At 38.9% G+C, this 487,587-nt stretch overlaps 3 protein-coding genes, 2 long non-coding RNA genes and 4 pseudogenes across 14 annotated transcripts, besides 5 other annotated features; 5 read left to right on the top strand and 4 right to left on the bottom strand.

Annotated features, from left to right (window-relative positions):
• Window positions 9,023-10,222: an enhancer, noted in NCBI's record as "BRD4-independent group 4 enhancer chr8:55809304-55810503 (GRCh37/hg19 assembly coordinates)". NCBI's record gives its function as "activates an origin of replication core promoter dependent on BRD2, P300/CBP, MED14 and CDK7 cofactors, and independent of BRD4, by STARR-seq in HCT116 cells {active_cell/tissue: HCT116}" and the evidence as "EXISTENCE:reporter gene assay evidence [ECO:0000049][PMID:35650434]".
• Window positions 23,407-24,190: an enhancer, noted in NCBI's record as "H3K27ac-H3K4me1 hESC enhancer chr8:55795336-55796119 (GRCh37/hg19 assembly coordinates)". NCBI's record gives its function as "activates a minimal SCP1, AML or CMV promoter by ChIP-STARR-seq in primed H9 embryonic stem cells {active_cell/tissue: H9 hESC(primed)}" and the evidence as "EXISTENCE:reporter gene assay evidence [ECO:0000049][PMID:30033119]".
• Window positions 31,188-31,770: an enhancer, noted in NCBI's record as "H3K27ac-H3K4me1 hESC enhancer chr8:55787756-55788338 (GRCh37/hg19 assembly coordinates)". NCBI's record gives its function as "activates a minimal SCP1, AML or CMV promoter by ChIP-STARR-seq in naive H9 embryonic stem cells {active_cell/tissue: H9 hESC(naive)}" and the evidence as "EXISTENCE:reporter gene assay evidence [ECO:0000049][PMID:30033119]".
• Window positions 35,732-347,781, bottom strand: RP1 (RP1 axonemal microtubule associated). Of its 9 annotated transcripts, XM_047422072.1 has the most exons (31): window positions 347,646-347,781; window positions 346,480-346,673; window positions 285,385-286,011; window positions 284,678-284,849; window positions 257,818-257,981; window positions 254,100-254,186; window positions 250,751-250,883; window positions 243,116-243,267; window positions 233,038-233,116; window positions 228,430-228,505; window positions 227,470-227,546; window positions 227,339-227,370; window positions 227,033-227,162; window positions 207,396-207,499; window positions 205,304-205,480; window positions 200,311-200,523; window positions 186,660-186,837; window positions 180,490-180,621; window positions 172,222-172,421; window positions 167,937-168,023; window positions 152,031-152,163; window positions 151,196-151,347; window positions 147,890-148,044; window positions 137,167-137,225; window positions 136,799-136,843; window positions 123,256-123,419; window positions 69,297-69,516; window positions 54,238-54,392; window positions 49,860-49,938; window positions 41,050-41,131; window positions 35,732-37,123 (listed from the first exon to the last, which is right to left on the bottom strand). In XM_047422072.1, exons 2-31 carry the CDS (start codon window positions 346,486-346,488, stop codon window positions 37,024-37,026), a joined length of 4,173 nt encoding a protein of 1,390 aa, XP_047278028.1. In that variant the 5' UTR covers window positions 346,489-346,673; window positions 347,646-347,781; the 3' UTR covers window positions 35,732-37,023. The 9 variants fall into 9 exon arrangements, with proteins under 9 accessions (XP_047278028.1, XP_047278025.1, XP_047278026.1 ...); XM_047422069.1 differs by having other exon boundaries at window positions 227,339-227,546; XM_047422070.1 differs by having other exon boundaries at window positions 151,196-151,344; window positions 227,339-227,546.
• LOC105375842 (uncharacterized) lies at window positions 131,732-136,911 on the top strand. Its single transcript, XR_928900.3, has 3 exons — window positions 131,732-131,930; window positions 132,559-132,775; window positions 136,823-136,911. It is a non-coding gene; the product is annotated as an uncharacterized LOC105375842 (long non-coding RNA).
• Window positions 195,243-195,537: a silencer, noted in NCBI's record as "tiled region #1198; HepG2 Repressive non-DNase unmatched - State 24:Quies". NCBI's record gives its function as "represses a minimal TATA promoter and a strong SV40 promoter by Sharpr-MPRA in HepG2 cells {active_cell/tissue: HepG2}" and the evidence as "EXISTENCE:reporter gene assay evidence [ECO:0000049][PMID:27701403]".
• Window positions 209,643-210,583, bottom strand: RPL7L1P18 (RPL7L1 pseudogene 18; annotated as a pseudogene).
• Window positions 277,008-278,207: an enhancer, noted in NCBI's record as "CDK7 strongly-dependent group 2 enhancer chr8:55541319-55542518 (GRCh37/hg19 assembly coordinates)". NCBI's record gives its function as "activates an origin of replication core promoter dependent on BRD2, BRD4, P300/CBP, MED14 and CDK7 cofactors, with strong dependence on CDK7, by STARR-seq in HCT116 cells {active_cell/tissue: HCT116}" and the evidence as "EXISTENCE:reporter gene assay evidence [ECO:0000049][PMID:35650434]".
• Window positions 383,587-384,476, top strand: SEC11B (SEC11 homolog B, signal peptidase complex subunit (pseudogene); annotated as a pseudogene).
• Window positions 426,973-427,573, top strand: TRMT112P7 (tRNA methyltransferase subunit 11-2 pseudogene 7; annotated as a pseudogene).
• LOC100129098 (uncharacterized) lies at window positions 436,540-441,372 on the top strand. The gene is made up of 2 exons (XM_041680557.1): window positions 436,540-436,993; window positions 439,424-441,372. Exons 1-2 carry the CDS (start codon window positions 436,540-436,542, stop codon window positions 440,176-440,178), a joined length of 1,209 nt encoding a protein of 402 aa, XP_041536491.1. The 3' UTR covers window positions 440,179-441,372.
• On the bottom strand, window positions 446,074-449,031 carry SOX17 (SRY-box transcription factor 17). The gene is made up of 2 exons (NM_022454.4): window positions 448,521-449,031; window positions 446,074-447,908 (listed from the first exon to the last, which is right to left on the bottom strand). Exons 1-2 carry the CDS (start codon window positions 448,825-448,827, stop codon window positions 446,971-446,973), a joined length of 1,245 nt encoding a protein of 414 aa, NP_071899.1. The 5' UTR covers window positions 448,828-449,031; the 3' UTR covers window positions 446,074-446,970.
• LOC105375841 (uncharacterized) lies at window positions 451,982-480,070 on the top strand. Of its 2 annotated transcripts, none has more exons than XR_928899.2 (3): window positions 451,982-452,354; window positions 478,519-478,635; window positions 479,012-480,070. It is a non-coding gene; the product is annotated as an uncharacterized LOC105375841 (long non-coding RNA). The 2 variants fall into 2 exon arrangements; XR_928898.2 differs by lacking the exon at window positions 451,982-452,354 and adding an exon at window positions 452,709-452,769.
• On the bottom strand, window positions 486,241-486,498 carry RN7SL250P (RNA, 7SL, cytoplasmic 250, pseudogene; annotated as a pseudogene).

Below are 487,587 nucleotides of genomic sequence, written 5' to 3'. Positions count from 1 at the left end.
AACACATAAACACACTGTACAGCTAAACAAAAATATTTTCTTTATATCTTTATTTTATGAGCATTTTTCTATTAAAATTTTTCTTTACTTTTTAAACTTTTTTGTTAAAAACTAAGACATAAACACACACATTGGCTGAGAACTACACAGGGTCAGGATCATAATATCACTGTCTTCCACCTCCACATCTTGTCCCAGTGGAAGGTTTTCGGGGGCAACAACAAGCATGCAGCTATCATCTCCTGTGATAACCATGCCTCCTTCTGGATACCTCACGAAGGACCTGTGAAGGGCTGTTCTACAGTTAACTTTATATATATATATGCGGAGTATACTCTAAAATAATGATTAAAAGTACAATATGATAAATACAGAAGCCAGTAGCATAGTCACGTATTATCATTATCAAGTATCATGCCCTGTCCATAATTGTATGTGCTATTTACATTCATACTACAGCAGAGCACAAACATTACCACCAGCAGGTAGGATATTAGGAAGGCTGCCGTCACTAGGTGATAGGAATTTTTCAGCTCCATTACAATTTTATGGGACCATTGTGGTATACGCGATCTGTCGTTGACTGAAGCATTGTTATGTGGTGCATGACTGTACAGGTATGGCAGAACTCTGGGAAGATTGTTGCCATAGGTACTGTATTGCTTTTATTGCAGAAAGCATTGAACACTTGAGCATTTTTAGATCTTTTAAGCTTTTCCAGATATTTTTTCTTGTCAGCTAGTTATGTCAACTCTTTCCCTGTAGAACTGTTTGTTAAAGGGCATAAGCTATTCCTATAATTAATCTCCAAAAATGGGCAATAGGAAAAAAATCCTACCATTTTACTTAGAAATTTTTTGTGCTTATGAGAAATTACCATTGATTTTAACTTTTATAGAGCTTGTTCTCTTGGTATCCAAGCAAGTTCTGCTACAGTTAGTATTTTAGAACTCTTTAAGGAACTGTGGTACAGTGAAACCCTAAAACAACTCCCTCTCCTTCAAAATGTCAGATATTAAGAAATTCCAGATCTTTCCCATGGTTTCTCCCCACAAACACAATCCAACACTAAGACTAATCCTCCCCTGATTTTAAGATACAATTTAAGAGCTGTTGGCTTGACAACTCAAGCTTTAACAACTTTAAAACTTTAACAAGTTTTAACAAACTGCTAAGAAAAGAGTTCAAAAGACAATGAATCTTGACAATATACTACTGAGAGCTCTGAATTTGCTCAATTTCAAAAACACAAGGAGCTTGATTATCTTTAAGTGAGACCAAATCAGCCCTGCCTTTTTACTATTTGGTCAATTCAGTGAGCAAAGGAAAAATAAAAATAAACTTGGCTAATATACTCAAACCTAATAGCCATCCATTAATAAGTATTATACTAACTGACCCACTGAAGACTGGTCAGCTCTGTCCAATTCACTATGAGCATAATCTGATTCCACTAATAATTTATCATTAAATCTTTAGCTTAAGATATAAATAGTTCAATGATTTAAAATTTAATAAGAAACTAATAGGGATTCTTCAATAGGTTTTTGGTTTATGGGTATAATTTTCACATTAACATTTATCATTACATGAGAAAGTATAGCTGTAAAAGATCTTTCTAGAAGTGCATGTGCCCTTTGACCCATTAATGAGAAAATGATTAAGTAAATACTATAATGGTATACATAGCTACTGAAGGCAAGTCTTCAAAAGTTTTCTGGACTTTGTAAACTTTCTAAAATGTGAATGTATTATTTTACCAATGAAAAAAGTTATAAAGTCCCTCCTAGTTTCAATATAAGCCTCACATAGATACTTTAAAATAATCACTGGCTTTAATCACTCTTTATCTTATCATCTTGTTTAAATTTCCTTCATTTTCATTAAAATGTCTTCATTATTGTCTCAGTTGACATTATTTTATAACTTATTATCTTCCGCATCTCAACTAAAATGTAATTTTTGTAAAATTAAAGACATTATGTCTCTTATTCAATGTGTTCTGAGACTCTAAACCAGAGACAACAGCAGTGTGGGCATGCAGCAGTTGTTTGTTCAATAAATAAATGGACTGCCCGCTAAGCACATTCTCTCATAATTACATTTGATATGTCTCTCTCCCCTCCTGGCCCTTGCCCCCGCTAATATAAATCCCATGAGGACAAGGACTATGTCATCGTTTTTCATACTGCCAAGACATTATGCCTGATCATGTAGACATTCAGTTGTGCATGAATTAATTAATTAATTAATGAGTTTAAAGTCTAATTATTAACGCTTATGCTCTTTCCTCTACACCATTATGCCTAAGTTCACCCTGGTGAGAAGCTGATAGGAATTCTAAGGTTAGAGAGAGTTTTGCAGTCAAGCAGGCTTATAAATCTTGGTTTGAAGGAGACTGAAATTGCATTTGCCATGGTACTTCAAGAGTCTTTAGTGCACAGGAGCATTGTAAATTGTCAAGAGGAGACAGCGTGTCAGGCAGCTCATCCTTGGGACAGGCCCTCATGGCAGAGCAGGTTACTGAACAGTCAGCCTGACTTAGCATGAAAGTAATTTCATTTGTTCATTATCTAAATCATCAAATCTTATTGAGCTTTTCATTATCACATAGAATTTTTCGAAATAAGTTTTTCTACTAGCTGGGGAAAAGTGATGGTAGCCACATTTTTCAGCTTTCTGTAAGAGTCTTTGGGGATATCCAGACCTTAGTCTTACTCTTAGTCTTGGAGTGCTTGTCTTCCCAAGCTGCCTCTGGCTGCAGGAGGACCTTCTCTCTTGTGCCTTGACAGCTTTCCTCTTTGAGTCTCTGCCAATGCCAGGGGAGTGCAGTGGCCTGAGCTATGGAGTCAGTCTTTGATTCAGACCTCAGTTCCTTATTTGTAAAACATGGATAATAGTAATCACCATATGCTTACTGAGAGGTGTATGTTTTATGCAATGGGACAGTACATATTTATACTCAAAAATATGGTTTTCCTCCTGTTCAGTTTCATTTGGGGTCATTTATATAAAGGCACAGAGTTAATTTAATAGATTGGATAATCATTGCATTTTTTTAAGATTCACAGACCCCTCACTTGCTGCAAGAATATGCAAATACAAATAAAGCACAGTGGCCTAGGCAGCAGGAGAGCATTCGATCATCTGGATTTGAGTCCCTCTTCTGCCACTTGATAGCTATGTGACAGTTCCATCCCACAACTTCCTCATCTTGAAACAGTGTTGTTAATACCACTTCACAGGATTGCTGTGAAAATTAAATATGAAATAAATATGAAAAGTAGCTTCCCCTCACTCTTTTCTATCTCAGCCCCTGATTTGTTTCCTTGGTAGCACTTTGAGTTTTATGAGTCACATCTGCTTGTTTACCATTTGTCTTCCTGTGGAGGATGTATGCCCCAGAAGTGGAGGGAGCTCATTGCTATAGTCCACGCAAACCCTCAGTTCTAACACAGTGCCCCACATGGAGAAGGATATGCTTCTTTGTTGAGTGATCACTCTTTTACATGCACTTGGCATACATTAATTCATTGATTTATTTAATCCTCTCATCAACCCAGTATGTGGTAGGATTATTATCTCCATTTAAAAGATGAGGAAATTGAGAAGATTGCATTGCTCACAGAACTAATAAGAGGTGAGCAAGCCTCTTCTGTCTCACTGAACAGCCAATGATCTCAAGAGTCCACATCATGGCCCCAGTGACTGTCCTCATAAGGCAGTGTGGTGAAAGGAACATCTCCAGGATCCTACAGGACACGTTGCTAGGAGTCTCACATGGTATCATCCATTGAAGCTGCACAGCTCCAAAGAAGGGAGCACTGGTCCCACATGAAACTGGGAGCAGGGATGTTTTTTACATATGGCATAAACTTTGATTGCAAAGATTAAATGTAGAAAAATGAGAAAAACAATCATACCTCCTTGATAGATTCTTTATTCTCTCTCTGATCTTTTAGCAGTGGAGAATTCTAGGGCTTAGTTCTTGGGCAGTTTCTGATCTCCGTCCACACTTACTCTCATAGTGATTCCATCCAGCCTCTGGCTTTACATAGCATCTATATGCTTACAATACCCAAATTTACCTCTCTAGCTTGGACTTCTCCCCTAAATTATTGACTTGCATGATATATTGTCCACTTGATATTTCCACTCATATGCCCAAGAGAGATCTAATTAACTCATCTTTCCCATCTCAGATTGAAGGCAACTCTGTATGTCCAGTTGTGCAAATAAATCTTGGCATCTTCATTGCCCTCTCCCTCCATTTCTCACATCCTACATAAAATCAATTAGTCAGTTTCATTGAATCTACCCTCAAAATATACCCAGAATCCAATCACTTCTCACCACCTTCCTGGTACTGTTTGGTCTAAGCCACCAGTATCTCTTGCTTGAATAATTACAAAAGGTTTTCTTGGTTCTGCTCTTGCCCCTTTGCCACTTGTAATCAATTCTCAACAAAGTTATCAGAATTTTTTTTTTTTAAGTATGTCAGATCATGTCACTTCTATACTCAAAACTCATCCAGGACTCATCATACTCACAAAAAGTTAAAATCTTAGTACAGGCTCAGTGGCTCACACCTGTAATCCCAGCAATTTGGGAGGCTGAGGTAGGAAAATTTTTTGAGGCCAGAAGTTTGAGACCAGCCTGAGCAAAATATCAAGATTCCATATCTACAAAAAACAAAACAAAAGAGTAAAAGTCTTTTCAGGGACCTATAAAGCATTACATTACCAGGTCATCATTACTTTTCTGACCTCCTATCCTGCAGCTCTTCTCCAGATTGCTCTACTTTAGCCACCTTGGTCTTCTTGATGTCCTTTGGACACTTCTGACATGCTCTTGTTTTATGACCCTGGCCCTTGCCTATCTGTCCTTGTGTCTGCATGTATTTTCAAGTTTTCCCCCACATCTCACTTTTCAAAGAATAAGCTGATCACTTCACTTACTACTACAACTTTTACCTCCCAGTGTCATCTACTTGTCCCTACTTTAATCTTTTTTCATAGCCTGTATCACCTTTTAATGTAAAATAATAATTTATAATTTATGATATTTATTGTTTATGGTCTGTCCTTTCCCCTAGAATGTAAAATTAAGAAGCTTATGAAACTTACTTTGTTTTATTCATCAAGGTATCCTAAATATCTAATATAATACGTTGTAGGTACTCAATAAATATGTGCTTGATGGTCAACATTAAATTTTATATTTCACACTTGAGAAAGTATTTAAGTCATGTCTCAGTATTCTTAAGTTTGTTGAGTTTATGACCAGCTTTAGAAAGAGAATATAAAGTTCTTTTCAAAACGTTTTGCTAAACAGAAAGGAAGCCACGAAGATAGACTGAATGAGAAAACTGAAAGTAGAAAGAATAAATGAAAAAGCTGAGGCAGAAGACAAAAAGAAAAATTAGAATCCAGGGAGAAAAGATAGGCAAGTATGGATCAGAAATTAGGAGAGTATAAAAATAAATTTAAAACGTAAATTATTATCAACTGAAAAATATAATGCCATTGAGTCCACATTAAAAGTAGAATTAAAATCTTCTTCAGTACTTAGCTTGGTGTTCAAAAATCCCTTTTTATTATGAAAGAAATTATCTTTTTTGTTTTTACTACTCATGATTATAAGAAAAATAATCCTTTGATTTATTGAATAAAAAGTTGTACTCAGTGTTGAAACATTACTAATCATTTAAAGGCTTTTTTGACACATTATCACAGTTATATTTATTTACATATTTAGCATTTTCATACGCTCTTCATTTCTCTGCATTTATCTATATTTCCAAATGATATAATTTTCCTTCTGTGTGGAGAATTTTATTTAATATTGCTTGTACTGAAGGTCTGCTAGTAGGGAATTCTTTCAGCTTTTATATATTTGAAAAAGTGTTTCATTTCTATTTTAAAAGGTATTTTTACTGAGTATAGAATTATATGTTGACAACCTCTTTTTTTCTTCCTTCCTTCTTTCCTTCCTTCCTACTTTCCTTCATTCCTTCTATCTTTTTTCTTTCTTTTCTTCCTGTTGCTCCACTGTCTTTTTGCTTGCATTGTCTCAAGCAAGAAGTCTGCTGTTTTTCTTTGTTATTGTGTATGCTGTGTTCATTTTTTTCTCATCTAATTTTAACATTTTTCTCTTTATCACTGATTTTAAGGAGTTTCGTTAGAATTTCATAGAAATTCCATAATTGTATATTATTTCTAAATTACACATTTTCTTTTCATTTTCACATAAACAGAGAATTTTAATGCTGTAAGTGGTGTTAAAGTGTACTAAGTTCAAATTCTTTGTTTTTATAGACGAGAAAACCCAGAGTAAATGTCTATGAGTGTTATTCAATTTAACATTTGAATACTCATTCAATTAATATTTATTCAACTGGTAAATGTAAAGAAAACATGAGAAGGAACAACTCTGTAAAGTAAAGGTCAGATAGATAGATTGGTAGGCATAGATATAGATACAGATATATGTTAGGTTTAAAGATGTTGGCAGAATATCCATGTAGATGTTTCCAATAGTCAGCTAAAGATCTTAGAATAAAATGAATCTGGGTCTATCAATAGATACATAGATAGAGAAATAGATAGACAGATAGATAGACAGATAATTTCTTTTAATTTCCCCAAAGATGAGAGTGGGAAGATCTAATAAAGATTACAGATAATTCACCAAGAAGAACACCTTAAGCTGAAGAACAGAATGAGAAAGTCTGAGAAAATGTCAGAAATGTAGTAGAAGCAAGAGAATGTAAAAGCTTATTGAAGAAGTGGTACCAACTAGAGTAAATGTTCCATCAAAGAATGGATGCTCGTTAGTACTTGATGGAACAGTTCAGAGGGAAATAAGGAGACAGAGCATGAAAAGTTATAATGTAATTTGGCAACCCATGTTCATTAATGACCTTCTAAATGATAGTTTTTTTAGAAGGAAAAGATTAACAGAAAGTAGGAGAAAATACCAATGTTTTTGGTAACACACATATAATGTTTACTATTGTGCCATGAACTCTTCTAAGCTGTTTGTAAGTATTAAGTCATTTAATTCACCTTCATAAGAATCATTATCATCCCACTTGTCAGATAAGAAAATTGAGCCACAAACCAACAAAGTACTTGCCCAAAGTCTCACAACTCATAGATGGTAGAACCAGAGTTTAGATTCACATCTGTGTGATCATGCTCTGCTCCAGAATTCATACTTTTACCCATTATTCTACACTGACTCTTTGGGGAAAAAATGAAGCACAGTCAAGTCCTATTTATTGTCTCAAATCATGGGCAAAACTCTAATTAGAAGCGTTGGAGATGGGGGAAAGATTGAATATTATCAGAAGGATTTTTTTTGGTCAGTTTCTGATCAATGTAAGATAAAAATCTTAAACGGAAAATTATCTACTGATAATTAAGAATCCATAATTATGGTTCTGGCCAAAACTTTTACCAACTATATGATCTTTGATGGGTCTTAGCCTCGCTGTCCCTGTGTCTGGATGTACTCACTGAGATTGCGTTTTCTCTTCTATTGAGTTGTTAATTTCTAACATTCAGGGTTATTTGAGACAAAACATGTCAGAATGCTTTGTAAACTTGCAAAGAATACTGAAAAGCAAGGTATTTTGTTATTTTTTAAAATTGAAAGAAAGTTCAAACAACACAACCTTGTTGACATCCTTGATTGAAATAAATGCAAAAATGTTATAACGGTTGGAAAAATGAACATGAAGATTGAAGGTACACACCAAAAAATAACAGGTGTCAACTGAAATTCTCCAATTTAGATAATATAAATCATTTTCTCCCATGTAAATAGATCATCATCCAGGTCAATTCATATATAGCTTAATTTGATGTTGTGGGGAAAACAAAAACATATAGGTCCTGACATATTCTAATTTCTTCATATACTTTTTTAAAAATAAAACTTTCCTCTTACAGCAGTTTTAAGTTCACAATAAAATTAAAAGGAAGGTCCAGAGATTTTCTATATATCCCCTTCCTGTCCCCACATGCACATTCTCCCCCACTATCAACTTCCCCTGCCAGATTGGGCCATTTGTTACAATTGATGAACCTCCATTGACACATCATTATTTCCCAGAGTCCATAGTTTACTTCAGGGTTTATTTACTCTTGGTGTTTTACATTCTGTGGATTTGGGCAAATGTATAATCACATGTATCCATCACTACAGTATCATACAGAGTATTTCCACTGCCTAAATGTCTTATCTGCTCCATCTAGTCATCTCTCCCTCCCCCTGGAAATCAGTAATATTTTCTTAATACATTTTAACAATTAATTTTATCCATACTGTAATAGATTGAGATAACTAGCAATATCTTTATTTTTCTTGTAACTTTGTTCTATAATTTTTCTCAGATTTGTCAGGCATCATGATTAGGCACTTCTAACATATTTTAGAAACAAGTACATATAAAGGATTATGTAAACACTTTCAATAATAAGATAACTCATTATTGGGTTATAATAAATACTTTTCATATATCTCAACCTGGGAAACAAAATATTAAATACAAAATTTTAACAACAATGGCTTATACCTTTGAATAACATGTATTATCTCTTAATAGTAAGACTGTATATGAGATTTTACAATCTTAGAATTATTTGAAAATTGAACTTCAACTTGTCATTAACATTGAAAAGTGCCGCATTTGCAAAGTCATTATGGAAGCACATAAGCATAAGCACATATTAAGAGGAGGGGAAAATGGTAAAATGTAATGCTCCATTGATTTGTTTTCAAAGCCAAGTTGATGCTGTTTTTGTCTTCACCATTATTTTTTACTTGATAAAATGTTTTGGTCCTTTCCGTCTGTAGAGAATTCTTCAGCCAATACCCTATCTTCTCTGTTAAGAGAGAACCAGCAGCTACAGTCAAAGTTCACTTCGTGTTTTATGTGTTTCTTTTTTTATGTGAGAGACTTAAAATGCCAGCCCTCAAAGACTGCTGGGGCCTCACAGCTGACCTGAACCTTGTACATGTCTGCCACATCCAGGATGCAATCTACAATAGAGGCAGGGAGAAAGTGGATGTATTAACTGGGCTATATATTATATGTTTATATAATAGATATATTAATAGATTCTAAGCTATTAATGATACTAACAGCTATAATTTTGGTCACCATACTATGTAACAGTCACTATTGCAAGTAGTCCTCATTCAATCCTCACAATAGCCTTGCAAACTAGGTACTATTAAGACCATCTCACGAATAAACAAATTGGGGCTCAGTTATATGTAGGGGAATTAATATTTATACCCTGGTCATTCTGACCCCAAAGACTACCAGCCAGTCAACCTGTTTGTCTATTGTAGCCTGTAAAAGTTATGATTCATTTTAGAAGTTTTGCTTGTACCTGATTAGAATTATTAAGCAAGAAAAATTACTTCTGTATTGATTTAGTGATTAGCTGCCCTTTAAAAACCTGTGTTGGACTAGCAGGACAAGAAAAAAGAAGGTTTCTAGTACAACTTGTGTTTTTTTGGACAGAATGCTCCGAAGGCATGCAACTTGTGGTTGGGCATGCCATGGAACATTTTGGGGGAAAACTGATTAGCTAACATACCACTATTAACTACTGTTAGGTAATCCCCAAACTAGGGAACTTAGGTTGGTTAATACTTGTTAAGCTAATATAACTAAATGATATTATTTAGTGCTGTTTAAATTGAATTCCACTAAGATTTTTTTAAGTAAAATTTGGGCATTATAAAAGGTGACTCATCAAAAAAGATTTACTTGCCCCTGGACACTAGCAATAAAAGAGTAAAAGGGACATAGTCAGTGAATCATTCAAGTCAAATATAAGGTCATTGTATTTAGTTCCCACAGAATCATGCACCAGGAATTTGGTCTGAGGCCTTGCCTTTCCACTTGATGCTGTAGGGGGTAGGAAGGTGTGATACCTCTCCTCACCCATCACGAGGGTCACAGCTGACATTCCTATAACCACAGACTGGTTAATAAGAGTGAAGCATAACAAATTTATTGAATCAAAAAGTTTACATAAACTCTGCCACAAAGTAACACAGGAGCCTTCAGAAATGAATAGCAAAAGACCCAGGGAAAACTGTCTATTTCTATGCTTAGGTGTCATGAAAAGTGGATAGCTATGTGGAAATGTGATTGGATAAAAGGGTATGAACTTTTGGTAATAGAATGAGGAGGGAAGCCAGCAAGTCCTGTCTGTTCAGATTCTTCTTGACCTATTTGTACAGCACTATTTCCCCCAGAGTATGAGGAGCTTCAAAAAGTTCATGGAAAAATGGAATTAAAAGATGAAAATTTAAAAATATAAACTTTATTTCTCAATATGAGCTCCATCAAATTGAAGACACTTTTGTAAATGATGATACCAGCCACTTAATCCACCACTGAGGAACTAAGAGTCATGGGAATTTAACCATGCCCATGCAGTCATTTTAGCACTATTAACTGAAGAAAAATGAGTGCCCTTTAAAGATTTTTTGAGATTAGGAAATGCAAAGAAGTCACAAGGAGCTGAATCAGACTGTAAGATGGATTCCTAACGTATTCCTATCAAAGATCTTGCAAAATTGCCCTTGTTTAATGAGAAGAATGATCAGGAGCATTGTTGTGGTGAAGAAGGACTCCCTGGTGAAGCTTTCCTGGAAGTTTTACTGTGAAAGCTTTGGCTTTCTCAAAACACTCTAAGAACAAGTAGTTATTATTTTTCTTCAGCCCTCCAGAAAGTCAAGAAGCAAAATGCCTCAAGAATCCCCAAAACTTTTGCCATAACCTTGACTCCTGATTGGTCCACTTTGGCTTTAACCAGACCACCGTCACCTCTTGGTAACCGTTGCTTTGATTGTGCTTTGTCTTCAGGATGGTACTGGTAGAGCCATGTTTCATCTTCTGTTACAATTCTTCAAAGAAATGCTTCAGGATCTTGATCCAACTTGCATAAAATTTTCATTGAAAGCTCTGCTGTTGTCAGGAGCTGATCTGGACACAACAGTTTTGGCACCCATTGGGTGGAAAGCTTGCTCAACTTTAATTTTTCAGTCAGAATTGTGTGAGTTGAACCAACTGAGATGTCTGTGGTTCTGGCTATTTTTTGCACTGTTAATCGCTAGTCCTCTTTAATTAGGGCATGCACAAGATTAATTTTTTCCTCACAAATTGATATGGATGGCCAGCTGCTGTGGGCTTCATTTTCACATCCTCTTGCCCCTCCTTAAATGAATTATCCATAGGTAAATTGCTGATTTCTTTGGGACTTGTCCCCATAAACTTTTTGTAAAGCATCAGTGATTTCGTCATTCTTCCACCGAGCTTCACCATAAATTTGATGTTTGTTCTTGCTTCAATTGTAACAGAATTCATGTTGCTTTGATAAGGGCTGTCTTCAGCTGTCTTATGCTTCTTCATGCCTCAAACTAGAGGCTGTTCAGATGTGTTATAACAAGTTAGTATGACTTTATTTTTGTGCAAAAATTGTTGAAATCCATGCATGTTTTTTCACAATATGCATTTTCCATGAACTTTTTGAAAATACCTTATACATGGCAGTGACCCCACTGGAATGAGAGTCTTCAAGGGAAAAGGGAAAGAATGACTTTTCTAGGCTTTATGGTTTGCTTAGGGGGAGGGGCATTCTAGTTTCTTTGGCTTAACCCATGGAATAAGTATCCTGGTTTCTATGACTCACCTGGGGGAGGAAAAAGAGGGACAAGAGGGCAGGAGAAATTCAGAGAGAACTTGCTTCCGAGGCCCTTCCAACGTCCTTCAGTTCAAAGTCAGCACGTCAGGGTGCCATACTTTCAGATATTGTGTTCTGAGCCCCAACAATGCAGACATAGAAAATAGCCAAGTTTAGTCTTTTCCTTTGTAATTCTCGTGCCCTTAATCATGATTGGTCTATGTGATACTTTAGTTGAGCATGGTATGGTGTTTGCCCTTTGTGGTAATGGTGATTGTTTATAGACAGATTGTAGAAACTTGTTGAAGAGATGTGCTTAACTATTTTATTCGACTAAGAATTTTTTTTAACTAAAAGCTCTGAGAAAGCCAATTTGTTAGAAATCAAGTGGTTCACAGGATTTAAGCTTTTCCTTCCCCCAATGTAACAAGCCATCTGGACACCTTGAATCTGAAATTTTAGAAAAGAAACCAAGGCAAGGCTGAACTAATAAAAACAGTTCAGATCTTCAGGCTCAAACTGGACACCTGCATTGGGTAGAAGCCCACCGTAGACCACTTTGTCTCCCTTACAGGAACTCTCTGACCCATCGTGAATTCTGAAAAAATTGCAGAGCTGGTTAGCTTATCTGACATTACAGTTTCCAGGAAGATTCACAGATTTTTTGAAGTGACTCAATTGCTTTTGCTGCCTCTAGAGCACAGGACTCCAACTGTCCCTGAACTATCATTATTCACCCTGCCTGTGGCTCAATGTCAACATGTCCAAGAAGACAAAGACTGCCCAGGATAGCAGTGAGGATCCATTAATTTCAGATGTCCCCTATTAGATCTGACAATGTGGCCAAAGACTTGACAATTTTTAGTAACAGTTAGCTCCAATATAGTGTTCTCTCTTTAATAAAGCATCAGCGACATATGTTTGAAGTCACAAATTAAATATATTCTAACACTCTCCCCTTACCTTTACAATTTTGAGATCAGAAATTCTGATAGTGTCATTGAAGTTTCAATGACTACTTTTAGGGTTATACTGTTCACTTTTGTTCAAACATGTTATTAAACACTTTGGAGTCTATTTTATAATTTTGCTAATAATCCGTATATTGAATAATCAACAGGCTACTGTTAATCATACCATTATGATTAAACATTTATGCATATCACATATAATTACATAACTCATTTTCAGTCAATTATTTAGAAACAAAATAAAGGAAAAGCTTGGGCAGCTCTAGGTTACAGAGAGCTTTACTTTACTGAACCTCAACCACGGTGACCCCACAGTGGTCATAAACTAACAGTGGTCATAAGTCTCTAGGAAATTCGTTCTCAGAATTCCCGCCCCCAATAGGCCAGTTAAATTTAGGCTACCCAGTATGAAACCTCTGCTCTCTGATGTTACAAAAGGGTTTGTATCAAGGATAGAGCTGAAAGTTAAGCACATGTTAACAGATTGCACTCAAAGGGGGAACAGTTACTGAAGCCCTTGAGCATCAGACAGCATTGTAGTTAGCTTTGCCCAGAGAGAGCTGTGCCTGTTCTCATCATGAGATCAAGAATTTTAAAATGAGCTATGTGATGGTTACTATCATTATTATTAACATTTTCATATTCAAGGAAAATGTTACCCACATTATTTCACTTCATCCTTGCTGTAAGTTCAGAGAGGTGCACAATATTACCACACTTTACAGAGGAATACATGAATTTTGGAGAGATAAAATGATGTACTCAAGGCCAACTGGCCAACAAATTATAAAGCTGAGACCAGAATATCATTCTTTTTACCACCAGTTCAACTAATTTTAGGAAGAATAACAGATCCCCAACAAAGAATGGGGTAGGCGTTTTTTCCTCATTAACTCTGTGTAGCCTACCTGCTCTGCTTGTGGAGAACCTGGAACTAGCACATATTGAGAGAGGATTTCTGACGTTCATGCAGCATGAGGAAAATTGTCAGTAGAAGCAGACTGCCTTTCTCTGCTTAGAAATTATACGCTTTGTTAATAGGACTTCTGTTATTCAAAAACCTTAAAAGCATTTTGGAAACTTAAGGGGAAATTATAAAAATAACAAAGAAGTTTTTATAAAATATACTACAAATGGAAAAAGTGACCTTGTAAACTCATACCTAGGTGCAGAGGGAGTAATGCAGACCAGGAAAACTTTCCAAGAGGGTACTCAGCATTTGCCCCCATGAATATGAGTCTTTTTTAAAGGCAAACACATGGCTTCAAGGGAACGTACACACTTCCTATGGGGGTAATTAGCATGCCTTCCACAGAACCATTAAAAGCTATGTCTTTCACTGCATTCCACTCAGTTCTCAACTTGCATGTCATTGATCACACTGAATCTTTCAGAAAAAAATTATATTTGAAATTTCTCGGTTTAGGAAGATAGTCTTACAAGTCAGCCCACTCATGGACAGGAATATTTTGCAACCTACAATCATCCCGTGAGCTTCTAGTTCTTACTAATAAAAGGGATTCTGAACAGCAATGTCTCTGTGGATATATATGTTTCCCCTCTTTCACAATAGGACCTGGTCACACAAGTTGCATATAAACTTTTAAAGATACCCAGAAGTCCTTTAAAAGAGTATTTTGTTGTACTCAGTGACTTGGATTGCTGTCAAAATGGCTTTTATTTTAAACTTGGCTTCCCAAAGTCATGGCTTTCACTTGATGTTTTTCACTGCCTACATAACAAAACAGACATACATTTTCAACCCAACGTTCCTCCTACTCACTAATTTTAAGATGTTCTTAGATAAACAGATTTTTAATGCTTTACTATTTTAGTTAAATTCATCAAACCATTGGCTCCTAGCTATTTGTTAATTGCTTGATTTCTTTGCCACATTTTTCTTCCTTGCCACTCAGAACATATTAAACTTCTATTTTATAATGAGCTTCCAAAAATTGTATCCAATTTACTCCTTCTCATATTTACTTTCTTAGGGAAAAATTATATTTTATCATGTCAGCAATTTACTCCCCATATGAGGTAACTGCTCTGTTCATCGTGACATCATCATTCCACAGTTAAAGACCACTAAAGGCTTAAAGATTCACTGAATGCTTCCAGTTTTCTTCAGAAAGGAATATTCTGATTCCCATACAATTTTTATTGATAAAGGCAACAAAAAGGACTAGCAATGACAGGACGTATGCATTCAAATCTTTTTAATTGAAATGTTTTCCATGATATATCAACTTCTTAATGTTGTACCCTGCTATTCTGATTATTGTATAGCATTTTAAAATGGATGAAACATCACAATTCATTCAGAAAGAAAAACATCAAAATTTTTTAAAATGATCACTTTGAGAAGACAAATGTTCTAGCAAGATCACGTGCAAACAAGGATGAAACGTATCTCAATTCTTCACAAATCCTGACCAATAAGAAGCTTAGCATTCTGTTTCTAAGTGGCCAGTGAGTTACCCATCCAAATATAAATATATAGTAAGTAGAACGCCATAAAAAGTTGAAAGTAAAACAAATGTTAACAGTTTGCTGAACTGTCTCCCCTAAAGGATGGATTCAGTGGTATTAAACTATAGCTGATATTTCTGATCAGAGAGTTATGAGACTGGGGAAATATAATTATGTTTTCTGTTCGATCTGTTCATTAAATTCTCAGGCTACATAGTTTTTATATGACAACCAGACCATGAAATAACTTGCAGTCATTTATGAGAGTTTTGGCACCCCGGGAAGTAGGAGGAACCCATCCTACTCCCAATGACTCTGGCGGGTATAAATGGGCATGGGAGAGGGATGTGACTGGAGAAAGTGTATTTTGCAGTAACATCTGAAAGGGGAAGCTCTTATATGATACATCAGACTGGCCTAAGGCCAGCTTTCAGAGGGGCCCTTCCTTGTCACCAGGAGAGGAGAGCCTTTCCTAGCCACAACAGAAGAGACCAATTTCTGCAGGCAGAGAAGGTTCTGCCCTTTAGGCATGGCTTTGGTATTTCAACAAAGACCAGTAGTCAGCAGGGTTGGGCAGGCACAGACTAACAGAGCTTTGGGGATGAGGGACCTACCAGTTTGCTACCTTATACTTTTAAGCCACAGGAAGCTTTAGTCTCCTTTTTTTTTACAAAATATTAGGCTCAATTGAAAAGTATCCATAATTTAAAGATATCCCACTTGGAAAAGGGACAGCTATCTGGTCTGATTAGCTCTAAGTGGGAATCAGTTAGTAATCAATTCTTCATCAATTATTATGGGCAGGTACTCTGAGTCAGGCCTTAGTCTATCCCTGGGATTCTGTGCTGAACAGGACAGAATCACTGCCCTTATAAAGTTCATGTTGTAGTGTGAGGAGAAGAAATAAGCAAATACTCCAGTAAATATGTACTGTCTTGGAGGATGTTAGGTTCCACAGAGAACATGGCAGGGTCATGGGATAAGTGACCATGGGCAGGAGAAATAGGAAGGGGGCGACTGAAGTGGCCAGCAAAGCCTTCTGTGTAGGCGACTCTAGGGCTGACATCCGGGTAAGACAGAACCACAGGAAACCCACGGGAACAGGTCCAAGTGGATGATGCAAAGTCCCTGAGACAGGGCCGGATAAGTGTTACAGCGCTGACCACCTGCTCTACAAAACAGTCCACTGAATGTGCTACGAAGTTAAAACACACACCCAATCAATCCTGGAAATTTTTCATTTCAAAGGCCACAGGAGACGCACAAAGTATCCAAATCAAATGAGCACCAAGTTCCTTCCTGTAAATGGTCTCGTTCTTTCTGTCGATTTTCTACAATATAATATACAAAGAACCTCTCTAAATGGCTTACAGGGAATTCACTGGTAGCTCCAGGCAGAACATCTTGTCCTCAGTTAACAAATGAGGATTATGATGGTTCCCTTTGGACTGTAAATAACCTGTTTATATCAGATATTTTAGTTTTGGCAGAGTCTTCAGGTGTCTACACTTGCACAATCCATTCTCTGCTTGACAGGTGTAAATGTTGGATGTTTGTCAGCATCAAGGGGCCTTCAAGCATAATGATCTATTCTTCTGCATTCTTAAAGAGGGCTTACAAAGTTTAAAAAAAATTGAAGATGAGAAATATCATACCAAAAATTTAAATGGACTCCAGGTTAATTTTCTAAGTCATAAGTGCAATTAGAATATTTGTAAAAAAATTTCAAATTTCTAACTGTGGAAAATCATTTAAAGCTTGTTTGTTTAAAAAGCATGCATTGCTGGCCGCAGTGGCTCACTCCAGTAATCCCAGCACTTTGGGAGGCTAAGGCAGGAGGATTGCTTGAGGCCAAGATTTGGAGACCAACCTGGGCAACAGAGCAAGATTTTTTCTCTACAAAAAAAAAAAAAAAAAAAAAAAATTAGCTGGGCATGGTGGCGCACACCTGTAGTCCCAGCTACTCAGGAGGCTGAGGTGGGAGGATTGTTTGAGCCCAGGAGGTCAAGGCTGCAGTGAGCAGTAATCATGCCCTGATGAATCATGTCACGCCAGCCTGAGTGACAGAGCAAGACTATGTCTCAGAAGAAAGAAAAAAACCATGCATAACTGCAGTGGCTGTGATGAGCTAAGTACTGCATACTAAACAGACCAGAGTGACTTCTATAAGACATTAAAATCTAATGGTGATAACGTTTGCAAACATGAACCTGTAAAATATTCTGGATAAAATTATCCCTACATTCAATATTGTTAGTTGCTTTGTGTGAAGGATACATTTTGAGAAGTGGAATAGACTAAGCATTAAAGAAATCAAAGACTGAATAAAAATTTTCTATTTTTACCCAATGGCAGAGTGAAGAAAGTAGATGTGACAAAGATTTTAAAAGATGCTCTAAGAAAATGTATAATATACATGTTTCCTTTCCTTTTCCCATAAAAATATATTTTAATCTTCCAAGGTCAAGCACTTACACTTCCAAAGCCCTAATGCCTCAGTACCTAGAGCATGGTAAGTACTTGGTAAATGTTTACAGAATGAATGGAAGGGAGGGAGCAAGGACAACACCCCATAAATAGTGCATGCATTCAAGACTGCATTGAAATGACCAGGAGCTAGTTACACTCCTTACACCAGTTGGTTCCAAATAAATTGAGAAAAAGACACAGGCAGCAGATGAGGTTCAAACTATGAGCTTTATACTTGGTATTCTGAATGGAGAACATGCCTTAGCACTGATGCACTGATGAGATATCAATCTGTGACTTACCCTGGGGACACTGGGTCTCCAGTGCAGACCCTTATGGGCCAGCTATGTGGATAATTGCTCACTGTCTGTCTCTCATTGCTGAGTCATGAGAGCAGGGACTGACAGAAGTGTGTCCAAAAGGGAGAATGACCGTCCACTGGAAAGCCAGACCTGCCTGATAGGGAGCAGGAAAGGTCATTTCTCCCCATATTACTCACCAATTGCTTGTACCAACTTTACTCACATGGGAAGGACTAAGCAAAGAATGGAGAATGCCAAAGTGTCCGCATGGACACTTGGGGACATGGGATATAATTCCTCATATTTCCGGCTACATTCCCAAGGGTTCTTTTTTCTCTTATCCTGGTTTTAAAAGGTAGACAGTGGGGCACTGGGAGGGAAGAGTATTTCTCATTTTAAGCACACAAGAAATCTGGGTAAAGAGATAAGTACATCCTCTTCTTGATCAACATTTGGAAAAGAAGGAAAGACATTTTAAAATGAGTCTCAATCTAATGAAAAAATGTAAAAAATATTTGCAGAGACACACCCCAAAGAAGAGATACAGATGAAAAACAAACACTTGAAAAGATGCTTAGTATTATTAGTCACTAGAAAAATACAAATGAAAACTTCAATGAGATACCACAATGCACACTAGAATGGCTAAAATTTGAAAACTGATAGTACCAAGTGTTGGCAAGAAGATGCAGTACAACTCTCATATATAGTTGGTGAGAATGCAAAATGGTACAGCCACACTTAAAAAAATTTGGCAGTCTCTTGTAAAGTTAAACATACACTTACCATATGACCAAGCAATTCCACCCCTAAACACATACCTAAAAGAAATGAGAAGCGATGTCTACACAAAGACCTTTGCACAAATATTTATAGCAGCTTTATTATTATAATAATAGCCCCAAACAAAAGCAGCCCTAAAGGCTAACTGATAAATAGATAAACACATTGTGGTATATCTATACAATGGAACACTTATTCAGTAATAAAAGAAATACCTAATAATATATACAACCATATAAATGAACCTCAGAAGCATTATGTTAAGTGAAAAAAGCCAGACATAAAAAGTGTTAAACTGTATGATTCCTTTATCAGCCAGTCACAAATAGACAAAACTACAAGGACAGAAATACATCAGTGGTTGCCAGGAGCTGGGAGTAGGGAAAGAAGTTTGACAAAAGACAAAATAGATGCAAGGGAACTTTTTGGCATAATAGGAATATTCTATATCTTGGTTGTGGTGGTGTTTATGTGACTAGACACATTTGTCAAAACTCATCAAATTGTCCACCAATAAAGGGTACAATTTTAGTGTATGTAAATTATACCTTGTTAATTAATGCAGGAACAGAAACCCAGATACCACATGTTCTCACTTATAAGTGGGAGCTACCCATCACATACTCATGGACATGAAGATGGGAACAGTAGATACTGCAGGGGAGGGAAGGAGTGGGGCAAGGGTTGAAAAACTAATTGTTGGGTACTATGCTCAGTACCTGGATGATCGGATCATTTGTGCCCCAAACCTCAGCATCATGTAATATATCCAGGTAACACATTTGTATATATATCCTTAAATCTAAAATAAAAGTTGCAAAAGAAAAAAATTATGCCTTAATAAGTCTGAATTTTTAAAAAATGATTCCAAAGTATCTGAGACAACGTTGTTCAAATCAACCAAGTCATGTTTTTTTTTAATATTGACAAATAAAGATTGCATATATTCAAGGCATACAACAGACTGCTTTAATATACATGTACATCATGTAATGATCATCACAATCAAATAAATTAGCATATCCATTTTCACCAATGCTATACATTACATCCCCAGAACTTGTTTCTCTTATAACTGAAAGTTTGTACCCTTCCATCAGCGTCTCCCCATTTTACCCACTCTTCATTGCTAGCAATCATCATTCTACTCTGTTTGTAAGAGTTCACCTTTTTTAGACTCCACAACTAAAAAGTGAGATCATATAGTATTTGTCTTTTTGTGTCTGGCTTATTTCACTTAGTATAATGTCTTTGGGGTTTATCCATGTTGTTTCAAATGGCAAGATTTCTTTCTTTTTTATGCCTGAATAATATGTATATTTTTCTTCATATTATATATATATATACTATATATATATATGTACCACAACACAATGAATACCAATGTATTTATTATTGACATTTATATATGTACAACACACACACACACATACACACACCACATTTTCTTTATCCATTCATCCATCAATGGGCACTTGTTTCCATACTTTAGCTATTGTGAGTAGTGCAGTACACATGCGAGAGAATATATCTCTTTAGGATACTAATTTTATTATGTTTAGATATAAACCCAGAAGTGGAATTGCTGGATTCTATGTTAGTTCTATTTTTAATTTTTAAAGAAACCTTCACAACCGTTTGCCATAATGGCTGTACCAATTTACATTCCCACCAACAGTGTACAAGGGTTCCATTTCCTCCACATCCTTATTATTTCTTGTCTCTTTGATTACTCATTCTATCATGTGAGGTGATATCTCCTGGTGGTTTTGACCTGCATTTCTCTGATAATTAGTGACACTGAACACCTTTTCATATACTTGCTGGCATGTATGCCTTCTTTAAAGAAATATCTATTCAGGTTCTTTGCCACCTTTTTAATCAGGTTATTTGGGTTTTATTGTTGTTGCTTGTTTTGTTTTGCTTTTGGATTATATGAGTTTCTTATATATTTTTGATATTAACTCCTTATCAGATATATGGTTTGCATATATTTTCTCCCGTATTTCATAAGCTGCCTTTTCATTTTGTTGACTGTTTGCTGTGCAGATTTTTAGTTATATGTAATCTCACTCACTTTCGCTTTTGTTGCCTATTTTTGTGGTGTCATATCCAAAATCATTGTTAAAATGTCCATAGTATCAAAAGGAATCTACATATCCAATTCAGTCCCTATCAAACTTCCAATAACATTTTTCACAGAAATAGAAAAAAGCAATTCTAAAATTCATATGGAACCACAAAAATCTCTGAATAGCCAAAGCAAACTTGAGAAAGAAGAATAAAGGTGGAGACATCACATTCCCTGATTTTAAACTACAATACAAAGCTATAGTAATCGAACAATATGGTCCTGGCACAAAAACAGACATGTGAACCAATGGAACAAAATAGAGAGCCCAGAAATGAACCTACGCACATACGGTATACTAATTTTCATCAACAGCACCAAGAATACAAAATGAAGAAAGGATAATCTCTTCAATAAATGGTGTTGAGTAAATAGGATATCTACATGCAGAAGAATGAAAGTGGACCCTTGTCTTATAGCATATACAGAATTTAACTGAAATGTATTAGGCTTAAATGTAACATCTGAAACCATAGAACTCCAAGGAAAATAACATAGGCAACCAAATCATCTTTTAACATAAACCGGAGTTTTTCAAGTTGACTGAAAATAATACCTTGTCCTCATCATATGAGACCATAGAGTTTGTTCATCATGAAGACAGTAGAGATAGTAAGTGTTCTCAAGTGGAAAGGTGAATTTATAAAAACAAAGAAGCAAATAAACATTACCAATCTATATATCAACTGTCAGATAAAGCCAGAAGAATACTTTTGACAAATTTAGGGCAAATAGTCTGTATTTTACAGATAGTAATATGACTCTAGCAGGGACTCTGTCCTTGCGGAGGTTCTCTGCTTTCCTTTTTCTTCCCTTTTCACCCAATAAAACCCTGTCTTACTCACCCTTCAAACCATCTGCGAGCTTAAATTTTCATAGCCATGGGACTGACAAGGACCCCATCTTTAGCGGAACTAGGGAAAATTCCTGCAACAATATCATAGTGCAATACAAGTTGAAATGGCTTAACTTAAAAGTTAAATTGAGATTTTTCTTTTTAACTCTGCATGACCGTTCTTTATTTGTATCAGTTTTACAAAGAACATGGCCATGTTTCTTCAATCACCCTACTCTATATAATACTATTGATCCAAATATTTACAAGGCAAACCCAAAGCCAATCTTTTATTAATTTATTTACTTCAACTTTTTTCTTCAACTTTTATTTTAAGTTCCAGAGTACATGTGCAGGATGTTCAGGTTTGTTACATAGATAAATATGTACCACAGTGGTTTGCTGCACAGATCAACACATCACCTAGGTATTAAGCCCAGCATCAATTAGCTATTCTTCCTGAATGCTCTCCCTCCTCCCCAACCCCCCAACAGGCCCCAGTGTGTGTTGTTCCCTCAATGTGTCCATGTGTTCTCATTATTCAGCTCCCAGTTATAAGCAAGAACATGCAGTGTTTGGTTTTCTGTTCCCACGTTAGTTTGCTGAGGATAATGGCCTCCAGATCCATTCATGTCCCTACAAAAGACATGATTTCATTTCATTTTATTACTGCATAGTATTCCATGGTGTATACGTACCATATTTTCTTTATCCAGTCTATTGCTAATGGGCATGTCTTTGCTATTGTGAATAGTGCTGCATGAACATATATGTGCATGTATCTTTATAACAGAATGACTTACATTTGTTCCTTTGGGTATATACCCAGTAATGGGATGGTTCGGTCAAATGGTATTTCTCCAAGGCCAATATTTTGAATACTAAAGATGTATTCAGGGACACTAGACCTGTTGGATGGTACACTTTAAAGGAATAGTAAGAAAGAGAGCTGGATTTTGGAAGACAGGTACGATCTGAAGATAGATGAAAAAGGAAGCACGTGCAGATTGCAGGAGCACTCCCTAGCACACAGAAGGGAGGATGTGCCACACTCAACAAGAGCCAAGTTCATGTTGGCTTCAGGATAAAATGGTTGGAAAATAGCTCAAGATCCCTGAAGAGGAAAAAGGAGTGCCTCAAATAAATGGTTATGCAACAGGTTCTGTGCCCTATGGGAAACCGTGGAGCTTGAATTCCAGGTCCGACAGCCCAGGGTGGGATAAACCGAACAGAGAGCTTAGTCTCTGTGTGCCTCAGTGTTCCATCTTTACTACAGACCTAAGTCTGTGTCTCTTGGATTGTGTGTTAAATGAGATAATTCAGGCAAATGTTTTAGAACAGAGCATAAGAATCTAAATGCCAATAAGTGACAGAGTCTGCTTCAATTTATAAAGAACATGAAACCATTTTCAAACTCTGTTTGTGAACCTATGATTAGTAACAAGGTCCTTGCAGCTCCCATCAGCACCAAGGTTGATGGAGCATGTGTTACACTGTAATTGAGAATCTTAGACCATTCTAGAAAGGGTTCCTCAATCCCGAGTGCACTTCGTGATCACAGGCACAGACTCTGTAAGTCAGAATCTCTGCAAGTAGCTTGGTGTCGCCTCCGTTCAGAGTTCAGGGAGCTCAGAGCATAGCAAGTGACTGGGGCACACACCCCGGTGCGAAGAAGCAGGAGCTCTCATAGGAGGTGACACCACATTCTTTGTGATGCTTATTGAATGAAGGAATGATTGCATGGATACATGAGGCCATATCTAAGGAGTGTGTACTAGGCGATGGCTAAGAAACGTCCTTTGCTGACGCTTCCCCATGGGACCTTTGTGTCTGAGCTGCCAGGGTGTCATGAAGTGGTCATGGGTATCCTACTGACACGGCATTTCCAGACATCATAGCCTGCAAGAGCCAGGGCTGTCTCTGCAGAACTCACACCCACCGGCAGTGACAGTGCATTTCTTCACTGATGACAATCCTTTTGAAGATCCAGACAACATGTGAGTGGTCAGTGTCGGGCCCCTCCAGAGGGAGAAACCCTGCACCAGCAACAGAGCCCCCATCTGCTGGGTTTTGTCCTGCTCTGAGTATGTGGACTGTGGCAGGAGAGTCTTGAGGGGAACTCTAACATTTAGTCAAGAACAACTCTGGAAGAAGTGAGTGACTTATTGTCTGACACAGTATGGAACGTTTCTTGTCTCTTTTTGCACTGCCAGTGATCAAAAGAATTTAGAGCAAAAGCTATTTTAAGCACTGTGGTTAAATTGATACAGCAACTCCTTTCATCAAATTAACTGGGAAACGTTACATGCCTTTGTGCTTAGGCACTCTGCAGCTCTGCTCTTCCTTGAACTTTCTAACATTGTGAAGCTTTGTTTTTCATACTTGTTCCAGGTTCAGGAAAGCACCTTTGGCAAGGACAAAAGTAACACAGCCTGACTTACACGCTTTGCCTTCACCTGTCTCCCCTTCCAAGTGTAGTAAATACACACACACACACACACACACACACACACACAGTGGTAAACTGGAAATCCCCCAAGCTGTACAATTTCCAAACCTCAGGAAACACAATGTAAATGTGCACACGCTGTCAACAGCAACATTTGCAAAAGGGGTAAATGATGTGACAGTGTCAGTCTCACCAACATGTTGCAGTGAAATTCCTAATTCAAAGGTTGCCAGATGTCAGCCTGAGGACCAGTACCTGCCAGATTGCATGAGAGTCACCCAGGGTGCTTCTTGTACATCAACAAACAAACCAACAAAAAGCTTCAGACTCCACCTCCAGAAAGTCTTGTGCATTAAGTCTACAAGAGGAATGGAGGTCTGCATCTTAAATAACTTTTCCAGGTCATTCTTATGTATAAGCACATTTGGAAATAATATCTTGATCAGAGTCATATAGGAAAGAAAACTTAGTCATTTTTGCAGACTCATTTGTAAATGTATTCAGAAGTCGATGACGTGTTTCAGAAGGAATTTTAAAACCTTTTCATATCAGGTCCTGATCACCTGCATTTAGAGACTACATAGAGCAACTAAAAGTTAATCTCCATTTAGTAAAACAAAACAAAAATGCCAGGCGATTAGAAACTAGAAGTCTCAGTTTTAACGGGTGTCTTTGGGCAAAGAATTTTATTTCTTATCATTTCCTTTCCTTTGCACTGGAAATGAAAATAAGAGGTTGGGGAACAAAAGTATAGAGAAAGAGTCTTAAATATAAGTAACCTAAACCACAAAACTCAAGTGCTAATTGAGAGACTGAATTAAACAAAGAGACAATAAGCAGACTGTACATGACAATAGAGTTCTGACCCCCAAACTCTGCAGCAACCAACCCAGGAAGCCAAAACACAACTTCAGTAGCAACGGCCCCCAGCAGTCAAGATGAGATCAACATGATCAGATTCTGTTTTTTGCTCCCATTTGCACCTAAAGATTAACCAGAAAAAGCCAAATATGTACTCCTAACCAGTTACATAGGATGCCCCAGCTAGTTAGCCGCCTCCAGCTTCCCCAGGCCAACAGCCTCATCAAGGCACACCTGGAGCCTTCCCTCTTCTCCACCTTTCCACCCGTCTGCCAGCCTGTGAGTCTCTGCCAAAACACAAGCGATGGTAGCTGACTCCCTTGCTACAGCAAGGTCAGAAAAGATAGCATTTGCTTTTCTCATTTGGATAGCTTTTGTTTATTTCCACATAATCTTCAAAGTAATAAAAAAGTAATAAAACATAACAAGCAAAAGCCCATTACCCTGTTGTTTAAGGACTTCCATCCTAAAACAATGCCCATGCCAGCACACACACTCAAGGCTGGAGTTAAAGGAAGCAGATGAGAGGAGATGGGAGGGGGTCAGTGATTGAGGTCTGTAAGAGAGGGATGGCGTGCAGAAAACACTGCAGGGTGGAGGAAAAAGGAAGTAGGACCCAAGCAGGCTGAGCAAAGTGTTTGAATTAGTTGGAATCCTTTAATTAATTGCAGGAAAGAGTAACTAATGCTGCATTTTTTTTCTTTCTTTTTCTTTCTTTCTTTTTTTTTTTTTTTAAGACAGAAGCTCGCTCTGTCACCCAGGCTGGATTACAGTGGTGAGATCTTGGCTCACTGCAGCCTCCACCTCCTGGGTTCAAGCAATTCTCCCACCTCTGCCTCCTGAGTAGCTGGGATTACAGGTGCACGCCACCACACCCGGCCAATTTTTTATATTTTTTGTAGAAACAGGGTTTCACCATGTTGGCCAGGCTAGTCTCGAACTCCCAACCTCAAATGATCCACCCACCGTGGCCTCCCAAAGTGCTGGGATTACAGGTGTGAGCCACTGCACCCAACCTGAAAATCTTGAGTAACTGTAGGAAGGCAGTTGACAGGACTAGCTTGTGGGTGTGGAGCCAGTGTGGCAGGGTGGGAGGGACCCAGACGGCTCACTTGGCCCAAGGGCAGACACCTCAACAACAAACACTCTGGTTGTGGGGAAGAGGGGACCCTTTGTTGTGTGAGGCAAGAATACTATTTTTTAGTCTCTTGCCATTGAAGATTTAAAGTCCAAGTATTAGCTTTGCTTGGGTCACAAGCCTTGCCCTCAGCCAAAAGGACAAGACAAGAAGAATACAGTCCCTTGCATTAGGAGGAGCTGGTTTTTAAAAAGGAAAGTGGGGGGTTCTTAAGAGTGGGGAATGGGTGCTGGGCAGGCAAAATGCAGTAAACGCTAATAAAGGGCCCGTGGAATTCAATTTGACACATCATCCTCCAGCTATATCACTGAAATAAAAAAGCAGGGTTGGGGAGTGGATTTTTAAGTGTTAGGGAATCTATTGAAATGATTGTGTGATGCTTAAATTTGACCTCTCTCCAACAATCGCCAATTTTATTGTTAAAATTAAAGGAGCCAGTAATCATTAATTCTAACAGGAGATTAGCAGTAAAATAAGTTACACAAGTAATGACAATGGGGAGACTGGTAGCAACATACCTTAGCCAGAAAGCTTACAAAAATGGACACTTTATAAGCCCACCCTGAGTCTTCCTTTCTCTATAGGGTAATCAGTGTAATATTCCTAATAGGTGCTTAATTTCTGGGAGTCAGAATGCATTTTCATGGGGTCCATGTGAGCTAGTTGCCCCTGATGAAACACCGCGTTGAGCTTTGCCAGCCAAATGCCCAGGGTCAGAGCCCTCAGAGGACAGTGGTGAGCACTTTTGGTGTGCTCCAGCCACCACTGCTGGGACTGTCATTTCACCATACATTTCTAACTTCCTAAGTCTTTCTGAGAAGCCTGTCCCTTTCTATTAACTGACAGTGACACGGGGCTAAACAAGAGACTTCACAGATCTTTTTTCTAAGAGTATCTCACTGGACTAACACAGAATCACCAAAACTGCTGGGAGGAAAAAAAGCAAGCAAGATGAATTTCCCAAAATATTTCAATTTTCTCAGCTTTCCTATTAATCTTCATTACTCCTAAATTTTAATTTCCAGTAGCAAAACACAACTTTTTTGTGTCTGTACTGACCCAAGCATTGTGTTCCAGAAAACAAAGATGAATAAGATAAAAAGTCCTGCTCTCAAGAGAAAAATAGACTAATATAACGGGAACAGTTTTGAGCTGTTAATTCCTGACTTCTTTCATTTGTTCCTCCTCCATCTCCTCCTTTCAGGCAGGAGATCAGGCTAGGTCACTCTCTATCCTGATAATTTTGGTAAAGAGGAAGGTTGAGGCTCCCTGAACATCTGTCCCATATGTGCGTTGGTAGTTAAGATACTCCCCATTCATTTTCAATCATTTATTCATTGAACCATTCTTTTTTTAATTTTTAATGTTTGTGAATACACAGTAGGCATATATGTCTATGGGATACTTGAGATGCTTTGATACAGGCATGCAGTGCATTACAATCACATCACAGAAAACGGGGTATCCATCCCCTCAAGCATTTATCCTTTGTGTTACAAACAATTCAATTATACTCTTTTAGTTATTTTTAAATGTACAATTAAATTATTATTGACTATAGTCACCCTATAAATAAATAAGCTACCAAATACTAGGTCTTATTTATTCTATTTTTTTAACCCATCAACTATTTATTGTTAATTTTTTATATAGGTGATAAACTGAGTGATTCAAAACCATCAAATGGCACAAAAAGATTTATTTCTATTCTTGTCTTTCATTCTCCCTATTCCCATCCCTCCTCTACCACAGATAACCTATTTTAAAATTTTTTTCTTGTATGTCTTTCTATATTGTTTTTCTGTTTATTAGATATAATATTAAGACAGAAATTTACATAAAACATATATGATGATAAACCAAATGTGGTCTATCCATACAATGGAATGTTATTCAGCCTTAGAAAGGAAGGAAATTCTCAACCATGCTACAACATGGATGAACCTTGAAGACATTATGCTTAATGAAAAAAGTCACATGCAAAAGAACAAATACTGCATGATTCCATTTATATGAAATGTCCAGAATTAGGCAAATTAATAAAACAGAAAGTAGATCAGAGGTTACCAGGGGCTACAGGAAACAGGGGAGTGGGTAGACATTGTTCAATAGCCACAAAGCATTTGTTTGGGATGATGATAAGATTCTGGAGATGGATGGTGGTGATGGTTACACAACACTGTGAATGGACTTAATGCCACTAAATTGTACACCTAAAAATGGCTACAATGCTAACTTCTATGTTACGTATATTTCACCACAAAAACACCTATGAAAGCATAAAGAATAATTATAAAATCAACACTCATGTAGCCATCAAAAAAAAGGTCAAATAAGGAACACTGTCAATTGCCTGGAAGGCCCGCCATGGGCCACAGCCTTCTCTCGCAGGCACCACCATCTTCTTTACCTTTTTGGTAATAACTGTTGGGCCTTTAAAAATAGTTTAATATATAATATATGTGTAAGAAAATATCATCTGTGAAATTTTTGCCTCCTTTTGACTTTTATATAAACGTAAATACACTCATATATTTGTGTTACTGGCTTATTTTATTCAACATTATACAATTATGATTTATTATGAAATCTATCCATGTTATTGATGTATCTGTATTTCATTCAATTTTATGACTGTTTTATGGGCCAACACATACCCAATTTTTATGATGTTACTTATATATCTGAAAGGAATGTGCATTGGCATTTGTCAGATGCAGAGTTTTACACATCCCTATTATGGCCTTTGTTAATCATGTCATTTAAATCTTCTATATTTTTAATACTTTTTTTCTTCCTTATTTTCCCAATTACCAAGAGAAGTACATATTTAAAATCTTCTTATACTATTATGTATGTAAAACAGGATGTATCTATTTTTACTTGTATGTATGCTTATTTTTGCATTATGTCATTTGAGCCTATATTACTAGTAACATTAATTTAAAATTATGTAATATCTTCCCGATGGATTAAACCTTTTCACCACACTTACACTTGTTTGAAAATTTTATTCTGTTCTTATTCTTTCAGTGGTTACCCTAGAAATTCAAACAAGCATACTAAATCAAATACCTCCATCCTCCTTTTAGATCATCCAGGGGCTTTAGAATACAGTGCTTCACTTACCCTCACCCAACTCACAGACTTATGTGTTATTTGTTGTTTCCTGTTTCAACTTTATCTCATGTTATTTTTAACAATATTTCAATGCAGCCAATGTTATCTTAGACGTGTCTACATATTTTCCACTTCCCATGATCATCATTCCTTCTTGCATCTCAGCCTTTCCATCCAGAGTCACTTTCTTCCCGCCCGAAGTACATGCTTTAGAATGTCCTTTAGTGAGGGACTAATAGCAAACTCTATCAGTTTGCTATTAAAAATTTTTGTGTCTATGCTTGAAAGTATCTTCATTTAGGCCAGGCGCGGTGGCTCAGTAATCCCAGCACTTTGGGAGGCTGAGGCAGGTGGATCACCTGAGGTCGGGGGTTCGAGACCAGCCTGACCAACATGGAGAAACCCTGTCTCTACTAAACATACAAAATTAGCTGGGCATGGTGGTGCATGCCTGTAATCCCAGCTACTCAGGAAGGCTGAGGCAGGAGAATCGCTTGAACTCGGGAGGCAGAGGTTTTGGTGAACCGAGATCGCGCCATTGCACTCCAGCCTGGGCAACAAGAGCGAAACTCCGTCTCAAAAAAAAAAAAGAAAGAAAGAAAAAGAAAATATCTTCATTTTGGGTCTCATTCTGGAAATATATTTTCCTTGGCTAGAAAATTTTAGGTTATTTTCATAATTTTTCAGTACCCTGAAGGTATTACTCCATTCCCTGGTTTTCTTTGTTGATCTTGTACATTCTGCTTCTTTGAAGGTAACTAGCTTTTCTCTCAGGCTGTTTGTTAAATATTCTGTACGTTTTTGATACTCAACAATTTTACTACATTGGCTCTGGATGTGGATATTTTTAATTGAATCCAGTTTGAAATGTATTGATCACCTGGAAATTGAAGAATCTGTGAAATGATATATTTCAACACTTCTGGAAACTTCTCCATCATACATATCATTTATTTATCTTTCTCTGCTACATTCTAGAAAATTCCTTCTAGTTTATATTCCAGTGAACAAATTTTCTTTTCAACTGAGCCTAATTTGCGTTAAACACATAAACCTAGATTTAAATTTTAAGTATTCTATTTTTTAATTTCCATAAGTCCCGTTTGGTTGTTTTTCTTTTCAATATGCTAGATTAATTTCATAGTTTTTTACAGCAGAAGATATTTTTTAACCTGTTGAAGTAGTGCTACAGATGTTTTTATCATCTATATTGACATTTCCAATATCCAAAGGCTGTGTCAGATATGTGTTATTTCTGCAGATACTTATTACTGTTTTTTTGTTTTTATTTAAGGCTTAGCTTTGTTTTTACTGTGTACTGTTCCTTTTCCTTGGCAAATTATTTGTGGGAACTCTTTAACGATTAACGACCTCAAAGACACATTCCCTACTCCACCTTCCTCTACACAGTTTCCGCCTAATCTCAACCCTCCTCTCCATCAGGCTCCAGGCACACATCTTTTCCAGCTGTTATCAATTAAAATATAGCTTTTGTACCTCCCGATAGGCCGCACTACCTTGGGAAGTGGACTTCTGCTGGCACTTTCTGAGATTTGCCACTGCTTGGCCCTTTAGCTTTTGTCTGTGTCAGTGGCTTTTGCAGGCCACACACTGTGTACCCGGGAGTTTGCAGGTGTTCACTAAGTCCTGCTTTCACTGAAATTGGAGACCATAGTGTGTCCAGAATTGGTAGGTTCTTGGTCTCACTGACTTAAAGAATAAAGCCATGGACCCTTGCAGTGAGTGTTACAGTTCTTAAAGATGGTGTGCCCGGAGTTTCTAACTTCTGGTGTGTTTGTGGTCTCACTGACTTCAGGAGTGAAGCTGCAGACCTTCATGGTGTTACAGCTCATAAAGGCAGCGCAGACACAAAGAGTGAACAGCAGCAAGATTGATTGCAAAGAGCAAAAGAATAAACCTTCCACAGCATGTAAGGGGACCCCAACGGGTTGCCATGCTGGCTCAGGTGGCCTGCTTTTATTCCCTTATCTGGCCCCACCCACATCCTGCTGATGGGTCCATTTTACAGAGAGCTGATTGGTCCGTTTTACAGAGAGCTGATTGGTCCGTTTTGACAGAATTCTGATTGGTGCATTTACAAGCATTTAGGAAGACACAGAGTGCTGATTGGTGCGTTTACAATCCTTTAGCTAGACACAAAAGTTCTCCAAGTCCCCTACCCAATTAGCAAGACACAGAGCACTAATTGGGGCATTTACAAACCTTCAGCTAGACACAGAGTGCTCATTGGTGCCTTCACAAACCTTTAGCTAGACAGAAAAGTTCTCCAGGTCCCCATCCGACCCAGAAGCCCAACTGGTGGGCGGGACTTTGCGGCACCTAGCCTGGGCATGCCTGCAGCCCAGAGGGAGCTCATCTCCTAATCCAGCCCAGCAGGCCCTTGCAGGCCATGGAGTGCGGGCCTGCCCAGCCCGCGCCCACCCGGAACCGCCACCGCCTGCGAGCGCCCGGCGGGCTCCCGCCGGCGCCTCTCCCTCCACACCTCCCAGCGAGCAGAGGGAGCCGGCTCCGGCCTCGGCCAGCCCCAGAGAGGGGGACCCCACAGGGCAGCGGCTGGCTGGAGAGCTCCTCCAGAGCGGCCAGAGCGGACCCCGAGGCCTAGGAGACGCTGAGAGCGAGGGAGGGCTGCTAGCACATTGTCACCTCTCAATAGGTTTTCCATTCTCTTTATTAATTTGAATAACAACAGAAGGGGAAAGTTCTTTTGTCTGCCCTCATCATGTTCATACTAGAAACAACGTCCAGTCTTCTATAAAAATCTAAACACTTTAAAAAAAACCAATAACTTGTATTAGTTGTACTGATACAGGAGGAAAAACGGAGAGGGCTTTTGAGAAGCAACAGGGAAAAGAAAAGAGATTTTTATCGGCCAGAAAAAAAGAGGTCTGTGAGCCCCACAGCTGCGGGATCCCCGTGAGATATCTTGTCTTGAGTAAGGAGAGACCTGGAGAAGATGCACCCTTCCTCTTAGGGGAGGGCTGCAGAGCAGCCTAGAAAGGAGTGTCCTGAGGCACTTGGGTTCTCAGTCATGACAAAAAGTCTAGTACTGTGTGAGTGGTCCAGAGAGAAAACAGACTGTGGCAGGGACAATGATAGACTTGGAAGAAAAGCATTTTTCTCTCTAAACAGAGTATAAGCTTCTAGGATTCTCTTGCCCCTTAGAAAGGAGAATGTGCCTCAATTATGCTTGAAAATGAGGTGCACGCCTGTAATCCCAGCTACTTGAGAGGCTAGGCAGGAGAATCGCTTGAATCCCGGAGGCTGAGGTTGCAGTTGAGCCGAGATCGCGCCACTGCACTCCAGGCAGCCTGGGCAACAAGAGCGAAACCGAAACTCGGTCTCAAAAAAAAAAAAAAAAAGAAAAGAACAGGAATTTTCTACGAATCTGTGTGACAGAGATTAGGAGCTGAACATTAAGCTGACATACAGAAAACAAAAGAAGTAATATTTGTCACACTTCTGAGTTTGTGAACTGAGATACATGACCACTATGTAAAATGCTAATTATAGTAAGAGGAGAAGGACAGGGTAATATGGAAACACAGAGGATGGGGGAGCCTTAGTTTTGACTGATTCAAAGAACATCAAGCATGGTCTTAGAAAATGAATAGGAATTTTCCAGGCAAGAAGGGAAGGCCCTTCCAAGCAAAGAAACCAACATGGGCAAAGGCCTAGGGAATGGTGTGTTTGTAAAGTTTCAATCAACTGATGTGAATAAGCTTGCAAATATTAATGTTGCCCCTATAATCAAGTAATTGATATATTTATAAGCTTAGTAATCAGTTTAATTGGTACTCTTTAGTCATCCTCATAGAGGCCTGGAAACAGAGGCCCAAGGAAGTTGATGCTACATTCTTAGGGCTTCACACCCTTTGTGGTAGAGAATCAAGATTAATTTCAGAACCCAGGGATCTTTTTCTAGTATACTCTATCCCACTGCCTGAAAGAATGAAAAGGAACCTCCATTTAGAAAACATTAGCTTACCTGGATGTGGAGGAGGGCCTACTTTGCAGTGTTTGTTTCTTCGCTTCTAAAAATAACTTAAAATATAACTGTTCAAAAGTATTATCAGCCCCGATGACTTGCAGGATAAACCTAACTCTGGTGGGCTTTCTGGAGAGCCTCTCTCCTTATTAAAGAACAATTAGCTTAGCTGTCCAAGACATTATTTTACCCACAGCCACAAAGAAGCTACATCATCCTTTGCTATAACAAACACATAACTTAAATCTGCTTGCGAAGTTTATATGAAAACACTTTAGCACCTGAAGGCCATCCATATCATCATTGCACCATCATGATAACTTGCTGGTTAAAATAGAGGATGCATCCATCAGATAAAAGTGTTCTTTGCTCCATCTTGCTTTTAACCCAGATACAAGCAAACCCATGAAGACACAGGAGTTGTGCTAGGCAATTGTCGTGCTCCATGAAATGGGCCACATTTTGTTTTCTGGTCTTTGTTTTTGCACTTGTCTACCACTCACCAGCATTTTTAAAGGATATGCATGTCAGGTTTATGGATGAGGGTTTTACATCATTCACTCCACAAGAAAAAACAAACGACATGACCAAAATGCCTCTTTTCACCCAACCTTTAAGAATCTATTTGCTGCCTTTGTGCTATGCACTGTCAATAATTTTTTGCTGTCTCTGAAAACCTAGAAATAAATATAGCTTCACTGTTAGTTTTCCAGTTTTCAAGGAATAGCTATTATGTAAGGAGTTTGGACTGAGACAGTCCCAGAATGTGGACAATGTCTAAGAAATGAGCACTATAAGGATAAAATAAACAAGAATCCACATAAAATGGATCCAATTGGTATTTACATCACCTCCCCCCTCAAGAGAAGAATTGTAAATGTTCTGTTGGATAGAATTAGGAAATAGACAACTCCAATCTGAACTGTGGCAGGGTGGGGAGAAAGGGGCAGGATTACGTTTGGAATAAAACTGTATTGTTGCATCAAAGTTTGTAAAAATAGAGGCACTGAGTGTAATTATCTGTGAATACTTATTCTGCACAAATATAAACTGAATTGGGAATCATTTAATATTTCAATCTCTAATAAGGTGTATTGTGTGGTAAGGCAAGAATGATTCATGTATTTAATAGACACAGAGCACTGACTATAAGCAGGCAGTATGCCAAGGACTGAATATACAAAGCTGAGCACAAGATCTCTCTCCTTCCATAGGGCCTGCAAGTTAGCAGAGAGCACCTGGTATGCCAAGAACTGAATATACAAAGCTGAGCACAAGATCTCTCTCCCTCCGCAGGGCCTGAGAGTTTGGAGGGCGCCTCGGCTCTGTTTGCAGAACGCACATTATTCACTCAGGTCCCTGCTAGAACACTGGCCCCTCAGAGGGCAGGGAAAATGACTATGCTGTTTGCCAGTTTATTCCCAGTGTCTGGGAGATGCTTCACAAGCTTCTGCTTAGTAAATGAGTGTGTTTGTTCAGTATCCGCTTTGGGCAGGGCACCATGAAATAAATGTCATCAAGGGCAAGAAGTGATTCTCCAAGCTTCTGTGCAGCCTGGAGTGGTCCCCCTTATCCTTGGGGGATATGTTCCAAAACCCCTGGTGGATATCTGAAACCATGGATAGTATTGTACCCTATTTATATTATGCACAAATTTCTTTTTCTGTCTTTACAATTTAACAGATATTTGTTCTTACTATAAGTCTTAGCAAACTTAGCATTCAACTTATTTTCTTTCCTTATTAAGACAAGGACTTTCACCTTTTCACTTAAAGGAAGCACTTTTCAGCTTCTCTTTGGCATATCCGAATTGCTAGAGTCACTACTCTTGCACTTTGGGGTCATTATTAGGTAAAATAAGGGTGACAAACACAAGTGCTGCAATACTAGGACTAAGTGATTCATGGATACTCGGGACAAAGAGAATATTCACATCCTGGATGGGACAGGGCAGGATGGCATGAGATTACATCACACTGATTAGAATGGCATGCAACTGAAAATGAATGAATTGTTTATTTCTGACATTTTCCATTTAATATTTTCAGACTGTGGTTGACTTCTGGTAACTGAAACCTCAGAAAGCAAAACCACCAATAAGGGAGAACTATTGTACTTATTTTTCTTACCTGTAATATGGTCTGCTGGACACTTTAGAAAAAAAAAAGGCTGTTTTTAACTTCAAATCACTGAAGCCGTATTCTTGATGTATTTTCATCCTCAGATGTAAAAATATACCATTTCTAAGGAATGGATTAGTTCTTGGTCATGGGTTAGTAAAAGGGAAACCATTATAACAACAGCATCTACTTACTGAACATTATTTACTAATAATGATCTGCCAGGCCAGAGTTAAGTTCTACACACACATACACACATGCACACACACACACACACATATACACACACACCGTAATGGTGAAATGTGCCGACTACTAGATATTTATAAAATAATTTTAGGTAGTATATAGACTAACCTAAAATTTTTGTTAGACATAGATTTATTTTAATGTGTTTTAGGAAAAAATGTAATGACATATTAAATCAGTGATTTCATGGATATTTGGAATATGATTTAGGATGAGGCCAAGCTCTCTTCACCTCTAAATACACTGATTTAGACACAGTTCAAGGAAGAAAATATCAAGCATATACTAGTACAGGTACTATTGCAGACGACAAAAATCATGAAGGTGGTATGCAAGATTTGCCTCCTTGGCCCCTCTGCCTGATTTCATGGGATACTAAAAACAAGCAGGGAAGGCAGGAGGGCCAAGGTCACAGTGTGGACGCGCACGGGCTCTGAAGTCAGACTTCTAGGGTCACATCCCGGCTCTCCTGCTTGTTCCACTCTCTAAGCTTGGGCAGGTCACTTGGCTTTTCCATGTGTCGGTTTCCTCATCTGCAAAATGTGGGTGATGATAGCATCTACCTCACGGGGCAAAATAGAGATTCAAAGACAGGTGTCTTTGATATCAAAAGCTACATCCTGACCTCTCCGGGGCTGGCAAATGAGTTTTAGCTTATGTGCCAAATTAACGGATTAGAAGAAGGCACCTGTGGCACCAAGTTGACAAGTATTTGAGGCTTCATGAGAAAAAGTGACCGATGGATGTGAGATATCTGCCCTGCGCTCTGCTGCTCTCTGCCTGCAGGACTCTGTCACCAGCTCGAAGCTCAAACTGCAAGTGGACCCACAGGACGTGCACTGGGAACACACAGTAACCCAATTGGTTGGGTTCTTTCTACATTTTCTTATTGATTTTACCACTAATTCTGAGAGAGACATACCATTGTCTAACAATAAAACTTCCACTTTAAAATTAACATAGGTTGCATAAAAGTGTTTTTCATGCATCAAATGTTATTAGGTACCTCTTCAGTTATTTTCTACAAAGAATACTTATTTAGACATTTCAGTAACCTTAGCAGTAAGTCAGATTTTCTGAAAGAAAAAGGAAAAGAAAGAAGGGAGAGGAGGGAGGGGAAGAGTGGGGAGGAAGGGAAAGAAAAGGTGAAGGAAGAGGAGGGGGAGGAGGTGAGCAGCAGCAGTATGGGTACCCCAGATACCAGGGGCTGATCTTGGTCAGCTGTTGGCGGAGGCTGTCAGTGCATCCTCCCAATTTTGGAAGTTCTCAGAAACAATGAGTGGGTCCAACACAAACTGACCCTCCCCAGGTGTTTGCTCCAGCCCAAGCAAAAGACAAATGCACTATCACAATCAGATCAATAGCCTTTTGAAGCATATTGGAGCGACAGGCCCAAGTGGGCCCTTTCAGGAGATGGTAGACCCAGTCTCTCCTACTGCACTGGGACTACTTTCTGCGAGCAATTCCCGCTGGGTCTTGCCATCATCTTGGTACTCATCTAGCCATCTGCCATGCAAAAAAAAGAAGATAATTAATATGAGAGAGCATTGAAAGGAGGCTCATTAGTTAGAAAGGAAAAAAAAACATATGGAAAGAATTTAAAGAGGCCTTTAGAGAGATCAGAATTTTAAAAAAGGATTTAAGATTTTAAGCCACACCAGATTATTTAGCAGTCCAGCTTCGGCAAGTTTTTTCCTACACTCAAATTGCAAAGTCATATTGGTTCACTCTAAAATTTTGGCTTTTAGAAAAGTCCTCTGGTAACATTACAAATATTCTAACATAGTCAAAATTTCTCACTTGGAGTTTCCTTAGTGGTAGCTGTTATTTTCTCCTGTCATGTGACTGGCAGGTATACACAGTGGCTAAACCCTCAGACTCTAGGACAGCACTCTTCAAGAGAACTAGAATACAAACCATATATGGAAAGAAGTAAAAAGAAGGTAAAATTAATATTTTGAATTTTCATAAATTCAAAAGATTATTATTTCAACATGTAATCAGTATAAAAATTGTATCACATTCTTTTTTATTCTCCACTCTTGAAATCTGGAATGTATCTTATACCTACATTGGAAGAGCCACAGTTCAGTAGACATATGTGGCTTGTGGCTCCCATGTGAGACAGTACAGTTCTAGAGTCAAATATATTTTGATCTGAATCCTGACTCCACCAATTATTAATATATTCAGGCAAAAAATTTACTATCTTTATATTTCAAAGACAATTTCCTTGTCTTTGAAATATAAATATCACAGAGTCTACCTGTAGGCTGGCTGTGGGGATCAAATGAGTATCTGTGTGCAGTTCTGGCTTTACCATGAAGCCTATTCCTTGGAAAGCATTCAGTAAATGCTAGTGATGGATATTCTTCTGATTTTTCTCTACAGCAATACAACAGATGGGTGCAGAAATCTTAGAGGCTCCCACAACACAAAATGTAACCCCTCTATATCTTGGTTATTTTGAAACTCCACAAATAAAGTTATAAATAACCTCCTTCTCGGAGACCTTTTCTTTTCCCATAATTAGAAGGGGACTTGCATTTAAGTACTTGATAATCTATACTGCGGAAGACAGTAAAGCTTATGTCATCTAAATGCTCCAAACACTCCAGAAAGTAGAACTTTCTGACAAAACAATTTTATAGTAAACTTGATATCTTGTGCAGGGAATTCTTCAGTAGAAGATAATTCACAAAATCATAGTTATATCATAGAAACAACAGATTGATAGACACTAAATTAAAACTTTCCAGAGGGCCAAGGAACCAAGAGCCCCTGCTTTCTGACTAATGGGTCTGAGGTGTGCATGCCATTAATCTCATTAGGTCACAGTTTGCCCATCTGTCAAACAAACCATGAAACTAAATGTTATCTATGGTTTCTTCCACTTCTGATGGAATAGCAAGATAATTTTTTAATACTTATTTAACCCTGGGTCCTCAGAGAGAAAAGGCAAGGAAAACAGTTTATATTGCTATAGTTAATGATAACAGTGCAATGATACACCAGTGTGCATATCATTCCATATGATAGTATGATACAATAAACCATCTTAAATATTTTCATCTGCGTCATTTTGTTTCTGTAAGTCCAATTTCTAGGGTTTGTGATTATTCTAAAATGTAGAAATAAGTCACTTTCATGATTTCTACTCCTCTGCATTGCCAGTAAAATTAATTTTGGCTTGGAAGAGAATGTGACCATTATCACCTGCCCTGGATGCCTTTTGACTTTGCTAAATGTGGCACTTCTAGAAAAATAATAATCTTATATTTACTACTTACATTATTTCATTGGTACCATCACATTCAGAGCAATAAACTACACTGTAAAATATTAAACACAGCTTCATATGATACCAAATATCTAGATGTGATATAAAACCAAATGTTGTATATATACTGGCCAATATGGTAGTCACTAACCATCTGTGTCTATTCAGCACTAGAAATGTAGCTAGTACAACCAAGCAACTGAATTTTTATTTGATTTGATTTTATTAATTTAAATTTAATTAGCCATATGTGACTAGTGGCTACCATATTGGACTGTGCAGATACAATATTTAAAAAGTAAAACTTAGTCAATTATTTGAGAGTTCTAAATACTAGACACATGATCTAGAAACAAAGGTGTGTTTTCTCCCTTCATTTGCATGTGTAGTATCATGTCTAAAAATTTCTTTAAAATTGTTTCTGTGACAATAACATTTACCATCATGGAGCCTCTAATAATTGCAGGACACTTTTGTAGGTACTTTATATACATTGTCTGAAATCCTCAAACAACCCTGCAAAATAGGTGTCATTACTGCCATTTTACATAAGAATAAACTGAGGCTCCCAGAGCTAGTAAGTAATGCCATTATAATCCAAATCTGGTGCTAAAAAACTTCAATCTTTGCCCCTTCTATTCCCTATTCACTAAGATTTCTTTCAAAAATAAAAATACAAGGTCTCTTCCTAGAGCTTGAATTTCATAAAATGGCAATAGCTACTACTACATGCACTTTAAATGGAAGTGCATTGAGAAAAGAAACAAACAGATGATCAGAGAAGTGCTACACATTTTGTTCATACAAAATTCAACTCCTTATTAAGTTTCAAAGGAATGACTATTTCCTAGAATCGAAACTATAGTAAGGTAAAATCCAGTCAGTCAACCAATGTGCATCTCTGCATATCTGAAGAGTGTCCCTCACTTTAGGGAATAGTGATGCTGAGCCACCTACTAAATTCAGAGCACACTCAGCTCTCCAGCTTCATGTAGCGTTACATCTCTCCTCCCTTATTGAGCATCAATTGGAAGTTCTTTGAAGACAAGAACTCTACTTTTTTATCTCTAAATCTCTAGGATTTGGTATAGTACCTAACACCTAGCAGGCAGGCAATATTTTTTCATAAATAAATGGATGGATAAATTAACATATTAAATGGATGGATAAATTAATATATACAATGCATGAGTTCTCTAGATTCAAGGAACATGCAATCACATAGACATAGCACCTTGACACCCAGGTCTTCACAGCATATATAAGCCTCTCTCATTGCCCTCATGTCGTTAACATTTCCCATGTTCCCATGTGGGGACCATAGGTCCTTGCCGACAGAAACTGGATTGCCTTATTGATGGATCTCCATTATCTATCCCACTTCTTGATATGGTGGGTGGTCAATTACTACTTGCATAATGACTGATCAAATGGATCAACATATTCTGTAGATTGGTTAATAATGGAGGGAACTTAACTACATAATTTCTATGTTTAGTGCATTTTGTTTTAAGGTGCATTTGATATTCTACTTATTATAACTCTATAAAGTAGGTAGAGAAGATTTAATCATTCTCATAAAACTTTGAAACTGAGAATCAGAAGTTTAAGAGATTCACCTATGACCACCCGGCCAAGGAATTACAGTTACCCTTGCCACTTAAGTCTCCTGTTATATTACATCTACGCCACTTTAGTACAATGCATTAGAGTTCACAGTTCACATATATAACATCATTTGAGTTTAAATGATTCAAATGAACTAGGGGAAGCAGGTATTATTGCCATCTTCCATATGAGGACATTGAACCTCAGAGAAGTTAAGAGTGGTACCCAAGTTCACAGTACTAGCAGGGAGCTTAGCATGTGTTTTAGAAACAGAAAGAAGAACCTGTTTTCTAAGTCCTAATCCAATTTCTTTCCATTTCACCATACTTTTTTCAGAAGAGAAAAATGTTAGAGATTACAAAAGAAGAGAGAATTACTAGTGCTGATAAAGGACAGCTTCTTGAGGAGAGAAGGCCTTCAGCTCTGGTTTTCAGGGAGGGAATGATGTTGTCCAACAGCTGGGATGAGGCATGCTGGAGGACACAGGTGGAATAAATTGGACAAAGAGAGCATAATTTTGCATAATAATGCATTAAGAGCATACCTGTTGCATAGAAACAGCACCTCTTCACTGCTGTCTTCATCTTCAGACTTAACAACAATACTCCCAAGAAACCATCCATTACCTGTGTCAGTTGACAAAGGAGATTTATTTAACTCTTTAGCTTAAAAATACCAGCATTGTGATTTTATTCATAGGTCCTCCAAATGTTCCTTTTTAAGTACACATGTCAAGGTACAAAAATATGCACATGCAAATTATGCCCGTAGAGAAATGAAAATGTGAGTGAGCAACCTAATTACTCAGAGTACTAGAAGCAGAGGACAAGAGAAGATAGGGACCCAAACTCTCTATAAAATTAAAAAAAAATTATTTAAAAACACATGAGCCAAGAATAAAGAGAGAAGTAAATTCACATAAATGCATTTCAGTTATGTTAAGTCATAGAAGATTTATAAGTTTAAATAGTAATGGAAAGTCACAATCAATCATCATTCTTAATAGTGAAAATTTAGAAGTTATTGATTACTGTACTTGTCAATACAATTAAAGAAAGAAAAAATGAAAGTAAGGAAAGAAGGGAGAGAGAGAAGGAGGGAAGAAGGGAGGAAGGAGAGGAGGGAAAGAAGAAAGGAAAAGGAAAACTGATAAGTATAGAAAAAAGAGACAGAACTGTCATTATTCACAGAAGATATGACTTAACTTAAAAACCCAAAGAAATCACAGAATATAGAATTAAGAGTGATGAGAAAAATTGTTAGAAATATAATTAATACATAAAAATCCAGTGTATTTCTATTAACCAGAGAGAAAAGGTTAAAAAGCATAATTTAATAAAAGTTACAATGTTGAATTGCTATAAAAATTTAAGAATTTGGGAGTAAATTTAAAATCAGATGTAGTATAATTTATAGAAAAATCATCTAAATGTAGGAAATGACAGCAAAAAAAGCCATAAATAAATGTAGAACTATCTCATATTGGTAAGTAGGAAGATATCATAAAGATGTCAGTTCCTCATAAACTAATTCAAAACCTCAATGTAATTAAATCAAATTCACCAAAGTGTTTTACATGAAAATCCAGAAGCTGGTAATAAAATTCATGTGGATGATAAAGGCCCAAGAATATCACAAGCACTTCTGATCTTGAGTAAGGGAGGGGAATCACCCTACCACTTATCAACATTTATTGTAAATCTATACCAATCAAGGCAATGTGGAATTGGGGCTGGCATAGATAAATTGACTATGGGACAGAAAATGAATTCAGAATTAACCTTTCCCCTTCACACAAACTTGATACAGGCAGCGCTGCTCTGCACATTAGTGTGGAACCATAACAAGAACTGCAAGCTGAAACTATGCAAGCCATCTTAATAATCAACAGGGAAAAATTATGACTGCTTGATGATCTGTAAACATTTTTTCAAAACATCAAAAAATCTTTACTGTGAATTTAAAATGGCTATAAAAAATAAAAAGTAGCAACACTAATATTTAATGCACTATAATTTAAAACATTAGTAACACTGAAAATTAAAATGTTTTATTTTTTCTGTTTGGTGTTTGCCTTCTTTTTCTCATCATATAATTTATAATACAGAGGAAGCATCTTTTGCATCTTAGCAAATTATTAAACTCCTAAATTTGGATCAGCTTACAATATTTTTTTCTTTGTGTTTTCAATGTCATAAAATATCTCAGAATTCCTTTAAGTGAAGTTTTTATCGACACCTTCGTCCTTTTTGTCACCACCACCTTCCTCATCCATGGACATCAATTCCCCTCATTAATTTCCTCTTGCTGCGAATCTACAGTCTCTCAAATGGTGGCAGTGTCAACACTTTCATGGTGGTAAATTATGTCTATAACCCCATTTATTTTAGATTTGAACTTCACTTCCAGCATTGCCACTTTTCATTTCTTTGATACACTTTCATCTTTCAATTATATATTGTTATGAACTGTCACATGGATTCATTATTGGTAAACAAGGAAGCAACACAACTATACACTTTGCTGTCTAGGCATATACTGATAAGAAATGCACCATGACCCAGCACCAACAGACAGACATTGGAAGAAGTGATGTGACTGGTTGCTGATGAGAATGTGCATCTGTTATCCACATAGTGATTTGTAGACTAAAAAGCTGGCAGCAAAGTTTGTACTTATGCAATTGCAGTTACTACAGCATGGTAGCTGAAATTTGAACTATGCTGTTTGGGGATTTGTGTTAAATAAATCATTGCAACTGAAATTTGTGCATATAGATTCCATGCAAAGCAATGACTTCTTGTATAAAATAAAGATGACTTTGTAGAGCTCTCAAGTGAAGACGAAGCAGTCAATACAGAGTGGTAGTACAATTGATGATCCATACGGAAAAGAATGAAAGTTGATTCCATCCTCGTATCATACATAGAAATCAATTACAGATGGAGTAAAATTTTAAATCTTAAAAGCAAGACTTAAAATATATGTATGTGGATGTATAAACTGTAGTCATTAACATCAGGGACACATTCTGAGAAAGGCGTCATTAGGTGATTTCATTATCATGCAAACATTGTGAGCACTTACACAAACCTAGATGGTATCGTCTACTACACACCTAGGTGATATGGCACAGCCTATACTCTTAGGCTATAACCTGTTCAGCGTGTTACTGTACTAAATACTGTAGGCAACTGTCACACAATGGTAAGTATATGTGTTTCTAAACATAGAAAAGGTAATGTGTTTCACTGCAATATTGCAAAGGCAGTGATGTTACTAGGTGATAGGAATTTTTCAACTCCATGATAATCTTATGGGACTACCATCATATATGTGGTCCACGTTAACTGAAACATGGTTATGCAGCACATGATTCTGCATATATATATATATATATATATATATATATATATCCATTTGGAATACTCTGGGGGTAGAGAAGACTTTCTTAAATAAGACACAAAATATGCTGATAATTTAAAAATTATACTATACTCTTAAACTACTTTAAAATTAAGAATTTCAGCCATTAAAAATAACACTAACTAGAGAAGATACAGTGCCAGTCACTGCTAGTTGCTCTCCCTTTCTTGGCATTTCTGCAATGCGAGAGGCCCACATCTCCCAGATGTCTCTGCAGCCACAGATGAACTATGTGACTAGTTTCTCAGGAATGAAATGTGGCCGGAAGTCATATGCGCAGCTGCCATCTTCCATGCTCAAAAGACAGTGTTGCAGGGGACTTTCCGTCTTTCATGTGCTGTAACCAGCTCTGACCACACAGAGGAGAGGAGATTTAGGTGATGGAAGAATAGCAAGGTGGAAGGACCTGGTCCCTGATGGCTGGCTGGGAATGGCTCTCTCTTTGCGGCTGTTACCTGTGTGTGGAATACTCTGCTATCTTTAAAAAATCTTTTTTGTAAATCACTTTTTATTAGAGGACCTTTACCTTTACCCTAAATATTATGGACAAGAACATGTATTTCCACAGACAAAGAAATTCAGTTAAGGATAAAAAAAGAGAAGAAGAAAGAATGCTCACTGTTCCTAGAAATCAGGGTAATGCAAATTAGGGCCAAAGAGAATACTATTTTATACCAACTTACGTAAAGTAAAGGCAAAAATTAAGTGTACCAGGTGTTGGCGAGCATATGACGTAATAGAAGTTCTTATATACTGTAGGTAAGAGAAAAACTTAGTTGAATCACTTTTGAAACTAGTAGTTTATCTTAGAGACCCAGATATGATCATATCCTTTGACCTACCTAGCAACTGACTTCTACGGATTTACCTTAGAACCTGAGGTTTCTTAGCCTCAGCTCTGCTGACATTTGGGGCCTGATAATTCTTTGTTGTGTGACTCTCTTGTGGTGGTAAAATGCTTAGCAGTATCTCAGGCTTCTACCCACTATGTGCTGGTAGTAACACCTACCAGCTGTGACAACCAAAACAGCCTCCAGACATTGTCAAATGTCCCTAGGGCGCAAATTTGCCCCCAGTTGGGAACCACCCTCCTAGAAGAACTCTTGCTTCTGTGCATTACAAAGTTTCTTTCAGGCTGTGCCCAGTGGCTCATGCCTGTAATCCCAGCACTTTTGGAGGCCAAGGCGGGTAGATTACCTGAAGTCAGGTTTGAGACCAGCCTGGCCAACATGGCAAAACCCCGTCTCTACTAAAAATACAAAAAATTAGCTGGGCATGGTGGCATGAGCCTGTAGTCCAAGCCACTCGGGAGGCTGAGGCAGAAGCATTGCTTGAACCCAGGAGATGGAGGTTGCAGTAAGCCAAGATCACACCACTGTACTCCAGCCTGGGCAACAGAGTGAGATTCCATCTCAAAAAAAAAGAAAAGAAAAGAAAAAAAGAATGTTTATTTCAGCTTGTTTGTAACAGTCAAACTGGAAACAACACAACTATGCATTAACAAGAGATGGACAGATTAATTATGTATTACTATGCAATAGAATATTACACAGTGGTGAAAATCAACTATTGCACTACACATGAAAGTGGGTAGATCTTGGAAACAATGTTGAGTTAAAAAAATCATGTCACAAAAGAGGGCATATGGCACATCACAACTTTTACAAGGCACAGAAACTATCAGTGTTTTCAAGTATCCCCACATGATTAGTAAAGCCTTTCTTTAAAGCAAAGGTTTTTGAAATCATGAAAAAATTTAAAACTCAGGATGGATACTTTGTGGGAGAGGTGAACACAGGTAGAACCACCAGTACTGGTAATGTTCAGGCTTACATTAGGTAGTGGGTTATCAGACTCCAAATAATACACAGTTTGAAAAGAAAATATGGGAAAAGAACGTAACCTGGATACTCTATTATGGTATACTTTTCTTTTAGTGTAAAGAGTATTCAGAATGTAGGAAGGGTAGTTTCATTAAAGAACTTTAAAATCATGTTATAGTAATTACTTTTCACTTGCTTTAACTGGGTTCCTTAACTGAGTTTCAAATAGCCTAATCCCACCAGTCAGAGAAGCCCATTGAAATTTCCAAATATCCAGCCAAAACTTGGCCCTCACCTCCAGCCTACCTACCACATTTTCTTCTTTTCCTGTGAAGGTTTTTACATTCTTCCAGGTCCCTTTGTCAAATGGACAATAGCACTGTGAAGGTTACTTTCAAATATTTATCATACTTCATTCTAACTTAATGTAAGTATTTCATATGTGTCTGTCACCATAGGCCCTGCCTGTGAGCACAGACACCCCATGCATCTCACTGACATTTGCATCCACCCAGGGACTGGCATCCTGCAGTCCCTCAACAAAGAACCCTGGGGACGCAGTCTGAGGACCTCTGGAATCGGGACCCCTGGAGGTGCTTGTGTTGCAAGAGACAAACAGAAAAGCACATATACCTCTGATTACTTGGTACCCACACAGGCAGAATCTCTGGGGTGGGCCCAGGGATCTATTTTATTTAAGATACTCAGATAATTCCTAAATGTTTTGAAGTTCTACAAATTTGCTACAAATTTGAGTCTTTACTGAAGCTTTCTATATTCCATTTGTGGTTAGATAACCCTAGACATAACTGTATTTGGGTTAAAAGAATAATACTGTATGTGGCTTCTTCTTAAAAATGGAAAGAAAAAAATAACTTGAGAATCTCACTATTGTCCCTCCCGTACCTGCACATTTTTTTGTTAATGAGTATTTCCTTAAAAAAAAAATCAGTATTTTGGAAGTTTATTGCTCCCTCCATCAAAGCCATTTCTATATGAGTAAATTAGCCATGTAAACATGTTTAAAATCACAATGTCCCTTTCATTCTTCCTTCTGTCATTTTTATTCTTTGTATCAAACAACCTTGGCTATAATATTTTCACCTTCAAATGTGCAGCCTACCTCTTCAAATAAATGCCTAATTCTCCTTCCTTTGCCTGCAATAGTGATTGCCCTGATGTTGTGGTGGCAGTTTTCTCTACAGCACCTCAATTCTGGCTTTTTAGGATGTGGGTTGGATGTTCTAACATTGTTTCCATCCCATGTCACAAAGAGGAGTCTGAGAATAATTTTTTAAAACAAGAGTCTGGGGGTTCTACTAACTGTTCTGTTCCAATCCATGCCAAAGTCTACAGCTCTGACTGTAACTAGCTATCCTGAATATCCATGTGCTGCTGGCAAGGGAGGCTTGGGGCAAAAGCAGGAAATCACAATAAAAGTTTCCATCCTTCATAAAAGTAATCTAAAAGGCACCACACTCTACAGTGACACCACTCTGCAGCAACCCAGCACTACAGTAACACTGCTCCACAGTTAAACAACTCCATACTGACACCCGTCTACAGTGACACTCATCTACGGTAACACCCCCTACAGTGACACCCCTCTACAGTGACACCACCCTACAGTGACACTACCCTACAGTGACACCACCTACAGTGACACTGCTCTACAGTGACAATGCCCTACAGTGATTCCTCCTATACTGATACCACTCCATAGTGACAACGCTCCACAGTGACACTGCTACAGTGACACCACCCTACAGTGAAACCCTGTACAGTGACACCACCCTGCACTGACACCACCTACAGTGATACCACTCCATAGTGACAATGCTCCACAGTGACACACTCCACAGGGACACCACCCTACAGTGACACCACCTATAGTGACACTGATCCAAAGTGACAACACTCCACAGTGGCACCACCTATAGTGATATCACTCTGTAGTGACACCACCTTACAGTGACACCCCTCTACAGTGACAGTGCTGCTCCACAGTGACATTGCACTACAGTGACACCACCTACAGTGATACCACTCCACACTGACAACACTCCACAGTGACACTGCTCTGCAGTGACACTACCCTACAGTGACACCACTCTGCAGTGAAACAACTCTATAATGACACCCCTCTGCAGTGAGCTGCTCTATGGTGACACTGCTTTACAATGACACCACTCTACAGTGACACCAGTCTACAGTGACATAGTCTACAGTGACACTGCTCTACAGTGACACTCCTTTACAGTGCCATGGCGGTGCACTGATGCCACTCTGCAGTGAAGCCACTCTATGGTGACACTCCTCTACAGTAACATCACTCTGCAGTGACATCACTCTACAGCGACACTACTCTACAGCAGCACTGCTCTACAGTGACATCAATCTACAGTGACACTGCTCTACAGTGAGAACATTCCACCGTGACATCACTCTATAGTAACATTGCTGTACAGTGGCACTGCTGTACAGTGACACTGCTCCACAGTGACACCACCTTACAGAAACGCCACTCTACAGTGACACTGCTCCACAGTGACACCACCTTACAGAAATGCAACTCTACAGTGACACCACTCTACAGTCACAGCACTCTGCAGTGATACCAGCCTACAGACACTGCTCTACAGTGACACAGCTCTACAGCAACATCACTCTACAGTGACAGTGCTCTGCAGTGACAGCGTTCCACAGTGACATCACTCTGCAGTAACATCACTCTACAGTGACAGTGCTCTACAGTGGCAATGTTCCACAGTGGCATCACTCTGCAGTAACATCACTCTACAGTGGCATTGCTCTACAGTGACACCACCTTACAGAAACACCACTCTACAGTGACACCATGTATAGAAGGAAGCATATTATGTCATTCCTTCCTCTATTCTATTTCTTACTTCTGCTTTTTTCTAATAATTTCCTCTATACGATCCTGAACTCGTTGAACTATGTGTCTATTTTCTTTCTATTCACTGCTACCTCACCTTTTCTGCTTCTGCTCCATTTGGTTTCTGTCACTATGGCCACTTTAAGCTCTTCCCATTCATTTTAAAGAGATTTACTGAAAATCATTTCACTGATTTAAATATGTTCATTCAGTAAATGGTCACTAATTAAACTATACTGTCAGGCACAATACTAGACACTAGGAAAATGAAGATGAATACTACATAATTCTAGCCTTTAAAAAACTCAAAATCTAGCAGAAAGAAAAGAGGAATATGGAAATCAATGTGATAAATGGTTTCAGTACTATGATATAAGTTATAATATAGAGTTACATTTTAGCAGTAGAACTGAAGTTTGAATTTAATAGCTCTAAGGGAGCCAGTAGGAAAGATATGAATGAAGTGGAATTGACAGGTCTTGGTTGATAGCTGTGCCTGGGGAGAAGACATGGAGGGAAAGGTCGGATCAGGGATGGTGTTCAAGCAGCGCGTTTGCTGAAGAGTGTGGGATAAGGGACCCAGGGAAACACAGGGACAGACACAACAGACATGCAACTGTGAAGAATGCCCAGGGTGTCTGGAGATCACACACACGCATGCACACATGCATGCACACACCAAAGCTTTTGTCTTTCTAGGAAATTTCCTGTGTAATATAATCATGTGCTTGTACAAGTCATGTAATAAACTCAACCTGACAAAACTTCATAAATTTACATTAAATATATTTAATGTAAATGTATATAATTTAATATATTCAGTCAATAAATGGTCACTATATAATTTAATTAGTGACCATTTATAACCTTACATTATATTTAATGTAAATATACCTAATGTAAATATATATCATAAATCTACATTAAATATTTACATTAAATATATTTAATGTAAATTTATGATTTATAAATATATATTCTATAAATATATTATAATTATAGTATATAAATATAATTATAATATATTCAATGTAAATTATATATAAATATAACTTCATATATTTACATTAAATATAATATAAAATAAGATTATTTTCTTATCTGAATTTTATATGACCTGTACATTTTCCTGTTCTTTCACCTGCTTCTTATACGATTTTTCATAAATTTGCAAAATAAACTTCTTACCAAGAAACTAAATCTTACCTGGACCTGTTCCATCATGACTAATCAGAACTTTCTTCAATTTTCCGAGAGATACAGCCTTAATGGAAAAAATATCAACCTGTACAATAAAGAAATAAACTCAGTGACCATTAGGATATTTCCTTTCTCTAGAAAAAAAATAGTATTACTATTGATACTATATTGTTACTATACTATATAGTATTCTTACTACTACTATAAAAATTACTATTTTATGTGCAAAGTTCTACACTATGCTTTGTGAGAGACACAAAAACATGTAGAATATAATTCTTGCTCTCCTAAGTCACAGAGTCTAGTGAAAAAGATTTTTAGAACGTAATTAGGAGATTTATTTTAAATCTACTCTTACTAATAATAACAGCTCATAATCCGTACTATATGAGTAAGTGCCAAACTCTCTCAAGTGTTTTTCATATATTAACTCATTGAATCCTCACAACAGCCCATAAGGTCAGTACTACTCACTTTCTCATTTCACAGTCGAAGAGACTGAGGCACCTAGAGTTAAGCTACTTGTCCCAGGTCAACACCTAGTGTGTGAGGAGCCAAGTCTCAGACTCAGGAAGCTATCACCAGAATTGGTGTTTTCCACATTGTTCTGTCTCTTAATATCTTTTACTTTTAAATAAACTATGTATTGAAATATGTATATGTACATACATATACATACACACGCATAGGACGTTTTAAAATAAACTATGAAGTAGATACAGGTATACAAATTACAAATGCACACTCAACAAACACATCCATGTAAGTAACAGAGCCTTATCAGCACCTAAGACCCCAACATGCCCCTCTCAGTCACTGTCTCCCCAAACGATATCCACTATCTTGACTTTTAGCACTTTTATTTTGTTTTGCCTTGTCTGGGACCATATATCAACAGAATCCTACAGTGCATTCTTGCTCCACCTGGCTTGTGTCATTCAACGTGAGATTCATCCATGCCATTTTGCTCAGCAGCGTCTTGTTCATTTTCATTACTGAATATTACTCGAAATTATTTATCCACTCTACTATTTGTAGACAAACATTATTCCTAGAATAATGCTGCTCAGAACATTCTTATATGGGTCTTTTCATGATATCTGCATATATTTATGTTGGGAAACAGCTGGGTTATAGGGGGTGTGTGTGTGTGTGTGTGTGTGTGTGTGTGTGTGTGTATAGTAAGTCTCACTTCCTAAAAATACTTATACTAATATGCACTCCGTATGCGAAGCATACGAGAGTTCAAAGTGCTCCACAGGTGAATCAATATTTATTGTTATTCTTTTTAAGTTTAACCATCTGATCATGCACAGTAACACTTCACTGTGATTTTCATTGACTCTTTCTGATTATTAATAAGGCTGGGTAGGCTTTTTATGTTTATTGGTGATTTGGATACCCTCTTTTGTAGAGCACACATTCAAGTGTCATGCCCATGTTTTAAATAGGGTTTTCTGTCTTTTTCTTGTTGCTCTGTGGTTTTCTATACACAGTCTGCAAACAAGTCTTTTGCCAGTATGTTTTTACAATATCTTCTCCCACTGTGTGCCTTCCCTTTTTACTCTCTTAATGGTATCTTGAGGAACAGAAATCTTTAATACTAAAATAGTATAATTTATCTTTTTCCCCTTTATGCTTTCTGATTTGTCTTTAAAGTTTTAGCTTATAACTGTCTAGTCATGTTCATAGCGACATCATTCACAATAGCTAAAAGGCGGAAGCAACCCAAGTGTCCATCACGGGGTAAATGGATAAACAAAACATGAAATGTTTTGAAATATTATTCAGCCTTTCAAAGGAAAGATGTCCTCTCACATGCTACAACATGCATGAACAATACAATGGAATACTACTCAGTCTCGCGAAGGAAATAAATCCTGTCACATGCTACAACATGCATGAAATTTGAGGATATTATGCTAAGTGAAGTTAGTCACAAAAAGAAAATACTGTATGATTCCACTTATATGAGGTACCTAGAGTAGTCAACTCATAGACACATAAAGTAGAATGGTGGTTGCCAAGGGCTGGAGGACTGAAGAATGGAGAGTCGTTTAATGAATACTGAGTTTCAGTTTTGCAAAATGAAAAGAGTTCTGGAGATGGACGGTAGTCATGCTTACACAATAATGTGAATGTACTTAAACCATTATACTGTAAGAAAATTATACTTCAAAATGGTTAAAATAAATTTTAGGTTATGTGTATTTTGCCACAATTAATTTTATTTATTCATTTATTTTTTGAGACAGAGTCTTTCTCTGTCACCCAGGCTGGAGTGCAATGGTGCTGTCTTGGCTCAATGCAACCTCCAATTCCCGGGTTCAGGTGATTCTCCTGCCTCAGCCTCCTGAGTAGCTGAGACTACAGGCGCCTGCCGCCACGCCCGGCTAATTTTTGTATTTTCAGTAAAGGCAAGATTTCACCATGTTGGCCAGGCTGGTCTCGAACTCCTGACCTCAAATGATCCACCCACCTCGGCCTCCCAAAGTGCTGGGATTACAGGCATTAGCTACTGTGCCCAGCCCACAATTAAACACTTTTAAAGTCCTAATCAACCCCCTAGATTATGAGGATTTTCTTGCATCATTGTCTTCTAGATATTTAATTGTTTTACCTTTCACATTTAGATATAATGTTACATAAAACTGATTTGGGGATTTGATGTAAAATAGAAGTTGTGATTTTTTTCTATAACAATATCCAATTTAAAAATTTGTTGAAATTTTTCAGTGCTTTCTCTGATGCTGCACATTAGGATGTGTGGATATGTTTCTGGACTGTCTTCTGTTTCTTTGCTATATTTGACTTTCTTTGTACAAATTGATGCTGTCTTAATTACCTTAATTTCATAAGTCTTGATACCTGGTACTGTAATTCCTCCACTTGGTTTTTCTTCTTCAACATTATTTTAGGTGTATTTGACTGCATTTCCACATAAATTATATAATTAGATTGCCAATTTCTGTTTAAAAAAGTTTCTGAGATTTTGATTGATATTACATTAAAACTGCAGATCCATTAGACAGCAGGAAGAACTTTATAATACTGAGTCCCTGAACATAGTATATTTCTTTTTCTTTTATTTTCTTTCCTTCATTTCTTTTCTTTTCTTTCTTTCTTCCTTTCTTTCTCTTTCTTTCTCTCTTTTCTTTTCCTTCCTTCCTTCCTTTCTCTCTCTCTCCCTTTTTTCTTTTTTCTCTTTCTTTCCTTCTTTTTTCTTTTTTTCTTTCTTTTTCTTTTCTTTCTTTCTCTTCCTTTCTCTTTCTTTCTCTCTCTTTGTTTCTCTTCCTTCCTTTCTCTTTCTTTCTCTCTCTCTTTCTTTCTCTTCCTTCCTTTCTCTTTCTTTCTCTCTCTCTTTCTTTCTTTCTCTCTTTTTTTTAGAGATGAGGTCTTGCTAAGTTGGGCTAGGCTCAAGCAATTCTCCTACCTCAGCTTCCCATGTAAGTATGTTTTAAATTTTTTTCCAATAATATTTTATAATTTTTTATTTAGAGGTCTTGCCTTAGCCACCTCAGTGCCTGTGGTGCAATGGGCCATGGGCCATGGATGGAGTAACCACAATGGCAGAGATGGAGTTTATCTGTGCACGGCCATAAGACATGAGTTCTGTCCCCCAAGGCTGCTCCCATCACTGCTGCTCCTGGTGCCCAGTCTGGTGGCTCTGGTCCTAGAGTGATCCAGTCCCTGCTGCCAACAGCAGTGACTTATAGAATGCACACTTCCACTGAGTCTTCCTCTTTACGTCTCTCTCTCTCTCTGCCTTCCTTCACTGCTGCTTCCTGGGATCACTGCTCTCAATGACGAGCTGCAGGACCTGTCCCTGATCTGCTTCAAGAGGACTCACACTATCGCCACTTTTCAAGTGAGAAATCCCAGCCCCATGAGGCCTCCTAAATCTCTGAACAGCATCTCAGACTCTCCACTCCTCCACTGCTACTTTCTGACTGGCTTCTTGATTCCAAGCTTCCCCTTACAAATGGTGGAAAGCCATGCTGATACCATGTTCTCCTCTGCACTTTATTTCTCTCCAGGATCTTGGGCCCTCAAGCCCTAAACGCCTGGGTAGCTCTGTCATACCTTTAAAACCAGTTTAAAAGATGTTTTATCAAATGTTTCTAGTTGTTCTCAGCAGGATGTTCATTTTGTTATAGCTGAGTCTGCCCTATCTGGAAGTAGAATATTGTGTTTGTTGAGTTAAGTCCCATCCTCTACTCAACTCCAGAACAATAACATGCACACTAAGAAATGACCACACCTCCCTGAATTCCTCACAGGAATCAACTGAGCATCTCAGAAATTTTCTGTTTGTGTGTGTTTTTGTTAAATAAATTAAAGGAACGATAGTCGGTAAAAACTGATGAAGACCTGTTTCTATTACCTGTCCACGCTGAAACTTGATTTCATTGTTTTTGGACTGATGAAGTCTTCGTTTTCCTGAATCACCTCTGGTACCGATGAGGTTGATAAATACATTAGACTCTGTTTCTGCACCTGTCATTGTGCCTGTGTATATGCGAATCTCATAAAGCACCACTGAAATGTAAGAAATCTGATATTATCTTTCTCATTTTTATTTATCTCTTTGAATGTAGTTAGATATTCTGCAAGGAAATCAGAATGTTCTTTCATCTAGTTGATGATACTTGGCCCCAACTCTTTTTCTTCTATGTACCCCCTTTCAAACATACTTCCAGCTACTTAATGTTTACCTCATTCATACAGACTCAGCTATTCCCAGAACTACTGTTTCAAAATAATTATTGTTAGCAATTATGTACTTTCAATAACCACTGCACTTTCACAGTTATTATGAAAAGATGTATTTTTTTAAAAAAACAGAAACTCTCCTCTCTCTTTATTAGATGAAAGTGGGCATTTTTCCCCCTAAAGTCTGGCTGTTCTAATCACAGCTGGTCACTCATGCTGCTACTTCTTGGAGATTATTCTAACAATGGAGATTTTTAATAGCCCTCTTGACGGAGAAAAAAAAACAAAGATCCTAGAGAGATGCAAATTTAAATATATATTTTTTCAAAAAGTCCAGTAAGGTACCAGCAAATTATAATCCACTGTATTTGTCCTTAGAATTAAGGCAAATTCTGAGACATTGATAGAAATAAATAATTAGAAAAGCGATTGTTCTTGCTGATATTACTAGTAAGAATAATATCTGGGATACAATGAGTACTTTTTATTCCAAGATCTTAGAACTCTTTATAAATCATACTTTGTGCAATTGAGCAGTTACATTTATAGAAATTCACATTAACATTTTCCGAAGAACTCAGACATGAAAATCCAACAAGTAAGGAAACAAGGTAAGTGAGAAACATTGGCTGTTTCCATCATGCCTGACCTTTATAAAGACAAATGTGGTATATTGGGAAATGGTATAAGCAGAGAAGATACATCAGTTTCTTTGTGCAGGCTTACATATTCAAAAATACCCCAGAGTGAAACCCAGCTGAGTGTAAGCAGAAAATTAGAACACTTCTCATGAATTTAGGACAACCAAAGAAATATTTCAAGCAACCTATAAAGAAGAGCTGGTCTGACAACATGTGGAACTGCCTGGACTGAATTAAGTGAAAACTTCTCCTAAAATTCTTCATGAAAACAAGTATGATGCTTGTGAGGACCAGCATGATTTGACATCTTCACATAGAGAAACCAGGCTTCTGTTCACTGAGAAATCTTTTAAATTTCAGATGAAGAGTGAACTTGCTTATGATTTTTTTAAAGGGAGACCTTAAAATATTAAAACAGATATAAAGTAAGACAATTAAATGAATAGTTAAAGGTGTTTGAAAGTATACATAAAAAAGCATTTAGAACACAAACTCCATATTGACAGCACAAAAAGCAACACTCAGCCCTTCCTCAACCATCACACGGCCCTAATGAAATCATGCAGCTTCCTGCTAACCTGCACATGGCCTCAGATACTTCTCAACACAGTGTCCCCAGAAGCTGCTCCAATTGATTAGGTTAAATACATATGCACCTCAAAAAGTATGCACGCACATGCACACATGCACGCACACACACACACACACGTACGTGTACTTGCCATCTAAATAATTCAAAGAAAGAAAATGTACCAGAAATTTAGAACAAGGTGGTTATCATAGTTGAGCACTAACTTTTATTCTCAAACCGAGTCAAAAAGAGTTACATAGTTTAAATTGGGAGATGAACAATACACAATTCCACCCACCCCACCTGGAGAAACAGACATTTTTGCTGGAATCTGTAACATTGACTTCGTGTTCATTATACTACATAATATGATTCACTAAGCATTTGCTATAGTAGTACAACAAAAGCATGTAAATTCTTTTTTAATGCTAAATTCATAACAATAAATTATTTCAGACTTTTTTTCTTGATCTTTAAGGCAATATGAAATTCTTCTTTATCTAACTTAACCCAAAGGGAGAACTTAAATAATGCTTAGTTAACATGTCACTTAGACACACCCTAAAATATCAGGTGTTGTAAACAATTCTGAGTAAGCAAAGATTGCATCAGCTCCTTTCTTCAGTCCTTCTCCTTGGGCAGGAAAAGTCAAAGCTCAAAGTTGTTGATTTAAAAGCAGGGCCATATGCCCTAGCTAACAAATATTCATTCTATTGTAAAAAAGTACAAGGCTGATAAATTATCTGACCTCAAGGGAAGGATATATAGAAGGAGATGAACTCCTGGGGGAGCTCAATGATAAGTCTAAAATATGTAAGAAGAGAACTTAAAATTAGCTAGAATACTTGAAAAAATACGAGGATAGATTTCAAGATGTCAATGTTTTCCAGAATGGAGATCATTTTACCTGAATATATTCAAAGACAGGTATTACTAATACCTGTCATTCAGGCTACAGATAATCTTCTTAAAGTGCCATTTTTTAGAAGTGGCTATTACTGCATCTATCACTGTCATTTAGCTTAAAGTATTTGAAAAAGTAGATTTGTTGTTGGTTATCCATCTATGTTGGACATTTCTGCCAAATTTTTAAAATTTCTTTTTATCATGGTTGATGTTAAATTTTCCTTTCTGACAATTAGCAACTAACTTCAGGTGCTTATGAAAACCTTATATGACAAAGCCAGAAGCACAGCATAAAATGTTTTTCCTCCTATTTGCCACAATTGTCACCCAATTCAATTGATAGCTACACTATGTATTTTCACTATTTTTTCACTTTTGTTTGCAATGTCGTTATCTTCAACACTCTCATCTTTATTTTTTTATTATTTATTACCATTTTAACTATTCCCCCATCTGTCAAGGAATGCATAACCCATGTATTATCAAAGCTCAGCATGTTTAATGTCTGATTTCTTTAACTTATTCATTCTTTGGGCTTATAAATGTGCAGACTACATAAATAAGATTTATATGATCTTATTAGTGGCACAAAAATCTTTCAAAATCTTCACCTGCAGGTTTATTTTCAAACATCTTTGTAGGCCCAAATTTTTGCTAAGTGTTTGTTAATGATGATTTATCAGCCTCAACTCCAAGCATTAACAGCTCCATAAATAGTATCCTTAATCCCTGGATTCTTCAGTCTCTGCTTACTGTAGCAAGCACAGAATTTTTTTTTAATATACTTGCTTTTCATGGGGACATATAATTGCTTAGTCATAAGGATATATTTAAAATGTCACATGGTTGGGGAAGGGGGATGATAGGATTTTTCACTAGAAGTTTAGGAGAGGGATGTGCAAAAAATTTGTCCAAGCACAATGACTTAATTTTTTTTTTCCAGTCCAATTTTACTGCAATGAATGAACTCAGCTGCTTAGTCTCCTGGTTGGTTGTTGAACCAGTAAAAAACAAAAAACAGAAAATACAATGTACTTCTGGTATTTTTTTTTAATTTATATAAGAATGCACAGGTGAACTGTAGCCTCCTTCAGAGTTCCAGGTGTTGGCATTCCCTAACTTCTGCCTGCTTAATGGACAGCCTTGCCACACCCAAGAATGGTTGACCTGGCTTAGTGTCACTGGTCTGAGAGCTTATCAGTCATTATGAAACTTCTCTAAAATATCATCCTAGGCCACGTGCAGTAGCTCACACCCGTAATCCCGGGACTTTGGGAGGCCGAGGTGGATGGATCACTTGAAGTCAGGCGTTCAAGACCAGCCTGGCCAATGTGGAGAAACCCCATCTCTACTAAAAATACAAAAATTCGCAGGGCGTGGTGGCAGGCGCCTGTAATCTCAGCTACTCGGGAGGCTGAGGTGGGAGAATAGCTTGAACCCAGGAGGTGGAGGTTGCAGTGAGCCGAGATCGTGCCACTGCACTCTAGCCTGGGCAACAGAGTGATACTCCATCTCAAAAAAATAAAAAGAAATAAAAGAAAAATATCATCTTGGGAAAGAACTGTTCTTCATCACTAAACTTTTTTTATCTCTTTAAATATGTTCATTATAAGTCTTCAAATTTTTAGTTTCTTTGTTATAATACCACTGCATCATGATCTAGTCTCTATTTTCTTTTGACACAGTTGTACTATACAGATGTTACATTATTTTGGCTATGAGTTCATATTTCTGTGATGATACAGGAGTCTCTGTCCAGCAGTGTGTATGGGAGAAGAGCCTTAAACCAGATAGCATCTGTGTTATCTGCAGCTATATCATTGGGCCCAATCCACACCAGGCAGGGACAGAGGATGATCAGGACATATCAACAACCAGACACCTGAAGTTTATCTCTCCCTACCGCTCCTGCAAGCACTCCACCAGGACCTTGTCTTCAGGCCCCAGGAAGAACAGGATAGGAGGAGGCACTCCTTAGAAGCCAAGGAGCCCACAAGCCTTGGGGCTCAGAGGAGAGTGCAGAAGCAGGTGGAAATTGCCAGAGACTCCTAAGCTCCACCTGCTGCCTCAGCTCCTCACTCAGGAACTTTTGCTGCCCGAGATGACTGCCAAGGATGCCTGCACCAGATATCTGAGCCCACACATAGGTGAGGCATGGAGAAATGAGAGCAAAACTGCAACAGGAGGGAGAAGGGACAGGAGAGGAGGGAGAGAGAGCGATCACATGTACTTTCATGTTGTGGGAAATTTTTCTAAAATTAAGAGCAGATTAAATCAAAACAAAAGCTATATATATTTTTTACAGGACTAGAGGCCAAAGACACAGAAGTAATAGAAGTGAGAGGAGACCTGCAGGGAAGAGAAGCAGCAGCTGTTTGATTCATTTTGCAATTCTCTACTCAGAGCCCCGCACTGCTCCGGGGACTAGCCCTGAACAGTGCGGGCTACTTAGCTGTCCCCAAAAAGTGGACCCCACACACACTGCCCCAGAGCCTGAGCTGGGAAACAGAGACAGTGGTAGCAGGAAAGTGTGAAGAACCATGACAGCTTAATGAATAGCAGCAGGTTGGATAAGGCCAAGGGCCTGTGATATCTATCAGCAATCAACCAAGAGAGTAGAGGGGCTCCCAGAGCCTAAAGGTAACCGAGTACAGTTCACCAGTCAGCAGCTATAGTGCCTGCTGCCTATGGCCTGGATGGCCTCGTCTCAGAGAGCCAGTGGAAAGATCGCACAATCTAAAATGAACGCAGCCAGAACAAAGCCCTGCTTTCTACCATTCAGAACTGGAATTCCATCTGCCAAAAGATCATTATTATCACCATCATTCTGGCAAACATATCAGGATACAATTATGAGATTGTAGCTGAGACTTTTCTTCCCTACATTTTTCTTTTTTGCCCTGAGGGCCCTGGGGCCTCCGGGAGTGACATTTATTTCTTGGGGGAAGACAGTTCTGAGTAAGGTCTAGAACAAAAAGTCCACTGATTTCTGAAACAGACTGAAAGAATCTTAGAAGAGACATCACTTGTGAAAAATGTGACTATTCATTGTAAGAGTTTTTGAAAAAATCTCTCTCTTTTTTTTACAAGAGTGCTGGAGAAAAAATTCCCTTTTCTATCTCCCTCCCTCCCCTCTGTCTCCTTCCCTCCCTCCCTGGCGTCTCTGACTTGACCTGAGAGATGCACCAGCAGATGCTGAGGGTTGGATCTTGGGGGCAGCCCTGAGGAAGCATCCTGTTGACCAAGCAGCCAGGAGGAGAGGAAAGGCAACAGAGTGCCCTCATCAGCTCTCATCCCTGCTGCTAAGAGAAGCATGGAATGGCTGAGATCAGTGTGACAGTCCCAAAGGGACACATTTTTCTAGCTAGGGTGGCACAGAAACCAGAGCTGTGGTGTGATGTGTGCTTCCTTCAGCAGACATTACCAATGAGGGAGGAGGTGACTCCCAAAGACAAACAGAATGAGACACCTCAGGGAAGGCCAAAGAGAACTGAAGGTGGCCCTCGCACCTTCAGACATGAGGATGATATCCAGGAACTAAGGTATCCGTATGGAGTATTAAGAGGGGCAGAAATGAGAAGAAAGTATATTGAATTGGTCAGTTTTAGACCAAAAGAGACTAAATTCAACTCTATACTGGAAGTGTCTGAGTTTATTTGGAGTCAAAATGATTAAGATTTCCACCATCAGTAGCAACAAGGGTGTGGGTTATTTGTTAAGTCAAGTATGTTGAAATATAATTTACATGCAGTAAATTTCACTTTTAAGATATAGTTTGATGAGTGTTACCAAATGCATACAGTCTTGGAACTACTACCACAATCAAGATAGGGAATATTTCCATCACACGCAATACTTTCCTTAGGAAGGGCTGTAGACTATAATCAGTTGTGGAGAAGGAAAAAGGTTATATTTTGCACCCCTCAAAGTTATCATTATGAAGATTCAAATCCACCACATCATGGTGAAAACAATGCAGATATAGCAGTAACCTGGACCATGTCTAGAAAGATGGCCTTATACACGACACGTGTCTGTTTCTCAAATGAATGTATAAAGGAATTGAAGCCAATTAATTGTTTATAATATATACTATATTTAGCATAGTTCTGTCTTTAATCTGGATTCCATTGTAACGGTCATCTCATATTCTTCTTCGGCCAAGAAGTTTTTCTTTCCCTTGGTGGCCCATTTCTGATTACACAAGGTAAAGTGAAAACTGCAGACATGTGGCAATGAGGGCAGCCCTTCGCAAAGCTGGCTGGAATGGAGTAACTTCACTATTTAGAGACCAGAAGTTTATCTGTTGAATGGAATTGAGTCTTCCCCTATCAGACTTCTATATGTGTCTATAAATGCATAGAACATTAGGACCAGTAGATGTTTCAGGAGGAAGGGCCACTTCTAACCTAGTCTAAGATGTTGCGATTGAACATGAGCAAAGAAGTACTGAGGACCACAGAATTTTGGCCCCAGAAGCAAAGGAGCAGGCGGCTGCCTCACCCACAGTCAGCCATCTGTCAGTAATAGGAAGTGATAATAAATTAGTTGAGCCAGGCAATTTTCCTTCTAGATTTAAGCAGCTATTGCCAGAGAAATGCCCTAAAAGGAAGCAATCTCCTCAATTTAGGATAATTTTGAATAAAGCATGAAAGAATATTTGGTAATTGTGTTATTAAGGTCACTTAAAGTTATCAGTGCTGTATCAGGCAATGGCTGTGTCTGCAGGACTCTCTGTAGCCCGAGCTGCCACTTCTGAGGGCACTGCTGCAGAAGTCCACTCATCCGTGCACCGGGCGTCTTGGTTTCCCTGCTCCTAACTCCCGTGTTCCTAGGGGCAGGGCTCATGTTTTTTCAGGTTAGAATCCCCAGCTCCTAGCATACATAAATATCTGCTGAATAAAGAAGTGCTCTTTCATCCATCCGTTGATGAGTCTTGTGCACCGTACTCTGCTAGTCGCCAGAGAACCACTGATCAGGTATGAATCATCTAAAGAAGGCAGCGGCTGCTCCTCACCCAGAGCTGCACCCTTTCTAGGCCACCTTCCCAGGCACTCTGCAACCCCAGCCCCAAAGTGCTCCTCCCCGATAGTCATTGGAACTTGTCTCCTCCTTCCTAACTTTGTTCTTGTTCCCCAGTTCACCCCAGGGGCCACCCAGCTTCTGGCCCTTTGGCCACATCTCCTAGACCCAGGTCCATATGTGTTAGTGGAGTGGACAATAGAATTTCGCTTCCCAGACTCTGACCGTCCCTAAGGAGTGCCATCCACCAGCCTGTGGAGTGACTGAAGAGGGGTGAGGTGGGGACCTAGTATGGTGAGCCCTTCATGCCAGACAGTGGGCTAGAGGAGCTCCCCCTAAGAGAATTCATTTAGAATGCCTCCTCATCTCCTTTACACAGAGTGACCCAGTGGCGCCATTCATTCTCCTTCCATCCAAACTATCCAAGATTTCTCAATCTCCTCAATCTGCTCGGGAAATATTCTCCATTTAACAAATCAACTATAGGATCACATAAGAATATCATTTTTCCAGCTGTATCCCTAATGTTGCAGACTCCTGTTCTCCTAACAATATGTATAGTTCATATTTTATTGGGAAACGATCTATGGGACTTTACCTAGAGAGATGTGCCCTTGTGCAAACATGTATGCAAGCATGTCTACACATGCACACACATACGCACACACAGAGGCAAGCATGTCTACACATGCACACACATATGCACACACAGAGGCAAGCTTGTCTACACACGCACACACATACGCACACACAGAGACAAGCATGTCTACACACGCACACACAGAGGACTCCACAACCTTTATTAGGGGCAAACAGCATTACACCCCAGTGAAATCCATGAGACCTTACATCTTAATTAGGACCCTAACCAGAAGATTCTCCACTCAGGTCCTTCTATAGGTTGGTGCAAAAGTAACTGCGTTTTTGCCATTAAAAGTAAATAAATTGAGGAGCTGAATAAATAAATTGAAGCTACATAAATAAATAAATTGAGCTAAATATTTATCTAGGTCCTCAATTTAGAGAAGGTGGTATGAAGGGTTCTTTGGGCCACCCGGGCTTCCAACTCTGTCCAGCTGGTAAATCATCCTGGGGCCATGCTCTCTCAGGACACTTTCTTTCATCTCGGGAAAAAGTTCTGAGCAAGTTTCAGGTTCTACCTACCTTGGTGGACATAACCAAATAACCATAAAGTTCAAGGAGAAGGCTAAAAGGCCATGAGCTTCTCACTGATGCCCTCAGCCTTATCACAGAGCACACAATATTGTTAGTCAACATGGGTATTTTTTGTGGAACCTTTCCTAATCAGAAAAAAGAGTGCAATTGTGTTTTGGGGAGTTCCCTAGTCCCTTAGTCTTAGCCATGAGGCTCTAAAGCGCCTAGGTAACACTAATGACTGCCCCAGGGACTCCTCAGGTGCCCCCTTTCCCAACAGCGGGCCTGCTTCCCTCTGCACCTGAGCCCTGCGATGCTGTGCAGGGATGGCTACCAGCCCCTGCAGGACTGGAGCAAGGGTGGGAACAAGGGCCCTGGAGCTCTGCAGTCAGAGCGACCAAACTTCCCGAAGATAAACCCCTAGGCTGAAGCTTCCCTTTGATTTAATTAATGAACCGTTTTAGTGCTTTCTCTCAGGTCACCAAGAATTAAGCTCTCAGAGCACTCATTGTGGTGAGATCACATTGATACGGCCCAAAAAAATCAGATCTCAGGAACAGATGGCAAATGAGATTCAGCGTTAAACATGTGCAGACAGTTCAGTTCCAGTCTGCACTGAAGGTTTGGGATCCAAGACCATATACGGCGGCGGTTTGGGGCTGCATCATCCTCTGCCTCTTGGTTGAACGTACATATCTGATTGTTGAAAAAGAAATACCTCTGGGCCGGGCACCATGGCTCACACCTGTAATCCCAGCCTTTTGGGAGGCCGAAGCGGGTGGATCACCTGAGGTCAGGAGTTTGAGACCAGCCTGGCCAACGTGGCAAAACCCTGTCTCTACTAAAAATACGTAAATAAATAAATACATACATACATACATAAATACATAAAAATACAAAAACTAGCTGGGCGTGGTGGTGCACGCCTGTAGTCCCAGCTACTCAGGAGGTTGAGGCAGGAGAATCCCTTGAACCCAGAGAGTGGAGCTGAAATTGCACCACAGCACTCCAGCCTGGGCAACACTCTGTCTCACACACACACAAAAGAAGTACGTCTGAGCCGTAGAGAGAAAAGGGATGCCACAGTTGGGAGGGGAGTGGAGTTTCTTGCAGTTCTACAGAAGGTTGCCAGGAAAGCAGCACTGGAAACGTCCCTTGGATCAGAGACCTGAGCACAGATGAAGAGCTGACCATGCAGAGGCCTGGGCAAGGCCTGTGGTAGAAGACGGGACAGAAAGGGCAGGGGCCTGAGGGCTCTGGGGATGCAAGCCAGAGCCACGAGGGAGATAGAGGCTGGAGTTGGGGGCAGCAGGTGGTGGCGGGACACAAGTAGGTCCTTGTAGGACATTGTGATGACTTTGGCTGTTACTCTTAGTAAGTTAGAAAATCTTTGGAGGGTTGTAAGCAAAGGAATGACATAATCTGATTGACATTTTAAGAGGGTCACTCTGTCAGTGGGGTTGAGAACAGCCTATACTAATCCCAAAGTGCTCTTTGTGATACCAGTGTTCCCATGATAACAGCTAAATGATGCAAAGGAAGGAGGGGAAGGAATGAATTTAGTGTAGTGAATGCCTCCTCTGTGATTGGCACCTATCGTGCTGCTCTGCCGTGCTCCTGGTGGAAACCCCACAGGAGTCCCATGGCCTTGGTTTGCCTAGAAAGGTCTTCACTGACACTGCTGTCCTGAAATAATGATTCAGAGCCCTTCTTTGCTCTCAAAAAGAGTGCTGGTTTCGATGGTGGATTAAATGGTAATCATTCTGGCAATAGATGTTGTATTTCCCATTTCACAAAGAGAGTAACAGAAACTCAGAAAACCTGGCCACTTGCCCCGATTCACATAGCCAGTGATGGAGACCTAGATTTGCCGCCAGATGCTGTGTATCTGAGCTATAGTTCTCTCGTGGATGAAAAGGTCTGAATCATTCTGAAGCCCATGTTTTCCCCTCACATATTGACGAGTACTGTGATAAAGGCTAAAGCATTAAAGAAAGCTTGTCCTTTTTTTAATTTAGCTCAGTTGTTATCTAAAACTTGCTATAGGTTGTCAGCAGGCATTTCGGCTTATTTTCTCATGACTTCAAGTTTCATAAATGCAAATATTTTGAAGTAGGCATATTTCAAATATGATGGTACTTTAATACATTCTCAGATGGTTATTTCTTGATTTGAAGTAAAGCCCTTCTGACCACTTGCCAAAGTCTGGCATCAAACATTTCTTCACCCATAGATGTGGCCTCGAACCTCACCTTCTTTTATCATCCATCTCTCCTGGAGAGAGCCTGGAGCCAGAATATGTGGCAAGGCCGCCTCGAGCTGAGTCAGCATTCTTATCAGCCCTAAGCATCACTGCCAGGCCGTTAACTAAAGACTCTTCAGGACAACAAGCCAAGGGCAATCGGCATCTCCTCCGGGCTGCTCCCAACCAACACCGCGGATGGTGAATAAATCAGAGAAAGGCATGAAACAAGCTGCATTTGGCAGTGCTGGCCTCTGGGAGGAGATCACTATAATCCCACCAGCAATGTAGCTCAGCCCCCAAAGAATGATGACTTATAGACTAGTAGTCTCAAAACACTTTTCTTTTGAAAACATTCCAGCAATCCTTTGAAAATAAAGACAATGTCACAAAATTAATCAGCTCAGAGTGTAAGTGCCAACTGCCTGGAAAACCACTCTTTTTGTGCTACTAAATTAAAAAGTACCCAACCCTCAAGTGCATCCCTAGGACTTTACCAGCATGGCAACTCCAAGATAAGTATAATAGCTTCATAATTTAAAAGTTTCTCCTCATCACTCCTTGTGTTTTTCCCATGGTCAGCTAGAGAATGCTCTGACAGAGGGACAGACAATCCCAAAATATTGAAGGTCAACATTTCCTTCCTTCTCTTCTCAAAGCCAAATCAAGGAAGTATCAGTTCATTGGTCTGAAACCACTGTGGGCTTTCCTTGATGTCATGGGAATAATAAATGAGCCTCTGGATGGCACCAAGATGATTTTCCAAAAGATGGTACTCAGCATGCCCAGACCACTCCTTACCCACCCATGAGTTTTGGTCTCTGTTTAATTCCTGAATATTGGGGTGTTATTTTTTTCATTTTCTTGTTTTAATGTTTTCCCCCTAAATGTGCAAATATTTAATCTGGGAAAGGGGCAACTGGACTGATATGTCAGAGCCTGAGAAAAATGAGAAAACTTAGTCAGATTAGCTGTAAGTATCATTATTACATTATATTCTTCTGCTGGAGAAAATACCTTAAGAAATGGTTAGTGTGCTTCAGCTAAGAAATTACCCCCTTTAAATGGGAAATGCTAATGGATAAAGTTTCATTAGCTAGTCTGGAGAAAGGATGAACAGAAAGATGCAGGGAAGACATGCTGAGCCTTTATTGCTGCTCAAGTTAAATGGACCCAAAATCAATAGCTCATTTAAGATACAATGAAGTTTCTCTTGGACCTCAAATTAAAAAAAAAAAACACAACTGCCTTCCACATTTTTTTTTTTTTTGCATGTAACAAATGTGCTCCGATAGAGGTAACTGAAAGAAATACAAGAGTTGTATAACAGACTTTAAAGTTCACTTTAAAATAATGCAGCCTTGGGCAGATCACCTGAGGTCAGGAGTTCGAGACCAGCCTGGCCTACATGGTGAAACCCTATCTCTACTAAAAATGCAAAAATTAGCCAGGTGAGGTGGCTCACACCTGTAATCCCAGCTACTCAGGAGGCTGGGGCAGGAGAATCGCTTGAACCTAGGAGGCAGATGTTGCAGTGAGCCGAGATCATGCCACTGCACTCCAGCCTGGGCAACAGAGAGAGACTCCATCTCAATAATAATAATAATAATGCAGCCATTAAAAAAATAACAAATTAAGAAATATCTAATATAGCACACCATCAGAGTTCTTCTGTTTCTTATCAGTACCATGGATTTCAATATTTTTTTAAACATCATTTTTCAAAACTAGAATGAATTATTGACATGTTAGCAATGAGGTGAATAGAATAGATAGGTCCTGAGACATGCAGGGTAGAAACCAAAATTCTAAATCTTTTAGGACCCCTTCATTTTTCCCACTTCATCATTTTCTGGGCATCCCTGGATACCACTGCCACCTTCACATGACTGCAGAACAGCTACAAAGAACCATTAGAATCAGGAGCTTTATGATGTGTTAAATGAAATCTTATATGAGAGAATGTTTTTGCAAACTGTCAAAATATATACAAATATAAAGCATTAGTATTATTCTACATTTATCATTTCATTAAGCAGGACTTACCCCAAATCTTTCTTGCTGTGTCTGAATTAATCAACTAGTATCTGGGGGCACGTACCCATGTGTTCTGTGCCATTCTAACAGAGATTGAGAGTATGTGGGATGGAGTACCAGCTGGGATATAAGGCTAATCAAGGAGATGCTGGTGGAGAGAAGCCCAGTTCCTCTGGTAATTGTTGAGGAAATCAGCAGGAGGTGAAGGGCAGGGACAGGGAGGGTTCAAAGAATCACTGAAATGCTGAGCAAAGATTTCCAGGGGCTACTGAAAAGAAGGAACTGATGAGGGGCCAGAAGAGGCGGAGTCATTAGACTGAAGATGGTAACTATGGCCATGAAGACAGAACGACTTCTAAAGAACAGGACCCCTATCCGAATCATCAGGATTTCCTCTGGTGCTCATTACTCCTGGCTCACACCAGCCACCTGAGACCTGTTTGTAGGCATGTGTTTACCCTTATCTGCGTGGAATGGTTGAATGAGTGGGTATTAAAGATGATGGGATGGTAAACACCTAATGGAGCACTGGGGCTCTAGGCAGGAAAGAAGACAGGACTGAAGATGAAAATGTGTCATTCTTTTGTGTAGAATTAACAATAGAAGTTAGAGAGAGGCTCAAAGGGGAGTAAAGAATCAAGCATTTAAACCCACCTGTTCAAGGCAAAATGACCAAGTAGGGCCAGTAATATAAAGAGAAAAACTTGGATGAAACAGTCAAAGAACTAGGCTGGTACCACGTGATGAAGGTCAAGGTTGGAGAAATATTTAATAATGATGATGATGGTAATGGCTAGTATTTCTTGTGGAATTATTGTATGCTAAGAACACTGCTGTATACTGTAAGTACATCATCCTAAATATTATAAATGCATTATCTCATGTACTGAAAACAATCCTGTGACATAAGCTCTATTTATCACCATTTTACAGACAAGGCATTCTTGGCTAAGGGAGGCTAAGTAGCTTGCATGACACAGCCAATCACATCACCAAGCCAAGACTTGGTTCCAGAGCCTCTAAGAACCTCTGCCTCCTTAAATGAGAGATCATGAGTATTAGTATCAAATACAACAGAGAGATTCAGGACACTAAGAATACACACACACACACACTCATACACACAGACTTTTTCACATATGCATGCAGGAATATGCACACACACGTATACACATATACATAGTGTCACATGCATGCACACACTCATACACATATACACACATGCATACATTCAGTCACGCACATACATATATAAGCATTCATGCACATACATTGAAACACTCACATGCATACATTCTGTCACGCACATACATATATAAGCATTCATGCACATACACTCAAACACTCGCATACACACAAACACATACATGCACACATATACACACACATATACACAGTAATTTCATTCCGAACAAAGAGGCTATCAGTATCCATTGAGAAATAAGGTTTTCTCTCCAGTGGTGGAAGCAAAAAGAAGGTAGTTATTAGAGATACCAGGAATGGACAGAGAGAAAATTAAGACATTGGGTGAGTTTGCTTTCAAGCAAAAAAGAAAAAATACTCAGTAAAGGAATTCAGGTGCTACAAAGTTCATGATTGCTGACATTTGTTAACATAATTAGCTAAGAAGAAAGTCACATCTAAATGGGTAGCAAAGCAGATTACAGAAAGATGAGCTGAACACACACATCTATTCTTGGATATATATTGTCACCTCTGAACAGACATACTGGTGTTAATCCTAATGTTCTAAATCAGGGGTGGGCAAACAACTTGCGGCCCGTGGGCCAAATCTGCCAGCCACTTATTTTTGTACAGTCCAGGAGCTAGAATGCTTTTGATTTTTCTTAATGATTGAAAAAATCAAAACCAGAATACTATTTCTTAACAAATAAACATTATATGAGACTCCAATTTCAGAGTCTACACATAAAGTTTTATTGGCACACAGCCACATCATTTGTTTCCATATTATCTATATCTGCCACGTCACTACACTGGCAGAGTTGAGCAGTTTTGGCAGAGACTTTATAGCCCACGAAGTGTGAGATATTTACTGTCTGGTCCTTTACAGAAAAAGGTGCCAGCCCCTATTCTAAATCATCTCAATTATTTTAATTTTCAATACACATCACAAAGGAAATGAAATTATATACCTGGCAAAGGTGCTTTCTTTGGTCCCATGATGGGTATTTCCTTCCATAGATCGCCATCATTTTCATTCTCAGCTATCCAGGAATCAACAGGTAAACAAAATAGCTCATATGTGGCTATATTTTCAAGTCTAACTTCTTCCAGATACCACCTGGGATTCTTTCCAGTGTTGTCATGTCCAATACGTATTTTATAGATTTCACCAATATCTTTGAGATTAATCTGCAACACAAAGGATAAAAGGGAACTAAAACTCCCTACATCTCCAATTTCCAAATTCATATTCCATTTTGAACTCACTACTTACTTTTTTATCATAAATACTCCTTACTAATTTCCCTTAGAACCAGTTACTTCTAACACCATGAAATGCTGTTCTATATGGTGAAGCATGTATCCATTGACCATGGAAAAACCAATAAATTAAATCCAGCTAGTTTTCATTACATCCTTTCTTTTAGCAACTCACCATTACTATCTTGCAATATGCATATTTTATTGTAATTATTATCACACACTATTCATTCAGTGGGTAGACCTGAAGAATAAGACAATCCTATGCTCTGGTGTTATTAAGATTGAATTTTCCCATTACAGTGAGATCCTGAGGAAGAGACCATATGTACACCTAGATTTAAACTAGGGTTCACGCTGTGATTCTACAGAAGTGTTGGTAACATGATTGTATTCCTTTGCACCCCCCAGAACACATAATTATTCAGTATGACAAATATTCTAAGGTATTATTTATTATCCAGAATAAGCAATATTTTTCTTTTGAAAATTCCTACAGGGGTCATATGAAAAAAAATTGATCAATTATGTACTGCATTAGTTTTCTATTTCTGTTGTAACAAATTACCACAGACTTAATTACTTGAAATAAGACCCATTTATTGTCTTCCAATTCCATGAGTCAGAAGTACAGGCACCATGTGGCTCAGCTGAGCCTCTACTTAAGACCACCCAGTCTGAGATCAAGGCACTGGGTGGGCTGGACTCCTCTTTGGAGGCTCTGGGGAAGCTTCCGCTTCCAAGCTTATTCACGCTGTTAGCAGGATCCTGTTCCTTGAGGCTGTAGGATTGAGTTCCCTGTTTCCTTGACATGTGGCCCTCTGAATCTCCAAGTTACCAAGGGCACATCAAACCCTTCTTACGTTTGGAATTTCTGCTACCATTGGGAGAAAAATGTTTGCTTTTAGAGGCATGTATAACTTAGAGTAGGCCCAACTGTATAAACCAGATTAATCTTCCTATTTTAAGGTCAGCTAATTAGTAACCTTAATTACGTTCTGCGAAATCTATTTGCCATGGAACATAACATAGTCATAAGATTAACACCAGGGCCAAAAATCATGAGGCCAAAATTCTGACTGCCACATACTATAATTAGAAACCATTTAATCTGCCTTCTGATATTTCATCTGCCCTAATCCCCACAATGACCTGCAACATCTTTTCTCCCTTTGGTATTACCATAAATGGTCTCATCATCACAGAAATTACACCCGTTATCCAGACCTGCTACCTTTTTCTACTAAAATATTTTTCTTGATAATATAACCTTGGGTTGTCATATTGGTGATAATTGTTCTGAATAAATTCTGTCCTGTAGCCAAAATGCTCTCTAGTCTGGGTGCACAGAGACACAGTTCATCACAGTCAAGCTAAATAGCTGGTCCCCCTCCTATTATTTCTAGAACAATGTGATTATAGGAATTCTATCACGTAGAAAAAATGTTAACATTGGTGCTTAGTTCAGATAAGTACAGGACTCCTAAAATCCCCCTTAAAGTTGCTGATAGAAGGAATATGATAGAAATCAGTAGCCAAGCTCCAAAATGCACCCTAAGGCAAAATAACATGGTCTCTTCATAGAAATATGGAACCTCAGGTTTTGATATCAGACAGACCTGAGTCTGAAAGTTAGTTGCTTGTACCCTGGCTGGCTGTGTGAACTGCAGCAAGTTTTTCAACCTCTCTAAGCTTCAGTGCCCCCATCTGAATACTACAATAGTACCAATCTTACAAAGTATGATAGAAGTCAATAAATATAGCAGCTATTTTTTTTATGAGTCAGAATTTTGTATTAATAACAAAAATAAGTGGTCTAAATATATCTAATCTAAAGACAGGACAGAAAATGGGTCCAAGCACTCACAGAAGGAAATTAAAACTAAGTTTGGCCATCATAAATGAAATTAAAATTGATAAACCCTGTGTCTAATTCTGTTGGTAATTCACAAATATTCTTGTAAATAATAACTGAATAGTGTCATGGCATAGCAACTAAATTACCCATAGATTGTGCATGCCTGGGTTAGCCAACTAGAACCAGAACTGAAATGACTGTACTACAGCATGGCTAGTGCTATAGACTGCTTCCAAATTGCTTCTAATATATTAGTCAAATTAGTTTGGAACTTAGTTCTGGTTTAATACATCAACCTGAGTCACTTCAGTTTTAATGAAATAAAAATGTAATATGCCTAGAAATTTTTCTTGCATATAACTGTTTTTGGTTTTCTACATTTAACTTCCTACATTTGAAAACACACAAAAAAAGGACAGTGACTCCAAAATGTAGGATTTTTCTAACCAGGATACCCTAAACCCACATGAAACTGTAGTATTTTTTCAATAAATGGTAAATAAGTTATTTTTAAAACTTAAGTTCTAGGAGCAAATTTCATGTTGTGCAAAGTCTGTATCCTCTGTTTAAGACACTTTCATATGTTGGAGAAAAACATTGGAACACCAATTAGCTTTGTGATCACTGAATTCAATCTGGGACATTTTATCTTAACTCAGCATCTCAAGTCATCTAGGACAGTTCATTTTACATATTGATTGCCCTTCAAGGAAATACTATAGCTTTCAACTCAGGGCAGGAATGTAGAAGTATAAACTAAAAACTTGAGTTCTAACAAGTTAGAAACACTAAAAATTATTAGGGTAAATTTTAAAAGGAAGCAACACCACAGGAAAAAAAAAAACTCCCAAAGCATAGACAATTTGTTATATTATACAACATGAAAAATGATACTCTTCTCCTCTACACATCCTGGGTAAAAATTTCTTATTAAAGAACTGGAAAATAAAACTTTCCTGGCTTAATGAGTAAATGATACTTAGATTTTTTTTAAAGGCTACAAGGGCTTTATGGCCTAGAGTATTCAGGTTTCCTTCTGAAACTAAACAGGGGTCCTTGGTTTAAAAAATGCTTTATTCTTTAGTCTTGGTGTCATTCACAAAGCTGAATTCAAAAGCCCTTTCCTCAAAAATCTTAAAAGGCTTCAAGAATCTAAGTGATCTCAGGTTCTAGTGGGTTTTTCCCTGCACAGAATATCATATTCTCCTACTCCGGAACCCCTGACTCTGACCTTGACTTTCAGAGGGAGCAGATTTCTCACGCATTTGATTATCTAGAGTTATGATGCCTCTGAAGATTTAGGAGCTACTAGCTCTAAATAATTCTGGGTACCTTAAATACCCTTGTCTTACTTTCTTGAGAAAATTTAAACTTAAGTCTTAAGTTTCAGTCTTACGTCTTTAGTCTTAAGTCCTTTGTTCATTTTTAGCATTCCCCACTAGACCCTTAACTCCTTGAGGATCTGAGCTCTGTCTTTCTTTTCTTTACCCTTAGTATTTACACAAAATTTGGCAGAGAATAGACTGCTTTAAACATATGTTAAATAAATCATATAGCTGTTGATTTTTTTTCATTTCATGTGTTTCCTTCGTTCTCTTTGGCTTCTATCAAAATTTTGGTGGGCATAAAAATCTGATAATAATTTGCAAAGTTTTGATGATGTGTTATAACAGTCTCCTTATAAGTATCTGAGCCCCAGTAACTGGGAAAATGTTCTTATTAATACTTTGATGCTTGTGTGTGTATTTTTTTAATTTAACAATAACAGTTTGTAATCCAATTAGTTGCTATTTAAATGAATGAACAATATGGCTTATATTTCATTACGAAGTCTATATTTTCAACAGTGAATGATTTCTATTGGAAAACAAAGTCCTGATATGTTTTTGAAGGAGTTGCGTGATTAAGGTTAAAGCCAAGGTCCCCTGATATGGATCTTTAACTTTTTCTAACATAGCAGTCATATTTCTCCTGGATTTTGAAGTAAATCTTGATACATCTTGGCAAAATATAAATGGATTGTAATCAATTCTTCATGTAGTTTCCACTTTTATTCTAGAAGGGTAACTTATTTTGACCTAACTCTCTAGCAACAACAATAATAAATTCTGCTTGAGGGCGCTGTAAAACAAACAAAGCAGGCAGAGAAGCCAGGGATTTGACCTTAAATGAGGGAGAAAAGACCTTACCCTTGAAAATAGCCAATATCTATATTTGTATAGCTTTTTGCATGAGGGCATTTCCAATTCTATGAGAAACAACAAGGCTAAAACTCAAGCAGAAACACACAGTCTAATCTTCTGAAGAATGGGCAGAATGAACTTGGAACTAATTTGGAACTACCAGAGAAGCTGGAAATTAAGAGGGGAGATCCCAGAAAGGAGGGAACAAAAGTAGGTGATACAAATCTGCATGTAAATGCCAGTCAAATCCTAGACCAATGACTACACTATTCACATGCAGGTATGACTGCAAGGAGCTCAAAGAGAAAACAAGTCAGAAGGCTAAAATAACTGAGTGGCAATTCTAGCTGTTACTTACCACAAGTGACTTTAGAAAAAGACTTTAAAGTTTGAGTTACACCAAGTTATAAAAGCATGATAAATTCCCAAGGCTTTCCATCAAATCCCTAGAAGTACCATGCATTAGAAATGACAACTACATCTCTTTACTAAAAAGATTCTCTCAAGACTAAGGATAAAGCTGAAATAGCCCTGTCCTAACAAGGCATAAAAACAAACCCCTACATTCGAGGTGATCCACAAATTAACAGCACTCAACATTCTTCAGAAGAATATAACAGAATACAGAGTTACTGCACTATTATCCACAAGGTCTAGTATGCAATCAAAATTACTAGACGTATGAACAAACTGCATAATGTCAATAAAAAAAGGAGTTAATAAAAATACACCTGCAAATAACATGGATGTTGGAATTAGCAGACAAGGATATTAAAATATAGTAAATATGCCATATAATCTACAGGAAAAGAGGAATATAATGAGTAAAGAGATAAGCATTGTCAAGTGCTATCTAGAAATTATATTAAAAAAGTGAAAATCCTAGATCTAGAAAATACAATAAGTGAAATAATAATTAATGGAATAAAATAACCAATTAGACACAAAAAAGTCAGTAAACTTGAAGACAGTTAATAGAAATTATCCATATTGAAATAATTAGTAAAACAATTTAACAGCATCTCAGCAACCTATGAGACAGTATCAATTAAACTAACATATATATAATTAGACTCCTGGAAGGAAAAAAGAGATTGAATAGAGAAGAAAAAATACTTAAATATTTATTGAAATTTTTCAACTTTGGTGAAAAACAGCAACCCACAGAAAAAGCAATCATAGTGAATCTCAAGCAAAATATATATAAAGAAAATCACACCTAGTAAGATCATAGTAACTGATGAAAAGGAAAGAAAAATTCTTAAAAGCAGCCAAAGAAAAATACTATTTTTATATAGGAGAATAGTAGTAAGAATAGTGGCTATTTTTGCTTTAGAAATAACGCAGGCCAGAATACGATAAAGCATCTTTTAAGTTCTAAGAACAAATGAACATTGTCAAACTGAAGTTTCATATCTAGCAAAAAATATTCTTTAAAAATGAAGGTAAAATGAACATCTTTTCATTAAAAAAAGCTAAGAAAATTTATAACTAGCCAACTTGTACTACAAAAAATGCAAAGAGAAGTTCTTCAGGTTTAAGAGAAATAATACAAGATGGACATGTAAATGTATAGCAAAAAAGGAGGAGCATGGATATAGTAAATATACTATACATAAAAGGGTATATATAAACCACAATTTTTCTTCTTTTATTAAATTTTATGCAAATCAATGGACTGTTTAAAGCAAATATAATGAGGAATAGGATGTTTTATGTTTTATGGGGTTTGTAATATATGTAGAAATAAAATACATAACAGTAATAGCATAAGGGGTTGAAGGGATATTAATGGGATAGCACTTTTTAAAGTTTACTCTATGTGATAAGAATGCATATTGTAATGTGTACAAAAACCACCAAAAACAAAAAACAGGCACAGGTAATAAGCCAAAGGAGAAGATACTATTGAATGTTAAAAAAAAAAAAAAAAAAGAAACAATAGGTTATCCCAAAAAAGAGAAAGAAAGGAGAAACAAATTAATACAAGATTGAGATATCCAGAATATATAAAGAATTCTAAAACAACAATAAGGTGCAGCCACTATGTGAAAACATTTGGTAGTTCTCATCATGTTAAATATAGTATTACCATATGACCCAACATTCCACTGCTGGGTATATACCCAAAAGAATTGAAAACAGGCATTCAGACAAATACTTGTACATAAATATTCAGAGCAACAAAGTCTATGCAGCCAAAATGTGAATACAAACCAAATGTCCAACAATTGATGAATGTATCAACATATTGTGATATATACAAACAAAGGAATATTATTCAGCCATAAAAAGAAGTGAAGTACGGATGTATGCTTCAACATGGATAAAACTCAAAAAACATGATGCTAAGGGAAACAAGTCAAATAAAAAAGACCATGTACTCAATGAACCCATTGATATAAAATATCTAGAAATAGTTGAAGAGGCAGAAAACAGATTACTGGTTGCCAGCTCTGAAAGGGAGGGGAGAATGGAGAGTAATTGCTGAATGTGTACAGAGTTTTTCTTTTGGCATGATGAAAATGTTTTGGAACTAGACAGGGTAGTGGCTGCATAACATGAACCACTAAATGTACTAACTGCCACTGAATGGTACGTTTCAAAACGGTTAATTGTATGCTATGTGAATTTCAACTCAATTTTTTATAAAAGTAAATGGATCCAACTTTTTATTTAAATGGCAGAGATTATCAGACTGGATTTAAAAAGTAACATCTAACAATATGCTATATATAAAAACTGTACTGTATAAAGATACAGACAGCTAAAAAAGGAAAGGATGGAAAAATGAGATACCAAGAAAACACAAAGCATAAGAAATCTGCATCTGTATATTAACATTAGATAACAGTGACTTTAAGAATAGAAATGTCACTAGAAATACAGAAGGTCAGTGGGGGGAGGGAGTAGGGATAGCATTAGGAAATATACCTAATGTAAATGACGAGTTAATGGGTGCAACACACAAACATGGCACATGTACACATATGTAACAAACCTGCACATTGTGCACATGTACCCCAGAACTTAAAGTATAAAAAAAAAAAGAAATACAGAAGGTCATTTTATGACAAGAGTCAATTCAGCAAGTAGATATAATAATCTTCAATGTGAAGGTACCTACTAATAGAGCTTAAAAACAGGAAGAAAAAACTTGATAGAAATAAAAGGGATAGACTAATACGCAATCATATTTGGCGATTTTAACATCTTCTCTCAATAATTGATAGATATTTACAAAAAATAAGTAGGAATATAGAACACTATCAATACTATCAACCAACTTGCCCTAACTGATATTCAGAGTACATTATATCCAAAAGCTTCAGAATACATACTCTTTTTTTAATTCTAAGAACATTGAGATGTGTAGCTTTTCCAAATTAAATGGATATAAAATTTTAATTCAGAGAAATTTATACTGGTTTATGGGAGAAAGTGTTGTCCTTTCCCCCTCCCCAGAATCATTCCACATGATCTATTCATATAATTCTTAGTAAATTTTTGATCAAATAATTGAGAACTCCAGTGACTTTTCTCACCAGATAAGGGAAAAATCTAGTGAATTAAAGTCTCTCTGCTTATTTATCCAAATGATTTTTTAATATTTACTTGGTTCAGTCAGTTCTTAAGAACATAGACATTTGTTGATCTTTCTGTATTTTTTTGGAATGATCATAGATATACCAGAGGTAAAATGGTGTCAAATACCTATCCTGAACATCCAGAGAGCCTCCTTATATTCATCTAGAACCCTGATTATGTAATTCCATCATAAATATATCAAAAGTCAGATGTTCTCTCCATGTTCTGTCTCCTCCAAAAACATACTTGTGATTCTTCTGCTTTGTACACTTTATTAATATCATTAATATAAATTTTTATTGATTGTATTTATAATGGATGCTTTTATTTTCTGGTTTCATCTAATTCTTTAATTTCTCAACAAACCGTATTTTTAAAAATATATGCTCTATTTCCCAAAGTTCCCATGATGTTTTGGAAAACTTTTTGGTGGAGCAAGAGCATATGGCATTAGCCATTGGCAGGAAGCAGAGGCAGGTTTACCATGAAGGTTTACATTTCAAGCCCAGCAAAACCAAATCCACTTCCTATCTAGAAATTATATATAGTCATGCACTGCATAACAACATTTGGGTCAATGATGGACTGCATATATGCAGTGGTCTTGTAAGATTATAATGGACCTGACAGGAGTTTGAGATCAGCCTGGCCAACATGGCAAAACCCCGTCTCTACTAAAAATACAAAAATTAGCCCGGCATGGTGGTAGGCACCTGTAATCCCAGCTACTCAACAGGCTGAGGCGGGAGAATCGCTTGAGCCTGGTGGGGCAGAGGTTACAGTGAGCCGAGATCGCACCACTGCACTCCAGCCTGGGTGACAGAGCGAGACTCCATCTCAAAAAAAAAAAAAAAAAAAAAAAAAAAGAAGAAGAAGAAGAAAGAAGAAAGAAGAAGAAGAAGAAGATTATAATGGACCTGAAAATTTTTTATTGCCTAGTGACATCGTAGCCGTCATAATGTCGTAGAGAACACATTACTCACGTGTTTGTGGTGATGTTGGTGTAAACAAGCCTACTGCACTGCAAGTCATATAAAAGTATAGCACATACAATTATGTACAGTACATACTTGATAATGATAATGTCATAGTCTGTTGGTGTTGTTATAAAGGAATACCTGAGGCTGGGGAATTCATAAAGAAAACAGGTTTATTTGGCTCCTGTTCTGCAGACTACACAAGAAGCCCAGCACTAGCATCTGCTTCTGGTGAGGGTTTCAGGAAGCTTCTACTCCTGGCAGAAGACAAAGAGGAGCCCTGCCGAGATCACATGGTAAGAAAAGAAGCAAAAGAGAGAGGGGGAAGGTGTCAAGGTCTTTCTACCAACTAGTTCTCTTGAGAATTAAGAGCAGGAACTCACTCACACTTGAGAGAACGACACAAAGCCATTCATGAGAGATCCACTTTGATGACCCAAAGACCTCTCACAGGCCCCATCTCCAACCCTGGGGGTCAGATTTCAACAGGAGGCTTGGTGGGGCCAAACAAATCATTTCCAAACCATAGCAGATAATAAATGACTATGCTACTGGTTTATATATTTACTATGCTGTACTTTTAATTATTATTTTAGAGTATATTTCCACTTATTTTTTAAAACTAACTGTAAAACAGCCTCAGGCAGGTCCTTCAGGAGGTATCCAGAAGAAAGCATCGTTATCATAGGAGATGACAGCTCCATGCATGTTTTTGTCGCTGAAGACCTTCCAGTGGGACAAGATACAGAGGTGAAAGATGGTGATATTCATGGTCCTGACCCTGTGTAGGCCTAGGCTAATGTGTCCATCTATATCTTATTTTTAACAAAAAAGCTTAAAAAGTAGAAAAAAATAATTACTACTTTTTTTTTTGAGACGTAGTTTTGCTCTTGTCGCCCAAGCTGGAGTGCAGTGGTGTGATCTCAGCTTACTGCTACCTCCGCCTTCCCGGTTCAAGCACTTCTTCCGCCTCAGCCTCCCGAGTAGCTGAGATTACAAGCGCCTGTCACCACGCCTGGCTAATTTTTGTATTTTTAGTAGAGACAGGGTTTCACCGTGTTGGCCAGGCTGGTCTGGAACTCCTGACCTCAGGTGATCTGCCGTCTCGGCCTCTCTTAATTACTTTTAAAAATAAAAAATGTAGCCTGGCACAGTGGCTCACGCCTGTAATCCCAGCACTTTGCGAGGCTGAGGCAGGAGGATTACTTGAGCCCAGGAGTTCAAGACCAGCCTAGGCAACATGGTTAAACCCCATCTCTAGAAAAACATTTAAAAATCAGCCTGGCATGGTGGCACGCACCTGGAGTCCAGCTACTTGGGAGAAGGCTGAGGTGGGAGGATCACCTGAGCTTGGGAGGTGGAGGCTGCAGTAAGTCACGATTGTACCACTGCACTCCAGCCTGGGCAACAGAGTGAAATCTTGTCTAAAAAAAAAAAAAAATACACTATAAAGAAAATATTTTTGTACTGCTGTACAATGTGTTTGTGTTTCAAGCTGTGTTATTACAGAAAAATCAAACAGTAAGCTAAGGTTACTTTGTTATTGATGAAAGAAAAATATTTTTTATAAATCTAGTGTAGGCTTGGTGTCCAGTATTTACATAAATTGGTGTACAGTAATGTCCTAGGCCTTCACATTCACTCACCACTCACTCACTTCCTCATCCAGAGCTACTTCCAGTCCTGCAAGCTCCATTTATGGTAAGTGCCCTGTACAGGTATACCATTTTTTATCTTTCATATCATATTTTTACTGTACCTTTTCTCTGTTTAGATACGTAAGTCATTATCATTGTGTTACAAGTGACTACAGTACTTAGTAGTACAGGTTCAAGGCCTAGAATCAGTAGGCAATCCCATATAGCATAGGCGAGTAGCAGGCTAGACCATCTAGGTTTGTGCAAGTGCACTCTATGATGTTTACACAATGACAAAATTACCTGTGACATATTTGTCAAAGGTATCCCCATCATTAAGCAAGGCATGGCTGTATTAAACTTTGAACATGAAGCAGGAAAAGTTTAATGCAGATCCTTTTAATGGTCTTTTTTGTAAATATTTTGTAGGGTTTGGATTGAGTGACATATGAGGACTTGGCAATTCTCTTCAAGTTTGTAAAATATACATTACATTGGAGACTGAATTTATGATTGGATTATTTGATGTAAAAAATATTTCTGCAATTTTCATAGGAGTTTAAACTTTGCTGTAATACTTAAGCAACTCATGTTTATATTGATGACAGAAATTCTTTATAATGGTTATTCTCTAAAAACTGAAACAACTTGTATCTTCAAAGAAATATCATGGAACAAAGAACTCCACAGTAGGCAAAGCTAACAATTTCAATTATGCATAGACTTCTGTGGTTAGACAGAAGATAAATCAGTGCTATCCCTCAAAAGCATTCCTCCAGGAGGTGGCAATGATAATGCAGACAATGTGGGGGGCACAGCCATCTACATTATTCTCCAAGTACTGCATCAAGGACTTGTCTTTCTGTTCATGATGCCCTTCCTTTACATTTTTGCCTACAAAAATGTTTCTCACTCTTTAAGATTCTGCTCAAATGCCAGCTTCTCAAATGTGGTTGCTTATCCCACGTGTTTTAAACCTGAGTCAATTGTCAGGCTAAGCTGCCTTTTTCTCTAGTCAACCATCTCTTATTACAACTTTTTTTGCTTTTTGTTTTTGTTTTTAATTTTGAGTCAGGCTCACTCTGTCACCAAGGCTGGAGTGCAGTGGTTACAATCCTGCTTCACTGCAGCTTCCAATTTCTGGGCTCAAGTGATCCTACTGCCTCAGCCTCCCAAGTAACGAGGACTACAGGTGCAAGCCATTGCACCAGGCTGATTTTTTTTTTTTGTGGAGACAGGGTCTTGCCATGTTGCCCAGGCTGGTCTCAAGCTCCTGGCTTCAAGCATTCATCCTCTGCTCTGCCCCCCACAGTGGAATTACAGGCATGAGCCATCCTATTTTATCTCTTATATAGCTCAAGCAAAATATGTAAAGGAAAACTTGATACAACTAAAGAAAAATAAACATATCCACAAGTACTGTTGGAAACCACAACATCCATCTCTCACAAATTAATAAAACAACTAGACAGAAAATCATGAAAGATATAGAACTAATACCAACAACCAGCAGGGTCTGATAGACATGTATAGAACACTCCACCTAACAGGTAAGAGTTGTCTGTCATATACGTAGTTTGCAAATATTTTGTCCCATCTGAAGTGTGTCTTTTCATCCTTTTAACGAGGTTTTTCACATATTAAAGTTTTTAATTCTGATGAAGCCCAATTTATCACTTTTTTATTTGATGGATCATGTTTTTATGTCTAAAGACACAATAATACGTGCCCAAGAACTCTAATCTCTATGCTTTTTATTTCCTGAACTTTTACCACTGTATTGAATAAGAACGTTGAAGGCAGGCAGTTTTGCCTTGCAAAACTTTTCCATTAGGAAAAAAGCATTCAGCTTTTTGCCATTAAGAATAGTGTTAGCGACCTGGCACGGTGACTCACGCCTGTAATCCCAGCACTTTGGGAGGCCGAGGTGGATGGATCACGAGGTCGGGAGATCAAGACCACCCTGGCTAACACAATGAAACCTCGTCTCTACTCAAATTAGCCGGCCGTGGTGGCAGGCGCCTGTAGTCCCAGCTACTCGGGAGGCTGAGGCAGGAGAATGGCGTGAACCCGGGAGGCGGAGCTTGCAGTGAGCGGAGATCGCGCCACTGCACTCTATCTAGCCTGGGCGACAGAGCGAGCCTCCATCTCATAAATAAATTAAAAAAAAAAAAGAAAGAAAAAGAATAGTGTTAGCTCTGAGTATTTGTAGATGCTCTTTGTCAAGTTGATATTCGCATTTTTTCTGAGAGTTTTAAAAATTATGAATGGGTGTTGAATTTTGTCAAATGCTACTTCTGCATCAATTAACATGATCATACAATTTTTCTTTCTTAGCCTATTAATATAACAGGTTACAACTGACTCATTTTCAAATGTTTAAGCAAACTTGTATGCCTGGATAAATCTTACTTGGTCACGGTATATAATTCTTTTTTTGTAGGATGCTGAATTCTATTTGGTAATATTTTGTTAAGGACTTTTGTATCTATACTCATGAGGAAAATTAGTCTGCGGTTTCCCATTTTTGGGGATGTGTTTATCTCGTTTTAGTGATCAAGGTAATAATGGCTTCATAGAATGAGTTAGACAGTATTCCCACTTCTGATTTCCAGTAAGGACTGTGCAAAAACTAATAATTCTCTAAATATTTGGTAGGATTCTCTAATGAAACCATCTATGGGCCGACAGATTCTTCTCTGGGAGTTTCTAAATTAAAAATTCAATTTCCTTGCTGATTATAGGGTTATTCAAATTATCTACTTCAATCTATTTCATATTGGGTGAGTTGTACTCGTTTGTTTTTTTGAGGAAGTGATCCATTTTATCTAAGCTGGCAAACTATGGGTAGAATTGTTTGTGGTGTTCCCTTATTTTCTTTTCAACGTCTGCAATATCTATAGTGATAACCTCTGTTTCATTTCTAATATTAGTAATTTATCTTCTCTTTTTTAATTTGTTAGGTTTACTAGCAGCTAAAAGCTCAATATTAAAAAAAAAACACACAAACAATCCAATTAGAAAATGGGCAAATGATATAGAGATATTTTACCAAAGAGGATGTATGGATGGCAAATAAGCATATGAAAAGATGTTTTGCATTAGAGAAATGCAAATTAAGACCACAATGAGATATCACTGCACAACTTTATTAGGATAGCTAAAATAAAAGTTTAGTGACTATCAAATGCTTGCAGGGATGGAAAAAAAAATCCAGATCTCTCATATGTTGTTGATGGAGATAAAATAGTACAGTCTGGAAAATACTTTGACAGTTTCCATAATACACTACCATACAACCTAGCAATTGCATTCCTGGGAATTTATCCCAGAGAAATGGAAAACCATGTCCTCACAAAGTCTCATACATATTTATTTTAGCATCTTTATTTATAACAGCCCCAAACTGGAAATGAGCAAAATGTCCTTCAATAGGTAAATGGTCAGACAAACTGCCATACATCCATACCATAAAATATTACTCAGCAATAAAAAAAAGCAAACTGGCTGGGCATGGTGGCTCATGTCTGTAATCCCAGTATTTTTGGAGGCCAACGTGAGTGGACCACTTGAGCTCAGGAGTTCAAGGCCAGCCAGGTCAACATGGTGAAACCCCGTCTCTACTAAAAACACAAAAATTAGCTGGTGTGGTGCCACAAGCCTGTAATCCCAGCTGCACAGGAGGCTGAGGCACAAGAATTGCTTAAACCTGGGAGGCAGAGGTTGCAGTGACCCAAGGTGGCGCCACTGCACTCCAGTCTGGGCAACAGAGGGAGACTCCATGTCAAAAAATAAAAAAAGAAGAAAACAAGACTGCCAGTCTCAAAAGGTCACATGCTACATGATTCCAATTATATAACATTCTAAACATTATTGAGATATAAAAGAGAAGCATGTTTGCCAGAGATGATAGTAGGCAGGGTGGAGGTGGGGGAGCTGTGACTGTAAAGGGACAGCACCCACCGGGGAGGGCTTTCTCAGGATGGAATAGTTCCAGATCTTCATTGCAGCTGAGGGGGCGGCGGGGAGTCACACGAGTGCTATACACCTGATAAAACAACGTAGAACTATGCACACACATTGTACTAAGGCTTAGATACTGAACTATTATTATGTGAGATGAAACCACTGTGGGAAAATGGGTTAAGGGTACACAAGGCCTCTCTATTATCTTTGCAACTTCCAAGGAATACGTAATTATTTAAAAACAAAAGTTATGAAATTTACTTATTACCATTTTGTTACAATTAGCAGAGCCACCTAGAGGTCTCATCCTAAGAGATGAGAGATTGCATGTGTATAGTTAGCTCTCCTCTAGGTATTTGGCTAATTCACCATTTTGGGACACACGGTGAACTCTTCTTTAGTTGGCTAATGTTGATGCCTGCAGGGCTGAGGCAGTCCTTCCTCAACTTGGTGTAATACCTGCTTTCTCATGGACTACTTGGATTACTCTGCGTAGTTCTCTATATTTTTCCCTTCATTGCCACAGACAAAGAAACAAGTTTGTTTTTTGTCCTCATAAACAGATACATAATTAAAAATGAGAAGTAAAATACTCATATATTCAAAATATCCATAAAATAAATGTGCAGTTTGAATTTTAATACATTTGTATTTATAGAAGATATAAACAATTTACAAAATGTAGAAGAGATGGAATTTACCCATCATTTAAACTAAATTGTTAATAATTTGTTTTTTCTAATTTCTTTCTTTCATATTCCAGGTAATAAAGAACTATGCTATACTGAATTACATCGGTATTATTATACAAAATCATAGTAGATACACTGAAAGATAAAATTCCTACAATCAAATATGCTACTCTCTGGATAAATTTTCTCAGCAGCATTTTGCAGAATGTTTACCTCTTTCATAGAAGTGAATTTATTAAAATTTCAAATGGCACAGTGCTTTACAGGAATCTCATTTATTAACACTCCTTTATTTGTTAAAACTAATAAATAATTAAACTATTATATATACCCTTCTCTGTATTACAACTACATTTTGTACACTTTATATTCACTTTTCTCTTTCAAATATAATTACTAATGCATGGCTTTTCACAGTCTCAACTTGTTTCAATTAACTACTATGATTATTATCACTATTATGATGATGGTCTTTGCAGCTTAGCCAATGGAAGCCTTGTTAAGTTTGCTCTTCTGTCCTTTAGCACTGGTCCTGACATTTTTGAAGCAATAGCTGATTTCAGACAACAAAAGGATATTCTAGACCAATCCATTTTTTTTCCTGCTTGAACACTGGAATCAATTTTCCTCCCAGGTACCCTGATTCTTTTTAGTGGTGTGCATTATCAGAGGCAAAATATGGGCAGTACAGGACGCAGGAGAGCTGGTGGTAGATGAACGAACAGCTGCCCTTGGGGTACTTAGCGGTGACAATTAGAAAATAGGTATCTTTTTAAGGTCATGAGTTCATACTAATTTTTTTTTTCCAGTTTAACACATTAAGTTGCTCTTAGAGTGTGAGACTTCAGCAACCACTGAGGATGACTAACTGGTAGTTTCATCTTCACAACCAACATAAGAGGTAAATGTCTGTACCTGCTTTCTACATATCAGAGTACCCAGGTTTAGAAAGTACTAAATTGGCCTCTGTTATGTAGAGTAAGGCAGAATGTGGAATCAAACCCCCATGATTACTAGAATTTATTTTAGATAACATAAGCCTATTGAAATCAGTGTAAATACATTCATGTAAGTCATTTGTATGGTTTGTCAAGCATCTGTTTTTTTTGGATGTCCACCTGTGGGATTATCCTTAGCTTTCCAAAAAGCTATCAGAGTGTATCTGGATGTGTGCATCTCTTTCTACTCATTTCAAGCCCTTTCATTTATATATGATAGTCTTTCTAGAACTACAGAAGGTTGTTGCAATCATATTTTTGATGGTTATTACTATATTTCCCCTTGTTTTTTCTTCTGAAACACCTTATTTACCATTTGTTCTCTGTTTTCTACACCTACCTTCTCTTTTCTATTTTTCTATCTCTTTTTATCATTCTGGGAGGTAATTTCTGGCGTGTCCCTCATCACTGAGTCCACCTTTGGCAGTGCTATTCTATACTCGTCTGCTTTAAATATGGCTTTTTATTCTGCTTTGTGTTTTTGTTTCTAAGCCATCTCCAGCTTCATCCCTCATCTTGCTGCTTCGCCTAAGGATATTCTCTCCTCCTGGATCCTCCTGCGGATTCCTGGAGGCCATGTCTTCTTTTACTCTTCTGAGGATGTCAATTTCCTGAGTGTGTTCTGGGAAGGAGGTGGAGAAAGATGGCCCGCAGCGATCCTCCCCTCTCAGGAACACCAAATTGAACAACCAGCCACACAAGAAAACACCATCATAAGAACCAAAAATCAGATGAGTGATCGCAGTACCTGGTTTTAAGATCATATCAGGGAAAGGGACACTGAAGATGGCCGAAAAGACAATCTTGCACTGCCCACACCAGCCCTCCACATCCCCTACAGCATGCAGAGAATCCTTGTGCTTGGGGAAGGGACAGTGAAGTGACTGTGAGACTCTGCCATGGAACTCAGTGCTGCCCTGTCACAGCAGAGCACAACACAGGACAGAATTCTTCCTGTGCCCATGAAGGGAGCATTTAGAGCAGTCCCAGCCAGAGGGGAATCCTCCACCCCAGCAATAGAAACTCGATTTCCAGCTAACTCTACCACCAGCAGACTAAAGCAGTCTAGGGTCCTGTATAAATTTGAAAGGCAGTCAGGCCACAAGGACTGCAATTCTGTGGCAAGTCCTGGTACTTCACTGGACTTGGAGCCAGTGATCTTGCAATGTATACAACCCAGTGCAACACAAGCTGGAGTGGCCAAGGGAGTGCTTGCCTCACCCCTCCCCCAGCCCCAGGCAGCACAGCTCAGGAAGAAACTCCACTGCTTGGGGAAAGGAGAGGGAAGAGGACAGAGGATTTTTGTCTTGCAGCTTGGGTACCAGCTCAGCCACAATAAAATAAAGCACCAAGCAGATTCCTAAAGACGCTGATGCCAGGTCTAAGCTCCTGGATGGCAGTTTTAGATCCATCCTTGGCCAGAAGGGAAGTTGCCCTGAAGGGATAGACCAGTCCTGGCAGGATTTACCACCTGCTGACTAAGAGCCATTGGGCCCTGATAAAAATCAGTGGTACTCGGGCAGTAGTCACCGCGGATCTTGCGTGAGACCCAGTACTATATCAAGTACTTCTTGCACATTCCCAGCTGAGAAATTCTTGTGTCACCCCTCTCTCAATCCCAGGCAGCCCTTCATGGAGAGAGAGGCTTTTTCTGTTTAGGGGAAAGTGAGAGAATACAATGAGAGACTCTGCCTGGTATTCCAGATAAATTTTCTGGATCTTACCCAAGCCCACCATGGTGGTACCTCCATGAGTTTGCAAGAGTTGCAGCATTGCTGGGCTTATGGTGCCCCCTAATGCAGATACTACCACAGTGCCCAAAGACTCAGATCACAACACTCAATTCCCTTTGAATACCTGGAGAGCCTTCTCTTAAAAAATAGGTACAGAGAAGCTCAGACTGTGAAGATTAGAATGAATACCTAATTATTCAATGCCCAGACGTCAACAATCATCTACAAACATCAAGAACATCCAGGAGAATGTGACCTCACCAAGCAAACTAATAAGGCACCAGGGACTAATCCTGGAGAGACAGAGATATGTGACCTTTCAGACAGAGAATTCAAAATAGCTGTTTCAAGGAAGCTCAACAAACTTCAAGATAACTGATAGAAGGAATTCAGTATCCTATCAGAGACATTTAACAAAGATATTGAAATAATAAAAAAGATCAAGCAAAAATTCTGGAGCTGAAAAATGCAAGTGGCATACTGAAAAATGCATCAGAGTCTCTCAACAGCTGAACTGATCAAGCAGAAGAAAGAATTAGTGAGTGTGAAGGCAGGCTATATGAAAATACACAGAGGAGAAAAAAGAATAAAAAGAATGAAGCATGCCTACAGGATCCAGAAAATAGCCTCAAAAGCACAAATTTAAGAGTTATTGGTCTTAAAAAGGAGGAAGAGAGAGAGAGAGAGATATGTGGGTAGAAAGTTTATAATGAATGTGTTCTGGGCCCTCCAGTGCATTTCACCTCCCCCTCCTCTTCCCATCCCCAGTCCCCACCCGCTCCTCTGTAACATCCTGGCACTGTAAGCAATGCATTCTGAGTTCTCTTTTCTGCCCCTACTTAAGCCTTCAGACCTGAAGACTCTCCTCACAGAATGCACTCCATCATTGCTGATTTCCTTGTTTTGCTCTGTGGTTTCTGGGATTTGCAGTATTTGCCTTGTTCTGAGATCCTGTCAGTAAGGTTTTCTCACTTAAAGAAAATGCAGGACAAATAGTAATTCACCTCTCAAAGTAGATCCACAGGACAAAGACAGGTAGCTGCCTTTCTCCAGTGGGCATAAACCCTAAGACTCAAGTTCTGAGAATTAAGGCAAGGACACTCTGACACCCCTTCCTGCCATTCCTTAGGCAGGCTGCCTCATTAAGTAAAGCTGAGCCTGACATCTTGACTCACCTCCACTTAGAAGTCCTTCTGCATCAAGAGGTCTGTCATTAGCCTTAGTTTTCTATGTCAAAACTTTTCATTATTACTGAATCTGTGTGTTTGTTTTGATATAGCTGCCACTTTGAACAAAGAGTCTCAAGCTAAATAAATCTGATAGGTTTTTATGAAATAGCATCTCTTAGGGTTGATGGAAGTGAAAGAACAGGAAATCTCCTGTCAGAACAGGCCATCATTAGCATAAGGCTTATTTCAGCTACAGTTTGCATTTTTGCAAAGACACTATTTATTGAATCCATTTCACAGTTGAGGAAATTGAGCTAAAGTAGCCAGTTTGAGGTTGCATAAGATGCATGCAAATGAAGAATGCAGGACTTCAGTGAACATTTGGTTTAAAACTGTCAGTCAAATTCATACCTAGCCAAGGCAGTGTAAGATGACCTTGGCATGAAAAATCACCTAAGCAGTTGTTGTTAACATACTGCATATTTGCAAATTTAAAAAGCGTTGAAGATTTTGGGGCTTTTTGCTGTTTTTATCTAATTTTATAGAAAAACTCTGGTTGTGGGCATTTCATTTGGTCAAGTTTTATGACAGGAAATACAAGCTCTGTAAGGGGCAGTCACATTTCCCAGTTATGCTTTCATAGTTCCTTTGTGAAAATAAAATGAAATAGGCTGCATATTAATTATGACTTTCTCTGCTAGTGGAACTTTGCAATACTACCACCTGAGTCTAATAAATTAAAATGAAGAGTACATATTATTTTTAGAGAAAAATATTTTATTTTATGTACATCATACATGTGTGAACATCAGTAAAATTAACAGATGGAATAATGAGGTGTTCTAGAGTCATTTAACAAAAAGAAAGTCTCCCTACATAAGTGAGGAAATTGTTTATTCCTCACCTATATTGTAACATAATTTCCTCTGTGTTGAATATAGTTTTATTTTGCTCATAGAAATAAATATACTCTACTTTCCACAGAGGTATCAGCATTTTCTGTCTAGTTTTCAAACACTCGCCACCATTACTCTGACTCCACCCATTCAGTTTCATTCCCTACCACTCTCTGCCTTCTAGACAGGCTCATTTGTCACCATTGCCAACAGCTATAGGCTTCCTCCATCAGTATCTTCTCTCCTAACATTCCCCTGGCTCACAATGTGTGCCCAAGTCTCCCCTCCACCTTTCCAAGCCTTGGGCAAAGTCCAGCTTGATCCCATCTCCTCCAAAAGCATGCCCAAGACACCAACCCTAACCTGATCTTCTTTGTCTCAATTCTCCCAGTTCTTAGCCATGTATTCAGTCTGTCTCTCAGTCATCTAAAAACATTTACTGAGTGCTTATTATCTAACCAGCCATTGTTCTAGGGACTGGGAAGAGACAGCAATGAATAAAATAGGGCACCTATCCATATGGAGCCTACTTTCAGAGATGTCTAATGAGACAAGACAGACAATGAACACAAATGAGAAATAAAGCAATGACATGCTCAGTCCTCTGAAGAGACTGAATGGGTGGTCATTCTAGATAGGGTGGCCAGCGAAAGGCTCTCCAAGAAAGTAATATTCAGGCTGAGATCTGAATGACAAAAAGATACTCTCCTAAGCTGGTGGATATCAGGAGAGAAAGCACTGCAAGCAGAGGGGCTCACTACCATAACCATTTCAAGGACCTACAGTGGAAATGAGTTTGGAGTGGTCAAGCTTGGAGCAGAGAGAAGCTCCCTGGGCTGTTGGGACCTGGGGGAAGCACAGAATGGATGAAGGATGAAAAGATAGGTGGTTCCCTCAGGCAGGGATGTGAAGCCATGTGAGGATTTAAAGCAGGAGATAACATGTTCCAGTTTATGTTTCTAAAAGATTTCCTTGACTGTTCTGCAAAAGAAGGATGGCAAGGAAGTAATAGTAAAAGCCAGGAGAGACTATGTAAGAGACTAGTACATGAGTCTGGGCAAGAGAAGGTGGTGACCCTGATGGCGATGTTGGAAATGAAGGCAAGGAGAATAATCCTAAATATTTGGGCTACATCCTAAGCCACATATTTTATCTCACAAAATCCTCAGTTTCTTAGATTGAAATTCCACCTTATTTGCCTTTATATTTCCAAGTTAGAGACTTTTCATTAAAAGTCCAGTCAAAGTTTAGCAGTTGTATTTTTTCCTTGCTCTTATATCTATTTGATCAAAGCAGGGGACTCCTTCCTTTGTCTTTGCTTTTAATGGCCATTAGCATTTTCCATGTCTGCAGTAGTATGGAGCTTTTAGCCTTACAGAGACCTTTTTGGAAAGTTCCTGCTATTCATTTTTATGGGTTCTTAATTTTGCCCCTTTATGCATTTTAGAATGCAGCTTTCAAAATTCTAGTTCATCAAAGAAATCTCTATGTAGTCAGTGACTTTATTAAATACTTTTCCCTTTTCTCTCATTGGGATTGTTTATAATTGGAGAGTGAGGGTTTTATTTTTAAGAATCTACCTTCCTTGTAAGCTGAATCCCCTAAGGCTTCACATTTACACCTGTGAAAGAACAGTTAGGACTCAGCAATCATCACAAAGCTAGTAGGTAAGAGATCTGTAAGGCTCAGAAAGTGTTACAGTCAAACTGGGATACATCAGTGTGCTACAGGTTCATATTCATGGTGTATTAAAATTTCTGAAGTAATAATACCACTCAGAGCAAAGGCAAAATGTTCATGTCTAGACATAAGTTAATCCCCATTATAATAATTACTACAGCTGAGCCAAATATGAACTATCTTTCTGAAAATTATTAACATTAGCAAACAGAACTCTAAGTCAGACATCTATTTTTAAAATCTAAAATATCGGCCTGGTATTCAGCATTCTCTCTCTCTGCACACACACAAACACCAAACACACATACACACACACTTCTGTTTTTGTAAAAATACTCTAAGAATTAAAGGGTTGGAAAGAAGCTTCTGATGCTATCCAACCCATCTGTCTGCCATTAAGAGGTTTTAAAATGTGCCATCTTAGATTCTGAAGAAAATTCCAGACTTCGTTTGTAATCTATCTTAATATTCACATTTTATGTAAGGAATATTGTTACCAAGCAACATTGTCTGGAGTACAGCAAATCAATATTAGTCCTATTCATAGTCTAGAATATTTAAAGTGTACTCCTTCCTTGAGTTGATGCAAATATTAAGTATTGGTTAATTGATTATTTTGGTATTTCATTTAAGAAAAGTATAAGAAGAGAGTTTTTAATTTATTTATTTTAATAGCTTTATTGAGGTGTAATTGATTTGCAAAAATTTTGCATATTTGATATATACAATTTGAGGGGTTTGGACATGGCATGAAGCCACAACCACAATCCATGTAACAAACACATCCATTAACTCCAAAAGTTTATGCATGCCTCTTTGAAGAAGAGAGTTAAGGGTTGATTTTAACTTAAAAATGAAACCAATTTTTCTATGACTAAGAGTTATTAAATAAGCATATTATAAAACTATTTTGAAATTAGTTCTTAAACCACTTGACTTATAAAAGAATAGCTCAATCACAAGGGACAAAATTCTTTTTTTATTAGTTTTTTGAGACGGAGTCTCGCTTTGTCACCCAGGCTGGAGTGCAGTGGTGCAATCTCGGCTCACTGCAACCTCTGCCTCCTAGGTTCAAGCCATTCTCACAAACGACAAAATTCTATGGCAGTGGCCAGGTGGTGGCATTCGGTGGGGAGAGAGTGTGTGCATGTTGGTGTTTCCAAAGACATACTGGAGCTTTTTTTATTTTTTAGGCAAAATTTGCACTCTTTTTAATGAGCCCATGGGCACTGTCATTCTGTGATCAGCAGCAAACCTCTCCAAAGAAGGACAAAATAGCTGAAGTGATTTGAGTGGCATCAAATGTCAACTTAACAGAGTAAACGATTATGAAAGAACATTAAGTAACCAGCACACCTGAGAGAGAGCTTTGAAAACATAATAGGGCAAATTGGGAGACTAAATTCTATGTCCAGTGTTCCTTGCAGAGATGCTGAGTTCCATACCAGGACCAATTCTGTACAGAGTCTAATCAGTGAACTCTAAGAAAACATCAGATTTTATATGTTCCAATGATTATCCATTATGGCTTCTTGTTCTCTACAGAAAAACCAGCAACCACTCCATGTTATATAATACTATAGTCTGAAATACTTTCAAGGGACAGTACAGTTATTTTGCATTATTTTTATTTTTGTTCATTTTTTACTTTTGAGTGCTCATTCATTCTCTGCAGATATCCACTTTAAGGCTCATACCTTGTGAACTTTGCAGAGATTTTCATGGGCCCATTCATTTTCAGAGTTACAACAAGAAAATGTCTTAAATATGCGCCTAACATATCTAAGAATTTTGACTTTTTACTTAAAACTAACCAAATCTTACATCCAAAACCAAGTCAAAAGTTAAGAGTCAAAATTTATCTGGTTTAATACTGAAAACATGGACAAGAACAATAGGCCTGTTTGTTGAGGTAAGGAGATTCTCTGCCAGACATTTTACATAAGTTATTTTAAATCCTTACTGGAGCCATATGAGATACACATAATTCTCCCTATTTACAAAAGAGGACACTAAGATTCAGAGAGGTTATATCATTTGCTCAACTCCCCACAGCCTCTAAGATTCAGAGCAGGAAATTTTAATTCCAGATGACTAGATTTCATATTGCCTGTCCTTACCACACCACATGCTAAAACATTTGGACAATTCTATTCTGAGAGATAAACCTGATCCACATAGGAAAACAAAAAATAGAAACAGCAAACATAATTTCAAATAGTTCCTTATCTTTCCAGCCCCTGCATTTTCTACATACTCGCCCCCTGTGTAGACACAGCCTGTGCTTATCCAGTGCATGTGTGTAAATGCTGTGTGCACGAGGATGTCCATGTGACTGTACATATGAGGGCTGGCTCACAAATATTTATAGAATATTTCCACGGAATTAGATAATATCTTGTTTGCAAAAGAAAATAATGAAGCAATGTTAAAACTAATTAATTTTAAATGTCCTTTATATCCATGGAGTGGAAAAGTTTTTCTCATTCTGCTGTAAGTTTCAGTAGGCCAGCAGTATCCATTCAACTACTCTCCTATTTCTGGGCAATGGCCTGCTTTTACCATGGCATGGATTTCTATTTGCATTCAGGGCAAAGGTTAACCACGGAGTAAAGTTGAGGCAAAGCACTGAGGAGGTGCATCCCTGGGTGTCTAGGCAGGCTATTCAATGAACTCTGTCCCCCAAGATGGTGTGACAAACCTGAAAGCCAGGATTCTTTCCCTAGCATGCTAACTTGCTGTCAGTTAATTCAGTTTCTGAGTCCAGATAAAGGAGAGTGAAAAGTATTCCATGGGAACCATGTAGATGTTGATTTGATTGGCTACTGTTACTAGACTTCGGGAACTGCTCGAGACAATTTAGGTGTAATTAGAGTTCAATGCCTACGGCTTCACTTTCTGCAAAGTATAAAAGTTGGACTGGGTTCCCGTTAACACCTCCTCACCATTATCCACAATAAGATTCTTACAGAAAATGAGAGCAGAAACTAAATTTTGACTTGTGGCACAGAAGTGTTAATACCAATAAAATCTGTTGGCCAGATGGATTAGTAAGAATGAGTTACCACAGGCATTTAAGAACCTGAAATAACTATAGCAGCGAGCTGCTGGAATCTTCAGAGGAGTCTCAAGAATATCATTCCTGCTTCCTTTACTTTTTAATTCAATAGATAAATGATAGAAGACGGAGAGATAGATAGATAGATAGATAGATAGATAGATAGATAGATAGATAGATGATAGATAGATACATGGATACATAGATACATAGAAGAGAGAGAGATATCTGGAATCATGTGAATGAGAATCTGCTGTTATGCCTGAGAACCAGTAGAATTTTAGGAAGATAAAATTAACATGTGCTTATGAGGCAAAAGAAAACAGAATTGGAAGTGAAAGCTTAAAATAAAATTAAATAACTTTACGGATCTTTCTAAGGTTGGTTATTGAGAAGCCATGCATGAGGATGACATGTCTGAACTGAGTCTATATATTACCATATCATAGGAACCAAAACACTGACAGAAACTATTAATATATGCATTTTAAAAGCAAACAAAGGCCAAGCACAGTGGCTCACGCCTGTAATCCCAGCACTTTAGGAGACTGAGGTGGGTGGAGAATTTGAAGCCAGGAGTTCGAGACCAGCCTGGTCAACATGGCAAAACCCTGTCTCTATTAAAAATACAAAAATCAGCCAGGCATGATGGCGTATGCCTGTAATGCCAGCTACTCGGAAGGCTGAGGCACAAGAATCGCTTGAGTCTGGGAGGCAGAAGTTGCAGTGGGCCGAGATCACACCACTGCACTCCAGCCTGGGCGACAGAGTGAGATTCTGTGTCTACATAAATAAAAGAAAACAAAAATCTGACAAACGTACATATTTCTTATTGTATTGATGACATCTATAAGTTTTTCTCTTGGTCTCGATATAGTATGGTTGTGCTCACTCTGTAATTTATAGACTAGTTTTAGAGAAGAAGATACAAACTGTTCTTGAAACTGAGTTGACAAATATTGTTCAATTATACAATGTTTTTATTTAATTATAACTGAGCTACCTCCACAAGACTCCAAGTCAGAGCTTTGGTGAGGAACACCCAGAAACCAAGTCTTGCTGAATAGTGTGAAGGAAGGCAATATGCGGTAAGTGAGCTTTCAGCTTGAAATTATCTGTCAAATCCTAAGTTCAATGAAAAGCATCAAAATGTCAAGCTCAAGATATGAACTTGAATCAGTTAAAACCTGGAAATGTTAGTGAATGTTTCGCACACCCAACCTTTTGAATCCCTGATTCTACCAGTTTTAAAAATGGCTGGGGATATCTAAACTTTGAAATATGTAATTTGAACTCACACTTAACTTTACCCATTTCACAGATATTTGAAGTCCTATGTCTGTCCGGTGCCATGTACTGACGAAGAAGCATACATATGACACGACTTCTTCCCTCCCAGAGCATACAGCTCAGAAATGGTTGCAGATCTTAAAATGTTAATTACTAATGTGATTAGTACTGCAAGAGGGGGCTGTGCAGGTATAGAAAATGTTGACTTAAAATAGTTTAGGTTGGAGACTGATTTGAGCAATAATAAAATAGTCTAGGATGGCAGAAAATGTTACATTTTGTTATTAAAATTACAAATAGTGTTGATAATTTGCTAAAGGTGGGTTTGGGGATAATCATTACAGGAAGCAGCCTGGCAGGAGGGCCCTATAATAAGGATGCTGGTGAAGTGCAGACATGGGAAGACAGGCCTGGCTTGAGTTGGCAGCAGTAACAATTCTAAGGAAAGCTGCAAAGCACACCACAGCAAAACAAAATGGATAGAACCTCATACTATGTGCTTGTTCAAGATCAGGGGCTTCTCCCTTCTCTAAACTGGCTTTATTTTGGTTGTTTTAAAATAAGCAAAGATGAGGATGCTTCAGGGTAGCAAAAGACCTAGAAACAACCAACAAGGGTTTATTCTGCTATCTCTTAATTCTCTATATGAAACTATACTTCACAGCATTTAAAAATCACCACCCTGGGTTTGGCCCTCTGTATGTGTGTTTCCTATTCTTCCATGCATTTGCGCAGATTTGAACCTCTTACTACTTGGGGTGGCAAAAACAAAGGCTTGGCCTGCTAACAGGTTCTGCCTCAAAGCCAGCAGAATGGAATGGTGCCACCTTTTATGCCCTTTTCTATCATCAACAGTGGTGATCTGCAGTTGTGAATCTTCTGTGGCATGTTGGACCGAGCCTTCCCTCTTCTCCAGGAACAACATTAAACAGCAAGCAGGCACAGTGTTGGAACAGGGATTTTCCACAGAAACAGTGCAAACATTACATGTTTCATTTCTTGCCATAATGTGAAATTTACCTTTCTGAAAAAGGAACACATGGACCTTGGTGGAACTTGCTTGGGAACAATAGTTAACAGTCAATTTATTTCCAGCTGTTTCCCAATAGAAGGAAAAAAATAATTCAATATATGGTGAGTTTCAAGAGACATCACGCCTATGAAGGGGATCTCAATGGTCTCCGGGAACAGCACTTTGACAATCAAATTCAATCATAACAAAGGCAAGAAGCAAAAGATAGAGTGGTGGGACTTAAAAAATCTATTTACAAAGTGATCACCTGCCATGTGTAAGGAAATAATTGCCCAAATAATAGGATTAAGTATTATGAATGTTCAGAAATACCCTTTCTAAAATCTTTATGCTGGGATCAAAACAGCCACCTGAGTTCTCATCTTCTCAGGCTGATTGCTTATGAGAAGCAGGGTACTCTAGAACCCCAGTCATTTTGAAACATTGTTTAGTATCTTTTTTATTCTAAAATAAGTTCATGCTGGTGCCAAATGTAATTATGTTTATTTTTTCTGAAAAACCAGAAGGGATTTTAATGGCATTCACTAGAGCATATGGTCAGGCGTGTGCATCATTCTGAAAGGCTTCTCATATATGTGCTCTAGACACATAGGCATACTGTTTCTAGTGGTGAAAGCGTTCATTGGCCTGAGCTTTCATCAGTGCATTTCACTTTCAGATGAGCTTTTACCTGGACTCTCGGCAATACTGACTTATTAAAATGGTACCACTTGCCAACTGGAATACTGACAAATGTTTTTCAACTCTCGTTCACACTGCAATTCAGAGAAAAAAATGCTTTCGCTATCACACTGCATCACAAATGACTTTCTTATTGCCACCTTAAATAATATAGCTGAAGTCACCACTTACTTTTCAGCATCAACCTAACCATGGCAAATGGCATGCATGTAGTCCTTGGGATCAAAGTATGTTGCAAAAAGTTGTTCTAGGAGCGAGTGCTATTTTTTTCCTAGCAAAGCCACCAAACAAAATAGAATCTTATTTTCTTTACAGTACAATGGCTGTGAAAGAAACAGTCTTTTTTTATGTACAGCATGTCTTTCTGGCATAAGATTGAAATACATACAGAGAATTTGTTTGAATTTAAGGCTTTTATGAACAACACAGTCTGCTACTACTAGCATACTGCATGAATCTAACTTTTATTAATACATAATTCAGATGCCAGCAGTCGACTCCATCTCTGCCACTGAACCCCCATTGCTGATACTATCTCACTAGGCTATTTTGATATCCTGTGAGAATTTGGCCTCTTTTGGAAGCATATACATAACTCCCACAGATACCAACCCAAGTTTTGCATCACAGAATGAAGAAAGAGAATGTATGAGTAAGAATATGAGTTGTTTATTTATGATGGCATACCATGTTAGCAGGCTATATGTACAACTAAACTTTAGAAAGAGCTCCAAGTTAACAAAAACAAATTCAATCTTGTATAGAGCCACATTTCTTTCTAGGTAAAGGCAGTGAAGGAAGCAAAAGTTATTGCCCAGAGTATATAAAGACAGGAAAAAATAGCTAAATTGTTAAGGAACATAGGTTGAAGTGCCAAGTGAAATTATTTGCATAAATACTACAACTATTCAAATACTTGGTAGAACTAGAGCTTTTAGCTTCATTGGTAGCTTATCTTCTTCATTAGCATTATAAAATTATATGTACTAATTGTTTATGCTATAGGACAGATAATGTTGTTAAACATAAGGAACTTAACAAACCTCAGTGGGCTCTGTGAAGCTGATCTAGGTAGAACGGGGTGTGGCCATCAAGGGCTACTCTAGTAACATAGTAGTCAGAGTTTCCAGAGAGAAAAGATGAACAAAGAGGTAAGCAACTATACACCAATGTCTGTTCATCAGTCCCTTCCAAATTTTATGAGATTATACCCGTGCAGGAGTAACATTTTTCTTTTTATTTCTGACTTAACAATTGGAAGCAGAAGAAACATTTTTTAACAAAGAAATGGTAAAATAATGGTCAAGTGAAAAATGAAAGGAAGGGGAGCTTTGCTCACATCTTCTAGAGTCATGCTCTGTAACAACTAGCTGGGTATTCCAATCCCATAAAATAGGCTAAGAGTTCTTAAGAAGATCAGGATTCTAACTCCCATTCCCTGTACCCCACATGCTAGCAACCTCAGTATTAAATCACAACTATTCAAAGCTCAGGCTGATGGCAAATCTGTGGAGAATGTCAGGGAATGCAAAGATGTCCACTTCCACACTCTGGGCACTTGAGGGATCCTGGACAGTGGGCTAAGGGAAGACCATCTTCCATTTGCCCCAGACATCTTAAGACACCTTCGTGCAGAGCCGCGGGGAAGTCAGGTAGTTAGAGGGCAGTGGGCCTCCATGCAGTGGACTCCAGTTTACTGAGGGTAAATGGCTTCTTGAAGGATCAGAAAGTAACTACCATTTTCCTGCTCCTGATTCTGGGAGGAGAGAAATTTTCTTGTACCTCAGTGAACCCCATATTCTATAAGCCCCTGTTCATTCGGTTGTTGAAAGAAGTTTCATGATATGATGGTTACACGCTATGATGGTTATTGCATGTGGTTACTTGACAGGGCCATGGGGCCCAAATACTTGGTCAAACAGTATTCTAAGTGTTCCTGAGAAGGTGTTTTTTTTTTTTTGGATAAGATCAGATTTGAATCTGTGGACTCTCAGGAAAGCAGATTGCCTTCCATAATGTGGACGGGTCTCATCAAATCTGTTAAAGGCCTCAATAGAACAGACTGACCTCCCCAAGCAAGAAGTAATTCTACCAGCAGATGGCCTTTGGACTTGGACATGGACTGCAGATTTTCTTTGGGTTCAAGCCTGCCAGCCCACACTGCAGTATTTGAATCTACTTCTCCACAATCACAATTTTAAGGAATTGTGAGCCAATTCCTTAAAATAAATCTCTCATGATAGATAGATAGAGATAGATAAATAGATAGATAGATAGATAGATAGATAGATAGATAGATAGATAGACAGACAGACAGGTAGATAGAGATGCACACACATTCTGGTGGTTCTGCATGGTTAGAGAACCATGACTAATACAGTCCCTACATCCAGGTACCTCTCTAAGTTAACGGAAAAGCTCAAATACAAACAAATAAACAGACAAGCATCAGAAACACACATTGAATACAGCATGCATTTACACATATGTGGTCAAAAGAGTGAAAGGATCTAGTGAGATGTCAACCTAGGCTCTGGAATGTTTTAGCAAGTTAAGACTCTAACCATGTAACTACCATAATTTCTTCTAACTAAAAAAAGGAAAATAAAATTTCCAGTTCAAAAGAATTTGTTCTTTGAAGGACTAGCGATACCCTTCTTTCTGTTTTTTGCAATGTTTGAGACTACTTCAGTCTCTAGTTCAAACAATATATAATGAAAGGCTGATGGAGCTTGACAGACCTGGCCTCATAAAGCTGTGTGCCCATTGCTCCTTACAAGTTACCTGTCCTTTTGCATCCTACCTCATAACAGGTGGAGGAGATTTAATTATATGACACAAGTAGAATACCTCAAACAAACCTTGCCCTTTGCAGGTGGTCAATAGATATTAATTTTGACATTCTCATACAAACAAGAATGAAACATTTCTGTCACCTAGAACGTGCCTGTTTTGTTCAATTTTTCTTTTAGAAATCTAATTTTTTGGCAAATAAGACTTTAAAGAGAAACGTGACTTAAACTGATGCACTCTCAGCTTATTTTGGGGACAACATAGTTAGCATTTGGTAACCTTAACAATGGTATTATCTCAGGGTGAAGATAATTATCCATCTCCCCTTGAGGTACTAAATGTTCCTCTTCACCCATTACAATTTGTTAAAAACAAAGAATTTTTTTTGTAAAAATACAAAGAAAGAAATGGAGGCAAATATATGAGCCATTCCTTAAGTTTTTATGATGACCAATATTCCAATTCTATCTTCAAAACTATCACCAAGTAAGTTGTACGCCTGATTATCTAAGTTGTGAGCTCTTAAAACACTTATGTTCACATGTAGCAAGGTATATAACTTTATGAATTGCATTCATGAAACAAATGTGGGAGTTGAAAAAAATGACAATGCTGTGAAATTTCAAATGTAAAGCTAGTGCCACACTGCCTGCCAAAAAGCAGTTATGTCATTTTGCTAAGATGTAGCCAGGGAAACCTTGTAAAGAGAGATGGGTTTTTGGTGTTTTAAATCAGCTCTAACTAAGATAAATGTCCATGATTCCACACTGAAAGGATGTCCATCGCTAAACTCTCCAGTTGACTCTATGCTGAGGTTAAAAAAAAACCCGGCCAGACACAATGGCTCACGCTTGTAATCCCAGCACTTTGGGAGGCCAAGACGGGTGGATCACGAGGTCAGGAGTTCGAGACCAGTCTAGCCAACACAGTGAAACCCCGTTTCTACTAAAAATACAAAAATTAGCTGGGCATGGTGGCAGGCGCTTGTAATCTCAGCTACTCAGGAGGCTGAGGCAGGAGCATCCCTTGAATCCGGGAGGCGAAGGTTGCAGTGAGCCGAGATTGCACCACTGCACTCCAGCCTGGGTGACAGAGTGTGACTCTGTCTCAAAAAATAAAAGAAAATAAAAATAAAAATAATAAAAACACCACTGACAATAAATTTATTACCTTCCTCTGTTGTATTAGATACAAACATTCTGCAAAAGAGAAGGTGGACTCACTCAGAGGAATCAAAGATTATCTTTTAGCACCTAACATATCCTGAAGGCTGCTGGGAAACACACCTGATCACTAGCCATAAGGAGCCCTCATTCACAAAGTTTCAGATGCCATATATAATGGCTGGATTCTCTAATAGCCTGGAGATCACCAACAGCATTCATTTGCCTTCCATGGCACCTGCAGAAAATGACAAAAAAAAAAAAACTAGAGAAATGGAAAACATTTCCACTCCATGGGCATGCACCTGGTGTCATCGCCAGGATGTTATAACTAATATACCAACAAAACACCCAGAGTCCAACCAGGTTGCTTGCATTTTCCAGCTGTATAAACTCAGTCACTTTTTGGAACAAGGTCCAATTAACATGGCACAAATTCACAGGGTATAATATACAACAGGTAAGCCATTTAGAATAATAGGATTCAAGTCATGGGTGTGAAATATGCCACTGTTTATTTTGTATTATTTTATTTTATTGTGGTATCTATTTCTGTGGACAAGTTGAGAGCACAAATTTTATTTACTGTGATGCTAGAGACCAATATTCAAACTTGGTGAAGAATGTTAATAATTCTGCCATAATATACACATTTCATCTGAAAGATAGCTTAGAGATAGAAATAAATAGATAGCCAGGCATAACTAATTATATACTATATAACTAGCAAATAAGCATATTTATTGAAACGATATTCAGAAAACAGTTAAATGGTCTTGACAGAGAATAATCAGGGATGTTTATAAAAACTCTCTGTCCAGGATGATCTAAAGCAATCTCAGTATCAAATGTTTTGTTCAGATTTCTCTCAAAATTCAGGCACTGCCAGTGTTGTTGATTCTCTCTCCTTTGTCAGTGACTTCAGATGCTGATGAAAGTCAGAATAATATGGGCAGCTTTTCAGACCTTGGAATCATATGATCCCAGGTGAAACCCAAGCATCTGTATTTGAAAGCTACACCCATATTTATATTGCCACCCAAATTTGAAAAGAGGAAATAGTCTCCATTATTAGGGTATAATGCATACAAACAAAAGAGCTACCTTATTTATTACATTGCTTAGACTTTTTAAAATATAATTGCTTACTTTTGGAACACTTGATCTGTCCTGAATTAAGAGTCATATATTAAAATCTCTTATATGACTGGGTTTCTACCCAAATCCTTGCATCTGTGTAGTTTTTGTTTCACATGAGTGCTGTGTTATTTAATGTATTGGTGTTACATCAAATGTAGCTTTTAACATTACGAAGTATCTTTTATCCCATCTTATACTTTTTGGTTTTAATGTTTTTTTGTTGTCAGAATTGTAACCCTTGCTTTTCTTACTGCTTCTTTTTGCCAGGTAAATTTTTGTCAATATCATTTTTTTTTAGCCTTTTTGAAATCACTGAAAAAAAATTAAGTGGTTCTCAATTACAGTTGTGTGATTTTTCATGTGCTTTATCCCACATTACACAAACAACAGTCTCAGGTCATCCATATCAAAACTAGCACCGGCAAAATGATGAATGTCTACCCTACAAGGGTTATGCAGTCAAACCTTAATGGTGGGCCTTAACGTCATTTGGAATAGTGTCTGGCTGTGTGTGCTTACATCATCTGACTATACAGGTTCATTTGTTTCATTTTCCTTTTACTTTTAGAAGTTGCCTTTTTTAAATTAATTTTTTTAATTATATAAAATGTTTATATGTTTTAAATCGGAGTTGCAAAACAAAGTTTATTCAAAGAAGCTTAGTTTTTCCTACTAACCCCTCTAACCTAGCCCCCCCCCACATATGTAATCATTTATTATCTTATAGTTTACCTTCCATTGTTTATTATTATTTTTTAATTCTTTTATTTTTTTTGAGATAGAGTCTCACTCTGTTGCCCAGGCTGGAGTGCAGTGGGGTGATCTCAGCTCACTGTAACCTCCGCCTCCTGGGTTCAAGCGATCCTCCTGCCTCAGCCTCCTGAGTAGCTGGGATTACAGGTGTGTGCCACCAGGCCCAGCTAATTTTTGTATTTTTAGTAGAGACGGGGTTTCACCATGTTGGTCAGGCTAGTCTTAAACTCCTGACCTCATGATCCACCCACCTCAGCCTCCCAAAGTGCTGGGATTATAGGCATGAGCCATTGTGCCCGGCCCATTGTTTATTTTTAAATTAAAAACCATGTATACATGTAATATTTATGTATATATAAATATGAATATGCGTATATTCCCATAACACTTCTTTTCTTAAATAAATTGTAGCATACATGTTTTTACCTTTTTTCACTACATAATATACCCTGGAAATCCTTTGTAATAGTAAATAAAGATATACCTCACTCATTTATACAATAAGCAACTCTTTTAAGGAAATCATTCAACAACATTGTTCCCTGAATAGCATCTGGAGGATGATAGTGTAATATCATTATTTGTTATACATTTTCCTGGACCCTCGGTTTTCTTAGGGGAGTCTTCACAGTTATCTCAAATCCATCAACTGTTACAGAGTCAAAATAATTTTCATGTTCTTCAGGAGATAGGTCATAATCCCCGGTGTTACAAGGTAGTGTTCATCATTTTTCCCGTGTTCATCTGTGACATCTAATTGTGTTATCAACAGTTCCAAAATTCTGTCTACGTGTCTCTCTCCAGTCCCGTCCACGAGACAGTGAGGAACATGTTCATATAGAGTCCCAGTCCATTTATCACATGGACTCCAAAAGTAGCTACGAAAATTCATTTGAAAAACAAACTGATTAGACTAAAAAATAAGACAAAGTTTTTAATGAGATTTTAGAAATAATATTTTGTAGTCTTGGTTTCCAGGCAAGTTGAGAAGATGTAGAAAATACTCACAAAAAGGGTAAATGTTGCTGTGACTGAGTTTGAGAATTTTACATGGGAAGCACAAAGATGCATAGGAAAAAAAAAAGCTATGAATCCCAAGAAAGACAAGCTTTTTTCTCTCTTGAGCTTAGTAAGCTACCTTGCTTCTATAGAACACACATCCAGCACACCCTGATCCCAGTTGAAAGGTCCACTAGTCAACAGCTATAGAAGATTTTGTTTCATCCAATCCCAAGAGAGAACTGTAGATCCTTTCTCTGAGCCCATAAAGCTTTTTGCATCTATCCTGCTTAACGGGGCACTAACTCATAACACTTCTGGCATCTTGCCTGTGTCATGTGTTTATGTCCTTTCTCTCAGTGGGATTGTTTCTCATTTCATAGCTCTGTACCCTTCAGAGACCTGAGCACGGTGTTAAACCTATTGTGTGTATCATAGAAATACTTGCTGAACGACATTGAAATGAATAGCAGCCTTTGAAGACCTTACCTTTCAGAAAGAAAGAACAATTTGGTTTTCCTAAAATGCTTTTTGAGAAAGTGGATAAAACATTTTATTTAGATTTCATCATATCTTTCCTAAGAACTTTGATAGAGATTTTCTGGTCTCTTCACTCCAAATTGAAATTTGAAGGTATTTCTCATTTTGTTTTGTTTTATCCTCACTAAAAAGCCTATATTCTCAAATGCTTAACATTTTCTATTGAATGCCATGATTAAACAGTCTTTTATGGATCCATTCTCTTACTTATAGGTTGGATTCATCTGAATCAGGACATACTGAAAATGCCTCAGTTGTTGTTTAATATTGTCATAGGAAAAGAATCTATAATAAATACATTACAAGGCTATTTTTACCTTTACTATTTAGAAGGTCTTTCTTAAATATGTCTCTAAGTTGCCTTTTTACAGTCTATATTATTTATTTTCTTCTCAGAGAAAATGGAGAACAGTGGACTTATGTTTCTAAATAACATCTTATTTGCCTGGCTGGGTTACTGAGCCTTTATACATTTTTAAATGTTATATATTATCTGCAGCTCTTTAGTGACTACAATTCTATAAAAATCTAATAAAAAGAAAATAAATAAATCTGACTACCCATCTAAATATTCATAGCGTGAGCTCAGAGATGTAGAGAGTTGGAAGACAGAGTCACTTTTACAACAAAGAAAAACCTAGAAAAACTGCAAATTAATGACTTTCCTGGAGAACTAGATTACAGGGTAAAAATCTAACCAAACTCTGGAGAGAGACAGGTTTCTTCAGAGAGAAACAGGACCTAAGCATGTGCTCACCTGGAGTGGATGCCTACAGATGTCCTGTACACCAGTAAAGAATGCACCTAGAAATTTCCAACAAATTGCTAAAGGCTGGATATGGGAAGCATAAGAGTTTGCACTCTCTTGCAGACTTTTCCTCCAAGAACCCCACCAGGCACTTGCAGGGAAGGTTGAGGTGAACACCGAGAAAGAGTCCTTCTCTTTCTGGCTGGGGGTAGTAACGGCAGCCAAGGCGGAAGTCCTGAATCTGTCTCCTCTATCTCCCCTGTGGAACAGAAGATGTAATTTGCAGAGGGAAGAGAAACAAAAACTGTTACCTGAGGGCACTGATAAAAATACATTGCAACTAAGAAAGGGCACCATGAAAAAAAAGTCTGTGATTCTGAGGGGAGTGGCAAAAACACATCCTAGGCCCACTACGCCTGGAGGAGAAGCGGGAATACTTGTGAAGGTTTGCAACGCCTGGCTAAGACTGAAGCTTAATCAGAACATCTGAGAACGTACAACTGCCCCACCCTCTCAACACTACATTAACACGTGTTGAGGAAAAATAACAGTGGAATACAGCTGTGAGCTGCAACAGACAAACCAGAAGAGCCAAAGCCAGGTAGACAGACCCAAGCCAATTGGGAAGCAAATATTGAGAAACACTCTCTGGCAAATTAGACTATATCCTAAACATAAGGTGTTACTAAAGGAACGTGAAGTTACACTGAAGGTAACCATAGCAACAACAGACTTTAAACTCAGCCCAAGTAATGGTTACATTAGTACAAATTCCTCCACTAAATGCAGAGCAGAAGGAAAGTGTGCTTATCTCCAATTATCAACAGTATTTATTTCACTATCTACTGTTCTATACAACACATCCAGCTTCTAACAACAACAACAAAACCTACAAGGCTTGGGAGAAGGCAAGGAAACCACAATCTGAATAGTCAAAACAATAATCAAAATCAGACTCAGATATGACACAAATGTTAAAACTATCATACAAGAAATTTAATATAACTATGATTAAATGTGTTTAAACCTCTAATGGAAGATGTGGACAACATAAAAAAACAGGTGAGTACTTTCAGTAAAACAATTGGAAGCTGTAAGAAAGAACCAAAGAAAATTCTAGAAATCAAAAACACAGTTACAAGGATGAAGAATTCCTTTGACAGCCTCATTGACAGATTCAACATGGCCAAGGGAAGAATCAATGAATATTTAGATTGGTTAATTGAAACACAAAGATTTTGTTAATAGAAAAATAATAGAACAGAGCATCCGAGAACATTGGACAATATCAAACATATAGTCTTATATACATACATTTGGAATCTTGAAAAAAGAAGAAAGAGAACAGGGCATGAGAAATATTTTCCAAAGATAATGGTCAAAAATTTTCAAAATTAGATACAGAAACCAAATCACAGATCTAAGAAGCTCACCAACCAGGATAAATACTAATACACACACACACCCATACACACACCCCCCCAACACACACAGAGGCAAATCATATACAAATTGCTGTAAACCAAAGACAAAGAGAAAATCTTGAAGGTGGCTAGACAAAAAGATACATTATAAATAGAGGGAAGGATAAGAACTACATCAGCACTCTTTTTGGAATAAATGCAAAGAGAAGACAATAAATTGACTTCTTCAAAGTACTAAAGAAAAAAAACTGGCAATCCAGAATTCCATATCCAGTAAAAACATCATTTAAAAATGAAGAATAAATAAAGACCTTCTCATACAAACAGAAACTGAGGAAATGTATTTCTAACAGATCCATTCAACAAAAAATATTGAAGGCAATTCTTCTTACTGAAGGATTGTGGTATAGGCCAGAAACCTTGGTCTACACAGAGAAATAAAGAATGTTGTAAATGGAATAAAAGTAAAATAAATATTATTTTTCTCATTTTTAATTCTCTAAAATATAACTATTTAAAATAAAATCAGTTATTATATATTGCATGTATACACATATATAAAGGTGAAATGTATGACAACAATGCTATAAGAAATGGGAAGTAGAAATTTGGATTATTCTAAGACCCTTATACTGCACATGGGGTAGCATATTATTTGAAGGGAGACTCAGATTATTTTAAAATAGACACTCTAAACCATGGGGAAACCAGTAGAAAGCTTTTGATAAAAGAAAAAATAGTATAAATAATTTCAAAAAAGGAGATAACATTGATGCATTAAAAAAAGTTCAGTTAAATCCTGAGAAGGCAGGAAAAGGGGAGAAAAAGGAAAGGAAGAACAAATAGAAAACAACTAGCAAGATGGTAGATCTTATTCTAATTATATAATAATCACTTTAAATGAGAATGGTCTAAACATAGTGAAATGACAGGCTGCCAGGTAGGATAATAAGCAAGACCCAACTCCATACTATCTACAAGAAACCCATTGACTATAAAGATACAGAGAAGTCAAAAATATTCATAAATTTTAAAGAAAGACAAAGCTGTTGTTATGGTATTTGGTAAAGAACAGATCGCAATAAATGTTTTTTGAATGAATGTATTTGGATTATTGGGAGATTTCTTTTTGAATTAAAATGGAAAATTATTACCAAATTTATAGAGTGTTAAGTTCAATCACATATAGCTTTCTGTTATTTTACTTTTATATTATAATAGCAAATAACATCACCAAGATATTTCAAGATTTCATCTTTAAAATAAAAAGCTTTTCTACTTAATTAACATAGTCTCAAAATGCATAGGCATTTATTTTCACAATTGTATTATTTATATATTATGCTGTAGGAAAAAGCAAATCCGAAAAAGCAAATCCAAAAAAGCTGAATATAATAATTGTATATAAAATATTAACATTTTTTGCTATCATAGTTCTATAGAAAAAGAAATATAACAAATATTGTATATGTTAACATTACATATACAATATGTATGTTATGTATGTGTATGTATGAAGATGAAAACAAAAATAGAGACTAATATAGATGTACAAGTATGTGTGATACTGTCAAGCCAGGATAAGAACAACTTTATAATTTACTTTTTCTTCCTTAAGTGGCAACTAAAAAGATGAAGAATGTTTCCTGTATACATTACAATAATTGAAATATTCTGAGGACAAATCACTTCAAATTTATGTGGCTCAACATGCAATAAGAACACTAATGCCCTCAAAATAAATCATCTGAGGATAATGATCTTTTGCCTCTGTTGTCTTATGCCTGAAAGTTACTTGAACTATAAGTTCTATTTATTAATTAACCTAACCAACATGACACAATTTGTGAATTTTTTGATAATTAAGTTTCAGGGAACAAGTAGATAATAGAACCAACAAAATTAAGACAATGTGAGGACTTCAGTTTTCCTTGTTTCCTTAATGTATTCCTGGAGTCTTCATAGACTTTCTAATCTATCGCTCTCTTTGTTCATTACCTTGGGCAAATGAAATTCCACTCATAGAAATATTGCTGGTTTCTCCTATACTTCAGGAATCAGACCACCAGTTGGGTGTGGTGGTTCATGCCTGTAATCCCAGCACTTTGAGAGGCCGAAGCAGGCAGATCGCCTGAGCTCAGGAGTTTGAGACCACCCTGGGCAACATGAAACCCCATCTCTACTAAAATACAAAAAACTTAGCCGGGCGTGGTGGCACGTGCCTGTAGTCCCAGCTACTCAGGAGGCTGAGGCATGAGAATCACTTGAGCCCAGGAGGCGGAGGTTGCAGTGAGCCAAGATCCCACCACTGCACTCCAGCTTGAGCTACAGAGTAAGACTCTGTCTCAAATAAAAATAAATAAAAGGGAAATCAGACCATCCAGGAGGAGCTCCTGCTATATGTATAGCCAGTTCTATAATGTGACATGTGTCTAAAATCACCACACTGCAAAATTTTACAATAAAAACCATAGGCTTATGGTTAAAAAAAAAAAAAAAAAAAAAGGTTGGGAAACAACACTTGGAAACTTCATCAATGACATCAGAAAAAATATAGGAACCTAATAAAAATGGCAACACAGTTATATACATATTAATGGTTAAGAAATACATAAATACTATAATAAATATGATATTTTATTTTGAAAAGACACGAAGTTTTCTTCTGAAAGAGGTGTGAAAACAACTGTAGCTTGTAAGTTATTGTCAAGTTGTGGAAGAAGGGTTATCTGAAATTGGAAGGATAGTTTTAACATCAGATGTGAATAAGCATGGTTCCTAACACATGCAGTGGACTGAGGTAGCTGGTAGGTGTTTGAGGTGTGTGTGTGTGTGTGTGTGTGTGTGTTTAGTCCTATGTGACTCAGTTCAGCTAGGTAGAGTTTTCTGCACTCATCTAGTGGTTCTCATGGATAAAATGTGCATAAGCAAATGTGAAATTCCACTTAGGCTCACTGTTCTTTAATATACCAATTATGTTGGAACAAATTCACATTTCCAAAACTATTACAGCCAAACTGATTGTACTTTATTTCTACCTTAACGTCTATTATCACAACTATTTCCTAGCCTAATTTCTAGTCTCAAAGATGATGAAGAGGTGCCGTCCTCCTCTATAAAACCTATTCTTCCAACTGCATTTTTGGTAGCTGTTAAGAAAGTAGATCTCTTGATTTTTGAAGGATCTGACTCTAACATTTACTCCAACTGTCTTCAGCAGTGTTACATACAAAAATGTCTCTCCAGTGCCACCTTCTTCTCATGCAAAAATGGATAATTTTTCTATTCCTAAAAAGGAGTCTACTCTTTACACTGTTGTGCTCTCTCTAATACCTGCTTCCCTCTCACAAACGTAATGATCAAGTGGCTCTATATCCAGAACCACCATTTCTCTTCACCCCATGATAGATTCTATCATTCCCTATAATATCTCTCAGCAAGATTAGTAAAATGGCTCTTTTGAAAGGCACTAACATCCTCTTTGTTGGCAAATTTAACCATTTTCTTTCCATTTTCGTTCCTCATTTCTGTGAAGCATCTGACTGTTGGATTCTATATTCATTTCCTAGGGTTTTCATAACAAACTGGGTGGCTTAAAACAACGGATACTTATTCTCTCACCATTCTGGATCCTGGAAGTCTGAAATCAAGACGTCAATGAGGCCATACTCCCTCTGAGACTCTGGGTGGAATCCTTCCTTGCCTCTTTCTAGCTCCTGGTGGTGGCTGTCAATCTTTGGCATCCTTTGGCTTACAGCTCACCAATCTAATCTCTGCCTCTGTCACTAAATAGTGTTCTCTCTCGATGCTTCTCTTCTCTCTTATAACACCACCAGTCATATTGAATCAAGGCCCTGCCTACTCTGGCATGACCTCATGTTAACTTACATCATAATTAAATCTGTAAAGAGCCTATTTCCAAATAAGGTCATATTCACAGGTATCAAGGATTTCAACATATCTTCTAGAGGAACACAATTCAACCTATAACTGTCACCTACATTTTCCTGAAACACTTTTGTCTCTTTGCTTCCCAAACACAATACAAATACTTTTAAGAATTTTGAGTGTTGACTACATGCCCTTTTATATGCTGAAAATTTTACATTGATTTTATATACCCACATAATCCTCACAACAATCCTCTTAGGTACTATTATTTTTAATAATTTTACAGAGGATAAAATGGTAAATAACTGCCCACAAACACACAGGTGGTCAAGAAGCTAAAATCTGAACCCAGGATATCTGGTTCCAATACTCACACCTATCACTGCACTATCTGTCCACCCGATAATTCCTTGGCTACCAATTGAGAAAAATAGCTGAAGAAGAATCAGAATCTCACTGCTGATCCTAGAAAATGTGGTTTAAATAGAATGATGAGATAATATTCCAAATTGCAAGATTAAGAGAGAATGGAAAGAGAAAGAGGTAAAGGAATGAGTATGGGTTAGTACTTTGAAGATTTGCAAAGAGAAGGAAAACTGTAACCTAAGAGTAGAGTAAGGGTCACATTTAGAACAGGAAAAACATAAGCCTGTTGGCAGGTTGAAGGCAAGGGCTAAATAGAATAATCCTGAAAACGCAAGAAAAAATAAGGATGGCTAATGGGTCACAATTTTGAGAGACAGAGGAGGATATGATCAAGTCCACAAATAAAGATGTTAGTCTTTCAAAAGAAGATGTCAGCAGAGAGGGATTAGAGAATGATATTTTTTTCTTTCATGTTTCAGTTTTGCTAAATATCTATCATCCAGCTCAGAGCAGACATCAGCAAACAACCTTAATCTTCCCTCTCCACAAAGGTTTTTGGCTTCTTAAGGAGTAGGCCATGCCATATTCTTTCAGTTGTCCTCCAATAAATAAAAAATGATTGATATCTGAAGCCAATAATATTTTTGTTCTAAAATTTAGCCCATCTGAGGAAATTTAACCCTTCTGAAAATCAACGATATGTTTTCCATAGTATATTCTGCACCTGTATTAGGGTTTTTAGGTCTTTTTTGGCTTTATTTATGTTTATCTATTCATTCATTGATGGAGAGATAAGGTGTTCCTATGTCTTGGCTATTATGAATGACACTGCAATGACCACATGGGTGCAGATATCTCTTCAAGATACTGATTTTGTTTCCTTCAGATATATACACAGAAGCAGATCATATGGTAGCTCTATTTTTAATTTTATAGGCCTCTCCTTACTGTTTTCCATAATGTCTGTACCGATACATTCCCACAAGCAATATACAAGGGTTCCCTTTTCTCCACATTCTCACCAAAACTTACTATCTCTTGTTTTTTTGATGATAGCCATACTAACAGGTTAGATGTGGTATCTCATTGCAGTTTCAATTTGCATTTCCTTGATGATTAGTTATGTTGAGCACCTTTTTGTGTACATGTTGGCCATTTCTATGTCTTCTTTGGGAAAATGTCTATTCAGGTCTTTTCCCATTTTTAAATTATATTATTTGGGTTTTTCTACTATTAAGCTGAATGAGTTCCTGATATATTTGGGATATTAATCCCTTATCAGATATTTGGTTTGCAAATATTTTCTCCCATTCCCATTTCATTTCAACTCATTGCCTTTTTATTTTGCTGATTATTTTCATTTCTGTGCAGAAACGTTTTAGTTTAATACAGCCCGTTTGTGTATTTTTGCTTGTGTTGCCTGTGCTTCTGGTGTCATAGCCAAAAACATCATTGCCAAAACATAGGGAAAAGTGGGTTTTGCCTATGGTTTCTTTCTCTTCTAGAATTTTTAAGTATTTAATCCATTTATAATTAATTTTTGTGAAAGGTATAAGACATGGGTCCAATTTCATTCTTTTGCTCATGGATATCCAGTTTTCCCAACACCACTTATTGAAAAAGGTAATATTTCCCCATTGTGCATTCTTGGTGCCCTTGTCAAATATTGACAAACATTGTCAAATATTGACAAACGGTCGTATATGCATGCGTTTATTTCTGGGCTCTTGATTCTGTTCCGTTTGACTTTGTGTCTACTTTTATGCCAATAAAATAAAAATACTATTTTAGTTTTTATGGCTTTAGAATATAGTGTGAAATCAGATAATGCAATGCATCCAGCTTTGTTCTTTTTTTTCAAGAATGCTTTGACTATTTAGAGTTTTTTGTGGTTTCACATGAAATTTTGGATTGTTTTTTATATTTCTGTCAAAAATGCTATTGAAATTTTGATAGGAATTTCACTGAATCTGTAAATTGCTTTGGGTAATATGTATATTTTAATAATATTAATTTTTCTGATCCATGAACATGGAATATCTTTCCGTTTAATTGTACATACTTTAATTTCTTTCAACAATGACTTATTTTTTTAAGTGTAGAGATGTATGAAAATGCAACAGATTTTTTAAATGTTGATTTTGTAGCTTGCAACTTTACTGAGTTTGTTTATTCTAACTGCTTTTTGGTGGAATTTTTAGAATTTTCTATATGTAAGATTATGTCATCTGCAAACAGATGATTTTACTTCCTTCTCTCTGATTTGGATGCCCTATTTTTTCTTGCCTAATTATTCTAACTAGCACTTCCAGTACTATGTTAAATAGAAGTAGCAAGAGTAGGCACCCTTATCTTGTTCCTGATGTTTGAGAGAAAGCCTTCAGCTTTTCACCATTGAGTATAATGTTTGCTGTGGGTTTATCATATTTGGTCTTTATTAGGTTGGATACATTCCTTCTATATTAAATATGCTGAGAGTTTTTATCACAAAACCATGTTGAAATTTGTCAAATGCTTTTTCTGTATCTGTTGAGATGATCACATTATTTTTATCCTTCCTTCTGTTAATACAGTGTATCACAATTATTAATTTGTACATATTGAACCATCCTTGCACTCCAGGGATAAACCCCACTTGATTACGCTAAATGATACTTTAATGTGCTATTGAATTGTGTTTGCCAGTATTTTGTTGAGGATTTTTGCCTCTACATTCATCAGGAATATTGTCCTGTAATTTTCTCTTCTTCTAATATCCTGTCTGGCTTTGGTATCTGGGTAATGCTGGCCTCATAAAATGAGTTTGGAAGTATTCCCTCCACTTTAGATTTTTTAGAAGAGTTTGAGATGGTTTGGCATTAATTATTCCTTAAATGTTTGGTAGAACTCAGAATGAAGACTAAAGGTCTTGGTTTTTTCCTTGTTGGGAGATTACTGATTCAATCTCCTTACTCATTACTGGTGTATTCAGGCTTTCTATTTCTTCATGTTTCAATCTTTTTAGGTTGTATGTTTCTATAAATTTATACGTTTTCTCTAGGTTATTCAATTTGTTGACACATAATAGTTCATAGCAGTCTCTTATGATCCTATGTATTTCTGTGGTATGAGTTGTAATGTCTTCTTTTTCATTGATAATTTTATTTATCTGAGTTCTCCCACTTTTTTTCTCGATTAGTCTAGCTAGAGGCTTAAGTTTATCTTTTCCAAAAACTAATTTTTGGTTTTATTGATCTTTTCTATTGTTCTTCTACTCTCTATTTCATTTTTTTTCCCATTCTAATCTTTATTGTTTCCTTCTTTCTGCTAACTTTGGATTTATTTTGTTCTATTTTTCTGATTCCTCGAAGTGTATAGTTAGCTTGTTTATTTGAGATCTTTATTGTTTCATAATGTAGCCATTTACAGTTATAAACTTTCCTCTCAGCACTGCTTTTGTATCACATAAGTTTTGGTATGTTGTATTTTCATTTGTGTTTGTCTCAAGTTATTTTTTGATTTATTCCATGACTCCTTAATCATTGAGAAGTGTGTTTAATCTCCATGAATTTGTAAATCTTCCAATTTTTTTCCTGTCATTTACGTTGAGTTTCATACTATTGTAGTGAGAAAAGATACTTGATGTAATTTCAATCTTCTTGAATTTATTAAGACTTGTTTTGTGTCCTAACATATGATCTATCCTGGATATTTTACGTGCCCTTGAGAATAGTATGTATTCTGTTGTTGGATGAAATGTTCTGTATATGTCTGTTAGGTTCACTGGGTTTACAGTATTGTTCAAACCCATGGTTTCCTCATCAGTTTTCTATCTGGATGATCTATCCGTCATTGAGGGTTTAATATCAAAGATCCTTACTATTATAATATTGTTGCTTATTTCTCCTTTCACTTCTATTGTTGTAAATGTACTCACTTCATATATTTAGATGCTCAGTGTTGGGTACATAAATATTTATAATTGTTCTATCTTCTTGATAAATTGATCCCTTTATCATTAAGTAATAATCTTCTTAGTCTCTTGTGACAGTTTTCGGCTTAAGGTCAATTTGTATGATATAATTATAGTCACTCGTGCCCACATTTGATTATCATTTCATGGAAAGTGTTTTCCATCCCTAACTACAGCCTATGTGTGTCTTTAAAGCTAAAGTGAGTCCCCTATAGGCAGCTTATTATTGGATCTTGTTTTTTAATCCATTCAAATGCTGCACATCTTTTCATCAAATAATTTAATCCATTTATATTTAAAGTAATTATTGATAATTAAAAACGTATCTTTGCCATTTGGTTAATTTTCTGATTATATTTCCTTTACTCCTTTCTTCCTTGCTTATTGTCTTCTTTTGTAATTGATGACTTTTGTGTTGGTATTCTTTGATCTCTGTCTCTTAATCTTTTGTGTATCTACTGCAGGTTTATTCTTTGTGGTTACCATAAGACTTGCATAAAATATCTTATCATTTTCACATCCTATTTTAAGCAGATAATTTAAATTTAATTGTCTATAAAATGACACTTTTAACTCACACCTAATATTTTATGTTATTGATATTACAATTTGCATTTTATGTATATCTAATAGCAAGTTATTGTTGTTAGTTATTTTTAATACATTTTTAACTTCTCTACTAGAATTGAAATGAGTTATGCATCACCATAATAAAAATTTAGAGAATTCTGCCTTTGACTATATATATTTATTTTTACAACAAGTTTCATATATTCATATATTTTAGGTTGTTAATTAGTGTCTTTTCATTTCAACTTGATGAACTTCCTTGAGTATTTCTTGTAAGGAAGGTAAAAGTGATGAACTCCTTCATCACTTTGGGATGGGAAATCTTTATTTCTCCATTTCTGAAGGACAAGTTTGGTGGGTACAGTATTCTTGGTTGGCAGGTTTTTTTTAGTATTTTGAATATATGATCCCACTCTTTCCCAGCCTGCAAGCGTTCTGCTAGAAATCCACTGACAGTCTTGTGGAGGCTCCACTGTATATGATGAATCATTTTTCTTTCATTGCTTTCAAAATTCTCTTTGTCTTTCATTTTTGACAATTTATTTATAATTTGCTTTGTGCATAACATTTCAGATTCAACCTGTCTAGTGACACTTGGGGTTCACAAATCAGAATGTCTATTTCTCTCCCCAAATTTGCAAGGTTTTCAGTAATCATTTCTTTAAATAGGCTTTTTGTCCCTATCTTTCCTTCTTCTCCTTCTGGAATTTTCATAATGCATATATTGTTTCACTTGATGGTATCCCATTAACTCATAACCTTTCTTCGCTTTTTAAAATTATTTTGTTTCCTTTTTGCTCCACCGACTGAATATTTTCAAATGACCTGTCTTCAAATTCACTGATTCTTTCTTCTTCTTTATTGAGTCAAATGTTGAAGCTCTGTACTGAATTTTTCATTTCATTCACTGTATTCTTCAGCTTTAGAATTTTAATTTTATTTAATGGTTTCTATGTCCTTGTTGAACTTCTATAATAGTTTTGATCATGTGTTGCTTATCTAACTTCATTTAGTTGTCTACCTTTTTTTTTTTTTGAAGTTCACTGAACTTGTTTAAAGGGATTATTCTCAATTCCTTGTCAAACAGTTCGTAGATCTCCATTTCTCTAGGATCAACTACTGGAGCTTTATTATTCTTCTTTGGTAGTTTCATGTTACCACAACTTCTTTGTGATCCTTATATTCTTGCATTGGTGACTGTGCATTTAAGGAAGCAATCAGGTATTCCAGACTTTACAGGTTCACTTTGGCAGGGAAAGACCTTCACCCATCAGCCCAGCCTGGAGTTTTAGACAGACCAGCTGGTAGCATTCACAGGTAGGTTATGCTTTCTGTTAAGGTCTCCAATTGGGCAAGACATCTGCCCATGCTCTGATGTTGGGTGGAGCTGCAAGGTGGTCTCTGCAACCAGTAGGTCTGCTGACCTGGCTGTAGTCAGGCAGAACTTCTGGTTGGGCTCCTGGCAAGATGGAGCCACTGGCTGGGCTCCACAATTGCCTCTGGTTGGGCAGAGTTATAGGCTGCTTTCCCTGGCCAAGAAGTGCTGCTGCTTGGACTTATGATTAGGCAGGGCTATAGGCTGAGTTCCACAATCACTCCTAGTCAGAGACCTAACCAATCTCTCTGGCCAGACAGTGCTCATGGCTGGTCTCCACATTCATGCAGGCTGAGCTCTGCAGTTGGGGTTAGCTGCAGCCTGGGCTCTGCAATTGGGTAGGGTCAAGGCTGTGTCTCACAGTTCAGCAGGGTTATTGGGTGGGTTGCCTGATAATGCAGAGCTGTTGCTGTGCTCCACAGTCAGTGAGGACCTCTACTGGGCTCTCAGTTTGGGAGAATCTGTAGATTGTGCCCTGCAGTTTGATGGGGTTATAGGCTGCACTCCACGATTAGGTGGGTTTGCTGTCTGGACTCCCTGTTCCATCAGGCTATGCTCCACAATTTAGCAAGACCATAGGCTGGGTTTTATTGTCAGGTGGGGCTGTAAGCTAAACTTCACAGCTGAAAGGGGCCATAGACTGGGCTTCACGGTAGGCTGGATTGCTAGCCTAGCTCCCTGGTCAGGCAGGGACACAGGTTTGCCCCATAGTTGGTCAAGGTCACTGGCTGGGCTGCCTTCCCTGGTGGAATCACAGGCTGGGTTCTATGTCATGGCAGAGTCTTTGTCTAGGCTTCCTGATCAGGCAGGGCTGCAAGATATGCTCCAGAGTCAGGCAGGGTCATTGGCTTGGCTCATTGCTCAGGCAGGGCTGTAAGTTAGGCTCCATGGCTTGGCATGACCACTGGCTTGGAACCCAAGACAGGCATAACTGCAGACTGTATTCTCTAGCCAGACAGTACCACTAGTTTTGCTCCATGGTTAGGCAGAGACACTGACTAAGCTCTCTGGTTAGTCAGTGATAATGCTAACAGCAGGGATGCAGTGCTATCGCCAAGTTCTGTGCACTGGTTGCTGTGAACCCCTGCCATGCTTCTTTGTTCCTGGCTGACCCCATAGAATCTAGCCCTGCCAAGTCCCTCAGTATACCCTGTAGGGGAAAGCAGAAGTGAGTTTCCCATGAAGCACCCCAAAATTTTGGAAAAGCTGGATGTCCATCTAGGACTAGCTGGGTATGATGCCATGCCAGCCTGAGGGAGAGGTGAAGCAGTCAAAGTGTAACTGCTTCTCTTACCCTTTTAATGAGACTTTTTCTCATTTCTGTGGGGTGCATCAGCCTCACCCCCAGTTTCTGGGATTTTCACAAAGGCACTCTTCTCTGTAGATGATTGTTAGTCTTCCTGTGAGGAGTACTGAAGCTAAGCAAATTCTATTCTATTATCTTGCTGATATCATCTGAACTGGGGTTTTATTTCTGCAATTTATTTTCTATTTAAGGGGAACAATGTTATTAACTTTTCTTAATAAGTATCTATAATTGAAAATTTGTAGAAGATGCCATTTTAAAAATATTTCAACTTTTGTAACTAACGAAAAAGTTTAAGTTAAATTGTCCCTAGGATCTGCCATCCACAGGAAAGTCAAACATGTCAACAGGGAACTGCTTAGTGCTGCCACTCCTAAACTTCTGAATGAAGTCAATGTAAAATGTTACCAATCTCCAAGTTTTAGGATTCCTAAAAAACAAAAAAAAAGGAAAGAATGGAAAAGAAGATGAAGAAGGAAGAGGACAAGAAGGAGGAGAGAAAAGAAAGTCATACAGAGTTATGCCAAAATCAAAATGACATGCTAACACCCATCTAGCTAATGGCTAATAGTTTGTAGGCCCACATGGACATCTAACTTTTAAACATTGAAAAGACCCAGATAAACATTCTTGATATTACATACTCAACTGACTTGCTCTAGCTCAGCCAACCTAGTCTTGTTTTCCTATATTCCTTCCTCCTACTCCAGCCTGCAGACATTTCTACACATACCCCCATGCCAGAAATAGCCACCCACCAGCCATCTGCCAAGCTGCCTTCCTGCCTTCATTCATCTGAAAAATTATCTTAAACCCCATCCTATCAGGAAGTCTACCACAATTTGTGGGCAGGATCATAAGAGTCAGCCTAAAGAGCATAATGATAAGAGTGTTTTATACTTTATATAAAGTGCATTGATGTTTAACTCTTTCAGTCTGCATAGTTATATTATAAAGTATTGTTGCACTCATTTTACAAAGGAGGAAATTAAAGCTTACAAATGTTAAGTGCTTTATCCATATTTCCTTATATAGTAAAGAGCAGAGTTGGAGGTCAAATATAGGTCTTCTCATTGCTGGTGATATAAATTGTTTTTACAAAGGCAAAACTGTATTAACCATTTCAATCCTAAGGAGCATAAGGGATATTCAATGATTAGGCAAGTGCCCTGGGAGTTCACAATAAATATTAAACCTTTTCATCTACAAAATTAATTGACTTCATACAATAGTAAAGCAGAAGCAGAAAGCAACTTTCTAGGAGTGAACGGCATAAGCACTAACTTTTTCCCAGCAACGGAGAATACTATTTAGCGTTTCAATTTGCAAAAATGCAATAAAAAGCCGAACTAAATTTCTGGGCAGGTTTATAAGTAAATAATATTAATATAAGATACATGGATGCCTTTATGATTCCCTCAGAGTGAGAAGGATCACAAGAAAAATTCAACAATGAACGCCCCCTAGATAAAGCAGTCAATATTAAACAAATTTCAGCAAAGTCATTTTTATTAAATTTTCATGATTTCAATGGATATTTATGAGTGTCTAGTCTATGTCAGGCAATAAACAGATTCAAGGGTTAGCAAGTGAACTAGGTCTAGTCCCTGTTCTCTAGAAACTCCTCTCTGCCTACTCTCTCCAACTTTCTGCCGTAATGGACATTTTGCTCTTAATTTTGCCTTGATTGTTTTCCTGAGGATGTTTAATTTCCTTCATTTTGGCTCTTAGTGACATTCTAGGTGCAACCATAGAGCTGAACTCTATAGTCTATAGAGGGTATATATCAAAATTGCTGCAAAGCCACTGACACCATTTTGCAAGCCCTTTTTAAAACTAGAATCCTCTTCTTTTATGAAGTCCTACAACCAAGTTCCTCTTCAAGGCCTATGACTGGGTCAGGAGAATATTACAGTTACCCTTCATTGTCACCTACCATATGAACAGTTATATAAAAGGAAATTTTCACTGTTCTGACAATAAGATAGCCAATGTCTCAAGAGCCACTTGGATGGTGGCTCTTCTATTCCAAGGATTTGGTCACATGACATAGCCTCAAATCCAAATTTATATTGGGCCAGTTCTTATTTATCTTCAGCAAGTTATAGAAATCATGGAAGATTTCATGGAGAAATAGAAACTTGAATTAAAAATAACAAAATATGATCAAGATAATAAGAGCAGAGCAGGACTTCTGAAATGGCAGACGGAGACTCTCCATAAATCCAGTGCTCCACAAAAGCAATAAAAAAATTATTGAAATGGAATTATCTAGAACTCTGAAAATTAATCAAAGGATTATAACAAATTGAGGAGCATGTATTCAATGAAAACGACGAACATTGGTAGAAACATAAGGGTACCTTATAAGTACTTTGATCTGCTCTCTACCACCCTCCCCAACTCCACAATAGTCTTGAAAACTGGCAACCTTGCAACCACAGTAACTATTAAAACCAACAGTAAGGTGATCTACACCTAAACACAACACAGTAAAATTTTTGAAAGCCAAAAACAAGCAGAGAATCTTGAAAGCAGCAGAAGATAAACAACTTATCATATGTACAGGATCTTTAATAAGGTTAACTTCTGACTTCTCATCAGAAATCATAAAGGCCATAAAGAAGTGGGATGACATATTCAAAGTACTGAAAGAAAAAAACTGTCAACCAAGACTTGCATATGCAAATTAAGACTTTCCTAGATAAACAAAAATAGAGAATTCATCACTAGCAGACCTGCCCTACAAGAAATGCCAAAGGGAACTCTTCAGTCCGATTTGAAAGAACACTAGAAGGTAACTTAAATCCATACCAGCAAGGAAGTTAAAAGGTAACTCAAAAAACGGGAGAAAAAATTGTAAAACATATTTTTTTATTTGTTATCTTGGGGCTGTTCATTGTTGAATAAACATATTTGTTATCGATATGATAACAGATTCATATTGGGAATATATAACGAACTCTTAAACTCATTAATAAAAAGACAAATGATCCAATTAAAAATGGGCAAATCGTTGCTTCTCAGCCTTTTGGCTAAGATCAAGTATAAATATGGGCAAGTCATTTGAATAGATATTTCTCCAGTGAAAACACACCAATGGCCAATAAGCATATGAAAAGGTGCTCAACATCATTAGTCATTAAGGAAATACATATCAAAATCACAATAAGATACTATTTCGCATCCACTAGGATGGTTAGAATCAAAAAACAGATAATATCGAATGTCAATAAAGATGTGGAGAAAGATGAAACCTTGTACATTGCTGGTAGAAGTGTAAAAATGGTGCAGCTACTTTGGAAAACAGTTTGGCAGTTCCTCAAAGTGTTAAACATATGATTCAGAAATTTTACTCCTAGGTATATACCCAAGTTTATGTGTGAAATGATACATACATAGTGAAACAATAACATGTTCACACAAAAACTTGTACATAGATGTTCATAGCTGCATTGTTCACAACAGCTGAAAATGAAAACAACTCAAATCTGTATCAACTGGTAAATGGATAAATAAAATGTGGTTCATTCATATAAGAGGATATTATTTAACCATAAAAAAGAATAAAGTACTGATACATGCTACAACACCGATTAAGTTTTAAAGCATTCTTTATGCTACGTAAAACAAGTCAGACAAAAATACTCCATGTTGCATGATTCCATTTACATGAAATGTCCAGAACAGGCAAATGTGTAGAGACAGAAAGTAGATTACTAGTTTCCTAAAGCTGGGAGATAGGAAAATGGAGAGTTTCTTCTAATGGGTACTGGCCTTCTTTTTGGAGTGATGAAATTGTTCTAAAATTAGATTGTGGTGATTGTTTAGTACATTCACAGGATTGTACACTTTATACACTTTAAATGGGTAAATGTTTTTTTACCCTGATTTGATCATTATACAATATATGTATGTATTGGAGCATCACACTGTACCCCATAAATATATACAATTATGTGTCAATTAAAAAGAAAACTTTAAAACAAAAAAATTAAAAAATAATAAAAAATGAATGAATGTTATGATATGAATGTTAGAGTGAATTATATTGCAGAAAACCACTTTTAACAAAAAGAAATGAAGACAACTTCCATAGATCCACAGTTATATACTCTCACTTGCACAAATAAACTGATAAATTTTAATTAAAATTATTAAATATGTTGTATGGCAGAAATAGATAACATGATTTGGGATGTCATAAGGATTTAATAACCATTAAAATTTACCAGTGTTTACTATGTTTTTGGAGGCAATGTGCTATGTAAATCAGATACTTTTACACCATAGTTTTTCAAAATGGATCAAGAGTAATACCATTTCCCAGAGTTTGTCATAGGAAAATAGGTAGCTTTGGTTAAAAAAATAAGAGGAAAGCTAAGGTTAAAACTATGTTCATTGCAGCATTATTTATAATAGTAAAAACTTGAAAGCCATTTAAATGTCCAACACTACCAAAGTGTTCTATTTATTCATAGTACATTACTTAGTATCTAATCAATACAAATTTTAAGTTAGAAGACTATGTAATGGCCATATTGTATGTAATACAGGGTGCTACAAAATTGCCTATGTAGTGCAATATTAATAGCAAACATTTATTGAGCATTTCAGATACTACATTGAGGATTAATTAATTTAATCCTCATTCTAACCCTACGAAGTAAAGATTATTGAGGAAAGTGAGGCACAGAAAGGTTAAATAATGTGTCCAGGTCACCATGCTTGTAAATGGCAAAGTCAGCAATTGAATCTTGACCATTTGACCGTTTCGCCCATGTCTTAGTCATTAGGCCTGCACCACCTTTCCATCATACCATCATGCTCCATCATATGTGTTAGTGTGCTTGTGGAAAACATGTATGGGTATGAACAAAGACTGAGACAGATGTTCAAAAATGGAAATGCTCAACTTGACAATAGGATTAGTAGTAAATTATTCCACTCTAATTTTTAAATGTTCTAAAATGCATGTAGTTTTTTGCCTTTATACAAATAAAAAAATGAAGAAGAAACAAAAATCCTACGTCCCTGTTGTTATTACTGTTTCCCAGCTCCCATGGGATAAAACATGCCACATACACCAAGCAAATTTAATGCAAATGCAATACCAAAAGAACAACAAAAAATTACACTCCATTTCATCTTCGGGGATGTATATCACAATATATCTTAGCAAACAAGTTATAGCTGTATCATTTTTACCTTGAATATATCTGCAGTGTTAGGGTTAAACAGCTGGTGTTTCCCAGATCCCAAAATAATAGGACCTGAACATTTTGTTTCTCCATAGACATAAAGGAACACTGTTGCCGTGGTGCCGGCATTTTCAAGATCCCCAGTGACAATGGTCACCTTCCAGTCTCCATCTGCAAAGGAAAAAGGAGATCAATATAAAAGTATAGGGGAAAAACACATTAATATTAGGAAAATAAGGATTTCTACTTAATCTACTTGGTTATGAAATGAATAGTTCGTGAAATCAAGTACTAAAATAATTGCTTATCATGGATTTCCTCCTTGAATGCTAGCATATAAAAAAGTTTTGGAAATATTGTAGCTTAACTACAAAACAAATAGTAGTGGGCTTTTTAGAACAATACATATTTTGGGCAAAACAATGGAGTTGGAGGCATTTAGCACTAAGTGTTTAGCTGAAATACTTAGGAGTTTATTTAGGCAAATAACTGTCAAATTTGGGGATGGGAATGGATGACAGGCATCCTGATAACCTGATGTTAAGGCATCATCTGTACTAGAGAAGAGTCCTATCAAGCTACACTAGTAACACAGTTTGGTGATCCTAGCAGATAGTGCTAAGGATGTAGAAGATATAAAAACAAGGCAAAAAAGAACTTTCTTTCTCATGAAAAATTGCTGGAGTTCCCTGAAAGTTGGAACAAACCAACAAGTAAGGAAGAAAATGCTGTACTGCATAAATAGGTCTTGGCAAAAGGAATTGGGCTTGGGGAGGGAGGATGAAGAAAAGACACGTTTGAAATAGAGAAAGACAATGCATCATGCAAGCAGAAGGGATCATTGAGCTTCCTGCTGCAGTGATACTGAGAGCACAGAAAGGCTGAGACAAGCAGAGCATGACAGGAAACAACTTAAAAAGATCTATGAGTTGTTTTATGATTGGTTTAGTTAGAAAGACAAAATAAGTCTTCATTTTATTATTTTGTGCACTTCTTTGGGAAACTACATCATCAACCCACAGCAATGAACCCCTCTCACCCTGAGTCCACACCACACAGCCAAGCACAGCAAAGGACAAAGTCCTGCCAGTTAGAACTCTGTGCAGTGCATGCACCTCTACTCATCACAGCCTGTCCCTAGAGTGCAGGGGTAATCTGAAGATGTTGTTACTGTTGTTTTCTAAGGCCCCATAAACCTACAACCTTGTATTTTTTATATTTCCAAAATACAATTAAAACCACCACTATTCTGCCCACCAAGTTCTCAGTAATTCTTTCATTAAGATGTGATTTTCTTTTAAAAACACAATGCTACTCCCCACCCACCACTGTCTGTATATACATAAACATCATTTGAAGATCTCTCAACAGTTTGATAAAACTTGCATCAAATAAATTTTGCATAATGTCATCTTTGTTAAGAAAGATGGACCCAGTACCTCAGTACCGAAAGCCAAAGGGGCAGCAGAACTCAAAAGGGTGCACTGCTACTTCTACCCCGCAGCCAGCCAGCTTTCAGGAACTACAGTTCATGTGGGAAAATAAGAAACATGCAAATCTAAAACTAAGTCCCATTGAGAATCCTATCATAACTTAATTCTTACAGAAAACCTCACACCTGTGCTTTGATGCATAATTCAAGAAGTTGAAGGATCTCTTTCCTTTTTTGTAGGTCTTCTTTCCTATCTCATCCTTATCTCCTTCCCCGGCCATCTGGGCCTGCTGTCATGCTATCATGGGGGGAGGGACGGGAATAAGTTTGCATAGAAGCTTGGATGTCTTGTTTACTGAAATAGAGGCAAATAGCAAGGAACCATTGATTCATATAATATGTCTGTGTTCCTCCTTTTTGGAATTAGCATGTCACGATGACATAGGCCTTAAGGGTGGAATAACTAATGAACATCATCTGCAGTTATTTTTATTCACTTTCAAGTTTTCCTAAGCATATTTTTCTTTTTTGCAACTGGAAAAAAAATAAATTTTATATTTCATCCTTTAAAAATCTAATCACTTAACTTCTCTAAGAATGTTTCACTACCTAAAATACAAAATAGTTGAGAACACTTGTAGAAAATAACATAGAGGAACATTCTGAGTTTATATTTAAATTAAAAGTTCCACTGCCCTATGAAATAATTTATTTATAACAGGGCTAAAAATATGTTTACAGTTTTTGTATTGCTTGTATGTGTGCCAAAATTACAAGTATTTGTCTGTAATTTTCTATTGCAAAACTTTTTTCGCCAAAAAAATCAAAAGAATATGACTTCAGATATTTTATCTATACGTTTCCTTATTTTTTCCTTTGCCTTATAGCTGCTGTCTATTCAACCCCAAGGACTCATATCAAAAAATGTTGTCATCTGTTAATCCCTTTGGAAAATGACTTCTATTAGAGTTTTCAAAGGAAGAAGGAAAATTCCACGTAATTGAAGTCTAAATATTTATCTTATATTTACAATGTTTTGAAAGGTTTAAAAAAAGTTCGTTGACTATGCAATAAGCCATTACTGACAATCTAACTCAGGCTGTGCCCTTTCATTCTCTTTTCCAAGCTTAAATTGGGGGAGATACTATAGCAATGTCTTTCATTTAAATAAACCCTACTGTAGATAAAAGGAAATTTTCTTGGAAACCACAGCCTTAGGAGGCTTACTTTCCTTTTGTGTTAAAAATACTTTTAAAGTAGTTTGGATATACTCTATGATCTCCAAATATTCCTTAATAAATTCGGATTTCTTCTCAACAATGAAGTAAAGTCTAACAGGATCTTCCATATTTACAATGAGAAGTATGTGCTCTGCCATTTCCATTCTCATGCAACCACGTGCAATCAGTATATGTAAAACTGACCTAGAGAATTCCGAACTTCAGCCTACAGTTGTTCCTCAGTATCTGTGGAGGATTGGTTCCAGAAACCCCCATAGATACCAACGCCAATAGATGCCCAAGTCCCTGATATACAATGGTGTAGTATTTCTGTATAACATACACACATCCTTTTGTATACTTTAAATCATGTCTAGATTACCTCTAATACCTAATACTATATAAATGCAATGTAAATAGTTGTTAGAATGTATTGTTTAGGTAACAATGACAAGAAAAAAGTCTGTACGTGTTCAGTACAGACACTACCTTCCTTTTTAAAAATATTTTTATCTGCTGTTGGTTGAATCCATGAATGTGGAACATCAAGTGTAATGTAGGCCAACAATTGGAATTAAATTAATATCTGTTGACAAGTTGACTTACAGGTATTGCGTCCACATTATGCACATTGTGTTTAACATTCGAGAGACTCTAAGGGAAGAAGTGAGTTCGATGATCAATCAAACCACACAGTTTATATGTCTTACCTAACACCGAGTTTACTAATGATTCACTAGCAGGACAGAGGACAAGCATTCTTCCCTTGCAGACATCATAGTCCAGAGGGTGGCAAACTATGGCCCATGGGCCAAATCCAGCCTGCCACCTGTTTTTGTAATTAAATTTCATTGGAATGACGCCATGCTCATTTGTTTATGTATTGTACATGGGTGTTTTCACACTACAACAACAGAGTTGAGTAGTTGCAACAGAGACCATATGGCCTGAAAAGCCTAACCCAGGCTTATCAGCTGGCAGCATGGGGGAGATATCTCTTCAGATGTCTGCAATTGCAGCACTAACTAAAGTTGTGTGAGAAGCTCCACGCAAAAAAATCACCTAGCTGAGCCATGTTAACCCACTGAAAGGTAAAGATAATAACAAATTATTGTTTTCAGCCACTGAGTTTGGGAGTGGTTTTTCACACAGCAATAGATAACTAGAATAGCTGCTGAAAGCATTTCACAGATAAGGGCTCTCCATTATCTTTTTACTTATAAATACCGTTAGCATTTCTATCAGGATGTCTAGTTATTAGTATGTATGCAAGGGGATTTGACTGAGTCACCTCTTTCATGTATCCCTGGTAGAGGAAAAAATTAGATTGCAGACCTGTCATTAACTGTTTCCTTCCCAATGTTTTCTTATCAATTGGAAGTGTATTCTCAGGAAAGCACGGTTGAGTTATTTTGGTGAGCAAAGTTGCTACAGCTAGTGAAGTTCAATAGCCCTTCCTTAGATCATAACATTTTTTTCTTTACCTTATTCTGTGTATTCTGTTACAGGGTTACATGCATTTGACTTTGTAGTTCAGAAAATTAACCCTGTTTTTGAATATAGAAACACCTGTGTCTAGACATGTTTTCAGATACTTGGCAACTACCCACTGAATACTCAAAAGAAATGCAGAGAAGATGCATGTGAATTAAGCTCTTACATGCAATTGTTAGTTGGGCATACTGAGGGAAAACACTCTTCACATCTGCTTGCCCTAAGTGACTGCAATTCAATAATAAAAATGATGGGACAGTCTGCTTTGCCTCATTGGACAGCAAACGTGTTCCCATGACTCTTACCTTGACAGAGGAGGACACAGGAAGATTCAGTGAAAGCGAAAAAACCCAGCACGTCTCTGCAGACTGCAGCCTCTCACTTCCCTGACTATAATAATTAGGGGTGGATTAAGACAGCCTAAAAAGACCAAGAGCCCTGTTTGTGAAATGTTTGTTTGTTTCTTACTTGGCGGAGAAGTCGAGGGTTGTGACAGGGAAAGATGGAGGAGAACTGCAGGTGACTTGGGGGGATAAAGTTCAAAAGTTGAACAGATCCACCTCCAAAAAAGCCCTGTGAGAGTCCCCCAGATTTTAGGTGGTGAGGAGAGGTCGGAATAAATAAAACTTTCTCTATCATTACATCCATGCTGACGTAATATTACATATAGATTGGTATGCCTGTCAAATGTCTAATCTAGCTCTTTTTATAATATTGATGCCCACTGCCCATAACACCCACCTCCAAGTAGCCACTGACCCCCTCTACAGCCTCCCTCTCACACAGCGACCTTCCCTTGTGCCAGCCTTCAGCTATCCTAAAAGGCTCCTTTCTTCCTCCAGGACTTGGACTAAAATCTTTTAGCCAAAATGTCCTCTCTTTCACCTCTCTCCTCTCACTAGTGAACATCCTAGCTCAAAGGTCACCTTCTCTTAAGAAGCATTAACATGGCTGGGCATTGTGGCTCATGCCTGTAATCCCAGCACTTTGGGAGGCCGAGGTGGGCGGATCACAAGGTCAGGAGTTCGAGACCAGCCTGGCCAATATGGTGAAACTCCGTCTCTACTAAAAATACAAAAATTAGCCGGGCATGGTGGTGCATGCCTGTAGTCCCAGCTACTCAGGAGGCTGAAGGAGAAGAATTGCTTGAACCCGGGAGGTGGAGGTTGCAGTGAGCCAAGATCATGTCACTGCACTCCAGCCTGGGCAACAGAGTGAGACTCCATCTCACAAAAAAAAAAAAAAAAAAAGAAGAAGAAGCATTAACAAACATTCCTCCCTGTAACCAGAATGAACCACCCTCCCTCTCATGCCTATACTGGACCCTGGCACACTTCAACATTTGGACATGCAAATAAGTGCCTTGATAGATAGGACACTCTCCACCCAGATTGTAAGTCCCTGAAGGGCACATTTTAGCCTTAAATGTCTCTGTATTCTCAGTGCCTAATACAACACTTGGCACATAATAGCCTTTCAAAAAACGAATGGGTGATTTATGAAACGTTTTGGGATCCGTTAAAATGTATTTTGAAAAGCATGGCTACCTGTATGAGGAAGGATATTCAAGATACTATTAAGATTATTTCAGCACAATATATAACTATTTATCAATTAACAAAAACAAGTCCTTCTGATGATGTGTCATTAGTGTCATTTTTCACACAAAGGACAAGGATATTGTTATTTGCCTCATAATTGATCTTATTATTAGCACAAAGATAATGGAAACAATATTGACCTTGTATGATCCACATTTTCAAGGTCATGTAAATATATTTAAATGAGATTTAGCAAAGATACTGTAAACAAGACAGATTATTCTAATTTTTATTAATTTTATCTCCAAATAATTCTATGTATATAAATTCACAAGTCCTTCAAAATACAACCTCATAAGAGGATCATGAGATTTTTTTTAATTTTTAAGTGCTTTACAAATATTTTTATTCTTTCAGGAGACAAATATCATTAATCCTATTATACATGTAAAGCAATAGAGAAATTCTGTGCTGACTACCACAGGAGTTGGGATAAATTTGACACCGAATTAGAAACAGTTATGCTTCCTAGATTAAAATGGTTTCGACCAGTGCTCAATTTTCTCCACTTTAAGTCCAGAAAACAACCATCAAACATTATCAGAAATGAATCTGTTACCTATTTTATCTTGATATTGGTCTAAGACGAATCTCTTGTTATTCCTGTGATTATTTACCACCGATTATTGTATGATGTAGTAAAGAGTGACAGAGTCAGCCAACCGGGTGGGAAGTGCTTGCTGTAGTCCAAACACGTGCACAGTGGGACTACAGCCACAGCACTCAAGACAGGGATAGGTTCCATTACAAGTGAAACATACAGTTTAAAAGCTAGTGTTTATTGGATACATAAGATATATTAGGCTCTGTTCAAGGTGCTTTATGGATATTATTTAATTCTCACAATAATCCTAAGAGTTTCTACTATTACCTACATTTTATCGGAAAGAAACCGAGGCACAAAGAAATACAGTGATTTCCCAAGCCATGCAGTGAGTAAGTGGTGCAGTCAAGATTCAGAAACTGCACTGCTAACCAGAACACTCAGCAGCCGCTGAGCAGCAGCACTGCTAACCAGAGCACTCAACACCCGCATGTGAGAGCTTGTCGTATCACTATTCAGGTAGGACAACTATACTTTAGTGCAGTTTACCATGCATCCCCTGCCTATTTAGTACATTCAACTCCACCTCAAATCTTGACCCTTAACAGGGAGGAGAGTGTGACAGTCAAATATCAAATTCTTTCCAGGTGCCCTAGGTTCCCTGTGATCATTTTCAACCTGGATTCTAGCAGCTCAGCCTTGGCATTTCCACCTTGTCCTCATCCCAAATTCCCTTCCAGTGTATCCTTGATACTTGCTGCCAAACCTCTTCCACGTCCTATTGCCTCTTTAATCACCCACCTTATCTTGGCTTATATGGAAAACTTGACTTGCCTTCCTTTGACTATAGTCATCTTTTGGTGTTCCAGGGAGATTAGTTCCAGGATGCCCCCTCATATCAAAATCCAAAGATGCTCAAGTCCCTTATAGAAAATGGCCTAGTTGGCCAAGAATAGTAGCTCACATCTGTAATCCCAGTGCTTTGGCAGGCCAAGGTGGGAAGATCAAGCCCATTCTGGGCAATACAGTGAGATCTTGTCTCTACAATTTCTTTTTAATTAGCTGGGCGTGGTGGCATATGCACATAGTCCCAGCTGCTCAGGAAGCCGAGGTAGGAGGATCCCTTGAGGCCAAGAGGTCAAGGCTGCAGTGAGCTATGATCATGCCACTGCACTCTACCCTGGGTGACAGAGCAAGACCCTGTCTCTAAAAAATAAACTAACCAAACAAAAACAACAACAAAATGGCACAATATTTGCATATAACCTATGCACATCCTCCCATATACATTAAATCTTCTCTAGATTACTTATAACTAACACAGTATAAATGCTGTATAAATAGTATTTTTTAAATGTGTATTACTTTCTGTTGTTATATTGTTATTTTTTATTGTTTGGGTTTTTTTCTGGAACTTTTCAATCTGTGGTTGTTGGAATCTGGGGATGTAGGACCTGCAAGTACAGAAGGCCAACTGCATTTGCTAACAATTCCTGAGTTCTTTGTGTCCCAACATCCTAAGCAATCTACTAGGTTCAAATCTACTTTCAGACCCACATTACTGTGTGCTGGTCATTAGGAGAGAAATTCATGATCTTCAATATATTTAGAATCCAAGTCTTGACCTAAGTATGCAGGTCTGTATGAGCCTATCCACTACCAATTCTACTGCTACCATGATCTATTCCTGCATAACGAACTATCCTAAAACTTGATGGCGCAAAACAATGACAATCATTTCTTATGCCCTTGAAAGTGCAATTTGGACCAGGCTTAGCAGGGAAGGATTATCTCTGCTCCACATAGTGTCAACTGGGGCAGTTCAGCTGTGGCTGGGAGGATTTGCTTCCAAGATGGCTCTCTCAATGTGACTGGCAAGGTGGTGCTGGCTGCAAGCACAGCCAGGGGTCAGAGCAATGGCCTTCATTCCTTTCCATGCAGACTTCTCTATAAGGTCCAGGCTTTCTCACAGGACAGTGGCTGGATTCTAAAGACTAACATTCCCAGAAAGCGAGCCAGGCAGAAGTGGTATCATCTTTTATGACCTAATAGTGTACAGCAAAAATGTCACATAGTATCATTTCTGCTTTACACAGTTAGTCAAGGCAGTTTCAAATGTCTGCCCAAGTTGATTCCACCTTTTGTTGAGTTCAGAAGAGCACAGGAAATGCTGCAGTCACAGACATTTTTAGCAAACAGTCTCCCACATCCTCCTTCCCAGACTTCCCCATCTCCACGCCTCTCTGACCACTTTTGCAGCAGAACCACTATTTTCTAGGTTAGCAGTTCTCAACTGTGGGTGAGTTTGCCCCTTGGAGACATTTGTTGATGTCTGGAGACATTTTTTTTTTTTGTCATCACAACTAGGTGCATGCTGTTGACATCCAGTGGGTGAGTAGAACCCAGGAAAGCTGCCAAACACCCTGATATTTATGACAGTCCCCCACAACAAAAAGTTATCCAAGCTGAAATGTCAGTAGTCCCAAGGTTTAGAAAACTTGCTTCAGATTAACAAGACATACTCTGATTGAGTAAGTCTATTTCACCCCAAACCCTTCTATGCTTTCTGTAAATTATTTATAAACACAAAGCGATTGAGGAGTAGGCTTTTGATGGTGATGTTTCTGCAAGGCTGTTGGATATTTGAAGATGCTGAGTGTATTTTATTACTGTTTCAGTGTCAAATCCATTCCGTTCCACTGCTATGTTGAGTTATGGGTATTTTGTCTCAAACCAAAAAAAAGGTGTGAGCCAATGTTCTAGAATCAAACAAAAACTAAACACTAGCTATTTAATTTGGGAGCAAATGAAGCTAAACCCAGCCAGGGCATGAGAAGCACTGCACTGTCTTCCTGGTTGCTCACTTAACACTTCCTGACATGCCTGTGCCAAAGGTTTTAGGCACCAAACAGTAAGTCACAGCAACATCTGGCCTCTGCTGGGAGAATTCCTCTTGGCTCACCTTCTCTCCTTTTGATTCTAAACTTGTTCACAAGTTGACTTCTCTTTTCCCACTTAGCCCTGCTGGAATTCATTAACCTAGTTTCAGGCTCTGTATGTTGGGACTGATGAAGCAATCCTGAAGATGGTTCCTCTGGCATCTCAGCTTCACAAATTATGCACACTCATTTGAGATACTGATTCCTGAGGCCTGCCCAGGCTCCCCGGTGCCACGGTGTGTCTTCCTGTGGAGGAAATGAGGCTGACACAACAGGCAGAAGGCTCCAACACAAAGGGTAGGCTGTTACCTTGTCATTATCCACACCACCACAGGAAATTGTACCCTGAATGATCGGAGTAAAAGGCAATACAAAACTATCTATAGTTGACTCAGAATGCATGATGATGTGATAGAATATTTTATGTTCTTAATCATGTTTAGCTGAGACTAATCATTAAATTTAATTTTCTTTCTTTGAGCAGACACTATTTGCGCAGTGAGGCCAGCCAAGCATGTATAGGTAACAGAACTGAGAGGAGAGAAAAAATATTTTAATAATCTTTGCCACACATAATCTACCAAATTGTTAATGATCATACTGCAAAGATTTAGCATTGCCTATAAATAAATGAGTAAGTGCTCCAAGAATTTTTAAATCCCTCAAGTCAGAAATCCCTGAGTGCATGTAGGAAGCTGAGTCATTAAAATGAAACAGTTTTGTATAATGGTTAAGAGCTAAGTTCCAATATCAGTTCTTTCATTTACTAACTGCTTGACTGAGGACAAGGTTCTTACACTTCTGAGCCACAGTTTCCTGAGATGGTATTTTATTTAGTTAGTTAGTTTTTTGAGACAGGGTCTTGATCTGTTGCCCAGGCCAGAGTGCAGTGGTGCCATGTAGGTTCACTGCAACCTCCGCCACCTGGGTTCAAGCAATTATCCTGCCTCAGCTTCCCTAGTAGTTGGGATTACAGGCATGCACTACCACACTCAGCTAATTATTGCATTTTTAGTAGAGATCGAGTTTCACCATGTTGGCCAGGCTGGTCTCAAACTCCTGACCTCAAGTGATCAGGCCACCTCAGCCTCCCAAAGTGCTGGGATTACAGGCATGAGCCACCGCACCTGGACCTGAGATGGTATTTTTAAAGCCATCTCACTAAAATGCAATGAGATACCGGATAAATTACAACAAAAATTGTTTTCAGTACATTATTCTAATCTCAAGGAAGTAAGAAAAATTATCCACTGCATATTAATAATAATAATAAAAGGGGCCACTAGGTGAAAGTGAGTGGTGAGCACTCAGCAAACGAGAAGGTGAGGACTGCAGGTGTGATGGATGCCAACACTCCAAGCCAGGAGAATGAATGGTGATGGCCACACAAGTGTGGGAACTGGACCTGAGACTTTTGAAGTAAGCCAAAGGGGGATACACCCTTAGTGAAAAGTTGGGCTCCAAATAAGTGGTAGTAAAAGGAGCTTATCAAAAACCCAACCTGTCCCCACAAAGGTTGAGAAAAGAGTAATATGAAATATAATAACAATAATAATCTCCCCTGACAATTAAAAACATCCTTTCACTTGGACCTGAAACAAGGCTAAAAGCTAAATCTAGCTTAATAGGTTAAAAAAATAACACAACAAGATAAATCCAAAGATACAGAAGATAAATACTCTCTCACACACACATTTTTAGTGACTGGGGGCAGTGGGCAGTGAAAATCAGTCCCTCTAAAGCAAGAACAGTACAATCCCTGAAGTTGAACCACTTGCATTCAAATTCTAAATCTGTTTGTGTGACTTTAGGCAAGTTATAAAAACCTCTCTGTCCTTTAGTTTCATCACCTGTGAAGTGGAATAATGATACAACCTATCCCATAGGGTTACTGGAGGATGAAATATATAAATTTTTCTGGAACACTTAGACTACACAACAAATAATATACACATTCACTATTAATGTTACCATCACTGCTTCTATTCCACATTGTACCAGGGACCTAGACAACATATGAGGATAATAAAAGGTGTCGTTATTCACATATGATATGGTCTTCATAGATCATTCAAATTGTATCTTGAAAGAACTTCTAGAACTAGAATTTAAACTTATTTTTTATTATATAATTAATATAAATTTATTGGAGTTAGTGAGGGGGTTTATTATGTGGCTGGATATAAGAGCAATATGCCAAAGGCACTGATAACAATGAAGAAACTCAATCCAGCAATGGATACTGAAAACATTCTCTCACAACCAAGTTCAGTCTAACTGAGTAATGTAGTTAGTTTTGCTATGAAGAATGATTTTACCTATATGAATTATAAATATTTAAGATTATAAGGTGTCAAGGTTTAGAAAACATGTCCCAGATGATTGTGGGAATTAATTAAACATGGCTAAGAGTTAGTAATGGTGCATAATTGTACTTAGTGTTAATCACCTCAAAATGAAAGTAAAAATAACTTAGTTGAGTCCTTTTTCCTTTTCTCCTTTAAATTTAAATAGCATTTTGGTCTACTTTCTTCCCCCTAAAGCTACATAGAAGGGCATAAATGACATACATGTGCTTCATATACTTTCAAAATCTAAGACTCATGTTTGCTTTTCAACATTCTTAACCACAATGTAACACTGCCTCAATAGATTAGACTGCTTAACCTTTCAAGGTTCTTTCCACACCATAAATTAGCTCATTCACATAACTATGAGATCACTAATGTATTTCCAGAATCATATCCCAAGAAATATTAAAGGTTGCATTATTTAGAATTTAAAAATGAAATAAGACAGAACCATTCACAATGACATTGTATCATGAACTAACCAAACTCATTAGTCTTTGACTAATCTACTTTTGAACTATAAAAAATATACATTTTAATGAGGCCATAAAATAAGACAACAGAAATAATTAATTAGAAGGAAGCATTTTAAAATAGCTTAATTTAATCAAATTTGATGAAGTATATCTAACAAAGTCCTAGGTCAACACCTTCCCTGTACATTGCAACTTCATGTTTGACATCACTGATGTTGATTACATGTCTTACATTATTGACAAAGGACTTCTGATACTTTCAGCCTTAATTATAACCTTCATTTTAAAACTATTAGCCTTTATTACCCACATATGCCCCACCAAGTTCTGGTATTAATGGATAATTTTTCTACTTAGAATGTCATTTCAAGCCTTATTACTTGACGGTTTATTGTAAGACACAGACCTCTGGAGGTCCCTTAAAATTATTAAGAAATTCTGGAACATTAGTAAAATTATGACCATCCTAAGAGTGTGACACATGAACAGACTTTTCCTTACAAAATAAATAACAAAAACTAAGCTGAAACACAGTTCCTAATATAAATAGATAAGAATGCTAGTTTAAGCTTGAACTGTTTATGTCTCAGTAGCCATCCTCATCATTATAGGACTTCATGAATAAAATAATGTTAGCACTAACCTTTGCCTAGTTTCAAACCACTGTAGAAAGTACATCCATTTTTGAAAACATAGAGATGTGGTAACCTGGTATGCATATTAGTAAACAGTATTTATCCATTTCATTCAGATCAACTTTAAAAATGTAACATATTAATACTATAATTGCAGATTGATTTGAAGAGGACCTAATAGAAAAAGATAACTACAAAAGACTTTAAAAGAAAACTAAGAAACCAATATGCAAATAAGTTTTTTAAAAAGTACAATTAAAAGAAGTTAATATAAATTACAAGTTGATTTTTGTAATTTATAATACAAATAAGATTTTTACTAACAAAAAATTGAGATACTTTACAAAAGCATAGTATATTTAAAAATGTGGTTACTTTTTGTGACATGAAATCATGGTTTTAGGCAATTTGAGAGAACGTAAATAAATTACAAGTTGAGTATTTCTTTTACGTTATCTCAAATTGCCTAAAACCATGATTTCATGTCACAAAAAGTAACCACACTTTTAAATATACTGTGTTTTTATAAAGTTATCTCAATTTTTTGTTAATAAAAATCTTATTTGGAAGAAAAAAAAGAAGTTAATATAATTTAACCATTTGGAAAATAATTATTTTCCATATATATTTAAATTATTGAAGAGAAGCATTAAGGAAAAAAGCATTTGGAGCTAAAGTTGCTGTTAGTTTCTTTATAAATCAACTATAATGCTTATTCCGTGTTCATTTTAAGTATTTTTCAATCAATAGTTAAACTCAATAAGAATGTACTATAAAAAATGTGTAAGGCTGGTAATCTTGAAACAGAAATGGATTATTTCAGATGATTAAAAGATGAAAAGTGGCAACAACATTTACCATTTGCTTCCTCTTGTATTTTAGGTTGATGATTTATTTGCATTTCTGCAAAAATAAAAGTGAAGTGCAGTTAATAACAGATCTGTCTGATGACATTGTAAGTGGGAAAAGAAGAAACGTGAGTTTAACTCTTTAACAGAGGCAAATCCTTAAGTTGATTTTTAACTTCAATTAGGGCACACAACATTTCTAAGACACAGCTTTACATATGTTTTTATTTCACTGTGAGGAATACTATAAATCCAATAATAAAAGATAAATATCAAAGGGGATGTTCTGAGGAAAACTGGGGAATAGTGTTCCATGATGTCCAGATGTAACAAAATCATCTTGTACTTTCTTCTACTGATGGTTTCAGTAATCCTCACCTTGAAGATAAAGTTCAATTTCTGAATGAATTATGCCCTGAGACATGAAAGGAAGCCATCTGAGGAAAAAGAGAGAGAGAGAAAGAAAGAGAGAGGAGAAAATAGAGAGAAAATTAATTTCTGATTTTCTCAATTTTAAAATAAGGTTGATTCTGCATTAATTTTGCACACTAAATGTTAACTATAAAGTTGCTTTTTATATAGTCAAACACAATCCATCCTATTACACATTCATCATAGCACTAAGAATGGTAAGAATCATACCTGTGGCTTGAAGAACGAAATATATACGTTGCTAACCCTGCTAACCACCCACCTCTCCAGGTTTGTCAGTCCTCTACCACTATCACCTGTAAAAGCAACTGGGGCTCCAGCAGAGCACTCCCAGTACCAAGCTGGATAAAAGGGCAAGGGCAGGTTTCAGATTTTGAGCATGGTACCTGGGCCAGCCTAGAAAATATGGCCTGCACATTGATTGCAGGGAAACTTGGCACAGAAAAATAGACTTCCTATTTTAATATTTCCTCTATGAGAGTTTCTGTCTTGCTTTCACCTGGCTTCCTCTAAAATCTCTTCCTCAGTGTTTGCAAAAAGAATATTACCATTGGCCAGGCGTGGTGGCTCATGCCTGTAATCCCAGCACTTTGGGAGGCCAAGGCGGGTGGATCATGAGGTCAGGAGATCGAGACCATCCTGGCTAACACGGTGAAAGCCCATCTCTACTAAAAATAAAAAAATTAGCTGGGCGTGGTGGTGGGCGCCTGTAGTCCCAGCTACTCAGGAGGCTGAGGCAGGAGAAGGCGTGAACCTGGGAGGCAGAGCTTGCAGTAAGCTGAGATTGTGCCACTGCACTCCAGCCTGGGCAACAGAGTGAGACTCCGTCTCAAAAAAAAAAAAAAAAAGAATATAACCATAAAGTTGGTGAAAATATTATCATGCTGGAAAATGTGCTTAGGGTGAGCTAATAGCTGATCCTCCTGGAGCTTCCCCCTAAACCAGGTAAACTTTAGTGTTAGAAGCTCCCTTTTGAAGAAAAGGTCAAGATTGGACTCAGAAAACCAGCTTTGCCATTTACTGGCTTTGTGATCTTACCCTCTTGAAACTTACTTTCTTTGACTAAATTACCTGCCTCATAGCAGTGTTGTGAAGCTGAAATGAAAAGTCGTGTACAAGCATTTTTTTGTAGTATTACATGGTATATCAGTTTTATTATTATACCACAAAAACCACGGTTATTGCTATCCCACACACTTACACATACTCTCATTCCTTCCATCCTTCCATCTATCCATTCAATACATACTTAGAAAGTGCCCTGTGTGGGCAGGTATTTTCCTAAGTGCTGGGACTACAAGAAAAACAAAAGAGAGAAGAAACGTGACCTGAGGAGCTTCCAGTGTAAAACAGAAGGAAACAGATATGTAAAGATATAAATGTAACAAAGTGTGGTGAGACACTTAAATACAGATGTTATAGGAGCAGAAAAAGAGACTGACCAACTCAATTGCAGGAATGGGGAAGTGCAAAGGAATGAAGAACAAAAAAATTAAACAAAGAGGTGATACTTGAGCTGAAGGTTGGACAATAAGTAGGTCAGGATGGGCACCGTAGAGAGAGACAACAGCACTGGCAAAGGTACAGAGTCCAATGAGATTCCACGTGGCTGACGCACAGGAGGCTGCTGGACAAGATGGGGTAGCGGCAGGGGTTGTGTGTGGGTTACTCAAGGATCTGACAATGTCAAGGAACTTAAGAGTCTGAGCTGTAGGACTGACGTCACCACACTAGCCTTGCAATCAGCAGATAATGGGAAGGTGTGGGGTATAAAGGCGAACTGTGAGCTCGCAGTCCTACCCAGCTGTCAGGATTGCTCATCTCTCCATTTTTCCAAAGCTATGAGAAATCCCATTTCCTTCTGACCACTTTAGCTCACAGTGTTCTTTCCTCCTCTGGAGCCTAATAACACACATACAATATATTTTGCACATTTTGTTAGCCCCTAATTATGCAATCTTACTTTATTAGTTATGTTTTGGTTTATGTATCCCATCTTTCCAGCTACATTGTTATGTATGTAAAGAGTTTACTTTACATGCCAGAATAAAGACAGTCAGCTTCATGTTTAAAAATACAGACTTTAGGCCCAGCAAGGTGGCTCACACCTGTAATCCCAGCACTTTGGGAGGCCAAGGCAGATGGATCACCTGAGGTCAGGAGTTCAAGACCAGCCTGGCCAACATGGTGAAACCCCATCTCTACTAAAAATCCAAAAATTGTCCAGGCATGTTGGCACACACCTGTAATCACAGCTACTCAGGAGGCTGAGGCAGGAGAATCACTTAAACCTCGGAGGCAGAGGTTGCAGTAGGCTGAGATCGCTCCACTGAACTCCAGCCTGGGTGACAGAGCAAGACTCCATCTCAAAAAAAAAAAAAAAAGAATACAGACTTTAAATTTCAAGTAGAGTCAGATTGCCTTGTTTCAAAACCTGGCTTCAACATCTACTACTTGTGCAACCTTGCCCCATGTCCTTAATCTTTGTAACCCTCAGTTTCCTCATTTATAAATTATGGATAATAACCTTACCTATACAAAGGATACAGAATTAAACATACATAAATGTATTATGGTAAAATAGTTACTACTGCATTTCCTGACTGCCAAACACAGTGCCTTGTACACAGTTGTGTTACAGAAAATATATTTGGGGTGACTGCCAGTCAACAAACAACCATCCTACTTTTCTCAGATGTGCCATAAAACAGTAGGCCTTGGATAGTGAAGCAAGTTTTCACATTAAGACAAGAAAATTCCCCCAAAGCCAATGAACAGATGGGAGAATTGGAGCAGTGTGGCTTGAGAAGTGCAGTGATGATATTAAAGGAATGGAATAAAAAGCAAGCACGAGAAGGTTGCTTGACCAAGAACACAATCCATTCTCTGCAGCCACCAGCTAAAGAATGCCTAAACCCCTAGGTCACCAGGGAGCTCCCTTTCACTGGCCTAGCTAGGAAACACAAAGACAGGGGCAAAAATTCTGTTAGTCTTTTAAGATTAAAGTAGACAATTGTGGAACGTGTTGGGGTGCTCCCGCCTTAAAACATATAGGGTGTTTTGCTGGGGGAAGATGTATAACGAGGTAAGGAGTAGTACAGATTTTATTTAGTCTGAGATATATTTTATATTTGGCACACTTTCACATTGAAAATGGCAGAAGAAATATTTGAAGATTCTATGTCTCCACCCCCATCCCCAAAAAATGAACAAGACTCATCCCTGCACCTCATTCTGTCAGTTTCCCACCATCACTACTTGTCACTTTCGCACCAAGGAATGGCGTAAACTGACAAAGAAGAGCACAGAAATCTGCAGCAGCACAAATACATGCTCAGAATAGCAAGAAATGATTAATAGTGGCCTCTTTCAGGAAAAAAAAAATCAGTAAAGTTAAATGATTGCTCACTGCCTCATGATAATTTTTATTATTCCCTTCTCCCTATAAAAATTGTATTTTACATTTCTGTACTTTATCAAAATTTCAACATCTTTTTTTATCTATATCATTCATCATCTCCCCCTCTTTTCCCAGAAAGGGAAAATAAAACCATTTGTAGACAGGCTGACTTATTTTGAAAATAAATAAATGCATAAATTATTCGTAATGAGACATCTGAGTATGTTACAGAGGGAACTCATGCAAAGATTAGGTGACCTCTAAGGTTTCTTCCAGCTTGAGATTCCACTGTGTTTTCCATCCATCGTCCTTACCCCCCTCCCTCCTTCCTTCCCTTCCTTCCTTTCCCCATTCCTATCTATAAATATTTGCTAAATCCATACTTGGTACAAGAAGCCATACTGGAAAATAAAGAGAAATTTATGAGACACTACCCTTAAGAAGCATATCATCTGGTACCTGAGACAAATACGTTCACAAACAATGGCAGTGCATTGTCTGGCAAGAATTGCATAAAGGTCTAAGTCAAGTGCTGGAGGAATTTAAAGAGGGTAAGGATGAACACACTTCTGTCTGGGCAAGCAGAGAAAGCTTCATGGCATGGATAACATTTTATCCTGGGCCTTGAGGGATAAGAATTTCAGTAAGCAGAAGAAAGAATATAATGAGCTAAAACAAATGAGGGAAAAGAGTAACAATATCCCTGGAGAATGTCTAGAGACAGAAGCGAAACGTACTCTACTCAGGAGAATTGGAAGAAAAGCCTAGAAAGGTAAATGGCCAAGGTAGGGGGATAATATGTTTTTAATTCACCACACACTAACACCTTCAGGCAGAGCTGGCCTAGGTGTAAAAGTTCTCTTGCCAACTATACTTACACAGAAGAAGGATGCTGTTCAAACAGGGCTGCCCCTGCTTCTTTTCCTGACCCTCTCCACAAATGATATACTCAGCCCTGTTCTGTATAAGGCTCAGCTCATGATTTACTAACTAATTCACTAATTTAGCACACACTTTCTGAGTACCTACTATGTTCTGTGTATTTGTCCTGTGGACACTGAAGGTCTTGATTACAACCTCCTAAGAGCATGCGCCTCATGTTTGATTTTCATGGAATAACCGCTAGAGTTGCCACAAGGCAATTAAGCAAGGACAATGCTTTGTGAATAATAATGATGGGATGGTACAGGGGTGATTATCAGCCTTGCTTCCACGGAAGAATCTCATGCATGGAGATGCGGCCTGCTGGTGTGTGAGGCTGCAGTGATAGAGCAGCAGAAACGCCGCTCTCTGCCAGGCCGTCAAGGCGGAGCCCCCTTGCGGTGTGGTTGGCCAACTAGCCACTTCAGTTTTTCAAGAGTGAGATCCTGAGACAAGTAAACTGCATTTTGCTTAAAAATCTATACCAGTAGGACACGTCTTTTTTTTTTTTTTCTTTTTAACTCATGCTAATTCTAAGAATTACTCTTTGGCTTCTTGTTGTCATTAACACTTAAAAATGAGTATTAAGTGACAATTTTGTTTATATGTGTCATAGTGAGGTTAAGATACAATTAAACCTTTTAAATTGTGTTCTAATTCCAAATCTGTCTTTTAATATGATTTCCCTTTGGGCTTATAGTGTCTTGATTAATGCATGCATTTTGGTTGAATTTATTACACATGTAAATTTAACCTAGTTCCCTTCTATTTCAGAAACGATAGGAGCTGAAAGTAAAAATATAAGACATCAGCCCAACCTTGGGGAAAAGTGTACTGAACTAGAGGAGTAGGACAGACACATAAACACACACATATAACTTAATGTAGTAAGTGCTGAGTTAATGTCACACGCCTTGTGAAAGGTATACAGGAAAATGAGTTTCCCAACCTGTAGCTTCAGGAAATATCTCCTGGCAGAGGTGACGCATCTTTTGTCAACTCACCAGTAAATATACCCATGAAAGCCTACAGGACTCCAGGCACCACGGAATGGCCATGAGTTAGGTAAACTCAGATCCAACAGCACCAGCTGAGAACACAGTGAAGGCCAGTGAGGAGCAGAGAAGAAAGTGTCTGCCAGGCCCTGGCTGAGCTGTAGGCCTGCTGTGTGGCCAAGGCCAGCTTTTGGCTGCAAAGGTTCCCCCAGAGTGTGATCTCAAGGATGAAAAGAAGGCCTTTAGTTTGCCTTGCCCGAAGGCCTGCCTCACCTGCCTGCAGGGGGCCCACAATTGTTTCGGTGGAACAACAGACTCTTTTTTTCAACAATTAATAAGAAGGTGCTGAGGACCGTGAAAAGGGCGTGAGTCTGGAGTGGAGGTGGCATTCCACCTACCAGAGGTATTCAGGATTTGCTGATAGTCTATTCTAGCCATAGTGGAAAGCTTTTAAAGTCTTCTTTTCTTATACTTTGCACAAAGGAGATAATCTCAACCTTTCTCAAAAAAAAAAATTTTAAAGTCATGAATCCTGAATAGAAATGAGACGGGAACACTTTAAAGGTGTTAACTGCAATGTCAACTCTAAGGAACGCTGTGGAGCATTATGTCCTTATTCCTCAGGTGAATGTGCCTCAGGGTCACTCCACCTATCTGACTACAATTTGGTTTTGAGAGGACAAAGCTGGTCATGCTGCCTTGCTTTGACAAGTCAAGTTAGATTCGTTTTGTTTGTTTGTTTGTTTTTGAGATGGAGTTTTTGTTCTTGTTGCCCAGGCTGGAGTTCAATGGCACACTATCGGCTCACCACTACCTCCGCCTCCTGGGTTCAAGCAATTCTCCTGCCTCAGCCTCCCGAGTAGCTGGGATTACAGGCATGCACCACCATGCCCGGCTAATTTTGTATTTTTAGTAGAGACATGGTTTCTCCATGTTGGTCATTATTTGTAGTTATTTGCATTTAACTGATTGATTTCTGCATTTAAAAATTCTCCTTCTATTTAGAATTCCCCTAGGTAGGGCCTTTATTTCAAATAACTTGCTTCTGCAAGCTCCTATCAATGTCATTTCCCAAACCAGGAGTTATGAAAGGCAACATTGAGAAGCTTTTGGCACTCCTTGTCTCCAGGCCCTCCTAGGTCAAGTAGGTTATCAAATATATATTGTGAATGACATTGTTTCTATTAAAAGATAGATGCTAACTTATTTTTAATAATTTCACATTAAAGTCAAGACTCACATATACACATGCATACACAATAGTTCAAGTTTGGTAACACAGAAAAATCTGGAGATTCCCTAATTTAATGCTAAACAATACATTACAGAATCCACTCAAAAAGTATACTGGGTTAAATAGTGTTCCCCCAAAATTCATGGCCACCTAGAACCTCAGAACATGACCTTGTTTGGAAATAGGGTATGTAATTAGTAAAGATGAGGCCATACTGGAGTAGGATGGGTCTAGTCCAATGACGACAGTGTCCTTACAAAAAGATAAGAAATACAGAGACACAGACACACAAAAGGAAGACAGCCATGTGACAACGGAGCAGAGGCTGGAGTGATGCAGCTGCAAGCCAAGGAAACCCAAGGACAGTGAGCATGCAGCAGAAGTGGGAAGGGCGAGGAAGGACTGTTTCCCAGGCCTTCCGAGACAGTGAGGCCCCGATGACACCTGGATCGTGGATCACTGGCCTCCAGGAGCTGCAAAAGGATATATTTCAGTTGTTCAATGCAATCAAATCTGTGGCAATTTGTTACGGCAGCCACAGGAAGCTAATATAAATACTAAATGAAAATATTTGCATTAATTCATAAAGTCAGTTGAATGTCTGCCTTATTCAAATAAAATTTTGTTTGCTGCAAACCTCAAATAGCCAAACCTCCAGTGTAAATGGTAGAAATTCAGTGATGTATACCCCTATCTATATTAAATGTACAAAAGACAGAAAAATAATACCTTCAGGCATAGAAATAAAATAAAGCCATAAGGACGTGGGTGTTCAGTTGAAGAGGGAAAAAGGAAAGGAGGATGCGCACACTCGCAGGCAGCCTCTGTGATGCATACAAGCAGTCTCCTCACGCGGCTCTGCTTTGTGTCTCACCTAAGCATTTCCCCCGAGCCCACAAAAAGGGACAAGCACTCGGTGGTCTTTTTCTCTGCCCTAATTCAGCTGTGCTGTAAATTCTTGTTCTCTGAGGAAACTCCAAGGAGCATGACCGAGATTTTCTTTCCTTTTCCCTTCTGTGATGTGCACCTGAGCATTTTGGATGCCTGTACCCCAGAACTAACTAGCCACAGTGAACATGCCCAGCATCATACCCTACCCAGCTCCCCCGCCAGGACTGTCCACTCCAGCTCCTGCGTGCACCCATGGCTCTCCTTTCTCTTCAGAACAGCCTTCCAGGCTCCATGGACACTGACCTTGACCTCATATGCACAGAAAAGGCTCTGGGAGACAGAAGTAACTATAAGTGGCTTCAGAATGGCCTTTTTCTGCAGTAGAAAGGAACCTGCTGTGCCCCAAGTTCTATTCCTGGTGCCATACTCTTCTGCTCCTTTAAGAATTAAGGAAGTAGGAACTGTCTCATCTCTGTATAGCTACATAATAGAAAGCAATTATTTTTGCAACTTACTTTCTTCATCAGGGTATTACATGAATGAGCACTCGGTACCATTTATTTAGGACCTACTATGATCAGGGTATTAAATATTAGCATTTAATATTTTATATCTGTTACATTATTTGGGATTGTTCAATATATTTTGAAACTAAAATTCTTTCAGATACAACCCATTGAAATTATAATAATTAAGCTATCACTTATGCTCCTTCCTTCCAAAGGAGGCCATGGTGGCACAGCACAAACAAGAAGTAAGGTAGTGCAGGGGCCAGGTGCGGTGGCTCATGCCTGTAATCCAGCAGTTTGGGAGGTTAAGGCGAGCGGATTGCCTGAAGTCAGGGGTTGGAGACCAGCCTGGCCAACATGGTGAAACCCTGTCTCAACTAAAAATACAAAAATTAGCCAGGCATGGTGGTACATGCCTGTAATCCCAGCTACTTGGGAGGCTGAGGCAGGAGAATTGCTTCAACCCAGGAGGTGAAGGTTGCAGTGAGCTGAGATTGAGTCACTGCACTCCAGCCTGTGTGACAGAGCAAGACTCCGTCTCAAAAAAAAAAAAAAAAAAAAAGTAAGGTAGCGCAAGAAATGATGGGTGACGATGTGAAATGTATGTGTAGACATGGACAGTGGCAGTGACTGCATCTAAATTACCCACCAGAAGATTTCATATTTAAAAGAAATCAGCTAAACTAATGTGACAAACTATATCAGAACATAAGATGAAAGTCCTGGATGAAGCACACTCTACCTCTTCTGATGCAGGGAATAAAACAGAGCTTCCACCAGTGCCCCAGAGATGCCTGTGTGCTGTGGGTGGGAGCAGGCTGGGAAATGACACCCAAGTCCTCTTCAGTGCTATGTGTTACTCATCAGATGGGGGTGCCTGTGCTGTGCTAAGTTCTGAGTACACATTGAGAGAAGAGAAAAAATCTTTGTAGTTTGGCCAATTAAGTCATACTACAGGCCAAATTGGAATTGGAACTTGAGGATGGACAGGATTATAATGGGGAGAAGAGAGCAAGGAAAGGTCCTCTTGAGTGAAGACTAGCACTCCGAGGGACAAAAGCAGAGTGGAACAGAACTTGTTTAGGTAATTATAGGGGTCTAATTTCACTAAGATCTTGTAAGAGGACAGCAATAAAAACAAATTGGAGGGGGAAATATAGAGTCAGATGTTATAAAGCCTTGAATGGAAGTTCTGTTTAGTTTTGCTTTTGTGGTAGGCAATGAGGATTATTGAAGGTTTTTAAACAGGAGAGTGATGTGATTAAAATATAGCTTTTAGAACATTATTTTCCCCCATATTTTTTCTTGAAACATTTTCAGGCAAAGCTATACAATAAAATACTAAAGAATAAAATTCAAAATAAAACAAAGGAGACATGAGAGAAGAAAAGATAAAGTCAGAATGATGCTAGTTAGTACCATAGAAGGGCTAGCTTGGAAGTTGTGGGCAGGTAGGCTGCGAAAGAAAGACACAGAAGAAAATTGGAAGACGACTGCGATGAGCTAGTCTTGATGAACAAGGGCATCAATCAGGGCAGAGGTAGTAGTAAGATAAAAGAAAGGATGAATTAAGCAGACACTATGAACAAGGAATTGACTGAATTTAATGACTAAAAGGCAAAAAAGACGAGGGCTACTGTTGATCTCACCGCTTCTGTTCATCTGCAGTCAGCTCCAATCATCTTGGGTGTTTGCAGGTTTTAGTGGCATGCCTTTAGGATTTTTAGTTGAATTGCCTCATTATTTTTACTTTTTGCTTAGTACTTAAAGTTGCAATTTTCTTGGCTAAATCCGAACCCTTGAATTTCTGCTTGCCCCTATTTTGCCTGTACTTTGTTATCTCATTTCCTGTTGATTACCTATTTGGAAAAAGAGGATACAGGGCAGCCCTCGATATTGAAGATTCAAATTTTCAAAATGGAACCTCAAGTTTCTCATTCCCATGCCCACAACAGATTGGGTTTTAACTCAATTTGTAAGTCAGGGCTCAGCCTATTCCCTGTGACTGAGAGACCAAGCAACAATAAACATGATTGCCCATCTAGCCGAAGCTAAGCATTTTCTTGAGAAACAGCAGGGCTCAGTAAAGATCTAGAGAACCAGGCTTCTTCTTGGAAAAACAGGTGACACTTTCTTAAGCAAGAAGGTGTGGGATTTCTATGAGGAGATTTGAAGAAGGAAGTATATGTGGGACCTGTGTCTCAAGCCGAGGCAGTACAGGGCCAGGTCAGGAATTTAGAGAGCTGCTTTCAGGACTGACCCTCATGGGGCTCAAGGAAAGTCCAACTTACCTAGAATTTAATGTTTGTCTTTCTTATATTCTGCTCTGAAAGTTCTTCTCTGTAATATTCTCCACACTTAATTTCCTTATGAAACTGTTGTAACACTACAATTTTAGTAATGTAAAGAAACCAACAGTTAAACAAATATTCTCACTATTTATGTAATAATTTCCAGTATTAAACTTTTGGTCCTTTTGTGACACACACAACATCGTGGTAATAAGAAATTATAAGATAAGTCTTCCTTACAATGTCTAGCAAAAGATTATTTAAGCAATCAAAGAGTTATTCATGGTGTGGAATCTGAGTTAATGAAACAAATCCGTGACCTAAAAGATACACACACACACACACACACACACACACACACACACACACACACAGCATCATCCACAGTGCAGCATACTCTTTTGAAGTATCTTGGAGACCAGCATTACCTTTGACAGGTAAAGATGGACTCGGATGTGGTGCCGGGCTCTCTGACTATGACTTGTTCACAGTACCAGTACTGTGATTTGTCACTGGCCTCACAGCGCAACAGCACCTTCTGCAGTTTTCCAAGCGACACTGCTGCTACTTGAAATTTATCAATCTGGTGCAGGAGACAGAGAAAAAAACCCACAGAAATAACTAGAGTCCGAGGCATGACAAATGCAGGCAATAATAATAGTTAAACGACTGCCAGAAGCAGCACAATACTTTAAAAGAGATGTTACTGTAGTTAGCATCAAAAGGGGCAATATGGTGAGAAAAATAAGCAAATTACTTTTTATCTATTAAAAATATATTTCTGGCTGTTTTTTCACTCTTGCAGTTTTATTTTCTCCATTTGTAGTAGCATCCAGAGTAACAAACAAAGAAATCCCAACACAAACACTTTTCTCTCGTTAGACCCCTACTCTGAGAAGCAGCTCATTAGGGCATCAGGTTGACAACCACGCAGCTAATGTACAGCACATTTCCTTTCTATGAGTACTGATATGCTTTGAGACATGTGGGACAAATTTTCTTTCCTTCCTTCCTTCCTCCCTCCTTCCCTCCCTCCCTCCCTCCCTCCTTCCCTCCCTCCTTCAATACATCCTTCCCCTGCACCTTCCTCTGTAGATGAAAATAGAGCACATTCTTGGGTTTGTTGTAAAAGAGTAGCCTGGACTCTTCACTCCTAAATAGAATTGGTTTGTTATATCAAAAATACACTGACATTTCCAGAGAGATTCAGGACCTAAAGTCAGTGCTATACTGATTAAAATCAAAAGAACTCCTTCACACATTACTTTCTCGTAGATTGTTGTCGAGAATAAACGTCCTAAAGTTATCTGAGGAAAGGATCATGAATTTAAGTAAGTCTGAAAAGTTACCAGAAATGATAGTTGACTGTTAGCTACTGCTACTCTATGGTAAAAAATGTTACTCTAGTATCATTTGTATTGCCTATGTGGAGAGCTGTCTTAACTGCTCCCTGCATTGTTACCAGGTTAAATTTCAATTTGATATTTGAAGACACACTACAACTATTGGCTCCATGCTGTCTCAACTATTGGCTCCATGCTGTTGATGGAAACCTCCTGTGGAGTCCAGACCAAAACCATTACTAGTCCAGTAATGATGGTTCTGTAAACCAGATGATGAATATTTGTGCATCTTCTCATGTGTGCACAGATCATCTCATTGTCACTGTCCTGCATTCTCAGCACGGCTTTACAAGGGACGTTTCATGAGGCAGGTCACCTGTTGTAGCAAATGCAAGTGATGCCCCATCCCATGACCTCTGGATCCATTTCTAGGACTTTCTAGGTGCATCTGCTGCTTTGATAAACAGTTTCAGTGTGCTTATAGCTTTCTATCTCAATCTCCTGTCTCCTGCTTCTGTGTCTGAGGGCTTCCCCTGGTGGGACAAATCTGAGAGATGTTTCACAGAGTTTCTCTGAAGTTCTCTAGCAAGAAGAGGTAGCCACAGCAGTAACCAGCTCACTAATATCCCTGTATTGGCTTTTCTCCTTTCCTGCCTCACTGTTCCCACTCCTTCACTTCTCCAGTGCTTACTGGGATTATCTCCCAGATAAATTACCCTCACTGAAGTCTTTGTCTCTCAGTTGGCTTTGGGACAAGCCCAAACTACAACACTTTGAGGTCTGGAAAGATAGGCTGAGTCAGCTTTCTGGTCTCTTCTTTTATCTTAAAGTAATTTTAGGTTTGAAGACAGAATTAAATTTGGTCTGTTACATATATTGCTATGTTTTATTATCGTGCCAGGACACCTTGTAGAGAAAATGACAACTAGCCCAATGAGTGGTTTATGATGTGAGATGTGGCAGGTATGCACAAATTCTGATAATAAAACTCTCAGACTCTTACCACAGTTTCTGGACTACAAAACTCATGAAATTATTTGGCATTTCCATTATATCCCAAGCACCGAGGAAAATAACAGAAAATGTAAAATCTAAAATGAACCAGGGAAGAAAAACACTTTTACATCTCTGATTCTAAACTTAAAAGCAGATACCACTAAGCCCTCACTGTACTCTTCTTTATACACTGATTGCAACTATATCTCCTACCCAATTTTAATTTCAATCCACAATACACCCTCCCTACTGTCTGGAAAATGCTAAACACAATGATGAACTGAGGAAGATCAATCATGAAGATGACTTGCAAAATCTCAGCAGGTAACGTCCCATGATACAGCACTGCTGCAAAATGATACATGCTGGCAGCCAACTAGCAGGCAGCCAGGGTACATGGAGCCTCTGCCATTTATCCTCAAGTAGTCAGGTGAAAGAGTCTGGGGCTGATGCAAAGCCAGCACGGTTCTGTAGGAGATCACTTCGCTGATCACTTAGCGTAATATTAATAATAATACCACGGCATCTAAAATTTTGTTTCTGCTTAAAATTAATAATTCATTCCTGATAGCAAAAGTTAGGCCTAATTTTGCTTTTGACTCACTCAAAGCAGAACTGGCTTTCCTATTCATTCTGATGAAAGCTTTTGTGTAATCAACAGTGACAAATGTATAGGTGAGCTTTAAGATATCCAATGTTTCAAAATATTTCACAAACTACAACAAACAGTCTGAGAAACAGCACTCTCTAACTGGTTTAAGGAGTCTTCTTTCTTAAAAATATGCCTTTAGATTACATAATCCCCAAACTTAATTTCAGGCCCTCAAATAGTACCTTCTCTCCATATACAACAAAATAACATTAACAATATCCTACTGCAACTTCTCAAAGATCTACTATATAGAAAGACTTATGTTTGTCTATAAGGACAAAAGGAAATAAGGAGGGGCTTAGGTGTGAAAATAACACAGTTGGCCCCATTCAAAATGTTTTATAGATTAAAGGTCATTGTGTTATTATATGAAATATAGTATAATGGCATTTCTATGGCCTTATCTTTTAAAATAATGCCTTGTATCTTTCAAGCCTGAGAGAGCACATTCATAAATATTTTCCTTGTCTTTTGAGTTCATTTTTTTCTTTTCCTCACATGATCACTAATTTTTAATATCTTTTCTTTGTTCTATTATATACTGTTGGTTTAGTATGTCCCATTTTTCTTGCAAGAACAACTTCCAAAACAAAGCACATTAGGAAGTCAGGTCAGGAAAATGTGTTAAAGATGTCTTAAAACTACAATTTGAAGAGTGCCAAACGCCTTTTAAATTTTAAATCATATGTGGCCATCTTCAGAGAGATTGTTAAGAATCTGGGAAATTATTTGTATAGACTCACCTGTCCTCTTTGAAATTTTACTTGCATGTTAGATTTGTACAGCTGTCTGAGGCCAGAGTCTCCCCTCTCCCCAAAGAGACAGAGGAAAACCTCAGACTCCGTCTCTGCATGCTTCAGCTGCCCAGTGTAGACGTCAACCTGGTATCTCACTACTGGCAAAGCAACAGGGAGAGAAAATAAGAGGAAATACATTACCTTGAAATCCATACAAACAGAACCCAGATCCATAGGTTTTCAGGCTATAGTAAAAAAAGAAAAACATATATGAGAATTCCTGTAATCTGGATTTTCTGTGTCTATTGAGAGACTTTTGAGCTTTAATTATTTTTAATCATACATGGGCATTTTTGCAAAAGGCCAGAAGGTTTATTGCATTTTCAGAAAGAGAAATAAAAGATTTTTTATAAGGTTGTTCTTCTATGTATGACATAAGAGGACATTTTATGCTTAGTATTTTAGTGGTAAAGGTGACTGTTATTGTACATTATGTTTAAAGTTTAAAATGATGTAAGGTTTGATGAGGAAACAAATCAAGCGAGGAGGTAAGCTGGCCCCAGGCAAAGCTAAGGTGAGTTGCAGCCATGGCATTTCTTGTCTCTCACAGCCTCAGCCTTTGTGACTGTAGCTGGGCCACAAGAACAATTTTGAGATTACATTTAATCTAAGATCCACCAGCAACTCATGCTGTGACATTAAAAAAGTCACTTCTCAAGAGTAAAACAACTCTCTTAGAAGCAGGAAAAATATTCTGTAACTAAATAGCTTAGAAGCAAATTTAAGCAACTACCAAACAATTTGTCTATGGAATAGATGCTACTGAAGATTAAAAACACACATGGAAAAATAGCTTGTCCTCCTTTTACTACAGGAAGCTCACAGACAACATCCCCATCTGCCTGAATCCGAGACAGCCATACGTTTGCTGCAAAATCTAGGATCTTCTTGCTTTTCATATGTTGCATGGTCACCTGGAATTAGAAGAAAAAATGACCAAATTGTGTCATCTCCAATTTCTCAAAGAACTTGGAATTCACAATGCATCCCAGGGATTTCAAAAGTGTACTGCATACTCTGATGATGGTGATAGCGGTGATGGTTGTTAGTAGTAGTAGTCGTAGGTTGGTGCAAAAGTAATTGCCATTTTGCTATTACTTTTAATGACAAAACCACAATTACTTTTGCACCAACTTACTAGTAGCAGTAGCAGTAGTAGCAGTAGTAGAAGTGCCATCAGTTGTTTATTAGGCAATTTTTATTTGCCACATATTATGCTGAGTGCTTTATTTTAACTATCTTTTAACCTTAATCAATCGGACTTGTAAAATTCTTTCAATCTTATAGATAAGAAAATGGAGGCATGAAGATTTGAAATGGACTCTAGCAGATTCAAAGCTCTCAATTTCACCTGTGGTAGTGATTTAAAAAAAAAAACAATCTAAGAGAACTCGAAAGGAGATCTTGCGTTCATATTAGTCACCAAAGCAAGAATACATCAGAACTTGAAAAAAAAAGTGAATGCCTTTTAAGTGTATTTATAACATCTGTAGGCTCTAAATAAACCCCCAGTTGCCACAGACCAAATGCCTACACCTTCCAACATGCAGGCAGCTGCCCTTCCCCCCAACCCAGTGAATCCTCCACAGACCCCTTGTCAGCCCCTTTGGTGGCTGTTCCACACAAAGGCCCCTTCCCTTTATCTTCCCCTTCACATGCCAACAGACTAGCAGAGAACTTCCAGGAATAAGCCCACAATTGTTTGCCTTGCCTCCTATCACAATAGATAAAAATGTCCTCATCCTTTTAAGATTCCAGCTAATCTTCTAAATAAGTCCCTGTCCCTCCTCAATTTCCTCTGCTTCCTGGCCTTAGGAGCAGGTGCCACCATTTCTCAGATGGCTTATTCTTCGAGCTTGCTGCCATAACCCACTGTCTGCTGTTCCTGCTCTCTTCCAATCCTGCCTTTAGCCTGTTTCAAGAGAGACTATTTTAAAACAGAAATCTGATCATTTTGCACACTGCACACAACTTTTTTTTCAACAGTCCTTCCTACAGTATAAAATCCCAAATCCTCAATACAATGAGCAGTTCATGGTTGGGTCATAATCTTGCTAGATACTTCTCCCTCATGTGCTATGTTCTAGTTGTACTGATCTGTTCATGGTTCCTCAACCTGGCCACATTCCCTCTCATACCAGTTTTCACATACACTCGTAGCTCTGCTTAGAACAGTTTTCATCCTGACTCATTACCGTGATGAGTCTGCCCATCCTTCATAGCTTACACATAACCTCTTCTAAGGAGTTTTTTGTGAGCCCTCGGTTTGGTTCAGTAACCCTACTTTGTGATCCATGGCAGCCTCCCCATTGATGATTTAACAGCTAATATTTGACAGACTTGAGGGAAGGAACCATGTCCTACCCATCTCAATACTACCACAAGCTTTCACAAGGCTGTCCTTGGGTCGTTTGTTGAACGAATGATTAAATGAATAACTACGTGAAATGGGTATTTGTCAATACAGGTTACAGACTAACTCAGCACGCCTGACCATTAATGAGTGACGACTGTATCTTTACTTGCTCCAGGCAAGAGGTCTTGAAAAGAACACTGGACAGCTAGAAAAACTGTGACCAAAGTCTAGCTCTGGCATTTCCAACTGACCATGAGAAATCATGTAACCACTTTGAATACCACTTCTGTGGTCTTTAAAATAGAAATAATGACTATCTCATATGGTTACTGTGGATATTAAATGAGATTATATGTAATGTGTAAAACTTTATATAAACTATACAAATACTTCATATTAACATTAGTGAAATGTATATATGTATACATACATTAATATTAAAAAGGTTAGTATAATATATTCTACTGAACTTGGAAATGTTCTCTTTGGATTATATCATTCTTTATTTAGACAGAGGCCAGTGTCTGTGTGGAATTTGCACGTTCTCCCTAAATCTGTATGGGTTTTCTCCAGGTCCTCCAGTTTTCCTCCAACATCCAGAAGCTCTGCATGTTAGAGAAACTGGTGTGTCTACATGGTCCCAGTGTGAGAGTGTGGGGGGTATGCAAGTGTGTGGGTATGAGCGTGCCCTGCAATGGGATGATGGCATGGCGTCCTGGCCAGGTCAGTTCCCGCCTTGCACCCTGAGCTGCCAGGACAGGCTCTGCCCACCCACAACTCTGAACTGGAATAAGCAGGTTGAAAAATGAAGGAATGAATACAAATGATTGTCAAATAAAAATTTGTAACGTCTATAATAATCATACAAATGTACAAAAATAAACAATTAGGGGATGAAAGCACTCACCGAGTTGCTATGTTTGTGACGGTTTTCGAACTGCATGGTGGAAGGAGGTGGTCCTGACAATTTCCCTTTGCAAACATTTATTCCTTGGTTTAACTCACCATAACTACGACTGCTATCACTCACTGATTGACCAAACATAGGGTAAAACTTTCTTACTTCTTTTCATTAATCTTTATTACATTTATGTATAGCTCACATTTATTTCAATGATTAATATTTGAAGTGTTTTGGACTTCAGAAGATTGGAGATGTTTTTGGGACCAGAAATATGCTCTAGAAATTTAACTCTTGTTTATTTCAGTTAGCCAATGGTAAATTAGTTTTGTTATACCAAGTATTGCTTGAAGTCACAGTTTCCAAGAACCTAAGACAATGTTAAGCGATTACAAGGTCATACTACCTAAAACTTCAACAGGTTCTTCCTCTACATTAACCTCTCCATGCAAATTGGCAAGAAGCCTCTGGTTTCTGAGGCCCCGCCATCCCTTCAACCTTAGAAGAGCCCACTGATAAGAGAGCCTCACTGATTTGACTTAAGTGCAACCCCACGAACACCACTGAAAAGCCTCCACAGTGAGGGCTCTAAGTGAGTTCCGTTTACCTTCGAAGTCATGATGGCTCGAAACAGAAAAACAAAGAATCTAGGTAATCTCCAGCAATGTTTGTTTTTATTTTCACAAAATATTTTTTCAACCGTTAAATTAGTAAGAAGGGCAAAATTCCAGGACGACCACAATGTTTAAGCCCCGTTACATGATAGCTAATGGCAGGACTCAGTAAAAGGCATGTGGCAAGTGAAACAAACATGGATTTGAATTAAAAGACCTTGGTTTATGTCTTTGCACTGCTATTTACCAGATGTATGGCCTTGACCATTAACCACTGAAATAAATGTGAGCTATGCATACATTAAGATAGATTAATGAAAACAAGTAAGAAAGTTTATTTTACCTCATTTTTTGGTGGATCAGTGAGCAACAGCAGTCTTGTAATGGTGAGTTAAATCAAAGATTAAATGTTTGCAAAGTACAAATTGTCAGAAGCACTTCCTCCCACCACACAGTTCAAAAACAAACCATCACAAACATGGCAGCTCACCAAGCATTTTTATAAAAGTTCCACAAGAGGACCTCTCATCTTCAGGCCCTCATTTGCAAAACTGCCATCATATCTCACCAAGTTGATAAGTGCCTTATGTAATAAAATGAGATCAAAACACCTTTTGGAAAACAGTTTGTAAACTATAAATGATTAGCCATAGGAAGTTATTTTCCAAAGCAGAACTTTCTCAAGAATGGGTGGCGATGTGTCCGGAGTTGGTTCCTTCCGGTGGGTTAGTGGTCTCACTGACTTCAAGAATGGAGCCGCAGACCTTCACAGTGAGTGTTACAGCTCTTGAAGATGGCACGGACCCAAAGAGTGAGCAGCAGCAAGATTTATTGTGAAGAGCTAAAGAACAAAGCACCCACAGAGTGGAAGGGTACCCGAGCAGGTTGCCACCGCTGGCTGGCGTGGCCAGCTTTTATTCCCTTATTTTTCCCCTCCCATGCTCCATTTCTGTCCTATCAGAATGCCCTTTTTCAATCCTCCCTGCAATTGGCTTTCAGAGTCCTGCTGATTGGTGCGTTTTACAGACCACTGATTGGTGCGTTTTACTGATTGGTGAGTTGTGCAGGGCACTGATTGGTGCATTTTACAATCCTCTTGTTAGGTACAGAGCACTGATTGGTGCGTTTTTATAGAGCACTAATTGGTGCATTTTACAATCCCCTTGCTAGCTACAGAGCACTAATTGGTGCATTTTACAATCCCCTTGCTAGCTACAGAGCACTGATTGGTGCGTTTTACAATCCTAGCTACAGAGTGCTGATTAGGGCATTTTACAATCCTCTTGTAAGACAGAAAAGTTCTCCAAGTCCCCACTTGACCTAGGAAGTCCAGCTGGCTTCTCCTCTCAGTGATACTTAGGAATATTGTAAAAGAGCTTGATTTCAGAACATCTAAATTTTCCAAGTTAACAGTAAGAGGGCGGTTTTTGTGCCTAGAAGTAAGATCACTTCTTTCCAGATCCACATGCTAGCTATGTAATATGGGAATTGCCTAGTTCTCAAAACCTCAATGTTCTCAATTAGGATTATGATAATATCTGCCTTTCTGTGGTATAAACATTAAAAGTGATCAGGTATACCCTGAGTGCTCAACACATGTTTATTGTTTTTAGTAATAATAGTATCAAAATTAATCTCAGAGATTGGAGATCAGAATTCTTAAAAATTATTTGGGATTGTGGTTCCTCACTCTTTAACATCCTCCTAGAGAATGCCCAAGGAAAACTTCAGCCAAACGTTCAGTTTTCTATTACCAGAATGAGAAATTCTATTCCAATTCCCTGACTCCTACTGTACTTGGGAGAGCTGACCACGACCATCTGGGAAGACAACTAACAGTCTCCTTTGGCTCTCCTACCCTTAGCCAATCTGAAGTAGCTTCTCCTGCTTCCTCTCTCCTGGGCCCCTCCATGAATTCTCTAGCCCATCAGTCAAGGAGTTCATAAACAAAAGGCAAAACCTCTAACTTCAAAAAAAAAAAAAGAAACCTCCAAAGCTTTGGAATCCCAAAGCTGTCCTCTAAGCCAGGTCTCCCACTCATCCCATCTTCCCAAGAAAGCTCTCCAGCACTTCTAGTCTCCTGGGTCCCTAGATCACTGTGTAATCCTTGTCTGCTTTCCCTAAAATGGCTCCTATTCTGCTTCTTTGTACCTCAAGCAGGAAATTTTAAGAAAAAGGAGGCCATTCCTCTCTAAACTATAGGGACCGGCACTGTCCCAACTCCTCTTGAAGGCTTTATCTTTTCTTTCATGTCCTCCCTGAGCCCCTTCTCTAACTGTCCTTAGTGCCTGCCTTTAATGTCAACCTAGATATCAATGGAGCAAGGATCAGGTCCAGTGGGTCAGAAGGAGGGTCATCACTATGGCCAGAAGACTTGGGGTTGTGAGGGCAGAGTGAGCCAACTGCCCTCTGCCATAGCCTCACTCCACATCCTGATTAAATGCAATTAATAACCAACAACAATTGCCACCATCTATATTTGTATTCTACTTGTTTTTTGTTTTGTTTTTTTTTTGAGATGGAGTCTTGCTCTGTTGCCCAGGCTGGAGTGCAGTGGCGTGATCTCGACTCACTGCAAACTCCGCCTCCCATGTTCACACCATTCTCCTGCCTCAGCCTCCCAAGTAGCTGGGACTACAGGTGCCCATCACCACGCCTGGCTAATTTTTTGTATTTTTTAGTAGAGACAGGGTTTCACCATGTTAGCCAGGATGGTCTCGATCCTTTTTTATAAAATACTTTTCACAAATTGTATTTAATCCTAAACAAAATAAATAAAATAATCTTATCTTTTCTTGGAGGAGAAATGATATAGAACCAGAGTCAACAAATACTTTCTGAGAGCTACCCATGTGGCCATTTGTCTACTGAACACTGGATGTAAGATAAACACTGGATAGAACACAAAGAATATATTAGGATGAGAAAGGTTTAGAAAAAAATCCTTTTAGAAATCCTACCCTGAAATATCATAAACCTTTGTTCTATAAAACAAAAAAAAATACTTCTACTCTCATTACAGATTCCATATACACAAAGCTTTTTCTGAAAAAATAAAGGCAAATAGTCACCAACACGTTTGTTGGACACAACGTATTTATAGTACTCTATAAGATCTGATACTGGGGATGGTGGATGGGGCACTCATGTCAGTCATTAGTATTTTCTTTGTATAGCCAGAAATATGAAAATATAATAAGGTTTAAATGTGTTCATACGGAACATTTTAAGTGTTCTTGCAAATCAGACACAAAGTCAAAGCTTGACTCTAAATATCCTTATTTCTCATCCTGTGCCTTGTGATAATACCCTATTTGTTATCAAGGACTGTACAAGGGGGACCAACTATGGTATTTACAACTGACTGAGGGACTATCAAATACATGAATTTATCTTTGGTTCAAATAAGCTGGCACAACTTTGAGAATGTTTCTATAAACTACTGGAGTCTTTTGAGATTAAACATTTGCCTGGAGATTTTGTGAAAAGAAGCTGGTGCTTCCTGCTGTTCACTGAACTAGAAAATCTTCAAAAACAAACTATTTTTCTTACCGCATTTCAGAACTTGCTATTTCCTTTATGTGGTTCTTTCTAGAACCCTGAAGTGAAGAAGTAACTGGAAATGAAAAGGAACTAGAAATATTTATGAGATACTTTAAAACTTCAAAAAAATAAGGCATTTCTTACCTAATTTTGCTAATCTCAAGATTGCCTGGGGCTCATATCAAGTAGGTTACCATATCATATTAACCAGCAGTAGGTTAAAATAATAACAAATTCACCAAAACCTATGACCCACTTCAATTCAAAGACTTAGAAGAATCAAAAAGCTTCAAGAGAATTCCTATTCTATTTGAGTCTATTTATCCAGAATGTATAGCAAACATGTGCTGCAGAGGCAGCCCAGACATTGGAGAGAGCATTAGGCCATGGGCCAAGAGAAGGGGCATTGGCCTTATCTCGCTACTAATTCTGTGTGAATGGGTCAAACCTCCAAGACTCTCCAGGCTATATATATGAAACAGGGTCTCCCTCTGTCACCCAGGCTGGAGTGCAGTGGTACAATCTCAGCTCACTGCAGCACACCCAGCTAATTTTTGCATTTCTGTAGAGACAGGGGTCTTCCCATGTTGCCCAGGCTGGTGTTGAACTCCTGGGCTCAAGAGATCCTCTGGCCTTGGGCTCCCAAAGTGCTGGGATTACAGGCATGAGCCAATGCACCCAGCCGTACTTCACATATTATAAATATTTGTTAAATAAACAAAATGTGTTTTATTTATTCATTCATTCCACAAATGTTTAACATCTACTACATGACAGGCAATACTGTAGGAGTTGGGATTATAACACTGAATAATACAAAGTTCCTGTTCTCAAGTCACTCACTTTCTAGTGGAAGTCGGACTATGAACAAATATAAAATATCAGATAAGGGATGTGTTATAAAGAAAATAAACCATGCTGATGTGATCAAGAGCAAATGTGGGCTCCCTTTAGATTGTATAGCAAAGGACCTCTAAAGCAGGAGAAGACCAGTGTGGCTTCCACAGCATGAGAAGGGGACGAGAAAGAGGTGGGCAGGGGACAGATTACATGAGGGGACATGATCTGACTGATGTTAATAAGAGATCACTCTGGCTTCTCTTTGAAATCTGGATACTGAGGGGGGTGAAAAAGAAGCTGGAAGCCTATCATAGGAGATCTTTACAGCAGAGAGAAGAGAAAAAAATGCAACTTGGAGTGAAGTGATGGTAATAAGATGGAGGAAAAATAGACAAAATTGAGGTATGTTTCAGCAATAGAGTCAGCAGGAGATTCCTGAGGGATTGGATTTTGGAGGGAAGGGAAATAAAACAATCTAGGAAAATTCATAGGGTTCTGGCTTATATAACTAGGTAGACACTGACACCATCTTCTCAGACGAACAAGACTAAAGGAGAAGCAGGTTGGATGAGGGAATCAAAAAGGTCTGATTATGTTTCATTTATTTTTTTCACTTGATATTCACAACTTGTGAGATACCAAGTACCGTTGAGCCCTATTTTATAGTAAGAAAAACCTAGAGAAAAAGTGATTTTTTAACTTTTTAGAAATTAAACATCTTTCAAGTCTTTTGACTTCAACTCTAAAGTTTATTACCTCAATTTGAAAGAGCCAAAGTCAATTCCAGAGAATAAAAAAAAGAAAACCTAAGATTTAAAAACAATTATTAGTTTTATTTAACAGCATTTGCTAACATGTATGCTTATCTTTCTTTTTTTAATATTCAAAGTTAATTACTATCTGTCTATGTTCAGTTATAGCCATCTTGTTTTGGGTAGAAGCTACCCATTGCCTGAAATCAGTATGATGACCTGGATTAATATTCTACAACAGTGTTTTGGACGCTAGACAGCACAGTTGGTTAGTGTGCATTAATATGGCTGAAATAGCAAGTCAGACCTTCACAAAGGCCTCTAAAGTATGATCAAGGAATAAAAGTTTAAGACTCTGAATGACATCACATGACCCACCACTAGATCAAAAGCCCCAAAGTACCAGAGTATCATGAAATGGGCAGGTGTTCCCTGCTCAAAATGCTATGTCAAAAACTAGGTTTTCACCCATTTTAATCTGGGACACTAGGAATGATTTCAACAAACACTTGTTTAGAAACAACGGCTTCCCCCAAAAAAAAGCATTCCATAAGTGCTTGCATTGTTTATCACAAGATGAACAATAGCTATTGGCTATAAATGGCTGATCATTAATGGGGAGAATGATCCTAATAATGACATATGTCCTAATAATGACAGACTTTCAGATTTTCCAAGTCCACAAAAGGCAGCCTTTGGTCATTGTGAAAACAATCATTTTCTTTTTTGGAAATAGTATTTTCTTTTGGCTTTCAGACTGAAGCATCGTCTAGTATTTTTCTATCAATACTAAAAAGACCCAAAGCCTTGACTTTTGCTTTAGCTCTGATGCAGAACTGCCAAATGTGAGTACTATGAAAGAGTCGATATGGATGAGAAAAAGTGCACTGATATTAAGCTTCAAAGCCAAACTTTATGTTGGGGTAGATGAGAAATAGAAAAAGAGTTAATTTCCAAAACCATTTTTTCACTGAAACATGCATTCATTTTCCTTGAAAACAAACAAACACAGTGCTTGGAAAAAAAAAAAAAGGAAAAAGAAACAGCAGTGCCTTTATCACATAAAATATTCAGCATTTTGTTTTAGTTTCTTAAATGAATAGGAACAATTTTAGGAATGCCTTCAGTAAAAACTAAAATTCATTTGCTGAGCTCCCCCTGCTGATTTACAACAGCAAATATTAGTTGTTTCACAAGAGAACATTACCATAAAAACTCATTTTTGTTTCTTAGAAACTTAAAATTCCTGGATTACTTTTAAAAATTTCAACCAAGTCGTTAAATACATATCCTAAAAATAGTTGACTGGAACAGACATATGGTGGTACTTACAATGTCTGAATTAACATGTTAGAATTCAGTAATGAGAATATAACATCTAGGTCAGGTTACCCAACCTTTCCTCTCAGAACCTGAGAAAAGGGAGAAATCAATTTAATTCTCTCCATAAATCTTTTGGAAGACAGATGTAGAGACAGCATGTGCCATTTTCACTGGGACAATTACAATGACAACTTAATGGATAACTAAGCACAATCTGGTTTATAGTCAGGTTAATGGTAGATTGTGTTCTTTGAAGACAAGAACTGCATCTTAGTCATGTTGGCATGCTCAAACGACCAACAGAACTCTTCCAACTCTTATTAAGTCTTCTAGTAATACTTGATAAAACACTTTGAATACGAGTACAATTGTTTTCTGAATATGAGTACAAATCTGTGCTATTGTTTATTTTAGTACCAAAGTCCAAGGAGAGACTTGATGTGCTCTCTCCCACCCTGACACACTGAAATCTATGTATTTAAAAATTGCCTTGGCCCTAACCTGTCCTAAAATATAAAGTTAATTTGACTAGCATGGTCCATGCAATATAAGAAAAGGGAAATACTGATTAAGAAGACTATATAAAAGACATAAAGATTACTGAATTTTGCCACAGAGCAAATGCACGTGGAGGAATAAAATTTTGTACCGTATAGCAATAAACTTCCAGTGTATTTGTGAAATACTGAGGGAAGAAATAATGACTGGAGTTTAATTATCAGACAGAAGATGGTAGTCACCTATACAGAATTTTTTCTATATGCTTGAATAGGGCTGCAAGAGATGGTAATAAAATATTTGTAGGTCTATGTATTTATCAAGTGACTCTACCTAAACAAGGTCAAACGGCTTGTGTCTGACAAATTCCAGTCTATGTAATCATCCTTCGAACACAAGGAAACTATTTCAGCTTTGCAAATAGACACTTTGCCTTTCATTGGGGAACAAATTATTTTACATATTTAGGATGAAATATTTCATAACCTTCCCTTCGGGGCTCTCTGACTCATGTCCCCACTGTGCACTCAGAGGCATCACCTAGGCTCCCTAGGGAGCTCCCTTGCCCTCTTCCCCTTTTGAGTATAGGCCTGCGCTGTGGCTTCTGGACAGATTACTGCTGGAGGGAACTTCCTCCACATGCAATCTTGTCACAACATCACCTAATATAATATGTGTGCTACTGCCTCTGCACCATGGTCATATCTTTTTCCTAAATCAAACCCCAAATGCCTCAAACCCCTACAGTAATGCACAATATTCCTTTCATAGAATGTTAATAGATTTTACCTGAAAAATATGACCCCATGGTGAATTTAGTTTTGGAAATGCTGTTAAACAGATTTCCCTACCACAGGGCATCCCAGAACCTTTACTATATTTATTTGCATTGTGACTTTCCAAGAGAGGAATGAAAAACTCAGTGTTTCCAAAACTCATGTGGGAAACTCAGTGTTTTCCACACTGGAAACATTTATTGGGGAGCATCTTGGGAAAGCAGAAGCATGGCTGGCTTTTTACATCATGGGAAGCGGCCTCAGGGCTGAGGTGAATGGGCATTAGTGGGGAAAGTAACTTCTTTGAATTGCTCACGTAAATACTGGTGTCTAAAAACCATTCTCCACTAAATTAAACTAGGGCTCCTTGAGAAATAGGTAATTCCAGGGCTAGGGAAAAGAAAGTACTAGATAAGCCTGAAACATCTTTTCAAATCAGAAAGTAAAGAAGTCCTCGTAGAACGGACAGTGACATGTGAAAAAAATATAGGGGCTTACAGGAAAAAATGAAGGATGATTTCAGCATCAAAGTAAATTATGTTAATAAAGATTAACCCATCAAATAAAGTAAGAATCTGCAAGTACACGCTGGTATGAATAAATAAATGAAATTTTGAAATGGAGAGAAGGAAAAAGTTCTACCTTGTAGTAGAATGCCAATTAATAAATAGAGAAATAACAATAGAATATAAAAATCACCATTTGGCCACCATCACAGTAATAACTGACTAAGGCAAAAATCATCAATGGATCCTAAAATTAGTGGGTAAAAATTTTATGGTGAATACGATATTTACATAGCCAAAGAATCAATGGACTTCATGTCAGTAAATATTTGTCAAACGATTAAGACATACATATAAACACACAAACATATATATATATTTTAACAGGGAATGGTAAAGTAGATGGAGTGCAACCTTAACAACTGGGAATCTGAGTGAAATTTGAGTTCTTTCTTCCATTCTTGCAATTTTTAAAATAAATTTGAAATCACTTCACAATAAAAAGTAAAGTAAGGTGTAGGAAAAGTCCCTTCTCTTACATTGCTTTGGTAATGACAGTTTCTAGCTGCTCAATTCAATCAATTAATTAGTGTTCTACCCACTTTACTCTTCACAGAAGCCTTTACCACTGACCAGAGGAATGGATGATGCCTCCCTTGGTTCCCAGGACTGAGTGCTCCTTCCTTGGACAGCTTCTGCTGGGGATGTTTTTTCCTCCAGTTGAAGAATCACTACGTAGTGATGTTGCTATACCCCTCAACCACTTTTCTCACTCACAGGCCCCAGAGAAAGCACATCCATGCTATTGACTTCAGGCCCACTTAACTCATGGGTAAGTTTCTTCTAAAATTTTAGTTCTGACTCACCTTTCCCAGTAATTCACAGGCACAGAGCTTCTGATTTTACTACACTTTGCAGGTTCCATGGTTTTTGCATCTTCTTAAAAGGTCATTGCTTTTCTCATCTTAGAATTCTTTCAATGCTTCTAAATAGAAAACTTTAAAGTCACCAAATGGTTTCCTCAAATCCTCCATATCATCTAGCATAATGCAGGGCATGTATTAGGTGCTAAGTAGATATTTCTTGACTTACTGACTGGAACATATTTACCTGTTCCTGAACTATTAGAAAACATTTCATTATATAGGCATGTCCTAAGAAATACTACAATAAACACCTCAGCAAAATTAACATTTTTCTCAATTACTTTTATTATACAACCAAAGATACAATAATAAAAATCACAGATAAAATTAAGAAACACTTAAAAAGAAAGAAACATTTTGCTAGACTCTATCAGTGGTATTCCAAATTTTAAACCTGAAGCATTTTGGAATAACATATCTTGTACTGTAAAGGAACCAGTGACAGATATAGTATTTAAAGCCAGAAAGCAAAGATGTTCTATGATTCAAACCATTTCATCTGACTCCACTATAATCTAGTGCTTCCATACAGAAATCTCAAGGCTTTTAAGTGTTTAATTACCATCTATTTTTGAAAATAAACTTAAGGCCCAATGATAGTGCTTAAGATCTCAGTCTCTGGAGTCCAACATACAATAAGACCATTTACTGAGGAACCTCAGGCAAATTACTTAACTTGATCGAGCCTCAGTTTTCTCATATGTAAAATAGGATATTAATGGTACCTAAATCAAAGAGCTGCTATTAGGCAGAAATACAGTGGTATTTGTAAGGTAGGTGGCATATGTTAAGCACTCAACAAATACTCATTATTATTATTATTGTTATTACTGCCATGATTAAATAAAAATGAAAAAATAAAAAAACCAGGATCTCAAAGTGCATACATAGCATGATTCAATTTCACTAAAAGGGCAAAGCACATATAAACATATATATATATATATATATATATATATATATATATATATATACACACACATTTGTATTTATATGTACATATTTAAGGTATTTATTTATACATATGTTTTTATATATATTCATGTGTTGTTTAACAATGGGGATACTTTCCAAGAAATGCATTGTTAGGCAATTTCATTATTGTGTAAACATCATAGAGTGCACTTACACAAACCTAGATGGAATAGCCTACTACATACCTAGGCTATATGGTATAGCTTATTGATCACAGGCTACACACCTGTGTAGCATGTTACTGTACTACAGGAAATTGTAACACAATGGTAAGTATTTACAAATCTAAACATATTAAACAGAGAAAAGGTAAACTAAAAATAGAGCATGAAAGATTAAAAATGGTACACTTGTATAGGGCATTTGCCATGAATGGAGTTTGCAGGATGGAAGTTGCTCTGGGTGAGTCAGTGAGTAAGTGGTGAGTGAATGTGAAGGCCTAGGACATTATTGTACACTACTGTAGGCTTCATTAACAATGTATACTTAGGCTACACTAAATTCATAAAAAATATTTTTCTTTTTTCCATAATAAATTAAACATTTAATTTTTTAAAAACTTTTTGACTCTTTTGTAATAACACTTAGCTTAAAACACAAACACACTGTACAGTCATACAAAAATATTTTCTTTCTTTATATTCTTATTCCATAAGCTTTTTTTTTTTTTGAGACAAAGTCTCACTCTTGTCCCCCAGACTGGAGTGCAATGGTGCAATCTCAGCTCACTGCAACCTCTGCCTCTGGGGTTCAAGCGATTCTCCTGCCTCAGCCTCCCGACTAGCTGGGACTACAGGCGCCTGCCACCACGCCTGGCTAATTTTAGTAGAGATGGGGTTTCACCATGTTAGCCAGGCTGGTCTCCAACTCCTGACCTCAGGTGATCCATTCCACTTCGGCCTCCCAAAGTGCTGAGATGACAGGCATGATCCACCGCACCCGGCCCATAAGCTTTTTTTCTACTTATTTTATTATTATTTTTTTTAAGACAGAGTCTCGCTTTGTCGCCCAGGCTGGAACGCAGTGGTGTGATCTTGGCTCACTGTAACCTCCACCTCCCAGGTTCAAGCAATTCTCCTGCCTCAGCCTCCTGAGTAGCTGGGATTACAGGTGCATATCACCACGCCCAGCTAATTCTTGTATTTTTAGTAGAGATGAGATTTCACTATGTTGGTCAGGCTGGTCTTGAACTCCTGACCTCATGATCCACCCACCTTGGCCTCCCAAAGTGCTAGGATTATAGGTGTGAGCCACTGCGCCTGGCTCTCTACTTAATTTTTTTTTTTTTTTTTTTTTTTTTTTTACTTTTTAAGCTTTCTTGTTAAAAATAAAGACATGAACATACACATTCGCCTAGGCCTGCACAATGTCAGGTTCACCCATATCACTGCCTTACACCTCCACATCTTGACCCATTGGAAGATATTCAGGGGAACAACATGCATGAAGCTGTCATCTCCTATGATAACAATGCTTTCTTCTGGAACACTTCTTGAAAGGCTGCCTGAGGCTGTTTTACAGTTAACTTTTTGTTAATAAGTAGAATGAGTTAATATAAGTATAATAAGTTAATAAGTAGAATGAGTACACTCTAAGTGATTAAAAGTATATGGCATTATATGTATATATATAAAATATATTTTTATATATATTAAATTACATATATATAAAACACACATCCCAGTAACAGTTGCTTACATTAGCAAGTATTACGTACTGTACATAATTGAATATGCTATTCTTCTACACAACTGGCAGCACAGTAGGTTTGTTTACACCTGCATCACCACAAATACATGAGTAATTCATTACAATAGGACATTACAACAGCTGTGACATCACTAGGCAGTAAGAATTTTTCAGCTCCATTATAATCTTATGGGACCACCATTGTATATGCAGTCCATTGCTAATCAAAACATCCTATGTGGCACATGGCTATATTTTACATTGATATTTACACATATATATGTGCTATGTGTGTGTGTATGTATCTATATCTATACCGAGAGACAGAAAGCACACGAGTCTGCAAGGAACCATGAAAGAGATTCATAGAAAAAAGATATGAAAAAAAAATGCACCACCGAGTGGTCATCTAATGATCAATGAATAACAATTCATTTTGTTCTTACACTTCACCGTATTCTTCAGATTTCTATGAACAGATTATCTTTGCAAATATAACCATAAATATGCTATTAAAAAAAACCTTTCGCAAGAATGAACCATATTTGTTTAGAGTGTTATGTCCACAAAAATTTTGTTCACATTATTTACAATACGGATGGTCCTCAACTTACCACAGTTCAACTTACAATTTCTTGAGGTTATGATGGGTTTATTGGGAAGTAACCCATCATAAGTCAGAGAGCTCTGTATGACCCATGATGGGTTACAGCTTTTATTGAATAGATGTCGCTTTCACGCCATCATAAGTCGAAAAATCTTAAGTCAAACCATAGTAAGTAGAGAACTATCTGCTATGTCAGTGGCATTAAATTCATTTTTGACTTAGGATATTTTTTATTTACCATGAGTTTACAGAGGCATAACCCCACTGTAAGTCAAGGAGCATCTGTAATTAGGAAAATACCGTTTTCACTGCTTTACATAGCCAGCTTGCTTCTTTTCATCAGAGAATAACTATGAAGAAAAAAATAAGTGACATGATTACCCTCTGCAAGTTCCACTCGGGTTGCTCACTGGTTCCATCATGTCCTATCCTTATCTTATATATGTTTCCAGTGTTTCTTATTTCAACCTGAATGAAATGCAAAGGAGAAAAAAATTATCAGAATTTTTTAAATTAAGCACATTAAAAAATTCTTTCTTTTTACACTAACTGCATTTTTTGTTCCTAATAGTTAAAAAGCTCTCAGGAACTCTTTCAGAGTCTAGAAATGAAATGCCCTCAAGAAACAATCAGTGAACCTCACAGACACAGAGTATGAGACAGAAATATCATGAGACTTGACTAAAAATATGCAGAAGGAGTCAAATGAGAGAACAGGATGAAGAACACACATATGCTCAGTTCTCTGACTACCACACATTTCTCACTGGAAGCCAACACTTTCTGAGTTCCAATGACAGAAAGATGGGCTTGTATTTTAAGAAATTAAAAAAAAAAACAATTTTCGCCAAAGAAAAGCTAAATATGGTGATTTCTACAAGCTTAAGAAAAGTGTGAGTCTAGAACTTCCTTGTACTCTGAAAATCCTGTTGTCTTTGATGATACCTAGGTTAAGATATAGATGTTCTACGTTCAAGGAAGAGAAGCAAACCTGCCCACAGAATATGGGTGCTGATTTAGTTTTTGATGTGGCCCAAGAGTATTTGTTAATCCAGGTAGCATTGTGGAGAACTGGCTTTGGGAATCACTTTTAGCTCAACTGGAAGCCTAGCTGTTGCAAACGGAGTAAAATATGTTTTTGTAAACTGAGTAAAGTATGTTTTTTTTACTTCTCTTATCTTCAATTTCTTTATCTGTTGAATGGTCACATAATGCTTTCTGCATAAAATTTTCAGTTCAACTAAATAAATGTATATTAAAACAATAAACAATGTGCAAGTCCACAGGTATGCGAAGATGAAAATGACGGCACAATCTCTAACTTGGAGAAATATACAGACTAGCAAGGGAGACAGACTTATAAGCAGATATTTTTAGTATAATAAAATATGTCCAGGACACTGAACTGTGAGGATTTTTTTTAAATGTAATATACCACCTTATTGCTTAATGGCTTCAATAATAGCCATTGTTATTATTTCTACTACAGGCACCAATCTACCTCTGCAGACTAGAGATATAAAGAGGCAGGCACTTGCATATTATGTCTGACTAGACATTGCCTACCTATGGACTAGACCCTGAAAGAGCTGGGACAGTCAAATCACCCAGAAACTATCAGAACTCCTTTTTCATACCCAGTTCCCATGCTTAGAATTCTTTTTTTTAAGTGCCCACCACCACTTTCCCCTACAGACTGCAGCAGCTAGAACAGACCTGGGCCTGTTTCAATGCCAGGTCAAGAGAAATTATGCTGTTCTCAACTGGGAAGAAGGAAAATAGGGATGTTAATCCCCAACAGCCAATTTCCCCCCACTTCCTTATTCCCAGAGCTGGTTTCAGTGGCAGAACTCAGAGGCTAGCTCTTCCTCCCAGAGGAAGCAGGAAGTTATCCTCCAGTTTGAGGCTAGTTTGTCTCTAAAAGGTAAACCACACTTTAAATATCCTTTCATTGTCCCAAGAATCTATTAGCACTTAAGTGTAAACTTCCTTTCTCCACAATTTAAGTGAAAACAATAAAGGGATATCTGAACAGTCTGGTTACCAAGCATATGTGACTTGATACCTATCTGTCTGTTAAGGCAGAAGAGCAGAACTAACTGCCACTCAGGTCTGTGCCAGCCAGGGGGGAAAGACTTGACATGCTTGTCCCTTCCAATCCACACAGTCACCCTGTGAAGGGTAAGGCTCTTTTAAGTGTCTACTTTAAAAGATGAAGAAATTCAAACAGGTTAAGTCATTTGTCTAAGGATACACAGCTGGATACACAGAAAGTTCCAAAAGTAAAATTTGAACCCAAGTTTAATAAAATATCCCACATTGTCCTCAAAAATGGCTATATGCTCACTTCAGGACTGGAAAGAAGGAAAAGAGAATGAAAGACAAACTTATAAGTGGCAAATGATGCCAATGAAAAGGAACAAGGGAATCAATACCCACAGAGAAGAGAGTGTATAAATGTGTCAATTCATTCTAATTTAGGATTCTCAAACTATCATAAGACCCCAGTCTTATGAGTGCCCATTAACCCCTAGGCCAGTGCTTCTCAAACTTTAGTGCACACACAGATTACCTGGGGATCTGGTTAAAATGCAGATTCTGATGCAGTAGGTCTGGGATGGGAACCCAAATTCTGTGTGTTTAACAAGATCCCAGGCAATGCCCATCCTGCTGGCCTGGAGTCCACAAGACTCTACACTCCTGGGGGCTTCCATGTGTAGACCCAATCTCCACCACTGAGGTAATAATCTAAAGCTATTCACACTTCACAGTAAATGACAGAGGCCAGTAGAAAACATATCCTGAGCCATTTACCAGCAGAGGGAGTCCTTGGTGCCTGTAATCTGTCATCTGTAGAGCACTTCCCATCTACCAGGTGCAGCGCACGGCACACACCTTCCCAGGCATTCTTTAAACTACACAGCAAGGCTTTTAAGTGAGTATTATTACCCACCTTGTGCTAAGTAGGATACTGAGGATTAGTAAGGATAATCAGTCTATTTAACGTCACAGAACTAGTGAGAGGGTGATTTGAACCTGGTCTCTGACTCCAAGGCTTCTGTTCTTAACCAGTTTATGAGTTTTACCGTATGTCAATAGGATTCCTTTTTTAATTTATACACATTTTCTCTTTTTGTCATCACAATACCTTAAAATTTAGAAAGAAAAGATCTTATTGCCTGTATTCTATACATAAAGATAGTGCTGGCCTGGAGAAATTAAGTGGCATATTCAAGGTCACATAACTAACATGTGGGAAGCAAGGACTCCAATCTAGCTCATCCGATTTGCAGTCTAGTGCTATATCCAGGATTCTCAACCTTGGTTGCACTTTAGAATCACTTGGGGAACATCTAAAAACCTCAATACCCAGACTGTACCTCAGGCAAATTAAACTAGAATTTCTGGAGGTGGAATCAGGCATCAGTAGTTTTTAAAGCTCCCTGGGTAATTCCAATGTGCAATCAAGACTGAGAATCTATACCATCCATTCCAAGATTTGACCCTAAGTAAATTTTTCAGAAAAACATTGATAGGATTTATCAGCATATAAATACATATACCACAAGGTATATTATGAGAAAATTAGACTTTTGTGGGGTGACTTAAGGATCTAACCATACATACACATTCTGAATTCTAAACAATTATCTTCAAATAATCTTTTGAAATATGTATTTGTATAAGGTATGGCTGCCTGTGCAAGGAGCCAAAGTGCTCCTCCACAACTGCAGACAACTGCTTTTCTTCAGCGAAAATTAACTTTAATGATTACAAAAGTAGAATGACAGGCTCAGGTCTAAGAATCTAGAAACCATTTGAGTATTAGTGATTGCCAGGTACTGTAGCCCCAAATAGCCTTGGGTTCCTGGTGACATGAGTTGTCCTCAATCATTCTCTATTCTCTAGCCAGCCTTAGGATGCAAAAGGAATACCCTCCAGAGAAAATGACTGCTGTTTAACAGTACACCAAAGAGCCACACAGCTTTCACAGGCAGTGGGGCTGGAAGGGTGAATTAGTGAAGTGGAATGTAATTGTCCTAATTGAAACTTGGCCAAAGCTCTGAGGAACAAGGAGAGGCAACCAGCTACATGCAAACTTAAGCAGCCCAGTGCTCTCTGACTCTAAGAAGTAAAGGAGAGAGAAATTAGAAATGGGCATGGGCAAAGCTTCAAAACATGGCCTGTGAAGATGCCAAGGAAATGATTTCATTCTCAAGACTTTTTTAATTAAAAAGATGAAAAATAATTTTATAAAAAGAAAATAATTTCAGACCTGTATAGCTCAGCTGAGCAACATCTATAAGTATATGCAAGTATATAAAAGAAGAGTTTTCATTACCAGAATAATCTCTATACAGCTTATAAGCCGGTTATAAATTGAGTTGAAGTTGACAGTTTATAGGGCCAGTTTCAAACCCATGGCCTAAAATAAACTGTCTTTAAAGAAAGCAAATTTTTCTACAACTTTCCTTGCTTGAATAAGATATGTGAGCAAAAATATTTCCTTTGATTGTTACAATAAGCATTATTAACTTACAGGCATTCTAAAAGACCAGAGGTTCATTTTATATAGGAGACACACACACACACACACACACACTTCTACATTACAGAAATGTCTTTGAAATGTTCACAGGAAAATATTACTGCCAGTGTTGTTTACCTGAAACTCATCCTCGTGTCCTGGAAGGAAGAGCTGCTCTGAGCTGTCCTTGCGAAGACTTATTGGCCCAGTGACTCCTTTATCTCCATACACCCAGAGAGTGACATTGGCTTGAGTTCCTGTATTTCCTGTCAGCACTAACACCTTCCATTCATCTTCTGACAGAAGAGTCTCACTACTTTGGAAATGTCTGATTTCTTCTATGGGGGAAAAAAGCATTAGTGGCAGATCAGATATAACATCAGGCTGACAGAATCCTTTGTCACACTGGAGCCAAAGGACATGAAAACTGGGCAGGGTAGGGTGAAGCAAGCAGGAGGCACTGCACTGTGAAGACTCCAGGGAGCTGATTTGCGCTTGTCTCCTCACAGCAAGGTTCTGGTCAACTGAAACTCAATCACCGAAGTAAACTGGATTCGAACAATAAACATCTGACCTACATGGCAATCTTTCACTTATCCTCAATGCTATAGCACAGGAAGGCAAACTGGAGTTTCTGTCCCATGGCCACAGATTTTTCATAAAGCTGCCTGCTTGACCTACATATTTTATATAGAACTACCACCATATAAAGTAACAAAAAAGGGGAATTAAAACATGTTTTCACATAAAATAGGTAAGTGGCAAATTGAGGGCAAAGAAAAATTTTCTGAAATATTTCTGAAAAAATTAAAAAATACCTTACTGGCGTGGGCAATGGAAAGGATTTGGAACTAAAGAGAGAATTTTCACACATACAAATGGTTCCTGAGGTGCTCAGAGCAGTTGTCCATGACAGCAGGGATGCAAAGCACTTGTGTTTCACAATGCATCCTCTAGCAACCAGCAGTGCCCAAACACAGTCACTCCTGTTTGTAAAGAATGCCATGACATCCCAAGCTAGAATGGCTGTCTTCTTCACACTCCCTTTCGCCTGTGGTCTCATCTGAGGAGATACTGGGCCAGACAATGCTGAGGGCATCTCCCAAGCTACTCTGCACGGGTTGTCTGAAAGTACCCCAAATGCACTTTAATTCTTAACTGATATTTCCACTTTGAAATCTTATATACCCAAGATGATGAGGCAAAAGTTCTTCATGTCAAATGGTTAAAAGGTAGCCAGAGCTGATCTCCTTCCTTTAATTCTGTAGCTTGAAACTATAGGCAGCCCTCGGCAGCACTTAGGATCTTACCAACAATGATGACAAGTCTAGAAAATAAGAAATTCTTCCTGCTAAGCTATAATGAACTAATTTTAAAATAAAAACCATGCAAAAATATATAAATAAAAACAAATGCTATGAAAGAACTGACATTCATTTTTAAAAGTTTCTTTCTCTAGAATGTGCTGAGTAATCTCTGTCAGTATAACAGCTCTGGGTAATCTCTGTGGGAGTGACTGAACAATTTAATTGTTTTTAAGCTCCTATTATATGCAGGGTTCTGTGTTGCATGTTTCATATGCATTTCTCATTCAATCCTCATTCCAAACTCATAAGGTGAGTCAAATTATGATGCTCATTTTAAGAAGAGGAAAAGAAGCAGGGAAGTTAAATAATATAGCCAAGTCACATAATAAGTAAACTATGGGATGTTTAACTGCAACGCACCTGCACTTAAACAAGCTTGATAGGCATTCCGTGTTCACCTAAACATAATTCACCAGGATGCAGCAGTGCTGCTAGCATCTGAGGTTTTCTTCTGCGCTGCACACTACCCTAAGCACTTAACATTCATCATCATGTCACTCTCACTCAACCCTCATACTACTCCTGTGAGGTGCTGTCCCCTATTAAGCAGATGGACAGACTGGGACTCAGAAGTGAAGTGACTTGCCCAGAGTTACACAGGAAGTAACAGGGAACTAAACTTCAAACCCAGGCAGAGCAAGTGTGAATCCCATGCCATTTACATCAGAAGTAGCTGACCCAGAAATGATCACAAAAATTGGTCCAACAAAATTTTATGGCATGATCTAATTTTCAAAACTCAGTGTTACATGTGAACATTTGGCCACTGTGCCTGACATTTCTAGTCAAACACACTTGGAATTTCCTCAGGCCCAGGCAATTGCATTACCAGATCTCTACTGACAAAGACTCCACAGCACATCCATGAGTTCCAGAGAGAAACTGGTGATCCTAGGTCAATGGCTGACATTTTAGGATGTCGATCATTCACTTACTTACTATCTTATGGATATCTTATTCATCTAAAAGAATCACTTTCACTCAACTAAAGAAAACTTTAGTTCCTATTATTTGCTGGGCATTGTGTTGGGCTCATTGCTCTCATAATAACAGAACTGATGAAAAGTTTGAAAGATAACTAATGAGAGTCTCACCCTGGAGATACATGCTATCCAGTGGTGAAAACAGACATATAAATATCTGGATTTCAAATATTCAAATACCTTCATGGAAAACAAACAAACAAATAAAAAACTACTGAAAAGTTCAGGTGTAGCGGAGGGCAGGAAGTGAGTAATTGAGGAGTGGGCAGAAAAGGCTTCACAGAGGAAACCTTAGTGCTGGATGTAGGAATATGGCTCAGAATTTCGCAGAAAGACAGGAAGAGCATTCTAAACAGAGGGGACAGCATTCCCAGCATGTGCATGGCTTGCAGCAGCAGGCATGCTGGAAGAACTGCAGGTGCCAATGTTCAGCTGAACACAAGATATTATGTGTGAAGAGGAGAGACAGAAATGTGAGGATCGTGGAAGGCACTGGCCAAGCTGGAAGGGAGTTGGCAAATCCTTTTGCAAGCAACAGAGAGCCAGTCACAATTTTAAAGTATGGTGGTGGTCTGAGCTAAGTATTAGAAAGATCGGTCTGAAACAGGGTGAACTGTAGCAGGGACAGACTGAGGTAAGAAGGCCAGTGAACAAACAATAGACACTAGACAGTGAACAAACATACAAAGAAACAAACTCTGAAATGAAATCAAGAGACCACAGTTATTTAGTCTGAATTTTTTTTCCATGTCCGTGCATGAATGAACACAAATCTATGTGTGTATGTGTTCAGCTTGTTTGTTTGATTTAATCTGCAAATGAGTTGACAGCCTCTAAGGCCCCTTATTCCTGCATTAACATGTTCTTGCATCATTTGCACAAAAATAACACATTGTCAGGGTACACTCATATTATAAAAATTGATGGCTAAATATGATATAATCTATAATGCAGAATGATGTATTAAAGTTTGTACTGTTATCAATTAAATATGAACACCATGTAATACCATGATCTTTTGGAAATAACCAACGTCCATTAGTCTCAGACTATAAATTTCTGCTGAGAACTGAGAACCATAAAAGCAGTTGCTTTTGTTGACCAGAAGTTTAAAATACTCTAAGCTAGGAGAATATTTAATGGGGACCCTGGATTAGTCAATAGACTCCTTCTCGGTCACCCTGAATAAAATCTGTGGTACCTAAGATTATACAGATGACTCAAAAACATGCCCTGTGAGGGTGACTGAACAATTTAATTAAACACCAATCAGGTTGACTCAGACCAAAAAAACAAAAAATGTTAATCTACTTTGTGTTGCTGCTAGTCCACTGAAGCTCTAGTGGAAAAAAATAAATTACTTGTAGAAATAAGTAATAAACTAGCTGATTCTAATAGTTCATGGGTTGATTAAAGTTAAGGTCAGCATAAAGCATGAATTACCATCAGAGTGTGGCCATAAAAGGACAGATTTTATAGCCTCTATATGCTATTCCAAGATAGTATTTGAGAAAACTGATTTATTCTAACATGTCATTGAAAACAACTGAAAACAAATGTGTCCTAATATCTGATAGTGTAATATCAGATATTTAAACCCTAATTTCAAAACATATAATCTGCAAAAAATAAGACAGTGAAAGCATCCCCCTATAGTTATCTTGCAATAGATGAAATCTATTTCTACAAAATTAACATAGTCTTGTTTTATTCATAAATTTCCAGTTTCTCAATTAAGGGATACAAAGCACAGGATGCACAAAGCTGGTAGAGATAACTAACACAGAAAACAGGATCACATAATCAAAGGCATCCTAACATGCTTGCCCATTGGATTAATACCAAGAAGATAAAAACTAACCAGGATCAAGGTAAAGGTCTGTGTCTTGGTTGAAAGATCAGTTATATGTTTTACACTGAAAGGATATTATGAATAAAATATCCTAATGATCTTAATATAAACCAGAAATGCAATAAAAATGCCCAAAACATGTATTCCAAGCTGAGACTGTATTAACTGATGTATAAGGTCACATAAAAGGAATACCATTATTCTAAACTGTTCAGATTATATGAGAAGACAGGTTCCTACTTGGAGATTCACACTTTAAGAGAAATATTCATAAAGGTGAAGAGTCTAAAACCATATATAAGAAGAAATTATTAAAGCAATATATTTGACACAGATGAGAATATACTAAAGAGAAATACTAAGAATCCACTTTTGGTATATTTATATACATATAAGAAGAATATACTAAGAGGAAATGAGAATATACTAAGAAAAAACAACAATGGTTGTTTTATAGAAGAAGATATTGACTTTTTTATAGGCCAAAAGAATTTATGGGTAGTTTTTCTGCTCAACATAGGGAGGTACTTTCAAGTGATTAGGATTATCTGAAATGGAATGGCTTATTTCTGCACTCTTCCTGTGAACCTCTATGTTGCTTATGATGTGTCAGAGGTCCCTTCAAATCCTCAATCTATGATGAACGAAAACTTACACTACCTTTACAATATATAATTTACAACAGCACAAGCATTAAAAAAAATAAAACTATAGTTCACTCTGGATGCCAAGTGCTATTTTTTATATTAAAAAGGACACAAAAATTACAACAAGAATAACCATTAATATAATTCATTATCTTGTAATTCCATTTATGGGAATTATTCTAATGAAATAATATATAGATGAGCATCCATTACAAATTATAATAAGAAAATAGGTAAATATGTTATGCTACGTCAACAAAATGGATTATTTGTAGTTATTAAATTTTATTTAAAATATTTATTATGAAAAATTCTTTAATGATTAGTACCTTCTATTAACTGAGAAGGTTACAAAATGATATATTTAATATAATCTACAAGTGTATATACATACATATATGCACAAGCATAAATAGATTTTAAAGTGCTCTTTGGGGGAGTAGTAAGTTGATATAATTTTAAGATTTTCCTGTATGCTTGATGTGTTCTACTTTTTTTCGGAATGAAATTATTTTTAGTCAAACATGACTACCCAAGATTTTTCAGAATTTACTGACTGCTGTTTTTAAGGAAGACTTCAACTTAATAATAGATTTTTTTTCTGCCCAGGTTTATTTGTTTTTAAAGTATTGGCACCTAAACATATTTAGGAAAGAAAATGCCATGGCTGAGACTTTGGCACAGATTAGGATTTGCCTGGCAACACTGTAGAACATGCCACCACAAACAGATGATGGACTGGCAGGATGGCTGCACTGCACTGTTCAAGTGCCCATGCACAGAGACAAGCGACTGGAGCTGAGACCTGCATAACATTCATCTTCCTGGGTCTTGATTTTCTCATTTATAGAAATAGGTAGTTGCCGGAAAGATATCTAAGGGCAATTTCAGTTCAGAGCATCAAATCATAAGTCTTCTCTTTTTATATTCGGTTTGAATGTGTTTAAATGCAGTGTTTCCAAACTTAAAATTATGCAGAAGTAATGTATATTCTCACTTAAATAATTTTTAAAATATGGCATTTCTGAAGTATTTATGAATAATATGGTGTCTTATATTTGCTTTAAAATAATTAAATGAGGACATTGTAGGGCATAGCAGGAAGGACCATAACTAAGACAGAACTACGTCTATGTTGATCATTGTTGAAGCTGAGTGATGGGTACATGGGGGTTCATTTGTCCATTATCTCTACCTTTGTGTGTGTTTAAAATTTTCCATAATAAAAAGATTATTCTAAAAAAATAAGATTCCTTCCTCAACCCCACCACCCTAACAAAATTAATATCATAATGCAGTTTAGACCTAAATGACAGCCTTGCAAATTTAATGACACTATATCTCTACTTAACTACTACAAAATAACTATTTATCATATATGTGCTATTTTAAGTTCTAAATCCTCTTGCCCTTTTGATGTAGATGAGAAAAGTTCCATCTTTCTTCTTAATAAATAAGCATTTTGAATGAAGACAGAACAGTTTTATTTTGTCTATAATTTCTCATTCCCAAAACTATACATCTTGCCCTATCCCAAAAGTGGGTGGACAAACATAGTCTCATTCTTAAGGAACTGATATTTGGTTTTAGATATCTTTAAAAGTAGAAAATAAGTTTTCTAAAGTGTTTTTCAACTAACATATTTTAATATGAATGGCTAATGCAACCCAAATCTGTCTTGACAGCTAAGGTGCAAAACCAAGAGGAAGGTATTTCTTGCAAGAAGCAACTTTTTAACTATTGCAGTCCTTTGATAGAGGTAGAAAAAAGACAACTAAAGGGAATCATGATCTAATTACTCAGTAACAGATGAGAGAGAGACTTCTAGGGAAATATTCATACATAAAGACATTTTTTCCTCACTTAAAATCATGGGTGCTTATAAAACCACTCCCACTGCAATCAGAGAAGGCAAAATTTAACCATATCATGGGCATTTTATAAGTGGCATTTGCCTTAGAGGAGCTTCATCATCTGGACTTCCCAGATTTCATATCCAGGGCCAAAATCTGTGACAGGTCAAAGTTTTAAAAAGTTCATGAAGAAACTGAGCTCAGTCTCCATTTTCTCAGTCTTTGGCCCACTCTCCATTTCTGCTGTATTGCCATTAACCACAATGAAGAACTTATAAGTCTTTTTACAATTAATTATTGACTTAAATTTTATTTTGTGTCTCGTATGCTCTGGATATTTCCTTCATCTCAATTATCAGGTTTTAGCCTTCCATTTTTGTGTGATTGTTTAATGTTTATCTGAACAGCTCACCTATCAAATTCAAGAGGGTAGAGACCAAGTCTGTTTTACCTATAACATCTGACATTTAATGGGCACACAATTCATATTTAATGTTGAATTAAATGAAATAATTATTTGAAAAGGTCTATGTTTATCATGAAGCCTAATTTTGTCATTTTTACAAATTACTTGGCCAGCCTCAGTAAAAAAAATCCTTAAAAATTTCATAATGGTAACATTTAAAAAATATTTTTGCCAGAACAAATTTTCATAAGACATATAGAAGGTTTTCTCATAAGCATTTTGCCACTCATTAAAAAAGTATCTATCCCCCAGGGATTTCGGCTAGCATGCTATTTTCAACCAATTCAAATTTTACTTGAGGTGGCCATCCCTGATTTAGATACCATTACTTCCTGACACAAGACTGAATTCTGCTGTGAGAAATTTTAACTAAGCACATATTTCTCATTCAGTGTGATTCTTCACACTGCTCCATGGATTCAAGACATGACATGGAAATAAAAAACTGAGACTAGTCCTTTGCAGCAAAAATCAAAAGGCTAATTTCTCTTCCCTATGTTCATGAGCTAATAGCTTAGGATGGTCAACAAGAGACGTCTATTATATTACTATCTAAAAGAAAAGCTAGCATACCCAATAACTAATTTTTAAAAATCACTTTTTTAAAGGTAACATTATAATTTATCTGTCTCCCAAGACGGGTTTTAAAAAAATGGTCCCCCAGAGATGGTCCCCTATTTCATCTTATCCAAAGATGACTAGATTCTGATACACGGAATTTGTCAGATATCATATATTATACTTTCCCGTCAGATAAAAGTTAATACATTTAAGAGCAACAAAAATTATCAAATGGACCAATATAGAAACTAGGAATTTAAGCCTCTGGGACCGAGAGCACTTTTTTTTAAGCTTCAGTTTCTATACCAGAGAAATAGAAATTATTTTTTTCATTGCTTAGACTTTAGTGAGAATTTACTGTTTTTCATAAAATATATTCATAAAATATTTTGTAGGTGATAGTCCAATTGATGTTATAATTTAATACTATCTTCTTTTCAACTCATTGTTCTGGGTGAACATTAAATTTAAGACAAAGAAACACATTTAAAAATATATGTATTCTTTATAATATAAAACTTAAGGCATAAAAAAGCAAGATAACAGCTTACAAGCAGTCCATGTGGTATAACATAATATATGCTGTAAAAATAATTTAATAGTCTTCCTGCAATGGCCACAGGAAGAAATAATGCAGCAAACAAACCAAAAGTATGAAAGCAAAAGCTGTGGCTTACTTGCAGTTGAAGAAGGTAAGGGACTCCTAGCCTCAGATTCTGGGGGTATTTTTTTCTGTTTTTTTGACTCATGGATCTTTTCTTCTTCTTGGCTGGGTGTTGCAGACATTCCCATTGGGTTTTCTCTGCCAACTGAAATTAAGATTTTAAAAGATGCCATCCTTTCAAAATCACTTGTTTCTTCTCAGAATACTCATCATATGTTCAGCTATGCAAGTTTAATTTTTGCTATTGTTTCCATTTCAATGCCTAGTCAAATCTCTTTACTCAGAATTACATAGTTAACAGAAAATGACTTCTTATTCTTACCAGCAGGCTGTGCATGGGTGGCATCCCTATAAAACCTACTCATTGCTTTGCAAATCCGAACGATAGTTAACATCACAATATGAATCAAACAACTTATTCAAAATGTTTTTCTTATAGATTCTAAATGGGAACTTCTTTAACAATCTTGTTCTTTGCCTTCCTCAAAAGGGGAAACTAAAACGTCATTCAAACAGGATTTCATGTGACCTTACTGAAATACATGAATCAACAAAATATACACATATCTATAAGTAATGGAAAACATTAGCTACTTTTCTACCTTTTACTTAGAAGCAAGTTGTTTTGGAGTCTTGTTTAGAAATAGGTATCTCTAAGTTAAATAATGACTTCAACTTTATAGTATATGCTCCTAAGTGTTATTTATATTTAGGATTTCAAATTCAAGTTGTTTGTGTTCATTTTCTAGGATCAGGCATAGGCATATTGAGTTTTTAAATGGTGGTAATTCACACTATGAATGGCTTTAGAGTTCTCATCAGCAACAAAAAATTATGTAAATTTCTGATTCTATAAGATAAAGAGTAAGAACAACTACTTCTTAATACCACAATTGCAGTCAACGATGTAAGATGACTCACACAGTAAGAAAGCATAACAACCTCAAAGGTATGCTTAGTAGAAATTAGCGACACTTATCACACAGAGTGATGGTGCAGACTATACAATACTGGTGGCTGAAGAACTGCCCATGATTACATTGTTATTTATATCCTTCAGGTGTTATAAGATATCATTTCAGACAATAATAAGCTTTTAAATACTAATCCTTTTAAAACATAGTTTTTCCATATGGTTTATATACAATGCAATGCTGAGACACTAAAAATCGATAATAAAGGAACTTTAAAACATTAAAAAGAAGATAGAAATAACTAGAAATATGTTCATGGAGAATAAATAAATAATTGTAGAGGAAAAAAATTTAAGATTCTTATATATAACTAAGAGTTCATTTACCAATGTAATATAGAAATTCAGGATCTACAAAGAGATAAACTATCTTCCAGTCACTGTATAGCATGAGGAACAAATCAATGTATAAGAAATGGCTTCTGACATTGATGGGGTTACAGCCCAGAGAGAGACCACATAAACATGACCTCTGATAGATACTGATGAGCGCTTTAACTGACACAAGCACAACGTGCATAGGGAGCACAGAGGAGAAAACAATTAATGTGCCAGTCCATTAGAAACAAGCCCAAAAAGGGTTGCACAACAGGGCCAGTCTATGCAGAACTGTGAAACAAGAATGAGCATTTTACCTCTCTATCCTCCCCACACTGGCTTCTCATTAATTCTACCTCCACTTCTCAAAAAGTACACCAATATCTCTTTATACAACACAGTAGTATGGAATTCAGAAAGTGGAAGACATTTTCTGGAAATGTCATCCAGCAAGTTCCTATCGCTCTGTAGAGAAGGCTTCCCATTTTGTCTTTAGGCCAGGTGGGTTACAGAAAGATGTTCAAAAGCCAAGTACCAAAGTGACCCTCCAATAATACAATACTCTGAATTGTAGCAACCCTTAGTAGCCCTTTGTCTGACTTTTACAATTTAAAAAAAAAAGTGAAAACTGTATCACTAGCAATGTAAAACAAAACCTGTGGTGAAGGTGAAAGAACCAGAGCTGTCTAGGTAGAGATGTTATCAAAAGGTGTATGTTACATATACAGCTGGATTTGGATGATTAGTGACTCACTTCAGGTAGTACCTCATTATATCCAAAATTTAAGCTATATCAAGATCTACCAGACTATAAAGGCAGTAAATCTACAAAATCAACTAGGAAAAGTCTTTTGTTTTATTGAATACCTTCTATTTTAAAAGTAAAACAAGTGAAAACTTACATAATAGCAATTATTATAGTGTCATATTAGTGCATATATGTTTTAAACCCATATAGTCTATTTTATCATCTGAAACATATTTTGTCATATTTTTCTAAGACCGTAATATACATAGTCAGAATTTTATGAATTGGATATATGACAGTATTTCATTTAGATTTTTATGCTTGAATGATCTTAGCAGACTAGAATGAAGCAAAAATAAAATGTCCAAACATATTTTAATGCAAACTTCCATAAGACTTGAACCTGAAAGAAATTCTTATTGTAATAAAAAAGTAACATCTGAACCATATCTTCAGTCCTGCATTTTTGAGGGGTTACTAATAGCCAGAGTCTCATGATTTATATACAGAGGATGGCTCATACCATAAAACTGGGCTGGAATTAGAGCAAGAGGAGGCAAATTTCTGTGCAAAAGTCAAGTATCTCTTAAAATACTTCTAAAAACATAGATAGGTTCACTCTTTCCTAAGTATGCTATAAAAGTAATAGTACACTGAAGTTAGCAAAAAGTTACATGTTATATTGATCTACAGTTTTTTAAAACAATACCTAGCAGTGTGGTCTTACTCTACGGAATTATAAATGCAGGCTTATTATCTGGAGGAACAGAATGAAGAAAACTTTCAAATCACCCACATATCCGGATAATCAATGGAGAATCTTCTCCATGGGCTCAGTATAATAACTAATCACATAAGCCCAAGGGGTCAGATCTTTTCACACTTTCTCATGTATACACTGCGAATATAAATTCATGAAAATAGAGAGTGAAGAGGTTTTACTGCACAAGCTAGCAAGAACAGTTAAATGGTAGTGGGATAAATGACTTGTATTATAAATTCCCAATACACAGTAAATTAAACCAAATCCTTACCAAACTGTAGATGAAAAAAATCAATCACAGAGAAAGGAAATATGCAAAGTGATTAAAAGAGGTGATGAGACGGAATCTCTTGTCTTTTAGAAATCTATCGACTCTATTTAAGTGATAAAAAAAATGCCATGAAGTGCTCTTCCTCTTTTTAATAATCATAACAGCAAATACTTGCACAGCACTTGCTGAGTACCAGACACTATTCTAAGCATCTTACATATGTTAATTCACGTAATTCTCACACCACAACTGAGGGAAGGTACTCTTGGTCCTCATTTGACAGAACAGAGGCAGGTGGTCCAAGAGCTGTGAAAGCATACCACTGGCAAAAGCTCCCCGCACCCAGGACCTGGACACTGGCAGTCTGGCTCTCAGAGCTTGTGTGCTGAAATCCCACCCTTGTCCCTCTACCCTGCTATACTTCTGAGCCTCTTGCTGTTTGGTGGGTGGAACCTGTCAATGAGACTGCCCTCGTTGTAGGCTGAGCAGAGCTGTGCCCTCCACGTGATGGTGTGCCATGTCAGACCAGGCAGCGTGTAGACATTTACTTGAGGTGCACACTCATTCAGATTGCATGTCTGGGGGCAACAGGTGGAGTCTCTTGAGATGTAAACTTAGATTCTCTTCCTACCACAATCTCTTACCCTATCCAAGTCCCCTTATCAGTCAGGGTGCCTCACAACTTTAACTCTGCTTTCTAGACAACTATGAGGAAAAGTTTAAGCTGAAAAAAAAAGTTTCAGCTTAACTTTTTCGGGGGCTGCTCTATCTCTGTATTAAAATATAAACAATTCAAAACTCCCAAATGTTTTGGGGAGTGAACTTTTTTGGCATAGTGTAGGCTCAATCTATCATATGTAGATAGTTTAGTTAGAAAATATTCTATTGGGAGGCCGAGGCGGGCGGATCACGAGGTCAGGAGATTGAGACCATCCTGGCTAACACGGTGAAACCCCGTCTGTACGAAAAATACAAAAAATTAGCTGGGCGCGGTGGCGGGCGCCTGTAGTCCCAGATACTCGGGAGGCTGAGGCAGGGGAATGGCGTGAACCCGGGAGGTGGAGCTTGCAGTGAGCCGAGATAGCGCCACTGCACTCCAGCCTGGGGACAGAATGAGACTCCGTCACACACACACACACACAAAAAAAAAAACCATTCTAAAATAATAAAATGACTTGGAGAATTACTATAAACTTTTTTTTTTTTTTTGGAGCTAGAGTGCAGGGGAGCGTTCTCAGCTCACTGCACCCTCCGCCTCACAGGTTCAAGTGATTCTTCTCCCAGTAGCTGGGATTACAGGCGTGCACCACCACGACCAGCTAATTTTTGTATTTTTAGTAGAGACAGGGTTTCACCATGTTGGCCAGGCCGGTCTCAAATTCCTGGCCTCAAGTGATCCACCCATCTTGGCCTCCCAAAGTGCTGGGATTATAAGCGTGAGCCACAGTGCCCGGCCCTACAAACTTTTACATAAACATTCTGTCACTCTTCACAAAATCCCCTAAGATAGAGTTTTTAACACTCAGAAATCCCAATGGAATGCTCTTCTTGTGAAACTGGAAAGTATTATTTTGTATTTTGAAGAAATGTTGATGCTTTCAAACCCTTCCTCAGAATTCCTAGGATTCATGAATCTTCAATAAAATTTCTAAAGCAATGTCTCCTGCATTCTTGCCCTTGTTAAAGCAGGAGGTTGCCTCTAGTAAATAGAGAAGAAAACATAAACCATCCATGCTATAGTAACAGAACTAAATTTTAGGGGCTGTAAAGAAGAATGGCTTTGTTTCTATTGGTTCTTTTAGTACTAATACCCTAAGGTTGACAAATGTGGCCTTTTATTATTTCTCTCTTATGTCTTGCCACAAATTACTTTTCTTCTTCTCATTTCTTTTTCTATTATTTCAATCTCTTCTTTTTCACCTTTTCATCTCTACCTGCTTTCTGGTCATTTCTGTTTTCTCCCTGTGCTCTTCCAGCATGGCAGCTGACCCCTGCTAGCTATTTCCCACTGCTCTTTTTCTACTCCTGTATTCTTCTGCTAGCTTTGAAGTCACCTGTTTCCCTTCAGAGCTCCAGAGGCAGATGGCATACTCACTGTGTCAAGGCAGAATGCCACTCTGTGACAGCCTGTAGGAAAATGAAGGGTGGAGGGAGTGGTGGTATGGATGGCAGTAAACTCAGGTATACTAGCCCAACAGTTTGCAAAATTTTTAAAAAAGCAACTAAAGGCTGAAAAGAAGTTGATGCAGATAGAGTGAAGAACAGGACCAAATATACCATCATGTTACATCAGGCTCATTTTATTCCTATTCTAAGCTATCTTCTGTGGGATATTATATATACACATACAGTAAACATGTACTCTCATAAGCCAATAGAAGCTAAACAAAAGTCAGACTAAGAAAATGACACAGATATTGAGTAAGCCAAAATTCAGGGAACCATATCAAGCAAAAATTAGATAGCAATCTAAACTTCAAGGTAATTGAAAAATACAATAGAGTTACTTTACTAGCCTTTGTGTTCAAACACATTTTAAGGTTTGAACACAAATACATGTTTAAATAATGTCCTCATATCTTCATTTCAATTTGCTAGAGAACAGGAACTTAGATATGAGAGAAACCAGTTTCAAAATATTCACATTTCTGTCCTATCTTGAAATTTTTTCCAAATCCTATTTTTAATCCAAATCCCAATTGTGTTGATCTTTATTCCATCTCTTTTTATACTGCAACCATTAAAAATTAATAGCAATGAATCTGAGAATATTTCTAACAGCCTCATCCCTCTCAGGGTACATGAAGCTATCCTTAAAAAACAAAGATTCAAACATGCACATGTACACAGACACACGAATGCACACACATAACTTTCAAAGTTACAAAGAAGTTCAATGTAGCAAAAACTCTATACCTAATATTAATTATCTGAAAACTTGAGGCAACTGGTCTTCATTATGTTTTCCTTCCATTGCTTCTGGAATGACAACAAACAAAAAAGCCTAGCAGCAGAGATTTGCTTAGTAAAAATGTGATGAAATTTTCAGACACTGTACACAAACCATCATAAAGCAAACCAAAAATCAAAGCATTTCAGAGTAAACATACATTGGATGACTTGTGGATAGAAGCAAACATTCTCATCCTTGGTATAAATCATTGGTTTTGCCTGCCCATCTGACTGAAGTCCAACAAACAATCCTGGGCTCTTCGTAGATTCCAGGCTTATGGATGCATTCTTCAAGTTCTTCTTAATTTTAAAATGACAGTCAACATCTCCTGTACCCTACAATCAATACAAAATGATTCAATAAATGTGAGCAAGTCCTAAAAGACAGAATTTAAAACCAGTCGTTTTAAAAGAATATAATTTTGTCTCGTTTCGAATCACTATGATAAATCTAGAGCCTTTTTACGTAAATTGCCCTGTGTGCTTCATCCTATTTCACAAGATCCAGAAACAGAGACCACATGATGGGTTGAGGCAAGGACACATGCCTTTGGACAAAAAACTCTGAATAGCATAAGAGCTTCAACTAAGGAGAGTGTTGTATATGCTGTATTTCATTTTAGAGTTGCTCACCTCTATGGGTGAATGTAGAACATTAAAATGTGGAACTTTTCTTTTAGAAAATACTCTAAAATGGTGGGAAAAGTGCTATTCTTACCATAAGTCAATTTACATTTAAATGTAAACCAATTTTCTGTGCTATTCTGCATTTTCCAGATTGAATTTTCATAAACAGCATGCACACAAATGATGCAAAGACTGTAGAGGAAAATATTCAAGAATCGAATGCCTAGCAGTAATCTATACACCCTCAGATTATTATAACACTTCTCCATTCTTTAAGCCATTTATAATCTAATATTAGAAAATATTTTGCCTTTCACTGTTTTAAAAGTTTCTTTATAGGATTTCAGTCCCAACTAATGACTTTTGTAAGGATGGATTAAAATTTCCAATAGCAACTAGTATTTTATTTGTGATACAAATTATATTCTGGTCTCCCCTCAAATGTGAGCTTCTTTCAGTAAGAACCAAGGGAGTCTCTCTCTCTTTCTCTCTCGCTTTTTATAAAGTAAGCAATTTCTATCTTCTGTTCTTGTTCTAAATTCAATAAGATTCTGGCCTTGCATTGTTCATGGTCGAGTAGAGAAGACAACCACATATACAGATAATAAGTAGGGGAAGGTGAGCTGGGGGTAGGGATAGGAAATTTCAGGTGGAGGGGCACCATAAACTAAGACAGAGGGGCCATAGGCAGCATGGTGTATGGATGAACAAGCACCTTAATGATGCTGAACAATACAGAAGGTAAGTACAGAAAAGCAGCTTCAGTTTGTTGCAGCATAGGAAGTTTGGGCCTTACCATAGACCATCTGTGTTGTTTCCTGAGATTCCCAAACCTCCTAAATGATGTATTTGCATACATTAAGGTTTACTCTTTGTGCTATACAATTCTGTGGGTTTTAACAAATCTATAATGTCTTGTATCTGTTATTACAATGGCATACAGAATAACTGTACTGCCCTAAAGATCCCCTATGCTTCATCTATTTATCCTTTCCATACTTCCCTCAAACCCCTAGCAACCACTGATTATTTTACTGTGTCTATAGCTTTGCATTTTCCAGAATGTCCTATAATTGGAATGGTATAATATGTAATCTTATCATACTGGCTTCTTGCAATATGCATTTAAGTTTCCTCAATGTCTTTTCATGGCTCATTTCTTTTTACTGATGAATAATACTCCATTGTACCAATGTACCAAAATTTACACATTCACCTACTGAAGGACATCTTGGTTGTTTCCAGTTTGGGGTGATTATGAAAAAAGCTGGTACAAACATTCATGGACATGTTTAAGCTCTGGGTCTAGATTCGTTTGTAGGCATATGGACATCCAATTGTTCCAGTACCATTTGTTGAAAAGTCTACCCTTTCTCCATTGAGTTCCCTTTGCTCCTTTGTCAAAGATCACTTCACTGTATTTGTGTGGGTCTATTTCTAGGCTTTCTATTCTGCTCCATTGATCTCTGTGCCTTTTCTTTCATCAATAACACACTGTCTTGATTTCTATAGCTTTATAGCAAATCTTAAATGTAGGTAGTTTCAGTATTCTAACTTTGTTCTTCTTCAGTATTATGTTGGCTATTCTGGGTCTGTTGCCTTTTCATATAAACTCAGGACCAGCTTATAGATAGCCACAAAATAGCTTGCTGGAATTTTGACTGGAATTGTATTGAATCTATGATAAAGTTGGTAAGAACTGACAACAACCTTGAGTCTTCCAATATATAAACAAGGAATATCTGTCCATTTATTTAAATTTTCTTTGATTTTTTTCATCAGTATTTTCTAGTTTTCCACATAGAGATCCAGAATATATTTTGTTAGATTTGTACATTTTTATACTAATATAACTGGAATTATGTTTTTAATTTTAAATTCCAATTGTTCATTGCTAGTATATAGGAATGCAATGAAAATTTGTATATTAGCCTCGTACATTGCAACCTCACTATAAACACTTACTGATTCTGAAATTGTTTTGTTGATTCTTTGGGATTACCTACATAAAGACTAATATCATCTGTGAGCCAAGAGAGTTTTATTTCTTCCTTCCCAATCTGTATACATTTTGTTTCCTTTTTCTGTCTTATTGATTAGCTAAGACTTCCTATATAATATTGGAGTGGTGAGAGATGTCCTTGCTTTGTTCTTGATCTTAAAGAAAAAGCATCCAGTTTCTCACTATTAAGTATAATATTAGCTGCAAGTTTTTTGTAGGTATTCTTAATCAAGTTGAGAAAGTTCCCATCTATTCATAGTTTACTGAAAGTTAGTCTTTTTATTTCACCACCAATATTCAATCAGCCATTAATATTCAGTAATCCACATGATCTATCAAATTTGACTCAAACTCTCCAGTTTTGTCATTACTTCCCAGATTTTAGGCCCCATCACCTCATTCCTAGATCTAACTCAAGTAAGGATAATATTTGTGAATTATTTAACTAATATATTCTCATTGCTAATTCTTCCAAGGCTCTCTTACCTACTAAATCAACAATACTCATTGTGTTGGCGTAAGAAGAATCCAGCCTAGAGCAAAAACATCTTTGCTCAGCTTTGAGCTTCCAAATGGAAGGGTTTTAACAAATCTGTAGTAAATTAAGATTTAAAAAGGTGCTTTTTATTTGTAAAAGCAAGTTTATTGAGAGAGAAAATGGTTGACAAAAGAAATTCCAAAATTGAAAATATTCCTAGAACCTGGAGGACGGGACACCTGAGAGTTTAAATGATGAAGCCACTGAAAAGGTAGATACCATATATTACATAGAGAAAACTGCCACCCCACAAGAAGAGAGGTGCATCCGATTCTGAAAGGAGGGGCCTGGGACAAATGACTAGAAGAGAGACAACTCCACTTGGAGTTGATTCTTGGTGTAGCAAAGAAATAAGGGGCATTAGAATCATCCATATATTTTGGGAGAGAATCTCAACAGCTGAGGGGCTATCCCAGGAAACTTACACACTCCCCTTAGAGTATCCCAGTGTTTAGCATAGTACTAGAGCAACATGGGGACATCCAGAAGATGGATTAGAAATGCTCAAGGAGGGAGTCTGAGAAAGTAACACTGATACAGCTTCCTAGCTTCTCCGCAGCTCACATGGAGACATCAGGAGATCTAGAAGTTATCCCATGCCTTAATGGCAGACTCAATTATTGAGAGGACTGGAGATCTGGGAGAGGGCTGGATTTGCTACAAGCTGCCCACTGAGTTAGGACCATTAAGACCAGAGGTTATGCAAGACTCTCAAGCCCTATGTTGCCCAAAATGCTCTGATTATAATATCAGTCATATTTGAAATTAAACACAATTGGTATATCCACATTCAGGGACAAACCAAATCAGCCACACTTCAGTAAAGACCAGTGTGGACCTCAAGAATGGTCTATGTCCCGTGGCCTTTTTCCATGATTTTTTTTTAAGTCTTTGTACCAAGATATCAAACAAGGATGAGGGAAAGGAGAAAAAAAGAATAAATAATTTAAAAAAATTATTATTGACCTGTAAAGGACTAATCTTTCAACTAGATAGAAACCAAGATATACAAGCATATTCTGACAGAAAAAAAGAAATCCATCAGTCAAACTAAGCACACTGGAACATACTAGGATTACTAGTGCACTTTAGATAAATTATGGGCTTTTCAGCCAAACTGTGTTTCATTATAGTAATCTCGTAGCTACTCTTCCAAACTTCCGGTTCTCAATAAACTAGCACATCTTCCACAGTGAGGCCAGATTTATGAACTTGAATATCATTCCCAAACCACTATCTCCCCAAACTTAGAACAGATAACGTATTAAAAATCAATGTCATTTTACATTAAAGATCTCAAGGAATTGCTCATGACTTACACAATAGAAAATTTCCAAACCAACACTGAACTTGGTACTTACTTCTGGTATTGAACTTTGCACACTATGGCGTATTTGTCTGTTTACGTTCTTCTTTTCCCCTTTTAAATCACAAGTTTCCTGAGAGCAGGGAGCATGTCTTAGTATATCTACTGTAGCACTAGTGACGAGCAGTTTCTGCATTTCAGTAGAAACTCAGTATCTGTTAACTCTAAATTTCTTTTTACTAATTTCTAATCTCATAATTTGTTCATGTAATGTCCTCTCCTCTCTTTGATAAAGAAAAGTGGAATTATTCTCTTGCTCTAAAATTCACCATTCTAGGAAACTTCTACTCACCCACTCTGCTCAAATCAACCTGCCTCTCCTGAGCCTTCGCAGAAACACCTGAACCACAACTTGAAAGGGATTACCAATTAACTATTGTTCTCCAGATCAATGTGGTATGCGTATTTGTCCCCTCTAACAGTGCCTGAAGGAATGGTATTTTTAACCTCCACTAAGTATAATTAGTGAAAATAATAAAAATTGAATATAACTACATTTCAAAACAATAAACCTTTAGTTTCCTTTATTTCCTCTTTCCTGCTTTCATTTAAAAATCTCTGCTTCATCCCTAACTCAAATACAAACTGATTAAAGAGATGTAGATGGGAAATAAAACATGAGTTCTGACTGCAAAAGGTGCGCCTTCCTACACATCTGCAGCAAACAGCAACTAGACATAGCCAGGTTAGAATATCTGATGCATGCTCACACCACTGCAAGCTACCATAACATCTAATGCCCATTTCCCTCTATTTGGCTCTGTTGCAGTAGAACAACTCCTAGTTACCATCACCCAAGTGATATTTTAACTTTTCATACTTAATATTTGTCAAGCACTTACCAAAACGTCAGTTCTTGCTGTACAGTTTGGGATATTTCAATAAACAAAGCAAACAAAACTCTCCCCACTGTGGTGCCCACATCCTAGTAGTATACATTCTACACACTGGAGTATTATTATGCCTTCTCTTTTCCAAGATGAATCACTCAGCAATTTATTCCTTTCTTAAAGGCTATTTGCCCCTGATAGGGGAAATCTTTGTTGCTGTCCTTAAGGCCCACTGTATATTCTTCAAATCTCTTTCATGCTGTAAAGATTAAATACATAGACTGTGATCTACAACAAAGTCACCACTGACAAGTTCATCTTGCCAGCTGCCCAGATACAGCTAGTTTATGAAGATGGAGGAATTGCAACAGAGAATGAGTTTAATGCATGCAGAGCAGGCTAAATGGGAGACTGGAGTTTTATTATTACTCAGATTAACCTCCCCCAAATTTTTGGAGGCCAGGGTTTTTAAAGACAGTTTGGCAGGCACGAGGCTAGAGAGTGGGGAATGCTGCTGATTGGTTGGGTCAGGGATGAAATCATAGGGAGCTGAAGCTGTCTTCTTGCTGTCTTCAGTTCCTGGGTGGGTGACACATAATTAGTTGAGCCAGTTTACTAGTGTGGGTGGCACCAGCTGGTCCATCAGAATGCAGGGTCTGAAAAATACCCCAAACTCCAATCTTAGATTTTACAATAGTGATGTTATCCATAGGAACAATTGGAAAGGTCTGGAGTCTGGCTGCATGACTCCTGAGCCATAATTTTTAATCTTGTGGCTAATTTGTTAGTTTTACCAAGTCTGTCTGGTGCCTAAACAAGGAAGGGGTTTGTTACAGAGAGGGACTGTTATTATCTTTGTTTCTAAGTTAAACTACAGGCTGGGTGCGGTGGCTCACGCCTGTAATCCCAGCACTTTGGGAGGCTGAGGCAGGTGGATCACCTGAGATCAGCAGTTTGAGACCATCCTGGACAACATGGTGAAACCCCGTATCTACTAAAAATACAAAAATTAGCTGGGCGTGGTGGTGGGCATCTGTAACCCCAGCTACTCGGGAAGCTGAGGCAGGAGAATCACCTGAACCCAGGACATGGAGGAAGACAGTTTGCAGGTTAGAAGCAAGATGGAATCTGTTAGGTCAAATTTCTTTCACTGCCATAATTTTCCTACGTCAGATTTTTCCCACTAACATAATTTTTGCAAAGGCAATTTCAGTAATAGTGAAATGTAAGACCATTTTTTAGAAAATTCAAACAAAATAATTTATCTTGCATGTAGCTATGTATGTAAACACAATTTTATTCAGATCAAGTTTTTTAAATTTTTTGATTAGGTAAAACACGATTTATAATTTTTACATAAAACTAAGACTTTCACTGAATTTTATACTTTCCAACCCACTGGTCTAGCACCGTGTAAACCTAACTTCATCTATATGCTTTCATGTGTTTTTATATTTCAACTTCTTATAAATATGAATTACCTTTAATTTTTTAATTTGCATGCGTAGAATATACTTTGAATGAAGAGGCAAAATTAGACAAATCCACAATGAGAGAATCTTTCCTAGTTTCTACAAACTAAACTCTTGCCCATAGACAAGTATCCTGCCAGTGTGGGGTATGTCTGTGTGCATATCTTGGTTACAGTGATCACACTTGAGCTTATTTTTCCTACAATTCCTACATCTTTTTTTCCTTTGTATTCATGCTTAGTGAGTTCCACCCATGTTATTTTAAAGTTTATTTTTCTTCTTTAAATTAACACCCTTACAAATGTCCCTATGAACGGCCTGCTGTTTGTTACTAACCTGAATTTCGATTACATCAAATCTATTAAGGTGATTTACTTATACAAGATAAAAATTTCATGGTAACAGAAACAGAAATATTTGTTATAGGATCAGTGTCACTTTATTTAAATGTAAGTGTATTTGCCTATAAAAATGTTTCCAAATTTACAACAGCAGACATGTTGGAACCATTAATGTTTTTATTCAATTCAATTTAGTACAAAAAAAAAAAAGCATTTCTTGAGTAGCTACCAGGACTGAGGCACTGTTGGGTTTTTAAGGTATAGTAACATGACCATGCATTACCATTTACCTTTGAATGCATCTTAAATCCCTTTGGAGATTATAAGCATGCCTTACCATAGCCTCTAAACATACGCAAACTAGGGTAATTAAGAGGACTGTTTTCATTCTGTTTTCAAGGGTAATGTCATTCCAGTCTAGTGGTTCTTAGTCAGATATAATGAAAGTGAAAAATAATATGCTTCGTTGTTATGTATCAATACTATTTCTTAAGAACAAGGAAGCACAGGCATTTTGAGTAAAATGACTCACTACCAAAATTTGAGATGGAGAATTTTAAAGTAAGACAACGAAATCAATGAGTCATTAAACAAGTCAAAGAAAACACTACAATGGAAGTAGCAGAAGTAAAACATAAATGAGGAGTTTTCTGTGGAGGCTCTTCTCTATAAAAGTACCAGAGTAAAGGTTAAAAATCAATATTTTCTGAGTGGCAGACACCATCAGGAGGTAGGCTCAGAGTGCTCCTTTAGGCCTCTGCTAATGACATATTGTTAATGCACAAAACAACTGGTGACCCACAGGAGAACCCTGATGTTCAGTGACAGCATGTGTGAGAAGCCACACTCAAGGGGCCAATCCCAGTGAAGAGCTAGGACACCACAGCTCTGGACCAGGCCTGATACTTATGATGGAATGCAGGAAACACTACCCTAAAATATGGCATCTTGGCACAGTGAGTATTTTAAGCTGAAGGAAATGAGAAAACTGTGGAAGCAGGACGGTCTCCCAGACCCTCTCCAGCCCACTCTCTCCTGAAGTGGGCCATAGAAACTGAAATTCCCTCTCCCCTGTCTCTCCCGATGTAGGCCACAGAAACTAGAATTCCTCTTGCTTCTTCTCCCAGGAACCAGCCCACAAAACCTGGAAAGGTCACCTCTCTGACCTTCCCTCTCCTTGTTTCCCCTAAAGATCTTCATGTGACAGGTGTCTTACTTCATACCTGGAGGAAAGAAATATCACACAGTGACTCCAAGAAAAACCTGGACAGGCCTTACTAAGTTCCCCACAGTTCATTACCATTAGATCATACCCTTTGGTTCTCCAATTATACTTCTGCATAAGTATCTATAAAATTACAAAGTTTTCCCTAGGTCTTTGGATCATTTCTTAAGCCTCCTGAGCTACACAGAACTTATTGAAGTGAATTTGTATGCTTTTCTCTTATTAATCTGTTTTTTTGTTATGGGTCTCAGCCGGGAAGCTTGCAATGGGTGAAAAAAAAAAATCATGTTTTGTCTCCTACATTTACAATCATTAAATTTAGAAAAGAAACTCTCCATCCCTGGCAAATCTTTTAATAACTACACAAAAGGAGTCATAAGATCATTTACATGGGTCAGTTTTAGGTGAAGACCTGCTGCAGGTGTTTGCTTTCCTAATTGGTTGCTGTGTGAGCTTAGGGTTAGGAGGCGTTACTACAAACCTAAGAGCGCTCGCTCAGCCTTGGAATGCAGTTAGACACTAAAAATACAGTCAGCCTCCTCCCTTTGTCTTGCTGATCTGGTTATAGTATCAGGGAATTCACCACTGGCCAAAGCAGTGCCACACTTTCCTATGATTTACAGAGTATTCAAGAGCTTCTGGCTTTATGGACAGGCTGTGTAAAATTTCAAATCTTTTAGCAATAACTTTCCAATGCAATAATCTTCCAAGAACAGGATTGGAATTTTTAACAGAAATAATAGGAAGCTAGAAACCTCTAGAGAATGTTTGAGCCTCTGAGCCTCTGAGTTTAGGAGGCAGAAGGGCAAAAGTTACCGATGTACAGTATGATGTAGGCCAGGAAGATCTTCAAAACCTTAACGTTAAGCTAAAGATTTTTACAAATGTCTATTAAAAAAACATAGTAACAGTATTTTCTCTGTAATCCTCAAGGATTACACTCACCTCACCTTATTCTGGGGATTGACACTGAACTGATACACATTGGTAGAGCCAGATACATTTTTTAAATACTGTAATATTGACAGCAACAGGAGTCAGAGAAACGCTAGGCAGACAGGAGTGGCCCCTGGCAAAACTCCACCTTTGAGGTGAAAAGCCTGAAACCCACAGCCCAAAGTGAAAACTTCCATCCTTGTGTGTCGGCTCTCTCCTGATTGTTTCTTTCTGAATAATGTCTTTTTACCAGTCGAATGTTGCCTTTTCCAAAACTACCTATGGCCTGCCCCACCTCCCCATCCTGTGCCTATAAAGACCCAGACTCAGTCGGTAGAGAGGATAAGCAGCTGGACATCAGGGAGAGGCAACTTGACTTCAGAGACAGCGGCTGGATGAGGCAGAGGTGGCTTAACTTCAGGGTAGAGTGACCTGCCCTTCCCATCCTTTTTCCAGCTCCCCTCTCCGCTGACAGCGACTTTCATTGCTCAATAAAATTCTCCACATTCACCATCCTTCAATTTGTCCATGTGACCTCATTCTTCTTGGGTGGTGGACAAAAATTCAGGATGCACCAAGTGCGGGTAGCCAAAAAGGCTGTCACACTGGCCCTTTGCCCTCACCAGTGGAGGGCAGCTGCCCTACACAACGAGGCAAAGGGCCCACAGAACTGATAACACACTGCTGTCTACAGACGGTGGGACTAACAGAGCATTGTAACACACCCCTTCTGGGACCTTGGGGTTGCAGGCACCCCCATCTGGATGCTGCCATGGGGCCTGCACAGAGTTTGCTCCTGCTGGTGCTAAAGCAGCTGGCCAGTTTTTGCACTCACTTGCTCCAGTGCCTGCACTTGTTTGCTCGCGTGCTCCCTCCCATGAAGGGTTGAGCGGGGCAGGCTAAGTAAAATGGGCACCCCTGTTGCAAGACCTGCAAAGGGGTCAAGAAAATATCCTGCATCAATATTTTCATATTGGATGATGAATAGCCATCGTCTAAGCCCCCTTGTGTCTCCCTCATGTTCTGGTTGCCCTAGAATGGGAGAACCCCTAGAGGTCACAGCCCACTGCCAGGGTTAGGCGTCAGGGCCTGGATCCCAGCACAAAAACATGGGGCCCTGATGGCATGGCCAGCCAATACCTCATCCACATCTTGGACCTTCAAGGATCCTTGCTCCTTGCTTGTCCTGAAGGTTGCACTCCAGGAGTTTCAGTGTACCAAACTGCTTGTTAAATACAGTATTTTGAGTAACACCCCAGCATATATGGACCTGTTATTTCTGGTTTGCCCCTTTACACAGCTCCCCTTACCAGTGTTTTTTGCATTTAGCTACTACTTTACACACATGTGTTGCCTTCAGAGGCCTCAGAGGAGTGACCTTAACCCTCTGGACAAGGCTCATGTAACCTAGCTATGGTGTGCTTATCTCCAAAAGGCCTAGAGAATCTCTGCCTTATGTGCAATATTTCTTATTTTAATGTTCTGTATATCAAATTCTGTGTAACCAACTCATTTATGCTCTTTCACCTTTATCAATCAATTTCACTGGGTTCTCCATTTTGGCTATCTCTTCCCCAAAGCAAACAGAATAAATGCCTCTGGCTTTTTTCAAATTGTGAAATATCTCTAAGAAGAAGTGATACTTGGGTTTGAAACTCCAGTGCATGATTGCCTGCCTCAGCTCAGCTCAGCTCAGCATGATTGCCTTCCAACATACACAGAAGTCCTGAACCTGGCATTTCATCCTGTGAAGCCCTTCAGGAAGGGAAAACAGAAGGGGCTTCCAACATTGATGCAAAGCAGCACAACGTAGGCTGGCATGGCACAGAGTGTTCTCCCACCCATTTCAGAGCCACTCACTCACCTGACATGCTGTCAACAAGGCTGGTTCTTGGGAAATTTCTAAAGAAAACTTTGGTTTTGTGTTTAGAATCACCTCTGCCTCATGTATCCTGACTCTGGTCTCCTCATGGGGGAAAACCAGTTTCTCCATCCTGTTATTCTCAGTCCTCCACAATGGGGCCTTAGGAAGTGGGCAAACCTGGACAAAGCCTCAGCTCTAAGGCTACCTGGGGACTCTGGGTGAGATACTTAACCAGGCTCACACTCAGCTTCAGCATCTGAAGAATGAGCATGCCAATAGTTTCTTTGTGGCAGGATAATACTTCTGTGTTTTAATCTGTACAACTCCATCCAACTTCCTGTGATCACCAGATTCTTTCAATTGAATGCCAAGGACTTCTTCCAGTCCCTCAGCCCCATCAGATAGAGCTGAGTCACCCATAGCACAAATAGGAAGAAAAAGCATGAATATTAAGTGTAGGACAAAAAGATTCTGCTAAAAACTTACAGAGGAAGTTTACTCACTGGGAAGAAAAAGATAACCAGCACACTGAGAAAAAAAAAAAAAATGGAAGAGTCAGAGAGAGGCATACAGGCTGGAAGTGAAGAACCAAGAAATCACCATTCAGCTGGGCTCAGTGGCTCACGCCTGTAATCCCAGCACTTTGGGAGGTTGAGGCAGGTGGATCACGAGGTCAGAAGATCGAGACCATCCTGGCTAACACGGTGAAACACCGTCTCTACTAAAAATACAAACACAAAAATTTAGCTGGGCATGGTGGCAGGCACCTGTAGTCCCTACTCTGGAGATTGAGGCAGGAGAATGGCATGAACCCAGGAGGCGGAGCTTGCAGTGAGCCGAGATTGCGCCACTGCACTCTAGCCTGGGCAACAGAGTGAGACTATGTCTCAAAAAAGAAAAAAAAAAAAAACCAGAAATCACCATTCAGCTAGAGTATGAGGCAGCTAAATAGAAAGTGAGCAACCACTGAGCTATCCCTTTGGTTACTACCCGGGGAAGATAAACATTTCCAATGTTGACCCATTTCCCACTTTGGAGTGACACTTACCTGTGCCTCTAGAAACTCTGCCCAGCAACTTCCAAACACAAACACAAAAGCATGTATTACATAGTGACACATTATCTCATGGTTCTGAACACTCCTGCGAGCCCCAGAAGGGAAAGGCTTGTATAACTTGTGAATGTTGAGGATAGGAAGGCTACTTACTGATTTCCTCCCAGGACACTCTGTCCTAGGGGGTAACTGAACATTAGATGAAATTGTACTTCTAACTAGTCTAGTCATAGTAATAATGTTACTCATTTTTATCCCAATTAGTCCACTTACCAGTGTAAAGACTACAAGCATGAGTTTGTCTCTTAAGCTTGGCTTCCTCTTCTGTGAAATGGTGATAAAATCTACTTCATTATGCACTTGTGGGTAGATCAGGGATATTAACTACACGTGTGTATGTGCATGTGCTTCGCCTTTGCATTGTGAGCATCAGTGCAGCTCACCTGACACAAACTCACCAGTCTGCAGCACCGACAGGGACCCTGGGAACCATGAAAGGTCAAAGTCCTCCCTCCTCATACCCCAAGAAGCTCATGCAAGTTCTTCCTTATAGCTAGACATCATGACTGGTAAGAAGGGAGAGGGCGGACCTCAGAATTTATTCAGAAGATCTAATTTAAACTAAACTATTTTAAACAATAATAGATGGAGAGCATTAACAGGGAGGTTAAATGTGCAATCTTACTTGTTCCTCACCCCACAGAAGAATTATGAATATATATAAACTGTTATGTTAGTTGTCTTCCACATCCCCTCCTAAGGCTCAAGGTGTTAAAGAAAAACCCCTGTCTGGGCACAGTGTCTTAGGCCTATAATTCCAGCACTTTGGGAGGCCAAGGCAGTGGATCTCTTGAGCCTAGACATTGGAGACCAGCCTGGGCAACATGGCGAGACCCTCTCTCTACAAAAAGTACAAAAATCAGCAGGGCATGGTGGCATGCGCCTGTAGTCACAGCTACTCAGGAGACTGAGGCAGGAGGATCACCTGAGCTGCTGTGAGCCGAGATTGCATGACTGCACTCCAGCCTGGGTGACAGAGTGAGACTCTGTCTCTAAAAATAAAAATACAAAAAGAAAAACCCCTAATATTTAGAATTTAAAATAGCTTCCTAGTCAAGTACAGGGTTTCCAGTGGTGGAAATTCAGGCACCAAAAGGAGCAGTAAGGAGACACTGTTGAGCTGGCCTTTCTAGAACCTTGGTTCTCAAAGCATCATTCATGGACCAGCATCAGCAGCCACAGCTGAGAGCTTGTTAGAAACGTAAACACTCAGGTCCCACGCCAGCCTTCCTCAATCAGAATCTACTTCCTAACACAATTCCCAGGTGATTTGTACATACATTACATTTCAGAGGCCCTATCTAGAGGGTCAGGATTCCTCTCTTATCATACCAGGCATGTGGCTGCTCTCCTCACTTATTAAAAATACCAGTCAAGGGAGACCACCACATGTAACATTCAATTTCCAAAACCCACTCAGAAAGTGCTATTCTCATGTCTACAACTGGCAAATGTCTTAAACATTTGCTGAGAGAAACAAGAGCAGATGCTTACTGTTCCATCGCATCGGCCATCCTTGATTCTTAGATACATTTGTGCATTTTTCACACTTTCAAACATGCAAATCCCAGAGCTGATTTTATGCACTTTCCAGTAGGATTTTTCAGACTGGCTTCCCACTCCAGTGCAGCTTCCATCAGGCTGGAGACACAGGGCCTGACACAGGCTTGTAGCAAGCAGAACCACAGCACTGTTGAGGAACACCCCCTTCAGAGCAACAAACAGAACAGAAAGGCAGTCAGTAACGGGCTCGTGTTTTGCTAGAGGGAGACAACTATAGAGGCAATTCTCTTACTGAAGCCATAGTGACCAGGAGGCTTGGTGGCTGAAAACGAGCAAAAGAAGTAAACAATGTCACTGCTATGCAAAAGTAAACAAAAGGAGGTTGGTTTACTTCAGTTATCATTTGTTGACAGTATAAAGGCCAGCATGAGATGCTACAGAGATTTTTAAAAGATACAAAACACATATATTTCTCTTAAGGAATTTACTATCACCTTAAACAAATAATGTTAATATTAATATAAAGCACAATAAAAATATGCTATAAGAGTAACTGAATTATGGAATACTCTCTATGGATATTTAAATGTATGCATATAGGAATGAATGTAAAAAGATATCAAATACAAATAAGATATATTTAAGAAAATCCTATGTAATCATTAATTTAAGAGGAAGATATAAAAGACTCTTGAGAGTTAATTAGAAATACACTAACACAGTAAAACTGATAATAGATAAATACACAAATCACAAAAGATAAAATACAAATGGTGAACAAACATAAGGAAAAGTAATCCATGCTAGTAATACAAAAAAAAAAAAAAGCTAAAATTGGATATCTGTTCCTCTAGAAAATTGTCAAAGTTCTTCTCCTTAAGGACCATACTCAACAACACTGAGGTCAGTGAGGTGGGTGTTTTCCTACACTGCTGAAACTAGTTGGGTACTAAGAATTTAACTTTACCCAGAGAAGTCTGACCTTCGCCTCAGCTTCTGAGTGGTAATCTCTTTACCCTTGGAGTGTCATGCCTGATAGGAGTGTTGTTGTTTGCCTGCAGAGCTTGGGTCAGCCAGATAGTAATAATGTGACTTAGGGTAGGGGGCTTTGAGTCAGAAAGTGTTAAGTGACCTCCTGAGAGGCTGGAGACTGAGACCAGCCACATGGACTCACTACAGGATGGAAGCCCAATAAAGACTCTGAATACCAAGGCTCGGGAAGCTTCCTTGGCTGGCAATACTCCATGCATACTGTCACACACCAGTGCTGAGAAAGTACCTCTGCCTTGACTCCATGGGGAGAGAACCAGTGCACATTCCATGTTTGGTGCTTTTCCTAGACTCTGCCTTATGTGTCTCTTTGCTTAGCCAATTTTAATCTGTATCCTTTCTCTATAATAAACTGTAACTTTGAGTATAACAATTTTCAATGGGTTCTGTGAGTTCTTCCGGTGAATTATCAAGCCTTGATAGTGGTCTCGGGGTCCCCCAAACTCTGTGGTTGATGTCAGAAGTGAGGATAGTATTATAGACTGTTCCCCCTAACTTTATAGTTGGCTTAACTTTCACAGGAGTAAAAATTGGGACATCTGAAGAAATAAATTTGGCAGTATGTTCCCAGAGCCTTAAAAGTTTCACGTTCTAACCCTTAAGTTCAATTTTTAATTTTCTAAGCTAAGAAAATAATAAATGATGTGGTCAAAGGCATATGTCAAAGTATATATTACAGTATCATATGCAGAAGTGGGAAAAGAGAGAGATTAAATGTTCAACAACAAAAAAGACATATGTGTGTGTGTGTATACATGTAATAGTTACATTTGAGTATTATGAAACCATTAACCTTAAGTTCAACCTTAAGCTAAATAACATGAGATGTATGAGTTAAAATTATGTTGCTTTGGGAGAAATAGTAATGTGAGAAAGTGTTTATTATACTGTAAGTACACACATACCTTGTTTATTTGCACTTCACTTAATTGTGCTTCACTTTATTTGCTTCACAGATAATTTTTCTTAAATTGAAGGTTTGTGAGAACCCTACATCAAGCAAGTCTATCAGTACTATTTTTCCAACAGCATGTGTTCACTTCATGTCTCTGTGCCACATTTTGGTAATTATCACAATATTTCAAGCTTTTCATTATTATGATAACTGTTATGGTGATCTGTGATCAGTGATCTTTGATGTTAACTATCGTAATTATTTTAGGGGGACATAAACTATGCTCATATAAGACAGTGAACTTAATCAACAAATGCTGTGTGTGTTCTGAATGGCTCCACTAACCAGTCATTCCCCTATCTCTCTCTCGCCTCTCTATTCCCTCAGACACAACAATATTGAAATTAGTCTAATCAATAACCCTATAATGGCCTCTAAGTGTTCAAATGAAAGGAAGAGTCACATATCTCCTGCTTTAAATCAAAAGCTAGAAATGACTGAGCTTAGCGAGGAAGATCTGTCAAAAGCTGAGGCAGATCTAAAGCTAGGCCCCTTGTGTAAGGTAGCCATGTTGTGAATGCAAAGGAAAAGTTCTTGAAGCAGATCAGAAATGCTACTCCAGTGAACACATGAATAATAAGAAACTTAAACAGCCTTATTGCTGATATGGGGAAAGTTTTAGTGGCCTGGATATAAGACCAAAACCAACCACAATGTTCCCTTAGCCAAAGCCTAACCCCAAGAGCAAGGCCCTAACTCTCTACAATTCTATGAAGGCTGAGAGAGGTGAGGAAGCTTCAGGAGAAAAGGTTGAAGCTAGCAGAGGTTGGTTGATGAAGTTTAAGGAAAGAAGCCATCTTCGTAACATAACAGTGCAAGGTAAAGCAGCAAGTACTGATGGAGAAGCTGTAGCAAGTTACCCAGAAGATCTAGTTAAGATAATTGATGAGATTATCAACAGATTTTCAGTGTAAATAAAACAGCCTTCTATTAGAAGAAGATGCCACACATGACTTTCATAGCTAGAGAGGAGAATTCATTGCCTGGCTTCAAAGCTTCAAAGGATAAGTTGACTCTCTTGTTAAGGGCTAATGCAGTTGGTGACTTTCAGTTGAAGCCAGTGCCCATTTACCATTCCAAAAACCCAAGGGCCCTTTGGAATTATACTAAATCTACTCTACCTGTGCTCTAGAAATGGAAAAATGAAGCCTGAAGGACAGCATATCTATTTACAGCATCGTTTACTGAGTATTTTCAGCCCACTGTTGAGACCTACTGCTCAGAAGAAAAACAATTTAAAATATAACTATTCATTGACAATGTACCTGGTCACCCAAGAGCTCTGATGGACACGTACAAGGAGATTAATGTTATTTTCATGCCTGCTAACACAATATCCATTCTGTAGCCTATGGATCAAGAAGTAATTTCAATTTTCAAGCCTTATTATTTAAGAAATACATTTCCTAATACTATAGCTGCCATAGACAGTGATTTCACTGATGGCTGTGGGCAAAGTACACTGAATACCTTTTGGAAAAGATTCACCATTCTAGATGCCATTAAGAACAACTATGATTCATGGGGATAGGAGGTCAAAATCTCAACATTAACAGGAGTTTGAAAGAATTTGATTTGAAACCTCGTGAACGATTTTGAGTGGTTCAAGACTTTGGAGGAGGAAATAACTGCAGATGTGGTAGAAATAGCAAAGGAGCTAGAATGAGAAGTGGAGCTTGAAGTTGTGACTGAATTGCTGCAATCTCATGATAAAATTGAACAGATGAAAGATTACTTCTTATGGATGAGCAAAGAATGTAATTTGTTGAAACAGAATAAACTCCTGATGAAGATACTGTGAACATTGTTAAAATGACAACAAATGATTCAGACTATTAAATAAACTCAGTTGATAAAGCAGCAGCAGCTCGAGAGGATTTATACTAATTTTGAAAAGTTCTACTATGGATAAAATGCTATCAAACAACATTGCATGCTATAGAGAAATCTTTCATGAAAGAATGAGTCAATCACTGTGGCAAACTTCATTGTTGTCTTATTTTAAGAAACTGACACAGCCACCCCAATCTGCAGCAACCACCACCCTGATTCATCAGCAACTGTCAATATCGAGGCAAGACCCCCCGCTACAGCAAAAAGATTACAACTTGCTGAAGGCTCAGATGATCATTAACATTTTTTAGCACTAAAATATTTTTAAATTAAGGTATGTACATTTTTTAGACATAATGCTGTTGTACACTTAATAGACTACAGTGTAGTAAACATAACTTTTACAGGCACTGGAAAACTCAGGAATTTGTGTGACTAGCTTTATTGAGAAATCTGCTTTATTGCAATGGTCTAGAAATGAACCTACAATATCTTTGAGGTTTTAAATATAAGTAGACTTTAGCTGAATATTGATTTAATAACTATGCTATACTAGTTAAGATAATTATTTTTAGTGAAAATCTTTTCCTTCGCGTTTCAAATACAGATAGCATTTGTCAGTGTTTTTGTGATGATTAAATTTAGTCTCACCGTGTGGTGAAATTCTCAATAAATGCCTGGAATAAAATGGGAAACCTCATAAATAATTGCTATTATATTTATATAATATCATTTTAAGATAGATTCACAAACACATAAAGAAAAAAGAATAAGCATTATGAAAGGATCAAATGTATACAACACTCAAAGAGTATAAATTCTAATTGTTAGAAAAGTTCAATATACACATTTGACTCCCAAATGCAAGGTTCTCTAACTTTTTATTAAGAATTCCCACATCCATAGTTAAATCTCCAACTTCAATTACATACAGGATATTAATCCCCTCAGAGTGTCATTGCTACTAAAGCTGTCATCTCTATTGCCTTTCAAAGTCTGCCAAACAGAATGGAAATAGGCACCAATGCCACCTAGTGGGAAGTGATTCGATTACTGCATTATGACTCAATTTAAGACTTTTGCTCAATAGGGCAAAAGAAAGTTGGGATTTAGCAATATAAACTTTAATAACTTTCTCCATTTTACCTTGACAAAAATCACAAATTCTTTTGAAAGATTTGCATAGCCTGCTGATGATGCATCAGCTATTTTGCCATGACGATCAAAAACAACTGTGTGACCAGGAACCAGTGCCGACTCAAGAAGTGCACAGCGGTTAGGCTGATAAAGCACCCGCAGCTCAGTGGTGGCTTCACCACTAACCTAAAAGGAAAAACAAAAAAACCCTCTAAATTAGTAACAGAAAAAAAAAATTTAATGTAATCACATTATATACATATACAGGTGTCTACTTCATTTTATGGAAACTTTGTACTATTTATAAAATCTCATGATTTTGAAATTCAGTAGGTTTTATTCCCCAGACTTAATTCCAATGACTTGCTCCAATGACTTCCTTCTCTTGATTTCTCAGAATCCATGGAAGAATGTTGGAAAAATAACTTCATTGGCAGGATAATTTAATAAGATCCTAATATGTATCTTATCATTTTTTTTCATTTTCTCATTTGTGTCCTCCTAATTTAAGAGTATTTGGGACTAAAAACTGAAATCGATAGAAATTTTATCTCATTCCTAAATTTTGCTTTCAAAAATGAAACAAATTGAGAAGGTTATGCTACATTGAGACATGACTATTGTTCAGGACAGCGTTTTAGGTCTCACCCCATCTCCCTCTAGTTCCCCAGGGAGGCAGTAGGGTGTGAAGAGGAAAAGTCGTTGGTGCCTCTTGAATGGCTAGATCCAAAACACTAAGTCTATCAACCTCAGCAAAGTTCTATTGCCCAAGTATGGCAGGGAGGCGGCAGAGCTATTGATCTGCAAGAAACCATCTGACACTGGATGAGCACATCTCAGTAACCAGTGTGGTTCAAAGCTATGACAGCTGTCACCAGATATTCTGAGGCCCACCATACCAGATGAAATCTTCTGTGAAACAAGATGAGTCCCATAGTAACTAAAATGAAATCTCCCACCAACCTACTGCAACCTAGTGGAATAAGGGCTTTAAGGTAGCCTTAATTTGATTTTAGAAAAATATAGTAGTTGAAGAGATATTTCTTCAACTCTTAATTCAATGGAGTAGATTCCATATCCATAGTCATATTTCTTAAGCATATACTATGACCAGGCTCCATACTGATCAGAATGTGCTATGAACTACAGTGTAGGGTACCTTATGAAGTCCAGAGCAGAGAAGAAAAGGCTTCATGGAAAAATCTGACTGACTGATCACTTAGTCAGAATTTCAGGCATACAAATACACAAGGTGGGTTTTTTTTTCAATAAGTATTATTTTCCCTTAGGTTAAATAACATCCCATGAGTTGAAATCAGCCTGTAATGCCAGTATTTTGGGAGGCTGAGGCAGGAAGAATGCTTGAGCCCAGGAATTCGAGGCTGCAGTGAGTTCTGATCATGCCAACTGCCCTCTAGCCTGGGTAACAGAGCAAGACCTTGTCTCAAAAAAAAAAAAAATTATTGTATAGCATTATATGAGGAAGCTGTAGCACTGGTGTTAGTGTCAGACTGCCTATATTAAATTCCTGCTTCCACACTTACTAGCTTGTGACTCTGTGCAACTCACTTAATCCTATTTTTCATGTTCCTCTTCTGTTAAATACAAATAATAATGGATTATCTCATCTAGTAGATTTAAGAATGAAATATTGTAATACATATTAAGCACTTAAAACAGTGCATTAAAGTTATCGTACAATGTATTATTTTAAAAAATAAATAACATGTATGCATTACATTAAATGCTACTTTTCAAATCTAAACTAAGCAACACAAGGTATAACTATAAAAAATTATTGTTTTTTCTCCAACAATATGGTCCCTAAAAGGGCCATTGAGAAGTCAGTCTTCTTTTGAAAGCTCATTAAAATTTTGAATGTTATTAGAGAATTGGTCTACTTTTTCTTGTCTAAATTCCAATTGCTGAAATTTGGAACCATTTATGCATCACAGTCTCAACAATTAGTGAAACAAAACAGAATGAAAAAAGTGCTAGTACAAGCCAAAAGGAAATGGTAATCTTATAAATGTATCTTATACAAAAAAATATACAGACATAATACTATTGATATATGGCAAAAAGAAAATTTACTACACACCATTCCAGTGACAATGCCATTGTCAAGAGCAAGAGAAAGATGCCTCATCTCATGACTTTGGAAAATGCATATATTTCTTTTGTTGAAAATAACATCAAAGACACCTGGAAAACATTTTTAAAGTATTAGAAAGCAAGTTTGGCTTTTAAAACTTTTTTCATTCAATATATACTGAAATCTCTTAATAATATATTTTAAACTTCTCAATTAAATGTTTTCAGTTAAAGGTAAAATGCATCTCCACAGTATGTTCAGTTTGTGAAAATTCATAGTATAATGTATGCACTTTTCTCATCTATATGTATGTGAATAAAATGATTTTAAAAACTGGTGATTCCTTGATCCATGACCTATTTCATTTCCTAGTCTGTGTGTTGTATGTATTTGAGTATGTACGTATATACACAGCTATATCTATATACATATACAATATACTAATATATCAAATATATTAAATATATAACATGTAATGTGTATTATATAATATTTACAAAATGATTTCATGATAACAAAGTTAAACTTTCTTTTATTTTATTATACTTTAAGTTCTGGGGTACATGTGCACAACGTGCAGGTTTCTAATATAGGTATACATGTGCCATGTTGGTTTGCTGCACCCATCAACTCATCATTTACATTAGGTATTTCTCCTAATGCTATCCCTCCCCCAGGACCCCAACCCCCGATAGGCCTTGATGTGTGATGTTCCCCTCCCTATGTCCATGTGTTCTCATTGTTCAACTCCCACTTATGAGTGAAAACATGAGGTGTTTGGTTTTCTCTTCTTGTGTTACTTTGCTGAGAATGATGGTTTCCAGTTTCATCCATGTCCCTGCAAAGGACATGAACTCACCCTTTTTTATGACTGCAGAGTATTCCATGGTGTATATGTGCCACATTTTCTTTATCCAGTCTATCATTGATGGACATTTGTGTTGGTTCCAAGACTTTGCTATTGTGAACAGTGCTGCAATAAACATACGTGTGCATGTGTCTTTATAGCAGAATGATTTATAATCCTTTGGGTATATACCCAGGAATGGGATTTGCTGGGTCAAATGGTATTTCTAGTTCTAGATCCTTGAGGAATCACCACACTGTCTTCCACAATGGTTGAACTAACTTACACTCCCACCAACAGCGTAAAAGCGTTCCTATTTCTCCACATCCTCTCCAGTATCTGTTGTTTCCTGACATTTTAATGATCGTCATTCTAACTGGCTGGAGGTGGTATCTCATTGTGGTTTTGATTTGCATTTCTCTGATGACCAGTGATGATGAGCATTTTTTCATAAGTTTGTTGGCTGCATAAATGTCTCTTTTGAGAAGTGTTTGTTCATATCCTTTGCCCATTTTTTGATGGGGTTGTTTTTTTCTTGTAAATTTGTTTAAGTTCTTTGTAGATTCTGGATATTAGCCCTTTGTCAGATGGGTAGATTGCAAAACTTTTCTCCCATTCTGTAGGTGGCCTGTTCACTCTGATGATAGTTTCTTTTGCTGTGCAGAAGCTCTTTAGCTGAATTAGATCCCATTTGTCAGTTTTTTCTTTTGTTGCCCTTGCTATTGGTGTTTTAGTCATGAAGTCTTTTTCCATGCTTATGTCCTGAATGGTATTGCCTAGGTTTTCTTCTAGGGTTTTTATGGTTTTAGGTGTTACGTTTAAGTCTTTAATCCATCTTGAGTTAATTTTTGTATAAGGTGTAATGAAGGGATCCAGTTTCGGCTTTCTACATATGGCTAGCCAGTTTTCCCAGCACCATTTATTAAATAGGGAATCCTCTCCCCATTGCTTGTTTTTGTCAGGTTTGTCAAAGATCAGTTGGTTGTAGATGTGTGGTGTTATTTCTGAGGGCTCTGTTCTGTTTCATTGGTCTACATATCTGTTTGGGTACCAGTACCATGCTGTTTTGGTTTCTGTAGCCTTGAGAAAACGCTGGAATTTTTTCCTTGGAACTGGACTGTGATGAGAGGTGCTTGCCATGAACATAAGCTACTGTCTTTTCTTTTCTTTTTTTGAGATGGAGTTTCGCTTTTGTTGCCCAGGCTGGAGTGCAATGGCACAATCTTGGCTCACTGCAGCATCTGCCTCCCAGGTTCAAGTGATTCTCCTGCCTCAGCCTCCTGAGTAGTTGGGATCACAGGCATGCGCCACCATGCCCAGCTAATTTTTGTATTTTTCGTAGAGACGGGGTTTCTCCATGTTGGTCAGGCTGATCTCGAACTCCCGACCTCAGGAGATCCACCTGCCTCAGACTACCAAAGTTCTGGGATTACAGGCATGAGCCATCACGCCCGGCCAGGTACTGTCTTTTTTTTGACCCTTCCTTTCCAGTTTTTGAAGATAACGCAGGAAATAATCTTCTCTGGATAAAAATTCCCCCAAAAAAAGGAAACACATGCTTCCACTTCATTGATAAAAATGTAGTGCTGTTCGGCACCTAGGTCTAGATGAGCTGATTGATGCGTTCACCCCGATAGCCAGGTGTGCCCATCTCCTTGAGGAAGCCCACTCTATTTTTGGTAGCGTGACGGGCCACTGAAAGGTGGAAAGGGTGCAAGAACCATGAGATCTCCTGGAAATGATTCCCTGGGAAGGCAATTTCATGAATGAGGTCTTCCAAGCAAATGATGTCAAACTTCCCCAGGTGCTCCTCAATCACTGTGTTGTCTGTCAGAAGAACGATCTTATTCTTGACCTTGGCTTGTCCACATTTCAAAATGAGTTACTGGACAGACTTCAGATTTGGAAATCCGCAGGTCACATAACGTTCCACTATACGTGGCATTTTTAGGTTCTGGGGGGTGACTTTTACCAAGACACCACTAAACATTTTCTTTAGGCGAAGTCTTGAAGTGGTTCTCTGCACCAGTAAAATCACACCATCAATCCTTTTGATGCGTACAACAAAGGCCAAGGAATGTTTATCTGGCAATTCTAAGGCATGAGGTTTCACTTCTGGTCATCTGAGACGTACTTTGTCACGTTTCTGCTGCCAGGAGTCATGTAGGAATAATTCCAGTCACTTAAACCTGAGCCCTTTTCCTTTCCTCTGCTCCTTCTTTGCCAAAAGTGCCTGCTTTGCCTGGGTGGCTTCGAGGGCTTGATAAGCTTTCCTCTTTTTCAGGAGACTTTCTGGAACAAAGGGATTTTTTCTTTGCTCTTGCTCCGCCATCTTTCTAGTGTTGCACAAAGTTAGATTTTCTAAAATGAACCAATCCTTCATTTCTTACTATTGTCAGCACAGCCCATTTTGTATTAACTAAAAATTTTGAGTTTAGTCAATATATACCAAATGAAGGAGGATTATGGTAGTTATTGGGTAATTTATAGTCCCAAATCCCAATTTTTAGCATGGAATTATTTAATTACCTGCTTTACTATATGTGTATATTCATCTAGCATTGGTAAATGCAATAAATTAATTCTACCTTTATAATTCTATTCCAGTTAACCACACAGGCAAACACTTTTAGTTAAGAATAAGGTCTGATGCAGAGGTTAACTATAGAATTTCAATTTTTAAAAGGATTTTACTATATATTTATATGATTTTATATTCATTTAAAGTCATATTTCTAAAAATGAAAGACACAGATTAGTTCAATAGACCACTCCAAATGGAAATCTTCCTGTTTAATTAATTTCTAATTTATTTTTGTCTACATAATAAAATGCATCTTAATGTTTAAGACTTAGGATCTCATAAAATTAAACCATGTTGACAAGCACTTACAGATGATCCTGGGGGTTAGGGTGTTATTGAAATAAGGAAAGAAACAAGAACTAGGAATTCTGACTTTGAGTCTGACACAACTCATTAGATAACCTTGGACAAAGCACTGTTCTTCTCTCTGTCAATTTCCTCATCAATAAAATCAAGGCAAGAATTCTCAAATGACTTGTTCAGATGATTCATTAATTGTGCAAACTAATGAGTTCACAATGAAAGAATCTGAAAACTAAAGGTGTTCCTGAAAATGTTCTAAGAATAATTTTCTGGTTTAATTTAATCTTCTTATTGTTCTAATGATTTCATAAATACCAGAATTTAAATTCATAAAACTATAAAGGTATTATCTTATTTTTTTCAGTAAGAACTCAATAATTAAAATAATAAAAATTTACATATTTTGTTATAAAAATTTCTTTATTTTAAAGTTTATCAAGAATATCAACTACAAGTTCTATGAAGAGATGGCTATTTATCTTACTGTCATTGCTGTTAGTCCCACACGTAAGACTATCTCATCAACAGTTAAGTATTTTATAAATATTTGTTGAATAAATCAGTTATTTCTGCTGAGAAAAAAAAAATTAAGGGTCCCGATTTTAAGAAGTAAAGCATTCCTCAGCAAATGCAAAAGAACAGAAATTATAACAAACTGTCTCTCAGACCACAGTGCAATCAAACTAGAACTCAGGATTAAGAAACTCACTCAAAACCGCTCAACTACATGGAAACTGAACAACCTGCTCCTGAATGACTACTGGGTGCATAACGAAATGAAGGCAGAAATAAACATGTTCTTTGAAACCAACGAGAACAAAGACGCAACATACCAGAATCTCTGGGACACATTCAAAGCAGTGTGTAGAGGGAAATTTATAGCACTAAATGCCCACAAGAGAAAGCAGGAAAGATCCAAAATTGACATCCTAACATCACAATTAAAAGAACTAGAAAAGCAAGAGCAAACACATTCAAAAGCTAGCAGAAGGCAAGAAATAACTAAAATCAGAGAAGAACTGAAGGAAATAGAAACACAAAAAACCCTATAAAAAATTAATGAATCCAGGAGGTGGTTTTTTGAAAAGATCAACAAAATTGATAGACCGCTAGCAAGACTAATAAAAAAGAAAAGACAGAAGAATCAAATAGATGCAATAAAAAATAATAAAGGGGATATCACCACCGATCCCACAGAAATACAAACTACCATCAGAGAATACTACAAACACCTCTACGCAAATAAACTAGAAAATCTAGAAGAAATGGATAAATTCCGCAACACATATACCCTCCCAAGACTAAACCAGGAAGAAGTTGAATCTCTGAATAGACCAATAACAGGCTCCGAAATTGTGGCAATAATCAATAGCTTACCAACCAAAAAGAGTCCAGGATCAGATGGATTCACAGCTGAATTCTACCAGAGCTACAAGGAGGAGCTGGTACCATTCCTTCTGAAACTATTCCAATCAATAGAAAAAGAGGGAATCTTCCCTAACTCATTTTATGAGGCCAGCATCATCCTGATACCAAAGCCTGGCAGAGACACAACAAAAAAAGAGAATTTTAGACCAATATCCTCGATGAACGTTGATGCAAAAATCCTCAATAAAATACTGGCAAACTGAATCCAGCAGCACATCAAAAAGCTTATCCACTATGATCAAGTGGGCTTCATCCCTGGGATGCAAGGCTGGTTCAACATATGCAAATCAATAAATGTAATCCAGCATATAAATAGAACCAAAGACAAAAACCACATGATTATCTCAGTAAATGCAGAAAAGGCCTTTGGCAAAATTCAACAACCCTTCATGCTAAAAACTCTCAATAAATTAGGTATTGATGGGATGTATCTCAAAATAATAAGAGCTATCTATGACAAACCCACACCCAATATCATACTGAATGGGCAAAAACTGGAAGCATTCCCTTTGAAAACTGGCACGAGACAGGGATGCCCTGTCTCACCACTCCTATTCAACATAGTGTTGGAAGTTCTGGCCAGGGCAATTAGGCAGGAGAAGGAAATAAAGGGTATTCAATTAGGAAAAGAGGAAGTCAAATTGTCCATGTTTGCAGATGACATGATTGTATATCTAGAAAACCCCATTGTCTCAGCCAAAAATTTCCTGAAGCTGATAAACAATGTCAGCAAAGTCTCAGGATACAAAATCAATGTACAAAAATCACAAGCATTCTTATACACCAATAACAGACAAACAGAGAGTCAAATCATGAGTGAACTCCCATTCACAATTGCTTCAAAGAGAATAAAATATCTAGGAATTCAACTTACAAGGGACAGGAAGGACCTCTTCAAGGAGAACTACAAACCACTGCTCAACGAAATAAAAGAGGATACAAACAAATGGAAGAACATTCCATACTCATGGGTAGGAAGAATCAATATTGTGAAAATGGCCATACTGTCCAAGGTATTTTATAGATTCAAGGCCATCCCCATCAAGCTACCAATGACTTTCTTCACAGAATTAGAAAAAACTACTTTCAAGTTCATATGGAACCAAAAAAGAGCCCGCATCACCAAGTCAATCCTAAGCCAAAAGAACAAAGCTGGAGGCATCACACTACCTGACTTCAAACTATACTACAAGGCTACAGTAATCAAAACGGCATGGTAATGGTACCAAAACAGAGATATAGACCAATGGAACAGAACAGAGCCCTCAGAAATAATGCCTCATATCTACAACCATCTGATCTTTGACAAACCTGACAAAAACAAGCAATGGGGAAAGGATTCCCTATTTAATAAATGGTGCTTGGAAAACTGGCTGGCCATATGTAGAAAGCTGAAACTGGATCCCTTCCTTACACCTTATACAAAAATTAATTCAAGATGGATTAAAGACGTAAATGTTAGACCTAAAACCATAAAAACCCTAGAAGAAAACCTAGGCAATACCATTCAGGACATAGGCATGGGCAAGCACTTCATGGCTAAAACACCAAAAGCAATGGCAACAAAAGCCAAAATTGGCAAATGGGATCTAATTAAACTAAAGAGCTTCTGCACAGCAAAAGAAACCACAATCAGAGTGAACAGGCAACCTACAGAATGGGAGAAAATTTTCGCAACCTACTCATCTGACAAAGGGCTAATATCCAGAATCTACAATGAACTCAAACAAATTTACAAGAAAAAAACAAACAACCCCATCAAAAAGTGGGCGAAGGACATGAACAGACACTTCTCAAAAGAAGACATTTATGCAGCCAAAAGACACATGAAAAAATGCTCATTATCACTGGCCATCAGAGAAATGCAAATCAAAAGCACAATGAGATACCATCTCACACCAGTTAGAATGGCAATCATTAAAAAGTCAGGAAACAACAGGTGCTGGAGAGGATGTGGAGAAATAGGAATAGTTTTACACTGTTACTGGGACTGTAAACTAGTTCCACCATTGTGGAAGTCAGTGTGGTGATTCCTCAGGGATCTAGAACTAGAAATACCATTTGACCCAGCCATCCTATTACTGGGTATATACCCAAAGGACTATAAATCATGCTGCTATAAAGACACATGCACATGTATGTTTATTGTTGCACTATTCACAATAGCAAAGACTTGGAACCAACCCAAATGTCCAACAACGATAGACTGGATTAAGAAAATGTGGCACATATACACCATGGAATACTATGCAGCCATAAAAAACGATGAGTTCATGTCCTTTGTAGGGACATGGATGAAATTGGAAATCATCATTCTCAGCAAATTATCACAAGGACAAAAAACCAAACACCACATGTTCTCACTCATAGGTGGGAATTGAACAACGAGAACACATGGACACAGGAAGGGGAACATCACACTCTGGGGACTGTTGTAGGGTTGGGGGAGGGGGGAGCGACAGCATTAGGAGATATACCTAATGCTAAATGACGAGTTAATGGGTGCTGTACACGAACATGGCACATGTATACATATGTAACAAACCTGCACATTGTGCACATGTACCCTAAAACTTAAAGTATAATAATAATAAAATAAAATAAAAATAAAAAGCCAGAGACTTTGAAAAATATATATATATTTGTATGCTTTTTCCCCTATTAATCTGCATTTTATCAGTGATTTTTAGTGAATCTTCACAAGGAAAAGGGGAAGTTTTCCCTTGTCCCCTACATGCTCTTCACTCAAAGGTGTTCCTAGGGTTCTATCTTTAAATGACTACCGTTCTCATGCCTCTTCTTCTCGCTCCCTGGGAAGTCTGCTTTAATAATCTATAAATTGAGAAATTCTAAACCTGTATCTCCACTCATCTCTCGCTCAGCATCAGGTTCATATACTTTTGCATGTAAACAACTGGATGTTTCATGAGCACTTCAAACTTAGAATGCACAAACTAGAACTCATAATTTTCCACACATTCCTAGCTTTCAAATCTAATCCTTCTAAATCCTTCTAGATTTATTTCTTCAGTTAGTGACTCAATGAATAATTCAATTACCCAATGCAGAAACCTTAGAGTAATCCTTTTCCCTTAACATTCCTTTTCCAATATATCACCAAGCCCTGCCAATTTTGCTTGCTAGAAATTCTTCAAATTTTTCTTTCTTCTCAATCAATATTCCCACTGAAGTACTCAAAGTCCTCATCACCTTTTGCTTGCCATATTACAAAAACCTACTGACTGGTCTTTCCTTTTCTAATCTTCCTCCATATGCCTCAAATCTGGCCTCCACTTAGCTGCCAAAGTGTTTCTACTCTACTTCAAATCCATTCGTGGCTATCTCTCAAACCAGGAGGGAATAAAGGAAGCTGATTTTGGACATGCAACTTCTCTCCCAGAGCCTTTTGTAATAGGCAAAGAGTAGCCATGGAAGAGTAAAGGTTTAAATTACCAAATGCAGTTGACAGCTTTGGGTTCCTAGCAGACTGCTTTTAACATGAGATGATTATGGTTGTAGTGGTGGGGGAAAATGTTTAAAACTTGTTTTACAACTTCTAGAGTAAAACATAAGCTTAAACACTCCCTGTTGCAACCACATGCAGTACAACACTTGAAACTAACGTTAGATCTCTTGCGAGATTCTGAATTGAGAAATTCAGCAATTTGATACAAATAGCCCTGATTTGCTGCAGCTCAGTAAAGGTGCTACACTTCATACTATATACTTAAGTCAGAGAGTTACAGTATACATCCCAGAAAAAATCAGCAGCCATTCCCCTATTAATATGTACATGTATTTCCAAGACATCCAGAATTCTCTACTCCCCTGACGTCTCCTCTCCCCAAGGTTTCTTTCTCTATTTAGGGATTGAAGTTCTCAGTAAAGGGGGCTGAACCAGACAATACCCAATTTAGAGCACATCCATTTCCAATCTAAAACAAAGGAGGTCTTTCAAACTCTGCTCAGAAAATAGAGGGGTTTGATTTCAGAGAAGTATAGTTAAGATGTGGTAAGAACTGGGCAGTAGAAAAACTGGCCAGTGTATAGTTAGTGTTATACACTAATAAACCTTTTTTCAGATTCTTAATTAGAACCAAGTACAGAGAACCAGACAGAGACAAGAACTGCAGCTAATCATCACAGGATATTCACTAGAAATAGGGCCTAAAATTATGTTGATTAACTATTAGCAATGACCTCAGAGAGGAACTGGAATTCCATTAGTACCAAGGGTTAGGTAAGGAGACCAAAGAAAATTTACACAGGTGGCAGGTATTGAAATTGGCTATATTTTTATCTATTCAAAGGGAATTAGAGAACAACCAGCAAAATAATTTTTTTAAGTTGAAGCAAAGGGAAAAAAGGTATTACCCTCTTCAACACACCATACAAATTATTTACTGAAGCAGTAATTTTTAAAATTTAGAAGTTTGTCTTGAAAGTGCAAAGAAGATTTAAGAAGCTATATCCCCTATGAAATAATTCTCTTTAAATTGTCACTTCACTTTAGTTGAAACTGGAACTGGAAACTTAAAAAGTATGTATTAGAGATATGGTGACTGTATAACTGACTGTCATTAGGGCACCACTGAGAGTGAAAGGGGATGCCAAGTAAATAGAAAACTATGTCACAAACAAAAGTGGGTAGAGTGTACAGCCCCATTAACTAGTTATGCTTTATGCAAAAAAACCTTAGCCTTACTTTCCAAATTTAAATAAGTGTGCCTTTATTTGTTTCAAGTACATATACAAGCTTATGTATTTGTTATTATTTCTACTTTAATGGCAAGAGTGTAGTGAGTCTGAGACTCATGCAACACTGATGACAGTGAAAACTGGTATAACTTCTGGAAAGAGATGTGGCAATATTTATAAAGAGACTTAGCATCCTTTGTAACCTAGTAATTGACTTTGAAAGAAGGAGCTGGGTATGCCAACTTAGGCCCCAAGAAAGGAAATAACTTTTCATCTGAGGAATGCTAATCCCTTTAAATTGTCAGGCCCAGAGAGGCATTTAAAATGTAACGAGACAGGGATGCCCTCTCTCACCACTCCTATTCAACATAGTGTTGGAAGTTCTGGCCAGGGCAATCAGGCAAGAGAAAGAAATAAAGGGTATTCAATTAGGAAAAGAGGAAGTCAATTTGTCCCTGTTTGCAGATGACATGATTGTATATTTAGAAAACCCCATCATCTCAGCCCAAAATCTCCTTAAGCTGATGAGCAACTTCAGCAAAGTCTCAGGATACAAAATCAATGTAAAAAAATCACAAGCATTTCTATACATCAATAACAGACAAAGAGACAGCCAAATCATGAGTGAACTCCCATTCACGATTGCTACAAAGAGAATAAAACACCTAGGAATCCAACTTACAAGGGATGTCAAGGACCTCTTCAAGAAGAACTACAAACCACTGCTCAACGAAATAAAAGATGACACAAACAAATGGAAAAACATTCCATGCTCATGGATAGGAAGAATCAATATCGTGAAAATGGCCATACTGCCCAAGGTAATTTGTAGATTCAGTGCCATCCCCATCAAGTTACCGATGTCTTTCTTCACAGAATTGGAAAAAACTACTTTCAAGTTCATATGGAATCAAAAGATAGCTGCATTGCCAAGACAATCCTAAGCCAAAAGAACAAAGCTGGAGGCATCATGCTACCTGACTTCAAACTATACTACAAGGCTACAGTAACCAAAACAGCATGGTACTGGTACCAAAACAGATATATAGACCAGTGGAACAGAGCAGAGGCCTCAGAAATAACACCACACATCTACAACCATCTGATCTTTGACAAACCTGACAGAAACAAGAAATGGGGAAAGGATTCCCTATTTAATAAATGGTGCTGGGAAAACTGGCTAGCCATATGTAGAAAGCTGAAACTGGATCCCTTCCTTACACCTTATACAAAAATTAATTCGAGATGGATTAAAGACTTAAATGTTAGACCTAAAACCATAAAAACCCTAGAAGAAAACCTAGGCAATACTATTCAGGACATAGGCATGGGCAAGGACTTCATGACTAAAACACCAAAAGCGATGGCAACAAAAGCCAAAATAGACAAATGGGATGTAATTAAACTAAAGAGCTTCTGTGCAGCAAAAGTAACTATCATCAGAGTGAACAGGCCACCTACAGAATGGGAGAAAAGTTTTGCAATCTACCCATCTAACAAAAGTCTAATATCCAGAATCTACAAAGAACTTAAACAAATTTATAGGAAAAAAACAAACAACCCTATCAAAAAATGGGCCAAGGATATGAATAGACACTTCTCAAAAGAAGACATTTATGCAGCCAACAAACATGTGAAAAAAAGCTAATCATCACTGGTCATTAGAGAAATACAAATCAAAACCACAATGAGATACCATCTCACACCAGTTAGAATGGCAGTCATTAAAATGTCAGGAAACAACAGATGCTGGAGGGGATGTGGAGAAATAGGAACGCTTTTACACTGTTGGTGGGAGTGTAAATTAGTTCAACCATTGTGGAAGACAGTGTGGCGATTCCTCAAGGATCTAGAACCAGAAATACCATTTGACCCAGCAAATCCCATTCCTGGGCATATACCCAAAGGATTATAAGTCATTCTGCTATAAAGACACATGCACATGTATGTTTATTGTGGCACTGTTCACAGTAGCAAAGTCTTGGAACCGACACAAATGCCCATCAATGATAGACTTGATAAAGAAAATGTGGCGTATATACACCATGGAATATTATGCAGCCATAAAAAAGGATGAGTTCATGTCCTTTGCAGAGACATGGATGAAACTGGAAACCATCATTCTCAGCAAAGTAACACAAGAAGAGAAAACCAAACACCGCATGTTTTCACTCATAAGTGGGAGTCGAACAATGAGAACACATGGACATAGGGAGGGGAACATCACAAACCGGGGCCTGTCAGGGGTTGGGGGACTAGGGGAAGGATAGCATTAGGAGAAATACCTAATGTAGATGATGGGTTGTTGGGTGCAGCAAACCACTATGGCATGTGTATACCTACGTAACAAACCTGCACGTTCTGCACATGTATCCCCGAAGTTAAAGTATAATAAAAAATATTTTTTAAAAAAATAGGATTATGCAGAGGCATGTCCACTCTGCCTGTGACTACTAGGGCAGAAAAAGCAGGCATCCGCAGCTTAACTAATAATCTTCATTCACCTATACAAAACGTTCTGTTGCAGGCTTCCTGTTTTTCTTCAAACCACTGCTTTTTAGACTTTTACTTTCCTGATTCTTTCTAGGAATTGAGTAATACAAAAGATTCTTTTTAATAATAAAAAAAGAAAAATGCAATTATCTTTTCCATGTGTTATAGTCTGACATGGCATGAATAAACACTCCAAAAACAAAAAGCAAAAAATCCACACTCAAAACCTGGTAAAATTATTTACATAAATCAATACGGAGATAATCTAGGACAGAGGAAAACTTCCAGTTGTGTAATATATTGTAAATATTTAAAAACATTTTAGTAGCATGAATCAATTATATCCAAATCCAGATTATAAATTTTTTCTCTTGAAAGTCTACTATTATAAAATTAAAAAAACTATATGAATCTGTATTTTATAGTAAATATTTTGAAATGTCAAGGGATGTAAAGTTTGTGAAACTGGCCCTGACATAAAAGTAGCCATCAAGGGTTCAGTGTTAAAAACTGAATAGCTTTCATTGTCTGGTCCTTCCTTTTAGTGATAAGATCCCACAATAGAGACAACACTTCTTTGTGACTGCCATTGTCAATGTTGTTACAGTATTGTTTCTAGTACCTAAAGAGTTTATCATAAAATGAAGTTCCCTGTGCCATTTCAAAGAACTTCTCATGCTGTGTGTCTGCTTTTAGGCATAGTATTGCCTAGAAGTGGTTCAGCAGAACTCAGAGAAATGGGTACTCTAACTCTCTAAGTATGGAAAAAACTAAATTCACAAGCAGCTGAATAACTAAATAGAAATATTGGTTCATGGTGGCAAAAAAAAAAAAACTTTTTCTGGAGTGAAAATTGTAAGTCAAAATGTCTCAGGGAGATAGTCTTGAAATATTTTCTTGAAAAGATGTCTACAGGTCAGCATTGTTCATCAAAACACTTTCCAGGCATGTGAAAACTGATTCGTTAGTGTGAATTTATGGGACACTGAGCATAACATCAGGAAATAATCCTGCAAGTAATTATCACACATAAAAGACCTCCTGTTGCAAAAATGTCAGTTACATTGAGGAAAATTACTCATATTATCCTCCACCTGCCTTTTTTAGAACTTCTCATTCTGCTTTGTATATGGCAAGACTAGCATATTAAGATGCTAGAAACACTGAAGGGTAAAAAGTTTTTCTATTTGCATCATCTACCAGTTAGTTTGATCTACAGAGAGGCTCACATGCTAGCAGTTGGTGATGGCTGCTGGTTGGAGATTCAGCTGGGGCTGTCAGGGCCAGTTCTTTCCTGAAGGACCTCTCTGCATGGCTGCCTGGTTTCCTTTCCACCTGAGGGCTGGGTTCCAAGAAGGATTAATTCGAGAAGTAAGGATAGAAGATGCAGACCTTAGAAGTTCAAGTGTTGCATCAGCTGCATTCAATTAGTCATAAAACTGAGAAGAGGGGTGTCCAGTCTTTTGGCTTCCCCAGGCCACATTGGAAGAATTGTCTTGGGCCACACATGAAATACACTAACACTAAGGATAGCTGATGAGCTAAAAGAAAAAAAAAATCTCATCATGTTTTAAGAAAGTTCATGAATTTGTGCTGTGTTCAAATTCATTCTCTGGCTCATTCTCTAGAAGGAAGGATGGACAGCCCTATATAAGATTAGAGTTTCCACTCCTCAGTAAATGCAAAAGAACTGAAATCATAACAGTCTCTCAGATCACAGTGCAGTCAAATTAGAACTCAAAATTAAGAAATTCATTCAAAACCACACAACTACATGGAAATTGAACGACCTGCTCCTGAATGAATCCTGGGTAAATAACGAAATTAAGGCAGAAATCAAGAAATTCTTTGAAACTAATGAGAACAAAGAGACAACACACCAGAACTCTGGGACACAGCTAAAGCAGTATTAAGAGGGAAATTTATAGCACTAAATGCCCTCATCAAAAAGTTAGACCTCAAATCAACAACCTAACATCACAACTAAAGGAACTAGAGAACCAAGAGCAAATAAACTCCAAAGCTAGTAGAAGACAAGAAATAACAAATATCAGAGCTGAACTGAAGGAGACAGAGACATAAAAAACCCTTCAAAAAATCAACAAATCCAGGAGCTGGTTTTTTGAAAAAAATTAATAAAATAGACAGACTGCTGCACCTATCAACCCATCACCTAGGTATTAAGCCCAGCATGCATAGCTCTTTTCCCTAATGCTCTCCCACCTCTGCCCTCCCACAACAAGCCGCAGTAAGTGTTGTTCCCCTCCCTGTGTCCATGTGTTCTCATGTTCAGCCCCCACTTATAAGTGAGAACATGGGGTGTTTGGTTTTCTGTTCCTGTGTTAGTTTGCTGAGAATATTGGCTTCCAGCTTCATCCATGTCCCTGCAAAGGGCATGATCTCATTCCTTTTTATGGCTGCATAGTATTCCATGGTGTATATGTACCTGCACATCCTGCACATGTACCTCAAAACTTAAAAAATAAAAAAGTAAAATAGGCCACTAGTTAGATGAATAAAGAAGAAAAAAGAGTCAAATGGACACAATCAGAAATGATAAAGGAAATATCACCACTGACCCCAAAGAAATACAAACAGCCATCAGATAATACTATAAACACCTCTATGTACACAAACTAGAAAATCTAGAAGAAATGGATAAATTCCTGGATGCACACACCCCCGCAAGACTGAACCAAGAAGAAACTGAATCCCAAAATAGATGAATAAGGAGTTCTGAAATTGAGGCAGTAATAAATAGCCTACCAACCAAAAAAAGCCTACTACCAGACAGATTTACAGCTGAATTCTACCAGAAGTTCAAAGAGGACCTGGTACCATGTGTACTGAAACTATTCCAAACAACTGAAAAGCAGGGACTCCTCCCTAACTCATTTTATGAGGCCAGCATCATTCTGATAGCAAAACCTGGCAGAGATACAACAAAAAAAGAAAACTTCAGGCCAATATCCCTGATTAACATAGATGCAAAAATCGTCAATAAAATCCTGGCAAACAGATACAACAGCACATCAAAAAGCTTATCCATCACGATCAAGTTGGCGTCGTCCCTGGGATGCAAGGTTGATTCAACATACAAAAATCAATAAATGTAATTCATCACATAAACAGAACTAAAGACAAAAACCACACGATTATCTCAATAGACACAGAAAAGACCTTTGGTAAAATTCAACATCCCTTCATGTTAAAAAAAAAAAAAAAAAACTCTCAAGCAACTAGGTATTGAAGGAACATACCTCAAAATAATAAGAGCCATATATGACAAACCCACAGCCACTACCATACTGAGTGGGCAAAAGCTGGAAGCATTCCCTTGGAAAGCAGGCACAAGATAAGGATGCCCTCTCTTACTACTCCTATTCAACATATTATTGGAAGTCCTGGCCTGGGCTAACAGGCAAGAGGAGGAAATAAAGTGTATGCAAATAGGAAGAGAGGAAGCCAAATTATCTTTGTTTGCAGATGACATAATCCTATATCTAGAAAATCCCATTGTCTCAACCCAAAAGCTTCTTAAACTAGTAAGCAACTTTAGCCCCAGGATACAAAATCAATGTGCAAAAATCATAAGCATTCATATACACCAACAACAAGCATGCAGAGAGCCAAATCATGAATGAACTCCCATTCACGATTGCTACAAAGAGAATAAACTACCTAGGAATACAGCTAACAAGGAAAGTGAAGGATCTCTTCAAGGAGAACTGCAAACTGCTGCTCAAGGAAATCAGAGAGGACACAAACAAATAGAGAAACAGTCCATGCTCACAGAGAGGAAGAATCAATATCATGCAAATGGCCACACTGCCCAAAGTAATTTATAGAGCCAATGCCATTACCATTAAATCACCATTGACATTCTTAATGGAATTAGAAAAAAAGCTGTGTTAAAATTCATATGGAACCAAAGATGAGCCCATATAGCAAAGACAATTCTAAACAAAAAGAACAAAGCTGGAGTCATCATGCTACCTTACTTCAAACTATGCTATAAGGCTACAGTAACCAAAACAGCACGGTACTGTTACCAAAACAGATATATATAGACCAATGGAACAGAACAGAGGCCTCAGAAATAATGCCACATATCTACAGCCATCTGATCTTTGACTAACCTGACAAAAACAAGCAATAGGAAAAGGACTCCCTATTTAACAAATGGTGTTGGGAAAACTGACTAGCCATATGCAGAAAATGGAAACTGGACCCCTTCCTTACACCTTATACACAAATTAACTCAAGATGAATTAAAGACTTAAATGTAAACCCCAAAACAATAAAAACCCTAGAAGAAAATCTAGGCAATACTATTCAGGACACAGGTGGGGAAAGCAATGGCAACAAAATTACACCAAAAGCAATTTCAACAAAAGAAAAAATTGACAAATGGGATCTAATTAAACTAAAGAGCTTCTGCACAGTAAAAGAAACTATCATCAGCGTGAACAGAAAGCCTAGAGAATGGGAGAAAAATTTTGCAAACTATCCATCTGACAAAGGTCTAATATTCAGAGTCTACAAGGAACTTCAACAAATTTACAAGAAAAAAAAACCCATTAGAGAAATGTAAATTAAAGAAATGTAAATCAAAACCACAATGAGATACCATCTCACATCAGTCAGAATGGAGATTATTAAAAAGTCAATGTCTTTGCTACTGTGAATAGTGCTGCAATAAACATATGTGTGCATGTATCTTTATAATAGAATGATTTATATTCCTGTGGGTATATACTCGGTAATGGGATTGCCAGGTAAAATGGTATTTCTGATTCTAGATCCTTGAGGAATCGCCACACTGATTTCCACAATGGTTGAACTAATTTACATTCCCACTAATAACCTAGGTGATGGGTTGATAGGTGCAGCAAACCACCAAGGCACATGTATACCTATGTAACAAACCTGCACATTCTGCACATGTATCCCAGAACTTAAAGTAAAAAAAAAAAAATTTTAATTTAAAAAAAAGGGGAAAAAAGGCCAAGAAACAACAGATGCTGGTGAGGTTGCAGAGAAAAAGGCATGCTTTTACACTGTTGGTGGGAATGTAAGTTAGTTCAACCATTATGGAAGGCAGTGTGGTAATTCCTCAAAGATCTAGAAGCAGAAACACCATTTGGCCCAGCAATCCCATTACTGGGTATATACCCAAAGTAATATAAATCATACTATTATGAAGATACATGCCTGCGTACGTTCACTGCAGCACTATTCACAATAGCAAAGACATGGAATCAACCCAAATGCCCATCAATGACAGACTGGATAAAGAAAATGTGGTACCTAACCACCATGGAATACTATGCAGCCATAAAAAGAAATGAGATCATGTCTTTTGCAGGGACATGGATGAAGCTAGAAGCTGTTATCCTCAGCAAACTAATCCAGGAACAGAAAACCAAACACTGCATGTTCTCACTTATAAGTGGGAGCTGAATGATGAGAACACATGGACACATCAGGGGGTGGTGGGGAAACAACACACACTGGGACCTGTTGGGGGTCCAGGGGAGGGAGAGCATCAGGAAGAATAGCTAGAGGATGCTGGGCTTAATGCCTAGGTGAAGGGTTGATCTGTACAGCAAACCACCATGGCACACGTTTACCTGTGTAACAAACCTGCACATTTACCCTGGAACTTAAAAGTTGATTAAATAATATACATATATACATACACACACACACACACACACACACACACACACACACACACAAATCAAAAAATAAAAATAGAAAATATAAGATCATAGTTTCCTAATTTGCAAATTTCTCTCTTTTAATGTACCTGACTACGTGTGCTGGTACCATTGGGACCTCACATCATGATACTGCAGGACTGGAGTTCAGGGAACCCAACACAAGAAGCTGCTCTAGCTGGTGTACTTGATGTGAGAAATAAATGGTCTTGGTCTCTGACCCAGTGGTCTCGTGTTTCCTACAAGTAGGGTACAATTTAGATCCTTCACTGTTTCTGATTTAACAATGGGAGATATTTTTGTGGCCACATCTGCAAATACAGGATACTAATAAAGAAAAAGAATAACAACAGTGGCAGCAGAGAACCCAGGGAATAGGATGAAGGGCCACTTTGACTGATTTAAGTGGATAAGTAATCTCAAGTGGGAACCAATTTTTGCCGAGGTAAGGAAAATGTCTAAAGAATAATTTTGGAAAGAGAAGCTCCTAGGAAGTATTTTTAGACAGACACTTCTTTTCTTTTTTGTTTTTTTTTTTTGTCCGAGACAGAGTCTCGCTCTGTCGCCCAGGTTGGTGTGCAGTGGCTCTATCTCGGCTCACTGCAAGCTCCACCCTCCGGGTTCACACCATTCTCCTGCCTCAGCCTCTACAGTAGCTGGGATTACAGGTACCCACCACCACGCCCGGCTAATTTTTTGTATTTTTAGTAGAGACGGGGTTTCACCATGTTAGCCAGGATGGTCTCGATCTCCTGACCTCATGATCCGCCCACCTCGGCCTCCCAAAGTGCTGAGATTACAGGCATGAGCCACCACACCCGGCCCAGACATTTATTTTCATACAGGAGAAAACTGGTTGTTCCCTAGGATCTCAAATACGAGGCAGAAGGGGTTACATTTTGAGACATGCGGTAGGTTAGTAGCTCCAGCACATCCTCGAGACTGAACAGCACGGTTTCCAGCATAGTAAAGTACAGTTAAATTCATAGGTGTTGCAGGCAAATATTGTTTAAATAATGAAGATCCAAATTCAAAAAGAGTTGGAGGTTTGGGTTTATAGTCAAACATCTACCATCATCCGTTTACTCTTTTGTTAATTCTCATGGTTACAGCTTCATGACATGCAGATATTACACATCAAATCTAGTTTTTCCTTGCCTTGTTTTTCCTTTGTACATTTATTATGACACTAGCTACAAATAATAATTATTAGAATTGTTGTATTTGTCTTCTTCATTAGATTATGAATGTCTGAAATATAGAATAATATTTTAGTTATTTTCTCTGGCCCTCAAATTATTTAACATGGTGTTTTGATAACTGCCTACATTTTATTCTTCAATTAATTAATACCAAATATATATATTTTTCACAGTGCCCAGATTTAAAGCCTGTCATCTATTTATCATTTCTATTAATACAGATAGTAAATTATTTAAATGGCCTAACACTTGTGTAAAGCCATCTGTAAAAAGAACAAAACTATAAATTAAACTGTGTCTAGAAATCTACCTTCCTTTAACTCCCAGACCTGTCCAGCACCACAAGCTTTGTACGATAGTTTTACCATATTTGTCTGTCTTCTCTCCAATGGCGTCAACTGTGCCATCTGGATGCAAACGGACAAACCCTCCAGTCAGCTTGTTATAGAACTGAAGAGTATTTCCTTTTGTAAACTTCCAGCTTTCTGCAGTCCACTAAAAAGAAAAACAAAGCAAAACAAATGAAAACACCAGTATGAGAAGAAACAAAGAGAAGAAATTGCTAAGAAACAGCACTTACTAAACTCTATAGGCTGTTTTGTTTTAACACATCAAATAGTCATTTGAACATTGTTTATATGAGATAATCTAAAGCCCAAACAAAATCTTACTGTTTCTTTTCTCTTAAGTTCCAATTTCTGCCCTGAGAAGATAAAGAGAGGGCAATTAATTTCAGAAGTGTCATGCTTTCTCCAGTCATCATAAAAGAGTTTTCCAGGAAATGTGTATACATGATACCTACTCGCAGAGAAGATACTGTTATCCCTGGCATACAGTTCTCTGACAATTTTACAATCATCTTCCCCCTGATCTAGCCATCTGTGAAAAGAAAAGTGTATCGATTATTTTCAGACTTTATATTTACATTAACCATTGGCAATTATCTTCCCAAGTCAGAAATACAAGATAGCAGGAAAGGGAAAAGACGTGGCTATCTGGCTCTCAAAGGCAGAGCAGTACAGAATGGAAAAGAAAATCCTAAAATGACTCTAAGACTGCAAGGGAGGTAGAAGCAGCAGTTACTATCTGGTAAGGCTAAAATATGTTTTTGCCTAATAACACAGGTGAGTTACTCAATCAGCCTGCTAACTGTCAAAGTCGTAGATGTTATATTCACTGGATCAATTTATCCTGTCCTTTGGCCACTAAATATAGTTCAAACCCTAATCAGTTATTTCATAAATGGTTACTATGGGTTCCATAGGAAAAGAGGCAGGAAAGTGTCAAAGAAAAAAAAAAGCAAATCTATCACGAAAGCAAATCTATCACCACTGCTGGGAAAATAACTCAAAAATCAAGGTCTGTTGATAGTAAGTAAGCACTATCATCTCTGTATAAAAAGCTACATGAAACACTGTGTATATTTATTATTTTTTAACCTAATTTGGGACCTAGTCCAAAGGGAATATGTTTTCTTGTCAGAGACTTTCATTTTTCTTTCTGATATGTACAGAGAGGTAATATTTTTAAGAATCTATCTTAATTTACCATTAAATATTAAATTTCTATCATTAGGAATGATGATAAACATAATAAATGTCTGTCTCAATAGCATAAAGAGCCACTAAAATTAATGTTCACAAAAGTTACCCAACAAAGACTCAGTGACTAGGAACAACTAAATAAGTTACCCAGTTCTCAATGCACAAACTTGGAACTAACATGAAATGGATTTTTTCGATGTAAAAGTACACCTACAAACCTGTGACAGAAGAAGGCATATTCGTAATTTGTTGTGGGATCCTTGATAACAACATCATCAAGAAACCAACCATTTCCTAAACACAAATTAAAGAATGAAAATGTGATATGAATAAATATGGCCTAATAATACTTCAAGTTTTGAGAAACAAGTTCTAACTTCCAAATATATGTAAAGGTCTTGTACAATATAAAGCTTTAGTACTTCAAATAAAGCAAAATATAACAGAAGTAAACTGTAAGGAATGTATTTCTTATACATATAACAAAAGCAAAGCATTATTTTAAGGCTTCATGCCTTATTGTGTCTATTTCAGTGGGCTTTTCCAAACAATTGAAAATAGAACAATTCTGTAGCTGCTTTTAATTTCATAAACTGCATTCATAATCCTGAACCTAACATCTTCCAAAGAATATATACTCGATGAGTTACCAACACTTTCTACTTCCAGGAAGTTTTTTAAAGTTCAAATTTAAACAAAGTCTGCATAAAATATATATGTTTTGATAGACTAAAAATGAAAAATCATTCAGAAATCCTGTCCAAGCACATAGACTCACCTGGTACACATGAAGGTATAAATTTCTTTTTAAATGTTTAATTTCATATTAATTTGCAAACTAGAGTTAGTTAAAATCAATTTTACTTACACATAAAATATTTTAATTGGTCATAGTGGTTTTGTCTATGCAAAGGTCCAGCTCAAAATATATTCTATTCTAATTAAAATTATTGAGTTGGTGAGTTAATACTCATCAGCTATAGGATAAAATTTATTTTTTTCTTTTATTTTTTATTTGTATATGTTTAGAGACAGAGGCTCACTCTGTCACCCAGGCTAGAGTACAGTAGTGCAATCACAGTTCACCATAGCCTTGAACTCCTGAACTCAAGCAATCTTCCAGCCTCAGCCTCTCAAGTAGCTGGGACTCCAGGTGTGTACCACCATGCTCAGCTAATTTTTAAATATTTTTGTAGAGATGGGGTCTTGTATGTTGCCCAGGCCGGTCTTGAACTCCTGGCCTCAAGCAATCCTCACACCTCAGCCTCGCAACATGCTGGAATTATAGGCATAAGCCACTGTTCTCAGCCAGATAAAACTTTTTAACGCAGCATATAAGACGCTTCAGCTTACTCTTCAGCTTCATCCCTCATCACATACTCCCGTTATTGAGTGGTGCCAAACTCTTCACAGTTCCCTAGATCAGTGGTTCCCAAACTTAGCATGCATCTGCATCACCAGGAGGGATTACAAAAACACAGACTACTGAGTTCCACAGTTTCTAATTCAGTAGACTCAGCACAGGCAGCCTACAGTGATCAAATGCCCCAGTTTGCCCAGGACAGAGGGTTTTCCCAGGATGCAGGATTTTCAGTGCTAAAACCAGGACAGACATAGGTAAACCAGAATAGCCACAGGCAAACCAGTATGGCTAGTCATCCTAGATAAGACCCCAAGCATTGAATCTTTAACAATTTTGGTAAGCAATGCTAATGGCCTACGAACCACACTTTGAAAACCACTGCCACAGATGATTCACATACATAATTTTATGTCCTTACATACACTATTCTCTCCACCTGGAAAAAAATCTCCAAAATGTTATTTAATTTCATTTTTAGATGCTATCTCCCAAAAAAGAATTACTTGTCTCCTTTAAGGAAAAATAAAATGTTACCAGAATTCTAAAATGAGTTTTAAGAACTGAGGAGGCTGTAAAGAAAACTCTTAGAGGTAATGATACATTGATTTTAACAATACTTTGTAAGTTAGTAAGTTAGTTTTTAAATTATTAACGTAAAAATATATTGCCTACATTTTCATCATGTTTTTCCCATAAGAAAGAACTAGAACTGGATTTAGAAAACTAGAAAAGATGGGTTCCTAAAGAAAGCTAGGCTGTTCCTGCAGGGATTAGGGACGGGTAAGAGTCTAGAAAAGTCTTATTAACCGGCATTGTTTACATATGTATGTTGGTGAGTAGGTATTTAAAGCAGTAATCATTTATCTTACTATCTTCTCGGATTATCTGCCTACAATTCTACTCTGACTGTTCTGCAGACTTTCCTTTCTTTGTGGCCAAAGGCCACTTAGGAAGCCTGCAGATTTTTATTCAAGTGGGGGTCATGTAACAAATTCTAGATGGCACAGGTTCTTCAAGTGGTTTCTTCACAACGGAAAAACCCCTACTACCCTCTCCTATTACTGGCAGTTGGTGAATAGGTATCAAATCAACAGCCAACCTACTGCAATGAAAACTTGTAGTTTTTATACTCAGTGGTGAACCCATAACTTGTTGTCTGTCCCTTCCTTCATTAAGTCCTGAATATGTAGCTTTGTGCCTACATTTAGGATGGTGCTGGGATGGGTCTGAATATACTTGTCCCCCTAAAATTCATCTATTGGAACCTAAGACCCAATGTGATAACATTAAGAGATGGAGCGTTTAGGATGTGATTAAGTCATGAGGGCTCAGCCCTCATGAGTGGGATGAGTGCCCTCATAAAAGGACTTCAGGGAACTAGCGAGGCCTTTTTGCCCTTCCACCATGGGAGGACACAGCAAGAAGCCCCTCCCAAGACAACAAATGCCAGCACTTTGATCTTAGACTTCTCAGCCTCCAGAAGTGTAAGAATAAATGTTTCTTCTTTATAAATTGCCCAGTCTAAGGTATTTTGTTATAGCAGCCTCAAACTAAGTAAGACAGATGGTGAGGTCTTGCTTCTATTATTTTACTCTGGTCTTTTGAGACCTCAGCAGAAAATAAGACAGAAAAAAACACCATCATAACATTCTGTTAGACTGTACTTATAGTTCTGATTTTTGCTTTGGCCCAAAGTCATGAAGAGGACTGAAATACCTTAAATGACTAATTTTTTTTTACTTTTGTCCTTTTAATTAAATTTTTGTTTTACTAAATTGTAGTCAGAGAATGTGGCTTGTTTGGGGAAATATACCGAGATTTTCTTTTTGGCCTAATATCTGAGTCAAATTATAAAAATGTTTCATGAAGTTTTGAAATGAAAGTGCTTCCCTATCTACAAAGTACAAACAACCGAGGAGAGTAACTGATGTATCCAACTAACCTACCAAAATCTGAGACATATGATAAAATCCTATCCTATCTTCTTTTCATTTCTTCCTGACTATCTCTGAGTATTTTACTTTATCTATTTATATGCAATATTATCTGTGGAATAAAGGCTCATGACTCTTACAATCTCATTGTGAATTATAAACTTTACCAAAAAATTACCCTTCTTGTAACTTTTAATGCTTGTTGTCTTGAATTTTACTTTATCTTATAATAAGGTTAAAACTAAGATTATTTCTTTTATTTACATATTTCTGATATATCATTGCCTAAACTTTCATGTTTAATATTACTGGGTCATTTATTTCAAGTGTCTCTTGCATAGAGCATATAATTGGACACAGGGATTTTTTAGGTTGAAAATTATTGCCTTTATTTCTGTTTAAAAAAATTAACAGAAACTCAGAAATAAGGCTAAAAGATGACACATGTCCTTTCAATATTGTAGTAAAACACTAACAAGCTTGCCTGAGAATCATTTGCCTCACTGTGGGAGTGTAACATTATTTGACTTAATATTTACTATGGATTCAGGCCTAGACTCTGTAAAATTAGCTATCAACTGACAGAAAATAATATGCAAATAATTTACATCTGTTCAAAATATAGATACATTTTGTCCAAGAGAGAAGACAACCTCAAAAGTATATTTGTATTGTCTATAGAATATTGGTCATATTTTTATTAATCTTACTCATAATTTTTTTTTCATGGATTATAAGTATATATTTTTTAGTTTCTTGTAACCTCCTTTCAACCAGCTTTGTCAACCTCCTAATTCCTTCATTAATTACCTAAACACATTGTCCACTCTGTATTTGTGTAACAATCTTGTTCTTAGTTTGAAAATTATACTTTGACACTTTTTAATAAGAAAGTTTATCACCTTGTTTGATGCATTTGGGTTTTTTTTTCCTTTTTTTTTTTTTTGGTATGTGTCCTCTAGTAGTCTGTCTTTTGTTAAATGGATTTTGTTTATCTTATAATTGTTTTATACAGTAGCAGAAAATAAATTTATTGGGAAGATGTGAGTCATCTCACAGAGTTGATGAGAAGACTGAGGAAAAGCATGAATAAAATGGCAGGAGAAAACAGCTCAGACCTCACTGCCAGGACAGTCTCCTTAACGTGCCGCTGTTGGACAATCAGTAGCCTTCAAGGAATATCACCACCAGGAGATACGACTGCTGCCTCCACCACTAACTACCATGCTGGAATGCCATCACATGTCACAACATATAAATCCCCAATCTCTTCTATTTTTTAAAATTACTCTTTCTAGTATTTAGGCCCATCCTAGATTATCCCCTTGGCCAAGCCTATGTCATTTTGAAGAAAAATACATCTAGTTAAATTTTAAAGGGTATTTGGAGACAATATTTTGATTTCATATAGTCAATACATAGAGATCCATTTTCTACCAATTTTCCACAGTATTTTCTAGATTTGAACAGAGTTTCATATAAACAGAATGGAATCAGACCTTCATGAACTCTCTGTGGAAGAGTCTTACCTGGGCCAAGTCCATCATGGCCTATCACAATCTTACACAAATCTCCAAGGTGCACAGCCTCCAGGAAAAAGGTGTCAGTCTATAACGAATCAAAAAGTATAATTAGATCTAGACTATAACTCTGATTTATACCAATAGTATAAATTAAGATGCAGTGTTTGTTGTTGTTGTTGTTGTTGTTGTTGTTTTGAGACAGGCTCTCCCTCTGTCACCCAGGCTGGAGTGCAATGACACAATCTTGTCTCACTGCAACCTCTGCCTCCCGGGCTCAAATGATCCTCCTACTTCAGCCTCCTGAGTATCTGGTATTACAGGCATGTGCCACCATGCCAGGATAATTTTTGTGTTTTTTGTAGAGAGGAGGTTTGGCTATGTTGCCCAGGCTGGTCTCAAACTCCTGGGTTCAAGCAATCCGCCCGCCTCAACCTTCCAAAGTGCTGGGATTACAGGCGTGGGCCACGGCACCCAGCCAGTAAAAATTGATTGTAAAAATTAATTTACAATTAAAAGGAGACATAGTTGTGCTCCAATGGTTTATATATTCAGAATACAGACAAAAAGTGAAAATCACAGAATACTTCCGATAAAGTCAAAGATAACGCTATAGGTTTCAATCCAAGAAAAATACATGATGTAGCATATCCATTAAAAAATGGTAAGAAAAAATAACCTTTGTATAGTGTATTATGTTTCAAAATATTTTCATATGCATATTTTATCCTCAAATATCGCTAAGTGAAAAAAAAATCCTTTCTACAGATAAGATAGTTGACGCACAGATCCAGGATTAGAGCTCAGCTCCTCTGACACATAATAAGACTATTTTCTTTTGAATCTCTTTGTCTCTACGTAAGTGCACTGTTAAGAATATAAATAAGGAGAAACAAAACCATTAGCATTCATTAATAAAAAAATACTGTTCATGCCTGGTACAAATTAATGGATAACATTGTTATCCCTTTATCCACCAAACAGAACAGTTAGAAAAGCAGGACTTTCTATGCAATAAAAGATAATTACGAGTTATGATATTTATAATAATCAATATAGAGAACTCTAAGGAAAAGAGAAGAAACGCATAATGAAAATATGCTGACATACTCGTTAAGAACTAGTTGGGTCCTCAAGGAAAGTTGAGATAAATATAATATGATAAAATGTCTATAATTTACTCAGTAAAAGAAAAAGTTAAATATTACATGCATATTAACATTAGAAATAATAAAATAATGTATTTGGCTTCTACATTCAACAATAAAACTGGCTGTATATAATTATCCACATTTAACAATATACATACAGATTTAAACATCGACAAAGAAGGGAGAGATGTCAAGAAGATGGCAGATTAGGAAGCTCCAGGCTCCAATTTACACACGGAGACACTAAGTTAACAATAATGTAAGAACTAGAATACTCTTTTTTTGAAAACTTTAGAAACCACTTAAGAGATGCAGCACCAAGGCCAATGCATAACCAAGAAAGGACTTCATCCAAAAAGGGCAGAAAAGTTCAAGCCATCTTACATGCCCATGCCCTACCCCTACCTGGCATAGTGCAGTGCAACAGGAAGGAAACCACCCACAGTCCAGAACCTCCCTCAGGACAGAAACGAAAGAGTGGACCATACATCCAAAATTCTGTCTTGTCTGAAGGCTACCTGAGAAACTGGTTTTTGTCTCCCCTGACTTGGAGCCATGGCAGAAATGGCAGATAGTTTGGAAGGCTAAAAGACAGAGGCCAGCCCTGCAGCCTGTCTTTTCAACAGAGCTTCTTCAGTACAGCAGAGAGACAAGGCAAGCAGGAGATTGTGGGCTCTGGATAAGAAACAAGGGCAAGCAATTAAGGAAATTAAGATACTTAAAATCAAATATATAAGCCCAGGGAAGACACATTGTCAGAAAAGGTTTGAGAGGTCCCAAACCTCCACCTGGGCTGACCAATGCAAGTTTTCCCCTAGTAAAGCACGTGACTCATAATGACTGTGAGGTATGGTTGTATTTCTAAATGTTCAAATCTTAGTAAAAGATCACAAAGCCTACAAAGAAGAGGAAAACATGGCCCGATCAAAGAAATGAATGGTTCCATGAAATAACCCTAAAGAAATACAAATCTCTAAACTTCCTGATAGAAATTTAAAACAACTATCTTAAAATACTAAATGAGTGAAAAAGAATACAGAGAGACCAACTAAATGAAATCAGTAAATTCAGGCATGAATACAATGAAAAAGATAGAAACTATAAGAAAGAACAAAACAGAAATTCTACAGCTGTTAATATAATTAGTGAATTGAAAAATTCACTAATGGGGTTTAACCTCAGATTTAATAAGGCAGAAGAATCAGCTTTCTTGAAAGCAGTTCACTTGAAATCATCAAGACAGGAGCAACAAAATAAAAGGGTGAAGAAAAGTGAAGAGAGCATAAGAAACTCATGAGACACCATCAAGCAGGCCAACATATGCATTACGGGAATTTAAAAAGGAAAAGAGAGAGACAAAGGGACACAGAGCTTTTCTGAAAAAATAATAGCCAAAAACTTCTAAAATCTGAGGAGTGAAATGCACATGTAAATTCAAGAAGCTCAATGAGCTAAAACTAAAATAAACCAAAAGAAATCCAACGTAGACACATTATAATCAAACTGGTGACTTTAAAAGAGACAATCGTGGAAGCAGCAAGAGAAAGGCAACTCATCATATATGAAGGAGATTCTATAAAATTATGAGTAAATTTGTGTAGAAACCATGCAGGCTAAAGGGCAACAGGATGATACATTCAAAATATTAAAAGAAAAAAACCTCTCAACCAAAAATTCTACATCAGGCAAAACTGTCAAAAGTGGAGAAGAAATTAAGACTTTCCCAGATAAACAAACTGAGTAAGCTCATTACCACTAGACCTACAATACAAGAAATGCTAAGGAAGTCCTTCAAGTTGAAATAAAAGGACACTAGATAGCAACATGAAGTCATATGAAAATATGAAGTTTGAGCCCAGGATCCAGAGGCTTGCGGTAAGCCAAGAACAATACATACATCTCAGTATATACATAGGTTGAAAGTGAAAAGATAGAAATTCTATGTAAATGGGAACCTAAAGAGGGAGACAGTGGCCATATTTATATCAGACAAAATAGAGTTTAATTCCAAAACTGTCACGAGACAAAAAAATGTACTATATAATGATAATATGGTTAATTCACCAGGACTTAATGTTTTATATATATATATATATATATATATATATATATATAAAAACATATATATTATTCATAAATATATGTGCACCTAACATCAGAGTATACATATATACATATACATACATATATATGTATATATATACATATACATACATATATATGTATATATATACATATACATACATATATATGTATATATATACACATACATATATATGTGTATATATATACATACTTACATATGTAAACCTATATATGTAGGTATACGTGTATATGTATGTATCCATATATATACATACATACACATACATATAAAGCAAACATTTACAAAATTGAAGGGAGAAATAGACAGCAACACAATACTAGGAGATTTCAATGCCCCACTTTCAATAATGGATAGAAAAATGAAACAAAAGATCAATAAAGCAAGTGGACATGACCAACACCGTAAACCATTGGTCCTAACAGACATATACAGAACCACCAAAAAACACGGAACATTATCCATGAGAGATCACAAGTTAGTTCACAAACAAGTCTTAACAAATTTAAGAAAATTAAAATAATATAAAGTATCTTTTCCAATCATGGTGGAACAAAACTAGAAAATAATAGTAGGTGACTGAAATATTCACATATATGTGGAAATTTAAAAATTCACTCTTTTTTTCTGTTTTTATTTTGGTTTTTATTTTATTATTATACTTTAAGTTCTAGGGTACATGTGCACAACGTGCCGGTTTGTTACATAGGTATACATGTGCCATGTTGGTTTGCTGCACTCATTAACTCATAATTTACATTAGGTATTTCTCCTAATGCTATCCCTCCCCCTTCCCTCCCACCCCACCACAGGCCCCTGTGTGTGATGTTCCCCACCCTGTGTCCAAGTGTTCTCATTGTTCAGTTCCCACCTATGAGTGAGAACATGCGGTGTTTGGTTTTCTGTCCTTGTGATAGTTTGCTCAGAATGATGGTTTCCAGCTTCATCCATGGCCCTGTAAAGGACATGAACTCATCCTTTTTTATGGCTGCAGAGTATTCCATGGTGTATATGTGCCACATTTTCTTGATCCAGTCTATCACTGATGGACATTTGGGTTGGTTCCAAGTCTTTGCTATTGTGAATAGTGACACAATAAACATACGTGTGCACGTGTCTTTATAGCAGCATGATTTATAATCCTTTGGGTATATACCCAGTAATGGGGTCGCTGGGTCAAGTGGTATTTCTAGTTCTAGATCCTTGAGGAATCGCCACACTGTCTTCCACAATCGTTGAACTAGTTTACACTCCCACCAACATTGTAAAAGTGTTCCTATTTCTCCACATCCTCTCCAGCACCTGTTGTTTCCTAACTTTTTAATGATCGCCATTCTAACTGGTGTGAGATGGTATCTCATTGTGGTTTTAATTTGCATTTCTCTGATGACCAGTGATGATGAGCATTTTTTCATGTGTCTGTTGGCCACATAAATGTCTTCTTTTGATAAGCGTCTGTTCATATCCTTTGCCCACTTTTTGATGGGGTTGTGTTTTTTTTCTTGTAAATTTGTTTAAGTTCTTTGTAGATTCTGGGTATTAGCCTTTTGTCAGATGGGTAGATTGCAAAACTTTTCTCCCATTCTGTAGGTGGCCTGTTCACTCTGATGGTAGTTCCTTCTGCTGTGCAGAAGCTCTTTAGATTAATTACATCCCATTTGTCTATTTTGGCTTTTGTTATCATTGCTTTTCTGTTTATGTCATGAAGTCCTTGCCCATGCCTATGTCCTGAATAGTATTGCCTAGGTTTTCTTCTAGAGTTTTTATGGTTTTAGGTCTAACATTTAAGTCTTTAACCCATCTTGAATTAATTTTTGTATAAGGTGTAAGGAAGGGATCCAGTTTCAGCTTTCTACAGTTTCAGCTAGCCAGTTTTCCCAGCACCATTTATTAAATAGGGAATCCTTTCCCCATTTCTTGTTTTTGTCAGGTTTGTCAAAGATCAGATGGTTGTAGATGTGTGGTGTTATTTCTGAGGCCTCTGCTCTGTTCCATTGGTCTATATCTCTGTTTTGGTACCAGTACCATGCTGTTTTGGTTACTGTAGCCTTGTAGTATAGTTTGAAGTCAGGTAGCATGATGCCTCCAGCTTTGTTCTTTTGGCTTAGGATTGTCTTGGCAATGTGGGCTCTTTTTTGGTTCCACATGAACTTGAAGGTAGTATTTTCCATTTCTGTGAAGAAAGTCATTAGTAGCTTGATGGGGATGGCATTGAATCTATAAATTACCTTGGGCAGTATGGCCATTTTCAGGATATTGATTCTTCCTATCCATAAGCATGGAATGTTCTTCCATTTGTTTGTGTCATCTTTTATTTCATTGAACAGTGGTTTGTAGTTCTTCTTGAAGAGGTCCTTCACATCCCTTGTAAGTTGTATTCCTAGGTGTTTTATTCTCTTTGTAGCAATTGTGAATGGAAGTTCACTCATGATTTGGCTCTCTGTTTGTCTGTTATTGGTGTATAGGAATGCTTGTGATTACGTTTATTGATCTGCATATGTTGAACCAGTCTTGAATCCCAGGAATGAAGCCCACTTGATCGCAATGGATAAGCTTTTTGATGTGCTGCTGGATTCGGTTTGCCAGTATTTTATTGAGGATTTTTGCATTGATGTTCATCAGGGATATTGGTCTAAAATTCTCTTTTTTTGTTGTGTCTCTGCCAGGCTTTGGTATCAGGATGACGCTGGCCTCATAAAATGAGTTAGAGAGGATTACCTCTTTTTCTATTGATTGGAATAGTTTCAGAAGGAATGGTACCAGCTCCTCTTTGTACCTCTGGTAGAATTCGGCTTTGAATCTGTCTTGTCCTGGCCTTTTTTTGTTTGGTAGGCTATTAATTATTGCCCCAATTTCAGAGCCTGTTATTAACAACTCACTCTTTAAACCATCACTGGGTTGGGTGATGTCAGCAATATGGCAGACTGGAGGTTTCTGACTTTCAGTTCTTCCATGGACGTACCAAATAAACAAATACAAATACAACAATTCATTTTGAGAGAAATTCAGACACTTGTTGCAACACACACACACTGGGAAACTGAGAAAATATCCACACCGAAACAGGTAGAAAAAGCTGAGATAAGCTCCTGCCGCAAACCACATCCCAGAAATAGCACTGCACAGTCAGGAGCTTCTCCAGCTTCAAAAAGGAAGTGTTTGTTTTTCATCTGGAGCCCACAATCTCTTTCTTGTCTTATTGTCTCTCTGCTGTACTGAAGAATCTCTGCTGCAAAAAACAGCCTGCAGGGCTGGCCTCTGTTTTTCCAGGCTTCCAAACTATCTGCCTTTTCTGTCATGGCTCCAAGTTAGGGGAGACATAAACCAGTTTCTCAGGCAGCCTTCAAATGAGACAGAATTCTGGACATAGGATCCACTCTTCCATTTCTGTCCTTTAGTTATCCTGTTGTGCTGTGCAATTCTGCAGTCTTCCTATTTGTAAGGAAGACCCCACTGAAGCCCAGCTCTACCAAACAAAAGCACAAGTTCCTCTCCTTCAAAATGATGGCTCCCGTGTGCTCCTCTTCCCAGGCATGGGGATGTACAAAAATAGAAAAATGAAAGTAAAAAAAAAGGTGGCATGTCTGCACCTTCTCTATATGTAAGGAGTTCCCGTTCCTGACTCCTGAACCAGAACTAGAGGGCTTCTACTGAGCCCCCATATCTGAGGTCCAGTGCCTATTTCCAGTGCCATATCTGAGGTCCAGGTGCCTATTCAATGCACCAGGTTTCTGGTGCATTGAATCCAGATTGAGGGATTGTGGAGGAGAAAACCTAACTTTTATGGTTGCTATCCAAGGGATTGGCTCCTACATCAACTGCCTCTGAGAACAGATGGGGCTTGGCATTTGAAAATCCCCTGGGACCACAGAGAACTAGGAGGTCTTTTTAAACAGGCAGCCATACCCCTAGACTTAGTGCAGAGTAAGCAAGGAAAATTATCTAACTTCCAGTTTCTCCCTGGAAGAGGTCTGACTGCACACAATCCCAGCTGCTGTCCCGGGGTCAGGGCTTTAACTAGAGTACATCTGGAAGCCTAGAGGGCAGGAAATTAGTAAAGTTCCCAGAGCCTCAATAGGCATGTGGGTACTTCCCATGTCTTCTCACCCTAGCTAACTCCAGCAATAAAACCAAGTCTCCAGCTTCTCCCTGAAAAGAGTTTCTCCACACACTGAGCATCCCAACTTTCATAGCTCCCACCTAAACAACTGGCTCCTAAATTACCTACCTCTGGAAATGTGGGGGCTCAGCATTTGAGAAGTCCCTGGTACCACAGAGAACAAAGAGGCAATTTTAACTGGGTACAAGAACACTTCCAGCAGCTATCCCACATAAGGCTTAGCACAGAGCAAGCAGGCAAAAATACCCAAATCCCATTTTCTCACTACAAAAGGTTGGACTTGCACTTTCTTAGATGTTGCCCCAGAGTTGAGCTTCTACTTAGCCAGCATCTGGTTGGTGATAAGTCAAGTAATTAGAAGTCCTTTGTGAACCTGAACAGACATGCCTTCTTCCCCAGCTGGCTCCGGCAATAAAGCCAATCTTCATCTTCTCCCTGGAAGGAGTTTGTCCATACATCGAATGTCCCATATTTTACAGCTTCTACCTGAGGGACTGGCCTCTAAACCACCTAGCTGTAGGAGCTGATGGGGATAGGCATTCTCAAGTACCCCAGGGACCACAGAGAATGAAGAGATGCTTTAAACACATAAGGAGCACTTCCAGCAGCTTTCTCCTGGCTTCATGCAGAGAAAGCAGGCAAAAACCCCCAGCACCCAGTTTTTCTTTGAAAGGGGTTTGAGTGTACACCTAATGTCAAGTTTCCCAACGATTTCCATGGGTTACATTTTTAATTATCTTGCATCCAGGCGGTGACAGAACAAGCAATCAGTAGTCTACTGAGTGTCTGCACACTTCATACAGCTCTTTCCTCTGGTTCATTCCAGAGATAGAACAAGTCTCCAGCTGACCCACCTGTCTCTAAGAACTGATGAAACTGGGCATTTGCTAGGCTCTTGGGAGCAACAAACAGCAATGCAACTGTGTGGTCTGAATAGGAGTGCAGGCATTTGCCACAGATCCTCTCCCCAGCTTAATGCAGAGTGAGTGAGAGATAAACTCCAGCTCTGAGTTTCTGCCTGAGGAAAAAACGAACTTGATCACACATCTAGCAACTCATCTTTTCCAGCTGCTTCTCAAGAGACTGACTTCTATCTTACCTATCTCTGGGGCACTGACAGGACTTGGCACACCCTAAACTCCTGGGGGCCACTAAAAACAAAGACAGTAGTTGGGACAAATGCAAAAGTTTGAGAGGCACTTAATCTCTGCCAAGTTGATCAGTGAGGTCTATTTCCTACATGAAGCCAGTCTCACAAGTTTGGGAGAGGTGGCTGTCTTATCTAATGCATAGAAACTAATAGAAAGAGTCAAAGAAAATGAAGAAAAAAGGGGAATATGTCCCAAACAAAAGAACAAGATTAATTTCCAGAAATGGAACTAAGTGATTTACTCAACAGAGAATTCAAAATAACAGTCACAAAGGTACAGACATCAAGACAGTGATGAATGAACCAAGTGAGAATTTCAACAAAGAGGAAATACAAAGGTTTAAGTTCCAGAATAAATAAAGAACTTCTACAATTCAACAACAAAAAAGAAGAAATAACCCAATTTTTTCTTTTTCAACTTTTATTTTAGATTCAGGCAGTACATGTGCAGGTGTGTTAACCGGGTATATTGTGTGATGCTGAGGTTTGGGATATGAATGATCCCATCACCCAGGTACTAAGCATAGTACCCAACAGTTTTTCAATCCTTGCCTCCTTCTCTCACATCCCTCTCCACACCCTAGTGTCTATTGTTGCTCTCATTGTGTCCATGAGTACCCTATAATGAGCTCCACTTATAAGTGAGAACATACAGTATTTGGTTTTCTATTCCTACAAATAACCCAACCCTAAAATGGGCAAAGGACTTGAACAAACATTTCTCCAAAGATTATATACAAGTGGCCAATAAGCATATGAAAGATGTTCAACATCACTAATAAATAAAGAAATGTACATCGAAAGCAATGAGATATCCCTTCATAGCCATTAGGATGGTTACATAAAAAAAAATTAACAAGTCTTGGCAAGGAGATGGCAAAACTGGAACCCTTGTGCACTGCTGGTGGGATTGTAAAATGGTACAACTGCTATGCAAAACAGCACAGTAGTTTCAAAAAATTAAAAACAAACTACCATATGATCCCTCAATCCCACTTCTAAATATGTCTCAAAAACAATTTGAAAAGATGAGCTCAAAGAGATATCTGCACCCCTATGTACACAGTAGCATTATTCACAATAGCCAAGAGGTGGAGGCAACCCAAATGTCCATTAATCAATGAAATCATAAACAAAATGTAGTTTGTTTGTTTACACACAATGGAGTATTATTCAGCCTTAAAAAGAAAGGAAATACTGTCACATGCTATAACATGGATGAATCTTGAGGACATTATGCTAAGTGAAATAAGCCAGTCACAAAAGACAATTACTATATTATTTCCCTTACATGAGGTATCTGAAGTAAATGCACAGAAATAGAAAGTAGAATGGTGGTTACTAGGGACTGAAGGGAAGGAGAAATGGGGAGTTGTTAATTATTAGATTACCTATTTTGGAAGATGAAAAAGTTCTGATGATCTGTTGCACAGAAATGTGAATATACTTAACATTACTAAACTGTGAAATTAAAAACTCTTAGAATAGTTACAACAGTAAATCTTATTTTATGTGTTTTTACCATGATTAATCTTTTTAAAATCAAAGGGCATTTTGCTTACTTGTCCTCTTAAAAAATTGAAGGAGCTCTTCGATCTAAATAGTTGTCTGGATCCTGTATCTCCCTTTTCCCCATGGATAGAAATGTAGACGTTTGCTACTGTTCCAGCATTCCATAGCTCACCCGTTGCCACATTCACTTCATATATTGTCACTGACAACATAAGAAAAAAAACTTTCAGTGCCAAGCAGTACTCATATAACAGAAAATTACATACAGAAATCTCCTCTTATCCATGGTGGAAAAGTTCCAAGATCCCCAGTGGATGCCAGAAACCACAGGCAGTAAAAAATTCTATATATACTATGTTTTTCCCTATTGATACATACCTATAATAAAGTTTAGTTTACGAATTAGGCACCATAAGAGATTAACAATAACAATAAAATTGATTAATTATAACAATATGCTGGTCACAATTTCACAGACAGAAAACTTGTTCTTACCACAAATCTTAGCAAATTTGACATACTTTTTTTTTCTTTCCATATCAATTCAATAACTTTCACCTTTTCACTTAAAGGAAGTACTTTACGGCTTCTCTTTGAAATATCCAAATTGCCAGCATCACTGTTCTTGCACTTTGAGGCCATTATTCAGTAAAATAAGGGTTGCTTGAACACAAGCACTACGATGCTGTGACAGTCGATACAATAAGCATGATGGCTACTAAGTGATGCACAGGCAGAGAGCATACACAGCATGGATTCACTAGAGAAAGGGGTGATTCACATCAGGGCAGGATGGAGCAGGACAGCAGAAGATTTCATTACACTCAGAATGGGACATAACTTAAAATTTATGAATTGTCTGTTTCTGGAATTTTACATTTAATATTTTTGGACAGCAAGTGACTTTGAAGAACTGAGATCAAGGAGAGAAAAACCATGGATAAGCGGGGACTACTGTACAGAAATCCAATCAAGAGTTCTAGTTCCAGGTAATATGGAGTAACCCACACCATCCAGTCTCTCCTACTGAATGCAGCTATAAAACTTTGACAGAATGCATAGAACAGCTATATGAAGATCAAAACATGAACAGCAGCAGGAGGAATGGGGAAGAAGACCAACATTTAAAGTAACACCAAGCATCTGTGAGTTTACCATTTTTCCTCCTCCGCAGTCCCCCAGCCTGGATTCAATGCACCAGAGACCTGGAAATAGGTACTGGGACCTCAGATATGGGGGCTCGGTAGAAGCCCTCTAGTTCTGGTTCAGGAGGCAGGAAAGGGAACTCCTCAAATATAAAGATGAGAAGATGCAGACATGCTACCATTTTTTTACTTGCATTTCTCTATTTTCTTACATCCTTGTGCCTAGGAAGAAGAGCACATTGGAGCCAACATTCTGAAGGAGAGAACTTTCTCTTCTGTTTGGTGGAACTGGGCTTCAGTAGGGTCTTCCTTCCAAACAGGAAGACTGCAGAAGTGCACAGCACAACAGGATAACCAAAGCCTCAGTTTTCTAAGCAAAGGACCAAAAGAAAGATCCAAGAACTGTAGTGGCTTTAAGAACTGAACTGGCATTGGAACCACAGCCCACAGAAGACAGGTTAGGATTTATAACCTGAAATTAACCAGTAGTCAACTATATACTAAAACAAAAATATCAACATTCTCCTTAGGATTTAAATAAGAACTAGTGTCTCATATAATAATATGTAAAATTCCCAGAATATAATAAGAATACTCAGAATATTAAGAACAAGAAAAATATCAGCTCACATGGGAAAAGAGAATGGAGACATCACCATTGAGATGACACGGGTACTGATTATCTGGCAAAGATTTTAAAGCAGTCAGGATACAAATGTTACTACAAACAAGCATGAACACTCTTAAAACCAATGGAGAAATAGAAAATCCTCACAAAGAAATAGAAAATTTAAAGAAGAACTAAATAGAAATTTTAGAACTGAAAAAAAGCATCATAAACAAATTTTAAAACTCACTGAAGAGGCTCAAGAGCAGACTGGAGAGAACAGAGGAAAGCACAAATGAGCTTGAAGACAGATAAATAGAAATCATCCAATCTAACAACACAGAAAAATACTTTTTTAAAAAAAAGAACCTCAGGGACCTGTAGGATAATAATAAAATACCTGATATTCATGGGCGTGAAGTACCAGAAGAAGAGAAAAAGATTCTAATTCAAGAATTCCGTGAATTCAAACACGGTTCTGCACTGCCCTCCCACACCAGCTCCATCCTCTGGATTTTCACATCAGTTGATATTCTTTCATATTCCATTCCCTCCTCAGCTCATGCAGAAGGTTTATAAGTAGGAACTATTGAGGGAAGTTTTATTTACTTTCTGGGATTGTAAACTTGACAATCCTTTTCTAAAGAATCTAAAGATTTCTTTTTTTTTTAATACAGGATCTGGTTCTGTCACTCAGGCTGGAATGCAGTGGAACAATCATGGCTCACTGCATCCTCAACCTCCCAGACTCAAGCGATCCTCCCTCCTCAGGCTCCTGACTAGCTGGGACTACAGGCATGTGCTACCATGCCCAGCTAATTTTCTCATATATATATATATATCTCATATATATATCATTTATATATCATATATATCATTTATATATATCATTTATATATCATTATGTATATATTATATATATCATTATGTATATATAATAATATAATTATATATTATAACATTATATTATATTACATATTCATAATATATAATTTTATATTTTTTAATAGAGATGGGGTTTTACCATGTTGCCCAGGCTGGTCTTGAACTCAAGAGATCCACCTGACTTAGCCTCCCAAAGTGCTGGGATTACAAGTGTAAACCACCACACTCAGGCTTCCTTATTATTTTTCTAACCAAAATTTCATTTTTCCTTTTTTAAAAACCAAATAACTATGCTAAAGTTGGAGAGAGAAAACAAGCGGAGGGGGATCAGAGTAACAGTGGTCTATCACCTTTGTGCTATTCTAATCAGAGGTATTCTTCTTTTATTTTCCATGTAAGAACTTAAAAGACAAATATATAATAAAAATGAACTGAAATTTTCTTAATTGACATATTTACCCAGGGTTCTACTGGGTAAACTGAAATACAAAATAGTTGTTTCATTAAAAAGTACCCATAGGGCATCAGCAAAATGCATTTGCCCACAGAGACACCATCATAACAACAATGCTTGGAACATTTGCCTTTGTGAGAACCCCAGAAACCACCTAAGAGGTTCCTGCACCCAGGCAAGCCCAAAGACAAAAAGAACCTCATCAAAGTCAGTAGGAAAATTCATGGCATTTTACATGCTGAAGCTCCCCCTCCTACCCCCAGCACATACAGCATGACCAAGTTGCATTTATACCTAGATATACAAGGATGGTTCCACATATGAAAATCAATCAATGTAACATGCCACATTAACAGAATGAAAGACAAAAAACAAAAAACTTCATCAATGCAGAAAAAGCATTCTTATAATCCAACATCCTTCCTTGATAAAAGCTCTCAACAAACTAGGAAAAGAAGGAAACTATCTCAACATAATAATGGCAATATATAAAAAGCTCACAGCTAACACAATACTTATTGATGAAAGAAAAAAACTTTTCCTCTAAGATCATGAAAAAGACAAGGATGCCCACTCTCATCATTTCTATTCAACATATGACTGAAAGTTCTAGGTATTGCAATTAAAACAAGAAAAACAAATAAAAGATAACCAACTTGGAAGAGAAGAAGCAAGATTATCGCTGTTTGCAGGTTATATATGTAGAAAACTCTAAAAGCCTCCACACAAAAAAAATTGTTAAAACAACAAAATCAACACTCAAAAAGCAGCTGCGTTACTATATACTAACAAAGAATAATACAAAAAGAAATTAAGAAAACAATTGCATTTACAATAGCACCAAAAACAATAAAATACTATACTTAATACTAAACCAAGGCAGCAAAAGATATGTACAGTGAAAACTACAAAACGTTGTTAAAATAAAGAAACAAATAAATGGAAAGACACCCCAAGTTTGTAGGTTAGAAGACTTAATATTGTTAAAATGTCTACCTTACCCAAAGCAATCTAAAGATTAAATGCAGTCCCTATCAAAATCTCAACAGCAATTTTTACAGAAATAGGAAAAAATCCAAAAATTCATGTAGATTGCCAAGAGATCCCTGAATAGTCAAAACAATCTTGAAATGATCAAAGTTATAAGCCTCACACTTCTTGATTTTAATACATATGACAAAGCAACAGTAATAAAGGCAGTGTGGTACTGGGATAAAGATAGACAGACTAATAGAATAGAATAGAGAACTCAGAAAAAAGCCCTCGATTATACAGTGAAATGATTTTGACAAGGGTGCCAAGACCACACAAGGAGGAAGACAGTCTCGTCGATAAATGGTGTTGACTAAACTGGATATCCACATGCAAAAAAATAAATAAATAAAGTTGAATCTTTATCTTACATCAATATAGATATTGACTAAAAATGTATTAAAGACCTAACCATAAAAATCTAAATACATAAAACTCCTAGATGAAATCTTAAGAGAAAACCTTCAGGATATCAAATTTGGCAGTTATTTCTTGAATATGACACCAAAATCACATGCAACAAAAACAAACATAAACAAATGGGGCTACATCAAACTTAAAAACTTCTGCACAGCAAAGGCAACAATCATTAGTGTAAACAAGCAACTTATGGAGTTGCAAAAAATATTTCCCAATCATATATCTGATGAGGCTAATATCCAGAAAAAATAAGGAACTCCTTCAACTAAACAATAACACATGAAAAAGAGACAATCCAATTTAAAAATAGGCAAAGAGCTTGAATAGACAATTCATCAAAGAATATATACAAATGGCCTACAAGCCTACAAAAATTCAACATCACTAATTATTACAGAAATGCAAATGAAAACCACAATGAAAAACTACCTCACACCCATTAGGATGGCCAGTATCAATAGAAAAAAAAAAAACAAGTGTTGGGGAGAATGCAGAGAAATTGGAACCCTTGTGGGATGTAAAATTGTCCAACTACTATGGAAAAAGGTAAGGAGGTTCCTCAAAAAATTTAAAATGGAATTACCATATAATTCAGCAACCCCATTTCTAGATACACACCCAAAAGAGTTCAAAGTAGAATCTCAAAGAGATATTTAAATTTGCACACCCATGGTCATTACAACATGATTCACAATAGGTAGAAGGTGGAAGCAAGCCTAATGTCCACTGTCAGATGAATGGATAAATAAATTGTGGTATATACATATGATAGAGTAATACGCAGTCTTTTTTTTTTTTTTTTTTTTTGAGACGGAGTCTCGCTCTGTCGCCCAGGCTGGAGTGCAGTGGCGGGATCTCGGCTCACTGCAAGCTCCGCCTCCCGGGTTCACGCCATTCTCCTGCCTCAGCCTCCCAAGTAGCTGGGACTACAGGCGCCCGCCACTACGCCCGGCTATTTTTTTGTATTTTTAGTAGAGACGGGGTTTCACCGTTTTAGCCGGGATGGTCTCGATCTCCTGACCTCGTGATCCGCCCGCCTCGGCCTCCCAAAGTGCTGGGATTACAGGCGTGAGCCACCGCGCCCGGCCTACGCAGTCTTAAAAAGAATAAAAATTCTGTTAACATGGTATACCATAGACATTACATTAGGTAAAATAAACCAGTCACAAAAGGACAAAAACTGTATGCTTACACTCATATGATGTATCTAAAGTAGTTAAAATCATAGAAACAGAAAGTAGAAATGTGGTTCCCAAGGGCTGAGAGAAGTGCAGCAGGATGGGGATTGGGGGGAATTAGTATTTAATGGATATAGAGTTTCAGCTTTGTAAGATGCAGAAGTTCTAAAGATCTGTTGCATAACAATGTGAATACACTTAACACAAGTGAACTGTACACTTAAAAATGTTTAAGGTAGTAAGGTTAATGTTTGTGTTAATTATCACAATTAAAAATAAAATTTGTTTAAAAGTAGCTCACACAGACTGTGAGCCCACTTTTGGTGTTTTGTTAGGAACCTTTATCCTTCGCAGGAAAATAATTCCATAATTACAACAAATTTTTTTTCACGTACACATGATGGTATACTGGTAAACTGGGCAAACACTTTTAGAGTTACTGTTGTCTTAAATGGTGAATAACTACCATTACTTTTTATAATCTTAAAGGAATAAAATATAGCAAAAAAGACATTAATCCAGCTTTCATTATTTGTACCACCTAGAACTTATGTGTCTACCTCTAGTGAAGAGTGTTAACTTATTCGTAATGATATCATTTCAGACACAGCATCAATCTTAGCTAGAATATTAGATAAAAATATGGCAAGGGTAAATCATCATTTGCTGTATCTACCACTGACCTAGATAACTAAAGGCTTATCAAATTTATAGATACATATGATAGGGTATGGTTAGAATACCAAGCCATGTCCTGAAACTGAAAAGAAAAATGTTTATTAATAAACCATAAGGGTCAAGCCCTACACAGAAGACAAGTAAAATCAGAACATATTTGTAGAGTGTGCCTTCTTTGAGCAGAACTTTAACAGTTAAAATGGAGGGAAGTAGCAGCAGAAAGTCACCTCTGCATTGTTACTAACAATGGGTAGGAATAGGGCACCTGGCGAACATCTTCTCAGGTGAAACGTGTGGGCTGATGAGGAAGAATAGTGATAACAATGCTTCTAAATGGTGAAAAAAATACTTATGAATGGTGAGAACAATGCTCCTGCTTCACTTTTCAGTAACTAGGGCTATTCATGTCTTTTCAAAAATATTTTAACTTCAGAAACTTAAGAAAAGTGATCACACCTTATTTAAAACCACAAAGGAATCATCAATCTGTGCAAATGTTTACCAGTCTATGTTCCCTCAAAAAACTACACAGGTTGGTATGGACCTAAGCCTAATGTCAGATAAGACTTAATATTACTCATTTATTTATTTATTCAGAAAATTAAAACATCACATTTTTAACAGAACATAGTCTGGATTGGAGAAAAATCCATTTTTTGCCAATTGTCTATTTAATAATCTCGTATGCCCTTATCCCGTTCTCCCCCAAGGCAGAGGCCAGCAGACCCAAGAGCAAATGGTTCTTATGGATAGTCACCCTGAATTCTTGTGCTGGGGAGCAGTGACTACCTAATCCTGAGTAGAACAAGAGCCTATTATCAGCCATAAATTTACACAAGGCTTGAACACATCTCTGCTTTCGGCCAGACATTTAGAAAGTCATTGAGCAGTTGTGTTTTATTTCCTAATCAAATAGATAAATTTTCAAAAATGAGGCAGAGCCCAGTGGGAAAAGTAGACACTGACTTGCATTTCTTAGCCCTGGAGGAACGTCATTTGACATTCAATTTTCTCATGACCGCCTAAGAATTAATTTCCTTGTTTTGATTAAGAAGCATTTCAGCCAACCTTCCTATAGGGCTGTTGACAAGAACATACTCCTGAATGCTGGCATGTGAAACAACTAAAAAGCATTTAGATGCAGCTGCCACATCAGAGAGGTAAGTGATAAGAAACTGGCAGTCCTTAATCATTCATTTACTCAACATGTGTTTATTGGTTCCCTGTCCTTCAGCATTTAGGCAAACAAGTTTTATCCATGCTACCTGGAGTTGAATCTTTCCTACCTGGAAGGACAGGTTGTCCTTTACTTAAAAGAGGAAATTCTCGACAGATTTCCCCATCCTCTTGATCTCGTGCCAACCATCGTTGAACAGGTACATAAAACTGTTTTCCAGAATTCATATTATGCAGCTGTATCTATAATAACAATAATATTACTTTTAAAAATGTAGGAATGCTTTATCAAAGTGTCAAATAAGTTTTTGTTCAAGACTGCCACTTAGCTCAGAGAATTATTTTTAATATGAGAAACTGTTGATAATTTGACAGTGCTAATTTCTTCTTTTACTGCCATCTCAGGTACAATGGCATTTCTTTCCTCTATCTAAAAATCTTCCTATTTCTATTTATTTATTTATTTATTTATTTGAGACAAAGTCTTGCTATGTTGCCCAGGCTGGTTGCCAACTCCTAGGCTGAAGTGATCCTCCCACCTCAGCCTCCTGAGTAGCTGGGACTACAGACACGTGCCACTGCACCCAGATAAATTTTCTATTTCTAGTGTTTCTATTTTGAAATGTTTATGTCAAACATGGCAATTTCTTCCCAAATCTTATGTCATTAATATTTTCCTGTTTAGAAAGAGATGTTTACATTTTTAGAAATATATTATTTCCCTGTTTCAACTTCTTAGAAATTAACTTTTGGTTTAAAGTGATTTTATAAATATTAGCATAAGGTCAGATTTCATACACTACAGATTCAAACTGATATGGTTCCCCCTTTGGATCCTTAGCAATGAACAAAACTCAAGCACTGATTATTTATACCTGATCCATTTATCCTGGAGTTAAACAAGAATGTTAATAATTTCTGGTAGGAACTGAAAAATATGAAAATCATCAAAAAGTAAAAATTATATTTTCTGATACTAAAGTCTAGCCTTTTCTGAATAGAGTACTATTATTCTTTTACAGTATCTCTTGGAGTTCCAGTAATTGATGTCACAAAATAGTGAATAAGCATGCCAGTGTGCAAGGGTAATGTAAGGATTGTTAGCCTACCTAAATATTCAAAATTACTTTAAAACTTCAGTATGTTTTCTGACGTTTAAGAATTCAGATGTGTTCTGTAATGGATTCAGATGTTTCATTTGTAGTATAATGAAATGTTTACAGAAAGATAACTTTTTCATTAAAATATTTTTAGAAATAAAGCTTCAGTGAGGTGTTATTTTAACTATTAAATTAATCTTACTCTTTTGAGAATGCCTTAAATCAGAGATTTTCAACTTCAATGATTTTAAAATCACCCTGTTAAAAAGGCAGATTTTCACCCAGGCACAGTGGCTCACACCTGTAATCCCAGCACTTTGTGGGCCCAAGGTGGGCAGACTGCTTGAGCCCAGGAGTTTGAGACCAACCAGGGCAACATGGCAAGACCCTGTCTCTACAAAAAATAAAAAATTAGCCAGGTGTGGTGGTGCATGCCTATAGTCCCAGCTACTTGGGAGGCTGAGGTGGGAGGATCGCTTGAGCCTGGGAAGTCAAGGCTGCAGTGAGCCATGATCGTGCTACTGGTCTCCAGCCTAGGCAATAGACAGAGACCCTGTCTCAAAAAGGAAAAAAAGTCAGATTTTCAGTACCTGATCCTACTAAGGTCTGTGAGACTCAGACAGGTTCAGGAATTCACATTTATAAATGCATGTTAAGTGTGATTCTGATACAATGTAATGTCACTTTTAGAAAGGCTTCCTGAGAACCCATGAGAAAAATTATTGTTTGCAAGGTTATTACTGCCAAGACTGTCTGATTTGATTATTTTAATTAAGGCCCAAAGCTGATCATTTGAGAAGCAGAAAATAACCTAACATTTTGAACTTTTTATTTTGTAATCTTCCCTAACTAAACTTGAAAAAAATCAAGATTAAGTTTCTAAAGCAATGTGGTTATTTTATGGAAATGTATTATTGTTGCTATCATGGAATCAGTGATTCTGTTCAAATCCCCATACAAGTTGATTAATTAAAATTTCAAATTTCAAACTTCTAAACTGTATTATAAGAATTGAACAGAAAATTTTCAAACCAATATCTAATTTGGCAAAATGGATAAACTGGATAAGGGCTTTTCTACATTCAGAAGGAAACTTTGGATCAAGAATGTGTTTCTTCTTCACAGGTACTCAACAAGAGCCAAAGTAAACCTTAGGCAAAGTTCCCTTGCAGTGAGAGAATACTTGCCATAGAGAGAAAGACAATAGAAATTTTCAGCCTGATTTTTATATCATTCCTCTATAATACAAAATTTTTTGTCTCAGCATCCCAAGTTCATAATGAATGTAATCTTGCTTATTGGCTATCAAATGAAATGGCAGGAGGATTAATGATAATTTTCATATGTTAGTTTACCTTACTGAGAGGGAAGAAAAAAAGATATTGTCATATATGATCATTTAAGAATCAATTTGAATATCATACTTCAAAAGCTCTATATAGCATAAAAGTATTTCACATAGAAGCCAGGTAGTAATTTTGAATTTTAAAATATAACCTCAACATTCTGTATTTTCATAAGGTAAGTTTTATTTTCTCATTCTGCTTTCAGAATCGTTTGTAACTTTAACATAAAGAAGATGGTATTAACAACTATATATTTCTGCTAATGGAATTTTTTAATGTTTTTAAGGAATTACTCATCATCTATGAAGTTTTCATTAATTCTTCCACATGTTAAAACTCAAGAAGAGTAAGTTTGCCGAAAATATCAGGAATATGACTAGATTTTCTGCACATTTTGAGAACTTGTTTAGTTAAAGAGCATTTATTTTGAAATGACAGAAGGTGTAAATACACCATATATAAAATTGGATGACAAGCTCTATGATTTCCAGTGTTGGAGGTCTGCATTTACTGACAATCATGCTAATAAGTAGGATGTTTCATGCTGAACAATGTAGAAAATTTAAGCCTTTTTTTAATCTTAAAAATACTCAAGGGGCATTTTCCTTCTTAGCATGAATAGACTAAATTTCAAAGCTGGCATTCAATTCTAGTAGACTATTATTTCATCAACACAGTGGTCTATCTTTACAACATTTCTGAAGCAAATAACATACAGCTAGTCATCTTTTTATCAGCAGTGCAACTATATCAAGAAGCTATATGAGTTTATCCAGAGTCCCAGGCGTTTTTTTCTTTGCAAAGAGGTGAAAGAATTGCTTGGTTAAGGTGCCTCCCTCAATCAATTAAGAATTAATTAATTATTAAGGGCATATGATACTTCTGCCTTGAAGAAAGCACTGGCTAAAAAGGTACAGGACTCTATCAACTCATTATAGGCATGATGAGTTGACTCCTGAGAGGAATATGCAGAGGATTTTGCAAAGAATGGGAAAGTGTTGATATATCCTTACCTCCTTGCAGTGCCAGGAAGGGGAGGATCCAGAGTTGGTATGACCAATACGAATCTTAAAGAGTGCTCCAATGTCTCCAACTGTTATCTATGAAGAGCCAAGGGAACAACTTTCAATGTAATTTCACAAAATTCACTTAAAAACAGCTCAGATTAGGACATGAAATGTTGATAAAGGGGTCAATTCATTAAGAAGACATAAGAATTATAAACATGTGCACACCTAACAAGAGAGTACTAAAATATAATAAGCAAAATTTAACAGAACTGAATAGAGAAACAGACACTCTATGATAATAGTTGGAGACTTCAATACCCAACTTTAATGATGGGTAGAACAAGTAGAGAAAAGAATAAGAAAATAGAGGCCTTGAACATTACACACCACCTAGACCTAACATCTATAGAACACTCCACCCAACAACAGAAAACAGTCTTTCCAAGTACACATGGAACGTTCTCCAGGATAGAACATATGTAATGCAACAAAACAAGGCTTGAAAATTTAAAAAGACAAATCATACAGAGTATCTTGTCGAAACACAATGGAATGAATCCAGAAATCAGTATTATAAGGCAAACTGAAAAGTTCAAAATATGTGTAAATTCCAAGGCAGGTGGATCATGAGGTCAGGAGTTCAAGACCAGCCTGGCCAACACAGTGAAACCCTGTCTCTACAAAAAATACAAAAATTAGCTGGGCGTGTTGGCAGGCGCCTGTAATCCCAGCTACTTGGGAAGCTAAGGCAGGAGAATTGCTTGAACTCGGGAGGCAGAGGTTGCAGTGAGCTGAGATCATGCCACTGCACTCCAGCCTGTGCGAGAGAGATAGACTCCATCTCAGAAAAAAAAAAAAGTGTAAATTAAAGAACATACTCGTAAGCAACAAATAGGTCAAAGAACAAACTGCAGGAAAATTAAAAAATACTTTGAGACAAGTGAAAACAAAAATATAACACAAAAATATGGAAAAAGCAGAGCTCTGAGGGAAATTTATAGCTATATACACCTACATTTAAAAAGAAGAGAAATCTCAAATAAATAACCTAACTTTACATCTTAAGGAACTAGAAAAAGAAAGGCAAACTAAATCCTAAGCTAGTAGAAGAAAGAGATAGACTGATAAACAAAAGGGAGAATATAAAAACAACAAAATAAATTAATGTTTGGTTATTAAAAACATCAATAAAACTGATAGACTTTAGCCTATCTAGATGTTAGCAAAGAGAATTGCTAAAATCAAAAATAAAAGTAGAGACATTGCTATTGACTTTACAGAAATAAAAAGGATTATAAAAGAATGCTATGAGCAATAGTATGCCAACAAATTAGATAACCTACATGAAATGGACAAATCTATAGAAACACACAGACCACCAAAAGTGACTCGAAGAAATAAAAAATATGAATAGACCTATAAAGGGTAAAGAGATTGAATCAGTAATCAAAAACCTCCCAAGAAAAAAAAACCTAGGACAGAAGGCTTCATTGGTGAATTCTATCAAATATTTAAAGAAGAATTAATTCCAAACACTTCCAAAAAAGAGGTGGAAATACTTTTTAACTCATTCTGCAAGGTCAGCATTATGCTGATAACAAACCCAAAGACATAACAAGGAAACTATAAACCACTGTGCCTTATAAAGATGCAAACATCTTCAACAAAACTAGCTAATGAATCCAGAGGCATATTAAAAAGATTATACGTTATAATAAACTAGGATTTATCCCAGGAATGGAAATTGGTTCTACATACAAATATCAATCTAATATACCACGTAAATAAAATAGAGGGAAAAAACACAATCATCTCAATTGATGCCAAACTGCCCCCCTGACACACACACACACATGCACATTTGACAAAATCAAATGCCCTTTCATGATTAAAAAAAAAATTCAACAAACTAGAAATTGAAAAGAACTTCCTGAACATGATAAAGGGCACTTATCGTGAGAAAAACCCACAGATAACGTCCTACTCAATGGCAAAAGATGAAGAGCTTTTCCCCCAAATCAGGAACAAGACAAGGATAATAATTTTTGCTACTTCTATTCAACACTGTACTGAAAGTTCTAGCTACAGCAATTCAGCAATAAGAAAAAATTTAAAACATCCAAATAGGAAAGGAAAGGGAAGGGGAGGGAAGGGAAAGGAAGAGGAGGGGAGGGGAGGGGAGGAGGGAGGAGGGAGGTAGACGGGGGAGGGGAAGGGAAAGGGAAGAGAAAGGGAAAGGAAGGGAAGACAAGACAGAGGTTGCTAGGGGTTGGTAGAAAGGCAACAGGGAGTGACTGCATAACAAAGTTTTCTTTTGGAGTGAATAAAATGTTATGAAAGTAGATAGTGATTGTTGAATAACACTGTGAATGTACTATATGCCACTAAATTGTACAATTTAAAAATTTTTTAATGGTAACTTTTGTGTATTTTACCATAATAAAAAAGAAAAGAAAAGGTCTATACAAAGAAAGTACAGGGAAAAAGGAAAGGAAGATGTAAAACAGTCTGCCTAAGAACCCTTACAAGAAAACAATTCATTAGAACAAACGAAACTGTGATCAAAATTGGCATGAAATTACTGCATTTAATAAAGCCATCACCTCTACAACAAGAGATTAATGTAGCCATCCCAGAACTCAGGCAAGAGTGACAACAGAAAGAGCTGAAATTTAGTAGCAGCATTCAGAAAAAAGAAGCATCAAACTATAAAAATGAGGGGTTAAGGGTGTTCCTTTCTTATTACAGAATTGAAAATTATTTAGCCCTATAAACTATGTGAATATATAATTCAATTTAAAAGAAAACATGAAACACTAAAATAGTAAAACAACAACAGCTCAGACTATTTTTATTTCTTACTCACAGAAAATAATGACAAAATCTTTTCCTTTTAGTGACTATAAACACAAGAGTGTCTTTAAATATTGACTCATATAGGATGGAAAAGTTAGATCAAACTAATCTAATGGGAACAATGTTTCCAAATGGTTCAGCCTCTCCTGTGGTTGTAGTAAACCAAACACCCAGGATCACATGGAGATGGCTGTCCTGTGAAGACTTGCAATACTTAAGGAGACTCTTTTTTCATGGTGATTTTACTCTGTCTCCACCTGGTTCAAACCAATCCTTCTGTGCATCCATTAATTTATTCAACAGACATTACTAAGCATCTGTAAGTGCCAGGTGCTTGACCCACTTCAAGTCTTGCCTTTGTTTGCTAATGTATCTGACTTCAGTTTAACAACATGGCACTGGTCTCCCTGCTTCATCTTTGTTACCTCTGTTTCCCTCTAGACCCTGATCTCCATGTGTCTAGCCATGGTCTAATAACTTGATAACTAATACCTAATAAAAACCAGTAATTAACAACTTGATGACAACTTTTTTGCCTTCCTTGTTTGACAATTTTATTTTTCCCTTTTTGAGCTTGACTTTGAGCCTTATCTGGAGAGCCAGAAAGGCATAAGCCCTTGCTCCTGATGTCTGTCCACATAAAAATAAGTGTTTACCATCTAGTATTTCTCTCTAGCTACTGTCTCTTCCCATATTGCAGATTTACTTGTGTTAAATCTGCTTGAGCAAAAACTTCCATAAATTATTTTTGAATGATCTTCTACAGGGCACATGGTGTTACTAAAGGGATAGACTATGTTCATTCCAAAGTACCTACTAGGTGTATCACTTATATTAACAGTTTATACTCAGTTTTATTACTTACAGTAAATATGTCTTCATGGCCAACCTGAAATCGAGCCCCATCTGTTCCATAAAGATATATGGGGGCTGAACTTCTATGTTGTCCATACAGAATAATATAAATCTGTGAGCTGGTCCCTGCATCTGGCAAGTCACTGGTGATTATAAAAACTTTCCAGTTACTACCTATAAAAGAAAAAATAACATACAGCATTATGGCAACTGATAGAAATGGAAGACTCAGAACAGCAGGTCATCATAAAACTAGGAGAGTTCAGGATAGACAAAACTTATTCTTCATCTCCTCTGAAAAAGTGCCATAACAGAAGATTTATATTTGGAATTTAAAATACTCAATAAAATTACTATTTTCTACAATGTGACAGTGAGAATATTTCCAAAAAGATCTTTAGTGAGGTGGCTAGAGTGGTATCATTACTATATTATTGTTGGTCATACCTGGACTCCAAAAGAGCCACTAAACAACTTTTTTGAAGCTCCCAGTATTTTGACAAAAAATCTCCAATATTCTCAGCTCTGGCATGTAACATGTGCATTGAGAATTAATGCCTTTTAGGATATTTTTTGAGTTTAGATGTCTTTTTTCCAAAATAAAAATTTATATAATAATTAAGAATTTAAACTGGAATTGGGTGAGTAGAATTTGAGAAGTTATCTGCTATAATTTATTCATTTATTATTTTAAGTATCCCCAATTAATAAAGTAACTAAATCCTACAAACAGAAGTATATTTTGTATCACCTAGAAACAAATGAAAACAATGCTAGAAAACATATGGCTCACTGTGAACATAACTGAGACTGACTAAACATTATAGTACATTAATAGTGGTATGATATAATGTCCTAGGATTTCGATTTAATTTTGTCAGGTTTCTTTGGGGTAAACATCAGTGTATTATTGCATTTTCACATTGCTATAAAGCTACTACCTGCGACTAGGTAATTCATAAATAAAAGAGGTTTAATTGACTCACAGTTCCACATGGCTGAGAAGGCCTCAGGAAACTTAACAATCATGGCAGAAGGCAAAGGAGAAGCAAGTACCTTCTTCACAAGGCAGGAGAGAGAGAGAGCACACGCGAAGGGGGAACTGCCAAACACTTTTGAAACCATCAGCTCTCATGAGAACTCACTATCATGAGAATAGCATGGGGGAAACCATCCCCATGATCCAACCACCTCCCACCTGATCCTCCCTCAACACCTGGGAATTGCAATTCAAGATGAGATTTGGGTAAGGACACAGAGCCAAACCATGTCAATCAGAAAGCTGATCTATAAGAAAAATGAAAGCCAGATGTGGTGGCGCATGCCTGTAGTCCTACCTACTTGGAAGGCTGAGGTGGAAGAATAGCTTGAGCCCAAGAATTTGAGGTCACAGCAAGCTGTGATCTTGCCACAGTACACTCTAGCCTGGGCAATAGAGCAAGAACCTATCTCAAAATAAAAAAAAAAGGAATAAAACAAAAGTGAAGTAATGAGAAATTAGGGAACACACTCAAGATTACATAAAATAAGTAAGAATATAAGGTAATAAAATTAAGAACTACTGACTTAAATGGCATTCTACTCATTAGACTGTTTTCCTCTCTTCCAACTTTGAACTAAAATGTATTTGCCATTTTTATCATTAAAATAAATAACCAAAGGCTAGATTTAAATTTATATGGTACAATAAATACACATTAAATTAATGTATGTTTGTATTTGTATTTTTTATTTTTATTTTTTTGAGAGGGAGTCTCGCTGGTGTCACCCAAGCTGGAGTGCAGTGGTATGACCTTGGCTCATGGCAACCTCTGTATCCTGGGTTCAAGTGATTCTCCTGCCTCAGCCTCTCAATAGCTGAGATTACAGGTGCCCGCCACCACACCCAGGTAATTTTTGTATTTTCGTAGAGATGAGGTTTCACCATGTTGGTCAGGCTGGTCTCAAACTCCTGACTTCAAATGATCCACCCACCTTGGCCCCTCAAAGTGCTACGCTACGATTACAGGCATGAGCCACTGCACCTGGCCTGTTTGTAAAAAATCTACTTAAAAATATAAAACTATATTTTGTTTGCCCTACACATAGTGGAAAGCCATGTTAGGCTACCAAATCATCTTGGTAGACAATCAGTAAATAAAAACATAATTTTAAAAAAACTAGTCAAGGATGGTCTGTCTTTAACAGTGACAGAAAATGTTAAATTGCAATTACAAACTACAGAGCTAGAAAAATTCTAGCTATGCTCTGTAGGATGACTGGTATGTTAGTTCTTGTTTGAATAAATTGAAATACCATACTTCTGTCTTAGAAATGCAGCAAAAGAGTTCAGGGGAGAATCAATACTTGCTAAAAATGCACGGAACAAATCAATCAAGAAAGAAATTGCATTTTCCAACAACTAGGATGGAAAGGCTGAAAAGTGAAAGAATGGAAATAAAAATGAAAATAATGAAATATGATGTCCGTTTACTATAGGTTTTTGCACCTCCCTAAATCATTAAATGATTCAAACCTTAACCCTGCAACAGAGTACCATAAAAACTGGAGTAGAATCTAAAGATCATGAACGAAGATTCATCTTTCAGTTTATAACTTACATTTCAATCGACAGAAAGCCAACAAGTCATTGGGTCATTACTAGTTGACCACTGTCTAGGGAGGAGTAGATGAAAAACATAAGATGATGTCATTGTCTTCCATTAGCTTGTAATCTATATGAGGTAATAGGCCAACACACCAAAAGAGAAAAACATCAGAATATTCTTAATGTAATATTTTAGTGAGGCGAGGTCAGATCACAGAAAAACTAACATAATGAATAAGAAAAATTAGAAGGAGACAGAAAAGAGGGGGAGGGGGAGGAGAAGGAGAGAGTAGGGAGGAGGAAGAGAACAATAAGAAGCCAAAAAAAAGAAAAAGAAACATCAGCAGAAAGAAAGTACAAAACTTTATGCCATAATCTTTTAAAGTAGAAGTCAAAAAGCAAGTAAGACAGAAGATTTCAGGAGTTTGTCCAGCATCTAACCCAGTTTTCTCAGAAATGCTATGGGAGAAAAAATGTGAATAGACAAAATTCTAAGTCTTTGTAATATACATATACCACTAGGCCTCGATTTGAAAAAGAGTGAGTTGAAGGGGTGAGTAGATGAACTGGAGAAAAAAAGAATGCGGGTGGTGGACAAACAGCTCCTTTTTTCTTTATATAAACAATTTAGTCATTTAATGAGCAAACAGATTGGGGAAAGACTCAATTTACCAGAGCAGACACAAAACAAATAGAAAATTTGAATAATCCTATATCCTCTAAAAAAAACAATAAATTTATACTGTAAATATTTTTCACAAAGAACTTCAGGCCCAGATGGCTTCAGTGGTGAATTTTGTATCAAACTATTCTAAAAAATGGTATCAATCCTATATAAACCATTTGGAATAGTTCCCAACTCATTGTATGAGAAGCATATTACTCTGGTACCCAAATCAGAAAACACATTATAAGAAAACTGCAGAGCAATAACCCCCAAAAACATCAATGAAAATATTCTCAACAAAATATTAGAAAACCACATCAACTATAATCTTCAAGTTTATTCCAGAAATGCAAGTTTTTTAACATTAAGCAGCCAATCAATGTAATTCACCATATTAACAGAACACAGGAGAAAATGAAATGATACTCAGGATCATTCCTCATTAGAGAAATGTAAATAAGCTAAAACCACAATGAGATAGAGCACTACATATAATAACTAAAATTAAAAACAGTGAAAATACCAAGGTAAGGACATAGAACAACTAGAACTCTCATGCATAACCAGAGGAAATGTGAAATGGCATAATACTTTGGAAACAGTTTGGCAGTTTCTTGTAAAGTTCAACAAACTTACCATATATCCCCGAAATTCCATTGTAGTAAACTACCCAAAGAAATAAAAACATACAAAAACTTGTACATGAATTTTCATTGTAGTTTTACTCACAATAGCCAGAAACTGGAGTAACCCAAATGTCCATCAACAGGTTCGTCATGGGTTAAATTCTGTCTTCAAAAAAGATATGTTGAAATCCTAACCTCTGGTACCTATAAATGTGACCCTAATTAAACATAGGGTCATTGCAGATGTAATTATGATATAAATTAATATTAAGTCATGCTGGAATAGTGTAGGCTCTTAACCCAATACAACTTAGAAAAGAGACACCCAGGGAAAATGTCATGTGAAGATGGAGGCAGAGATTAGCATGATACATCTACAAATCATGGAACACCAAGGACTGCTGGAAATCACCAGAAGCTAGGAGGGACACACAGAACAGGATGTCCCTCAGAGCACTCAAAGGAACCAATTCTGCTGACTCTGATTTCAGATTTCTAGCCAACAGAACTATGAATGAATAAATTCTGTTGTTTGAAGGCACCAATTTATGGTACTTTTCTTATAGCAGTCCCAGGAAACTGAAAAAGATTTGGTAATAAGAAGTGGGGTGCTGCTGTAACAAATACCTAAAGCTTTCTAGATAGGCTCTGGAAATAGGCCAGGGGTGTGCCTGAACAACCTCTTGCTAACAGCATTAAACATATGATTCACTGATCCAATCAGCCATCTCAGCAGAAGCCATAAATAGAGACGGAGTTACCAAGGAAAGATCTGTGGAGAAGAACCCTTGTGTCCTTGTGTCTAATGGTATGGACCCCTTTGGCATCCACAGAAGACCAACAAGGTTTTTGGAGAATATTATTTCATCAGATGAAAGAAACAGAGATGGGACAAATGACTCTGAGGGCCAGAGAGGGTAAAGCCACTGCCCTTGGGGGCTGAGTGGGTAGGCTACCACCCAAGTAGGGCCCAGAGAACAAAGCAGTAAGCCACTGAGGATTACTCTCAGGCCTTGAAATCTAATGAAATTTGCTAGGTTTCTAACTTGCTTGGAACACATGACCCCTTTTTTCCTTTCAGTTTCTTCCTTTTGGAATGGGAATACTTATCCTATGCCTGTCCCATCATTGCATTTTAGAAACAAATAATTTGTTTTCTAGTTTCACACATCTGTGAATGGAGAGGAATTTTGGTCCGAGATGCATTATACCCAGAGTCTCACCCAAATTTTATTTTGATAATATATAAAATGAGATTTGGGACTTTGTGAAATTATAATATTTAGATGAGATTTTGAATTTGAAGTTGATGGTGGAATGGTTAAAACTTTTGGGAATATTGGGATGCGGTAAATGCATTTTGCACTTAAGGATGTGAATTATTGGGGGCTAGAAAGCAAACTGTTATGGGTGACTAGTGTCCTTATAGGAAGAGAAGAGATACAGAGACAGAGGAAGAGTGCTACACAAAGATGGAGTCAGGCATTCCAGCTACCCTGCTGCAAGCCAAAGAATGCCAAGGACTTCAGGCAACCACCAAAAGCCAGAGAAGAGGTGAGGGAGGATCTTCCCCTAGAGTCTTTAGAGACAGCATTCAGACTTCTAGCCTTCAGAACTGTGAGAATAAATCTGTTCTTTTAAGTTACTCAGTTTGTGGTAATCTGTTACAGAAGCCCCAGCAAACAAGAGGTGACTCTACAGGTAAAATGTGTTACATAATGAATACAACTCAGCAATTAAAAGGCACAAGCTACTAATAGATGTAACAGCTTGGATGAATCTTAAGCTTCATGATGATCAAAACCCTAGTCAGAGGAGTATATACTTTATGATTCCACAGAAGAACTGCTAGAAAAAGGCAAGCTTATTTGTATAACTAAAAGCAAATGAGTTCTTTCCTAGGGCCAGGAATGGTGGAATTATCTTCAGAGAACATGAAGAAACTATTTGGGATAGAATTGTTCTGTATCTTGATTGAGATGGTAATTATACAGGTGAACACAACTGTTAAAACTCATCACATTGTACATTTAAAATGCATACATCTCTTTATGTAAATTATACCTCAATAAGTTGATTTTTTTCAACATTAATAAACAAAACTTGTAAAAGTTATAACCCAAATGGTAAAATTGTTTTAAACTGCCACACAAATGAAAAAGGACAAATTTCCTTTATTTGCAAATAATTCATACAATCAATAAAACAAAACTAAACAAAACATCGATATCACAATGGAAAAATGGACAGGAATATGAATAGGCAATTTATTAAAAAAAAAGAGAACACAAGTGATCAAGAAATAGAAAATATGCTCAACCTCCCTTATAACTGAAGAAAGGCAAATCAAAACATTGTTTTTCATCTATCAGAGTGACAAAAATCTTTAGTTTTAAAACACCTAGTGTTATAACAGTCCGAAGAAATGGGCTTTCTCAAACACAGTTTGACATCAGTGAAGTTTCACATACCTTTATTGAATGGCAGCTTGAGAATATCTATGAAATTTTACAATGCACATATTCTTTAATGTAACTATTTTACTCCTGTAATTTACTATACAAATATACTCAGAACGACGCCAAACTATGTGTACTAAGAACATTCTTCAAAAGTCTCCTTATCTAAGTAGCAAATATTTAGATACAATCATGTATCTTTAAATACAGAATGAGTTAAATTTTGACTCAGTGCAACACACAACTATTTTAAAAGAATAAAGCAAAATGTGGTAAAATTTGGATACTATTATCTCAGTTTTACAAATAAAAAAGATATCCCCAAATATATGTACACATGCTGCTATGCACATTTAAAGTTTAGAAAAAACGCCTTAAGATACCTTTATAAATAAAGTTTAGAAGTTGGAGATGGGAGAAGGAAGACATTGTTTATTTAATACCTGCCTACACTATCTAATTTTTTTACTACATGCTATATAACTTTTACCTTTTTTAAATTGGTTAAGTATGTAAAGAGAAAAATATATATAGTTAACCAATGCAAAGTTCTTTAGGAGTATCAGCATATAGGAACTTTGTGCCTAAATTCTTTCAAAACAAAAAAAAATGTTTTCACCTTGTGATTATAAAAGTCCTCTTTAGAATTATCATTTTATATTTAGAGTTCCTAATAATCATATGTAAACTGTTCTTCCCAGTAGAGTATTCACAGGCTAGAAAAATCTTTAATGATCTATAAGTGATGCCAAACAGAAAAGACTGAACCATTTCTGCAAATCAGTACACTAAATTTAGTACCACAACTAATTGTGCATCTCTAGTCAGAAATGGCTTGACTTTTCTATGAATGTGAATAGTATCTTTGTGAGGAGAGGAGGGTAGTAGATCTTCAGCGTCACACATAATCATTTTGAGATCTAGTCTGAAACTTGATTTTAGATAAGTTAAACTTTCTCAGCGTCTTCACTCAGAAAACAGAAATAATACATTCCTCACATGGCCTTTAGGAGAGCTAAATCAGACAACATGTGTTAAGCACATAGTACGGTGCCTATTACATAACAGCTACCCAAGAAAGGAAAGTTATTTTCATTATAATTGTTACAAAATTACCTCTTTTGCATCAATTAGACCACGCATTCTCATGAGAGCAATATTAATCCCAAAGGACAAAAACTGGTTTTTGGAGGGCAAAAAAGCTTAAATATACAATGGTTTGGGGCCCTCTAAACTCAGTGCTATCTGGCAAAACATTATTCCTTAGTATTTAATTTCTCTCATTAGCAGGAGGCAATAACAGAAAAAAAAGTTGAGAAGCTAATTAATTAAGCTACTTAAGAATTACATGTAAAAACTGTTATCAACCTTGGAAATTTCAGAGGACAAATTTATTATATAAATGGAAATTAATCTCCTAATATACAAAATTAGAGAAATAGTGCCTGTGTCTGTCTACATGCCTGAGTGATTGCAATTCATATACATAACAATAAAAAGAAACAGAAAAGGATCAGCCTTCATGATATAGGTATGTAGCCACTGGATTACAATGGTGTCTATAAGGAGAATTATGGCCGGACGCAGTGGCTCACGCCTGTAATCCCAGCACTTCAGGAGGCTGAGGAGGGCAGATCACAAGGTCAGGAGATCGAGACCATCCTGACTAACACAGTGAAACCCCGTCTCTACTAAAAAGTACAAAAAATTAGCCAGGCGTGGTGGCGGGTGCCTGTAGTCCCAGCTACTCAGGAGGCTGAGGAAGGAGAATGGTGTGAACCCGGGAGGAGGAGCTAGCAGTGACTACACTCCAGCCTGGGCAACACGGCAAGACTCTGTCTCAAAAAAAAAAAAAAAAAAGGAGATTTATATTGGTGGGCAAATATAAATCACAAATACTTGGGATTAAACCATGGAAATCAAACTCCAAGCAAGGCAATAAGAGTGTTCAATCTTAGCCACCGTTGTTTGAAAAAGATTGTGTGAAATCAGAAGTAGCCATAAAATAAGTAACTTCTAAGTAGTATAAGATACAGAACTAATGGAAGGTAACTGTTTCTCTTTTCAGGCCAGAAAAACCTAAAGTAGCAAAATACCAATTTGAGTGTCCAAGGTAATGATGGACTGCTTTACAGATGGGCAGGGTCATTGTGTGTAGTTCTCTCTAGGACTCTTCTGCATGTTGAATCTAAGCACCAGCCGACTTGACTCCATCTTCTATGGTCTCTCTTTTCACCCAGGAATATAAGGCCCAAGGCTACTTTTCTGGCATAGATAAAAATTTACACAGCAGGGGGAAGTTCCAAGCTAGGCATTCAAAGCTTTACTCTCCAGCTGCTGGTTTAGCAGTTTAAAAAGGAAAAATGAAAGAACCTAGATTGGTCAAAGCAATTTTGAAAGAGAACAAAGTTGGAAAAATTTACACTATCTGGTTTCAAGGCTTACTATAAAGCTACAGTAATCAAGATGGTATATTTTGGCATACAAATATATGCACAAATCAATGAAATAGAATAGAGAATGCAGAAATGCACCCCTACACATGTGGTTAATTAACTTTTGACAAAAGACTATCCTTTCTAAATCAAAGTATTCAATGAAGAAAGGATAGTCTTTGGAACAAAGAGTGCTGGAATAATTGGATGTCCATTTAAAATAAAATGAACCTCAACTCTTACCTCCCACAGTATATTTAAAAAAAAAAAAAGCTCAAAATGGGACAAATAGACCCAAAGTAAGAATTAAAATGATGAAACTCCTAAAAGAAAACACAGGAGAAAATCTTGTCATTGAGATAGGCAGGCAGAGATTTCTTAGATAAGACTTGAAAAGCATGAGCCATACAAAGGAAATTAACAAACTGGGCTTACCAAAATTTAAAACTTGTTCATTCAAAATCCCACCACTAAGAAAGTGAAAAGTCAAGCTATTACACTAGGAGAAAATGCGTGCAAGACATACATCTGAATATATTGTATATTGTATTATATATATAATTGCTTCTCAGCCTTTTGGCTAAGATCAAGTGAATATATTGTACCCAGAATATGTAAAGAACTCTTGCAGCTCTAGATTTCAAATGCCCAACAGAAAATAAATTTGAAAACACACTATACCACAAAAGATATATGAACAGCAAATCAGTACATGTAAAGATGTCCAACATCAATAGTCATTAGAAAAATGCAAATTAAATGCAGAAAGTAAACACACTGGTATAGCTAAAATTTAAGTCTAATAATAGCAAGTGCAAACCAGAATACAGAACAACTAGAATCCTCATATATTGTTGGTAGGGATACAAAATGATACAACTACTTTTGAAAGGAGTTGGCAATTTCTCATTAACATACAATTACCATAAAAGCTAGCAATCTCACTCCTAGATATTTACCTAGGAAAGATAAAAAAGTATGTCCTGCAAGAAGACTGGACATGAATGTTTATATAACTTATATCCATAATAACCAAAAGCCAGAAATAAATGTCTATTAGCTGGTAAATGTATAAACAAAGTGTGGTATGTACATACAATGAAATACCACTCAGCAATGAAAAACAACTACTGATTCAGGCAACAATAATGAATCTCAAAATCATTTTGCTAAGTAAAAGAAGCAGATATCAAAGATGCCAGACCATAAGATTCCATTTGCATAAAATTCTAGAGAAAACACTACAGCCACAGAAAGTGAATCCATGGTTTCCAAGGGTTGGGCAAAGGGGAGAAGGGACTGGCTATAAAGGGAAATAAAAAGTCCTTTTTTGAGTGATGGAAATGTTCCATTATCTTACTATAGTGGTGATTATGTGAATACATATATTTGTCAAAACCCATCAAATCATAACACTTAAAATTGGGGAGATTTTATCAAATGTAAATTATACCCAAATAAAGGGTGAGAGAGACCGAGAGAGAGAGAGAGAGAGAGAGAGAGAAGAAAATTAAAAATTAAGGAATTATTCCAGAGGTTCATCAAGCTCAGGTAATATTCATAATAGAAATTTTAAAATGAAAGAACAAAAAACGGAGGGGAAAGATCAGAGAAATAATATAAAACAAATTCCCAGAACTAAAGGATACGGGTACTGAATGCCTAGTGTAGCAAAAACAAACAAACCAACCCTATACAAGTGTGTATTATTGTGAAATTTCAGAATACCAGAATAAACAGATGGTCCTAAAAGCTTTTGGGAAGGGGAGAGGGGTCACATGTATGGGAGCAGAAATGAGAATGGCTTAGTACTTTTCATGTTGGGATTAGAAAATAAAAGACAAATTTTTAAAGCTTTTAAAATGTTTGAGTTACTTCTAATGTATAAGGCCATATAATTTTTATCCATTAAACATGAGAATAACGGTATGTTTTTTTTTTTTTTTTGAGATGGAGTCTCACTCTGTCGCCCAGGCTGGAGTGCAGTGGCGCGATCTCGGCTCACTGCAACCTCCACCTCCTGGGTTCAAGTGATTCTCCTGTCTCAGCCTCCCAAGTAGCTGAGATTACAGGTGCACAACACCATGCCTGGCTAATCTTTTGTATTTTAGTAGAGACAGGGTTTCACTGTGTTGCCGAGGCTCGTCTCGAACTCACAAGCTCAGGCAATCCACCTGCCAAAAGATATTTTCATACATTCAAGAATCAAAAAAGAACTCCCATGCACCCCTTATTATAAACTATAAGAGAATTTTCTCCACCTAAACTGAGGCCTAAACTAAGATTTCAATAAACAAGACATTCAATATAGAGAGGAAAAGGAGATTCCCAGGATGTTGCTGAGGGATAGCTCAGGATGACAACTGCACAGCTGACCTGGATTGAAGCAGTTCACGTCGGATGAGGAGGGAGCTGGGTAGAGGAGTTGGGAAGGGACTTCCCCAAGGAATGCCTTCAAGAAAAATAATGTCCCCAAGGGAAAAAAATAGAATAGATGTGCACTTTTATGCTGACAGAGTCAGCCCTGGGGAAGAGTTCAGTAATAAATGGTAGTCCATTTTTAATCCAAGGAAAACAAAAAATAGTTCAAAAAAGAAAATGTAGTCAGGATACACTAAAAGGCTCAGCTGAGGAAAATATTTACATATTTACATGGTTATTAATGAAAGCCCTGTAATTTAATAAAAAAAATTATATTGGCAGAGATATGAAGTGGGAGGCTGAAGGTGAAATGTCAATACACAAAATCTAAAATTGAAAAAAAAAGCAGTATGTCTCTAAATACAGAAATAAACAGCAGAAAAACAGCTAAATATTTTCAAGAAAGATGCCTCTGGAGTGGGAATTAGGCATGTACAGGGTCAGAAAGTGGTCTATTTTTTATTTTGAGCTATGCACTTCTGATTAAAACTAGTTATAAATGTATAACTTTGATAAGAAATAAAAATGCAAATGGAAGAGTTCACCATTGAAAAAGTAAAACTTCTATGCTGGATAGCCTGCCAGTGCAGGTCTACTGTGTGGTTCTGGCTCTTAATGCCTAGGTGGTCAGCTGTATGCAGAGACTTGTCCAGCTAGGCACTCACTGTGGACCCCTTTCCTAACCCACTCAGGACCACCCAGGAGTTCAATCAGTCCTATCGAGCTATTACATAGCACTCTACATACTTTGACATTTCATGACAACCAGATATTTCATGAGACTCTATCTGTTGATCCAGATGAGGTCCACAAGTTCCTAGCAGGATACCGAACAGGGCATACAAGGCTAACCTCAACATCAACCTGCTGAAGGAAGAGCACCAGACAATCTCCATAATGCTATGCTACACCATGCCTCCTGGAAGGGTGACAGGACAGAGCCCATTGTGCAGACTGGTGCAAACTAATAGGTGAACAGGGAGAAAGTAAGCAAAGGCATAAAATAACAAATCTAGAGAACTTTCTCTTGGTCCTAGTTATTCTTCATATAATGTCTTTTTGACTGAGAATTTCCACTAACAGACCTATATTGAAATATATGTCTAAAACAAACTCCAATGTCATTTAAATGACATGAAATTATTCTTTTGGATTCTCTATACCACATCCATGAGAATAAATGGGATACATATGTATGCAAGTGTGTTTTTTGTTTTTGTTTTTTGAGAGGGAGTTTTGCTCTTGCCGCCCAGGCTGGGGTACAGTGGCGTAATCTCAGCTCACTGCTACCTCCACCTACCGGGTTCAAGAGACTCTCCTGCCTCAGCCTCCCGAGTAGCTAGGATTACAGGCGCCCACGACCAGGCCCAGCTAATTTTTATATTTTTAGTAAAGAACGGGTTTCACCATGTTGGCCAGGCTGGTCTTGAACTCCTGACCTCAGGTGATCCACCTGCCTTGGCCTCCCAAAGTGCTGGGATTACAGGCGTGAGCCACCATGCACAGCCAACTGTTGTGATTTTTATGATGGTTTCTTTCTAATTTGGTCTTGAGGTTTTTCTTGAGAGTGGCCATAAGCTCCAGCCTTGCCCTTGCCAGAAATTCAAAGGATTTTGTTGTGGATGTTGACAGTGCGCCTTCCATGGGATGCCTCTTTATCCTGAAGGATGCCTATTGCCTAAGTGTCTGACCCATGACTAGGTGTCCCTCTCACAACAAACTGTTTTTTCAGGCAGACACCCTTGTGGGTCTTGCCTGACCTGTATCCAGATTATTCCTGTCAAGACAGCCACTCTCTAAGATAGCTCTGACCAAAAAGAAGGCTACGTTAAGAGCATCTATGCCAAATGAGACACAATGAAGTGAAATGGAAATGCGCAAAACATAAGTGTTTATTATTCACAGTTCCCAGAAAGGTTAGGGGTGCCAACAGAAAGAGGCAGCAGGGAGCTCAATCAGCAAGGGGTCAGTGGGGAGGAGAGGAAGAGGGAGAAAGGGAAGGAGGGAGGTTGTGAGACAGAACTTTTGGGAGAGAGGGACGGGGAAATCTCTGGGACTGTGTATGCCTTTATTAAGCTCTGTGGACATTATCCCTTAGGCTTTCTTGTGGGGGTTGTAGATGGGCTAATTTAAAGAAATAAGTTCCCCTCTTCCCTCCTGAAGGGGTGAACCTATTTATGTGACTCTGGTGTTGACCGTTACATTTTATCACGTTCAATAGCTGTGGGGTGTGTTGGGTTTTGGGTCAAAGAAGTGAGGAACAAATAAGCCATACGGCAAACAACTACACGGGAAAGTAAGCTTTTAACTAAGCCAAAGGTGACAAAGTAGGACTAAATTTCAAATATTATGTCAATCCTAAAAATGGATGCTGAGGCAGCAACTACATTAAATAAACTTATAAATATATATATGAATATTCATATATATGAACATAAATATAGTGTTTAGCTTTGTATCACCCATTTCTCACTAACCACTTTCACTCTCAATATAATGAATTCCTGTGATGTACAAGTCATGTTTTCCCATGAACCTACCATCCTATCTTAATTTACTTGGTTGTATTGATTCACCTGAGCTTTAAGCAGTCTTACGTAAGTAGTAGTCTGTAGACTGCAGCCATTTATCAACATTAGTGTTACAGAAGAAAAGAACTATTCTCAAGATGAAAAGCAGCTAAATGATTTCTACTCCATTGACCTTTGTTTTTTGTTCTTGCTGTTACTGATTGTTATGATAATCTGTGTATGAATCAAAAAGTAAACATTAATATATGAAATATCTATGCATAGAGAAAAGGCTCATGTGTATATCCTTTAGAAAGAATTCCCATTGATAAAAAAATAATCATTGTATATTACATCTTTTTTTTTTTTTTTGAGATGGAGTCTCGCTCTGTTGCCCAGGCTGGAGTGCAGTGGCACCATCTCGGCTCACTGCAAGCTCCGCCTCCTGGGTTCATGCCATTCTCCTGCCTCAGCCTCCCGAGTAGCTGGGACTACAGGTGCCCACCACCAAACCTGGCTAATTTTTTTGTATTTTTAGTAGAGATGGAGTTTCAACGTGTTCGCCAGGATGGTCTCGATCTCTTGACCTCGTGATCCGCCCACCTTGGCCTCCCAAAGTGCTGGGATTACAGGTGTGAGCCACTGCGCCCAGCCCATTGTATATTACATCTAAAGTCCATGATGGGAATTGTTTACTAATTTTTGTCTAGAACAAGATGAACGTATCTTCTCTAAACCATCAAACATAGTACTTGTCTCTGTTTGAAGGTTTGCTGTTTTGTTGCTTAATTTTCAAAAGCTTTTTGGTCATACATTCTTTGCCATGACTTGGGAATAGTCCCTTAATAACTTAGCACTTAAGTTACTGGAAGATAAACCCTTTTAGGAAAAAAACTGTGAAATACCTTGAAATGGACAAAAAAGAAATTACTAAGTGCCTTATCAAGCCCTCTTGGGGTTATCTCTGTTTTTTCATTATCTTTAAATTATCTGATAATCCTGCAAATTGTAAAAACACAGATAATGCAAACTATTCTTGTCCATAGAAATATAAATTGGTGGTGTCCAGGGAATGTAATTTTTGTCCTGGACAGACCCAAATTCATTTCAGCATTTCTTATTGCTTATTTTTAGTGATACTTTAAATTCTTCCTTCAGCCCATTGTATATGTTAATAATTCCCTATGTAATTTGTAAGTTAAATACAATCTTTGGCACATGGTCATGTTATATCTATATGGAATTCATGATTTTGCTTTTAAAAACAATTATCCTTTAATACCTTAATGGACAAGAGCGTAGAATAGTAGGAAAAATGGTAAGTACTTTGGATTAAAAGAACCCTGGGCAGTAATGGAATCCTTCTTAACCTCAATAAACAGGGAATAGAAAGTCATTTTGTTTTCAGGGTAGATCTGTACATAGAGTATCAAACCACAAAACTCAGGACTTTTTATGAGAATCGAATACAGATATTAAAGTAAAAGTGCTTCTTTACTAGCCTCTGTGAGTTTTAGTCCCCTTCCTGCTACATTAAAGGTACTGTTACCCATCGAGAGGGTTCTCGTGAGGACTAAGATAATACACATAAAGAACTTAGCCCAATATTTGGCACAGAGCAGGGGCTCAAACTGTTTGTCACCTTCACTTTTGTGAAGGGCTATATGACTAAATGTTGAAAATATTACATTTCATATATATATATATATATATATAGAGAGAGAGAGAGAGAGAGAGAGAGAGGCACAAAATAAAGCTAAAATACATCTTGGTCAGAAGAACACCAACTTTGAAAAGTGTATCAAACGTATTCACACTAATGGCTTTTTAAAGAAAAATAGCTAAAACATGTTTAACACTGTGTGCCAAACTCTGTGCTAAGAGTTTTACAAGTATTTTCTCTAGTGATCCTCTCACAACCACCTTATAAGGTAGCTCTTCATAAGAACTTTAATGAGTGCCACAAATATGGAATGTAGTTTCAATACCTCAGTTTACACTCTGAAAAATGAGGCATGTTTTGTGCCACTGAAAAGTTACATTATAATATTTGAAAGTGTCATGTAAAAATTACCCCTATCCACTGAACCAATAGCTCATTAACTTAGTTTCAGCTTGAATTAGGGAATTTTGTTGGGTCCCATAGTCCCCAAATTGGGCTTTCCTTGGAATCAACTCTGATGATTCTTGACAGCTGGCATTTTTGAGTGCCTCTACTTTTGAACTTCTGCTCCTTGCTACTAAATATACTAATAGTATATTTATTTTAATTCTGAACACTGCTGCTTCTTCCGGGTTTAATATTTGGGGGATGCCTGCACAGTTGGGCATTCAGCTTTCTTTGAAGCAGAAGCAGGAAGCTCAGAGACTGCCCCAATGCTTAAAGCATTGCCTTTATCCATGCAAGCCTCTCAGAGTGCCTGAACTTTTGGCAGCGCATAGCACAGCTGCCATCTGGTGGGCAAAACACAATAATTTCACCACTCCACCTTGGGACCAGAGACTGAATTCTACATATCTTCCCCTGAGTAAGGGAGGCTACACTTCCATACTCAGCCCTTCAGGTACTTCATCTCTAAAGCAAAAGCTAGCTCTCTATAATATCCTTAAATTTCCTCTAAAGTTTCACTTACTCTTCTAAATTTCACAGTGTGACAAGATTTTTTAAATATAAATCTTGCAAAACTAAAAACATGCTTTGAATGCTTAAAAGAAAAAATCATCTTTACAGACATTTTAAGGATAACTAAAATACTGCTTTCGTAAAATATAAAAAAACTAAAAAAAATACAAAAAACTGAGTTCTATCCTTCAGCATATTTGCACATCCTTCTACATGTATGGATCTGAAATTAGTAAGAGGTAAAGAAAAATTAAATGCCTTCAAATGCACTTCTTATCCATTTAACACACATTTATTAGGTACTTACCATGTACCAAGTACGAAGCTAGCTCTGTGAATAAGATGTGGCCCAAGATCTCAGAATTCAATGCATGTGAACACGTTCACTTTAAAGAAGTATGTTTAAAGAAGAAGTATGTTACACAGTCCCATGCATTACTAATTCATGGTTGTCACTCCAGCTTCTCCCAATTATGATGCATGAAGGACACTGTTTGGTGTAATAGTATTGCCAAAAACTACATACTGCATGCCATATTTCTTGAAACCTCCTGGTTTTTATAAATGATTTCCTCAATCTTCTTGGGTATATCTATATTTCACACCTTCCAAATTAAAAAGAAAAATTCTTTCCTTGTCTCCCTGCACTAGAGAATGAGTGGTAATTTTTTTTTAAATATCTTATCCCTGGCTGGGCGCGGTGGCTCACACCTGTAATCCCAGCACTTTGGGAGGCCGAGGCGGGCGGATCACCTGAGGTCGGAAGTTCAAGAACAGCCTAACCAACATGGAGAAACCCCGTCTCTACTAAAAATACAAAAATTAGCCAGGTGTGGTGGTGCATGCCTGTAATCCCAGCTACTTGGGAGGCTGAGGCAGGAGAATCACCTGAACCCAGGAGGCAGGGGTTGCGGTGAGCCGAGATCGCACCATTGCACTCCAGCCTGGGCAACAAGAGCGAAACTCTGTCTCAAAAAAAAAAAAATCTTATCCCTTCTTCCTCACATGAAAACAATGATAAAAATGTAGGATGCCCAGCGCAGTGGCGTGTGCCTGCAGTCCCACCTACTTGAGAAGCTGAGGATGGAGGATCATTTGAGCCCAGGAGTTCAAAACCAGCCTGTGAAACATACTGAGAATCAGCTTTAAAAAAAAAAAAGTAGTAAAAAGAGCATTGATTTTCAAGCACAAAGAACTGGGTTCAAATCCTGGCATGATACCCTACTGTAAACCAGTCATGAAAGTCCTTTACCTTTTGCTCCTAACTTCTCTACTTAAAAAAAAAAAAAATGCAGGGGAAGTAATAAAGCCACATTCACAGTGCTTTTATGAGGAAGAATTACACACAAAAAGCCTGCAGGTGTACCACAGTCCCTGGTACACAGTAGGCACAAAATTAATGTAAATTATTTTCTCCTTTCTATTTTTTCTCCAAAACTTTGTGCCCTTTCATTCACTACAATTTCTCATTGCTTACTACAGAAACTTACATAACATTATAGCTTCCATATTTTCACTAAAAGAAAGCATCACTTAATGTTTTTTTAAAAAGCATACTCTACATAGAAGTAGTCTCCAGCTGATGAAGTAGCAATTCATAATTTTTATGAATTTATGACTCATGCTGAACTGACACCAACATTATTCTTGATGTAATTAATTTAATTACCTTTTGTTCCTCAATGCCAAATTTATGTTATTTTAGCATCTCCATGTGTGGCTCCAAAAATACTGATCATTCTAATTTGAGTTAGTTGTAGACAAGAGGCATAGATTTCCAAGTTTCCTAAGACTTGTTTCTATATCATCATATAGTCATGCAGTGGAAGGACTCTTAAAAGCTTTCCTGGTTAACTCCTGGGAAATACACCACAATTATTCAAACCAATTGATACTTGATAGTCTAGTCTATTAGAAAAACACTAAATCCTGTCCCATGGAAATGCTTGCAATTTCACTGGATATTCTGAGGAACTGGACTCAACATATTTGGCACAAGAAACTATGAGATTGTCGTGGATATCTTATAATCATACTTTTTATCAAATCAGTAGTTAAAAAGAATAAGTGAAGTACTTTGAGGTTATGTCTATTCAATTTATTCACCAATACAGTCAATATACATTTTACACCAAGCTAACAACATTTTTTAAAAAGGATATAATTCTTGTCCTTAGCACATTTTGATGCCCTGAGCAAAAAAAATCATAGATACCAAAAAAAAAAAAAATGTAAGTTCAGAACAAAACCAGATAGAAACTTCCAAAATAAGAGAACCTGAGTCTGTAATTGTTGGAAAAACAAAAAACAGAGACATTATGAAAGTCAAACTGGTTATCCAAGGGTAAGCTTTCTAGAGTAAGTTCATTTTGAAGAAGTGGAAAATTCTTAGAGGTTATCTAGTCCGTATTCGTCACATGTGCTTCATCTCATGGGAAAAAATGAATTGACAAAGAATGAGTGTGCTGATATTGAAATTATAAATCTTCTTGTTCTCTACTGCTTTCAAGATCAGTTAAATTTAATATGTCTTCCTCTTCCCAAATGAAAAGATTTTCACCCTCAAACATACAAAGTTCTAAAATATTTCTGTTGCTAATATTTAAGGAGGTCTCAACTTGGCAAATATCTAAGAGGCAAGCTTGACCAAGCATTTCAAAGAAGTAATGACAGTTGATATTTTCTCTTACTACTTGGTTGAGATTTGTTCTTGAGCCCTGGAATCTGTTATTTAATAAGTTGTTATTCTCATCGACTGCTTTAAAGATTTCATTTGTCTGACCGCTGAGGTCTTGTGTATTTGAATCCACATTACCCACAACTAACAATGATGTGTGCAAGAAATTCATACAAAACCTTTCCTTCAAATCTGGTTGAAATTTCTTTAAATTACCTTCTTCCTCTAACCCCAAGAAGTTAATTCTTTTTTGTTTTCTTCTTTTACCCATCAAGTCAAATGTGTTACTGAAATAAAACTGATCAAATATATCACCAATGGCATTATCAATAAGATTTTGTCTCATACTTGCTTTATTGTTCTCTTCCCTGAACACATTTTTGTCTGTCTGAAGTAAATATGGGTGTATTTTCATCCATAAATAAAAACCCAAGAAATTTTCAATATCAGATTCTTTGCGATATGCAAATCCTCGGTCTTCCTCATTCATGGGTTGGATAATAACAGTTAGTATTGGGCAATGTTGACCACAAAGAGCATACAGTTTATCCAAAGAGTCAGCTTCCTGAAGTGTACCATGAATCATATTACTGCCAGGCAATGGTTGGTTTTTAATAGCATCATCAGAGACAGGGTAGACTTTGTTACCAGCAGAAATAAAGGAATGAGTGACAGATGTGCATACTCTTTCTGACTGATGACTACCCTTCTCCTCTGTATGATGATTTGCTATTCTTTCCTTGGCACAGGTTTCATTGCGAACATCCAGCAAGTCCTCATGAAAAGGTTCTGAGTCACTACCATGAGGCATGTTAAAGTAATTGCATTTTAGTTCAAGGGGTTGAGTCAGTTCCTCGAGTTCTGAAGAGGAGAGTTCATCCATCGTTGGGCCTGGGGCCAAATTACCAAAATGTGAATATGGTACCTCACTGCTGTTATTATCAAGTAGGGTGTCCACTGATGTGGTGTCTGCATTGCCACACATGCCAGGATTTTCAGATGACATCCTTAGCAAATGATTTTCTTTCAGAAGCCATTTGCCTTTGTCAATCAGTACTCCTTCCTCTATGTCTGTGAGGATTCTGCTATCATCATTTTGTTTTGTACCAGGTTCTACAATGTCACCCCTACAATAATTGTCCCTCACAGCACTAACATCACACTTATCTTGTCTTTCCTCCTGGAATTCCTGCAACATAGATGAACTACTAGATACCTGTTCAGAAGAGCCAAATGACTGCCCTTCAGAATCATAAAGACTTGCTTTCCTGGAACACTGAAATTCCACAGAATTATAAGGACAAACCTGAGATTTGCGGGTAGACCCAGGAAAAAAAGATGGTTTGATAATATCTGCTTTACCGTACAGTTTTTCTATTGCCCTTTTAACAAATCCTATGTTATATTCTTTCTCTTGGGTAAGTTCGCCACTGTCATTGGGATCATCACTGGATGTTTTATATGGCTGCTCACTGTCACTGTCAGGCCGATAGTCTGACCAATCAGAAGTCACTGGACTTTTGATGCATTTTTTTAAATCAGGAGAGGACTCTGAATAACTTCCAGTTTCCATAGTTTTCACCATCATTTTTACCATCTTAGTTTCTCCTTCATTGGTCTCCTTTTCACTATTTTGCTTAGAATCATAGCAAAAATCTAAAGATGGTGGTGTTGCCAGCCTCTTACTGATTATTTCATAAATTATACCGTTCATTCTTTTTTCTTCCATAATATTCTTACTAGAGATGTCTATCAATTCTAAAGTTTTACTAGCCTCTACCTCTTCTTGGATTAATTCTTCAGTGGCTTGCTCTCCTCCATTTACCACTGTATTAAAGATATCAGTGTCATGGTTTTCTAATTCTTCAAAAGATTCCAATTCTGAAATGTTTCTTTCACTTGATGTCATGCTGTTGGTTATTGAGCCTGGTTCTTCAGAAGTCCGTGGTTCTTCCATATCAAAGGAAGTATATGCATTTTCATCCTGAAACTTCCTTAGTGAACAATTTTCAAAATCATCTAGAGAACTATGTTTCTTATCAAGTTCTGCTTCTTTTTCACTTAGGCAAAGGCCACAGGAGCTTAAATTACTGACATTTTGATGTGACACCAATGTATTAAATCCATTTTTATATTCAGGGTCTGTCAAAATATTTAGATCTTTCTGAATGTCATCACCTCTTTCTAACTCTTCAGTTGAATCCAAGTTATCAGTATATGTGTTTTCTTTGGAGTTTAAAAAGTCAATGGTATTGCAGACATTGACAGGAACGTAGGTCTCATCAATTGGGCAAGCTCCCTCATAGGTATGGTTCTCCTTTTGAGCACAAGCCTTATCAGAAAACACAGTATCAGTAAGTGAACAGACCTCTCCTAGGAAACAAGCCTTATTCATAGAAGTCTGATCCACACCATAACCATCACTAGGAAAAAAAGTGTCACTGGGGTTACATGTCTCTTTTGGAGAATAAGCCTTATTTACAGTGCACATCTCACATGGAGAGCAAGTCACTTCCAAAACACAGACTTCAGGGGCACATGCCTCACTGGCAGAGCAACCTCCATCCAAAGAGGAGATTCCTTGTGTTCTTTCATTTTCACTGCACTTAGGAACACTCTGAATGTTGACCGTGGAACAATTTGCAGAAAGATCTATTGGAACCATGTCTTGTTCTTTCTCACTGAGTCCAAAGTGGCTTGTAGTTGACTCCACTAAATTGGCAACAGCAGCTTTCAAGTCATCAGCTTCCTCTGTGATAGCTATGTGCTTTAGAATCTCCAACAATGCAAGTGTTTCTGAAGATTTGTTGGTAGCCTTGTGAGCATCAACTTGACAGAAGCTATTCATACTTCCCTTTAGGTTTAGCACCAAGAGCCAAGCTAGAAGGAGATTAGTGGATGAATTACATATTGCAGAATGAAAGGGAACACCTGCAAGTGAACCTGGCATTTGAACAACTCCATTCTGAGTCTTGTGAATACCAGGAACTGAAGCTTGCAATTGGTGAAGCATCAGGACTGGTAAGAGGTCTTTTGGAGTTTCCTCTTCTATAGGATCTACTTGAATGGCAGCCTCTACACTTTGCCTTTTTCTAGCTAGGTTTATTTCCTGGTAAACAAGTTTTTTCTCTGGTCCTGATTTTTCAGCAGCTATATGACTTTTAGTATTATGATCATTAATAGCTGACTGTGACAAAGTACAGTGTTCATGCAGGGGAACCAAATAAGCATCATTCAGAGATCCAACCTGTGTCTCATGGAGATCTTCTTCACCAGTGTCATTGGCAATAAAAGACTTATCTCCCTCTTTACATAGATTATCTCCTGTCAAACCGGCAATTTTAGTTATGTGCTTATTACTTTCCATAACAAAATTACTTATTTTTCCAGAATTTGTATGGGGATCATTCCCTGAAAAACTATTATTGCTACAATTTACCACACTCGTTTCATTTCTACATACTGGAGCTGATTTTATAGGCTTTAAAGTTGGATATGGATTTATGTTCTGCAACCAACTCTGTATATAATTTTGAATTGAATGATGAGCAATAGCCTCAGGAAAATCAGGTTTTTTCAAAGAAGCTAAAGAATTTGCCCTGGTTGTAGCATGTTGTTTACTTAAAATAGCACTTGCTTTCACTTTATCCCCTTTACGTTTTTTCTGGCTTTTTAAAGTTATGTGTGAATCAGTAACTTTTGAAACTAAACTCTTCTTTGCCATTCCTCTCAAATACCCAGATGCCACTTCTGCTTGAGATTGCGGTGCATAAAAATCTTTGGGTTTTTGCTCAAGGATGTTAAATACATGAAATAAACTTTTGTTTTCAAAAGTACTTTTGCAATATTTAGATTCATTGTGAGGAAACACTTTATCTCTTTGACCGATTTCTCTTTTTTTAGGTGCTCCTAAGCTTATTTTATTTAGTGATCTAGATTTTCTTTTGGTTAAAAGTCCTTGAACCTTGGAATTTTGAGTAGTATTTAATTTATTTCTATGGAAATTCTTGGAAATCGTGGAATTGAGATTACTTTTGGAACAAAAAGTATTTGATTCAATTACAGTATCACTTTTCTGGAGGTCTTCCTCACAAAGTATCCCTCCTTTAAGGGGACTATCTGAATCTTGCACTATCATTTCCTTTGTAATTCTACCTTTTGTGTTTATTCTCTCATTCTTATTAAGAATTCCTTTGGTTGCAAGCTGTCCATCTTGATACCTGGAATTTATTGCTTGCTGTCGAGATTTTTTCTTCTTTTTGCTGGCAACAGATGACAAAATCTTCTTTTCATTTTTTGGAAGTTTTGTTAAACCACACTGAGCAAATTCATTAATTAGTCTGTCAATTCTTGCAGTGACAGTAGAGGATGCTTCTGAAGCTGGAGCCTCAGAAATATTTTTGTCAGTTCCAGAGTTATTACTTGAAAAATGGGTTGCATCTGCTGAAATAGGACTGAACCTATCATTGGTGTTACCATAAGTTTTGAAGTTCTTGATACCAGTTTTGTTGTCCAATACCACACAATCAACTACATCTTCCTCCACAATTGAGTTATTTGATATAGTTGATGGCAAACCATTATTATGTGACATCTCTAACATCTTCTGACTTGTAATTTCTATAACACCAGCACTTATTGCACTTGACTTAAGCAGACTGTTTTCCTTTTTTCTTTCTAATGATGACTCCTCCATTTGATCATTGTTATTGATCTGAACAAGTACTGGTTTGTTAGATACTGATGACATTTTACTGCAAGAATGTGTAAACATGTGATACTCAGACTTGTTTTCCCCACTTTCCCTTTCTTCACTATATGAAAACTGTCCAATCATTTTCTCTTGAACCTCAGTTTCAGATACTAAGGTCACACTGCCAATCACAGATTTCTTTTGTCTCACTCTTCTTAGTCCAGGTGTAGGGGGCCTATAAAAACGATGCTTTGCTTGGTCTTGAGTTCCCTGGATGATATCTGTGTCCACAGTAGCATTCTCCCAACTAGCAGAACTGCAAGTTTCAGCCACTTGATCTGTCATTTGAATGTTTATCTCCTCTGCCAAACTGCCCTCTTGATTACTGCTTCGCTCCATAGGTGACACATCTGCAGAGAATGAACATGCTGCAAGCTTTAAACCAGATGATCGACTTTCTGTTCTTCCTGGAAAACTCATCTCACTCTTTTCATCATTATTAGAAGGACCAGTTTTACTGACAGTAGTTGTCCATTTTATGGTTTCTTCCTCTTTTATTCTGAATCGAACTTTCATCTCAACTGTCATAGTGCCGTCTTGATTAAAAATAATTGATTTCTCAATATCATCTTCAGAAGGATATATTGGTAAATTCTGAGAATCATTCTTTTCTAAGGCCAAGTACTTTTCAGGAACAAAAGAATAGTCTAAGTAGCAATCATTATTATGTGTTTTCTCAGAAGAAACAGAATAAATCTGGGACCTTGAGCTTGAAGACATATGTGTGCTTACTTTAAAGATTTTAAGAGTAAAAGGTGCCCACATCAAAATATAATATGGAAGGCAGAGAAGTTAGAAATATCCAAAGGAAGAGGCAGCAAAAAAAGAAAGAGAAAAGGGGAAATGATTAGTATGAAAAGTAGCATATTTTCTGTATTTCATAGTAAAATGTTACTGATATGTTTCTGAGCTCTATGTATTTTGTTTTTTTTCTTTTTTTTTTTTTTTTTTTTTTTTGAGACAGAGTCTCGCTCTGTCACCAGGCTGGAATGCAGTGGCGTGATCTGGGCTCACTGCTACCTCCACCTCCAGGGTTCAAGCAATTCTCCTGCTTCAGCATCCCGAATAGCTGGGACTACAGGCCCGCACCACCATGCCCAGCTAATTGTTTTGTATTTTTAATCGAGACAGGTTTTCACCATGTTGGCCAGGATGGTCTCGTCGATCTCCTGACCTCATGATCCGCCCGCCTCGGCCTCCCAAAGTGCTGGGATTACAGGCTTGAGCCACCACGCTCAGCCTATGTGTTTTCCCAATAGTTATTTGAGAAAACCTACTATAACAGTGGTACATTTCTTCAAACCACTCTTTAGAAGAGATCTCTAATTCTACCTCAATTTCAATGTGGAGGTTCAGAGAATTTTAACAAGTTTAATAAGGTAATTTTAATTTTAAAAATGTATAAAGTAAAAAGTGCTAAGAATTCTACCAAAGATAAAAGTTTTTTGTGGGTTTTCATTTCGTTGTTTTGTTTACCAGTACTGAAACTGGAGTCTAACCAAATACCGCTTACCTATTCAAACAAGGCAGCCAACAATTTATGATGGTATTCATCTTCCCACCTACACATATCAAAACAGGTATCCATAGCTTTATGAAAGCAGAAACATTTTATGATTCAGACTGAATTAATCAAGTACTAATTATTTAGCATGCACTTTGTATAATCGTTGCAGCTGACTTAATATAGGGCACAAGAGAGAACAGAGCTAGACATAAGTCCAGATATCAGTTATCTTTTTAACATGTATCTTCAGCATTAACCTTGGCACTCTTGCTTCTTAAATTCAGTCAAAATGCCTGGGCTGGACGCAATGGCTCACATCTGTAATCCCAGCACTTTGGGAGGCTGAGGCGGGTGATCACTTGAGCCCATCATAACAGCCTGGGTAACATAGTGAGACCCCATCTCAAAAAGAAAAAAAAAAAATCCTGTTAGCAAATCTATATAGATTTGCACATACTTGCCATCAGGTAAGCCCCTTTAATGTTGCAGAGTATAAACCTAGAAATATTTTTTCTTATTTTTGATATGCTTTTACTTAAATTGTAAATCAAAGTGTCTCAAATTTTTGAAGAAAACTTAACAAAGCCCTCAGATTCCCTGCAGTCATCAGAAACCATACTCGGCAATCTGTATCAGACATAAGATAATAAAATCATTTTAGTAAAATGACAAACGTGAAATAGCACTACCATATTTATAACATATATGTGGCAACCTAATGCTTACAAAATAGAAGCATTAATAATTATCTATTGAATATATCCATGAAATCATTAAACAACAATGGATTAGTTTCACCCACATTAGCAATAAGTAGAGAGATTAATACTATTTAAAATACATATTATCCAAGTCTAAAGAGAATAAAAACTTAAATTTAAGTATAAAAAACAATCAGTACTCTAGCAAAGAGCTTGTCTTCCCTGGAAATACTGAGTATAATGAATAATGAGATTAGCCATGCTGTATAGGCAATTTACAGCTTATCCCACATCCCTGGGCCTGAAGAGGCCCTCTTCCTCCCCTATCCAAAGGATAATGCTACACAGCAGATCCTACAGAATTATCAACCTACATTACCATTAACCAGCATGAATTGGTTGCATGAACCTTTTATTTAATAAATAAAATGTGGATCTAAGAACCTGTGATTTTTTTAGGAATAACTTCAGAAGGCAGAGCACATAGCGTAGATTTGAAAAAATACAGTCATTCTGCTAACCTGCTGAGGTCAGCTATGGATGCTGCATGGTACTATTTAGAGAAAACTCCGCAACTACCAGAGAAGAGACTTACACAGACTCCACTCTAAAGCAAGAAATGCTGGCATTTTTATTTTTTTAACTAGGTATTTTATGCAAAAAAGCACACATCATCAATTTAAATAGGCATACCATTGATTTGGAAAAGTCTAAAAAATAGATAATATCTATGACTCTTTCCAACTATAAATATAGCCAATTTCAGTTTAGAATGTTTTTAAATCCTCTCCTTTTCGTTTCTGTGGTGGAAGAAACTGGTCATTGAAGCATGGATTTTGCCGTCCTTGAGGCAAAAAAAATCTCAGGGCTAAAAATATGGGCTATATATTAATAAGTGACTTACTCTTTCTGCTTTCTGACTTTGCATTTCCCTTGGGGTACACACGCTGAGAGATCCCTGGTAATCTAGCAGGAAGCAAGTATTTTTGGATGTCATAATTTCCTGGTTTAAATGGCTCCCTTCCTGCCGCCACCACAGCTCCAGAGCTCAGGATCACTGCCTGGAGGCTGGGAACCTAAAAGAGACCAGAGTCATTATCCTGAGATGAGCACATTTTATACTAAGTGGTAATTTTATAACTTTGCTTGAATCAAATCAACAACCTCCTAGGCTTGAAAGACATCATCACTGAGCATTTTCTTAGGCACCAATGGTGTATACAAAATAAGCGGAAATACCAAATGTCAAGGTTGGGTGGGGGAGTCAGTTACGTCCCAGCAGGGATCCCAGGAAAATGCTTCCTCTGTGAAAATACTACTCTTTGCCACTCCTTTCCAAAAAATATTATCAAGATTGGATTCCATGTGAAAACATTATGTAACTCAGGGCTCAGGGAAGAGAGAAAGGGGTAGGTAGCATGAGGGAAAGATGAGATTCCAGTCAGATTCTGACAAAGGAACAAAGGCAGCATCGGAGCACACACACTCACATACACAGGCAGGGAGGAAGGAAGATTTCCTTCCCGGGGGCCACCATTCATATCCCACACGAATCCAATTAGTAGGGTGCTCAAAATGAGCTCAGGCTCGAGGAGCCCCCAGAACGCTCACCCTCCTTCCGTCCGTAGCGTACAGCTTGACCACAGGGCGCTGCATGACCTCTGTCAGGTGCTGTAGAAATGCCTCGAAGCTCTGGGTGACCCTCCTGCTCAGAAGAACCGCACGCCTCGTCTTCGGGTCGCCATTCCTGAAGACCACTAGGCTCCGTGGGGGGCGGGGCATGCCGGGAGCAGCGACGGCTACGGGGTGGGGCGGTGAGTGCGCGCTAATGGCCCGGCTGCTGAGCCAGGGCCGCGGGCGCCGACGGGCTTTGTCCAGGTCTACAGGCTGCACCTTCCTGCCGTGGGAACATAGGTAGGACTCGCCGTCCTCCAGCTCCTCCAGGCGCGTGATGCTGTGCCTGCCCCGAGGGGTGCTGATGTTCCTCACTCCAAAAGGGAGGGGCACCTTCCTGGACAAGTTATCCAGCAGAGCATCAAAGGACTTAAAGGAGCGAGGGTTGACCACCACCCTGACCCCGCCGAATTGGGGGTCTCCGCTCTTGTAGAAACTGATTCGCTTGGCCACAACAGGATGAGTGAGGCTCAAATGGCGAGGGGGTGGAACTTGACCTTCAGAAGACGTAGGATGAATGATGGAAAAACCAGTAGAAGGGGTATCACTCATTTTGGCTGAGACCTAGAGAAGAAAGAAAATTATCTCCAGAATCACAGCACCATAGCGAATACATGGTAATACTAATGCATGCTAAATATAGCTGCAGACATCCAGGATATTCACAGAAGTTTATTCTTTCATTCATTTATTCATTCATTATACCTATCAATTTTGAACGACAATTTTAAGGAACTTATAATAAAAGAGATAAACTGTTAAATAAGGATATGTATAATTTGAAAAAACAACCTAAACACACGAATAAGGGCCTAGATAAATTATCACATATACACCCATGCAATGGAAAACTATGCAACCATTAAACATGACCTTATAGATGTATCTTTTGGCATAGAAAGATGATCATGACATATTACTAAGTGAAAAAAATCAGTTTGCAAAACATTCTGTGCCACTGATTTAAATGTATACGTACAGTCACATTGCTTAACAAGGAGGATAAGTTCTGAGAAATGCATTGTTAGGTGATTTCATCATTGTGTGAACATCAGAGAGTGTACTTACACAAACAGATGATATAGCCTACTACACACCCAGGCTTTATGGAATAACCTATTCCTCCTAGGCTATAAATCTGTACAGCATGTTACTGTTTGAATACCGTAGGGCATTGTAATACAGTGGTAATTTGTTATCTAAACATATCTAAACATAGAAAAGGTATAGTCAAAATATGGTATTATAATCTTATGGGGCCACCATCATATAGGTAGTCCACCATTGACCAAAGTAGTGTTATGTGGCACATGACTGAGTTATATGAATTGGGGAAAAGTCCAGAAATATATACAACCCAGTGTTGATGGTGGTTATCTCTGGATTGCAGAATTCTGGATAATATTTGTGTTTTTTATACATTGCTAAACTTTGTGAACCTTTAAAATTAGCAGGTATTATTGCACAATTTAAAAAACAACAGAGACACAAATCAGAAACCATCCACTGAGAAAAGTAAGAGAGTTTTGCAGTTCATCAATTTAGTCCTTCATATCCTGACAATAAGGAAATATGGGAGAAACAGGAAATGTTTTTAAAGTTCAAATTGTCTGGAGGAAAATGTACTTGACATTAAGTTCTAGGAGGAATGTATCACATAGAACCTTAAGTAAGAGCCATCTTAAGATACTGTCAGATGTTTCCACCGCTTATTAGAGAAAATGCAGGCAAATCATCTCACACACCACTTATCTTACTTTGGGAAACACTGCACTAAGCAAAAATGTCCTTTGAATGAATGACAGCATTGCTATGGGCTGCTAAAACTGGTGCAGTCTGGTTACTGGTCCCACTAGTAGTTCTAAAGTTAAACCTTCAGGAGAGAATTCAAGAAGAGTAATTTTCAGCAAAGCACTAAGGTTTTCCTTTTCCACTTCTCAGTGAAACTGGAGTTTGACTGACAAATGAGCAGCATGTGGAAGGATTTATCTGGTTCTGGCCTTGTTTTCATTTGTGGCTGTTTTCTATTGTTTGAAATCATTTTAATTATTAGTGTCTTTTGACACAGTAAGAAAGTCCTGCAGCCTTGAAGACAAATTGAACAAACAAAATTAATGTGATTGGTAATACAGAGATGGAAAAAGGCATGTTTATCATTGTAAATCAGCTATAAACCTGGCCCAAATTATCTACTTAAATGTTTGCAAGCTGTTGTCCAAGATTCTTCATATATCTCCAATCTGATTTGCAAATCTTATTTAAATGTAACTTAGAAAAAAAAACATTTGAAGATCAGCCTAGAAATTAGATGTCTTCCCTTCCTTCTTCCTCAGAGGTTTAAAGTAATTATAATACTTAAGCCAAAAAAATAGCAGCTGTAGCAGACATGTGCATCAGGAGCTGGGGAATCCAGCTTCGCAATGGAGTCAGCAAAACTGCAACCTCTTCTCATCCTCATCTGGTCAACTGTGGTCTGACCTTGAGCAAGCTGCTTAATCGCCATGGCCTCAGCAACTGTAAGAAGGATGAGTTCCTTCAGTATTTAAATAAGACTTTAGGCCCGGGCGTGGTGGCTCACACGTGCAATCCCAGCACTTTGGGAGGCCAAGGCGGGTAGATCACCCGAGGTTAGGAGTTCAAGACCAGCCTGGCCAACATGGTGAAATCTCATCTCTACTAAAAATACAAAAATTAGCCAGGCATGGTGGCGTGTGCTTGTAGTCCCAGCTACTCTACTCGGGAGGCTGAGGCAGGAGAATTGCTTGAACCCAGGAGGCAGATGTTGCAGTGAGCTGAGATCGCACCACTGCACCCCAGCCTGGATGACAGAGCAAGACTCCATTTCAAGAAAAAAATAAAATAAAAAATAAGTAAGACTTTAGAACTCTGTCTCCAATTATATTTTAGGTTGGTGTACTTATATGTTTATTTGAAAATATCGTACATGAATAATATTTGAGACACATTTTTCACTTAATTTTGGAAAATGATATTTTTCTTGGTGTAGGTGCATCATGAGGCTCTTAATGTCACTTTTTAAATGCCTGAATCTCACTATTTGGAGAGCTGTTAACCTGGTGACCACTTTGGGAACACATCTATGTGAGCCAATATGCTAAGAATTTTGTGGGTAGTTTTGTTTGTCGGTTTTGGCTAAAGAGAAAGATTTTGTGCTGGGGCCAGGAGGGAAAACATAGAAGATAAAGACAATAGGAGCAAAGAAGCAGCTGCCATTGTCCCTATCCCACTGCTACCCAGCCCTGAGCATTGGTTTTGAGCCCAGTGCATGAAGGGCAGGTGCTGAAGGTACCATGACCTGGGAAGATGCCAGGTCCCCAGCAGTGGAGGAGCATTTGCAGAGAAGGTGCATCCAACACGTGGTTGCCAGGCACCTTGTTGGGGATGCTGTAGTGAAAACAAAACAAAAATACAAGTTCACATGATCTTCATATGTGTGAGAGAATCTCTGGGAACTCCTAGAAGTCACTGGGGGAACTTTTAGGTAGAGTGTTGAGATTCTGCATCCTTGTAGGTGAGTCTTAAGAGCCTATGATAAAGAGGGCCTTGTGTGTAAAACCCAGAACATGATAAAGATTAGGTATTATTGTTGAATAAAAACATTTGTGTTCATTGATTGCACAATGTCATCATTTGGAAAGAGGGTGCAAACCAAGTATTTCTGAAGGAAGTGAATCAGCTTTTGCCCTGTCTTAATAATGTGCATTTCCTACAGAGTCCATGGGAAGTTCACAGAGTAACTCAATAGCTCAACTGAAGAAGAGGAAGAGTTGGGGTACCAAGAGAATATTAAGGAGGGATGTCTAATACAGCCTCAGGGATTGGGGGTAGGAGTGAGAAGAGAGGGCAATTTCCAGAGGAGAGTCTGTGTAAAGTTGAGATGCCAGAGGCAAAAAGTGGTAGAGATGCCCTCCAGGAAGAAGGCAGAGGTGGTACACCATTTACCTGGTGCACCTGAGCAAGACTAGCAACGTGGTCATTAAGTCTTGACAATACAGTGCCCACTTCTGTGAAACAGAGCTACCAGCCCTCCATAACGTTTTTGAGTTCTCCTATGTTAGCTGTGCTCCATTCTTAATCAGTTTTAAGAACGAATCAGAATTTGCATGGAAATTTAGCAATGTATCTTTACATACATTTTCGATAATAAGGTGTATCTTATGCCCTTTAAATTTGGAATAAGGCAGTAATATACTTAAGGGCTACCTAGGGAACGAACAAACTGAGCAGCATAAAATGGTTGAATTCTCCCAGAAGTTTAGGCTGAAGAAGTGGTGGAGGTGGAAAGAGGTAACTGTAGAATCTTGAGGCCCTCCAGTTTCTTCACCAGTGACTTCCTTATATGTAGCAAGGAAGCTGGTTTACAAAAACTTTTTGCCTTAAAATCCGCTTCTAATGACATGACAGCTTGCTACCAATATCGTCTCTTCTTCTCTGCAGAGACTCTTTATTGCCTAAAGTTAGACAATGGAGCTATCATGCATACTTTCATTGCTCTTTAATATTAAGCAGATTTTTTAACACCCTTAGGCTCAACTGTGGCTAGGCTTATCTGTGGCATCATTAGTTTCAATCAAACCCCACTTAAAACAATCATTTACAGCTGTGCTGCTCAGAACTAAATAGTTGGCCTCTACCAAGAGGGCTGTGTCTTCACTCTCTCACTCACTTGACAAAACATGACAGAGTTACATGCGTCATTTCACTAATTATATTTTAAGTTTAATTTTCTACCACATAGTGTGAATTCAGACAAGTCACAAATAATGAAGTAGAAAAAATGGAAAATTGAGAAATACAGAATGTACAGAATGTTCATTCTTTTAGCAATTCAGAGACTTGATGTTGCAAGAAAAATCAGTTCATTTCAGATTTTCATAAGCCTATGGGGCAGAGTTGAGAGAGGAGATTCAAAAAGGAAAATCACCAGTTATTCACTGTGGTAGTCACAGCATTGTTGAATTACAAGCAGCTGTCTTCTTCTTTAGTGTATTGCCTAGATGTCTATAAGAAGTATATAATGCTTTTATTGTCAGAAACAAAGTAAACATTACTCATTTGAATAAACTAGAATCACTTGATTTCCTGATACTGAAGTTCCATTCTATTTCAATATCAGCATATTGTGAAGGTTGCTGGCATAGTTAGGTAAAAGATAATTATTAATAACATTTATGCTTTTTCTAACAGTTAAAGACAGAACACAGATATATAATCTAAGTATAACATGGAAAACAAAATACAACTAGCAAAACAGAATATTTTCCAAAGAAAGATTTCAAATAGTTTTGTACTTACCACAACTTGAAACGTCCCTTATTAAGAAAAGAAAAAGATGTTTAAGTTGTTTAAATAGCTCAAATAAATGTCACTGGATATGTAACCTCATTTCGTGCAAAGAAACTAATGTCTTTGGATTTATTCTCAGTATGTCCAGCAAGGGATTGAGTACAGCCAATTAATTTAATCCATGGTGATGCTAATCACCAGACAGAGCTCACCCTAAGGAGACAACAGCCAGAAGCAAACCAGTTCCTAGCATGCTCTGCAGTTGTGAAATCTTCCTCATGAAGGTTTCCCTTGCATCTTCTTTCTTGCCTAGTGTTATCCTCCAGAAAAAGTACTTCACCAGTACACAAGCATTTCTCTCCCAGACAACTTTTAACCCTCATTTATTTATGTTAACAGGAGAAAGTTGTTATTGTGCAGGCTAAAAATGAAATTGTTTGACATTTTCTCATTCTGATAAGTTTCTAAGTCAGTACTTGCTCCTGGTAATCATTTAAAAATAAAGATCTAGGCCTTTTGTTTTATTTAGGCACTCTTGCTTATTACCTCATTGATGTAATTCTGAAATGACTGTGAACGTACACAATTTGGTGACTCAGCATAACGCAGGACAAACAGCAGAAGCAGCACACGATGAAATGCTATGATTTTATGCTTCTGCATACCCAGCACGCTTCCACTGCTTCCCTTACTCATACTGGGGTTTGAACATGTTTCAGGACTTTGTCACACATAAAGTCCCCAGATGGCACCTGATCCTTCTAATGACTACCTGTGGTCTAATCGGACTTGAAGATGCTTCACCTAATCGGGTTTCCTACGGGGCTTCCTGCCTCAGCTCTGAACAACAAAAACAAGGTAAGGGGTCCTCTGGGGAAACAGGACCAGGTTCAAGCATGTGCGCCACAATGTTGTCTCCACACCAATCACAAAAGGAAAAAGGTCATGAAACTGCACACTTTGCCTCATAAATACTGACTTTGTTGCAGGCCACCTATGAGAGAGAAATGGAGAGAGGAGTAGGGAGGGATGGGGAGAAAGAGAAAGAGTGAGGTGTAGATAAGAGAAACAGTAGTGTCCAGCTTTGATACAAACCTCCATTTATAATTATCACTGTCTACACACAGACATGGCTATTAAATCAGTAAGGAAATTTGTGTTTACAGGGTAGCAATAGGCATGAATTGTATCATTACCAGCTCCAAATTGAAGTACAAATTCAAAAAGTTTGGGATCAGATATGATCTGCCATTAAATAGCTAAGGACTAATGCAGCATTTCTCTTGACTTTATCTTTAATTCTATAATCTATGTCTGATAAACAATTCACATTGATCAGTTCTGTTTTGACACTGAAAGTATTTCTGCCAGTGAGGCTTTTGGCATTCCTTAGACTCACTTATCAAAGGTGGGCCAGGGCCAGAAGCATCAGCATCAAAAGAATCAAAAGAACCAAAAAAGGTTTCTTTTGGAGCACTTTTAGGAAAGATAACATTTCTTACATATAAGACAGCACAAAATGGGCTCTCCATTTCTGAGCATCTCCCGTAGTATACGTTCCACTCCCACAACTCCAGTTAAGGACAGAGACCAGGTATCCCTGTTATCCAGTCGAGCTACCATACCCTCTCCCTGGTATCACTTGTCTCTGGCACATATCAGTGTGTATCTAAACCATGGCTTCCCAAGCTTGAAGGTGCACATGAATTTCCTGGGATCTTGCTGCAGTGGTTGACTCAGTAGGCCTGGGGTGGGGTCTGAGAGTCTACATTTCTAATAAGCTGATGCTGATGCTTCTGGCCCTGGCCCGCCTTTGATAAGTGAGTCTAAGAAATGCCAAAAGCCTCATTGGCAGAGTTCATATTAGGCTTCTTCCCTGAGAATGACTTCAATTGCCATGGCCTCTGAGATTACCTGTATGTCATATCTGAGCTCTGTTAAGTTCTGTCTAGTCACTGCTGTTAGAGTGGCCAGATGACAGGAGTGGTGTTAAGCATACATTCTCAGCATACCACTGAGTCAGTCAGACCTCAGTTCAAATCCTGCCTCTTCCACTTTGCTATGTGAATCTGCAAGCCATGTACTTAATTCCTCTGTCTACTTCCCTGGCCATAAAATGTGGAAAAGTACCTGCTTTATAGGCTCATTGGTGAGGGTTAAGTAAGAGAATATACATTATGTGTTTGACACAGTGTCTGAATGTCATAACAAGTGTTCAGTAAATGGACATTATTATTTTTGCCATGTTTATCTTCTTTTAACACACTTCCATGATCCTCACAGCATTTAGTAAATGACTTCATGCCCTAGCATGCCTCAAAAATTGTGATCTGACTTCAGCTTACTTTTCCAATTTCATTTCGATCCATATGTCTTACTCTGTAGTTTTGATTATTTGAAGTTTTTTAAATGTGGCTCTAGATTTTTGCATATATTGTTTATCTTACTTGGAATGCCTCCTCATAACCCAGACACCCTGCCTTTCATTGCCATACATTTTCTGTCCCTTCCTTCCACACTCAGTTCATCTCAGAAACCTTTCTTGAACCCCTGCCTTCCCACTACATCAACACGCTGAATGAAGTAAGTACCCTCCAATATGCCCCCTTATCTATCTGTATAAATATACTCTCTATACATTTCATACTGCACAAACAACTGGTGCATCAAGCACCAGAAGTGTAACTTCTTTATCATCTCTGAATTTCCAGAAACAGCTCAATACCTTATATATATCAGGCACTTAATAAATACCTATTAAAGGAATGATCCTCTGCCTGCCTTAGTACAGAATTGTTGTGGAGATATATATGCCTGAAGAATGCTGTCTCATTGTAACTGCTAGAATTTACCTTTCCAGGCAGGCCCAAGGAACCCAGGACAGAGATCAGACTATATCAGGAAGCATAATAATTTTGTATACCTTTTATGGAATATGGCCTTCGTCCTTTGTCATCCAAGCCACATAGAATTCTGTGTATGGTCCATTCTGATGAAGTTAAATTATTGGATATTGAACCTAAATGGCCTCTACCTTAAAAAACCATTCCCTGTAAAAACCCATTCCCCTTCCTTCTTTACTCATTTGTTTATTTGTTCAACAGATAATTAATGCATACTCACTGTGTATTAGACACACATAGCAACAAACACAACAGAAAAAAATCCTTGCCTTCATGGGGTCACATTATCCTGCAGAGACAAACTATGAATAAAAAAAGCAAATCTACAGCATGTTAGATCCTATAAAGTGCTATGGAGAAAAGTGAGGTAAAGTAGGAGTGGCAGTGGTAGAGGTCAGGGAAAACCTCACTGAGAAGTGACGTGAGAAGAAATCTAAAAGTAGTCAGGGGAAATGGTGTTCAGATATTTGACAGAAGTGTGTTCCTGGCAGAGAGAGTAAGTGCAAAGGTTTGTGGGAAGTATTTGAAGTATTTGAGAAATTATAAGAAGACCAGTGTGGCTAGAAAGCAGGGCACCAAATTATACAGGGTCTGTAGCCGTTGGTAAATACTTTGGCTTTAACTTTAAGTGAGATGAGAAACCAAGGAAGGATTTTGAGAAGAGAAGTAATGATCTCACACTTCCAAGGATTACTTTGACAATGATGTTAAAAATACTGGTATATCCAATGGAAGATGGCAGAGTAGGCAGTGCCAGGAACTCATCTCCCCACTTGGACAAAAATTGTACTAGCAGAAACTGTCTGAAGTTAATATTTTGGAACTCTGAAGTATATCTGAATGCTTGCAGGTTCCAGAGGAAGGCTTGGCTGGTAAATTGTAATTAATTTCCATTTATTTCAGCCATTAGTGCTATAGTGACTACTCATTCCTCATCCCCCAGCCCCATGGCAGGCAGCTGTGGGGACAGCAGCCTGCATTCCTACAGCAGCTTGCAGGATCCAGAGTGAGAAATAAGAACTCCCTCCTCCAAATACTAAGTTTCTGTGTTCTGGCTGCTGATTTCTGCTTCTGATTGCAGAGGTGCATACAGAGGTAGGCATTGTTGCAGCTCTCAGTGGCAGAAGTGGCTTCCAGGGGATTTAAAGATATAATACCTGGGACGTTTTTCTTCTTTTTAAATCATCTACCCCATTTTAGGAACTAGGCACTTAAAGATGAGATATTCAAAAGCAACCGCATTATACCGGGGAGTTTAGAAAGTCATCTCATATGCTCAGGGAAAAACATAGACTCAGAAAAGACCTGAATACCATAAGCTTCTACTGCAGGCTGATCCTTGGCAAAGAGAAACCGTACAAATAAAAAAGAAAGGTTGGGGGGCAGGGGGGAATAGGAAGGAAGGAAGGAAGGAAGGAAGGGAGAGAGGGAGGGAGGGAGGGAGGGAAAGAAAACAACAAACCATGGGGAGGGGAGAGGATTAAATTTCCAGAGTTACCAAATTATATGATTCAAATAGAGTTTTAAACAAAGAAAAAGTCACAATGCACACACATTAAAAAAGAGGAAAGTATATCCCATTAAAAGGAACAAAATAACAGAAAATGTCCCTGAGGAAGCCAGATGGCAGAATTACTAGACAAAGACTATAAAACAACTATCTTAAAGATGCTTAAAGCACTAAAGGAACACATGGACAAAAACAGGAACAAAATGAGATGTATGAACAAAATAAGAATATTATTAGAGATAGGAAATATGAAAAGGAACCAAAAAGAAATTCTGGAGCAGAAAAGTACAAAATGGACATGAAAAATTCACAAGAGCAGTTCAAAAACAAATTTGAGCAGCAAAAACAATCAGCAGAACTTGAAAATAGGACAACTGAAAGTTTTGAGTTTGATGACCAGAAAGAAAAACTATTAAGGAAAGGTAAACAGAGTTTGAAGGACCTGGGGATACCATCAACTAGAATAACATACACATTATGGGAGTTCCAGAAGGAGAAGAGAAAGAGAAAAGGGCAGAGATATTTGAAGAAAAAATGGCCAAAATTTTCCCAAGTTGGATGAAATACATGAATCTACAAATTCAAAAGTTCGATGAACTACACGTAGGATGAACTACAAGAGACCTGCACTGAAATACATTAAAGCATCAAAAGGGAAGCAATTCATCAGATACAAGGGATCCTCTATATGATTATTCACCAGTTTCTCATTAGAAACCTTGGAGGCCAGAAGGCACAGTATGATATATTCAAAGTGCTGAAGGGAAAAGAACTGCCAGCCAAGACTTCTATATCTGGCAAAACTGTCTTTTAAAAATGAGGGCAAAATTAAGACAGTCCTTGATAGATAAAAGCTCGGGAAGTTTATTACCAATAGACCTGCTCCTCAAGAAATGTTACAGGAAGTCCTTCAAGTTAAAACAAAAAGGCACTATATTAGATTGTAAAAAAAGAAATTCAGGTACGCCAATTAGGAGGGCATTGTAATAATCCAAGCAAGAAGTGAGGATTACTCAGACCAAGATAGCTGCTGTGGATGTGACAGCATTTGCAGATGTCTTAGTTATGGATTGGATATGGATTGGCTGTGGGGAATGAGAGCAATAAAACTGTCAAGGAAGACTAAGATTTTTGTCCAGTACATCTGGAAGAATGGAGTTGCTAATTATTCAGATGGAGAGGACCTCAGAAGTACCAGTCAAGAGAGTGGGAGGTGATAGTGAATATCACCTTGAAAAGCATATTAGACATCCAAATAGAAATATCAAGTAGGCAGTATACTGAAGATTCTTAAGTATACTAAAGGCATTATACTAAAGGTTCAAGCTAAAGGTATAAACGTGATGCACTGATATACTGATGGTGCTTAAAACTTGGAAGAATCTGGATGAGAACTTCCAAGAAGTGAGTGTAAATAGAGAAGAGAATTGGTGCAAGATCAGATCCCAAAGCACTGCAAAGATAGCAGCCACAGAGACGGTGAGGAACCATCAGCAAACTCCAGCAAAGGAGTTTATGAGGAAAAGGTGCATCAACAGAGTAGTGTTCTGGAAGCCAAAGGAAAGAAGTGTTTCAAAAGGAGGTAGTGATGAGCTGTGTCAAATGGTACTCATACATCAAGTAAGAGGAGTGCTGAGAAGTAAGCATGGGCTTTAGCAATGTGAAGTTTATCTGTAACCTCAAGACCTTTTTTGGTGGAACAGTATGGATAAAATCTTCACTGGGCATAGGGGCAAAAGAAAACTAGAAGGAGAGGGATTGGAGTCAGCACGTGGAGATAAATTTTTTGCTAGTTTTCTTTCTGTTAGTTTGTTTTTCCATATTTAAAATCAGACACAGTTTGAGGTGTAATATGCGTGTATGCTGATAGGAATGAACCAGTCAAAAGGGAAGATTTAATGCTGTGGGTAAGAGCAGGGAGCTCTTGGAGCTGCATCCTTCAGTGCCTAACAGGGAGATGGAATATAATGCACAACAGAGGTGTATGTCTCAGCAGGGATTAAGGAGAAGGCCATCCCCAGTAGCAGAAAGACAGGCAGTGATGCTGGTAGAGGTGACCTTCCCTTCTGACTGCTTCTCCATCTCAGCGACCTGGGATGTGAGGCCATCCACTGAGGGTGTGAGTGAGGGGGAGGAGGTGTTATTAATCTAATGAGACAGGAGAAGCTGTGAAATAGTCACCCAGTGGAATGAAAGGAGGACCAGAAGAGGAGGTATAGTAGGCTTGTGGGGGGCATTGAGAACCTGCTGTTGGTTAGTAACCATAAGTGTATTCTGTTTTATGTTGTTTTCTCTTTTTTTGTTGTTGTGTTTTGTTTTGGTTTCGGTTTTCTTTTGGTTTGTTTAAGACAAGGTTTTGCTCTGTCACACAGGCTGGAGTACAGAGACACAATCATGGCTCATTGCAGCCTCTACCTCCCAGGCTCAAGTGATGCTCCAGCCTAAACCTCCTGAGTAGCTGGGACTGCAGGAGTGCATCACCACACCCAGCTATTTTTTTTTTTAAGACTGGGTCTCACTTTGTTTCCCTGACTGGTCTCAAACTCCTAGGCTCAAGTAATCCTCCTACCTTGGCCTCCCACACAAATGTAAAATGACACCAAGCAGCACCCAATGCAGGCTGGCCAGGAGACTGTTCTTTCCTGGCTCTTGCTACCCAGCATTGATCTGCTATGATCTGATGGAATGGGACCATTTCCTGGTCTACACCTTGATTTTCCCTGACATCTATCCATCATAGCTTACTGCCTGTACCTAGCCCTCCTGAACCTGGGTATCCCCAGCCCCATCAACTGGACTTTCCTCATGCCTTAGCATGCCTGTCTGCAACATAAAGTCCTCCGGAACCAAAGAGGCTGATGTCTATCTACTGTCAGATCCTGTCCATGTGACTACAGATAAGACAGTCCCAGCCCCCATCTTCATGGTGCTTAGATGTAGAGGGAAGGCAAACTCAGCCCAAATACACTTTACTAACTAGAAGACTATGGTTTTTAATGTATTATTTGAAAGGAAGAGAGAACAAGCAAAGATTTGAGTATATACAGACTATTGTTATTAGGATAGCAAATATATTTAAGACTTACTCTCTAATTTTCTTTTTTTCTTCAACTTTTAAGTTCAGAGGTACATGTGCAGCATGTACAGGTTTGTTATAGGAAAATGTGTGCCTTGGTGGTTTGCTGCAATATCGTCCATCCCCTAGGAGTTCTCTAATTTTCACTAGATTCCTCCCTTCTTTTTTTACCATGTTGAACAAACATATGTAAGCCAACTTTTTTTTCATAGTCAGTGTATATGCAAAACCATCTCATGCTATTCTTTCGGCCAAGTCATTTGGTTAGTCAGGCACAAATAACTGCCTAGACTGAAAACAGAGGGCAGAGAGGGCTTCTATATGCTCCCTTACATTGAACATACCGTCATGACCATCTAGTTTTTAAAACTGCTTTGTTGATACATGATTTCCATGCCATAAAATTAACCCATTTAAAGTGGATGATTCACACTTGAACTCAGGAGGCAGAGGTTGCAGTGAGCCAAGATTGTGCCACTACACTCCAGCCTGGGCAACAGACTGAGACTTCATCTCAAATTAAAAAAAAAAAAAAAAAAGGCAGATGGCCAAAATAGGAACAGCTCCAGTCTCCAGCTCCCAGTGTGAGCAACACAGAAGATGGGTGATTTCTGCATTTCCAACTGAGGTACCGGGTTCATATCACTGGGGAGTGTCAGACAGTGGGTGCAGGACAGTGGGTGGAGCACATCAAGCATGAGCCGAAGCAGGGTGAGGCATCGCCTCACCCAGGAAGTGCAAGGGGTCAGGGAATTCCCTTTCCTAGTCAAAGAAAGAGGTGACAGACAGCACCTGGAAAACCAGGTCACTCCCACCCTAATACTGCACTTTTCCAATGGTCTTAGCAAATGGCACACCAGGAGATTATATCCCACGCATGGCTCAGAGGGTCCTATGCCCACAGAGCCTCGCTCATTGCTAGCACAGCAGTCTGAGATCAAACTGCAAGGTGGCAGCGAGGCTAGGGGAGGGGTCCGTGCCGTTGCCGAGGCTTGAGTAGGTAAACAAAGTGGCCAGGAACCTCAAACTGGGTGAAGCCCACCGCAGCTCAAGGAGGCCTGCCTGCCTCTATAGACTCCACCTCTGGGGGCAGGGCATAGCCAAATAAAAGGCAGCAGAAACCTATGCAGACTTAAATGTCCCTGTCTGAAAGCTTGGAAGAGAGTAGTGGTTCTCCCAGCATGCAACTGGAGATCTGAGAAAAGACAGACTGCCTCCTCAAGTGGGTCCCTGACCCCCGAGTAGCCTAACTGGGAGGCACCCCCCAGTAGGGGCAGACTGACACCTCACACAGCTGGGTACTCTTCTGAGACAAAACTTCCAAAGGAACAATCAGGCAGTAACATTTGCTGTTCACCAATATCCACTGTTCTGTAGCCTCTGCTGCGGATACCCAGGCAAACAGGGTCTGGAGTGGACCTCCAGGAAACTCCAACAGACCTGCAGCTGAGGGTACTGACTGTTAGAAGGAAAACTAACAAACAGAAAGGACATCCACACCAAAACCCCATCTGTTTGTCACCATTATCAAACACCAAAGGTAGATAAAACCACAAAGATGGGGAAAAAACAGAGCAGAAAAACTGGAAACTCTAAAAATCAGAGCGCCTCTCCTCCTCCAAAGGAACACAGCTCCTCACCAGCAATGGAACAAAGCTGGATGGAGAATGACTTTGACGAGTTGAGAGAAGAAGACTTCAGACGATCAAACTACTCTGAGCTAAAGGAGGAGGTTCGAACCCATGGCAAAGAAGTTAAAAACCTTGAAAAAAAATTAGACGAATGGATAACTAGAATAACCAATACAGAGAAGTCCTTAAAGGACCTGATGGAGCTGAAAACCATGGCACGAGAACTACGTGACGAATGCACAAGCCTCAGTAGCCGATTCGATCAACTGGAAGAAAGGGTATCAGTGGTGGAAGATCAAATGAATGAAATGAAGTGAGAAGAGAAGTTTAGAGAAAAAAAGAATAAAAAGAAACAAACAAAGCCTCCAAGAAATATGGGACTATGTGAAAAGACCAAATCTACGTCTGATTGGTGTACCTGAAAGTGATGAGGAGAGTGCAACCAAGTTGGAAAACACTCTGCAGGATATTAACCAGGAGAACTTCCCCAATCTAGCAAGGCAGGCCAATATTCAAATTCAGGAAATACAGAGAACACCACAAAGATACTCCTCGAGAAGAGCAACTCCAAGACACATAATTGTCAGATTCAGCAAAGTTGAAATGAAGGAATAAATGTTAAGGGCAGCCAGAGAGAAAGGTCGGGTTACCCACAAAGGGAAGCCCATCAGAGTAACAGCAGATCTCTCGGCAGAAACCCTACAAGCCAGAAGAGAGTGGGGGCCAATATTCAACATTCTTAAAGAAAAGAATTTTCAACTCAGAATTTCATATCAAGCCAAACTAAGCTTCATAAGTGAAGGAGAAATAAAATACTTTACAGATGAGCAAACGCTGAGAGATTTTGTCACCACCAGGCCTGCCCTAAAAGAGCTCCTGAAGGAAGCACTGAACATGCAAAGGAACAACCGGTACCAGCCACTGCAAAAACATGCCAAATTGTAAGGACCATCAAAGTTAGGAAGAAACTGCATCAACTAATGAGCAAAATAACCAGCTAACATCATCATGACAGGATCAAATTCACACATAACAATATTAACCTTAAATGGAAATGGGCTAAATACTCCAATTAAAAGACACAGACTGGCAAATTGGATAAAGAGTCAAGACCCATCAGTGTGCTGTATTCAGGAAACCCATCTCATCATGTGCAGAGACACACATAGGCTCAAAATAAAGGGATGGAGGAAGATCTACCAAGCAAATGGAAAACCAAAAAAGGCAGGGGTTGCAATCCTAGTCTCGGATAAAACAGACTTTAAACTAACAAAGATCAAAAGAGACAAAGAAGGCCATTACATAATGGTAAAGGGATCAATTCAACAAGAAGAGCCAACTATCCTAAATATATAAGCACCGAATACAGGAGCACCCAGATTCATAAAGCAAGTCCTTAGAGACCTGCAAAGAGACTTAGACTCCCACACAATAATAATGGGAGACTTTAACACCCCACTGTCAGCATTAGACAGATCAACGAGACAGAAAGTTAACAAGGATATCCAGGAACTGAACTCAGCTCTGCACCAAGTGGACCTAATAGACATCTGCAGAACTCTCCACCCCAAATCAACAGAATATACATTCTTTTCAGCACCACACTACACCTATTCCAAAACTGACCACATAGTTGGAAGTAAAGCACTTCTCAGCAAATGTAAAAGAATAGAAATTATAACAAACTCTCTCTCAGACCACAGTGCAATCAAACTAGAACTCAGGATTAAGAAACTCACTCAAAACCGCTCAACTACATGGAAATTGAACAACCTGCTCCTGAATGACTACTGGGTGCATAACGAAATGAAGGCAGTAATAAAGATGTTCTTTGAAATCAATGAGAACAAAGACACAACATACCAGAATCTCTGGGACACATTCAAAGCAGTGTGTAGAGGGAAATTTATAGCACTAAATGCCCACAAGAGAAAGAAGACAAGATCTAAAATTGACACCCTAACATCACAATTAAAAGAACTAGAGAAGCAAGAGCAAACACATTCAAAAGCTAGCAGAAGGCAAGAAATAACTAAGATCAGAGAAGAACTGAAGGAAATAGAGACACAAAAAACCCTTCAAAAAATCAATGAATCCAGGAGCTGGTTTTTTGAAAAGATCAACAAAATTGATAGACCACTAGCAAGACTAATAAAGAAGAAAAGAGAGAAGAATCAAATAGATGCAATAAAAAATGACAAAGAGGATATCACCGCCGATCCCACAGAAATACAAACTACCATCAGAGAATACTATAAACACCTATATGAAAATAAACTAGAAAATCTAGAAGAAATGGATAAATTCCGCAACACATACACCCTCCCAAGACTAAACCAGGAAGAAGTTGAATCTCTGAATAGACCAATAACAGGCTCTGAAATTGAGGCAATAATTAATAGCTTATCAACCAAAAAAAGTCCAGGACCAGATGGATTGACTGCCGAATTCTACCAGAGGTACAAGGAGGATCTGGTATCATTCCTTCTGAAACTATTCCAATCAATAGAAAAAGAGAGAATCCTCCCTAACTCATTTTATGAGGCCAGCATCATCCTGATACCAAAGCCTGGCAGAGACACAACAAAAAAAGAGAATTTTAGACCGATATCCCTGATGAACATCGATGCAAAAATCCTCAGTAAAATACTGGCAAAATGAATCCAGCAGCATATCAAAAAGCTTATCCACCATGATCAAGTGGGCTTCATCCCTGGGATGCAAGGCTGGTTCAACATACACAAATCAATAAACGTAATCCAGCATATAAACAGAACCAACGACAAAAACCACATGATTATCTCAATAGATGCAGAAAAGGCCTTTGACAAAATTCAGCAACTCTTCATGCTAAAAACTCTCAATAAATTAGGTATTGATGGGAATTATCTCAAAATAATAAGAGCTATCTATGACAAACCCACAACCAATATCATACTGAATGGGCAAAAACTGGAAGCATACCCTCTGAAAACTGGCACAAGACAGGGATGCCCTCTCTCACCACTCCTATTCAACATAGTGTTGGAAGTTCTGGCCAGGGCAATCAGGCAGGAGAAGGAAATAAAGGGTGTTCAAGTAGGAAAAGAGGAAGTCAAATTGTCCTGTTTGCAGATGACATGATCGTATATCTAGAAAACCCCATCGTCTCAGTCCCAAATCTCCTTAAACTGATAGGCAACTTCAGCAAAGTCTCAGGATACAAAATCAGTGTACAAAAATCACAAGCATTCTTATACACCAATAACAGACAAACAGAGAGCCAAATCATGAGTGAACTCCCATTCATAATTGCTTCAAAGAGAATAAAATACCTAGGAATCCAACTTACAAGGGATGTGAAGGACTTCTTCAAGGAGAACTACAAACCACTGCTCAATGAAATAAAAGAGGATACAAACAAATGGAAGAACATTCCATGCTCATGGGTAAGAAGAATCAATATCGTGAAAATGGCCACACTGCTCAAGGTAATTTATAGATTCAATGCCATCCCCATCAAGCTACCAATGACTTTCTTCACAGAATTGGAAAAAACTACTTTCAAGTTCATATGGAACCAAAAAAGAGCCCTCATTGCCAAGTCAATCCTAAGGCAAAAGAACAAAGCTGGAGGCACCACGCTACCTGACTTCAAACTATACTACAAGGCTACAGTAACCAAAACAGCATGGTACTGGTACCAAAACAGAGATATAGACCAACGGAACAGAACAGAGCCCTCAGAAATAATGCCGCATATCTACAACCATCTGATCTTTGACAAACCTGACAAAAACAAGAAATGGGGAAAAGATTCCCTATTTAATAAATGGTGCTGGGAAAACTGGCTAGCCATATGTAGAAAGCTGAAACAGGATCCCTTCCTTACACCTTATACAAAAATTAATTCAAGATGGATTAAGGACTTAAATGTTAGACCTAAAACCATAAAAACCCTAGAAGAAAACCTAGGCAATACCATTCAGGACATAGGCATGGGCAAGCACTTCATGTCTAAAACATCAAAAGCAATGGCAACAAAAACAAAAATTGACAAATGGGATCTAATTAAACTAAAGAGCTTCCACACAGCAGAAGAAACTACCATCAGAGTGAACAGGCAACCTACAGAATGGGAGAAAATTTTTGCCATCTACTCATCTAACAAAGGGCTAATATCCAGAATCTACAATGACCTCAAACAAATTTACAAGAAAAAAACAAACAACCCCATCAACAAGTGGGCAAAGGATATGAACAGACACTTCTCAAAAGAAGACATTTATGCAGCCAAAAGACACATGAAAAAATGCTCATCATCACTGGCCATCAGAGAAATGCAAATCAAAAGCACAATGAGATACCATCTCACACCAGTTAGAATGGCAATCATTAAAAAGTCAGGAAACAACAGGTGCTGGAGAGGATGTGGAGAAATAGGAACACTTTTACACTGTTACTGGGACTGTAAACTGGTTCAACCATTGTGGAAGTCAGTGTAGTGATTCCTCAGGGATCTAGAACTAGAAATACCATTTGACCCAGCCATCCCATTACTGGGTATATACCCAAAGGATTATAAAACATGCTGCTATAAAGACACATACACATGTATGTTTATTGCAGCACTATTCACAATAGCAAAGACCTGGAACCAACCCAAATGTCCAACAATGATAGACTGGATCAAGAAAATGTGGCACATATACACCTTGGAATACTATGCAGCCATAAAAAAGGATGAGTTCATGTCCTTTGTAGGGACGTGGATGAAGCTGGAAACCATCATTCTCAGCAAACTGTCGCAAGGACAAAAAACCAAACACCGCATGTTCTCACTCATAGGTGGTAATTGAACAATGAGAACACATGGACACAGAAAGGGGAACATCACACACTGGGGCCTGTTGTGGGGTGGGGGAAGAGGGGAGGGATAGCACTGGGAGATATACCTAATGTTAAATGAAGAGTTAATGGGTGCAGCACACCAACATGGCACATGTATACATATGTAACAAACCTGCACGTTGTGCACATTTACCCTAAAACTTAAAGCATAATTTAAAAAAATGGATGATTCAGTGATTTGTAGAATATTCAGAGTTGTTCCAAGATTACAATGATCTAAGTTTAGAACACCTCAGAAAGAAAGAAAGAAACTGTACCTATCCCACCACCCCTACACCAGCCCTAGGCAACCACGAATCTACTTTCTGTCTTTATGGATTTGCCTATTTTGAACATTTCATATAAATGGAGTCATGCCATATGTGATCTTTTATGGCTGGCTTTTTTCACTTAGCATAGTGCTTTTGAGATTCATCCATGTAGTAGCATATATTAGTACTTTATTCCTTATTATTTTCAAATATTTTATTGTATTTTATTTATTCATTCACCATTTGAATAGCATTTAGGTTGTTTCCAGTTTGGGGCTCCTGCAGATAATACTTCTATGAACATTCTTGTGCAAGTCTTTGGTACTATCGCTTCTTTCTTTTTTTTTTTTTTCTAAGTTTTTTATTTTGTTTTTTTTTATTATACTTTAAGTTTTAGGATACATGTGCACAATGTGCACGTTAGTTACATATGTATACATGTGACATGCTGGTGCGCTGCACCCACTAACTCGTCATCTAGCATTAGGTATATCTCCCAATGCTATCCCTCCCCCCTCCCCCAACCCCACAACAGTCCCCAGAGTGTAATGTTCCCCCTCCTGTGTCCATGTGTTCCCATTGTTCAATTCCCACCTATGAGTGAGAATATGCGGTGTTTGGTTTTTTGTTCTTGTGAATATCGCTTCTTTCAAAAAAAATTACATATCCACATGTTGAAAATATTTTAGGTTTTCTTTTTATTTAGCATTCATTCTTATGATAGGATTTCAAAGCTTAATTTTTAACAGTGGAGAGGTATCTTTGATAAACCCCATTATTTGCCTTTTCATGTCTTTATGCAAGTTACTTGTAGGTCATGTAAGTCAATACTCCTACATTGTAAGGCAGAATGGCAAAACGAAATGGTCAGATTAGTTGCAGAGAATAGTCCAGACCGAAATGGAGGAGACCACGTCTCCCTATTCCTCTCACTAAGTACAACCGAAAACCCCGGACATTATATATAAAGCAAATACACTGAAAGACACAGACAAGAAGACAGGAGGGCTAGGAATCACAAAACTCAAGGAATGACACAGCAGTGTGTTCTCTGGGTTTTCTTTTTGTCCCATATATCCCAAACTAGGTGCTAGAGAAGCCAGTGACCAAAAAACACCGATAGGAGCAGATTTAAAATGCTCCAATGAAAGTCACCTCTCTCTGGCCAAGGGTCCAGGAAAGGGGCAAGCTAGTAAGACAGAAAACATTTAGGCAATACCTGCCCAATGCAGCCAAACACCACAGGAAAATACCCAGGCCTCACCATACTCTTATCTGCCTTGGGAAGCCTCGACCTGTGCCCTTCTCCAGCAATAATGAGGCATCCCTCTCTTCCCTACACTGGATGATATCAGTGAAGGCCAAGTGGGGAACCAAGACTTCCATCTCCACCTGGTAGTAAAGCCACCACACTCCCTCTTATTCGTATCAGAAGAAGCCCAGAGGGAAGCCAGAACTTTCACCACCATTTAGCAGTAATGGGTCTGCCCAAATCCCTCCCCAACTCCCCGCCACTCTGCAGGGTAAATGAGACCACAAAGGAAGCCTGTATTAGTCTGTTCTCATGCTGCTAATAAAGCCATTCCCAAGACTCGGTAATTTATAAAGAAAGAGGTTTAATTGACTCAAAGTTCTACATGGCTGGGCAGGCCTCACAATCATGGCAGAAGATGAAGGAAGGGCAAAGGGACTTCTTACATTATGGCAGGCAAGAGACAGAGCTTATGCAGGGAAACTCCCCTTTATAAAACCATCAGATCTCATGAGACTTACTGTCACGAGAACAGCATGGGAAAGACACACCCTCATCATTCAGTTACCTCCCACCAGTTCCCTCCTACAACATGTGGGAATTGTGGAAGCTACAATTCAAGATGAGATTTGGATGAAGACACAGCCAAACCATATCAAAGCCTGAAGTCCCATCCCTGCCCAGTAGTAATAAGGTGTACCCCTCCTCAGGATGTCAAATGAGGCAGTGTAAGTGGCCAGAGCTTCCATCCACATCTGGTAGTAAAGAGGAGTGAGTTCCCTTTCCTCTGCCAGCAGTGTCAAAGGAGGTCTTCTAAAACACAAGATTTAAATAGGACCCAGAGTCTCATAACATAGTACCCAAAATGTCCGGAATGCAACCTTTAAAAAGCACTCATCATACCAAGAACAAGGAAAATCTCAACTTGAATGACAAAAGACATTCAGTCAGGCCAGGCACAGTGGCCTGTAACCCCAGTACTTTGGGAGGCCAAGGCAAGTGGATCACTTGAGGTCAGGAGTTTGAGACCAGCCTGGCCAACATGATGAAACATCGCCTCTACCAAAAAATACAAAAATTAGCCAGGCATGGTGATGTGCACCTGTAGCCTACTCGGGAGGCTGAGCCATGAGAACTGATTGAAGCCAGGAGACAGAGGTTGCAGTGAGCCGAGACGGTGCCACCGCATTCCAGCCTGGGCGACAGAGTGAGACCCTGTCTCAAAAAAAAAAAAAAGACTTTCAGTCAACAAATGACAACATCAACATGACACAGAGTTGGAATTATCTGACAAGGGTTTTAAAGCAGATGCCATACAACTACTTCAACAAGCAATTCCAAATGGACTTGAAACAAACGAAATAATAGAAAGCCTTAGAAATAGAAGATATAAAGAAGAACCAAATGGAAATTCTGGAAATGAAAACTACAGTAATCAAAATTTTAAAACACAATGAGTGGGCTCAACAGCATCATGGAAAAGACAGGAAATAATTATATAGTTATCTTGAAGGTAGTACAATAGAAATTACCCAATCTGAACAACAGAGAGAAAATAGATTGAAAAAAAAATTGAACAGAACCTCAGGGACTTGCAGAACTATAACAAAAGATCTCAGAAGGAGAGGAGGAAGCAGGTGGGCCTCAAAATATTTTCCCAGAAATAATGGTTGAAAACTTATTTAGCAAAAACAAACTACAGATTTAAGAAACTGATCAAACCCCAAGGACAAAAAACCCAAAGAAATTTACACTAAGACACACCATCATCAAACTTCAGAAAACTAAAGACAGCGAAAATAATTTTGAAAGGAACCAGAGAGAAATGACACATTACCTGTAAGGGAAAAGGGGGAAACAATTCAAATGACAGCCGACTTCTCATCAAAAGTCAAGAAGCTCCGAAGGATATTGCAACCATTTTCTAAGTGCTACAGTAAAAGAGCTGTCAACCACAGTTCTATGTCCGGCAAAAATATCCTTGAGGAATGCAGGTAACAAAGGCATGCTCAGATGAAGGAAAACTAAGAATATTTGTCACCAGCAGAATTACTCTAAAAGAATGACTGAAGGAAGTTATCTGACAGAAAGTAAATGATAAAAGAAGGAATTTGGGAATATAAGGAAAGAAAAAAGGACAACAGAAAGAACAAAAATAAGAATAAATACAATAAACTTTCCATCTGAATTTTCTAAATTGTTTTTGACAATTGAAGCAAAAGTATAATATTTTCTTATGTGGCTCTCAATGAAGTAGAGGAAATATTAAAACAATTATAAATGAGGGAGGGTAAAGAGAATTAAAGGGCTACACTTAACACTGGTAAAATGTCTACATCAGTAGACTGATAGTTATGTATGTACAATTTAATACTTAGAGTAGTTACTAAAAATATATACAAAGAGATATGCTTACAAACAATATAGAATCAAAATAGAATTCTAAAATATGTTAAAGTATTCCACAGGAAGTATATGAAAGAAAGAAATGAAAAATCAGAGAAAATAGAAAACAAAAAATAATATGGCAGACTTAAACCTTAGAATATCAATAATTACGTTAAATTATTGGTAATGAACTCATATGCTATATGATTTAATTTATATAATATTCTCAAAATGTCATAATTACAGAGATTGAGAATAGATTAGTGGTTGGCAGGGGTTAACGATAGTGCGGGGAGGGAAAAATGTATGGCCATAAAGGGGTAGCTCAAGCAAGATCTTTATGAAATCAAACAATTCTGCATCTTTCTTGTGGTGGTGGTTACAGATGTGATAAAATGACATGGAACTATATGTACACATTTTCATCAACCCAAAAAAAAACACTTTGTCTCCATTTGCAGTCATTCTTCATTTCCACCCACAGCCCAAAGCAACCACTAATCTATCTTCTAGGCTTTATAGACTTGACTATTCTGGACATTTTATATAAATGGACACACAATATGGAGGTCTTTTGTCTGGCATTGTTTATTTAGCATAATGTTTTTGAGGTTCAACTATGTTTTAGCATATATCAGTACATTGCTTCTTTTTAGTGGAAACTTGAGTTTCATTAATAACCTGCTTAGGCAAGTAATCATGACAACATTCAGTGTGCTCCATACAGCACAACAGGCATAGCCCTTCATCTAGAAATAATTGCTAATGAGAAATACATGGGAACTGAATGGTGAGGGAGCCATAATTCCCAGTCCTGTAGACTCATGTTCCCATTTCTAAAACATATAAAGAGAAGAACTGAATTGATATCAAGTTCCATAAATATACAACATGTATTTATGTACTCATCTAAAAATGCTGTAATAATAATAATAATAAAATGTCTTGATTACTTATATTTTACCAGGCATGTTAATGCTTTAAATGAATTATTTAATCCTCATAACAACTATAGGAAGTATGTACTATTATTATCCCTGTTTTTCCAAGTAGAAAAACTGGAGTTGAGGAGGGAGTAGTAATTAACCAAAGGTCACACAATTAGTAAATAATGAAGGCTCTTAACCACTTTGCAGTAGTATTCTCCATCTAACATTGAAGCCTGTGTATGTGTGGAGACCATACTGTGGAGATGGAAAATGCCGGGCTAAGGAGTTTTAGTTCTATTCTATTGAACATGGAAATGCTGAAGGTTTTTGAGCAGGGAAATGACATAATCAGAACTGAAGATGTCCTTGACATTGCTATGTCAAATGATTTGGAGGGAGGACACAGTGCTGACAGAAACCGGTAAGGTAGCTCTAAAAATAGTGAAATCCAGAGTTCATAAGGGCTTGACTTAGAGTAATGAGAATAGGAATAGAAAGGAAGGAAATTATTTCCAAAAAATTTCAGAGGTGGACCCAAAATAACATAACAATAGATTGGTTGTAGAAGGCAAGGAGATGGGTAATTTATTTAATCCTTTAAATGAATAATGTATCGTAATTAAATAATCTGACACAGAGCATAGTTCAGCAAAAGCTGCATAGAGCAGGAGTATCACAGAGGAAAAGAGTTGGCTCTTACTGAGTACTTGCTCTGTCCTTGTTTAAGTGGGGAGCTCAAGTCTTACAACCCTGTGGTACCACTAACAAAAACAGACAACATGTGTCAAAAACAATGTTAAATCAAGAGTTGGGTAAATCCATCCTATTTGTAACAGATTTGAGGTCATAGACATCTAGGTGGTGATGTCTGAAAGTTATTAATCTTATATTGGAAATTTGGAGAGGGATCAGAATAAGAGAAGATTTGAAAGGTATTCATGTAGAGGAGATAATTTGAGTCATGGGATAGCTAAGAGACAAAGAATTGTGAAGGAGGTGAATATTATTGTTCATGCAATGAAACAAACTCCAGAAATTGTAGATTTACAGTTGTGATATAGGTAGGGCCTATAATGGACAAGAGAGTCTAGGTTATGCTGAGGTAACAAGTGTACCCCAAAAATCACAATGGAATTTCACATTTCCATCAGTTGTTGAACAGATGAAACCGATCTAAATGTACTCTGAATTAAAATTCACAGCGATCCTGATTAATGCATAGGACAAGAATGAAAAAGCTCTTGAAGTCTATTATAGTCTTATGGAGAAACAGAATTATTAAATAAAATAGCATTCTATATATCCCAAGAATTTTCTAAGCAACACTAAATTACAATGTATCATTATCATTCTTGTTGTTTGACTAAACTTATTTTTAATTTAGACAAAATTATTGACTTATAATCACTTCATCAGATTTCAATAATTTATTTGCTAAATGAAAGAATGAAAAAAGCTAATTCCTCCAAAGAATGTGATGGTCAGGAATAAATCACCTCTTCTGTAGCAAGTCTTCCAGAGTGTTTGAAATACTGTAAGAGCATATATTTTCTTTTATAATAAAAGGAAATAGCTTTATTAATAATGATAGTAAATACAGCTATCCTCAAAACATATAATCAAGTTTGAGAGACAAGTCAATCCACAAAATAATTTCTAATTATTTAAAACAATAAAGCATTTTATGCTTAGCATAATCAGGCGAGTAGACTCTGGGTTTATACTTTTCTTTTTGAGTAATAAGCAGTCCTTGAGATTTCAAATAAATTATTGGAAGCAGCCAGTGGAAGAAGCGATTTTGGAGAAATCTCCCCTGGTATGCTCCTAGCACCCTGCCAGAGAGAAGTATTAAGATGTTAAAAGATTGCAGTTTGCTAAGAGGAGATGACACAGGGAATTCTCATTCTAACCAAGCAGTTAGATTAAAGTTGTTAGTTTAAAATGTTTGGAGGGGGCCAGGCGTGGTGTCTCACACCCGTAATCCCAGCACTTTGGGAGGCTGAGGCGGGCGGATCACGAGGTCAGGAGATCAAGACCATCCTGGCTAACAGAGTGAAACCCTGTCTCTACTAAAAATACAAAAAATTATCTGGGCATGGTGGCGGGCGCCTGTAGTCCCAGCTACTCGGGAGGCTGAGGCAGGAGAATGGCGTGAACCTGGGAGGTGGAGCTTGCAGTGAGCTGAGATCGCGCGACTGCACTCCACCCTGGGCAACAGAGAAAGACTCCATCTCAAAAAAAAAAAAAAATGTTTGGAGGATCCTTCTTAGAGGAAATAGACATTCTAGAATAAAAGTATACTATTCAGAAGGAATTATTCATTTTAATATTTATTTATTTTAAATGTTTATTTATTATAGGGATTTTTGAGTAAGAAAAATACCTTGAAATTATTTTAAACTGACTTGAGATTTTTACCTTAAAAAGTAGATATTCTCTTCAAATAGCAGTTTTATTCCCATCCTTCCCACTATATGCTATCATCACAAATTCTCCCTTCCTGTTAAAGAATATTTTTTAAAATCTCATACATGGTCTTTTTAATTCATTCTAAAAATGGAAATTTCTGAGTTCTGATTTAAATTCCTAGCATATGTATCTCTAATGAACAACTTCCATAATAATTACAGTGCTTCTAGTGGCCTTTTATTTGCCTTAGAATTCTGTGTTTCAATTCTTTCCATTTAAGTACCCCTAATGAAAGAAAAGAATGAATACATAATCATAAACCAGAATTGTAATCAGAGCTTCAAATTTAAGTCTTAATTTTGTCTGAAACAGCATGCCAATTTTATCCATGTTTATTCTGTTTTATTGTAAAAATGATTTAAATTACTTTCATCAAACAAATTCAGATGTGTCCTAATTGTCTCCAGAGCTTTTCAAAATATCACTTGTAGCATACCAGAAAATAATGTGCTTCTAACAAAAGGTAGGGCACTCATAAAGGTAGAGAACTAAAGGCAAGTGGAAGATAGACCAGTGCCTGCCAGATCCAACAGCTTAGCTGCCAACACTGAGGTCCAACACAAAGTGCTCTTCCTTGCCAGCCTCAGACCAAGAAGAACCAAGTTCCTGGTCCCAAGTTCTCTCAGAGTTCAGGAATGATGTGTTTCCAGCCTCAGACCAAGAAGAACCAAGTTCCTGGTCCCAAGTTCTCTCAGAGTTCAGGAATGATGTGTTTCCAGCCTCAGACCAAGAAGAACCAAGTTCCTGGTCCCAAGTTCTCTCAGAGTTCAGGAATGATGTGTTTCCAGCCTCAGACCAAGAAGAACCAAGTTCCTGGTCCCAAGTTCTCTCAGAGTTCAGGAATGATGTGTTTCCAGCCTCAGACCAAGAAGAACCAAGTTCCTGGTCCCAAGTTCTCTCAGAGTTCAGGAATGATGTGTTTCCTGCTGGGCTGGACAGCAAGCCCTTGGACACCTACATGCCACTGACTTTCACCTTCCTCTGCAACTTCTGCCCTGTGGGCCAGTCTCTGTGACAGAAGTTGATCCTGGTTTACACTCCACTTTTCCTCTGGGATGACAAGACTCCTGTGAGCACCCCACGGATTAGACTGAGCCAGCCCAGTCTTGCTTCAGCCCAGTCAGACCCTGTGCCTGATATGAGTTCCACTGGTGAGGCTGCAGACTAAGCACAAGTTCAGACTGAGTGGTCATTGACGGCCCTACCCTTTACAGCCAAGCAGCTTGGCCACCTGTCACCTAGAATGAGAGTCTTCCCTGTCCTGGTCTTTCCTGTTCCCTTCACAGTGCAGCCTGCTCCCTTTGCATACACTGGATGTGGCAGTGTATACCAGATGGCCATGAGATTAGCTGGACTTGTGAGTGATTACCAAATAAATTGCTGATGTCAGAGAGGCAACAGACCAGCTTATGCAAGGAGTCAGATCCCAAGCTGAGAGACTGGGATTTACTACAACATAACTAATACTTTGAGAAAGAAAAGGACAAGATAAAAATGGTATTCAAGGTGATACACTAGTAGCAGAATATAATGCAGACACAGGATGGAAAAGACTGGAGAGAGAAATACAGCATGAAAACAACCTTTAATAATATACTACAGGCCTGAAATAAAATGGTGGTTCTATAATGAAAGCAAGAGATAAGACACATTTTGAAGAAAGAAATCTCTAGACCTTGATGGCAGATTAAAGATCAGTCAGTCATCAATGAATTTTGAAACCGCATATTTGCCAGTTGCTTTTCTGGGCCCAGAAGAGACAGCAATGAATAAATCAGAGCCCCTGCCACCGACCCCAAGAACTGTCATTCTAAAGGGGGAAACTAATCATGGGATAGGCACTGGGTATCACCTAATTTGGCACATTCTCAAGCTTTCTCCCTGCATGACTTCCTCATAGAGGCTAGAAAGCCAGGTACTTCCTAATCACTGATGCCTGTAGGGGGCCAGCTGATCGGTTTAGACCCCTTTCTTGACAAAAGAGAAGCTCCTTTCTTGATAAAAGGAGCACTTCCTAGAAACTTTTGCTTTCTTGATAAGAGGAACAGACACAGCTGGTGCCGTCCCATTTTCCCCCTTCCTGCCTAGAACACAGAAGTAATACCTGGAGCCACTAAGGGGCAACAAGCATGAAAATTACAAGTTAATACACTAAGGACAACCAAGCAGGAAGATAAGAGTCCTTGATAGCTGTGTGAGCAACTGGACTAATTTAGCAACCACCTCACTCTTCCTGTTATATAAGAAAAATAAGCCCCATTCCTGGTGCCAGCTGCCAAAATAGAGCTCTTCATTGCAAGCAACCAAATCCGACCCCGGGGAATTACACAGAAAAGGAATCTAATAGAAGAATACTGAGTGGCTCACAGAATCTTCAAGAGGGCTAAAGAATAAGTTTCAAACTTAAGATTCCAGGAACAACATATAAAACCTTTCATAGAACTGGCCTGATGAGGAAATCACCAGCTCATCGCAGCAGGGCCCCAGGTGCTACAGCTTGCACTCTTGCTACTTTCCCACCAGGAACATAATTGTACAGCAAATAAGGTGATACCAACCTGGCACAGTCATCTTTGCTGTCACCCTAACCAGAAAATGAATTCCACAGGGAGCCTACTATTGCACCTTGCTCTCTCCCAAATTGCACAAGTACCTGTGCCCTTAATGGAAAGAAATTATGTAGCTTGTTCAGCTCCTACAGGAGGAAACATTCTTTGCCCTACAAAGATTCATAAGGTAATTTATTAAACTCAAAAAGGGATTCAAATTGTAAGAATCCCAAATGAATTGCAAATATATATCCTTGTGGTGGGTTGTTTGCAAAAATGATTACAATTCTTCTCTCCCCATATCCACATCCCTTTACAATGTAATCTGTAGCTCTTCCCCTTAAGCAGTAGAGACTATTTCCCCCACTTCTAGTGTTTGGGCTGCTTTGACCAAAAGAATGAGGCAGAAGGGACATTGTGCTAGTGCCAAAACGAAACCTCAAGAGAACTGGTACATTTCTGTTCTCTCAGGAATCCTGTTATCCACCCTGTGAGTAAGCCTGGGCTGGCCTGCTGGATGATAAGAGAAACCTAGCCCCAGTGCCCAGTTACCCCAGCCAACAGCCAACCAACCCCCAGAAGAAGAGCCACCCACCTGGCCGCTGACGCATGATAAACCCAGCCTAATCCAGATACCACCCATTTGAGCTCAGTCCAATTGGCCCACCCAAAGGATTGTGAGCTCAATAAATGTTTGTTTTAGTACTAAGTTTGGAGTGATTTTTTATGCCATAAATCTGATACAACTACAGACAGCAAAAACAAGCAAGTTGATAAATAAGATAATTTCAGGTACAGAAGGGATGTGAAAAAGATCATGTAGGTTAATTTTGTAGAGGTGATAAGGCCACTCAGTTTGTCAGGGAAGTCCTCTCTGAGAAGGGGACATTTAAGGTAAAACTAATTTAAAGAGAAAAAACTATTCAAAGACTATTCAAAGATACAGAAGAAATGTATTCCAAACAGAAGACAGAGCAAGTACAAAGCCCCTGAGTCAGGACTGGGGATACTCAAAGGACGGAAAGAAGGCCAGTGTGGCTGAAAAACAGTAACAAGATGGAGAGTCAAGGAAGACTTCATCAGAGAAATAGGAAGAGGCCAGATTTTTTAGGGCCCTCTGGACTGCGGTTCGGAGTTTAGATTGTACTTTTTTAAGGTATTTTGATGTTATACATTTTAAAGAGATCATTGTGGTTGCTATGAGGAGCATGGGTGTTAGAACAGCAGGAGTAGAGGTAGGAGCCTTGCTGCTCTGCTAGTTGGGATGAAAACTTATGGTGGCTTACATGAGGTGTGTAGCCAGGAAAATAACGATAAGTGGATTGGTTGGGTTATATTCATGGAATGGAACTGTTGAGACTTACTATTGTAGGTTATAGGATAAAGAAAGGATTCAAGTTTAACCTTTAGGTTTGGGTATGAGTGAATGGTAGGACCATTTACTGATACGGGGAAGGCTTGAGAAGAGGAGAGTGGATGAAGGCTGACATCTGTAATTATATTTCAGCTGTGTTATGTTTGAGATACTTGTGGATTTCAAAATGGTGGTGTCAGGTAGACAGTTGGCTATCTGAGTCTGAAGCTCAGGCTGGTGATCACATCTGGAGCTGTATGTAAATTTGAGAGTAATACGCTTGCAGATGGCACTTTAAACCACATAAATATGGTGGGGGAGGGACTACATAACTGGAGATAATTTTCTAGGAAGAGAATTTAAAAACGAAAGAGAAGAGAGCCTAAGATAACGTCCTTGGGCTTTTCAAGCAAGGTCTTGTAGAGGAGGAGAGCTTCCAAAAGAAACTGATCATGTGTGGCCAACAAGGTAAGAGGAAAACAAGGTAGGAAAGGGTCCTGAGAGCTTTGAGGAGGGGGCACTCTAAGGAAAGGTGGCGGTTAGGCTGGGTGAGCACCCCTGATTGGGTATATAAATCACTGCTTGTGCAAGAGGGAGGTCATTGGTGAGCTTGACAATGGCCACAGTAGTGGAGTGGTAGAAGACAGACCAGTTAGGGAGGGTTGAGGAAAGACTAAGGGATGAGAGAGGTGGGCGGCTCTTTGCTGGAATGTTTCTGTGAAGGGGAGCAGAGGAGTGATACAATGCCAGAGGAGGGCTATGAGATCAAAGGAGGATGTTCTCTGAGATACGTGATACTAAGTTGTATTTTTGTGTTTAGCAGAATGATTCAACAGAGAGAAAGAAATAGATTTTCCAAGACAGGGAAGGGATAATGCTGAATGGAAGATGTTAAGAAGGTGAAAGAGAATGGGACCCTGAGCACAGTGGAATGGCAGGAGCAGGCACGCTTCTTTCATAGAAGCAGAAGGAAGGCAGATGATGTGGTACTTGATGCAGGTCATCTGGATGAGTTATTGAGAACATAGAGGAAGCTTAGGAGGTTCAAGGAAAAAAGGATAAAATCATCTCAGAAAGAAAGAAGTAAATTACTAGGGAACTGTATTAGGATTTTAGCGCCATGTTGGATGCCCACTTGGTACTTGAGATCATTCATTTTAAGTCCATTCCAGTGGCAGTGGAAATTAGAGGAAGTGGTCAAAAATTATTCCAATGAGGACCAAAAGACCATTAGAATTCCAGAATTGAGAAAAGATGCATATTTGGTGGGGAAAATTGAAGAAAAATTATGGAGTTGTCAGTTTTTCACATCTTGAGCTCCAATTAGCAATGTCCTGTAGATATCTAAAAATACAAGGCTGGAAGACAAGTGGGAGGGCCAGCAAAGTGCAGACTTAACAGTCACATGATTAGGAATAAGATCAGGAAGAGCTGAGCAGCAGAAACAACAATGATGCAAGAAAGTGAGCTTCAGACATGTGGACCTGTGCTGTCATTGGGCCCAAGGAGCTAAATCATGTAGGTTGAAATAGAGCCCTTTTTTTCCACTTTCTCTGAAAAATTGGAAAATCCCTTTATTTCATGAATTTCTTAAAAACCATTATATTCCAAGAGTCTGAGAGTCTGGCTTTTAAGAATAAGAAAAAAAATGTATCAATCCTTGCTTTACCCTCTCCCCCAAAAAAAATTATCCAAAATTTCCAAATTCAGGATATTATCCTCCTTCATGAAAAGAAAGAGAATATGCAGGTGATTTTATAACCTAACACAATAACTCTATAGAGTCAACTAAAAACCTGAAAATAAAGCAGTGGACTTTAAAGAGGTTAGAAGGGGTGGAGGACAGGGAGGGAGAGAGGAAGTCAACGATTTACAGAGGGCCTGCTGTGTGCCAGGCCCAGTCCCTGGAGTCTGATCCTAGACATCTATCTCTAGGAAGCAGTATGGTAGAGTGAAAGGAGTGAGGACTCTGGAATCACACACACACACACCTGGAAGTGAATCTAAAGGCCCCCATTTATTAATTGTGCACACTAGGGTGAGTTACTTAACCTTTGAGCTTGTGTATTGTCTGTGAAATGGAGATAACAATAACCCACTCTCCTGGAACAGCTCAATGAGTACATATGTTAAGTGCTTATCCAAGTACCTTTTAAATGGTAGATATTCTAGAAATGTTTGTTTAATTCCCTTTCACTTTACTTCCAAGATAGAGGATACAGTATCTGAACAAAAGCCGAAAAGCAAAGAATATTAAAATTAAGGGAGGCCCATGTACATCTAGAGATGTAAAGTCAGTAACCATCTCTCTTCCTCTAAATCTCACTCCATGATATTCCTCCCCAATATTCTTATTTCCCTATGCCTGCGCCTTCAGGCTACTAACACTAGCTTCTGACCTGACACGATGATTATAGAACTTCAGAGCTCAACTTAAAAGTTGGTTTAGTGTCCACAGCCTTTCCCTTTGCCAAAGCCATAGCCTGTGTGCCAGCTCCTTCCTGGGCCCAGCTTCCTTCTATGGTGAGATCCTAATATTGCAGCTGTTTATTCTAATCTTCAAAACATGAAGGCCTAGCTTCCTGCACCAGTCAGACCTTGGGTCCCTCTCTGAACCTCAGCTCCATGCTTAACCTTTTCTGGACTCCTCAATCCCACACTGATCTCTGTTGCTCTCCAGTTATGTGTTTGCTCTTTTGCACCCAACTCCCTTCCATATATTTTATTGCAATCTTCCCTGACATTCTATCCTGTAAGCATTGCCCACCGTGGAAACATTGTTTCTGTAAGATTCCTTCTTCAGTCTTTATAACACAAAGTTCTGCCGTTGGACCAGCTTCCTATCCCAGGGAATAACTTAAAATGAAATATGCACCATAATTTGCAGTTATAGTCACAGCATAAAGTCACAAGTTGACCTGCCAATGGATATTAAGTTCCTTATCAAAGGTGGATGAAATGTGCTGTAATTCAAAAATAGCAGCAGACATAAGGCAACATGATGGGACAGCATTGCTCTGTAGGAAGAGAAATTTGCAAGACAGGATTTTAAATGGTCTAAACTTAATAATGTATGAAATGGCATTTTTGTTGTAATTTTAAGCTTTGTAAGTAGAATCTATAAAAATATCAGAGGAAAAAATGTAAAGAAGGCTAAAGGAGAAACATGCATTATAAAATACTGAAAGAAATAGACCTTTCTATAGACTCACAGAAATTAGAAATAGAAAAAGTCATCAGTTCACCTTGCTCATGTCCCTGTCAGTAGCTCATTCTCAAGGGTTTGTCCCGTCTAATTTTAGATGACCCAAGAGTCTTGACTTCAGGAATTTTATTTGTAAAAGTATTCTGCTGTCTAACAAACCTTCAGAAATGGTCACCCCTTGCAGCTCTTCAGCCTAAATTTTCAACTTCCCAGTAGGTTCCAATGCTTGCCTTGGCCTTTCTTAGCTGTAACTGCAGATACAGTATTAGAGGGAGGATTTTCACCTCCTTGTCAGGTGTACTTTTAAAATGCCTAAGCAAGGTGAGACCATCAGAGCCAAAATGGACATGCTCTCTCTCTCTTTTTTTTTTTTTTTTTTGAGACAGGGTCTCACTCTGTCAGCTAGGCTGGAGTGCAGTGACACAATCTCGGCTCACTACAACCTCCATCTTCCGAGTTCAAGCAATTCTCCTGTCTCAGCCTCCTGAGTAGCTGGGATTACAGGTGCCCACCATCATGTCCAGCTAACTTTTGTATTTTTAGTAGTGACAGGGTTTCGCCATGTTGGCCAGGCCGGTCTCAAACTCCTCACCTCAGGTGTTCTGCAAGATGTGCATTCTCTAAAGATCACTGGGACTGCTGCATAAGAATTCAAGTCCTGAGGGGTGGAGACAAGATGGCCGAATAGGAACAGCTCCAGTCTATAGCTCCCAGCATGAGCAACGCAGAAGATGGGTGATTTCTGCATTTCCAACTGAGGTACTGGGTTCATCTCACTGGGGAGTGTCAGACAGTAGGTGCAGGACAGTGGGTGCAGTGCACCGAGCATGAGCCAAAGCAGGGCAAGGCATTGCCTCACCCAGGAAGCGCAAGCGGTCAGGGAATTCCCTTTCCTAGTCAAATAAAGGGGTGACAGACGGCACCTGGAAAATTGGATCACTCCCACCTTAATACTGCGCTTTTCCAATGGTCTTAGCAAACGGCACACCACGAGATTATATCCCGCACCTGGCTTGGAGGGTCCTATGCCCACGGAGCCATGCTCATTGCTAGCACAGCAGTCTGAGATCAAACTGCAAGGTGGCAGCGAGGCTGGGGGAGGGGCGCCAACCATTGCCAAGGCTTGAGTAGGTAAAAAAGCAGCCAGGAAGCTCGACTGGGTGGAGCCCACAGCACCTCAAGGAGGCCTGCCTGCCTCTGTAGACTCCACCTCTGGGGGCAGGGCATAGCCAAACAAAAGGCAGGAGAAACCTATGCAGACTTAAATGTCCCTGTCTGACAGCTTTGAAGAGACTAGTGGTTCTCCCAGCACACAACTGGAGATCTGACAATGGACAGACTGCCTCCTCAAGTGGGTCCCTGACCCCTGAGTAGCCTAACTGGGAGGCACCCCCCAGTAGGGGCAGACTGACACCTCACACGGCCTGGTACTCCTCTGAGACAAAAATTCCAGAGGAAGGATCAGGCAGTAACATTTGCTGTTCACCAATATCCACTGTTCTGCAGCCTCTGCTGCTGATACCCAGGCAAACAGGGTCTGGAGTGGACCTCCAGGAAACTCCAATAGACCTGCAGCTGAGGGTCCTGACTGTTAGAAGGAAAACTAACAAACAGAAAGGACATCCACACCAAAACCCCATCTGTTTGTCACCATCATCAAAGACCCAAGGTAGATAAAACCACAAAGATGGGGAAAAAACAGAGCAGAAAAACTGGAAACTCTAAAAATGAGAGCACCTCTCCTCCTCCAAAGGAACGCAGCTCCTCACCTGCAACGGAACAAAGCTGGACGGAGAATGACTTTGACGAGTTGAGAGAAGAAGGCTTCAGACGATCAAACTACTCCGAGCTAAAGGAGGAAGTTCGAACCCATGGCAAAGAAGTTAAAAACCTTAAAAATAAATTAGACGAATGGCTAACTAGAATAACCAATGCAGAGAAGTCCTTAAAGGACCTGATGGAGCTGAAAACCACGGCACGAGAACTACGTGATGAATGCACAAGCCTCAGTAGCCGATTCGATCAACAGGAAGAAAGCGTATCTGTGATGGAAGATTAAATGAATGAAATGAAGTGAGAAGAGAAGTTTAGAGAAAAAAGAATAAAAAGAAATAAACAAAGCCTCCAAGAAATATAGGACTATGTGAAAAGACCAAATCTACCTCTTATTGGTGTACCCGAAAGTGACGGGGATAACGCAACCAAGTTGGAAAACACTCTGCAGGATATTATCCAGGAGAACTGCCCCAATCTAGCAAGGCAGGCCAACATTCAAATTCAGGAAATACAGAGAACGCCACAAAGATACTCTTCGAGAAGAGCAACTCCAAGACACATAATTGTCAGATTCACCAAAGTTGAAATGAAGGAAAAAATGTTAAGGGCAGCCAGAGAGAAAGGTCGGGTCACCCACAAAGGGAAGCCCATCAGGCTAACAGCTGCTCTCTCAGCAGAAACTCTACAAGCCAGAAGAGACAGGAGGCCAATATTCAACATTCTTAAAGAAAAGAATTTTCAACCCAGAATTTCATATCCAGCCAAACTAAGCTTCGTAAGTGAAGGAGAAATAGAATACTTTACAGACAAGCAAATGCTGAGAGATTTTCTCATGACCAGGCCTGCCCTAAAAGAGCTCCTGAAGGAAGCACTGAACATGGAAACAACCGGTACCAACCACTGCAAAAACACGCCAAATTGTAAAGACCATCAAGGCTAGGAAGAAACTGCATCAACTAACGAGCAAAATAACCAGCTAACATCCTAATGACAGGATCAAATTCACACATAACAATATTAACCTTAAATGGAAATGGGCTAAATGCTCCAATTAAAAGACACAGACTGGCAAATTGGATAAAGAGTCAAGACTCATCAGTTTGCTGTATTCAGGAAACCCATCTCACGTGCAGAGACACACATAGGCTCAAAATAAAGGGATGGAGGAAGATCTACCAAGCAAATGGAAAACCAAAAAAGGCAGGGGTTGCAATCTTAGTCTCAGATAAAACAGACTATAAACCAACAAAGATCAAAAGAGACAAAGAAGGCCATTACATAATGGTAAAGGATCAATTCAACAAGAAAAGCTAACTATCCTAAATATATATGCACCCAATACAGGAGCACCCAGATTCATAAAGCAAGTCCTTAGAGAGCTACAAAGAGACTTAGACACCCACACAATAATAACGGGAGACTTTAACACCCCACTGTCAACATCAGACAGATCAACTAGACAGAAAGTTAACAAGGATATCCAGGAACTGAACTCAGCTCTGCACCAAGCGGACCTAATAGACATCTGCAGAACTCTCCACCCCAAATCAATAGAATATACATTCTTTTCAGCACCACACCACACCTATTCCAAAATTGACCACATAGTTGGAAGTAAAGCACTCCTGAGCAAATGCAAAAGAACAGAAATTATAACAAACTGTCTCTCAGACCACAGTGCAATCAAACTAGAACTCAGGATTAAGAAACTCACTCAAAACCGCTCAACTACATGGAAACTGGACAATCTGCTCCTGAATGACTACTGGGTACATAACGAAATGAAGACAGAAATAAAGATGTTCTTTGAAACCAATGAGAACAAAGACACAACATACCAGAATCTCTGGGACACATTCAAAGCAGTGTGCAGAGGGAAATTTATAGCACTAAATGCCCACAAGAGAAAGAAGACAAGATCTAAAATTGACACCCTAACATCACAATTAAAAGAACTAGAGAAGCAAGAGCAAACACATTCAAAAGCTAGCAGAAGGCAAGAAATAACTAAGATCAGAGAAGAACTGAAGGAAATAGAGACACAAAAAACCCTTCAAAAAATCAATGAATCCAGGAGCTGGTTTTTTGAAAAGATCAACAAAATTGATAGACCACTAGCAAGACTAGTAAAGAAGAAAAGAGAGAAGAATCAAATAGACGTAATAAAAAATGATAAAGGGGATATCACCACCGATCCCACAGAAATACTAACTACCATCAGAGAATACCATAAACACCTCTACACAAATAAACTAGAAAATCTAGAAGAAATGGATAAATTCCTCAACACATACACCCTCCCAAGACTAAACCAGGAAGAAGTTGAATCTCTGAATAGCCCAATAACAGGCTCTGAAATTGAGGCAATAATTAATAGCTTATCAATGAAAAAAAGTACAGGACCAGATGGATTCACAGCCGAATTCTACCAGAGGTACAAGGAGGAACTGGTACCATTCCTTCTGAAACTATTCCAATCAATAGAAAAAGAGGGAATCCTCCCTAACTCATTTTATGAGGCCAGCATCATCCTGATACCAAAGCCTGGCAGAGACACAACAAAAAAAGAGAATTTTGGACCAATATTCCTGATGAACATCAATGCAAAAATCCTCAATAAAATACTGGCAAACTGAATCCAGCAGCACATCAAAAAGCTTATCCACCACAATCAAGTGGGCTTCATCCCTGGGATGCAAGGGTGGTTCAACATACACAAATCAATAAACGTAATCCAGCATATAAACAGAACCAACGACAAAAACCACATGACTATCTCAATAGATGCAGAAAAGGCCTTCAACAAAATTCAACAACCCTTCATGCTAAAAACTCTCAATAAATTAGGTATTGATAGGACGTATCTCAAAATAATAAGAGCTATCTATGACAAACCCAAAGCCAATATCATACTGAATGGGCAAAAACTGGAAGCATTCCCTTTGAAAACTGGCACAAGACAGGGATGCCCTCTCTCACCACTCCTATTCAACATAGTGTTGGAAGTTCTGGCCAGGGCAATCAGGCAGGAGAAGGAAATAAAGGGTATTCAAGTAGGAAAAGAGGAAGTCAAATTGTCCCTGTTTCCAGATGACATGATTGCCTATCTAGAAAACCCCATCCTCTCAGCCCCAAATCTCCTTAAGCTGATAGGCAACTTCAGCAAAGTCTCAGGATACAAAATCAATGTGCAAAAATCACAAGCATTCCTATACACCAATAACAGACAGAGAGCCAAGTCATGACTGAACTCCCATTCACAATTGCTTCAAAGAGAATAAAATACCTAGGAATCCAACTTACAAGGTATGTGAAGGACTTCTTCAAGGAGAACTACAAACCACTGCTCAATGAAATAAAAGAGGATACAAACAAATGGAAGAACATTCCATGCTCATGGGTAGGAAGAATCAATATCGTGAAAATGGCCACACTGCTCAAGGTAATTTATAGATTCAATGCCATCCCCATCAAGCTACCAATGACTTTCTTCACAGAATTGGAAAAAACTACTTTTAAGTTCATATGGAACCAAAAAAGAGCCCGCATTGCCAAGTCAATCCTAAGGCAAAAGAACAAAGCTGGAGGCATCACACTACCTGACTTCAAACTATACTACAAGGCTACAGTAACCAAAACAGCATGGTACTGGTACCAAAACAGAGATGTAGACCAATGGAACAGAACAGAGCCCTCAGAAATAATGCCGCATATCTACAACCATCTGATCTTTGACAAACCTGACAAAAACAAGAAATGGGGAAAGGATTCCCTATTTAATAAATGGTGCTGGGAAAACTGGCTAGCCATATGTAGAAAGCTGAAACTGGATCCCTTCCTTACACCTTATACAAAAATTAATTCAAGATGGATTAAAGACGTAAATGTTAGACCTAAAACCATAAAAACCGTAGAAGAAAACCTAGGCAATACCATTCAGGACATAGGCATGGGCAAGCACTTCATGTCTAAAACATCAAAAGCAATGGCAACAAAAGCCAAAATTGACAAATGGGATCTAATTAAACTAAAGAGCTTCTGCACAGCAGAAGAAACTACCATCAGAGTGAACAGGCAACCTACAGAATGGGAGACAATTTTTGCAATCTACTCATCTGACAAAGGGCTAATGTCCAGAATCTACAATGAACTCAAACAAATGTACAAGAAAAAAACAACCCCATCAACAAGTGGGCAAAGGATATGAACAGACACTTCTCAAAAGAAGACATTTATGCAGCCAAAAGACACATGAAAAAATGCTCATTATCACTGGCCATCAGAGAAATGCAAATCAAAAGCACAATGAGATACCATCTCACACCAGTTAGAATGGCAATCATTAAAAAGTCAGGAAACAACAGGTGCTGGAGAGGATGTGGAGAAATAGGAATAGTTTTACACTGTTACTGGGACTGTAAACTAGTTCCACCATTGTGGAAGTCAGTGTGGTGATTCCTCAGGGATCTAGAACTAGAAATACCATTTGACTCAGCCATCCCATTGCTGGGTATATACCCAAAGGATTATAAAACATGCTGCTATAAAGACACATGCACACGTATGTTTATTGCGGCACTATTCACAATAGCAAAGACTTGGAACCAACCCAAATGTCCAACAAGGATAGACTGGATTAAGAAAATGTGGCACATATACACCATGGAATACTATGCAGCCATAAAAAATGATGAGTTCATGTCCTTCGTAGGGACATGGATGAAGCTAGAAACCATCATTCTCAGCAAACTATCGCAAGGGCAGAAAACCAAACACCACATCTTCTCACTCATAGGTGGGAATTGAACAATGAGAATACATGGACACAGGAAGGGGAACATCACACACCGGGGCCTGTTGTGGGGTGGGGGAAGGGGGGAGGGATAGCATTAGGAGATATACCTAATGCTAAATGAAGAGTTAATGGGTGCAGCACACCAACATGGCATATGTATACATATGTAACAAAACTGCACGTTGTGCACATATACCTTAAAACTTAAAGTATAATAAAAAAAAATAAATAGATAAATAAATAAAAAGAATTTGAGTCCTGATTTCATTGTTTCCAATATTACAAACTATCCCAAAGGCTTAAAAATGTATATGTTGGGCCAGGCGCAGTTGCTCATGCCTGTACTCCCAGCACTTTGGGAGGCCGAGGTGGGCAGATCACAAGGTCATGAGTTCGAGACCAGCCTGGCCAATATGGAGAAACCCCGTCTCTACTAAAAATACAAAAATTAGCTGGGCATGGTGGCACAGGCCTGTAGTCCCAGCTACTCTGGAGGCTGGGGCAGGAGAATCACTTGAACCCAGGAGGCAGAGGTTGCAGTGAGCAAAGATTGTGCCACTGCACTCCAGCCTGGGCGACATAGCAAGACTCCGTCTCAAAAATAAATAAATAAATAAAATATCTACATTGGCCAGGCACAGTGGCTCACGCCTGTAATCCCAGCACTTTGGGAGGCTGAGAGGGGTGGATCACGAGGTCAAGAGATTGAGACCATCCAGGCCAACGTGGTGAAACCCCATCTCTACTAAAAATACAAAAATTAGCTGGGCGTGGTGGCGCACGCCTGTAGTCCCAGCTACTCTGGAGGCTGGGGCAGGAGAATCACTTGAACCCAGGAGGCAGAGATTGCAGTGAGCCGAGATCACACCACTGCACTCCAGCCTGGCGACAGAGTGAGACTCTGTCTCAAAAAAAAAAAAAAAAAAAAAAAAAGAAGTCTACGATACATTTAGCTTCCCACTGTCTGGAAAGTTCATTGAAAGACATAATAAATGCTACCAGTTATTAAGTGGCTATTACATGCCAGGCATTACACCAAGTGCTTTATATACATTGACTCTGACCTGCACAGCAGTTACTTCATTCTACAGATAAGGAAACTGAGCATTTCCTGGGGGCTTCAAGCCGGTTGAATGTGTGTTGGAGCCACTATTTAGGTCATCTGTCTAAAAAAGCCTTGCTTTTTCTGCTGCTCTGGGCCATTACTACAGCACCTTTGTCAGGGTTTGTTGGTACCTGGTCCAGGGCTCTCGAAGTCCAAACAGGAGGTCCTCTCCTAGCCCAGGAGGAATGTGAGGGAGCAGAGCACTGCACTCCCAGGAGACAGGCTGCCTCTACCAGTCCTGGAGAGAAGTTGGTGAACATTGCAGTTACCCGTGTGCAGGCTGATTCTGAGGAAGGGATTGGCACATGTATTTAACTTGAAGGAATAAGGAACTTAGGCTCAGAGGCCAGGGAAACACCAGAGTACAGAGTGGGATAGAGAGGTCCCTGCTTCTCTAACTGCGAGCAAGACAAAGGAACAGCAGCCTGATGCACAATGACCACATTTAGATTGCCGACCATCCCATGGTGGTTTCAAAGATGCTGGACCCATTCAAAGCTTTGAATCAGGATCAGAACAGACTTACAGGATCACGTGTCATAAGGATGCTGACCCAGAACTTCTCCCTGACACAGGATGTAAGAGAATGTTAGGACTCATTCCTACAGGCAACTCACTAATCCCAAATGCCCCATCTACTGGGGGGGAAATGCCACAAGACACCAGAGTCTTCATCACTCAACGTGACAAGAGAGGAGTTGGTCTCCTTAGGAAGGTGAGTCATTAATACTTCCAGCTCTTCAGCCTTCAGAATTAATCCTGCATTTCAGCTTCTTGAGTCTTTATGGATATAAAACATGCTGACTAGTCTCATCCTCGGTTTGCTTAGTTTTCTCTCTCATTTGGAGGGAAATGTTAAGAATCATTAAACGAGGCTGTCTGTTGCTACTGATTTGCAGCTGTGTGTCTACTGAGATAACACCAAGTGGAAATCTGGACACTTCAGGCCCCTGATGTCTGTTTCCTAGACAGACTATGGTGATTAGATTGGAGTTCTTGAAACAACACACCAGCGCAGCTTTTGAAACTTTGAGGCAGATTTTGAATTAGAACTCATATTGACTAAGCATCCAACCTTACAAGTGAAGCATTGGAACTAAGAGAGTTGGAAGGTAACTAAAAAAATAGAAATTGCTTATTTGGGGAAATGGCTTTATTTCCCTCATCTTCAGGGGACAGTAAATCTGTTTCTAAGAAGGGGGATGAGGCAGGCATGGGTTGTAATCCCAGCTCTGTGGCTTACAATATGTACGACTTTTGTTAAGGAACTTAACTGCCCTGAGACTGTTTCCTCAGCTACAGTAATACCAGCTTACACCATGCTTGTGAAGATTAAATGAAGTACCTTGCTTAGCCCGGTGTGTAGTGCATAATAAATGTTGAAAACCCTTCTTTGATTAACTAAACAAAAGAACACAGCAGCTTATTTTATGTACACATGATATAGGATATTTTTATTTGAAAGGTACTACATGATCCTGGGACCTTCATTAGAAATTTTAAAATATTTCACTTCCAGAGTAAAATTCAGAGGCAAAAGAAATGAAATATAGCATGAGATGTAGAACTGCTTTTGGAAAATTTCAACTAATTTTTGTCAACTAATATTCTTAAAAAATTAGGTCAGGTGCAGTGGCTCACACCTATAATCCTAGCACTTTGGGAGGCTGAGGAGGGAGGATCACTTGAGGCCAAGAGTTCAAGACCAGCTTAGGCAACATAGCAAGACTCCATCTCTACAAAAAATAAAATAAAAATTAACCAGGCATGATGGTGCACCTATAGTCCCAGATATTCAGGAGGCTGAGACAAGAGGATCACTTGAGCCTAGGAGTTCAAGGCTGCAATAAGCTATGATTGCACCACTGCACTCCAGCCTGGGCAACAGAATGAGACGCTGTCCCTAAAAAAATAAAAATTAAAAAGTTAAAAATTAGTTGATTCCTCTGAGCTCCCATTTCTCGCTCTATAATTAGAAAATGTTTGTCAGGGGAACATCACACTCCAGGGACTGTTGTGGGGTCGGGGGAGGAGGGAGGGATAGCATTAGGAGATATACCTAATGCTAAATGATGAGTTAATGGGTGCAGCACACCAGCATGGCACATGTATACATATGTAACTAACCTGCACATTGTGCACATGTACCCTAAAACTTAAAATATAATAATAAAAAAAAAAGAAAATGTTTGTCATGCTTTCATCTCCTCCTCTCTGAAAATGTCTACCAAGCTTCTCATCATTGGAAGTTATCCAAGTCTGAAATTATCAAGGCACCGTGTGAAAAGCCAGTGAAGTGCAGTTTAACAATGCAGTTGAACAATGGTCACACCTGGATTTGAGCCCCTCCTGTACGCTTTCCAGCTCCGTGAGGGGTAGTTAAACTATCTAAGCATCCATTTCCTCATCTACAATATGAGGAGGATATCACAGTATATATCTTACAATATTATCTTGAGGATTAAATGAGATAAAGTAGCATAGTATCTAGTAAGAAATCATGTTAGCTATCATTATTATTCATAAGTAATTCACAACACATGTGACTGCTTCATAACACACGACTTAAGAAGTGGGTGTGAATCTAATAATACACTATTCTCAAAATTTCATAAGCAAAAAAAGTACACAAGTAAACATGAAAAACCACATAGAAGGCATATTCTTTTTTTAGCATTTATCTTTCAGTAAATATGACAGCAACATTTTCCCTCTTACATATAAATCACAAATAAATGATTGACACTTTTTACACCAAAAATAGGCAGTTGTTTCCCATCTATTCAGATAGCTTTCACTGATTTAAAGTTTTCAGCCAGGTGCGGCAGCTCACGCCTGTAATCCCAGCACTCCGGGAGGCTGAGGTGGGCAGGTCACTTGAGGTCAGGAGTTCGAGACCAGGTTGACCAACTTGATGAAACACCATCTCTACTAAAAATACAAAAATTAGCTGGGTATGGTGGCTTGTGCCTGTAATCCCAGCTACTCAGGAGGCTGAGGCAGGAGAATCACTTGAACCCGGGAAGCAGAGGTTGCAGTGAGCTGAGATTGCCACTGCACTCCAGCCTGGGTGACAGTGTGAAACACCATCTCAAAAAAAAAGAAAATTAAGTTTTCATTTCATATATACATTCTTAGAATAATACATAGAGCAACTACAAATAACAGCATACATTACAAAGAAACTTAAAACTATCCTGATCAATCAGTTTAATCAAACCAAGTTTTCAGAAATGTCTATCAAATTTAACCTGGGGCAACAGAAAGCACCGTCCACACCTAGAATTGCCAACCAACATATTCTGGTTGGCCAGTGTTGTAGGAAGTCTTATCTAGAAAACAAAACCCATGAATTTCCAGACCCAAAGTGGAAAGAGATTAACTCTTGCCCTGAAGATAAATCACTTCCCAGTGTTTTCACTTCCAGACTTCTAATATTTTCCCTGCCTTTGACTGTAACCAGATCTGTTACATGTCTAGAATAAGGATAATTAATTACACTATGATTCCGAATTAAAATGAGAACCCACAGGCTAGGATCTCTTCATTGTAATCCCAATGGCATCATCCACGTTACATGACTGGTGATGACTTTGCTGACATCTAACATATCTTTGAAGAACATCTTTAAAGCATGAGAAGAGGCTCGATATAAATTAGGTTGCCGGTAAGTAATGCAAGAGTAGAAACACGTACTTCTGTGGCTGCAAATGAAGTTGTTAAGCCAGCAGCTGTTGCCAGGCTGATTACAGCATTAATCAGTGTTAAGAGTCTGACATGTTCTGGCCGGGCGCGGTGGCTCACGCCTGTAATCCCAGCACTTTGGGAGGCCGAGGCGGGCGGATCACGAAGTCAGGAGATCGAGACTCATCCTGGCTAACATGGTGAAACCCTGTCTCTACTAAAAATACTAAAACAAAATTAGCCGGGCGTGGTGGCGCGCGCCTGTAGTCCCAGCTACTCGGGAGGCTGAGGCGGGAGAATGGCGTGAACCTGGGAGGCGGAGCTTGCAGTGAGCCGAGATTGCGCCACTGCACTCCAGCCTGGGTGACAGAGTGAGACTCCGTCTCAAAAAAAAAAAAAAAGAGTCTGACAGGTTTATTCTTTCTTTTTCTCCCTAGGATATATAAATAGCACACAGGTGGGAACCTTTTAATGCAGCAACTACAGAATGTTTAAGAAAGTAGCACCTGCCTTCTCTCTGCTCACACACTCACGTGAGAAAGAACAACACTCTCACCTATTGATAACGGTGCTACAGAAATAGACATTATTTTTGAGAACTCATGGACACAAAGTAGGGAACAACAAACACTGGGGCCCCACTTGAGGATAGAGTGCGAGAGGAGGGAGAGGAACAGAAAAAATAACTATTGGGTACTGAGCTTAGTACCTGGGTGACAAAATAATCTGTGCACAAATCCATGACACAAGTTTACCTATATAACAAACCAGCACATGAACCTAAATACCCCTGAAACTAAAATAAAAATAAAAGTTAAAAAGACCTACTATTTGATAGCAAACGAGGTGACGATTGTCGTAATAACTTAATTGTACATTTTATAATATCTAAAAGTGTAAACTGGATTGTTTATAACACAAAATATAAATGTGAGGGGATGGCTATTCCATTCTCCATGATGTGATTATCACACATTGCATGCCTATATCAAAACATATGTACCCCATAAATATATATACCTAGCATGTACCCACAAAAACTAAAAATTAAAAAAAAAATAATTTTTCTTAAAGAAAGAAATAGACATTGTTTGTTCTTCCAGTTATCAAGTGCACTGCTGTTTCCTAACACTGTTGGTTTTTCTCCATCTCAGTATCCTTGTTACATTAGGGAACAGCTAAATCAGGACCCTTCACAGCTTCCAGATCATCATAAGAGCATCTGCTGGTGCAGTAGAGTCTTGGGGTGAAGGATTTGTATCTACAGAAACCCTGAGTCACAGTATCCACCCTCTGCTTCAAATCATCTATTATTAGAGGACTCATTGACCTGGGAAAAAGTTCATAGTTGAACAGCTCTAGATAAAATAATGTTATTATTTGTGTTGAGTCAAAACTGGCCTTCAGGAAACCCACTCTTTTGTACAAGTTCTGTACTTGACGGCAGTGGAAGTTTCAATATAAAATATAGAAATATCCCCAAAGATGGCCTTTAATGAGGAATCCCTTGATAGGGTTAGCTGTTACTTCAAACTCTCAGCAGGAGGGTAGGCACTGAACATGAAGGAGGGCTGAAAATAGGTGGCAGGGCCCCAGACACCAGACTGGGGTTCTGGAACAATTTTTTCGTTCCTAGGTAACCCAACACAGATTACAGAACTAGAAGAAATAAGAAATTGTTGTTTTAAGACAGTTCATTTTTAAGTTAACTCTGGAGTGGTTTTTTTTAATCCAACAACATAGATAAGTGAAACATGCACATATATTTAGTTTCAAATAAAACTTCATAGACTAACCAAAGCCTATTCCCAGATTTCTTAGACAATCTTCAGACCAAGTTTGGAATCCCTGGAATGGAATGCTCCCAGGCCCCAGTCTTACAAATTTAGGGCTACATCTCCCAATATTTGTCCCAAGTGATGCTCCCCTTTATGCCTCTCTCTTATTATTCCCTCTGCTCGGAATGCCATCTCCCACCCCCTTTCTTCTTACCCAAAACCTACCCATCCTTGAGGCCCGTGCCATGCTCCCCTTCCTCTAACAGACCTTTCCTCTCCTGTCTCCTAGTGCTGCAGTCACCACCAGCAATAGCCATGCGTGGAATGGGCTTCAGAAAGGCCTTTGCTACCAGGGTCTCACCCCGCTTCGGCTCCCAATAGCATTCTTTCACAGTTGTTTCATGACACCTGGAGCCTCCCTGTTATCATGATATGTACACTACCAGGGCCTTCCTAAAAGTGCTCTGAGGAACTGTGTTTCCCTCATCTCTGTGTGCCCTGTAGTGCCTCAGACTGTCACGGGCAGCATTGCCAGGACTTTTTCCAATCCTCCTTCTAACTCCATGGTATAGGCCTGGCTTAGATTAATGATGCCATCAGAATTGGTATCACAACCAGATCTTTGTGTTCGTCTTATTCTCGCACCTGGAAAGCAGCATGAGAGCAGTATCTGCACACATGCAGGTCCTCTTCATAGGAAAACCCAAGTCTTCTGAAAGCTCAGGACTTGAGTCAAATGGCCCTGCTCCCCTCTTGATTCCTGAGTTTAGTATTAAATGTTTCCTAACTGGATGAGCCTGAGCAGACTATTAACCCCTTTATGTTATGTTTTCTTCATTTAAACATTGGAGTTGTTCCAATCCTGTAATGTAGCTTTGTGTTTTAAATGCCATGTATATTCAACACCCATCTAGTGACCAACACATAACACATTCTATAAAATGTTGGGATAAAAAATGCTCTGGTGTCTGACTATTGTTATGTTACTGCAGATCCACTCTGCCTCATTATGACCTTGTTGAGTGGGACTTCTTGTATTTATTATTACCTTTTTTTGCAAAACGGAAAATTCTAAAATAATTTACTATTTAAATTTAAATCTAAGAATTCTTATATTTGAGGGAAAAGCTACCGTATTGAGAGCTCGTCTCCCTAGTTTCATATCAAAGTCTATGCCCCTCTCAAGCATTAAACTAGAACTGAGTTCATTAGTCATTCTCTTTGTCTTTCTCCTGAGGTTTTTATTTTTGGTCTTAATATTAAATGAGACTAAACACTAACAATTTAACTTCCCTCTCTTTTCACAATAGTGATGTTCGCGTCCTTAAAACTGAATGCCACACGGCTGACACAGTGCCATTAGCAGACTTTACACCTTGGTTCTGTTTGCTTTGGAAAGACCAAATGGAAAATAAAGTCTGTGCATCACTCAAGCTGTTATGCCTCATTCTTACTGGAAAAAAAGAAGGTGATGACTGATTTATCCAAACTTGGTTAAGACATCTGGGTCTATTTTATATCCTTCTCACAATCAAGAGGCACAGTTTTATGGCCAAAAAAAGGGATTATGATACATTGAGCATTGTAATGAGCAATACAATAGCAGGAGAGGACATTAGAAAATCTCTATTTATAGTCAAGACACTATTATTAGTAAGATTTTTTATGCCAAGATTGTAAAAAGTGAGTGTCTATAGCCTGAAGACTAGGTTGTACAACTGACACTCTGATTTGGTTCTTAAATATGTTATTAGACACTTACAGAAATAACTCTTTGGAAAATTGGTTATTTTGAAGATGAAAATGATACATTCAACCCATGCAAATTCTAACACCACCAGCCCAGCAGGGTGGGACCAGCAGGGTGAGCCAAGAATGGTACCCTATCAGCAAAGGTCCCATGTCCTGTGTGCTGGTTTATCTCTTGCAAGGAGTAGACATTGAGTACATAAAAGTGGATCAAGACAGAGATCTAGCATGTTTCTTCCGTGCAGAGGCAAGAACCACCTCATATCTACAATGATAATGAAGAGGAAAAGCACTTCATTTAATTTCTTTTCATACTTGTATATCCCAACTCCTTAGAGAGCTTTTCTGCTTTCAACACGAAAAGAACCACATAATCCAAGGAAGGTTCCAGTCGAAAGGGTCTTCAGAGGTTACCTAATCCCAGTGCTTTACAGAGAGTATGTTGCTATCCAGACAAATGACTTGCCTAGGCCACACAGCTAATATGTGCTCAAACTTGAATTACTTCTAATTTCATAGGTTGGGTGATTTTAATTAAATTGTTGACAAAGTCACTTTCTCTAAATAATTGTTTATTGATCCAGAAGATTAACTGAACTCCTGTGATTGGGGTTCTTATGGGATGTTCAGTCAAGTGGGCCTGATGCCGGTCAGCTGAAACACCCTGTGCAGACCATGTTCCAGACTTAGCAATTAGCCCCATCACCCAGGCAGATGACCTCTTATTTTATAACCAGAGTTTTCCTCTGTCTTCCAGTTCCTGCTCACAAAGAGCAACAAATAAGACTACACCTGGGAAAATAGCATGACCCCTTTATTATGGGTGAGTAGGATCATCTTTCAGCAGGGAGGATAATGTGTTATAAACTGAGTCACTGTTTTGGGCTGAATTGGGTTCCTTAAAATATATTGAAGTCCTTCCCCCCAGTACTTGTGAATGTGACCTTATCTGCAAATAGATGACTTAACTTAAGATGATCAAGTTAAGATGAGGTGATTAGGGTAGGCCCTAATCCAATCACTGGTGTCCTTACAAAAAAAGGGAAATTTGGATATAGACACCTTCAGAGAGAGTGCAAGATTGATGATACTTCCTCAAGCCAAGAAATGCTAAAAAAAAGGCCAGCAAACCACCAGGAGCTGAGGAAGAGGCCTGGACAGATCCTCCCTCACTGCCCTTAGGAACCAACCCTGCTGATACCTTGATCTCAGACTTCCAGCCTCCAGAACTGGCAGACAATAAATTTCTGTTGTCTAACTAACCCAGTTTATGGTGCTTTGTTTGACAGTCCTAGCAAACTAATCCTGTTGCCACATCTGAAAAGGAAGACTTGAGCTGATGGATCTTAACCAGTCCTTCCAGCTGGTCTAAGTGGAACCATCCATGCTGCCATACAGGACTGGGGTGCATAGGGGCTCTGAGCCCACTCCTGACTCTGAGAAACCTGACTGTGGTCATGGGAAGGAGGGGCCACATCTCTCAGACAAGAAACCTATTCATTAAGCACCTATGATATGTTAGGCACCAGGACACAGCCATGAGCAGGAAGACACAGTCCCTGCCAAGGAGGACCCAGAGTTTCCCAGGAAGATCAGCTCTATAAAAGTGACTGCAAGTGTGATGTGTGCTGTGGAACAGAGGCTGTCCTGGGGAAATCAGTCTATGGGCCAAGGGAGACTTTCATAAGCCAATGAGGTTTACACAGAGATGGGGAATGGAGGCAAGGATTTAGCACCCAACAGAGTAAGGAGGGGGAGGGCACAGTGTGTGTGCTGCAGGCAGGACCAGTGCAGAGCTCACAGGGCCTCCCCTTTCTCTAAGGGAAGGGGCTGTCTAGACAGGCAGAAGGGGGAGAATGTAGGGCTGGCAACAGAAGGAGCAAGAGTGTCCTGTGGGATGTGATGACGGCCAGTCACAGCTGACATGAGCCCTCCTGCCTGCCTAGGCCACCAGTGCTGAGGAGGCAGTGATTACAGCTGCGGCAGCAGTGCATGTTTCAAAAGAAACCTACACTTCCAGACTCACGGCATGAGTCACTTCCAAACTTCAAAGATATATTTAAGACTTCTCTTGGGCCTGATGGCTGTCTTTCTGTTTTCTACTTAAAAATGGAGTCTAGCAGGCTGAAAAGATAAATTATGAACAAGTATTGTATTATTTAATGTGAAACACAAAGCCAGTTTTCCTTTCCGACACTTTTTGGTTGTTAGGTTTCTGTGAGAATGTGTTCCGTGTGTTTGTTTGAAAACAAAGAATAGTTTGATTAAAAAAAAAAAAAAAGTTTACCTAGGTCTGGTGCGGTGGCTCACACCTGTAATTCTAGCACTTTGGGAGGCCAAGGTGGGCAGATCACCAGAGGTCAGGAGTTCGAGACAGCCTGGCCAAGATGGTGAAACCCCATCTCTACTAAAAATATAAAAATTAGCTGGGCATGGTGGCGCATTCCTGTAATCCCAGCTACTCAGGAGGCTGAGGCTGGTGAATCACTACAACCCAGAAGGTGGAGGTTGCAGTGAGCCGAGATCACACCACTGCACTCCAGCCTGGGAGACAGAACGAGACTCTGTCTCAAAAAAAAAAAAAAGTACATAAAAGCAAAGATTCACAGAATACTGAACACCCATTCAGTTGGTTTCTGAAGAATGGAGACAGCATCCAGCCAGGATGAATATTGTGATGCTGTCTTTCCTTCTCCCTCCCTCATGACATTCCAGGAGCACAGGCTTCCTTCTGGGCAGTTGGGTTTTCCACATCTTAGGGGAGGCTGCAACATCGGGCTGCAGCAGCTGCCACACAGGGTACAAGCGTGGGGACGTTCAAAGGAACACGCAGAGTGGACAGGTCCAGATTCAAGGGGACAGGGCTCGTGATGTAGCTTCCCGTGTCCCCACCCAACACCCATGACAAGGAAGGTGGAAGAGGAGCACGCAGACTCCAGTGTGGGGTATGTGCTCTCTCCATACTCCCACTCGTCCTCCAGGTCTCAGGTGGAGACTGAGAGGGAACCTTTCCTACACCAGCCTGTCTGTGTCCACCTCCCTGTCTTACTGCTCCTATGACTGGGCTTCTTTCTGACATCATGCGGTACGTCGTCTGTGATGATGTAGTAATAGTTTACCAACTCTCTGTCCTACTGGACTGTAATCTCCACAAGGTGGGGATAGTGTCCCTTTTGTTCACTGCCATATTCCCCAGTCCTTAATACAGTGCCTGACAACCACTGGGCCCTCAGTGAATCTGTGGTGACAGCTTCCTATATTCATTACTTGGTGTAAAAACTTCTGGGAAAAAGTTCCAAAAGAAGATGCCTATGAAGCACATGGTGGGCAGAGACAGTGAATGTTTTTTCATTTGGGTGGCAGACTCACATTAACCAACCTCAAAGAGAATAATGTATAATATCAGAATGCCACTTTGTTCATCTTACAATGGGAATCACAGCTGAATACTCAAGCCAATATGGCCCATTCATTCTTTCCCCGTACATAGATCTACAAGGCAAGGCAAATTACAATCACAAGATTATATAGTGAATGAGGAACCAAAATCAAATGCAAAATGGCATCATGCTAATATAGCCATGTGTACTTTTATCTACAATTGAGAAAGCCTTTCCCTTGGGACCCCAAGAATCCAAACCAATTCACTGAGAAGGCCTCTCGGTCAGAGTGGGCAGACAGGTGGCCTGGTCTTTGTGTGCTGTGTGCCTTCCTAGGCCCTCCATGACTGCTCCCCACTTCTGACTGACACATAATCTTCCTATAATTACTTAATCATCCAACCAGGACTTGCTCTCCTGGGAACGTAACTTTGGGCATTTTTCTTCTGCTCTTTTTTGCATTATTAATAAGAACAGCTAATATTTATTGAGTATTTAGTATGTGCCAGGCATGGAGCAAAGCTCTTTACATGCATTTTTAAAAATCCTCACAGCAACCCCAGAACATAGGGATTTTTATTACTCTCATTTTAATGATGAGGAAACTGAGGCTTAGCAATGTTAAATAACTTATTGTTGGTTGGTCATACAAAAAAACAAGTGGTGGAACCATTTATAATGCCAGTGATTTCCAAATTCATGAGGGAACTGGAGGCTTCTCCAGATTTTGTCCCCTGTGGTGACTATGTGGAGGAAACTGGAGAGATAAGATCCTCAGATTGTTCTCATTCATCACCAGAGCACTTCATTTTCACCTTACAATGTGCCTGGCACATACTAGGGAACTTGAAAGCATGTGTCTCACACCATTCTTGTTCACACCCAACTTCCTTAAGATAAAAGAGCACAAGCGTCTTAATGTCCTTGCCCAGAGTAAGTTGGTGTCAGCTGAAGAAGTACTTATGTCAGCATTCTGTCTCCCAAGTCCCACACTTATCACACTAAAGGTACAGAAACATCCTACTCCATTTTTCAAGGAGGAAGATAAAATATCTTCAACAACATATCTCCAAATATCTCAAGAACAAAATAACTCAAGAACAAAATAACTCAGGAACACTACCACCAGTTCTGGCCAATTGATCCAATTCAATTCAACAAACATTATTTTGGGCAGTGTAGCAGGGATTGCTAGCTGTCTCTCAAAATGTATTCTTCCCTTCTTTTTAATAAAAAGATTCTGACTTTTTTCCCTAATCCATGCATATTTCCCAATCTCTGTCGCAGCCACCTGTCACCATGTCACTGTTCCAATCACTGAGCTGGAAACAGTAGTGTTATGTGGTACCTTCAGCAAGACTCATGAATAAAGAGGGGTCCCCTTTTTCTCCCCTTTTCCTCCTTCTTGTTCTAGAATGGTTGAATAGCTGGAGCTCTAGCAGCCTTCATGGACCATAAGGTGACCATGGGAATGGTAGCCAATCACAGCAGAATGGAAAAATAGAGTCTGGTTTTAGCACTGTAGGTCCACCATACCAGCCCTGGACTATATATTTCACATTTTTTAATGAGAAAGAAATATATGTGTCTGCTTTTCATGCTGCTTTTGTTTGAAGCCAAAATTATCTGAGAGAAGCTTCTACTGTGTGCCAAGCATTAGGCTACAGACAAATCCCCCTCTACCTCCCCTAACCACAACACACACATAAACAAGAAAATAAATCATTTGGATGTATAGGCAAAGCCTGATCTAATGAAGTAATCACAGATCACACCAATCACAAGCATTTCTTCCATAAATTTTACAGAAATGCTTCAGAGGACCCAAGAATTTTGTTACATGGTCTCAAATCTATGCATTTACAAGAGGTTTTCTACCACACAAAAGAAGGGTGATTTTTTTTTTCCCTGAACCTACAAAGTGAGGTCCAGCTTCCCATTGCTTATTGCTTTTAAAGTCCATTACACTGAAAAAATAATGACCTCAAAACCAGTAGTAGTATTTTTTTCTTCTCCATCCCACCTGCTAAAAAATAAAGTTCTAGAAGCCTGCTTACCTATATTTTTACTTTACTTTTCCTCAGGAAGTCTCATAATAATAAGTGAAATTCCTGTGACTTTGATAAGCTTTGAATTATGCTTTAAAAATAAAGCCTTTTGTAGTTTCCTGAAAGGTATTAGGCTCTGAGACTGTAAAAAAGATGCCTAGATACTGATGTCCAGGTTAAACTGGCCCATTTACCAGAATATAATGAAAGCCCTTAGCTGATGGTAACAGTGCACATTCCGCGACTGAGAGACTGACAAACATGTCAAATAGGCATTTGGGTGAAAAGAGACAAAATAGTTGCCTATATTGAAGAGTTTTTCTTTTAAAAGTTTTCTTTGGACAAGCAAAAGTCAAATTGCCCTTTGAACTACCGTGACTTGAGTATTGAAATCAGCTATAGGAACATCAGGGAACACCCAGGGTTCAGGGTGAGCCCAGAACTGCAGCCAGGACTTGCAAGTGAATTGATTGGCTCTATTTTCCAGACCTCACACCGGGCTCCCTGCCACCAGGGAGGTTCAGAGTTCGTGGCTCACCTCACTGCCTGCCTCAGCTGGCTCCACACAGCGCACCTTGGGCCTCGGTACCATCCGACATTTTAGTGATGTCTAACTTAGCACACTTTAAAGTAGTTTTGTCTCTGGGTTACTAGTTGTTGGTTTGAGCCCTTTGTGAATAATCTGTAAGCATTAAATATCTTTTACCTTTCTTTCACTTTCAAATGACTGGGGTGGAGGCTCAGGGTCTGGTGGTAGCAGTGGCGCTGAGCTCAGCTGGGAGCCACCATCTATAGCTCTCCTTGGCCAGCCTCAGGTTACAAAACCACAGCTAATGCCAGAGAAAAAGAACTAACCCACTAAGACAACCCTCAGAGAAGCAGCTGGAAGGAGAGAGCCACCAGGTAGAGATTCTAAAATCTGATGGCTTTGACCTGCCTGGCCCATTCCTCTAGCCACTCCTTCCTGGGGGAGAAGGAAATGGGAGGGGCGGGGCTTTACCCTGTGAGGTCCTTCACTCTTCTCAGATGACACAGCCCCAAAAACGTGAGCTGCCCTTTGAGTGATTTGGAAGGAGTCAACACAGAAGGCTTATCATTAAACTTTAACTTTCACCAACCTCTAGAATAGCTTGGGGTCAGCTCACTGCCTTCTGAAGCAGGCTTTTGAGTCTTCCCGTCTCCCTCTCTTATCAGGACGACACTGATTAAGTTTGGGGTGGAGAGAAGTTGAAGATTATTCTTAAGAAAAAGGAAGATGTTAAGGGTTGAACTGTGCCCCACTTCCCTGAGCTCCACTCCAGATTCATATGTTGAAGTCCAACCCTCAGCTCCTCAGAATGTGACCATATTTGAAAAATAGAGTCTTTGCAGATGTGATTGGCTAAGACGGAGTCATCCTGGAGTGGGGTTGGGCCCCGAATCCAGCTGGGCTGTGTCCTTATAAAAGAGGAAATTTGGACACAGACACAGGGAGAACACCAGTGTGAAGATGAAGGCAGAGACAGGAGTGATGCTCCCCCAAGCAAGGAATGTCAAAGATGGCCAGCACACCCGCAGAGCTGGGGAGAAGACTGGACAGTGTCTCCCCCAGAGCCTCAGGAGGAGCCAACCCTGCTGACACCTTCATCTCAGCCATCCAGCCTCCAGACTGTGAGACAGTCATTGTCTGTTTTTCAAGCCGCACAGTCTGTGGTGCTTTGTTCCAGCATCCCTAAAAGTCTAATGTAGGAAGTAAGTCTGATGAGAGACCAGGCCAGTCAGAACCCAGATCCCCCCAATCCCCGCTCTCCACCCCCAGAGAGTAACAGTGAGGGCCTTGTTTCTCACATACCCTAACCACATGTGGGCTATTGATGAACTTTGTGGATTTTCTCTCATCATGCCCCTCTATGGCAGGGTGAGGCAATCCTGGTGTCTGGGTGGATCTGTAAGAGCAAATGGACCAGTATAAAGGGCTTTGGGCCAGCTAAGGTTTTTGGTTTTTGCAACCTCCACCTCCTGGGTTCAAGCGATTCTCCTGCCTTCGCCTCCTGAGTACATGGGATTACAGGCGCATGACACCACACCAGGCTAATTTTTGTATTTTTAGTAGAGGCGGAGTTTCGCCCTGTTGGCCAGGCTGGTCTCGAACTCCTGACCTCAGTTGATCTGCCCACCTTGGCCTCCCAAAGTGCTGGGATTACAGGCATGAGCCACCACACCCAGCCCCAGCTAAGGTTTTGCTACTTGCTGTTCACCTCCATGGCTGGCCCATCTGTCTTCCTGGACCTTGCACACTGAGCAGATCACAGGTAGCATACTTCTCTCCAGGACATTCCTAAGAGCACATGCCCCACAGAAACTCTCTGTCTCTGCTGCCTGTAAATCCCAGGCAACTGACACACTCCTGTCTGTTCACACCTTCTCTCTGAGAAGCTGTGGTTCTCAGCTTCTGTGCCAGGCATGGTGGCTCGCGCCTATAATCCCAACACTTTGGGAGGCAGAGGCAGAAGAATCACTTGAGCCCAGCAGTTTGAGACCAGCCTAGGCTACATAGTAAGATCTCATCTCTACAAAAAATAAAAAATAAAAAATAAATTAGTTGGGCACAGTGGGGTGCACCTGTAATTCCTGCAGATGTGTGCCCACAGGTTACTGAAATCAACAACCTTGCCAACTCTGCTGGCTTCTCACTGAGCTCTTTCAATCCTCAAAGAGACTGGACTAGGAAATTCACATCTCCCACCACAAGGAATCAATCAGGTGTGCTGGGTCTCTAAGTCCAATAAAATTGGCTTGCTCAAAGTGTATTGGTAACTAGGGAGAAACAGAATTCTAAGGTTCGGAGTGGAAACAGCTGCAATTCTTCTCTAACCCCAAAGCACAGCCTCTCTGCTTATTCAGTGTGTGTCACAGAGTCCACCGCTTCTATGAGCCTGTTTTTGTCATCTGTGAAACGGGACTGAAACAATCACCAAGACATCATGAAGGTGCCATGAGACAGTGTCAACAGCGAACACTTACTGAACACCTTTTATTGTCACAACAACCCTCTGAGCTCAGTACTTCCATTCTGTGTTTTATCCAGAGGAAACTTCATTTTACAGAGCTTGGTCACTCGCCCACACTTGCACTGTGAAGTGCTGGATCTAGGTTTCCAGCCCAAGCCCTGGCTCCAGAGTCCTCACCCCACCCCTCTGCAGCAAATGAGCTCAGTACCTGCACCCGGTAGGCACCCATAATTGGTGACATTCTTTTTAGTGGCATCCTCAGACCCTGCAATGACCAAAGAGGGAAAGCCTCCTAGTAAAAAAGCTTACATTAAGAAAGCCCTCCAGAGACTGAAGACCACCACTGTAATGGCATCTGTCCACTGTGCTGACCAGTCCCGACAATTCCGGGATCATGAATACCAGGACAGAGATGGAGGCTGCCAAGTGCCACCCAGAGGAGATCTGAGTTGGGCAACAACTCCGCAGCGGTCTCTCACACCAGCATAACTTGAAATAGCTCCTGGGATGAGTTTACTCACATTTCTAATGAAATAGCCAACATTTCTGCTGACACGGATTAGTCCTTTGTTGCTATTTCCATTTGCTAGACAAATGTATTGAGATTTAGGGCCAAGGTGTGAAGATTTTGGTTGTCAAAAACAAATAGTAGGCCGGGCGTGGTGGCTCATGTCTATAATCCCAACACTTTGGGAGGCAGAGGCAGGAGAGTCACTTGAGCCCAGCAGTTTGAGACCACCCTAAGCTACATAGTAAGATCTCATCTCTACAAAAAATAAAAAATAAATTAGTCAGGCACAGTGGGGTACAACTGTAATCCCAGCTACTCAGGAGGCTGAGGGAGGAGGATCACTTGAGCCGAGGAATTCAAGGCTGTAGTGAGCTATGATCTCGCCACTGCATTCCAGCCTGGGAGGAACAAGACCCCATCGCAAACAAACAAACAAACAAAAAAACCACACACACACACACACAAATAGTAATAATAGCTGACACTTGTAAGCCATTCAAAATGTGCTGGACTCTTAAATATCAAGCACCTCTGCAAGGGAGATATTTTATCTACATCACATATGTGGACATGGGTACCCGGGGAGGTAACTGAGCCGAGAAGATGAGATGGTCCCTGACTCGCTGCCCTCCACTCACTGCCAGTCTTTCCTTCTGAGAGAGGCTCTGAGGAGCCCATAACAGAGTGAGCGTGTCCCTGAGGAATTTCCTGTGTGGTCAAGGGAACAAGAGGCCCTCCTCCCTCTCAGCCTGTTCCCAATCTCAGATCTCCTTAGGAAGCCACCAGCAGCCAGAGTGGAGCCTGAGACCAGGAAGCCAGCCCTGAGGGCTGACTCTTCTGCTCTGAGGTGTGGGGGGAAACAAATTATGTTTTCCTCTCTCTCTCTCTCTGAAGAGCTGATTTAGGCTTGAGGAACAGATGATAGGATGTAAAGTTAAGAGTAAGAGTCTACAGTCATTACTGGGACATCTTTGACTGCTGTAGGACTGGGCCTACCAGGGGCCTCAGTAAAGGGTGACTCCATATGGCCTGCCTGGTTGACCAGCAACTGCATTATCCATTCAGGCTAAAGCCTGTAGAAATAGAAGGCATTCACCTGTCTCCGTGGTCTTTGCACAGAACTCCCTGGGGAATTTCAAAGACCTTTGGAAAACTGCTTTGCTCTTCTATGTGAAAGAAGATGCCATCTATCTGTCTAGCACCTGCTAGAAAAATGATTTTTGATCAATTAATGTTGAAATCTAATGTGAAAATTATCAACTTATACTAATACTTCACCTATCCTAATATTACTTAAAAGATTTTTTTTTTTTTGAGACGGAGTTTCCCTCTTGTCACCCAGGCTAGAGTGCCATGGCACCATCTCGGTTCACTGCAACCTCTGCCTCCCGGGTTCAATCGATTCTTCTGCTTCGGCCTCCTGAGTAGCTGGGATTACAGGTGCCTGCCACCACACCCTGCTAATTTTTGTATTTTTAGTAGCAACAGGGTTTCATCCTGTTGGCCAGGCTGACCTTAGGTGATCCACCCACCTCAGCTCCCCAAAGTGCTGGGATTACAGGCGTGAGCCACCACACCCAGCCTACTTAAAATATTTCTTTTAACTTATTCTACAGACTGGTTTATATACCAAATGTTATTACAGCCTCAGGCATGCGTTCTCTGAAATGTTAAATAGCTTCAGATGTGAATCATGCAATTTAATAAAAGCAATAATTGATCAGTCTTTCCTTTTTTAATGAAAAATGTTGCTCCCATATTCATATTCACTAGTTTTACATGTGAGCATAGCTATGACATGAAATTTTAAATTCGGAGTTTTTATCATTTGAGTAATAGCAAAGCTGCTGAGTTTTTAAAGGTTGATTCACTTTAAATTACTTAATTTTAACTGTCAGGATCTCATATTTCTCTAGACAAGTTTGAGGACCATCCATTCATTTGACAGTCAATTTCATATACCTTCTGTAGCTAAGGTACTTTGTTGTGATAAGTGGCATTTATGTTAATGTCCCTGAAATACTACAAAAATTTGAAATACCTTCTCAAGGAAAAGCAAAATTATTTTCATTTCTGTTTTACTATATTTCCATTGATTATTGTTATTGTATGCAGGATATCACAGTATTAATTCATATATTATCAGGATATATAATTAATTGAAATACAATATTCACCAATCATGTATAGAAAGCAGTCTATCCATAGAATGTTCCAGCAATAATGCTTGTTATTGATCTTTTTCTGTTAGATAATGATTCAAATTCTTCTTTAAGTGAGTCAACCTAGTGTAAAAGAATCCAACGGCAAAAGTTTGCACATTTCTGCCAGTTAATCATCTGAAAAGCCACATCTCACTTTTTTACAAGCTGACCATCTGTGATGTTCACTTTCTCTATGACTTGGCCAGTTAAGTCATGCCTGCCAAACTTCTCTAGTATTTCCTTGTACTGAAGGAATCCTTCAACCATGGTAATGCCCAGGTCTTGATTGTGTATACAAGTTTCTAAGGGTGCTGTTTTTGCTCTGTTATGTTGCTATTAAATGGTTCTAAGATACTAAGTAAAATAAATATAAACAGAAACTAAACACCTATTGCTGTGGAGTCGATGACAAGTAATTTAAACAACCACTTTGTTTACTCGGAATCTGAGTTTAAAATTTAAAACGTGTAAACTCTGGCCAAAAAGAAGAAGGAAAATGATTTCATGGTATATTTTTGTGGAAGTATTATGCCATTAATTTTGAATTTACCAAATGAAGTAAAGAGGTTTACTAGGGATTTAGTTAAGAAGCTCTAATAGTAGAAGCTTTTGATGGACTTGCTTTTTCAGTGTATAGGGTCAGACTGAGAGATACCCTTCTGAGGAACCAATCTCCCAGGGTGGCTCATCCAGTGGCCACCCCCCCAGTATATCCCCCACTTCCACCCATTTACACTGTGTGGTCTTTCCCCATCGGCTGTGGTCTCCCTAGCATCCAGATCCTGTGTCACACCCCCTGAGCCTGCAAAGTGGCACCTGTCTCCAATGCCGAGGGGAGTGAGAGAACATGCCCCCTGCCTGCACCCCCAACATGGAGGCTCCAGTCCAGGCCCCACCTAAAGCCATTGGATGCTATTGACATAGAGATGGCCCTAAATGTGCTGCAGGCCATGTGGGTCTCCTGCTTGGATGACAAGCTCTAGGCCTGTCAGACCTAGAGCAAATAAGATCTGTTTCTACGTTGAGTGCTCACAATGTGCTAAGCACTGTGTGTTGTGGCCTTACACAGCCACAGCATTATTCCCAACCTACAGATATAGAAACAGAAACTTAGGTGAGAGAAGGTGCACGGGATGAACCCGTGCAGCAGGTGTTCTGAACCACTGCGCAACGCTTGCCTCCCTCGCAGAAACCTTAGGGACCTGTGACCTGCTTCTCACTTATAAACCGGTGACGTCATGTTGGAGAGTGTGGAAGAGCAGATAGAGCACTAAGTGAGTTACCAGGGGGCTTCTCACCTGCACCATCGGCACCTACACTAAGACTTAGGGCCTGCCTCCACATCCGCATCCATACATGAGAAAGGAGGACTCAGCGGGCCCCAATGCTCCTTCCAGCTCCAGCTTTCTAGCAGCGGGCGTGTGAATGTCTGCACAGCAGTCAGAACAACTCGTACCTTAACTGAAATGAAAACAAACTTCCACTTGACCTGCTGAGAAAAAAGTGATAGCTGACATTCAGAGTGCGTTCACTTAGAATATCTCACCCAACTTCCCCATCCCCAAAACTCCTGGGGGATGGAGGTCCCAACCCTCACATCAAGAGGAATTCCGAGGCACTTGGCTGCAGTCACTCCCCCAGGAGGAGCTGGGTTCAAACGCAGACCCACCCCAGCCTCCACAGCCCAAGCTCCTGCCATGATGCCCTGAAGCTTCTCCTCTCGAGCTACATTCTGCCGGCTGCAAATATGTTTGTGGCTTAACAGTTACTAATTCAACATGAAAAATTACAGTCTCAACAATATGAAAAATTAATATCATCCAAGTTAGAAACCACAGAGTCATATTAAACTTCTCCTTCTCCCAGTTGGGGACTGAGTCCCTAAATATGTCCCCACCCCATCTCATCTTGTCCATACTCTTTTTACATTCTTTGCTGTGGCCTTTCTCAGTCTCTAATAGTCATCCTTTATCATACTGTCTCCATAGCCTCCTAACTGGTCTTTGTGCCTCCAGCCAGTCCTGCCCGAACGTGACCCACTCTCCTCCGGAAAACCTAAGACGGATCATGCTGTTGTTCTGTTCATCACCCTCCAGGGGTTTCCCCAGGCCTTAAAGATCAAATCACAAGTCGTATACATGGCCCACGTGTACAGGCCGTGAGGATATCTGTCCAAACTCCCTCTCAAAACTACAATACCTTACAAATATCTGCAAAAATGCCTCACAGGAAAAATGGTTCACTCACCATCCCCACAGCAACCAAGACACAGTTATTTAGCTCAGGCCTTCCACTGCTTGCTTTACCATCTTTGGCATATTTTCCATACCATTAAGCAACCTTTCACATTTAAATAAAAGTTAAACATCTCCTCCCTTTTAAAAAGCCTAATTATAAAAACTTAAATGTTCGTTATCATTCCCTATAAAACAGGCAAGGAGAAAAGAAAACACATATATTTTACCTGTAATTTCCAAAATGTTTGTAGAAACTCCTCAGTTGCTTCTAGAATATCTTAATGAAGAGAGCTGGAGCGTGGAAGAGTCGGAGTGAAGAGGCTGAAGTCTGGTGAGCCTGTTGCTCAGATGCTGCCTACGAGTGAACCCTCCTCTAATTGTGCTGGACCTAGGAACTGCAATGTTTGCCGTGTCACCTGGATTATTAGTAGCGACTGCAAACACTTCACAGAACTCCCAAACCACACACTGGCAAAGAACAGAACTAGCCTGGGGTCATGAGTGTTGGTATGCCTCTCATTCTGTGAAGACCTGCACACAAGTTAAATAGCAAACAAAATAACCTACTTTGTTCTCGTTATCATTTGATTTTTTGTGGCATATAATGAGGCATGGAAACATAGGAGCTTTTCACGTTATTTTGAAGTTCACCAGTTTTAATATTTGTCTGGAGAAGTATGTGTTTGTTTAGTTCAACACCATGAAGTGGAGGTCATGTCCCCATAACTAGCAGATTGGTTCAGTTCAACAAACATTTGCTCAGTGCCTGCTCTCTTTAGAATATGAACCTGAAACAAAGAAACAAAACAAAAAATGACTTCCAAGAATTCACAAGTCAGTTATCTTTTGTACAGTGACAACCATCAGTAAGCATGTATTCTTTCTACTTTTTATTCATTATTTCAACAACCACACAAACACTTATTTAGGCCAAGCACAGCTGGTCACTGGGCACTGCGCAGTGCAGGCCGCCCAGGGAGACAGGGGCCTGGGAGGGTGATACATGTATCAAATCACTCAATGTCCTCATGGCCTTAATTTTGGTCACCAGGACCCCGGGTAAAGGTCTCAAATTAAAAAAAACAAAAAAACAGTTTTATTGAGGCATAATGGATATATAGTAAGTCCTCACTTAATATTGTTGATAATTTCTTGGAAACTGCAACTTCAAGCAAAGCAACGTATAACAAAACCAATTTTCCCATAAGTTGATGGATATAAACAAGAGTCAAGTTCCTACAGCATATATTTGGTCATAAAAACATCACCAAACTTCTAAATAAACACTACAACACTCCTAATATTAGCCATTGAAATAAATGTGAAATATACACTTGAGAAAGATTAATAAAAACAAGTAACATATTTATCCAATTTTTGATAAATCAGCAAGTCACAGTGGTCGTAATGGCAGTGGGTTAAATCAAGGAATAAATGTTTGCAAAGCGAAAATTGTCAGGAGCACCTCCTCCCACCTCGCAGTTTGAAAACCATTACAAATACAACAGGCTCCCAAAACACTTCTTTGTTTATTGTCGTGCATTTGTATGATTATCACAGATCTTACGAATTTTTTTTCCAATCAACTTGTATTCATTCATTCATTTTCCAACCTGTAACTTTTATTCATTCACTCGTTTTCCAACCCATAACTTTCCTTCATTCATTCATTCATTCATTCATTCATTTTCCAACCTGCTTGTACCAGTTCAGGGTCGCAGGTGGCTGAGCATATCCAGCAGCTCAGGGCACAAGGCAGGACCCACGCTTGCACAGGATACCATCCTATGGCAGGGCACACTCACACACCCACACTCATGCACTGGGACCATGTAGACATGCAAGTTCACCTAATGTGCACAGCTTTGGGTTGTGAGAGGAAACCGGAGGACCCAGAGAAAACCCCCACAGATACGGGGGGAACATGCAGATTCCACACAGACAGTGGCCCTGGCTGAGAATACATTATTTTTTCCTCATCAACATTATAACGAAACAACATTATTAGAGGATCTGCTGTATAAGGAACCGTAAATATTTATAATTTGATGATGTCATATGCATACACCCATAAACTATTGCCACAATCAAGGTAATAGACATACCCAACACCTCCCAAAGTCTCCTGTGTGTCTTTGCTGTTTTGTTTGTTTTCATGGTAAGAACACTTAACATGAGATCTACCTTCTTAATAAATTTTAGAGTACAAAATTCCATATTGTTAACTATAGCCACTGTGTCACACAGCAGATCTCTAGAACATACTCATGTTGCATAATTGAAACTTGATACACTTTGAACAACATCTCCCCATTTCCCCTCCTCTCATCACCTGGCAATCACCATTCTGCTCTCAGCTTCTATGAGTTTGACTACTTTAGAAGCCCTCACATAAGTGGAATCATGCAGTATTCTTCCCTCTGTGTCTGGTTTATTTCGCTTAATGTAATGTTCTCCAGGTTCATCCATGTTATTGCAAGAGCATGATTTCCTTCTTTTTAAAGGCTGAATAGTAGTCATGTATTTTATAGATAGATAGATAGATAGATAGATAGATAGATAGATAGATAGATAGACAGATAGACAGATCACATTTTCTTTATCCATTCGTCCATTTATGGACACTTAGGTTGTTTTCACTTCCTGGCTATTGTGAATAATGTTGCTATGAACATGAGAGTACAGATATTTCTTCAAGACCCTAATTTCAATTCCTTTGGGTATATGCTGTGTAATAGGCTTGCTAGTTCTGTTTTTAATTTTTAATTTTTGTGGGTACAGAGGTGTATATATTTATAGGATACACGAGATGTTTTGTATTTTTAATTCTTTGAGGAATCTCTGCACTGTTTTCCATAGCTGCTGCACCATTTCACATTCCCACCAACAATATACAAGGATTCCAGTTTCCCCACATCTCCACCAACACTTGCTGTCTTCTGTTTTTTTAAAACAGCCATCCCAGCATGTGTGAAATGACATCTCATTTTGGTTTCGATCTGCATTTCTTTGAGGGTCAGTGATGTTGAGCATCTTACAATGTACCTGTTGCCCATCTGTATGTCTTCTTTAAGAAATGTCTGTTTGAATCCTTTTTTAAATCAGGATATTTGGTTTTAGGCAATCAAATTGTGATCTCTTGGTTTTAATGTTTAGAGCAGAATGCAATCTGTTTGGCTTTCTCCTCAATGCAGAAAATATCTTCTTTGTGAAGCGGAACACACAAAAAGTAAATTTCCTTCAAATCTGATCTTAGAACGTCAACTATAGAGAACAAGAAGTTCTCGAAGAACCCCTGCCTTTTGAAACACCTACTGTTTCTTGACAAGTCAAGCAGCAGGGGGCAGGATGGTGCAGTGGGAAAATATATGGCTGACCATCTGGAAATCTGAGTCTGATCCCATTCCAGCTGGAAGTCTTTTCACCTCCCTTGGCTACGGTTAACTTATCTGCAAAGTAAGGAGCTGGGTGGGTTGGATGGGCTTTCCTGCATCTAGCATTTTCTTTCACTCAGTATTTTTGTGTACCCTTCAGGTCAGGAGCTTGAGACTAGCCTGGCCAACATGGTGAAACCCCATCTCTACTAAAAATATACAAAAATTAGCCGGGCATAGTGGCACGCACCTGTAACACCAGCTACTCGGGAGGCTGAGGCAGGAGAATTGCTACCTAGGAAATGGAGGTTGCAGTGAGCCAAGATCACACCACTGCCCTCTAGCCTGGGCAACAGAGTGAGACTCCATCTCAAAAAAAATTATATATATATATATGTATGTATATATTTGTGTGTGTGTACCTGCTATGTGCCAGATACTGTGTTAGGCGCTTAAAAAAGCAAAACTCACTAACCTGTTTAAGCCTACTGAAAGAACTTGAAATAACTACCAAAAATAAATATGATAATTCTGTTCTAAGAGTTAACCTCAGTATGAGGTGCCAACAGCTAGCGAATGAATGAATATGCTAGCCGGGACTACAGTGAAGTTTCAGTATCTCTAAAGCCACTTCAGTCTCAAATATGATCAAAGGTTACCCAAGTGTCTGGATTTAACATTGGGTAGCAGAAGGTTGAGCAGCAAGATTTATATATATATATATATATTTTTATATATTAATATATATTTATATATATAAATATATATATAATATATATAAATATATAAATATATATAAATATATATATTAATATATATAAATATATATATTAATATATATAAATATATATATAAATATATATATAAATATATATAAAAATAATATATATAAATATATATATATATATATAATTTTTTTTTTTGAGACGGAGTCTCGCTCTGTCGCCCAGGCTGGAGTCCAGTGGCGCGATCTCGGCTCACTTCAAGCTCAGCCTCCCGGGTTCACGCCATTCTCCTGCCTCAGCCTCCCGAGTAGCTGGGACTACAGGTGACCGCCACCACGCCCGGCTAACTTTTTTGTATTTTTAGTAGAGACGAGGTTTCACCATGTTCGCCAGGATGGTCTCGATCTCCTGACCTCGTGATCCGCCCGCCTCGGCCTCCCAAAGTGCTGGGATTACAGGCGTGAGCCACCGTGCCCGGACAAGATTAATATATTTTAACTACTCCAGCTTCATTTCGAACCTTCCCAGACACAGCCCCAACTCAAAGCCACAAACATAGTACTATCAAAAGTATTTATCCTTTCTCCCTACAACTTATGCAACTGCAATTTTTCCACTTTGTTTTGGTGGCCCCGTTTTGCTCCCAGGTTTCCCAACCAAGTAAGCTTTGAGTCACATTCAACTTCTCTCTCCCCTTTCCTTCCTGAATTTAATAAGCCACCAACAAATCTGCGGAGACCCACTCCAACAAGAAGCCCTCCCTCCCTCGGCAACCACAGTGCAGACCTCTATTGTTACAGCTCCCTGTCTCCCGGGGAATTCCAGCCGCAGGCGTTCCTTGGGGCCCCCGTGGAAAACTGGAAAGGAACTGTTGAAGCCTTTCACTGCCTGTTTTCCTGAATCCCATGGCCAGGGAGTCGGGGAGAAAGGGAGGGAACCCACAGCAACTGCTTTTTACCAGTTCAGTGCCGCCGAGAACCGGGGCTTTCCCATAGGGCCGGGCCAGGTTCTAGGCAGAGAAGCGTCTGCATTCCGAGGCGCAGTCTGGGCTGGAGCCTGTCACCACCCTTCAAATCCCTTTGAAGCTGGGCAAAAATCTTGCCAACGCCAAGCTTCAGAGCTCCTCCGCTTAACCTGGGAGGGGCTGTTTCCTGCCTGCATTTCACAGCCTCTCACAGGAGGGAGGTGCAGTCATAATCATTTTACAGGATTCTCACTGTAGACATCAAAATCTAAAAACACGAGAAACATAAGTTTTACACAAAATACCATGTCAGATGGACCAAGACCTATTTAATGCTGAAAAATTATTCTACTAACTCAGAGACCTATTATCATAATATATACATACAAGCACACATATATACATATGTATACACATATACATATACATATAAACTATTTAGAGACACTTCTTCCTTAAAGTCATATTAAACATTCTCAGTTTCCTAAATAATTTCAGAAACTTCCCCACCTTCACTGTCCTTCTCTGAACACAGTCTAGGTTGTTAATTTCTCTTAAAATATGATTCCCAGGAGGAAATGCAGGATCCCTGATGGAGCCTTACAGGTGAGTTTTTTGTCCCCACATTGCAGGGTTTTCACATATCGACCTGCGATAAAATACTTACTTCTTTTTCACATGCACTGCTCCCAAGTCAGAGTCTTCTGTTCTGGACGAAGGGAATTGGGTTTGAAAGTTTTTTTTGTATTTTTGTTTTTTAGGAGAGTCAGAGAACATTAGAATGAAAGAGTCCGTAGAAATTGCTGGTACATATTTTCAAGTCATGGGTTATATAGCTCATTCATGGGCCATGAAATCAATTTAAGTAGGTCACTGTTATGAGCCAAATGCTTGTGTCCCCCAACTTCCAAATTCACATACTGAGGTCGTAATCCCCCGACATGATGGCATTAAGACATGGGGTCTTTGGGAGGTGATTGGGTCATGAGGGTAGAACCCTCATGAATGGTGTTAGTGCCCATATGAAAGAGACCCCAGAGAGCTCCCTTGCCTCTTCCACCATGGGAGGACTCAGTGAGAAAGTGCTATATTTCAACCAGGAAGCAGACCCTCACTAGACACTGTATCTTCTGGTGCCTTGATCTTGGATTTCCCAACCTCTGGAGCTGTGAGAAATAAATGTTTGTTGTTTAAGCCACCCCAGTCTATGGTATGTTTATTATAGCAGCCTGAACGGACTAAGACGGTCACCCCCAGCTTTCTTTAAAAACTGAATAAGATGCAGTAGAAAGTATCAGAGTACATTGCACATATGAAAGACAAGTATTATCAATAAAACTTATGTTTCAGATTTAGATACACAAGTATGTGTGTGTATAGATTATAACCATAATTGAGTTTTGGTCAAAAAACTTAAATGCCACTGATCCAGTTCAATCAGGAAATGGCAGTGTTCTATAATGGATAAGCATTTGTTTGAAATTTAGAGTCAGAAAATCCCTGGTTTATGGTCTTGGATCTCGCCTTTAAGAACTGCGTGACCGCAGCAATTTATTTTGCTTCATTGAAACTCAGATCAGTTCCTCATCAATAAAATCAGGTATCAACGGCACTTTCCTCAAAGAGTTATTGAGGAGAAACACGTTATTACTCACTTCCTTTTACTGAGCACATGCGATGTGCCAAGAAACATGGTGTCTTCAAACGCACTATACTTCTGACCTTCACTACAACAACCCTGTGTATTGTTATCCATCAAATGAAGGAACCGAGGCAGTCTGGTCCAGATGTATGTACTTAACCATTCCACTACACCAGCTCAAAGTACATCATGTCTCTACAAATACAAAGATGCATTTGAAGTACTTAACACAATCAGTACTAAGTACTTAGTACGGACACAGGGGAGCCTTCAAATTTTAGCACCATTCTCAGGGCAGATCCTCTGCAAGTTGAGGAATTCAAGCCAGAAGGTAGATTGATGCCCTGCTTCCTTCGGGAAAGTTTTGCTTATTCGGCTGTACTAAAAAATGTGATGAAGTTTGTCATAATGTCCATTGAAACTCTAACCAGAGCTCCATATCTTGTTGAGGCCAAGCAACAAGCAGTTTGCCAGCTCACTGTCCATGAACCATACTCTGCGGAGCGCTGTGTGAGATGACATTGTAATAACCATCACAGGCACCATGATTATTGTTAGTATGGTTTGGGACAGATTCAGGTCTCCTCTTTCACCATCCAAATCTGTTTTTACTACTCCATCGAAGACACACCTATGCATGTGCTCCCGCTCACTTTCACCTGGTCAGTTTCATCCTGCTGAAAGTTTTTAGAATCTTTACGATATCATCCAAATGCACCAACTATCCCTTCTGGCTTTATGTCACCTGCACACCTGCTGAGCGTGTCTTCTGTGCCTTCATGGAGACGCTGATAGCAGTGTTCATCAAGAGAAAGCCAAGATCAGGTCTGCTTCCTTTAGGACAATCCTGTGGCTCCCCTCAGTGGCTGCTCACCTCGTCCTTATTGTGTTTGCCTCTCTTTCCTAAACCCTCACAAACCCAGACATTGACTTTTCACAGGGGGAAATGGAGAGGAAGCACTAGGAAATGACCCGCTTTGAAGGCTCCATCTTGTGGCGCATGAGCATCAGTGCAGCTCGGGACTGCAGAGGGAAGAGGCGAGCTCTGGGAGGACCGCACTCATGCAGAGGCACTGAGGGAGCATTGGCAGAGCTACCTTGATCTGGAAGGCGAGTCTTTTTTTTTTTCCATAATGTTTCCAGGTAAAATCAGACTGGCTTTATTCACTTTGTTCATCACTGCGAATAAATAAAACACTACACCTGCTTCATTAATGGTCCAGAAAAAAAACATTTTTTAAATGAGCTACATGGGTAAAGAGAATTTTTAAAAGATTTTCTCCACCATTCATCATTCTAAATTTGAAATAAAAATTCCCTATTCTTCCAGTAATAATCTGGAAATTATCTTTAAGAATTCCTTCACTTTAAATGGGCAGCTAAAATGGAGGCAATGCTGGGCCGGCAAGGCAGCTTCCTCATCATCTTAAAGGACCGATACCGATGTCCTGTCACTCAGGCCTGCTTCTCCCACACCGGGATCTCACCTCCTTCAGGTGGGGCTATGTTGCCTTCTGCAGCTATGTAGATTTTTATTCCTTCTGGGATGCAAGACAGCTAGAGCCAAGGAGACATTTCTAGCACACAACCAGGCACAAGTTTTCAATGTGAGTTTAAATAGTCATGACTTAAAACTCTGAGTTGCAGTGCAGGAATCAGGCGTGCAGATGTAGGGCTTGTTGGTGTTGAGGAAGGGAAAGGAGAAAGTTGAAAGATGATGAAAATAAGGCAAGTGGGAAGCAGTAGTCACTCAGGATACTAACTTAGAACTCATGATCAGAAAGGGCAAGTGTAAGAAAAACAGTAGCGTTATTTATTTGGTCAACACACATGCATCAGTGACAGGTTCTAAGAATCAAGAAAACAGTGAGGCCTGAATCCTGCCCAGCAGTGTGCTGTGGGGAGGGAGACAGATTTGGAAATAAGTGTCCTTAACACCCTTCTTGTGCAGTCTCTGAAAGAAGAGCAGGTGGAGGTGAGGTCTGGCAAGACTTCCCTGGGGTTGCTTCCTCTCAGGACAGAGGTCATTTTCTGTCAATTCTCTTTACTATCAATTTATAAACTCCAAAATTGTAGCATCTCAATCCTCCAATGCCTCTGAAATTTTGATTTATGATTTTAATTTTTTCTTAACCTTGAAACAACCTTAGAGCTGATTTAATAGAGCACCTTAATTGTACAGATCAGAAAAACATTGGCAGATAAGATGGAGTGTCTTCATACACAGCCTCTCTACTTGTTACATCGCTGGCTATGACACTCATGTCCAGGCTCATCTCGGGGTGAGACTGCTTTGAGGGCCAGAGTAATACAGAATTAAGGGTGGCAAACAACAGTTTATGGGTGAAAGACAGGCTGCTTCCTCCAATAGGAGGTCTACTCTTTACTGGAGGAAAATAATTAAAGTTAAAAAAAAAAAAGTATAGTCAGTATGTTAGTAATTAGCGAAATACCAAGAAATTTAATCCCCTATACTTAAACGTCACATTCAAATAAACTAAGGCTATAATATAAACTCCCTGGATATATATCAAAATACCTTGCCTTCTTGCTGTCATGTAGACAATAACCATTGTATTTACAACTCATAAAGTGGGAAAGAAGATAAGAAAAATATCACTAAATTCTGTATTTTTAATTCAAGTTACTAAGGAGGGTGGAGTTTGAATTGGCCTTGACCTGAATCTCTCTCTTTTAAAGAAACAGAGGGAGACACTTTGCATTTTGGTCATGAACAGAATTCGCATCACATAAAACTTGTGCTCAGTCCTCTCCCAGCTGATCCAGGCATCAGAGGGAGTGGATCAGGGGATGGGGAGGGACTCCCCCACCCAGAAACAAGCAAGTAGAATTGTAGGTCACGTTTTGTTGACATTGTGCTTGACCAATGGAAATCCCTAGGTTCCAGCAATGAGACTCACAACAATGTGCAGGAGCTGTTGCCATGTGATCAACAGGGATTTCAGACTTGGCCTGAAAACTGGGGTTTTAATGCCCAGGGGAGGACAGGAGATGAAGGAAGAAGGGAATTGGAACCGAGTCACTGTCCGAATGTGTTAAGGGCTAGCCAAACTGAAACGTAAACTTCTAGTCTACAGGTGCTTTGTATTAAAAAGAAAAATAATTACTTGCAAGAAATCAAAACCTCAGAATACACCATGTAGAGATGTGAGTTATAATGCCTACAGGTACCTGAGAATTAAACAGAAAGATTGAGCCAGGGCAGTAGAATCCTGAAACCCTGGCAGAAGCAAACAAAAAACTTCCCTTAGTGCACAACCCAGGATGTATAGATCACCATAGAAGGCATAGCTCTTACTGACAATAAATCAGAATTCAAAATTACATAGTCAAAACTACACATGCAAGCACCATCAAAACTGCATGAGGAACCATCGTGACACAGAGATGGGCAAGAATTAACACAGGTAGAATTAGTGCTCAAGAGGCCAGGCGCGGTGGCTCACGCCTGTAATCCCAGCACTTTGGGAGGCCGAGGCGGGGGGATCACGAGGTCAGGAGATCGAGACCATCCTGGCGAACATGGTGAAACCCTGTCTCTACTAAAAATACAAAAAAAATTAGCCGGGCTTGGTGGCGGGCGCCTGTAGTCCCAGCTACTCGGGAGACTGAGGCAGGAGAATGGCGTGAACCCGGGAGGCGGAGCTTACAGTGAGCGGAGATCCTGCCACTGCACTCCAGCCTGGGTGACAGAGCGAGACTCCGTCTCAAAAAAATAAATAAATAAATAAATAAATAAATAAATAAATAAATAAATAAAAAAGAATTAGTGCTCAAGAGTGAGAGGAGGCTGGGAGCGGTGGCTCACGCCTGTAATCCCAGCACTTTGGGAGGCCGAGGCGGGCGGATCACTTGAGGTCAGGAGTTTAAGACCAGCCTGGCCAACATGGTGAAACCCCATCTCTACTAAAAATACAAAAATTAGCCAGGTGTGATGGCGGGCAGCTGTAATCCCAGCTATTTGGGAGGCTGAGGCAGGAGAATCATTTGAACCTGGGAAGGGGAGGTTACACAGAGCCCAGATCACGCCACTGCATTCCAGCCTATGTGAGACAGGGAGACTCCATCAAAAAAAAAAAAGAAAAGAAAAAAAGAAATGAGAGGAAATAGAAAAATCTGAAAGCCACCATTAAAAAGATAGTTTAAGCTTATTTTACAGGTAAAAGAAAAAATATAAACAATAATAAAATACAAGACAGTATTTTAAAGCTTGAGGATATTTGGGGAAGAAAAACGTGAAACACAGAAATTAAAAAAAAGATTTGGCCAGGCGCGGTGACTCACGCCTGTAATCCCAAAACTTTGGGAGGCTGAGGCAGGCAGATCACGAGGTCAGGAAATCAAGACTATCCTGGCTAACACGATGAAACCCCGTCTCTACTAAAAATACAAAAATTAGACAGGCGCAGTGGCAGTTGTCTGTAATCCCAGCTACTCGGGAGGCTGAGGCAGGAGAATTTGAACCCAGGGGGCGGACGTTGCAATGACCCAAGATCAAGCCACTGCACTCCATCCTGGGTGACAGAGCAAGACTCTGTCTCAAAACAAAACAAAATAAAACCAAAACCGGATTCATTGGATTTCCAGATTCATTGTGGAGGTATAGAGGGCTGGAAAGAGTGTCACACACACCCTTACAACAAGAAAAATGCTGGACAATAACAAATGAATAATTTATTTTATTTTATTATTTATTCTTTATTTTTAACTTTTAAGTTCAGGGGTATATGTGCAGGTTTGTTACATAGGTAAATATGTGTCATGGGGGTTTGTTGTACAGATTATTTCATCACCCAGGTACTAATCCTAGTACCCATTAGTTATTTTTCCTCATCCTCTCTCTCCTCTCACCCTCCACCCTCTGATAGGCCACACTGTGTGCTGTTCCTCTCCCTGTGTCCATGTGTTCTTCATTTAGCTCCCACTTGTAAGTGAGAACATGTGGCATTTGGTTTTCTGTTCCTGCATTAGTTTGCTAAGGATAATGGTCTCTAGCTCCATTCATGTTCCTGCAAAGGACATGATCTCATTCCTTTTTATGGCTACATAGTATTCCATGGTGTATATGTACCACATTTTCTTTATCCAGTCTATCATCAATGGGCATTTAGGTTGATTTTATGTCTTTGCTATTGTGAATGGTGCTTCAGTGAACATACACGTGCATGTGTCTTTATAATAGAATTATTTATATTACTTTAGGTATATACCCAGTTATGGGATTGTTGGGTCAAATGGTATTTCTGTCTTTATGTCTTTGAGTAATTGGTACACTGCTTTCCACAGTGGTTAAACTAATTTACACTCCTACCAACCGTATATAAGCATTCCGTTTTCTCCACAACCTCACCAGCATCTGTTATTTTTTTACTTTTTAATAATAGCCATATGAATGACTTTTCCATTGGAGAGCTGAGGTCACAAGAGCAAACAAATAACCAGAAATCTTCAGAGAAGATTTGTCTGTGGGGAGAAACAGGACCCAAATTCTTGCTTACCTGGAACAGATGTAGATGCCATCAGGTGCCATATAAGCCAATAAGAAGATTCAGCTAGAAATTTTTGATGAATTGCTGAAGGCCCAGTGTGGAGATAAAACCAGAGTTGGAAGTCCCTGGGGCTGCAGACAGAGGAGGATTGCAGCAGTTCAACTCTACAACAAAGGCTGAGAAGATCTTCACTGTGGGAATATAATAGAGGTCAGAAACTTGAATCTACACAAATAAATGAAGAGCATATACATAGAAAATATAGAATTAAGATCGAATTTATTATTTTCTTACTGTAGTTACTTTTTATGTTTAAAGAAAATAGTAACAATATAGTCTCTATTCATAGCTATGTAAAAGTAAAATAGATGACAGCAATAGCACAAAGAATGGTAGAGAGGAATTAAGGATATGCTATAATAAGTTCCTTACACAATATGTCAATGGTGTACTATTGAGAGAAGACTCAGATTGTTTTTAAATGCAAATGATTACTTAAAAATTACATGTGGGCCCTAGGGCCACAACTTAGAAAAAAAATTAAGAGGTATAAATAACATCAAATAAAGGTAAAATGGAATAATAAAAGATTTTCCAATAAACACAGAGAAAGCATTTAAAAAGGAAAAAATACAGAATAAATGGAACAAATAAAACAGATAGCAAGATGGTAAATAGTAAATTTTATTCTAACCTTATTAACAATCACTCTAAACATGACTAATCTAAATAAGCCAGTTTAAAGAAAAGGATTTGTCATACTGGGCCAGAAGAAAAAAATCAAGACCCAACCATATGTTGTCTACAAGAAACCAACTTTAAAATGAAGACATAGATAGAAGTAAAAAATATGGAGAAATATATATCATGCAAACACTAACCAAAAGAAAGCTGGAGTAACTATACTAATTTCAGGCAAATTACACTACAGCACAAGAAATATTATCAAAAATAAGCAGGAAAGTAACTAATGATAAAGCTATCAATTTTCCAAGCAAGTTTTCCCAGAAGAAAAACAATCCTAAATATGTTTACAACATATTAACAACAACAGACCTTCAAAATAAAATAGACAAAAGTTGATATATTTGAAGGTAGAATTAACAACAGAGCTTCAAAATAAAAGAGGTAAAACTTGATATATTTAAAAGCAGAATAAACAAATCCACAATTATACTTGGACAAGTCAAGACTTCTGTCTTAGTAATTGGTAAAACAAATAGAAAGAAAATTATTAAGTGTATAGGTAACCTGAACAAACCTATCAACCCACCCAACCTAATGACATTTAGGAAACATGCAACCCAACAACAACATCAGCAGCAGAGTACATGTTCTTCACAGCAGCAGCACATGGAACAGTCACTGAGATGGACCATATTCTGAGCCATAAAAGAAACCCTGATAAATGTTAAAGAATAGAAATCATGTAAAGTATGTTCTCAGACCATAACAGAATTAAACTAAAAATCAATAACAGAAAGAAATTAGGGGAACCTCAAAATATATGGAAATTAAACAACATACTTTTAAATAATACTAGGTCTAAGAGGAAATCCCAAGCAAAATTGGAAAGTACTTTGAACTGAATGCAAATAAAAACAAAATTTGCGAGTGCAGCTGAAATAGTGCTCAAAGAGAATTTACAGCAATGAATGTTTATGTTAGGAAAGAACAAAGATCTAAAGTCAGTACCCTAAGTTTTTATCTTAAGGAATTAGAAAAAGAATAGTAAGTTAAACCCAAAGCAAGCAGAGAAATGAAATAATAAGGATGAGAACAGAAATCAATGAAATTGAAAACAGGAAAACAATAGAGAAAACCAATGAAACCAAAAGCTGATTCTCAATAAAATTGATAAGCCTCTAGTGAGTCTAAGAAGAAAAGAGAGCAGATATAAATAACAATACCAAGAATAAAAGAGTAGAACTTCATTTTTTGCCTCACTGACATCAAAGGAATAATAAGAGAATACAATTAACAGCTGTATACCCTCCATAAATTCAACATCTTAGATGAAATAGGCCAATTTTCTAAAGGACATAAACCACCAAAACTCACTGAGAAGAAATAGAGAACTTGAATAACACTATGTCTATTAAAGAAATTGAATTGTAACTGAAAACCTTCCCACACAGGAAACTCCAGGCATAGATGATTTCCTTGGTGAAATCTACCAATATTTAGGGAAGAAATAAGAACAAATCTATCAGTCTTCTCCAGCAAATAAAAGAAGGGAAAACATTCCAAGTCATTTTGTGAGGCCAGAACTAATCTAATTTGAAACAAAAGACAGTAAAAGAAAATTGCAAACCATTATTATATCAAACCTTAGATATAAATTTCTTCAACAGATTGAGCCCAGCAATATATTAATAGAAAAAGGATTACACATCCTAATCTAGCAGAATTTATCCCAGGAATGTGAGGCTGCTTCAATATTTGAAAATCAAGTAATATAATTCATGATATTAAGAAACTAAGGAAGAAAACCCTTACAATCATCTCAATTGATTCTAAAGCCAGCATTTGACAAAATTTAGCATTACTTCATAGTAAAAAGTCTCAGCAAACTAGAATTAGAAAGGAATGTCCTTAATCTTATGAAAGACACTACATACTATATACATATATACATAAAACTATAAAACCTGCAACTAACCTCAGTGGTAGAAAATGGAATGCTTTCTCCATAAGATGAGAACAAGGACAGGCTATCTTCTCTCACCACATTTGTTTGATACCATACTGGAATTCCTGTCCTTTTCAGTAAGTAAAGAAAAAGAAATAAAAGTCACACAAAGAGAAAGGGAAGAAATAAAATTGCCCCTATTCTCAATTGACATGATTGTTTAAAAAGACAATCCCAAGAATCTACAAAAACATCTCTCAGAACTAAAAAGTGAGTTTAACAAGGTCACAGGATACGTGGCCAATATAGAAGAGCCAATTGTCTTCCTACATACAGCAATGACCAACTGAAATTTAAAATGCGAAAAACAGTACAACCAAGTGTAATAGCACCAAAATTGAAACACTTAAATATGTCCTTAAATATGCAAATACTTAAATCTAACAAAATATGTACAGGGTCTGTATACAGAAAAGTATAAAACACTAATGAAAGAATTAAAGAAGATTTAAGTAAACAGAGAGATATGCTATATTTATGGACTGAAAGACTCAATATTGTTAAGGTATCTATTTTATCCAGTTGATGTACAGATTCAGTACATCAAAATCAAAATTCCAGCAAGCTTCTTTGTAAATATAGACAAACTAATTCTAAAACGTATATGGAAAAGCAAAGGAACTAGAAAAGCCAAAACAAAGTTCTTTGGAAAAAGAACAAAGTTGAAGGACTCTACCTGATTTCAAAATTCATTATAAAGCTACAGTTATCTAACCATATGATATTGGCTAAAGGATAGATACATATGAAAATGAAACAGAATAAAAATCTTGGAAATAGACACAAATATAGTCAATTGATTTTTGGCAAAGGTACAAACTCAAGTCAATGAAGAAAGTTTTATCTTTTCAACAAATGTTGCTAGAACAGTTGGTCAGCCATGTGTAAAAAAACTCATGCCTTATACAAAAATTAACTCAAAATAGATCATTAACCTAATTCAAAATTTAAAACCTTAAAACTTCTAGAAGAGATGTAGGAGAAAAATCTGTGTTACCTTGGGTTTGGTAACAAGTTTTTAGATGTGAAACTAAAAGCTTGACCCACAAAAGAAAAGTTTATAAAATGGACTTTTTAAAAACTGAAAACATTGCTCTGTCAAACACAGTGTTAAGAGAATGAAAAGATAAGCTACAGACTTGGAGAAAGATATTTATAAATCCCATATCTGATACAAGACTTGTGTTAAAATACATAAAGAAACTATCCTCAGAGCAAACAGGCAACCTACAGAGTGGGAGAAAAATTTTGCAATCTATCCATCTGACAAAGGTCTAATATCCAGAATCTACAAGGAACTTAAATAAATTTATAAGAAAAAAACAACCTCATTAAAAAGTGGGCAAAGGACATGAACAAACATTCATGCAGACAATAAACATATGAAAAAAAGCTCAACGTTGCTGATCATTAGAAAAATGCAAACCAAAAACACAAAGAGATAGCTTCTTACGCCAGTTAGAATGGCAGTTGTTAAAAAGTCAAGAAACAGCAGATGCTGTTGAGGTTGTGGAGAAATGGGAATGCTTTTACGCTGTTGGTGGGAATGTAAATTAGTTCAACCATTGAGGAAGACGGTGTGGCAATCCTCAAAGATCTAGAACCAGAAATAACATTTGACCCAGCAATCCCATTACTGGGTATATACCCAAAAGATTACAGATCATTATGTTACAAAGATACACGAATGTGTATGTTCATTGCAGCACTATTCACAATAGCAAAGACATGGAATCAACCAAAATGCCTATCAATGATAGACTGGATAAAGAAAATGTGGTGTGTATACACCATGAAATACTATGCAGCCATAAAAAGGAACAAGATTATGTCCTTTGCAGGGACATGGGTGGAGCTGGAAGCCATGATCCTTAGCAAAGTAATTAAGGAACAAAAAACTAAATGCCGTATCTTATCACTTGTAAGTGGGAGCTGAACAATGAGAACACATGGGCACAGAGAAGGGAACAACACACACTGGAGCCTGTCAGGGAGTGGGGTCGGGGGAGGAAGAGCATTAGGAAAAACAGCTAATGCATTCAGGGCTTAACCCATTTATGCCAGAGGTTGCAGATTTTTTGTGTGAAAAATCAGACCTCGGTGATGACCATGAGCAGTAGGATATAAACAACTCCAACAAGCTTGTGTTCCAATAATGGAACACTAGGCATAAATGGCTTAATACTTAAGTGATATGTTGATAGGTGCAGCAAACCACCATGGCACACATTTACCTGTGTAACAAACCTGCACATGTACACCAGAACTTAAAATTAAAGTTAGAATATATATTATATATATATACACACACACATACACACACACACACACACACACATATAGATCAAAATGATAAGATCAAGATGGAAACAAATTAGTAAAGTGTGGAGGATTTTTCCCATTAAGAAGCTTCATCTGATGATAATATATATATAAAGAACTCTTAAAGCTCAGCAATTAGAAATAATCCACACTTTTTAAATGAAAACATACTTCTCCAAAGATAAACAGATAACAAATTTTAGAAAAAAAAATCCAACATCAGTAGTCACTAAGAAAAGTAAAATACAACCACAAAGAGTTACCACCACATATCTAGAATGGCTAAAATTTTTTTAAAAAACTAACAATGCCAAGACTGGGGAGAATACAGAGCGATGGGAACCCCTGCTTTTTGCGGGTGGGAATGCAGATCGTATGGCCATTTTGGAAAACAATTTAACAGTCGCTTATAAAATTAAACATACACTTGCCATATGACCCAGAAATACAATTTTTAGGTATTTACCCAAGTGAAATGCAAACATATGTTTGCCTAAAAACTTCTACGCAAAAGTTTATAACAACTTTATTCATAATATCCCCAAACTGGAAACAACCTAGATATGCTTCAAAAGGTGACTGGATCAACAATCTGTGGCATGTCCACACAATAGAATGCTACTCAGCAATAAAAAGGAAAACAGTATTGATTCATGCAACAACATGGGTAAATCTTAAATGCATTTTTCTTTTTTTAACTTTTATTTTAAGTTCAGGGGTACATATGCAGATTTGTTATATAGGCAAACTTGGGTCTGTTGCACAGATTATTTCATCACCCAGGTATTAATCCTAGTTATTTTTCCTCATCCTGTCCCTCCTCTCACCCTTCACCCTCCAATAGGCCCCACTGTGTGTTCCCCTCTACATGTCCATGTGTCTCATCTAAAGTGCTTTTTTCTAAGTGAAAGAAGCCAGACCCAGGAGATGTCATATCATGTGACTCCATTTACATCATGTTCTGGAAGAGGCAAAACTATACAGACGGATCAGTGGTTGGACATGGTGGCTCACACTTGTAATCCCAACACTTTGGGAGGCTGAGTTGGGAGGATCACTTGAGTTCAGGAGTTTGAGACCAGACTGGGAAACCCAGTAAGACCCCTGTCTCTACAGAAAAATTTAAAAATTAGCCACGTATGGTGGTGTGCTCCTGTAGCCCCAGCTACCCAGGAGGCTGAGGCGAGAGAATCACTTGAACCCAGGAGGCAGAGATTGCAGTGAGCTGAGATCATGCAATTGCACTCTAGCCTGTACAACAGAGTGAGGCTTCATCTCCCTCCCCCAACCCCCCCAAAAAAAGGAAAATTAAGTCAAAAGAAAATTCAACAAGTATTTTTAAAATTATATATTGACCACATTATCTGATCAAAATGCAATAAAATTAAAAATCAATGATAGAAAGATTTCCAATAACTTACCCAAACATGCACACATATACTTTAGAAATGATAAAAGATTCTTCTAAATAACTCATGGATCAAAGAAGAAATCATAAGAAAAATTATATTTAGACTTAAAGATGAAAGATACATAAACACACACAGAGATGATGGAAAATAAGAGAGAAAGGCGAAGAGATGCAGAGGATAAATTCAGGAGATCCAACATCTCATCCTAGTTTTTCCATAAACACCTAAAGGAGAAAGAAAAGTGAGAGTATTATCATAGAATTATAGAAATTTCCCTACTCTGTAACAATATGAGTTTCCAAATTGGAAGGACTTACGAAGTTCCCAGGACAATAAAGGAAAAGGACCCACACCAAAGCACATTATGACAAATCTCCAGAATAATACAGATGAGTAAAAATGCCAAAATATTTCAGAAATGTTTAAGAATTACATAAAGTGATCCAAAATATTATGCACCCATTCTCAGAAAGCTACTGCAGAATGTGCTCCACCAAAATAACAGCATTAACAACGGGGGAGGTGCAGGCACCAAAAAATCAGTGACATGAACCCTGAAGAAAGGCAGATGGGCTGGGCGCAGTGGCTCACACCTGTAATCCCAGCACTTTGGGAGGCCAAGACGGGTGGGTCACAAGGTCAGGATTTCGAGACCAGCCTGGCCAACATGGTGAAACCCCATCTCTACTAAAAATACAAAAATTAGCCGGGCGTGGTGGCAGGCACCTGTAGTCCCAGCTACTTGGGAGGCTGAGGCAGGAGAATCGTTTGAACCCAGGAGGTGGAGGTTGCAGTGAGCTCCAGCCTGGGCAACAGAGTGAGACTCCCTCTCAACAACAACAACAAAAAAAAAGGCAGATGGACTCCCCAGCATGACAGTGAAGGGAAATCCCAAGACGGGAGCTGCACAGCAGGCGTAAAGCACAAGTCCAGATTGAAAGGATTTGGAAGGATCGGACAGAGGATGCTAGGAGGGTTACCTCTGGGAAAGAGTTACAAGCAATCGAATACAAAATGTGTATGACCACAGTGGGAGAAGATTTGAATTATAGAGGCGGCCTTAGGGATGAAAGAGTGATAAGAAAATGGAAAACTAAAAAAAAAATAAAAGCCCATTATTAACTTTTGAAAGGAAAAAGGTGGCAAAACAGGAAATGTAATCACAGCATACTACATAGCTCTTCTGTGAATTATACCTATATATCTATATAATAATGCAAACTCTGAATATTGATTTACTGCAAAATGGAGACAAGGCTCTATTAACAGATGGAGGAAGGGGAAAGCTGTGGGGACAAATCCCATCTTCCGTAGTAGGAAGTCAGTAGATCATATTTAAACTCCAATATCAAGAAATGAAAATAGCTCATGTGGTGGAGAAATAAATAAATAGAAATGAAATTATATCATGTTAATTAGAAATAAAGCAATAGGCTCCAAAAGAAATAGCTAAAAATGTTTTAAAAATAGTCGTCTCTGTGGAGTAAGATTAGGGTAAGGATGTTAAGAAGGGAAGTGACTCTTTTATTATAATCCTTGGTGACTCTTTAAACCAAACATGTAGTACTCCATGGGATGCCACAAAATCAGTATTTAAAGGGAATGTATATGCTTAAGTGTATGCATTAGGAAGAAATGGAAATTAATGAGCTAAGCATATGACTCTAGGATTTAGTAATACAGCACAGTTAACCCAAAGAAAGTAAAAGGCAATAATGAAAAATGATGAAATTAAGAAGAAATTAGAGAAATGAAAGCAAAAGCTAAATCTTTGAAATAAACTAGCAGGGCCGGGCGCTGTGGCTCACGCCTGCATTCCTAGCATTTTGGGAGGCCGAGGTGGGCGAATCACGAGGTCAGGAGATCGAGACCATCCTGGCCAACATGGTGAAACCCCGGCTCTACTAAAAATACAAAAATTAGCTGGACGTGGTGGCGTATGCCTGTAATCCTAGGTACTTGGGAGGCTGAGGCAAGAGAATCACTTGAACCAGGGAGTCAGAGGTTGCAGTGAGCCGGGATTGTGCCACTGCACTCCAGCCTGGTGACAGAGAGAGACTCCGTCTCAAAAATAAATAAATAAAAAGAAATAAACTAACAGAACAGATTTTACTCTTTCTATGAGAGAATTGGTCATAACAGGTATAGTAAAGCTTTAAGACATCAAAAAAGATACTATGAACAATTTTATGCCAATAAATTTGACAACTAGAAAATGGGAATTACCAAAATTAACTCCAAAAGACATTTTAAAATATGAATGGACATCAAGCATTAAATAATTAAATCAGCCATCAATGTCAGAAAATCTCCAGGCTTAACCGGTTACAAATGTGAGTTTTGCCAAAATTTTAAAAAACAGATTATTCCTATTTTTACATTAACACACTTAAAAGAATAGAAAGAGAATGAAAACTAAAGAACTCATTTTATGAAGGTTGCAAAATCTTAATATCAAAAGTGGATAGATGGGTACAAAAAAATAGTTAAAAAGTATGAGAAAGGCCTAGTATTTACTAGCACAACAGGGTGACTATAGTAAAAAATAATTTAATTGCACATTTTAAATAACTAAAAGAGTATAATAGATTGTAACACAAAGGATAAATGCTTGAGGGGATGGATACCCCATTTTCTATGTTGTGATTACTATGCATTGCCTGCCTCTATCAAAATACATGTACCCCATAAATGTGTATACCTACTACGTGCTTGTTAGCCAATGTCATTCTTTTTTTTTTTTTTTTGTGTGTGTGTGTGTGTGTGTGAGATGGAGTCTTGCTCTGTCACCAGGCTGGAGTAAAGTGGTGCAATCTTGGCTCACTGCAACCTCTGCCTTCTGGGTTCAAGTGATTACCCTGCCTCAGCCTCCCATGTAGCTGGGATTACAGGCATGTGCCACCGCACCCAACTAATTTTCTGTATTTCAGTAGAGACGGGGGTTTCACCATGTTGGCCAGGATGGTCTTGGTCTCCTGACCTTATGATCCACCCGCCTCGGCCTCCCAAAGCCAATGTCATTCTTATGTAGCAGTACTAGCAGTAGTAGTAGTGATTGATAGGATCTGTTGAGCTCTTTATACATGTCAGACACAGTTTTAAGGCTTTTATAAATATTAATTCAGTCATCAAAACAGCCCTGATCAAGAAGGTTCTATTATTATCTCTATTTTATAAATTAGGATACTAAGTCATAGGTAGTTAAATAATGTGCCCAGGACCTAGGCCATCTTCCAGAGTTCTGTAACAGTCAGGCTACTGCAGACTATAAACAGAGAAAACACCTGATTCCAACTGGTCATTTGAAAACACAGAGCTGATTTGTTGCAAGTACACAGCTGCATCAAGACAAAAACACTGGCCAACACAACTGCACAAGAAAAAGAAATAATACTTTGAAGAACAGACAAAATTATATGTTTTCATAGATGATATAATTACCTACATTAAAAATCCAAGAGTATCTATAGACAAATCATTAAAACTAATAAGTTCTTTAGCAAGATTGCTAGATAAAAGTTAATGGTTTACTACACACCTGCAAAAATCTGTTAGGAATGATGCCTTTTTAAAATCTCATTCAAAGTGCAACCAAACTACAAGGTACCTAGGAATAAATAGAACAAGGGATATACAAGATCTGCATTGAGAAAAATTATAACTACTTTTTAAAAGGATAAAGGAGAAAAATACTATGATTTATAAATGGAAAAACCCAATGTCATATAACAATGATAATTTTCCCCCAAAAGACCTGTAAATCGAGTGCTATTCTAATCATGCAACTAACCACATTTTTCAAAGAAGTTGACAAGTCTTGTAACTCATTTGGGGAAAGTAAGATACAATTTTGAAGAAGAATAAGGTGGAAGAAGGGAGAAGGAGTATTCCTTTCCAAATAGAAAGACTTAGCATAAAGCTATAATAGTTTGTTAAAGTATGGACTTTCTTAAAGAATACACAAACTTGGAAAAGAATAGCCTAGAAACAGACCATTATATATGGGAACTTGATATATAACAGAAGCTATACTATGAATCAAAGCAAAAGCTCTAGTTAATAAGTTTGGAGAATTTTTATTCAATTCCTATCACATCTTTTACTCAAAAAATAATCGTAATAGATTAACAATCTACATGGGAGGCTGGGCATGCTGGCTCACACCTGTAATCCCAGCACTTTGAGAGGCCAAGGCGGGCGGATTGCTTGAGCCCAGGAGTTTGAGACCAGCCTAGGCAACATGGGAAAACCCCGTCTCTACTGAAAACACACAAAAAATTAGCTGGGCATGGTAGTGCATACCTGTAGTCCCCCCTACTCAGGAGGCTGAGGTGGGAAGTTCACCTGAGCCCAGGAAGTTGAGGCTACAATGAGCCATGATCATGCCACTGCACTCCAACATGGGTGATGGAAGTAAGAACCTGTCTCAAAAAAAAAAAACAAAAAATCTACACGGGAAAGGCAAAACTATAAAACGTTTATACGATAACATGTAAGAATATTTATCTGATATCAGGATAGGGAAAGATGCCTAAAACAAAATGGAACCCGTAAACCATATAAGGAAAGCTTAGTAAAATTGAAAAAGTTTAAATAAAATGTTCTGTATGACAAAAGACACATAAACATTGTTTAAAAACAGAGTGGAGAAAAATATTTGAATTGTGTACAATGAACAAATTAAAGTCAGTCCTCACTATTTGTAGATTCCTTATATGTGAATTCACCTACTCGCTAAAATTTATTTGTAACTTCAAAATCAATACTGATGGTACTTTCACAGTCATTCACAGCCATGCACAGAGCAGTGAAAAATTTGAGCTACCTGAAACGCACATTCCCAGCTGAAGCCAAACAAGGCAGCATTCTGCCTTCTTGTTTCAGCTCTCATACTGTAAACAAATGTCCTATTCAAGGTGTATTTAGTGCCACATTTTTGCATTTTTGTGCTTTTTGGTAGTGACTTCCCTATTTAAAATGGCCCCAAAGCATATCACTGAAGTGCTGTCTAATGTTCCTAAGCACAAGAGGTTGTGATTGCCTTGTAGAGAAAATACATATGTCGCTTACCTATGTAACAAACCTGCACATCCTGCACATGTACCCGGAACTTAAAATTAAAATTAAAATTAAAAAAAAAGAAAATACTTGTGTTACATAAGCTTCCTTCAGGTAGGAGTTACAGTGCTATTGGCCATGAACTCAATGTTAATGAATCAACAATATATATTAAACATGTGTCTTTAAGCAGAAACATACATAAAACAAGTTTATGTATGGATCAGGTGAAGAAAATGTAGTGAAGGAAGGCTCCCTGGAACCTAGCCCTGTATTTCCCCTGGGAGCAACGGTTCAGTATTCACTAATTCAGTGTTCCCTGTGACTTTATAGAATGTAACTACTGAGAATGAGAATCAACTGTACATTCATGAGTCTATGAAGTTCTACAAATCAAAAGGAAAAGACAAACAACTTGATAGAAAATAGCAAAGCATACAAACAGACAAGACTCAGGAGAAGAAATCTGAAGAGCCAATAAATATAAAAAGTTGCTCACCTTATTTGTTCATCAGGAAAATGTAAACTAAAACTATAGTATGTCTTTTCACACCTGTCAAATTGGCAAAGACACAATTGTAAATGTTGACAAGGAGACAGAGAGGACAGAACACTTATACATGCACTGTTGTTGAAACTGTAACTTTGACTACTTTGGATAGCAATGTGGCAATCCCTATTATGGCTGAAAATGCACAGTTTGTATGACCCAGCAAATCCACTTCTAGATAACACCTTACGGAGCCAGGTAAAATATGTATAGGATAAACATTGGTATTGAAAAGAATAATAAAATGGCCAGGTGCGGTGTAATCCCAGCACTTTGGGAGGTGGAGGCAGGAGGATCACAAGGTTAGGAGTTCAAGACCAGCCTGGCCAATGTAGTGAAACCCTGTCTCTACTAAAAATATAAAAATTAGCCAGGCATGGTGGTGTGTGCCTGTAGTCCCACCTACTCGGGAGGCTGAGACAGGAGAATCGCTTGAACCCAGGAGGCAGAGGTTGCAGTGAGCTGAGATTGCACCATTGCACTCCAGCTTGGGCAACAGAGTGAGACTTTGTCTCTGTTTTTAAAAAATGAAGTGTCTAAATGTCATTAATATTGCAATGAGTAAGTAAACTCCAAGTTATATATCAGTAAAAATCAGTAAGCTAGATAAACATATATCAAACAAATATCAAAAACATTTTGCAGACTGAAAACACATTATAGAAGAATATGTATAATAGCAACTATAGAGGCTGGGCATGGTGGCTCACGCCTGTAATCCCAGCTCTTTGGGAGGTTGAGGCAGGTGGATCACGAGGTCAAGAGATCAAGACCATCCTGGCCAACATGGTGAAACCCCGTCTCTACTAAAAATACAAAAATTAGCTGGGTGTGGTGGTGCACGCCTGTAGTCCCAGCTACTCGGGAGGCTGAGGCAGGAGAATCGCTTGAACCCAGGAGGCAGAGGTTGCAGTGAGCCAAGATCGTGCCACTGCGCTCCAGCCTGGTGACAGAACAAGACTTCGTATCATAAAAAAAAAAAAAAAGAAAAGAAAAAAGAATTAGCAGCTATACAAATTTTTAAAGCATGTACATAATTTTGTTATGGTAGCACAAAAACCCACACAAGAATGGTGCAATGATGCATATAACTTTAAAGAGGAAGGAAATAGTATTGGAGATGGGACAATAACAAATTATATTAATACTAAAAAACTTTACCTATTGTATAAAATTATTCACTTAATCCTCAAAATAGCCCTATGAAGTAGGTACCATTATTCTGACTTTTCAGGTGAGAAAACTGGGGCACAATTAAGTAACATACTAGGAAATCCTTCTAATAGTAATATTGAGAAGGGGAAAGAAATATAATTATCAGTGTCTTCCTCAGGTTTTGGAGTTGGTAAAATTTACATTCTGAACAGTCTGGTGAGAGCTGGGCCTTTGAGTCCTTGACTTCTCTCAAAGAACAACTATAGGATGCCACGTTTGGGCTCACAGGCTGTCAGAAAATGGGCTCTATGTTTATTTTGATTAATTCAAAATAGTGTGAGGAGGTGTTAATGAGACATCATTTTATACTCTTTCATACCCTCAAACGTTGGAACAGTGGGGCTACCGTAGTAAAACTGGTCAAGGCATCCTTTCCTTTCATTCCAGGTATCACTTTTTAAATTTCAAATACTTTATTCACTTAACACATTTTGGGTTTTAATATATTAGTGTGACTTTTTAAAAGTCAGATTGGCAAATGCAGAATCATGTTGCAAGTTACTTCTTACAGTTCAGTGTTGTGTGAAATTTAATTTATATGGAATCAGAAACACAGAACTGGAAGAGACACTGGAGACTACTTCTGCCCCCTCATTTTACCAAGTAGCTTATGCAACATCCCATACAGATCAAAACTAGGATGCTATCCCATTGCCCAAGAAATATTAACTCCAGGAAAAGCAAAACAAGTCTTAGAATATTTACAGCTTCTAGCAGTAAAAACTGTTCAGAACTTGTGTCCAATCTGATTTCCTCAAACCTCCTCCATGTGGATATCCCTGAATGAAGAAAAACAACAACAGGATGCCACTGGGACCAGGCTCTAGGCTCAGACAGAGCCCCAGCCCTCCATTGGGTCAATTATTTGGTGACCATCCTGTGTCATTACAAACAGAAAAGTCTCCCTTGCTATAAATTAACTCATTGAAATCTAAGATACATTTGTTCTATTTTTTCTTTTTCTAAGATAAAGCATGTTAAATTCCTTATCACTAACAACAGGCTTATCTGTAGCAAAAAAAAAAAAAAAAGTTGTAAGGATGAGTGCACTATTTCATGAACATTTCCTTACTTAGCATGACACTTTTATTCTCTGACTAACCCTTACAAACAATCAAACAAAGCTCTAAAACTCAAACCCCCCAAAAGAGAAAAAACAACTCTAAGACATATTTAATTACCTTTAGCATATTTTAGCTGACTTTGTGGTGGCACTCCAATATTGTGCATTAGAGAGTTTGACAACACAAATGACTTTTTAAAATCCTGATAATCCATGGATATTTCCTTTAAGCACTTCAAATATGTCATAAACAAGCATGGACATTGCATTGGCTCTCATGAAAATCTCATTCTAAAACCTATCAAGATGGTTTTCACTTTTCTTCCTAAAAAAGAGTGGTAAAGACAGATTCTAATTACTAAACATAAATGATAAGTATTTCCATTTAATAATTTCTTAATAAATTACATTTACATGTTTATATTGAACATAAAATTTGAAGATAAATGGGTCTTACAAACAGAGAAGTAAACTTTAAAACGTAGTTTAGTGAAATTGTAAGAAAAAATTCAATTCTGACTTAAATTCTAATATTTTGTGCTTAATATAAAAATAGTCACTAATAGTTTATGAACCTGGGCAGCTCATATAGTGAAAACAAAATAGGAGGGGCAGAGGGTTTTTTTTTCTCCCTTTTGTTTGTTCCTCTTGGCTCAAACCTCTCATAAAAATACACACCCCTGGCCCCATCAGATGTTAGCATTGCCTTTCGAAGAAGCTAGGAACTATCACTAGGAGGCCCTTCATCTTCCATCCACCAAAGAACAATCCACTTGCTTCTTTTCCCATACTGTGCACCCCATTCTACTGCTAGCAATGAAATGTCCTATCAAAGGCCTTATGCTTTTTCACTTCGGAATTCCATTTACAACCTATATCATCTATTTCTCCTTCTGTCTTGTTTCAAATATGCTCTAGAATTTCCTATCTTTAAAAAGAAAAAAATTCCTTTTTCCTCTAGATCCAGCTTCAGCTATCACCCCATAGGCATGTGTATCATACGGAGAAGAAGGAATTGGTGGGGCCATCTTTGAAGAGGATCTACCATAATAGCAACTTCACAATCCTTTCTTTACTTGACTTCATAGCAGCAAAAGACATACTAACACCCACCCCCTTTCTTGAAAGACTTTTATTTTGCATTCCATGACAACCCATGTATTAGTCTGTTTTCACACTGTGGAAACTAAAGACATACCTGAGACTGGGAAGAAAAAGAGGTTTAATTGACTCACAGTTCCACATGGTTGGGCAGGTCTCACAAACATGGCAGAAGATGAAGGAAGGGCAAAGGGACTTCTGACATGGCAGCAGGCAAAAGAGAGAGCTTGTGCAGAGAAACTCCCCTTTATAAAACCATCAGATCTCATGAGACTTATTCACCATCACAAGATCAGCACAGGAAAGACCCACCCCCATGATTCAATTACCTCCCACCAGTTCCTCCCACGACATGTGGGAATTGTGGGAGTTATAACTCAAGATGAGATTTGGGTGGGGACACAGCCAAACCATATCACCCCACCTGGGTTATCCACCTCCCTGCTTAGACCATCCATCCCAGTCAGCTTTGGTACACTTCCTTTGAGATATCCCACATCTCTTGGGGGCCTTGCTCTTTTCATGGCCATTAAACATTGACTAGATGACCTCATCTTGCCCCATGGTTTTCAATACCCGCTATGTGCCAACAAGTCCTGAATCTGGACTCCAGCTCACATCCCACCCCTTACCAATCATTGTACATCTCAAACTGCCTACTAGAAACTCCAAAGCTAGCTTGACCTCTTTTCAATCAAGCCTTTAGTCAAATATTATCTTTAGCACTTCCCTGAGCATTATGTAAAAAATGGCACTTTCACACCATCACTCTCTATCCCACTAATTATTTCTTTTTCTTAGCACATATCATCAACTGATATACAATAAATTTACTTCACTACTTCATCATGTCTCTTCCAACTTCACCTGTTTTGTTGGCTATGTGTCCCCAGCCTCTCGGTGCCAAATGTATTTCTGGTTCCTTATCTGCTGCTTCTCTTGAGGGTTAACACAGTATCCCAAGGATTTTGAAATGGCCACATTTAATACTCACCATCTCTCCTCCTCTTAATTTGCCGATAAAATTGCTAAATTCCCATTGCTATGAACACTGCCCATTATCCTTCTAGCTCCTAATCTGCCTCATAACTTGAGGATGGGGGGGAAATGGTTTTCCGAAGCCTTTGCTGTGTAAGCCTAGCTCTTATACTGACACTTCTGGTATTAACATCATCCAAAGTGTAATAAAAATCAGCCAATAACTGTTCTCTGAAAATAGTTTAATTCTCACTCTAAGAGTAGTGATCAGGTACATAGATCAAAAGCCAAGGTCTTTCCTAGAGTTTACTTCTCTGTTGATTTATGTATGTCTTTATGATATTTTAAATTTTAAAAAATAACAAATGCATGTAGATACAAGAGAACTTCATAGTCCTGAGACCTCCAATATTTAGAAGTGTGGAGATTGCAAAGTGACTGAGAAAGAGCAAGAGAGGAGGTCCCAGAAGCCAGAGAGCATTTCAAGGGGGAAGTGATGAACTGAGCCAAGAATTGTTGCTGCTCTGGACAGAAGGAGGATGTGCAGGGAAGGCCATGGTGGTCTGGAGAGCTGCTCCAGTGAAGAGAAAGGGGTCAAATCAGTGAGCAATGGTTCTGTGCATGATAACGAGCAGGTCCAAGTGAACCAAACACAAGTGATAACACCAAGGGCTTTACATTGCAATTCTGGCTCCAATCCCCACAGGGTCACTGGGTCTCAGAGCAAATCACTTAAACTACTGCTCTTTGGTATCAATTGCAAATTGATGAGTGTAACAAATAGCATCTACCCACCCCACAGAATCCTTGGGTTCAAGGGTACAATGGACTGAATGTCTGTGTCCCCCCAAAAATCCATATGCTGAAACTGTAATCCCAATGTGATGATGTTTGGAGGTGGGACCTGTGGGAGGTGATAAAGTCATGAGGCTGGGACCCTCGTGACTGAGATTAGTGCCCCTATGAAAAGAAGCCAAAGAGATTGCTGGCTGTCTTTCTGCCACGTGAGGATACACAGGAAGTCAGCACTCTACAACTTGGAAGAGGCCCTCACCAGAACTCAACCGTGCTGGCATCCTGATTGTGGACTTCCAGCCTCCAGAACTATGAGAAATAAATTCCTGTTTGTAAGTCACTGGGTCCATGGGACTTGGTTACAGCAATCTGAGCTCGAAGACAAAGATTGAGCATGTACATGAAGGAACTTTTAAATTAGGAAAGCTCCGTGTACATGTTGGGTCCTATTTCAGACACTTCTAGGAGCCAAACAACCATATCATGGGCTCAAACTCAAGATTTATGGACTCCTTCCTTCTCAGTATAAAGAGATGTTTTTATAAAGTTCACAAAATCTTATCAAACTAGAATTTTTTTAGTAGAAAATTTAGAACTTTTGAGAGTAGAAAACAGATTTAAAAAGGAATAGAAAGCTGATTTATAAAAAATCATTATTGTACTGAATCTTTGACTTTCAATGATGAGGAATTTTATTTTAGTCAATGTATTATACATCAAATGTAGGTTTAAAAAAGGTAATACAGGTAGTCACACAATTATACTATGATACTTGCTAGTACTGAAATGCTGTGCTAGAAATATTTTAAGATTGAATCACAAAATTTAAGATTATTTATCAATAACCAATAATTTCTCCAATTAAATTATCATGAGCAGATTGAGCACAACAGCTCATCCAGGAAACTTTTTTTCAATATGGAGATAGAGTTTAAATTCAGGATGAACCACAGAGCATAAGAGTTCAGGTTCTGGGGCCGGAGGCTGAGGTATAATCCAGGCTCTCCTGTTCTCTAAGCTATTGACACCAGGGCAAACTATTTAACTTCTCCACCCTGTGTCACTCTCCCCAATCTCATTTCTCTCTCCCCTACAAAGAACCAATATCCTGAATTTGGTTTTCAACATTGCCGTGCATGCACTTGATTCTTTTTAAAGTAAGAATGTATGCCAATGTAAATAAAATATAGTCTTGTTTTGTATTTTTTACATTTTAAATAAACAGGATACACTAATTACAGCTTCTGTAACTTACCATTTTTTCAGTCACCTTTGATATTTATCTATGTTAATATCTACAGCTCTAATTTATTTATATTCATAAAAATACACAAATTCCATTATGTTAAAAGGAATGTAATTTATTTAGCCATTCTCTTACTGATAGACCTTTAGGGCATTTACAATTTTTCACTTTTGGAAATAATGCTGCAGCAATCATCTCTGCACGTAAACAACTTACCTACGAATGGAATTACGGTGTCACAGGTTATTAGACATTTTAATTTTTAATATTGCCAAATTGCTCACAGAATCGTAGTACTAATTTGTATCCCTACCAGCAGCATGAGTTTCCTCTTCCTTGCCATTTCAGCAACATTTCATTGTATCAGACTTGTAAAATTTTGCCTATCTGGTAGGTAAGAAATAGTATACATTGCAGCTCCAGCTGCCATTTGCCGGATCATTGTGGAGGTTGAGCATCTTGTAGTATTATGTATATTGGCTATTTCTGTTTCCTCTTCTGTAGCTTTCTTATTGATATCTTATGTCTATTTTCTCTTGGGTTGTTCAACTTTCTGTAACTGATTTTTAGGGGTTTATTGCATATTCTTTATGCTAAAGCTTTGTCAATTATATGCTATGCAAATACCTTCATTCAGTCTTTGTCTTTTAACTTTCCTGATGGTGCTTTTTAATTTACTTGAATGCATCAATTATGATTTGTGCTTTTTGTTTGTTGTTCTTTTTTCTAGAAATCAGTTCTTGCCCTGATATTATAGAATGTTGTTCTGTGTTTTCCAAAACTTTCAAAATACGATTTTTCAAATAAAATTCTGAAGAACTCTTGAGCATGTGTGTGTGCAATAGTGTAAGACAGCTATTACTTTCTTTCACATCCATTCATTTATTTTACCTTTTCATCAATCTGCTCTATTCATAGAGTAGATACTATCAGAATTGACGAGTAAAATAAAAACCTGAAAATATATTTCATAGATACGAGGCCACAGAGCTTGTCACTAACCAAGAAAATCAAAGTGAGCATCTCCATCTAAATGAGCCCCAGGCATTTCCCTCGTATCAACATGTAAATCTGAAGTCTTATCTTCACTCCTCAGGCCACCTCCCCACCCACACTGCTCCTCTTCCTGCGTTCAGGTGTAGTCCTGGGTTTTATCAGCCGGGCTGCCCCATCAACCACGGAGATGGTTGCACACTGGACTTCCCGAAAGCTGGGTGGGCACCCTCCCCAACCCCCAAGCAGAGATTAGAATATAATCAGTCTGGGCGAGGCCAGGCACTGATAGCTCCTAAAACTCCTCAGATGATTTTAACGTGAAGCCAGAGTGGTTAACCTCTAGATCAGTGCCTCGCCCCCACTCCCGCCCTTGCATATTTGGTAATACCTGGAGAAGTTTTTGGTTGTTTGTCTCCTCAGCACTCCCAAGAGTGCTACTGTCATCTCATGGCCAGAGGTCAGTGATGCTGTCCAACCACCTACCATGCTCACAATGCCAAGCCCCATAATCATTAAACAGAGAAAGCGTCGACAGCCAAGGTTGAGAATTGGACCTAGAGTATGCTACCTCCACTTTTGTGACTTAAAATGCTACTCAGCACCAATGGCATGGCATGGACATCACCAGAGAACTTGTTAGCCATGTGGAATCTCTGGGTCCTCCCCAGGCCTTCTAGTCAGAATCTACACTCGAGCAGGAGCCCCAGGTAGCTCATGGGCAGGTCACAATTCAAGAGGCCTTGCACTGGGCAGCTTCCTCCCTCTCCCCTTCCCCCTGCAGATCTAATCAGATAACACATCCTGTCAGCACCATATCTTTATTTTCTCTGAAATTGTCCTGGCCCATCCATCCCGAGGACAACTTTATCAGCCCAAGACTTCATTATTAGTCATCTGAAGTATTGCAATAACCATCCAATCTGATCACCCTCTTCTGTCCTAGTTGAGCTCCTCACCCTTTCTGAGAGTTATGACACATTTTAAGATGGAAGAACATAACCAAACCTTCCCAGGGGAAAACGCACACATCACACACACCTACCCACCCTCACATACTCCTAACATATTGCACACAATTTCGACAGGTTTGCATAGCTTCTAATGTGCTCCTCAGACCCCTCCAGGCAAAAATCTCCACCTTAGTCTCTGAGTAAACAGATGTGAACTTTTGGGTCCCCTGCTGAAAGCCTCAGCTCTTTGGTGTGGATACCCAGGCCCCCCACAATTCCTCTCCACCACCAACAGCACAGCCTACACCAGCCAATCATATTCATGGCAGCTGCCTGTGTGCAAGTGCTCTGCCCCACCACAGAGTTTAGCAGATGCTGTTCCTCCTGCCTGCTGCATCCTTCTTTCCGGAGTTGTCTGGCTTAACCCTGCTCCCACTTTGGGTTAGATTCCCTTTACTGCTGATCTCTTAGTTCCCAGAGCTTTCATCTGCCACAGCACTTCCTGAAGTATAGTATAGGGTGTGTGTGTATGTGTGTGTGTGTGTGTGTGTGTGTCTTACAAGTCTCTCATCACATCTGAGTCAGGAAAGGGTATCTTTCATCATCTGCATTACTCCTGTAATCCCAGCACTTTGGGAGGCCAAGGTGGGTGGATCACGTGAAACCAGGAGTTCGAGAACAGCCTGGCCAACATGGCGAAACCCCGTCTCTACTAAAAACACAAAAATTAGCTGGGCATGGTGATGGGCACCTGTAATTTCAGAGTTTCATCTCTGCAACTTCAGTTCCTGACACAAACAGAAGCTCATTAAAGGTTACTAATAAATGTAAAGGAACAATAAAGCTAGCATTATTTCTACTCTGTCATATTGCTTTCCAATGTATGCTTTGGTAGCTTGGCATTTTCTCCTTATTAATAAGGTATAAAGCCTTGTTTCTTAGTCAGGCATTGTATTCAGTAAGTATGAGTGTTCATGCTTTTAAAACATACATTTTCTTATATTCCTGAAACATAAGTAAAAAAGATTAAACGTATGATCATGATAAATGAGTGAGTGCCTAGGAGTCCCCTGGGTTCTGAGGAAACGTACCCCAAGATCTATGCTCCCATAATATTGCCTCCAGAAGCTCAGCCCTGTCTTCCGCAGGTCTTCCTCTGGGAATTCACAGCCATTCTCAGCTGATTATGGGAGATGAGAATCTAGAAACATTTTCCATGTTTGAATGTCCAGTTGAAAGAGTTCATTAAAGACATAGATCTTGAATTCGGATAAGAGATAAAAGTTTTAAAGCTAGAAATGTTTATCACTGCAAACATTTTAATATACCTGCAGAGATTACAAACTAGTGCATTATGTTTATTTTAAAGGGATAAGAGCCTCCCTAACACCAGGTCACCGGTTTTCAGGTAAAACCAGAAATTACAAACTCACCATCCTCATTTAGTGAAATGGGAAAGTTGCTTAATAAGAATAGAGCATATTCATTAAAGAAAAGCCTTTTACAAACAAATAACATTAAAATATTTTACAGCCATGTTGTTTTATATCTTCTACTCTTTTGCAATTACAACTTATTTCTTTCTGCCTTCCAAAACAAACAAACATGAAATGTCTTTTGCTTTTAAGGTGTCACCTCTTCTTTGCTTTGATTTAGTGCTCTTTGGCCACAAGCCCACTGGCCCCAAGCCACATCATCAGGTTCCTCTGCATTGCCTTGGAAGGGAAGGATTTGGCATTGGAGCGCAGGAAGCCTGCTCCAGCCAGAGTTCCTACAAAGTGCCCTCTGCGTGGCAGCTGCCATCTGTTCGGCTTTCTCTCCTTAGACGGAGCAGGTCCTCAGGATGCCCTGTTCTCCTTTTCCCAAGATGACCCCCTTCCCCAAAGACAAAGGCTCTGTCCACACCCCCCAGGGAAACAGGGTAGAAGGGCAGATCCTTCTCAGGGACCAACATAAAGGAAACAGCAAACAGCCTACATATTTGAAAGCGTTGACAAGGTCCTGTCTGAGGAAAACAACAACTAACAAAACAAAACAAAACAAAACAATTCTCTTCTCTTCCAGACACCCTTAAGTCCTCAATCCTAGAATCATTTCCTCCCTGTCCACATGAGTTAGAGCTGCACTGAATTTGTCACTGCAGACAGGCAAGATAACAGAGAAAAACAAGTCAGCAGACACCAACCAGTAAGATTTTGAGGTCTTACATAAAGAGAGCGTTCTGCCAGTGTCTGGGGTTGGTACACCTGGTTTGAGATGGGTTCTTCTATTTACTGGCTCTATCACAAACTAATCACAGAATCTCTTTGAGCATTCATTTCCTCCCCTGTAAGATCAGAATGAAGATAAAAATTAAACCTACCTCACAACAGCCTCCCTCATACTCCTCTTTAATTCAAGAAATTTTGCTTGAATTATCAGAGTAAGAATTTACAATGTCCAGCCAGGCGCGGTGGCTCAAGCCTATAATCCCAGCACTTTGGGAGGCCAAGATGGGTGGATCACCTGAGGTCGGGAGTTCTAGACTAGCCTGACCAACATGGAAAAATCCCATCTCTACTAAAAATACAAAATTAGCCAGGTGTGGTGGCACATGCCTGTAATCCCAGCTACTCGGGAGGCTGAGGTAAGAGAATCGCTTGAACCCAGGAGGCGGAGGTTGCAATGAGCCGAGATCGCGCTGTTGCACTTCAGCCTAGGCGACAGAGCAAGACTCTGTCTCAAAAAAAGAAAGAATCCATGGTGTACAATTCAAATCTGGTCAATAAAGCATCGATACAACACTTTACAAATGCAAAAACCTCTGCATCCAAGGATCTATTCACGTCTCAGGCTCTGAGGTCAATTACTCCCTTCCATTAAACAACTTCCTGTTTTGCTCTATAGTATCCTTTATCACACTGGACTCTTTACACTATTTTTGTTCTGCTTTTTTTCTACCCGCAAAATCATTGCACCTGAACAAGAAACTGATTTGTTTTTCAATCAGGTTTTCTCACAGAATTAGTGACATAAGAGGATTGTTTGTTTTCAATCTTTTTTCTCCTCCTAGATCTATTTTTAAAACAAATTTTATTTTGGGATGTCCTGACTGGGATGATACTAAATTGAAAAGCCTGGTGCAAATTTTATTGACCTCCATTTCCTACTATGAAGGATGTCCCCGACTAATCTGTCATCTACAGGGCAGACAAAGGCCAGAGGCCAGGGAAGCCAAAACAGATGTTGTGTGCAAGAAGCCCAGGGCCAGACTCTTTACGTTTTGTTGATTGGTTTTAAAATAGTCAACTAGAAGAAAAAGGAAAAAACACATGGGCATTTTTCTTCTTATTCCAAGCTGTGCCAAACTAAATGTGACTTGAATGTGCATGGCAAACACAATGCCTACAAATAGACTTTTAATCAATGTTTCTTAGGTATGATAGAATGAATGGATGGAACGATGGATGGATGGTTGGATAGATGGGTAGATAAATAAATGAATGAGTGAATATTATTGAAGGTTTTCTATTTAAACCATGCCCAGAACACAAAAAGACAAAAGTTATCACTTAGAAAACTCTGAATTACAGGCCAGTCGTTCTGCCCGCTGGTCCTCGCACCCTCTCCCTTGCCGGTGTCCTGCTCGCCATCCCCACCATACTGTCTCTAGTCTTTTTGGATGATGTGCAGTGGATGAACAAGTGGCGGCTCTATTATCAAGTCCTAAATTTTGGAATGATTGTCTCATCAGCACTCATGATCTGGAAGGGGTTAATGGTAATAACTGGAAGTGAAAGTCCAATTGTGTTGCTCAGTGGCAGCATGGAACCTGCATTTCATAGAGGATATCTTCTCTTTCTAACAAATCGAGTTGAAGATCCCATACGAGTGGGAGAAATCGCTGTTCTAAGGATAGAAGGAAGAAAGATTCCTATAGTTCACCGAGTCTTGAAGATTCATGAAAAGCAAAATGGGCATATCAAGTTTTTGACCAAAGGAGATAATAATGCGGTTGATGACAGAGGCCTCTATAAACAAGATCAACATTGGCTAGAGAAAAAAGATGTCGTGGGGAGAGCCAGGGGATTTGTTCCTTATATTGGAATTGGGACGAGCCTCATGAATGACTATCCTAAACATAAGTATGAAGTGCTCTTTTTGCTGGGTTTATTTGTGCTGGTCCATCGTGAGTAAGAAGTCTGCCTTGCTGTTCCTGGGAAGATGCCACATTTTTTGTTACTGGATGTTTGGAGTAGATATTGGTCTGTGATTGGTGGAATGGAGAACACACGTGTTGGCGCTTCTTGGCAGCACTGGTTTGCATGAGTTTGTTTCCACGCCAGAGTTTTTGTGGGCGGCCGCATGTGCACCACAGAGTGCATTTGAGGGGACTTTCATTCACAGGATTTCATAGTTGTCATTGTCACACTTTCACATTTTTGTATACAGCAGTGAATTTTTTATATTAAAAGATTGAGCCAAAAAAAAGAAAATTCTATGAATTACAAAGTGAATGCCTTCCTACTTTTTAGCGATTAACAATGTAAAGTTTTATCCATATCCTTCCCTATTTTGTCATATTTTAATACTTTTATTGTTTTATATTATTTATCTATTTATTTATATATCATTAATTTTTTTCCCAAATTACAATCACCATTGTCCGTAGTGATCTACATCTCATTTTTTTCACTTATACATCAAGAATATTTGTTCATGTCAGTGTATAGAGATCCACATTGTTCTTTTTTAATGACTACGTGATATTCTGTTGTATAGCCATACTGTAAGTGATTTAGTCAGACTCTTATTGAAAATTAAATTGTGTTCAATTTTATGCCATTACCACAATACTACAATGGACTGCCTCATATAATATATATATTATTTATATCACTGACCATCTATATAAATATATATATATATATTTTTTTTTTTTTTTTGAGACAGGGTCTTACTCTGTCACCCAGACTGGAGTGCAGTGGCACAATCACAGTTCCTTGCAATGTCAACCCGTCAGGCTTAAGTGATCCTCCCACTTCTGCCCCACTGAGTAGCTGGAACTACAGGCACACATCACCATGCCTGACTGATTTTTTTTATTTCTTGTAGAGACAAAGGTTTCACTATGTTGTCCAGTCTGGTCTCAAACTCTTGAGCTCAAGCAATCTTCCTGCCTCAGCCTCCCAAAGTGCTGGGAATACAGGTGTAAGCCACCACACCTGGCCTATTTTTTCTTTATAGAAACTCTGCACTTTAGAAATTTTAACATTTGTAATTCGTATGTGTGGCAAATATATTCTCTCAATCTGTTGCTTGCCTTTTAACTTTGTTTTTGGCATCCTTCACTGTTTAATTATTTTAAGCTTTTCTATTGTTAAATTTAGTTTTTCCTTTATTGCTTTTTCTTTTCTAAATAATCCTAAGGAAGCTTCCTCAACCCCAAGTTTATAAAAATGTATATCTATTCTTGATAATTATACTTTTTACGATTGAGATATTTAATGCTGACTTAATATCCATGTATGTTACCATATTCCAACCTTTTTCGGAATTAAGTTACATGGATGTGACTCATTCTAGCCAATGAGATGTTAGCAGAGGTGACATAGACAGTTCTATGTCATTTTCACCCCGATCGTGAAGACCCCTGTGTGAACCTTCAGATTTCTCTTCCATTTCAGCAGTACACCTTGAAACCAAATGGTTCAAATTTTGTGGGAACAAAATGGAAGCAGCCTTAATCCCTGAGTCACCACATGGAAGGAAGCTTCCTTGGAAGAATCTCCAGGCTCACTTCAGACTTCACATAATCAAGAAAGTTTCCTGGCTGGGTGTGGTGGCTCATGCTTGTAATCCCAACACTTTGGGAGGGCGAGGCAGACAGATCACCAGAGGTCAGAAGTTCAAGACCAGCCTGGCCAACATAGCAAAACACTGTCTCTACTAAAAATACAATAATTAGCTGAGCATGGTGGCACGTGCCTGTAATCCCAGCTACACAGGAGGCTGAGGCAGAAGAATTGCTTGAACACAGGAGGCGGAGGTTGCAGTGAGCAGAGATCATGCCCCTGCACTCCAGCCTAGGTGATAAGAGTGAGACTCAGTCTCAAAAAAAAGAAAAAAAAAGAAACTTTCCTATGTTAAGCTACTGTGATCTTAAGATATTTTTGATATTGCAGCATAGTTAACCTAGCAATGTTTTTTCTCTACATTTAGAAGTTTAATTCACCTACAATTTATATTTACATCATGCAATGTGAGAGTAAGTTTGTTTTTTCAAAATACTGTCATTATCGTAATATTAAACTGTTTTTACTTAGAATCTTCTCTTTTTTTTTTGGATGGAGACCACTCCTTCAATGATTAGATAGATGAGATATAAGATGGAAATAAATATTTGACTACTTACAGGTTCATGGGGTGCACAGCATGCCTGGAGGCCACACACACACACATTGCATACACACACACACACACACAGGTCAGGGAGTGTGTTGGGAGAGGGATCCGTGGGCCAGTCCCTTTATTGGAGTCCAGGACATTATTCAAACAGATTTCCCAAGAGGAGTTTTAGTTAGTAGGTTCAAAGCAGCAGGCACAAATTCCAGGTCACACCGTGACTGAGAGGTGGTCACTGTAGCACATCTGCACTGTCCATGTAGGATATGGGGATCAGCAGGGCCAGTCAGGTAAGTTGTATCCAGCTGTCCCATAGGGAGGGGGTTACCAGGAGGCAGTTATATAAGGCAGATAGCTGAATCAACAACACTGAGCAACTGGGTGTGGGAGTGGGGGGAGCATAAAACTGGAGACTGTCAAGACAGACTAACTCTGCTACTGATAAGAGAAAGTTAAATGTTCAAAATGCATGTTCAGGCAACATAAAATTATAAGATTCACTACATAAACCCACATATATCAATGTGTCTGTTTCTACATTCTGTCTTATGTACCACTGATCTATTTCTCTATCTCTATACCATTACCCAACCATTTTTATCTAAGTAATTATGTGTTATCTTAGGGAGCAAATTTCCCCTTCTGATTCTTCTTTTCAAATGCTAACTTCATTGTTACAAACAAATTTTAAAACCAACTTGTCTATTTCCCAAAACAATTCACTGGGATCCTAATCAGATTTGCATTATCTTTGTAAATTTACTTGGGAAGGAACAGCATCTGTATGTCATTTAGTCTTCCTCCCGTGAGGAATTATTACTATGTCTCATTTATTTTAGTCCTATTTTATGTCCTTTAATAAAAATATATATAGTGCTCTTATTAAGTTATTCTTAGATGCTTTACAAACTAATTTGACATTATCTTGAATGTGATTTTTCCCATTTTAATTTCTAATTGTTCAATGCTAGTAAAAGAAAGTAATACTTTTTTCTGTATTCCATCTTATATAAAGCCATTTTTAAAAATTTAATAGTCTAACAGTCTGTAAATTTGTTGTTGTTGTGGTTGTTGTTATTGTTGAGACGGAGTCCCGCTCTGTCGCCCAGGCTGGAGTGCAGTGGCTTTGATCTCAGCTTACAACAATCTGCACCTCCCAAGTTCAAGTGATTCTCCTGCCTCAGCCTCCCAAGTAGCTGGGACTACAGGCACTTGTCATCGCATCCGGCTAATTTTTGTATTTTTAGTAGAGACAGGGTTTTGCCATGTTGGCCAGGCTGGTCTCAAACTTCTCAGCTCAAGTGACCTGCCTGACTCGGCCTCCCAAAGTGCTGGGATTACAGACGTGAGGTACCTCACCTGTCCTGTTGAATTTATTATATTTTTAGGTATATTGTCATGTCATCTACAACTGATAAATGTGTTTCTTTTCTTCCAATGTCATTTTCTTGTATTCCTAGTTTACTTAAAGCTTATAAAAAGAGATTTAGGGGCCAGGCCCGGTATACTTGACTTAATCTGTTCAGGCTGCTAACAGAATACCATAGATGGGATGGCTTATAAACAGCAGAAATTTATTTCTCATCATCCTGGAGGCTGGAAAGTCCAAGATCAAGGCATCAGTAGGTTCAGTGTCTGGTGGGAAACTGCTTCATACACTGCTGTCTTTTTGTTTGCTTTTCTCTGTGTCCTGACAAAAAAGGGAAAGAGATTTCCCTGGGACCTCTTTCATAAGGGCACTAATCCCTTTCATGAGGACCTCACCCTCATGATGTAACCACCTTTCAAAGCTCTACCTCTAAATATCATCACATTAGGGATCAGGTTTCAACATACGGATTTTGGAGGATACAAATATTAACTCTTTAATAGCAATATCTAATTCTGAGTTTCAATTTCAAATAGGATCTAAGTAGAAGCTTGGTTGTAAAATCTCAGATAAAAGCTGCAGGTGACCAGATACTGAGGCTCAGCATATGCTAAAGTTGCCTAAATGCCTTCGGCAGAAATCAGGATTGGTCTTGGAGACTGGAGCAGGGCTGAGACTTGTAAGGAGGCCATGAAGGCTGGGAATCCTGCAGGACTTGAGAACAAGGAGTGAGCTGCATGCAAAGGAGTCCTGTGTGTTTAAAGCATCACTGAAGTGAGAGTACCAAGATGGTTAAAAAACTCTCATGACAGCTTGTGGTTGCCTATGTGTAATTCCACATTTAGAAATCGTGAGAAGGTCTGTATGTCATACAATTTTATTGTTATCCATAAAATAGTTCATGATATTTACAACCAATAAAATTTAAAATGTTTTAAACACCTTACATCTAAATAGAATCACAAACATGAAAAAAACACAGACCACATGTTGAAGGCTGTTAATTTGGAGATTGCTCACCCTGAGTGTTAACCTTAAAGCTCGTAGGGGGAGTGATTATTACAATCTAAGATTACTCAACTGAAACTTTTCTTCTATGTCAAGAAGCCACTCTGCTTGCTTGGTACTGGCTGCCTAGAATGTGTTTCAGAAGGATTCTGAGGTCAAGACCATGTGCACAGAGAAAGGGACGTGATAAATCAGTGGTGGACAACAGATAAGAGGATGGAGGCATTTGTGCCAAACTGAGACAACTTCCTCATCCTCACAGCAGCAGGCTCTGCAGGTTCCTCCCAGATCAGAAATAGCAACACCTTTTCAATGCCTCATTCTCGCCAGTTTTTGAGATAGGAATAGCACTGGGTGGTCGCAGGAGGATGGAAAAACCCAAACAACAGCAAAAACAGGAACTAGGCAAAGAAATCACAGGATAACAGAAAACCCAAAATAAGGGAGAAAATGGCCAAAACGCCAGTCAGGGTGACATGTTCATGACTCTTCCAGACAAACCCAAACAAGGGAGAAAGGGGATGATAACCAGGCAGCTCCCTGCAATCCCCTCCTTTTCCAGAATACCTAATGATTATTCCACCCATTAGTTAAACACCCATAAATTAGAAACCCAAACTCCATTGTGCACAAGTCATTCTCACGAGCACACACACACTTCTTCTGTAAGGGTGTGCTTTCACTTAGCAATGGAGGCTTCTTGCCCTGCACTTCATTCTGACTCGTCCCTGAATTCTTTCTCACATCAGCTAGGGGTGGGGTCTCACTGGCATCAGGAGACCCACCTGAGCCCTCCAACAATAGTTTTGTTAATATCCATCTATCACATTGCACCGGAGATTACACATGTACTAGATTGTCAGCCATTTGAAGGCAAAGAACATATTTTAATTATCTCTGTATTCCATCAGCTATTTCGGTAACTGGCATTTAATAAATACTTGTTGGTCAAATTAATATCTTTGATGAGAAAAAAAATAGATAAGATTCCTAAAAAATTCTCCTTGCCATTCTGAGTATCTAGCCCATTTCTGTTCCTAGTTCCCAAAGAAACACATCTACATATTTTGATTTGGGTAACCACTACCACAATAAAGAGACATAATAAGTACATCAATGCAAAGATTTTCCCCACACTACCCCGTTTAGTTACGCCCACATTCCGCCCCACTCCACCACCCCTAACTCCTGGCAACCATGAATCTGTTTTCTATGTCTATGGTTTTGTCATTTCCATAATGATATATAAATACAATCACACAGTACGTGATCTGTAGAGACTGGCTTTATTCAGTCAGCGTAATGCCCTTGAGATCCATCCAACTTGATTCATGCATCAACAGGTCATTCTTTTTATTCCTGGGTAGTTATTATGTGGTATGGATACACCAGTTTGTTTAACAATTTACCTTACATTTGTTTGTTTGTTTAGAGATGAGGTCTCCCCCAGGCTGGTCTTGAACTACTGGGCTCAAGCTATCCTCTCGCCTTACCCTCCCACAGTGCTGGGATTATAGGATTGAGCCATCACATCCGGTCCCATGTACCTAATGAGGGATATTTTGGTGGATTCTAGTTTTTGGCTATTACCAGCAAAGCCACTATCAATAATTGCATACAGGTTTTTGTGTGAACACACATTTTCATTTCTCTGGGATAGATACACAGCCGTGGAATTGCTGGGTCATGAGGTAGTGTATGTCTAGTTTAAAAATAATAATAATACCAATACTACCATGTTATTTTCTAGTGGTTAGTACCATTTTTCACTCCCACCAGCCATGTGTGAGAGAGGAAGTTTTTATACACCTTTGCCAGGATTTGATAATTTCACTATTTTTTTAAATTTTAGGCATTCTAATAGATGTGTAGTAATATCCTTGATAGCTAGTAATGCTGAACACCATGTGCTTATTTGCAATCTCTGTATATCTTTGATGAAATGTCTCAAGATCTTTGACCCGTTTTCTAATCAGATTGTTTTTTACTGTTCAGTTTTGAGGTTTATTTATAAATTCTAGTTATGAATCCTTTATTTTATATGTGGTGTGAAATACTTTCTCCCACCCTGTAGGTTGTTCCTCATCCTCTTAACAGGGTCTTTTGCAGAGCTAAGGTTTTTAACTTTAATAAAGTCCAACTTATTGATTTTTCTTTTATGATTTATGCCTTCAGTATCATGTCCAAGAACTCTTCACAAGCATTAGATCCCAAAGATATTCTCTTATGTTAACTTGTCAGTTTTACACCTTTACATTTTATCTATATTTGATTCATAGATTTTACATTAAATCCATAATTCATTTTAGCTTATTTTTGTTTAAGGAATGAAGTTGAAATTGAGGTTCATTTTTTTTTTGCCTATGGATAACCAGTTACACCAGCAGCATTTATTGAAAAGTGTTCTTTCCTTCACTGAATGGCTTTTGCACCTCTCATAAATTGGATGGGTGTATCTCTATTGAGAATGATCTATTGATCATTATGTCTATCCCTCTGCCAACACCACACACAGTCTTGTTGTCAAATTTATGTATGTACAGGTATTCATAGTCTTGATTTGTTAACTCTGTTGATGTCTGCAAAGTTGATAGTGCTATCTCCTGTCTCATTCCTGATATTAGTAAGTTGTGTCTTCTCTTTGTCATGATAGACTTTTCCCAGTATTATTGATCTTTGCAAAGGACCAACTTTTTTTTCCATTGCCTTTCTCCATTAATTTTCTGTTTTCAATTTTAATTTTATTAATTTTCTATTTAACATTTATAGCTTCATGCCTTCTCCTTACTTTGGGTTTGTACTCTTCTTTTTCTAGGTTTTTGAGATGGGAGCTTAGATTATTGATTTGAGATTTTTCTGGTTTTCTAATGTAAGTGTTAATGCTATGAAGTTATTTCCTAGTATTGCTTTAGTTGTGTCCCACAGAGTTTTATATGTGTATTTTCATTTTAATTCAGTTTAATATATTTGTTAAATTTCCCTTGAAACTTTCTCTTTGACCTATGAATTATTTACAAATGTCTTGTTCAGTTTCCAAGTGTTTGGAGATTTTTCCTATTATATTTCCAATATTGATTTCTAGTTTGAAACCTTTGTAAGTCAGAGAATATACTCTGAATAATTTCCATTTTTAAAAATTTATTGAAGCTTATTTTATCCCCAGCGTATGGTCTATACTGGTAAATAGCCCATGGGCAGTTGAAAAAAGGATGGGTATTTTGCTCTTATTGTGTGGAATAATTTGTAAAAGTCCACTAAATTCTGTTGGATGATAATGTTACTAAGTTCTCCTGTATCCTTGCTGATTTTCTATCAAGTGTTCTATCAATTATTTGCACTTTCAATTGTTTACATAGTATATATTAATATTTTCCCATTTATATTAGTCAGAGTTCTCCAGAGAAACACAACTAACAGGTGGTATATCTATATATCTAGGAGATAGATCTATTTAGATATAGATATAGATGATATAGATATAGATATAGATATAGAAAGATATGCAATAATGGAGGCTAACAAGTTCTACATTGTCCTGAAAGATCTTCAGCTAGCAAGCTGAAGACCCAGGAGAGCTGATATATACTTCCAGTCCAAGTCTACAGGCCTGAAAACCAGGAGAGCTAAGGGTGTAAGCTCCAGTCTGAAAGCCATTAGGCTTGAGACCCAATGTTTCAACCTAAAGATAAAGGCCAGAAGGACCAATGTCCCAGCTCAGTCAGGGAGAAGGCGTTCCCTCTTACACAGCCTTTTTGTTCTATTGGGGTCTTTAAATGATTGGATAAGGCCCACCCACATTAGGGAAGGTAGAGTAAATCTATTTTACTCAGTCTACTGATTCAAAGGTGAATCTCATCCAGAAACACCCTCACAGACACACCCAGAATATTGATTGGCCAAATATCCAGACACCATCTGACCCAGTCAAGCTGACCTATAAAATGAAATGTCATACCATCCTTTTACGTTCAACCTCCTTTTATTATTATATTTGAAATTAGTTTCTTGTGGACAGTTCCTTGCAAATATTGATATGTTAAGGCTGAAATATGTTATTTCATTTTCTGTTTCCTGCTTATTTTTCAGTTTATATCTTCTTCTTGCTATCCTGTGTATTATTTGAAGATTTTAAAGAATTCTGACTTGATTTCTCTATGTGTTTGGGGCGTATTGCTTTGTATAGCTTTTTAAGTGGTTACTCTAGGTATTCCATTATATGTATACAATACAATGGGTGTTGACAATTTAGCAGTTCAGATGAAGGCAGAAACTTTATCTACTGTTACATTTTTTACTCTCTTCCATTTATAATATAATTTTCTTAAATATTCCCTATGCATACATTGAGAACCACTTAGATGGTGTTGTATTTTTGCTTCAACTGTCAAACATAATTTAGAAAAGTCAAGAGAAGGAAAACCTATTGCATGTACCTCTATTTTTGCTTGCCATGTTCTTTCTTTATACCCAATGTTCCAAGATTCTTTTTTTAAATGTAATTTCTTTTCTATTTCGAGAATCTCTTTAACCATTTCTTTAAGGCATGTCTGCTGGTAACATACCTCTCTTAGTTTTTCTTTATCTGAGTATATTAGTTTCCTGTTGTTACTGTAAGAAATTACCACAAACTAAGTAGCTTAAAACAAGACAAATGTATTATCTCACCGTTATATAGGTCAGAAGTCCAAAATGAGTCTCACTGGACTAAAGTTAAGGTGTCAGCAGTTCTAGTTCCTTCTGGAGGTTCTAGGGAGGATCTGTTTCTTTCCTTTTCTACATTCTTTGTCTTGTGGCCCTTTCTTCTTCAAAGCCAACAGGTAGCATCTTCAAATCTGTCACAAACTCTCTCTCTCCACTCTCTACCTCCCCTCTGTTTCTATCATCATTTTCTTTTCTCTGACACTGACCTTCCTGCCTTCCTCTTATAATGACCCTGTGATTACATTGGACCCACCCAGATAGTCCAGAATAACTTCTCCACCTCAAGATCTTGAACCAAATCACATCTGAAAAGTCCTTTTGCCATGGAAGGTGATATGTTCTCAAATTCTATGGATTAGGGCATGAGCATTTGGAGGAGAGTAACTATTCAGCCTGACTCACTAAGAAGGTCTTGATTTTCCCTTCATTCCTGGAAGATATTTTCTCTGAATATAGAATTCTGGGTTAATTGTTCTTTTCTTTAGGCACTTGAAAAATGTGCCACTTTGTCTTCAGCCTCCACTGTCTCTGATGAAAACTCCACTATCACTTGAATTGTTACAAGTAATCTCTCGCTTGCTGCTTTCAAGGCTTTTTTCTTGGTCTTTGGTTTTTAGAAGTTTGGTTATGAAGTGTCTTGACACAGAAATATTTGAGTTTATCCTATTGTGGTTTCCGCAGCTCCTTGAATCTACAGGTTTATGTCTCTTGCCAAATTTGGGATATTGTCAGCTTCTGTGATATTTTGATGGAATAGAGCAGATATTATCTAAAAGTTGTCTCATTAGATTGGTGTCTTAGTCTGTCCTGCTATAACAAAATATCACAGGCCAGGTAATTTATAAACAATAGATATTTATTTATTTTGGTTATGGAAGCTGGGAAGTCCAAGATTAAGGCATTGGTATTTAGTGTTTGGTAACGGCTGCTCTCTGCTTCCAAGATAGCATCTTGTAGCTGCATTCTCTGGAGGAGAGAAACACTGTGTCTTCACATGCTGGAAGGGACAGAAAGGGCAAGAGAGCACTTCTTTCAACCTACAGCCCTTTGATAAGGGTGCTAATCTCATTCACGAGGGAAAAGCCTTCATGACTTAGTCACCTCCCAAAGACCATACCTCTTAATATTGTTGAACTGAAAATTAAGTTGCAGTATAAATTTTGCAGGAGATGCCATCATTTAAACCATAGCAAGTACACTTTTCTTGGTCATTTGGGAAACAGATTCACCTTTGGGCTTTTTTAGTCTAAATCCTTTGGCATTTCCACATTACGTTTCTCGAATACCCAATCTAGAATACCTGAGGCAACACAAAAACCCAGGTCCCATGATCCCTAGCCAGTCCTTTTTGTTTCTCATCTTTTAAAGTCTTCTGATATTTACTTTTTGTGTAATGCCCACAGTTTTTAGCTGTAGTTAGCAAGAGGAATAGAGAAAAGTATATCTATTGCATCTTCCTGGAGGCAGGAGCCAAGACGGCTTGTTTTTTACAATTTGTTGTTGCTGTTGTTGTTGTTGTTTTTGAGACGAAGTCTCACTCTGTTGCCCAGGCTGAAGTGTAATGGTGCGATCTCGGTTCACTGTAACCTCCGACTCCCGAGTTCAAGTGATTCTCCTGCCTCAGCCTCCTGAGTAGCTGGGATTACAGGCACGTGCCACCACGCCCAGCTAATTTTTGTTTTTTGGAGAGATGCGGTTTCACCATGTTGCCAGGTTGGTCTCAAACTCCTGACCTCAAGTGATCCACCCACCTCAGCCTCCCAAAGTGCTGGGATTACAGGCGTGAGCCACCGTGCCCGGCCCGTTTTTTACAATTTTTAAATGGCTTTACTCTTACACTCTATTGTCTTAATTGCCTCATGCAAAATTTCATTCCTTAATAAATATAAACATAATTAGTCCACATCTTCAACAGCATATCATCTTTTGTGCGTTTCTTCTCTTTTCACACATTTTACCATCAATAAGAAATGCTTGAGAATGTATAAAAGTATGTGTAACTTGGGTACCCACTGTGGCTTTTTCAAAATAGTTAAACAGAAAATTATTTAAATGTCTATCAACACAGAATATGTATTTTACTTTCATACAAGAGGATACTATGCAGCCACTTAAAAAATTAGATACACATGTAAAAAACTCTAGGGTATATTGCTATAGAGTAACAATAATTAAATTGCATATCATTTTTTTAAATTGTGATTTTCTTAAATTTTGAATTTTAAGTTATGCTGAGCCAAATAAATAACAAATGTTTCAGTTTTCAATAGCTATGGTCTGGAAGCTATTTCATATGACTTATTTCATTTGATATTCACAATGTATGTACTCAGGGCAAGTATTACTCCCAATTAACTTCGGCCCAGCACAGTTTCTGGATACCACTCAATTTCCTATAAATTTCTTGAGGTCCAGATGCAAAGGTCCAATCATGTTTTTCTCTTTAGTACCATCTCTCCAAAAACATTTGAAAAGGTAAGATAAATAAATGTGACATTGTACAGAAAACCCAAACTTGCAAAGCTCTGCTCCCAAATTCCTCAGAATTCATTTTCAACAAACAAGTGTTTCTCCTTCTCCATCTACTCTACATACATATCAGAAAAACAGCCTTACAGTTTTTAATTACAAAGAGGTCTATGACATATGACTCTTCTACTTCAAAGGACTCTAATAATAGCACATGCATAGGAATATAGCACTCTGAGCAGAGTAAACAAACACTTCTCTCTCCTGAGAGAGATCAGATGAACCTGCTGATGTCAGATCTCTCCCAGAATTCCATTGTTGTCTCTCCAAACAGCCTTTAAGGAAAATCACCAAATCTGGGATGGGGAGCTTTTCTCAAACGTGTTTCCTTTCAAAACATAGGGAAACAGGATTTTTGGCCACAGGAGGTCAAGGTCAGCAATCTAACAGAATTGGTCCTTTTGAACTTCCTTTCTAAGAAACACATTATGTTATCTGATGAAGGCTGTTACATTGAAAATCTTGTTGATACTCAGGCCATGATCAATTTTGTTCATCACCCAATGATCTCAGGAAGCACACGTATAAAATCCACAAATCAGTCTGATCTCAAAATGCATATTTTCAAGATAATGTGAGCAGTGTAAATTCTGTGAGGACTGAGACAGTGTTTTATCATTTTTTATGCACCATACAAAGAACTGTATAGTGCTTGCACATTAGTAAATAATAATTATTTATTTAATTAGTAGTTATATTTTAACAGTAAAAGAAAATGAAATTTATGAAAAAACACAGACTCAAGAATGCAAAGATATACACATATAACACTCAAATCGAGCTCCTCTCAGAGACTGTATTGCTTTCAGAGACCTGGATTTATACGGAGTTATTTGTAAATATGGGCATTCTTACCAAATAAAATAAAGTCCATTTTTAACTAGTATTGTTTTAGCACCACTGTCTTAGATTTGTACAATATTTTTTTGAACATTTAAAAAATTTTCCAGCAAATTTTGACACTTTAGTATTACAGAAATTTCTGTGGAGAAATTGAGATTTATCTAAAGGCACCCAATAACTAAACAACAAAGCTTGACTCTTCTCTAACCTTTTCTCCTATAGATGGGACAGCCTTTCATCGTCGCAAAGGAAGGCAGTTCCTGATGCTCCCCTCTCAGTAAGAAGGGCTCAGTTTAGCTCTGTGCACACAGGTTTACTCCCTAATCACTTTCAGTAATCATCTGATTGGCTTTCTCCCAATACTTACATGTCACTGAGCTTTGGTTTAGTTTCTAAGTTAGAAATACCAGGAAAGCACCAACATGGCACATGTATACATATGTAACAAACCTGCACGTTGTGCACATGTACCCTAGAACTTAAAGTATAATAATAATAATAATAATAAACAGAAAATCCAACACAGAAGAGGGAAAAGAAAAAGAAAAAAAGAATGGCATTAGAGCCCTTACAAGTGTCCGAAGCAACCAGAGTGTTCCTTTTCCACGCGAGGACATAACAAGAAGGTCCCACTCAGGAGCCATAAGCAAGCCCTCACCAGACACTCAATCTGCCTTCACTGTGGACTTCAAGGTCTGTGGGAACTGTGAGAAATAAATTTCTGTTGTATATAAAAAAAAAAAAAAAGCAAAGAAATACTAGGGAAGAAGGAAACACACCAAGAAGGGGAGGTAGATATTTTGTCACACCATCAGCTTTTCCTCCCATCTGACGGCCACGTCTTCAGTGAACACTGCCCACTTCCACTTCCTGCCCAGAAGGAGAATGTTCAAGGAAAATGTCTGAGGCACATTTCCTCTTGCTTTCAACTGAATCATGAGAGCCCATAAAGATTTCTCACTCTTCACCAGAAAGTGAGAATTCCTGGATATTGTTGCAGTTTTAAATTAGGAAATAAGAATCATTAAAAGACAGAGTAGTTTGTTTACATGATGTCCCCCCATATCGTTATTCATCACTTGGCCTAAAACCTAAGTTGGTCTATTTCTGCTTACTATGAGAAAGCCCCTGGTTTCTCTTTTTAAAGACTCATTTCACTAAGAATCCATCGGGGAGATGTCCATTTGTTTTTTAGTTTTTCTTTTTTAAAAAAGAGTGCAACATCTGCCACCAATAAACCTCTGGAAACTGTAATGATGAAAAGTAACAATTGACTAGTATGATTCCCCGAAATAAATTTTCTTTTTAATGCCTGAAACACCCAGAAGACCCAATGCTGAACCATAGTTTGTCTTGTGGCATATTAATTATGAACTAGTTAAAATTGTTTTTGAGAAAGGAGCAAAATGTCTAGCCAGTTATCATACCAAGTGGACACAAATGCTAAACATGGTTAGCATCATGGCAGGAAAACAGACGTTTGTCTGGTGATGAACACCAAGAAGCCAGTGTGGCAGTCACATGCACCCTACCCTACAATATTGGAGGCAAACATTTTTGGCCCAATATACAAGGCTGTCCCCAAGCCAAGCACAGCGGGCAGCTTCGCAGGAAGGTCTGCTCTCTTTAAGGGCTCTCACTTCCTCTTTTGCCCCAGATACTCATTTTCCACAAACAACAGCAGGAGTTTGAGTCTCAAGGAAATGTAGACTCACCTTAAATGTACTGCTACTCTGGATTATGTGTAATCTTTGTTAGTAGCCATAAAAATAATACAAGTCTACACCTTCCCAAACAGTAACTTGCACAGAGTGAGAACTCGATTAAAGCACATCCAACTGAATAAACAGAGTTCTATTGGGCAGTATTCTACCAGCTTTTTGTTAGAATTTCTGATAATCCTATGTCTGAAAAGTGGTCTTGACATTTTGCTTTGAGAAACACCTGTATTCTCTTAAAACAGAAGTTATTTTTTACTTCAAAAGAAAAACTTGAATTCTGGAACTGTACAACTTTAAGGGACTAAAAGTTTCATGTTGTCCAGTAATTCCTAAAATGTTGTCAGAGACCACTGCCTAGCCAACTGATAATCATCTTGGGGGCTTGTTAAAAATGTAGATTCTGTCCCTGCCACCGGGAGAAGCTAAGTGCAGGTATTCTGACCCACAGCTCAGACACTCGAAAGTGAATGCCTTCATCACACCTGTAATCCCAGCACTTTGGGAGGTTGAGGTGGGTGGATCACTTGAGGTCAGGAGTTCAAGGCCAGCCTGACCTACATGGTGAAAACCCATTTCTACTAAAAATACAAAAAAATTAGCCAGGCATGGTGGTGCACGCCTGTAATCTTAGCTACTTGGGAGGCTGAGGCAGGAGAAATGCTTGAACCTGGGAGGTGGAGGTTGCAGTGAGCAAAGATCGTGCCATTGCACTCTAGCCTGGACAACAAGAACAAAACTCCATCTCAAAAAAATAAAAAAAATAAAAACAGAAACAAAACAAAACAAAACAAAAAACAGAAAGAAAGCAAGAAAGAAAGTAAGTGGATGCTTTCAGAATGACTCCAGCCTCAGTCTTCTGCTACTGCCCTGCATGATAGACCCAGAGCAGGCCCTGCCTCACTAGGCCCCGTCAACCCCTGGAACTGTGACAGGCGATAATGGTAATAATAATGAATGATTATTTTATGCCACTCATATGCAGGCACACACACACACACACACACACACACACACACACACACACACACACATATATATTCCAGGTTTTATTCAGCAGCTCAGGTCCTGGGGTAGAGACAGTGTGGGGTATGACTCAAGCATCTGTATTTTTCACAACCTCTTTGGGTACTTTGAATGAGCAGCCACATCTGGAATCAGCTAATAATCTCTTAATCCCTTGTTTTTAAAATGAGATTAGATGCTTTTTCTCTTTCTGGCACAGCCAGTGAATGGCAGAGCATGGTTAAATCCCAGCAGACATGACTCCCGGCCTGGCTCCTGTTACCCAGAAGCATCACATCTGAGAGCAGGAATGAACCTCAGAAGTGCTGACCTCCGCGCTCACCCTCTTATCCCATCCACTCTGCCTCTGTCAGGCCTCAGGCTTGGGGGGCTCAGACTTGGTGGACCACTGCTCAGGTGTGAGTTGAGGATTCAAAAGCAGAAAGGCAGGTGACTTGAACAATGAACCTATTTTGGAAATTTTCTGCAAAGCTCACTCATCATCAATAAAATTTGGCAAGCAGCAGCTTTCAGAATTTTTTTTAATCTAATTGTCTCCTATAACCAAACAGCCCATTTAAAGAAATACCCACTGTCAGCTAAGCAAATATAAGGATGTTCACCTAGAAGAGGCCTGCCTCCCGGAAAGAACAGGCATGGAGGGCCCCTCTCTCCACCTGCTTCCCCCTGGACAGCAGAGGCAGGGCGGCCAAGCTTCTGGTCACCAACAGCAGAACTTTCTATTTGAAGTCCCGGTTTTGGAAAGAAGGTAGTTACTGTGTCCATTTCTAGTAAGCGCAAACTAGTTAAGAGGGAAATAGCAATTCTACTTGAAGGCAACAGAGTGCTAAAATAGTGAAGAATTTCCAAGACAGAAACCAAGAAAGTTGGAGGACCAGGGAATTGAGTCCTGCGCTGGGACATTTCTGCCCTAGGGAATGTTGCCAATTCCAGAAAGAAAGACTGAGAAGCTGAAGAGCTGAGCTGCAGTTTTGAAGGACTCATGGGTCTAGAGGGAAAAGTTTTAGAATCCAGGTCCCATCAGGCCTTAGTGAATGCCCCTCACTCCTACTGTGCACTGAGTTTGAATTTAAAGGAATCACCTCTGGAATGAGGGTAAACTGGAAGGCCTATAGACACTGAAGGAACTTAGGTTCAAATTATCTCAATGCCTGAAGTTGGACCAGCCTGGGCAACATACAGAGGATCCTGTCTCAAGAAAAAAAAAAAAAAGTAACAAAAACTACTGAAAACATTCTCTAGATTGGAGACTTTAAAATCACTATGCTAATTATTTGAAAATAAGAAACAAGATAGAAAATGTTATCAGATAATTAGAAACTGTTTTAAAAGTATCAAGCAAAAATTCTAGGACTTAAAAATGCAGTAACTGAAACTAAGAACTCATCATATGGATTAACAGTAGATTGAAACAGGCTGAAAATAAAAATAACAATTTCACACAATCCTTTTGAGATAATAGAAAAAGAAGCTAACAACCTTGATTCTAAATCTGACAAGGACACTATAAAAAAGGAAAGTGCAGACCAATCTACTCCTGAACACAGATGAAAAATCCTAAGCAAGATATTAGCAAACAGAATCTATCAATATATATATATATATATATATCATAAACCAATTGGTGTTTTTTTTTAACTTTATCAATTTTGGTTTAATTTAACATGGCTTTTACAGCATTCTAGGACTATATTGGAACAGTTTGGTAAAACAAACAAACAAACAAACAAAAACCTTACTCTGAATTCTTTGCTAGGACTCTTACCCTTACAGGAAGGGCTAGTACATAGTTCTGACATTTCAGGACAGCACGGCATTAAAATACACCCAACTTTTCTCTCAACTTTCAATGCTATCCCTCTTATTTTAATATCTTACTAAGTTTGTAACTAATAAAAATATATTTTAGTATTCCTAGTTCCTGATGGAGAACTTTTAAGACTTTTTTTTTTAAGTATGTTACTTTTCTTTCTTTCTTTCTTTCTTTTTGAGACAGAGTCTCACTCTTGTTGTCCAGGCTGGAGTGCAATGGTGCAATCTCAGCTCACTGCAACCTCCACCTCCCGGGTTCAAGCAATTCTCCTGCCTCAGCCTCCCAAGTAGCTGGGATTACAGGCACCTGCCACCATGCCTGGCTAATTTTTGTATTTTTAGTAGAGACAGGGTTTCACCATGTTGGCAAGGCTGGTCTCGAACTCCTGACCTTAGGTGATCCGCCCGCCTTAGCCTCCAAAAATGCTGGGATTACATTTTCTTTCCTTTTTTTTTTTTTTCAAGCTATGTATATGCTTTTCTTTTCTTTTTTTCTTTTTTTCTTTTCTTTTTCTTTGATTTTATTTTACTTTAAGTTCCGGGACACATGTGCAGGACGTGTAGGTTTGTTACATAGGTCTACGTGTGTCATGGTGGTTTGCTGCACCTATTGACCTGTCCTCTAAGTTCCCTCCCCTCGCCCCCAAACCCCCCACGGTCCCAGTGTGCGTTGTTCCCCTCCCTGTGTCCATGTGGTCTCATTGTTCAGCTCCCACTTACGAGTGAGAACATGTGGTGTTTGGTTTTCTGTTCCCATGTTAGTTTGCTGAGGATGATGGTTTCCAGCAGCATCCAAGTCCCTGCAAAGGACATGACTCATTCCCTTTTATGGCTGCATAGTACTCCGTGGTGTATATGTACTACATTTTCTTTATCCAGTCTATCATTGATGGGCATTTGGGTTGGGTCCATGACTTTACTATTGTAAATAGTGCTGCAATAAACATACATGTGCATGTGTCTTCATAGTAGAATGATTTATATTCCTTTGGGTATATATCCAGTAATGGGATTGCTGGGTCAAGTGATATTTCTGGTTCTAGATCCTTGAGGAATCGCCATGCTGTCTTCCACAATGGTTGAACTAATTTACATTCACACCAACTGTGTAAACGTGTTCCTGTTTCTCCACGACCTCACCTGCATCTGTTGTTTCTTGGCTTTTTAATAATCACCGTTCTGACTGACGTGAGATGGTATCTCATCGTGGACAAACCAATTAGATTTATCCCAGGAATGCAAAGTTAATTTAAATCAATCAGTATAATAACTACATTTACAGGACAAAAGGTGAAAAAAATGCAAATCACTTCAAAATATTCAGAAAAAGATCCCAATTAAATCTAATGTCAATCTAATCAACAAATTACATAATTTAAAATTTAAAATATCTAATATTTACAAATTTACATTTATAATTATTTAAAATCTTAAACAATTTTAAAATTAAAATAAAAACTATAGAATGAAACTAACTTAATATGAGAAAGGTATTTATATAAACAACAATTCTACAGAAAGCACCAGACTTCTAGGTCAAATGCTGAAGATTTTCCCTTTGAGATTGGGAACAAGACACTGTTATCAACAATGTGAAAGAAATAAAAGGCATGAGGATTAGAGAAGAAAATATAAAACTATCATTACTCACAGATGACATGACTGTGGAACAAAAATATCCAAAAGAAAATTCAAACAATGAAAAGACAAACTGCACACACAAAACACTGGATGTCTGCTAAGATAACTGTTAAATTTCTTGTGTCTATGCAAATTTATACACACATATATGCATATACATATACATACACATACACAGATGATTTTTAATTAACAATACAAACAATTGTATATAATAAGTATAAAATACTTTACTTTTTTCATTTAATATAGAATTTTCCATATCAGCACATTACTTGTAATAGTTGTACAATAATCTATTATAGTGTATTCTAATGATTTCTATATAAATTATTTAAAGGTCTTTTTGCTATTGCAAACAAGGCAACAAAACTCTTATAAGAATGTACTAGTGGCTGAGCATGGTGGTTCATGCCAGTACGTTAGGAGGCTGAGGCAGGAGGATCACTTGAGCCCGAGATTTTGAGGTTGCAGTGAGTTACGATCATGACATTGCACTCCAGCCTGGGCACACAGTGAGACCCTGTCTCTGGGGAGAAAAAAAGAATGTACTAGTATGGCTATAAGTGACAAGAAAGAGGACTCAGGGAATCCAACAGCTTCTCTAAGTTCTCCATCCTGTTCCATGTCCTTGATTCCACAGAGACCAAGGCAGCAAAAATTCACAGGACAGAGGACAAGAGAAAAGAGAGTTGCCAGTGACATGGTCCATCTGGATTTTTCAGTAGAATGCAGATCAACGGATTCATCTAAGAAAAATAGTTGAGGTTATGGAAAAACTCACCCAAAAGTATCTGAAGGAACAGCATGCTCACATAGGATGAGGAACAGTGTGTGTTCCCACTAGCCAGAGTAAAAACAAAATCATAATTCACAGAGTATTGAGTAGAGGTCTTACCTCGGTTATACAAGGGTAAACTGAATATTGCACTGGACTGACCTAACACATCATAAAAGTAAGACCCAAAAGGATCAAACTGTTTTTAAGGAACATAACCACATCACAGAACAAAGTTCAAGCTGTATAGAAATACGAAAACACCCAGCACCAACAAGGCAAAATTTACAAGTCTGGCATCCAATAAAAGATTACCAGGCATTCAAAGAGGCAAGAAAATATGACCCAAATGAAGACATTTATTAATCAATCAAAACCAATCCAGAACTGATAAAATTAGAATTAACAAAGTAGATGTTAAAGCCATTATTAGAATTGTTTTCCATATTGTTTAACCTCTGAAGTTAAGTAGAAATATTGAGGAAATATATATACATTATTTGTTTATAAATATATATATATATTAGATATTACAGATATCTAATTATATATTAGAAATAGTGTCTCACTCTGTCACCCAGGCTGGAGTGCACTGGCCTGATCATAGCTCACTGTTACCTCAAACTCCTGGGCTCAAGTGACTCTTCTCTGTTAGCCTCCAGAGTAGCTAATACTACAGGCACATACCACTATGCCCACCTAGTTTTTAAAAATTTTTGTAGAGACAGGGTCTTGCTATGTTTTTCAGGCTGATCTTGAACTCCTGACCTCAAACAATCCTCCCACTTCAGCCTCACAAAATGCTGAAATTACAGGCATGAGCCACTGTGCCTGGCCCAAGAATATTACAAAGATGAAAATTAAAATTAAACTTCTTTTTTTTTTTGAGACGGAGTTTCACTCTTGTCGTCCAAGGCTGGAGTGCAATGGTGAGATCTCGGCTCACTGCAACCTCTGCCTCTCGGGTTCAAGTGATTCTCCTGCCTCAGCCTCCTGTGTAGCTGGGATTACAGGTGCCCGCCACCACGCCCGACCAATTTTTGTATTTTTAGTAGAGACATGGTTTTGCCATGTTGGCCCGGCTGGTATCAAACTCCTGGCCTCAGGTGATCCACCTGCCTCGGCCTCCCAAAGTGCTGGGATTATAGGCGTGAGCCACCGTGGCTTAACCTAAACTTCTAGATATGAAAACTATAATGTCTGAGGTGAAAAATAGACTGGAGGAAGAAAAAGGCAGATTGGACATTGTAGAAGAAAGGCGAGATCAGTGAAATTAAAAGTGTGGCAATGAAAACTACCCAAAATAAAACACGCAGAAAATAAAATTCCAAAAAATGAAAAAGCATAAGTGATATGTGGGATAGTTTCAGTGGCCTAATACATGAGTAACTGGAGTCCCTGAAGAAGAAAGACTGAAAAATATATTTTTAGAAATAATGGCTGAAAAATTTCCAAACTTAGTGAAGCTATAAACCTACAGATCTAAGCTCAATGAACACCAAGAAAAATAAACATGAAAATAACTACCCCAAATTACAGCATAAGTTACTAAAAAACAATGACAAAGAGAAAAATCTGACAGCCAGAAAATATACCCGTATTACATCCAGAGAAACAAAGATAAGGCTGACATCAGATTTTTCACCAAAGATTGCAGGCAAGCAAGAGACATTGGAGCAGCATCATTGAAGTACTGGGGGGCAGGTGACTGTCACTCAGTATTCAGTACCCAGCAAAAAATATTTTTTATAAATGAAGGTGAAGTGGAGACATTTTTAGACATATAAAAGCTAGAATAATTTACCACCACCAGAAGAAATGTCTGCACTACAAGAAATGCCAAATAACATCCTTGGGCAGAAGAAAAATGATACCAGATGGAAATCTGGATCTACACAAAGGAATGAAGACCACCAAAAATATATCTACATGAGTAAATATATAAGAAATTTTTTCTTATTACTTAAGTCTCCTTAAAAGATATGTGCTTGTTTAAACAGAAATAACAATGTATTATTGGGTTTATAACACATAAAAGTAAAGTACATGACAACAACACCATAAAGACCAAGCGCAGAGAAATGAAAGTATACTATACATGAAGTGATATATCACTTGAAGGTAGTTTGTGATAATTAAAGATGTATACCATAAACAATAAAGCAACCATTACATACTAGAACAATGAGTTATAACTAAGAACCCACAAGGAGAAAAAACTGAATCATAGAAACAAATTAACTAAAACAAAAAAAACAGGAAAAAAGGAGAAAGAAAAAGAATAATAAATAAAGCAAACTGAAAACAAATAAGAAGATGTTACAGCCATACCTAACCTTACCATAATCCCATTAAATGTAAATTGAATAAATACACTAATTAAAACACAGAGGTTGTCAGATTGAATATGAAAGCCAGGCCCAACTATATGCTGCCTATAGAAAACACACTTTAAATATAAAGTGTATATATATACACTTTATATATATATAAATATATATACAAATATATATTTATATATACATAAATATATATATTTTATATATACAAATTATATATATTTATATATACAAATATATATATTTTATATATACAATATATATTTTTATATATACAAATATATATATTTTATATATATATAATATATATATTTATATATACACATATATATAAATATATGTGTATATATATTTATATATAAAGTGTATATAAAAATATATATACACTTTATAAGTTTATAAATATATATAAAGTGTATATAAAAATATATATACACTTTATGTTTATAAATATATATAAAGTGTATATATATTTATAAATATATAAATATAAAGTGAGTTTATATATACACTTTAAATACAAACAGGTTAAAAAATGAAAAGATGGAAATGTAGATATCATGCTAACAATAATAAAAATAAATCTGAAAAGGCTTATATGAATATCAGAAAAAGTAGATTTCAGAGGAAAAAATATTATGAGGACTGAAGAATGTCATTTCATAATAATAAAGAATTTATTCATCAAGGGTACATAAAAATTCTAAATGAATATGCATGTATTAACAGATTGCTTCAAAATAGATGAATCAAAAATAGATGATATATACAGGCTGGGCAAGGTGGCTTACACCTGTAATCCCAGTACTTTGGGAGGCCAAGGTGGGCAGATTCCTTGAGTCCAGGAATTTGAGACCAGCCTAGGCAACATGGCGAAAGCTTGTCTCTACAAAAAGTTAGCCAAGCATGGTGGTGCACACCTGAAGTCCCAGGTACATAGGAGGCTGAGGCAGGAGAACTGCTTGAGCCCAGGAGGCAGAGGTTGCAGTGAGCCAAGATCACGCCACTGCACTCTAGCCTGGGTGACAGAGTGAGACCCCATCTCAAAACAAACAAACAAACAAATGCAACCAAACTGATAGACAGTAGTCCCTCTTTATCCATGGAGAACACATTCTAAGAACCCTAGCGGATGCCTAAAACCACAGATAGTACCAAACTATATGTAGTATGATTTTTCCTGTGTATATATACCTACGATAAAGTTTAATTTGTAAATGAAGCACAGTAAGAGATTAACAATAACTAATAATAAAATAGAACAATTATAACAACATTCTGTAATAAGAGTTTTGTGAGTATACCCTCTCTCTCTCTCTCTCTCTCTGTCTTTCTCAATATCTTATTGTACTATATAGTGGATAAATGAAACCACAGAAAGTAAAACCATGGATTAGCAGGCACTACAGTAACATCAAGGAGAAATAGATAAATTCCCAGTTGTAGTCAGAGATTTGAATGCCCCTCTGTCAATGACAGAAAGACCTTTGGAATATTCTCCAAATATTTGGAAATTATATAATACATTTCTAAATATCCCATGAACCAAAAAAATCAAAACAAAACTTTATGAGTATTTTAACTGAATAAAAATAACAATATATTATATCATAATTTGTCAAAAGACCATTAAATCAGTACTTAGAAGAAAATTTATGGTACTAAATGCTCAAAACAAAAATTTATGAGTATTTTAACTGAATAAAAATATATCCCATCAGAATTTGTCAAAAGACCATTAAATCAGTACTTAGAAGAAAATTTATAGCACTTAATGCTTATATTAGAAAAGAAGATAGTTCCCAACTCAATTTTAGCCTTTACCTTAAGAAACTAGAAAGAGAAGAGAAAATGAAACCTAAAGTAAGCTCACGAAAATAAATAACAAAAAATAAGTAAAAAGCTGTAAAATAGAAAAATAGAAAAACAGTAGAAAAAAACAATGAAATCAAAAGCTGGTTCTTTAAGATCAATATAATTGATAAACATCTAGCCAAACTGATTAGAAAGAAAAAGAAGACACAAATTACCAATACCAGAAATGAGAGGGGTGATACTACAGGTTCTACTAAAAAGATAATAAAACATTAGAAACTACTTTATGCTGATACATTTGACAATTTAGATAAAATTGATAAATTTCTTGAAAGACACAAATTAGCAAAGCTCACTCAAGAAGAAATAAATTGCCTGCAAAGCCCTAAATGTTTAATAGAAATTGAAATTATACTTTTAAAACCTTCCCACAAAAAAACTACAGAACCAAATAGCTTCACTGGTGAATTCTACCAAAAAATTTAAGGAGGAATTATACAAATTCTACACAAATTCCTCCAAAAATGAAAGAAGAGTGAATTTTTCACTGCATATTATATGAAGCTAGTATTGCCCTAATACCAAAATCAGAAAAAGATTTTACACAAAAGTAAAACTACAGACCAATATCCCCTATGAACATGAATGCAAATATTCCAAACAAAATTTTAGCAAATTGAATTCAACAACATATTAAATGACATCATGACCAAGTATGGTTTAGCCTAGTTAGACAAGGCTGGCTTAACATTTGAAAATCAACTAATGTTGATTTGCAAATAAATTAATTCATAATAATATCAAACTTTTAAAAACTGGCCATCTCAACAGATACTGAAAATTTAAAACTTTGGCAAAAATTATCATCCATTCCTGATATAAATTATCTGCAAACTGGGGTTACAAGGGAACATTTTTAACCTTTTATAAAGGACATTTACAAAAAGATCTGCTACTACCCATCACCACATGGAAAATTCTCCAAGAAAGACCATATGATAAGGCACAAAACAAATGTCAGTAAATTTAAGAAAACCGAAATTATATTGAGTATTCTCTCAGACCACAGTGGAATAAAACTGGAAATTAACTCCAAAAGGAGCCGTCAAAACCATGCAAATACATGCAAATTAAATAACCTGCTCCTGAATTATTGTTGGGTCAACAATGAAATCAAGGTGAAAATTTAAAAATTATTTGGACTGACTGATAATAGCGACACAACCTATCAAAACCTCTGGGATTCAGCAAAAGCGGTGCTAAGAGGAAAGTTCATAGCATTAAATACCTATGTCAAAAAATCTGAAAGAGCACAAATAAACAATCTAAGGTCACACCTCACAGAACTGAACAAACAAGAACAAACCAAACCCAAACCCAGAAGAAGAAAAATAAATAAAAAAGATCAGAGCAGAATTAAGTGAAACTGAAACCAAAAAAATTACAAAAGATAAATGAAACAAAAGGTTGGTTCTTTGAAAGATAAATAAAATTGATAGAACATTAGCGAGATTAACCAAGAAAATAGACAATTTTCGAGAAAAGAAGAGAGAAGATCCAAATAAGCTCAATTAGAAATGAAATGAGAACTATTACTATTGATAACACAGAAGTACAAAAGTTTATTCAAGGCTACTACGAACACCTTTCCCCACACAAACTAGAAAACGTAGAGGAGATGGATAAATTCCTGGAAATATACAACCCTCCTAGATTAAACCAGGAAGATATAGAAACTCTAAACAGACCGATAAGAAGCAATAAGATTGAAATGGTAATTTAAAAATTGCCAACAAAAAAAGAGTCCAGGACCAGACGAATTCATAGCTGAATTCTATCAGACATTCAAAGAAGAATTGTTACAAATCCTATTGACACTATTCCATGGAATGAAGAGGGACTCCTCCCTAAATCATTCTATGAAGCCAATATCACCCTAATACCAAAACCAAGGAAAGACATAATCAAAAAAGAAAACGACAGACCAATATCCTTGTAGAATATAGATGCAAAAATCCTCAACAAAATACTTGCTAACCAAATCCAACAGCACATCAAAAAGGTAGTCCGCCATGATCAAGTGGGTTTCATCCGAGGGGTGCAGGAATGGTTTAACATCTGCAAGTCAAAAAATGTGATACACAACATAAACAGAATTAAAAACAAAAACACACAGTCATCTCAATAGATGAAGAAAAAGCATTCGACAAAATACAGCTTCCCTTTATTATTAAAACTCTCAGCAAAATCGGCATACAAGAGACATACCTCAATGTAATAAAAGCAATCTATGACAAACCCACAGCCAACGTTATACTGAAACGGGAAAAGTTGAAAGCATTCTCCCTGAGAACTGGCATAAGACAAGGACGCCCACTCTCACCACTTCTATCTAACATAGTACCGGAAGTCCCAGCCAGAGCAATGAGACAAAAGAAAAAAATCAAGGGCATCCAAATTGGTAAAGAGGAAGTCAAACTTTTGTTGTTTACTGATGATATGATCGTATACCTAGAAAACCCTAAAGACTCATCCAAAAAGCTCCCAGAACTGGTAAATGAATTCAGCAAAGTTTCAGGATATAAAATTAATGTACACAAATCAGTAGCCTTGCTATACACCAACAGCAACCAAGCTGAGAATCAAATCAAGAACTCAATCCCTTTTAGAATAGCTGCAAAAATAATTTAAATACTTAGTAATATACCTAACCAAGGAGGTGAAAGACCTCTACAAGGAAAACTACAAAACACTGCTGAAAGAAATCATAGATGACACAAACAAATGGAAACACATCCCATGCTCATGGATGGGTAGAATCAATATTGTGAAAATGACCATACTGCGAAAAGCAATCTACAAATTCAATGCAATCTCTATCAAAATACCACCAACATTCTTCACAGAATTAGAAAAAACAATTCTAAAATTCATATGGAACCAAAAAAGACCCCACATAGCCAAAGCAAGACTAAGCAAAAAGAACAATTCTGGAGACATCACATTACTCGACTTCAAACTATACTATAAGGCCATAGTCACCAAAACAGCATGGTACTGGTATAAAAAATAGGCACCTAGACCAATGGAACAGAAAAGAGAACACAGAAATAAACCCAAATACTTGCAATGCAACCAACCGATCTTCGACAAAGCAAACAGAAACATAAAGTGGGGGAAAGGACACCCCATTCAACAAATGGTGCTGGGATAATTGGCTAATCACATGAAGGAGAATGAAACTGGATTCTCATCTCTCATCTTAAACAAAAATCAATTCAAGATGGATCAAAGACTTAAATCTAAGGCCTGAAACTATAAAAATTCTAGAAGATAACATTGGAAAAACCCTGTAGACATTGGCTTAGGCAAGGATTTCATGACCAAGAACCCAAAAGCAAATGCAATAAAAACAAAGATAAATAGTTGGGACTTAATTAAACTAACGAACCTTTGCACGGCAAAAGGAACAGTCAGCAGAATAAACAGACAACCCACAGACTGGGAGAAAAATCTTCATAATTTATACATCTGACAAAGGACTAATATCCAGAATCTGCAATGAACTCAAACAAATCAGTAAGAAAAACAAACAAACAATCCCATCAAAAAGTGGGCTAAGGACATGAATAGACAATTTTCAAAAGAAGATATACAAATGGCCAACAAGCATATGAAAAATGCTCAATATCATGAATGACCAGGGAAACGCAAATCAAAACCACAATGCAATACCACCTTACCCCTGCAAGAATGGCCATAATCAAAAAATCAAAAAACAGTAGATGTTGGCATAGATGCAGCTATCAGGGAACACTTTTACACTGCTGATGGGAATGTAAACTAGTACAGCCATTATGGAAAACAGTGTGGAGATTCCTTAAAGGACTAAAAGTAGAACTACCACTGGATCCAGCAATCCCACTATTGGGTATCTACCTAGAAGAAAAGAAGTCATTGCACACTCATGTTTATAGCAGCACAATTTGCAATTGCAAAATCATGGAAACAACCTAAATACCCATCAATCAACGAGTGGATAAAGAAACTGTGAGATATATACATATATACACATATGTACACATATGTGTATATATATACACACATACACATATGCATGTATATATATATCTGTATATATACATGTATATATATACACACACATATGTGTGTATATATATACATGTATATATATACACACATATGTGTGTGTATATATACGTATATGTATACACACATATGTAAGTATATATACGTATATATATACACACATATGTATGTATATATATGTATGTATATATGTATATACGTATATATACATACGTGTGTATATATACGTATATATATACACACATATGTGTGTATATATATACATGTATATATATACACACATATGTGTGTATATATATACGCATATGTGTATATATATATGATGGAATACTACTCAGCCATAAAAAGAAATGAACTAATGGCATTTCCAGTGACCTGGATGAGACTGAAGATTATTATTCTTTTTTCTTTTCTTTTCTTTTTTTTGAGACACAGTCTCACTAGGTTGCCCAGGCTGGAGTACAGTGGCACAATTTTGACTCACTGCAACCTCTGCCTCCTAGGTTCAAGTGATTCTCCTACCTCAGCTTCCTGAGTAGCTGGGATTACAGGCATGTACCACCGCACCCAGCTAATTTTTTTGTTGTTGTTGTTGTTTGGGTTTGTTTGGTTTTTTTTGTATTTTTAGTAGAGATGGGATTTCACCATGTTGGCCAGACTGGTCTTGAACTCCTGACCTCAGGTGATCCACCCACCTTGACCTTCCAAAGTGCTGGGATTACAGGCGTGAGCCATCGTGCCCAGACTGGAGACTATTATTCTAGGTGAAGCAACTCAGGAATGGAAAACCAAACATCGTATATTCTCACTGATATGTGGGAGCTAAGCTATGAGGACTCAAAGACATAAGAATGACACGATGGACTTTGGGGACTTGGGGGGAAGGATGAGAGGGGGGCAAAAGATAAAATACTACAAATAGGGTGCAGTGTATACTGCTCTGGTGATGGGTGCACCAAAATCTCACAAAGCACCACTAAAGAACTTACTCTTGTAACCGAATACCACCTGTACCCCAATAACCTATGGAAAAAAAATCCCATGCTCTAGTGATACCGTACAGTATATAACCACCACCAGTACTCCTGTCACCAAACCCTACAAAATATCTATACAGGGGCATGAGATTTGGGCCCTGCATAAGGAAAATGGCATGTCACATTGGCCTCTTGATTCTTTCGGCACCTATGATGTGCTAGGAGCTATGCTTTTGATTTGACTACAGAGGCACAAAAAACCATGATCCTAGCCTTACAAGCAGTAAGTGTTATGGTAGCTGTATAAACACACTGGAGCAACATAAAGCCAGGGACCTTGAACTATGCCCAAGAGATATATATATGTGCTGAATAACAGAGAATGAATGGGACTTCTCGAAGTCTAGAGATAGTGGTTGGGGAGAGTCAGAGACATGGGCGAAACAAGGAGACCTTACCTTCCTGTTAAGTCTCCGAGCATCTTGTTTTCTGCCTCTGTTGTGATTTATTACAGTGTAGTAGTACCTGCATGCCTGCGTGTCTCCCTGTCTGAAATGTAAGCTCTTAGAGGGCAGTGCTTTTATTAGCCCAGCTCCTAGGACAGTGGCTGGCACATAGGAGATGCAAAAAATTTTCAATTAATGTTGTGGTTGAAAGAGTAAGTTCAGGACAGCAGGTAATTTACCATGAATAAAGTAAAACATGTATATAGTATTATTTTTCCAGACAAGGAATATCTAAGGAAGGCAGACTTGGGAATAGAAGGAAGACGATAATTAGTCTGGTTTGGCATTCAGAAGATCAATAGTATGTGGGTGGACTGTGGGTCCCAGAAAAGAGGGTGAGGGAAAGAGAATTTGGAGTCTTCATCTGAGGTTGCACCATACTCAACCTCCTCCAAACAACCTGAATAAAAACCAGCTGAAAGCCAGGAGTGGGGGCTCACACCTATAATACCAGCACTTTGTCAGGCCAAGGAGGGAGGCTCACTGGAGCCCAGGAGTTTGAGACCAGCCTGGGCAACATGGTGAAATCCCATCTCTTCAAATAATATAAAAAGTTAGCTGGGCATGGTGGCACATCTGTGGTCCTAGCTACTCAGGAGGCTGAGCTTGGGAGGTTGAAGGTGCAGTGAGCCTTGATGGTGCCACTGCGCTCCAGCCTGGGTGACAGAGTGAGATCTTGTCTCAATAAAATAAATAAAATAGTAAAATGAAATAAAACTAAACTGAAATAAAATAGTAAAAACAGCAACTAACCGAACCCTTCTGTTGATGCATTCGTGTATTAATTTAACACATTGAGGACCTACTATAGCTGTACAATATCAGAAAATAAACAAATAATACACAATATATCAGCTAGTGTATAAGACTATAAAGACTTGTGAAAGGAGACTGCAAGCATAGTGCAGCAGTTCTGCTGAGCTCAGGAAACAGAGGTTGGAGTTTGGGAGACTGAGGCAACTAGAATTTGTGAGCAGAGTGGCAGAAAGGATGATGTGAGAGAAAGAGCTCCAGAAATTGCATGCAGGGTCCCTTCGAGTCTGTGGCTGCATATTAGCCTGCACCTGTGTAGGAATAAAATCCATGAGACCAGTCAAAGAACAATTTGATGTGCAATTTGAATAACAAAAACTACCAGGCAGCTGTCAGGGGAACTGTTTCCAGCATTCCAAGAGCCATGCAGGCTCTCACTGATCATAAGCACATTCAACAGAGACAACGTTTCCAGTGCATTTGCCTTCTACACATGCTCATTTGCTTTTCTTGCAACAACTCACAGCTTGCACCTCTGCACTCACCTGTGCTTCTGTGAAACCTTGACCCTCTCACAGGGACGGGCCCCTCTTGGTTTGACCCAGTTTGTACCCTGGCTGCCACTTCCATCCTTTTAATTGTTCCCAGCCTTCTGCAATCTTCTCGAACCCACCGTTCCTTTCCAACTCACATCAGTTCTCTGGAATTTAGGATAAGTTGACAAGTAGGAGTTTCTGGGGTGTTTCAGAAGCAATGATGAGGAGAGAAAGGAAATGAGAGTCTGAAGACAGAAAGTCAAGGCAAGTTTTTTCTTTATAGCTGGCCATGAAGAGGACAGAAATTGTTCATTCACTTAAAAGGAAGAAGGTCATCCTAAGAAATGGGTTTGCTTTAGGTCAGAGAAGACAGCAGAGTGGAAAGGATTAGAGAAACCATTGCTGAGGCAGAATTGCTAGAGGAGCGCTCATTTTTCTCATCTATAAACTGGCATGGCCTTACTTTACAGACTTGTCTGTGGATGGAATGTTACTACAGGAAAGCTTCAGATATATTAATGTTCAAGAATGTTTACTTTTGCCCTCTCTTCCTCTTGAAATAGCTATTGACATTCAAATATATTAAGGAGTAAGATAGAGGGGGTATTCTGAATAAATTTTTAGCCACAGAGGATAAAATATATAGTTTTTTTATAAAGTTAATTTTTTTTGTTGTTTTAGACATAAGATCTCGATATGCTGCCCAGGCTGGACTCAAACTCCTGGGCTCAAGCAATCCTCTCACCTTGGCCTCCTAAATAGCTGGGACTATAGGCGCACACTACTGTGCCCAGTTTAAAATCAATTATTATGCCATGACCATGACAGACTCTCTGAGCAGGCTCCCTGGGGTTGCAAGAAGACCCAAAGCAAGAAGAATAGAGTTTTACAGAGGATTGTTCATCAGAGCTCAGGTGCATGCCTCCTGCACAAGACTGCACCAGGTGATGTCAAGTTTGGCCCAGTACAGCACTTTGCTAAAGAGTTATCTAAGTCATGAGCCCTCTCTGCACTGCCACATCTCTGAGAACCCCTCCTAGTTCAGTTAATCTCTCTAGCAACCCACATTTCAAAACAAACAAGAAAAGCATTATCAAGAGAAAGGAACCAGTTGCTACAGCCCTCAGACCAGATGCAAGGAGGACCGCCCCTCAAGGGTCTCATTTGATGACCTTAGATTTTTTTCTATTGTTCAGGTGTGGGGCATCTTGTAATCTATAGAAACTACCGATTAGCACTGTCAAATTCCCAAAGAGAACTGTTGACTTAGCATCAAGACTTCTGCTTAGTTCTTTATCATCTTGAAGCCAAAGACTCCTTTGAAAATCTAAGGAAATATTTGAATCTTCTTCCATAGAAAACCTTACATACACAAAAACCTGGCATACAACTTGAAAGATTTCAGTTGTTAAAAGCACCTGAATGTTCAGCAAAGCAGAGATTATATAAATCCTAAAATCCAAGCTCTATAAATTTATACCTAAGATTTTTTAAGTAGACAATAAAATGCTTTCAGATAAGAAAGAATAAACACTATCAGAGAGAACAAAAGGAAAGGGAATACAAACTAAGCTATGTGCTCACTTTAGTTTGCCCGGTTCCATTTAAGCATCTCTGTTTCTCCGCCTTCCTAATCAAAGGCTTACTTCGTGAGTATCTGAATGCAGCTGCAAAAGATGTCCTAAAATCCGTGGGAAATAATGAAGACAAGGCTTTCCTTGTTCTATCCTGCTACACAGAAACAGAGCAGTCTTATGATGTATAGGGCTTTCTCCAGAGACTTCTCCTACCTGGACAGGATTTTTAATGATGCAGCCTTCAATACTGGCCTCTCTTAATGTTAGCCTGGTTAGAAGAGAGAAAGGCAGATAAAATTATTCATAGCTTGACAAGTGGAATATAGCTTAATGTTAAGACATCATTTTAATTAGGTTCAATCAATAGAAGAAAAACAGTTTAGCATCTTTCCCCAATGGTTTGTTTTGCACATCAGGGTCTCTTATCGGCCAACCATTTCTAAAGAGTTCCAAATATGGTAGCTTTGACAACTTTACAAAGAAAACATCTTCTCCTCCACATATAAATCATTAAAATTCTTTCAGCTCAGTATTCTTTCTTGTCTAGCACTATTCATGTCAGAGCACTTGACAATGAAGTCTCTTAAAACCAGGCTACCAGGGGATCATGCTGCCATTTTATATTTTGTTGATTCTTCCCTGATCTAACACAGTGTTCCCCAAACATACTTGACTTGTACTAGGCTGGCTACAATAAAATTCCCTATGGCCAGGCGCAGTGGCTCACACCAATAATCTCAGCACTTTGGGAGGCCAAGGCTGGTGGATCACTTGAGGTCAGGAGTTTGAGGCCAGCCTGGCCAACATGGTGAAACCCCGTGTCTAATAAAAATACAAAAATTACCCGGGTGTGGTAGCGCATGCCTGTAATTCCAGCTGTTCGGGAGGCTGAGGCAGGATAATCACCTGAACCTGGGAGCTGGAGGTTGCAGTGAGCCAAGCTTGCGCCAGTGAGGCTCTGTCTCAAAAAAAAAAGAAAAAACCCTGGAAGCTTATCACCAACCCCAGAGATTCTGGCTCAGGAGGCCCAGTGTATTTTTGTTAAGTACCCCCAGGGTGATTTACCCAGAGTCTGGAACCACTGCTGTAGCACCTCCTTCCTTCTTCCTGTTCAGAACTAACACCATGAAGCTTGAGCTTCACAAATACTGTCATTGTCATCTCAGCATATCACATCCCAGACAGAACACTCACTACACCCTGATCCAACCTGAGATGTTGGGAGAATATGTATATTTCCTCCCTCCTTTCCACCAATGCTCCTAAACTCTACTAGTTATGTCCTTTGTAAGATCATCCTGTGATGGTCATTACAGCATTTTATTATATATGATTTCAGGATACAAGAGCTGTTAGGCATAATAGAAATAAGTTAAAATTTGGACCACTTAAACAAATACACGTCCTCCACCGCACCCTTTCCCACCCTGCCCCATTTCCCAGTGTTTGTTCTTCCTAACATCTCAGCAGGAGCCTCTGAGTCAATGGAGGGTCCAATTCTTGGTTTCTCCATCTCTCACAGTACTCTTTCAAGTTTAAAACACAGAGAACAGTCTTGAAAGCCATGGATTCAGAGAAACTTAAGAAAGAAAATGTTTTGTAACTGTTGCTGTTTGCTGTGTGTATTAGAATTCCAGATATTTGCCTGTGACCAGCAAGAGCAAAGCCTAGGAGACTCAAGCACAGAACGAATATGCTTTACAGAGTTAGAGAGGGCGCAGAAAGGAATGCAGCTCTTTTTTTAAGCAATAGGTGATTTTTTTAAAAATCTAACCAGCTAGAGAAAGGAGAAGGTTTTCAATACTTATGATCAAAGCTTACTCCTTGGCCCCTGCTCAACCTTGTCAAAACCCTTGTGAGAAGGAGTTAGAAACACCAACACAGGGCTGGAAATATGTGAGTAAGCTAATCTGAGACTCAATTTATATTTGAAGTGTTAGGCTAGAAATGATAGCAAGTATGTTTAGGTTTTTTTTGTTGTTGTTTTTTTCTTTTTTTGAGACGCAGTTTGTTTCTTCTCACCCAGGCTGGAGTGCAGTGCACAATCCTGGCTCACTGCAACCTCCGCCTTCTGGGTTCAAGTGATTCTCCTGCCTCAGCCTCCTGAGTAGCTGGGATTACAGGTGTGCCCTCCATGCCCAGCTAATTTTTGTATTTTTAGTAGAGACAGGGTTTTGCCATGTTGGCCAGGCTGGTCTGGAACTCCTGACCTCAGGTGATCTGCCTGCCTCGGCCTCCCAAAATTCTGGAATTACAGGCATGAGCCACTGCCCCTAGCCAGTGTTTTTTTTTTTTTAAAGGCTCAGGCAGTCCCCACAGGAAACAGCAGGGTGACCAAAAATTCTTGTGCCACAGAAAGATGGAAGTAGCTGAATGAGGACACCTTGAAGTTGGGACAAAAACAACAGATACCTACTTGGAGAGCAGAAGGGGAAGCAAATGTTTCATCAGAAGACTGAGCAGGGATGGAAGCCCATGAAGACACCAAGAAAGAAGCCACTTCCCCGCCCCCATGCACCATGACTTCCAGAGCCCCTGGGGAGAAAACCAAGGAGGAAATCTTGAACTGACAGTATTTACCCAACAGAGACTGGGTTTTGCACAAGAAGCAGCCAACTTAAGATGCCATTAATGGAATGGGGACCACGCCATGTAGGTACCTCTTGCCATGTGGATATTAGAGCTTCTCCAGTCATCTTGCCTCCATGTGGTATCTAAAAATGGATTCACCTCCAAGGAACCAGAGGCAAAATTTATAAAAAGGAAAGGAGAAAAATTTGGTTCTGAGAATATTGTTGAGTCCCTAGATCCAGCCATGCTTGAAATATGTCTTACTTGTAAACATTTTAGTCGTGTGAGTTAAAAAGATCATGGTTACCTAAGCAAATTACAGTTGGATTTTCTGTTACATGGAACCAAAGTGTCACAAAAACTGTAAATTAGAACATTTAAATATTGTAGAACACCAAAGCTGGGGTAGAGAGATAGATAGAGAAGAGGGGAAGAAGAGAGCTTGATTGACAATTGATGGGGGAATTGAGTCAAAGAGAGCCTAGACGATGAGCAGGACTGGTGGTCTAGCTAGGAAGAATTGACCAGTCATCAATGAAGTGCCAATCTTTTTGCCCGAAAAGTCATCTGAATATAGAAGCATTCAAACCACAACTGAGGCCTAGGTTCTACAAGAAACACAAGTTTTGAAACAGCAAGTGACACAATTCTGGTTGACTGTTTTAAAGGGAACCAATATGGGACACGTAGTCTCTATCCTGAAGTCACAGAGTTACCATAAAACAAGGCCAGTTCCGAGGTCTACAACCAGAACCTTCCCTAGCAACTGACCAGTGTGTGTGATGTCCAGTGGATATGATGACCAGTGGATGTGATGCCCAGGGCAGTGGAAGGACCTTCCCAGGTCAAAGTCACAGAGGATTCCCAGATAAGGGCAGGATGCTGATGAGCTTAGGAGAAGGCAGCATAAAGCACTGGGGGCATCTGTGAGGGCACGTGAAGGAAGTTGCCCTGAGGCAGAAGCACTATTTTCAGACCAAGAAGGCTGCTCATCCTCAGCAAGAAATTGGCATTTTCTTCGAGATTATCCAGAAATGACAGGGGATTACCTAAAAAGCAAGCAAACCTAGTTCTCATGACACTTCAGTGGGCCATAGTCAAGGCCTATCTGTGTCAAAATTCCTTGAGACTAGCAGTAAAATATTATTCTTGTAGATTTTTGACTTTTTTGTCAATATCAACCATTGTCAACTAGCTGAATCTCCAAAGCAAGCATATATGAGATGTGTTTCTTTCAGAGGTCATAAGCTGAAAAGCATGACTCCTGTTCCACTGGCAGTCTTTGAAACTATAAAGATGTGGGCCAAATACCTGAGCCCTATCAAAGACAGAAAGGCATGCACAGTGCATGGAGCCTGCTACCTCCATCTTTGCATGACATGGGGTAGCACATACAACACTTCTGGGGGCTTTGCTCACTTATGCAAGAGGCAAATCCGCTGTGAGTTGGCAAAAGGAAATAAAAGTGCTGCACAAGAAGGTCCCAGTTACCCCGGGCTGCTCAGCAAGGGAGAGCTGCTCTAGCTACTAGTGATTCTGTGCCAGACAGGGACAGGTGCGATCCACCAGCATGTCACGCAGCCTGGGGAGCATACTGTTGTCTTCCAAAAGAAAATAGGATCTAAATGTTGGAGGAGTACCATAATGCTATATATAAAAATGTGTACATGTCACACTTCTAAAGAGGAACACAAAGGTGAAGAAAGTGAAGGAGCAAGAGGAAAAGGAGACAAAATGAATTTTTCTTCCATTTAGATTTGTTAGAACTATCACCCTAACTAAATTAAGAAATAATGAAATTACATTTTAAAATGCATATTGATTTGGTTTCCCTTCAGCCATCAACCTGATAATTTAAAGCATCAGGGCCCATTTTCACCTAATATCAAGGTGCAATCAATGCTATAAAAGCACACGTTCTTGCATTCTTTATCTCTGCCTAACAGAGGAGAAAATTCTGTTTTAAACAGGATGTGTGCAGGATAAATTTTGTTTTAAACTGCAATAACAAGAAGCTTTAAAGTAAATCAGACACTGTAAAGTAAATTTACAATGCCTTGGAAAGAGCCCAAGACTGTGGGTTCTTAAATAGGTTCTCCCTGGTAAATGGAGCAGCCACCCTCTCTTTAAACAATAAGTCTATTCCCTTAATAACTTCAAGAAATACCTACTAAAATGGATTTTAGTCTGATAAGAAAAAGAAGTGGAAATATTTCCAGATCTTGGAATTGTTTTTAACTCATTGTAGGAAAAGTTCTTTGCAGAAGCATTGTTCAAGTTCCCCCCACCCTGGCCCAAGAGCCTTGGGTTCTCCTCCACTCTGAACAGGCCAATGAACTTGTCCTTCCAGTATGGGCTTTACCTGCTCCAGCCTCCATGCTTGTGCACACCTTTTCTTCCCTTGACCTGTGAGAATAGTACACACCAGTATACAGTGGCACACCATGCACTTGACATGTCCATCGTTTCCTTCTCAAAACATTTAATGATTCTGCTTTTTATTTATTTCATTTCCCACAATTGAATTAAAACTGATTTGAACTCCCAAATGTGTGACTAGCAGGAAGTACATTTTCACCCTCCTAGAGGCTCTCTCTTATCCTCTTCTGGATCATTCAAGAATTTCAGTCACATGCAGTCCAAACAAAGATCCCTCAAACATTCACTGCCAAGTGGATCCAAGACTCCAACAGCCCTGGTGTCTCTCAAACCATTGCCACTGGCATTGCCATATCTCTGCCACCCAGGACTGCCATCAAACAGTCTTCCCTCTGTCCAAAGCAAAGGCCCATCTCCCAGCACTGGTTGGCCAGGACTTCTGAAGTTAGATGTTGCCCCTGTATGCCTCCATTTCCTCAGAGCCACACATGATGCAAAGACTTTCTCACCATATTTGCCATGTTGTAGCCTAAGAGCCCTATCCTCTCAGTTCAATGAATGTCCATTCTTCTCTGAGCCCAGCTTCCCCAAAGACATGTTTAAGTCCATCAGGGACCCATAATCACTGGGCATTCATTCTGGGAGATGAGCCACTACAAGTGTTGAGTCACTCACTTTTTCAGTTCTCACACTACCAAAGTTCACTCTACTCCCTTCTCAAACTAAGGTGGTTTGATTGCCTCCAAAGGTGAGTGTCATGGAGGCAGAGTCTAGTAATTAAAAATGTACTTTCATCCTCTTGGGAGATGACTTACCAACGAGTCATGTCACCAGAAAAAGAAGGAAGACTCTTGGGTGTTTCTCCTTTTTGAGACTGTACAGAAAGCCCTCACCAGCTCAGTAACGTGAGGAAAAAAAGGGGGCATATAAATGTGGAAAGATGAATTAAAACTGTCTTTATTCACAAATGACATATGGGTCTACAAAGAAAATCTCAAATAATCTACCAATAAGGCTATTAGAACTAATAAGTGAGCTAGCAAAGTCACAAGCTAATTTTTTTCATTTTAGGTTCAGGGGTACATGTGCAGGTTTGTTACACAGGTAAACTCATGTCACAGGGGTTTGTTGTACAGATTATTTCATCACACAGGTATTAAGCCCTATAGTTATCTTTTCTGCTCCTCTCCCACCTTTCACCCTCCACCCTGAAGGAAACCTCAGTGTCTGTTGTTTCTTTCTTTGTGTTCGTGAATTCTCATTATTTAGCTTTTAAGTGAGAATATGCAGTATTTTGTTTTCTGTCCCCACATTAGTTTGCTGAGGATAATAGCCTCCAGCTCCATTCATGTTCCTACAAAAACACATGATCTCATTCTTTTTTATGGCTGCATAGCATTCCCTGTTGTATATGTACCAAGTTTTCTTTATCCAATCTGTCACTGATGGGCATTTAAGTTGATTCCAGGTATTTGCTATTGTGAATAGTGCATAATGAACATTTGTGTGCGTGAGTCTTTATGGTAGAATGATTTTTTTTTTTAGGTATTTGCCTGTAGTCCTAGCTACTTGGGAGGCTGAGGTGGGAGAATCCCTTGAGCCCAGGAGATCAAGGTTGCAATGAGCCATGATTGTGCCACTGCACTCCAGCCTGGGTGACAGAGCAAGAAAAAGGAAGGAAAAAAGGAAGGAAGGAAGGAAGGAAGGAAGGAAGGAAGGAAGGAAGGAAGGAAGGAAGGAAGGAAGGAAGGAAAGGTGGTGGGGGCAGGGAAAAACAAGAAATCAATAAAATTGAAACCAGAAAAATAATAGAGAAAACCAATGAAGCAAAAACTGGGTCCTTGAAAAACTCTATAAAAGTTACAAACTTCTAGCAAGACTGACAAAGAAAGAGAGAAGATACCAATTACTATATCAGGAATGAAACAGAATATCACTGCAGACACTGCAGATATCAACAGGATAGTAAGTGAATACTATGAACAATTCTATAATCATAAATTTACTAACTTAGAACAAATAGACCACTTACTTGAAAATCACAAAATACCATTCAATATAAAAGAGATTATTTGAATAATCTTATGACTGTTGAAGAAATTGAATCTATAATTTAAAAACCTCCCAAAAAGGAAATCTCCAGGCACAGATGGCTTCACAGGAAAATTCTCTCAAACAATCCAAAAGGAAGTAACACCAATTCTACACAATCTCCTCCAAAAAATAGAAAAGACTTCCCAATTCATTTTATGAAACTAATATTACCCTGATCCAAAAACCAGACAAAGACAGTATAAAAAATAGTCTATTCAAAATCTTTGCCCATTTTTAAACTGAGTTATTTGTCCTTTTATTGTTGAGTTGTAAGTATCAGACGGTGGCTTTGTATTAAGTTTTGAACTCAGGAAATAGAAATCCTCCAACTTTTTTTTTCAAGATTGTGTTGGCTATTTGAGGACCCTTGTATTTCTATATGAATTTTAGGATCAAACTGTCTTTTCTGCAAGAAAAAGCAATTGGCATTCTAATAGGGATTGCATTGAATCTCTAGACCAGGCTAGGAAATATGAGATGGGAATGAATCGTAAAAATATATATTTTACCTAAAGTAAGCTACAAATGTACTATCATTCCAATTTAAATTCCAATTCTTTTCAAACTGGATAAGTATGATTTTAACTTTAAATAGAATAATAAAAGTTAATTAATAGAAAAATAAATTTAGGGAGAGGGGTACAGAGTCTTGCTCTGTCTCCCAGGCTGGAGTGCAGTGGTGCAATCTCAGCTCACTGCAACCTCCACCTCCCAGGTTCAAGCAACTCTCCTGCCTCAGCCTCCCAAGTAGCTGTGACCAGGTGTCTGCCACTACGCCCAGTTAATTTTTGTATTTTTGGTAGAGACAGGATTTCACCACGTTGGCCAGGCTGGTCTGAAACCCCTGACCTCAGGTGATCCACCCACCTTGGCCTCCCAAAGTGCTGGGATTACAGGCATGAGCCACCATGCCTGGCCAGAAAAAGAAATTTTAAAATAAGAATAGTAAATAGGAGCCAGGCATGGTGGCAGCACCTGTGATCCCAGCTACCCATAAGGCTGAGGCAAGAGGATTGCTTGAGCCCAGGAGCTCAAGGCCAGCCTGGCCAACTTAACAAGACCCTGTTCTCTGAAAAAAAAAAAAAAAAAAAAAGAAATATTGAAAATATTTTCAGGAATTAACAAATAAGGTACAGAAAAAATATAGAGGATGCAGAAGAAATCAAATCCAAGTACATATGAGAAAGTTAATATATGTCAAAAATGGTGTTTCAATTTAGTGGAAAACAAAACAAAACCCCAAACAAAAATACAGACACTCAAGTTATATAACAAATTTAAATGATGGACACAAATTGGGAAAAAATGATCAATCATAATAGTAAAATTTAAGAAAAGATTATTTCATTTTTTACCAGTCATATTGACCAAGATTAACAAAATGATATAACCTGGCTATGATAGATTACAAAAATGATCACAATATTTAGCAGTTTGTCCCATGAAGAGGTATAGCTTATTTTCCATCTTATGGATCCCAGCTTGACCAAGTGGCTTGCTTTGGCCAAAGGGTTATTAGCAAATGTTACCCAAATGCAGGCTTGAAAAGTACTGATGCAATGGAACTTGCAACTTCCAGTTCTTGGGAATCCATTGGCCACCAACAACATGCTGACTGACAAATACAAATGACCTAGTTGTCTCCATCACTCCACCTAACAGCCAGCCAACTGCCAGACATGTGAGCGAGGTCACTGACCTCCAGCTGACTGTAAAACTGGGGCACTATGGTCAACATAGGTGAGCCATCCCATCTGGGCCCTGCCTAAATTGCTGATCAATGGAATGGTGGGCAAATAAGTGGTTGTTGGTTTCAAACCACTAAGTTTTCAGAAGCTTGTTACACAGCACAAATTAACCAGTACGTTGATGTTGGTGGGAGTATGGAAAAGCCAACACTGTTGTGAACTACTGGTAGAGTGCAACTAGAAAGTAATCTGGCAATATCAATTTTATTTCTTTTTTAAGACAGTCTCGCTCTGTCGCCCAGGCTGGAGTGCAGTGGCGCAATCTCGGCTCACTGCAAGCTCCGCCTCCCGGGTCCACGCCATTCTTCTGCCTCAGGCTCCCAAGTAGCTGGGACTATAGGCGCCCGCCACCACGCTTGGCTAATTTTCTTTCCCTTTTTTTTTTTTTTTTTTTTTTTTTGGATTTTTAGTAGGGACGAGGTTTCACCATGTTAACCATGATGGTCTCGATCTCCTGACCTCGTGATCCACCCGCATACCATTAGGCAGCAATTCCACCTCTGGAAATTTGTCTTATAAAAAATATGGACGCATGCTTACAAAAATAAAAGAATGTTATGGAAAGCATTGTTCATATCAGGAAAAAAATAGAGACAATTTATTTTCTTTTCTTTTTTCCTTTTTTGGATACAGAGTCTTGCTCCGTCACCCAGTGGGGTGATCTCTGCTGACTGCAACCTCCGCCTCCCGGGTTCAAGTGATGCTCCTGCTTCAGCTTCCTGAGTAGCTGGAATGACAGGCATGTGCCACCAAGCCTGGTTAATTTTTGCATTTTTAGTAGAAATGGGGTTTCACCATGTTGGCCAGGCTGGTCTCAAACTCCTGGCTTCAAGTGATCCTCCTGCCTCAGCCTCCCAAAGTGCCGGGATTACAGGGTGAGCCACCACATCCAGTCCATTTAAGTTCTTATTTAAATTTTTTTTTTATTTTAGATTCAGAGGGTACACATGCAGGTTTGTTACGAGGGTATATTGTGTGACGCTGGGGTTTGGGCTTCTGTTGAACCCATCGCCTGAATAGTGAACACAGTACCCATTAGGAAGCTTTTCAGCCCTTGCTCCCCTCCCTTCTCCATTTTGGAGTCCCCAGGGTCTATTGTTCCCATCTTTATGCCCATGTATACCCAAAGTTTAGCTTCCACTTATAAGTAAGGACATGTGACATTTGGCTTTCTGTTTCTGTGTTAATCTGCTTAGGACAATGGCCTCCAGCTGCATCCATGTTGCTATAAAGGACATGATTTTGTTCTTTTTTATGGCTGCATAGTATTCTATGGTGTGCATGTTCCACATTTTCTTCATCCAACCCATCATTGATGGGAACCTAGATTGATTCCATATGGAGACACCTTTAATATCCATTAATAGAGATTGGCCAAATAACAGCACAGCCCTGAAGCAGAATACAATGCAGCATTTTAAAGAATTGAGTGGATCTATACAGTGGATACTAAGTAGTACCAAGCATTCTCTCTCAATTTTTCTAAAAATAAAATACCTAACTCTAAAAAACCAGGCTCAGCCTAACCCAATACCCAGTCCCCCTACACACAATAATTGATTCAACGATAGGCATATGACTTCCCCTGCATTTTTCTGTCTGGAGCTGGTGGAGGGCACACGCCCTATCTAGCAATGAGGCTGGAAAGAGCTGTCCCAATAGATCCAGTATATTGGAGATCCACAGCCGAAAGGAATGAAACCAACAGGCCAACAGAAGCTCAGAAGAGAAAAGAGGACCGTTCCACTTCTGGCCTGGCAAGAGCTAATGGGATGACTTGAAACTGCTCACCCCACAATCAGCTGAGCTCACATGTGCAGGGGATGGGGCCCTGTGGCTTCCCCTTCCACCTCCCCACTACACTGAGGTCCACATCAACCCTACAAAGTTCAACACTTGTGTATGCTACCCATGGTGGAGTGGGCAGCACTCCTGGAAGCAGCCAAGACTCTGGACCTGCTCGAGGTTTCCAAAGGGCTGATTCAGGGGTATGAGCATTATGAGAAATTTCCAAGGGAGATGCACCACATGCTGCTCGAGCTGGATGTGTTAGAGGACACCTTGCAATGCGCAGAGTCTGGACATCTGTCCCACATCAGCCGTGGGGACCCCAACATGCTACTGAGTGATGAGGAAATGAAAGTTGACCACGCCACGCACCAGTTTCTTGCTTTATGACCACGTGTATCTTTGTTGATGTAGACCCTGTTCACTAGTGCTGCCATGCGCATCCCCAACCCTTGACCCAAAGACAAACCAAACATGGTGTTCTATAGCCCAACAGTATGCATATATATTATCATTAAAGGTTCAAAACAAAACAAAAAAAAATTGAAAAGAAGAAAAAAGTCTACCTGCCCTTTCTGTGGCTTAATTACATAATCAATACTTCCTTTCTTTTTATCAGTCCAGTCAGAGTTGGGTTTCTTTCACATGCAAATAAAGAATCACTACAAACACAGTTCGGATGTAGTATTATACAAAGGAATACAAAGGACCAACTGTAGAAGATGTTTGTTTCTTACGATGGGTGGTATGCTATTACACTGTGTAATTTTGAATGTCTTTTTTTTGAGACGGAGTCTTGCTGTGTTGCCCAGGCTGGAGTGCAGTGGCACGATCTCTGCTCACTGCAACCTCTGCCTCCTAGGTTCAAGCGATTCTCCAGCCTCAGCATCTCAAATAGCTGGGATTACAGACTAATTTTCATATCTTTAGTGGAGACAGGGGTTTCACTATGTTGGCCAAGCTGGTCTCGAACTCCTGACCTCAGGTGATTCTCCCATCTTGGCTTCCCAAAGTGTTGGGATTACAGGTGTGAGCCACCACACCTAGTCCTTGAATGTCTTATAAATTACATAATAAATAATTGTAGGTTAAATAATTTCTGAAAAGGAAGACAGGCTGGGCATGGTGGCTTACATCTATAATCCCAGCACCTTGGGAGGCAAAGGTGGTTGGATCACTTGAGCTCAGGAGTTAGAGACCAGCCTGGCCAAGACAGTGAAGCCTGTCTCTACTACAAATACAAAAATTAGCTGGGTGTGGTAGTGCGCTCCTGTAGTCCCAGCTACTCAGGAGGCTAAGGCAGGAGAATCACTTGAACCTGGGAGGCAAAGTTAACAGTGAGCCGAGATTGTGCCACTGCACTCCAGCCTGGGCAACAGAGCAAGACTCCATCTCAAAAAAAAAAAAAAAAAGGAAGACAGATGTTTCAGGAAATGCAATAAAGGAGAGTTGAACTTTGGTTTCTGATTTGATGTCTAAGAATCAAATTTGAAAGAAAAAAGAATTTGAGGGGAAGCGGCAGGGCTGGGAGAGGGGCAGTAGGGGCCATCTCACTACCTTCCAGAGTGCATGGATTTTCCTGGTGTAGAGTGGGCACCATGCAAAGTGATCAGGCCCTAGTCATCTTGCCAGTGCACCACAGAGAAAACTGCCTTCCAGGTGAGGGCGCCTGAGCACAGAGCTGTGGGCTTGCCGCCCAGGATGGGCAGGTGGAAGTGGAAGTGGCCAGCCGCAGCCCATCTCCCAGGAAGAAGGCAGTATGGTGGCCCCCAGCACCTTCTAAAGCATCCCATGTGGCCCATGAGTTGGACCCTGCCACATAAGGGATCTTAGTCCAGTAAATGACCTGCAGAGAAGCACCAGAGATAAGCACAGCAGCGGCTACCAGGTAAGTAAAATGACCCTTGTCCCTTTCCCTCTCCTTCCTCCACACCCCAGTCTAACACGCACACAGCAGAAGCCTGCCTTAGAGAGGGAGGGGAGAAGGGATATCTGTAAGGCAGGGTGTCCCTCCTCTTCCATGGCTGGTAGATAGGGTCCCAGTTTAAACCTTTAGGGAAGGGAATAAAAGGGATAAGATTTAAACTATGTTTGAGGTTTTACAGCGAATTGACTTTTTGCATTCTTAGTTTTCAAATAAATACAGTTAGATTTTAACAAATAAAAGTAAAAAGTAATAAAATCTTCCCAAGGGATCATTAAAGAGCAAGACAGGGAGATTTAAGAGAGCATGGTTAAAGCCATACTTCGAGAAAAAACTGTTTCATGTTTCTATCCCAGTGAATTATGACTGCTCAGGAGGGTGGTCACTCGGAGGCTCAGGCTGCATTGCTCGGTACAGAATTGCGCTGGTGGGGCAGAAGCTTCTTCCTCATCAGCTGCCCCCCAGCTCCCGTGGAAATATCAGGTCAGAGGAACTCAGGTACACAGGTCTCCTCCCAATACCATCATTCAGGCAGGCACTGTGCAAATATTTCCAATCCTTACAGTGACTCTGCAGTTAGTTATTTAATATAATTACCTGCATTTTACAGGGAGGAAACAGACCTTCCGAGTGGTTGGGGCTGGCCCCAGGTCACAGACCCAGCTAGGGGGCTCTCAAAATGAGGTGTCCAGCTCCATCACCTGTGCAGCGCCCACCCTGCCTGAGTATGCTGCTTGCACGAACTCTCGCCAGAGCCCCTCAGACACCCCTGCGCCCCTGCTCCAGCTGCTCAGGCTGCTGTCCAGAGAACCCAGAATGCGAGGTGCTCCCATTTCTCCCTGTTTGAGGCGGCCCTTTGCCCACCTTCGCTGGTGGATATTTCAAGTCCAGCCTCTTTCATCATGTTCCTTCCCACAGTTTGGACTCACACTGATCTTTCTGCTTTCAAATCTTCAAATCTCAAGACCCTGAATCCAGTGTGTTTGATGTGATCGTGAAGGGGCAGAGGAAGCTCTTCTCCAGGAACCCCTGAAGTTAAAAAACAGCCTCCAGCCCGGCCTGAGGGAGGAAGTGGGGTGGATTAGCTAGAAAGGATGTTGACCCCCAAGGGTCAGACAGAGGAGGGGCCCTGTGGGCAGCGGGAAGTGAAAACAGGGAGTGCCTGGAAGAGATTGTTCATGCATTCAACCAGGGCCAAACTGCATGAGTAACGGGAGTGGGTGTGCTGGCCCACACTATATATAACCGCACCTGGAGACTCCCCCACAGCACAGAGCCATTGTGCTCTTGGATGGTTCTGGGGTGTATGGTTCAGCAAAAGCCCGAGTGAGACAGCCCAGAAAGAAAAGCTGGGAAAAGGAAGGCAGAAAGCCCTATCTTCCTCTTTTTTGATTCTCCTGAGTGGAGTGAGTGGAGCGGGATGTAGGATCCACTTGGGAAGAGGAAGGCCTCCCTTCCTTTGCAAACATGGACGTCGCAGCCGCCGCTGGTAATAAACTTCCAAGAAAGAACTGACTCCACCTTCACACCAGCATTGGCTGCAGAGGGTCTGAGGATGCTCCCGGCGTTCATTGACTGGTGAACTCGGGTTCTGTCCTCGAAGGTCTTCGGGCGGCTCTGTCTCTCTCTAAGTAGGGGGCGCATCTTGCAGGGTCTGTGTGCCCTGTTTTTGGAGATCACTGGACTTCTCTGGAGGAGGAGGCTCCAGGAGGACCCCTGCACGCATGTTTCCAGCACCCCAGGTGCATCCCCCTCCTCTAGTGGGAAATTCTGGGAAAGCCAGCCACCTTCTGAAGTTCCATTATATCTTGGGTCAGATAGTGCTCCTCTTGACATTGGGTGTTGTCCTTGTGCTGTCAGATAGAGAACCTGGCCCTAATGCTCAGTAATAGGATAAGGGAAGGTTCTAGGGTCTGGGGGAGGGGAGAGGAATGTCAAGTGTGGGAAGTCAGGCATCCCTCCAGGCTGAGCAGAACTGTAATTGATGCCAGATGAATGGGGCTTTGCCTCAAGGTGTCAATATGGAGCTGTTGGGCAGAATATTTTTTAATAATGATTTTTGAAGTTTAGCACCCAGTGATCAAGATCAATTAATTCTAACTGGAAGTTCTCAGCAGGAGTGCATTGTTGAAATCACTTATCTGTAAAGCCTGCTATCAATTACAGAGTTGATAAGAGATGCTGTCTAGGTTGGCCTTGAGCTGGTAGCAACAGTTCCACTGTTGCCTCTAGCAAAGTTTCAGAACTCTAGGTCTTTTACCCCTAAACTAAAAAAAAAAAAAAAAAAAAAATCCAGCTTTCAGAGGGATGTGCAAGGCTTCCTTTTATCACTAGGAACCTCTGTCCTTTTTCCTCAGTATTTTCCTGTTTCTCCATTGCTCTGTTTTGCATTTCAGTGCCATGTCCCTATGTTCTCTTTTACCTCCCCCTCCTGAATGATTTCTTCAAATCCACTCCCACTAGACTTGCCTTCCCCTCTGGGTGGACCCACTGGTGGGCATCTCATGAACCATGTACAGAGAGGATCACAGTCTTCCCCTCCCCACCATGGGGGGTTTCAGCATCCACGTCCCAGAGCTCCACAACTCCAGTGACAGTCACCCCCTCAGCAGTCCATCCTGCACATTTTGGTCACCCTGACCTACTTGTCTCTGAAATTCCCCTCTGATACTTTCTCCTGTCATCCCAGCTTCTCCCTCCCTTTTTCCCAAGCTCTCTTCAGATCTCACTTCCTCCATATGGAAATTGGAACTCTCGAACCCCAGTCTCACCAACACTCTCTGGCCCTCTTGTCTGCCTTCACCCCTGCTGCTGAAAGCACAGCTTCGGATGAATCCTATAGTCTCATCTCTGTTTACATGGGAGCTTCTGCTCACAAGAGCCTGAAGAGGGATGCTGATCTATGAACTCACCTTTATCAGGGCCTTCAATGTTGCAGAACAGAGCTCACTGCTTTTCTCAGGCCCACCCCTGCCAATGCCCCTGCCCCTCCCAACACCCAGCACTGTGCCCTCTCAGGTTTTCACCCCACTCTGATTTTACAAAGAAAACAGAAGGGAGCCCCCTCAGCTCCTCCACCATCTCATCCCCAAATCCCCCAACCTCAACCCAGAAAAACCTTCCCCATCCCATCTCCCACTCACCTTCTTCATTGGGTTCTCTCCTCCTTCAAGGCCTCACACACACATCAGCACTCTCTGGAGGCCTTCCTCTTCCATAGTAATGCTCAGTTACTGTCAGCCATAGTTACCTTTATCCCATGCCCCTTTACATGGAATCCACCACTCTGCCTTTTGCCAAAGGATAGTTTTTATACTTTTCATTGCATTGAACACACCATTACAATTATTTGTCTATACACCTTTCCCTTCTACAGGATGACAGGCTCCTTTAGGACAGGGAATGTATGTGTCTTATCTTTGAAGACAACGTATAGTGTCTGGCATATAATAGATGTTCAATAAATATTTGATGAAATAAATACCTAAATAAGTAACTGACTTCTCAGGTAGCTCTGTGATATCAATATGTTCATCTACTTATGGCAGCAATTAGCAGCACTTCGAGAGATTTTAAAACTGAAACACCCTGACTGCAGGCAAAACCAATTAAGTCAGAATCTCAAGGGGCCAGACCAAGCCTCAGTCTTTTTTTAAAGCTTCCACTGATTGCAGTGTGCAACCTGCTTTGAGAATCATTTGTTTATAGAAGGTAGAAACTCAGTATCTAATTCAGTATGTTGTGTTACAGCAAGAGCCTGACTCTAATCTAGTAAGAGAGACAAGCAAACCAGAGACAGATTCTTGAAATGATGAGCAATAATGAATTTGGCAGTGAGGCCAGTGGAAATGCATGAGGAAGCGGGGGCTGCTTGCCGCCTGCCAACAGGGTGTATGTGTTGTCAGCTCATGTCAGTCTCGATCTAACTAGATCATTGATAAGACTTTGGAGAAAAGAAAGAGGATCCTGGTGAGTCAGGAGGACAGGCTGTGCCGAGGTAAGGAGCAGAGGAGAAATGACCCAAGATTCTCATCTAGTGACTTTTCTGAAATGAATCTTCAGTGTCCGTTCCTGAACTTCAAGTGTTTTAGGTTAAGAATGGTCCCTAAGGCCGGGCGCGGTGGCTCACGCCTGTAGTCCCAGCACTTTGGGAGGCCGAGGCGGGCGGATCACCTGAGGTTGGGAGTTCAACACTAGCCTGACCAACATGGAGAAACCTCATCTCTACTAAAAATACAAAATTAGCTAGGCGTGGTGGCAGCGTGCACCTGTAATCCCAGCTACTCAGGAGGCTGAGGCAGGAGAATAGCGTGAACCTGGGAGGTGGAGGTTGTGGTGAGCCGAGACCGCACCATTGCACTCCAGCCTGGGTAGCAAGAGCGAAACTCCGTCTCGGGGGAAAAAAAAAAAAAAAAAAAAGAATGGTCCCTATGAAGTAAGTGTAGACCAGGGCTTTGCTCTCTGAGTATGATCCATCAGCCTAGCTTGGGAACTTGCTAGAAGTGCAGAATCTTGGAACTTCATTTTTAGCAAGATCCCAAGGAGATCTGCATGCACATTCATTTGAGAAGTACTGTTCTGGACCAATCTAAAGAAGAAGTGCAGCGATGGTCTGAGATTCGGCATTTCTGGATGATCTCAGGCAATGCAAATGCCGGCGGTCCAAAGAGACTCCATATTTGGTATTTCCTTGTGCCAGCCAGTGGAATTAGCAATCACTGCTCCAGCCTGCCCTGTACCCTGGTTATCTGTTATGAATCCCTTTGTTTCAAGTGAAAAGAAAATGAACTCATAGTAAATAAACTGAATTTGCTCACATAACTGAAGTAGTCAGAGGTACAGCTCACTCCCTGGGAGCCTTGATATTGTCACCTGGGATCCAGGTTCTCTGTGTCCTTGCTTGGCTTTGTGTCCGTTCTCCACCGGTAACCTCCTGGCCCAACTCTCATGAAAATGGCTGCATTGGTTATGGACCGTCACCCCCACTGTGTCCAAGGAGGGCTGCTTCCAGTCACTCTCTTGTTTGTTCATTTATTTATTTATTTATTTTGTGATGGAGTCTCGCTCTGTTCCTCAGGCTGGAGTGCAATGGCACAATCTCAGCTCACCGCAACCTCCACCTCTTGGGTTCAAGCGATTCTCCTGCCTCAGCCTCCCAAGTAGCTGGGATTACAGGCACCCACCACCATACCCAGCTAATTTTTGTATTTTTAGTAGAGACGAGGTTTCTCCATGTTGGTCAGGCTGGTCTCGAACTCCTGACCTCAGGCGATCCACCCGCCTTCTGAGTCACGTCTGTCCTTTAACTGGATAACTGGGGGGGTAGGGGGATGGGTAATGCCAACAAGCTTGAGACATGCCGGGCTCACCCGAGTGACCTCCACCCAGACCTCATGACTGACGATGCTGAAAGGGCAAGTTCTCCAAAGAAAAACCAAAGTTCTTCTGGGGAGACAGCAACAACTGCCATGGTCGCATCCCATCTGAGAGGCCAAACAGGGAGCTCTGTCCCCAATTCTTAAAGTGCAATACAGTGCTGGTCACCAGTTCTTAAACAGCAATACAGTGCTGGTCATGTGGGTATTACAGTATTTCTCTTTTTTTGAGATGGAATTTCAATCTTGTTGCCCAGGCTGGAGTACAATGGCGCTATCTCGGCTCACCGCAACCTCCGCCTCCCAGATTCAAGCGATTCTCTTGCCTCAGCCTCCCAAGTAGCTGGGATTACAGGCATGCGCCACCACGCCCAGCTGACTTTGTGTTTTTAGTAGAGACGGAGTTTTTCCATGTTGGTCAGACTGGCCTCCCAAAGTGCTGGGATTACAGGCATGAGCCATTGCATCCGGCCTATGGTATTTCATTTCAAAATTTATTTAACATGAATCCAGGGAGTTGAATTGCACCTTTGATCACAAAGATGCTTCCTGAAAAACCGATTTTAGAAATCCTCTACAGAAATCATTCACCCTACATCCACATCCCTGATTCCAGGGAAAAGCACTCAAACATTACAAAGCTCTTTTGAAAACCATAGCTAATTTTTGGTCGGAAAATAGCCAAGCTCATTCAAAGTCTTAAGTAAGTAGTATGAAAAATAGCAAGATACGTACTCTACATTTATCATGGAGAATGGCATGTATTAATCCATTTTATTAGCTCATTCTGCAGGTACTAATGTATCCCCAACCTTTGAAAAGCCTCCTCAGAAACTAGTATTTCAAACCTCTAACATTTAAGGGACAAAACACAAGCTCCTAAGAGGGTGTCACCCAACCTTTCTAAGAAGTAATGTCAACCAGAGAAAGTAGGGAAGGAACGTTCCACCCGGCAATGTTGTATTGTTACTCATTTTTGGTTGGGTCCCCACCTGGGCCATAAAGTTCTTGAGAATGAGAAGAACAGCAGCTAAGATTCCCTCCTCCCATCCCTGACGCTCCGCACCCATAATATGACGGTGCTCTGCTAAACGGCCTCCCATGGAGCTGCTTAAAGGAAAGCCTGGCCCTTTCCACCTGGATGTCCCCCAGCATATGCCCTCTCCCCCAGCTCTCCGGGTTCCTGCGTCCACTGGCCTCCTGTCCTCTGGTTTGGGGGTCAGGTTTGGCCAGCAAACCAGGTGGGCAACAGGATTTTCTCCGGGATTTATTTCCTAGTCCCATCTTTCTGGGCCACAATCAGCATTAGCTTCAAGGTCAGAGCTCCTGGCTGGCAGAACTCCTAAAGCCACAGTCATCGTGGGCTCCAGGGACTGCTTTGCCATCATCCCAGTCAGGCCTGATGAGTGCAGCTTTGAGCGCCTGGGGCCCTGGATGCTTCCAGTCCCGAGATGGATTCACATGTATAGACCACTCATGATCTTTCTTCGGGCACTCTTTAAGTATGTTAGCTGTTTCCTGCGGGGCCCTGAATAACACACACACACACTTCATTTAATTTTGCAGAATATAAAATCTACATACACACACAATTTTTTAAGAAAAACTTTATTTTTCAAATTTACAACATGTCAATAACCAAGAACTTTAAAATAATGACTTAAAATGTAGAAGATACTCAATAATTGTTAGTAAAATGTTTAAAACTAGTTGGAAGAAGATTACTTTTGGGGGAAAAAAGCTGTTTCTGCCACTGCCCATTAATTTTCCACTTTTAAAATGATCAAACTTTAATGCAAAATATAATGTGCATAAGTAGAAAATGGAAATAGACTGACTTTGCATATGCTTAAGCTGAGCACATTTTTCACTGCCTCCTTTGAGACGTTAACAGTATTAAACGCTGTCTTTACTGGAAAGTTCCTTCTGAGAAAGACAGGAATATTTCCTATATTCTGTCAGTCTTAGTAATACATGGTAAGCTGGTAACGCAACTCAAGAGGCCTGAGCAGAGAGGTTGAAGTCGGCACCGGCGCCTGGGCTGTTCCCAGGAGACTCCGCTGGCTGCGTGGGGTCAGCGCCGTCCAGCAGGGCGCGTCTTTGGAGGCGGCGTCAGCTGCCCCGGCGCGGCGGCTGCATCTGGAAACCGCGCGCGCCGCCCGCCAAGGGCGAGCCCGTCGCCCACAGTTCACGCGCATGGCGCCGGGGGTCGCCAGTAGGCCCAGCGATGAGGGGGCTGCGGGCTTGCAGTAGAGACCTGCGCTTAGCTGCTGGTGCGGGGCAGGCCTGGGGCAGCGCGGGGCGAGGAAGGCGGGGTCCGGCTCCACGCGGTCAAACGGGGACGCAGGGCGTGGGCAGTGGTGGCAGTGGAGCGGGAGTACGACCAGAGCCATGTGCGGGGCAGCGACCGGCAGGAGGGAAAGCCCTGCGCGGGGAAGGGCAGGCCCAGGCCGCCCAGGGCTACGCGGCCGCGAACGGTTGGGGGACGGTCCTGGTCTCTGGCCTGGTCCCGCAAGATCCCCGCGCTGCGCCGCCTCCCGGAGGAAGGCAGCTCCTCCTCCTGCGCCCACCTCGCTGGGTACCCAGTTGTTTCCCAAACTCACAAAGCGCAGACATCTCCCAAGAGGACAGGAAGCCTGCAAAGAGGCGCCCCACACACTTTTATCACCCAGACGAACACAGTGTGAGTGGAAGTTAACATTAACTATGACGCCAGAGCAGCGACCCCATCAGCCTACGATTATCGGGGCAGATCTCACCTCCTGGACAGAATCAGCTTCTTAGGTCTCAGCCTTACGACATGAGGGTCCCGGAAGTGCCAATAAGCCATCCACGCAGACCAGCACTTGCCCAGGTAAGCAGGCAACGGAGGGGCAATGCTCCAGGAGGAAATAACCCACCCAGAGTTTTCTATGCACCTCTCTCTGCCAGCACCCCTGAGATAAAGAAAGCACCGGTCTTGTAAAATATTGCAATTATGGTGTGCACAATTTTTACCCCTTTTCTTATGGAGTGAAACGTGCTCCCCAGTGAGTCTACATTTAAGTACAGGTACTATCTGTTCTGTGCATAAACTCAATTTGTGCATGTGTGAGGGGGTCTGAGGGCTCAGACTGTACACGATGTAAAAGATTAAGTCACAAACTGACATTGGACTGGAGACGGGACAAGTGGGGCTGACCCCACGGAAGAGTGGAGAAGACCATCAACCGGTAAATCGAAGTCCATCTTCTAGGAATACAAGACCGCCAAATGTGTACTCTAAACTGAAAAAGCAAGTTTCAGAATAGTAGGAAAATGCGATCCCAATGGGGGCTTGGGGGGAGAAACTCCTCTGTATGACTGTAAATAGAAAATGTGTGCGGCTGGGCGCGGTGGCTCACGCCTGTAATCCCAGAATTTTGGGAGGCCGAGTTGGGCAGATCGCCTGAGGTCAGGAGTTCCAGACCATCGTGGCCAACGTAGTGAAATCCCGTCTCTACTAAAAATGCAAAAAATAGCTGGGCCTGGTGGCGGACGCCTGTAATCCGAGCTACTCGGGAGGCTGAGGTAGAACTGCTTGAACCCAGGAGACGGAGGTTGCAGTGAGCGGAGATCGCACCACTGCACTCCAGCGTGGTGACAGAGCCAGACTCCATCTCAAAAAAAGAAAAAAAGAAAGCGAGAAAGAGAGGAAAGAAAGAAAGAAAGAGAAAGAAAGAAAGAAAGAGAGAGAAAGAAAGAGAAAAAAGAAAGAAAGAAAAAGAAAGAAAGAAAGAAAGAAAAAGAAAAGAAATAAAGGAAAGAAAGAAAAGAAAAGAGAAAATGTGTTCAAGGGAACACAGGACACATATCTGAATATCTGAAGTTGGGACTGGAGCAGGGAAACTGTTTTCATATGCTGCTTACATTTCTATGAAATAAGTTTTAAATAAAGCTATAATGCAGAATAGAAAGGGTTTTACACTGGTTTGATTAAAATAAACTCGGGCCATTTTATTCCTTCTCTTAAAAGCAAAAAACAGGCGGGGCGCGGTGGGTAACGCCTGTAATTCCAACACTTTGGGAGGCCAAGGCGGGTGGATCACTTGAAGTCAGGAGTTCAAGACCAGACTGGCCAACATAGCGAAACCACGTCTCTACTAAAAAATAAGACAATTAGCCAGGAGTGGTGGCACGCGCCAGTAATCCCAGCTGCTTGGGAGGCTGGGACAGGAGAATCGCTTGAACCCGGGAGGCAGAGGTTGCAATGAGCCGAGATCGCGCCACTGCACTCCAGCCTGGGCGACAGAGCTAGACGTCATCTCAAAAAATAAACAAACAAACTCTGGCCATGTTATTCCTTCTCTTAAAAGCAAAAAACAGGCCAGGCGCGGTGGCACATGCCTATAATCCCAGCACTTTGGGAGACAGAGGCAGGAGGATCGCTTGGGCCCAGGAGGTCCAGGTTGCAGTGAGCTGCGATGCACCACTGCACTCCAGCTTGGGCGACAGAAGGATACCCTGTCAAAAAATAAACAAACAGAAAAGCCGCTCCCTATTAACTTCAAAAGACTCTGGAAAATTAACTCGATGTGTGCACAGGTAGAGGCCATCCTCTCCCAAACTTCAGCAACAAACTAGAGCTCTAGATTGCAACCTGGCTAGCTTGAAATTCTAAAGCTTTAGGCGTTTTCCTGAAAGGCTGTTAAATGTATTTCTAGCTCCATGTGTGGCGAGCAGTTAGAATCTGTAATAACTCAGCACCCATCTCTCAATTCCTTACTCAATAAATGAACAAGGAATACAACTTTTTTTTCTTTTAACTTGGAATAGGGGCATACTTTTTAACTTGGAATAGAGCTGTTTCGTTTTTGCAGAACCTGGCCTAATTAGGCGGCACATTAAAACCTTTCTCCCAAGACTGCAAAATTTTGTGTTATCGTTTATACCTGGAGATAATTAACAATTTGGTTTTGAACTTTTTATTTAATGTCATCTCCAGCTCCCAAGACGAGTCTGCAATTGCCGGTCAAGTCTCCCTAAAGGGAAACACTAAATATGAGAATCGCTAAACACGAAAGAGTTTTCGGAGGTAGAGCCACCGACCGGTTCTTGAGGATGTTCGCCAAGCCCGGCGTCTCCCCGCGCAGAAGCCCAGCCCTCCCACGTCCGGGGTTCCCGGCGCCCGGGTTCCCCGCGCTCCGCCTCCCCCGGCGTCGGGCGCAGCTGGGCGTCAAGCTGGGCGGGGGTCCCTCGCCAGCCTCTGGCGCTCGACCTTCGCCCCACCTGGAAGGCGCCGGATGCGAGACTCGCCCTTGGCTCGGCCCGCGGCCCCGGCCGGCGCCTCGCCCTTCACCTTCAAGTCCCCGAGGGAGCTCGGCAACTCGGCCCAAGGACAGGGGCCCAGCCTAGCCGTCACCGCCGGCAGCGCGCTCCGGGTCTGGCTCTGGTAGTCACTGGCGTATCCCGCATCCGGCCTGCTCACGGCGCTCCAGGCCTGCCCCGCGCGCCGAAACCCTCCGCCGGACGCGGAGGAAAAGAAGGTGGTGAGCGAGGCACGGAGATGCTCCGACGGCTGCGCGGGTCTCCGAGGCCGAACCGCCACCCGCGTTCCGGGCCAGTCCCAGCCCACGGCGTGGCCAGCGCTGCCGCCGGTCCAGCGACACTGCGGGCGCCCCCGGGCCGCGGGGCCTCTTCTGAGACCATGTGGCCCACAGAGAATCTAAGCTCCCGCCGCCGGGCTCCACCTCAACGGCGGAGAACTCGGGCGCCGAGCATCGCCCGATCCCTACCCGGCAGCGGACGGCTACAGGGTTTGATTTTCCCCTCCACAGGAAAGAACGTGCAGAGGCACAAATCCCCTCCTCTTCCCTCAGAGGAAAGCCTGTCCCAGCGGTCCCGCTGAGAACTTCCGAAGCCTTGGCGCGGCAGGCAGGCCCCTGAGCCGGTGCACCGCGAAGTTGCATTCTCACCTTCGAGTCACCGTGGCTTAGGCCGAGTAAACGAGCACTTCATCTAGCGCCGGGCGGGCCCCGGCACCAAGCTAAGAGCTCAAAACTCCTCGAAGCGGGCGCGCGACGTCGCGGTCCGAGCTCTCCTCGCCGCACTCCCCCATCAGACCTAAGATCTTTTACCTTTTAAATTAAAGTGAATCCAGATCCTTGTTAATGCGGCCTAATGTAGCAGCGGGAAGAGTGTAGGTCCCTGGCGAGGGGAGCGCGCTCCGGTGACCTCTAGCGCCTCAGACGCCCGCGCAGGAGGAACTCCCGCAGCCCGCCCGGGACCCGAGGGCAGGAGGGTGCGGGGAACGGGGCTGCCACTGCGCCTAAGCCTTTCCCCTTTTATAGGCTTTAGGGAAACAAATCCTCTTTTCCTAGTGGATGTAAGAAGTGAGTGAATTTAAAGTCACAGCCACGGCGGTAAGCGGCCCCAATTGTCTGGGATTCATAATGCTGTTAATATACACACGTATATGTAACAGCACTTTGCAGGTATACATACATATATATTATATGTATTTTTTTTCATATGACGTTTGCATCAATATTCTGCGTGCTGTCCCTCCCCCACCCCAACCCCAATCTGTTTTTAAAAATCCACCTCCGCAGAAGAGGAGAGGAGTGCTTCAGGGAAGGGTGGAGGCATCCATGTCCTCACCTTTCCCAGTGAGGAATCGAGACTTCCCGCCTTCGCGATGGAACTAGAAAAGGGTATGTAGTCCTGGACTTTAAAAGACAATTAACAGAAGTGGAAATAAGGATGTAACTATATTCCGAGGAAGAGCGGGCAGGAAATTCTTAGCTGTCGTAGCAGAAAGTAAATGTCTAAAACTCATAAGCCTAAAATTAGCCATGCAGGTACATTAATTAATTAACCACTAGACAAGCAGAATTATTAATGTAGGTAATGCCCAGTAGGGGGAAGAAAAAAGGAATTGATTCTGACCTGTGGCACTGGGGCTGGGGAGAGATGGAAACTTCTGACAACTCTGTTTATATTACAAGCCCGTCTGCAATGTTGTTTGAGTTGTTGTAAGCGTGTGCATCATTTACATTTTTAAAATTATTTTTAAATGAATAAAACAATAATGTTTTCTATATCCACAGTCTCGTTATTGAAACTACAAACCTAAATTTTTATTTTCTATTTTTCCTTCCTGTTATCTCAGTAAGCTTTTTCAGGTCAATATTCTTGGTGCGCATGTGTGCACCTCTGATCCTTACTATTGTATTCAAACGTCCAAACAAATATTTATTTTAAAAAGCAGAAAAATCCACTATATAGGGGGCAGCTATAAAATTGCTCCTTCCATTTTGCTGGTGTCTACTAATTTTCTTCTATCAGTCCGTCCATATCCATCAGTTCACAGAAATAACTTCTGAGGACTGAGGGATTTAAAAGCCTGCGGATCGCGTTTCAGTATTACCTGGAACTACTGGAAGCCAGAATCTTTTCTTAATTTGCCTTTTTCCCCATTACACTCTGCTTATTCCTCCTCAAGAATTCAGACCCTGTTCAGTTCTCAAAAAGTAAACGGTATGGAAATCGATTCAGGACTTCAGAAACCATACTGGTGGGAGGAGGGGCTAACAGAAAGATAAATGTTGGCAAACTTGATATCGCATTCAGTATGTCCCAATTAACTGTCCCTTTTATAAAGATCTTAAGATTTTCATGCAGGATGGGAGTTCTTGTGTATTAAGACATTCTATACAAAGTTCTCCAACTGACAATTATTTTTTTCTCATTTTATAATCAAAGAGACTAAGCTGTCCAAAGCACAAAGTAAAACACAGATGCTGTGTCTCCAGCAAACACAGACCATCTTATAGGGCTGTAAAATTCTCATTCCACTAAGGAAAGCACCCGGGGAAGGCGAGTTCCTGTTGTTTTTTCTTTCCCAATGGAAGAATGAAATTAAATTCCCCAAGTCAGCTGAGATAGAGAGAGATACATAAAATCAAAAGATAGGAAGCCGGAGAGAGGGAGAGAGATCACTTTCTGTGGCACTGAAGCACTCCCTTCAGCGTAATCTCATCTAATCCCTACAACAGTTCAGTGAAGCTTTCGCCGTTATCCAGAGTCAACTTTGGCAAAATGTTTTACCGTCACCCCTGCTTTTTACAGATAAGCTGGCTGGAGTGCAGAAATGGTCGGTGATGTCTCCAAACTCACAGAGCTAAGTTTCCAAGCCAGGTGAACCTCTGATTCAAACTGCAGAGATTTTTCTTCTTACGGAGGACAGACACTGCTAGCTTTATTCATAGAGCTATTCTCTAATCCTTGCTCCAGTAGTTTACAGTCTGGGGTTAAATTTTTGTGTTCAAACACATTATTCAAGAGAAAGGAATAATAGTCACCAGGTGACTGCCTCTAATAGAAAAGAGAGGCAAAGCAGGAACTCTTGAGTTTCCTTGGGGCTTCCCAGCAAGTTGCTTCCAGCAAGTTATTCAGTCAGTTTTCTGAGCAACCGGTAACGTCAGGTAATACTGAAAATGAGACAGTCCTTAACCAAGAGCAGAAAACTGCTGGGTTTAACTTCACACGCACCACAGTTCTTTTTCTTGCCTAACAAGTTATCAGGCTTATGGGAAGGCACTGACTTACAGAACTGGGATCCACAGCACAGCTACTGATGTTTATTTTTTTTGTTATCTGAACCTGCACACAGAGAGTATCCTCACAAGATCATCTTTTGGAGCAACATCAATTTGGGGAATACTTGTTAGGAAGTCAACTTTGGCAAAAGGTTTAAGACTTCGATTCAAGTGGAAAAAAAGATTGTCAAAGCTAAAATTTCTTCAGCAAGAAGAGATTTTTAAAATATTTAGCCAAATGGTTTCTTGAATCTTAGCTACAGAGAAATTTTTACATTAAAGAACATCATGATTATCACAACAACTTACTTAGCACTTGCGTGTACTAAGTGCTGCACTAAGACATTGTAGTTTCCAGTGTCTTGAACCAACCTGGGAAAAATATCAGTGGTGAGGGTTCAGTGTTTGTATATGGAGGATGGTGCAAACTGAATTATTCCCATAAAGCTGCTTGGTAATTCCAGAGAAAGCACACAGCCACCTTCTCATTAGAAGGAGGGTAGGGATAGGTGTTATGGTGAAAAACTGAGATGCTGCTGGATCCCAGGCCAGAGGACCTAAAGAAATACTCTCTCCATTAGGAGCCCACCCTGTGGAGGAACTTGAGCCTACTCCAGATGGGGACTGGGTAGGAACATCAGTGCCATTTTTCTTCAGATGAATATTGTAGACCCAGAAGGAAGCACCTTGTAAGCAGGAAAAATAAATTTGTGCTGAAATAATGGATGTAAAATACTTCTCCCTGTCCACTATTGTCAAAACAAATCAAAGAGGAACAGGAGGAGGAAGGGAATGTTGAACATTTATTATGTGACAGGCACAGTATTAAAAACAAAATGAAATGGGACATTTTAAAATGTTAGGCTGAGATGATGTCTTTTGGTTCATTGCACCCTTTCCATTTTATCTGAATTCCTTTGGCTTGTATGTGCTTTTCCTAATATCAGTACAAATTCAAGCTGATATCTTCTGCAGCGTGATTCAAACTAAAGAGGCAATAATCTACTGATAAGAATAATAAGTAAATTGTTTCATTGCAATATTATCTCTTAGCTGCTTGTGTAAGTCATTTACAAGTTTATCTGTAATTTATCAGACCCACCTGGTAGCTTTAATAGAGATGTAGTCAGTATTCTCATGGGGGAAAAAATAACCTCTTCCTTATTGCTCCGGATGTCTCAAAGGCATGCACATTCTGTACTGGCATCAAGTCTGGCTATCTTAGCTCATAAAAGAGCTGGATTCTTACCTCCTAATGTAATTCTAAAGTACCAAATTAGACATGGGTAGAAAAGCAATGTATCCTTTATGTGTATTTGTCTCCAAAATAAAACAGTAAAAACTTGAGACAGATTTAATATTTTGTCTCAAAAATTCACTAGCTGGTACCTGTGGTCACTTCATCTGAATCTACTTGAGGAAACAGAGGTCTGCGTATTTGGTGATGTCATGGGGGTATCCAGGCACTTGGTAATGTCACAGAGGGGATTTATGCATTTGGCGATGTCATACCTGGTGGTGGGGGGAGGTCTGTTCACTTGGTGATGACATAGAGTCGTTCGACCTAGGCAGAAGTTTTACATTCTGTCGTTCACTTTAAAACTATAATGGTCTGTAATGGACCCCAAAGCTCTATTTCTAATTTTGCCACCAGGGCCCACATCCCTGTACTTTAAAATGAGAAAGGGTTTAAGGATACCAAATGTTTTGGTAATTTAAAACTACCAAAAAAAAAAAAACATAGAAGGAATAAGACCTAGTATTTGATAGCACAACAGAGTGACTATAGCCAATATTAATTTAATTGTACATTTTAAAATAACTAAGAGTATCATTGGATTGTAACACAAAGGATAAATGCTGCAGGGAATAAATACCCCATTTTACATAATGTGATTATTACACATTGCATATCTGTATCAAAACATCTCATGTACCCCATAAATATATACCCCTACTATGTACCCATAAAAACTAAAATTAGGAATTAAAAAAAATCACTAGCTGCTACCTGCAGTCACTTGATCTGTGTGCTTGAGGAAAGAGAAGGAATTGGCTTGATGCTTCTTACCCAAAAAAAATTATTTGTGAACACCAATCCCTCCATCCATGTAAATGCATGAACATTAACTTAACAATTTTAGCTCTTACTGCTTTTCCACCTGCGCCTAGTGAGTAGTTAAAGATGTAATTTACAGGACTTTAGATCTTTCCCCTAAGAACTCTTTTTCTTTTTCTTTTCTGTACTTATCTTAATATCGTTAAGAGATGGCAGCCAAGGGTAAAACTGAGTCTTCTTGGGCTGACTATGATGAAAATGCCAAGTGTAATCTGAGCACAGCCCTGAACTTGGGCTGGTAGCCCTTCTGTCCACTTTATCTACTGGGAACTCTTGGGACACCCTGCAGAAGGAGCTCAGGCTGGAAGCAGAAACAACCCATCTGAGCTAAGAGAAAGAATTTAACCTTTTTAAAGGCAGCCTGTTATGCCTGACAGAATAAACTTACCTTTCCTCACTAAAACTGTCTATCCTTCACATTCCAGGAATCCCTTCTAAAAAACATATTCCATGCCCTTTTTCAAGAGAATCCAGCCAATCATTTCAGCTCAGACATCTCTCCCATGTAAATGCTGGAAGCTATCCTCCAAGCCTTTCCTTTTTCTATAGCACTTGCTGCTAAGGATAATTATATGGTTTCTCATCAACAGAATGTAAATTCTCCCAGTGCCCATGAATACATACTGGCCCAGAGGAAAACAGGTGAGAAATATGTCAAAAGAACTTGTAATACAAGCCTTCATATACATGGCAGGGGAAGGCCTGGTGCCTCCTTTTCTTACAAAATAGGAAAAATAGCACCTAAACCTGCAGGTTTGTTGAGGCTCACACTGTTTAGAATGGCATTGAACAAACATCTGGCACAGGAAATGCCCATTATAAGTCACCTGTTTCCATTTATGTCTCAATCTCAAATGTGGTGAGACGTGCCACAGCGATTAGTATGGCAGATTACAGGGGCTGATCCCCATCTTTTACTCACAACCCTGTAACTGTTTCTTCTTGATAAAGTAATGGTGATAGATAGGGACACTACACACAAACCATTCATGGATTCTCCCCTAAGTCTGTGCAATCGTCCGTATATGTATTAAATCTAAAAGCAAAAAAAAAAAAAACCAATCAAATAAAATGCTAAAGTGTATTAAAAGTTGTCATAATGCAAATTTTATTTTGATTAGTTTTTGTGACTCCTTTATCTTAAACCCAGCGATGCTTGCCACTTCCCAAGGTGTAAAAATGTGAAGATTAAGGTAAACTGAATGTCGAGGAGTGTAAAGAGATGGCAAAACACAGATAAAAACATCCAAAAAGCCTCTGGGGGCAGGTCAAGCTTATGATTCAACAGTTAGAAAACCAAAATTACTTGGACATCCCCTTCTACTTAAAGTGATATACTGGAATTGAAAATATTAACTGTTAGTTTTAGAAACTAAGATTACTTGAAGTAGGCTCATTCCAGAATGCTTTTCTTTTTTCCTTCCTGAAACAATTACATCAAACTTAGATATCCTAATGTTTATTTTTAGATATACTCCTTAAAGGCATTTATGTTCACCCTTTTCGAGGATGAGAAATTTACATTAACTAATAAACTTAACATTGATCTTAAGAACTGGTTTTTGATAAGACTAGTGTGACAGAGGTACTAGTAGAGCAAAAAAGCAGGATTCCAGATTTTATTTTTTAGAAGATTGAAAAAACACACCCAGGACAACATTTCTTTGATCAATAAACTTTCAGGAAATGGAGGAAGCTGTTTTGGGACACATTCAAAGCTAGTTAACTTGAACTTGGAAATAGGGTTTTGACAATCCAACTATGGGAAACAAATCTCTGAACAAATTTTAAATGAAACCTCACCCCCCCAAACTGTTCAAGTGGCAGACAAAATAAATTACCATAAATTATATGCCAACACACCTTTTAAAAAACAACAACAGCAACAACAAAAACCCAGGAGTCTGAGGATTTCCTTAGCTCCTCCAGGAAGTGTGTAACACTGCTTCTGGCCTGCAGGCTGGGGCGGATCAGGGACCTGTCACACGTCAGGATAGTTGCAGTAATATACCGCGGAGCTGGCGTCGGACACCACCGAGGAAATGGCCCCGTGGCTGTCGGGGAGATTCACACCGGAGTCATGCCCCTGGTAGGGGAGGCCCATCTCAGGCTTGCACACGAAGTGCAGATACTGTTCAAATTCCGTGCGGTCCACCTCCCCGAGGAGCTCGGCGGGCTGACTGGGGTCCGTGCCGTCCCGGCAGGGCAGTGCCTCCGGAGGGGGCGACGGCTGTCCGGGGCCCGGGGGGTGGTGCTGGTGCTGGTGCTGGTGCTGGTGTTGCGGCTGCATCTGGAAGCCGCGCCCGCCGCCCGCCCCGGGCGAGCCCATCGCGCCGTAGTACACGTGAAGGGCGCTGGGTGGCGCCAGGAGGCCCGGAATCGAGGGACCCGCGGGCTCTGGGCCGAGTCGGGGGTGCATGGGACCGGCGGGAGGCTCCGGGGGGCCAGCGTAGTCCGAGACCTGCGCGTAGCTGTAGGTGCCGGCCGCCGGGCAGTCCCCGGGCATCGGGGCGGCGAAGAAAGCCGGGTCGGGGTCCACGCCGTCCAGCGGGGACGTGTCGGGCGTGGGCAACGGGTAGCCGTCGAGCGGAGGCGCGCCCAGACTCTGGCAGTCGCGGTAGTGGCCGCCCATGTGCGGAGGCAGCAGCGGCGGGCCGGCGGGGAAGCCCTGCTCGGGGAACTGGAGGCCCAGGCCGTCCATGGCCACGCGGCCGCCCTCGGGGCCCAGCGCGGCCGCCTGCGGCTCAGCCAGGCCGTGCAGGAAGCCGCCCTCCACCCGCTTCAGCCGCTTCACCTGCTTGCGCCGCCGCGGCCGGTACTTGTAGTTGGGGTGGTCCTGCATGTGCTGCACGCGCAGCCGCTCTGCCTCCTCCACGAAGGGCCGCTTCTCCGCCAGCGTCAGCGCCTTCCACGACTTGCCTGCACAGTGGAAGGAAGGGGGAGAGGGGCGCAGGGCTTATCGGCTGCGCTCCCGCTCCAGGCCCCACCTGGCCCCACCTGGACGCACCTCCCCCCTCAGACTTTGAATTGCGCAACCGGGGTGAAGTTAAAGAGGGAGATCTGGGACTCCTGAGTCCGAGCCCTTGGGGAACACCCGTCCTCTAAAGGCACCCCTTTCTTTTGGTCTCCTGGAAGCGGCTTTCCGCTCACCCATCACCCGGTCGTTCGAAAAACAGAAAAGGACACCTAACTAGGGAAGGGGTCGAGGGATGGACACAACCGGCCCAGTTCAGGGCCAAGGGTGCTCTCGCGCCGCCCGGAGGTGCCGGGAAGTCGCCTTCCCAGAGCCGTTGGACCCGCGCCCCCGGCCACCTGGGGAATCCGGGAGCCGGAGAGCAAGGCGGAAAGCTGCTTTGGAGGGTCGGAGGGCGGGAAGCGGGAAGGGAACCCAGAGCCTTAAGAAAGGACGTGGCCGCTACACACCCCTGGTTTTGGGCGTCAGGCTCGCAAAGAACAGTTTGGGGTTTAAGAAATCGGCCTAGCGATTCGCGCCAGCGCGCCCGGCCGCCTGGGTCTGCGACTCGGACTCACCCAGCATCTTGCTCAACTCGGCGTTGTGCAGGTCTGGATTCTGCTGCGCCAGCCGCTTGCGCTCGTCCTTAGCCCACACCATGAAAGCGTTCATCGGCCGCCGGATACGGGACTCGCCCTTGGCTCGGCCCGCGGCCCCGGCCGGTGCTCCGCTGTTCGCCGGCGCCTCGCCCTTCACCTTCATGTCCCCGATGGGGCTCAGCGACTCGGCCCAGGGGCAGGGGCCCAGCCCGGCCATCACCGCGGGCAGCGCGCTCTGGGTCTGGCTCTGGTCGTCACTGGCGTATCCCGCATCCGGGCTGCTCATGGCGCTCCAGGCCTGCCCCGCTCCCCTCAACCCTCCGCCGGACGCGCCGCCTCCCCCGACCCGGGGGAGGGGGTGGGGAGTGAGGCACTGAGATGCCCCGAGGGCTGCGCGGGTCTCCCGGCCCGAAGCCGCCGCCCGTGTTCTGGCCTGTCGCGGTCTGGTCTACAGCGTACCCAGGGCCCCCAGCCGGCCTAGTGACACTGCGGGCGCCCCTGGGCCGCGGGGCCTTTTCTGCACAGATGTGGCCAATGGAGCGGCGAGGGCGGGCCGGTCCCGCGTCGTTAGGCCCACGCCCAGGCCGTGGTCCGAGTCCCACGTCCCAGTCCAACCCCACGCCCGCCCCTTGCCCCTCCCCCGGCCCCGCGCCCAAGGCTACACCTGCCCCCGGGAAAACTAGCCGGAGCTGGGCTCTGGCGCCGCGTCCTCTCCCACCGGGGTTAGGGAGACTCGAAAAGCCGTCTGGGAGGGCTGATTGTACCTTGGAATCGACGTACTTGCCCAAGGTCGTTTAGATGAACATACCGAGCGTCCATTCTATTCTCTTTAAAGCACATCTTTTTGCAGAAGCCGAGGGTGTTTCAGTGGTGGGTGACCTAGTTTACTTCCAAGGAACTGCATGGGCATCTTCAAATGTGTTTTCTCAAATGCGAAAGACACCGTTGATAATAAATTTAAAAATACAATTTTTCCCCCAGGACTCAACTTGCCTGTGTTATATTCAAAATGCTGTGTCCAAGATAAATCCTAATTTTCTAAAGCAAGATTAAATATGGAACGACGTTCTGTATCCAATATTCCTTCACTCTAAAGAATAAAGCATTTACTCATGACAAGCCAACCAGTTTTTATGTGTATCTTATTATACACATCATGTGAAAGTACGAAAATGTATACATGATGTATATAAGATACGCATAACAAAACTGTTTCTCGTATGTGTTCAGTAACAGGTGAGCCTTAATACTGATTTCTAAAATGTAAAGACAGCAGCAATATTTGTCTAAATGTCCGAGTTTGTTTGGGGGAAGAGAACAATCTGTTTTAGCTGCAAAGTAACTGTGGTTCTTACAGTCAGTTTAAAGCGGTTATTCTGGCAGATAATTAGATTTCTATAAGTTTCTTTAGACTGGAATGAAATCTGAATGACTATTAAACTTGTGTTTCGATCTGGAAAAAAAAAAAGTTTTCAGTGGGACTTTTAAAACAAGCCGTTATACAACACTGAGAAATGACACAGCCTGCCACTGCTATTCCTAGCGCCCTCCAGCATTAGCAAAGAAGCATATCCTCATATTAACCCTGAGGTAGACTCTATCTTACAGGAAAGGAAACGGAGGCAGAGAAGTTAAGGAACTTGCTGGAGACTACAGCGTTGAGAAGGTGGAATTCACACCCAGCAGTCCGCCTTCAGACTTGCAGCTCTTAATAATCACTAAGCCAGGCTGTTGTGTTTGTGTATTTGTGTTGGTTTTTGAGGGCAACTAACAGCCATTCCTGCATAATTAGAGATAACTTTGCAAAGAAATCAATATACGAATCTCCAGAACAGATTTTCTTTATTATGAAGGCGTGATAAAAAAGTAGAGCTTACACCTGGAATCTGAGAAGTAAAATGCTGCTGCTTTGAGTGTGATACTACAACAACAAGACCGTCTGTCCAGTCTTGCTTATTAGTGGCATCCATAAAAATACAAAACTTTTGCAAACTCCTGGCCTTCAGTTTCTCTGGCATTGCTTTTTCTCAAAAGAACTCTTACACAATTGTTTTAAGCCAACTTATCTTTAATTCTGCAAGTATCTGTGAAGCCTTGGCTAGGGGACAAGTTAAGAAAGTGTTTCTAGTTCCTGGGTCTCTAAGATTCAAACAAGAAAAAAAATTAAATCTGCATAAAGAAATCATAGAGAGGTGTTACTTCTAGTTGGTAGTTTTGAAAGCGGTTGATTTTAGACAAATTTAAATGATGATGTACTTTTAAAGCTTTATTTTTTCTGAAAAAAAAATGGGCTTCAGTATAAAGCAAAAGCACATTGCAAATGATTAAATAAGCAACAAAACTATAGGAGGAGAGAGAGCAATCTACAAATTAACCCCGTAGTACCTTGTTTTTTGCTGTTTTTTTTTTTTTTTTTTTTGAGATCTTTTCTAACTTTTCTGGATAATAATAAATATTTTTCAAAGCTCTCAAAGCAGAATTTTCTCTTAACACTAAATCTTTTATGAGCTAAGGAGTTTTCCTAGAATAAACATTGAAAATTAAAAAACAATATCTGGTCCAGAATTCATTTTTATCTGTCTAGTCTGTTTGACTAATTCCTTAAAAAACACTACAGGAAATACAATCCAGGTGTGAGTCCAAAAAATGTACATATACAGATTTAGCCCTGTACACTTTCTTCATCCTCATGCTCTTCCTCACCCAGCTCATTATTGGGAGAGGTGCGCTTGGGAGCCAAGAAGGTGGAGAAAATGATGGGGAAGAAAACGTGGGGTTTCCATATTTTATTGATTTATTTACTTATTCATTTATTGAGACAGAGTTTCCCTCTTGTTGCCCAGGCTGGAGTGCAATGGCGCGATCTCGGCTCGCTGCAACCTCCGCCTCCCCGATTCAAGCGATTCTCCTGTCTCAGCCTCCCGAGTAGCTGGGATTACAGACGCATGCCACCACGCCTAGCTAATTTTTGTATTTTTAGTAGAGACGGGGTTTCATCATATTGGTCAGGCTGGTCTCAAACTCCTGACCTCAGGTGATCCGCCCGCCTTGGTCTCCCAAAGTGCTGGGATTACCGTCGTGAGCCACCGCGCCCGGCCGGGTTTCCCTATTTTTATTTGCCCTTGTTCTTGGGGACTGATCTTGGTCTGGTAAGAGAAATCAGGTGAAAGTACACAATCATAGGTTGGAGTAGGAGCTTCAGATTTTGACGCCCCTCCCCCTACTTCTTATAACACCCTCCCTGAGATCATAAATTCACAGTTTACAAATTTACAGGGGAGGAATTGTGGTGGCTTTCCAAGACTAGTCCCTTTTACATACTGTGACCTAGTTAGATCTCATTTCTTCTGATCATTCGCTTGTCTTATATTTCGGGGGGCAGTGTGGAGGGCGGCGACGTCGCTGACCCGCGCGCGGTGTGTGGAGCCTTCTATTTCAGTCTCTTCACTTTAATACGTGGTGCCCCGGGACGTTATCAGAGCCAGCCACAGATGCCACATGTAAAGCAGCAAACATCCGGAGTGGCTTCCTGCAAGCCTTGCTTTTCTCAACACAAGAGATTTACGCAGGGGGTTGGGGGAAACAACTTTCACAAGTAAGAGCCGAGTACACCGCTCGCATAGCCGTTCGGGTGCGTTAGCACTGCACGGTCCAGGGTCGCAGGGCTCCTGGCTACTAATTGCGCTCACGTCCCCGGGTCCTTGGGCCGGACCCGAGGCTCTAAAGGCTGGGCAAGGAAGCGACTAGCGCACCAAGAAGCTGTGCCCGTTGCCAGTTGGGGCCTTTGGTCAGCGGGCGCAGAAATTAACTCGGGTAGGTGGCGAACCGTGGGGCTGACCTGGAGGAATCAGAGCCACGCTTATCCGTGGGCCCCTGAGTGACCAGGCAAAGGCTGGGTGATTTCCGGCAGGCTTTTGTGTTTTCGATGCTGGGAAAGCAGGGGCTGGAGGAAGGACACTCAAGTCGATCGGGAAGGACCCGTGGGCACCTAGGCAGATCCGGGTTGGCGCTGGAGAGCAAGTCTGTGGGGGCGGGGGAGGGGAGTGCGCGCCGCAAACCCTGGGAAAACTCCAGGCTGCCCGTGGATGACTAGACAATGGTATCCCTGAACAAAGAACAACAATAAGGCCTTTGCATTTATAAATCGTGCGCGGGCGGCTGCCTCCCGGAGGCCAGCACGAGGTGGCGCGCGGCGGTGGAGCGCGGCCGAGGGTCCCGCACCTCCCAGGTAGGGCAGCGCAGCCGGACGCCGCCGATTCGCACCTCGCGTCCCGGCGCCGTCTAGGCGGCGGTGCCGCGCCCCTTGATACCTTTAACGTCTCCTCCTTGTCCCCGGGCCAGTACCCCGTGGGTCCAGGATGGAGGTCGAAGGTCGCGGGCGGGAGGGGAGTGTAAGGGGGGAAGGAGTGGCCCGGAAAATCGCGGCCACCGGCTGTGCCGCCGCGCGCCCCCTGCCTTGGAGGCCCGCACCAGGTCGGAGCCCTGCAGATGCTGCAGTGCGGGTCCGATCCAGCCCCTGCGGTGCTCCACTGCTGCGCCGGCCTCTCCCCGTGAGGACTGAAAAAAAGGGCGACAGCGAGAGGGGATTTGGGGACGCGCGTTACCCCCGATGACCGGAGCATGCATTTTACTTGGACGCCTTCTCCCACTCCCTCCATGCGCATCCCTCCCTGGTTCCGCGGTGTCCCCTCGAGGCTGCCCCCCAACCCCTCCCTGGCAGCGGGCGACTCTTAGACCGTGTCCCCGTTCCCGCTTGGCCCCGCCTGGGATTTGCACAGGCGAAGCAGGAAATGCGCTGTTCCCGGTCCACTTCCCTCTTCAGAAACTCATCCGTGGAGTGTTTCTTAGATCTCCCCACCTCCAACTGTGGCCCCGGGTTGAGGTGTGTGGGCTACTTCCCTTTATTGCCTGGGCTGTGGAACCTCATACTCCAGGGAGAGGTGGCGTTGGGAATGAGGGAGAGGGTCCCGTTCCTCACCCAGGACTCGTCACATACACAGTACTGTCTTGCTCACCCCTTTCAGATCTGCCCCTCAGCCTTAAAAGGGATTTCAATAGCGGCAGAGCTTCTATGCACTCGGTGCTGCAGGTGAACTCCTACTCCCACTTTCCCCATCCACACCCTAGGAGAAGGCAGGGCTTTCCTTGGAGACCTGTGTCCTCACCTGACCAGACAGCCTTATCAGCAGCGTGCCCACTGTGCGCAGAGCACTTCCACTCCCACCCGAAGGAGAATAGACGCGGTCCCTGCCTCGGAGGAATGTACCGTGCCGTGTCATTAGTCTTCCTCCCTGATTCATTAACTTCCAGCTGGGTGTTCTAGGTATGGTCTTCTGTAATAATTTGTTCCTGGCATGTAAAGGTGATGCTGACATCAGTAGGTCAAGCGCTTTGAGATTTTTTTTTTCTAGTAGAGATAATAGGTTTCCTTTCCACCCTGAAAACTCTGGCTTGCCAAGTTTCCCTGGTAAGCAGGGCTGGATTGTGCCAGATGGTTAGGGCAAGGTGTGCATTTTGTTATCATGGAAGTGATCAAAGTTAAATAGGGCATAGGACAGGCCACTTCTGACAACACTCATTACCCACTGTTTTGTACAACTTTAGCCACACACATGTCAGATTTTGAAAGGGTATCTGAATTGGCTTCCAAAGTTTCTGAACAGAAGAGAAAATGTTAGGGATCCTTGCTAGATTCCTTTGCAGTCAGTATTTGGTTAACCTGTTAACTAAATTTTCTTCTCTGTCCACTTTTTGGACCTTGCAAAACTGTCAATACTCTTTAATAACAACACAGGGTCTTTGGTACATTTCATCTTTATGTCCTGAGAGCCCACGCAATTCACTGGTCTTCAATATATTCTTCAGTATACTGTTACAGCTGTCATGGATGGAGTCCTAAGGTCATCTCCCTACAAGGCAAGGCACTGAGAATGACCTCTGTAGACCTTAGCAAAGGCACTGAGAATGACCTCTGTAGACCTTAGCAAAGACTGTTCTCATCTCAGACACATCTGTGTAGGCCTGTGGTCATCTGACTTCAGGTCTGTCATATTCTTTTTCTCATTCACCAGGAGTTTAGTCTCCAGACATTCATTGAGCATCTGAAATACCACCTTTTTTGAGGATTAAGTCAAATTCTGTTTCTTTTCTGAACTGATTCCACTTGGAGCTCCAGGCCAAGAATGTAAATGGATAATTTTGCATGTGGATATAATGCAAAAGCAAATGTCTATATTTGGAAAATTTTTCGAAACTGACCTTTAGTATTAACGTCTTCATAATGGTAGAGGACAGTTTACAAAGCAGTTTCACTAATTTCTCTGACCCTCCTGACAGCTCTGGAGGTAGACAGTGCAGCCTTTGTTATTAGCCTCATTTTTCAGAAGAGGAGATTAAGATTGAGAAAGGACAGATGATTTGCTCAAAAGCACACAAGAGTGCTTGGACCAGCTATCTGCCCTTGCTGCTATCAGTAGTGGGTCTTCAGGAGTTGGAGGCTGCAATGAGCCATGTCTGTATCACTGCACTCCAGCCTGGGCAAGAGAGCAAGATCCTGTTTCTAAAAAAAACAAAACAAAACATTAGTGGGTCTTGTTTTGAATTTCTTTTCATGCCATGTCTACAGCCAATAAAGAACCTAATGGAAAGCGCAGGGACAAAATAAAGACAGTGGATAGACAGAGATGGAGTAAGGACCCTTGGCACAGAAACTTCCAGTGTTATCCCTAACTAGGTCCTGATAATTTTTAAATATTAGAGATGCAGTGCTGTAAGAGGAAAGCATTTTCATTTAGAAGATCTATAACTTGATATTTTTATTAGATCATATAATCTAAGCCCTAGATAACATTTCATTTAACTATTATTTTACACAAACAAATTCTGATTCAGCTGAAAAAAAGACAGAACAGTTCAGAGTTAAATGGGAATAAAGCTCATGTGTAAGGAAGTTGAAGTTCTCAAACTTTTGCCCCTCTACTTCACACTCATTCAGATGGAAAGCAACTTAATTATACTGAATTGTGGTTTTGTTGCCTGTTTAAGGTATAAGCTGTTAGCCTACTCTAGACCCACTGCAGATCCAGTCTTAAAGACATAAAAACATACAGCAGGTAGGTAAAGTAAATGCTCTCCATTCTTCCTGTTGTTTGGAAGAGAAATGGATGGCAAATATTATCAATTCTGTTTTACAAAGTGAAAAAATAAGGTACAGAACAATTGGGTAATTTGCTTAATGCTTTCAAATCAGCCTAAGAGACAAGAGAGTAATTTGTTCATTTAATCCACAAATAATTATCCAACAACTGTGAATCTGAGGCTTGGCACAGCATGACACATTGGTTATGAACACATATTTGGAGTTGAACTGCTTGGGCTGGAATTCTAGTTCTACAGTTTACCAGTGGTGTATTCCTTGGACACGTTGCTTAATCTTCTTTAGACCTCATCTGTGAACTGGAGGATGGTAATAGTAATGACCTCAGGGAGTTTTATGAGGATGAAATGAATTAATTATTCATAAACTACTTATAATAGGGCCAGGCACATAGTAAGTTCTACACAGGTATTTAATAAATAAAATTAAATTAAATAAATGCATGTTAGCTTATGAAAACATTGTGAGAAAAAATAAAATAAAACTACCACAGTGTTGAGGGTACATGCATTATAGCAACTAGATGGAATGTATAATATCATGTGTTAACATCTATGATAGCTAGTAACAACATTGTTATACTTTAATCAAAATTGTCTTACACTAGCAAAACTTTCAGAGATTTCTCTATAAATTATTGTTCATTTTCTAGTTATATTTGAATGTGAGCATTTTTACTCTGGTGGTAAAAGAAGTCTTTGTTTTGTGAATGTCAACCTTCTAAAACCCTGTTACAACCGGCAAGCAAAAATACAATTGCAAAGAATTCAATATTCTATTAGTATATCTTTGCAATGCAAAGAGATGCTTTGCAAATGGGTATTTACATGGGTAGGCCTAAATTCTTCTCCTAAAGACTTACAGAGGCAGAGTACAATCTCAATAAGTGTGGCTGGTATCAAGTATTTTAAAGGAAGAATAACCCACAAATGTACTAACCTAGGCTAGATCTTTGTGTTGTAGAGTGAAAAGACTAAATTCTAGTCTCGGTTGTTCAATAACTTGCTACCAGGTAAATTGCAAGTCCTCACCCTCAATTTTCCCAAAAAAAGAAGGGGAGAATGTCAGATCTTTGTCAGATAAAGAAGTGAAAAAAATGATCACAGACACCTTTGTAAAGTAAAAGTGCTGAGTAAAACTGTGTGTGCGTGTGTGTGTGTGTGTGTGTGTGTGTGTGTCTAGGGATATAATGATTTAGAGAAAATTTTCTGTACAGAAAAAAATAGCAAATTGAGATAAAACGCAAGTCAGGGACTGTAAAGAAGACTATACTGCTTTGGGTAAAAATGGAATGCTATTTTTTTATAGAGCAAACCCTTTTTAAAATTATTTGAAATTAATTATTGCACAGAGGGTCCCTACCTTTGATCCAGGGGAATGCAGATTCTACTTTTATGAGGAATGACTATGGATTTACTGGGTTTCCATTACGTTAGTAAAGCTAATCGATTATTTCAGTGGCTAATCTAAAAGTAGAATTTGGGAATTTGGACAGAGAATAGATAACTCTTTCTTTTTGACATTTTCTGGTTATATAACATTTTTACAGGGGCTAAAAAGGGCTATATAACTCACCCCCTTCCTTCCAAGTTCCAGAATTCCTAGAGAGTATTGAAAAATGGAAATATCTTCCATATGAAATACTACATATTCCACTAAAAATGAAAGTGTTTGTTACTTATACCACTATATAAATACACAGATATTCTTTTAAAATCACTTATTTTGAAATAATGTCAAACTTGCAGAGAAGTTCCAAGAATAACACAAAGAACTGTATCACCTTTTCTGAGACTGCTGTGTTAGCTTTCTTTTTTTTTCAGATGGAGTCTCACTGTCGCACAGGCTGGAGTGCAGTGGCGTGATCTGGGCTCATTGCAACCTCCACCTCTCAGGTTCACTTGATTCTCCTGCCTCAGCCTCCTCAGTAGCCGGGATTACAGGTTTGCGCCACCACACCAGGCTAATTTTTATATTTTTAGTAGAGATAGGTTTTCACCATGTTGGCCAGGCTAGTCTCGAACTCCTGACCTCAAGTGATCCACCTGCCTTGACCTTCCAAAGTGCTAGGATTACAGGCGTGAGCCACTGCGCCTCACCAGCATTTTATCTTTTGCTCCATCTCTATCTAAATAAACATTTTCCCACATTTGTTCCATCTCATTCTTCTTTTCTAAATATACATACACAGAACAATAGAAACATAGAATACATTAGTATATAATATATTAATATAGATACTATATAAATATGTAATATGGATATATTGTTACATATTCTATATTAAATCATATGCATATATGCATGCCATTAGTCTTTTTCTGACCCATTTGAGAGCAAGCTGTGGCACAATGTCTCATCACTTACTCCAAATACTCCAGTGTATATTCCCCTAAAATGTGGACACTCTCCCCAAAACCATCAAATACCATACAAATTAGGAAATTGACATTACTACCATACGTCACTACCATCTAAGCCACATACTCAATTCAAATTTTGCAAGCTGCTTCAACAATGCCTCTTTTCTCTTTCTGGCCCAACATCCAATTCAGGATCAAGTTACATTTATTTATCAAAGGTCTTCCATATTTTTCTGTCTATCTTATAACCTTTATAGTTTTAAAGAGTGCAGGCCTTTCATGCCAAGAATGTCCCACACCCTGGTCTGTCTATGTTGACTCACACATTCTTTGTAGGAAAATCGTTGATATGGTGGTGTGCTCCCATCAGGGTATGACAAGGAAGGCCGTCGGACGTCTCATCATCACTGGTGATGCTAATCTGGTCACTTCATCAAGTTGGTGTCTACCCAGTTTCTCTACCTTCAGGTCACTATTTTTCCCCTTTGTAAGTGAGAATTTTGTGTGTGTCTTTGTGTTGAGAACTCTGACAATGAAATGGCATGTATTCCTTCTACTGTAAGGAAGTTCTCCCTTCTTTTATTTGTTTGTTTATTTGTATCTCTGTGGATTCCTTTCTTTTTTTTTTTTTTTTTTTGAGATGGAGTTTCATTCTTGTCACCTAGGCTGGAGTGCAATGGCATGTTCTTGGCTCACTGCAACCTCTGCCTCCCAGGTTCAAGTGATTCTCCTGCCTCAGCCTCCCAAGTAGCTGGGATTACAGGTGCCCACCACCACACCCAGCTAACATTTTTGTATTTTTGGTACAGACAGGGTTTCACCATGTTGGCCAGGCTGGTCTCGAACTCCTGACCTCAGGTGATTCGCCCGCCTCAGCCTCCCAAAGTGCTGGGATTACAGGTGTGATTACACCATGCCTGGCCAATTGATTCTCTTTTTATTCCCTAGATTGTATCAATAGTTTGGGTGCTGCAGTTGCCACAGATTTGGCCAGTGAGGTGCCTTTCGAGCTAGCTCCTGTATTCTTTTGATATGTCCTTATAACCCTTTGACCATTTTCATAGTTTTTAGCACAACACGATATTCCAGGCTCGTTTTGAATTTTCCCTTCATTTAGCCCTAGATCCAGGCATTTCTCCAAGGATCAAGGGCATCTTTTTGTGGAGGATGGCATTTAGAAGTGGAAATCTGGGTTCTCATCAGTACTGTACTGTCCCTGCTTCCAGGCACCCTCAAAAGACAGAGCTAGGAAATAATGTATGCTCATGTATGTATACGTGTGTGTCCACATACATACATATCTATAACTATTTCTAAATCTACCTCTGTGTGTGTTTATATATATATATCTTGTGTTAGTCTCCAATTCCAATCCAACATCTTAGGGTTCTTTCTAGACTGCTCCTTTGCTGTATTTGTAAATCTCTTTTCCCACAGTGAGAAACCTGGCTCCTGTTTCTCTCCATATGTGCACATATGTGCTCACTGTAATCAGGCTCCCGGCCACACCACTGCCCGCTCCCAGCCCCCATTTTTTTGGCTTCCAGGCATGCCAGCGCCTCTGTGCAGGCTTTGCCCAGCACCCTGCTTCCTCCATGCCCCAAAGCGAAAGAAAGAAAGAATTACTTGTTTAAATCTATTTAAAAATTATTTTAAGTATCGAGTGTGACCATAAACTCTAAGCTAATTGATGTTTTCGTCTTCACTCCCTTTACCTGCTGGCACGTTCCTCAGGCATCAGTTAAAAACAAGGCACAATTTTGGTTTGTCTTGAATGCAGTCACTCATCGTTTTAAAACTGTAAGATTGTACCATTAAGAACTAAAATATTGGTGGTGTGTGCCTGCAGTCCCAGCTGCTTGGGAGGCTGAGGCACGAGAATCTCTTGAACCGGGGAGTTGGAGGTTGCAGTGAGCCAAGATCACGCCACTGCACTCCAGCCTGGGCAACAAAGCAAGACTCTGTCTCAAAAAACAAAAAACAAAACAAACAAACAAACAAATATTCTTTGCGTCTGGGGCTTTTAGTCATGGCTAAAGCAAAACTAGGATTTCTTTTCTTAAAAACCATAAGGGGGCCGGGCGCGGTGGCTTACTCCTGTAATCCCAGCACTTTGGGAGGCGGAGGTGGGCAGATCACGAGGTCAGGAGTTCGAGACCAGCCTCGCCAACATGGTGAAACCCCATCTCTACTAAAAATACAAAAATTAGCCGGGTGTTGTGGCAGATACCTGTAGTCCCAGCTACTCAGGAGGCTGAGGCAGCAGAATCACTTGAACCTGGGAGTTGGAGGTTGCAGTGAGCCAAGACTGTGCAACTGCACTCCAGCCTGGGTGACAGAGCAAGATTTCATCTCAAAAACAAAACAAAACAAAACAAACCCTAAGGAAGAAAGAGGAGTAAGCATTAAATAGTATTTTCCAGATGTGTTAATAAAATATGTGGCAGCTTTGAGGAAATATTTCATAAATATATTGCCTTTCCCTGCTGTCAGCCACACCCACACACACATTACTCTCCATGATTGTAGATGAAGAAAATAATGCATAACAAGCCAGATTGCATGACTTGCCCCAAGTGCAGAGGCTGGCCAATCTAATTTATACTGCTGCTTTGCATGATTGAATTCCCATGAGTCATTTCCATCTTCAGTGTAAGAGGGAAAGTTCAGTGGAACTACATTAAAATGAAGATCAACCCCTCTGTCTCCAAAGCAGGCTCAGTGGCTCTCTGAACTCTACATCCCTGGTGTGGTGCTTTCTCTTAGAGAGCTCAGGAGCGGCACTGCTGGCAGCCCCAGGAAACCTGACAGTGCGCAGGTACAAGTTTAGCTACGGGTCAAGCACGGTGGCTCATGCCTATAGTCCCAGCACTTTGGGAGGCAGAAGAGGGAGGATTGCTTGAGACTAGGAGCTCGAGACCAGCCTGGGCAACATAGTGAGTGCCTGTCTCTACAATTTTTTTTTTTTTTATTATCCAGGCGTGGTGGTGCACACCTGTAGTCCTAGCTACTCGAGAGGCTGAGGTGGAAGGATCACTTGAGCCCAGGAGGTTAAGGCTGCAGTGAGTCATGATTGCACCACTGCACTCCAGCCTGGGCAACAGAGCGAGACCCTGCCTCAAAAAACAAAACAAACAGATACCCCAAAAGTTAGCTGCAGTGGATGACCTAGGGCACGTAAACAGGCTCTTCTCTTCTTGGCAAATCTTTTCTCCCTTTCCAGGACTAAAGGAGGAAAATCTGACAGGGTCGTGTCTACAGAAAAGGTGATGATAGGACATCCCAGAGCCAGAAGGGGCAGCCTCTGGTTAAGCAAAGACTCTGAGCATGAATGATTTAACAAATAGCAATCATATGTATATGACTAACTGGTTTGGTCATTGTATGTAGTGTGATCCACAAATACCTAACATGTCAACTCAGTTTTAGGGTGGTTGTTCGAATTGAAGCTTTAATTCTTGAGCAGTCTAAGTCTTCAACAGTTGGAGGGCCTATGCTAATTTGATTTTGCCAGTACATATTTTATGCTGTTTAACACATGAATTATAATGGCATATTTATAAAGATGGTTAACTTATAGCTACTTTTTAACCTTTTGCCTAGCATTTGATTTAGGTACATTTTATTAGTGAATGCTCCTTGCACTTTCTTGTGTACATGCATAACATCACAATCATCAATTTTGATTTAATCCTATGTAAATATCCTATCCATGCTGGTGACCTACAAGGTCCCATATGAACTGGTTCTTTCTTTTTTTTTTGAGACAGAGTCTTGCTCTGTCTCCTAGGCTGGAGTGCAGCACGATCTTGGCTCACTGCAACCTCCGCCTTCCAGGTTCAAGCAGTTCTCCTTCCTCAGGCTCCCAAGTAGCTGGGATTACAGGCACCCACCACCATGACCATCTAATTTTTTTTTTTTTTTGAGATGGAGTCTCACTCTATTGCCCAGGCTGTAGTGCAGTGGCATGATCTCAGCTCACCGCAACCTCCACCTCCTGGGTTCAAGTGATTCTTCTGCCTCAGCCTCCCAAGTAGCTGGTATTACAGGCATTCGCCACCAAGCCCGGCTAATTTTGTTATTTTTAGTAGAGACAGAGTTTCACTATGTTGGTCAGGCTGGTCTCGAACTCCTGACCTCAAGTGATCTGCCTGCCTCGGCCTCCCAAAGTGCTGGGATTACAGGCATGAGCCACTGCGCCCAGCCAAAGTGGCTCATTCCTATCCTTCTACTCCCATCCTTCATGACTCTGCCTTCATCACAGTGTTCTAGTCAACTGGCTTCTGGCCATTCCCAGAACATGCCAAGCTCCTTTTTGCTCGAAACTCATATTCTCTTGCCTATGCCTGGAACTACAGTCCCCTCATTCAGCGACACCTACTCAGAGAGACATCCTACCTAGAATCGTTACTGTCCCCCACCTCCTCCACAAACTTGTGACACACTGTTCTCTGCTTTATAATTTTTTAAAGCACTCATTACTAGCAGTCATTATGTTCTATATTTATTTGTATTGTCTACCCCCTGCCCATTAGAATGCTAGCTCTCAGGGGTGTTACCTGTGTTGTTCATTGCTGTACCCAGCCCCCCATGCCCAGAACTGCTGGCGACTGGCCCATCGTGGGAACTCCGCAAGATTTGTTGAATGAATGAAAGATCACCTGAGACTGAGCCTTACTGAAGGATTTCTTTAAAGCCCACAGAGGGACCAAAGCTGGGCAAGCATTTGACTCTTGGTTAGTCCTTGACCACACATTTTCACGTCTCCTCTTGTTCTTTAAAACACTCTTCCCCCTTAGAGATTTTATTGAAGCCTCATTATGTCACTTTAAGAGGAGGAATGTCCCCTTCAGGGGACCCCTATGGACATGTATTTCATTAACAGAGCATTATCTCACAGAGCAAGCAGGAACTTCCAAAAGAAGGGTGATGGTTATAAGAGCCTCTAAATAATTTTGACTGATTAGGTATCTTAATCCAGTTGCCGGTTAATTATGTTTGTTTGTGATTAACAATATGATTTTCACCTGCTCCCCCTCCACAATCTCCCCTGTGTTTGGAGAAAGCCAATCTCCCTGCCCACTGCATATCTGCTGTGAGCTCTTTGAAGGTGTTTGCTGAGGAGATGAGACCACAGCTATCACCTGGAGCCAGGAGCTGGGAAGAAGGAATCCCTGCCAAGCCACCTGCAGGTTGACTCAGAAAGTTCCTTACGCCCAAGTCAAACAACGGGAGATCTGAAGACAGGGCTCCCTCCCCACCCCCTCACCCCTCACTTGTGTCACTCTTTCTATGGAGAAAATAACTCAGTCATTGAAATGCCCATCAAAATTCAATGTTCTCACTGATTACCTGTGGAGAGGAATCAGGTTTTTCCTTTATTTCCAATCTGTCACACAGTAGTACTTTTAACATACATTAAAAATAAATCACTAGAAGAATAAAATAAAGGCATACAAAATACACATTTTTTTATTCTAGATTTCAGCAGGTGTCAGATTCCATTCAAATTGCTCCCAAATTCCCAACCTGCTTACTTGCAGTTTCTGTACTTCCCCTGCAGGTGGGATACAAACAGTTCACAGGGGGCCTTAAAACAGCAGCCCTTTTTTTTTTTTTTTTTTTTTTTTTTGCCATTTTATGTTACTGGTCCTTATTTTTTAAAAAAAGGAAAAATAATGAGACCTCAAACTGATTATAAAAGTGAAATTAGATAAAAACTTCTATCACTCGTAAGCACCAGATGAACACTATGCCATATATTGACTGCATTCGCTATCGCACAGCTAGGTTATTTGCCTGGCCATTCAGATCCAGGGACCTTGGTGAGTGGAGACGTGAATGCCTTCAACTTCGCTGCTGGGATTTAGTGTAGGTGCAGACTGAGTGAAACGACTGAAAAGCAAACTACGCAGTGATGAGGAAAGGGGGAATTGGAGTTTTCAGGTTAACTTAACCTTCCAGTGACCTGCTTCTCAATCACAGATTTGAATTCTTTCTTCTGTTGCCAAATATTTAAACCTATTTTATTAACCATAGCTACTCCTACCCATCGAATATTTCTTTTTCTGTTTTACTGATGGAGAAATAGAAGTGAAGTTTCTAATAGTCAATCCAGGGGATCTGGTGGCAGAAGCCCAAACTAAGGGGTTTAGTTCTTCACCCTCTTTAGAGTGGGCGTCCCCTCGGCTGTGCCCGCTGTTCCGCCTGTGAGATGCGACAGGCCTGCTCCACACCTGGGAGGTGCCATTTGGCTTTCTAATGGGATCAGCGTTTTTGTCCAAACTCTCCTCACCTAGATATTTCAAGTCATGCCTTCCACCCTATCCTCCAACTCAGTGTAACTTCTGACTTTATAAATACACTTGGAGTCCCTTAAATTCCCATCTTCCTTTTGTTTCCACCACATGCAGCCAACAGAGAGCTGTAGTTGCAAGTTTCCATATGTGAAAAATTATAATATATGAAACATTGATTGCTTTGTACTACTTATTACCATACTAAAGCCTTTGTTCAGACAGAGGACTTAAAATTATTATTTGATGTGCCATTGTATTTTCCAGGCAGACACTTGAACTGTTTATCCTCAATTCCTTTCATTCTAAATTGCAAATAGCTGTACTCTCGAAGATGCTTAAATTGGGTAGCCATATTCCTTGCATGTTACATTTCTTTATAAATAGCTTTTTTGAATTCAAATTATTTTATTTTATTATTTTATATATCTGTACATTTTCTCTAACCCAGGCATCCACAAACATCTTCAAGTCTTTTAGAGTGGGAACTTTCTGTATGGAGGAGATCCAAAATTGTGAAAGGGTCAAAATTGCTATAGTACAGAATAGTACACAAAAGGGGAAAATTATTTCTTTTGTAGATTTATTTTCAGATATAATAGACTTGCACAATATATTTAAAATGGTATGTAGCTTCGTAAAGAAAAAAGTTGTTACAATAGTTGGCACTGCTTTCTAAAGGACAAGAATGTGGAAAAATTATTGTTTTACAAAATAAAATAATAATGACAGTGTGTACAGTACTTTTATATACATACTTCAATTTCATCATCAAAATTACCCTACCAGTTAGATATTCTTACTCTTTTCATTTTTTTTCTACAAGAGAAAATGAGGTTCAAAAGGATGAAATGGCTCCCCCAGGGTCACACAAGAGGAAGAATTGAATCTTCTCATTCCATAGTTTGTGCCCTCTGTGTCCCAAACTGCTAACATGGTTTTACACATGTAAAGAGGGAAATTATTAGCCACTGTAGTATTTATCCAATGCTCGAAGGACTCCAGTTCACTTTTTGTTTTTTTTGAGACAGAGTCTCGTTCTGTCACCCAGGCTGGAGTGCAGTGGCGCAATCTCGGCTCTCTGCAACCTCCACCTCCTAGGTTCAAGCGATTCTCCTGCTTCAGCCTCCTGAGTAGCTGAGATTACCGGCACCTGCCACCATACCCAGCTAATTTTTGTATTGTCAGTAGAGACGGTGTCTCGCCATGTTGGCCAGGCTGGTCTCAAACTCCTGACTTCAAGTGATCCACCTACCTCGGCCTTCCAAAGTGCTGGGATTATAGGCATGAGCCACTGCACCCAGCTCAGTTGACCTTGATTACTAAGAGCACTCTGTCTTGGTTCAAAGACAGTAGAACATGCTTCTTATTAAATATTTTAGTGAGGATACTTTCTATGTCCATAAACTAGGTGTCAATAATGAATATAGTAACCCAGAGCATCCTACATTTAGCTGATAAACTCCTAAAGGAGTGTCCTTCAAAGAGTTTTCCAAACTTTTTTTGACAGAGGTTCTCCTAAGGGGATCTGCAGAGAACCCTGGGTATCTGTATTCAAGCACCCCAAGCTTGAATACAGATTAAATTATGTTCCCTAGCCAAGACTGGGATGCAATGCTTTAATATATTAAAAGTGGTAAAAGATTAATGATATTCCATAGAACTGTTGCAACATAGATTAAAACTATAATTATGCTAAGCTTAAATTCAAGGTGCCCGAGTACTATTATTCCTAAAAAGTCAACAACAACAACTAGGTTCTTAGTCCCCTCATTATTTGTAAATAATAAAACTTCTAAGGAAAAGATCCCCTTAACTTCATCTTATTACTTTTTTCCATAAGAGAGCTAGAGCCTTGGTAATCTTTAATGTCAGAAGGAAAAAAAAATTATGACTTGAAGCTTTGTTGAGTACATCTTCTTTTGTGATTCCAGTAGTGTCTTACTCCCAGAAAGAATTAATTTTTTATATCTTTCATAGCTATTTTGTCCTAATTTTGCTGACAGAGTTCAGGTCACAATGTAGATCATCTTGTTAAAACTGACCACCTTGTTTTATTCTTCTTTATACTTACTCCTTACCTCTTTGTACAACTTTTTGACACAAATTATTAGGTGCTTAATAAATACTAATTGGTTGTAATTCCAGTTGATTAAGAATGATGGAAAAGGACTTGGTATCCCTATGAGTTTTGTTTTTTTTTTTTTTTTTTTTTGAGACGGAGTTTTACTCTTGTCACCCAGGCTGGAGTACAATGGTGCAATCTTGGCTCACCGCAACCTCTGCTTCCCGGGTTCAATCAATTCTCCTGCCTCAGCCTTCTGAGTAGCTTGGATTACAGATGCCCACCACCAAGCCTGGCTAATTTTTGTATTTTTAGTAGAGACGGGGTTTCACCATCTTGGCCAGGCTGGTCTCGAACTCCTGACCTCAAGTGATCCACCTGCCTCAGCCTCCAAAAGTGCTGGAATTACAGGCATGAGCCACTGCACCCAGCCCTATGACCTTCTTAAGCCCTGTTTCCTACATGTTCATTTTGATTGTGAGAATCTTGAGTTTTCTTGTATGGTCTTCTGTCACTTAACAATGGGGATGTGTTCCGAGAAATGCTTCCTTAGGCGATTTGGTCTTTGTGAAAACATCCTAAAGTGCACTTACACAAACCTAGATGGTGTCACCTACTACACACCTAGTCTATGTGGTATAACCTATTGCTCCTGGCTGCCTAGCATGTTACTGTACTGAATACTGTAGGCAATTATAATGTAGTATTACATGCACAAATGTATTTGTGTAACTATGCATATCTAAACACAGGAAAAATACTGTAAAAATATGGCATTATCATCTTATGGGGCTGCAGTCATATATGAAGTCTGTCGTTGACTAAAGGTTCCTGTGGTACACGACTGTATGACTGTATGGTTAATAATGCCAGGCACATATGGAAATTCAATCTGCCTACATCAACTACACATCTACCAGTGGATTTTCATAGCCCTGAGTTCCATGTCATTTTCAGAATGTTCCAAATGACAATCCAAATTATTTATAAGCATTTGCAGACCACTCTTTTATAAATATAACCATTTTGAATGTTTTATTGCTATAACAACAGACATTAAAAACCTTTAGAAACATGATTAACAATACCATGAATCTAGATAAGGGATAAATGGAGGTTTTCCGTACAATGTTTTTTAGCCACTCTTTTGTAAATTTGAAAAGATTCCCAAATTTTAAAAAATTATTTAAACACGAAACCTTAAAAACATTATGCTAACTGAAAGAAGCCCATCACAAAGGACCACAAATTGCCTGATTCCATTTATATGAAATGTTCAAAATAGGCAAATCTGTAGACTTATGAGTTGCTTAGGGCTAAAGGATAAAAAAAAGCGTTGAGGGGTGATGGCTAAAAGGTGTGTGGTTCTTTTTGGGGTGATGAAAATGTTATAAACTTGATTATGGTGATGATTACACAAGTCTGAATATACCAAGAAATCAGTGAACTGTACACGTTAGATGAGGAAATTGGTATCTAAATTATATCTTAATAAAGCAGTTATTTCAAAAATTAAAAGTCAGAAACAATCAAAAGACATAGATATTAAAAGTCTTGTTTGAAATTGAAAACTGGTTGAAAGGTGCAGCCACTTTACATAGCACCAGTCAAGATTCTTTCTTTCCCCTCCCCTCCCGGACGAAGCACATTCCACATTCCCAGTAAATGGATTCTCTCCTCCTCCAGGGTGGGTAGTAGAAAAATGTTCTAGCACATAAATGAATCAATTTATGAGTAGTCAGGATAATGTTAACATCTGACAAGTTTGATTTTAACCTTTATCTGTAATTTTGTGTCTTATGTTCAACGTGAATTCATAGATATTTCTGGAAGAGCTTTTGCCTAAGACATTGTACAAATCAATTCAGAATTCTGAATGGCATGCTTCCTTTCTTCCCATCTTCCTGCCTGGAATGGGTAACATGAGTTTTCACTCTCTCTTTCTCAGTTTTATTAAAATTAAATGGCAATGAAGGTTTGTGCAGGAATATTGATGAACTTAGAGAGATAAGTTTACCTTAAGTTACCCAAGTTAAAAATGACATTCAGGTAATCACACGGATGGAAGAAAATCCACTTAACATACAACCCTTGTTTCCCTGATTATGTATGGGCTAGTATTTTTTATCAACTTTCCACTCCCTTGTTCATTTTGGGAGTTAGTGAAGTATTCCAGATGAATTTAGCTTCATGTTCCACTATATTGAGTAAGGGTGGGATTGGATGAACCTGAAAAATATTTGTGTAGGAGGAAATTTTTATCAGTAGTCAATATTCCACCTTTTTACATAAGAAATGAAACAATTTTGCAAATGGATTTAAAAGGCACATAGCCATGTTCTGTGTGAAAATGTTTTCTTCTGGTGCCTGTGGACTCTGACACAGAGAATAGTTATTTCTCTGCAAATTGAGCTTTATACTAACCAGATTGTTTTTATTTAACCATGAGTGTCTGTGACAATATGACAAAACATGCAAATCGCTAGAGAGTTCTGCTTGGGTCCAAGAACATATCACTTCAGCATGGATCAAGACAGCAAAGTGCAGGTGATGTGGCATCATTACCACGCAGAGGGTTAGCAAATGATTTTACCAACTGCAGTTTAAACATCTTATTTGTCCTTCCTTCCTCAAAGGGGAAACATGTTTTCTAAAATTGATTGTGGTCGTTTTTCTGTTTGGAAACATTTGCTAGAAGAGAAAATAGGAGTTCTAATGTTAAATGATTAACCAAGGGCTTATTATTCAGTTTTTAAATTTATGAAGATTTTTTTTCTACCAAAACAAAGTGTATTATAGTCAGAATGAATAACTTTTACTCATTTCAGGGTATTTTATTACCCTATATTTTGAAGAAGTTAGTCATTTTTATTTGGGACCAGAAAAAAGAGTCAGCCTTTTTTTTTTTTTTTTTTTTTTTTTTTTTGAGACGGAGTCTCACTCTGTCGCCCGGGCTGGAGTGCAGTGGCGCAATCTCCTCTCACTGCAACCTCCGCCTCCCGGATTCAAGTGATTCTCCTGCCTCAGCCTCCCAAGTAGCTGGGATTACAGGTGCCCGCCTCCACGCCCAGCTAATTTTTGTATTTTTAGTAGAGACGGGGCTTCACCATCTTGGCCAGGCTGGTCTCGACTCCTGACATCAGGTCATCTGCCCGCCTCGGCCTGTCAAAGTGGTGGGATTATAGGCGTGAGCCACTGCGCCTGGTCAGAATCAGACTTTTTGATAGCCAAATGGATGATTTACCTGTGCCCACTTTAACCTCCTTCTGATATTCCCGTAGGAATGGAATTCTCTACTTCTGTAGAACCAGATAATTCCTAATATAAAACATGAAAACATTGTGAATAAATTTTAAGATCCAAAGAAAGACAGGCTTATTTTGTGGTTCCCAAACAAGAAACAAAACCAACAAAAAACAACAACAAATTTGAATTTAAAATTGTGTGTCTGCTATTGTAATTATTCACATGTGCTTATAAACACACTCTGCATTTCTGATTTCCCTGGATTACCCTATTTATATAGAACTAAAATTGCAGCTTGGGCAGCATGCCACTCTCATGGCATAGCAAATTAGACTTGGATATCCCAGAAAGTGGAAGAAGGTTTAATAATTATAATTCATAGCAAATTAGACTTGGATATCCCAGAAAGTGGGAGAAGGTTTAATAATTATTGTTTTGTATAGTATTCTAATTTTTCATATATTTTTTAAAGTTTACACAATTTCAGAAGACATAGCTTCTTAATATTGTCACATAGCATATTTAACTCAAATGGGGTGACTATCAGTAGAACAGATACCTGTTCTATAATATCACCTACACTAAATACTTCTATGTTATAGTTTACAATCTCAATTTGAATTTTGAGTTATCAGAGGCAAGATAATTTTCTAGAAGGGCCAAGCCATTCAGTTTTGCTTAAGATCAGCTCTGAACTTGGTGACACTCATGAATCCCAGAAGCCTATCCCAAAGTATTAGTTAGTAGAAGGTACCCCTAAGATATCTAAGAAAATAACATATTGTACCAAATACAGTATCATTAGTTCTGTTTGAAATAAATATAATTTCTCTCATGAAAAAAGGAACTTTGAATTTTAGAAGGTAGTCATTTTGACCTACCTTTTTACACTGGAATTACTTTATTAAGTTAGATCAAACACAGGCTCTTTGCCTCAACTAAATGGACATGCTAAACTGGCTCCAAAGTTGATTTGTGGAACTCAATTATGGACTTCACAAAGTGTTCAAGGTTACTTTTCAATTTGTTTCAGCCAGAATCAATAAATCTCTCACCTGGTTTCTTTGCTGTACGTATTGTACTGGTTAATCATGTATATACATGGCATAGCAAATTAGACTTGGAGAAAGAGTTTTCTGATGGAAGCCAATTTTTAACTACTGTACTGTTGAAATTTTAAAACAAAGGAAAACTCCTTCTGTTTATTATTAAGGTGTGATGGGAACTAAGAGCCATAAATAATTCTGCTGGCCAATTTCCAGAACTGGAAGTAAAAAGAGAGAGAAATGTGGGCAAGGGAAGGGAAGGGAGGAAAAGAAACTATCTTCTGAAATTGTTTCCTTGAAGAATTGCAACATCTAAGAAATTCTTAATATTAATAGAGAGCCACGGGTGCCCAAAAAGAAAAGGAAATAGTTCTACACATATGGATGCAAGCTTTCTTAATACATACATAATATTTTAAAAGACATCACAAAATGCTTTCTAGAGACTAAAAATTAAACTTCAAATTTATGTGGGTAAACGTGGAAGAGCTGTAGCAGAGAAAATTTTAAAAATCATATCCACAGTAACCCCTTCCCCATGGTAGCTCCCCTCTCTTTTCCCTGGGCTACCCTATTTATATAGAACTAAAATTGCAGCTTGGGCAGCATGGTGAGACCCTATCTCTACAAAAACGTTTACAAATTAAAAAATTTGTCAGGCATGGTGGTTGCGTGCCTGTGGTCCCAGCTACTGGGGGGTTGAGGTGGGAGGACTTCGTGAACCCAAGAGTTCGAGGCTGCAGTGAGTTGTGATTGCGCCACTGCACTCCAGCTTGAGTGACAGCACAAGATCCTGTCTTAAAAAATAATAGTAAAATTAAATAAAATAAACCAAAATAAAATAAATATAATATAAAATATAAAAAATATATAAAATAAAAAATAATAAGCAGAACTAAAATTAGAGGTTTCATCTAATGGTGGATGGATGTAGCATGTACTTCAATGGTGCCCAATCAACCTAATTCTGCCCTAACTGAGCTGAAGAAACTGCGCTGGACGTCACAACACCCGAGCCCCATCTCGTGCTCAATCTTGTGCTGGTTGTGCAGCTAATATCTGTGTGGCTTTGGCCTAATCATCTTGTTTCTTCCTTCACAGAATAAAAGGACTGCCCTACATGACTCTTAGGTGCCTTTCATTTATCACATTCTGGGCCGTAGTTCTTTGCATGGCAATGAGATTTCAAAACTCCCACCTCTCTGATAAAGTGGAGAAGTAGAATATTTTTAACCTTATCGCATTCTAGCATATATTAGTATAAAAATTACCTGGGGAAGGATGTGATAGGTTTGAAATAGCTTCCATGGATCTGCATTTTCACCTAGCTTCTGCAGATTCTTACCTAGATTGCTCCTAAAACCTGGAGTGAAGACTAGCCCTAGGATATCTCTTAAGCTTCTAATGCAGAAGAAGGCTGTGAAAATCAAGACTTTTAAAATGACTTTTCCTAGGGGTATCTTTAACATTCTGAATGAAAATAACAGCTTTTGCACTGAGGAAATTAACATATAGGAAAGGCAGTTCCAGGAAGGAGAGCAATTGTCATAGCTGGGGGACAATTTCTAGGTTTAAGATGCTTGTTCATATTGTTTGCTGAAAAGAGTATAGAGATAAGGAATGATAAGACCAATGTCTCTTTAATTTTAGTGGAAATTATTTGCTGTAAATAAAGCACTGTAATACTCACATTCATTAAATCTAAATATAAATAGTTTTATATTCCTTAATACCATGAAGGATGTTTCACATCCTTCTATATGATTCACATCTCATATCTCTTTTTCTAGTCTTGCTCATTCTGAAGGTATTTTTAAATCAATGTCACAAGTTGACAATGGTGGATCTAGTGCTGACCCATTAACATCTTTTTAAGATGTTACATATAAAATTCATTCTTTAAAAGTGTACAAATTCAGTGATTTCTAGTATATTGAGATATCTGGAACCATCATCACCATTAATTTTTAAATGTTTTCGTGACCCCATAAGAAACTTTTAGCAGTTTATCCCCCCAGATATGGCCCAAAGAAAGAACTACCCTATTTCATATCTCTATAGTTTTGTCTATTTGAGACATTTCACAGAAATTTCATATCTCTATAGTTTTGCCTATTTGAGACATTTCACATATAACACATATGGAGTTATACCATATGTGGTCTTTTATGACTGGCTTCTCTTAGTGCAATGTTTTCAAAGCTCATTTGTGTTGTAGCATATATCAGCATTTCATTTCTTTCTATGGCTGAATTATATTCCATTGTGTGCTATGCCAAATTTTATTTATCCATTCATCAGGTGATAGACATGTGGATTGTTTGTTTCCACTTTTTGACTACTATGAATAATGCTGCTATGAACATCTGTATACAAGTTTTTTATCTTTATAATTATTTTTGGTGGAATTGCTGGACCATATGGTAACTAACCTTAACCATTTTAGGAGCTGACAGATTGTTTTCCAAAGTGTCGGCACCATTTACAAATCCTACCAACCATGTACGAGGGTTCCAATTTCTCCATATTCTCGCCAGTACTTGGTATTATCTATCTTTTTTAGTACAGCCATCTGAATGGGTATGAGTCAGAATCCTACCGTGGTTTTGATTTGCATTTCCCTAATGACTAATGATATCGAGCATCTTTTCATGTACTTACTGGCTATTTGTGTACGTTCTTTGGAAAAATGTTCAGACTCTTTTCCCATTTTAAATTGAGTTGTTTGTCTTTTTATTATTGAGCCTTAAAAGTTATTTTTATGTTTTAGATACAAGTTCCTTATGAGATATACGATTTGCAAATGATTTCTCCCTAGTTGCCTTTTCACTCTCCTAATGATTTCCTTGGAAACACAAAACTTATTAATTTTGATGAAATGTGTTTGTTCTGTTTTTCTTTGATTGTCTCTGCTTTTGGCGTCAGATCTAAGAACTTACTGCCTAATCCAAGATCATGAAGATTTATATTTATGTTTTCTATTATGAATTTTAATTTTAGTTCTTACATTTAGGAGTCTGAGACATTTAAAAAGTTTTACTTTTTTATTATAGTAAAACACACATACAATAAATTTACTACCTTAACCATTTTAAGTATACAATTCAGTAGTGTTGATTGTATTCACATTGTTGTGCAAACATTGCCACCATCCATCTCCAGAATGGTTTTACCTTCCCAAATGGGAACTGTATCCACTGAACAACAATCCGAATTTCTCCCCGCCCCCAGCCCTGGCAGCCAGCATTCTACTTTTTGTCTCTATGAATTTGACTACCTCTTATAAATGGAATTCTACAGTCTTTGTCTTTTTCTGATTGGCCAGTTTCATTTAGCATGCCCCCAAGGTTCATGGATGTTGTAGCATGTGTCATAATTTCCTTCCTTTTTAAGGCCAAATAATAGCCCATTATATGCATATATTACTTTTTTAAAAAGTAATGGAGACAAGGTCTCATTATTTTGCCCAGGTTGGTCCTGAACTCCTGGACTCAAGCAATCCTCCTGTCTCGGCCTCCCAAAGTGTTGGGATTACAGGCATGAGCCACCATGCCTGGCCTATATATTACATTTTGTTTAGGCATTTGATCCATTTTGATTTAAGTGTCATTTATGGTATGAGGTAGGAGTCCAACTTTATTGTTTTCCATGTGCAAATCCAGTTGTCTCAGCACCATCTGTGGCCAGTTCATTCTTAGCACAGATAAGTAACTGAATTTAAATAACATCATTATTTCAAACTCAAATTTCTGTGGAAAACCATTTTAAAGGCGGTTTCAAAAGATATAGAGCACATTCAAGATACTTTGTGTATAGGTGACAATATGTATTTCAAGACAAACATAACAAACAACATGTGACAATGTCATGTTGTTGTTTCTTCCCCGTTCTCTAGAATTTTCTTTTCCTTTTTCTTTTTTCTTTTTCTTTTTTTTTTTTTTTTTTTTTGTAGAGACAAGGTCTCACTATGTTGCCCAGGCTGGTCTTGAACTCCTCGACTCAAGCCATCCTCCTGCCTCAACCTCCCAAAGTGCTGGGATTACAGGCATGAGTCACTGAACCCAGCCTAGAATTTTCTTTTTACTGTTGAAAAGTAGACTATCACTGCATATTCTACTTCAAGGGTATTGTGAAGCTAAATAATACAAATCATAACCTAGAAGAATTCCATATTTATATTATTACCAAAATTTAAGTATATGTTTATATTTAAATATAATAGTCATAATAAAGCATGCATACAGGCATATACACTGGAAGAAAAAGAATCATTAAAATTACTTCTGCTCTCTTTGGTGGGAATGTCTGTCACCAAGAATCAATATGTACTTCACTACCAATAGGTGGCGCTAAACATTTAGTCAGGATTTTATTCATTTTTACCTTGCTCACCGTATACATAACCATAGCTTCCCGTGGAAAAGAGAAGCAACTTATAAAAAAGATTCAAAACGATCAGGAAGAAATGCGCTCTCTTCTCATCCCAATTCAGTCATGTTCAAAATGGCAATAAATGAAGGCAGCTTTCAATTAAACTGAGCAACAGGGACAAGTTTACAGATTTGAGTTGCTCCAACATCCCATAAGAAAAGGCCTTCTTACTACTCTTCAGGTGGCCCTTGAGGTCAAGGACACAATCAGATCCTCTTGGAGCCACCAAAAAGTATCCGGGTAAACTGGAGGGTTTTTGTTGTTGTTGTTATTTCTTTAAGTCTTGAGAGGAAAAAAATGCATTTACAGCAGAGAAACATATACAACTGACTCCGGACAGATGTTCAAGAACCAATCAAAAGACACATGCTTGATAACAGGACAATTATTTGCATGTATTTTCTTTCTTTTTTCTTTTGTCTTTCTTTTTTTTTTTTTGACAAGGTCTTACTCTGTCACCGAGGCTGGAGGGCAGTGGCGCCATCACGGCTCACTGCAGCCTTGACCTCCCTGGTTCAAGCCATCCTCTCACCTCAGCCTCCCAGAGTGCTGGAATTACAGGAGTGAGCCACTGCGCCCAGCCTGTTTGTATTTTCTGTGTTATTACAACAGTTATCAATCTTCATCACTGGTAAATTTATAATTATATACATACATATGTCTTTGTATAGATATATACTCACATATATCCTATTGATTGTTGTCACATTAATACTGAAAAATGAGTAATTTTAAAACTGATCTTTTACATTAAACATCTATATATTACAACATTATTACATATTAAGTAGCATTGTGTTTTGGGTCAACTTGATTTTTATTTATGGTGCCTTACACCATTGAGAGATTGCATTTAAACAAGTAAGCCTCATGCTATCATTTACTGTTCCCTAGGAAACAGAAGTCTAATACGCAGGATAAAGCTGCAAAACAAATGACCCTTCACCTCCAACCCATCTCGAGAGTATGGTGATCTCTTTTTTATAGATTTCTTGGCTTTGGATAAATTTGGGATGATATGGGAATTGTCCCAGAGTCCTGCCAAATGCTCAATCCAAAGAGCCTCTGAAACCTCTCCTTAGTCCTAGATCTCTCCAGTTTTGTTAAATTTTTCCAGGCTTCTCTGAAACAGAGCAAACTGTATCAGTTTTTCAGCATCCTTGGTGAGGGTTAAAATGCTTGCATTCTTTTTTTTTTTTTTGTCCTCTGTAAAATGCAATTTACTACCAAGCTAGAAATCCTCCCCCATTGAAATAATATCAAGCCTTACATGCTACAACAGAAAGTATCTACTATGTTTACACTTACTAAATTGAAAATACATGGATAGGATGAGCAAAATTTTTATTTTTATTTTCTATTTATTTTATTTATTTATTTTTTGAGACGAAGTCTGGCTCTGTCACCCAGGCTGGAGCACTATGGCACGATCTCGCCTCACTGCAACCTCTGCCTCCTGGGTTCAAGTGATTCTTCTGCCTCAGCCTTCTGAGTAGCTGGGATTACAGGCGTGCACCACCATGCCTGGCTAATTTTTTTTGTATTTTTAGTAAAGATGGGGTTTCACCATGTTGGCTAGGCTAGTCTTGAACACCTGACCTCAGGTGATCGCCTGCCTCTGCCTTCCAAAGTACCGGGATTACAGGCAGGAGCCACTGCTCCTGGCCAAGCAAAATATTTTTAATAAATTCAGATAATGCAATAAATGAAGTTTCTTCACAAATCCTTTCCCCCCAGCAATAAACTCTAGGTGTTTAAAATTTCAATGAACTCAGTTCCGTTAAAATATACTTACTGGTTCATTTAAAAATTTTATTGGTTCATTTGAATTTATTTCCAATAATTTTTAGAAATTTAGGTTTATTTAGCATTTATAAGAAACAGTTGCCCTTCTTGGCAGGATTCCATTGCATGCCAAGTACACATATATTTTTATCACAGTCCAGGGGAGTGCTTGAAGGCAGGAAAACTATAGGTAGATTGAATAAGTTCATATGCTTAGCTAGCTTAAGATGGTACGGTGTTCTGGGATCAGCCTGAGTCTTCAGTTCTCCCTTTGGATTTCACATATAATGGCAGAGGAATTGTTTAGTGTTTTTCAGAGTAGAGTTCATGGGCCTGAGGAATTCTGAGACATATTCTTGGGGATCTATGGATTTTCTATGCAATTTTATGTTTGGATTTTGGTTGGTTAAAAATATCAATATAGATACATTCTAAGTCATGTGGATATCCGGCTCCTAACAACCACTGACAGTTTTAGTCTCCTGCTTGGATTTGTGTTTGCGTGCAGTGGCACCAAGCGACACCACTTTAATAGTTAGGAGATAATGAAAAAGAAACTGGGTGCGGAGGTTTGTAATGCTTTTCTGTTGGTTGAAATCATACTCCTGTAGGTTTTCCAATACAGTTTAAACCTTTTCATTTTAAAATATGGGCAGGTTTCTAAGGAATTTTTTTTTTTTTTTTTTTTTTTTTGATAGAGTCTCGCTCTATTGCCCAGGCTGGAGTGTGGTGGTGTGATCTCGGCTCACTGCAACCTCCACCTCCTGGGTTCAAGCGATTCTCCTGCCTCAGCCTCCTGAGTATCTGGGATTACACGTACATGCCACCACGCCTGGCCAATTTTTGTATTTTTAGTAGAGACGGGGTTTCACAATGTTGGTCAGGCTGGTCTCGAACTCTTGACCTCGTGATCCGCTCACCTCGGCCTCCCAAAGTGCTGGGATTACAGGCGTGAGCCACTGTGCCTGGCCAGGAATTTTAAAATAATTTCATAGCAAATAGTTCACATTTCTTAAAATGTTGGTGCTTAGAGTATTATAGTGACTATGTGATGATTATTTCATGCAAATTATATTTCAGCCAAATAGCAAGTGTAGTTAGCTGGCATTTCAAGTATCAGAAACTTTACCATAGCAATGGCTAATAGGCAATAAACTACTAATCTCTACACCAAAAAATGTATTCACTAATTGGAATAAAGTATGCTAAATAATTTTTTTGTTGGTGAAAGTCATGGTGTTCAAGATAAGTGGTGACTAAAAAGATTACATGGGCCTTTTGTTCTTGAATGAACAAATTACAGGATCTTAATCCCTTCTTCAGAGCCTTTGGGCCAAGTAGAAAAAGAATAAAATGCATTCGCCATGCAGTTATTAATAACCCAGAGAGGTCTGAAACACCCTGGAAGCAAATGTATTAAAACTTCAACACAAAACATGTAAGTATTCGCACTTAGTGGATGAATGAAATTATAACGAACCCTCAGTATCAGATTGTTTTCTATCAAATAAGCTGAAAAAATAACTTTGATTTTTAGTGTTGGATTGTCAGGGGTTTCTTAGTTATTTTGTTTATTTTTACAATTTCAGGTGTGGACTGCAAAAGGATCCATTCAGCTCATGTGGTCCTCACATCAGAACACAATTGCACCCAGCACAGAGTGAACTCTCATGCGGGTACTCTTTGAAGATCAGAGAGGGGGCCAGGTACAGTGGCTCACGCCTGTAATCCCAGCACTTTGGGAGGCTGAGGTGGGCAGATCACTTGAGGTCAGGAGTTCAAGACCAGCCTGGTCAACATGGGGAAACCCCGTCTCTACTAAAAATACAAATATTAGCCAGGCGTGATGGTGCACGCCTGTAATCCCAGCTACTCAGGAGACTGAGGCAGGAGAATCACTTGAACCTGGGAGGCAGAGGTTGCAGTGAGCTGAGATCACATCACTGCACTCCAGCCTGGGCGACAGAGTAAGACTCCGTATCAAAAAAAAAAAAAAAAGGGAAGGAGGGGTTTCCCTGAGCATAAAAGTTCAGAAGTTATGAATTTTGAAATTTACTTGCTAAACATTTATGCATTTGTCAGGATGTGGTCCAAGATTTGCAAATTTGGGTGAGAAACTTATAGCCCCCACCTACCCCACCAATCACTGGAAGCTGCTGACATTTATGAGAAGGAGGAGCCGACAGTGGAGGATGACCATGAGGGTGGAGGCTCACCACAAACTTGAAACCTTCAAGACCATTATCCATTAACGGGGGAGGAGCACAGGTTCTGTGAGTCACAACTTGAGTTGTATTATATTAAGTAAGGTAAAGACCGTCAACCACGGCATATGAGGTCAGGCCACGTTTTGCTGGTGGTTTTTAGAGCTGCTTGGGTTTTAGAATTGTGGATAAGGAGTGGTGGACTTGTACACATTCTAACTCTGGTTTGCTATTCAGTGTTGAGGAAGTTACTTCCCAGTGCCTCAGGATATAGTCACCTAGATGTTGAGGAATGACTTATCTCCAGGATTAAAGCAGTTGCTGCCACACACAGTGCCATGAATTTTATAAGTATCCTACATATGCGGTTCTTTGAGTGCTCACTACAGCAATGAAATCTGGCTAACTTCCCAGAGAGGGAACTGATTGGAGGAATATGGGTGAATGAAAACACCCAAAGGACGAGCTGAACAGTGAAGAAGAGTAAGACCCAGGGGAGCGGGGGGAGCGGGGAGAATCAGCTCCTGTATTTTCTGTGTGTGTTATGGCAGTCAAAATTGAGGGCCTGGAGGAGCCATGTTTGCAAAGCTAAATCAAATTTCAGCCTCTTGCCTGAGGAAGCCAGCTCTTTGACTGTAGGAGGAACGGGACAGTTTCCATCCCTCTACCCATAACTCCAGCACCAAGATCATGTCTGGTGAGGACGAACTCATTTGCGGTACCTTCTGTCCTCAGTAAATGATGCATTGTAAACTCATGGGGAAAGGAGCCATCCAAAGAAAAATATGTATCATTTATGTAACATACCGTTTAAAGGTCTAGTTTCTTGTCTTGGTCCTGCTGCTTATTATGTGTGACCTTAAGTGAATCACTCCAAGTCTCTCATTTTTATTTTATTTTTTATTTATTTATTTTGAGATGGAGTCTTGCTCTGTCACCCAGGCTGGAGTGCAGTGGCGCCGTCTCGGCTCACTGCAACGTCCACCTGCCAGGTTCAAGTGATTCTCCTGCCTCAGCCTCATCATAGCTAGGACTACAGGTGCCACCACCACACCCGGTAATTTGCAAGCCTCTCATTTTTAAAGCAGGTAATAATGGTGCTCTCATTCTATTAATAAGGTTGCAATAAGAGTCAATGCAATGCTGGACATAAAGCACTTGGAACTAAGTAAGGTCTCCGCAACACTCATCAGTGTTGGTACTTCCTATGCACCCAGGCCGACATCAATGTTAATTTGTTTCTTGGCAGATGTCAAACCAAACATTTACTAAATGGTGACTCTTCAAGTCATTCTGCTGTATCCTTAGCTACCTTTTAGAGGGAATGAAGTTCACAAGGTAAATATAACAACCAAGAGAATGAGTAACTCCACAAAGAAGCACGCCCAGGGAGGTGGTCCACAAGTACTGTTTAAAGTCCACAAAGAGGCTTACAGAGGGCACAGACTCACTTTCCTTCCTGCGGTCATTCAGTCCATACCACCCCCAGAGGCTGGGCAGGCTCACCAGCCCAGGGCACCCTGGGGCTTAGAAATAGATTTCAGATAGCTTTTAAGATGATGCTGATCAAATTCCTCCTTTTGAATATTATTTAGTTATCTCACTAAACCAAAATAATCTGGAAAGAAAACGTATTTAATACCTACTCTTCTATATTAAAAGACAAAACAAAACAAAAACGGGCCGGGCACGGTGGCTCACGCCTGTAATCCCAGCACTTTTCGAGGCCAAGGTGGGTGGATCACCTGAAGTTGGGAGTTCGAGACCAGCCTGACCAAAATGGAGAAACCCCGTTTCTACTAAAAATACAAAATTAGCCGGGCATGGTGGCGCTTGCCTGTAATTCCAGCTACTCTGGAGGCTGAGGCAGGAGCATTGCTTGAACCCAGGAGGTGGAGGTTGAGGTGAGCCAAGACCGCGCCATTGCACTCCAGCCTGGGGCAACAAGAGCAAAACCCTGTCTCAAAAAAAAAAAAAAAAGAAAGAAAAGAAAAAACGATACCATAAGACTAAAAAGAAAGGACATATTCTGAAAACATTCAAACTATGTCAGAGAGCAGTGGCATATTTGAGCTGATAAGAATTATCGATAAGGAAATTCACTCCAGCAGCTTCTCTGTGGACTCCCTGCAGCCTTGCTTCATTGCTCAAGACAATACAAGTCAGGAATTGTACAGTATCAACTTGGTAAGTTTGAAGGATAAAGGAGTTTGGAAGAAGAGAGGAAGAAAATGTGGCCACAAAATACTACTGAATTCTTAACGCATAGCAATTCCTTCCCTTTCCCATTGTCCCTGTTGCCTGCCGGGCCTCACAGGATGGACAGAGAAGGCTGGGTTTGTTTCTTCTCATTGCCTGTCTTTGTCTGAACAGCTCTCAGGGCGGTAGATAGAATGGGAGTGGGTGCTGGGTTTCCCTCCCTGGAGGGGCCGAGGGGAAGTGACAGTGGGGAATATGCCTCCTGGGCCAGGTCTGTGAATTAAAAACACGGAATGGGCCATGCAGTGGCTCACACCTGTAATCCCAACACTTTGGGAGGCTGAGGCAGGTGGATTGCTTGAGTCCAGGAGTTGGAGACCAGCCCGAGTGACATGGCAAAACCTCGTCCCCACAAAAAAATAAATAAATAAATAAAAAATAAAAAAGAAAGAAAGAATAATTAGCCAAGTGTGATGGTGTGTGCTTGTGGTCCCAACTACTTTGGAGGCTGAGGCAGGAGGACCGCTTGAGCCCAGGAGGCGAGAGGCTGCAGTGAGCCGAGATCACGCCACTGCACTCCAGCCTGGGTGACAGAGCCAGACCCTATCTGCAAATAAAACTAAACAAGACAAAAACATGGTGTGGAGATACAAGGTGGAAGCAGGCTGGAAAAAATATCCCTGGTAAGGATACAATGAAGGAATGCTGGTAACCTCACCCTGGTGTTCCTTCGCCAGCGGCGAGGGCTGTGGTTTTCATCATGGGAGAAGCCCTTAACTAGGCTTCTAAACTAGCTGCAGAGTCCGAGCATCAACCTCCACTTGACAAGGATGGGCTTCTCTTCTACTACAGGGTCTACTTGCTCTAGAATCAGCAATCAGAGGTAATCCTCAACCTCACCTGCCAACTTATGCCAGCTGATAAGACATCAGCGGACACAGACCTTTTCTGAACAAAGTAGAACTCAGGAATCCCCAAGCGTCCAGCAGGCATCAACTATCACACTCTGGCCCTGGTGGTGACAGAGCAGGGAGACCTAAGAGATGGCGGGGTCCAGGATTCCACTCACATCCACAGGAATGTGGTAGATGCTGCCAGCAAGGAGGGTGAGGGAGGCGGACAGGAGCCCTGATGCTCCTTTTCAATTACCTTTGTGACAGCCCATCAGAGGAGTTGGGCTGCCTCATTGCAGAGAGGCTCATGTAGGGGAGAGGAGGGTGCCAGAGCTGGATTATCACCCACCCCTCCCTTGGGGTGTGGGTAGCTGAGCTGGGAGTAAGGAAATCTGGAGAACTGAAGGAGGCAGGGTTTTTTGATTTAGGAAGAGCCCATCCGTACAAGAAGGAGGTTGGGGCCCGGAGAGCAGGGACTCTTTGTGTGTCAGTTGATTTGTTCTAAAGGCAGCCCAGATAGGGACAGTCTTAGACAAAGATATTGATTGCACTCAAAAAATATTATAAATCAGAAATCTGGAAGTATGGCCTGCCTTTTAGTGAAACATATTCCAAACTGCCAGGACTCTCTCATAAAAGGTAATCTAAAATCGTCAAGAACATTTCCTTTTCCTGTAGTTATTCTGTGAATTATGTCACCTCTTACTCTCAGTGAATGCCCTTTGATCTGATCCTTGTTAATGTCCTGTCCTGCTGAGTTTTATTCTCCATAATTCATGTATGTGGGGGCTTGCTTCATTTTGGCTCAGACATGCGGGGAAAAGAGTCCAGTTCTCTGGACCAGAGCCTATGAAATCACGCCTTTAAATACATTCCTAATTTTGATATTTATTATAACAATGTAAGACTTTGGTTATAATAATGAAAGGAGAACCAGTTGATTTCATTGAGCAACTCAATCAAATAATTCCTGATGTGGAAGAGGGAAGTTTATTAGGATCCTGAGCTAGCATGGAGCATGGCCATTTAGAGCATGAGAAAAATGCTTAAGTTCCCCCAGTTAGTTTGATAGATAGACCATATTTTTACTTTTAACAATACACCAAAAATCCTTTCCTGCTTTGGAAAGATCTTCCTTAATAACTTGGAGAAGGAAGGTAATATGATCTACAATTTAAATTAAGCTTTAACTAGTGAAAACACAGTTTTCTTCAATGAATTAATAATTAAGCCCATGAAATAATTTCAATGAGCATGAAGATCTTATAACTATAATTGTCTTAGTAATTTATTTTTCTGATGCATCTAGGATTTTCTTCTTCCCCTGTGACTGGTGAATGATTATAAATTGACTGATCATTGTGATAGCTTCTTCTAATATGAACAATCTAAATATCATGCTTTGCACCCTATGTTTAAAAGTAACAATATATTCAAACTTAAAATTCTCCATGAATCACCTGACCATAAATTTAGTTAGAAATCAAGGAAGAAGAGTAACCATGTGTTATGCCTATTTCTTATTAAAAACAATTTTTAGATATTGCTGGGGACCAAAGTTTATTTATTTTTTATTTTTTGAGACGGAGTCTTGCTCTGTTGCCCAGGCTGGAGTGCTGTGGCACTATCTCAGCTCACTGCAACCTCTGCCTCCTGGATTCAAGTCATTCTCCTGCCTCAGCCTCCCTAGTAGCTGGGATTACAGGCGCCCACCACCACTTCCAGCTAAATTTTGTATTTTTAGTAGAGACAGGGTTTCACCATGTTGGCCAGGCTGGTCTCTAACTCCTGACCTCAGGTGATCCAACCACCTCAGCCTCTCAAAGTGTTGAGATTACAGGTATGAGCCTCTGCGCCCGGCCTCAAAGTTTTGAATCAAATGTTTTAGCTGGTTTCCCTGTGATCATAGACTCCGTGTGTATCACACAACACGGAACTTAGCCCTGGAAGCTTACTGAGTTGTAAGGACATACTCTAACGGAGAATTCTCTGGCACCATGGTCTCAGGCATCTTCCAGCCACCCAGTCTTGTAGAAGAGATAAGCCATTTCAGGCAGACACGTCTCTATCCAGGCTTGGAATGCATCCAAAGGAAACACAAAAAACTCTGACATCAGAACACACCTGTTGACTTTGGAGCATCCGTATCAATCACAGCCAAGACCAGGGCAGCTGTGCTGGGGCCAGCCCTCTGTGTGGGGCAGAAGGAATGTCAGCTATGAACAAAGTCAGGAGGAAACAGAGATAGAGGCTTCCACATTCTTCTGCCTCTTTGTCTACATACCATTAATAAGGTTGACTTTTTTTTTAACTTGGCCCCAAAAACAATTCTAGGATGGCATCTTCAGTTCTTCATTCACTTAAACAAAAATCTGATTTTTAGATATTTTAAATATCTAAAAATGCCTTTTCTCTTCCTTTTTATTATCTTTTGTTATTTCGTTTTACTGAGTTCTATTTTTAGAATAAAATTTTGTTTTCACTCTTAAAAAATGGGCATATGACTTAAATAGACATTTCTCCAAAGAAGATACATAAAGGGCCAAAAAGCACATGAAAATATGCTTAACATCATTATTTACTGGGGAAATACAAACCAAAATGACAATAAGATGCCAGTCCACATTCACTAGGATTGCTGTATCAAAACAACACAAGATATTAATAACAAATGTTGATGAGTTTGTCAAAAAATTGGAACTCTCATAAATTGCTGGTAGAAATCTAAAATGTTGCCACCACGTTGGAAAACAGTCTGGTAGTTCCACAAAAAGTTAAACACAGAGTTGCCATATAATCCAGCTTTCGAGTTCTAGGTATATACCCAAGACAATAGGAAATACATGTCTACACAATAGCTTTTATACCAGTGTTCTGGTGTAAAAGAACACTTTTACACCACTATTGGTGTAAACACTATTCACAATAGCCCAAAGGTAGAAACAAGCCAAGTAAGTGTTCATCAGCTAATGAATGAGTAAATAAATTGTGGTATATTTATATGATTGAATCATATTCAGTCATAAAACATGGTGAAATACCGGTACACGCTATAACATGAGTAAATCTTGAAAACATGCTGAGTGAAAGAAGCCAGACACAACCACCCAATAGCATATGGTTCTCTTTATATGAAAGGCCCAGAGTAAGCAAATCTGTGAAGATAGAAAGTAGATTAGTCACTGCCCAAGGCTGGGTGATGGAGCAATGAGGAGTAACTGCTAATGGATTTGGGTTTTTTGTTTTGGTGTTTTTGGTTTTTTTTGGGTGGGGGGGATGGAGTTTCACTCTTGTTGCCTCGGCTGGAATGCGACGGCATGATCTGGGCTCACTGCAACCTCCGCCTCCTGGGTTCAAGCGATTCTCCTTCCTCAGCCTTCCTGAATAGCTGGGATTACAGGCATGTGCCACCACGCCCGGCTAATTTTTTGTATTTTTTAGTAGAGACGGGATTTCTCCATATTGGTCAGGCTGGTCTCATACTCCCAACCTTAGGTGATCCACCCGCCTCGGCCTCCCAAAATGCTGGGATTGCACGCATGAGCCACTGTACCTGGCTAGTTTGGGTCTCTTTTTGAAAAGTGATGAAATGTTATGGAATTAGATAATGGCGATGGTTAGAAAACCTTGTGAGTACACTAAAAACTACTGAATTGTATATTTTAAAAGGGTGAATATTATGACACGTGGATTATACCTCTGTTTTATTTTATTTATTTATTTATTTATTTTTAGAGACAGGGTCTCACTATGTTGCTGAGGCTGGAGTGCAGTGGCTACTCACAAGTGCAATCCCACTATTGTTTAGCACAGGAGTTTTGTTTGTTTGCTTTTGTTTTTTTTTCTTTTGAAACGGAGTTTCACTCTTGTTGCCCAGGCTGGAGTGCAATGGCACAACCTTTTCTCACTGCAACCTCCACCTTCTGGGTTCAAGCGGTTCTCCTGCCTCAGTCTCCCAAGTAGCTGGGATTACAGGTGCCCGCCACCACGCCCAGCTAATTTTTGTATTTTTAGTAGAGACAGAGTTTCACCATGTTGACCAGGCTGCAGCACAGGAGTTTTGACCTGCTCCATTTCTGACCTGGGCCAGTTCACCCCTCTTAGGTAACTTGGTGATCCCCTGCTCCCAGAAGGTCACCATATTGATGCCAAACTTAGTGTGGACACCTGATTAGCACAATGCATTACAGCCCAGAACTCCTGGACTCAAATGATCCTCCTGCTTCAGCCTCCGAAGTAGCTGGGACCATAGGTACATGCCACCATGCCTGGCCATATCTCAATTTTAAATTGAAAAAAAAAAAATCAGATTTAAAGTTCCCTGACTCCAAAACTCTTCCTCCTTGTGTGTTTCCCTATCTGAAGACACCTTATGAGGTATTTGGACTTCTTCCTTCTCTGTAGTCCTCATTTCCCTGATATTTGACCTTTAGCTCTTTTGAGTGTCTTGAATCTGTCCCTTGCTCTTCATTCCCACTCACGCTACCATGGTTCATAATGCCATCGTCTCTTGCCTAAATCACTGCAACTACTCTCCAGGCTTCCAAACTTGTCCTTGCGCCAGTCCATTCTCTATGATTTAGCCAAGGAAGTGATATTTTAAAATATGGTTTGTTGCTTCTCTGTACCCTTGGGGATTGGTTCCAGGACCCCCATGGATACCAAAATCCATGGATGCTCAAGTCCCTGATATAAAGTGGTGTACTATTTCCATATAACCTATGCACACCCTCCTGTATACTTTAAATCATCTCTAGATTACTTATAATACCTAATACAATGTCAATACTATGGAAATAGTGGTTATCTTATATTGTTTTTTATTTGTTTGATTTTTTATTGTATTGTTATTTTTATTGTTTTTTTCCTAATGTTTTTGAGCCCTGATTGGTTGAATCCACAGGTGCAGATGGCCAAGTACATACAAATGTATTTTAATCAAATCAAGGTAATAATTTCTCTTTTGTCTCTTTTTGAGCGTTAATTTTCTTATTTCATACATGTGAGTGAATACATATGATTTTGGAGGTACAACAATGATAAAACATAATACTAGTCTTAAGGAGGCTGTAGTCTAGAGAAAGTCCCCCCACATAAAGAGGTGATTAGGATGTAATATGTTACGTGCTATGAGAAGGTAAAATGATCAAGGAGTCTGGTGGGGGTCAGAAAAGGCTTCTCAGAGGTGGTGAAGTGTTAGCAAATATTTGAAGGATGAATAGGAGATATTCAAACAAAGAAAAGAAAAGGAAATCCCAGAAAAGGAGGTAACTTGAGCCATAGTTGGGCGGTAAGAGAAAGCATGGACCCTCCAAAAGACAGGGAGAGTCCTGGTCACCAAGGGTCTTGTATCTGGAGCAGT

The sequence above is a fragment of the Homo sapiens genome, chromosome 8, assembly GCF_000001405.40.
Source record: "Homo sapiens chromosome 8, GRCh38.p14 Primary Assembly".
NCBI classification, from domain to species: Eukaryota; Metazoa; Chordata; class Mammalia; order Primates; family Hominidae; genus Homo; species Homo sapiens.
The sequence above is the reverse complement of the archived record's forward strand: the minus strand, read 5'-3'. Positions and strand labels throughout refer to the sequence as shown.

What these genes read in the sequence shown, in the direction of transcription:
- RP1 (NM_006269.2), bottom strand. Translation starts at nt 285,999, where the DNA reads ATGAGTGATACCCCTTCTACTGGTTTTTCCATCATTCATCCTACGTCT. An exon ending in ACGCTACGGACGGAAGGAGG is followed by an intron (nt 284,850 to 285,384) that starts GTGAGCGTTCTG and finishes GGTCTCTTTTAG; the next exon opens with GTTCCCAGCCTCCAGGCAGT. An exon ending in AAAGTCAGAAAGCAGAAAGA is followed by an intron (nt 282,297 to 284,677) that starts GTAAGTCACTTA and finishes AAATCTTTAAAG; the next exon opens with TAAGCACACATATGTCTTCA.
- SOX17 (NM_022454.4), bottom strand. Translation starts at nt 448,827, where the DNA reads ATGAGCAGCCCGGATGCGGGATACGCCAGTGACGACCAGAGCCAGACC. An exon ending in CGAGTTGAGCAAGATGCTGG is followed by an intron (nt 447,909 to 448,520) that starts GTGAGTCCGAGT and finishes TCCACTGTGCAG; the next exon opens with GCAAGTCGTGGAAGGCGCTG.
- LOC100129098 (XM_041680557.1), top strand. Translation starts at nt 436,540, where the DNA reads ATGAGGGGGCTGCGGGCTTGCAGTAGAGACCTGCGCTTAGCTGCTGGT. An exon ending in TTATCACCCAGACGAACACA is followed by an intron (nt 436,994 to 439,423) that starts GTGTGAGTGGAA and finishes CTCCCCGCGCAG; the next exon opens with AAGCCCAGCCCTCCCACGTC.